The 576,716-nt window shown below is 48.7% G+C and overlaps 1 protein-coding gene across 1 annotated transcript; it reads right to left on the bottom strand.

Annotated features, from left to right (window-relative positions):
- Positions 1–117,278: 117,278 nt before the first annotated feature.
- LOC147122656 (cystine/glutamate transporter-like) lies at positions 117,279–412,194 on the bottom strand. The gene is made up of 12 exons (XM_086008514.1): positions 411,562–412,194; positions 328,137–328,263; positions 296,407–296,522; positions 250,053–250,178; positions 248,122–248,221; positions 244,676–244,720; positions 165,850–165,973; positions 159,340–159,443; positions 155,505–155,601; positions 147,538–147,687; positions 140,388–140,565; positions 117,279–120,210 (listed from the first exon to the last, which is right to left on the bottom strand). The coding sequence occupies exons 1-12, from the start codon at positions 411,842–411,844 to the stop codon at positions 120,146–120,148; spliced, it is 1,515 nt and encodes a 504-aa protein (XP_085864640.1). The 5' UTR covers positions 411,845–412,194; the 3' UTR covers positions 117,279–120,145.
- Between the last annotated feature and the right edge of the window lie 164,522 nt (positions 412,195–576,716).

Below are 576,716 nucleotides of genomic sequence, written 5' to 3'. Positions count from 1 at the left end.
TCAGCACTCGAGACCATGGCGGGCGCGATGCTGCTGTAATGACCTGGATCAGAGCCCATGGATTTTCGGCCCCAATATAAGTATGTTGTATATTAGCCCCAAAATGGCAATGAAAGCTTGTTTGATGGGAGTGCAGACCAAAGAATCGGGTGCAGCGATTAGCGTTGTTAAATTAGTCCAGTTTCTAATCCATAAATGTGCTCTTGATTTTCAGCTTATATACTTGGCAATTTCACATTATGTTGCAATTGTGGGGTTAACGAATCTGTCATTATCCCCAGATCCTGCAGTATTGTTTCAACAAACTCCTTGCCGATCTAATGCTTTTTCAACACAATAGCAAAATACTGCAGATGCTGGAAATCTGAAATAACAACAGAAAAGGCTGGAAACACTCAGCAGGCCAGGCAACATCTGTGGAGAGAGAAACAGAGTTAACATTTCAGGTCTGGGACCCTTCGGGATGAAGGGTCCCAGACCTGAAACGTTAACTCTGTTTCTCTCTCCACGGATGCTGCCTGGCCTGCTGAATGTTTCCAGTGTTTTCTGTTGTTATTAATGCTTTTTCAATGTTTTTCTTCTTCTGACCAGTTACTGTACTGCCTATTGCTATAACGACACAGCACCTTTATATATGACCACACCAGTTAATTCACATTAATCTTTATTGTTTGCCGTTGTGCTCATCTTGGAGCACTGGATCATATAATGATCAGGGTCAATGGCCCTGATTGTAACCAGCCCACCCAATGGGAATGGGCCTACTTCAGGCCCCACAAGGAAACCTTGGGCCTCCCTGCCCTGGGCTTCCCTCCCTCTCCCATGACTGTGTGGCCTCTGGATTCACCCCATACCACTTACCTTCGTTCTAAGGACTGGTCTCTCCGGTCCCTGGTGGAGGTCTCCTGTCATGTAATATACCACCCACACCTGCCGGTCATTCCCACCGGGTTCGGGCGGGAGTCCATGCTGGAGGGTGGGAATGTGGCCTAGGAGTTAAAATGGCTCAGTTCTCACGTCAGTGTTGTCATGGTTGCCTCCCGCTCACCGCAGATGCTACACTCACGCGTCAAGTTAAAATCAGGGATTTTAAATCTATCACTGCAGCACAACTGAATTTGAAGCCTGTCCTTATAGAGACTGTGCACAACAAGATCCCACAAACAGCAATGAGATTAATAATCAGACATTACTGGGTTTGCGGATTGGCTGGCCAATTTTTATTTCCATTGAAATCAAATCAGTTTCAGGTGGTTTCTTTAACAGGCAGCAGATCTACAATTCCAACTTTAAGCAAGTTGAAAATGTGCCCCAGTCTATTTTAGCAATGTTGGTCAGGCTACTGGAGCAACTCCCTGTTCTTCTTCAAATAGTGCCATGGGATCTTTGTAATCCACCTGAGACAGCAGACTGGACCTTGGTTTAACATCTGAAAGTTGCCGCCTCTGACAGTACTGTACTGAAGTGTCAGCATAGATTATGTACTCGAGTCTCTGGAGTGGAGTTTTGACCCACAACCTTCTGACTCAGAGGTGAGAGTGCTATCACTGAGGCACGGCTGAAATCTTTGGTATCTTCCCTGCTCCATCACACACAAGTGTCCTTAATGCATAATAAAATTACCACAAAATGCATGTTTTATATGCTTGTTCACTCACTGTCAAGCATTGGCAGCATTTTTGAAAACAAATTTTGATTGGCTCATTCATGCATTATAATAAACTCCACCTCACAAAAATTCACTGTGCTGAAAATCACATTTTCTTGAAGTGCATTTAAAAATCAGCACAAAGCAATTTGCACTCAATACAATTTTGCTGTCAAAAGAGAAACCTTGAATCTCTTATCATTGCTGCCACTCGGACTATTCTCCTTGGCCCTCTCCCTAATTATAGAATCATAGAACGATACAGCACAGAAGGAGGCCATTCGGCATCGTGCCTGTGCCAGCTCTTTGAAAGAGCTATCCAATTAATTCCACTCCCCTGCTCTTTCTTTTTTGCTCTTTCCTCTCGCCCTGTATTTTTCTCCCTTCAAGTATTTATCCAATTATCGTTTGAATGTTACTATTGAATCTGCTTCCACCGCCCTTTCAGGAAGTGCATTCCAGATCACACCAACTCGCTGTGTTAAAAAAAAAAAAAAAAATTTCCTCATGTCATCTCTGGTTATTTTGTCAGTCACCTTAAATCCGTGTCCTCTGGTTACTGACCCTTCTGCCACTGGAAACAGTTTCTCCTTATTTACTCTATCAGAACCATTCATGATTTTGAACACCGCTATCAAATCTCCTCTTAACCTTCTCTGTTCAAAGGAGAACAATCCCAGCTTCTCCTGTCTCTCCACATAACTGAAGTCGCTCATCCCTGGTGTCATTCTAGTAAATCTCTTCTGCACCCTCTACAAGGCCTTGACATCCTTCCTAAAGTGTGGTGTCCAGAAATGAACACAATACTCCAGCTGAGGTCTAACCAGTGTTTTATAAAAATTTAGCATAATTCGTTGCTTTTGTACTGCATTCCTCTATTAATAAAGCCAAGGATCCATTTTAACAGCTTTTTAACAGCGGATGGGGTGCCAATCAAGCGGGCTGCTTTGTCCTGAATGGTGTCGAGCTTCTTGAGTGTTGTTGGAGCTGCACTCATCCAGACAAGTGGAGAGTATTCCATCACACTGCTGACATGTGCCTTGTAGATGGTGGAAAGGCTTTGGTGAGTCAGGATGTGAGGCACTTGCCACAGAATACCCAGCCTCTGACCTGCTCTTGTAGCCACAGTATTTATGTGGCTGGTCCCGTTAAGTTTCTGGTCAATGGTGACCCCCAGGATGTTAATGGTGGGGGAATTCGAGGATAGTAATGCTATTGAATGTCAAGGGGAGGTGGTTAGACTCTCTCTTGTTGGAAATGGTCATTGCCTGGCACTTGTGTGATGCAAATGTTACTTGCCACTTATCAGCCCAAGCCTGAATGTTGTTCAGGTCTTGCTGCCTGCGGCACGGACTGCTTCATTATCTGAGGAGTAGCAAATGGAGCTGAACACGGTGCAGTCATCAGCGAACATCCCCACTCTGACCTTATGATGGAGGGAAGGTCATTGATAAAGCAGCTGAAGGTGATTGGACCTAGGATGCTGCCCAGAGGAACTCCCACAGCGATGTCCTGGGGCTAAGATGATTGGCCTCCAACAACCACAACCATCTTCCTTTGTGCTCGGTATGACTCTAACCAGTGGAGAGTTTTCCCCCTGATTCCCATTGACTCAAATTTTACTAGGGCTCCTTGATGCCACACTCGGTCAAATGGTGCCTTGAGGGTGTGTCAAAAGGGCAGTCAAAAGGGCAGTCACTCTCACCTAACCTCTAGAATTCAGCTCTTTTGTCCACGTTTGGACCAAGGCTGTGTTGCAGCCTGGAGCTGAGTGGTCCTGGCAGAACCCAAACTGAGCATCGGTGAGCAGGTTATTGGTGAGTAAGTGCCGCTTGATAGCACTGTCGATGACACCTTTCATCACTTTGCTGCTGATGAGGTGGTAATTGGCCAGATTGGATTTATCCTGATTTTTTTGTGGACAGGACATACCTGGACAATTTTCCACTTTGTCGGATAGATGCCAGTGTTGTTGCTGTATGGGAACAGCTTTGCTGGAGGCGCAGCTAGTTCTAGAGCACCAGTCTTTAGCACTATAGCCGGGATGTTGTCGGGGGCCATTGCCTTTGCTGTATTCAGTGCGCTCAGCTGTTTTTTGATATCACATGGAGTGAATTGAATTGGCTGTAGACTGGCTTCTGTGATGGTGGAGACCTCAGGAGGAGGCCAAGATGAATCATCCACTTGGAACTTCTGGCTGAAGATGGTTGCAAACGCTTCAGTATTGTCTTTTGCACTCACGTGCTGGGCTCCGCCGTCATTGAGGATGGGGATGTTCATGGAGCCTCCTCTTCCCGTTAATTGTCCACCACCATTCATGATTGGATGTGGCAGAGCTTTGATCTGACCAATTGGTTGTGGGGTCGCTTAGCTCTGTCTTATAGCATGCTGCTTCTGCTGTTTAGCATTCATGTAGTTCTGTGTTGTAGCTTCCCCAGGTTGGCACCTCATTTTTAGGTGCACTCCTCATTGAACCAGGGTTGGCCACCTGGCTTGATGGCAATGGTAGAGTAAGGGATATGCCAGATCATGAGGTTACAAATTGTGGTTCTGCTGATGGCCCACAGCGCCTCATGGATGCCCAGTTTTGAGCTGCTAGATCTGTTCTGAATCTATCCCATTTAGCACAGTGGTAGTGCCACACAACACGATGGAGGTGTCCTCAATGTGAAGATGGGACTTGGTCTCCACAAGGACTGTGCGGTGGTCACTGCTACCAATACTGTCATGGACAGATGCATCTGCAACAGGTAGATTGGTGAGGACGAGTTCAAGTAGGGCTTTCCCTCGCGTTGGTTCTCTCACCACCTGTCGCAGGCCCAGACTGGCAGCTATGTCCTTCAGGACTCGGCCAGCTCGGTCAGTAGTGGTGCTACCGAGCCACTCTTGGTGATGGACATTGAAGTCCCCACCCAGAGTACAGTCTGTGCCCTTGCTACTCTCAGTGCTTCTTCCAAGTGGTGTTCAGCCTGGAGGAGGAGTATCAGTTCATCAGCTGAGGGAGGGCGGTAGGTGGTAATCAGCAGAAAGTTTCCTTGCCCATGTTTGACCTGATGCCACGAGACTTCATGGGGTCCGGAGTCAATGTTGAGACCTCTCAGGGCCTCTCCTTCCTGACTGTATACCACTGTGCCGCCACCTCTGGTGGGTCTGTCCTGCTGGTGGGACAGGACATACCCAGGATTGGTGATGGACGAGTCTGGGATGTTGGCTGAACGGTATGATTCTGTGAGTATGACTATGTCAGGCTGTTGCTTGACTAGTCTGTGGGACAGTTCTCCTAATTTTGGCACAAGTCCCCAGATGATAGTGAGGAGCACTGGGCTGGGTGTGCCTTTATCGTATCCAAATCCGGTGCCTAGGTCGATGCCAGGTTATGCCTCCGATTCTATTCTTATTATTGTTTTTCGTAGTTGTATAGTACAACTGAGTGCCTTGCTAGGCTATTCCAGAGGGTTAAGAGCCAACCACATTGCTGTGGGTCTGGGGTCACATATAGGTTAGACCGGGTAAGGACAGCAGATTTCCTTCGCTAAAGGACATTAGTGAGCCAGATGAATTTTTACGACAATCCGGTAGTTTCATGGTCACCATTACTGATACCAGCTTTTTATTCAAGATTTCTTTAATTAGCTGAAATTAAATTTCCCAGCTGCTGTGGTGCAATTGGAACTCATGTCTCCGGGTCATTAGTCCAGGCCTCTGGATTACCAGTCCAGTAACATAACCACTATACAACCATACCCTCGGATTGTGGCCAGAGACTTTGCATTTCCACCCTTACGTCCCTCAGTAATGCATCCCCTCGGGTCTTGGTGACTTTTCTACTTTGAGGACTGCCAATTTTTTAAGCACATTTTCTTTATCTGTTTTTATCACTACTGCCTCCTCCTTTACTGCTACATCGGCAGCATCCTCTTCTCTAGTGAAGACAGATGTAAGTTACTCATTTAGTACCTCAGCTATACCCTCTGCCTCCACAAGAAGATCTCCTTTTTGGTCCCTAATCGGCCTCACCCTTCTTTTGACTACTCTTTGACTATTTATGTGTTTATAAAAGACTTTTGGGTTCCCTTTTATGTTAGCCGCTAATCTATTTTTATACGCTCTCTTTGCCCCTCTTATTTCCTTTGTTAGGTCTCCTCTGTACTTTCCATATTCGGCTTGGTTCTTTACTGTATTATGAACCTTACAATGGTTGTAAGCCTCCTTTTTCTGTCTCATTTTAATCTATTATGGGCTAGAAATTCACCCCCTTTGCGCTTCCGGTTAGTGCCTCCAGGGGGTGATAACGGGGCACTACCAGCTTTGCGACTGGGCGCGGCGATAGTACCAACGCCTGTGAAATTGACGTGGAGGTTTGCAGCAGCGGTATCCACTCGTACCATGATTTCCTGCACCCGAAGATCGTGACATCATCCGGCTGTGCAGCGCCCCGGTAGTGCCTCGGATCTGAACTTCGGTTCCGCCCCCTGCAGCATCGCTGGGAGATGACACCGACAGCTGCAGGAGGTGTTGTTAGGGTGGCCGGCCACTTGGGGAGCGGTATTTAAAGGTAAGCACTGTTCGAATGCTTGGGGCTGATTGTCGCGGATCGCGGCTGCCATCGGCGACGAGGGGCATCGTTTCAATGCAGAACCTGCAGCGATGGCCCTTCCCTTTAAGGGAGGGAAGGAGCCTCCGTTCCCGGCAGCGCTGCCCTCGACATTGGGCAGCGCTGCACCGCTACCGCCCCTCTTGCTGAACCTTAGCGCTCCAAGGGAAGTTACCTTTTTGTTACCGCTAAAGGTATCGCCTCAATTTCTCCCCCTATATCTTTAGTTATCCAGGGAGCTCTAGATTTGGATGCACTTCCTTTCCCCCACATAGGAATATGTCTACTCTGTACCCAAACCATTTCCTTTTTGAAGGCCTCCCATTGTTCAATGACTGTTTTGCCTACCAATTTTTGATTCCAATCCACCTGAGCCAGATCCCTTTTCAATTCACTGAAGTTAGCCCTCCTACAGTTAAGTCTTTTTACGCTTGATTGTACCTTGTCCTTTTTTATAACTATTCTAAACCTGATGATATTATGATATCCTATGTAGAAAAGCTTCACACACACAGGCCTAGAAATTCAGTTGGGCGCGCCAGCCGTTAGCGCCTTCGGAGGAGTAGATCTCGAGCGCTAGGCGCTTAGCGCCCGGGCGCAGCGCGATCTGCGCCTCGCCCCAACTTCAGTAGACATTTAGCGCCGGCGCAAAGTCTTAGCGCGCGCCCTGCTGCGCGCGCAGATCATGACGTCATTTCGTCGTGCAACGCCCTTTGTGCGCCCGGAACCAGAACTTCACTCGCGCCGCCCCATTGTGCGCCGGGCGGCCCTAACGACTGTGAAGTGGAACGGTACACAGCCGAGGCGGGCCGCGGGGAGCGCAAATTAAAGGGCACTTACCCTGCACTATAAAGGCCAGCCATTTTGCAGCATTCACTCTTGTGCAACGGTTTTTTGGAGAGAGACCAAGGAGGAGAGCTTACTGCTTTGGCCCAACACTAGGACAGGTATTTTTGGGTCAGGCCAGAGCTTAGCAATTATCTTTGCCTTCATTGAGATCTCAGTGTTTGCCAGCATATAATGGGGGCTGCATTGGGTGCCAACGCTGAGTTTCAGCCTTATGCCGGAAGGGCTTACAGACGCCGTGAGAGAGTGGCAGCCCTGGCTAGATGCAGAGGGGGCAACAGGCGTCGCCAAGTGAGGCCTTACCCACCCAGGGTATACCGGCAGCAGTCCTCCTATCTGACCATGTCTGCCGCGCAGTGTGTTAGGAGGCTGCGATTCAGAAGGGAGGTGGCTGCAGACATCTGCCAGCTGCTGCACAGAGATCTGCGTCCACAGCTGATGCGCAGGACGTCTCTGTCGGTGGCAGTGAAGGTGACGGTGGCTCTCAACTTCTATGCCACCGGCTCCTTCCAATCCGCTGCTGGGGACATCGCTAACATCTCCCAGTTCGCCGTGCATTGCTGCATCCGCCAGGTGACCAATGCCCTTTTCAGAAGGAGACGTCAATTCATCTCCTTCCCCATGACCCTGGACAAGCAGCAGCAGCGTGCAGTGGGATTTGCAAGAATAGCGGGCTTCCCCATGGTGCAGGGCGCCATTGACTGCACGCATGTGGCTTTGCGGGCACCTCTGGAGCATGCCGAGGATTACTGCAACCGGAAGGGCTACCATTCCCTCAACGTACAGCTGGTGTGTGACCACAGGCAGCGCATCCTAGCTGTCAATGCCCGCTTTCCAGGCAGCAGCCACGATGCCTTTATCCTGCGACAGACAACTGTGGCTGACATGTTCCAGGCACAGCCTCACCCAAGAGGATGGCTTATCGGGGACAAAGTCTATCCTTTGTGTACCTGGCTCATGACCCCGCTCCGCGCGCCCACGACCCCTGCTGAAGAGGCATACAACGAGAGCCATCAAGCGACTAGGAACATCATAGAACAAACAATCGGCGTCCTCAAGCAACGGTTCCGTTGTCTGGATCGCTCCGGGGGAGCCCTCCAGTATTCGCAGGAGCGAGTCTCCCAATTCGTCGTCGTTTGCTGCATGCTGCACAACCTGGCTATCCGCAGGACTCGGGCACTGCCACCTCACGTTGGACCACCACCTCAGGAGGAGGAGCAGGAGGAGCATGAGGAGGAGGAGGACGAGGAGTACCAGCCCAGGAGGGAGGCAGAAGGTCCAAGGGCCGCCCGTCGGCGGCTTATTGACCGTCACTTCCAGGCCCCCTGTCAGGGAATGGCTTGTGCCAATGAAAGAACATGATTGCAGCCGCTCCGCAAGCAGTCAGCCAGTTAAGGCAACAAACACTTCAAAGATCAAACATGGACAATGTGAATAAATAAAATGCTTTATTGTACAAACTCAGGGCTCTTCCCACATGAAAACCAAAATCAGACGAAACCCCCAAAAAACACTCACACACATGACTCACTCCCACAACCTGGGGAGCATTAACAAAAGATGTAAACAAAAATGGCCTTCATCCTCGGCCTTCACAAAACACACATTCCAGAAAACACAACATTTGGACACACCCTCTACTTAGTGGCCCGCGAGGGCGATGCCTTCTGCCAACTTTGGCGGCCCCTGCACGCCCTGCTGCTCCTCCTCAAAGTGAGGCCATTGGCTGCTGCAAGGCTGGGGGAAGGCTCCTGAGGGGCACATGTTGTGACGGCAGATGCCCTTGGGGGTCGGCCTAGACAAGGTCTGGCCGTCGAGGGGCCAGCTGGTGAATGCTGCAGCTGTGGCTGGCCAGCATCAGTCGCTGCAGCCGCTCCTGGCAGCTCCACTGGGGGAGTGGCAGTGGCGGCTGGAGGAATGGGGGCAAGCTGGCGGATGGCAGGCGCTCGCTGGTCGCCCGAGACACTGGCACTCGGCCGGGCCAGCACTGCAGCATGCGCACCAATCTGCCGAGGGACAGACCGCTGTGCTGCTGCAGCGCGCCGGGTGCCCTGGCGATGCCTGGCTGACACAGCGAGTGTGGCAGCAGTGAGTGCCCGTGTTGACCTGTTCAGTGACCGCATCAGAGCACCCAGTGACTGCACGGCACCACTGATCACCTGGCCACTCGCTGCCTGAGCTGCCCCGAATTCCGCCCGACTGGTGGCCTGTGAGGCCCCGAACTCGGTCACACTTCGAGACAGGGACTCGATGGCCTCAGGCAACCGTGCCACTACCCCCATGAGCTCCGTGTGCCGGCGCTCCGAGTCCGCGGACAAGTCCTCGAGGCGGCGCATCTCCTTGGCGTTGGCCGTCTCCGGACTGGAGGCCGGACTCTCCCTCTGGGGAGAAGGCCGCCGAGCTGGCCGACCCTTCCTGCATTGCTGGACGCCACCGGGCCCAGCAATTGGACTCCCCTCCGACCCTTCCCCCCTCTGGGGAGAAGGCCGCTGAGCTTCCACCCCCCTCCCGCGTTTCTGCAGGCCGCTGGTCCCAGGAGCTACCCTCCCCTCCGACACTTCCCCCATGCTCCCCTCCAGGGAAGACGTGTCCCCTACATTGGCATGGGTTGCCGCGGCTGAGGGTTCCCCTGATGGGCCGCCTTCCTCTTGCTCCTCCTCCTCCTCCTCTTCTGAGGGGCTGTCACTGGCAACTTCAGGGACCTCCTCCTCACCATCTGAAAGCAGGAAGGCACAAGAGTAGCTTTAGAGTGAGGAGAGGGCGTCAGCGAGGGATGCATGAGTGGTGGCATTCAGCGCATTGGTCGGACAGTGGCAAAGGATGTAGATCTGATGCGCAAGTGGGACGAGAGAGGTCCAAAAGGTGATGTCCTTACCATTGGTGCCCAGAACAGGGTCGGCATCTCCAGATGCAACGGGGCCAATCACCCGGGCACCCATGATGCACTCCACACAATGTTGCAGCTCGGTGAGCGGCTGGATCTGGGGTCCGCCTCCCCCGGTCGCATTCCGGCTCCTCTTATTATTGGCCAGCTTGGCCTGCAAGAGAAAGGACGGCCTCTAAGTACAGTGTGTAGCCCTGATCTTGTGTGCACTGCCTCCCATGGTCGAATAGCCTGGCCAGTGTGTTAAGTGCACAATGTGCAATTGATGTTCATGAGTGTCCCATAGCTGCTGCATGAGGGCTGGCCATTAGGGCTTTCAGGTCCCTTTGCCCATAATGTGAGGTGCACATGCAAGGATGAGGAGGACACTGGAAAGGGTACTCACCCTGACAATCCTGGCGAGGTCATTCAGCTTTTTGCGGCATTGGACACCGCTCCTGGGGACCTCGCTGTTGGATGACACCTTGGTGGCGACATGCCTCCAGGCTCTCCGGTAGACACGGGCCGGCGGCTTCCTGCCATTGTCCGGAAACAAAATATGGCGTCTCTTCTCCACAGCACCAACCAGCACCCTCAGATCAAGCTCTGAGAAGCGCTACGCTCGTTCACGGGCCTTCTCCATGGTTTCAGGCGCTATTTGGGTCCAGCAGCAGTGTTCAGGCCTAGCTGCAGGGCTCCACTATCCAGGGCGTGGCAGCAGACCAAGTCGACCCTTCCCCCTTAAGAGCTGGCCGGCGCCAGGGTGTCTGCTGTCAATCAAGAAATGGCCGCACCTGCGGGGCGCCGAGGCCGGGCGCCCTCGCTCAGCACCTCCGGCTTAGCGCCGAGGCCGGGCGCCCTCGCTCAGCACCTCCGGCTTAGCGCCTAAAGAGAGGCGTGCATCGCCAGTTTTAGCGCTCGAGCAAACTCTTAGGGCGAAGCTAATGAATATCGGAGAAGTGGCCTCGAATTTGCGCCGGGTGCAAACTTTAGCGGCCGCCCGACTTTACCACCCCAAAAGTGGCTATAATGAATTTCTAGGCCACACAGTTTTATCATTTGTTTTTACTATTCTCTAAAAGACAAGCGAAGGAACTTTCAATTTCGGTGGGGTGGGGTGGGGGGGCGGTGGAGTGGGGTGGGGTGGCAGTGGGGTTGGGGTGGTCGGTAGGGTGGGGGGTGGTGGGGTGGCGGTGGGGTGGGGGAGTTGGTAGGGTGGGGTGGGGGGCGGTGGGGTGGGGGGGTCGGTAGGGTGGGGTGGGGGGCGGTGTGGTGGGGTGGGGGGGGCGGTGGAGTGGAGTGGGGTGGGGTGGGGGGGCAGTGGGGTGTGTGGGGGGGAGGCGGGGTGGGGTGGGGTAGGGTGGGGGGGCGGTGGGGTGGGATGGGGTGGGAGGGGCGGTGGGGCGGTGCAGTGGGGTGGGGTGGGGGCTGCAGGCGTTGTGGTGGGGTGGGGATGCGGTGGGGTGGGGTGGGGTGGGGGGGCAGTGGGGTGCGGTGGCGGTGGGGTGGGGGGGGCGGTGTGGTGGGGGGAGGCGGAGTGGGGTGGGGGGGAGGCGGGGTGGGGGGGTGGTGGGGTAGGGTGGGGGGCGGTGGGGTGGGGTGGGGGGCGGGTGGTAAAATGGGTAAAACCGGATTGGCCATCCATTATACGTCCTGCCCGATTTTCCCTCCCGTTGAAGTCAATGTAAAACGGGCGGCCGATCTGATACCACTTGTTTTACACCCCATCAAAGTTGAAAGTTCCGCCCCAGATTTTTATTTCTTTTTTCGCCTCCTCTCCTTAAGACACTGATTTAAGATGAGGGAATGCTTCTGCGGGCACTGGCTTCCCACTGCTATCTGGAGCATGCTGCTATTCTTCATGTGCAATTCCAAACAGTGCATATTTTCAGGCTATTCTACTTAGGGGGGTAGGGACATCACAGAGATGCTGAGGCCGTTTGTGGTGCTGCATCACAGCCTCAGCTGCGATCAAATAAGTCAACAGGGACCAGGGATTGAACCTGGAACCTCCCTTGTCTGTGGGCTCAGTTCCACGCCGTGGGTCATTGGGCACAGCAACAGAAACATGTTCAGCAATTTACTTACCATTTGCGCAGAATTTCCAGCTACTGCTGCTTTGAGTTTTTGTTGTGACCTGGTGTCTGAATTTGCACCCCATCCCGTATGGAAAACAGCTGGCCTCCACTCTGCACCATTCACCCTCCCCTCAACTGCCTGGCAGAGACAGAGGGACTTGTCATGCAAGGATTCGTGGACACAAACGCACATCCTATCATTCAGTGGCACAGAGCGTTGGAGCATGCCCTGCTGTTTTGCTATCAGGCTCAAACAGTTCAAAAGACAATTACAAGCACAGTACTGAAGGAAAACCGAAAATTAGAAACAGAACACGAAGATTTTTTTCAAAGTTTGCTTAGATTGATGATAATAATAGTGATAATAACATCATTTTGTTTGGACATTATGGCCATTACTGGCCCTCAGGCAGTTATTAAGTCTGGTAATGACCATAATGTCCTTCAAAATAATGTTATTATTATATTAGCAGTTGACTGTTGAACCATTTCTCCTGCCCCTTCAGCTTCATGGAGCTCTGGACTTTCAATCTGCACGCTCCATAGAGTTACAACTTCCAGGCAGCACTCTCCGGAGAGCACATTTCCAATGTGGAGGTTTACGATCAGCTGGTCCAACTCTGGTTGCAGTACTCAGATCTCAGCACCCATTACAAGTTCAGCGCTCGGAACAGGCAGTCCCTTGGTTCTGCAAGTGATGTGCTGTTTCCTTCCCTCTGCAGGCTGAATTCTTCAACTTGAGCTCTGAGAATACAGCGCAATATTTGTACCGTTGTGAGAAATGAAGAATAAGACAAAACTAGAAGGTCAGAACTGAATAAATACTCCCTCCCTAAAGCCAATCAATAGGGTCAAAAAAAAAATGAAGCTCATTTTAGGAGCTTATTTTCAGAATATTGGAAAAACTAACTGTAGCGAGAACATAGCAAGATTTTATTTCTCTTTGTAATAAAACAAGTCAGGTTTCATGTTCCCCTCTTGTTATATATGATCTGTCATGGCTTCTTGCATGCCCTTGAAATAACTGCTTTCCCACCCTTGAGGTAGCTTCTGGCGAGCATAGAAGTGCATAACACTGAAAAATGCATGCATGCACATTAAGGCAAGAGATGAGAGTCCAGGGCAATGGAACAGTTTCAATGATGGTATCGTGCGCTCCCTGACGAGGCTTGACAGAGATGAGAATTCAAGGCACAGCTCCCCTTACCTTGGCTGACAGCACCACCTCAACTCTAACCTCTGAATCGCATCCTCTATTACCACACTTTGACATTTTGTTTCCCACTCTCTGTTCTTGTGGCTTCTCTGAGTAAGAATGCAGAACCTATAAATTAGTGCTACATCAAAGGCAATTTTATACTCTAGGCACATACCCATTGGAAAGTGTACACATCCCATCGACCAAAGCTTTAATATAATAGACAAGAATAGAATTACAAGGCTATAACTTAGAAATTGGCATTGGCCATATTAGCAAATGTTTAATGCATTTGTATAACAGTACTCTGTTCACTATTTGAGCAGGAATGATAACCCATTTAAAATAAATAGGTTAACACTCCTCCATTAAAATAGCAGACAAAGTAATGTCATCTGAATGTGTTAAGCATTCATCCACTAATATCACCACCAATTTCTAGCCTTCTAATAATACAATAAGAGTTCAGATGGTTTGTTAGCTACAGGATTGGATTAAAGTCACCTACCTCATCCCTCTATTACTCTAATTTATGAGCTAGGTTTAGCCTTACAAATCAATGGGCTAAAAATTTGATAGCCCCCAAAAACGAGCATGGGGATCGCAATGCACGATCACCCCGCGCCCGTTCAAAGTAAAGCAGGGAGCATGCAAACTTTGTGCTGCTTGCTAATTATAATGATAGTGGCACGCAGCCCAGCACTAAACACGCTGCTAAGTGGTTGCACGCCTCAGCAGAGGGCCCAAGTTCGTGTGAGGCTAGCACCACCTAAAGGCAGTCTACACCTCTTAAAGGGGAGGTGCAGTTTGACGAGAGCAGATGCTGTAAGTCGTGTGGGAGGCGGACAGGAGGAGAGGTGTCCTCTATCCACAGGGGGCCAGGAAGTCCTGCAAACAGACACTGAGAAGAGAATGGGAGCAGATAGCCATCGCTGTCAATGGAAGCAGTGTAGCCCCGAGGACCTGGATGCAGTGCAGGAAGATATTAATTGAGTGGTCAAGGTCAGTGAATTCATTTTCAAATGCCATATCCCACAAACTGCACCACTAGCCTCTCTCACTGCTCAGTGCACCACATCCCCATCACTCACCTACCAACAATCTCTACCAATCACAACTCATGCCTTACATTCATGTGCTCCATCGCACCCTCACACACTCACTACTGCTGCAAGCCTCACACCCACATCTCACAGCTTGCACACACTGCCAGCTATTCAACCACAACAGCCACATCAGCTAAACACATTGGACCACACTCACTGACACACTTCCCTCTCTCTTGTAGGCTAAGGTGGCACACAATCGTAGGCAGCAGCAGCAAACCCGAGGGGGACAGGCGCACCTCTGCATCCTGACCCCGCTGGAGGAGACGGTGCTCGGCATAATTGGACTGGCTGTGACTGAGACTGTGGGCAGTGGCGGCGCTCAAACCATTGAAGATGACGATGCCTAATTCTCCTTCTCACATCCCACTTCCCCCTCATCCCACAATCTCTTCTGACTTACAAGCTGCAGATGGTATAATTTGCACCTTTTGCTTTCAGTGCCCCCCCTCCCCCTCACCACAACCTACACTTTGCCATTCTCTTGGAAATGAAAAAGGCACGAGGTGACGTCAAATCAGCATTACATGCTGATTGACGTCACGATCTGCGTCCTCGGCATACCTACGGCGCACGCTCCCAGCACCGATGCTAACACCCTCACCAAAATGGCATCCGGCTCAGCCCACACCAGAAGAGTGCGCGCGCTGCTCGGACGGCATTTTTGAGCCAAATCGGCACCCGTAGTGCCCAAACAACGGGTGCTACGCAACCGAATTTATTGTTTCATCACTGTTACACATTGGGAATGCTCCAACAGGGCCCAACTACTTTTTTTTACAGCCTTTAAAATTCTTAATCAACTTTTTTCAAAAATAAGTTGTGGTTTGTACACTGTTTTGTTTCGTTGTTTTATTTTGTGAGTTTTCATCTTCAAATTCATGGTCCTGAAATTTCCTGGTGTTCTCCCATCGTAACTCCAGCTAAAGACCAGTGGGCACCTACCCAAAATCAATGTGCTTGTGGCAGTAAATGAGCAGGAACCTGCTGGACAGAAGCCCAACTTGCATCCTTCTTCCGCTGCAGAGCCTTGGGATTCAGAGCTCATAGGGTCTGCATTTAAAAGGACTATATCTGATTTCCAATATGTCATGCAATCATTTGAGAATGTGAAAAATACCATGCAAGGTTTGACAGTGCTTGTACAGGAGTCCAGCATCTGTACCTATGCAGTTAAGCATGATCTCCTTTTTGAATTGGTGTCTACTACAAAGAACGTGGCAACTCCAGGGGCATCTTCAACAGATCCCTTAGTGACAGAGGTCCTTTTGATGAATGATGGTGTGCTGCACTGTCGGAGATGCCATCTTTTGGATTAGATGTTAAGCCAGTTCCCATCTACCCTTTCAGGTGGACGTAAAAAATCTCACAGTACTATTCATAGAACAGCAGGGCAGTTCTCCTGTTGTTCTGGCCAAGACTTATCTCTCAACCAACACCTAAAACAAATGATCTGGTTGTTAATCTCATTGCTGTTTGTGGGACCCTGCTATGTGCAAATTGAATGCCACACTTCCTAACTTACAACTGTGACTATACTTTATTGGCTGTAAAGCACTTTGGGAGATCCTGAGGTTGTAAAAGGTGCTATATAAATGCAAGTTCTTTCTTTCTTAGAAATTGGGCAGGACTAGCTAGCAAACTTACATTGGGAAAACAGAGAAGGAGCACTAGGTAGGAGTTCTAGAACACAATTCTTGTGCACTGTTATAAAGGAGCACCACCGAGTTAAAATACACTAAGGACAGAGGGCTAGAAATTGAGTAGCGCCCCAAGAGGGAAGCGGGGCGCTACTAGAAGTAGTAGCCTCCTATATAACTCTTCCTGGCTGCAAAGGTGTTTCAGCAGAGGTGGGTCAGTGTCAGAATCCTCCTTTGCCTTGGCGTATAAAAGCTATGGATTGTGGTGGGGGAGCCTTCTCCTCTTCCACCTACTCTGTGGCTTAGTCTCTCTTGATAACAAAGTTGTGCAACATGCATCAGCCAACAATAATCTTGGAAGCTCTGGTGGTACTGTAATATGTTCCAAACAATCCTGGCAGTTGAAAAGTTGCTTCAAAATGCCCATAATAGATGCTCAATAATTATCCATGGGCCCCATTGTATTTTCATTGAGGTGGCAATTCTTGCTGTTGTAATGGTGCAAGGCAGAGAAGGGGTTGATTTTCCTGAGCTTTCTCTGCCTGGTGTTGGGTGGGTGGAGTGCACCCGAGGTGCCCTGCAACTGTCCAGGCAGAGCTGTGCCCAAACTTGGTGGGCCAGGCCATTAATATATCCCCAGCACAAGCTGGCCCATGACAGGGCCTTGCACAGGAAATGGGGGCAGAAAAAGAATAGTACCTGCAGGTTTGAGAGCCCTGCAGCCCCAGGCCTGGCTGCTAGCTTTGGATTATTCTGTCTCGTGTTGGAAGATGCAGTGTGCGACTGGAAAAAAAGGTTTGTTACCTACCTTCCCCTCTTCGGCTTGCTGTTGGGCACTCATAAACCCTCCTATCTGAGGAGATTCCCACCACAAAGCCCACTGCCAGCATCTGGGCGTCCCTGGGTTGCAAGCACAAGGTCAGGGATGCCCCCTTCCACCTCATTACCATTCAAATACACTGTATCTCAAGAAACATAGAAACATAGAAGATAGGAGCAGGAGTAGGCCATTCGGCCCCTCGAGCCTGCTCCGCCATTCGATGAGATCATGGCTGATCATCCAAACTCAGTACCCCGTACCTGCCTTCTCCCCATATCCCTTGATACCTTTAGCTCTAAGAAATATATCTAACTCCTTCTTGAATATATTTAAAGACTTGGCCTCAACCGCCTTCTGTGGTAGAGAATTCCACAGGTTCACCACTCTCTGGGTGAAGAAATTCTTCCTCATCTCTGTCCTAAATGGCTTACCCCTTATCCTTAGACTATGACCCCTGGTTCTGGACTCTCCGACCATCGGGAACATTCTACCTGCATCTAGTTTGCCCAGACCTGTCAGAATTTTATAAGTTTCGATGAGATCCCCTCTCATGCTTCTAAACTCCAGCGAGTATAAGCCAAATCGACCCAATCTCTCCTCATACGTCATTCCTGCCATCCCAGGGATCAGCCTTGTAAATCTTCGCTGAACTCCTTCCATGGCAAGAACATCCTTCCTCAGATAAGGTGACCAAAACTGCACACATTACTCAAGGTGTAAAACCCTGGGTAGTATTCCCCAGAGGCACCCATCAACATCATCATGTATTGCTGGTCACTGACCCCATGAACACTGATAGAATGGTTCACAAATGTCATGGCATTGTGTGGAGGTCCACATGGGTACCATTGTGGGTATCTTGGATTTAGGGGAATCCTGTGAAGCCAAACAATCGCTGCCAATTTTTGATGGGGAAAGTGAAGAAGGTGTTTGCCTTGGTGATCAGTAACTTGCTTAATGCATTGCAGTGTAGCTTGGCTGATGTTGCTGACGGCTCCTGTGGTAACTTGAAATGAGCCTGAGGTGTAAAAGCTCAAGGTGTGGTGACCCTTGCTGTCACTGGCCATTGCTGAGGTGGAAGTTGTCTGTAGGTAAGATTCCAGCAGTCAGCATAGCTCCATCACTGCCTCCCTGGTGAATGGAACCCTATGAATGTCTGTTATCAAAAGCTATGCCTTTTTAAAAAATCTGATGACATCTGCATCTACCGAATGATCAACTCCCCTTTGACCTAGTTTAGCCTGTGAGCCGATGCAATTTCATGAAATGGTGGCCACTGCCATGCACAAGCGACTACTTAGAGCCATAGGTTAGAGTTGTGTAAGCAGAGAGCACCAAAGATTGGGGACAATCTAAGGGATGCGACATGCCCCTAATCAGAGGTACTACCCTTTCTGCTTAACACTACACCCTAATAAGGTGGTAATGGCTTGCCAAAAGGCACTGCAGCTTCTAAATAAATTCCAATTAAACCCTTAGGTGCTATAAAAGTTGATATTGTGGAAGATACTTTAAGATCCCATTTTCTTTAAGGATCATCCTGTTCTGCAGACTCTTTGGGAAGCATTTCTGCACAGCCAGTTCTCCATGGTAATTGGTAGCATTGGAGAGATTGTTGCTATTGCTGCGGGGATGTTCAGCATCTCCTGGGCAGAGTGCAGGAGTGAAAATTGAGCAGAGAGGATCATTCGCCTATAATGGGGCCCACCCAGTTTTCCTTCCATTTAAATTAATTGGGTTATATACGGCTCAAGCACCACAACTCATTAGTCCACCCTCAGCCGTGTGCAACCTCAAAATGTACAAACATTGAAAGACACTATTTGCAGTGAATTCTCTCAAGTGTTCAACGGTATAGGGAAGCTGAAAGGCATTCAGGTCAAAGTTCATGTTGACAAGCCTGTTATTCCTGTTACTCAGCATCATTATAAGGTAGAAGAAATTGGAAGCAAAGCTAAGAGAATTGTAGAATTGTGATATCATTAAAGATACAGATGATCCGAGCCTCTAGTAATCATCCTTGGGTCTCACCTCTAGTAATCACCCCTCAGCCCAAGAATCCAAGCAATATCCTCCTTTGTATTGACATATGAGCAACAAATAAAGTAATTAAGCCTGAATGGCTTCACCCCAAAACCCTGGCTGAGATTATCACACGGTTGAATGGAATGTATGTTTTCTCATAGCTCGAACTGAAATCAGGTCATCACCAGGTAGATCTCAGCAAGGAGAGCTGTGAAATGACAATGTTTGGATCGCATTGGTTGGAAACGATACGAAAGATTAACTTTTGGTTCATCGTCAGCGGCAGAAGTGTTTCAATATACCATTGCAACAAGCTACCGAAGGAATACCGCTGGTGTCCTAAATATAAGCAATCATATTCGGATACATACACCAAACAAAGCAAGCCACAATATGCGCTTTCATAGTGTTATTCACAGGCCAGAAGAAAATGGCTTTAAACTCACACACAAGTGTAAATTTGATAAGAAAGACCTAAAATATTTTGGCCTAGTGTTTACAAAACATGGAACATTACCAGACCCCAGGAAGGCCAATGCAGTCCTCAATGCTGCAGCCCTGACAAACACCTCGAAAGTTTGCAGTCACCTAGGCATGGTTATTTACTGTTCCAATTTTAGTCTTAATTTGGCTGCAATTCCAGACACATTGTGAGAACTGACAATCAAGGATAGCAGATCCGAAAACCTGTGGGCTGGACATCACGTTGCAAGTACTGCAGTGCATCTGCCTGTGACGCCTGACATTAGGGTTGCCAACTCTTTTTTTGGGGGTATTCCTGGAGGGTTGATCATGTGACATCTGACCACTTGACATCGGATCATGTGACACCTGATCACATAACATCTGCAAATGTTATTGCATTTACCTTACAACGCTTGGGTCCTCTGTAGTGGAGTATCTTTGCTCGTGGTTTTGCACCAGCTCCTGTTGTGTGAGAAGTTTCGAGAACCAGGAGGCTACTCACGAACAGACAAACCGAGTGTGGGCAAGAGGGGAAGGGTGGGACTCGCAGAGAAGAAACCAGAGGTGGGAGGAACTTTGATTCCACCAGTAACTAATAGTAGCTCACTGAAAATGTACCAATAACAATTAGTAAGATTGATAACACTCAGACTCCTTTCATATGCCATCAGAAATAAAATAACTCACCGATAGTCAGTATGTAATTGGTAGTAATAGCTGTAATGCCTGATATCCTACCTGTAACTAATAGTAATCCTATAAACACTGTCAGCTGTGGCTCAGTGGGTAGCACTCTCTAGGTGGGAGGGGCTAGGAGTGAGCCAGGTGTTACTGGTTGCCTGATTGCAGCTGGGTGTTGGAGGGAGTTTTGTAAAAAGTTGGTGGTGGGTTTTGAGGTTTTGTTTTCAGGTTTTAGGGCCTTTTTGGCTGCTGAGGGGTCCGGAGAGCCGGGCCCCTTGGAGGACAGTGTTCCCGAGAGGAATTTAATTAGGGAAAAAAGAAGGCCCAAAGATTTGGGCCGGGACCCCAGGAGGTTTGGTAAAGAAAACACTGTGGTGGTGCAGTGTGACGATAAGAAGATTCGAGCCTGGGATATTATCCAGGCGGTTCATGAGGACTGTGGCGAGGGAAGCTGCTATGCCTGCCGACCAAAGCCGAATGTGGGATTTGAGGTGACGGTCAGTGGCCGTGAGGAGGTGGAAAAACTGTTACTCAGTCTGAAAGTTGGTGAGAAATTCTTGGAGGTGACTCTGCTATATTCAGAGGAGGTGGTGGTTTCATTTTTGAACTTGCCAGTTTACATTGAGGACGAAGTGCTGAGCAAAAAGTTGGAGTTGTGGGACATTAAAATCTGTTCTGAAATAAAGAGGAGGTACTATCCGGGAACATGGGTAGCAGACGGAACCTGGTATGTAAAGGTGCAGTTCCCAGAGGGGGTGAGGTCATTGCCGTACAATATGAAGTTCGAGACACTGGAAAGAGTGCAGTACTTTCGTGTGCTGCATGATAACCACGTAAAGGTGTGCTATTATTGTCTGTGACATGACCATCTCGTAAGAAACTGTCCAGATTTGTATTATTACAATTGCAGTGAGTCGGGACATATCGCTCGGAGCTGCAAGGCAGAGAGCTGTGCGGTATGTCACAAAGGCCCCACCCGCTGTGAGTGTGTGGCAGAAGGGAGCGATATGAGTGATGAGGATATGGGAGAAGGAGATGAGAGTGGAACAGCCGGAGGAGCGGTGCAGTCGGAGGACACAGCCGGTAAAATGAAGGAGAAAGGAGCACAGGAAGAAGCAGAGGATGGCGGAGCGGAGGACGGGATGGAGATGGCGGAAAACACGCAGAGTGCTGTGGAGGGGAACAAAGACGGCAGCGAGGATCGAGTGCAGACTCGACCCTAGTGCGGTTCGGCTCCCCCTGGGGAGTCTGGTGGCTGCGGGGGGAGAGGAGGTGGGAGCGGGGTGTGTGGTGGATGTGGGTGCTCCGGGGAGAGGCGGGGAGTCAGATATCTTGGTGAGCGGGAGGGGCAGGACGGGGAGAGGGAGCAAGAGGCAAGAGCCTTAAAGGGACAGCAGGATGGGATCGGCGAGATAGAGACGTCAGAAGGGAACAATTTAGGTGCGCCATTGTCCCATGGAGAGAGGGAACAGGGTGCAAGGGTCAGAGGTGGAGATGTGGTCAAAGGGAGCAGCACAGTGGGAGAAACTGCGATAGCAGGAAGACTCTCTATGGGAGATGAAGTATCTGACGGGGAGCAGGATTATGTATTGGGCGGGGAGCAGGCACAGGGGGTTGCAGAAGAGCTTGAGTGTGAGAAATTAGAGGGGGACAGAGACATGGAAGTCGGGGGTGGGGTGGCATCATGTGGAAAGGGAAAAGTTAGTGAGGGGCAGAAGGAGGGAGGAAGGGCAGCTCCTGGTCCCAAACTTAATGCAAGGAAGAGGCTGAAACAGCAGGGAAAGTTTAAACAGGAGGGGAAAAAGAGTCGGAGGCTGCAGGAAAAAGCAACAGCTGCCCGAGAAGTTGGGAAGGAGCATGTGAGGAGGGAAGGGCCAGAGATTAAATGATGGGGAGATTATCAGGCTTTGGAGCCATGATTACATTGGTCTCGATTAATGTGAACGGACTGAGGGGTGAGAAGAAATTGCAGCAGTTGTTGCAGGGTTTTAAAGGTACGGACTTGTTGTGTCTGCAAGAAACCTTTTGGGATGAGGATATCCTAGAAAGGGTTCAGAAGGTTTGGAAGGGAGAGGTGTTTGCAAGTTGTGCAAATAATAACCGTAGAGGGGTGGCTGTTTTGGTGAGTCCGTCCATAAAAGAGAACGTTGCCTTGATGGACAAGGATGCTGAGGGGAGATTTTTACGGCGAAGGGTAAAAATGGAGGGATTTAATTGCGATCTCTTTAATATTTATGCACCGAACGACCATTGCAAGCGTTGAGTTTTTTCGGGGGTTATTCACTGAAGCGGCAGAGGTGGAAAATCCTTGTATAGTGGGGGATTTTAATGTATTTTTATCTCGGATGGACATTTCAGCCCAGATGACCTTTAAGGATGATAACTCCAGAGGGATGATTGTAAAAATGATGGCAAATTTAAATTTGAGAGACTTATGGAGGGACCGGAACCCCATAAAAAGGGAATTCTCCAGATCAGGTTCGGTGGGTGATGTTTTAAAACAGAGCCGAATAGATTTTGTGTTAATGCGGGAAGGGTTAAGTTCTGAGGTGATGGAGATTTATTATAAAAAAGTATTTTTTAGTGATCACTCGGCTTTGGTTCGTAGAATTAGGAACAGCAGAGTTAAGATCGGTTCAGGGGTGTGGATTTTAAACAATCAATACCTGAAAGAAATTGCTTATAAAGAAGGGATTATATATAAATATAACAATAAAGGATGCTCAGAAGGAACCTTTGTTCTTGAAAGAAAGAAGAGTTTGGTGGGATAATTTCAAATATGAGGTAAAAGTTTTTTCGGTACGTTATGGGAAAAAGAGGGCGGCAGCTAACCAGCGTCGAGAAGAGGATATAAATAAAAGGTTTACGGATGTCTGTAAAGCAGTTGACGGAGAGGATAAGGGAGCAGAGACTAAGTTCCAGGTGCTAAAGGAAGAGTGGGAATTATTGCAAGCTGAAAAATGCAAGGGGGCCATTCTCCGTGCGAAGGCTAGAGATGCATTGGAGGGCGAAAGATGCACTAGATATTTTCTAGAGCAAGAAAAGCTGCGACAGAGATTATTGTTAATTGAAGAGTTGAAGGTTGGGGAGAAGATCATTCATGAAAGTGGGGAGATTTTAGAGGCGGCTAGCAGCTTTTATCAAGAGTTATATACTAAAGAAGACATTTCTAATTTGGCGATGGAGAAGGTTATTGCTTTTATTGAAGAGGGTTTAAAGGAGGATGAGAGAAGCATGTGTGACAAAGAAGTAGGATTAGCGGAAATAAAAGTAGCAATAAGTGGAATGAAGGGGGGGAAAAGCCCAGGGTCTGATGGGCTAAGTGCGGAAGTTTATAAAGAATTTTGCGAGATTTTAAGTCCATTGCTCTTAGAAGTTTTTAAGGAAATTAAAATTGAGGGAAGCCTGGCCCCATCTATGAGGAGAGGTATCATAAGCTTAGTTTATATATAAATAAAGGGGATAGATGGAATCTGAAGAATTGGAGGCCCATCACATTATTAAATGTGGATTATAAGATCTTGGCGAGGGTTATGGCAAATCGTTTGAAGGAGGTGTTACCACAGATAGTTTGGCCCCCTCAGTCCTATGGAGTCATAGGCCGGGACATCGCAGACTCTGTGGTCTCAATCCGAGATGCGATAGAGCTCATGGAAGAGAGTGGGAGGGAGGCTTATGTATTAAAGATAGACCAAGAGAAAGCCTTTGATAGGGTGAGTTTTTATTGAAGGTTTTGGAAGCATTTGGTTTCAAGGAAAATTTCATTCAGTGGATAAGGATTTTTTATTCAAACATATTTAGCTGTGTTAAATGTAATGGTTTTTTATCCAAGTATTTTCTGATACAGAGATCAGTGAGACAGGGTTGTCCCCTGTCCCCATTGTTGTACACATTGGTAGCAGAACCATTAGGTTACATGATGCGAACGAAACAAGGTGTAGTTGGGATTGTGGTCCCCAGTTCTGGGCTGGTGTCGGTGATACACCAATATGCAGATGACACAACCTTAACATTGAGAAATGGGGAGTCAGTGAGGAAAGCTATGGATGTAGTGGAGGAATATTGTAGAGCTTCAGGAGCCAGAATGAATTATAGTAAGTCCCAATGCCTGGTTGCAGGGAGGGGTAGGGGGGAATGGTTGGGGGAATGTCCCTTTAAGGTGGTGGAGGTTTTGGAAGTTCTGGGGGTGCATATGGGGTGCAAGAAAGACAGGGATGAAGTGGATCAATTAAATTGGGAACCGAAGGTTATGAAAATTAAAAAGATTTCGGGAAGATGGGAAAGAAGGTGGTTGAAAGTGCAAGGAAGAGCAACAGTGGTGTCTGCCCTCCTGTTATCTAAGCTATGGTACTTATTGACGGTGGAGGATATTCCTGAGTGGGCGGAAAAGTCCATCCGAGAGGCTTGTGTGAGGTTTTTATGGGAAGGGAAACCAGCCTTGGTGGCTTACAATACCATCATTGGATGGAGAAATCAGGGAGGACTCAATTTCGCAGATATTGATTTGAAGAAAAAATCCTTTAGAATCAAATGGGTGAAGAGATTTCTTCAGAAGCCAAATACAAGTTTTTGGAAGAGTTGTTTTGAGCATTTTTTTAAACGAAGTGGGATAGGAGGGCAGGGGATATTGTAGATGGAATACAATAATATGTTTTTGAAATCGATTAAACTTCTCCCTAGGTTTTAGAAGGGGGTTGTAGAGACTTGGGCCCAATTTTTAAAAAGTGTGCAGTTTATGCCCAAGGGGGCTGAGGAATTTTTAGAACAGCCCTTATTTTTGAACAGGTGAGTCAACATCGAAGGAGAGGTTTTATTTAATCAAGCTTTCATAAAAGCTGGGATTATATCTGTGAAAGATGTATTACACGAGGTGATTCCAGGTTGGTTGCCGGAAGCGATAGTGAGGGACATGGTGTGGGAGGAGGATCAGGAGGTAGAGGAAAAAGCAATAGGAATTATGTATGAGAAGATTGTGAGGGCAATGCCACAGGATTGGATGGAAGAAATAAATGCGGAAATCTCCAAAGGAAGTAAAATGCGTCCTGCTTTTCCAAGCTTTGTACTAGAGAAAGGGGGAGAGTTGGTCCAATTTGACAACTGTAATACTCGAGATTTCTATGAGGTATTTAGAGAATGGAGATTCAAGACACCTGCTGGTCAGGAGTTTTGGCAGAGTATATACCCAGAGCTGGACTTCAACAGGATTTGGAAGTGAATTTTAAATGTCCAGAGTGGATTGAACTGGATTTCAAATTGGCTCATAACCAGATTTTTACCATGACGGTCTTGTGCAAGATTGGGCGAGTGGAGGCGGCAACTTGCCCAGTGTGTGGGACACGGGATGAGACTCTGTCCCATTTACTGGTGTTATGTCCGCAGTTAAATGACTTTAAGTACTATGTTCGACAGTTGTGTGAAGCTTTTTTGCTGGGTGGGGACCGAAGAGCGAGAATGGGAATCCCGTGGGATTCAATTTTGAGATGGGGATTGCAGGAGAGTCTGCCCGAGTCTAGCAGAGCGGCAATTAATTTAATGTTCAGTTTGGCTAGATTCGTGATTGTGCAAAGAAGGAATGCTCTGTTTTTTAAGGGGAGGAGAATCAATCTAAAAGAGTATTTTAAGTATAAGCTAAAAGATCATTATAAGGCTCTGTGGATGTTTTATTCAGAAAGGAATTTAAGGATAGTATTTTACAACCAATTTTTAAAGTACAATCAATTAATATATGTTACAGGAGACAAATTAAACTTCAGGTTTTGATGTTAAAATGTGGTGGCGGAATGGCTGTGCAGAGCGGCGGAATTGATTTGTATCATACAATGAAATGATCAAGATGTTGTAAATGTTCTTAATGTTCAATAAAGTATATTTATTTAAAAAAAGTGAGTAGCACACTCCCCTCTGAGTCAGAAGGTTGTGGGTTCAAGTCCCACACCAGGGACTTGAGTACATAAATCTAGGCTTATTCTGCAGTGCAGTGTTGAGGGAGTGCTGCACTGTTGGAGATGTTGTCTTTCAAATGAGATATTAAACTGAGTCCCCGTGTGCTCTCTCAGGCGGATGTAAAAGATCCTATGGCACTATTTTGAAGAAGAGCAAGGGAGTTATCCCCGGTGTCTTGGCCAATATTTATCCCTCAAACAACATAACAAAAACAGATTATCTGGTCATTATCACATTGCTGTTTGTGGGAGCTTGCTGTGCACAAATTGGCTGCTGTGTTTCCCACATTACAGCAGTGACTACACTTCAAAAGTACTTTATTGGCTGTAAAGCACTTTGAGACATCCGGTGGTTGTGAACGGCGCTATATAAATGCAAGTCTTTCTTGTTTCTTTTCTTTAAACCACTGATAGTCACCCTGAATAGACAGCCAGAAGCCCCTTCACTTTTAACAGGCCCCATCTCTCTCGCTATATCCTTGGACTCTGGTTTGGATTCAGGTTCTGTGTGAATGTGGCAATTCTGAACTAGGAGCCCTCAGTCAGAGCTGATCTGTACTTGGACTCCATGTGCCAAAACTGGCACAGAACCATACCAAGAAATTGCACAAAGGGCAGCGGGCTCAGTGTTTGGGGCACTTCTCACATGGAACATTATCCTCAACTCACCTCAGCACCAACATTTCTAAACATATTACAGCCAGATTGTGGGTGAAGGATTGGCAAATATATGAGCTGTGTAACAATTCCACCCATACATCTATGATCAACAGTGTGTACAGATCACAGTCCTGAATTTCCTTGGGATCAGAGGTGCACTCCCAGTGTGAGTTCTCTAGAGGCTCAGCAAAGCACATGGAAATTTGGGTGGCAGCTCCCAACAGGGCCTTGTTAGAGTGGAACATCCATCCAACCCAAATATGGTATATGACATTGGAGGGGGCAGAACTCAGTGGTGGGAATTCCCAAAACAGGAATTTCCTGAGCCCCAGCCTTTGTAATGCTCAGTGATCTGGACACCAGAATGAATCCAGTATACAGGCCCTTTGAGCAGTGGAGGTGGGGCCCAGAAAAGGATCGAGACCTGGGTCCTGGCCTTGACCCACAGTAAAAATCCCAAGGACTGCTTGGGGCAGGCTTATAAAAATAGTCATGACGGATGGCACCGGTTGCAACACTTGGGGTTTGTCGGAACCGCTTTTCCAGCTCCTTCAGTTGGGCACCTAAGATACACCCACATTGGTACTGGTATTTAAATCAAGTGACCCCACTCTAGCCCCAGGTACTCTGATGGGGACCCAGGTACTCTGATGGAGTTAGGAATGGAGATCACTGGTGCCACTCCATCACGCTTTATTCCCATATTCTTCTTCTGGAATCAGCTTTGAAAGCTCATTCTTATGAAAATTGTCAGTTATCATGCTGAATATGATCCTCCTGCTGACTATATGTCACAATACCCAGATCCAGATACTGCCACAAGTCATTATTTGCAGAGAGCTATTCATTCATTTTATAGCTCAACCTTCCCTACCCCAGCCAGTCACTCTAACTGATAGACAGAAAGCTACACAGAAGAATCAAGCGCTGTTCTCCCTGTCAGGAACAGGAGACCCTCAACGTACTATGTTGTTTAAAAATTTTAATGTTATGCCTTAGAAAGTCCGGTTATTTATATATATTTTTTAAGATATGGGTCCTGAATTTCCGTGGGGGGTTGCCCTGTCCTTCTGCTGTAACGTCGACAGGAGTTTGGGAGAATCCATGGAGAAATGGACTTGCTGTCACTGTATCTTGAAGGGAGGAATAACTGGCAGTATTCTGTTGGATCAAAGACCGTGCTGGATTGTATAACTTTAAAGAACCAAAGATTGTTCCTGCAAATAAATAATCAGCATTTATAAACAAGTTGCGTAGACATCTGGAAAAGTTGGAAGCAAAATGCAAATCCTCAAGAAAACTTGGCCGTGAAATTCGGCACCTTAGCACCGGCTGATAAGGCCAGTTTCGGAGAAAAAATGGCGGCCGCCTTGCTTCTGCCCACTTACTGCGCGGAATGTGGCAGCTGCCATCTTGGGCAGGTTGGCAGTGCTGCCGTTGCCTGCGCTCCCTACAAAAATGGTAATTAGTCAGATTGTGACGTCAATCTGCATGCAACGCTGAATTGACGCACAACTTGCTATTTTGGACATCGCTGCTTCTTTCAATGCCCTCTCCAAAACACACACAGCTGAATGTGCATTCAGCTGCACAACGGACCCCCACCAGCACTTCTTAAAGGGACACACGTAACTTTGAGGTAAGTTTAGATTTTTGCTTTTGTGCTGGTTTCTTTACATTTTATTTTGAGTAGTGGCATGGTGTAAGACATTTAAAACATTGTTAAAGTGTGCAGGGAGTGCTGCTGGGCGTTTGCAAGGCTTTGGCTCTCAAAGGAAGGCCTCTGAGAACACCACTTGCTCCCAATCCTGGGGGGTCTAATGGGCTGCAGCATGACATGGAGATGGAGCAGAGGCAGCAAAGGAGACAAGCTGCTTGCAGAGAGAGGAGGAGGAGGAGGAGGAAGAGGAAGAAACAGAAGAGGAAGAAGCAGAAGAGGAGGAAGCGGAAGGAAGGGGGCAACCCAGACAGGCCCTTTCTGGCTAGGATATCCGGGATTGTGGTACCAGTGAACACAGCCCCAATTCCTCTTTCAACATTTGTCCCACACCTTAGCTTCCCTCTGTTACTAACCATCACAGCGTCCTCTTGGCCACAATGCTGAAATAAAAGCCACCAGAAAGCAAACTTTCCAATCCAACTTTATCCATATATGCATCCAATATTTCATCAAAAAATCAACTAATCACCCTTGTGCTTTCTCTTAGTAAGTGTCTTGCATGTCCCTTTGCCTAACCTAGTACTCTTACACAGTGCTACCACTGTGGCTGCAGCGTGGCTGGTGGAAGGCTGCTGACTTTCAATGGGGGAGAATGCAGATGGCCTTGCAGGATGACCTCGAGGAGCTGGTGGCAGGGAGTGTGAAATTGAGTGACAGTGTTTCTTCTTCTTCACTCTTCACTCCCTCTTCTTGTTCAAGCACTGGCTGTGCAGGCTGCATTTCTTGTGTGTCTGAAATGAGAAAGGCACAAGGGTAGGGTTGTGGTGAGGGGAGTGAGGTAAAGCAAGAGGTGCATGCTTACACCATGTGCAGTTTGTAAATCAGAAGAGATTGTGGGATGAGGGGAAAGTGGGATGTGAGAAGGAGGATAACGTATGAGGATACCAGCATCTTGCATTCTATCAGCCTCGCCACTGGCCAAGGGCTCAGCCATGCCCCTGGCAAGAATGGCCAGCACCAATTCTTCCAATAGGCTGAGGTGAAGCTAGGACTGTGAGGTGTACCTCATGTTTGGTAGAGATTGTTGGTAGGTGAGTGATTGGGGGGGTTGTACATTGAGCAGTGTGTGAGGCTCGTGGTGCAGTTAGTAAGAGACGGCTTTTGAAGATGCATTCACTGACCTTGACCATGCGGCTGAGGTCATGAAACTTCTTTGGGCACTGGAGCCAGCAGTGCCCAAAGATCTGATCCCACATCTTTCTTTCTGGAGGGCCTCCTGGCCCCCTGTGGGTAAAGGACCTCTCTTCCAGTGTTCACCCCCTGCACAAACGCCTCGAGTGCTGCGTCCGAGACCCTGGGTGCCCTTTCCCTGGCCTGTTGAACCATTTGGGTTAGTGCTGAACCACTTTTAAACATGTTTGATCACCAGCAGGCAGCTCACCTTTGAGAGGTGCAGACTGCCTTTAAGAGGTGCACACTAGCTTTAAGTAAAGCTAGCCTCGCTCGAACATCGAGAACTTCAGCCCCCCTGCTGAGCGCACAGCCTCTCAGCAGTGCGTTCAGTGCAGGTCTGTGCGCTACAATCATTTAAAGTAGCAGACAGCACGAATTTGACATGCTGCCTGAATTCCTTTCAACGGGCATGGGCAGATCGCATATCGCGGTGCCTGCGCCCGTTTTTGTGCTTTATCGAATTTCACCCCCCCCCCCTCCCCAACTATACTTGTCACTGTAAATTCAGCAGGAGGTTGGCAGAAGCTGGGAGAAACATGGTGATATGGCTGTCTATGCCATTTCTCTGGGTGTTGCTGCTGATCTGCTGAAGTTGCAGCAGGAGATCGGGAACATCCGCCCCCCACCCGCAGAAATTCCAGGCGCAGATGTTCTGCAAAGACTACATCTGTTCGTTGACTGAATGTTATAGCCCTGTTTCCGACAAACGGCAGAGAAAAGATGTCTCTCACTTCTGGAGTTTAGAATCAGTACAGTCCAGGCCTTACAGATCAGCGGACTTAATGAAAATGTGTTGTGCCTCAGAGCCTCCTCCCTACAATAGTAGAGAGCTGTAGGAGTTCCACAAGATCATGACCACAGCAGTGCCGCAAGGCTTACTAATGTTTAAGCTGTTGCAGCTGCATCTCAGCATTCTGTATCAATCCAATATGTCCTCATAGAATGCCAGCAATGCACCTTCAGAGACTGCTTCTCATGCCTGTCAAACTGTCTCAGAAAGCATTGTCACTCGGCGCTCTGTCACTTCTATGCAAAATGTTTTTTCGCCTATTTATAATTGGGCTCTTAAGAAAATATATTCATATTTTATGAAGCCATTATGCATATAGGTGTACATTCACACTTTACACTATCGGATTATGCATTACACTATGGGAAATCTGTGACTAGCCCATTGTTCTCCCTGGTGTCCTGGCCAATATTTATCCCTCAACCAAGATCACTAATATAGATTATCTGCTCATTATCATAGTGCTATTTGTGAGATCTTGCTGTGCATTCCCTAGATTATTACAGTCACTACATGTCAAAAGTATTTCATTGGCTGTAAAGTGTTTTGGGAAGGCCTGAGGTTGTGAAACTAAGTTAGTTCATTTTCTTTCTTTCTTCTTTCCTCTTTCCTTCCTTCCTTCCTTCCTTCCTTCCCCAGTACAGTCTCTCCGTGCCTATCTATTCTTCAAGCAACCACCAGAGTTAATACTCTCAGACATTTCACCTTGTTGCAATCATTGAATAAATTGAGACACCAGCCCTGCGATTACACTGTGAGGGACGAGTATATCCGAATGTTTCAGAGGTTCTTCGAAGGTTTTTCTCTGAGTTGTTTTAGTGCAGGTGTTACTCCGTTCAAAATCATTGTTAAAACAGTATTGCATGGTGCCATTTCAGGGCTACAGTAAAAATGACTTCCAAGAAAGCTCATAAAGTTAAACTCTCCCATTCTATGATTGCAAAGAATGTTAAATGATAGTCAGTCATAAACATTCTACACTATAAAATGACTGTGATCCGAAATATTAAAATGTAAAAGCACTAGGTGGCAGCATGGGCCACAAAGTCTCAGCCACTTCACTTTGTCCAGACAGCCTGCAGGAAGAATAGAGCTGAAGGGGAGGAGCCGTGAGTTAAGTGATGTTCTTGCTGAACATCACAGGGCAGTATGTAAATTGAATTTGGGCTGAATATCCATAATGTCTACTGTGGGCCCCTGTTCCTAACCTGCAACATGAAGACTTTTCTTCTGAATTCAACACATGAGACTGGAAAGACCAGAAATTCTGGAGAAAGGAAATGTTTCACTGGACTCTTCTTAGATTGTGTGGTGAGATTGTAGAGTGGGTGAGAAAGAATACCGACCAGGTTTCTGAGATTATAGTACAAATACGCTGCTGGGACAATCTGTATGTGCTTGGCGGGGGGGCAAGGTGTGCGGGGAAGTGGGGGGCTCCATTCTCCTGGTGATCAGATGGCCTTGCAGGATGCCCTCGACCAGCTCTGGGTCTAGAAGGCCCGGCTGTAGACTACACCACCTCAGCATGGGTGGCAGCAGTCTGGCTGGCTGGATGACAGGCAGCGACAAAGGCAATGGCGGAGTGGCAGTGGTGGGAGCAGGAATGCTGTCATCCTGAGAGAGGACATCAGGTTCCTGCTTCACTGACACACTGCCACTCCCCCGGGGCAGCACCTCATCATTCCTAGCAATCTGTTCCAGCACAGATTGGTGGTCTGCTGCAACACTGTGAAAGCCCCGGTCGATGGTGGTAGACCCAGCCATGATGGCAGCAGTCAAAGCTTGCGTGGCATCAAGCTGAGACTGCATGAGAGCAGTCTGAGATTGGATGCTACCAAGCATAGGCTGCATTACAGCACTAAGACATTGCATTGCTTCCACCTGTGCTGCAATGGGAGCTGCCATATCGTCCATCGCACGTGGCATCAGGTCTGGGTCGCCACAGTCTCTCTGGGAGTCTACCATCCTTTGCAGACTGGAAATGATGGGCTCCATGGTGTGCGCAGAGCTCTGTGCAACGTTGGAGGCGGACTCCCCCACGCTCCTTACCATTGCCGAGAGGCTCTTGGGCACCCTTTCCATTGCACCTATCATCTCCGTGTGCATGCACATCACCCTTCTTCTAAAGGCCCCCCCATCGAAGTCCTCATCTGAGTCCTGTGCAGCAGAACTCACACGCGAACTCGCCCTCTGGGGAGCTGGGCCCTGAGCTACCCTTTCCCCCTTGGCCTTGCTGCAGCCCACTTATCCCCGGTGCCTCACCCTGTGCAGAACCCGCTACTATACTAGCCGCTAAAGAATGCGTAGTGCCAGTATCTGAGCTGGTGCCTGCGGGTGAGACTTGAAGTGACGCAGTGTGTTCTTCCTCCTCCTCTTCTCCTGCCTCGCTCACTACGGTGTCCTCGGGGACAGGCTCCTCAGGTGCTTACTCATTATCTGAAAGCATAAGGGCCCAAGAGTCAGGTTAAGGTGAGGGGGTGGGGGGGGCTGCAGGAAGGGAGAAATGCATGCATACAGCATGATTAGCTGGAAAGTGCGAAAGGCTTGTGAGGTGAGGGGGAAGCGGGTTATGAGAAGGAGTAGGGATGAACATACCTTTGTTGTCCCCAAGGGGGTCAACATCGCCGGTGGCTATGGCACCCACCACCTGGTGCCCAATAATCTGCAGCACTCTATTCTCCAGCGCAGACAGTGGTTGGGTGTCGGCTTGTCCCCCGTCTGTGCGCTCCTGCTCCCTCCTGTTGTGAGCCACCTTGGCCTGCAAGAGAAAGGATAGTGTGTGAGTGAGTGTGGAGCAATGTGTTTGGGTGATGTGCCTGCCACAGTTGCATAGCTGTCATTGTGTGTAAGGTGTGAGATGTGAGTATGAGTGTTGGTAGGTAGAGATTGTTGGGTGAGTGCTGGGGGTGTGGTGCTTTGGGCAGTGTGTGAAGAGTGTGGTTCAGATGGTGGCATGTAGCGTTTGTTGAAGCATTGACTCACCCTGACCATCAAATGAGGTTGTTAAATTTCTTCCTGCACTGTGTGTGGGTCCTGGGGACCACAGTGCTGCCCGAGGCGTGCTGCGCTGCCTCCCTCCACATGGTGCAGAAGACTTGCGGCGAGGGCCTCTTGCCACTTGCTGGGTAGAGTACCGCCCTCCATCTCTGCACAGCGAAAACCAACACCTCCAATGCTTGACCGCAGAATCTGTGGGCTCTCTCCCTGGGGCGTGGATCGGCCATGAGTACATCTGGTTCAGTCCTCCGGCTCCTTTTCCTTGTCCTGCTTCTGCTTGCTGAGGCAGTTGCACAGCCAGAAATGCTGAGAATGAGATTCTGCAGCATCAATGAACCTCCCCTCTGAGTACTGAAAAAAGCTTGTGGCAATCATGACTTGTGATTTGACTGCACCTGTTATTGGTCCACCCTTTGAGTGTAACGCAAATCAGCTTGGGCATTAAGACTTGAATTAGGACTCTAATCATTTTTTTGAGCAGTGAGGATGAATTTTGCGTGCAGTCTAAAGCATTTGCGCCTGGCGCTAATTCTCCAAATTTTCTACTGACACTGCCCATTCCTTGGCTATAACGAATTTCTAGCCCTATATACAGTAGTTGTGGTTTTTTTTAAATACGAAAGCATCGGGTATAAGGGGTGATTGTGCCATTCGATGCTCCCTGTGGGGAGTGACGCTTGCAGGGAGCGAATCTCAGGAAATTGTGGCTGTGCCTCTGATTTCCTGACATGTCCTCTCTGTAATACAATTGCCCTGGGAGTGCCGGATAGTGCAATCACCCCTTTATTCTCCTCAGTGTGTAAAGTTCACGAAAAACTATTTTACTAAACTATCGTTCTAAACCAACAAAAGTTTATTGAAAGAATGGCCCAGAAATTTGGGTCGGGGGCTTCCCGCGGGTGTAAGCCCCCGACCTGCACTTATCTAGTGCGCCGGCTGTTGAGCTGTGGGCCCCCGTGGAATTCCGATCCGGGGCCTGCTCCAGCTACCGGTGCGCAGTGCTTGCATATCCCAGGGGCGCAGTTAGTTTGATGCGTCCCCTGGGATCACGTGGGCCATGGGGAGCCAATCGGAGCAGGGAAATGCCCATTCATAAGTTTGACAGGAAGAGCTGTCAAAACTTAGAAATACTACGGGCCCCAAAACACCACTAAAACTTCAAATAATTTTTTTTTTAAATCACATTTTTTAAATAAATTATAAATTACATGAAATAACTATTTTAAACAATAATTTAAATTTTTGAAAAAAATAATTTTATTTTCTAACGGGGCTAAAAATAAACTTACCTTGCTTTAAAGTATATAAAAATAATAAACCTGTGGAAAAAGTGTTTTAATTTTAATTAATTCACCACTTACCTTGTAAAAAGCAGGCCTTATGCCTGCTTTTTAAATGTGTAACTTCTGCAGACTTACCCTCCCGGGAAAACCTGTAAAAAAAATTTAAGTTCGATGCGCACGCGCAGCCTCTCCTGCGCACGCGTTCGAACTCTGAACCCCTTCGTTCAGGGGAACGGAAGTGCCGGTTTCCCACGCATGCGCAGTGCATGCACAAAACCAGCACTTCCATTGGGCCTACGGGTGAGTACCCCGTGCGTACTCACCCGTGGAGACCCGAATTTCTGGGCCATTTTGGCTTAGAAATTTGATCGTGCCCAAGGCCGGGTGCGCACTGCACGCATCTGTTAGTGTTGTTCCAGGCAGCACGTAATATTTGTGCTGCTTGCTAAATATCATGACTCAGGCATGCAGTCACCGCTATTCATTGTCAGCATGGCATTTTGGGGGGCTGGATATCGGGCATCTCTGATGATGCCACATAAAGGCAGACAGCACCTCTTAAAGGGGAGTGCACTCTGGCTGCAGACAACAGGGAAACATTTGGAAGGAGCGAAATGGCTGTAGCAAGCACTGAGCGGACACCAAAGTTCTCTGGCACAGCCTTGGATGTCCTAGTGCAGTCAGTGTACAGGCTGAGGGAGATCCTCTTCCTCCCAGGGGGCAGAAAACCCTCCAGTGGGAAGACGTCACTGAAGATGTCAATGCCAGGAGCTTAGCTCCAAGGACATGGATGCAATGCCGAAAGATGTTCAATTACCTCACCAGAGTTGCCAAGGTAAGAATGCAGCTCTCCAATCTCTGCTCATACCTCCACCACCTCTAGCCTCACAATGCTCACAATACTCTGCTCCCCTGCTTCACTTCAGTCTCCTACAATCACTGCCCCCCACTTCACTACACCTCCTCCTCATTCTACCCATGCTCTCACTAATATTGCAACTCACACAGTCACCGCTAGTGCAACTTTCACATCCCCACACCTTGTATCTTACATTTTGCATATAGCCATTCCATCGTGATAGGCACATTCTCTAAATGACTCATAAGACTGTCACTAACACACTCCCTTCTTTCTTGCAGGAGAAGGTCACACATAACCTGAGAAAGAAGCTGCCACCAGAAGAAGCTGAGCCCCGCCTGCACATCCTTGCTGGCCACCATGAGCAGGGGAAGAGTCACCACCGTGGTAACTGGCAATGCTGGAGGAGATGTCATGTTGGGTTTCTTCACAACCTATCCTCTTTATCCCTTATTACCTCTATCTCGCCCTACACACACTGCATGACAAACTGTAGATGCCACTTCTCTCTCTCTCTGTTCTCCCTTGACACTAAAGGCTAACCCTTGTCCGTCACTTTTATTTGAAGTGCTGAAAATGTGGACGGTCCTCTGCCAATGGAGGACGAGGAGGCCAGCCTTCCTGATGATGCAGTATCACTCAATCTCACCACCACAAGCACCAGCTCGGATACAGGCACCATGCGTACTTTAGAGGGTAGGCTAGAGGAGCAATGTTCATGTGGTGGATCACCGGCTACAAGAGTGCAGGAGGTAGGGTAAGGGGATAGGACGCCATAGGTTCCAACTCGCCAGGGGTGATCGAATACTAGCTCTGCTGCAGAGGACTCAGATACTGACTTCAGAGCCCAGGCTACTGAAGAAGGCTGATGGGCATCTACCAGGAAATGCTAGATGCATTGGGTAACCTGCCAGGCTTGGTTCCTGCTTGGTTATTCAGAAACAGCCAGTGATATAATCTGTTTAACCCTCAAAGACTGAGAGAAATGTTAGTTTTCAGAAATGGCCTTGCATTAGGTTTCATTCTGCTTGTGTGATCATGTGTTACCGCTGGTTTTAAATCAGCCTGTTCCTTTTATTTGGCCAGGAACCGCACAATTAGAATATGTGTTATGTTTCAGTTGGGTGAAGCTGAAAAATCAGCTGAAGCGATGAATAGAGTCTGGATGAAATCTCTTTTTATTGAGCTGTCAGTGTGACCACCTCATAGAGTCATAGAGTCATAGAGTAATACAGCACGGATAGAGGCCCTTCGGCCCATCGTGTCCATGCCGGCCATCAAGCCCTGTCTAATCTAATCCCATATTCCAGCATTTGGCCCGTAGCCTTGTATGCTATGGCATTTCAAATGCTCATCCAAATGCTTCTTAAATGTTGTGAGGGTTTCTGCCTCCACAACCCTTTCAGGCAGTGAGTTCCAGACTCCAACCACCCTCTGGGTGAAAAAGTTCTTTCTCAAATCCCCTCTAAACCTCCCGCCCTTTACCTTGAATCTATGCCCCCTAGTTATTGACCCCTCTACTAAGGGGAAAAGCTCCTCAGCATCCATCCTATCTATGCCCCTCACAATTTTGTACACCTCAATCATGTCCCCCCTCAGCCTCCTCTGCTCCAAGGAAAACAAACCCAATCTGCCCAGTCTCTCTTCATAGCTGAAGCGCTCCAGCCCTGGTAACATCCTGGTGAACCTCCTCTGCACCCTCTCTAACGCGATCACATCTTTCCTGTAGTGTGGCGACCAGAACTGCACACAGTATTCCAGCTGTGGCCTAACCAGTGTTTTATACAGCTCCATCATAACCTCCTTGCTCTTATATTCTATGCCTCGGCTAATGAAGGCAAGTATCCCATATGCCTTTTTTACCACCTTATCCACCTGTTCCGCCGCCTTCAGGGATCTGTGTACCTGCACACCCAGATCCCTCTGACCCTCCGTCTTGCCTAGGGTCTTTCCCTTCATTGTGTATTCCCTTGCCTTGTTAGACCCCCCAAAGTGCATCACCTCGCACTTTTCCGGGTTAAATTCCATTTGCCACTGTTCCGCCCATCTGACCAACCCATCTATATCGTTCTGCAGACTGAGGCTACCCTCCTCGCTATTTACCACCCTACCAATTTTAGTATCATCCGCGAATTTACTGATCATACCCTTTACATTCATATCCAAGTCATTAATGTAGACCACAAACAGCAAGGGACCCAGCACCGATCCCTGTGGTACCCCACTGGCCACAGGTTTCCAGTCACAAAAACAACCTTCGACCATCACCCTCTGCCTTCTGCCACTAAGCCAGTTTTGTATCCAATGTGCCAAGGCACCCTGGATTCCATGGGCTCTTACCTTCTTGACCAATCTCCTGTGCGGGACTTTATCGAAGGCCTTACTGAAATCCATGTATACCACATCCACTGCGTTACCCTCATCCACACACCTAGTCACCCCCTCAAAAAATTCAATCAAATTAGTCAGACATGATCTTCCCTTGACAAAGCCATGTTGACTATCCCTGATTAATCCTTGCCTCTCCAAGTGGAGACAAATTTTGTCCCTCAGGATTTTTTCCAGTAATTTTCCTACCACTGATGTTAGGCTCACTGGCCTGTAGTTCCCCGGTTTTTCCCTACTACCCTTCTTGAATAATGGTACTACATTAGCGGTTCTCCAGTCCTCTGGCACATCCCCTGTGGCCAGAGAGGTCCTGAATATATGTGTTAGAGCCCCCGCAATCTCCTCCTTTGCCTCACACAGCAGCCTGGGGTACATTTCATCCGGGCCTGGGGATTTATCCATTTTTAGGCCAGCTAAAACCGCCAATACCTCCTCCCTCTCGATGTTAATATGTTCGAGCATATCACAGTCCCCCCGCCCTATTTCTATGTCTACATCGTCCTTCTCCATAGTGAAAACAGATGCAAAAAATTCATTTAGAACCCCTCCTACATCTTCCGGCTCCACACACAGATTGCCACTTTTGTCCCTAATGGGCCCTATTTTTTCCCTAGTTATCCTTTTACCCTTAATATACTTATAAAACATCTTCGGATTTTCCTTTATTTTGCTCGCCAGTGTTATTTCATGGCCCCTCCTTGATCTCCTAATTTCTTTTTTAAGTATCCCCCTGCACTTTTTGTACTCCTCTAGGGCTTCCTCCGTCTTTAGCCTTTTGTATCTACCAAAAGCCCTCCTTTTTTTCCTAATCCATTCCCGTATATCCCCTGACATCCACGGTTCCCTGTGGTTTTTGGAACCACTCTTGACATTTATGGGAACATGTTGCCCTTGTATGATCTCAATCCCCCTTCTGAAAGCCTCCCATTGCTCCGATGCGGATTTTCCTACAAGTAGCTGATCCCAGTCCATTTTGGCCAGATCCTGCCTTATCCTATTAAAATCGGCCTTCCCCCAATTTAGAACCTTTATTTCCGGCCCATCCCTGTCCTTTTCCATGACCACCTTAAATCTTACCATATTATGGTCACTATCACCAAAGTGCTCACCTACTAGCACTTTTTCCACTTGGCCGGCCACATTCCCTAGAATTAGGTCCAGTACCGCCCCCTCTCTTGTAGGACTTTCTACATGCTGGCTCAAAAAGCTCTCCTGGATGCACTTTAAGAATTCTACACCCTCTGAGCCTTTCATACTTTGACTATCCCAGTTAATATTGGGGAAGTTGAAATCCCCCATTATTATTACCCTATTATTTGCACATTTCTCTGAGATTTGCCTACATATCTGTTCCTCTATTTCCCCCTGACTGTTTGGAGGCCTATAGTACACTCCCAGCAAAGTGCTTGCCCCCTTTTTGTTTTTAAGCTCCACCCATATGGCCTCATTAGAGGACCCTGCTAATATATCATCCCTCCTTACTGCAGTAATTGACTCCTTAATTAATATTGCGACACCCCCTCCTCTTATACCTCCCCCTCTGTCTCGCCTGAAGATTCTGTACCCCGGAATATTGAGCTGCCAGTCTTGCCCCTCCCTCAACCATGTCTCCGTGATAGCAACAATATCATACTCCCATGTGTTTATCAACACCTTCAGTTCATCCACCTTATTTGCAAGACTCCTTGCATTAAAATAGATGCCATCCAGCCTTGCCCTTATATATTTGCCCTGTCTACCAAGCTGACTTGTTTTTTCCTCCATAATTGGCAGCACATCCCCCCCTACCTCTGCCATGTCATTGTAAGAGACAGCTTGGCCCCCGAGGACCAATTCTAGGTGTATTTAAGAAGAGGGGGAATTTTTTACCCATACGCACGTGCACATGTACACATACACACATGCATGCGTGACGGTGCAACCTCCAAATTTAGTATTGGCACCTGTTACAGACCTCCAGGACAAATATCACTAGGTGTTGAGGAATTGTGTTCCACAAATGGCTAAAGCATCTAATCTGGGCCTAAGTTAATTGGATCAATGAGTTGTCTAAGTTTCACCCGACAGACGTCAGCACCACAAGTGCCCTTTTAAAGTACAATGAACCTGATCCTCTCTGTCAGTGTTTTAAAATTGAAAATGTGAAGGTGAACTGGAAACTCTGCCAACCTGCCACGTAACTCCTTTACTTTGCCTGTTTGGCAGTAACGCGCTACCACTGGCATTAGCAGCAAGCTGATGGTAATTCTACTTGATGGCAGATGTTATGACAGGTGAGATTTGCTTTAAAAACCGGCAGTAACCTTACTGCCTGGAGCAAAATGCAGGACTTTGTATAACACACTATTTTTGACAATTGGCATGCTGCCAAGGCAAAATGCTGAATACAACACAATGCAATGTAGAACACATGGCGCATGTCTGTTTGTCGTACCCCCTGATGAAAATGGAAAATTCCAATCTTGTATTAACCCTCAGGAGGGAGCTAATAAAATCACTTCAGACGTGAAACAGGTTTCAGAATAATTACTTCTATATGTCGCTTTAAATCCGAGCTTTTAGCTGTGCGCTAACAATCCTGTGTGCCTCCAACATGATTCTTTTTTTTATTAAAAAGAAATTCCATCCCTCCTTTAAACTTTCCACGGGCTGTTTCCTCACTTTTAATCACAGAATTCCTGGCGCAGTTTTAAGGCTGACTTGGGGGGGGGGGGCGGAAACTTCTCGTTGCGACTGTGAAAGAAAGCCTGACCTGGGTCTGCAACCAGAGGGTGTCATATTGATAAATGTAGTGGAGAAGAACATAATTCATACTAGTATCAGCTATCATAAAAATATTACAGAGTGCAGGGCTAGGGCCAAAAGACTTCTATTAGTGCAACGTGGAGTGTGATGATTTGGCTACCTTATGGGGCATCCAATGTTATATGGAATATAAATATACCGTGCTCTGTGACAAACACAAAGGGATTCCACATACTGCAATCATGCTTTGCAGTTCCCATTTTATTATGTACACTAGGGTCTGAAATTACATTTCACTTACACCAAGAGCATTCAAGAATGCCCTAATCTTTTAATTTTCAATTGGTACACACTCTTTGATATTATTAGCGTTCACCTCATACTGTGTAGCTTTTCTCTTTTAGTTGCTTTTATTTAATTTTTCCTGGTCAGTGGTTGTGATAGCAGCTTTATACCTACACAACTGCGATTAATAAAATCATCATGCAGGGGACTGGTTGATGCAGTGGGTTACTGCCCTCTCAGCCCCTGGCATCTGGTTTAGCGCCAGCCCAGTTCAATGGGAAAAAGTCTCCTCTCTCGGCTGTTTGTAAGGGTCTTGCATCCAATGGCTTTGAGCAGTCCTAATCCAATCTAGCAGCCATGGGTAAAACTGTCAAATGTTTGGTGTAAAATGGGCAATCTCATGAGGCCATAAAGAAGGCTGATCTGGAAAACATGAAAAAAAGTCACACTGCTCCAGAGCGTGTTCCTCTGAGGTTGGAACTGATCCACATTGTTGGTACCAAATAGAAGGAAGACTTACTTCGTGAAGTAACCAGGCTTCCTCAAGTTCCACGGAACCTCAAGGTCAATTTCTGTGGCAAGAGAATGGAAATTCTGAAATTAGAAAGTGGCCTACGCATTCTGGTATCCGGCACTGACGGGACCGAGCTGGTGCCATTAGATCAAAACTGCCATAGAAACCAGCGCTAATGTTAAAACATACGGAGCTCCGTGTGAAGCAACAAACCCTGTAGCAACAGCTTCAAAACAGTCGGCGCAGCTTGCAAGCGTCTAGCTGAAGCTGTTGCTTAGCTACAGAGATGCTTGCAGAGCCAGGACTGGAGAAAAGAAGCAACAAAAAGAAAAAAAACTTATCTGAACCGACTCCTGAATTTTGCCGGTAGATAGAGCTTTCCGGACATTTAACCTCCAGATAAACGAAAGTTTCCTGTATTTGGACAAAAGAGCTGAATTCCAGAGGTGAGGTGAGAGTGACTGCCCTTGACATCAAGGCAGCATTTGACCGAGTGTGGCATCAAGGAGCCCTAGTAAAACTGAAGTCAATGGGAATCGGGTTGCAAAACTCTCCACTGGCTGGAGTCATACCTTACACAAAGGAAGATGGTTGTGGTGGTTGGAGGTCAATCATCACAGCCCCAGGACTTCGCTGCAGGAGTTCCTCAGGGCAGTGTCCTAGGTCCAACCATCTTCAGCTGCTTCATCAATGACCTTCCCTCCATCATAAGGTCAGAAGTGGGGATGTTCGCTGATGACTGCACAATGTTCAGTGCCATTCACAATTCCTCAGATAATGAAGCAGTCCATGCCCGCATGCAGCAAGACACGGACGACATTCAAGCTTGGGCTGATAAGTGGCAGGTAACATTCGTGCTACACAAGTGCCAGGCCATGACTATCTCCAACAAGCGAGCGTCTAACCACCGCCCTTGACATTCAACGGCATTACCATCGCCGAATCCCACACTATCAACATCCTGGGGGTCACCATTGACCAGAAACTTAACTGGACCAACCACATAAACACTGTGACAACAAAAGCAGGTCAGAGGCTGGGTCTTCTGCAGCGAGTGTCTCAGCTCCTGACTCCGCAAAGCTTTTCCACCAACTACAAGGCACAAGTAAGGAGTGTGATGGAACACTCTCCACTTGCCTGGACGAGTGCAGCTCCAACAACACTCTAGAAGCTCAACACCATCCAAGACAAAGCAGCCCGCTTGATTGGCACCCCATCCACCACCTTAAACATTCACTCCCTCCACCACCAGCATACCGTGGCTGCAGTGTGTACCATCTATAAGATGCACTGCAGCAACTCGCCAAGGCTTCTTCAGCAGCACCTCCCAAACCCATGACCTCTACCACCTAGAAGGACAAGGGCAGCAGGTGCATGGGAACACCAACACCTCCAAGTTCCCCTCCAAGTCACACACCACCCTGACTTAGAAGTATATCGCCGTTCCTTCATTGTTGCTGGGTCAAAATCCTGGGACTCCCTCCCTAACAGCACTTTGGGAGTACCTTCACCACAGGGACTGCAGCAGTTCAAGAAGGTGGCTCACCACCACCTTCTCAAGGACAACTAGGGATGGGCAATAAATGCTGGTCTTGCCAGCGATGCCCACATCCCATGAACGAATAAAAAAAAAGTAACTTTCAAAAGAGAATTGGATTTATACCTGAAAAGGAAAAAAATACAGGTCGAAGGTGAAAGAGTAGGGGAGTGGGACTAATTGGATAGCTCTTTAAAGGAGACCGCATTGGCACGATGGGCCGAATGGCCTCCTTGCCAACTTCCAGCTCTAGTCAGATTGAGGTACTTCTCTCACAAAGCACTTCACCTTTACGAAGTGCAGACAGTCTTTCACTCTGCAGGTAACCTTTAAATAGAGAGCAGACTTCCCACGAAAGGATAGAGCACCCACAAAGGGCTGTGGATGCTGAATCGTTGAGTATATCCAATGCTGACCTAGGTAGATTTTTGGATTCTAGGGGAATCAAGGGATATGGGGATTGGTCGGGAAAGTGGCGTTGAGGTTGAAGATCAGCCATGATCTTATTAAATGGTGGAGCAGATTCGTGGGGCCATATGGCCTACTCCTGCTCCTAATTCTTATGTTCTTATGTTCCTTCTGTGCTGTATAATTCTATGATTCTTTATACACAAAAATACATATACAGCTAATGCACACAAATGTACAGTGCAGAAATATAGGCCCAGACATACAATTACATACACATGGCATTTAGATACAGGAACACAGACACACTCATATACTACCACGCATGCACATATATTGGCATCAATTGTGTTTACCATATACATTTTTCCAGGGAAGCTGAACTTGTGTTATTAAATGAGCATAGCTCATTCTAATAATAGAATCATAGTATGTTATAGCACAGCAACATCAAGTCAGAGATTTTCTCCACGAGTCATCTAATCTAATCCCACTTCTCTTGCTTGATTCCCATACTCTTTAATATTCCTTGTTTTCAACTCTCTAATTATCTTTTTAAAAAGAATTTATGGACACGGCTTCAACAATGGTTTGTGGCAGAGAATTTCATGTTCTAACTATCCTCTGAGTAAAGACATTTTTTCTAATCCTCCCCTTTAATTCTTTTTGTGATTGTTTTAAATTTGTGCCTTTTGACTACCACCTTGCCGACCAGTGGAAACAATCTATCATTATTTACCTTATCATAGCTCTTCATGACCTTGATCACCTCTATCAGGTCATCCCTTGTCCTTCTCAGCTCCAGTGAAAACAAATTCTCAACACTCTCTTCATAATGGTAACCGGTCATCTCTGGAAACATCCTAATGAAATTATGCTGTACCTTTTATATTGTTCTTCATAGATTCATAGATTCATAGAAGATAGGAGCAGGAGTAGGCCATTCAGCCCTTCGAGCTTGTTCCGCCATTCAATGAGATCATGGCTGATCATCCAAATTCAGTACCCTGTCCCTGCCTTCTCCCCATATCCCTTGATCCCTTTAGCCTCGAGAAATATATCCAACTCTTTCTTGAATATATTTAATGAACTGGCCTCCACCGCCCTCTGTGGCAGAGAGTTCCACAGGTTCACCACTCTCTGGGTGAAGAAATTCCTCCTCATTTCAGTCCTAAATGGCTTACCCCTTATCCTTAGACTATGGCCCCTGGTTCTGGACTCCCCGGCCATCAGAAACATCCTTCCTGCATCTAGTCTGTCCAGACCTGACAGAATTTTATAGGTTTCGATGAGATCCCCTCTCAATCTTCTAAACTCCAGTGAGTATAAGCCCAATCGACACAATCTCTCCTCATACGTCATTCCTGCCATCACAGGTATCAGCCTGGTGAATCTTCGCTGCACTCCCTCCATGGCAAGAACATCCTTCCTCAGGTAAGGTGACCAAAACTGCACACAATACTCAAGGTGCGGTCTCACCAAGGCCCTGTACAACTGTAGCAAGACATGCTTGTTCCTGTACTCGAACCCTCTTGCTACGAAGGCCAACATACCATTTGCCTTCTTAACCGCCTGCTGCACCTGCATGCTTACCTTCAGCGACTGGTGCACAATAACACCCAGGTCTCTTTGCACTTCCCCTTCTCTCAATCTATTGCCATTCAAATAATAATCTGCCTTCCTGTTTTTGCCACCAAAGTGGATAACCTCACATTTATCTACATTATAGTGCATTTGCCATGTTTCTGCCCAATCACCCAACCTGTCCAAATCGTACAGGAGTTTCACGACATCCTCCTCACAGCTTACCGTCCCACCCAGCTTTGTGTCGTCTGCAAATTTGGAGATATTACATCCAATTCCCTCATCGAGATCATTAATATATATTGTGAACAGCTGGGGTCCTAGGACCGATCCTTGCAGTACCCCACTAGTCACTGCCTGCCACTCGGAAAATGATCCGTTTATTCCAACTCTTTGCTTTCTGTCCGCCAACCAGTTCTCTATCCAAGTTAATACCTTGCCCCCAATCCCATGTGCCTTAATTTTGCACGCTAATCTCTTATGTGGGACCTTATCGAAAGCCTTCTGAAAGTCCAAATACACCACATCCACTGGTTCTCCCTTATCTATTTTACCAGTTACATCCTCAAAAAATTCCAGTAGATTAGTCAAGCATGATTTACCTTTAGTAAATCCATGTTGACTTTGTCCAATCCTGTCACTGCTTTCCAAGTGCTCTGCTATTACATCTTTTATAATAGACTCTAGCATTTTCCCCACTACCGATGTCAGGCTTACCGGTCTATAATTCCCCGCTTTTTCTCTACAACCTTTTTTGAATAGTTAGCTACCCTCCACTCCATGGGTACCGTTCCAGAGTCTATCGAGTTCTGGAAGATCACCAGCAATGCATCTACTATCTCTAGGGCCACTTCCTTAAGTACCCTAGGATGTAGACCATCAGGCCCTGGGGATTTATCGGCCTTCAGTCCCATCAATTTTCCGAACACCATTTCCTTACAAATACTGATTTCTTTCAGTTCCACCCTTTCATCAGACCTTATGTTCCCCGGCATCTCTGGGAGGTTATTTGTGTCCTCCTTTGTGAAGACAGAACCAAAGTATGTATTTAGTTGGTCTGCCATTTCCTTGTTTCCCATTATAAATTCCCCTGATTCTGACTGTAAGGGACCTACGCTTGACTTCACCAATCTTTTTCTCTTCACATATCTATAAAAGCTTTTACAGTCGGTTTTTATGTTCCCTGCAAGCTTACTCTCATATTCTATTTTCCCTTTCTTAATTAATCCCTTTGTCTTCCTTTGTTGACTCCTAAACTGCTCCCAATCCTCAGGATTATTGCTTTTTCTAGCCAATTTATATGTCCTCTCCTTGGATCTTATGCTATCCCTAATTTCCCTTGTTAGCCACGGTTGAGTCACCTTTTTTGTTTTATTTTTATGCCAAACTGGGATGAACAAATTCTGTAGCTCATCCATTCGGTCTTTGAATGTTTGCCATTGCCTATCCACCATCAACCCTTTGAGTGCCATTCCCCAATCAATCCTACCCAACTCGCTCCTCAGACCATCGTAGTTTCCTTTATTTAAATTGAGGACCCTTGTCTCTGAGTCAAATACTTCATTCTCCATCTTAATGAAGAATTCGATCATATTATGATTGCTCCGACCCAAGGGGCCTCGTACAACAAGATTGCTAATTAATCCTTTCTCGTTACATAATACCCAATCTAAGATGGCCTGATCTCTGGTTGGTTCCTCGACATATTGGTCCAGGAAACCATCCCGTAAGCACTCCAGGAATTCCTCCTCCACAGTATTGTTACTAATTTGGTTGGCCCAATCTATATGTACATTAAAGTCACCCATGATGACTGCTGTGCCCTTATTGCACGCTTCTTTAATTTCCCTTTTAATGCCATCCCCAACCTCCGTCTTACTGTTTGGAGGTCTATATACCACTCCCACTAATGTTTTTTTCCCCTTAGTATTTCTCAATTCTACCCATACAGATTCCACATCATCAGAGCTAATATCCTTCATTACAATTGTATTAATCCCTTCTTTAACCAGTAATGCTACCCCACCTCCCTTTCCTTTTTGCCTATCTTTCCTAAATATCGAATACCCCTGAATGTTGAGATCCCAGCCTTGGCCATCCTTGAGCCACGTTTCCGTAATCCCAACCAAATCATATTCGTTTACCTCTATTTGCGCAGCTAATTCATCCACCTTATTACAAATGCTCCTCGCATTAAGACACAAAGCCTTCAGGCTTGTTTTTTTAACGCTCTTAGACCTATTAGAATTCTTATTTACTGTGGCCACATTTGATTTAAACCCTTCATTTCTCTGACTGCCACTTTTGTTTTTCTCCTTCCTATCTTTTGCTTTTATCCCTGTTTCCCTTTTCCTCTGTCTCCCTGCTCAGGTTCCCAACCCCCTGCCATTTTAGTTTAAACCCCCCCGAACAGTGCTAACAAACCTCCCTGCAAGGATATTTGTCCCGCTCTGGTTCAGGTGAAACCCATCCGACTTGTACAAGTCCTACCTTCCCCAGAAGCAGGCCCAGTGATCCAGGAAACTAAAGCCCTCCCTCCTGCACCAACTCTTTAGCCACGCATTCATCTGCTCTATCCTCCTATTCCTATACTCACTAGCACGTGGCACCGGGAGTAATCCAGAAATTACAACCTTTGAGGTCCTATTCTTTAATCTGCTACCTAGCACCCTAAATTCTTGCTGCAGGACCTCATCCCTCTTCCTACCTATGTCGTTGGTCCCAATGTGAACCACGACCTCTGCCTGTTCACCCTCCCCCTTCAGAATGCCCTGCAGCCGTTCAGTGACCCTGGCACCAGGGAGGCAACAAACCATCCTGGAGTCACGTCTACGGCCACAGAAATGCCTATCTGTTCCCCTTACGATAGAATCCCCTACCACTATTGCTCTCCCACTCTTTTTCCTCCCTTCCTGAGCAGCAGAAGCACCCCTGGTGCCAGGAAGTTGGCTGCTGCTGCCTTCCTCTGGTAAGTCATCCCCCTCAACAGTATCCAAATTGGTATACCTGTTTGAAAGGGGGATGGCCACAGGGGTCCCCTGCACTACCTGCCTGTCTCTACTGCTCTGCCTGATGGTCACCCATTTCCCTTCTGCCTGTGCAGCCCTACCCTGCGGCGTGACCCACTCATCAAACGTGTAATCCACGATCCTCTCAGCATCGTGAATGCTCCAAAGCCCATCCATCCGCAGCTCCAGCGCCTCCATGTGGTCTGCTAGTAGCTGCAGCTGGATGCATTTCTGGCACACGTGGTCGTCAGGGACACTGGCAGCATCCCTGAATTCCCACATAGAGCAAGAGGAGCATAACACGGGGCTGGGCCCTCCTGGCATGACTTACCCTTTTAATTAATTTAAATTAATTCAATACCACCAGTTAAAGATATACTCTAGGGCGCTTGTATGGTTTACCAACAGTCCCTGCTACACCAGAAAGACCTTAGCAACTATAAACCACAGAGTTAAAGTTTAACAACAAGAGAAATACTCACCAACCAATCACTTACCTACTCCCTGGTGACGTCACACTCTGATTACTTTTTACCTCTCTCCCCGCTGCTGAGTTGGTCGCGCCTTGCTGCTGCCGCCGCTTTTTATGCTCAGCCTCGGTCGCTGTTCTCCCTCAGGTACAGGCCCAGCCGCTGTGGTCGGGCCTCGCTGCTGCCGCCGCTTTTTATGCTCAGCCTCGGTCGCTGTTCTCCCTCAGGTACAGGCCCAGCCGCTGTGGTTGGGCCTCGCTGCTGCCACCGCTTTTTATGCTCAGCCTCGGTCGCTGTTCTCCCCCAGGTCCAGGTCCAGCTGCTGTGGTCGGGCCTCGCTGCTGCCGCTGCTTTTTATGCTCAGCCTCGGTCGCTGTTCTCCCCCAGGTCCAGGTCCAGCCACTGTGGTCAGGCCTCGCTGCTGCAGCCGCTTTTTATGCTCAGCCTCGGTCGCTGTTCTCCCTCAGGTACAGGCCCAGCCGCTGTGGTCGGGCCTCGCTGCTGCCACCGCTTTTTATGCTCAGCCTCGGTCGCTGTTCTCCCCCAGGTCCAGGTCCAGCCGCTGTGGTTGGGCCTCGCTGCTGCCGCCGCTTTTTATGCTCAGCCTCGGTCGCTGTTCTCCCCCAGGTCCAGGTCCAGCTGCTGTGGTCGGGCCTCGCTGCTGCCGCTGCTTTTTATGCTCAGCCTCGGTCGCTGTTCTCCCCCAGGTCCAGGTCCAGCTGCTGTGGTCGGGCCTCGCTGCTGCCGTCGCTTTTTATGCACAGCCTCGGTCGCTGTTCTCCCCCAGGTCCAGGTCCAGCCGCTGTGGTCTTATAATGGAGTGTCCAAAACTGTACACAATACTCTAATTTCAGCCTAGGTAAAGTCTTATGTAAGTGTTTCTGTATTCAGTGCTTTCAGATACAAAACCAAGTATCTTTTGCTCTTATTTACTTGTGCTACCACCTTTATTGACCTGAATATCTGCACACCAATGTCCCTCTGTTCCTCTACTCCATTTACTATCTTACCAGTTACGGTGTACTTCCTTTCCCTATTCTTATTTCCAAAATGCATTGCTTCACATTTTTCTGTAGGCCCCTTGCGTAGGTTGGCTGAGGCACAGGGAGAGAACTGAATAGAAGGTGGGCTATGCAGTGAGTCAATGGTTATAAATGGGCTGCTGCTCGCATCTAAAGAGGAGCTGCACTCAAGACCTGCGAGCATGTTTTGGTGTCCTGGCGGAATGGAGAACAGAAGGAACAGGAGTTAGACTGCTCCATTTGAGGTGGCACCCTCAAAGCATTGCTGGAGATGCAGTAAAGGAGGATTGCCCTCTTCAGAGCAGAAAGGCATCCTGTCTGAAGCAACAGGATAGAGGTGACCAAGAAAGTTAACCCAGTCTGTCATGTCCCTAGGTGATGGGAAAAGATGAGAAATAACATTTCAGGATTCGGGAAGATTGCCAAGATTACACCCAATTTGCCCACCCTAAGGACTGGATTTTCCACCCAGAGGCAAGATGGTGGTGGGTTCGGTCTTCAGCGGGTTCCGGTCCCGCTCTCGGTTGCAGCCACCCTCCATTAAGGATTTTCCCTAGATTGGCTTCATTAAGGCTGACGTGCACGTTTGCTGGCCCAATTGGTGGGTGCGGGTCGGCTGCTCGTGCTTGATGACATGCTAGCAGCCTAGATATTTAAGGGGGCCATGTCCCCTTTGCTTTTCACTTGCTTTCTTCTTCTTCTGAATGCTGGTTGCTGCAGGAATGGCAGCACAACGGTCCGAGGCTGCTCCTCGTTTCGATGATGACTCCTTCCATGCTTTTGTGGAGGGAGTAAGAGGATGAAAGAAGGTCCTCTTCCCCTCCGATGGATGGAGGAAGCCTCCTCAGCACACAAAGGCAGCCTGACCGCAAATTGCTGAGGGGGTAAGTACACGGTCTGTGTGTACACGCACCTGGTTGCAGTGTAGAAAAAGGTTCAATGACCTGATGCGCTCAGCAAAAGTGAGTATAACATCACACTTACCTTCAGTCTGCTTCCCATCTCTTCTCATCCCCATCACTCTGCATTGGCAACCTATTCCTGCACATCCCAACTGACCCTAACATCCCTTGCACCCTCACCCACCCCTCTCTCTCTATGTACAGAATCACTTCACCATCTTATTATGCACCCCTCACACTCGCTCTCACTGTTATGCAATGACAACAACTAACAACACACAGGGGGGGACCTTGGTATTGGCACCTCACTCCATCTTTGTCTCCCTCTAAACATCTATGTTATCCATTCTTAACACTGACTCCTTCAATCTCGCTGAAACTCCACTTGTGTCCCTCATTGCAGGAAAATAGAGCCCACAATAAGAGGGAGCGAGGAAGGACAGGAGGAGGCCCACCATCCCTGGTGCTGAGGAGGCAGCTCTGGAGATCGTTGGAGGTGCAGAGGTGCTGGAAGTGGGGGATGGAGAGACAGGCGCAGTACAGCAAGCTGGTGACAGAATTGATTTGCAACCCTCTGATTTAGCTTTCATGAGTGACTGATATGGCATCTGAAGCTCATAGAAATTGATTTCTGATCATCTGCATGATGGGATGTGTCTGCTACCTAAATATCACATGTCTATCTCATGCCTTTACTCCCCCACAGAAGCATGGAGCGCCCCCATCCCCACTGTCCAGGAGGAAGAGCTGAAGGACTCCTCAGAGGAACCTGCAGCCTCTGAGGGAGCAGTGTCAGCAGAAATGAGCGCACCCAGCACCAACGCAGAGACACACACCTCGGAGGGTAGTTTGCAAGATAGAGTAGTGTTGTCACCTGGTGTATCACAGCTCACGAGTAAGCATGAGCAGATGGTGGAGACAGCGACAGCAGTGGAGAGTCCTCGTCAGAGGCCACAGGGCGCTCCTAGCTTTGCTCAGCTGCATGTAGACGTTATGCCTCTGGGGCCATCCAGAAAGAGGGCGGTGCTGGAACTTCAGGAACAAGTGCAGGAGGCTCTGACTTGGTTTGCAATCATGGTAACTGCAAGTGTGTAGAGAATGGAGAAGTCCATGTCAAATATGAACAATGCCATGGTGCATGCATTAGCGAATGTAGGTACCACCATGGAAAAGATAGCAACCTCCATGGAAGACATAAATCACCCAACTCAGGAGAACATGGTAACACTTCTAAATAGACTGTCATCTATGGACGATAGATGGACATCTATTGAGGAGTGAAACCAAAGGTTCATGGACGTCCTTGTTATGAGGAACGTCAGCACAGAAATCGGTCCTCATGTGCAGCAAAGTGCTTTCCAGCTACTCGCTAGCAGTGAAGTCCAGGTGACACATGAGAGGGATGTTGGTGGTCGACAACAAGGAAGTGAGGCTCCTCTCCAAGTGCTCACACTCCCAAAGCACTGCTGAGCCCTCGGTCAGAGCCCCAGATGCCTCACTCAACTGAGATGGCAGTCTCTGCCCCTGCACAGCCGCAGGATGAGCAGGCTGTTGCGGAGCCCTCCAAGGCTTCCAAATCCAGAGGACGCCTGCCAAAGGCATCTAAGCAGGTGCAGCAGAGAAGCGAGCAAGGTGCCTCTACATCTGCTGAAACCACAGGGGAAGCACCACGTAAAAGCACGCGTAAGAGAAAGCTAAAGCTCAAATAGTCACAAGGGTAGTCACTCGGGTGATTTCATAGTATACCAATTTACACTTGTGATGTTTATTTCTATGCGATGTGAATGATTCAATGCATTGACTTATGTGTGCTCAGAATTGGAAGTGTCACATTAAGGGTTGAGGGTGCATTTCATCTGCAGTGATGGTGGGGAGAGTGATAGGAATGCACAGTTCATTGTTCAGATGCTGTTTTGTGTGGAATGGAGGTCCTGCCAACCCTCATGTGCATGTGCTAGCCACATGTAACCCAGAGGGTTGTGGGGGTCTGGAACTCACTGCCTGAAAGGGTGGTAGAGGCAGGAACACTAACCACATTTTAAAAGTATTTGGATGTGCACTTGGGATGCTGTAACCTGCAGGGCTACGGACCAAGAACGGGGAAGTGGGATTAGGCTGGATAGCTCTTTGTTGGCCGGCGCAGACACGATGGGCCGAAATGACCTCCTTCCATGCTGTAACTTTCTATGATTCTATGATTCTATGTATGTACGTGTAAAGTTACGCAAATCTGGCATGCATTAGTCCATCCCTTGCCTGATGGCCAGCAATGAGGTCACGTGCTGTTAGCACTGGGACAGTCGCCTCCGCCAGGCAGGACCGGGACCGATTGGATCGATTAGGCTTATATTCGCTAGAGTTTAGAAGAATGAGAGGGGATCTCATTGAAACTTATAAAATTCTAACAGGACTAGACAGACTAGATGCAGGAAGGATGTTTCCGATGGCGGGGGAGTGCAGAACCGGGGTCACAGTCTAAGGATAAGGGGTAAGCCATTTAGGACTAAGATGAGGAGGAATTTCTTCACCCAGAGAGTGGTGAACCTGTAGAATTCTCTACCACAGAAGGCAGTTGAGGCCAATTCATTAAATATATTCAAGAAGGAGTTAGATATATTTCTTAAGGCTAAAGGGATCAAGGGATATGGGGAGAAAGCAGGGACAGGGTACTGAATTTGGATGATCAGCCATGATCTCATTAAATGGCGGAACAGGCTCGAGGGGCCGAATGGCCTACTCCTGCTCCTACCTTCTATGTTTCTATGTTTCTATGAATATCCGACTCAATCAGCTAGCGTGTTTCTGGAATGCTGTGGAACACGTTGAAAATGTTGCAAAATTGAAAAGCCCTCTCAAAATAAGATTGATCAGGTGTTAACTACCTTAACTGCCTCTCCCGCTGCTTGGTGTTGGGTCTTATCAGGAGTCACAAACCCGACACTTTGGAAAGTCGCGTAGAGGCGGGCTCGCGGCGGGTTTGCAACCCACCGTCAATCATCTTGGATTTAACTCCGGACCCGCCTCCAAACCTGCCCTCCGAGCACTGGCAAAATCACGGCCTAAGTGTATGGCCATATGATGAGTGGACATCTACTACCAACTAGGTGCAGCTTCACTAAGGCAGCATGCAAAGCATTCAGACAATCTTTTGACTCTTTCACACATGCTTATGCATACCCATATTGCTGCAGGGCAGACTTGCTAACATTTAAACATGCTTCTAGTGATACACATTAATCCTAACATCATCAAGCATGCTGCCAAGAGAAGCTACTTGCAGGCTGCGTGTTCATGGGCTCAAACAGGGTAAGACGGGTACTTGATTGGCACTGTCTATGTACTTTCAAATTTCATCATATATATATTTTGTATTTGGTTATAGGGAAAGGCTACGCTTAATGGATGAGAGCAAATGGTGATCCTTCTAACTTCATGAACTAACTTGGGGTCAGAGACCATAGAGAGTTGAAGGAGGGTGAATTTAAAAGCTCTGGGCCAGTACCATCCTTTGATTTTTATTCCGGCACCCCCTCATCACTCACATACTCACTCACTCATCGACAAACAGGCATGCACAGCAGTACAGCAGCATGAAGCACAGTATCTCACCATGTAAGCTCTGTTGCATGGAGTGTCTTATTCCAAACATACTTTTCTTCTGTTCCTACGGGTGTTCCTGAGGAGGAGAGAAATAAAGTCACTGTCCAACATGGCCCCAGCACCTCACATTACCCTACATCATTCACTCTTGACTGTGGCACGCACCATGCCAAGTACATCCACTCTGGAGCAGTTAAGTAGTGAGTTGCAGGAGGGAGAACTGGAGAAAGAGAATTGATAAAATCAAACCAGGCAAATGGTTTACTGTGGTGAAAGGTTCAAATACAAGTTAAAAATAGGACATACGAACATAGGGACAATGACAGACAGGTAATGACCATCTGGTCCATCGAGCCCGTCCCATACAATTGTGATACCTTGTGTAGCACAACATATACATTCCACCCCACCCAAAACCATATGATCTCCTGGGAGAGGCAAAAAAAACAGATAAAAAAACAATTTGGGATAAAAAAGGGAAATTCCTCTTCGAGGAAGGGAAATAAGATGGAATTTTTATACTCAAAGGGTAATAGAGTTGGGGAATGAGTTACTAGTCAAGGGTATTGGAGTGAACAGTTTGAATGGGTTCAACAGGCAATTAGATGTGGAGAAGGTGGTTAAATTTGGCTGATTGACAAAAAAAGGACAAAGTTGTTAGTCTTTTCCTATATTCTTTAAAAATTCTTCTGTTCTTATTTTATAAAAACTGCAAAGTTCATTGAAAATGACATGGCTCAAGATATGAGCAGTTGTAACACTGCTTTAGTACAATCTTACCACATTCTTTCAAGCTTTATATGTTTGAGCCAGGAGCAATAATGAAGAGAATCATAAATATCCACTAATTGACAACCTGGAAGCGTGATAGACTGCTATCACTGTGTTAACTGACAATGAATGTTCTGTGTTCGAAAGATTTGCAGAGAAAAACGGTGGTAGCACAGATTGCTTGTACGGTTTCAGAGCATTAATGAGAGACAAATGACATCCTCAATGCAGTTTCCACTGCTACAAAACTGAGTTAGAAGCCTACACTGATAACTCGCACCAGGCTATGCAGAGATATTTCACAACAAAGAGTGCATGATGAAAGATTAGAGGGAGAAGGTGTCCTTTGAAGGAGAAAATTCAGGTTATTCAGGGTTTTGATAACATTTCTGCTTTAACCCTCAGCTGCAATCTGGCTCGATCTAACCCTTTCAACTGCTTTCAATTTATTATGGGAAATCTGTGGACCTGACCGGAGGGCTGTACCCAGTAGGACAGCTTTTCCCAAAGGAAAGCGAGAGGAGAAGGGCAGAAAAAAACTTCTATAAATATTAGCCACATGTTTTTTTTTTGTTTCATAAAACAAAGCCTGGACTTTGTAATTGTACGTATGAAAAGGAATAATCAGAACCTATTTCCTTTTTTCTTTTAAATGTAATAAAGGTCATCATTGTTCTTCATCCAAATGTGAGAAGTTTGATTTTGCCTATGAATTACAAGCTATTAATATAATCAGGACTCCTCTTGTAGGAGTTCAATGCTATTAATGGTTTCTCACCGATGGCCACAGATGAGCAAGGACGCTGTGTTATAGAAGTCTTGACATTCTGTCGGAAATGGCAAGCTTTGCTGGCACAGCTGGTTCCCGAGATATCTGAATGACACACAGAAAGAAGCCCAATCTCGAGCCCTCTAAGGAACAGAATGACTTAGTTATATAAGAATGATAGTTTACTATCTTCTTGTTTATTTTGAATATAACCAGATAGATGTGTAGAAATTCTGCTTTCACTTCTTCCTATTTGCACCCTCACTGAGTTGAGATCAAGACTTCTCACGTCATCTGCATTGCTAACTTATTTTGTCTCAGGATGTCAAAAACTGCCAAACTCCTTTTGTCCCTCAATCCTCCATTCTTCCAATTATCTACAGGCTTTTAACACTCAAGCTTGGCAGCACCTAACCATTATTTCTTGATTTACCTCACCACCTCTCCTACGTGCTTCAATTTTGACAGTAGCCTACATTATGGGTCTTGACTCTTCGGCCGCGATTTTGCAAATGGATGTGGCTTGGGAGTGGGTCAGCTGGTTTCCAGGTTCCAGTTCCGCCCCCAACTGCATCTGGCCAACGGACATGATTTTACGTCGATTGGCCTTGTTAAGCCTGCCCTGCGGGCTTGTGGGCCAATTAAGAAGAAGTTGGCCAGATGACGTCATTTGATGATGCGTCATCTGACGGTTTTCTTAAAGGGACCATGCACAATTTTTCTTTGACAGCTCATTTCTCAGTGTTTGACAGCATTGAGGTGCTGCAAACACTGACAATGACTGTTCACAGGTGAGTTCTTGCACCCAGGCTCTCCAGTGACTCCCTCCTTAGGCTAGAACAGGTGGCAGCTGCAGGTGAGGTTACAGAAGCGATCTGTCACTGGTGAGAGAGGTTCTCCCAATGAGATGGGACTAGACAGCCAATTCAAAACTTGTTACAGTACCTGCAGAAAAGTGTAAATGCATTAAAAATGATTTTCCCAACATTTCCTTACCCCTTGCCAAAACTGAAGTCAATGGGAATCAAGGGGAAAACTCTCCATTGGTTGGAATCATACCTAGCACAAAGGAAGTTGGCTGTGGTTGTTGGAGGTCATTCGTCTCAATCACATGACATCACTGCAGGAGTTCCTCAGGGCAGTGTCCTAGGCCCAACCATCTTCAGCTGTTTCATCAATGACTTTCCCTCCATCATAAGGTCAGAAGTGGGGATGTTCGCTGATGATTGCACACTGTTCAGCACCATTCGAGACTCGTCAGATACTGACGCAGTCCGTGTCCATATGTAGCAAGACCTGGACAACATTCAGACTTGGGTTGACAAGTGGCAAGTAACATTTGCACCACACAAGTGCCAGGCAATGACCATCTCCAACAAGCGAGACTCTAACCATCTCCCCTTGACATTCAATAGCATTACCATCGCTGAATCCCCCACTATCAACATCCTGGGGGTTACCATTGATCAGAAACTGAACTGGACCAGCCATATAAATACTGTGGCTACAAGAGCAGGCCAGAGACTGGGAATTCTGCGGCCAGTGTCTCACCTCCTGATTCCCCAAAGCCTTTCCACCATCTACAAGGCACAAGTCAGGAGTGTGATGGAATACTCTCCACTTGCCTGGATGAGTGCAGCTCCAACAACACTCAAGAAGCTCGACACCATTCAGAATAAAGCAGCCCGCTTGATTGGCACTCCATCCACCACCTTCAACATTCACTCCCTCCACCACCAGTGCACTGTGGCTGCAGTGTGTACTGCAGCAACTCGCCAAAGCTCCTTCAACAGCACCTTCCAAACCCACGACCTCTACCACTTAGAAGGACAAGGGCAGCAGACGCATGGGAACATCACCACCTACAAGTTCCCCTCCAAGCCACACACCATCCTGACTTGGACCTGTATCGCCGTTCCTTCACTGTCGCTGGGCCAAAATCCTGGAACTCCCTTCCTAACAGCATTGTGGGTGTACCTACACCATATGGACTGCAGCGGTTCAAGAAGGCGGCTCACCACCATCTTCTCAAGGGCAATTAGGGATGGGCACTAAATACAGGCCTAGCCATCGACGCCCACATCCCATCAATGAATAAAAAAAAACTCACCAGTGCACCATTGGATCCTTCACACCACTTCTGCAGCTGTCATCAATGCAGAAACACTACAGCAGACTCACAACATGCCACACTTACCTGGCATGGTGTCTGGATGCCGGGGAACCCAAGGTAGAAGCGGCAAAATTGAAAAAGAGCCTGTTAACAAGTATCAAGTACCTATTAACAGCCAGGTAAGTGGTTATAATCCTCTTCCCGCCGCTAGGTGTCGGGTCCATGCACAAATCGGGGACCCGACACTTAGGAAGATTGATTGGAGGTGTGTTTCCTGCCCGCTGTCAATCTTTGCTATTTTGACAGCGGTCCCGCCTCCAACACCGCACCCTGAGGACCGGCAAAATTCCAGCCACCATCTCAATAACACTGTAACAATGAAAAAACTATCCCTTGGACATACAAAGAGAAGGATGTATGAATGCAGGAATGATTAAAGGCCATTTGGCCCATCTAGTTTGTCTAGTCATCTACAACAACAATGTACCGCACCGTTGACATAGAAAAATCTTCCAAGGCATTTCACAGAAGCATGATTAAAAAAATCTATGTTCATCCTTAAGGCTCACAGAGACCAGCATGGTATTCCTCTTGCTCTAGTGCTGAACACATACATATTTACTCCTTGTTGACTCAGGAATCTATGCACTTTTTGAACACTCTAATTGCATTGATATTCACTGTAACCTTTTCTATCAGCTAACAAGTAGTGGTGAAGTAATTACTCACAATATCGGCCCAGTAATTCCGGGCACAACGCGTGAGTAAGGACGGGGTACTCACGCATGTGCCCGGAGGAATTGCCGGTTTTCAGCATGCACAGTGCATGCGCTGAAAACTGGCATTTCCTGTCCTCTGACCCAAGGGGTTAAGAGGCTGAACACGTGCGCGGTATCGGGCAGCACGTGCGACTTGGATTTCCTCTATTTTTAGAGAGTTGCGTGTGTGTAAAGGCCTCCGGTATTTACGCATTGAAAAACCACACGTAAGTACTTAGTTTTACAGGTAAGTGGTCTATTATACAAATGAGAAATTTTTTCCCACCGGTTTGTTATTTTTAAACAATTTACAGTAAGGTAAGTTTAGTTTTAGCCCCGATTTTTTATAAAATTTTTTTTTTCAAATTTTAAAATTATTGTTTAAAATAGTTTTTCAGAGTTCTTTATGGTTTATTTAAGTAGTGCAATGTTTTTTTTAAATTTTCTTTCAGGTTTAAGTAGTGTTTTGGGGCCAGGAGTTTTCATGAGTTTGACAGCTCTTACTGTCAAACTCATGAATGAACTTTTGCAACCTCCCATTGGTTGCCCTGTGCTCACGTGATCCCAGCCGGCTCATCGCACTAAGTACGCCGCTGGGTCAAGCACGCACAGCGCGGCAGGACCTCAAGCGGGCCAGTGAGAGGAAATGCAATGCGGGCCAGAATTAAAATGTCAGCGCGCCGGGTAAGTGAACATCGGGGGCTTGCACGCGCGGCAAGCTCCCGATCCTAATTTCTGGGCCATCATGTTTAACTTGCATTTTCCTAATTTTGTAATCATATTCCCAGTTTTCTTCTCCTGATTCATGGCAAGGAGCCTCCAACTCTGTGACATCCCTTCGTAATTTTGGAAATGTAGGTTGTGTCTCTGGAATATATAGCTTTCCCACCTGCCTCATTGTAACCCACAGCTTAAACTTCTGGGGCAGAATTTCCATGGGGGTTTACCCCGTCCCCTGCTGTAACTCAAGTGAAAATCCCAGAGAAATGGCATAAATTAACAAATGATGCTGTTTCTCCTGGGCTTTCACCAATCTGCAGCTGAAGTTATCACAGGGGATCAGGAGAACACCAACCAAAATTCTGCTCATCTATGTGCAGTGCCTTTCCAATGATCATTGATAGGCACTGTTATCAGCCCTGATCCCTGCGAGACTTAGCTGAATTAGAAAAATTATCATTCCAGATTACACAAGTGAAATATTAATCATTGGGGTCGATCTTAACTTGCTGAAATTGGTGTTAATGAGGGGGGTGGTTAATGGTTTCAAAATGAAGTCGTTAGACTTACCGTCCCATTAACGCCAATGATTGGCTCACTGCCGCTTTCAGAGGGGCCTACCGCTGGGGCAGCCGAAGCATCTGCCTGTTCAGGTGGTAGGCCATTTTAATATGCAAATTGGGGTCCTCTGACCTACAATTTAAGATAGAACTGGTCGACGATAGAGCCGAAGGGGCCCTGGAGTGGTAAATTTTAAATTATTTTCCTCTGGGCCCCAAAATTATAATCTGGGCTACAGCCACCCGAAGGTAAGATACCCATCAACTAACCCTCCTGCATTAACTCTTCTCTATCATAAAAAATTCCAATGAATTCTTGTTCTTTGAAAATACTTCTTGTTTTTGTGAGTATCATTGTTGTAAGGTTATTTTAGAAAAGGTATTACACGAAAAGAAAGGCCTGTAGCCTTCAACAAGATAAAAATCGCCAAGAAACTTCATAAAGCCATTTTTTTCATGTAAGTTAAGTCTAGACATTAAAGGCCTTTGTTCATTTATTTTCTTACTCATCAATCAGAAAATCATGCCAGTAAACATGACTTCATGTAATGTATTTGCTGCTGATACAGGAGCAAGTTAAGGTTAAATTGGGAAAGCATCTAAATGCACTATTGGGAACATTTTGTCATCGAATCTGCTCAAATTTACAATTTTTGCTGCACTAAGACGCACTCAATCTGTCTTTTCCTATTTTTTCTATCGGCAGCCAGCACCATCAATACAGTAAAGCTTGGCTCTCTCTCACTCTATCCTTTAAAATAAGGAGCCCTCAGGTACTCATGAGAACTGAACCGTCGACTATATCCATTGTAGACTTTTGTGGACTTTACACAAATCTGGTTTAATGTATTTATTAAAGCTTTCTTACATAAGGCAGTGGTCTCTGGAGTATATTAATATAATAATCAAAGGAGTGGAAGTTCATATCCGGAGATCATAAAAGACTCAGCATTTCAGTCTGTGTGTGGCTGATGATGACCACATTAAAAAGCTAGCCCCTCAGTGGAGGATCTACTTCACAATTGTATTTGAACCCTTGGTAATGTTGCTTTTTCCTGATGGAATGACCCAGTGAAAGCAAGCTGTATGTATTTGTGACCCTGTCTACATTTGAACCAAATTATCTCTTCAGCAGACTACACTAGTCCAATGAAGCAGTGGATATTTTATCACCGGTGCTGTCACTTGTAGCCCTCTTGGGTGTTTAAACCTGTATGTGATGGTAACAAAAAAAAACTGAGCATTTTTGATTTACAATACGGACATAACTGATTGCAGAGAGTGTCAATCATCAGAGCTGAAGTAAGCAATGTCTTTGAATGAACTGATTAAGTGATTTGGTGTGGATGCAGCCAATGGACCTTTTCATTTATTTTCAAAAATCAATACATGCAGATTTTTATTTTAACACTCTGTCCCCGCCCTCCCCCATTTCTGACATTTTGGGGGTTACACAAATATTAGGCTTAGACTCAGTTGCAAATTCAATTTCAAATGTTTGCGTAATAATTCTTTAGCCTCGCAATTCTTATATGAAAACTGAATATTATATCTGATTTGACACTTATTTCTAGTCTAGTTTCTATGGGACACAAAAATGACAATATTATTAATGACACCAAAACATCTAGGGATTCAAATCTTATTGGGATGTCGATGAGACTGGAAATGTCAATGTGGAAAATGTTTCTCATAGCTGTATGATTTATATGGTTTCTGTATAACAAGAAGGCAATAGCAGAGGTGTATCTTTCTGTCACTGTTAATTCAGCAGCAAGCAAGTACAAATGATTTAACAAGCAAAAGTCTTGCTGAAATTCCCCTGTGTTTTCTTTATGTCGTTCTTAGCTTTAAACAATTCCTGTATCAGGGACTATATGATGTACAAGAACTACCACCTGGATAATTCTACCACCTACACTGTAAAAGATGTGAGTTATACACAATGCATGTGAAATGGAGGTAGATACGCCTACTGATTACACCATACAAGGTTTTTTATATGTTTTACAAACAAAGTTCCATAACGTAGGACACTACCAAGGTTGAAAAGAGGAGGAGAGAATGATGAGATAAAGTAAGAAGTAATGGTTACATGTTGTCAACTATGGTTTTTAAACCCTGTAGATTGTAGGATGTAAGGAGTCCTAGTAATGCAAGAGCTATGGTACAAGATCATGTTGTGATTTTAACACAGAGATGATGGAGGAAGGAGGAAAAGTGTGGAGGACAGTGCATTTGGAGTGAAGGAGTATTTGACACTTAGAAGAATCAACACAGAAGTGTTAATGTTTGTGTTTATAGAACCCTTTCTCAAAACTTAGATGAACTGGGAGATGGGGCATTAAGAGAAAAGTTAGTACAGAAGCATTTCCTTCCATATTGTCACATAGTGCATTGATACAGCAGATCAATCTGCCACAAGTGACGAAAGCTTCTTTGTAAATGTGTAATGAATTAAAATATTAATTTTGAAAAATGGAATCGTGTCCATTTTGGGACACCAAAGCTGCGCTCTACACCTTTTATTGTCCCACAGGAAGGGCAAGTACAGTTTATTTGTCTTCATCTTTAAAGCCTTACTCTGGAAATCCCACCCTCTGCACTTCCAGGGAGCCATACATAATGCACTGGCAGTGCAGCACTCATTTGCCAATGATGGAGCCATACACAATCCAGAGAGGTCCCCTCAGTGTGCCGGTGGTGCAAAGTGCCCATGCAATGTGTTTGGAGCACAATGTGAAGCCCTACTCCCAAACTAGGGAAGATTTTGTGCTGTGGGCCTATGCCTATTCGGGACTTGATTGGCTTTTCACATTTCACATAAGACCAATATGAGAACAAAAGAGAAGGCGCGACACATGTAAATGACACAGGATATATGGTTTTAAATAAGTTAATTGTAGGTTGCTCTGTGTATTCCTTTGCTATGAATTTGGTTTGGATGTGCAAAATTCATTGTGCATGTCTGCACAATGATGGCAGAGCCCAGCATGTGAGTGCAAAAGACAAGGCTGAAACATTTGCAACCATCTTCAGCCAGAAGATGATCCATCTCGGCCTCCTCCTGCAATTCCCACCATCACAGAAGCCAGCTTTCAGCCAATTCGATTCACTTCACGTGATATCAAGAAATGGCTGAGCGCACAGGATACAGCAAAGGCTATGGGCCCCGATAACATCCCGGCTGTCGTGCTGAAGACTTGTGCTCCAGAACTAACAGCGCCTTTAGCCAAGCTGTTCCAGTACAGCTACAACAGTGGCATCTACTCGACAATGTTCAAAACTTCCTAGGTATGTCCTGTCCACAAAAAGCAGGACAAGTCGAATCCAAACAATTACCACACCATCAATCTACACTCAATCATCAGCAAAGTGATGGAAGGTGTCATCGACAGTGCTTTCAAGCAGCACTTACTCACCGATAACCTGTTCACCAATGCTCAGTTTGGGTTCCGCCAGGGCCACTCAGCTCCAGGCCTCATTACAGCCTTGGTCCCAACATGGACAAAAGATCTGAATTTCAGAGGTGAGCTGCGAGTGACTGCCTTTGACATCAAAGCAGCATTTAACCGAATGTGGCATCAAGGAGCCCTAGTAAAATTGAAGTCAATTGGAATCAGGGGGAAAACTCTCCACTGGCTGGAGTCATACCTAGCACAAAGGAAGATTGTTATGGTTGTTGGAGGCCAATCATCTCAGCCCCAGGATGTACTGCAGCAACTCACCAAGGCTTCTCCGGCAGCACCTTCCAAACCTGCAACCTCCACCACCTAGAAGGACAAGGGCAGCACGTGTAAAGAAGCACCATCATCTCCAAGTTCCCCACCAAGTCACACACCAACCTAACTTAGACATATATCGCCGTCCCTTCATCATCGCTGGGTCAAAATCCTGGAACTCCCTACCTAACAGAATTGTGGGAGTACATTCCCCACATGGACTGCAGCAGCTTAAGAAGAAGGCTCACCACCATCTTTTCAAGGTCAACAAGGGGTGGGTAATAAATGCCAGTTTTGGCAGCAATGCCCACATCCTGAGAATGAATTAGAAAAAGCCCAACCATTGTTTATGAGTTGACATATTGTTTTAGTACAGCATAAACTGCAACTTACAATTATTTAATTTCTTACTGTGATGACTATATAAATATCAATGTCTTATTAGTGAGAGTGTGCTAGTTTTGTTCATTCTGGAGTATGAAAGAGCCATAACTTATGAATGGTAATAACTGCTGAAAGTCCCTCTCAAAAGTGAATATGTAATGGTAACACATGACTGTTGTGTATGTAATATGTGTGCTACTTTGAACCTATGGACAGGACTGCACTACTTGTTGGGCGTAGTGATACGCAGTACCACTCCTGGCCATAGGGGTATAAATAGTACTGTGGGTACTGATCCCCCTCAGTTCCCGCCTGTGGGCATGAAGTAAAGACCTATGTATAGTCCCTACCTCCAACCAGTAAAGACCTGTTTGAGTTATACGTTTAAGTCTTTGTGTTAATTGTTCAATACAATACACATACTTAACACTGGCGACGAGTCGGTTCGAACCCTGCGGCAGTTATTCCACAGCGGCTTCGTCCAAAGACAGGACATTGAAGAGAGGTTCCAATCCTCAACACCCCACTGAAAACTGAAGGGCAGCAGAAATCCTGACAGCTTCCAGCGACTGGAAGCGACAGGCATTAGGACCCTGAAGCCTCCATAACCTCGTGGGTAAGCCAGAGCCCAGGAGGGCGCGAGCGGGTAAGCCAGAGCCCGGGAGGGAGCGAGCAAGAGCCGCCGAGCGGGTGAGCCAGAGGCCGGGAGCCGCTTCAAGCGGGAGGCGCTTAGCGGGCCAGCGATCGCACCGGTGATAAGGGCTGAGAACCGTTTCGGGCGGGCGGCGCACCAGCGATCGCACAGGAGATAAGAGCCGCAGTCGGGCTGAAAGTCAGCGACGAGAAGCGCGGGAAAACCGCCATTGAAGTGGGCGGGGAGAGCGAGAAGCGCGGGAAAGCCGCCATTTTTCACGGGAAAACCGCTGGGGAAGAAGGCAGAAGCGGGAAAACCGCCATTTTGTGGGCGGAGGACGACGGCAAGAGCGGGAAGCCGCCATCTTGGATAACAGTAAAAAAAAAAAAATCTGAGAAATTGCAAATCTGATAAAGTACTACAATGCCTAAACACGGGAATATTAGCAACTTTGATAGTGACATCGAAGATTGGGCCATATATGTTGAACGAGTTAAAAATTATTGTAAGGCCAATAAAATTCGTGAGGCTGATAAAGCACTAACATTATTAAATTTAATGGGTGCGAAGACATACGGGCAATTGAAACACCTGTTATCACCAGATGAACCGGCGGATAAGACGTTCGATGAGATTGTTACTGTCCTGAAAGATCATCTAAACCCCACGCCGCTGATGCTAGCGGAATGATTTAAATTTTACGACAGAAGGCAGCTACAGCATGAAAGCAATGCTGATTATTTGCTGGAATTGCGTAAATTAGCGAAATATTGCCAGTTTGGAACGGGACTGACAGAGGCACTTCGAGACAAATTTGTGTGTGGTTTATTTAAACAGGATACACAAAAGCGACTGCTCGAGGAGAATGAGCTGACGCTTGAGAAGGCGGTCACTATGGCAGCAGCACACGAAGCCGCAGCGAGAGGCACGGCAGTAATGCAGCTACGGTCACCGGAGCTCAGTGCACACAAATTGGGTGTGAGTTCTGGCAAATGTTATCATTGTGGAAAGACAACGCATGATCAGAACCAGTGTTGGTTTAAAAACCAAGAATGTAGAACTTGTGGTAGGCTTGGACATATAGCTAGAGTATGCAGGTCAGGGAAGAAGACCAGCAACAAGAAGTCACCGCAAGGAAAATACGCAAAGGTACACAAGGTGACCGAACAGGAGTCCGATTCAGACGCTAGCAGTAATGAACTGGCTAGCTTAAGCTGTAATGAACTGGCTAGCTTAAGAGTACTCAACGCTGGTAAGGGTGCAGACCTCCAGACAATTTGGGTCACTCTTCAGATAGAAGGAGTCCAAGTAAAACTGGAATTGGACACTGGATCGGCATTGACGGTCATAAATAAGAAAGATTACGGAAAGTTATTCCAACATATTCCCCTACAGGATACGGGGATTATATTGAAAACATACACGGGGCAAAGAGTGTACCCCATCGGGAAAATAGAGGTTGCAGTGGTCCACAAGGGCGAAGACAGTCAAATAATGGACTTATATGTGATATCTGAAGGAGGTCCTCCACTACTAGGACGGGAGTGGATTAGGAAAATGAATATGGACTGGCATTTCCTACAAACAATAACGAGTGAGAACTCGGTGAAGATAGTCAGCCCAGACTCTGGAACGGATGATGGTAAGCCCAACTCAGGTGCAAAAGACAAAGTTTCAGCACAGAATTCCACTGAGCAACAACAACATAGTTTAACTGTGGATTCTGAGTCTGGCAAGTCTACTGATGTGCCCATTTCTGAGGGACACCGGGCTCGAACTCAACTCCATTTCAAACTACAACAGCAATTAGAACAAATGCTTCGCCGTTTTGAGCAAGAGTTGAATGCAACGAAAGAGTTCTTTGATATAGAGTTGGAGAATCTGGAAAGACAACAGAAGCAGCTGATGGAGAAAATGGAGCAGGAGCACACAAAACGTCTGATGTCAGAGGAGTTAACGGTCAGCCAACTCCTGCATATGCTGAAGGACAGGACTCTGAAATGGGAAAAACTTGAACATGAACTTCAATATTCAAACGAAAGGGGTTCGGAGCTCTCAAAGGTTATTGGAAGAGCTGAGGTGGCAACACAGACTGAGATGACTGCAACAGAGCAGCCCTTGGATGCCAAAAGTACGCTGACTCACGTCAACGTAGAACAACAGACCGCTGAAACAGCTGCTCCGGTAGAGGGATTGCATAGTCCGATCAATCAATCTCCAAAGGAAGTTGAAGTATTAAAATCACAAATGAGGTCACTAGTAAACGACTTGCTGAAAGCCCAGAAAAAGCTGGATGCAGAGGTACACATGAAGAAGTCTCTTCAGGAAAGATGTCTGGATTTGGAACAAGAGCTGGCTAACGTCCAGCTGGGTATGGAGGAAATAGACGACCCTCTCACTGGTCTAGCTCAGGACGACACCGAATATTACGATGTCCTGTCCTGCCCAGCTTGTAACTTCGACTCCCAAAGTGCAGAAATCATGGAGGAGCACCAAAAGTCTACGGAACATCGGGAGAAGCTGGCTCTACGACGGAAACAGGAGGAAGAGAAGGAGGAACTGCGCATGCAGCTGGCAGCTGTGGCAGCTGACAATGGAGCCCAGAGAGTCTCCAAGAAGCAGAAAAGGAAAAGTAAAAACAGAAGATGACCCATCTGAACCATTATCACCTCTACCAGATCACACACGTGGTCCCTCCGAACAGAGCCAATTCAGTTCGGAAGGTCAAACTGTTAAATCCATGGAAGGACTATTGAATGAGTCACTCCAGCAACGTGAACCGACTACACCACAGAGATTGAATCTGTGAACTGTTTTCCGCAGAGACTGAATCTGTGATCTGTTTTGACATGAAGTTATCTATGTATCTATGTTATTCTGTTATGTAAACCTGAAGTTATATATGTATATATGTTATTACGTTATGTTAAATGGGGAGATGACTGTAAAGCTAGGAAGGGAGGAATGTTGTGTATGTAATATGTGTGCTACTTTGAACCTATGGACAGGACTGCACTACTTGTTGGGCGTAGTGATACGCAGTACCACTCCTGGCCATAGGGGTATAAATAGTACTGTGGGTACTGATCCCCCTCAGTTCCCGCCTGTGGGCATGAAGTAAAGACCTATGTATAGTCCCTACCTCCAACCAGTAAAGACCTGTTTGAGTTATACGTTTAAGTCTTTGTGTTAATTGTTCAATACAATACACATACTTAACAATGACCACAGTGTAATATTCTCTTTATGATGAAGACTCAGATTTCAAGTTATGCAACTCAGAATATTAAGTACTGTATGATATGCCTATCAATTAGTCCAATAAAAGGCGACGAGTTAAGAACGTAACTGAAGGTTTTTATTGGCTAAATAACAGAGCCCACCCTCGTGGGTGATCCGATCCAACAGGGAGGAATACTAGCCAGTCAGCTACCTTTATACCTGGGCAGGTAATGGGCGGAGTCGGAGGTGGTCAGCCCAGGTATAACAGTGCGACAAGAGGCGACCTCGTGTAGTGATGTGACAGTGAGAACAGTGAGAACAATATACAGTGATAACTATAACAGTGGTTTACCACATTCACCCCTTGTTTAGATTAGAGTCCGGCGGGGTGAAGTGTATTACCAGCTCTGGTATGTCAGTCTGTCCGGAGGCTTCGTTAGCCTCTCCGATCGTCGCAGCGGCGGTGTTACATTATCCGGTGTTAAAGCTGGTGTCTGCGTAGTCGGCAAAGGCTCGTGGGGTTCCGGCATGCCGTCTACCTCGGCTGGACTCGGGGGGTTGGGAGGGGGGGGTGAGGGTGCGAGGTCTCGTAAGGAGACAGTGTCCTCCCGTCCGTCTGGGTAAGCCACATAGGCGTACTGGGGGTTGGCGTGCAGGAGGTTCACCTTCTCGACCAGGGGGTCCGTTTTATGGGCCCTCACGTGCTTTCGCAGCAAGACGGGTCCCGGAGAGGTCAGCCAGGTTGGTAGGGTGGTTCCCGTAGTCGACTTCCTGGGGAAGACAAACATTCGAGCATGGGGGGTGGTGTTAATGGCAGTGCAAAGAAGTGACCGGATGGAGTGCAGCGCAATCGGTAGGACCTCTTGCCAGCGGGAGGTTGGGAGGCCCTTAGACTTTAAGGCTAAGAGGGTGGCCTTCCATACCGTCGCGTTCTCTCTTTCCACCTGGCCGTTCCCTCGGGGGTTGTAGCTGGTGGTCCTGCTTGCTGCAATACCCCTCTCCAATAGGAACTGACGGAGTTCCTCGCTCATGAAGGAGGCGCCCCGGTCACTATGTATATAGTTCGGGAACCCGAACAAGGCGAAGAGTTTGTTCAGGCATTTAATGACCGTGTTACTGGTCATGTCTGGGCAGGGGAAGGCAAAGGGGAAACGGGAGTACTCATCAACGATGTTGAGGAAGTACACATTACGGTCGGATGACGGTAGGGGCCCCTTGAAGTCGATGCTCAGACGCTCGAAGGGGCGGGTGGCCTTGATCAGGCTTGCTCTGTCCGGCTTATAGAAGTGCGGTTTGCACTCAGCACAGATCTGGCAGTTCCTGGTCATGGTCCTGACCTCCTCGATGGAGTATGGCAGGTTGCGGGCCTTAATGAAATGGTAGAGTCTGGTGACTCCGGGGTGGCAGAGGTCATTGTGGAGGGTCTGAAGTCTATCACTTTGCGCGCTGGCGCATGTAATGCGTGAAAGAGCATCAGGGGGGTCGTTCAGTTTACCGGGCCGGTACAAGATCTCATAATCATAGGTGGAAAGCTCGATTCTCCACCTCAAGATTTTGTCGTTCTTGATCTTGCCCCTCAGCTTGTTATTAAACATGAAGGCAACCGAGCGTTGGTCGGTGAGGAGGGTAAATCGTTTGCCTGCCAAGTAGTGCCTCCAGCGCCGTACTGCCTCCACAATTGCCTGGGCTTCCTTCTCGACCGACGAGTGTCGGGTCTCGGGGCCCTGTAGGGTCCTTGAGAAGAAGGCTACCGGCCTACCCTCCTGGTTAAGGGTAGCGGCTAGGGCGAAGTCGGATGCATCGCTCTCCACTTGGAAGGGGATTGACTCATCCACTGCGTGCATTGTGGCCTTGGCTATGTCTCCCTTAATGAGGGAGAAGGCCGCGCACGCCTCTTCCGTGAGGGGGAAGGATGTGGTTTTCAGGAGGGGTCTGGCTTTGTCCGCATAATTGGGTACCCATTGGGCATAGTAGGCGAAAAGCCCCAGGGTTCTCCTAAGTGCTTTTGGACAGTGGGGGAGGGGTAGCTCCATGAGGGGGCGCATTCTTTCGGGGTCGGGGCCGATGACTCCGTTCTCTACTACACAGCCAAGGATGGCAAGGCGCGCTGTGTTAAACACGCATTTCTCCTTATTGTAGGTGAGGTTCAGCCGTTGGGCCGTACGGAGGAATTTCTCCAGATTCACGTCATGGTCCTGCCGGTTGCGGCCGCAGATGGTGACGTTATCGAGATAGGGGAAAGTGGCCTGTAGTCCGTTCTGGTCAACCATCCGGTCCATCTCCCGTTGGAAAACCGAGACCCCGTTGGTGACACCAAAGGGGACCCTAAGGAATTGGTAGAGGCGGCCATTCGCCTCGAAGGCGGTGTACTGGCTGTCCTCCGGGCTGATGGGGAGTTGGTGGTAGGCCGACTTGAGGTCGATGGTCGAGAATACGCGGTATTGTGCAATCTCATTGACCATGTCCGATATGCGGGGGAGGGGGTATGCGTCCAGCTGGGTGTATCTGTTTATGGTCTGGCTGTAGTCGATAACCAGGCGATTTTTGTCGCCGGTCTTGACTACCACCACCTGGGCACACCAGGGGCTGCTGCTCCCCTCAATAATGCCCTCTTTCAGGAGTCGCTGCACCTCAGAGCTAATGAAGGCTCTGTCCCCAGCGCTGTACCGCCTGCTCTTAGTAGCGACAGGTTTGCAGTCGGGGGTGAGGTTAGCGAACAGGGAAGGTGGCGGTACCTTGAGGGTGGATAGGCTGCAGGTGTTACGCGGTGGGCGGTTTAACTTTCGCTGGTTGTCGACTGTGAGTGGGGGGAGGGGTCCACCGTATGCTAGGGTTACACTTTGGAGGTGGGATTGGAAGTCCAGCCCTAGTATGACGGCAGCGCACAGCTGGGGGAGTACGAGGAGTTTAAAATTTTTATACTCTGTCCCTTTAACCGACAATGTCACGACACAGTAGCCGCTGATGTCTGTGGCGTGCGACCTCGATGCCATCGAGATGCGGCTGCGCGTTGGCAGGACGGGGAGGGAGTAGTGGCTCACTGTGTCTGGGTGGATGAAGCTCTCCGTGCTTCCGCTGTCGAACAGGCAGGTCGTGGCGTGGCCGTTGACTTTGATGTCCATCATTGAGCTGGCCAGGTGGTGCGGGCGGGCTTGATCCAGGGTCACGGAAGCTAGGGTGTAGATGAGCGCGTCGTTGTCATGACAAGATGGCGGCGAAGATGGCGGCCCCCGTAGTTCACATGAGGCTCTGTTTAAATCGTTTGCCCCGCACAAAGATGGCCGCCCCTGCTGTTCCCATGAGGCTCTGCAGGCTTCGGCTGCCCCGCACAAAGATGGCCGCCCCTGGTTTTCCCATGAGGCTCTGCAGGCTTCGGCTGCCCCGCACAAAGATGGCCGCCCCTGGTTTTCCCATGAGGCTCTGCAGGCTTCGGCTGCCCCGCACAAAGATGGCCGCCCCCAGGGTTCGCATGAGGCACTGCTGGCTTCTGAGGATTTGCTTCTGCAGGCCTTGGAGAAGTGGCCTTTCTTGAGGCAGGTTTTGCAGGTCGAGTTTTTGGCTGGGCAGCGCGACCTCGGATGCTTCTCCTGGCCGCAAAAGAAGCAGCCAGCGGCCCGATCGGGGTTGCCTGATGTCGGGGCCGGTACCGGGGCTAGCGGGCCCGGTCGGATCCGTGATGCAGACGCTGAGGTAGGTCCCGGGGGCAGCGCTGTGAAGGGTGGTGGGGTGGGGGTCGGGCCCGAGACCCAGGGTCGCGAATAGTACCTGGCAAACGCTTCCTGGTCTTGCTGGGTGGCCTCTAGGGTGAGGGCGAGGGCTTCGGCCTTGTCCAGGTCTATGTCCTTAGCTTCAAGCAGTCTTTGCCGTGTGTAGTCGGAACGTAGGCCTCTCACCAAGGCGTCGCGGACATTGTCTTCCATGTTCGCAGTAGCCGTCACCGCTTTAAAGTCACAGTTCCTGCCGAGTTGTCTCAGCGCTCGTGAAAATTCAGCTATCGATTCTCCTGGCTGTTGCTGGCGAGATCTTAAGAGATGCCTAGTGTACATGTAGTTTACCGGGCTCCGGTACTGCTGTTTCAGTAGGTTGATGGCGTCGTCGTACGTAGTCATGTCCTGGATGAGTGTATATACTCTCGGGCTCGCTTGGGCTTTCAGGACTCTTAGTTTGGATCTCTGAGGGACGACGGCTTCCTCCAGGTACGATTCGAAGCAGTCCAGCCAGTGTTTGAAGTCGTTGGCTGAGTTTGGTGCCTGTGGGTTTAGATCCAGGTATGGTGGTTTCAAGGCTTGCAGCCAAGCCGGCTGGTGTGGCCCGTTGTCTGGAGGCTGCTGTTGCTGTGCTGCTGGGTGAGCTCCTTGCTGTTGCTGTTCATTATCAGACATCTTTAAAATTTAGTCAATAAAATTGATATGCCTATCAATTAGTCCAATAAAAGGCGACGAGTTAAGAACGTAACTGAAGGTTTTTATTGGCTAAATAACAGAGCCCACCCTCGTGGGTGATCCGATCCAACAGGGAGGAATACTAGCCAGTCAGCTACCTTTATACCTGGGCAGGTAATGGGCGGAGTCGGAGGTGGTCAGCCCAGGTATAACAGTGCGACAAGAGGCGACCTCGTGTAGTGATGTGACAGTGAGAACAGTGAGAACAATATACAGTGATAACTATAACAGTGGTTTACCACACTGTATACTGCATATGTACGTTAGATAGTGACAGTAGCCTTTTCCAATATCCTTATGATGAATTGTTGTGGGTACATTGATGATGTTCCACATTTCCTCCTTTAAACAGAAAGCTTTACTCACATTCACTGAATTCTCTGGTTAATCATAAACTCTTACCTCGTAAATCTTTCATTAGGACATTCCCACACAACATCAATTACTGGACTCTCCTGAACTGAACTGATGAGATCCTTGCAGAGTGAAAGCATGAGTAAGAGGTCAAATTAAATGACTGAGAGATTGATAAACCAAACCACAGAATAGACAATGAAGTCAGAAATATGTCCGGATGCTGCATGTGCTTTATATATGTAATATATATATTATATTTCTTCTCTTCTACTCCTTTCTTCCCTTCAGCTCTGTGGTACGGACCATATTTAGTGCTATGTCAATCATTACCAGAGACATTTAAGTTTTTAAAGACTGAAAGTATTAGGTAACCCTGATCACTGGGTTTGTGAATCCAAGCAAGGTATGGAGTGAGGGAACCAGCCTCAAATTTACAGCCTGGCGCACTCTGCTCAGTATGTTGATACAGCTGTGAAAATACTAAAACCCGGCCAATTCACTGAACAGGATTGTGTTATATGTTTACTTTACAATTAGCTCACCTCAGACACACTGAAGTATGTTACATTTAAAAGCAGACATGTTTAACCAATTTACAAGGTTCACCCATATATGCAACTACAGTCCTTTCTGGTCAGATTAGAAGATATTAGTGGTATGGTAGCCATATCTGCACTCCATGTGTAAGCACAGAAACAGCAAATCAAGAGGACTTCTTGGAGTTCATGTAAAAGGAATCAATCAATGCAATTGGGCTTTTTTTTAAACCAGTCTTCAATGCACCTCAGTGTTTCAATGTTAACTGATACAGCTGGGTCCCAGAGCTCCAGTACAAGTACAAGAAACTTTTTTTTATCCGGCACCGACGGGACCAACGTGCTGCCAGTTCATCAAAAATTCCGGATCACCGAGCGCTATAGTAAAAGATACGAGAGCTGAGAGCTCCGTATAAAGCAACAACAGAACAATGGCCACAAGTTACAAGCATCTCTGTAGCTTAGCAACAGCTGCAGCCACACCCTTGCACAGCAACAGATGGAGGAAGGCAAGTAATATGAAGTATGAACCTACTCCTGAATTTTGCCGGTTAACCGAGATTTCCGGTTATTTAGGTGTCGGTAAATCAAAAGTTTCCTGTAACTATAATCAAATCCACACTTACAATGAGGAGCATTCCATTTAAGTAATGTGTGAAAGCTAGCTGTGACACCAAAGGCACAAAGCTTCTAAATGGATTTGGAGACCACAAAACCAACAGTGTACTCATGGAGCTAAATCTAATTCTTAATAATGTAAACATGAACGCAGAGTTTTATAGAATCAAAAACAACCCTGGTTGGAGAGGGCTTAAGTATGCTCTGCTTTGGCCTGTTTCAGAGGCTGTGTTTATTTTTTGTTCGTTCCTGGGTGGAGGGAGTGGATATTTAGGCTAGTGGATGAGGTGCTTATATCATGCACTGATTTGTCCTGGATGGTGTTGAGCTTCTCGAGTGTTGTTGCAGCTGCACCCATCCAGGCAAGTGGAGAGTATTGCATCACACTCCTGACTTGTGCCTTGTAGATGTTGGAGAGACTTTGGGGAGTCAGGGAGCAAGCCACTCGCTGCAGAATATCCAGCCTCTGACCTATTCCAGTAGCCACAGCATTTACGTTGTGATCAATGGTGACCCATAGGATATTGATGGTGGAGGACTCTGAGTTGGTAATGCCATTGAATGGAGAGGTGGTTGTTGGAGATAGCCATTACATGTCACTTGTATGGCACGAATCTTACTTGCCACTTATCAGTCCAAGCCTAGATGCTGTCCAAGGCTTGCTGTATGCCGGCATGGGCTGCTTCATTATTGGAGGAATTGTGATGATCGTTGGACCTTGCCCTGAAGAATGCCTGCAGTGACGTCCTGGGCTGAGATGATTAGCCTCCAACAACCACAAACATCTTCCTTTGTGCCAGCATGACTCCAGCCACTAGAGGGTATTTTCCCTGATTATCATTGATTTTTTTCATTGCTTTCAGTTTTACTAGACTAGGGCCCCTTGGTGTCACAGTCGGTCGAATTTGTTTGATAACGCTCCTGTGAAGCGCCTTGTGATGTTTTTACTATATTGAAGGCACTATAGAAATACAAGTTGTTGTTGTTGATGTCAAGGGCATTCACTTTCACCTCACCTCTGGAATTTAGGTCTTGTGCCCGTCTTTGAACCAAGGCTGAAGACTGGCATCTGTGATGGTGGGAACATCAGGAGAAAGATCATAATCTTGGGGTTAGGGTATCTTTAAACTGATTACATTCCCTATTTTTCCACTATGATAGGAAAGTCGGGTAGATAGCGGCATGCAAGGCATGGCAAACAGTGGCTGAGGCCACCAACAGCAGTAGTGTCTTGCCAAGGGCATGGAAGCAATGCTGAAAGAAGTTTAATGACCTTACCAGGAGGGGGGAAGTAAGAGTGAACCATTATACAGATTTAAAACTGTGAGCCTTGTTGCAGCTACCTATCAGTGTAATGATCTAGTTAAAATAGCATCATGTAAAGATGGTACTACCTATAACACTAGCAATGCCTTTTCCCTTTGCATTCAACAGTAGTTGCAGTTACTATGAAGTTCATGCGGGAACTCCTTGAAGATACTTGTGTGAAGTGAGTGTGACTTGTGACTAGTGAGTCAATTCTTTTTGTGTCATTAATCACAGTAACAGTGGGTAGTCATGGTCTCTTAAGCAGCTTGTCCTTCTTGAATGTGTAAGGATGCAGGCATCGTGTAAGCTGCCAGGGAACCTAGCACTCAGCTACACCGATGAACACACACTAGTTGGATAATAATAGGGTAGTGCTTGATTCATATAAGGAGCATTCCTCTTCCATAGGAGCCCTCAGGGATCCCGTCAATCAGCCTGGCACCCTTGGCAAGCCGGTAAGTCAGTAGAAGCCAAGGACACGTTTCCTGCTCCCTGACATCTATGGAGAACATAATGCATTCATTTTCCCTGCTGAACAAGACACCTGCCATCAATGCATGTATGCAAAGCTGACTGGCTTATGTAAACTGTGCTCTTGATAATTCCCAAAACCTTACACAGAGATAAAACAGGAGCACCGCGATGATCTTCACTGGCACAGACTTCATTGGACACTTGGAACCGTTGTTTCAGGATTTAAGCCCACAATACCCCACAACCATTGAGCACAATCTTGGCCCTGGAACCTTCTACCGTGAGAGGGAGAATAGCACTCCCCTCCTGACTAAAGAGCATTTTGGCTCTCAAACACATCCCCACCAAACAGGACACTGGCCTTCAACAATCCCAACTGAGCAGAAATCTGGCCCTAACCCCCTTCCCAGTGATCAGAATTTCTGGAACCCTCTATCCATTCAACAGAATTTCAGTCCGAACCTCCCCATAACAGAGCGGGATTGTGATCCTCAAATACCCTTGCCCACTGAGCAAGATTTCTTCCCTCTTCCCCCCAACCCTCCAACTGATCATGGCCCTCAACTGGCTATGTCTCCTCCTCCAATGGCTGGCTGTTACATGCCTCAATCCGCTTAACTCTGCTGATCCCATTCCTTCAGCACTCCCTCCCACTCCTGCACCCATCTCCCTTCCTCTTCTGCACCCCTCTCCCTTCCTCTCCTCATCCCTCTACCCTCTCCATCTCCTCTCCTCTCACTGTCTTCTCCTTTCCCCGCTCCCCATTGATTTTGTTCTCCTCCTTTCCCCTTCTCCTCTTCCTCTTCCACTTCCCCTCTGCTCCTGCTTCCAATGCTTTCCCTCTTTCCCTTCCTCCTCCCCCTTCCCTTCTCCCCACACTGGTTCCATTATTCCCCATCCTCTAATCCTGCTTGACCTGAGAGATTCAAATTGGTCTTGACTACCCACATACAAAAGTATTTCATGTATATTTTGAATATTTACTCTTACACCATGAGTATTGCCTCAATCAATGGATTACTTTCATCTGTGACCACATTGTCACTATTGTTCCTCTCTTTTTAAATTTCATGCAAAATGGCAAAAGACACATAATTAAACTAAAAACAATACATGATGACAGACTTAAAAAACCCATGAAAACATTATTTAGCAACCCTTAAAGATAATGTAAATGCATCAAACAAGAAAAAAATATAAAATAACAACAGAAAATGCTGGAAGCACTCAGCAGGCCAGGCAGCATCCGTGGAGCGAGAAACAGAGTTAACGTTTCAGGTCTGGGACCCTTCTTCAGAAAAAAATATACCTTGGCTAGAAATCCCTGGAGGCCCACTCCACCAGCGGAAGTGCAGCAGATCCCTGGCCACCTGTGGACCCAACCATAGACCCCACCCCAAGTTATGGGGGTGGAGTCATTAACATACTTCGGTGGACTGCCCGCCCACCCCAACACAGGTTTGAAACATTGCAGCAGCATCATCGAGCACAGAGCAGCCCAACTCTGCAGCTCCTAAAGGAGCCGTCGGGCCATTTCTGGGAGGTTATTGATCCCTTTGGGTTGGAATACCAGCTCCCCCCTACACTTTGGGGCCCTTTGAAGGCCAAAAATAGAGTCTACCGGAGATTAAGGGGTTACCTTATGAAGAAAGGTTGAGCAGGTTGGGCCTATATTCATTGGAGTTTAGAAGAATGAGAGGGGAGCTTATTGAAACATATAAGATTCTGAAGGGGCTTTACAGGGTAGATGCAGGAGAGGATGCTTCCCCTCGTGGGGGAATCTAGAACTAGGGGGCATGGTATCAGAATAAGGAGGCAACCTTTTAAATTGGAAATGAGGAGGAATTTCTTCTCTCAGAAGGCCGTGAATCTTTGGAATTCTCTTCCCCAGAGAGCTGTGGAGGCTGGGTCATTGAATATATTTAAGGTGGAGATAGACAGATTTTTGAATGAGAAGGGAGTTGAGGGTTATGGGGAGTGGACAGGGATGTGGAGTTGAGGCCACGATCTTGTTGAATGGCGGAGCAGGCTCGAGGGGCCAAACGACCTACTCCTGCTCCTACGTCTTATGTACGCTTGCTCTCGGCAGGCACAGGTCCTATTGGGCTGATCAGGAGGTGGGTAGGGCACAATTTCCCAGGGAAATCCAGGAACCTCCCCACCCACACTTCTTTGATGTGTGGGAGCGGGTGGGCAGAAAATCCACCTATTGTGCCCCTACTGGAGTTTACTCTGAATCCTACTGGAATCGATTTTTGCCCCATTTCCTGGCTGTTCCTTGTTGCTTACGCCAGTCATGCACCCCAGGCCAGGTTGGAACATTGTCATTGTGTTATGTGGCTCGATCCAGTCAGTATTTAAATGTGGGACCTGTTTAGTAGCCTATATCAAAGCAACTGATTCAATCTGACCAAAGGCATCAATTTGTAATAAAGCCCATTATATCCCTAGGACAAATGAAATTGTTTAAAACTGCACACAAAGCTCGTACACCGCTGGGTTAAGAATCAATCTGGATGCAGACTTGCCAACCAGTGGTTATAATGACCACTGCAGCATGTTTTGTGTTGGAGCAGGGGATAGAATGTTAATTGAAACATGAGGTGTAATCAGGTCCCTTAATCAGTTCTCTGTTGAAAACACGCTGGAATATTCATTGCACACAATCACAGAGAAGGCCTTAATTCATAATGTTTTGAATTACCTCTAAGGGCGATGTTTTGTTATGTTTTCAGTTTTGCTGCGTAAATGTTACTGTGCTCCATCAAAGAGCATATACATACTCAAGGGTAATAAAAAATAAAGTGAAAAAATTAGCATCTCAATGGCCTTATTTACACTTTTTTGCAATTTAAAATTAAGTTTACTTTGAATCCCAGAGTGAAACTCAACACACCTTGCTGGGGGGGGATTGTTTTTTCTGATTTCACCTGAAATCAGGCAGAGTCACAGCGGAGAATGATGAAAATTGCATGCGATAGCCGCTACGTGCTCTCCTGCTGTATAGAAGTGACAGTGGAGGGGGGAAGGGGACTCCTGGGGTCCCTCCCATCCATCCCACTTGCTTCCTCTTCCATGTGGAAGGGGATGGTAGATCCTAGGAAGCAGTGGTAAAGCACTCAAGTTTCCCCAGTGGAGGTAGGGCCCTTATAGTGGCCTCTCCTCCTACCCAGTCAAGCCCAGCACTTACCAACTGAAGGTCTCCGTCTTGGCCAAGGCCTTCAGTGGCAGCCTTGCTGCCAGCTTTAGGGCACTTCAGCCCCTTTAAGGTCCCGCATTGCCTCTTCTGATGCTGCAGTGGCAGGAATCCCACCAGGAGGCCACTATGCATAAGGAACAAACCCTGACCAGTAGAGATGGGTTGGGGTTGGGGTTGGGGTGGATCTAGAGGGGTTGACGGACACAAGCCCTGCCCTGCCAGAACTCTGCCCGAATCCGCCCCTCCCCCACCCCACCCCCCGTCCAATGTCTCCTTCCAGTAGAACATTCTCCCAGAGTGAGGCTCAACACACCACGTCTCATTGCTGTATAACACTCTGCAGGCAGTGTGATGCGCCTCAATAACTTCAAGGCTCAAAGTTAACTGGATAAAACAAGGCTTTTATTAGCAAAGAAAGATGCCTGTGTCTTCACCTAGCATTCTGCTGTTCTGCTGCAAGACAAGCCTGGGCTTGTCTTAAGTAGGGCCAGGTATGGGCGGAGCCGACACACCCAATGGGGAGAAAGGGGGCGGTGCACTATATACAATACAAGGTAAAACACAGGAGCAGGCAATACAATATATGTAGTTAAATACAGAGTCTGATGAATGACATATTTCATCACACAGTGTTACTGCCTGGAAAGCTGACCTTTGAATGTAGAAGCTAAAATGCAGAATTATACATCAATTATGGTGCAGAATCAGCTCTACTCCAGTCAGTTGGCTCCCGGTGCACTTAGTTCACCTTGTTCAGAGCACTAGGGGCAACCGAGAAACAACAGTTTCAAATCTGTAAAAGATGTAGTCGTTTCAAATCACATTTGTGCCTTTAATTTGCTGGCTACAGATTTGGCCTAAGTGTGGAAATGACATTATTGGCCTGTTTGTGCAACTGATGAAATGATGACTTGTGGCAGCTTGCCTCCAGCTTAAGAAGTAAAACCACCTTGAAAGGTGATGTTTTATGTCTCCAGAATTGTGCGCAGACTCATTTATATTATGGAAGTGCTTGTCATTGGAGGCACTACTGTAGTCATTCATAATGCCAACTCGCTCCAGTCACTTAGATGTGGCCATACTGAAAGTTGCTAAGTCTTCATCACTGCAGATAGGCAGCTGCTTCATATCCACACCAATCATCATTCTTCAATCCCTTTTTGCGAAGTTGATTGCAATTCTCACTGATTCTGCCCTTGCCTAGTTAAAGCAAAACCACTGTCTTTCTTTATTAGCTCCCATCCGGGTGACAGCGCTTCACCTGGTTGGATTTTCAGCCCGGGCAGGTGACAAGGGCTTGTGCTGCCTTAGTCTGCACTTGGTAATATAGTTGAGTGTTATACAATATTTACAAAGTTATGCCTTGCTTGAAGGTATCTGATTGTGACTAAATGACTGAAAAGAGATTGGTAGCGGTCTTGTAGTTGGAATAAGGCAGGGCCATTCTCCATGAATTGCTGGGGGTATTTGCCACTTACTTAACTGAGAGTGATGGAGTATGTGTTGGGCACAGGATTGGTATGCTTTTGTCTGATGCCAATCCAGTACAAATTCTTTCCAGTCTTTCTGTGCTTTTAACAAATACCAAATTTTCGAGACATTTGTTCCTGTTATAGTTGCCACCAGTTGTGTCTTTTTGCTTTGGTACAAAACAAACTAAATTGAAAACAAACTTTTTTTTAATAGTTATGACATTAAAGGTTTTGTTTTATATTCAAACCAGGTTTCATGGCTTGCAGTGCACCAAAGGTAAATGTAAGGAGCAAGACTACAAGAACAAACTAATACAGCAGTTACAGTTCAGAGACCTGTCAATTCAATATTCAGCATATCAATAATTCCATTAACATTTTATTTACTGCATAATTTTTTTAAATCAACGCTTATTCACAAACAGCTGCGCTACAAAATCAGGCATGCAACAAGCCGTGAAGTTGTAATTATGGTGACATGTATCATAATTATGCATTTTAAATGTGAGAAAGCACCTGGAAACGGGTCTGAAATGTGCTGTCCTTTGAAACGAGCAGGAACCCAAGGGGATGATCATGATGCTCTGACCCATTGGGCTCGATTTTCAGTGTGCCGTGGAGTCGGGATTGGAGGCATGCGGGGGGTTAAATTCTCGAATTCGGGGGTCCCGACACCATCTCGCCTCCATGTAAGTTTCAAAGGAGGCAGGTACCTGCCCCGCACTGGGACCCGCCGACCCGAGGCGGGAAGGGATTAGTGCCAATGAACTGCCTGTTAACAGGTAGTTAACAGGCAGTTTTTAGCCTAATCCCTATTTTGAAGGTTGTCCTGTGGTACTCCCGACGGCTCCAAACCACGCCAGGTTAGAGGAGTCGGGCCGTCGGGTTAAAGGACTTGGAGGGGTCGAGATGTCAGTGTTCAGGTGAGTGATGTGTGCATGAGTGCAAAGGTAAGTGTGTTTGGTGTGTCTAAAGTGTGTAAAGAAGTTTAAATTACCTGTACTTACCTTTACAGCCTTCCTTCCTCTAGGTTTCGGGAGTCCATCATTCAGCCGGCACAGAAAGCAGAATGGCTGCGATCTGTCAAAAGTGACAGCCTGCAGCTTTCAGTGCCGGTGAGATTTCTAACTGAGTCTGCGTAGAAGGACTCAGATTAGAAGTAAGACTGTCAGTGTTTGACAGCTTCAAACAGCTGTGAAACACTGATATTTCATCTGTCAACATGTCTTGCCCGCTGGGCGGGCTCAACAAGGTCAATCAAGCTAAAATCGCGTGGATTGGCCACATCTCGATGGGGTGGGACTACAACCCCGAAAGTTGTAGTCCCGCCTCGTTCCCGGCTTCTGAATGAAAATCCTGCCCATTGTCCTCGGTAGAGACAGAGCCTGTACTGACACCCTGGATTTATAACTGGGAGTGGGTTGCAGGCGGGCAGGGGAAGAGGGGATGGAAATGAGCATCAGCCTACTTAACATCATCAGCCTGAGGACCATGTTGGGTTACATTTGCATCCTGCCGGCCAGCTTCGGGCAGGTTAAAATCGCGGGGCCTGGAAGCCACCCGCTGACACGAAAGTAAGCTGTGGAGAGGATTGGAGCTGTTTGGGATCGGGGGGATGTACCCAGGGTAGAAGAGACCCAGGGGGGGCCTTCCTGCTCCTAACCCCATTAAGAAATCTTTTTGAATGATGTTAGAGGGCCTCCTCTTCTTTTGCATCAGGTTTTACTGAGCTGGGCACCCATGATGGGCATCCCACTCAGTACACTGCTAAAAAGGCATTGGGGTCCTATTGACGTCATAAGACCCCAATTTGCATGTATTAATGACACTCCCGCCAGAATCAGGCGGTTGCCTCGGCCGCCTAAATAAAATAGCTCAGTTAAGATGGCGGTGGCGGGAATTGAGCGTGAACGGAATGGTAAGTCATTGCACAGCTATTTTAATTATGCACCAGGTGGGGTGGGTTAAAATTACCCCCTGCCCTCTGACTGATTGGCAAAACCCTCCATTAAAGAACAATATTTAAGAAACTTGAAATATTAATAATAAAATTAAACTTACTTAATGCTACAAAATAATTGAGATGTACAGACAATGTGGTGAAGCAACCAGAAAAGCTAAAAGAATACGGGGATATATTGACCAGAACACTACAGTACAAATCTCCAGGATGCTAAGGTTTTACAATGCACTGGAGAACTTCATTTGATTCTGGCCCTCATGCCACATAGAGATACATGTAATAGAGAGGACTAGAACAACAGTCTTCTGTACTTAACAACAGAAAATGCTGGAAACACTCAGCAGGCCAGGCAGCATCCGTGGAGAGAGAAACAGAGTTAACGTTTCAGGTCGATGACCCTTTGTCAGAACTGGGTCACAGACCTGAAACGTTAACTTTGTTTCTCTCTCCATGGATGCTGCCAGGCCTGCTGAGTGTTTCCAGCATTTTCTGTTGTTATTTCAGATTTCCAGCATCTGCAGTATTTTGCTATTGGAAAGGACTTAGGTTGGAAAGATTAGAGAATGTCTGCAGTCTAGAAAGAAGATGTTATATAAAATATTGAATAGTATAGATGAGGTAAACTCAGAGTATTACTTTAAAGTAAATTGGAATTGTCGGATGAGAGGTTAATTATTAAAGTTAAATAGATATTAAGAAACCATTTATTTATATCTGTTGTGTTTTGAGCTTTGCTTCAATTAAGTTTGTCCCAGTTCCCGGGTGTTACCTGAAGGGGGTGCTGGGGGGCTCGGTTTTACGTTGTCTTTCACTTTCAGTTTGGGGTTCTGCCATGCAGACAATGTGCTGTAATGTCCACCCATTTACTCAGTAAATAGTAAAAGGTACATTCCATCTCCTCTATTCATTACTGTTCAGTCAAGATGCAATAATATCTATATCAATGATTTGGATGAGGGGACCAAATGTAATATATCCAAGTTTGCTGATGATACAAAGCTGGGTGGGAATGTAAGTTGTGAGGAGGATGCAAAGAGGCTTCAAGGAGATACAGACAGGCTAAGTGAGTGGGCAAGAACATGGCAAATGGAATATAATGTGGAGAAATATGAAGTTATCCACTTTGGTGGTAAAAATAGAAAAGCCGAGTATTTTTTAAATGGTGAGAGATTGGGAAATGTTGGTGTTCAGAGGGACCTGGGAATCACTGAAAGTTAACATGCAGGTACAGCAAGCAATTAGGAAAGTATATGGTATGTTGGCCTTTATTACAAGAGGATTTGGGTATAAGAGTAAAGACATATTACTGCAATTATATAGGGCCCTGGTGAGACCACACCTGGAGTATTGTGTACAGTTTTGGTCTCCTCACCTAAGGAAGGATATACTTTCCATAGAGGGAGTGCAACAAATGTTCACCAGACTGATTCCTGGGATGGGGGGATTGTCCTATGAGGAGAGATTGAGTAGACGAGGCCTATATTGTCTAAAGTTTAGAAGAATGAGAGGTGATCTCATTGAAACATACAAAATTCTTACAGGGCTTGACACGGTGGATGCAGGGAGGATGTTTCCCCTGGCTGGGGAGTCTAGAACCAGGGGTTCACTGTTTCAGAATAAGGGTTCGGCCATTTAGGACTGAGATGAGGAGAAATTTCTTCACTCAGAGGGTGGTGAATCTTTGGAATTCTCTACTCCAGAGGGCTGTGGAGGCTCAGTCGTTGAGTATATTCAAGACAGAGATCGATAGAATTTTGGATACTAAGGGAATCAAGGGATATGGGGATAGTGCAGGAAAGTGGAGTTTAGTTAGAAGATCAGCCATGATCTTATTGAATGGCGGAGCAGGCTCAAGGGGCTGAATGGCCTACTCCTGCTCCTATTTCTTATGTTCTTAAAGGGTGATAAATGTTTGGGATAATTTAGCCGGCAAGCTAGTGGAAGTAAAAATATGAAGGATGTTCAAAATGTAGTTGAATGCTATAATGGAAGAGCTAGGGTGGCTAGATGAATAGACTTTGATGAGCTATTTCTTGTTCTTGACTTTTCTTATGTTTTATGAGCTGTAAAAATATTTTCCTCTTTGTGTTTCTGAGACCTTGCTGGGTCCTAAAATTCATCAAACTATTTACCATCCGTTATTGCTACAAACTATTTTGCTCTTACTGTGACATTATATCATCCAGCCTGAAAAACTGACACTACAGTCTGTTATGGATTATTTTAAATCACCATGGCATCCTGATCAGTTTAGTATAAAGAAGTCTTAAGGAAGCAATAAATGTGGAGGTTATCGTGTTTTAAATTATATTAATAACTCTGAGTAATAACAAACATTTTTGGGTTTCAAAATGGACCTGTCTGACAAAATACATTTAATAAATAATATTTTAAGGCGACCATTAAAACATACTTGTAGAGAACTGTACAGAAACTAGACAGCATATATATCTAATGTATAAACCATGATGTCGTTGATTCATAGAATCTTACAGCACAGATGGAGGCCATTTGCCCCATCGTGCCTGTGTCAGCTGTTTGAAAGAGCTATCCAATTAGACCCACTCCCCTGCACTTACCCCTTAACCCTGCATTTTTCTTGCCTTCAAGCATTCATCCAATTCCCTTTTGAAATTACTATTATATTTGCTTTCAGCACCCTTTCAGGCAGTACGTTCCAGATCATAACTCGCAGCGTAAAAACATTTCTTGCCATCTCACCTCTGGCTCTTTTGCCAATTACCTTAAATCTGCATCCTCTGGTTACCGAACCTTCTGTCATTGGAACAAGTTTCTCATTTACTCTATCAAAACCCTTCATGATTTGGAACACCTCTATTAAATCTCACCTTAACTTTCTTTGCTCTAAAGAGAACAATCCCATCTTCTCTAATCTCTCCACATAACTGAAGTCCTTCATCCCTGGTATAATTCTAGTAAATCTCCTCTGCACCCTCTCCCAGGCCTTGACATCCTTGCTAAAATGTGATGCCCAGAACAATGGCTTTTAATTTGCGGTCAGCGGCGAAGCAAAGGCACTCGCTGCTGACCTTGAAGAAAGCTGCCCACAGAGATCTTGCGATCTCAGTGGCGAAAACTTGAGGTTTCTCATCATGTAATTGATTGTAGCACTGTGAATAGGAGATTTCTAGTGCGATAAAGCAGTGACATCATTAAGCTGTCTAAGCAGCCAATCACATTGAAGAATTCTCATAGACAGCAAACCCGGAAATAAAAAGCAGCTTTTATCCTCACTTTTAAAAAATGTTACAGAGAGTGAAATAAAGATGGGGGGGGGGGTGAAATTCAGTTATGTCGAGTTTGGGGGCAGTAACCGAATTAGTGCCAGACATTTAGTGCCCGGGGCAGGAGTACCGCCCCGGCCGCAAAATTGGGCTTACCGCCCCGGCAAGGAAGTGGAGCATTGTCTCAGGTGCTCCACTTTCTCTTGGGGTGGTGTCTGGGGCACAAAGTGTGGTAGCGCAGGAGCACTACATGGCTGCTCTGTATAGCATTGATGCATTTCAGCACCCCGCCCCTTCTATTAAAGGGGAGGACCACTGCGCACTCTGCAGGCCATTTGATGGCCTCCACTAGCCCACCAGCGCAATGGCAGCCACGGACCACGCCAAGGGGTGGCCGACCAGGAGGTCAGCCCAAAAAAAAATTGTCGTCATGGGGCGCAGTTGGACCGCAACGTTAATTAACGCACCACCAATGGTGTGCGGCACGGTTCGCGACTTGCGAGGCTGGCGCTGACATCACCCGTGGCAGCCTCGTGGGGCACAGCTGAATTTCTGCCGCGGGGTGCTAAGGGGCTGCGGCAGGGCGCTAAGGGGTCACTTCACTCGGCGATGACATCATCGCCGGTGGTGCAGCGGCCCAGAATGCTAGCCGTGGGGGTGCGGCACTATCGGCTAGCACCTGAGTAGCACCCCGCCGAATTTCTCTTGTTTTTCCAGCACCCCGCTCCCCAAGCCCTGATGCACACAGTGCTAGGCCCCTCCCCTTTAATCAGATGAGAGAGGCCAGCAATGATGCAGCGCTACGTGCTGACGCGCATGGAGCTGTTGTATGTATTGCCGCAAAATTCCCTGGTAGCACCCCCAAGAAGGAGGGGGAGTGCTTTCAGTTGTGCTTCCTGCTTCGGGAGCTACTACTGAATTTCTGGTGCTGGGACGATAATTGTTACAGGGCGCTAAAAGTAGTGCCCCGGCAAAGTTAGCGCCCCAAAGGGGGCACCACCGAATTTATCCCCCTTTGCCTTTAAAGGGTAATTGCTACTTGTTAAGTCTGTGTGTTCTAGTTGTAATTACTAACACAGACTACAAGATTAAAGTTCAACAGGTCTTTACTGGTTGGAGGTCAGGACTATACTAAAATACAATATTACTACACAGTGCTTATATACCGGTGGTCACCACCGGTATTACGTATACAGCAGCCAGAGAAAGTAGTACATCTCTTAAGGTGGAACAGGCTTAAGTTCTCTTAAGGTGGAACAGGTTACATACACCACAATCCTCCCTTTTTAGCTTAACAGTCATATCCCCATTTAACATAACATAATAACATATATAACTTCAGGTATAAACAGTTCAAAGGTTCAGTCTCTCAGGAGGCCTTCTGATTCGGTTTGGATAACGCCTTTCAGTGGTCTCTGATTCCTGTTGCTGAGGTGACTCCTCTAGTTGGTCTCCCATGCATTGGGTGTTATCATCATCAGGTACATTCCCTGCCGAGGTAGATGCTTCAGGTTCATTAACGTCTTCCACAGTTGTCTCTGTCGCAACCATGGGTTCGACCCTTGCTCTCGATTCTACCAGTTGATCCGCATGACGCCTTATCACATTGTTACCAATATCTACTGTGTACACCAGAGGTCCTTGTCTGGCCCGAATTGTTCCGGACTGCCATTTTTCGTTTCCATAGCCCCTTGCCAACACTGGTTGTCCTACGTCGAAACTTCGAGTGGTCTTTTTATTAATATGCCGGAACTGTTTGTTTTCCACTTCCCTCCGCACATTTGGTTTTAACAAGTCCAACCTGGACCGCAACCTCCTGTTATAAAACATCATGGCAGGACTTTGGTTAGTCACTGCATGAGCGGCGTTTCGATATGCCATTAGGAAATTGTCCACCTTGTGCTGTAGCGGAATCTGATCATCGTTCATGGCCTTTATTGCCTTTTTGAATGTTTGGACAAATCTCTCGGCCAACCCGTTTGTCGCCGGATGATATGGGGCAGAGGTATAATGTTTCACCCCATTCTTCTTTAAGAATTTTTGGAATTCTTCCGACACGAACTGTGGTCCGTTGTCCGAACAGATCTGTTCTGGCAATCCGTTCCTTGCGAATATTGTTCTTAACACCGCAATTGTCTTTTCTGAAGTAGTGGTATGCATCTTGATTACTTCTGGCCATTTGGAATGTGCGTCCACCGCAATTAAGAACATGGAGTCCATGAATGGACCAGCAAAGTCAATATGTACGCGTTGCCATGGGGCTGAAGGCCATTCCCATGGGTGTAGTGGTGCGATCGGAGGTGCATTTTGCACTTTTTGGCACCCAGCGCAGCTTTTCGTCAACTCCTCTATCTGTTGGTCAATACCCGGCCACCATACATAAGCCCTAGCAAGACTTTTCATCTTAACTCCCCCCAGATGACCTTCATGCAGTTCTTTTAGAACTCTTTCCCTTAACTTGGGAGGAAAAATCACTCTTGTCCCGTACATCAAAGTACCATGGCAGACGGACAGCTGGTCTCGCCTTGCCGAGAATGCCGGTAAAAGAGGATCACCACGTGTTGGCCATCCTTTCACTGTCACCTCGTAGACTCTGGACAGTGTCGGGTCGTTCCTGGTTTCTCTTTCAATACTTGCATTGGTGACTGGTAAACACTCGATGATGGTCGAATGAAATAGCTCAACAGGGTCAACTTTCGTCGTTTCTTCTGCTTCAGGTAGTGGCAGGCGTGACAGCCCATCAGCATTGCCATGCTGCTTCGTACCTTTGAATTCTATTTGATATTGATGTGCCCCTAGGAAAAGGGACCATCTCTGGAGACGCTGTGCTGTCATCACTGAAACACCCTTCTTAGGGTTAAAAATGGATACCAACGGCTGATGGTCTGTCAGAAGTGTGAATTTTTGGCCCTGCAGGTAATGATTAAACTTCTTCACTCCCCATACAAGGCTGAGAGCCTCCCTATCGATCTGCGCATAGTTGCGCTCAGCGGAGGTCAATGATCTGGATGCAAACGCGACTGGCCTTTCCGTGCCATTTGGCAACTTGTGTGAAAGTACTGCCCCAATACCATATGGAGAAGCATCACAAGCCAACCGAATAGGCAGTGTCGGGTTGAAGTGAGCCAACGCTTCCTCTGAGGTGATCAATTCTTTGCTTTTGCGAAATGCCTTCTTACAGTTTTCGCTCCATTCCCATGGTACCCCCTTCTGTAAAAGAGCGTTTAGCGGGTGCAGTACCGTGGATAGATTTGGTAGAAATTTATGGTAATAGTTAATCAATCCTAGAAACGACCTCAACTGAGAGACATTATCCGGAGCGGGAGCCTTTACAACTGCCTCTATCTTGTCAGGAGACTTATGAAGCCCCTCCCGGTCAATGACATGACCACAGTACGAGATCCGCTTCTGGAAGAACTCACATTTCTGCCGATTAACTCTAAGTCCATAGCTTTCAGTCTGTTGAGCACCAGTTCCAAGTTTGCGAGGTGTTCTTCATCACCATCACCTGTAATCAGAATATCGTCCAGGTAACATTGTGTGCCTGGAATTCCCTGTAATACCTGCTCCATGGCCCTCTGCCAAATTGCTGGAGCCGATGCCACTCCAAAAACCAGCCTATTGTACCGGTACAAACCTCGATGCGTGTTGATCGTGAGGTATTGGCGTGACTCTTCTTCAACCTTCATCTGCAAGTACGCCTGCGCCAGGTCTATCTTGGTGAAGTGTTTCCCGCCAGACAACGAAGCAAAAATATCCTCAATCCGCGGAAGCGGATACTGCACCGTGTGAAGCACCGGATTAACGGTGATTTTGAAATCTCCACAGATGCGAACCTTCCCTGGTTCTCCTGGCTTGTTGCTCGAAGGACGTTTCATAACGGGAACAATGGGCGTAGCCCACTCACTCCAATCTACCTTAGACAGTACACCTGAACGTTCTAGCGCTTCCAGTTCCGCTTCTACAGTAGGTCGTATTGCATAGGGTACCGGTCTGGCTTTAAAAAATTTTGGGTGTGCATGTTCATCAATCTTGATGTTTGCCGTAATTCCTCTCAGTGTTCCCAGTCCCTGCTGGAACACCTCTTTAGCATCATCCAATATTTTGGACAATCGTTTAGGTTTGACATCTGTTTCCCCGGAATCTACCGTTAGTGCCTTCAAGGAGTGCCAGTCCATATTCATTTTCCTAATCCACTCCCGTCCCAGTAGTGGTGGACCTCCTTCAGGTAGCACATATAAGTCCATTACTTGGCTTTCTTCGCCCTTGTGGACCACTTTTACCTCTATCTTTCCGATGGGGTACACTCTTTGCCCCGTGTATGTTTTCAATATAATCTCCATATCCCATAAGGGAATATGTTGGAATAACCTTTTGTAATCTTTCTTATTCATGACCGTCAATGCTGATCCAGTGTCCAATTCCATCTTTACTTGGACTCCTGCTATCTGAAGGGTGACCCAAATTGTCTGGAGATCTGCATCCTTACCAACGTTGTGTACTCTTAAGCTACCCAGTTCATTACTGCTAGCGTCTGAATCTGACTTCTGTTCGGTCGAACTGTTCTTTGTCACCTTGTGTACCTTTATGTATTTTCCTTGCGGTGACTTTTTGTTGCTGGTCTTCTTTCCTGACCGGCATACTTTAGCTATGTGGCCAAGCCTGCCACACGTTCTGCATTCTTGGTTTTTAAACCAACACTGGTTCTGATCATGCGTTGTCTTTCCACAGTGATAACATTTTACAGTACTCAAACCCAATTTATTTGTACTGAGTTCCGGTGACCGTAGCTGCATTACTGCCGTGCCTCTCGCTGCGGCTTCATGTGCTGCTGCCATAGTGACCGCTTTCTCAAGCGTCAGCTCATTCTCCTCGAGCAGTCGCTTTTGTGTATCTTCTTTTAATAAACCACACACAAATTTATCTCGTAGCGCCTCTGTCAGTCTCGTTCCAAACTGACAGTACTTTGCTAGCTTACGCAATTCCATTAAATATTCAGCATTGCTTTCATCCTTCAGCTGCCTTCTGCTGTAAAATTTAAATCGTTCCGCTAGCATCAGCGGCGTGGGGTTTAGATGATTTTTCAGGACAGTAACAATCTCCTCGAACGTCTTATCCGCCGGTTCATCTGGTGATAAAAGGTGTTTCAATTGCCCGTATGTCTTCGCACCCATTAAGTTTAATAATGTTAGTGCTTTCTCTTCATCTGGAATTTTATTTGCTTTACAATAATTTTGTATGCGTTCTACATACATGGCCCAATCTTCGATGTCGCTATCAAAGGTATTAATGTTCCCATGTTTAGGCATCGTTGCAATTTAATTTATTTTTATTTTTACCCAAGATGGCGGCTTCCCGCTCTTGTCTTCATCCTCCGCCTACAAAATGGCAGTTTTCCCGCGCTTGGTGGTCTTCACCCGTCCCCCAACGCTGTCTCTGCTTCACCGCGGCTCTCGCGCCTTCAGTTGCCCCAGACGCTGCGCCTTTTTAGTCCGAATGCGGCCCAGCCCTTATCACCAGCCGCGATCGATGTTCCCGCGCTGCGCCTTTCGGCCCGAATGCGGCCCGGCCCTTATCTCCGGTCGCGATCGATCTCACCGCCCTTATTCCTCCGTCTTCCCTCCCCTTCTGTACAGCCAACGCGGCCGACTTTCTGGTCGCGTCGCTGCCCGGCTTACCCACCACCGAGGAAGAAAGAAGATAGCTGACAGCCGCTGATGGAGGCTTCGAGTTCAGGATGTCTTCTGCACTCTGGTTTCTCGATGTCTGCCGCGCGCCGTGTCTTTCAGCAGGGTGATGAGGGTGGAAGCCTCTCTTCGACGTCCATTCTGTGGACGAAGCCACCGTGGATATAACCTGCCGCAGGGTAAGAATCGGACTCGTCGCCACTGTTAAGTCTGTGTGTTCTAGTTGTAATTACTAACACAGACTACAAGATTAAAGTTGAACAGGTCTTTACTGGTTGGAGGTCAGGACTATACTAAAATACAATATTACTACACAGTGCTTATATACCAGTGGTCACCACCGGTATTACGTATACAGCAGCCAGAGAAAGTAGTACATCTCTTAAGGTGGAACAGGCTTAAGTTCTCTTAAGGTGGAACAGGTTACATACACCATACTACTGGAGTGGGGAGAGACTTTCCCCAGGCAGCTAAGCATAAAAGGATGAAGTTCAAGAGAAGCAAGAAAGCTGAAAGAGTCTGGGAGTTGGAGAGTTTTTTTGGACTACTGTTTGTAGAAGAAAGGAGGTTCCAAAACAGTAGGACCATGTGGCGTCAGAAGTTGGAGCCCCAAAGAGGGCACCACCGAATTTCATCCCCAAAGTGTCTACCTCCAGTGCTGGTAACTTTCTTTTATTGCATTTTACCCAATATATTTTCAGAATAATTACCAGGACTAGGAGAATAAATAGTTACAAAATGACCCGCACCCTCTCTCTCTCTCTCTCTCTCTCACAGACCCACCTTAAAAAATGTATTTGGGAATTAATTCTTAATCTAACTTAGGAATTAGAGTTTTGATAAATTGTTGAAGCTCTGTGAAATTTCATGTAAAATAACATGGACAGGTGATACAAACATGAATACAACAGAGCCCAAACAAAAATCTGAAAAATCCGTACTTTAATTATTGGAGGTGTTTTGGATAGCTTTACAATTCATTACATCACATTCCAGAGCTAATAGAATGAGTAACTTTCTCTATCTATTCCCCTTACGTTGATGCAAACATTCCCTGGACCTGTTTGCATCAATTGTAAAATTTTCGTATGTAATTGCTGGGCAGTTGGTGGGCAATTAGCCCAACTCTGCACCAGCAAGTGGGATTTCCAAGGTGGTGTGGATCATCTGTCAAGGCGTACCTTGACAGATCGCAGTTCGGGATTTAGCACAAGCGCAAGTGTATGCGGAAATCCCGAACGTGCGGTCAATTTCAAAGGCGGTATGATGGCGTACTCTCAGACTACGCCATCATACCCACTGCAAAATCTGCCCCTTTCTTTTATTTAGTTAATAAATTGTAATTTTTATCACAATGGAGAAATTTGACAAACCAAAAATTAGTTTTTCAGGGCTAGAACGGATGTTCTATTTGCGGGGAAAAGCTCAAGATTTCATCAGTTCCACTTAAATCACAGATTATCGGCTATGGTTTAACTGCGCATGCGCTAAATCCTGAAGTTGTGGTCAGTTTCAGACCAGTAATGACGCGAATGCTGACAGTTTTCCATCATTACCCACTGCAAAATCCAGACCAATACTCCAGCTGAGGCCTAAGCAGTGATGTATAAAGGTTTAGCATAACTTTCTTGCTTTTGGACTCTTAGGGCGTGAAATTCAGTTACACCCGGCGTGGAAGAACCACCCTGGCTGCTAAATTCGGCTTACCGCCCTGCACAGGAGGTGGAGCGCAATGTCAGGTGCTCCACTTCCTGGTTGGGTGGTAACCAAGGCGATGTTGGGCCACGATCGGCAGCGCTGCACGGAGGCTCCGCAGTGCACTGCCGCGTTTCAACCCCCCTCCCCTTCCGTTAAAGGGGAGGGCCGCTGCGCACTCTGCTGGGCCTCCGATGGCCTACACTAGGCCACCAGGGCGGCGTGGTGCCGTGGCTGCAGCCTGGCATGAGACACGGTGCCAGGCTGCACGATGGCGGCTAGGACCACGCCACGGCCCACCACGGAGGGCTGACCTGGAGGTAGGTCAAAAAAATAAAATGGCGACGCGGGTCGCGGCTGCAGTTCCCTTTAAATACCACCCTGCGAGTGGAGGTCAGCCTGGTTCACGGCAAGTGATACTGGCGCTGACATCGCCGGTGGCAGCCTCGCGGGGCACAGATGAATTCCTGCTGTGGGGCGGTAAGGGGCCCAGGCAGGGCGCTAAGGGGTCGCGGTGCACGGCAATGACGTCATCGCCGGTGGCGCAGCAGCCCGGGCACTACCAGCGGGGGCGCGGCGCTATCGGGTAGCGCCACAGCATCGCCCCACCGAATTTCTCGGGAGGTACTTTTTTCGCCCCCCCTTGGGCGATAAGCCCCCCGGAGGCACTAACAGCAGGTGCAAAGGAGCCAAATTTCTAGCCCTATGCCTCTATTTATAAAGCCAATGACACGATCTTTAAAATCATTATTAGATCCTGTCCATGAGAGCAGGCATTTTAAATTAGGAAACATAGATTAGAACTCAGCTGAATAATTTATCCAGAATTTTTAACAAGGGTGTTATGTGTCCTTGTTCAGGCCTCATTCTGTGAGGACTGCAACACTGGAACCCATCAACTTGCAAAGTGTGCAATGCTTTAATATAAAATGTTACTTTTGCATTGCCTTTTTAATTTTTTCTTGTTTTTTGACACATGTCGAGGTGACGGTTGTCAAGATTGAGGATTGGAACAGTTTCCACTTCAGGTACTAGTGTGAGCGTCAAGCGTCCCTGCGTCAGATACAACATAGCTAGCTTGTACGGTAACGTTGCTTCTATTCTGCCCCAGTAATTTGCCCTAGCCAGCCTATTAGCACAAGCCAAGTCTGTATCTTCCACAACCCCGCACAGCCCACTTCTACCTCCTTCCCAAGATCCACAAACAGCACTGCCATGGTAGACCCATCATTTCAGCCTGTTCTTGCCCCACAGAACTGATTTCTTCCTATCTCAACTTTATTTTTTCTCCCCTTCTCCAGTCTCTTTCCACCTACATCCACGCCTCTTCCAACGCCCTCTACCACTTTTAACAGTTTCCATTTCCTGGCCCCAAGTGTCTCCTTTTCACTATGGATGTCCAATCCCTCTACAACTCCATCCCCCACCAGGGCGGCCTGAGGGCGCTCCACTTCTTCCTTGAACAGAGGCACAACCAGTCCCCATCCACCACCACCCTCCTCCGCCTGGCATTGAACAACTTCTCCTTTGACTCCACTCACTTCCTCCAAATTAAAGGTGTTGCTATGGGAACCCGCATGGGTCCTAGCTATGCCTGCCTTTTTGTGGGATATGTGAAACATTCTTTGTTCCACTCCTACTCAGTGCCTTCCCTCACCTCTTTTTCCGGTACATTGATGACTGTATTAGTGCCATTTTCTGCTTTCGCCCTGAACTGCAAAATTTCATTCACTTTGCTTCCAATTTCCACCCTTCCCTCACCTTCACATGGTCCATCTCTGACTCTTCCCTTCCATTCCACGATTTCTCTGTCTCCATTTCTGGGGATAGGCTTTCAGCAAAACACCCACTATAAGTTCACTGACTCCCACAGCTACCTGGACTACATTACTCCCACCCCGCTTTCTATCCGATTCTCCCAGTTTCTCTGTCTCTGTTGCATCTGTTCTGATGATGCATACCAGTGCTTCCGATATGTCTTCCTTCTTCCTCAACCGAGGATTCCCTTTTGCCATGGTTGACATGGCCCTCGACCGTGTCTGTTCCATTTCCCACACTTCTGCCCTTACCCCTTCCCCTCCCTCCCAGAACCACGATAGGGCTCCCCTTGTCCTCATTTTTCACCCCACCAGCCTCCACATTCAACGGATCATCCTCCGCCATTTCCGCCACCTCCAGCGTGATCCCACCACCACAGTCCCCTCCCCTCTCAGCATTCCGAAGGAACTGCTCCCTCCACGACACCCTGGTCCACTCCTCAATCACCCACAAAACCCCCTCCCCTTCCCACGGTACCTTCCCGTGTAAGCACAGGAGACGCAACACCTGCTCTTTTACCTCCTCCCTTCCCACTGTCCAGGGCCCCAAACATTCTTTCTAGGTGAAACAGCAATTTACTTGTACTTCTTGCAATTCAGTATACTGTATTCACTGTTCACGATGCGGTCTCCTTTAAAGTGGGGAGACCAAATGCAGATTCACCTCCATTCAGTCTGCAAGCGTGACCCCGAGCTTCCGGTCGCCTGTCACTTTAATTCTCTGCTCCACTCCCACTCTGACCTCACCGTCCTCGATCTCTTACACTGTTCCAACAAAGCTCAACGTAAGCTCGAGGAACAGCACCTCACCTTTCATTTAGGCACTTTGCAGCCTTCTGTACTCAACATCGAGTTGAACAATTTCAGACGATAAACTCTGCCCATATTTTTTCAAATGGCATCTGTTGATGATTCTGCTATTCACATTTACATCTCTTTTGTTTCTTTACTTGTTCCATTACCATCTCCTTTTGTTTTGTACAACCATACCTTTTGTCATTTAATCTCTCCTGCCTTTCATCCTATCACAGACCTTCCCTTTTGCTCTTTCCTCCCCTCCCCACTTTCCCTGCCTTTGCAGTTGCTTAAAATCTGTTATATCTCTAACTTTTTCCAGTTCTGACGAAAGGTCATCGACCTGAAACATTAAGTCTGTTTCTCTCTCCACAGATGCTGCCTGACCTGCTGAGTATTCCCAGCATTTTTCATTTTCACTGCATGTTCTACAGTTGTGGTCGGTACCCTTTGTCCCATGTGTACCATGTAAGGGCAGTTTGAAAAAAATGACTGGTTATAGTGGTGTCACATGGTTTTCCCACCCTTGAGCAATGTCAGGTTGATTTTCTAAAATTATTTAGAGGCTGGTTGTTTATTTTCAGAAGATGCCTTTTTTCATTGATTGAGTAACTGGTGTGGATTTGTGATGTGGATTATTGCTTCAATCTTGTATGTAATCAGGTCCATAACAAATAAATAATTCCCATTCAATGTTGCAATTTACTTTAAGCCATTTAGACTCAGGGGTATTGATCAGTGCACTCTGACACCACTTATTTTGAATGGACAAGTCTCAAGTTTCTCTGTATAGGACATAGAACCGTGATGCCTTATGCAAAGAGACAGCATCCGAATGGAAGCTGTCTCTCTCCATAATGCTGTGTGTCCATGTCACACAGAGATGGCATACACTTGGGACTTGTTACCACACAAAGGGATATTGTCTGTCTCTGTATACCATACTTTATCCTCTTTGCAGACACACATTATCTGTTTCAGAGGGGCAAAGTCCAAAGGAGTACTGTCTCTCAGCATTGAACAGGATGTCATGGTAGAGAGAGCGACAGTATCCATTTTGTTGCTACCGACCCAAAATGGACACGGACTATCTGTGCAGAACATTTACTGGCCTTGGGGAAGAGACATTTTCCATCTCGTGAGTTTGCCACTTTCAAAATTAAGATCTAGATATGATTCTAGTAATAAGCCAAATTTGAATTCCAATGTGAACAGTAATATGGTGCCACAAGTGTGCAGAGGGAAAATGCACAAATCTAGAATGATCCAAATCAAATGCTTTTAAATTTATCCAAGTTACCTATTCTCAATTTGCTAAGGATTTGGGGAGTGATTTGGTGCTAGTGCCGTCTAATTGACACAACATTTTATAGAGTAGTAAACTGATCAAGACAACAATAAGCAACTTGAGAGAGTGGAAAACTGTCAAAAGATTTTTTCCCCCACAGTGCTGGGCAAGAATGGCAGCCCGCAAGCAGGGATTACTGGGGTCATCCTCCCCGTTAATCAATTATTTTCACTACTGCAAAAAAATGATTTTAGAAACTATTGTTCATCAGGGACATGAGACTAATTCAGCCAGATTTTGCTGTAGAAATAGCGGAGAGTCCAACATCGCTTACCCTTATTTGTGAGGAAAGCAGACTAAACTCCCCGTGACCGCACATGCGCAGTTAAACGTGGGAATCCTGAAGTTGCTGTCCGAGATGCCCTGCTCCTCCAGAAGCTTTCCAAAAATGGCATCTCGCTGTCTGACTCACCATTCAAATATATTGAATGATGATGTGAAGTTGCTGTACGTAACTCATAGGTACAGATTAAACTCGCCAGAAAAAGTTAGGGCTTGTCCATTCCAGTGTAAATACTCTTTTAACAGAGTGATAAGTCTTAATTACTGACAAACAACCTCTCTGGTACTGAACATTAACTTTTGCAAGTGTGGCGTCTCATTCCTTCAGATTTTAATTATTGTTGGAGAATTAAAAATATTTAAAACATTTTTTTTAAACTTTTTCTTTCTGTCCCTTTTATCTCTCTCTCTTAATCCCATCTTTCTTTCCTAGTGTCAGTGGTGGCTCAGTGGGTAGCACCTTCGCCTCTGAGTCAGAAGGTTGTGGGTTCAAAGTCTCACTCCAGAGACTTGAGCACAAAAATCTAGGCTGGCACTCCAGTGCAGTACTGAGGGAGTGCTGCACTGTTGGAGGTGCTGTCTTTTGGATGAAGACATTAAACTGAGGCCCTGTCTGCTCTTTCAGGTGGATATAAAAGATCCCATGGCACTATTTTGAAGAAGAGCAGGGGAGTTATTCCCGGTGCCCTGGCCAATATTTATCCCTCAATCAACATAACAAAAACAGATTATCTGGTCATTATCACATTGCTGGTTGGGAGCTTGCTGTGCGCAAATTGGCTGCCATGTTTCCTACATTACAACAGTGACTCCACTTCAAAAGTACTCCATTGGTTGTAAAGCGCTTTGAGATGTCCAGTGGTCATGAAAGGCGCTATATAAATGCAAGTCTTTTTTTTTCTTTCTCTTTATTTCGCTTTCTGTACCTGATTTGACATTGAATTCAGTATTCCAACTTATGCTTCCTGGTTCAGACCCCCTGCCCCCCCAAAAATATAATTTAGCAGATCTAATACAGTATTACTGCCCCCAGTCTGACTGTCACTGACTGGAGCAAGTTACTCTTGAAGCTGGGTAAGAGTTGACGTGTTATGCCACCCAGTTGTAGTTAGACTTGTAGACTCCAGGATATGGGTGTTGGCCGTACATTTAGTCCTACTAAATCTTGATTGTGCAGTTCAGTTCAGAGGGAAAAGTCTCTTGTAGAACTAGTAGACTGAATTTTAATCATCTTAGTAATTATCCTCTTTTTGTCTCGTGACGTGTATTCAACTTGCATTGTGCTGCCACACACCCAATCGTAACTTGGCTGTTGTATATTTCCTGATCCATCTCACCAGGACAGCCCATTCCAAATCTCAGCAGCAATATGCCCTTCCGGACCTATGAATTTTACCACTAATCAACTTTTTTTTAAATCTGGCTCCTGCTGGAGAGTAGCAATCAGAAGGCCCAGATGCTGGCAGCTGGGAGCTTGCAGATTCAGCCCACAACGAATCCAGTGTATGACCTGGGCCAGGAAATTTTCAGCAACTTTCCTGCTAAAGGCACAGTGCACCTCGGGCACGTTGCATCTGCTGGATGCCCTATGAGGACTTCCAGAGGAAAATCAGCCCCCACATAGGGCAGCACGGTGGCATAGTGGTTAGCACTGTCGCCTCACAGCGCCAGGGACCCGGGTTCGAATCCGGCCTCGGGCGACTGTCTGTGTGGAGTTTGCACATTCTCCCTGTGTTTGCGTGGGTTTCCTCCGGGTGCTCCGGTTTCCTCCCACAGTCCAAAGATGTGCGGGTTACGTTGATTGGCTATGATAAAATTGACCCTTAGTGTTAGGGGGATTAAATACGTGGGGTTACGGGGATAGGGGTGGGATATGTGTTGATGTAGGGGTTACGGGGATCGGGTGGGATATGTGTCGGTGCAGGCTCGATGGGCCGAAATGGCCTCTATCTGCACTGTGGGGTTTCTGTGATTCTGTGATATGTGAGGAAGCAGGGAGTGGCACACTCATGTGCTGAGGTTACAGTCACACACTGGCACCAAGGGAAAGCACCAAGCTGGTAAACAGCAGTGCACAGTGACCACACTGAGGGCAATATTGGTAGCACTTTAGTTGTGTTGGAGACAATGCTCAGCCTTCCTGGTGCATTTCTGCTATAACTCTAGTGGGATAATGGCAGATGGGCCGCAAACTAAATCGGGAGCCAGATATGCTGGGTCATGACTTTATGAGGGAGTGACCTGTTGCCTTTGATGGGAGAAGAGCCTTCACTGTCCCAAGCACAGCCATTGAAGCAGAAGGCGTGGGGCTGGGGATTGGGAACTCCCCCTCCCTGACGAATCATTAGAGGAGATTTAATTGTGTCTGTGTCCAGGGGCACTGGATCACAGAGCGCAGTAAGTATTGAAACATCACGCCGGTTCCCTTACAGGCGTGCACTCCCCACCTTATTTTCCATTACTCGTTGCACCCAAGTGATCAACGGTGCCCAACCACAGACCCAGGGAAATCTGTACAATTCGGAAGATAATAGCAGGTGGGCCCAGATCTCCTATAATGCAATCTGACTTGCCATTGCTCTGGTGTTCCTCTTCCCCTTCTCTTTCCTTCAATAAGCATAACTAAAGAGGAACCATAGGAACATCCGAGGAGTAGCTTGTTAGAGAAAATAGGCACACCAAAACCCATGCTACAAACCCCTAAAAATTGAAAAACAGCCTAAAAGCAGCTTGAAAGCAAAACTAAAACTTGCATTGAAAACGTGAATTTGTTAAATCATAGAATCATACAGCACAGAAGGAGGCCATTCAGCCCATCATACCTGTGCCAGCTCTTTGAAAGAGAGATCCAATTGGTCCCACTTCCCTGCTCTTTCCCCAATTTCCTACAATTTTTTTCCGCTTTGAATATTTATCCAATTCCCTTTTGAAAGTTACTATTGAATCTGCTTCCACCACCCCTTCGGGCAGTGCATTCCAGATCATAACAACTCGCAAGGAAAAAAAATTCTCCTCATACCCCCTCTAGTTCTTTTGCCAATTACCTTAAATCTGTGTCCTCTGGTTACCGACCCTCCTGCCAGGGGAAACAGTTTCTCCTTATTTACTCTATCAAAACCTCATATAATTTGGGACACCTCTATTAAATCTCCCTTAACCTTCCCTGCTCTAAGAAGAACAATCGCATCTTCTCCTGTCTCTCCACATAACTGAGTCTTTCATCCCTGGTACCATTCTAGTAAATCTCTTCTGCACCCTCTCCAAGGCCTTGACATCCTTCCTAAAGTGTGGTGCCCAGAATTGGACACAATACTCTAGCTGAGGCCTAACCACTGATTTATAAAGATTTAGCATAACTTACTTGCTTTTGAACTCTAAGCCTCTATTTATAAAGCCAAGGATCCCGTAAGCTTTTTTAACAGCCTTATCAAGTTGTCCTGTCACCTTCAAAGATTTGTATTCGTAAACCTCCAGGTCTCTCTGTTCCTGCACCCACTTTAAAATTGTACCAATTAGCTTATATTGCATCTCCTCATACTTCCTTCCAAAATGCATCACTTCACACTCTGCATTAAATTTCATCTGCCACATGTCTGCCCATTTCACCAGTCTGTATATGTCCTCTTGAAATCTCCTACTATCCTCCTCACCGTTTACTACATTTCCGAATTTTGTGTCATCCGCAAACTTCGAAATGATGCCCTTTATACCCAAGTCCAGACCATTAACATATATTAAAAAAGCAATGGTCCTAATAATGACCCCTAAGTGACAACACTGTATACTTCCCTCGAGTCTGAAAAATAACCGTTCCCCACAACCCTCTGTTTTCTGTCCCTTAACAAATTTTGTATCCATGCTGCTACTGCCCCTTTAATCCCATCGGCTTCAATTTTGCTAACAGCTCTATTATGTGGTAATTTGTCAAATGCCTTTTGAAAGTCCATATACACAACATCAATCACACTACCCGCATCAACCCTCTCTGTTACTTCATCAAAGAGCTTAATCAAGTTTGTCAGACATAATTTGCCTATAACAAATCCATGCTAGCTATTATTTATTAACCCATGTCTTTCCAAATGACAATTAATTTTTTCTCGGATTATTGTCTCTAAAAGTTTCCCCAGCACCAATGTTAGGTTGACTGGCCTGTAGTTACTGGGTTTATTCCTCTCCCCTTTTTTGAACAGGGATGTAACATTTACAACCCTCGTTTTCTCGTTAAGCCTTTCTTAAAGGCCCATGCTAAGAAAATCACAGAGGAATGTGTGTGAATTGGTGGGGATGTGCGTACAGGAAAAAAGTTGGTCCTGAACTCGATTTTTAGAACTGATGTTATGAACAGTAAAAATAATAAGCACCATCACAATCAACTCAATTAGCTATTATGTAGGTGTGAGCTGAGACAATGCTGGCAGGCTAGTGGATCATTGGCATCATACTAAATCTTGGATGTTAATGCAGCAACAAAGTAATTTTCACTGCTCAAATGTGCGCCAGTATTCCGAACGGCATATTGAAAAATGTTGTAACAGGCTGGTTCAGTGTAAGTTGCGAGTGTATCTCCATGCTATTGTATGGTGAAACAAGCACTTGCACAACAGTGTATTTTATTACTTGTAATGTGCTTGTGTATTTACAGACTGTCTTTGTACAAGCTAGCAGTTGGTCACAGGCTGCTTGTGGTAAACCACTGTTGTTAGTATTGTTGTTCACTCTTGCATATTGTTGTACTTGTCTGTGCATGCCTCAGCTGACTCCGCCCCTGGCTCCACCCTCATGGCTGGGTATAAAGGTCGCTGCTCAGAAGCCTCCGGCCCTTTTGGATACCAGGCAACCACAAGAGGCATGCTCTGTTCTTTGGTAATAAAAGCCTGTTTATTACTTTCTCAATCTCCAGTCTTTTGTAGCAATTGATAGTGCATCAATTTTATTACCAAAGTTAAATGTTGGCTGCGGATGCTGATCAACCGATGGCGCAAAACGCTGAGCAGCAGGCGCTGCTGCGAGCCCTCAGACCAACATGCCTGGACTTAGACCCCCAAGAAGCAGGTTCGTCGACTAAATTCGCACAATGGCTGCGTTGCTTTGAGGCGTATCTGGAAGCCTCGACCGTGACTCTTGATGAAAATAAACTGAAAATCCTGGCCTCGAAGGTAAGCCACCAAGTCTATACTTTAATCCAAGATGCGACGACCTACGCGGCGGCTATCGACCTACTGAAAGGGCAGTATGCACGCCCGGTTAACACGGTCTATGCCAGGCACCTTTTAAGATCTCGCAGACAGCAGCCCGGGGAATCGGTGGAAGCCTTCCTACGGGCACTGCGGGTACTCGGACGCGGCTGCGACTGCAAGGAAGTATCGGCCGCGGCACATGCGGAGGGACTGATACGAGACGCTTTCGTTGCGGGTCTAAGGTCCGACTACTCCCGGCAGAGGCTGCTGGAGAAGGGTGAAATAGACCTGACAAAGGCAGTGTCCCTCGCGCTCTCGCTCGACGCGGCCCACAGAAATATGGACGCTTTCTCCCCTCATCGCCCCGCGCCGTGGACGCCGCAATCTTGGGCCATGGGACCGCCACCTCCGACTGCTGCAGCGATGTCCAAGGCACAAAAATGCTATTTTTGTGGCCAAGCTAAACACCCTAGAGCACGCTGCCCCGCGAAGAATGCTACCTGCTCCGGCTGCGGGAAGAAAGGTCACTACGTTAGCGCCTGCAAAGGGAAGACCGCTAACGCCAGCAGCGCTGCGTGCGAACCGTGGGCGCAGCCATCTTGTCCGCCATCTTGGGCTCCCCCAGCCGCGTGGGGATCGGGACCGTGGGCGCCGCCATTTTGTCCGCCATCTTGGACGCCTCCGACTTCAACCACGGGGGACCCGGACTCAACCACCGCCTCATCTGACGACCACATCGACTCGCTCGACCATACGCTGGCCTCCGTGACGCTGGACCAATCTCTCCCTCATCAACTGTCCAGGTCCATGATGGATATTACGGTAAACGGCCGCGCCACTACCTGCCTTTTTGACAGCGGGAGCACGGAGAGCTTTATCCACCCCGACACGGTGCGCAGTTACTCTCTCCCGGTCCTGCCGACGCGCCATCGGATCTCTTTGGCTTCCAAAGCCCAGTCAGCGGACGTCGGTGGCTACTGTGTAGTGACCCTTTCAGTAAGGGGCACAGAATACAAAAATTTTAAACTTCTGGTCCTGCCCCATCTCTGCGCTGCCGTTCTACTGGGGTTGGATTTTCAGTGCCACCTTAAGAGTGTCACATTAGCGTATGACGGACCCCTCCCCCCACTCACAGTCTGCAGCCAGCAGCTTTTAAATCGCCCGCCGTGCACCATTTGCAGCCTCTCCACCCTTAAAGTCCCCCCCCCCTCCTTGTTCGCTAACCTCACCCGCGACTGTAAGCCCATCGCTACCAAAAGCAGGCGTTACAGTGTTGGGGATAGGAGCTTCATTAAATCCGAGGTAGCGAGACTCCTGAAGGAAGGGATTATTGAAAGTAGCACCAGCCCATGGCGAGCACAAGTGGTGGTAGTGAAGACTGGCGAAAAACAGCGCCTAGTTATTGACTACAGCCAGACGATCAATCGCTACACCCAACTAGATGCATACCCACTCCCCCGCATATCTGACATGGTCAATCAGATAGCACAATACCGGGTGTTCTCGACGATTGATCTGAAGTCGGCATACCACCAGCTCCCCATCAGGGCTGAGGACCGCCAGTACACAGCTTTTGAAGCTGACGGTCGGCTCTATCACTTTCTCAGAGTTCCCTTCGGCGTCACCAACGGAGTTTCTGTCTTCCAACGGGAGATGGACCGGATGGTTGACCAGAACGCGCTCCAGGCCACTTTCCCATATCTAGACAACGTCACCATCTGCGGCCACGACCAGCAGGACCACGACGTTAATCTAGAGAAATTCCTCCGGACGGCCCAGCGGCTGAATCTCACATACAACAAAGACAAATGTATGTTTCGTACTACGCGCCTTGCTATTCTTGGCTGCGTAGTGGAGAACGGAGTCATCGGCCCAGACCCCGATAGAATGCGCCCCCTTATGGAGCTCCCCCTCCCCCACTGCCAGAAAGCACTGAAGAGATGCCTGGGGTTTTTCTCTTACTATGCTCAGTGGGTGCCCAACTATGCGGATAAAGCCCGACCCCTCATCAAGTCCGCCTCCTTCCCCCTGACAGCAGAGGCCTGTGCAGCCTTCACTCTCATAAAAGGAGACATTGCGAAGGCCACAATGCACGCTGTGGATGAGTCCCTTCCTTTTCAAGTGGAGAGCGACGCATCCGACTTTGCCCTAGCTGCAACCCTTAACCAGGCGGGGAGACCCGTGGCCTTTTTCTCAAGGACCCTCCAGGGCCCCGAGATTCGACACTCCTCTGTCGAAAAGGAGGCCCAGGCCATTGTGGAAGCCGTGCGACATTGGCGGCATTACCTGGCCGGAAAACGATTTACCCTGCTCACTGACCAGCGTTCAGTGGCTTTTATGTTTCATAATAAGCAGCGGGGCAAAATCAAGAATGACAAGATCTTAAGGTGGAGAATCGAACTCTCCACCTACAATTACGATATCTTGTACCGGCCCGGGAAACTCAATGAGCCCCCAGATGCCCTATCACGTGGTACGTGCGCCAACGCGCAGGTTGATAGGCTACAGACCCTCCACAATGACCTCTGCCACCCGGGGGTCACCAGGTTCTTCCATTTTATCAAATCCCGTAACCTGCCCTACTCCATCGAGGAGGTCAGGACCATGACCAGGAACTGCCAGATCTGTGCCGAGTGCAAGCCGCATTTTTATAGGCCAGACAGAGCGAGCCTGATCAAAGCCACGCGCCCCTTCGAGCGGCTGAGCATCGATTTTAAAGGGCCCCTCCCCTCCTCTGACCGCAATGTGTACTTCCTCAATATAATTGATGAGTACTCCCGTTTCCCGTTTGCCATCCCTTGCTCGGACATGACCAGTACCACGGTCATTAAATGTCTGAATGACCTCTTCGCCTTGTTCGGTTTCCCTAGCTATATCCATAGCGACAGGGGCTCATCTTTTATGAGCGACGAACTTCGGCAGTACCTGCTCGCGAGAGGCATTGCTACAAGCAGGACCACCAGCTACAACCCCCGGGGTAACGGCCAGGTGGAAAGGGAGAATGCGACAGTCTGGAAGGCAGTCCTTTTAAACTTAAAATCTAAGGGCCTTCCGACCTCCCGCTGGCAGGAGGTCCTCCCTGCGGCGCTCCATTCCATTCGGTCGCTGCTCTGTACACCCACCAATGCCACTCCTCACGAGAGAATGTTCTCCTTCCCCAGGAAGTCCACGTCGGGGATTTCGCTACCAACATGGCTGACTTCTCCAGGTCCCGTCCTACTGCGGAAGCACGTGAGGACCCATAAGGCGGACCCCCTGGTCGAGAGGGTGAGCCTCCTCCACGCCAACCCGCAGTATGCTTACGTGGTGTACCCGGACGGGCGGGAGGACACAGTCTCCATTCGAGACCTCGCACCTGCAGGTGCTCCTGAAACACCCTCTTCGCCACCCACCGCTACTCCTGCCTACCCCCAGGACACAGTCCCCGCACGAGACCTCGCACCTTCGGGTGCCTCTGAGAGACCACCATCGCTACCTCCCATTACCCATGCTCTGACCCCTGTAGACGGCATGCAGCAGCCCCAGGGTCCGCCACCTGCTACACCTCCTCTGAACGAGACACCGGGTTCACCGTTGGATGCTGCACCATCACCGCCGCTGCTGCGACGCTCAGGACGGCTTACAAGGCCTCCTGATAGACTTCAGTACACGAATTTTTAGTGCACTTCACCCCGCCGGACTCAATTCTAAACAAGGGGTGAATGTGGTAAACCACTGTTGTTAGTATTGTTGTTCACTCTTGCATATTGTTGTACTTGTCTGTGCATGCCTCAGCTGACTCCGCCCCTGGCTCCACCCTCATGGCTGGGTATAAAGGTCGCTGCTCAGAAGCCTCCGGCCCTTTTGGATACCAGGCAACCACAAGAGGCATGCTCTGTTCTTTGGTAATAAAAGCCTGTTTATTACTTTCTCAATCTCCAGTCTTTTGTAGCAATTGATAGTGCATCACTGCTTTACTCTGAATTAGCTATAAATTAGAAATTATTGTGCGACACACGTGTACTTGCACACTGCTTCATCATAATGTTCAATTGTAGTTACAGGTCACTGTACTGAAAAGCAACAGTGCATTTGCAGGTTCAGTACGGGATTTTAAACTAGGTAAAGGCACCGACTGACACTTTACTACAAATTAAGTATTTCTAGGTTTCTGTGCTGTCCAGTACTTGTATACTGACAGACTGATTAACTTTATAGTATTCGTGTATTTTCATGCTACATTACTCTTATGCACTGGCAGATTCACTGGTGATTTAACTGTAAGGCACCAATGTACTTACAGATTACTTACTGTAAAGTACAAATCTATTGATTTACAGTTACAGTAAAATAGCTGATAAATATGCTGTTGCGTTAGAGTAAACCCATCTGTATCTACAATTATTTTACAGTAAAGAACTCCCTGAATACTATCCCATCCTAGTTAAGTATTTTTAATATACAATTACATTTTACGTTGGTGTAGCTTGTGAAATCATTGGTATTCTATGGTATATCAGGTAATAAATACTTTACTGTTTTGCAGACAAATGCATCAATAGCTGTCATTAGCAAATAAAAGTTACGAGTGCCAGTTATGATCTCTTACAGTGAAATATTCGCAAATTTACCTAAAACATAACTTTTAAGAGAAACATATGTCATAAAAGATTCACAAAGGAAGTGCCAATCACTCCTAATGACTGAAACTTGTCAAGTTTAATGCACTGGGGCCGATTTTCACGCCTAGCCAGTCTGTCAGGTGGGTACGGAGGCTCGAACCATTTTGAGCTCAAGCCTCGTTGCAGCTCGCCGACTCTGGGCCGGCGCGGGTATTGGGTGGCTCGAATGCTGCTCGGGCCTGCAGGAAGGGGGCGGGAGGAGCTAATCATACTCCTGCTCTTCCGGGCTTCAGAAGGCCCAAGAAATTTTCTGGGTCATTTTTGGATTGCACCCTCCAGACATGTGTCCCTGGGTATTGTTATTGGGGTCCTAACTCTATCATAGTGCTCGGATTTGCACAATCAGGAGGAGTACCGCCTGAAACAGTTGTGCGCTCCAGCCATTGAAGAGAAGGCTCCTTTAAAAATGGTGACAACCGGAACTTCAGAGTTAGGCTAATGACCCCATTTTGAGCCTGTTGCTGCCCGTTAACATCAACTTGGCCTGGTGAAAATCGCCCCCCCCCCCCTGTATATATGCTTATTTCACAAGTAAAGGAAGTGATTGTGCATATCCTGAGAAATTAATGAAAGCAGGAATCAAGCTGAAAGCCTCACCAGAAAGTTAATGTTTTGTATAAAGCCATATTGAGATAGAGTGGATAGGAAGGACCTATTTCCCTTAGCAGAAGGGTCAATAACCAAGGGGCATAGATTAAAAGTAATTGGTCGGAGGTTTAGAGGGGATTTGAGCCGAAATTTTTTCACCCAGAGGGTGGTGGGGGTCTGGAGCTCACTGCCTGAAGGGTGGTCGAGGCAGAAACCCTCATCACATTTAAAAAGTACTTGGATATGCACTTAGGGTGGATAGCTCTTTGTCAGCCAGCATGGACAAGATGGGCCAAATGACCTCCTTCTGTGCTGTAAATTTCTATGATTCTATGAAGGGGCTGGATTTCCTGATCTGCTGGGAATCTCACTGAATCAGAAGGAAAGAACTCGCGTTTGTAAAGCGTCTTTTACCCTCAAGACATCTCAACGTGCTTCCCAGCCAATTACATCATTTTGAAGTGTAGTCACTGTTGTAATTTAGGGAAACATGTTAATCAATTGTGCACAGCAAGATCCCACAAACAGTAATGAGATAAAAGACCAGATAAACTGTTTTTGGTGGTGTTGGTTGAGAGATAAGCATTGATGTTGCTGCCTGTGCTCACAAGTTAATTGCTACAAAAGCTCCCTCATGCAAGCTTCCAGAATCATATCAGACGTTCAGAAGCTGTTCTCGGAGCCTAGCTGCTGACAGGACAGCAGGGACCAAACAAACTATAATCAGAAAGTACAGAAGACTTTTGAAAAAGGGTTAGACCCGAAACGTCACTCTAATTTCTCTCCACGGATGTTGCCTGGCCTGCTGAGTTTTTCCAGCATTTTCTGTTAAGTACAGAAGACTGTTGTTCTAGTCCTATCTACTTGAATGCCAAAACTGATTAGATAACATGATTGCCAGCCTAATACAAAGAAACTTCTTTGATCTTTTGTGCTGAAATCAGCATTCAGAGTCTTAGAATAATGGTTTTCCCTCTATCTTCGTTCCTTATTTGCCCGTCTGTTTCCACCCTGTGGCAGTGAGAGGGGCTCCATGGAGTCATGTACCCGTGTTAAAAGAAACTCAGTTAAAAGATTCTGGATGAAACTTATATGATTTTGTCTGCTTGATTTTTATTTCAGGGTTCTTAAGTACTTGTAAGTCAAGTTTTGTTCTGTTGGTTCCTTGCTGTACTCGTTTGCTTCTGTTTAATTATACTCTTTGCTTGCACATTTGTAGTCTGATAGCATGCTATTTACTGTCTTTGGAGTGGACATGTGAGCATGGTATACAACCCATACAATTTCCACTGCATAATACTGGGGCAAAAGGGTAATTGTTAATCCCGTCACATGTTATTCCTATTCACATTATGCGCGAGTGAGCAACTTTCGCTTCATGGAGACGTGGGTCTGCCGAAGAAAATTGCCTCTTTGCGATGGCCACCGTGTTGGGAGAGAGCCCAAATTGTAATACTGGCATTACGACCTCATAGTGTGTTTCCAAAAGCATGTGGGGCAAATAGTGCTGGCATGTTTTTTCTAGCAGTAGCAGCAGTCGTGGAGAAATTGTGCAGCACAGCAATCAACTACCCCAAACCAGAAATTCAGGTGGATTACTCTCTATCTGCTACTAGACAGATTAAATAGAGAAACTGTTCACATTGGCAGCAGGGTCAAGAACCAGAGGACACAGATTCAAGGTGATTGGCAAAAGAACCAAAGGCGACCTGAGGAAAAACTTTTTTACGCAGCGAGTGGTTAAGATCTGGAACGCACTGCCTGAAAGGGTGGTGGAGGCAGACTCAATCGTGGCTTTCAAAAGGGAATTGGAGGAGTACCTGAAGGAAAAAAAAATTGCAGGGCTACGGGGAACTGGCGGGGGAGTGGGACTAACTGAATTGCTCTTGCAGAGAGCCGGCACGGGCTCGATAGACCGAATGGCCTCCTTTTGTTTTGTAATGATTCGATGATACCGCTTAGCGGCAAACCACTGCATTCCCGCCACGTTCGCACCCGCTGCCATTTTAACTCATCAGACTGGCAGAAGCATAAATGCATACCATTAGAGACAAGCATATTTCTGGCCACGACTAGCTGAGCAGCCGAACTCTTCAGTTTTACTCCTTCTGCCCTGTACGGTACATTCCCCAGCAAAAAGGTGCCCTCCCCGGTACAGAGTTGCACGTGTACATGTCGGGGGAGAACCAGATCAGATAAGGCTGTGATGCTTGCCACAGTCGACCAGCATGTCATAATTCATTGTCAATACACGCATAATGGGCGAGGTAATGACTGCCAGCTATAAAACTGAGCCCAATAAGGAATCGACGCATTCAGTGGCGACGGGAAGCATACATCTGTTAGCATTTCACGCATTTCCCGGGTAACGTCTGTTAGACAAGAATCAGCCCAGGATTTAAACTTCGCACATTGCACATGCACGGTCGCATTCATTAGGTGGCTTCTGCACTTGTGAGCAAATATAAAGCACCCAACTTAGCAAGTAATTACAGCCACACTTAGCAGCACTAGACATGCAAAAGATTTATGGCTCTCAGTCTCTCGAGTTAGCCAGTTTGGTGTCAGGTTAATTTTTTAGCTGTCATATTAGTCATGTTGGTGAATATGCACCACTCGGGTGAGCTAACCAATGGAATTGTTAACCTTATGAACAGTTGCAGTGATGCATTGGTGTGTCAGAAATAATTTAAAGCTTATTTGTCTCATTGGGGGTAGAGCTTGACTTTGTGCGATACTGTAAAACGGGTGACAGCCAGTCGGCATTGACTTCAATGCAAGTAACAATCGGGAGAGATGAAAAACCGGGCTGGCGACTCACTATCACCCGTTTTACAGTATCGCACAAAGTCAAGATCGGCCCCATTCACCTTTGCTTGCTTACAGCTCAATACTTCAGCCTCTCATTGCATTTGATTGCTTTCCTATTTTCATTTTTAGTTCATCTGCCAAGTGCAAGAATCAAATGATAAATACAAATTTTGCAGTTAAGTTGTAACAAGCTCATGTGTCACGTACGCTCGGCATAACTGATTGTTTTCAATTGCTGTAGGCAAGGCCGTTGAAATTTGTTTTGTCATAGATCAACTTGCAAAGCGGTTTCTCCAACATCCCCGTAAAAGCCCTGGAGCTCTCTGTGCAAAAAGTAGAACTTAAAAAGTAAATCAGTGCTCCGAGTTAAAGACTTATATTCGGGGCTGCCTTTGAGATGTCGGTTGTTTTTTTGAGTGTCTTGTTTATTTGATGTTGCTCAGTTTTTGCTCGATTTCTGGGTTGGCGTGTGCGGGGACGAGAGAAAACTGGCAAGGGAAATGTGCATCAGGTGGTGTAGCAACTGGCCAGACATATAAAGGAGACGACAGCTAGAACACCAGGAGCTGCAGCTGCTGTCGCATTGTGAAGATGTCTGCAATATAAATGCAGCACTTATCGGGAAAATCTGTTGTTGATTTTGCCAGCGAAATTAGTACCATTGCGAGCCAATGCCCAGGGCAATTTGGATTGTGTTGACTTCCAAAGCTTTTGTCTTTGTTTTCACACCACCTGCTAATTAGACACAATTAGCAGTCTGTCTGGGAAAGTGAGCAGCTCGCTGCTGACCAGAGAATTAACGATGAACACGAAGACAGCCTTAATCTTTTCAAAGAGTTACTTTTTTATGATACATAATATATAGTCGAGTTCCCATGGCGTCGCACACAGGGATTCAAGAGTAAATGCAGGGGCCAAAAGTCCTTTCCGCGCAATTCTGGCGGGAGTGTGGCAGAAGGGCCAGTGAAAGGTCAAGGGACTGACACATGCCAGGTGCCCAGGAGTTGCCTGTGGCCTTGGACTGGTTGCTCTGCCCACCCCAAACAAGGCCACTGATGTGGAGGTTGTCAGGGCAGGGGGCAGGACTTTTAAAGCTTGAAGATTGTAAGCAAGAAGCAAAGACTCAGGGAGATGAGGAGTTCCCCAGTTTTGAGGTCCTGGGGAAAGAATGAGTTACGGTAGGAGACTGCTCATTGAATCTTCATTTCACAGAGTGAATCTGTAGTGAAAAGGACCAGAAGGCAGGGAGGCGTATTTGTAGTTTAGAAGAAACAGAATTCAGAGGAGCACTGACCATAGTAGCAATAATAAAATAGACAGATACCAAGAAAAGTTGCGATGGGGACGGGGTTAGAGAGAGTGAGGGAGAAGATGGAAGTGAGAGAAAATATCGCCTGTCAGACTGCAAGCTTTTCCTTGTAACATAAGAACATAAGAAATAGGAGCAGGAGTAAGCCAATCGGCCCTCGAGCCTGCTCCGCCATTCAATAAGATCATGGCTGATCTGATCCTAACCGCCAATCTACTATCACAGAACCATCTCCTGAATCTAACAGAATTAGATACACGAAATAGGAGCAGGATCAGGCTACACGGCCCCTGGGCCTGCTCCGCTACCCACAGGGCCATGTCCGATCCGAACCTAGACTCATGTCCAAATTCCTGCCCGCTCCCCGTAACCCTTAATTCCCTTTACTTCTAGGAAACTGTCTATTTCTGTTTTAAATTTATGTAATGATGTAGCTTCTACAGCTTTTTGGGGCAGCATATTCCATGGACCTACCACCCTCTGAGTGAAGTAGTTCCTCCTCATCTCAGTTTTGAAAGAGCAGCCCCTTATTCTAAGACTATGCCCCCTAGTTCTAGTTTCACCCATCACCGGGAACATCCTCCCCGCATCCACCCGATCCAACCCCTTCACAATCTTATATGTTTCAATAAGATCGCCTCTCATTCTTCTGAACTCCAATGAGTAGAGTCCCAATCTACTCAACCTCTCCTCATATGTCCATCCCCTCATCCCCGGGATTAACCGAGTGAACCTTCTTTGTACTGACTCGAGAGCAAGTATGTCTTTTCTTAAGTATGGACACCAAAACTGTATGCAGTATTCCAGGTGCGGTCTCACCAATACCTTGTACAACTGAAGCAATACCTCCCTATTTTTATATTCTATCCCCCTAGCAATGAAAGCCAACATTCCATTGGCCTTCTTAATCACTTGCTGCACCTGCATACTAACCTTTTGAGTTTCGTGCACCAGGACCCCCAGATCCCTTTGTACTTCAGTACTTTCCAGTTTCTTGCCATTAAGATAATAACTTGCTCTACGATTTTTCCTGCCAAAGTGCACAACCTCACACTTTCCAGTATTGTATTCCATCTGCCAAATCTCTGCCCACTTACTTAGCCTGTCTATGTCCCCTTGCAGGTTTTTTATGTCCTCCTCACTCACTACTTTCCCTCGCATCTTAGTATCATCTGCAAACTTTGATATGTTACACTCGGTCCCCTGCTCCAAATCGTTAATATAGATTGTAAAGAGTTGGGGACCCAGCACTGACCCCTGCGGAACACCACTAGTTACTGATTGCCAGTCTGAGAATGAACCATTTATCCCAACTCTCTGCCTTCTGTTAGATAGCCAATCCTCTATCCATGCCAGAAGATTACCCCAATCCCGTGATTTTTTATCTTAAGCAATAATCTTTTGTGTGGCACCTTGTCAAATGCCTTTTGGAAGTCTAAATACACTAATCATAATCATAATCAACTTTATTGCCATTGTTAGTGCACAAGTGCAGTACAACAAAATGTAGGCTTGTGGCTCCCGAGAGTGTACATTTAGATTAAGACATTTCAACATTCAACATTCATTTGGCTTGTAAAACATTAACATAAACATAACCATAATAAAGTGCATTGGCAGATGTGCAGGCTTTAGAGTTTATTTGTGGAGTTCAGTAGGATGACAGCCCTGGGAAAGAAGCTGTTCCTAAATCTGGTCGTTCGGGTGCGAATGCATCTGTAGCGTCTCCCAGATGGCAGGAGGGCGAACAGACTGTGGCTGGGGTGGGTAGGGTCTTTGATGATGGTCCGTGACCTCCGTAAACAGCGTTTCTGGTATATGTGCTCTATGGTCGGTAGCCGGGTCCACTGGTTCCCCTTTATCCACCCTATATGTTACTTCCTCAAAGAACTCCAGCAAATTTGTCAAACATGACTTCCCCTTCATAAAACCATGCTGACTTTGTCCTATTAAATTATGATTATCCAAATGTCCTGTTATTGTCTCCTTAATAATGGACTCCAAAATAATACCTACCACAGATGTTAGGCTAACCGGTCTATAGTTTCCAGCCTTCTGTCTACTGCCCTTTTTAAATAAAGGTGTTACATTAGCAGTTTTCCAGTCTGCCGGGACCTTTGCTGAGTCCAGGGAGTTTTGGAAAATTATTACTAATGCATCCACAATCCCTACCGCCACTTCCCTCAAGACCCTAGGATGTAAGCCATCAGGTCCAGGTGATTTATCCGCCTTGAGTCCCATTATTTTACCGAGTACCACTTCCTTAGTGATTTTGATCGTGTTTAGCTCCTCCCCCCCTATAGCCCCCTGTTTGTCCAGTGTTGGATATTCTTAGTGTCCTCTACTGTAAAGACTGATACAAAATATTCATTCAGTGTTTTTGCCATCTCCCTATTTCCCACCATTAATTTCCTGGTCTCATCCTCTACGGGACCAACATTTACTTTAGCCACCCTTTTTCTTTTTATATAACTATAAAAACTCTTACTATCTGTTTTTATATTTTTTGCTAATTTACTTTCATAATCTATCTTCCCTTTCTTAATCAATCTTTTTGTTATTTTTTGCTGTCTTTTAAAGTTTTCCCAATCCTCTATCCTCCCACTAGATTTGGCTACCTTATATGCCCTTGTTTTTAGTTGAATACTATCCTTAATTTCTTTACTTAGCCACGGATGGCTGTCTTTTCTTTTACACCCTTTTCTTCTCAGTGGAATATATATTTTTTGGAAGTTGTAAAATAACTCCTTAAATGTACACCACTGATCATGTATCGTCTTACCCTTTAATCTATTTTCCCAATCCACTCTACTCAATTCCGCTCTCATACCTTCATAGTCTCCTTTATTCAAGCTTAGCACGCTTGTTTGAGATCCAACCTTCTCACCTTCTAATTGAATATGGAATTCAACCATGTTATGGTCACTCATTCCAAGGGGATCCTTTACTAGGACATTTTTAATTAATCCTGTCTCATTACACAGGACCAGATCTAAGGTTGCTTGCCCCCTGGTCGGTTCAGTTACATACTGCTCAAGAAACCCATCCCTAATACACTCAATGAACTCATCCTCAAGGCAGCCCTGCCCAATTTGAGTTGTCCAATTAATATGATAGTTAAAATCCCCCATAATTATAGATGTTCCCTTATTACAAGCCTCAACTATTTCCTGATTGATACTCCGTCCAACAGAGTTGCAACTGTTCGGAGGTCTATAGACTACGCCCACTAGTGTTTATTTCCCCTTATTATTCCTTATCTCCACCCAAACTGTTTCATTATCCTGATCTTTTGACCCAATATCATTTCTCTGTATTACAGTGATTCCTTCCTTTATTAACATAGCCACCCCACCTCCCCTTCCTTCCTGCCTGTCCTTCCTGATCGTTAAATAACCTGGTATGTTTAATTCCCAGGCATTGTCACCTTGCAGCCATGTTTCTGTAATGCCAGAACCTGTGCAGAAAATTGAAAGAAGTTCTGTCGTGGGAGCAATATTCAAGTCTTAGACAAATTTAGACTTTATAGAGAGTTAAGGTTGGATGGTGAGGACATTGATATGAAATAAACTGTAGTTATGACTTTCTGCATTATATATCATCGGGATCTGATCTGCAAGTTTAGTTGGAGGCCTGGGCAGGGGAGCAGTGACAGTGTCAGACTAGACTTGCCCGGAGGTGGTTGATGGGCCAAAAGAAGCCAAGGCAGGTAAGTAATTAGGAATCATAGGAACAGGAGTAGGCCATTGAGCCACTCGAGCCTGTTCTGTCATTCAATTAGATCATGGCTGAACTCCATCTTAACTCCATCTACCTGCTTTGGTTCTGTAACCCTTAATACCCTTGCCATTAGAAAAACGTACCAATCTCAGTTTTGAAAATTTCAATTGATCTTCAGCCTCAACAGCTTTTAGGGGGGGAGAGTTCCAGATTTCCATTACTCTTTGTGTGAAGAAGTGCTTCCTGACATCACCCTTGAATGGCCTAGCTCTAATTTTTAAGGTTATGGCCCCTTGTTCTGGACTCCCCCACCAGAGGAAATAGTTTCTCTCTATCTACACTATCAAATCTTTTAATCATCTTAAACTTTTTAAACCCCTCAATTAGATCACCCCTCAGTCTTCTATACTCAAGGGAATACAGGCCTAGTCTGTGCAACCTGTCCGCATAATTTAACCCTTTTAGCCCCTGTATCATTCAGGTGAATCTATGGGTACGGGGGCCCAGAACTGAACACAGTACTCTAGATGGGGGTCTAACCGGAGCTTTATAAAACTGTAACATAACTTGGAAGTAGGGGAAGGCCCCTCTGTCAGAATTACTCAATGTGGCCAGAGTAGAGTGGAAAGCCGGTGGAAACGGGCTGCCCCAAATTCCTCATTCCCTATTGCACCGTCTATTCCCAAAATGTGTTGGAATTTCTAGGGAACGCACTTTTAATTTAGACAGGTTGCCAGGTATTTATTAATGGCATTACCCTAATACTCAAAGTTGGTTTTGGTGGCATTTGGCTTGCTATGTTTAATTCCCTCTGTGCAGTTCCCCTCGGCATGGAGAGATCTGTGGTATTCGCTACTGCTGCAGATTCTTCACTTTCTCACCTTTGTCTTCCACTGCGATACTTCCTGGCGAGAGGTTTTGTGATCTGGCTTGATTTGAGGTTCTCCAGTGTAAGGCTCTGTATTCAGGGATCCATCCTTGCTTGGGGCCTGAGGTTGAAAGTTGCTGCACAGCACAAGGGTGTCAAATCAATATCTAAACCACTTCACTAATGTCCAGGCCATATGACCATTTTGGGAAGTGGCACTTTGAGATAAGTTATTAGAATTAACACAGCGTTGCTTCATTAACTCCAAGTTAACGTTGGGTAAAAACTTACTCTTAGTTTGGACACGCTACAAGTTACTTATTAATGAAGTGAGGGTCCTCAGTAGAAGCCTTTATAGAATTATACAGCACAGAAGAAGGCCATTCGGCCCATTATGCCTGGTCTTTGATACAGCTATCCAATTAGTCCCACTCCCCTGTTTTTTTCACATAGCCATGCTTTTCAAGTATATATCCAATTCCCTTTTTAAAGTTACTATTGAATCTGCTTCCACCACCCTTTCAGGCAGTGCCTTCCAGATCATAACAACTCGCTGCGTAAAAAAATTCTTCTCATCTCCCCTCTGGCTCTTTTGCCAATTATCTTAAATCTGTGCCTTCTGGTTACCGCCCCTCCTGCCAGTAGAAACAGTTTCTCCCTATTTACTCTATCAAAACCCTTGGTGCATCGGTAAGCGAAATTGTGGCCCATGCCTCTATTTATAAAGGTCAGGATCCCTTATGCAATTTAACAGCCTTTGAGGATCCTTCCTGGCACCACTGGGGACTTGGGGTGGAGAAAGTTGCACAGCAAGGTGGCATGCAATAATTATTCAAGTCACTTTATCAATGTCATGGCTGTGTGTCCTTTTTGCAGCCGGGGCGAAATGATTCATCACATTTACCTACAATAAAAGAGGTTGCAGCTCGTGTTCCACTATCTGAAGGGGCGGTTCCTCAACTTTTTGGTATCATTTTCAACAACTATACTCATATATAATTGGTGCGAAGAAGTTCATGTTTAGCATAAACACCGACACGGATATGTTGGGCTGAATGGCCTGTTTCTGTGCTGTACTGTAATATCTAGCCACCTAATGAGCAAGTTGAAGGACCTCTTGGTGGGACTGTCCCTGGATTTGATTAAATCAACAACACATGAGTTCAAGATATGTAGGATCGGTGGGCAGAGTCTCTCCAAGTGCTTGTCATATTTAGAGTTCTTGTACATGCCGCAATAACCATGGAAAGTGACCAATGTGGTAACCATCAGTTCGCTAGAAATGTTCTAAGTCTGGTGGGCATGGCAAGGGCTTTATTGTTGAATTGACAGAAACACAATTGTTATTTGAAGTAATTGTTTTATTTTGTTTCACACTGTTCCCCCCCCCCCTCCTCCCTCCCACCACTTTGTGTGCTTGTAGTATTGTACAAAACAGTACTGAAGTGAGGGAACATAGATAAATGCTCATGCTACATCATTGCATCCTTTCTTTGAAACAAATAAACATTTTCACTTACTTATGACCAAATGGCTCTCTTTTAATTTTTTGATCAGTTTCTAAACTTGTACAAATAATTGGAAAATCACATTTTTTTTCTATTTCTATGATAAAGATAACATTTGGTTGGATTGCAATCCTCCCACCATGAACTGAATATAAGACAATAGGCAAGCTGGATCTCTTCCATGATATGATTCCTATGGCTTGTAATGTAATGTTTGTACCCATGTGCATAACCACACATGTATCATCCCCCCGACTGTTTTTACAATTGTCACAGTGCTCGATGATATTGTTGCAATTCTTTTTAAATCGCTCATACATACTTAGCTGAAGGTAATAATTATGTATCTTCCGATACACATATATAACCCACCTCTGACAAACAGACGTTCAATGTTGTTTATATTCCAATGGAGACCATGTGATCCAAATAGATGCTAACAAAAATGAGCCCAGTACCAGCACCAGCTTGATCACCCCACAAAAAGCTCACCTGTATGTAAACAGTAGACACTGCATTGTCTGCAGAAAACGTTCAAAGCTATGTGTTAATTTTTCCTCGTTTTGCTTCTCTTTATCAGCATTTAGATTTAGTATTTATTTTATGTATGTGTGTTATTTATCTCATATTCCAAAAGGGTGACATTCCTGTCCTCACTTATTCTAGCAAAAAAAAGACACGAGTATAAAGTGGTCAAATACATCATTTTACTCGGGTCTATTTTCTCGCTACAACTACTGAAGCAGTGATTTCACCTCCCCCCCCCCACCATTCTGTTTCTTATTCATCAGTTCTGTTCTGAGTTTAGTTTCTCTATTTTCCTACTGCCAAGCACAAAAGAAAACTGCGATATATAAACACAAAAATGGAAGAGGGCTAAGGTATAGGCCAACGTGTATTCCGCAGGAGGGATGAGAGAAGGGCAAAGAGCCCAGGACAGACCAGTGAGGAGCTTGAGAATACAACAGGAATATGGCTGGACAGTTAGGACGGTGTAAGTGAATGGGGGGGGGGGGAAGATAGAGAAAGCAATCGGGTCAGAATCCGATCTATGGCAGCATCACCCTTGTGAGCAGAACTGCCTTCATATTTGTGCATTAAAGGTCTGGAGAAGCAAATTACAAGTCACAGCCTTGAAATTATATTGAGAGATAATACCATATGAACACTTAATACATTTGTCTGAAATTTTTGAAGTCAATGGTAAAACAAAATCAGATGGTGTGTAAAACAGGCTGCCGATTTGCTATCGCACCCGTCTACTACCGTGGATGATTAATTTCACCTCCAATGACTGCTCAAACAGCAAAGAGAGGACATTCCGATGAACCTGGTAAGTGTGCGTACACTAGTATCTCAGTGCAGCTTGAAGGCCACAGTGTTCCATGGGACAATATGTGCGCTTAGCAAGGAAAGATAAAGGGGGGAAAATTCAGTTGATTTGCGGGGTGCAAAGCAACTAGCGCCCGGGCGCGACGCCGCTAACACCTCCCGCGAAATTCAGCGGGAGGTTAGCGGCGGCAATAACTGTTAGCGCCATGTGGCACTGCACCTCTGGCGATGACATCATCGCCGTGCGCAGTGGCCTGCTCGCGCCCCGGCCACGATCTTCGGTAGGACCCCTGACTTACCGCCGGACATTCTGTCCGACAGGGTCAAGGGGGCCTGCCTGCGGCCGGGGTGGCGCAAATTAAAGGGGAGGTGTCGGGCGGACATTTTTGTTGTTGGCTGCCTGCCAGCACCTGCCCCTTCCAATTTTGCCCCAAAAAGCTCTGAAATCCCATGAGGGCTCTCCTGGCGGGAGACCGGCGGAGCTCCCAGGGAAACAGCACAACGGCTGTTTTTAGCCATTCACACATTTCCGCTTGGGCTCCCATAAGTTTCCTGCCGAAATTACGGCGGAAGACTGGGAAAAGCTCTCACAGAATTTCAGGGCTACAAAGTGCAATTTCTTCTGAAGTAACCAATGTTCCCAACAGGAAGTGAATTTGTAGTTAAAATTGCCATCTGAAATATAGGAATTTTTAAAGTTTTCTGATAAAGACAATTTTTAACAAAAAAAATAGGTTCCTACAGTCACAGTAAATCTCAGCAGCTTGTGTAATAAATATGATTCAGCATCTAACTGAGACACACCCAACCATGTCTTTATAAGGCCTTTGAAGAAATACCAACAGTATGTGATAATAAAATATAATCTCCTTGTTTACAAGCAGAAAAATAAGCACGGCTATATCTCCAGCACAACTACATTACTTTATATACAAAGTAACTCTGACTTTGTGCTTCTACAAAAAAAGTGGTCGGCCTCTTCATTTGCATACAGTTGCACTTTCAGAAAAAAACGATACCACATTAATAAATTCTAGCTCATCATTAGAAAGTCTATGTACATTAATTACAGAAAAAAAGAGTAAACACACAGACCCTGAAATCCTGTGGGGGGGGGCGGGGGCTCGGGAGGGGGGGTTCTCCTGGTCTCCTGCCATAACTTTGATGGTTTGATGGAAGATCAGCAGAACTTCCCCCCTCCCTCCAACAACCTCAGAGAAATGGCAGAAACAACGCGAGAGACCAGGAGAACACCTCACCACAGGATTTCAGGGCCGCAGAATGTCCCAGTATTTCTTTTTTGAAGTGTTGGGAAGAAATTAGGATTCCAGTGGATGACTCCGTCGAAATGGCCAAGCATTTCTTTGACATTTGTAGTCTCACAGTATTCATAACGGCCAGGAGCTAGTCCCACCAATGGAGCTAATCAGTTGTTATGTTTTTCTGGTGGCACTACCTCCAGAATGATCTGGAGTGTCTTGGTCATTGAATCTGCAACAGAAAACAAAATTGTTACCAATGCCTTATCCATGGTCATTTAGTCCGAGGAGGAATAAAAAGAGAATAAAAAGCACGAGTGCTTTAATCTGAAATAAAAGCACAACATTTTGAAAATGCACAGCAGTCAGTATCTCCAAGGGAAAGATAGGTTAACATTTCAGATGCGAGCCTTCATAAGAAGGATTACACCTGAACTGTTACTATCTTTTTTTCATATGTTGGCTAAATTGCTTTACATTTCCAGTATTTTCTGTCTTATTTCCAGGAATCTATTGAATGGAGGATATTTTGACACATGTGTGGCTGACTATTAATACAGTGATGTTAAACAAAGATCAGTTGCTCCATTTTTGTTATGCGCATTGGATCTCATTAAGATGGGAATATGACCGCATCGAGGAATGCAATATTTTTCCACTTTCATCTTGAAGTGGAACTGGCTTCCAGATCAGGATCAAATATAAGATTCTTCCCTTCACACTGACCTACTGCAGTAGAATGACGCTTCCACCTCTCACACACACTTGCCATAAATGGCAAATTAATGCATGTTATCAGGGATGACCTCCCAAAGGTATAGACAATTGAAAGTAACCTGAATTGAAATGACTTTGAGTAATTTGCAAATGTCTGAATTTTAGACTAGTTCAGATGTTTACACACTTTTATTTCTGTGGGTTTCTCTTGTAATAATAATAAGAGTGCCGGGAAAGTGTTGCTTTTGTATTTTAATAGAGTCTTACTGACTGGCTCATTTTCCTGGGACATCCATCAAACCACCTAGCCACCTTGCTTCTATCAATCCATCCACTTTCTCTGCCTATGTGTTAATCTCTGTAAATTCCTTATAATTTACTGAATCCAATTTATTTTAAGTTCTCTGGGGGTTGACGGACTAAGGGGGAAGTTTTCTGTTTTCTATTTGTAGCAGAATCATAAATCCATTCAGATCCTCTTTAGTGGAAATCTTTGTCTTCAGTATTCCTAGTTTGAAAGGTACACTACCGGTTTTACCTATTCACTAATCTTGGAGGTGGGATGAAATTCTTGCAACCTTTATTTTTTTAATTTTCAGGTTGAATCTTTCAAAAACATCTCAATCGGTTCACAAGGAGATTAATATGACTTTTTTTCCCCCTCAGTCTAGCTAACACATTGGGCTGGATTTTCATTCAGGAGTCGGGTAGGAGGCGGGACTACAACTTTCGGGGTTGTAGTCCTGCCTCCATCGAGATGTGGCCAATCCACACGATTTTGACTTGATTGACCTTGTTGAGCCCGCCCAGCAGGCCAATTAAGGGCCACCCAGCAACAGGTGACATCACAGACTGAAATTTCATCTGTCAAGAGGTTTTGACAGATGAAATATCAGCATTTCACAGTTGTTTGAAGCTGTCAAACACTGACAGTCTTACTTCTAACCTGAGTCCTTCTCCACAGACTCAGTTAGAAATCTCTCCTGCACAGAAAGCTGAAGGCTGTCACTTTTGACAGTTCGCAGCCATTCTGCTTTCTGTGCTGATGAGATGAGGGACTCCCGAGACCTAAAGGATGGAAGGCTGAAAAGGTAAGAAAAGGTAATTTAAACTTCTTTAAACACTTTAGACACACCAAACACACTTACCTTTGCACTCATGCACACATCACTCACCTGAACACTGACATCTCGACCCCTCCAAGTCCTTCAACCTGACGGCCCACCTCGCAAACTTGGCGTGGTTTGGAGCCGTCGGGAATCGCACACTTCAGCATTAAAAATAAGGATTAGGCTAAAAACTGGCTGTTAACTACCTGTTAACAGGCAGTTAATTGGCACTAATCCCCTTCCCGCCTCGGGGAGGCGGGTCCCAGTGCGGGGCGGGTATCCGCCTCCTTTGAAACTGGCACGGAGGCAGGTTGGGTGCAGGATGGGGTCGGGACCCCTGATTTCGGGATTTAACCCCCCACACGCCTCCAATCCCAACTCCACGGCCCAATGAAAATCCTGCCCATTCACTTACTATTTTTTGTTGTCACTTCAATACATGGAAAGCTTGCTAATTATTTAACAATGAATCACGGAATATTGTAATGAAATAAAATAACTTTAGCAATTAGGTGACAAACGATTCAGCTTAGAATTCCTACAACTGATGTTGTGATTCATATGCAGCCCAGTAATAGTTTGGTTATACTGTAATAGTATGACTGAAGTTTCAAAATCTATGTTCCCTGACGGTGTACTGGCACCAGTGTGTTCACAATATATGGATTCCCCAGTGATCTAATGCCTGTCCTAATATATCTAGTTAGAGTTAAGAAATAAGGAGCAAACTGTTCCTATATTGGGAATGCATTTTAGACCATTGAATAGTGGAAAAGAAATTGAGGGTGAGATTTGTAGGCAATTGTAATAATGGGGTACTTTAATTAAAACTATCCTAAAATAGCCTGGAAAAGACAAATATTTATGGTAAAAATGAGGAGGGATCATTAAAATGCATCCAGAACCGTTTCCTTAAAAGTATGTTGCATGTGCAACAAGGACAGATGCAGTGCTAGCTCTAGTTCTGGGTAATGAAGTAGGACAAGTAAGCAACCTGCAAGTAGGACAGCACGTGGGAAATTAGTGACATAACCTAATTAGATTCACCTTGAAAATAAGCAAAGACAAAGTTGAGCTCAAGATAAACCTGTTGGGACTGGAAATTAGCTAATTTCAATGGTGTGGAAGGAGACCTAGCCCAGATTAATTGGTGAAAAAATGGAAGATAAAACATCGAAGAAGCAATTAGAGATATTGAAATGGGAAATGAGCAAGGTACAGGTGAAATGCATTCTGACTAAGGGGACTAAAGGGGATAGGTCAAAAGCAGGGGTTCCATGGACAAATAGAGAGGTTAGAGAAATAACGGAGGTTATTTTGACTTTGGGTGATAGTGTAAAGCTGATAATATAGGATCAGCCGCCTGTTATTCGCCTCTCCCGATTTTCATTTCTATCAATGCAGCTGATCCGATATCGCCAGTTTTACTCTATCGCCCAAAATCATAATTACCCCCAATGAGTTTGAAAAAGAAGTATGAGATTAAGAGAGGGGATACAGAAGAAAACTATGGATATTATAAAATGAAACAAAAGGAGAGAGATTAGGAAGGCTAGGAGAGAGTAAATTTAAGGCACATGGCATTAAAGAAAATCTAGCCAAATGGATAGAGGGATAGCTAGGAGACAGACAGCAAAGAAAAGGGTGTAAATGCATGTTTTTCAGATTGGTGAGATATAGTTAATGGTGTGTTCCAAGGAGCCGTGCTGGAACCTCTTTTGTTTTCCATTTAAAAAAAATGATTTGGCACAAGGAAATAATATCAAAGTTCGCTGATGATACCAAAGCAGGCAGTATGGCAGATTGTGAGGAATAATACAAAGATTGTAGAATGATATGGATAAGTTAGAGTGGTAATATTCGAGGCAGATCCAACTCAATGCAGAGAAATGTGAAGAAGTACAATTCGTGAAAAAGAACAGTGAAAGGAAGTATACCTTAAGTGGTAAGACTCTTAAAATGAAGGAATAGAGAAATATCAGAGTGATCTTTAAAGGTGCAGGCAGAAAGGCTCTAAATAGGATAAATAAATGTGTTTTATTCATTTGGCCATTCAATATAAAAGCAATGAGGTGATGTTGAATATATACAAGACATTGACTAAGTTACAACTGGAGTATTGAGTGCAGTTCTCAGCACTGCATTACAGGAAGGGAAGTAGACCCATGGAAGGGGTACAACAAAGATTCACTAGAATGGTACCAGGAATGTGAGGTTATAGTTATGAAGAAATGCTTGAAAAATTGGGTGATTTTTCACTAGAATAGAAAAGGATCAGGAGGGATCTTAATAGAGATTTCCAAAATTATAAAAAATATTCAGAGGCTAACTAGTGAAAGATAGTTTCCACTGGTTAGTAAATCAGTTACAAGAGGATAGAGACTCAGGATTGCTCCTAGAAGAACGAAGAAGGAAGTTAGAAGACATTTTTCACAAATATGGTTAGAACAACATGGAATGCTTTACTACAGGTGGCGATTGAGGTAGGGACTATAACACGAGTTAAATGAAAATTGGACAAGCATTCGAAAAGGAAGAATTTAAAAAGGATGCAGAGAAAGAGAGAATATAATTAAAGTAGACAGCTCCATTTAAGGAACTAGCACAGGTAGAGGGAAGATACACTGAATAGCTACTGCATGTGCTGTAAATGTTATGGTTCTATGGGTTCCTCAGCAGTTCAGTAGCTGTGTATTTATCTCTAATTTTGAGTCAGTGTAGTGGCTGAGTGCATGGCCTAATTTGCAGTCTAGTTGCATGATGTCTATCCCAATTCCCTAGCAATTGACTGGCTATATGCCTGTCGTAATTCCTCCACAATCCATGCTGGTTCCTTAGGAATACAATGGGATACAAAAGTTATGATTTTGTGGTGGTCTGCAGTGATGTTCAATTGTTTTTCAGGATTACTTGGCATGCTCGATTCAATTTGTTCAACAAGGAATAACTTTTCTGCAAAATAAAATCAATAAACCGCAGGACATACCTAAGTAGGATTTTGAATGGGATATGGTAACAAGATTAATCATTATGGAGTGACAGATTCTGTAACTGTAGCACACTGAGGTAAATATGACTGGTGTCATTAGTGTGGGACTCAGGCCAAAACTTCCTATTACTGCGCTCAGGCGTAAAGGATCAGATGGGTAGAGCACATAGTGTAAAATCGGGCGTGCAGATTTTACACCTGTAACAGAGTCTGCCTGATCGTCTGCCCATTTAAATAAATAGTCAGAAAATTGGACAGGCTCTGTTCTGGGATGGTTGAGGTGATAAACAGGGGCCTGTTGGTCTTCAGCTACTTACAGGTGGGGAAATTGGTCTCCCACTGGAAACCGGTGCAAAGTGGGCGGAGCGATTGGCCTGCAACGAAGATGAAGGCCTGAGACTCGCTGGAAATTTGGCCTCATCTACATAATACCGACGAGCTGCGGATGCCAATTGGGCATCCTGTTGCAGCCTTCCATCTGGGGGCCTTCTCAAAATTCGGGCAGCTTGGTGTCTGAGCCAGCCCACAGCTACGTACTGAGGGGTAAGCGGGGTAAGGTGAATGGGAGGGTGATGAACACGGCAGCAGCAAGCGGCATTGCTGTGGATCCAGGAATGGCACTCCTGCTTCTCTTGGCTCCACATGAAGAGATGAAAGCTTACCGTTCCTCAGCGGCCTCCAGCGGGCCTTTAACGGCCTGTTGGCTAGGCCGCTGTAAACCCGGATAAACTGAGAGGAACACGTGCAGCGCGTGCTCTGCCCAGTTTTTGCTGATTTTGGCATTGGGGTCCTAAAACAGGTGTTCAGCCCCTGATTAGCACACTCAAAAGGGCTACTGCCTATTATTTTCCCCAAGGACTGGCAATGGGTGTCCAGAATAACTTTTCAGTAAAATGTCGAATTATTGTAGGGCAATTTCCCCAAACTTTACCTTATATTCTTTTGATGACATAATAGTTACTGCAGCCCCAGTGTCCAATTCAAATTTACACTTAATACATTCTCTTGGATTTTTGTCTTTCCTTCTGTTGATTCCTCAAAGTGCTATGATATGACTTGGAGCTTTCTTTTCTTCTCCCTGCCTCCAACCTAGCAGCATCTACTGGCTTCTGGCAACTCTTAGCTAAATGACCAGATTCTGTGCAGTTCTGTTATATGACCTTCTTACAAAAACATCGTCTGGATGATTTCTTTCACCACACCTCCAACATGGTTGAGTGTCTGTTCACTTCGGAGCTGTTGGACCTGTGGCATGTAACTCGCTGTCATGCCTGCCAGCAGTCTCCATTCCAAGTGCTGTTACAAGACATCTATGTGAGTCTGTCTTCTACCAACAGTTTCCTCTGTATTGACTTTCCTTTCAAACCTCTGACAAAGCGGTCCCCTATTGCATTGTCAAGAAGCCCACCAAAGTCAAGTTTCGCACATTTTACTCAGTTCTGCCACAAACTGAGCAACATTTTCATCATCCCTTTGCCTCCTCTGGTTAAACAGAATTGTATTCCACCACAATCTGTAACCTCATGGCCCGGCATATCCCTCACTCTACCATTACCATCAAGCCAAGGGACCAACCCTGGTTCAATGAGGAGTGCAGAAGAGCATGCTAGGTGCAGCACCAGGTGTACCTAAAAATGAGGTGTCAATCTGGGGAACCTACAACACAGGACTACATACATGCTAAACAGCGGAAGCAGCATGCTATAGACAGAGCTAGGCGATCCCACAATCAACGGATAAGATCAAAGTTCTGCAGTCCCGCCACATCCAGTCGTGAATGGTGGTGGACCAGTACGTGAATGCGAAAGACAAAGCTGAAGCATTTGCAATTATATTCAGCCAGAAGTGACGAGTGGATGATGCCAATTCGATTTACCCCACGTGATATCAAGAAACGGCTGAGTGCATTGGATACAGCAAAGGCTATGGGCACCACAACATCCCGGCTGTCGTGCTGAAGACTTGTGCTCCAGAACTAGCCCCACCTCTAGCCAAGCTGTTCCTGTACAGCTACAACACTGGCATCTATCCGACAATGTGGAAAACTGCCCAGGCATGTCCTGTCCACAAAAAGCAGGACAAATCCAATCCGGCCAATTACTGCCCCGTCAGTCTACACTCAATCATCAGCAAAGTGATGGAAGATATCGACGACAATGCTATCAAGTGTCCCTTACTCACCAATAACCTGCTCAGCGATGCTCAGTTTGGGTTCCGCCAGGACCACTCGGCTCCAGACGTCATTACAGCCTTGGTCCAATCATGGATAAAAGAGCTGAATTCCAGAGGTGAGGTGAGAGTGACTGCCCTTGACATCAAGGCAGCATTAGACTAAGTGTGGCATCAAGGAGCCCCAGTTAAATTGAAGTCAATGGGAATCCGGGGGAAAATTCTCCACTGGCTGGAATCATACCTAGCACAAAGGAAGATGGTTGTGATTGTTGGATGTCAATCATCACAGCCCCAGGACATCACCGCAGAAGTTCCTCAGGGCAGTGTCCTAGGCCCAACCATCTTCAGCTGCTTCATCAATGACCTTTCCTCCATCATAAGGTCAGAAGTGGGGATGTTCGCTGATGATTGCACAGTGTTCAGTTCCATTCGCAACTCCTCAGATAATGAAGCAGTCCATGCCTGCATGCAGCACAACCTGGGTGACATTCAGGCTTGGGCTGATAAGTGGCAGGTAACATCCGCGCCACACAAGTGCCAGGCAGTAACTATCTCCAACAAGAGAGCGTCTAACCACCGCCCCTTTCCATTCAATGGCATTACCATCGCTGGATCCCACACCATCAACACCCTGGGGGCCACCATTGACCAGAAACTTAACTGGATCAGCCACATAAATACTGTGGCTACAAGAGCAGGTCAGAGGCTGGGTATTCTGCGGCGAGTGTCTCACCTCCTGACACCCCAAAGCCTTTCCACCATCTACAAGGCACAAGTCAGGAGTGTGATGGAATACTCTCCACTTGCCCGTATGAGTGCAGCTCCAATAACACTCAAGAAGCTCGACACCATCCAGGACAAAGCAGCCTGCTTGATTGGCACCCCATCCACCACCTTAAACATTCACTCCCTCCACCGCCGGCATACCGTGGCTGCAGTGTGTACCATCTACAAGATGCACTGCAGCAACTCGCCAAGGCTTCTTCGGCAGCACTTCCCAAACCCGTGACCTCTACCACCTAGAAGGACAAGGGCAGCAGGCGCATGGGAACACCACCACTTCCAAGTTCCCCTCCAAGTCATACACCATTTTGACTTGGAAGTAAATCGTCGTTCCTTCATCGTCGCTAGGTCAAAATCCTGGAACTCCCTCCATAACAGCACTGTGGGAGTACCTTCATCACACAGACTGCCGCAGTTCAAGAAGACGGCTCACCACCATCTTCTCAAGGGCAATTGGGGATGGGCAATAAATTGCCCGCGACGTCCACAATCCATGAACAAATAATAAAAGAAAAGAACCTTTCTGCAAGTAGATTTGGGCTCAGGTGCTTTCTGATCATTGGACTAACCCCTCATATATTTTGTTTTTAGGGCAGGAGCGAACAGATTCTTAACCAATGTAGATGTTGTAGGTCTGCAAATTATAAGCAAAATTGCTTTTTTTTGGCATCTATTCCAAGTTCATTTGCTTCAAAATAAAAATGTAGGCCGCGATATTCACCTGGTAGGCGGGTTGGAGGGGAGGCCTGTGGGTGGGGGGATGGCCTCATGGTGGTGACCGGAGGCCCCGTTGGCGGGGGGTGGTCTCCGATCACGGGGGGTGGGTATGGACGGGACCCTGGATCTGGGAGGTAGGTAGGTTTAACTGCCGGGTTTCAAGAATTGTGTGAAACTCGTCCCCAGGCAGTTAAATTTAAAATGGCGGGGAAAATAGATGCTTCCAGCCTCGTTACAATGTTTAAATTGAGGTAACGCCCGCTGGGAGAGGGTTGGTCACCCAACCTCCGTCCCGCCTCCGGGAAAACCGGAAGTGGCCGAATTGAAGGCGGGATCATGTCAGGAATCTCATTTTTAACATTTTAACTTCCCACGCTCCAAACCCACCCGTTTTTTTAGGGGAAAATTCCGGCCTAAGTCTTTCCACATACTTACTCCAGCTCAACCCCATTGATATTCTCTAATTTTTTTAACTAATGCTGACATAATTTAAAAAATGGTGACAAGGTAGACCACAACCTAAGTAACAAAGATGTCCAAAATTACATTTTTTTTAACAATGCGCCGACCTTCATCCTTTTCACAAGGGGAAGGAGTGTTTTTTTATGCAATAGTACAAACTTTAGTTACACAGCCCACTACCTCCTCTTCAGCTGTCAGTGCTGCTAAAGTACCTACTGAATGGAAAGCAGCCAATCAGCTCATTAGAAATTTCCTCAGCTATTGGATAAATGTTCCAGCAGTCAGAGAGGTAGCGTTTAGTAGAAAGGCACTGTTCCAGTATGAGTGATGCTGTGTTAACTGCATTGAACCCACACGAGAGGAACAATCGTACAGCAAAGGAACACTGCGCCTCTGAAGTGATTTGTATCAATGGATTAAATGTCAGGTTGGAAAATGTATCTTTGTAGTAACTGCAGACCAAGGGAGCACAAGCTGAATCAAAAGAATGATGTTACTTCAGCAAACATAATCAGTCATAAAATATTAGACGCTGCTGTAATGTTCCCCTTTTACTGATGTGGGCCCACTTAATGCTCCGTGAAGAAATGGGATAGGCTAAGAACCGTGGAACTTCTCAAAAAATTGGAACCAGTTTCTGGTTGTTTCAGCAAAGACCCTTCCCAAAATCTTGCTGAATGTATCATTAACAAATCTCTCTTTTTCTTCTTTCCTTTCAGGTGTGAGGTGATGGGTGATATTGCATGGTGTGCTGGGGACAGGAACTACCAACAGCTGCAATTGTAATGGGAGTGGTGGGGAATGTACCTCTGAGCGGCTCCCATCACATCACCTCCTTCAAACTATCATTCTTCTCCCGCCCACTGGCTCCCATCATATCCCCAACTCCTTCACTTTCCCAATCCTCATTCACATTCATACGACCATTTCACTTCTATCACTAACCCATTTCTTCCTCTTTTAACTACCTGCTGAATCCTTGTTTCCTCCCTTTCCCTTGCTCCACTATCACTCACTTGACTCGTAGACCTCCATCCAATCTCCCCACGCCCATTTGCTCCCCCAAAGAGGCCAGATGTCCGGTTGCCCTCAATCAGTTACCTCCTACACCTCTGTTTGCCTCAAAGAGACATGGGGCTGGATTTTAATTCAGGGGCGGGCTGGGGTTGTGTAATCCACATTTTGAGTTATCCACCCGAATCTAAATCGATGTGGGAGATTGATACGATTTTAACTTAATTGGCCAATTGAGTTCCAACGTGTGGGAACCCATGGCAAATGAGTTTTTCCAGTCTGAAAGTCGCCTCCGATGACGTCATCATTGCTGCTGCATTTAAGATCTGCAACAAGCCTTGCTTCTTCTGCAGACTGCCAACCTTTTGGCCTTTCATGCTACAGGGACCTGGAGGAAGAATGGCCAGCGAGAGAGCTAGGGCTGCTCCGAGGTTTGATGATGTTGCCTTGCAGGCTTTAGTTGAGGGAGCAAGAGCTCATAAAGAGGTGCTCTTCCCTTCTTCAGGGAGGAAGAAGCCTCCCCAGCAGACCAAGGCTGTGTTGATCCAGGTGGCAGAGGAGGTCAACTCATTATCCGTAACCCGCAGAACCTGGATTCAATGCAGGAAGAGATTTCATGACCTTCTGCGCACTGGAAAAGTGTGTATGAATTTCCCATCACCCTCAATCTGATCCCCATTGCCTTTCCTCACCAGCACTCAGCTTTAGCAATCTCTTCCTCCACATCCCACTTGACACTGACATCCATGCACCCTTACCCATTCCCTCTCTATGGTCACATTCACCTAACTATTCAACAATGCAGCCCTCACACTCCCTATCACTGTGATGCTATGAAAACAACTGATAACACACAGGGAGGGCCCTTGGTCTTGCCACCTCACTCCATCTTTGTCTCCTTCTAAGTATCTGTGCTATGGAATCTCTACACTCACTCCTTCATTCTCACTCAACCTCCACTTGTTCCCTCATTGCAGGAAAAGAGAGCTCACAATAAGCAAGAAAGAGCGAGGACAGGAGGAGGGCCACCCTCAGTAGCCCACCTCACCCCCTGGGAGGAGGCGGTCCTGGAGATCGTAGGAGTGGAGGAAGATGCGCAAGTGGGGGACGGACAGAGGGGTGCATCACAGCAAGCTGGTGACAGAATAGTTTTCCATCTCATTGACATTGCATGAGTCGCTGATAATGATTCTGAAGCTCAAACAGATGGACTAATGACCATCTGCAATATGAAATGTGCATGTAACCTTGGCATCACATCTCTGACTCTTTCCTTTACTCCCCCACAGGACCATCGCAAGCACCCGTCCCCACTAGCCAGGAGGAACAGCATGAGCCGCAAGACTCCTCAGAGGAAGCTGCAACCTCTGAGGACGCAGCGTCAGCAGAATTCAGCGCACCCAGCACCAGCGCAGACACTCACATCTCGGTGGGACCTTCGGGACATAGAGTAGTGTTGTCACCTGGTGTATCACAGTTCACAAGTGAGCATCAGCAGATTGTGGAGACAGGGACAGCAGTGGAGAGTCCTAGTCGGAGGGCGCAGGACTCTGCCAGCTCGGCTCAGCTGCATATCGACTCTCTGCCTCTGGGTCCATCCATAAGATCAGCGGTGCTGGAACTCCAGGAACAGATGCAGGAGTCTCTGGCAGGTTTTGTCTCCAGGGTCGCTGCGAGTGTGGAGCGAATGGAGGAATCCATAGCAAACATGAGAAGAGCCTTTGTGGAGTCATTGACGCATGAACGCATCACCATGGAAAGGATGGCAACCTCCATGGAGGTGATAAGTCACCAGAGTGCAGAAAGCGATGGTCATCTATTGAACAGAGAAACCAGACCTTCATGGAAGTCATTCTGAGTAGGACTGCCAGTGCAGGTACGGGTCCCCATGGCCCCCCTGATGTGCAGCAAGGTGCTCTCAAGCCACTTGCAAGCGCTGAGGGGGACCTGACCCATGAGAGGGAAGTTGATGGCAGACATCAAGGAAGTGGGGGCTCCTCTCCAAGCGTTCACACTTCCATGCCACTGCAGAACCCTTGTCAGAGCCTCACCAGAGTCCACACCCATCTGAGATCTGCGTCTCAACCCCTGCACAGCCGCAGGAGCAGCAGACTGTTGCCGAGCCCTCACAGGTTCGCAACCCCAGAGGACGCCCGCCAAAGGTGTCGAGACAGGAGCAGCAGGAAAGTGAGCAAGGGGCCTCCACATCTGCTGAAGCCACAGGGGAAACACCACGTAGGAGCACGCGTAAGAGAAAGATACTGCATAAATAGTCACAAGGGTAGTCACTTTGGTGGAATTTTATGTTTTATGTGAAAAAGCCATCAGATGAATAATGTAAATAAAAAATCTGATGGCTACTGCTGTAGTTGTGGCGTGTGTCATTTTGCAAATGGGACTTTCACGTTGAGGGCTTAGGATTACTTGCAATTCTCAGTATGGTGGTCAAATTGCTAGGAATCAGCTGGCCCTTGGCCATTGTCGATGCTCAGGTAAGAAGCTGCGAGGCAAAAGTGCTTGATTGGCTAGGTTAAGCAAATCTGGCCAAGATGAGTGCGTTCCTTGCATCCCGGGCAGCAATGTTCTCGCGTACTACTGCCGCTGGTTGATGGGCCTCTGCAAGGTGTTTGTTTTCGCTCTCCTCCTTCTCCTCCTCCTCATCTGAGGAGGATATGTGACGAGCCACTTGGTCCTCAGGAATCTGCAAGCCACGACGCTGTGCCATGTTGTGAAGTGCACAGCAAACCACGATGATTCTGGAGACCCTGGCTGCTGAGTACTGCAGGGCTCCACGGGATCTATCCAGGCATCTGAAGCGCATCTTCATCAAACCGATGGTTTGCTCGATTATGGCTCTGGTGGACATGTGGCTGGAGTTGTAGCTCTCCTCAGCTTCGTTGGATGGTCTCCTGAACGGCGTCATTAGCCCTTGTCTCCAAGTAGCAATCCGTTAAGCTGGTCTGGCGGACTGAATAGCGGAGGCACACTAGACTGGCGCAGTATGAAGGAGTCATGGCAACTGCCAGGGTACTTGGCACAAACATGCAAAATTTCATTCTTGTGGACACACACCAGCTGAACGTTAAGGGAGTGGAAGCCCTTGTGGTTGACAAAAATACCTAGATTGCGATGGGGTGCCTTAAAGGCCACGTGTGCAGTCAACGACGCCCTGCACCCTTGGAAAGGCTGCCAGATTAGCTAATCCAACCGCTCGCACTGTGACACTTGCTTGATCCTTGGTGAAATGGATGTGATTGTGCGCAGTGGCAAAGAGGGCATCGGTTACCTGCGTGATGCAAGTGTGCGCAGCCACCTGGGAGATGCCGCTGATGTCTGCTGCTGATCCCTGGACTGAGCCTGAGGCAAAAAGGTTGAGTGCGGTGGTGACTTTGACGGCCATTGGTAAGGTTTGTCCACCTGATCCTCTGGCCTGCAGGTGTTGTTGCAGCATTGCGCAGATGTCACCCACTACCTCTCGCGAAAGTCGGAGCCACCTTTGGCACTGCTGCTCAAACATGTTGAGGTAGCTGACCCTGTGTCTGTAGACCCTGTTTAGGGGGTATCTCCTGCGCCGACGGGCTTCCATGCGCTGGCCCCTTCTGGCCTGTGCAGCTTCAGGTGGGTGAGTAGCAGCTTGGCGCTCCTGTTGTTGCTGCTGCTGTTGGTGCTGCTGCTGTTGGTGCTGTTGTTCTTGGTTCTGCTGGTGCCGCAGCTGGTGTTCATCCTCATCTAATGTCCAGAAGGGAAGGAAATAAATGGCTCCCATGCTTCTGGTATATGCCTCAGTTGAGGAAGCGCTCATTGAGGGTGGCAAGAGGGGTTTCGCAGGAGGTCACACTGGAGATGGGTGTCAGGCTCCAAACTTCCACAGCTGTGGTTATGCCTTCTAAAAGTTCTCCCAGACCTGAGACTACAAAGTCCTGCCACCTGCAAATGATGGCTGATCAAATCTCTTTAATGGTTGAGCTGCAGCTGATAGTCAGCAATCCAATTATGCTCCCGCCAGGTTTCATCGTCGTGTTTCAGAACAGGCGTGTTTCACATGGGAAAAGGGTTTAAATCGCAAAGGCTTTTCAAAATGGCATTATAGAGGCTATTTAGTGCTTGTTAAGGGCCTTAATGGCCTATCCCGCCTCTTGGAGGCAGGACGGAGACGGGACCATCAGACACGAGTTAATGAAAATTGCTTGGAGGCGGGATGGAGGTGGGGTTGGGCCCGCACGCCAGTTTTTGCAATTTTAACCCCCCACACGCCTCCAATCCCGCCTCCACGGCCCAATGAAAATCCTGCCCATGGTTTTCTTTCAAAATTCAACTTTTTACAAAAAAGAAATTTAAATTAGAATGTGGAACAAAACTATGGGAGTTTATTTTTGTCTCTCTACTGTTCCATTTTTTGACGTGAACAGAGCAAGATGAAAATCACAAGAAAACATTGCCTACTTACTGCCAGAGGCTTTCCTATTTTGATTTTCAGGTAGACCTCAAATTAGGCGGACAACTCTTCCAGCAAAAACTGAAGGGAACCTAATGAATGTATTAAAATGAGGTTCCTGTGATGTTGTTAGGACTCAAATACCATTTTTATGTCAATCAGTGCTGTAGCCATTGCACCCTCAATCCGTCCACAAACCATGAGCTGGATTAGGTCAGAGGCAGCTATTTGCAGTACTACTTAAAGGGACCATGACCTGCTGTGGGGTAAAGCTGGAAGCACAGGAACATTAGGAACAGGAGTAGGCCATTCAGCCCCTCAAGCCTGCTCTGCCATTCAAGTAGATCATGGCTGATCTGCACCTCAACTCCATTTTCTTGCCTTTGCTCCATATCCTTTGATATGCTTACCTAACAAAAATCTGTATCTATCCCAATCCTGAAAGCTCCAATTGACCCAGTATCTACAGCCTTTTAGGTGAGAGAGTTCCAGATTTCTACTGCCCTGTGTGTGAAAAAGTGCTTCCTGATTTTACTCCAAAATGGCCTAGCTCTAATTTTGAGATTATTTCCCCTTATTTTTGAACCCCCCCACCAGAGGAAATAATTTCTCTGTAGCTACCCTGTCAAATACTCTTAACATTTTAAACACCTTGGCCTAGAAATTCGGTGGGCTGCGCCACCAGTTAGTGCCCAAAGAGGGCACTTAGTGGGTTTAGCGCCACTGGCCACACCTCCCGCGAAATTTAGCGGGGCGCTAATGGCGGCGTTAGCCTGTAGCGCTGCGCCACCACCAATGACGTCATTGGTGTGCGCAGCACCCCGCTACCACCCTGATCGCGATATTTTGTCGCACCCCCCGTTGTAACGCCGGTCACAATTTGCGACCGGTTCAGGGGGGCCTACCTGCGGCGGTAGTGGCGCTAATTAAAGGGGAGGTTGCGGGGTGGCCATTTTTTTTGCTGGCCGCCTGCCAGCACCTCCTTGCGCTGCCGTCCCCGGCCTCCTGAGCCCCCGCCCCCCCCCCGGGCAGTGCCGGCTGTGTCCCAAGAGCCCGGCACTTCTCCTCGGTGCCGGGCTCTTTTGCCGGCACTCGCGATCGCTGATCGCGCTGGTGCAGGCCCCTCCCCTTTAAGAAGGGGAGGAAGGCCTGCAGTACCGCAGCGCGCCGTGCCGCAGCGTGTGGCGCTGCGGCACGTTGCGCTGTGATATTCAGTTGCAGCGCCCCAAGAGGGATGCGGGGTGCCTCGAGCAGCGCCCCGCTTCCGTTTGGGGCGCTGAAACTGAATATCGGGCTGGCGCAAGCGGCTCCGTCTGGAGCGGTAATTCCGGCGCCCAGGCGAGCTTGGGGGCGCCACCGAATTTCTAGGCCCTTGATCTTCTATACTTAAGGGAATGCAAGCTGTCCTCATAATTTAACCCTTTAAGCCTCAGTGTCGTTCTGGTAAATCTGCACTGTACCCCCTCAAGGCCAATATATCCTTCCTGAGGTGCGTTGCCCAAAACTGAATACAATATTCCAGATCGGGTCTGACCAAGATGCTATACAACTGAAACATAACTTCCTGCCCTTTGTATTCCAGCACCTTTGCAATAAAGGCCAACATTCTATCAGCGAGTGTCTCACCTCCTTACTCCCCAAAGCCTTTCCACCATCTACAAGGCACAAGTCAGGAGTGTGATGGAATACTCTCCACTTGCCTGGATGAGTGCAGCTCCAACAACACTCAAGGTCAACACCATCCAGGACAAAGCAGCCTGCTTGATTGGCAATTTATCCACTCCCTCCACCACCAGTGCACCGTGGCTGCAGTGTGTACCATCTACAAGATGCACTGCAGCAACTCGCCAAGGCTTCTTTGGCAGCACCTCCCAAACCCGCGACCTCTACCACCTAGAAGGACAAGGGCAGCAGGCACATGGTAACACCACCACCTCCAAATTCCCCTCCAAGTTACACACCATCCTGACTTGGAAGTATAGCGCTGTTCCTTCATTGTCGCTGGGTCAAAATCCTGGAACTCCCTTCCTAACAGCACTGTGGGAGCACCTTCACCACACGGACTGCAGCGGTTCAAGAACGCGGCTCACCACCACCTTCTCGAGGGCAATTAGGGATGGGCAATAAATGCTGGCCTTGCCAGCGATGCCCACATCCCATGAACGAATACAAAAAAAAGCCTTTTTGATTGCATTTTGTGCCTGTCTACAGGTTGAGCGTCCCAAATCCGGAGTTCCGGGATCCGGAGTGTTCCGGAATCTGGACTCCGGGACGATTGGTGGTCGGGTTCCGGAATCCGTAAAATGTTCTGGAATCCGGACACCCTGAGGGAGGCTTACCAAAAGCGCAACCTGAGCCCAGGCATTTCCGGACTTGGCAGGTGTTTCTGATGTCCATAGTCTGGAAATACCGCAACCTGGGCTCGGGCGTTTCCGGACTTCGGACATCAGAAACACGTTCCGAAGTCCGGAAAAACCCGAAAACTGGCTCGGCCTTGGTCCCGAGATTGCCGGATTTGGGACGTTCTACCTGTACTAGCTTTTTAATGATTTGTGTATTTGGACTCCCACAGCTCTTTGCTCCTTAACAGTTCCTAATTTCTCACCATTTACACAATACTCCAATTTATCTCTCTTGGGTCCAAAATTGATGACCTCACACTTGACCACACTGAACTCCATTTACCATAATTTTGCCCACTTACCTAATCTGACTCTGTTCCTTTGCAACATCTAGCTCCCATCTTCACTACTTACTGTCCCTTCTGACTTAGTGTTATCTGCAAACTTAGATATAATAACTCTCTATTTCTTCATCCAAATCAATAATAAATATGGTGAAAAGCTGAGGCCCCAGTACAGATCCCTGAGGAACACCACTTTTCATGTCCCACCAATCAGAGTATTTTCCCTTTATCCCCACTCTCCAACTTTAGCTCATAGAGTCACAGCTCTGGGCAAAAATATCTCCAAGTTCAGGCTTTTGGGAGAGGCAGAGGCAGAGACCTATAAGTAAAAGGCATTACAAGACACAAAAGGCAATGAATACATTTAATTATGCTATTGTAAAATATGTAATTTTTGAATGCGTGATTTTGGACAGTAGAAATTTCAGTTAAAAATGGTGGCAAAATAAATTCAGAAAGCATTTCGAAGGTTTTGTTGGAACCTGGCGATCAAATTGCAGGGTGATATACTCTCACTACATCAGCTATTGTGTGTCACATGATGTGATACCTTTAACATTGAAAATACTGATTACAGCATCACTTACAGGAGTAACAGGTAAGTTTCATCGTCTGGTGATCTTATAATGAGTTTTCAATGAAACATTTAATATTTAATAGGGCTGAGCTTGGTTTTTTTCCTTCCTGTTCTCAAATAGGGACCATAAAATGTGCTTTTCCAAGAAATCCCCATGTCAATCCAGGGGTCCAATGTACGAGCTATTCTAGGTTTCTAGGCAACACAGTCACCTCCACCCATTAGGCTTCTCGAAGCATGGATGCATTCTTTCCCTAGAATGCCGGGAAATCTCTGTACCAACATACGCCAGAAAACTTCCAGAGAGTGCAGAAACAGATATATATTGGGCGCAGTTCACTGATCGACCACCAGAGAATTACTGGCAGGAGTTACTCACCTACTACCTGGCCAATAATGAAAACCTAATGGAGGTATCTAGGAGATTGTGGTGAAACCAATCATCGAACAGTGACTCTCAGTAATCGTTCAGTGATATGCAGGATCTATATGCATCTTCTAGACTGGTGAAAGATTACTCTTTATTCGGCTCCCAGTGTTGTGCTCATTTCCTCTGTTCCATTTTAATTTTGGATAAACAATTTTTTTCCCCCCAGACAAATACTCAAAATAATTTTACAAAGTTGATGAAATGTTCATGCCTGAGTGAGCTGCTCAAATCAGGTAGGTAGCAGAGGAGTAGTGACAGCTCCATGCTGCACAGGGAAAATTGTTTTTCTTTTAATACTTCTGAATTATCGATCATTGCTCCAGAGAACAGATTGAAAATGTCTTACATAACTGAAATACCTAATAACTGGAAGTGCACAGAGCAGTCAACATCTGAAAGAGAAAGACAGATTAACCAGTTCTGGCGAAGAGTCCCATCCAAAACATTAACCTGCATTTTTGGATGCTGGTGCTCCTACTGTGCACCTCCACCATTTTCAGTTTTTATTTACGATTTCCAACATGTGCAGTTTGTATCATGATGACAACAACAACAACAACTTGCATTTATATAGCGCCTTTAACGTAGTAAAACGTCCCAAGGCGCTTCACAGGTGTGTTATAAAACAAAATTTGGCAGCGAGCCACGTAAGGAGAAATTAGGGCAGATGACCAAAAGCTTGGTCAAAGAGGTAAGTTTTAAGGAGCGTCTTAAAGGAGGAAAAAAAGGTAGCGAGGCAGAGAGGTTTAGGCAGGGAATTCCAGAGCTTGGAGCCTAGACAGCTGAAGGCATGGCCACCAATGGTTGAGCGATTAAAATTAGGGATGGTCAAGAGGGCAGAATTTGAGGAGCGCAGATATCTCGGGGGGTTGTGGGGCTGAAGGAAATTACAGAGATAGAGAAGGGTGAGGCCATGGAGGGATTTGAAAACAAGGATGAGAATTTTAAAATCGAGGCATTGCTTAACTGGGAGCCAATGTAGGTCAGCGAGCACAGGGGTGATGGGTGAATGGGACTTGGTGCGAGTTAGGACACGGGCAGCCGAGCTTTGGCTGACCTCAAGTTTACGTAGGGTAGAATGTGGGAGGCCAGCCAGGAGTGTGTTGGAATAGGCAAATCTAGAGATAACAAAGGCATGGATGAGGGTTTCAGCAGCGGATGAGCTGAGGCAGGGGCAGAGACGGGCGATGTTACGGAGGTGGAACTAGGTGGTCTTAGTTATGCCATGGATATGTAGCTGGAAGCTCATTTCAAGGTCAAATATTACACCAAGGTTGCGAACAGTCTGATTCAGCCTCAGACAGATGCTAGGGTAAGGAATGGTGTCAGTGGCTACAGAATGGAATTTGTGGCTGGGACCGAAGACAATGGCTTCGGTCTTCCCAATATTTAGTTGGAGGAAATTTCGGCTCAGCCAGTACTGGATGTCGGACAAGCAGGCTGACAATTTAGAGACCGTGGAGGGGTCAAGAGAGGTGGTGGTGAGGTAGAGTTGAGTGTCGTCAGCATATATGTGGAAACTGTCGCTGTGTTTTCAGATGGTGTCACCGAGGGGCAGCATGTCCATGAGAAATAGGAGGGGGCCAAGGATAGATCCTTGGGGGACAGCAGAGGTAACAATGCGGGAGCAGGAAGAAAAGCCATTGCAGGTGATTCTCTGGCTACAATTAGATAGATAAGAATGGAACCAGGTGAGTGCAGTCCCACCCAGCTAGACGATGGTGGAAATGTGTTGGAGAAGGATGGAGTGGTCAACTGTGTCAAAGGCTGCAGACAGGTTGAGAAGGACGAGGAGGGGTAATTTATCTTTGTCACAGTCACATAGGATGTCATTTGTGACTTTGATAAGAGCCGTTTCGGTATTGTGGCAGTGGCGGAAACCTGATTGGAGGGATTCAAACATGGAGTTCCGGGAAAGATGGGCACAGATTTGGGAGGCGACAACACGTTCAAGGACTTTGGAGAGGTTTTTTGAGGAGAGGAATGATGATGGGAGATTTGAAGGAGAGGGGGACAGTGCCTGAGGAAAGAGAACCGTTAACAATATCAGCTAAGGTGGGAGCCAGAAAAGGAAGTTGGGTGGTCAGCAGTTTAGTGGGACAGGGCCGAGGGAGCAGGAAGTGCGTGTTATGGACAAGATGGTTGGGTATCATGTATGTCATTTTTGGTAGCAGCCAGGCAGAAAAAAAATCCCACACAATACAACTGTTCGACCAAAACGCAGGCTCCAAAACTCTAGGTGACAGCGCACAGTGGAGTGGGAAAAATACATGCAGAGGTTTATCTTGTGTACTGAAGTGGAGAGATACATTACTTACTCATCAGTCTTTTGAAGCACTTTGGCTTTTTGTCCCACACCACAAACAGATAGTAGGCAGGGATACCAGTCAGAGTGATGGCAAATCCAATGCCAGTGTTGATGGGATCAGAGTAGAGTGACAATGCCACTATGAAGAGACAGGTGAAGGCAAAGAAAGCTGGGATGAACAGGGGCACCTGCAACAACAAAGAGAAATGATTGAAACACAACTGGGTACATTTTCACCTTCACCACCCGGGTGGTGATCTGGAAGCAGATGGTCCACCCGTTATAGATTTCAATGGGGTAAAAATCGGGAGGATTTTTAAAAAGCGTGTTCTGCTCTGCCAGATTGCCACTCAGTCGGTGAAGGTGAATACTGACCTCTAACTCACCCAGCCTCACAGTAAGGAAGGAATCTGGTAAAATCTCAGCAGTTTTTAATTGGGCTATTCTGCTTAAGAGCTTATTTAACCAGCGCGAGCTCCAATTAAGAGTAAACTTGTTCACACAATTATAGAATGTTACAACACAGAAAAAGGCAATTTTGCCTGTCAACTCAGCCCTGGTATTTACAACGTTATTCCTCCGTATGCTTATGGAGGGAGTCACAGCACGCAGGGAGGTTCTCTTCCCTTCCAATGGGCGGAAGACAACTCCCCAGGACATCAACACAGCCTGGTTGCACATTGCACAGGAGGGCACAAGCAGGGATTTGGTAATGAGGATCTGGGTGCAGTGCTGCAAACCTTTCAATGTTCTCATTAGATCATTAAACGTTAGTACAAAGCCACACTCACCTTCATCCTGCTGTGCCTCTCATCACATCCCCATCACTCTGCCTTCCCTACCCTACTCCTGCACATCCTTACTCACACCAACTTACCATGCACCTCCACGCATCCCTCTCTATCTACCTTATCACATCCCCATCTCACTAGCCACCTCTCACACTCACCCTCATTCTAGTCCAATCATAGCAACTAACAACACACAAGGGCAGCCACTTGGGTGTTTTATCCAATGTTCATGTAAAGTTTCTGCTAATGTGCTGTTAAACATTGAAACCTTTATTTTCAACACTTTGTGTTCTTGAACAGATTTGTGTGCACCTTTGGAAGTGGCTTAGTGAAACTGCAGTGTATGGTGAGACATAACAGTACCCCTCACAATGGTGATGAGTGTGAAAGGAATGGCTTGGTTTGGTCATTGTAGGGATGCATTATGGTGCTGGTGTGGGGTGGTGCCAACCTGGCGCATCATGTGGCAGCTAGGGTGTACAGCATCAAGTGAAGTAAATCTGGCCATGGTGAAGACATTCCAGCAATTTGCTCGGGTGCTGATGCCCTGTGAAGCATCAGTTGATTGTGGAGAAGGTTGGTGGTGTTGTTGGTGCTGCTGGTGTGCCTGGTGCTGCTGGTATTGGGGCTGATCATGGTCGGATTCTGAGGACCAAGGTCGTCGTCGTACATGTCTTCACACTGTTCCCTTTGGGGAACTGTATGAAGTGGTGGAAGGATTTGTGGCCGTGGTTAACGCTCCTTCCGTGACCGTAACCATCTTCGTACCAGCCATTAGGGTGGTTAGTCCTATGGCGGGAGGGTTTTACAGGCTCCCACAACCCATATGAGGGGGGAGGGGCCACCCACACCCACGGACGCAAGTATCCCGCTGGATGTCAACCCAGAATTTAGAGCCGGAGCTCCGACTCCACTTGCCGGGACTGTCTGGAGCGGGGTTCGAAACCCTATGCCTTCTGGCCCAGTGGCGGGGATGCTACCACTACGCCAAAGGCCCACTCCAGGACCAAGGTGAGACAGTATAAAGGGCACCCATGTTGATGGAATAGATGGCAGGTGAAGCAGAGATGACAGAAGCATTCTGTCAATGGTGAGCGAGTTCTTTCAATGAGGTGATACTGGATGGAGAGTGGAAAGTGGAAAGCCTGCAGAATCTGTGCTGGAAATGGATTGAGAAAGAGCTTGTGGCTGAGGAAACTGCTGATCTGTCAGGTGGGAGCTTTTACTGTACATTTGAAGCTGTTAAGTAATCAGCTGGAGCAATGGCCACTGAACTCGCACCTCAGGTTGACAGCCATGGCTCCCATGTCCATGAAGTTAAAATGAAAAGGTAAGTTAAAAAAGCCTGTTAATCATTTGTCAACTAGATGCTAGTGAGATTAATTGGGTCGCCCGCCGCTGCCTGTCGGGTCTGCTCAGCGCTGACAGACCCGACATTGGGAAAGGCGCATGGCGGCACTTTCCCACCCGACCCACCACCGATCGTGCCCGCTGACCCCCTGGAACATTCTGCCCAGAGTGTGAGAAACCAGGAGACAGAAACAGATGTAAATGAGACAGACGGGCCCCAAAATTTCTGGGGTGGTCTTTGTGGGGGCAGATCTTGGGTAAAGGTTCTGCCTGCATACTCTAATCGCAGGGTCAGGATCATTTAAGTGTTATTTGCAGCCACCCAGCTCATTTCCAGCACAACTGGGACGTACGCCTGAACTGTTGGCGGACGGTGAAATTTTGACGCAACACCTCGACTCAGTGCTTGCAGTGCTGCAGTGTTCTGTGAGGGTGATGGCAAATGAATTGAAAAGCTTCTTCTGTTTCCTCTTGGCATTTCAATTGATTGCTCTACGCTCCATTGCATCGCTACATCCAGTCTGGCAATTTATTTAATTCAACCTTCTATGGCCTTAGCAATGCTGGGTGCCAAGGAGTCACAGACCTCAAGAGTACAACAATTTTTGATGGGGCTGAAAAGTGGTGGACTGCTGGTGTATCTGGGTTCTGCCCCAAATTCTAGCCAACCTCCACTTGCCTGGATGAGTGCAGCACCGACAACACTCAAGAAGCGTGACACCATCTAGGACAAAACAGCCCGCTTGATTGGCACCCCATCCACCACCTTAAACATTCACTCCCTCCACCACCGGCGTACCGTGGCTGCAGTATGTACCATCTATAAGATGCACTGCAGCAACTTGCCGAGGCTTCTTCAGCAGCACCTCCCAAACCCGCGACCTCTTCCACCTAGAAGGACAAGGGCAGCAGGCGCATGGGAACAGCACCACCTCCAAGTTCCCCTCCAAGTCACACACCATCCTGACTTAGAAGTATATCACCGATCCTTCATCGTCGCTGGGTCAAAATCCTGGAACTCTTTCCCTAACAGCACTGTGGGAGTACCTTCACCACACGGACTGCAGCGGTTCAAGAAGGCAGCTCACCACCACCTTCTCAAGAGCAATTAGGGATGGGCAATAAATGCTGGCCTTGCCGGTGATGCCTACATCCCATAAAAAAAACAAATAAAGAAAAAGTCTGCTTCCACACCATTCTCCTTGGCCCCAGGGATTTTGAAGCTAAGGCATATATCTGGACCCTCATGGAATGACTTGTAGATCTTGATACCCGTTTTACTTTTTCATGTGAGTCCCACCACAATTAAATGTACACTTATTGAATCAGCAGGTGATATGGGACCTGAAGGTATACTGCATAATAATGACTGGCATTGTAGTAGCACCCTCCATGCGGTGGGAATACAGGAAAATATAGCATGTAGTGTATATAAAGAGTAAAAAAAATGAGTTTAACTTAAAACAATAATAAATCTTGTGGTTCAGGCGAGACCAATAAACTACTTGAATTTTGCTCTCATGGTTTATGATGTCATCTAAACCGCTTGACATGTTCCTGCCTTGCAATATATTCCTAACTACCTGATATTCCAGATTCATAAGCAGTCTGTGGTAGCACTAGTAAATCACCTTGGACATTGATCAATTCAATGTAATATGAATGAAGCTTTTGTTAGATTTCAGCTGTGCTCACAATCACGGGGCAAAGGTCAGGCATGAAAAATGTAAAGTGAGTGACATTTGAATTTTTAAAAAAAACATAGACTATAACTGCAATCAGACAAATTGGTCCTGTGCTATTTTATAAGATCATTTGGGAGGGGGGGAAATGTGTTTTCCTAGGAACGCTGCCAGTCTTAGGTATGTGCAAAGCGTGTGGCCCAAGATGAATGCAGTTTTTGTTCAGTGGATGACTGATTAGCTCAATAATATTTTCACCAAGTCTTACTTAGGGCTGGCATGGTTCATGAACACCAGGTTAACCTCCTTCAGTGATCAGCATTTGTGTGTTTTGATAAACTTGTTCCGAATGTAGCTGTTCTCCATTTATTCCCTAGCAGCTGGCTGACCATTTTCCACAAGACTTTCACTACTTGGCCTTATAATTCCTTGTTAAAAAAAGAAAATGTATAACTAGAAATAACAGATGTTTACTTTTATTTTTAAATCTATTTTTCTGTCTATCTTTACATCCACCCAAATAAATGAAAGAAATAATCATTATTTAATTGAAGTAACTGTCCACTATCATCAGTCTCACTCCCGAAAAATCTCAATGAGTTATATTTATGGCAAGAAAAGCAATCTGTGTAATTTATTGGACTGTGAGCAACACACAAATTTGCATTTAAAATAAATCAATAAATAGAAATACATATGCAGTGCAATAGCTGGTGTTATTAATTTTAATGCCATGTAGTTTAATATAATTTTTAAGATTCTGGTGAGAGGTTGTAGCATGATAATGACAGAGACTATTGTACTTTAAGCCATGGCTACATGTTCTATTTAAAATTGCTATTGCCTGCCCTTTTAACTGTTGGTGCGATTAACCCTTCCAGCGCCCCACTGAGTTTACTTGTCCTGTTGCTGCTGGGCTCTGTTCTTCAGCATTTGACATGTAAAAACACAACAAAAAATTGATCTCTGGTGCAAACGGGTCAATTTTTACATTCTCAGCCAATGATTAGTTGAAGAAAATAGGGCCTTTCAAACTGAATCTCAGCCAGTGAAAGCTCAATAGCCAGGAAGAAGAAGAAACAAGAAAAGTGAAAGTTTTGAAATTCCTTTTTTACAATTAGAAAAGGGCTAGAAAAAAATGGTTAGATTTGGTTGAAAATAATAAAATTCAAGGATAAAGCATAATAGGACAGAGAGAGAATGGAAAAGAGAGAAGGAACGAAGGATAACAGTAAGAGGAGATTTATCAAAAGGTTTTTATTACTTATGGGGTAATATTGCAGTAGTAAAGCTACTCCTGACTGTTGAGTAATTTAGTTATTGTGATATTAGTTTCTGCTGCAGGAACAGACTGCCTGAGTTGCAGTCAGCCTGGCTCAGTTGATAGCATTCTCGCCTCTGGGTCAGAAGGTTGTGGGTTCAAGTCTCACTCCAGAGACTTGAGCACCAAAATCTAGGCTGACACCCTAGTGCAGAACTGAGGGAGTGCTGCACTGTCGGAGGTGCTGTCTTTCAGATGAGACGTTAAACTGAGGCCCTGTCTGCTCTCTCAGGTGGACGTAAAAGATCCCATGGCACTATTTCGAAGAAGAGCAGGGGAGTTATCCTTGGTGTCTTGGCCAATATTTATCCCTCAATCAACATCACTAAAACAGATTATCTGGTCATTATGACATTGCATTTTGTGGGAACTTGCTGTGTGTAAATTGGCTGCCACGTTTTCTACGTTACAACAGTGACTACACTTCAAAAAGTACTTCATTGGCTGTAAAGCACTTTGGGATGTCCAGTGGTCATGAAAGGTGCTATATAAATGCAAGTCTATCTTTCTTTCTTTAAAAATGTACGAACAGCTTGGCCCAGTGTGACAGGAATTTCTCTGCTCTATCATTAAGAAAAATGATTTGTTACTATAACTACAGTAGTAACTGCCACTCTCTGTTTTGCTACAAGTGAACAAAGGTTTAGTCATAAACAGGATTTGTTTCTTTAAACCTCCCCAGTCAGTTTTATGTAATCAGATGCAGTTTGCTAAGCTAAGAAGGGCCATAACTTATACCTGTTGCACAAGGGCAACTTTTCGGTGCACAAAATGAAACAGTATTTTATTTTTTTTAATTCGTTTTTATGGGATCAGGGCGTCGCTGGCAAGGCCAGCATTTATTGCCCATCCCTAATTGCCCTTGAGAAGGTGGTGGTGAGCTGCCTTCTTGAACCACTGCAGTCCGCGTGGTGAAGGTACTCCCACAATGCTGTTAGGTAGGGAGTTCCAGGATTTTGACCCAGCGACAGTGAAGGATCGGCGATATACTTCTAAGTCAGGATGGTGTGTGACTTGGAGGGGAACTTGGAGGTGGTGGTGTTCCTATGCGCCTGCTGCCCTTGTCCTTCTAGGTGGAAGAGGTCGTGGGTTTGGGAGGTGCTGCCGAAGAAGCCTTGGCGAGTTGCTGCACTGCATCTTGTAGATGGTACACACTGCAGCCACGGTATGCCGGTGGTGGAGGGAGTGAATGTTTAAGGTGGTGGATGGGGTGCCAATCAAGCGGGCTGCTTTGTTCTGGATGGTGTCGAGCTTCTTGGGTGTTGTTGGAGCTGCACTCATCCAGGCAAGTGGAGAGTATTCCATCACACTCCTTACTTGTGCCTTGTAGATGGAAGAGTGTACAAGTGATGGAAGTAACTGGAACACTGTGTGGTATGATATTGAATTCATAAAGTTCTTGAAAGCCCCAATGTTGATTCCTGGTTTGTGCCGAGTTACGTGACGTCATCTGGAGGCAGCAGCAAGAGTGCTCATATCTGCACACGTGGGTTTAGGGAATGGAAATATTAACTAGGTGATCATCACTATCTGGTGACTCCTGCTGGTGCGTATGTGTGGGTGTCAGGTGAGGCTTACATTGGGTTCACCCATTATATCCCTAACAACTCAATATTCTCGGACTCGCACATGTAGACGACAAGGGCTAATAGAACCATACACCAGCTTGAGGAAACACCTTCACAACAGGAAGGAAGAAGGGGGGAAAACTGGGGAAAAATAATGAAACCATGCTGATACAGGTTATAAAATTATAACCTGTGAATTGTCTTTTGATTGCAATTGATTGGAATCTTGAAAAAAATGCTGCAACAGACGAGTACACGTTCAGCTACAGTGCTGCACAACTCCACTTTTGATGTTTTAAGAGAACTAAACAGGCATGTTACCCAGTGATACACATCATTAACATTTTAAACATGCAAAGGACTAGAAAGGCACAGCATTCCAATGTTCATCTTTCCAAACTGCATTGACCACTGCCAGTCTACAGTACTGATTTACGGCGCCCATTACCTTAAATGGGCGTGGCATGTCGGGACGCTTGTACCGCAAGTAGATCAGACCAGTTACCGCCAGTCCAATGAAGAGCCATCGGGCAAAGCTCAGGAAGTTTAACAGACTGTAAATATCGCTCATAAACAGCATGAAGACAGTTAAAGGGTACTGCAAAAGATTCAAGTTTAAACAAATTAATGATTCAAATACATTCAGCAGGATTTAGGGTAAGATAAGACATAATATTGAATTAGTATATTAAGTGTAAGATATTGTTCTGGCATAGTGGTTAGCACTGTTGCCTCACAGCGCCAGGGACCCGGGTTCGAATCTGGCCTCGGGTGACTGTCTGTGTGGAGTTTGCACATTCTCCCCGTGTTTGCGTGGGTTTCCTCCGGGTACGCTGGTTTCCTCCCACAGTCCAAAGATGTGCGGGTTAGGTTGATTGGCTATGATAAATTGACCCTTAGTGTTAGGGGGATTAAATACGTGGGGTTACGGGGATAGGGTGGGACATGTGTTGATGTAGGGGTTACGGGGATTGGGTGGGATATGTGTCGGTGCTGGCTCGATGGGCCGAAATGGCCTCTATCTGCACTGTGAGGTTTCTGTGATTCTGTGATTCCCATTGTCCTCTCACATGCTCAAGAGCAATGGCCTAGAAATTGCGGTCGGAGGCTTGTTGCCCGCGTACGTCTCCGAACCGCAAGAAAAGTACGCACTTAACCTCCAGCCTCCGGAGCTTCGGACTCTTGCGGTCCTGGGCCTGCGGGTGTATGCCTGCGTAAAGGCCCACGCAGCCCAGGGGTGCAGGTGGTTCGCAAGCCTCCCTGGGATCACATGGGCCAGGTCAACCAATGACAATGGAGGATTCCTATGATGCTTATGGGGATTCCATTAACTTACGGAATCCCCATAAGCAGAATAGAAAGCACAATTACACAACACTGAAATAAAAATAAATAATTACAGGTTCAAAATTAATTAAAATACCATTTCACTAAACATTTAAAATAAAAGTTAAATTTTTTGAAACATGTATTTGAACATTTTTAACTGGGACAAAATTGACCTAAACTAATTTTAAATCATTTAAAAAAAAATTATTTTAACATTTATTTAAACCCTTCTGCTGGTAAAAGGCTTTATGCCTGCTTTTACCAGGCATAAGGGTTTGGTGTGTATTCGCTGGGCGGTAGTTGGGCAGTAGAACCCAATTCTGTGCCAGTGAAAGTCAATTTCCAGCGGATGCGTACGATCTGTCGAGGAGAAACTTGACAGATCGCAAGTTCTGGGTTTTTGCGCATGAGCATCGCATGTGGAAACCCAGACCTTGTGTGGCACTTACGACGGCGTATGCTGTGCATACACCGTCATAGGCCCCACATAATCCGGGCCAATGTACCCAATGTAAAACAGAAGATATGTGAAGCGCATTATCGGCTTGCAGAAGTTCAAGTATCAAGCTTTATTGACTAGTATACGTCACAAGTACTAAAGGGTTGAGTGAATTATTGCTTGTGTGGTGAGCTTCTTATTTTTCATATCCAACCGCTCACCCTCGACTTGTGAGCCCTGTGTTTTAAGGTTGATACTCCAACTGTTAATAAGTATCTTCTCCCCTTATCTTTCTTGAGTCTTCCTTTTCCAAAGGGCCAATTTAAGGAATGCTCGCTCCCAGGGGTGCCAGGCTACCCGCTGTGAAAGTGCATTCCTATTATGGCCTCTCAAATGCCCGCTTCAACCAAAATTTTCTGAGTACATTGGCAGCGGTAAACCTTACCTGGCTCCAGTGCATATTTGAAAACCGCAGGCACACAATTTACTGAAAGGTGCTGGCGGTGGGTGAGGTTTCCTGCCCCCACTACATACTTACAAAAATGACCCCCAGTGTGTGAAAGATCAGACTACTAATCCAGGAGTGTGGGAAGACCATGAATTAGCTGGTGTGTGTACAACATTTAAATTGTTAGCTGCGCAGTTGAGGTTTCTATGTGCTCCCCAGTGTGCTGCCCTCGTTGGCTATTCTTTTTAGATCTCACATCCTTTTTCAATGGAAGATATCCAGAGTTTGCTCAGAGTTGCTCTTACTCTCCTGCTGTAACTTTCAGCGGAAGTACGGTGGAAGCCTCGTTTGCGCACGCACTTCCAGCAAAGTTAGGGCGGCAAAGCGGGACCAGCCCTGATATATATTTAAATCACAGTTTCTCTGTAAATTATCATTGGTTTCATGTGGGGAAAGTACAGAGATTACAGGGCTACATATAGTTTCAGATGGTCAAACTACCTAGGGATTATTAGAGCTCTAGTTGAGGCCACAGCAATCCGTAGAAGTCGACTGCTCTGGCTTTCATAATATGGATTTAAATGTTAGACTGATACTACAGAACAGTTTTCCATTCCTGAAAATTTCCCAGAGGAGTGTAAATCATAAGAGCATAAGAAATAGGAGCAGGAATAGGCCATTTGGCCCCTCGAGCCTGCCCTGCCATTCAATAAGATCATGGCTGATCTTCTACCTCATTTCCACTTTCCTGCACTATCCCCATATCCCTTGATTCCTTTAATATTCAAAAATCTATCGATCACTGTCTTGAATATACTCAACAACTGAGCCTCCACAGCCCTCTAGGATAGAGAATTCCAAAGATTCACCACCCTCTGAGTGAAGAAATTTCTCCTCATCTCAGTCCCAAATGGCCGACCCCTTATTCTGAGACTGTGACCCTTGATTCTAGACACCCCAGCCAGGGGAAACATCCTCTCTGCATCTACCCTGTCAAGCCCTGTAAGAATTTTGTATGTTTCGATGAGATCACCTCTCATTCTTCTAAACTCTAGAGAATATAGGCCTAGTCCACTCAATCTACCCCCCATCCCAGGAATCAGTCTGGTGAACCTTCGTTGCACTCCCTCTATGGCAAGTGTATCCTTCCTTAGGTAAGGAGACCAAAACTGTACACAATGCTCCAGGTGTGGTCTCACCAGACCCCTATATAAATGCAGTAAGACGTCTTTACTCTTATACCCAAATCCTCTTGTAATAAAGGCCAACATACCATTTGCTTTCTTAATTGCTTGCTGTATCTGCATGTTAACTTTCAGTGATTTGTGTACAAGGACACCCAGGTCCCTCTGAACACCAACATTTCCCAGTCTCTCACCATTTAAAAAATAGTCTGCTTTTCTAATTTTCATACCAAAGTGGATAACTTCACATTTCTCCACGTTATATTCCATTTGCCATGTTCTTGCCCACTCACTTAGTCTGTCTATATCCCCTTGAAGCCTCTTTGCAGCCTCCTCACAACTTACATCCTGCCCCCAACCCGCCTCCGTGCCATCTCCCCAGGAGGTGGGTACTCGACCCACGCCGAGTCCCGTCTCCTCGAGGCAGGAAGGGGATTACAGCCACTTAACTGCCTGTTAACAGGTAGTTAAGAGGTAGTTAACAGGCAGTTAAGAGGATTATCCCCATTTTTCCAACAGAAGTGTGGGCTTCCCGATGTCGGGAAACCCCGCCAGGGTCAACGAGGCGAGCAGTGGGTCTGTGGGGGTGAGGAGGGGTCGAAAAGTGCACTGTGGAGGTGAGTGATGGGTGCAAGTGTGGAGAGGTAATTATGTGAGGTGAGTGAAAAGTGTTAGAAAAAGTTTACTTACCTTTGTTTCTGCAGGCTTCAAACGTTGGGGATCCAGAGGCTCCGGCATCTCCACGGCAGAGATGACAGATGGATGCTGCATTCTCCGATGCAACAGCCATCTGATTTCTGCTCAGAAAATAGGTTTGGTGAGTCTTGAGCACAAGAACTCACCAAACAACAAAGAATGTCAGTGTTTGACAGCTTCTCAAAGCTGTCAAACGATGACAATTCATCTGTCAAAAATTTTTGACAGATGAAACGTCATACGCTGACATTCTCTGTCAGCGGCTTTCCCTTTTGGCCTGCTAAGCTTGCTGGGCAGGCTTAACAAGGTCAATCAAGGGAAAATAGCATGGGTTGGCTGGACGTCGATGGAGGCGGGACTAAAACCCGACAAGCAGCAGTCCCGCCTCCATCATGACCCCATTGGCAAAATCACCCCCGTAGTATTTGTTTAATTTCTCTGCCATTTCCTTATTCCCCATTATAATTTCTTCTGTCTCAGCCTGTAAAGGACCCACATTTACTTTTGCTATTCTTTTCCCTTTTACATACCTATAGAAGCTTTTACAGTCTGTTTTTATGTCTATCGGTAGTTTACTCTCATATTCTATTTTCCCTTTCTTTATCAATTTCTTGGTCCTCCTTTGCTGAATTCTAAAATCCTCCCAATCCTCAGGCTTGCTACTCTTCCTGGCAACATTATAAGCCTCTTCCTTTGATCTAATACTATCTTTAACTTCTCTTGTTAGTCACGGTTGGTCCACTTTTCCTGTGATGTTTTTGTGCCTTAAAGGAATGTATATTTGTTGTAAATTATGTATTAATTCTTTAAATAGTAGCCATTGCGTGTCTACCATTATACCTTGTAATGTAGTTAACCAATCTACCTTAGTCAACTCGCTCCTCATACCTACGTAGTTTGCTTTGTTTAGATTTAAGACCCTAGTTTCGGATTTAACTAAATCACTTTCAAACTCAATATAAAATTCTATCATATTATGGTCACTCTTCCCTAAAGGCCCCTTTACTACAAGGTTATTAATTAACCCTTTTTCATTGCACAATACTAGATCTAAAATAGCCTGTTCCCTAGTTGGTTCCTCAACATACTGATCTAGAAAACTATCTTGCATACATTCCATGAATTCATCCTCCACACTATTACTGCAAATTTGTTTTGCCCAGTCTATATGTAGATTAAAGTCCCCCATGATTACTGTATTACCCTTGTTACATGCGCCTCTAATTTCATGATTTATACTCTGCCCTACATTACGACTATTATTTAGGGGCCTATAAACAACTCCCACCAATGTTTTCTGCCCCTTGCTGTTTACTAGCTCTACCCAAACTGATTCTACTTCTTGATTTTCGGAGCTAAGATCCTTTCTCTCTACTGTCTTTATCCCATCCTTTATTATCAGGGCTACCCCTCCTCCTTTTCCATTTTGCCTATCTCTTCTAAAAGTTAAGTATCCTGGAATATTTAGTTCCCAACCTTGGTCACTTTGCAACCATGTCTCTCTTAAGGCTATTAGATCAAACCTGTTAATTTCTATCTGCGCTATTTATCTATTTTGCTCCGAATGCTTCGCGCATTCAGATATAGTGCCTTTTGCTTTGACTTATTTCTATTTTTCCCTGATGTTACCTTAGTCACTGATGCCTTATTACCTTTGTTACTCTCTCTATCCCTTCCTGACCCACTCTGTTTATTTTTACGTAAAACTCTGCTCTAGAGCCTTGACATTTCTCTTGCTGCTTTTAAATTTACTCTTTCCTGAATTCTCCCGCCACTCCCCCCGCCCCCCCCCGCCCCCGCCCGAGTAGTTTAAAGACCTGTCTACTGCCCTAGTTATCCGGTTCATCAGGACACTGGTCCCAGCCTTGTTTAAGTGGAGCCCGTCCCAACGGAACAGCTCCCTCTTTCCCCAGTACTGATGCCAGTGCCCCATGAACTGAAACCCCTTCCTCCCACACCACTCTTTGAGCCACGCATTTAAACCTCTAATCTGTTTGTCCCTATGCCAATTTGCGCGTGGCTCAGGTGACAATCCAGAGATTATTACCTTTGAGGTTCTGCTTTTTAATTTGGATCCTAGCTCCTCAAACTCCCTCAGCAGAACCTCATTCCTAGTTCTGCCTATGGCGTTGGTTCCTATGTGGACCACGACAACTGGATCCTCTCCCTCCCACTCCAAGTTCTTCTCCAGCCGTGAGGAGATGTCTTTAACCCTGGCACCAGGCAGGCAACACTACCTTCGGAACTCTAGTTCGCGGCTGCAGAGAACAGTATCTATCCCCCTGACTATACTGTCCCTTATCACAACTACATTCCCTTTCACTCCCCTCACTTGAATGGCCTCCTGTCCCATGGTGCCATGGTTAGCTTGCTCATCCACCTGCAGGCTTTTCCCTCATCCACACATTTTAGAAGAGTCCATGATGGGACAATTTGGAGCATGGGCTGTTGGAACAAGCAGCCTTGAGTAACTGGATTAACTTTTCTCACACCATATTTCCTTTTAAATTTTATTGGTGGGTTTTTGCATTCATGAAGGTGAGAATTGTTACTACTGAGGGATGGAGCATTTTCCATTGCAGGTAACCAGCGCCAGTATCAAGCACTCACAGGCCAGGTACAGCATGGTTAGATGCAGAGTAAAGCTCCTTCTATTCTGCCCCAACAACATGTCTCAAGCCCCAACTCCAACTCTAGAGCACTGTCTACTGCACCATTGTGTTGCATTTTCATTTCCTATATCAACCATCCAGTGGCCTCTAGGAACATAGAAACATTAGGAACAGGTGTAGGCCATTCAGCTCCTCGAGCCTGCTCTGCCATTCAATTAGATCATAGTAACATAGTAACATAGAGATAGGAACAGGAGTAGGCCATTCGGCCCTTCGAGCCTGCTCTGCCATTCAATTAGATCATGGCTGATATGCACCTCAACTCCATATCCCTTGATACCCTTATTTAACAACAATCTATCTATCTCAATCGTGAAAGCTGCATTTGTCCTAGCATCCACAGCCTTTTGGGGAGAGAGTTCCAGATTTCTAATACACGTTGTGTGAAAAAGTGCTTCCTGATGTCACTTCTGAAATCTATCTGAGATTTTTAATTTAGTGCCAAATTAGATTTGTGCTGCGTCCATTCGGAACTAGGTTGAGGCTACCTCAATTAAATTCACACAGGACTTTAGCCAGCTGAGAGAGACCATCATACCTTCAGTCTAGGCTGGATTCAAACCTAAGCATCATCGGTGAAAGGCCAAAATCGAATCCATCCCACTACATATTTCTTTATATTCTTAGATACGTTTTATTGTTATTATCGGGCTGAAGTTTTAGTTTATTCTAGAATCAAGTGGGAGGAGTAGGCATATATATATAATTTTAATTGTACATGTTCTGATGAAAGGCCATCGACCTGAAACGTTAACTCTGTTTCTCTCTCCACAGATGCTGCCTGGCCTGCTGAGTGTTTCCAGCATTTTCTGTTTTAATTTTATGTATAATTTTAATTTTTTTCTTGTAAAAATAAAATCAGACTATGTGAAAGTAGCAATAAAATACATTCGATAAAAATGGCTTATCTTTTCACTCCTAATAGTAGCGTGTATAAATATATATAATGTAGCTTAGTATTCCCCCCAAAATCAATTTTTTTTATTAGATCACCTTGACATGCCTCCTTCTACATGAAGGAAAGAGGGCTGATTTGCTCCTTGGCCTCTGTCTGTGCTGTCACAAGGAGATCACTAATGTTCACTTTACACTACAGGCAAATAACTGGAAGGACTTAGTGTTGTCTGAGACACTGAAATCCTCCTTGAGACCGGATTTGCTGGGTTTCTCTGACCGGAAGTATTGGTGGTAACAAAGCAAAACCATTCCTGATGATGCCATTAGCCATCAGATCAGCCACTTTGGGTCTGGCTATAGATGGACTTATTCCATTCCTGATCAGATAGTTCTTCCCTCTGGTTGTTAAAGTCACAAAAGTCTGTGCCACTGTCCTGTTGTTGCTGAATCTGGTGTTCAGTATAAATGGGCCATTTCAGCCCCACTGGAAACAGACTCATTTATGGAAGGTAGACACTGGTATTTTTAAACAAGCTCTTGGTACTTATACACTTTCCACATTTTCTCTATCTCCATTTTGTCAAGTCAATTGCTAAAATATGTGCAAATTCAGTGAAAAACAATAACCCACAGTTTGAAATAGAAAGCTAATATCTGTGCATGAAAAGACTCTATATGATGTGAAATTGAAAACAAAGAGATTGGAAGTCAGATGAATACACACTTAAATGCCTTGAAATGCTTTCTTACCAACACAATAACAGCAGGAAGAGGTGTATGTTTACGAACATGGATCATGGACAGAATTTCTGGAAGGTGACCCTCTCGTGAAGCAACAAAAAACATTCTATTTGATTAAAGAGATACAACAGATTATGTCCCAGCAATGCAAGGGGTTTCTTGCATGCTCTCCATTCTAGCAAATGTCAATGTAATATCTATGAGTTCACACAGATTGTTAGAAGTTAGTGACATTATAAGCTCTCTTTTTAAAGTAATTATTTTCACCAGACTTTAACAAGTATACCTTAAATATGTCACTTGCAATCTCCTTTATCTCAGCTACCTCACTTATTTCTGGGTAATATACAACAACTAACTCAGACTGCAATAAACTCACATTTGATCATTTTTTTTCAGCTGCTCATAATATGGAGCAATTTTATTTAGTACTTCAGGAGAAATTCTAACGCGATTTGACTGTCTCCATTAGGAAGAACAATTGATTTCCCCTTAGTCCTACTGCTACTTCTATAACATCATCAGATATTGTTAAAAGAAGGGGTTTTCTCACATGGCAGCAATAGGAGATACTCAAAGGGCAAAGGATGTTCTAGCTAACTTGGTTGGTCAGATTAATATGCATGAGGAGCTGTACTGAATGTCATGAGGAAAGGGGCCTGAGAAGAGTGACAGTGAAACTTTTCAATATCTAGTTTAGAAGCTTAATAAAGTACATGGTTGCCTTTTAAAGCCTGATTTTAAAGTGGGCACTGAGGTCAATTGTATTGCCCTTTCCACTTCCCTGGCTGAGATTGGCCAACTCAGCACAGGTTGTGGACTGAAACTACAGACCTTCCTCTTTAGCCGATCTACTCACCGCATAAATGCTCTGAGCTATCAGGGCAGCATAACATACATTCTTAATTGACTGGGAAAATACCAAATACTTCATAATGAATATTTTATTCGCTTCTTTTATTAAGTGACTGTTGCTGTTTGCTATGCAGATAGATCAAGACGTATTGTCATCTAAAGACTGGTTCCTTTATTGGAATTCATTTTCCTTGTTAAGTAATGCTTCTTTATGCTAACAAATTCTGCACTATGTTCCTTCTTTTGCATGGGCCATAATAGAAAACTTGGTAAAGAGGCAACTACATTCTTTGGAAAAACTAGCTGGTGTAATTGTTATACTGTATTATGTAGACTGCTGTATTTATATACCTGTGTAGAATGTAGTGTATAACATTATACTTGCATAGCGAGGGAATATTGTATTGTATTGATGTAGGGTTTGAACTTATAGCAATAAAATACTGCACAGTAGAGTTTTGTGATTTTGGTCACGGAGCGATGTGATTGATAAAGAAACGGAAAATTATTTTTATAGATGGAACAGCAAGTTCTGGAAAAAGGTGTAATGAAGAGACACTTTCAAATGTTAATCCATTATTAAAATATTGTAAATTATACTCAGATTAATCTTAAAAGAAATTAACGTTTGCTAAACTGAACTACTGTGAAAATAGAATGACAATGGACTATTCGTCATTGAAATTTCAAATTGTTTCTCAGCAGAATGTGGAGTGTATCACTGCACCACCCTTACATTGGCTGTATATCTAACTAATTCCAATACTTTACTGTTTAATATGCATTAGATTATTGTGGAATCAGCATAAAAGCTACATTATAAAACTGCTTGAATACTCACTCAGAATCTTGATTTTACAATTACTAAAATACATTTGCATACCTCTGCATAATAATTTGGCCCAGTGCTAGTAAAACTCATGGGCATTGGAAGTTTAAACACTGTTTGAAATCTTTTAGCTATGCAGTTAGGGGCATTAGAAAGGCTTTTTTCACATTTTTATTTTAAAGCAATGATTGATATTTCCTAACAAAACAGCAAGCAAGCTATGAAATGGACTGGCAATAATAAATTTAGAAGTATGTGTTTTTCCAGACCGCTGCTTGTTTTTGAATGTGATGACAATTAGCAGTGTGATTAAAAACCATCAGGTTTATGATTGCTTAACAATGTTAAATAGATTAACATATGAAGTAAACAAAATAAGGATTTCTCAGAAGATAAACACTGATGAGAAAAGGCTCCTTAGACTCTCCAGCTAGCTTGTCATCCTTGTCCAGTTTTAAGAGCGGGAGCTTAGTTCCGTGAGTCCCCATCTCCCGAGCTCAGGCATGTGAGAACAATTTTAGGGGCTGTCACCTGGCATCAACGTTTTTAATGTTGATTTTTATTCAAAAGCGTTGAATATAAAATATGCTATCGGGGGAGGCCAGCGGCACGAATGCCTCATCACATTACGGACTGTGACCTCGGTTTGAAAAAATTAGGGAAGTGAATTGCACAAGGACGTGGAGTAATAGGGCATGTTCCTGTGGCCTGTTGTTTTCTTCTGCTTGAATTTCCTGAACTTGACAATTGCCGTCATTGGAAGGTGCCAGCTTGACAGATAATTCCGTAAGGTGGAATTGGAGCATGACTCACATTGGGCTACTTCGGTAGAACTTCCAAGCTGTCAACCAAGAGTGGTAGAATCATAGCCTGGGAGCAAGAGACCTTCCCACTCTCTTGCCTCAGAAAGGTTTCTGGCACAAGTGGTGGGACGAGGGGGGCGGCAGTGAGGGGAGAGGCTAAAGCTTCAGGCAAGGAATAGGTGACAGATGGGGGATAAAACAAAACATATTACCATGATGATAATAGTTAAATGATTTACAATTATATTTAAATACATAAGCCCAGATATTCTGCGGGACCACCCACCAGGTGTCCTGCCATTACTAGGCTGAAAAAGGCCATTTATGTTGTTTTCCTAGGGCTTCCGCTGGTCTTTTGCTGGAGTGGTAGCCCCATGGAATTCAAAGGTATAATTTTAAATACATTTTATTTTTCAAGTATATTATTGTACAATATACATTGATTCCCTGCTGCTTTAAAGTATGCACGATGTAACATTTTGTGAAGTGGCACATTTGTTCTTGTGAACGTAAAAATGTCCTCGCTCCCAATTTAGGGGGATACATTGGGTCGTATTTTGCGACCCCCACGGGTGCGCACGAGGTGTATGAAGGGGCCACGCAAGTTCCGGGTTTAGGCATGCGAAGTGCGTGCGCTGAAACCCGGCACTTGCGATCTGTCAAGAATTCTCTTGACAGATCCCCCGCATCCTCGGGAGATGGGCCTCTGCAGGTGGAGTGTTGCGCTATTTCCGCCCGCTGAATGACTCAAATTCTTACGCCTGGTAAAAACAGGCGTAAGGCCTGCTTTTACCAGCATAAGCATTTTTTTTTTAAATAGAAAAATAAAATGTTATCACTCATTTATAAATTAAAAATACTCTTCAAAAAGGTAAGTTTTATTTAGCCCCATAAAACTATTTGATTTTTTTCCCCGCAAAATTAAATTTTTGTTTAAAATATTTAATTAAATGGCATTTTAATTAATTTTAAAAATGTAATTAAAAAAAATTATTTCATGTGTTGGTATATTTTTTAAGTGATCCCCATTTATACTATGACAGTTCTGTACGTACAGAACTGTCAAAAGTATGAATGGGGATTCCCTTCTTTTATTGGTTGGGCCAGCCCACATGATCCCAGGAGCACCCATGAACCGCTTGCACCCCTGGGATACGTGGGGCTCTGCCCGCGCGGACCCGGAGAGGCCCAGGATTGCAAGCCGCCATTCCTCCCGGACCACCAGGTAATTTCCTAGACATTTTGCAGGTTGGAGGCGTCTGCCCGCAGGAAGCCTCCGATCGCAAACATTGGCCCTTTGATTCTTTCCTTCTCTTCGGACACACCTTCAAAGCCTGTAAATTGACTGAATTCTTACCTGGCAACTGCAAAGATGCCTCCATTCATGGACCCAAAGCAAGAAAGAGCTACGAAGATTGGCACTGCTATGGAGAACTTGCCCATCAGCCGCTCTGCAAAAGTCTAATCAATCAGACCGCAGTTAAAATCAATCTTACACAGTTAATTACTTAACTAATTATATTAACGATCGCATTTGGAATTTAAAATTTCCCTTTCCATGTAAACAAGAATAAGAAAAACAACAAACTTAATCAAAAAACAAAAAATCTGCAGGTTCTCCCAATCTCTCATGGCAACTCTGGCAGCAGATCAGTGGAACACTGCCCCCCGACACCATAAAATGGCCAAAACCTGAGGGATTGACTACCTCCAACAAGAGGAATCAATAAGATTTCGCTGTCACTTTTCTGTGGCCCACTTCAGGCCTGGGTGACCTCTTTCAGAACAACAGGGTGCTGCTCTGCACTTTGCCACCTCAGTGGGGCGTGCATCTCTGTTGTGCCGCTACAGGTCCGGACAGTGCCTTTGAGTATTTAAATAACCCCATCCCTGAGGTCAGAAGCAGGACAAAGCAGCAGGTGAACTCCTGCTCCTCTGCACTTCCGCCTCCTGTAAAGGGTCCACAGAAGTTTTACCCTCCTATCTGTAGAAATGAGTGAAGGCTGAGCTCTTAATAAAACTTTATAATAAACTGATATAGAGGTATATAATTAGCATGCACAGTCTCAACAAGTAATAATTAGCAGCTGTATGCTTAATAAGTATACTCTTAGCCAATGTACACTTAACAAATATAAATTAAGCCGCAATACATTTAACAAATATACCCTCAACAAATATTGTTAATAGGTACAGTCTCAACAGGGCCAGCATACGGATATACGTTTAGCATGCTTAACAGGAACACACTTAAATTAAGTTTATTGCAGAAAGGGGTTCTATAGGGGTTCTCCCGGTCTCCCATCATAGCTCCCACAGGAGACAGGTGGAAACCCAGTATATGCTGGTTAAGTGCATAGTTTTGTCTATAAAAGCAATAAACCGTGGATCAATTAACTCATCTTTACCTTTACAAATGCTAAATTGTTGCTTATCTTTTACCAATTTTCTCTCCTCCCCTCTTCTAAAAGTGCTGAATCTTGCTCGTACCACAGGACATAGTCACCCTCCAATATCTCACACAAGTGTCCTTATTCATATATGAGCTTTGACAGTAAGTGTTCACAACCTATTCAACAATGGGTGCATCATAACTAAGCACACACCTATCCTCACCTTGTGCATAAGAACATAAGACTTCGGAGCAGGAGTAGGCCATACGGCCCCTCGAGCCTGCTCCACCATTCAATAAGATCATGGCTGATTTTCAATCTCAACTCCACTTTCCCGCTTGATCCCCATATCCCTTAACTCCCCTAGAGTCCAAAAATCTATCCAGCTCAGCCTTGAATACACTCAACGAGTCAGCATCCACAGCCCTTTGAGGTAGAGAATTCCAAAGATTCACAACTCTCTAAGTGAAGAAATTCTTCCTCATCTCAGTCTTAAATGGCCTACCCCTTATCCTGAGACTATGCCTCCTAGTTTTAGGCTCTTCAGCCAGGGGAAACAACCTCCCTACATCTACCCTGTCAATGCCCCTCAGAATCTTATATGTTTCAATGAGATCACCTTTCGTTCTTCTAAACTCCGGAGAGTATAGGCCCAATCTACTCAATCTCTCCTCACAGGACAACCCTCTCATCCCAGGAATCAATCTGGTGAACCTTTGTTGCACCGCCTCTAAGGCAAGTATATCCTTCCTCAGATACGGAGACCAAAACTGTGCACGGTACTCCAGGTGTGGTCTCACAAAAGCCCTGTACAATTGTAGCAAGGCTGCATTTACCAGCAGAGATTGCTGGATAGTGATCAAGAGTGTGAATCTTGACCGAGTTCCCCCTGTGGCACTGAGGCCAATCCTTAATGCTATCGTGGCTGAGATCATCTAACTTAGCATGAACTGGGGATCAAACCTGGGACTTTCCCAGTCTGTATGGCTTAGCTACTCAATGACAAAACCGACTGAGCCATCGCAGGGATTTGTCTATTGGCTGTTTATCTAGATATTCTGGATAAACACCACATTGATGTATTTGCTAGGCCCTAGCCAAATGTCATCCTTTAAAAGATGATAATCTATCATTATAAATGTGTAAACACCATTACATATATCTAAATAAGTAGTCTGTAAGGAACTGTGTTGAATTGATTCTTTAAGGGAGGAAGGCCTGATTATCTTGTGTGATGAAGTTCCAAGTGATTTATTAAGGTGCTCCTCATGAGCGCAATAAATTCTGTATTTGGGAACTGTCCGTTGAGTATTCACTTTATGCTATTTATGTAGAATATTTCCATTACCATCCTGAAGATTCCCTCAGTGGGGACAAAGTATTAAATTCACAAGATTGCATTGTCCCAAAATAAAACATATTGGAGCACTGAATCATAAGCTGGGAAGTTTTTTTTAAAATTGGAGCATTGACAGCTGTACCACAGAATGCTTCTGTGAGCTGGGTGGCCAAATGTCCCATCACCTCTGTTAAGTCTGTGTGTTCTAGTTGTAATTACTAACACAGACTACAAGATTAAAGTTCAACAGGTCTTTACTGGTTGGAGGTCAGGACTAAAACTAAATACAATATTACTACACAGTGCTTGTATACCGGTGGTCACCACCAGTATTACGTATACAGCAGCCAGAGAAAGTAGTACATCTCTTAAGGTGGAACAGGCTTAAGTTCTCTTAAGGTGTAACAGGTTACATACACCACAATCCTCCCTTTTTAGCTTAACAGTCATATCCCCATTTAACATAACATAATAACATATATAACTTCAGGTATAAACAGTTCAAAGGTTCAGTCTCTCAGGAGGCCTTCTGATTCGGTTTGGATAACGCCTTTCAGTGGTCTCTGATTCCTGTTGCTGAGGTGACTCCTCTAGTTGGTCTCCCATGCATTGGGTGTTATCATCATCAGGTACATTCCCTGCTGAGGTAGATGCTTCAGGTTCATTAACGTCTTCCACAGTTGTCTCTGTCGCAACCATGGGTTCGACCCTTGCTCTCGATTCTACCAGTTGATCCGCATGACGCCTTATCACATTGTTACCAATATCTACTGTGTACATCAGAGGTCCTTGTCTGGCCCGAATTGTTCCGGACTGCCATTTTTCGTTTCCATAGCCCCTTGCCAACACTGGTTGTCCTACGTCGAAACTTCGAGTGGTCTTTTTATTAATATGCCGGAACTGTTTGTTTTCCACTTCCCTCCGCACATTTGGTTTTAACAAGTCCAACCTGGACCGCAACCTCCTGTTATAAAACATCATGGCAGGACTTTGGTTAGTCACTGCATGAGCGGCGTTTCGATATGCCATTAGGAAATTGTCCACCTTGTGCTGTAGCGGAATCTGATCATCGTTCATGGCCTTTATTGCCTTTTTGAATGTTTGGACAAATCTCTCAGCCAACCCGTTTGTCGCCGGATGATATGGGGCAGAGGTATAATGTTTCACCCCATTCTTCTTTAAGAATTTTTGGAATTCTTCCGACACGAACTGTGGTCCGTTGTCCGAACAGGTCTGTTCTGGCAATCCGTTCCTTGCGAATATTGTTCTTAACACCGCAATTGTCTTTTCTGAAGTAGTGGCCTATTGTACCGGTACAAACCTCGATGCGTGTTGATCGTGAGGTATTGGCGTGACTCTTCTTCAACCTCCATCTGCAAGTACGCCTGCGCCAGGTCTATCTTGGTGAAGTGTTTCCCGCCAGACAACGAAGCAAAAATATCCTCAATCCGCGGAAGCGGATACTGCACCTTGTGAAGCACCGGATTAACGGTGATTTTGAAATCGCCACAGATGCGAACCTTCCCTGGTTCTCCTGGCTTGTTGCTCGAAGAACGTTTCATAATGGGAACAATGGGCGTAGCCCACTCACTCCAATCTACCTTAGACAGTACACCTGAACGTTCTAGCGCTTCCAGTTCCGCTTCTACAGTAGGTCGTATTGCATAGGGTACCGGTCTGGCTTTAAAAAATTTTGGGTGTGCATGTTCATCAATCTTGATGTTTGCCGTAATTCCGCTCAGTGTTCCCAGTCCCTGCTGGAACACCTCTTTAGCATCATCCAATATTTTGGACAATCGTTTAGGTTTGACATCTGTTTCCCCGGAATCTACCGTTAGTGCCTTCAAGGAGTGCCAGTCCATATTCATTTTCCTAATCCACTCCCGTCCCAGTAGTGGTGGACCTCCTTCAGGTAGCACATATAAGTCCATTACTTGGCTTTCTTCGCCCTTGTGGACCACTTTTACCTCTATCTTTCCGATGGGGTACACTCTTTGCCCCGTGTATGTTTTCAATATAATCTCCGTATCCCGTAGGGGAATATGTTGGAATAACCTTTTGTAATCTTTCTTATTCATGACCGTCAATGCCGATCCAGTGTCCAATTCCATCTTTATTTGGACTCCTGCTATCTGAAGGGTGACCCAAATTGTCTGGAGATCTGTATCCTTACCAACGTTGTGTACTCTTAAGCTACCCAGTTCATTACTGCTAGTGTCTGAATCTGACTTCTGTTCGGTCGAACTGTTCTTTGTCACCTTGTGTACCTTTATGTATTTTCCTTGCGGTGACTTTTTGTTGCTGGTCTTCTTTCCTGACCGGCATACTTTAGCTATGTGGCCAAGCCTGCCACACGTTCTGCATTCTTGGTTTTTAAACCAACACTGGTTCTGATCGTGCGTTGTCTTTCCACAACGATAACATTTTACAGTACTCAAACCCAATTTATTTGTACTGAGTTCCGGTGACCGTAGCTGCATTACTGCCGTGCCTCTCGCTGTGGCTTTGTGTGCTGCTGCCATAAGGTGGAACAGGTTACATACACCACAACCTCTGGCTTCAATCCACTCCAGGAGATGAAACAAAAGTCTCTTCTCTGTACTAGTTATAAGGATGCAACATCAGGGCAGTTTCAAACTAGTCTCAAGAGGGCATGAGAGCACAGTCAAAGTTGTCCGCATTTCAGCAGCTCATAACTAGCAATCTCATTTGGAGAGGGCAGAGGGATAAGTGGTGTGAGAAATGGAAAAGGTCATGTTGATGCATTAGGTGCTTCTTCAGATTCAGTTAACTTTATACTTAGAGTAGAGTGGAGGGAGCTTTATTCTGCATCTAATGCATAATATACCTGACCTACGAGTGCTCAATGCTGACACTGGGTACAAAGGTAGGAAAAGTACTCACATCTTTCATTTTGATGAACACATCATTCACAACAAAAAATTGACTTCTTACAGAAGTAGAATACTAATAAAATGGATGAACTGCAATTTTATTTGAGAGGAGCGGAATACGTTAGATTGTACCTTCTTCCCTTCCTCTCTTTAGGTCTCCTTTTGCTGCATACTTTTTGGTCTGATGGAGTGAGCAGGGGCCCTAGTAACAGCAGGACCATTCTGTAATTAGTTGCGTGGAAAGAGCCTAGTGGTGATCCTCCTTCCAGTTTTCTTCAGCTTGGTGCTTCCCCCTAATAATGACAGAGCTGAATTTGGGAACACACTTGGGTCGACAATATACCCTGTGCCCAGCACACTGGCACTGTGCAGGTGCTGTGTGCTCCTGCGCACAAATGAATTGATCTCGTTGGATAATACATGATCAGCTCCATTGCATAATTTGTAGTGTGGGGCCGCTGGCTGCTTGTTGTGTGCTGGGAAATTTTTAGGCTTGGTGGGGGGGGAACACCAGGCATAAGGAAGAAGGGCATTCCACAAGCGTACCAGGGGTGTTGTGGGAGACTGGTAGCCAGGATTTTCTTTTTCAAACAATGTGGCCTGCCCTTCAGCATGCATCCCAAATGCCTGAGCAGTGCTCCAGTTGCATTAAAGTCATAGGCCTATTGAGCCTAGCGTCCAATTGGGAGCAGGCTATGATACCCTTTCTGCTTGCTGTCTGCAATGGGTCACACTTAGGCAAGTTACAGGCCTCAAGGATCTGCACTCATAGTACAGGGAACAGGTGCTTGTTGTGCTTCAGCTCATTGGGCACCAGCCTTAAATGTGACGTATCACTCCTTCCAGCTACGTCAACCAAACTCTATTTTTAAAACGTTTCCTTTTATGGATCACCACAATGGAGGCGGGCCATTGATCTAGTTGATCTCATCTTTCCAGAGTACCAACCCTATTGTCAGAGAACCAAAACCCCAGTAATCCCTCCCACCTTATTCACGCGGTACTTTTGGATGAACTGCAATCCCTAATACTGCAGGAAACACGGAAGATGGATCAGTAATATTTTGAATATGGCCTCATTTTACTGAGCCAGCTTCTAGCTATGTTTGAAGAGTATTTCAGATGAGCGCTGGTAATCCAATTTGTTTGCAGCCATATGTAAACTGAAGTGTGCCCTACATTTCAAAATACCATTGGGCTCTTTCATGTAAATGTCATCTGCTAAAGTTAAGATTACTTACCACAGCTACTGCTTCAGAGGCCAAAAGCTCCTCAGGACTCATTACGGCAAAATAGGCAACATTTGTTAACACATAGCCAACTGTGACAACTGCCATTGAAATGCAGATAGCAAGAGGTATATTTCTGGAACGAAAAATACAGTTGTATATTTTTTAATAACAAAATACTCAAGTCCTATTATACAAGAAACCCGCTTTCTTGAGCAAGTATTGTTGCATTGAATTATTATTTGCAGAAACTATTATATTTTAATAATGTACATAATTAAATATCCTGTATACAGCAGATGTTTGTTAGTAATCCTTGTCCATTGTATTGTATCCGTGGTTTTGTGTATTCTGCCATATTGTAATGATTGTTCAGTCGTATTATAATTAGTTTGTGTTCAATGTATTATAATTAATGTTATGTTTTCAGTTATACTGTAATTATTAAGTGTGTTCAGTTGTACTGTAATAATTTCAATAACCTTGTGTTCAGTTGTATTACAATCATTGTTATGTGTTAGGTTGCATATTATACATTAAGTGTATTCAGTAGTACTATAGACGTGTGCATTGTTCTGCAATCAGTGTATTCTGATCAGTTACAGTTGTTGCATTGCATTATAATCATTGTTACAGATGTTTATAAGCAATGATTTTATCATTTTTTTGAAGGGTTTGCTTTATTCAAATGCCTGTTTACTACAGGTAGTACTTGTATCCATTTTCTAATTTATTTCCTTCCATTGGCTTGTACTTTACTAGGAGACAATGAGTAAATTGACTTTCTTGTATAGCTAGCTCAATATTTCAGAGATGTATGTATCACTGAAGTGACCTGATTAGAGTTTTCTCAAACAGAAAATGTAACTTCATTTGTCTGTGTGTCCTAGTAGATGATGATTCTCATGCTATATCTGTCTTACACATTCCCTCATTAAATGCCGAGGTGTACTTTGACCTATTATCCTGAGTAAATGGCCATCTATCTGACTGCAAATGTCATCTTTTATTTTATACAGGACATATTCTATGACATTACTCATATTATTTTGACTGTGGACAATCAAGAATATTTGAGTGTCTGGGGAACAGAATTGGCATTCAACTCCCAAAGATCTCCAATTGTGCAGCTTGAAGCCTTACCGTAATAACAAGTGAAGTAGAGTTCTGACGTTCAAATTATTATAATCTTGCTATTCAAATAATTTTGTTCCACCTGTGAGAACCAATGGCTGAATGGGTCTCCACATAAATACAGCATGAATGCTTTATCAAATTTGGGGACATGAAACAAAACCACAAATCTCTGCACCCACCTCGGAATTATAAGGGCCAATTTTAAACCTGCCCAACTAGCAGAAACCAGGTAGGCGGGCAGTTAAGATCAGCCGAGAAACTTACCCGCCATTACCCTGCCACCCTTCCCGCAGTCTTCGATTTTAACCTGCTGTTCTGAGCAAGGACACCTGCCAGAAACCAGCAGGGCCCTTCTTTAAATATGCAGATTGGGTTCCGATGACATGATCGGGGCCAGACTGCTATTTTAACAAGTGGCCTGAGTGGGGAAGCCGTTGTGACTTTTCAGCCAGGTGAGGCCTAAAGAGGTAAGTTTTTACACTTTTTAAGATTTTCCTTGTGGGGCCAGGAGGTGTAGGGGCGCTCCTCTGCACCACACAAGAAAGTTTAGGCCTCCACTGTCCCAGGTTCTCCCCCTCACGATCTCGAGACTCTCCCGAAACCCTCTCCCTGTGGCTTACCTTCAGTCCGAGCCAGCGGCCTCCTGCCGTCTGACATTCCGCCGGTTTTAAGTGGGCAACTGACCAGCGGCATGCAGATGAGGCTCGAGATTTAAAATCACCCGGGTCTCACACTGCTGAGAGGTCGGCGGTGTTTGCCCCTAACCTAGGCCCCCACCCGCTTGAATCCCGTCCCCGAGTTAAAATCAGGCTACAGAGGTTAGATTGAACAAATCAAACCTGAGCTTTTGCTGGCTTGGTTCCGATTCAGATCGTTTCAGTAACATTGCCAAGTGCTTCACTGGGAGGATAGGCCACCGAGCTTGAATTGAGAGACGAGACGGGGAGGTGGCTGAAGGTGTGGTTGGAATGATGCGTGGAGGATTTTGAAGGCGGGGAGAGACATAAAAAGGCAGAGAGGTTCAGAAAGAACATTCCAGACTGCAGGGGCACAATGGCAGCAGGGTCTGCCACTGATGGTGAAGCAGAGAATTGCAACAATGGACAGTGCTAGCTGGAATGTAGAGACGGAGGAGGTTGTAAAAGTAGGATGGAGCAGTGCCATGCAGGGATTTGTAAACAAGCACAAGGATTTTGAAACCATGTGGTTGGGGATGAGGAGTCAGTAAAGGTATGTGAGAACAGGGATAATAGTTAACGCGGAATTAATATGGAATAGGAGTCCGATATGTGTAGGGTGCAGTTTGGGAAACCAAGAAGATTGCACGGAAATTCATGCTCAGAGTTTTACACAAGGGTTTCAGTTGTGGTAGGGGTCAAGTGAGCACAGTGGTGGGAAACATCACAGAGGTGGAAATAGGCAGTCTTAGTCATGAACTGGATGTGGGGTATGAAACTCACCTCAGAGTCAAACAGGACACTGAATATGCTCAGCGTAGAGCTCAGGCTGAGTAAATAGCGGGAAACTTTTATATGTTTAACTATATTAGTGAACTTTTAAAAATGATTGAACACCCTTGAACTTGCATGGGCTTGAACACAAGTCGTTGCACAATTGGATGACTTCTCAGGAAAATATAAAGGCCCGGGGCTTTCTGTGCTTGCCACACTGCGATTTTCTGCTCAGTCATCTTAATGGATGGAAAAGCGCAGACTGGTGAGCGCAGCATTGGAAAACCCTGGCCAATGTGCTCAGACGATGGCTAAGTTATTGTCATGCATCCAGAATCCATTCGATCAACTTCTTACATATTACCACAATTATTGCAAGTCCCTAAAGCGGAATAGGTGTTCTTACTGATGGGTTAGCATTAGGGATAGAGGTATAATGGAACATTAAAAAAAATGTTTTTGCATTCGACTGGAGTTATACCAAACCCAGTGCAAAGTGCAAACTGTGTGAAATTACCTTATATGGGCGATCTCACATTACTTGGCCTCAGTACATTTGGGAATCAGATTGAGGTCTGAGTCTGAAGTGACACTGCTACTTTCTCACCAATCAACAGCTGAAAATGTTTCATATTGGCAAGAAAGCAGTGGTATAACAACAATGAAAGAAGTTTCTAGATTTTTGATTATTGTTACTAATTCAGCCAATTTACTTATTTGTTTTTGCTATTTTAAAAAATTGTGCTGATATCAATCACAGAATGATAGATTCACCCTGCTGGTGGAAGAGTGGTGTAGCAGACCCTAAGGGCTGGATTTTGTCAATGGAGGCGACTTGGAGGCGGGATTGCTGCTTGTCGTGTCAATGTCCCGCCTCCATCCTCGCCTGACCATTCAGAGGGATCTTCCCCTGATTGAGCTTGTTAAGCCCGCCTGGCGGGCTCAGCAAGCCAGTTAGGGAAGAAGTCACTGACAGATCACGTCAACGTCAGACGTGCTGTCAAGACTTCTTGAAAGAAGAAATGACAGCATTTGACAGCTCTGTGAAGCTGTCAAACACTGACATTCTCTTGAGTTTGATTCATTTTTGTGGCGAGGACTGAAAAAATATTGTAAAAAAGTAAATTTCAGATGTCTGATGGACCGGAGTGTCCATCAGCCATTACCTGAAATTGACAAGGTGGATGTCCGCTCTCCCGATCCAGCATGGCTAAAAGCTACAGAAGTAAAAAAAGGTAAGTGAACACTTTTTTAAACTTATCACTCACCTTGCATACTTACCACTCCACACTTGCACCCATCACTCACCTCTACACCTTACTTCCAGGTGCCTCCGACCGCCGCAGACCTCCTCCACGTCTCCTCCAACCCGGCGGGGTTCTCCGAGGTCGGGAAGCCTTCACCTGTGAAGGTAAAATGGCACTAATCCCTTTTTCTGCCTGTTAACTACCTGTTAACAGGCAGCTAAAAGGATTAAAAGCCTTTCCCGCCTCCAGGAGACGGGACCCGAAGCTGCACCTCTTCCCATCTCCTGGCAAAAGGGCACAGAGGCGGGATGGGGGCGGGTTTGCCACCTGCCCCCAATTGCTCCGATTTTACGTGCTGTCCCGCCTCCATGCCCGCCTCCTCGGGGCTTGGAAAATCGAGCCCTAAGTCTATCGGAATGGAGAGGCCCAGACCTTGTCCCAAACTACAGAGATGAGGTAACTTACATATGCAGGGTGGAAGCGTCATGCCAGTAAACACACATCAGTGGCGCCCACCTTGATACACTAGCAGGATAATCAGAACAACATCATTGCACCAAAGGTAAAATAATAGAGTAGCTCTTTGGCTCCCAAATAACCTATTGGGCCATCTCTTCAGTCCGGGCAAGGTCTGGGGTCTTTGCAAAGCTCTCAGCTGGTGAGAATTCTCATTGTGGCCTTATAAGAGCGGGCAGGGCAGGATTCTGTGGTAGCCCAAGAACTCCCCCCAGACATGCCCTCTTAATGTAGGGATACCAGCTGAAGATTTACCCTCGCAGCCTTCTCTCCCCTGCCACCAGGAAATGACAATCACCATCCTATCATTAATTCCTGTATGGTCTTTAGTTCAATTACACTTCCCTCAAAATCTGACCCCACAATCAATCACATAGGTTATGACAGATTTCTGTGGTTACTTGTCTGCTGGGAAGACGGACAAAAAGAAACAGCTGTAGCTTTTCAGTCTCCCAGATCTAAAGGGCACACATAGACCTGTTGGCAAAAGATGACAAGGTGTATAATATTTCCTGTTGAGCTTTAACTAATTGACAAATAATCACATATGGTCCCAATTCAATAACTGTATTTTCCAAGTTCCAAATTCATTCTTCATTATCTAAATGTCAACAATTAACTTGCAACAAACACTCCCACTGCATGAATTATTGTGTGGCATATATAGATAATTATATTCAGGGTTGTCATGGCAGCTGGCCCTTTCAAATTTCATTGTAAATGGATCAGACATAATCATAACACGTTACAAAATCTGGTCAAAACTATAGTCTGGGCTTTTGTTACAATGTGAAAACATTCCTCCTATTTCATTAATGTTAATCAAGATGAAGGTTTTGTAATGAAATGTCTGTTGAAGTAGCAGAGGGAGTCACAGTTGTAAGCGGGTAGGGATTGAACAAGGGGGAGAAATAGAGAAAAGAGGAAATATCCCACTTGAAACTTTAACATGCTTGTTTGCTCCACAGATACTGACTAAACTGTTGAGTGTTTCCAGCATTTTTTCATTTTTGTTTTGGATTTCCAATATCTGCAGTATTTTGCCTTTCGTTCCTGGCATCTGCTGTCCGCCTAGCAAAGGTTCAACCCACACTTGTTCTCTAAGGTCAAGTCGACTCTAAGATCGGCCTTGATAATAACTGCGAGGCGGGAAGTGAGTGGGAAAGGGAGATTTAGCAGCCGGGAAACCCAGAAATACGGGTTTCCCGGAGGTCCTGTCAAATTTAACGGCAGGACTTGATTTAAATTGGTGTCAGACTCGGTAATTCGACACCTGAACCAGGCAGATGCACAATACTCCAGGGCATTGTTGATGTTGGAGCAGCCATCTCGGCTGAGTAATGGAACCTGGAGGGGTTGACCTGTTACCCGGAGCTGAGATCCTTCCTACTCACCTTTAGGTTACCCTGCAAGCCAATGCTCCAACTGGTAGGTTGATCCTGGCTAGACAAGCAGCAGGAAGGTTACAAGTGTTCTGTGCACTTAAATTCCAGCAGTACCCTGTGCACACTTGGGGCAGTCCCTAAGTCTTGCCTCTTGCCAGCCTATGCTTAAACTCACTGGATACAGTTAGGTGTGGAGAATAATGTTCAAGATAAAACTTAGCAAACATTAAAAACCATAAAACAAAATTCAGCGTGTGCTGTTTTTTCTGGCTTGTATACAGGGAGTGGGAGGGAGTTGTAAATGATGTACCATTGTGAGTGTTACTTCGTTATATTATTACATCGTTAAATGGAACTACTTGTTACATCGTTATATGGAACTACTTTGGTTAGTGTATTTATATTGCTATGTGGCACACTGTGAAAGGCAGTGCGCAGTGCAAGGTCGGACATCTTGTATCACTCCGCACCATGCGGCAGCAACATCATAAAAGCAAGAATACAACTGAGTGAAAGTCGTAAACTAAATGAGTTAAAAGTGTCTGTATTACATAGCAATAAGAACACAAGGAGACACAACATGGTGGCAGCGGTATAAGTGAGTACAACTTGTGCCATACGAACTACGAATAAGACGAAAAGTGAATATATGAGCTGATCGTGAGTGCCGGTGTCTGTGGTGATTGAGCGTGAATCGTACGGGCAACTAAGATGGTGTCTGCCGCGGCACTGACTGCGCAAGTGCAACCCCTCATGAACTGGGAAGCCGACGATATAGTAGAGGCATTCCGCAAGTTCAAACAGAAATGTGACCTTACATTCAAAAGCTTCCTGAAGGGTACTGCCAACGAAGAAAAGGTTAGTTACATTCTGTTGTGGACAGGAGAAAAAGGTCTAGATTTGTATAATAGCTGGAGTTTGACTGAAGAGGAAAAGGAAAACCCTGCGACAATCTTTGAGAAATTCAGCAACCATCTAGAGCCTAAATCCAATCACCGTATACACAGATACAAATTCCAGAGTCTAAGACAGGAACCCGGTGAAACAGCTGACAATTTCCTGACAAGGCTGAGAAATGAAGCCAGCAAGTGTGCATTTAAGGAAATGGAGGAAAGGCTTGTGGACCAGCTGATATGGGGGTCAGCGCATGCAGAGGTACAAAACGCCCTGATAGGGAACAAAATAACAGAGGCTATAGATACTGCTAGAGCTCATGAAGCCATGAAGCAGCAAATGAGAACGCTGATTTCTCAAACGGCTGACATGCGGACGGCTTCTGAGACAGACAACAGAGTGGATACAGTGAGAGAAAAGTACAACACACAAAGACATGCACATGACAACGGGAGACACATGTGCAGAAACTGTGGAAGACCGCACGATTATACAGACAGGAGGAAATGTCCAGCATATGGAACAAGCTGCAATGCATGTAGCAAACTAAACCACTGGGAAAAGAGGTGTAGAACGAAGAAAGAAAGAACGTACATCAAAAACAAAGGCGGACAGCAGAACCAGGGAAAGAAACACAATATCCATGCCATGGATGAACAAGATGATGAAGATTATGGTCATGACAATACACTAAACATCGAAACCATAAACATACAGCTTCACGAGATGTCCAGAGCGGAAAATACTCCGAAGAGAGAATTGCACACCATCATCCAAATCGAAAAGAGGGTCAAAGATCAGCCCACAACCATCAACTTAAAGTTAAAGCTGGATACAGGGGCTCAGAGCAACATTCTCCCATTGAGACTGTACCAGCAGATCTTTCCCGAAAACTTGAGAGAAGATGGCTACCCGAAAAAGGGTTGTTTAAAGGCAAGTAATGTCACGCTGACGGCATACGGGGGGAGTGAGATTAAACAACTCGGAACAACCTTTGTCAAAGGGACACATAAAAGAAAGAACATCAACTGCATGTTCTATGTCACCGATACTGAGGGGCCAGCGATCCTGGGATTAAACAGCTGTGAGAAGTTGAGATTGATCTCAGTGAATCACGAGCTGACGAAAACGTCACTGAGGATAGACAGCAACACCCCACTGGAAAATCGCCCACAAATCAAGAGTAAAAAAGACTTGATAGACATGTATCCAGAATGTTTCGATGATACAGTGGGATGTTTTGGAGATTTCCAATACCACATCACCATCGATCTAGAGGTAAAGCCCGTTATCCATGCTCCACGAAAAGTACCCATCGAGCTGAAGACAAAGCTTGAAAGAGAGCTAAAGGAGATGGAAGAAAAGGGAGTGATCGTAAAGGTCACTGAACCCACAGACTGGGTAAACTCAATTGTGGTACGAGAAAAGCTAAACGGGTGTCTCAGAATATGTTTGGACCCCACAGATCTAAACCAGGCGATAAAGAGGGACCACTATCCCACCCCAACACTAGAGGAGATTACACCATCACTGGCAGGAGCCAAGGTTTTCTCAAAACTAGATGCCAGAAATGGATATTGGAACGTGAAGTTGGATGAGGAATCAACAACACTGACAACATTCAACACACCATTTGGGTGTTACAAATTCCTGCGGCTACCATTTGGGTTAAAGGTCAGTCAAGATATCTTTCAACAGAAGGTAGACGAGACATACAGAGGCTGTGGAGGAGCTATAGGAATAGCTGATGATCTTCATATCTATGGAGCAGATGAAAGAGACCATGATATGCACCTACATGAGGCCATGGAGCGTACCAGGAAGGCTGGCATCAAGTTAAATGCTGATAAGTGCATAGTTAAAGTCAAGGAATGCCAATTCTTTGGTATGATTTACACACCAGAGGGAGTCAAGCCAAGTCCTGAGAAGATTGCGGCGATTGCTGAAATGAAACCACCCAAAGACAAGAAAGAGCTGAGGAGTTACCTCGGCTTGGTCCAATACATGAGTTCTTTCATCCCAAACATGTCGGAACATACAACAAATCTCAGAGAGCTAATGAAAGAAGACGCCGAATACCAGTGGTCTGAATCACATGAAAGGAATTTCAAACAACTTAAAGAATTGTTGTGCAAAGGAACAAGTCTGTCATATTATGACAGAAGAAAACCAGTCACTCTACAATTAGGCGCTTCTACTAGAGGACTAGGGGCAGCTCTTGTGCAGGAAGGAAAGCCAATAGCTTTCGCATCAAAGGCCTTGACGTCAGCCGAGACGAGATACTCCAACATAGAAAGAGAACTATTAGCAGTAGTGTATGGATGCGAGAAATTCCATACATACCTGTATGGAAGGCAGTTTACAATAGAGAGTGACCATCGTCCACTAGAACAGATCTACAAGAAGAATCTGTGCAAAGCACCTACAAGACTGCAAAGACTACTTCTAAGGCTCCAAAGCTACGACTTCGCGCTTAAACATAAGCCAGGAAAGGAAATGGTGCTCGCAGATGCGTTGTCTCGATTGTCCCCATATGAGAAACACGAGGTGGAGGGTCTAACAGTAAAAATCCACCACCAAGTGAGTGTTACCTCTACAAAGCTCAGTCAAATCAGAGATGAGACTCGCAAAGATGAAGAATTGCAACTACTCACACAAGTGATACAGGGGTGGCCGGAGAGAATCCAGCAGGTACAGGCGACAATTCGTCAATGCTGGACGATTAGAGACGACATCGCAATAGAAGACGGTATTCTCCTTGCTGGATCGAGGATCATCGCGCCAAAGACGATGCAGACAGAACTTCTCCACCTAATACACGAAGGCCACATGGGAATGGAGAAATGCAAGCTGAGAGCCAGATCAGCTGTATACTGGATAGGCATGTACAAAAATATTGAACAGGTGGTTTCTGCATGTGGTATATGCCAGAAATACAGAAATGCACAACAGAAAGAGGAGATGATACCTAGTGAAATACCGTCAAGACCATGGCACACTGTTGGGGCAGATCTCTTCATGTGCAATCAAGAATGGTATCTCATAGTGACAGATTACTATTCCAAGTTTCCTTTTGTGAGAAGGATGAAAGATCTGAGAGCCACAACTACCACCTGAGTTGCAAAGAGCTTGTTTGCTGAACAAGGAATCCCGGAAAAGGTAATCTGTGAAAATGGAACCCAGTTCATATCGAGTGAATTCAGAGCTCTGGCAGAAAAGTATGGGTTCAAAATAGTAACTTCATCCCCACATTTCCCAAGGGGACACGGGTTCATCGAAAGACAGATCCAGACTGTCAAGAGAACTCTCATCAAAAGCAGTGAGATGGGGGAAGACCAAGACCTTGCCCCCCTATCACTCAGATCAACACCACTGAAAGCAGACATGAAATCACCTGTGGAATTGCTGAATGGGAGGAAGTTTAAGACTACCCTACCAGCAAACATATATCCTCCCCAAGACCAGGAGGACTTCAGACAGAAGCTGGCAGAAGCACAAGTCGTAGGGAGCAAACATTACGACAAACATGCAAAGATGCTACCAGAATTGCTGAATGGGCAATCAGTGCATGTGCATGACCCGGTGTTGAAAACCTGGAATCCAGCCAAGGTCATTGGAAAAGCTGAGACTCCAAGATCCTACTTCGTAGAGGCCAAACCTGGTACCAATACAGACGGAACAGACTCCACATCAGACCTTCACCTGAACTGGTTAAGCAGCAGACAACATCAGCAACATTGACAACACCAGCTACCACAAGCAGTACAATGCCAGAAACAAGCGCCACAAATCAAACAACCACGAGCATGCACACTCCCAACTCCAAGTGCGACAGCAACAACAACAACAAGAGCGGAACACACCAAAACACCGCAGAGAGGAGTGGTCACCACCAAATCCACAAGATGGAGGGACAACATCCAACCACCTGAGCGATATCGCGAATAAGAAAAGAAAACTCACGATTCTTTGTATTTGATAATAATAGTTTAGATATAATGGCCTAGAAATTCACTATGGCCCCGCCAGCTGGCTAACGGCCAAAAGTTAGCGCTGGGCGCGGAGCCATGTGCGACCGTCAAATATTCACTTTTTGCGCCCCAAGTCGGAACCGGGCGCTATTCCAGGGTGTGCCCGCCCCGCTTGGGGCGCTGAAACTGAATTTCAGCGCTCTAAGTGCCGCTGCGCCACCCGATGCGGTGCGGCAGGCTGCGGTACTGCAGGCCTCCTCCTTCTCTTAAGGTGGAGGTGCCTGCAACGGGGAGATCGCCGCTGGATTGTGCCGGCAAATGAGCCCGGCACCACGGAGAAGTTCCAGGCTCGCGGAAAGCAGCCGGCAATGCCGCGGGGGGGGGGGGGGGGGGTTGGTGGAGGAGGCCGGGGAAGAAGGTGTGGGCAGGCGGCCGCCGAAAAAGCGGCCGGCCGCACCTCCACCTTTATGCGCCCCACTAAGGCTGCAGTAAGGCCCTGGTCTCCGGATGTTAGTAGCGGCCGCCACGGAGGAGGCGGCAGCAACTGAATATGGGCGTCGGGACGGCATCGGGGCGGAAACGGGGCACTGCGCACACTGATGACGTCATCGGTGCCGGCGCAGCGCTACCGGCTACTGCCGCCATTACCGCCGATCTCAATATCAGCGCAACCTCCTATACTGGCGCAGAAGCCCTCTTTAGGCGGTAACTGGGCGTAAAGCTTGCAGCGCCTTACTGAATTTCTAGGCCAATATTTTTTAAATTAAATTAAATTTCATGTTTTAGTTTTTTGAGAAAGAGGGATGTTACATCGTTATATTATTACATCGTTAAATGGAACTACTTGTTACATCGTTATATGGAACTACTTTGGTTAGTGTATTTATATTGCTATGTGGCACACTGTGAAAGGCAGTGCGCAGTGCAAGGTCAGACATCTTGTATCACTCCGCACCATGCGGCAGCAACATCATAAAAGCAAGAATACAACTGAGTGAAAGTCGTAAACTAAATGAGTTAAAAGTGTCTGTATTACATAGCAATAAGAACACAAGGAGACACAACAGTGAGCAATCAGTTATTGTTCGGCCATCTATCATTAAAACTCGTGTGCAGCTTTCAACATACTGCAACATATACCACCATCTTCTATAAACAGACATCATCAATGGTTCGCTTTCCTCATGCACCATTCCTTTCCCTTTCAAAATTGCTGTCACCATCCTCTCCTCAAAAAACAATCCTCAACCCATCTATCCTCTCCATCTACTGTGTCATCTTCAACTTTCCTTTCCTCTCTAAAGAAAAGAATATGTCATCACCCAGCAGCTCTGCGTCAATCTCTCCCAAAACACCTAATTCTAAGCCCTGCTTTCTGGCTTCTGTCCTTCTCACAGCACTGAAACAACCCTAGCCAAAGCTATGACCATGACCATGGTGCTTTATCGATCCTTGTTCTCCTCAACTTCTCTGCAGCATTTCATGTGGTGGGCTATGTCATCCTCTTCCAACACTTCTCCTTCCCTAATACAAAAAGAAAATACTGCAGATGCTGGAAATCTGAAATAAAAACAGAAAATGCTGGAGATACTCAGCAAGTCAGGCAGCATCTGTGAAGAGAGAAACAGAGTTAACGTTTCTGGTCGATGACCTGCTGAGTACCTCCAGCATTTTCTGTTTTTACTTCTCCTTCCCTGCCCAGCTCCACAGGACTGCCTTTGCATGGTTCCACTTCTACCTAAACAAATTCAACAAGTGTATCTCCAGTAATAGCTTCTCTTCCTACCCCCACACCATCACCTTCAGGGCCTCCAAGGAGCTGCCTGTGGCTCCATCCTCTTTTTATCTACAGGCTGTCTCTCAGTGATGACATCAGCAGGTACAAGGTCGGCTTTCACCAGTTTGCTTATCATACTCAGCTCTGCCTCTCCACCACTTCTCTTGATCCCTTGACTGTTTCTGTGCTAGCAGACTGGCTGTCTAACATTGCCTTGGATGTGGCACAATTTCCTTTATCTCAACACCAGGAAGTCGGAAGCTCCAGTCTTTGATTTGTGCCACAAACTTCGCTCTACTTGCCACCGGTTCCATCCCCATTCCTGGCCACTCTTTCAAGCTGAACCAGATCATTTATAATCATGGTGCCCTGTTTGACCCTGAACTGAGCTTTAAACTCTACCTACTATCGATTGGCAGGAGCTCCTGCAACACTGCCTGTCTCCGCCCTTACCTCGGCCCTTCCACCGCGGAGATCCAGACCAGATTACTCCATCTCTCTGGCTTCCTATCTTTCATTCTCCATAAACTGCAACTTGTCCAAAACTGCTGCAAGTATCTTGTCTTGCACTAAGTCCCGCTCCCATCACCGTCATTCTTGCCAACCTACACTGGCTCCTGGTGCTCCAATTTATCACATTTAAAATCCTCGTATCTCTCCATAGCCTTGTTCTCCCTTATTTGTGCAACGTCCTCCAGCCCTACATCCTTCCCAAATGATCTGTCCCACCTACTCCTGCCTTCTGTGCATCTCCGCTCCCTTTGCCCCATCACTGATGGCAGAGCACTAAGCTGCCTTGGTCCTGCACCTTGGAACTCGTTTAAACCTCTCTATAACCCACCTCTTTCTCTCCATCTTTAAAAACCTTCTGAAGACCCATCTCATTGACCAACCTTTCAGCCTCGCCTCCTCATCTCTGCTTTTTTGGCTCAGTGAATGTTCTCCATGTAATCTATTTTTTAAATGCCTTTGGGACATTTTCTTATATTAAAAGGCATTGCATAAATGAAATTTGTTGTTGCTGATATTTCTAATAAGGTCAGAGCAATGTTAGTTTTTGTGATTTATCTGAATCAATACCTTATTGAACTGTCATTAGTCAAGAGGTTGTTATCATGTAACCTGGATTGACTCTATTTATCGTTCAATGATTTTTTAAATATTATATAAATTAACAAAGATGATTTCCATGGTCCTTTGAACTAACTATGAGATTATGAATATTTTATTTGATTTGTTTGGATTTCAAATTGAGGTTGTAAATGTTAAGAAATTAAATGCTGATGTAGACTTTCCTGTTCCTGTTTGCGTGGGTCCAGCACATAGAGGAGAATTGGGTGGGAAGGGTCCACACCCATAGGGGAGACCACCCAATTTTTCTGTCCATTAATTTAAACTGACAGAAAACCAGGCAAGCTCCTTATAGACAAAGTGCTCCCCCTACCCTTTTTCCTATATTCGCTGTGCCCAGGTGATCCAATATGCCCCAGGCACAGGAACAAGAAAATCTGCCCCGCTACCTCTTTACAGCAATTACTTGTAATTCATTTCAAATCTTCACATTCCAATTTGTTACAAAAATTATTATTTTTAGTTGATGGGATTGAAGGCGGATAAATCCCCAGGGCCTGATAATCTACATCCTAGGGTACTTAAGGAAGTGGCCCTAGAAATAGTAGATGCATTGCTGATCATCTTCCAACATTCGATGGAATCTGGAACAGTACCCATGGATTGGAGGGTAGCTAATGTTACCCCACTATTCAAAAAAGGTGGTGGAGAGAAAACGGGGAATTACAGACCGGTAAGCCTGACATCGGTAGTGGGGAAAATGCTAGAGTCCATTATAAAAGATGTAATAGCAGAGCACTTGGAAAACAGTGACAGGATCGGACCAAGTCAACATGGATTCACAAAAGGTAAATCGTGCTTGACTAATCGACTGGAATTTTTTGAGGATGTAACTGGTAAAATAGATAAGGGAGAACCAGTGGATGTAGTGTATCTGGACTTTCAGAAGGCCTTCGATAAGGTCCTGCATAAGAGATTAGCATGTAAAGTTAAGGCACATGGGATTGGGGGCAAGGTATTGACTTGGATAGAGAACTGGTTGGCAGGCAGAAAGCAAAGAGTTGGAATAAATGGGTCTTTTTCCGAGTGGCAGGCAGTGACTAGTGGAGTACTGCAGTGATCGGTCCTTGGACCCCAGTTATTCACAATATATATTAATGATCTAGACAAGGGAACTAGATGTAATATCTCCAAATTTGCAGACGACACAAAGCTGGGTGGGCGCGTGTGTGCTGTGAGGAGGATGTCGAGAAACTCCAGGATGATTTGGACATGTTGGGTGATTGGGCAGAAACATGGCAGATGCAATATAACGTGGATAAATGTGAGGTTGTCCACTTTGGTGGCAAAAATAGGAAGGCAGATTATTATCTAAATGGCAATAGATTGGGAGAAGGGGAAGTGCAACGAGACCTGGGTGTCCTTGTGCACCAGTCACTGAAGGTAAGCATGCAGGTGCAGCAGGCAGTTAAGAAGGCAAATGGTATGTTGGCCTTCGTAGCGAGAGGGTTTGAGTACAGGAACAAGGATGTCTTGCTGCAGTTGTACAGGGCCTTGGTGAGACCACATCTTGAGTATTGTGTGCAGATTTGGTCGCCTTATCTGAGGAAGGATGTTCTTGCCATGGAAGGAGTTCAGCGAAGATTCACCAGGCTGATACCTGGGATGGCAGGAATGACGTATGAGGAGAGATTGGGTCGATTGGGCTTGTACTCGCTGGAGTTTAGAAGAATGAGAGGCGATCTCATTGAAACCTATAAAATTCTGACAGGACTGGACAGAGTAGATGCAGGAAGGATGTTCCTGATGGTCGGGGAGTCCAGAACCAGGGGACACAGTCTAAGGATAAAGGGTAGGCCATTTAGGACAGAAATGAGGAGGAATTTCTTCACCCAGAGAGTGTTGAACCTGTGGAACTCTCTACCACAGAAGGCAGTGGAGGCCAGTTCATTAAATATATTCAAGAAGGAGTTGGATATATTTCTTAAGGCTAAAGGGATCAAAGGGTATGGGGAGAAAGCAGGGACCGGATACTGAATTTGGATGATCAGCCATGATCGCATTGAATGGCGGAGCAGGCTCGAGGGGCCGAATGGCCTACTCCTGCTCCTATCTTCTATGTTTTTATATTTAACGGTGAGGGATGACTGCAGAGGAATGGATCATTTCCCAATTTAATTGTCATCAGCATGCTTTCTCTAATAGAGTTTATCAATGGTTACATGTGGTTCAGACCTCCCTCTATACTCCCTCAACAATTCCCTTAACACCTAGCTCAGAAATCTTAACTGCACCAGTGTACGATTTCCACATCTTACTCTTTGAATGAAGCTACTGTACATGGTTAATTGTAATTGTGGGTTGAGTTTGTGCTGTGGAATAAGAATTGAAAACACACATACTTGTTTCACTGGGACTCCTGTTTTGAGAATTAATGATGTGATTCTCTCCATCTTATCTGCCTTTCCTTTGTACTCTACCTTTTCACATTCGCTTTCATCTATCCTTTATACTTTTCATTTTTCTTTTTTAACTTTCTCATTTGATCTCTTCCTTTTAGAAATCAATTTTGTTTGAGTCTCTTTCGTCCAACCTCAGATCAAAGTCTATAGCAGATTTCCCTCCTCGGTGTCCTCTGCTGAGCTAGCTGCACACTGTGTGGGAGGTCACGATTACATCAGCTCATTCATTTTCTTATATTGTCATAATTTGTTTTTCCCAGTTAATTTCTCTCCTTCCACAAACTGGTCCTCCCCATACAACATGTGCCCGGGGGGTGCAGGAACAAATGCACTCAGGAAACCATCGCTGACTGAGAGGGTGGGGGAGTAACCTGAACCCAGGCCCCTGCCCGTTCTGCTAGCGGTTGTGTGAGTAGAATGGGATGATGATTCCAGTGATTTCCCTTCCTCTCTACACTCAATTCAGATATTTTATAAGAGAGCTGGGAGAAGGTGCAGGGAGGGGTGAATGCGCACCCAATTCCTGTTAGTCCGGTGAAGAGCAGGAGGTATGTGTCTAGACTTTCTTAGTCTGTAACAAAATAAATAAATAATGGCTGGATTGCATTTACACAGCCCCTTATGTCAGCTGTGGCTCTGAGTCAGAAGGTTGTGGGTTCAAGTCCCACTCCAGGGACTTGAGCACATAAATCTAGGCTGACACTCTAGTGCAGTGCTGAGGGAGTGCTGCACTGTCGGAGGTGCCGTCTTTTGGATGAGGCATTAAACCGAGGCCCCGTCTGCTCTCTCAGGTGGACGTAAAAGATCCCATGGCACTACTTCAAAGAAGAGCAGGGGAGTTATCCACGGTGTCCTGGCCAATATTTATCCCTCAATTAACATAACAAAAACAGATTATCTGGTCATTATCACATTGCTGTTTGTGGGAGCTTGCTGTGTGCAAATTGGCTGCTGCGTTTCCCACATTGCAATAGTGACTACACTCCAAAAGTATTTCATTGGCTGTAAAGTGCTTTGAGATGTCCGTTGGTCGTGAAAGGCGCTATAGAAACGCAAGTCTTTCTTTCTTATCATGTCGAAACTTCAAGTGCATCAAAATCCTCATAAGCAGATCCCTCGCTAGCCTTGCTTTTCCCTACCTTTGCAACCTCCTCCAGCCCTACAATGCTGCTTGCCTCTTCAGTCTGGTCCTCTATGCACTCTCTCCTCCCTCCGCTCTTCCATCAGTTGTACAGTCTTCAGCCATTTCAATCTGGAATTCTTCCCCTAAACCCCCGCAACCTTGCTAAATCGCAATGTAAATATAAGTTGTTGAAACTTCTGAACGTGCATCACAGAGTGAATGATTTCTTTGAAGTGCGGTGATGTTCTGACCTAGGCTGCCATTCTGTGAAAACAACATCCCTCAAGCAGCAATGAGATAAATGATGAGTTAAGCTATTATTTTGGTGGTGCTTGTTGCAGTAGAATGCTGACCAGGATACTAGAACTCTCTGTTTACCTTCAAACAGTGCTATGGGGTCCTGAACATCCATTGCTGTATTTTGTTTCACCTAATGTAGTTGTATTTAGTATTTGTTGTACTTAATTTACTACAAGAATCCACAAAACTGGTAACCCTAATGAAACAAAAAGCTTTTTAGAAACAGCTTTGAAAGAAAAACTAATTAACGATGAATTCAATTAAAGACTAACAAGGAAGAGGGATGGATTATTTAATAAATCTGAGTTGAGCTGAGTCCTGTTGTTCAACCTGTGATAATTAGAACCAAGACGTCTGCTTTAAGGAAGAACAGATCAGACTGTCTCGGCTGGCAGAACATTGTAATAAACAAATGGGATTTAAATAGAGCTAAACATCCAACTGAAAAGCAGCCAAGTTCTGGACCTTCTGAAGGAGGAAACATCCAAATATCATTGTAGTGTATGTACCTTTAAGAGAGAACTACTTTTACAGCTCCTGTATACTGTAGTACCTACAATCATGACCTACCTGAAGGGAAAGACCACTAGACAAAGAAGAAAGAAGATTTCACTTCTGATTGAACCAATACAATTGATCCCTTTTCTAAACCTTTACAGATAGCTGGATTAAAGCCATTTGGGGAGAGACTACCAGGCAAAGAAGAAAGAAGACCTCACTTGATTAAACTAGTGCTATCTTGAGATTCTCAGTTTATTAACTAGTGAAATATATGTACCTAACAAATAAATTGTAAGTGAATGAGCATTACATATATAAAGGAAAATACTCTATGTTTCTTCACTCTCTGTTCACAGGATCCCTTTTTTGAAATCTTTATGGATATCTGGTATATACAGGGTTAATATAAGTTAAGTAAAGTCCTATCATCATAACAGATTTAGATAGTATGCAACATGTGATTTGAATAATGTAAATCCAGACTTTGACTAAAGAGGGTAACATGCCCCTCCTGATTTAAAGTCTGGATCTACATTATCCAAATATTAAACTGTATTGGCTAAAAATCAGTGTTAGCCAAGAAAGTTGCTGGCGTCACCGGCAACTGGAGTTAACGGCCGCCGAAAATGGCCACCACGCTAAGCCAAGTAAATTCGCCTGGAGGGCTGGAGAATGGTGGTGCAGCGCTTATTGTGCGTGCAACGCCCTCCTGGTGGCATTAGTGGAGACCTCCGAGGCGAAGTTCCCATCCTGAAGTGCCGTTCGAGCTTCGTACAGCCTCTGGGACCAAGGCTGTGGAGCTCGTAAGGAATTGTGGGTAATTAAAAGGGCTATGAATTAAAGGGGCAATGCACTCAGAAGTAATACAACTTAAAATGCAGTTAAAAGTTGAAGTTTCCAACCCTTAAAAAATTAACAAGAAAAAGAATTCCCAAATGGGATTATTCAGCTCTTAAAGCTGAATTTCTTTCTGAACCTCAATAAATGGGAAAAGTGCTTCAGCACTAACACAAATGGCTCAGCAAGGCAGGGAAGGGGCACCTAGGGTCTCGCACACAGCACTCCAGCTTTGTGCAGGGTGTCAACACGGCAAGACTGGCCCTCTATCCACAGGGGTCAGGAGGCCCTCGGGAAAGAAGAATGTGGGACTACATCACCGAGGCCATCATTGCCAGCAGTGTCACCCCCACCACCTGGCTCCAGTGCCCAAAGAAGCTTCATGACCTCAGACCACTGGTCAAAGTCAGTGAATGCATCTTCAAAAGCCATATCCTAACAGCTGCAACACTAGCCTCACACTGCTCAATGCACAATCCCCACTCCCAATCACTCATCTACAAACAATCTGTACCAATTATGAGGCACATTTCCCATTCCTAGCTTCACCTCACCCCCTTGGAGGAGATGGTGCAGGCCATTCTTGGTAGGGGCATGGCTGAGCCCTTGGCTGAAAGGATAAAGGATGCTGGTATCCTCACACGTTGGCATAGTGGTTAGCACTGTTGCCTCACAGCGCCAGGGACCCGGGTTCGAATCCGGCCTCGGGTGACTGTCTGTGTGGAGTTTGCACATTCTCCCCGTGTTTGCGTGGGTTTCCTCCGGGTGCTCCGGTTTCCTCCCACACTCCAAAGATGTGCGGGTTAGGTTGATTGGCTATGATAAAATTGACCCTTAGTGTTAGGGGGATTAAATACGTGGGGTTACGGGGATAGGGTGGGATATGTGTTGGTGTAGGGGTTACGGGGATCGGGTGGGATATGTGTCGGTACAGGCTCGATGGGCCGAAATGGCCTCTATCTGCACTGTGGGGTTTCTGTGATTATGTGATACCCTCCTTCTAGCATGCACCTCTTGCTTTCCCGCCCTCCCCTCACCGCAACTCCACCTTTGTGCCTTCCTCATTTTACACACCAGAGAATGCAGCCCGCCCAGCCAGTGGTTGACCAAGAAAAGGGAGAGGAGAGTAGTGAAGAAGAAGAAGAAGATTGATTTGACACTCCCAGCCACCAGCTCCTCACGGTCCACCAGCAAGGCCATTTGCAGTGTCCCCCACTGAAAGTCAGCAGCCTTCCACCAGCTATGCTGCAGCCACTGGGGTAGCACTGCATGGCATCAGTAGCATAGGGAAAGGCACATCCAAGACAGTCACTAAGAGAATACACAAGGGTTATGAGTTGATTTCTTGATGTGATATTGGATGGCTAGATGTACAAAGTTGGATTGGAAAGTTTGCTTTGTGGTGGCTTTTATTTCAGCATTGTGGCCAAGAGCATGCTGTGATAGTCAGTAACAGAGGGAAGATAAGGTGTGGGACAAATTTTGAAAGGAGCATTGGGGATGTAGTCGCTGGTACCGTAGATGGATGATTTCATCCCGGATATCCTGACTACAAAGGGGCTGTCTGGGTTGCATTCTTCCTTCTACTTCCTCCTCTTCTGCTTCTTACTATTCTGTGTCTTCCTCTTCTCTCTGCGAGCAGATCCTGGAAATCCAATTGACGTCACTGCACCGCCATTTTTTCTTTCAGGGCGCTGCCAATTACCGGCAATGCAAAGAGGGACACAAATATGGCGGCCGCTGCGGGACCTGCCACCAGCTGGTGAAAGAGTGGCAGCCGCCATTTAATTGCCATTCCATGGCACTATGGAGTGGCACTTAACAGATTAATTTCTAGCCCTCTATATCCTTGAATGCTCAAGCCTATTAAGTGCTTTAATTATTTAACTCTTTTTTTTTTAGATATGTTTTCTCTCTAATTTTCTCCCATTATTTAGTTGTCTGTTGACTATCAAGGCTATCAGAGCCAAGCCTGATCCTATCCTTGACTGATATCCTCAGTAGGGAACTTCCAGCAGGATTTGCTGTATATTATTCAGGAGCAGGAGCCTTACCTGCTTTTCCTCCTCCCTAGCTCAAGGACGCTGATGCCCTATTGTTTTCCCCTTCTGCTATTTCAACCAAAGTCAACTAATTGAGTATAGACCAGGGCAGGAATCAAATGGTGAATGTTTCTGCTCTTTGTAGCTCAGTGCTAACCAAGCTGTGCTTCATTGAACCATTGAAGATGGCAATAATTGATTATTTTAACAATACTTTTAAAACGCATCTCCAGTTATTTTCTATCTTTATTCTTTTTGTTGAAAACTGAATACACAATGAGAATAAGAAGGAAAAAAGGACTTGCATTTGTACAAGGACTTTCATGATCTCAGGACATCCCAAAGTGCTGTAAAGCCAAGGAAGTACTTTTGAAGTGTAGTCACTGTTGTAATGTAGGAAATACAACAGACAATTTGCACACAGGAATGTCCTACAAACAGCAACGTGATAATGACCAGTGTGGTAAACCACTTTTATCGTTCACTATCGTTACACTATATTGTTATCACTGTTCTCACTGTTGTATCACTATACGAGGTCGCCTCTTGTCACGCTGTTATACCTGGGCTGACCACCGCTGACTCCGCCCATGGCTCCACCTACCTGCCCAGGTATAAAGGTAGTCGACTGGCTGGTATTCCTCCTTGTTGGATCCGATCACCCATGAGGGTGGGCTCTGTTATTTAGTCAATAAAAACCTATAGTTACTTTCCTAACTCGTCGCTTTTCATTGGACGAATTGATAGGTATATCAATTTTATTGACTAAATTTTAAGATGTTTGACCAGCCAGACGCCCAGCCACAACAGCCACAGCAGCCTTCAGACGCCGAGCCACAACAGTCACAGCAGCCGGCTTGGCTGCGAGCCCTCAGACCACCGTACCTGGATCTAAATCCACGGGCAGCGAACTCAGCCCTCGACTTTGATCACTGGCTGGGCTGCTTTGAAGCCTACCTGGAAGAGTCCAGCGTGCCTCAGAGATCCAAGCTAAGAGTCCTGAACGCCCAACTGAGCCCTAAAGTATTCGCGCTCATCCGGGACCTTAAAATATACGAGGACGCCATCAACCGGCTGAAAAGACAGTACCAAACCCCGGTAAACCCCATGTATACCAGGCACCTCCTAAGGCCCTGCCCGCAACTGCCAGGGGAGCCGGTGGAGGAATTTTTACGGGTGCTACAAGCACTCGGCAGAGACTGTAACTTTAAAGCAGTAACGGCGGCAGAAAATACGGAAGACAACGTCCACGATGCCTTCGTGAAAGGCCTACGGTCCGACTACTCACGGCAGCGATTACTGGAAGCAAGGGACCTCGACCTGGACAAAGCTGCAGCCCTCGCTCTCTCCCTGGAGGTGGCCCATCGGGACCAGGAGGCGTTTTCCAGGTACTGTTCGCGACCCTGGGACTCGGGCCCAACCCCTACCACAATACCCTTCACCGCGCCGCCCCCGGGACCTACCTCAGCGTCGGCGTCCCGGACCCGATCGGGACCGCCACCCCCGGTACCGGCTCCGACATCGGACCCCCGCGGCTGCTTTTTCTGCGGCCAGGAGAAACACCCGAGGCCGCGCTGCCCAGCTAGGAACTCCACCTGCTCAACCTGCAGGAAGAAAGGTCATTTTGCTAAGGCCTGCAGGAGTGGATCTTCAGAGGCCAGCAGTGCCTCATGCGAACTGTGGGGGCGGCCATCTTCCTTCAAGGCAACAGAGGCCAGCATCCCCACACGTGAGTCATGGGGGCGGCCATCTTTGATCAAGGCAACCGACACCAATAGTGCCTCATGTGAGTTATGGGGGCAGCCATTTTGTCCAACCTCGTGGGAGACGCCATTTTACCCACCACGCTCGACTGCCACTGTGCCTCCGGACCCGACGACCGCCTCACCCGCAGACGACAACGACTCGCTCAACTACACACTAGCCTCCGTCACTCTGGATCAAGCCCGCCCGCATCACCTGTCCAAGTCGATGATGGACATCAAAGTAAACGGCCACGCCACGACCTGCCTGTTCGACAGCGGAAGCACGGAGAGCTTCATCCACCCAGACACGGTGAGCCACTACTCCCTCCCTGTCCTGCCAACGCGCAACCGAATCTCGATGGCATCGAGGTCCCACGCCACGGACATCAGCGGCTACTGTGCTGTGACCCTGTCGGTTAAGGGTACGGAGTATAAAAACTTTAAATTCCTCGTCCTCCCCCAGCTCTGCGCTGCCGTCCTACTAGGGCTGGACTTCCAATCCCACCTCCAAAGTGTCACCCTAGCATACGGTGGACCCCTCCCCCCACTCACAGTCGACAACCAGCGGATGTTAAACCGCCCACCGCGTAACACCTGCAGCCTATCCACCCTCAAGGTCCCGCCACCTTCCCTGTTCGCTAACCTAACCCCCGACTGCAAACCCGTCGCTACCAAGAGCAGGCGGTACAGCGCCGGGGACAGAGCCTTCATTAGCTATGAGGTGCGGCGCCTCCTGAAAGAGGGCATTATCGAGGGGAGCAGCAGCCCCTGGCGTGCCCAGGTCGTGGTCATTAAGACCGGCGATAAAAATCGCCTGGTCATCGACTACAGCCAGACCATAAACAGGTACACCCAGCTGGACGCATACCCCCTTCCCCGCATATCTGACATGGTCAATCAGATTGCACAATACCGAGTATTCTCGACCATCGACCTTAAGTCGGCCTACCACCAACTCCCTATCCGCCCTGAGGACCGCCAGTATACAGCCTTCGAGGCGAACGGCCGCCTCTACCACTTCCTTAGGGTTCCCTTCGGCGTCACCAACGGGGTTTCGGTCTTCCAAAGGGAGATGGACCGGATGGTTGACCAGAACGGGCTGCATGCCACGTTCCCCTACCTAGATAACGTCACCATCTGCGGCCGCGACCGGCAGGACCATGACGTTAATCTGGAGAGATTCCTCCGTACGGCCCAACGGCTGAACCTCACCTACAATAAGGAGAAATGTGTGTTTAACACCTCGCGCCTTGCCATCCTCGGCTGTGTAGTAGAGAACGGAGTCATCGGCTCCGACCCCGAAAGAATGCGTCCCCTCATGGAGCTACCCCTCCCCCACTGTCCAAAGGCTCTGAAGAGAACCCTGGGGCTCTTCGCCTACTATGCCCAATGGGTGCCCAATTATGCAGACAAAGCCAGACCCCTCATGAAGTCCACATCCTTCCCCCTTACGGAGGAAGCGTGCGCAGCCTTCTCCCTCATTAAGGGAGACATCGCCAAGGCCACAATGCACGCAGTGGACGAGTCCATCCCCTTCCAAGTGGAGAGCGATGCATCCGACTTCGCCCTAGCCGCTACCCTTAACCAGGAGGGGAGACCAGTGGCCTTCTTCTCAAGGACCCTACAGGGCCCTGAGATCCGACACTCGTCGGTCGAGAAGGAGGCCCAAGCGATTGTGGAGGCGGTACGACGCTGGAGGCATTACCTGGCAGGCAAACGATTTACCCTCCTCACCGACCAGTGTTCGGTCGCTTTTATGTTTAATAACAAGCTGAGGGGCAAAATCAAGAATGACAAGATATTGAGGTGGAGAATCGAACTATCCACCTATGATTATGATATCTTGTACCGGCCAGGTAAGCTGAACGATCCCCCTGATGCTCTGTCACGAATTACATGCGCCAGCGCGCAAAGTGATAGACTTCAGACCCTCCACAACGACCTCTGCCACCCCGGGGTCACCAGACTTTACCACTTCATTAAGGCCTGCAACCTGCCATACTCCATCGAGGAGGTCAGGACCATGACCAGGAACTGCCAGACCTGTGCCGAGTGCAAACCGCACTTCTTTAGGCCGGACAGAGCAAGCCTGATCAAGGCCACCCGCCCCTTCGAGCGCCTGAGCATCGACTTTAAGGGGCCCCTCCCGTCCTCTGACCGTAATGTGTACTTCCTCAACATCGTTGATGAGTACACCCGTTTCCCCTTTGCCTTCCCCTGCCCAGACATGACCAGTACCACGGTCATCAAATGCCTGAACGACCTCTTCGCCTTGTTTGGGTTCCCAAACTATATACATAGTGACCGGGGCTCCTCCTTCATGAGCGAGGAACTCCATCAGTTCCTGCTAGCGAGAGGTATTGCTGCAAGCAGGACCACCAGCTACAACCCCCGAGGGAACGGCCAGGTGGAAAGAGAGAACGCGACGGTATGGAAGGCCGTCCTCTTAGCCCTAAAGTCTAAGGGCCTCCCAACCTCCCGCTGGCAGGAAGTCCTCCCGACAGCGCTGCATTCCATCCGGTCACTACTTTGCACTGCCATTAACGCCACCCCCCATGAACGAATGTTTGTTTTCCCCAGGCAGTCGACTACGGGAACCACTCTAGCAACCTGGCTGACCTCTCCGGGGCCCGTCTTGCTGCGAAAGCACGTGAGGGCCCATAAAACGGACCCCCTGGTAGAGAGGGTGAACCTCCTGCACGCCAACCCCCAGTACGCCTACGTGGCCTACCCAGACGGGCGGGAGGATACTGTCTCCTTACGAGACCTCGCACCCTCGGGCACTCCGGAGGCACCACCTTTACCCCCCCCCCGACCACCCCCCCAATCCCGGCCCAGGTAGACGGCATGCCAGAACCCCACGAGCCTTCGCCGGAACCCCACGAGCCTTCGCCGACCACGCAGACACCAGCATTAACACCGGATAATGCAACACCGCCGCTGCGACGATCGGAGAGGCTTACGAGGCCTCCGGACAGACTGACATACCAGAACTGGTAGTACACCTCACCCCGCCGGACTCAAATCTAAAGAAGGGGTGAATGTGGTAAACCACTTTTATCGTTCACTATCGTTACACTATATTGTTATCACTGTTCTCACTGTTGTATCACTATACGAGGTCGCCTCTTGTCACGCTGTTATACCTGGGCTGACCACCGCTGACTCCGCCCATGGCTCCACCTACCTGCCCAGGTATAAAGGTAGTCGACTGGCTGGTATTCCTCCTTGTTGGATCCGATCACCCATGAGGGTGGGCTCTGTTATTTAGTCAATAAAAACCTATAGTTACTTTCCTAACTCGTCGCTTTTCATTGGACGAATTGATAGGTATATCAACCAGATAATGCATTTTTTTATTAGTGGTGTTGGTTGAGGGATAAATATTGGCCAGGACATCAGGGAGAACTCCCCTGCTCTTCTTTTGAAATAGTGCCGTGGGATCTTTTACATCCACCTGAGAGGGCAGACAGGGCCTCGGTTTAATGTCTCATCTGATACAAAGGAATACATTGGGGTAGAATTTCAACATGCCATCTGGGCAAGTTAAAATCAATAGAAATTAAAATCGGACAGTTTCTATAATGGGCAGCCAATATGCAACGTTTTGTGCCCGGGAGTTGAAAATCTAGGCCATTGTTTATGCCCCTTGGAACATCACCATCAACTCATGACTGTTACTCAGAGTTAGAATGTCATTATCATTGGTGGGAAGCATCTTAAACCTCTATTCTTCAACTTATTGTCCATGCCACACTGGCTTCACACTTTGATACCAGCAGGTTAACCTTTGACTACAATAGGCATTGGTTTAATTGCCTTTTCTAGTTCAATATATATGATCATGTAAAATTAATGCTGCTCTGTGACTCCCAGCAATTTCTAGTCTGGTTAATAGCAGGACCATTGTGTAATCAACTGAATGTCTAATCTGCAGCCACTCTCTCACTGGTAGTAACTAACATCGCAAACATGTTGACTGAGATATTTTGAAGCCAAATTCCCAACCACATAAAAAATACCCGGTGACTTCCCCAGATAGGCAGCTTTTGTTTTAAACCAGAAAATAACAGTTTGACCAAGTTGTTTTCAATGTTAGTAAAGGGAAAGGAGCAGGTACATGCTTTCTCGATTAGTGAAGGGCCTTTGTAAAAAAAAAGGTTTGTGTGTCACAATAGTTTATCAGTTTCTGGCGTTATTTGTTTTTTGTGTATTATTCTTCATTAGATTTCCCTCACCACTTACCTGTCTGTTCAATGTCCTTGAAGATTTATTGGGCCTGAGATATCTGAGTTCCCTTAATGGTCTCGTGGGCCCAAAGCATCTAAGATCACTTCGTAGTCTGGAGAGTGCAATGTAACTACATTCCCTGCCCAACGAGAGTTGATGGTCTATAAATTGCGCCGCGCAGCGTCTGTTTGTCGAACTGCCCGCCATATTGGGGAAGACCAAGAAATTGTTGTCCAATGCTCATGCCTGAAACAGGCATTTGTCCCTTTGCATATGCAAATATGCCCCCCAAGTGCCCAGAAATGGGCCTGCCCAAATTTCTACCCCGATATGTCTTTCAAAGCATTCATCTAAGCTCCATGGTGATCAAGTGGCTCGGCCTGTCTGAATTGCATCTAGCGCTGGTCGGTCTGAAATGGTTGAGCTCCCTGGTGGTGGAGAGCCTACAAAGAAACCTAGAGTGGAGGTTGTAAGTTTCACTCAAATTCCATTAATTTCACCTGAAAACGGGGCCAGACCAATAAAATGTATCTTACTGTGTTATTCTAGCCTTAGTGCATTTGTGTGTGTTATGCTGGCCCAGACTTGTGCAGTTATTGGCAGTTGTCGGAGAGAATGCTTTCTTACATATGCATACTTATCAGCAGCTGTCAATAACTGCCCATGTGAAATCCTTTCATCTTCTCTGCATTTTAGGGCACAACCGATGGAGGGTCTCACATACTTATAACAAAGTCAATAAATTCTCTTGCTCTGGAATGGATGTGCAAGTACAAAGGTGGAACTAAATGAATGCTTTCCCCCAAGTTGTGGTGGTTCTGAGTGTCTTGTATGTGTTGAGGGCAGATGACTGTAGTGTGGATCTAAGCTGGCAAGCAAGTATTGTAGTTTAACGTGTTTTACGGCATATTATTTAATTAGTGATTCAGGATTTCCATAATTATTTTACATAAACGTAATATTTATTTTACATAAACAACTGCACATTTTCCAGGAGCTCCTGACCTAAAGACACCTCAAGATTACGATGGCCCTGAAATTCCTCAGGGATTCTGCCAGTCTTCCATCTTAACTTCCAGAAGACCTCCAGAACCTCCAGGGAAACTGGGGAGACCCGATTACATTGGGTCTGTTGCCCAATATCCCCGGCGTGGGACAGGATGTGACCAAAGTGGCGCCATTTGTTACCTGCCTCCCTCAAATGAGATGCCCTCCCACTGATCCCGCAAACTCTGGCGGGAGTTGGCATTGGAGGGTACCCGAGACCGCGATCCCAGCATAACCGCAGTGGAATTTTGAGGCCTTTATTTTAAGTGCAGATAAAGTAAAATCCTCTTTTTTGAAATTCCACACATGAGCCCGACACATCTGCCTGTTTAATTTCTCTGTAACTCGGAGTCTGATGCATCATATTTTTCCGGTGGCCCAGTGGCTAGGCATTCACTTGTAGTCTAGTGAGTTTGAATTGAGAATGATTCCTGGTGTTCTACTATGTCAGTGACAGTCATAAAACTAATTGCAGCCTGCTTCTCCTTTAGCTGTAGTGCTTCTCCATGTGCCTTCTCCTCACAGCTTGCCCGAATGTCATAACTGGAATCGAGCACCGTCCTTCTCTTCTTGCTCTCCTTTCAGATAAAGCAAGCTAATACTATAAGGTGATTGAGCAATCACAGCAAGTGATAGATCTGGAACCAGTGGCCTTGTCCCTTTTCTCCTTGCTATTGGGAAATGCCTAGGCGGTGACTTTGGCATGCACATGTTGATTGGATGGGCGGTGGGCAGAGTACGTGCGGCTGCTTCCCTGAGGAGTCAGCGCAGGATTGATTTAGCATTGGGATCAAAAAATAAACAGCACTTTGGAGCAGCAGGTAACATGTGTGCAGAACATGCAGCAGCAACTACATAACATTTCGGATGCATTAAGGTACAAAACCCATAAGTTACTGCTGGAAATATGTCTTCCTTTCATTATCACTGGAAGTGGTCACCACCCATGACTTGCAGCTCCCACAGTTGGTGGGCAGTTGCAGAAATTGGTGGCAGTCAGACAGGCAGAGGTGAAAATGGCGCCAGGGTTTTATTCGCGTCACTTGACTCTATTTGCATATACGCATGAGGCTTCTGCCTCCTTCCAACAGGAGCTCTGGCAGGTCGCCCCAAAAATCAAGACAGCTGTCAAAGCAGTGATAAGTCGGCGCGACTGCCAGCCACTTGATTTTGGTTGCACTGCTGCCCCGTTTATAAGCACAAATAGGATGCTAGCAACACGAAAATCACCCCCGCACCCACCCCCCGCTTTTGGCTATTTCCCAAGTTGGCAAATTTGGATTCAAGAACTTGTGAGAAATCAATGGTCCAGCACATTACAGGATTCCTGAAATTGTTTTTTGAACACTGTACAGTTTGGAATAAAAAGTTTTTTTTAAATTTCAAACGCTGGAAATCTAAAATAAAAACAGGAAACGCTGGAAATACAGAACATGTCCATCAGCATCTGAAGTGGGGAAAGACAGGTTAATGCCAACCTCTTTACAGATGCTGATGGATCTGCTGTATTTTTCCAGCGTTTTTCTGTATTTATACTACTTTATTTTACAAAAGTCTTCAACTTTCCAGTGTAAAAGAGGCATTTATATAACGCCTTTCATATACTTGTGATGTCCCAAAGCACTTCACAGACAGTTACTTTTTTGAAGTGTAGTCACTATTGTTATGTAGGCAGCCAATTTGCACTTAGTGTATAATATAGTTTCACATTACAACAGGAAGACACTAAGCAATTTTAAAATCCCTGGACAAATTGTAATAATCCACCTTGTCTTATGTGATATGTGTACTAATCATCACCCCAGGTTCTTACTGTATATAGCTAACCACAGGGATCACTCTGTGAAATGCTGTTGTTATCAATCCTTATCTTCTGTTTACTTTCTGTCCTGCTTCTGTGGACTGTCTTTTGCTATGTCTGTGCTGTCACTTTACCTTATCATCTTTTCGAATCCCACATCTTTTCAAATATTCGTAAGTTTTGTTTTATATTTCAAACAATCCTTTCTCGCCTTACAACATCTAATAGGAAGCTGCTTTCATTAGGATTATATGTTGGCTAGTAGAAACTCTACTGACAGTAACCTAATTTTTCTTCTTGAATTTTTCATATCTTCCTTTCTTCATAATTCCAAAGCGTACATATCTGGGAGTCTGAAATTGAGTTCTCTGTCAGGATAGGGCAAGACTCATTGTTTTGCACTGTTTTCACCATACATCGGTGATTTCTTTTTAAATTTGTAAATAATGCATTATTTTGTGCTTGACTTCTGTGAATTCTGTGCTGGAATGTTTCTACAATAAATTTAAAGGGAATATATGCCAGAATAAGGTGCTACAATAGCCTCATACAGTACTTGTCAATGTATACCACCATAGCTAGTTTTTCTGTTAACATTTTCTTTAATTTATTTATTTTTTGTTCTTAAATGTCACTTGTTCTTAGATGTTTGCTTCCTAGTTGGACCCTGCATCCCCTCAATGTTTCAGAGGTGTTGCAATGTGACATCTTGTCACTTTGCAATAGGCATCCTGCTCCCACTACACTTTCAATAAGCAATTTGGCATGGGGAAGAGGCAATGCTGAGAGCTAGGGATCAGAGCCAGAACCTCTTCTTTCAGTACCTAGTTTCAGAATCATTGAGAAGAGACACTCCCAACCCATTTCCTAATGCGTTTATTTTTTAAGTTTGCTCATGAAGACATACTTTAAAGGCATATAAATGTCTTCATATCTGAAAGAAAAGGTTTTTTTTGTTCCTTTGGGGAGGGCAAAGGGACAGAAATGAACTGTACTCTTTTCATCGTGACACCACACACAAGTGATTCAATGAGATTTCATGCACTTGATGTCACAAAGTCCTGCATTCATAGACAAACAAGAAAAGTTAATTGCCATACACTTTTTCACAAGGTTGGTATCTGCTACGTTAACAGGGGTTAGTAAAGGTGGCACTTACTGCCAAAGTCACCTCCTTAATCTTCAAGGGAATACTTGAGGATAAGGCTATCATGGTCCCTTATCCAGGTGTATTCTTTAATGAATGAAATCACTCACTTAACTATTAAATCAATCCCTGAAGATGTATGATATGCCTTCAGCACCTAATGGGTAGATCTACAACTTTCCACCTGGAGGTAAAACTGGCGTTGTGGATTGACCGCTCATTATAGAATCTGACCGATTTTCATTGCCCGTCCTCGCAAGGGAAATGAAAATCGGGCAGTTTCTATTGTGAAGGAATAAGCCATATTTCAGAAAGATACACCATAATATGAACAGAATTCTGATATTTATTAATACATGATATACTGGGTTTAAAGATCTAAAGCCTCGGAGACACAGGCTGCAAACAGAAAACAGGTTTCTGAGATAAAGATCAGTCGTTACTGTTGAGTCCGTCAGTAGTAAGACACAAGACTGCAGGAGAACGGTACAACAGGTGTTTACTCAATGTGGCTCACCTGGAACTGAACTGTACAGATTACTACTCAGTGCTATATACAGGTGTGGTCACTGCCGGTACTACAGTATACATGAGCTGTAAAAAGTAGTTCCCCCCCTTAAAGGTATATACATTACAGTTAACAAAGTTGTAAACATACAAGCTTTGAAATGAGAATTAGTTAAATATACTAAAACAATAACCCTATTGAAATGGCAGTTTGGCGATTCCAGAGGGTCTGGAGTTTGGGAAGAACACAATGAAAGACCCAAGTGAAGTGTTGGAAACCAACATGTTGAACAGAAGCACAAACATTAAAAGAGGCATGTGCCTTTGAAAAGATGACATCAAGTACAAGAAACACCTGTTGGTCAAATAGTTTTTATGTTAAACTTGGAAGACAGGAAACATAAGATTAAATATGCAACCAATTGAGATAGCTAGAAAACAAGTAAACACTCAGTCAAAGTATCTTTAATTTATATATTGTAAATATGATACCTGCAGAACACTTTGAAGATATGACTTCAATAGATGCACCAAGCAATTACATTGTTTTTGTATTGAACTTGGAACACCACAGAGTCACATCTGCTAAAAACCAGTTAAGCCAATATTAAGAATTGAATGAAAGAATTTTAAAAATGGCATCAAACAGAAACCATTGATGTCATAATGTTTTTATGATGGTTTTGAAACACCTCAAGGTAGAGACATAATTATGCATGCAATAGTTGAATTGACAGGAAGATAGAAAGCATTCAACAGAGGTATCAATAAAGACAATTAGCTTACATCAGCAGAGAACTTCAAAGAATAAATCACTGCAAAAAGGGTATAAAAGATAGACCTTTTCAAACAGAAAGTCAGAAGTCGCTGAATGGGCCAAGCGTTTCTCAACTTTACAGGCGCCATCTGTAAGTTTTTAACTTTGAGTCTCGGGGATCAAATGGTACTATAATCTGATTTTGGTGGATGTTCTGGATTTAGAGATAAGTAAGAAATGTAGAAATGTAACGAAGTAAAGATTTGAGAATAAGGATCTCTGAGAAATAAGAAATGTAAGCTATTTGTATTTTGAATTGTTAATGTTGCGACTGACTCAACAGCTGTTAAATGAATGTTGGCTCTTAAATAAAACTATATATTTTTAGAATAGTCTCAAAGAGTATATAAACTTGCGAACCCAATTTCTGTAGACTCTTTTGTAAGGAGTTGCAGAATTCTGGGGGCTATTCCAGACCCTCATAATATCCGGAAGGTTACAGTCTAGTTAAACTTATTAAAAGTGCTATCTGGGCACTGATAGCCTGAACGTTTAGACCCATTTAAGCGTCTTATAGAATTCGGCTATCTCTAACTTAAGTTGAAGGTGAACGTCTGGGGAATACGCCTGATCTGGGGTAGCCCGAAAAGGGCTAGGACTTGTAATTATCCCTTCACTATAATGTGCGGCAAATCCACAACGCCAGTTTGGTGCCTTGGCAGCAAGTTGAAAATCTCAATAACAAATTTATAGGGTGAGGGTGAAGTCAGGGTTGATTCATTTTATCCAATACATTTTTGAAATTTGCCAACTCTTCTCTGTATGTCCCCTTATTTTTTCTGTCAACTCCGACACCATAGGAACATAGGAATTACTAGACAAAGAAAGGCCAAAGTCCATCTAGTTCACCTTCTACCATCCTGGTAGTTGCGTGATACAATGATAATGGAGTTGTTGACCAATCATAGCAATCAATCTCTGTCAATTAGTCCACAACAGACCTAGAAATGACACAAGGAAAACCCCAGCGGTGGAGAGCTTTGGGAAACATAGGTTCAAAGTCACCTGTTTCTCTCGAGCAAGCTACATTACCACATGTCATGTCTCAATTTACTCATATACTGTATCCCAACATGTTATTTTCTGAGAGAAATCTATCTAATTTACATTTGAATGAATCGATTAATATTAATTGCTTCCACCATCTCCTTAGGGAGCTTGTGCCATAAATTGACCACTCACTCATTGAAATATTGTTTCAGCAGATTCGTTTAGAATGTAACCCCTCTTCAAGCAGGAAGTGTCATCTGGTTCTACTGTTCTGGACAAGGTGACATAGCCTGCCAAGCTATTGATCAATGTTTAGACACCTCCATGGAGATTTCCTATTCCTCCTGTCTTATATCTCCAGGACCTGATTTCTGCAGTATATGTTAACTTTGACCAACTGACAGAAATTAGGCTCTTTGTATTATCCTAAATTGCATTCACTGGAAGGAGACACCGCAGGACACACTCACTGGAAGGAGACACACTATAAGGAATTCGGGACCCAGGGGCGAGGTCGAGGCCCAGGGGCGAGGATGGGGCCCAGGGGCGAGGGCGGGGCCCAGGGGCGAGGACGGGGCCCAGGAGCGAGGACGGGGCCCAGGAGCAAGGACTGGATCCAGGAGCGAATTCGAGGCCCAGGAGCTAGGTCCGGACCCAGGAGCGATGACGAGGCCCGGGGGTGAGGACAAGCCCAGCAGCAAGATCGAGGCCCAGGAGTGGCACAGCGTGGACCAGTAATGGGGTCGGGAGGACCACACTGCAGCCTATGAAACCCAGGCAGCAAGGGCCTGCGGGAAGGAGGGAAGAGGACAGTAGGAGTATGTTTGTGTGTGTGTGCTAGGCTGATATAGCAGAGCCTGGTCTCCAGTCGTCTTGGATCCCCTTGCCATTGGACCAAGACCATGCTCTGTCAAGCCCATGTGGTAGCTGGTGTGCAACGGCCATCCCACGTTAAAAGAATTCACGCACAGGCATCTTCCACCTTTTAAAATGAAGTTCAGGACCCTCATGGACAACCCCAACAGTGACAGACTGGAACGGCGTACTGCTATCATTGCCTGGGAGCTCAGACGTTTCGACATAGACATCGCTGCCCTAAGTGAGACCCAGCGGGCAGGGGAAGGCCAGCTCAAGGAGCAAGGCAGTGGCTACACCTTCTCCTGGAAAGGCAAACCTGAAGAAGAACGCTGCCTCCATGGGGTAGGCTTCGCCATAAAAATGAGCTCGTTGAACGTCTCAGAGACCCTCCTAGTGGTATAAACGAGCGCCTCATGACTCTTCGGCTCACCCTAACCCAGAACCAGTGTGCTACGGTCATCAGTGCGTATGCCCCAACACTGGAAGCCACAGATGAGACCAAAGAGGAATTATACTCCAGCCTCAAACAATCCCTGTCCCGAGTCCCAACGGGCGACAAGCTGATCCTCCTTGGTGACTTCAACACCAGAGTTGGAAAGGGCACAGACCTCTGGGGAGGCGTGATTGGCAGAGAGGGGGTAGGGAAAGCCAACCCCAATGGTGCCCTACTCCTGACGAAATGCTTAGAACATGGCCCTGTCATAACCAACACCTTGTTCCATCAGAGAGACAAGTACTAGGCTTCATGACAACACCCTCGCTCCAAGCACTGGCATCTGCTGGACTACGTCATCGGTTGAGCGAGGGACCACAAGGACGTCCGCATCACCCGCGCCATGACTGGAGCTGATGACTGCTGGACAGACCACCGCCTAATCTGCTCTGTCATCTTCATCAATGTAGCCCCAAAACAGCAGTGGCAACAGAAGCAATGCCGCAGGAAAATCAACGCTGGAGCACTCAAAGACCTTGCTAAGAAAGCCCTATTCAGCCTTTGCCTCACAACCAACCTGACGAATCCCAGTGATTCAGTGTCCACAGCGCCTGGTCTGCACTCATGGCCTCCATAATCAGCACCTGTGAAGAGACGCTCGGTCACTCGACCAGGAAACACCAAGACTGGTTCAATGAGAATGACCAGGAGATCCAGGAGCTAATAAGCTGCAAGCGCAAGGCATTCCTGATCTGGAAACAGCAACAGAACCCAAGAGCAAGAAGCAGCTCTACAGATGCCTAAAGGCCGAGGTCCAACAAAAAACTCGCGACCTAAAGAACAGATGGTGGGTGGAGAAAGCGCAGGAGATCCAGCAGCTAGCCGACAACCACGACGTGCGTGGATTCTTTAGCGCAGTCAAGACCACCTACGGCCCAAGCACCCAAGGTCCTACCCCACTGTGGGCCAAGAATGGAGAGGTACTCATCAAGGACAGAGAGGCAGTCAGTGCCCGCTGGAAGGAGCACTTAGAAGATCTCCTTAACCGAGACCCTCTCTTCGATGCGAGTGTCCTCAACTCCATCCCGCAGCGTGCTACCCGCCACCATCTCAGCACAACCCCAGTCCGGCATGAGGTTGAAAAGGCCATCTGACAACTGAAGAACAACAAGGCCTCAGGAGCAGGTGGAATCCCCGCCGAGGCGCTAAAACATGGCGGAGAAGCACTATTGGCGCGAATACATGAACTAATTTCTCTTATTTGGAAGGAGGAGAGCATGCCAAGGGATCTCAGAGACGTCGTAATCGTGACCATCTTCAAGAAAAGTGACAAGTCCAATTGCGGTAATTACAGAGGAGTCTCCCTGCTGTCTGCCACAGGGAAAGTCATCGCAAGAGTCCTCCTCAATCACCTTCTCCCAGTGGCCGAAGAGCTCCTCCCAGAGTCGCAATGCGGATTCCGCCCACTAAGGGGCACAATAGACATGATCTTCACCGCGCATCAACTACAAGAGAAATGCAGGAAACAGCACCAACCGCTGTACATGGCCTTCTTTGACCTCACAAAGGCCTTCGCCACCATCAACCGTGAGGGATTATGGAGTGTCCTCCTCAAATTCGGCTGCCCTCAAAAGTTTGTCATCATCCTCCGCCTGCTTCACGATGATATGCAAGCCGTGATCCTGACCAACAGATCCACCACAGACCCAATTCATGTACGAACCGGGGTCAAGCAAGGCTGTGTCATCGCACCAACGCTCTTCTCGATCTTCCTGGCTGCAATGCCCCATCTCACCCTCAGTAAGATCCCCGCTGGAGTGGAGCTAATCTACAGCACAAACAGGAAACTGTTCAACCTCCATCGCCTCTAGTCCAGATCCAAGGTCATCCCATCCTCTGTCATTGAATTACAGTATGCAGACGATGCTAGCATCTGCGCACATGCTGAGGCTGAACTCCAAACCATCTTCAACACCTTCACCGAAGCGTACGAGAGCATGGGCCTTACACTAAACATCCGTAATACAAAGGTCCTCTACCAACCTGCCCCCGCCACACTGTACTGCCCCCCAATTATCAAAATCTACGATGAGACCTTGGACAACATGGATCACTTCCCATACTTCGGGAGCCTACTGTCAACAAGGGCAGATGTCGATGACGAAGTCCAACACCGCCTTCAGTGTGGCAGTGCAGCCTTCGGTCGCCTGAGGAAGAGAGTGTTTGAAGACAAAGACCTCAAACCCAACACCAAGCTCATGGTCTACAGAGCAGTAGTGATACCCGCCCTCCTGTATGCCTCAGAGACATGGACCATGTACAGCAGGCACCTCAAAGCACTGGAGAGGTATCACCAATGCTGCCTCCGCAAGATCCTGCAAATCCATTGGCAGGATAGGCGCACCAACGTTAGTGTTGCCGCTCAGGCCAACATCCCCAGCATCGAAGCTTTGACCACGCTCGATCAGCTCCGATGGACGGGCCACATCGTCCACATGCCTGATACGAGACTCCCAAAACAAGCTCTCTACTCGGAGCTCCAACACAGCAAGAGAGCCCCAGGTGGGCAGAGGAAACGCTTCAAGGACACCCTCAAAGCCTGCTTGAAAAAGTGCAACATCCTCACTGACACCTGGGAATCCCTGGCCCAAGACCGCACAAAGTGGAGGAGAGGCATCCGGGAAGGCACCGAACACCTCAAGTCTGTTCGCCGGGAGCAAGCGGAAGCCAAGCACAAACAGCGGAAGGAGCGCACGTCAACCCAAGCACTCCACTCACCGGCCCCTTCAACTACCGTCTGCCCCACCTGTGACAGTGACTGTAGGTCCCGCATTGGACTCATCAGTCACCTGCAAACTCATTTTTATTGTGGAAGCAAGTCATCCTCGGTTCCGAGGGACTGCCTAAGAAGAGAAGAAGAAATTGCATTGGCATTAGGCAGATATTAGAATATGTTTTCTGGTTGTTAGTTAATCTTTTTTATGAAATGGATCTAAAGGTTGCGAGTTCACTGGTGCATAAACCAACCAATGGGATAATCCTCAAACATGGTTTTTGATGGGTTGTTCAGCAGTCTGCACATTAGTGTTATTGCATAGAACGAATCCTTATCTGGGTTCCTTTATGCGAGGGATACACACCATGGCCACGATTTCGCCAACTGAGGCGGGTCCGGGGCGGCCGGGGTCGATGTCACGGTCCCAGCCCGCTGCCTACTGCAGTCCGCACTCTTCAAGCGATTTTTGCCCTGATTGGACTTGTTCAGTCCGCCCTGCGAGGTTCCCGGCCAATTAATAGGAAGCGGGTCTGATGATGTCATTTGATGACACATCATCAGCCGGTTTCCTTAAAGGGGCCATGTCCAAACTGAGGTGTTGCAAACACTGACAAGCACTGAACAAAGGTGCATGGCTGCACCCAGGCTCTCCCATAACTCCCTCCATATGCTTATGGACACATCACGCAAGGAGGTTCTCTCCCCTTCCCACAGGCGGAAGAGGCCTCCCCAGGAGACCAACGTAACCTGGTTGCACATTGCACAGGAGGGCACAAGCAGGGATGTCTTCAGGAGGACCTGGCTGCAGTGACGCAAACCTTTCAATGATCTGAGCAGATCACGAAATGTTACTGACAAGCCACTCTCAGCCTCATCCTGCTGTGCCACTCATCACATCCATATCACTCTGCCTTCCCTACCCTACTCCTGCACATCTACTCACACCAACTTACCTTGCACCTCCACCTATCCCTCTCTATCTACATTATCACTTCCCCATCTCATTAGCCATCCCTCATACTCACCCTCAACCTACTACAAGCATACGAAGTAACAACTCACACGGGTAGGCACTTGGGTGGTTTAGCCAATGTTCATGTGACATTTTTGTTAATGTGCTGTCAAACATTGAAATCTATATTTTCAACACTTTACCTTATTGGACAGATCTGTGCTCACCTTTGGAAGTGTCTTAGTGAGTTCCACTGAATGCTGAGACATAACTTCCCCCCCCACCCCACCCCACCCCCCCCCACCCAATTTGTGATGAGTGTGAAAGGAATGGCTTGGACATTGTAGGGATGCTTTATGGTGCAGGTGTGGGGTGGCGGCGACCGGGTGCATCATGTACAGCGTCAAGTGAAGTAAATCTGGCCATGGTGATGTCATTGCTGGCCTCCCGGGCAGCAATGTTGTCGGGTGCTGATGCCCTGTGTCCTGTGCAGCATCAGGTGATTGCGGAGAAGGTTGGTGTTGTTGTTGGTGATGTTGGTGTGCCTGGTGATGTTGGTGCTGGGGCTGATCGTGGAGGGGTTCAGAGAACAATGGTGAGATTTGTTCAAGGGCATCGATGTTGCTGGAATAGATGCCAGCTGAAGTTGAGATGACAGAAGCGATCTGTCAATGGTGAGAGAGCTTGCTCCCAGGAGATGACAAGTGGATCGAGAGTTTACTCCAAACACTTCCAAACAGCATAAAGCTCAAAAGTGTCTCCCAAATCCTGAAGGCTCAAGCTTCTATCATTGGAAAGTGAACAGCAGTGAAATGGTAGCTTTCATACCACTGTTGCAGCTGTCACCTATTCACAGCAATGGGGAGATATAGAGAACCCGACCTACTTACCTGACGTGATCTCCGAACGAAGTGAACCTCATAGAAAAAGTGGTAAAATAGAAATAGGCTGGCAAAATAGTAGTTAATAAGTGTTTAACAAGCATTTAACTATCTTAAATGCCTCCTCCGCTGCTTGGTGTCGGGTCTGTTCTGAAATCGCAGACCCGACACTTTGGAAACTTACATGGAGGTGGGTTCGCAGCGGGTTCCCAACCCGCTGTCAATCATTTCGATTTTGACATCGGACCGCCTCCGAACCCGCACTCTGAGCGCCAGCAAAATCGCGGCCATTATTTTAAACAGAGCCTTCTCCACTTTGCCAGATTTTTCATGCTCCTCTTCTCCATTGCTATTCAGTTGTAACCATTTACTGCCGCCTATGGACCCATCTTTTGTTTCTTTACTTGTCCCATTATCATCCCCTTTTGCCTTGCACCATCATTCCTTTTTGTCATTTAATCACTCCTGCCCTCCACCCTATCACAGACCTTCCCTTTGTTCCTTCGCCGCCCCGCCCCCCACCTCACCTTTTACCATGTCTCTGTACTAGATCAAAGCTGTTAATCTCTAACATCTTCCAGTTCTGATGAAAGGTTATCAATCTGAAACACTGGCCCCGATATATACAGGGAGGCGGGGAGGGCAAAAATGGCTGAAGAACCCAACAAGGCAGAACCTCATTAACACTCGTCTGTTCCGTCTGCTGCCCAGCAGCCGGCCAAATTGACAGCCTGGGCAGCGGCTGGGAAGGAAAACCAGCGGCAGTAGGCCGCAGCCGGGGACCCTTGGGTACGGTCCCAGGGAACCGGGGGTGGGGAGCGAGGGAAGGCTGTGATCGGCATGGCGGAGAGAGAGGCTGCGGTTAGGTGATGGGAGGACAAAGGCTTCCTTGAGGGGCCGGGGGGGGCGGTGGGGGAGGCACTTAATTTGGGGAGGCGGAAGCACCCGTCAGCCTTTCTCTGCTGGGTTTAAATCGGGCTCTCAAGTGCACAGTGGGAGCTTGATTAAAATATGTTAATGAAATGTCCCACCCCTCCACGGCAGGACACTCGGACGCCACTGTAAAAAATGCAGCGGGCATGTCCACGGCGCGTTCCTCATATTTAAGGCTTTAACTCCCCCCCAACACACCCGATTCTCTTTCGCCCATCATGAGGGGTTATATCAAGGCCATTAACTCTGTTTCTCTCTCCACAGGTGCTGCCTGATCTGCCGAATGTTTCTATCAATTTCTCTTTTTGTTTGAATCCAAGCGCTGTTTAAATCATCTGAAATTCAAGGGTGGGGATACAGTCCTGATAAGGATTCCAAAAGCATCAAATAGCAAAGATTAACATTTCCGTTGGCTTGGTCGATCTCAGCACAATCCTTCATTATTGCGGAGACACAGATACAATAAGCCTTTCTAAGGAAATAAAATAAAATGAATTGTGTCACCCAAACCTTGGGATTTCTGGCCCAGTTAACTACAGTTTCGACACCAGCTGTGTTACTCAATAGGACAATAAAAACAACTATGCTGACAACTGAGCTTCAGAGCTGCAATCTGTATTTGCCTCGTACTGATACCTCGATTGTAGTCACAGACAGGGGCTGAATGAGTCAAAAGCAGCAAATTCAGCTTCCATTGTGTTGAATATATAAACGCATCACAAATTAAATCAACTGGGTAACACACCAAGCCTGTCCTTTGGTAAAAAGTGGTGTTTTTTTTTGATACATAGGGGGGTTAAATTGGCTCGCACCCCTTTTGGGGCGATAACTTTGCCGCCCTGAAAAAGTTAGCGCCCAAAATTCAATGGTAGCGCCCCAAGCAGGAGGCGGGGTGTTACTGGAAGTGCTCCCCCTCCCTCTTGGGCCGCTCCCTTTGAATATCGCGGCGCTACATGCAGCAGCACCATGTGTGCCGACACGTAGCGCCGCGGTACTGCAGGCCTCCCTCCCCTGCTTAAAGGGGAGGGGCCTAGCGCAGCGTGCACCGGGGCCCTGCTGGACCACTGGGGAGTGGGATGCCGGCAAAAGAGCCCAGGACTCGAGGAGTGCCGGGCTGACCGATCGCGGTCGGCACCCCACAGGAGGAGGCCAGAGGGGGCAGGTGCTGGCAGGCAGCCCAAAAGTAAAATGGCCGCCCGGCACCAGCCCTTTAATTATCGCCGCCCTGGCCGCAAAAACGCCACCCTGACCCTGTCGGACATAGTGTCTGCTGGTAAGTCAGGGGGTGCGAGGCAAGTTTGTGGCCTGAGCGTTGTGCACAGCGATGACGTCATCGCTGGAGGTGCAGTGCTGCAGGGCACTACCGGCTACCGCCGCTGCTAACCTCCCGCTGAATTTCGCGGAAGATGTCGGTGGCGGCGCGCCTGGGCGCTAGTTGCTTTGCGCCCCATTAGCGCCCCTTTGGGGTGCTAACGGGAGGTTCAAAACAACCAAATTTTTCCCCCATAGAATTTAAGTTTTAGACATCAGCCAACTGCAGAGCTCCCGTGACTGCCAATGCTGATATTTGACAACAGAATTTGTAATGATTAAAAAAAAAAGGGCACCTTCATTCTGCCTTCATTCCCGTCCCCTTCTCGCAACTTTAAATCACAACTTCACCCACACCTTTCCCACAACATTAAACTTGGGTTATGGTAAATTAAATGTGCTCTCGTGCTCTACATACACGGTATGTTTTGATGCGTACACACTATGGAGCCAAAAATCCATGCCATTCTGATGCATTCCTGTTGTAACTCTGGGGGTGGTTTTGCTGGGAGAGCCACAGAAATGCCAGGTCCTGGCCTTCCCCAACACTTTCCATAGAGCCTTGTAAAGGCAAAATCTACAGCACCAACAACAACTTGCACTAACAACACCTTTAACATAGTAAAACGTCCCAAGGCGCTTCACAGGGGCGTTATCAAGACCAGTAGCATCGGAGAGGGTTTAACCGGTGACTGGGTCTCCCAGGCTGGGAGTTCCCACGTATCTGGCTGGTCATGGCGGGTTGGTATGCCAAGTGAAAACAGGCATACCAGCCTGCCAATTAGGGAAAGTGGGACCAACCTTAGGATATAGGGTTGCCAATGCTGGTTGGCGATATTCCTGGAGCTTTCTTCGCCTGAAGAACTCCTGCCTCCAAACACCTTGCCCAGTCAAATGGCCTTTTTTGCCATTTGAATATTTTTATAACTAATAAACGCAAATGTTCAAAGAAAATTAAACCAATTTTAACGGCCCTGTGATTTTTCTCCTTCAGTTGATCGCAGCAGGGTCTAGGAGATTAATCTTTAATTCCTGGAGAATGGGTGGCCTTCTCGTGCCTGATTTCAGGTAAGTTAAGATGGTGGGGGCAGGAAGGCTGCTGAAAAAAACTGGCAGCCACCAGACTGCCTGCTTTTTGGATTCCCTTAGTGCTTTTATGTTTAATTCTACTCACACTTTTCTCGTGAAAAAAAAGCAAGATTAACATTTTTAAAAGCGCAAAGGAACCAAACGTCCAGAGACCCAGCATCCCGCTGCATGTGCCAGGATGCACCTGCCTGTAACCTCTGTGTCCTGGAGAATTCCTCCATGACAATCTTGGAGGGTTGGCAATGCCTGGATCCTCGAAGATTTCTGCAAAGTGTAATTGGGCCACTAAGACGATGGCTCCGATATTTAACGAGCCGCGCGTTCGGAGCAGGAGGGAGGAGTGATGGATGGGAAACCCGGAAGAGCGGGTTTTCCCGAACGCCCTGATGTTCCCGCAGGGTGTGTCTTAATCTATTTCTCCAGGTTTCCCACCCAACAGCTAGCCCTGGTTGACAGGTTGGCTGCCTGTCAGGCAGGTAAGCCTGCAGGCAGTGGAGGATCAGATAGGTCTAGTGGTGGGGTGGGGTGGGAGGGGGCGCAGGAGAGAGATTGAGGTGGGGAGAGATCGCAGGGGTGGTGGGGGGGGGTGGTGTTGTGTCCCCTTGTGTTCTTATTACTATGTAATACAGACACTTTTAACTCATTTTAGTTTACAGCTTTTACTCAGTGCTTTCATGATGTTGCTGCCGCATGGTGCGGAGTGATACAAGATGTCCAACCTTGCACTGCCTGACACAGTGTGCCACATAGCAGTATAAATGCACTAACCAAAGTAGTTCCATATAACAATGTAACAAGTAGTTCCATTTAACGATGTGATAATATAACGATGTAACATCCCTCTTTCTCAAAACACTAAAACATGAAATTTAATTTAATTAAAAAAAATATTATATCTAAACTATTATTATCAAATACAAAGAATCGTGAGTTTTCTTTTCTTATTCGCGATATCGCTCAGGTGGTTGGATGCTGTCCCTCCATCTTGTGGATGATTTGGTGGTGACCACTCCTCTCTGCGGTGTTTTGGTGTGTTCCGCTCTTGTTGTTGTTGTTGCTGTCGCACTTGGAGTTGGAATGTGCATGGTCGTGGTTGTTTGATTTGTGGCGCTTGTTTCTGGCATTGTACTGCTTGTAGTAGCTGGTATTGTCAATGTTGCTGATGTTGTCTGCTGCCTAGCCAGTTCAGGTGAAGGTCTGATGTGGAGTCTGTTCCGTCTGTATTGGTTACCAGGTTCGGTCTCTACAAAGTAGGATCTTGGAGTATCAGCTTTTCCAATGACCTTGGCTGGATTCCAGGTTTTCAACACCGGGTCTTGCACATGCACTGATTGCCCATTCAGCAATTCTGGTAGCATCTTTGCATGTTTGTCATAATATTTGCTCCCTACGACTTGTGCTTCTGCCAGCTTCTGTCTGAAATCCTCCTGGTCCTAGGGAGGATGTATTTTTGCTGGTAGGGTAGTGTTAAACTTCCTCCCTTTCAGCAATTCCGCAGGTGATTTCATGTCTGCTTTCAGTGGTGTTGATCTGAGTGATAGGAGGGCAAGGTCTTGGTCTTCCCCCATTTCACTACTTTTGATGAGAGTTCTCTTGACAGTCTGGATCTGTCTTTCGATGAACCCGTGTCCCCTTGGGAAATGTGGGGATGAGGTTACTATTTTGAACCCATATTTTTCTGCCAGAGCTCTGAATTCACTCGATGTGAACTGGGTTCCATTGTCACAGATTACCTTTTCCGGGATTCTTTGTTCAGCAAACAAGCTCTTTGCAATTCTGGTGGTAGTTGTGGCTCTCAGATCTTTCATCCTTCTCACAAAAGGAAACTTGGAATAGTAATCTGTCACTATGAGATACCATTCTTGATTGCACATGAAGAGATCTGCCCCAACAGTGTGCCATGGTCTTGACGGTATTTCACTAGGTATCATCTCCTCTTTCTGTCGTGCATTTCTGTATTTCTGGCATATACAGGAAACTTTGTGCTATCCGGCACCGACAGGACCGAGCTGTTGCCGTTCCCTCAAAACTGCCGGACACACCAACGTTAATGTTGAAGTATACGGAGCTTTTCATCTCCATATCTGACAACAAACACTGTTGCTTAGCAACAGCTTCTAAACAGTCGGCCCGTACCTTGGAAGCGTCTCTCTGAAGCTGTTGCTAAGCTACAGAGACTTTGCAGAGCCTGACTGTTGAAAAAAAAGCCATGAGAAGAAAAAAAACCTAATAAAAGGGCTCCTGATTTTTGCTGGTGGCTCGAGCTTGCCGAACATTTAGCCTCCTGATAACACAAAATTTCCTGTACCACATGCAGAAACCATCTGTTCAATATTTTTGTACATGCCTATCCAGTATACAGCTGATCTGGCTCTCAGCTTGCATTTCTCCATTCCCATGTGGCCTTCATGTATTAGATGGAGAAGTTCTGTCTGCATCGTCTTTGGCATGATGATCCTCGATCCAGCAAGGAGAATACCGTCTTCTACTGCAATATCATCTCTAATCGTCCAGTATTGACGAATTGTCGCCTGTACCTGCTGGATTCTCCCCGGCCACCCCTGTATCACTTGTTGTGTGATTAGTTGCAATTCCTCATCTTTGCTAGTCTCATCTCTGATTTGACTGAGCTTTGTAGGGGTAACACTCACTAGGTGGTGGATTTTTACTGTTAGACCCTCCACCTCGTGTTTCTCATATGGTGACAATTGAGACAACGCATCTGCTAGCACCATTTCCTTTCCTGGCTTATATTTAAGCATGAAGTCATAGCTTTGGAGCCTTAGAAGTAGTCTTTGCAGTCTTGCAGGTGCTTTGCACAGATTCTTCTTATAGATCTGTTCTAGTGGACGATAGTCACTCTCTATTGTAAACGGCCTTCCATACAGGTATGTATGGAATTTCTCGCATCCATACACTACTGCTAATAGTTCTCTTTCTATGTTGGCGTATCTCGTCTCTGCTGACGTCAAGGCCTTTGATGCGAAAGCTATTGGCTTTCCTTCCTGCACAAGAGCTGCCCCTAGTCCTCTGGTAGAAGCATCTACTTGCAGAGTGACTGGTTTTCTTCTGTCATAATATGACAGACTTGTTTCTTTGCACAACAATCTTTAAGCTGTTTGAAATTCCTTTTGTGTGATTCAGACCACTGGTATTCAGCATCTTCTTTCATTAGCTCTCTGAGATTTGTTGTATGTTCCGACATGTTTGGGATGAAAGAACTCATGTATTGGATCAAGCCGAGGTAACTCCTCAGCTCTTTCTTATCTTTGGGTGGTTTCATTTAAGCAATCGCTGCAATCTTCTCAGGATTTGGCTTGACTCCCTCTGGGGTGTAAATCATACCAAAGAATTGGCATTCCTTGACTTTAACTATGCACTTATCGGCATTTAACTTGATGCCAGCCTTCCTGGTACGCTCCATGGCCTCATGTAGGTGCATATCATGGTCTCTTTCATCTGCTCCATAGATCTGAATATCATCAGCTATTCCTATAGCTCCTCCACAGCCTCTATATGTCTCGTCTACTTTCTGTTGGAAGATATCTTGACTGACCTTTAACCCGAATGGTAGCCGCAGGAATTTGTAACGCCCAAATGGTGTGTTGAATGTTGTCAGTGTTGTTGATTCCTCATCCAGCTTCACGTTCCAATATCCATTTCTGGCATCTAGTTTTGAGAAAACCTTGGCTCCTGCCAGTGATGGCATAATCTCCTCTAACGTTGGGGTGGGATAGTGGTCCCTCTTTATCGCCTGGTTTAGATCTTTGGGGTCCAAACATATTCTGAGACGCCCGTTTGGCTTTTCTGGTACCACAATTGAGTTTACCCAGTCTGTGGGTTCAGTGACCTTTACGATCACTCCCTTTTCTTCCATCTCCTTTAGCTCTCTTTCAAGCTTTGTCTTCAGCTCGATGGGTACTTTTCGTGGAGCATAGATAATGGGCTTTACCTCTGGATCGATGGTGATGTGGTATTGGAAATCTCCAAAACATCCCACTGTATCATCGAAACATTCCGGATACATGTCTATCAAGTCTTTTTTACTCTTGATTTGTGGGCGATTTTCCAGCGGGGTGTTGCTGTCTATCCTCAGTGACGTTTTCGTCAGCTCGTGATTCACTGAGATCAATCTCAACTTCTCGCAGCTGTTTAATCCCAGGATCGCTGGCCCCTCAGTGTCGGTGACATAGAACATGCAGTTGATGTTCTTTCTTTTATGTGTCCCTTTGACAAAGGTTGTTCGAGTTGTTTAATCTCACTCCCCCCGTATGCCATCAGCGTGACATTACTTGCCTTTAAACAACCGTTTCTCGGGTAGCCATCTTCTCTCAAGTTTTCGGGAAAGATCTGCTGGTACAGTTTCAATGGGAGAATGTTGCTCTGAGCCCCTGTGTCCAGCTTCAACTTTAAGTTGATGGTTGTGGGCTGACCTTTGATCCTCTTTTCGATTTGGATGATGGTGTGCAATTCTCTCCTCGGAGTATTTTCCGCTCTGGACATCTCATGAAGCTGTACCTTTATGGTTTCGATATTTAGTGTATTGTCATGACCACAATCATCATCATCCTGCTCATCCATGGCATTGATATTGTGTTTCTTTTTCTGGTTCTGCTGTCTGCCTTTGTTTTTGATGTATGTTCCTCCTTTCTTCGTTCTACACCTCTTTTCCCAGTGGTTTAGTTTGCTACATGCATTGCAGTTTGTTCCATATGCTGGGCATTTCCTCCTGTCTTTATAATCGTGCGGTCTTCCACAGTTTCTGCACGTTTCTCCCGTTGTCATGTGCATATCTTTGTGTGTTGTACTTTTCTCTCACTGTATCCGCTCTGTTGTCTGTCTCAGAAGCCGTCCGCATGTCAGCCGTTTGAGAAATCAGCGTTCTCATTTGCTGCTTCATGGCTTCATGAGCTCTCGCAGTATCTATAGCCTCTGTTATTTCGAGCTTTTCTTTCCCGATCAGGGCTTTTTGTACTTCTGCATGCGCTGACCCCCATATCAGCTGGTCCATAAGCCTTTCCTCCATTTCCTTAAATGCACACTCGCTGGCTTCATTTCTCAGCCTTGTTAAGAAATTGTCAACTGTTTCACCGAGTTCCTGTCTTAGACTCTGGAATTTGTATCTGTGTATATGATGATTGGATTTAGGCTCTAGATGGTTGCTGAATTTCTTAAAGATTGTCGCAGGGTTTTCCTTTTCCTCTTCAGTCAAACTGCAGCTATTATACAAATCTAGACCTTTTTCTCCTGTCCACAACAGAATGTAACTAACCTTTTCTTCGTTGGCAGTACCCTTCAGGAAGCTTTTGAATGTAAGGTCACATTTCTGTTTGAACTTGCGGAATGCCTCTACTATGTTGTTGGCTTCCCAGTTCATGAGGGGTTGCATTTGTGCCGTCAGTGCCGTGGCAGCTGCCATCTTAGTTGCCCGTACGATTCACGCTCAATCACGCAGACACCAGCACTCACGATCAGCTCATATATTCACTTTTTGTCTTATTCATAGTTCGTATGGCACAAGTTGTACTCACTTATACCGCTGCCACCATGTTGTGTCCCCTTGTGTTCTTATTACTATGTAATACAGACACTTTTAACTCATTTTAGTTTACAGCTTTTACTCAGTGCTTTCATGATGTTGCTGCCGCATGGTGCGGAGTGATACAAGATGTCCGACCTTGCACTGTGCACTGCCTGACACAGTGTGCCACATAGCAGTATAAATGCACTAACCAAAGTAGTTCCATATAACAATGTAACAAGTAGTTCCATTTAACGATGTGATAATATAACGATGTAACGGGGGGTTAGTCGGGGGGCGAGTTGGTGGTCGCAGGGGGGTGAGATCGCGGGGTGGGGGAGGTCGGAGATAGTGGAGGTGGGGGGTGAGACAGATCGCAGGGGGATCGGTGATTGAGGTGGGGGGGAGATTGGGCGGGACAGAGATTGTGGGGGTCGGACGGAATGCGGGGCGGAGGGGGGGGCGTGTTTACTGGGTAGCTTGGTGGGACTGAAGGAAACACTCCTGCTCCTCCTGGCCCACAAGCAGTGCTGTAAAGGCACTTACCTTATGGATCCTGCCCTTCTCGCCTCATTTTACCTGCAGGGTTTCCTGAAGCCAGGGAAACCTGGCCGACACGAGTTAAAAATCGAAATCCTGTTAACACGTAGACAGGCAGCCTCTTTAAAAGCTTGCAACGACTGGCCTGCCTCTTGAGAATGGGTTGGTCATCCACCCCCTGTCCCACCTCCATTAAAGCGGGAGGTGGGCGGGTTCGCGGTTGGTTATGTTCGGATATGAAATTTAAAAAATTTAACTGCCCACCCGACACAAGCCCACCCATTTTTTGGGGTTAAAATTACCCCCAATGTTTCCAGTAGGGGTGGCCCTATCACCTGCCTGAACCATACTCTGCCGCATCTTTCGACCTCCTTGGTACCTGAGATGTGCTCCTAGTGGTGCCTGCCTGCTTTGTTGAAATTAAATCACCCTGCAAACTTTGTTGGGTCAGCACAGAGGTTATGGGCAGGTGCATCCTGGCACATACAGCGGGATGCTGGGTCTCTGGACATTTGGTCCCTTTGCGCTTTTTAAAATTTTAATCCTGCTTTTTTTTCCATGAGAAAAGTGGGAGTAGAATTAAACATAAAGGGAATCCAAAAAGCAGGCAGTCTGGCAGCTGCTAGTTTTTTTCAGAGGCTTCCTACCCCCACCCCACCCCCACCATCTTAACTTACCTAAAATCAGGCAGGGGAAGGCCACCCACTCTAGAGGACCAGGATCCAATTTAAATGGTGAAGTTGTGTCCTGATGACACCATGTTAACTGCATGTCCGACTAAGGGCCACACAGTCATGGGCCTGTGAACAAAAGCTGGCGGCTGGCAGCATGCTGGCCACAGGAGGTCCTGGGAAGTGTTTTTGAACATTATTTTATGGTTCCTTGTGGGCCAGGAAGATCGGGATTGCTCCTCCTGGCACCACAAGGAATTCCTTAGGCCTCCACTGACCCAAGCTTCTTCCTCTCCCCCGATCGCAAACTTTACTGACGCCCACCCCCGCCCCCCCAGCCGCCCTCACTTACCTTGCGAGGGACCATTTCTATGAGTCTCTAGCGATGGCTTGACCCCCTGAAAATTTCCTCTCCCGCTCGCTGGAGTTGATATAATTCCTGCCAGGTTCTGGTGGGAGTCTGTGTCGGGGCATGCAAATAAGGTCTGATAGTTAAAATCTCTTAGGCCACACAAGGGGCTTTCCTGAAGGCCTTGCAATCAGTGGATGATGGGGGCATGGGGGTGGTGCCTAAGGCAGGGGAGGCCTCAACTTTCCTTGTAGGGCTCAGATGAGCACTTCTGCTACATCTGGCCCCACGAGGAAAGCCAAAGAAAAGAAAAAGATTTACCTTTTTGGGCCTCTTCTGGCCCCGCCTCCTCTACCTGCTAGGTTTAACGGCTGGCGGGAAAGCCACAATGGATTCCTCACGCAGGCTTCCGATTAAAATGGCAGTTGAGCCTGTGATGTCATCCGAGCCTAATCTGCATATTTAAGGAAGGACCCCGCCAGTGTCTGCTCCATCTTGCCTGCTCCAAAGATCAAGTTAAAATCGTAGCATGTGGGATCGGTGGGGGCTGTTTGCAGATAAATCCTATGGGGGATTTGAGCTGATTTTAACTCTAGGAGGGCAAGGTACAAATCCTTCCTTAATAAAACTTTAGTTTAATTTTACTTCATTAGCGTCTTTACCAATTATCACGGCAGAACTTTCAACTTCGGCAGGGGGCGTAAGATGGGTTGGGATGGTATTGGCCATCCATTATACACCTCCCCCTGACCCTGGAAAGTCAGGCAGGGTCAGTGGCACAGGTTCCAGGGAGACCAGGACGCTGGAGGCCCGCAGATCTTCAGCTGCGCAGCGATTTGCAAATTGCAAAAGAAATGTTCATCGCAAATCAAAACACTGAGCACTGTTACAAAAGAATTCACTGAGCACTGTTACTTGGATTAAAAATGATACAGTAATGTTTTGTTCCTGCTTGGATTGTCTGGCCTGAGTCCAGGCTGCTGGACAACTGTTTCACTAATGTGACATTCCAACTTGCAGTGACAAAGAAAAAAATCAATCAAGCTTGTTTTATTAAAAACCTAGCTGTACAAAAACATTTCAAAAAAGTCATTTTCAATTTTGTTCTTTTGTTGCAGATGAGGACTCATGTTGAGAAGATTGAATAAGTCCAGGGCCAGTTCTGTGCTGGAGTGCAATCCAAGGCGAAACTCTCTGCCAGCTTCCCTCCCTCACATCAGCATGGCATCGCATCTCAGCTCTGTGCTATTCCCAACACCCGGCCAAGTTTGACAACTTGCCACCTCGGGAGATCTGAGTACGACTGTTAGTTGAGTTTGGGATTCAAACCTGGGCCTTGCGGCATTTTGTTTCAAAGAGGTAGACGCACTAACTGCCTTAAATTGCACACACATTTTGAAATAAGAGCATAAGAACATAAGAACATAAGAAACAGGAGCAGGAGTCGGCCAATTGGCCCCTCGAGCCTGCTCCGCCATTCAATAAGATCATGGCTGATCCAATCTTGGCCTCAACACCACTTTCCCGCTCTCCCCATACCCCTCGACTCCCTTGTCGTTCAAATGTCTGTAAATCTCCGCCTTGAATATATTTAATGACTCCGCCTCCACAGCTCTCTGGGGCAGAGAATTCCAAAGATTCACAACCCTCTGGGAGAAGAAATTCCTCCTCATCTCTGTCTTAAATGGGTGACCCCTTATTCTGAAACTATGCCCCCTAGTTCTAGATACCCCCACTAGGGGAAACATCCTCTCAGCATCTACCCTGTCAATCTCCCTCAGAATCTGATATTTGTCAATAAGATCACCTCCCATTCTTCTAAACTCCAATGAGTATAGGCCCAACCTGCTCAACCTTTCGTCATACGCCAACCCTTTCATCTCAGGAATCAACCTAGTGAACCTTCTCTGCACTGCCTCCAATGCAAGTATATCCTTCCTTAAATATGGAGATCAAAACTGTACGCAGTACTCCCGGTGCGGTCTCACCAGCACCCTGTAAAGTTGCATCAAAACTTCCCTACTTTATTATTACTCCATACCCCTTGCAATGAGTAATTATGGGATAGCAGAGCAAGACGACTAGGCCAAATGTAACATGCATGGAAGCAAAAGCAATTTTGTCAACTTAAAGGGGAAAGTCATTCTTGGAAAAGCACTTTCAATATAAAATTGGAAGATTGTTGAAAAAAAGGTAACTTAAATATTTCCTTCCTGAGAAGAGATCGACATGTTGTTGAAAGCACAAAAAGCAGCACTCAAGCCCTTGTAGGTACCAATATTTTTAATTGCACTGAAGTACTTGAGATAGATGTCAATGCGCAGGAGGTTTGCTAATCTCCACTCGCCTCAGAAGCAGCTGGCTGCAAACTGACCTTTGGGTATATCATCTAAGAGGGTATTTTGCACTGAAAGCCCTCGGATAGCGTATTGGCACAAGACTGCTTTTAGACCAGAACGAATGTATATACCTCCTCGAAAGGAGGACTTTTTTTTTAGCGTTTATTGGTATCGTTTTTCTAGGGGTAGGAGAATTTTATATTGCAAGTTTTCCTCCGAAAGTAATATTTTTCCTTAATAATGAATCCAACAGATTGAGTTTGTTCTTTACCTGAAACACAACTTTTAAAATTACGTGGCTACCAAGGAATCTGGGGCAAATTAGAGTTCAGACCATTGCAGCAATCTTTCTTATGCCTATTTTTATCAATACTATGATCAGAGCGGCTCTGAACCTTCCTCTCGTGTTCCTCATAAGCCTCAAATTTGACATCCTGCATATGTTTTTCCACACTGCAATGCCACTGTATGAAATCAATCTGTATGAGATGAAACTGTTTCCTGTTCTAACCACAAACTCAAAATCTCCCTCAGTCTTTTCCTCGGACAACTTTTAGGCTTCAAAAACTCAACTTTGGTGCTACCTAATCACTATTTCTTGATTTACCCTATTTTTTTCCTCAGTTTGATTTCATACAGTGACGTTGCAGTGTGGAGAAAAATATGCAGGATGTCAAATTTGAGGCTTAGGAGGAACATGAGAGGAAGGTTCAGAGCAGCACTGATCAGAGCAGTATTGATAAAATAAGAAGGCATACGAAAGATTGCTGCTATTCATATCTCTTCAAAGCTGAACCCAAGTCGAAAATTCAAACAAATTTGAATGTTTATCCTTAAACATGATCCAAAACTATTGGGGTTAAGGGTCATTTGTGATTTGACAAAAATGGAAGTGACTGGAAAGAAAAATTGGGCGGGGTGCAAAACAGGCGGCCGATCCAATCCTGTCAGATTCCCCTCAGGCGGTTTAAGTGAAGATGAACCCCATGGTCACTGCTGAGTTTGTAACTTGCATTTTAGGAACCTCAGATATATTTTAAGATAACTTTATTCAAGGTATATTCAGAATCTTGGTGTCCAGTAGTTCAAAGAGCAAAGCATCTATCATTCCTGATCAAGGTTCACCAATATAAGATAAAGAGAGCTGGCTGGCCAGGCCAAGAACTGATATGACAAAGACCGCCTATTTCCACCTCCATAACATCGCCCGTCTCCGCCCTTGCCTCAGCTCATCCGCTGCTGAAACCCTCATCCAGGCCTTTGTTACCTCTAGACTTGACTATTCCCACGTACTCCTGGCTGGTCTCCCACATTCTACCCTACGTAAACTTGAGGTCATCCAAAACTCAGCTGCCCGTGTCCTAACTTGCACCAAGTCCCGTTCACCCATCTCCCCTGTGCTCGCTGACCTACATTGGCTCCCGGTTAAGCAGCACCTCAATTTCAAAATTCTCATCCTTGTTTTCAAATCCCTCCATTGCCTCGCCCCTCACTATCTCTGTAATCTCCTTCAGCCCCACAACCCCCCCCCCCGAGATATCTGCGCTCCTCTAATTCTGCCCTCTTGAGGATGCCTGATTTTAATCGCTCAACCATTGGTGGTCGTGCCTTCTGTTGCCTAGATCCTAAGCTCTGGAGTTCCCTGCCTAAACCTGTCCGCCTCTCTACCTCTCTTTCCTACTTTAAGATGCTCCTTAAAACCTACTTCTTTGACCAAGCATTTAGTCACCTGCCCTAATTTATCCTTATGTGGCTCGGTGTCAAATTTTCTCTCTTATAATACTCCTGTGCAACGCCTTGGGATGTTTTACTACTTTAAAGGCGCTATGTAAATACAAGTAGTTGTTGTTGTTCATGGCCTGGCCAGCAGATGGAGAGCTGATAAGAAGCAAAATGCTCTGCCCCTGGGCTAGACAATATGTGACATCTACCTCATCCTAGCCTTCCTGCTGGGTGATTGATGACTCGGGGTAGATTTTGACTTTTGGGTGGAGGATCGACGGAGGGCGCTGCTTGGCTACTGATTACCGTGGCGAAGAAGCCCCCATCATTTTGAGACTCCACAGACGAGCCGCAGGGTGCCAAACAGGTGGCACGACGTAGCTCACCATATTGATGCCAGCAAGATAAGTTGCAAGGAGCAGGGGGTCGTGATCGCAGAGGGTGGGGGTTCCGGGTCAGTTTATTGGTTATTTTTGTGGTCCCGGAGTTGTCCTCCTGCTCCTTTAGGGCCCACAAAAGTAATTTAATACTTACTTTTAGAGGGCCTTTTCTGTCCCATCATCTGTGGAACTGGTTGGAACCTGTATTGTGCAGGATCTGACCAGTTCCTACCTAAAATGGCAGTCAGGGTGCTATTTATATTTTCGGACCCTGATTTCCATATTAAAAAGGGCCTAAAACCTGAATCAGGCAGCCACTTTGGGCAGCCAGCGGTAGGCCCCTTTTAAAATGGAGCCAGCCGTGTCGTGGTGTCAATGGGCCGGTAAGGCTACCAAGCCCATTTTGAGGCCGTTACTGCCAGGCAAGGGTACTCAAAATCCACCCCAGACTGCCCAACAAATTCATCTGTAAGTCCATATGGGAAAAGAAAAGAATAGAATTAGTTCAGATTCGTTTTCATCTTTCTGTTTTTATTTCTGATGAATTTAAGTGCAAATCATGACCACTGTTCTCGCTAAGCTGCGTGGCTGTGCATAGTCATCTGCAAGGTCTCATGCAGGACGCTCACTGGTGGCGTTTCTATTGCAGGTACCGCACACGCGCAAAAATTTGAATGGGCTGCGCATTGGGGGAGACAGGCCGCGCAGGAGGCAGACCCGCTTACGGGGGAGATTGATTGTGACAGTGTTGGAAGAATGGAAAAAATTACACTCTTCATAGCAGACATCCATTGGCAAAGTATGTAATGGGTTTGTGGATTAGATGCAGAGTAAAAATTCCCTTCATACTGCCTCAACAATGACCTCTGTGACATTTCATTTTTCACACTACTTATTTGTTCTTTGTTCAGTTAGCTTGTCTTCTCAGATAAGCAATGATAGGTGTAGTGGCGTGGTAGCTACTGAAGAAAGTAGATGCGATTTTTTTTTTCCTCCTGGGGAATTTTTGTGCTCATCAAGATCATAAATGTTAGAACTAGAAAATGGAATTGTTTCTCATTCTCGGCAGCCAGTGTCATAAGAAAAAACAAACATACAAAAATGACAGACAGGAAAAGAGCCACTGGTCCACATATAGTTCTGATACCTTAGAGACACGTTTATATGAAGAATAAAGATCCCTGCACTCTGTCCCAACATTTACTTTAACTTTTGACCTCCCATCATCATCTCCAACTTCCAAACAACACTCCTACTACACCATCTTCCACTTCCCAAATCAGCTATGCTGTGAGGATTACTTTGAATGCAGAAATGCAGCAGCCAGTTTGCACAGAACCATAGGCAGCAATGAGATATATGACCAAGTTAGTGGATCCATTTTTGATGGAGGGAGGAATGACATATGTTGACCAGGACATGGGAAAACTGTTCACTGTTCTTCAAATAGTGTCTTTGGATCTTTAATACTCACCAGAAGTGGCAAGCAGGAATCAGGCTTAACATCTCGTTCAAAGGTGGCTGCTTTGACAGTGCAACACTTTCTCAGTTCAGCGCTCAAATTTAACTACAACTGCCAATCTTTTGATTCATGTCTTCGTTACCCCCATATTCTCTTGGCCGGCCTCCCACCTTCCACCCTCCATAAACTTGAACTCATCCAAAACTCTGCTGCCCGTATCCTAATTCGCACCAAGTCCCGTTCACCCATCACCCTGTACTCGCTGACCTATATTGGCTCCTGGTCTGGCAATGCTGTGATTTAATAATGTTCATCCTTGTGTTCAAATCCCTCCATGGCCTCGCCCCTCCCTATCTCTGTAACCTCCTCCAGCCCCACAACCCCGCCGAGATATCTGCGGTCCTCTAATTCTGGCCTCTTGGGCATCCCCAATATTAACTGCTCTGTAGGAACGTGGGTTCCTAACTAAAAGACTGAGTTCTACTCAGGCGATCAAACAAAATGAACTTTAATGAAACAAACAGGCTTTAACAATAAACTGCAGGATAACATCGAATGTAGGTCTGCTCTCTCTGGAGGCTCCACGAGGACGGCCCCTGCAGTCCTGTGGCTGACGTCATGACGTCATGACGTTTTCCCGCCAGTGGGAGGTCACGTGATGAACGGCGTGATGTTATCACGTTTTAACCGCGCTGTTAAAGCAACCACACTCTGTACAGTTAAACAGCATAAATAAAGGCATAGACTCAGACTGTAGCTAAAATGTTGTTAAAGGAATTATGTACAAATGATCTGAGTCCTTTGGTGGCTCCGCCACATGCGCCCCCCCAGAATTGTCTTTAACAGCAAAAGTGAGATGCCGAGGAGGCCTGACAAGTCTGTCCGAGCGACTTCGGTAACCTGGCGGAGGAAGCTGATGGACGGTGGTCGAGCTGGCGGGCGGTTGCGGTTGAGCTGGCGCGGCGAGCGTGGTCGAGTTGGCGGACGGCTGTGGTTGATCTGGCACGGCGGCTGCGGGCGGTCGGCCACGTTTCAGCGGTTGAGCAACGACGACTGGATGGTCCAGGTCCAGGTGAGCCGGCTTCAATCGGTCCACCGAAATGTGATCCGGTTTTCCTCCGATGTCGACCGAAAAGGATTTGTCTCCTGATTCGATGACGCAGAAAGGACCAGTGTAAGGGGGCTTGAGTGGATCCCGGTGAGCGTCGTGGTGGATAAATACATACTCAGCATTCTTCAGCTTCGCTGGCACGTGGGAGCTCTGCAAGCCGTGATTTGATGTAGGCACCGGAGCAAAGCATCTGGCCGCTTCCTGGTGGCTGACGAGTTGTTGGGAGGTGGACCATGGCTCTGTGGGAGAAGGGAGGAAATCCCCTGGTACTCGGAGAGGCTGGCCATAAACGAGTTCGGCTGAGGACGATTGCAGGTCTTCTTTGGGCGCTGTACGAAGACCCAAAAGGACCCATGGAAGTCTGTCCACCCATCCTGCACCTTGAAGACTGGCCCGAAGGGCGGCTTTAAGCGACCTGTGGAATCGCTCGCAAAGGCCGTTCGCCTGTGGATGATAGGCGGTGGTGCGATGAAGTTTGGTGCTGAGCCCCTGAGCTACAGCGTTCCAAAGCTCCGAGGAAAATTGCGGCCCACGGTCGGAAGAGGTGTCCGCCGGTACCCCGAAACGGGCAACCCAACAGGAGATGAAAGCTCCAGCGACTTCTGCCGAAGTGGTGGAAACCAAAGGAATTGCCTCTGGCCACCTAGTGGTGCGGTCCACCATGGTGAGGAAATGCGTATAACCATGAGAAGGCGGAAGCGGCCCCACAAGGTCCACATGCACGTGGTCGAAACGACGTTCCGGAACAGCGAACGTAGCCACTGGAGCTTTAACATGACGCTGGACCTTGGCCTTCTGGCAGACTACGCAGGTGTTGGCCCAGTCACGGACATCGAGGTGCATACCCTTCCAGACGAACTTCGCCGACATAAGCCGTTGTGAAGCCTTCATACCAGGGTTCGACAACCAGTGTATGGCATCAAACACCTTCTGGCGCCATGCGACTGGCACGATAGGTCGGGGAACGCCCATGGAGACGTCGCAAAGGAGCGTGGCGCCTGTGGCCTGGAAACTGACGTCGGTCGCTTGGAAACTAGAGGGGAGGGTTCTGTATGATTGGACCTCTGGGTCCGGGGACTGATCCGCAGCCATGAGGGCATAGTCGAGCCCCAGGTGAACCGCATGGACCATCGCATGGGAGAGGCAATCCGCCACCAGGTTGTCCTTACCAGACACATGTTGAATGTCCGTGGTAAATTCGGAAATAAACATCAGGTGACGTTGTTGACGAGCGGACCACGGTTCGGCGGTCTTGGCCATGGCGAACGTTAGAGGCTTGTGGTCGACAAAAGCCGTGAAGGAACGTCCTTCCAATAAGAACCGGAAATGGCGAATGTCTAGGAAAAGGGCCAGTAACTCCCGATCGAAGGTGCTGTATTTTTTTTCATTTTTCCGTAGTTGGCGGCTGAAAAACGCCAGCGGTTGCCACGTGCCGTTGACCCACTGCTCTTGCACTGCGCCGATGGCATAGTCTGACGCGTCTGTGGTAAGGGTGATGGTGGCACATAGAAGTGGGTGCGCTAGCATGGTTGCGTTGGCCAAAGCGCTCTTGGTGTTGACGAACGCCTGGTCCATCTCGGCCGTCCAGCTGATTGGCTCCTTACCGGACTTGCCCTTGAGGGCCCCGTACAAGGGTTACATAAGCTGAGCCGCCTTAGGGACGAATCGGTGATAGAAGTTGACCATCCCCAGGAACTCTTGCAGGGCCTTTACGGTTGGCGGGCGCGGGAAAGAGGTAACAGCTTCCACCTTCATCAGTAAGGGGACGGCGCCGTCTGATGTTATGCGGTGTCCCAAGAAATCGATCTGCTGCAGGCCGAACTGGCACTTGGCCGGGTTGATGATTAAACCGTGCTGGCTGAGGCGTGTAAAGAGGGTACGCAAATGGGAGATGTGCTCTTCCTTGCTAGCACTGGCGATGAGAATGTCGTCAAGGTAGACGAAGATGAAGCTGGGGTACCGGAGCACGGAGTCCATTAAGCGCTGGAAAGCCTGTGCCGCTTTCTTCAAGCCAAACAGCATTCACAAGAACTCAAAGAGGCCGAAAGGGGTGATGACTGCGGTTTTCGGGACATCTTGCGGGTGCACGGGAACCTGGTGATACCCCCGAACGAGGTCGACTTTAGAAAAGATAGAATTTCCCGCCAAGTGGGCCGAGAAATCCTGAATATGCGGGATCGGGTACCGATCAAGAGTAGTGGCGTCGTTCAGGCATCGGTAGTCACTGCATGGCCGCCAGCCGCCGCTCGGTTTCGGAACAATGTGGAGAGGCGAAGACCAGGGACTATTGGATCGGCGAATAATCCCAAGCCGCTCCATCGTGTCGAACTCCGCTTTCGCAGCCGCGAGCTTGCCGGGTTCGAGCCTTCTAGCCCGTGCATAAACCGGGGAGCCAGTAGTGGCGATATGATGTTCAACACCATGCTTCATGGCCGAGGAGGAGAAAGTGGGCCTTGTCAGCTCCGGAAACTCTCCGAGGAGCTGAGTGAAGTCATCCGGATAGAGCGCGCCATGGTGGTACCGTGGTAGCACAGGATCGAGTGGAAGGTGGCCGCGTTGATCAACCGGCGGTGCCAGACATTGACGAGGAGGCCGTTGGCACACAGAAAATCTGCCCCTAGGATGGCCTGCGAGACTGTGGCCGTGACAAATTCCCAACAGAAGCGCTGACCGCCGAAACAGACTTGGACCCGCCGCTTTCGGAAAGTTCGAATTGCTGCGCCATTAGCCACCATGAGGGAAAAACCGTGGTTCCCAGCTTGCATATCGAGATTCAACGCATGTAGAATGCTACACTGCGCCCTGGTGTCACAAAGGAAACGTCGACCCGATAGAGAATCGGTGATATAAAGAAGTTTCCCCGTAGATCCGACGGCCATCGCAACCGCGGAGCACCCGTTAGACCCGGTCCTCCTTCGCCAGGAACGCTGCAGGAGCTTTGTTTTTTTTTGGGCGAAAAACTGCAGGGGGAGCGGCAGCGTCGTGCTTTCACGCCAAAACGGGTGTGGTAGGAGCACCAGCCCGCTGCAGGAGGAGCTGGAGCCGCGTCTGTGGGGGATGGGCGCCTCGTGGCCACGCAGCACTGCTGCGTTACAGTGAAAATCTTATCTGCTTCGGCAGCAAGCTCGGCGCAGTCTGTAATCTCGGATCTGGCTAGGGCAGCCTGTACCTGCTCCGGCAGTTGGCAGAGGAAAAGCTCCCGGAAGAGGAAGCATTCCGGTTCGGCACCCAAGAGCGTGAGCATTTGGCTCATGAGCTCGGACGGTTTGGAGTCCCCGAGGCCAGGCATCGTGATGAGCCGGCGAGCGCGCTCTGACTTCGAGAGCCCGAGGACCTGTAGCAACCGCGCCTTTATCATATCATACTTGCTGTCAGTAGGAGGACTACCGAGGAGGCTGACGATCCGTGAGGCAGTTGCGTTATCGAGGGCGGAGACCACGTAGTAATAACGGGTCTGATCCGCGACGATGTTCCTGAACTGGGCTTCAGCCTGGATAAACCAGGCGTCTGGTTGTTGCTCCCAGAACTGTGGCAGTTTCAGAGTCACGGCGTTCGTGTCCATGCTGAAGATCTTCCGTGAAAACTGTTCACGAAAGTTAGGGTCACCAATGTAGGAACGTGGGTTCCTAACTAAAAGACTGAGTTCTACTCAGGTGATCAAACAAAATGAACTTTAATGAAACAAACAGGCTTTAACAATAAACTGCAGGATAACATCGAATGTAGGTCTGCTCTCTCTGGAGGCTCCACGAGGACTGCCCCTGCAGTCCTGTGGCTGACGTCATGACGTCATCACGTTTTCCCGCCAGTGGGGGGTCACGTGATGAACGGCGTGACGTCATCATGTTTTAACCGCGCTGTTAAAGCAACCACACTCTGTACAGTTAAACAGCATAAATAAAGGTACAGACTCAGACTGTAGCTAACATGTTGTTAAAGGAATTATGTACAAACGATCTGAGTCCTTTGGTGGCTCCGCCACAGCTCCACCATTGGCGGTCATGCCTTCAGCTGCCTGGGGCCTCAGCTCTGGAATTCGCTCCCTGATCCTCTCTGCCTTTCTAAATCTCTCTCCTCCTTGAAGTCATTCCTTAAAACCTATTGCTTTTGGTCATCTGTCCTAATTTCTCTTTATGCCAATCAGTGTCAAATTTTATCTGATAACGCTCCTGTGAAGCGCCTTGAGACGTTTTTACTACTTTAAAGGTGCTATATAAATGCAAGTTGTTGTTGTTGTTGTTGAAAGTGTTACCAACTAAGTGAACTAACCCAAGATGACGTACAGTCAGACTAAATCAGTGGTGAAGCAGTTCCTACCGTCGTACCACACACTCTTCTCTCTATTTAATTGCTGTGAATATTTCTTATTCCAGTTATTTTAGCACTTTGTGCTCACTCATTTAGTCCACTTATGTAACCTTGGAAGCTATTTTGGTATTGAATCTTGTCACGCGGTTGTAGTTTTTGTATAAAACTTGTCTCCTGTGGTACTATCCTCATTTAAGCTCAGCTTTAGTAAATACGACCCTTGATCGCGTAATTTACTCCAAATTCCCAGCATGAGAAAGTGTGTCGTGGCAATCCACCTGGGATAAATATGTGTTCACAGAATGTTTGGACCAAAAGTATTAGAAAGTTCTGAAAAACATTACGAATAATTAAATGGAGAAAATTGGCAGCAATAAAATGAAAGGAGTGACTTTACCAGTGGGATTCAGCTCCTTGTTAATATTTCGAGAGCAGAGTTTTCTTATTAAAATAAAAAATCATTCCAACTGACCATCTGTAATATCTTTAAAGTGTGGCACAGTGATCCTGTAGCATTTTCAGAGGCAAAACTGCAACACCACATGTGTAATTAGGGACGACAATGCTCACTTCTAAACAAATGATATCCTGCAGAAATCAGTCAGGTTATTACAGAACATGCCACAGTTAATTAAGAACTCTTTTTGAAACAAAGGGCAGATGACTTGTTTCAGTGTTGGCTTCTTTCTTCACCGTGAAATATGCCGCGGAGCAAAAACCTTGCCGTGGGCTGTGCTTGGCTTTAGTTGGCTCTCGTTCTTGGGGAAGCTGAAGTGTGTTATGAAGTGGGCACGTCTAACATTTTCCAGAATTTAACACATGGCCAATTAAACTGATAAGCTCACAGTTACCAGCTCACGAGCTGCGAACTGCGAGGGAGGCCTAGCTGTCAACTGGCTCAGGGAAATGGATGGGCCCCGACAGCCTTATATAAACAGAAAGACAGAAACCTCTATTTTGCTGCTGTTCTGAAGATCATCTAGAAGGAGTTCTATGAGTTGTGACCGAGTGAGGGACCCTCACCTCCAACTCCACATTCTTACATAAAAACATAAAATAGTAAGCTTGGTATGTTGCTCACTAATCATTGATTGGTCCAAAGCAGTGTTTCATTTCTTTTCAGGAGCACCTTTTGCATCAGAAAACAGGAAAAACAGTAGGGCTGATTTTAGTATCCGGTATGCCCCGTCTGCACGCTTTTTCAGGCACAGATGGGATGTAATGGACTTCAAAAGGAGATGGAAAGGGTATCCCACTGGTTTGCCTTCAAATCTTGGGCCTGCACCAATTTTCATGTGGGCCTGAGGTAGGCATTGGAAGTTCCTACCCTCAGCGGGTGGGAACTACATCAGGACATAGAAAAAAGGGGCAGGGAAGAGCGCTGCTCCATTTTGTGGGGGGCAGGTGTGTTGGACGCTCCTCGCATGGCCAGGAGCAGACCTTCAGGTGGGACGGCCTTTAGAAGGCACACAGATGTTATAGGTGAATGTTTTTTTTTCTCCTGGCACTTTCATGAGTCTTTGCACCAACTGTTGCAAATCATATTTTTCCTTCCTCACATCTCCCTTTACTGGCCAATGGTCTGAGCTGACAGCTTCAGAAGAGAAGGACCTGCAGATGGATTCTAGGCAGGTCAGCCTGCTTGAACGGCGCTCTGTGCCCACCTGGCAGAACCCACACCACCTTAACTGAATAAAGAGGTGAAATTACCTCACATTGCCAACAGACCTTCAGTGGCATCACTGTGAGATGTGAATGTCTAACTAACCATTATGCTGGAAATTTCTACAGAAACATCCGAATCACAGCATGCTGGCACAGGCTCGATGGGCCGAATGGCCTCCTTCTGTGCTGTATCATTCTATAATTCTATGTCATGCTTTGTACATAAATATTCTACATATATAACATTCCCTTCAATATAACAGTGACTACACTTGAAAAGTACTTAATTGGCTGTAAAGTGTGTTGGGGCATTCCAGAACTTCTGAAAGGTGCTATATAAATGCAAGTCTTTCTTTCTTTAACTGCATGAAAGAAGGCATTCAGATGCCACCAAACATTGTTGCAGGTCTTTCATACCTATCTTGAATGATATGGGGCCTATTTTCTTGGAGTCTAGTTCAGGAAAGATGCTGTGCCATCTAATGCAAGGATACCTGCGATGATGTTGCAATGTAGAGCTGCCACAAACAGTGAGAGTAATAGTTAGATGTGGGCTGACACATGGCTGCACCTCCTTGGAAACATGCTGCAATGCTGATCAATGGGGATGGTACCCATCCAGTGGGGAAACCCTTCTTGCAAGCACCTCATCAAGCATCGCTTTGACTTCTGCAGCCATCAAACCAGTTAGGTGCTGGGCGGCACTGCCACTTGATTGCAAACCTATGCCTGGACCTAGGGTTCCCTTTCCCTACATTTCTGCCTGCCGCCTCTTTGTCCCTGCTCCTTCAAGCTTGGCAAAGGCTGCCAATGGGTTGAGATGCCTTTTGTGGCTCTTGAAAACCTTTCAGAGATTTTGGGCTCAATTTTGCCAGTGTGGGCGGGCTGGGGCGTGTCAGGTGGGATTCGTGTCAGGACTCCGAAGTGAAGTGTTGAAAAATTGTGATTTTCCCCTAATTAGGCAATTGATTTCCAGCATGTGGGAACCCCTGGCCCAATGAGTCTTTTCATACAGAAAGTCGCCTCCGATGACATCATCAATGCTGCTGGATTTAAGGCCTGCAAGTAGCCTTGTTTCTTCTGGAGTCTGGAAATGCTTTGGAAATTGTATGAAGGACTTCATTTACCGACCATGTCCACCAGCATGCAAAATTGTGCATCTTGCTTTGATGAGCCCTCCCTCCAAGCTCTGGTGCAGGGAGCCAGGTCGAATAAGGAGGTGCTCTTCCCTTCCTCAGGGAGAAAAAAGACACCCAGCAAACTAAAGCTGTGTGGCTGCAAGTGGCCGAGGAGGTCAACTCCATATCAATGAGCTGCAGAATCTGGCTGCAATGCAGGAAGAGGTTTCATGACCTTCTCCACACAGGAAAAGTGAGTATGACTTTCCTATCACCCTCAATCTGATCCCCATCGCCTCTCCTCACTAGCACTCTGCTTTGCCAACCTCTTCCTCCACATCCCACTTGACACTTACATGCCTTCACCCTCATTCCCTCTCTCTCTATGGTCATATTCACTTAACTATTCGACCATGCGGCCCTCACACTTCCTATCACTGTGATGCAATGACAACAACTTACAACACACAGGGAGGGCCCTTTGTCTCCTTCTAAGCATCTATGCTATGGATTCTCTACACTCACTCCTTCATTCTCACTCAAATTCCACGTGTGTCCCTCACTGCAGGAAAAGAGAGCCCACAATAAGAGGGAAAGAGCCATGACAGGAGGAGGGCCACCCTCAGTAGCCCAGCTCACTGCCTGGGAGGAGGCGGCCCTGGAAATCGCCAGAATCGAGGAGGATTTCCAAGTGGGGGACGGACAGATGGGCGCATCACAGCAAGCTGGTGACAGAATAGTTTGGCATCTCTCTCATTGACATTGCATGAGTCACTGATAATGAATCTGATGCTCTAAAAGATTGACTTATGATCATCTGCACTATTCAATGTGCATGTAACCTTGACCTCACATCTCTAACTCTTTCCTTTACTCCTCCACAGGACCATCGAGAGCCCCCGTCCCCACTGTCCAGGGGGAAGAGCCTGAGCTTCCAGACTCCTCAGAGGAAGCTGCAACCTCTGAGGGGGCAGCATCAGCAGAATTCAGTGCACCCAGCACCAGCGCAGACACTCACACCTCGGTGGGACCTTTGCGAGATAGAGTAGTGTTGGCACCTGGTGTATCACAGCTCACAAGTGAGCATCAGCAGATGGTGGAGACAGGGTCACCAGTGGAGAGTCCTCGTCGGAGGGCACAGGACTCTGCCAGCTCAGCTCAGCTGCATGTTGATCCTGTGCCTCCAGGTCCATCCAGAAGGAGAGCGGTGCTGGAACTCCAGGAACAGGTGCAGGAGTCTCTGGCAGGTTTTGTTTCCAGGGTCACTGCGAGTGTGGAGCGAATGGAGGAGTCAATCGCGAATATGAACAGAGCCTTTGTGGAGGCATTGGCGCATGAACGCATCACCGCGGAAAGAATGGCAACCTCCGTGGAAAGGATGGCTAACTCCATGGTAAGGCTGGCTACCGTAGAGGAGAGGATGGCTACGGCCATGGAGGAGCTTAGTCGCCAGGGTATGGAAAACATGGTAATTGTTCAGAATAGAATGACATCTCTTGAGGAGCGATGGTCAGCTATTGAGCATACAAACCAGATCTTCATTGAAGTCCTCTGGCGTAGGACTTCCAGTGCAGAAATGGGTCCTCATGGCCCCCCTGAAGTGCAGCAAGGTGCTGTCAAGCCACTTGCTACCTCTGAAGTGGGGCTGACCCATGAGAGGGATGTTGGTGGCAGAGAAGAAGGAAGTGGGTGCTCCTCTCCAATCGCTCACACGACCATGCCACTGCAGAGCCCTCAGTCAGAGCCCCACCAGAGTCCTCACCCAACTGAAATGGGCGTCTCAGCTCCTGCACAGCTGCCGGAGCAGCAGACTGTTGGCGAGCCCGCACAGGTTCGCCACCCCAGAGGACAGTCGCCAAAGTCATCGAGACAGGAGCAGCAAGAAAGTGAGCAAGGGATCTCCACATCTGCTGAAGCCACAGGGGAAGCACCACGTAGGAGCATGCGTAAGAGGAAGGTAAAGCACAAGTAGTCACAACGGTAGTCACTTGGGTGCTGTGATGTTTTGTATTTGGACCAGCAATTATTGTTATTGTATTATAAACAGATTTGATGGCAAACTATTGAAGTTATAGCCTGTGTCATTTCGCAAATGAGAGCTTAGGGTGACTTGCAATTGTCAGTATGGTGGTCAGAGTGATAGGAATCCGTTGGTTCTTGTCCATTGTCGATGCTCTGGTAAGAAGGTGCAAGGCAAAAGTGTTTGATTGTGCAGGCTCACCAAATCTGGCTAAGGTGAGTGCGTCCCTTGCATCCCGGGCAGCAATGTTGTCACGCGCTAGTGCCTTCTGGCCTGTACAGCTTCAGGTAGGTAAGCAGCAGCCTGGTGCTCCTGTTGTTGCTCCTGTTGTTGGTGCTGCTGTTGTTCAGGGTTCTGCTGCTGCCACGGCTGGTCTTTGTCTGAATCTGATGTCCAGGAGGAAAGGAATTAAATGGTCGCCATGCTTCTGGTATATGCCTCAGTTGAGGAAGCACTCAGTCAAGGTTTGGAGAGGGGTTTCCCAGGAGGTCACACTGGAGATGGGTGTCAGGCTCCAAACTTCCATAACAATGAGTAGGCCTGCTAAAAGTTCGCCTAGACCTGAGACAACAAAGTTCTGCCACCTGCAAATGATCATCGGTGAAAACTCCTTTGTAATGGTGGCGCTGCAGCTGTTAGTCAGCAATCCAATTGTGAGGCTGCCAGGATTACCTGGCGTGTTCCAGAGGAGGCGTGTAGGATGGGGGAAATGTCTAAAATTTGGAAAGGCCTCTCAAAATGGGATAATAGAAGCAATTAAGTGGTTGTCTTTGAGGCGGGATGGAAAGGGGGTCAGAAAACATGCATGTGGGAAAATTGCTCAGAGGTGGGATGGAGGCGGGATCGGGCCCGCCCGCCGTTTTTTTGCGATTTTACCACCTCACATGCCTCCAAACCCGCCTCCTCGTGCTTGGCAAAATCGAGCCCTTTGTCTTCTCTATTGTGACACTTCCCTTTAAATGTCCCCATGCCTTTAAAGGTCACTTACACACAATGTTCCTCGCCCACCACTAATGTCTTTCCTAGGCCTGTCTGATTTTGCACCAAGAGTTGTGAATAATTATTCAAATGAGTTTAAACCAGAGAATTGAGTACTATTTGCACTTCACCTTTTGGGCAGATTTACACACGGTCTAAACCCGCAATCCAACCTATTGTCCTGTATGAGGGGGACATTGATCTTGTAGGACGAGCTCCCAGCAGGATTGTCACCACCAAAAAGGTGCCCACTGCTACTAGAGAGTGAAATCCTGGTGGGGCCCGTCAATGCAGCACCAGAAGCAGTGGCTGGGAATTTAACAGTGCAGAAGAGCTCCAAAGAGGAGGAAGGAAAATGCTTTGAGGCCTCAGCCAGAACAAAGGCCTAAGCAGGTGAGGCTGTGGAGTATTGAAATGGAAGGAGATAAATATAAGAACATCAGAACATAAGAAATAGGAGCAGGAGTACTCCCATCGAACAGCCCATCGAACCTGCTCCACCATTTAATAACAGAGAGGTGCAAGAACTGTAGAGTAGTATGGAGATGCCGGTGTTGGACTGGGGTGGACAAATGTAAGAAATCACACAACACCAGGTTATAGTCCAACAGCTTTATTTGACGACTTCACCTGACGAAGGAGCAGCGCTCCGAAAGCTTGTGATTTCAAATAAAGCTGTTGGACTATATAACCTGGTGTTGTGTGATTTCTTACATTTGTAGAGTAGTAATAATGGGGGACTTCAATTATTCTGATATAGACTGGGATAATAATATTGTAAAGGGCAGAGAGGGAGAAGAATTTCTGAAGTGTGTTCAGGCGAATTTTCTTGATCAGTATGTTTCTGGTCCAACGAGGAAGGTGGCATTGCTGGATCTGGTTCTGGGAAATGAGGTGGGTCAAGTGGAGCAAGTGTCAGTAGGTAAACATTTAGGGAACAGTGATCATAGTATCATAAGGTTTAGATTAGCTATGGAAAAGGACAGGGAGCAATCTAGAGTAAAAATACTTATTTGGAGGAAGGCCAATTTCAGTGGGTTGAGAATGGATCTGGCCCGAGCAAACTGGAATCAAAGATTGGCAGGCAAAACTGTAATCGAACAATGGGCTGCCTTTAAAGAGGAAATAGTTCGGGTACAGTCGAGATACATTCCCACTAGGGGGAAAAGTAGGGCAAAGAAAGTCAGAGCTCCCTGGAGAGTAAGATGAAGCAGAAAAAGAGCGCCTATGACAGATGTCAGGTTGAGAATACAAGTGAGATTCAGGCTGAATATAGAAAGTTCTGGAAGTGAAAAAGAAAATAAGAGGGGCAAAGAGAGAGTATGAGAATAGATTGGCAGCTAACATATAAGGGAATACAAAAGTCTTCTATAGGCATATAAATAATAAACGAGTAGTAAGAGGAGGGGTGGGGCCGATTAGGGACCAAAAAGGAGACCTGCACATGGAGGCAGAGGGCATGGCTGAGGTGCTAAATGAGTACCTTGCATATGTCTTCACCAAGGAAGAAGATGCTGCCAAAGTCATAGTGAAAGAGGAGGTAGTGGAGATACTGGATGGGATAAAAATTGCTAAAGTGGAGGTACTGGAAAGGCTGGCTGTAATTAAAGTTATTAAGTCACCAGGACCAGATGGTATGCATCCTAGGATGCTGAGGGAGGTTAAGGAGGAAATCGTGGCGGTACTGGCCATAATCTTCCAATTCTCCTTAGACACAGGGGTGGTGCCAGAGGACTGGAGAATTGCAAACGTTACACCCTTGTTCAAAAAGGGTGCAAGGATAAACCCAGCAACTACAGGCCAGTCAGTTTAACCTCGGTAGTGGGGAAGATTTTGGAAACGATAATCAGGGGTAAAGTTAACAGTCACTTGGACAAGTGCGGATTAATTAAGGAAAGCCAGCATGGATTTGTTAAAGACAATCATGTTTAACCAACTTGATCGATTTTTTTGATGAGGTAACAGAGAGGGTTGATGATGGCAATATGGTTGACGTGGTGTACATGGACTTCCAAAAGGTGTTGATAAAGTGCCACATAATAGGCTTGCCAGCAAAGTTGAAGCTCATGGAATAAAAGGGACAGTGACTGCATGGATACGGAATTGGCTAAGTGACAGGAACAGAGAGTAGTGGTGAACGGTTGTTTTTCGGACTGGAGGAAGGTATACAGTTGTGTTCCCCAGGGGTTGGTACTGGGACCACTGCTTTTCTTGATATATATTAATGACTTAGACTTGAGAACAATTTCAAAATTTGCAAATGACACAAAACTTGGAAGTATAGTGAACAGTGAGAAGGATAGTGATAGACTTCAAGAGGACATAGACAGGCTGGTGAAATAGGCGAAGACTTGGCAGATGAAATTTAAAGCAGAAAAGTGCGAAGTGATACATTTTGGTAGGAAGAACAATGAGAGGCAATATAAACTAAAGGGTACAGTTCTAACAGGGGTGCAGGAACAGAGAGACCTGGGGGCGTATATGCACAAATCATTGAAGGTGACAGGGCAGGTTGAGAAAGCGGTTAAAAAAGCATATGGGATACTGGGCATAAATAGAGGCAGAGAGTACAAAAGCAAGGAAGATATGATGAACCTTTATAAAACACTGATTCAACCTCAACTGGAGTATTGTGTCCAATTCTGGGCACCGCACTAGGAAAGATGTGAAGGCCTTAGAGAGGGTGCAGAAAATATTTACAAGCATGATTCCAGGGATGAGGGACTTCAGTTACATGGCTAGACTAGAGAGGCTGGGGTTGTTCTCCTTCGAGCAGAGAAGGTTGAGAGGAGATTTGATAGAGATATTCAAAATCATGAGGGGTCTAGACAGAGTAGATAGAGAGAAACTGTTCCCATTGGCAGAAGGGTCGAGAACCAGAGGACACAGATTTAAGGTGATTGGCAAAAGAACCAAAGGCGACATGAGGGAAAACTTTTTTACGCAGCGAGTGGTTAGGATCTGGAATGCACTGCCTGAAAGGGTGGTGGAGGTAGACTCAGTCATGGCTTTCAAAAGGGAGTTGGATAAGTACCTGAAGGAAAATAAATTGCAGGGCTACGGGGAAAGGGCGGGGGAGTGGGACTAGCTGAGGTGCTCTTGCAGAGAGCCGGCACAGGCTCGATGAGTTGAATGGCTTCCTTTTGTGCTGTAACCATTCTATGATTCTATGATAGGTCTGACATAAACCCAAAGACAAAAGTTGGCTTCAAAGTATTGCAGCTAGCCAAGAATACAAGGGGATTTTCCAGCTAATTAAATTACACTGAGGCAAATCTGTCATCTCTCACATAAATGCCGAATGTCAAGTTATTTTCCAAATTCTAAGTACATCTAAACACCCTTTTCACTGCCACCTCTCTTCTAGGAATGCCTACCTTGAAGAAGTTCTGCTCTTCTCTCTGACGGGATTTCCGTTTGTCTCTTCAACCTTGTTCATCCTTCAATTCCTTCCTCCCCTCCCACCGCCCCCCTCCCTGTCTCTGCCCCTGCTTAATATCTGTTACATCTTCAGCTTTTTCCAGTTCTGATGAAGGGTCCCAGACCTGAAACGTTAACTCTGTTTCCCTCTCCATGGATGCTGCCTGGCCTGCTGAGTGTTTCCAGCATTTTCTGTTATTATTACCCTTTTCACATTGATCCTTTAACTGTTTCGTTATATCATGGCAAAAGCCTGCTTTTAAAGAAATAGTTGATGCCATTTTTTTAGTCTCATTGTTATGCCTTTTTTAGTGATCAAGCCAACCAACAGAGAATTCTGCAACAGGATCAGAGCCTGAATAATCATTGTGAACATGTAAAGTGAATAATCAGAATGAACAAGGAATAATTGCAATAGCAAAATACTGCGGATGCTGGAAATCTGAAATAGCAACAGAAAATGCTGGAAACACTCAACAAGTCAGGCAGCATCCGTGGAGAGAGAAACAGAGTTAATGTTTCAGGTCTGTGACCCTTCATCATAATTGTGACCCATCGGAATAATTGCAACTGTCTTTCAGAATCTAGATTGACGTGTGCATTATATATCTATCTGCCTATATAATATTCTCAAACAATGATATTCTCCAATTACACAAAGTCAACTAACTTCAGATGTCACTCTTCAATTCACATGTTGCAAGATCACTTTGGTTTAAATAATGTGAGTCCATCGTGGGAACTGGTTTCCATTGCTGTCAGCCAAGGCAGCTAACCAACCCGCCCGCCCCGCACACCCCCAGCAAAACTTAAAATGGATAAACATAAGTATTGTAAGTGTCTGTATGTTTAAAAAAAAGTGTATGAGAGTATGTTCTATGGCAGTAACAAAATCTTGGGTTTGAGCTGATTAACTGCTGAAGCGTCCACTGCAGTTTGTGATGTTTGCCTTTGTACTTGCTCCAGACTGCATATTAACTTCCGTATTATAGTAATTGCACTGGTGCACTGGTGATGACTTTGTCCCTTGTTTTGGTGTGTATTTTTAAAAAAAATTAATGATTTGATAAATCTGGACATGAGTAACGGAACCCTAACGAGCAAAGTAATAGATATATGATATTAAAGATTTTTTTCTGAAATACATAAAATATGGAAAACTAATGATCGGTGATTAATATCAAAGAACAGCAACACATTTTTAGCAAATGCTATAAGGCAGCGACTGCTGCCAACGAAGTTAAGTAGTTGTGCATGCGCAGTCTAAGGGGTTTTTTGGTCGTTCGCTTCGTGACTCATGGGCTCTGGGGGGAAAAAAGCCGGGAACGGAGCGGGCCTTCGGAACTGTAGGAAACAAAGCCAGGAACGGAGTGGGCCTTCGGGACTGTAGGAAACAAAGCCGGGAACGGAGCGGGCCTTCGGGACTGTAGGAAACAAAGCCGGGAACAGAGCGGGCCTTCGGGACTGATGGGAAACAAAGCCGGGAACGGAGCGGGTCTTCGGGACTGTAGGAAACAAAGCCAGGAACGGAGTGGGCCTTCGGGACTGTAGGAAACAAAGCCGGGAACAGAGCGGGCCTTCGGGACTGTAGGAAACAAAGCCGGGAACAGAGCGGGCCTTCGGGACTGTAGGAAACAAAGCCGGGAACGGAGTGGGCCTTCGGGACTGATGGGAAAAAAAGCCGTGAATGGAGCGGGCCTTCGGGACTGATGGGAAACAAAGCCGGGAACGGAGCGGGTCTTCGGGACTGTAGGAAACAAAGCCGGGAACGGAGCGGGCCTTCGGGACTGTAGGAAACAAAGCCGGGAATGGAGCGGGCCTTCGGGACTGTAGGAAACAAAGCCGGGAACAGAGCGGGCCTTCGGGACTGTAGGAAACAAAGCCGGGAACGGAGTGGGCCTTCGGGACTGTAGGAAACAAAGCCGGGAACGGAGTGGGCCTTCGGGACTGTAGGAAACAAAGCCGGGAATGGAGCGGGCCTTCGGGACTGTAGGAAACAAAGCCGGGAATGGAGCGGGCCTTCGGGACTGTAGGAAACAAAGCCAGGAACGGAGCGGGTCTTCGGGACTGTAGGAAACAAAGCCAGGAACGGAGCGGGCCTTCGGGACTGTAGGGAAAAAAGCTGGGAACGGAGCGGGCCTGCGGGACTGTAGGAAACAAAGCCGGGAATGGAGCGGGCCTTCGGGACTGTAGGAAACAAAGCCAGGAACGGAGTGGGCCTTCGGGACTGTAGGGAAAAAAGCCAGGAACGGAGTGGGCCTGCGGGACTGTAGGAAACAAAGCCAGGAACGGAGCGGGCCTTCGGGACTGTAGGAAACAAAGCCGGGAACGGAGCGGGCCTTCGGGACTGTAGGAAACAAAGCCAGGAACGGAGCGGGCCTTCGGGACTGTAGGGAAAAAAGCCAGGAACGGAGTGGGCCTTCGGGACTGTAGGAAACAAAGCCAGGAACGGAGCGGGTCTTCGGGACTGTAGGAAACAAAGCCAGGAACGGAGTGGGCCTTCGGGACTGTAGGAAACAAAGCCAGGAACGGAGTGGGCCTTCGGGACTGTAGGAAACAAAGCCAGGAACGGAGCGGGCCTTCGGGACTGTAGGGAAAAAAGCCAGGAACGGAGTGGGCCTTCGGGACTGTAGGAAACAAAGCCAGGAACGGAGTGGGCCTTCGGGACTGTAGGGAAAAAAGCCAGGAACGGAGTGGGCCTTCGGGACTGTAGGAAACAAAGCCGGGAACGGAGTGGGCCTTCGGGACTGTAGGGAAAAAAGCTGGGAATGGAGTGGGCCTGCGGGACTGTAGGAAACAAAGCCGGGAATGGAGCGGGCCTTCGGGACTGTAGGAAACAAAGCCAGGAACGGAGTGGGCCTTCGGGACTGTAGGAAACAAAGCCAGGAACGGAGTGGGCCTTCGGGACTGTAGGGAAAAAAGCCAGGAACGGAGTGGGCCTTCGGGACTGTAGGAAACAAAGCCGGGAACGGAGTGGGCCTTCGGGACTGTAGGGAAAAAAGCTGGGAATGTAGCGGGCCTTCGGGACGTAGGAAACAAAGCCGGGAACGGAGTGGGCCTTCGGGACTGTAGGAAACAAAGCCGGGAACGGAGTGGGCCTTCGGGACTGTAGGAAACAAAGCCAGGAACGGAGTGGGCCTTTGGGACTGTAGGAAACAAAGCCGGGAACGGAGTGGGCCTTCGGGACTGTAGGAAACAAAGCCGGGAACGGAGCGGGCCTTTGGGACTGTAGGGAAAAAAGCTGGGAACGGAGCGGGCCTTCGGGACTGTAGGGAAAAAAGCCAGGAACAGAGTGGGCCTTCGGGACTGTAGGAAACAAAGCCGGGAACGGAGTGGGCCTTCGGGACTGTAGGAAACAAAGCCAGGAACGGAGTGGGCCTTCGGGACTGTAGGAAACAAAGCCGGGAACGGAGTGGGCCTTCGGGACTGTAGGAAACAAAGCCAGGAACGGAGTGGGCCTTCGGGACTGTCGGAAACAAAGCCAGGAACAGAGTGGGCCTTCGGGACTGTAGGAAACAAAGCCAGGAATGGAGCGGGCCTTCGGGACTGTCGGAAACAAAGCCAGGAACAGAGTGGGCCTTCGGGACTGTCGGAAACAAAGCCAGGAACAGAGTGGGCCTTCGGGACTGTAGGAAACAAAGCCAGGAATGGAGCGGGCCTTCGGGACTGTAGGAAACAAAGCCAGGAACAGAGTGGGCCTTCGGGACTGTAGGAAACAAAGCCGGGAACGGAGTGGGCCTTCGGGACTGTAGGAAACAAAGCCAGGAACGGAGTGGGCCTTCGGGACTGTAGGAAACAAAGCCGGGAACGGAGCGGGCCTTCGGGACTGTAGGGAAAAAAGCCAGGAACGGAGTGGGCCTTCGGGACTGTAGGAAACAAAGCCGGGAACGGAGCGGGCCTTCGGGGCTGTAGGAAACAAAGCCAGGAACGGAGCGGGCCTTCGGGACTGTAGGAAACAAAGCCGGGAACGGAGTGGGCCTGCGGGACTGTAGGAAACAAAGCCGGGAACGGAGCGGGCCTTCGGGACTGTAGGAAACAAAGCCGGGAACGGAGCGGGCCTTCGGGATTGTAGGGAAAAAAGCCGGGAACGGAGCGGGCCTTCGGGACTGATGGGAAACAAAGCCGGGAACGGAGCGGGCCTTCGGGACTGTAGGAAACAAAGCCAGGAACGGAGTGGGCCTTCGGGACTGTAGGAAACAAAGCCAGGAACGGAGTGGGCCTTCGGGACTGTAGGAAACAAAGCCAGGAACGGAGTGGGCCTTCGGGACTGTAGGAAATAACGCCGGGAATGATTCGGGCCTTCGGGACTGTAGGAAACAAAGCCGGGAACGGAGTGGGCCTTTGGGACTGTAGGAAATAAAGCCGGGAATGATTCGGGCCTTCGGGACTGTAGTAAACAAAGCCAGGAACGGAGCGGGCCTTCGGGACTGTAGGAAATAAAGCCGGGAATGATTCGGGCCTTCGGGACTGTAGGAAACAAAGCCAGGAACGGAGCGGGCCTTCGGGACTGTAGGAAACAAAGCCGGGAACGGAGTGGGCCTTCGGGACTGTAGGAAACAAAGCCGGGAACGGAGTGGGCCTTCGGGACTGATGGGAAACAAAGCCGGGAACGGAGTGGGCCTTCGGGACTGTAGGAAACAAAGCCAGGAACGGAGCGGGCCTTCGGGACTGTAGGAAACAAAGCCAGGAACGGAGTGGGCCTTCGGGACTGTAGGGAATAAAGCCGGGAATGATTCGGGCCTTCGGGACTGTAGGAAACAAAGCCGGGAACGGAGCGGGCCTTCGGGACTGATGGGAAAAAAGCCGGGAATTGAGTGGGCCTTTGGGACTGATGGGAAAAAAGCCGGGAACAGAGCGGGCCTTCGGGACTGATGGGAAAAAAGCCGGGAATGGAGTGGGCCTTCGGGACTGATGGGAAAAAATGCCGTGAACAGAGCGGACCTTCGGGACTGTAGGGAAAAAAAACGGGAACGGAGCGGGCCTTCAGGACTTTAGGGAAAAAAGCCGGGAACCGAGCGGGCCTTCGGGACTGTGGGGAAAAAAGCCGGGAAAGGAGCGGGCTCTGTGGAAAAAAGCCAGGAAGGGAGCAGGCTCTGTGGATACTTAAAAAAAAAAAAAATACTGTCAAACTACTTCAACCCTCACCAGCTTTTCTCACTCCGACTACTCCGCAATGCTTCTGCTTCTATAGTTTCTTGCCTCTAAGAGGCATGAGCCACAATATATCTCTATTTTCCAAACTGTGACTGTTATCCTTTGGGAGGGGAAAGTACTAAAAGAGATGCCAGCCTGCCTTTATTTTAAATGCTTGTTACCTGGAAGCAAATGACTATTAAAGGCAAAAATACCAGTGGTTTTAATTAGCAGGCTTTTTCCATTCCACAGGTATGTCTCCTTGACTTTATATAGGTGACATTCCACAAGGCGCCAAGATAGCTCCTAAACATGCATTTATATCATCAGGCTGAGTTGGATGGGCTGAATGGTTATTTTCTTAATCCAGTCTTCTGATGTTATGACTGGGTGACTTAATTATGCGGCTCTTTCCTTCGCACAGCGTAAACATTAAGCAGTCACAAGTGTAGGTACAGCATAAGTTAGATTCAGAGCAATGCCCTCTCGACTATGCTCCAGTAATGTATCTTAACACCAAGATTTAAAAAAAAATAATTCCCTCCTGCCAAAAAACACATTTCCTTTACTACAGCAGCCACCCTCTCTAAGTAAGATTTAGTACCTTCCATTGTTTAACTTGGGCCAATAGGAGCTAGATTTAGTCTGCTCAAGTTCATTTCAGTTAGGAGGTTGAGGGTATATTTACATGGTCAGTTTAGCATCGGAACGAGGCCCAAATTGCTTTACACGGACACTGAACTGGCAGTCTAAATCCAGAGACAGGGCTTGACATTGGCTGCGCTGTAAATCCAGTGAGTTGTCAAAGTAGGGTTGTACCTACCTAAATGATCCAGAATTTCCTGGAACAGCGCAATCTGTGACTTACGCCATAAATTACGCCGTTTCTTGCCTCCCATGTGAACTTACTTCAAAATTTCCCGGAAAAGTAATTTGAATACGGCACAGCAAGCATAATCAGGGACCTCAGAAGCAGCGCAATCAATGGCTTAAGCCCATCCACATCAGTTAAACAGATCTGAGCCACATGCAGAAAATTCTTGGAATTATGGCCACACTCAGGTGCTGTATTCAATTTTCAGGAACATTCGAAGTTACAGGATTTTTTTTTTTTGCCAATTATTTTGAAGATTATATTAGTAATTTTGGGCTACCGAAACAGCCTCCGATTAAACAAATAGGGGGTGGGATGCAACATTTGATCTTGTTTTGCCCATTTCTTGGGTGTATAACAGGGACAAAAAGGTTCAATTTTCAGGGGCTATGTCCCGCATCCCAAAGGTGCTTGAAATATGTCAGATGCCATATTGGCTTGGGCTGTATTCAGGCATCTCTGAATGCTGCTTTAAACAGGCGTTAGGCCTGTTATATATGCTAATAAGGACCTAATACCTGATTTAAAGACCCTTCACTGAAATAGGTCAGAAACTGAGCGCTGCATGCTCCGTTCAGTTTTTCCATTTCTTTCTGCAGCCTTACCAGCTGTCCTTAAAGAGACTGCTGGAGGCTGCCAACGTAAAGGTAAGTTTCTTCTTTTTAATTAACTTTATTGTGGAGCCAGGAGTTGCACTACTGTTGGCTGCTGCTGACCTGTGCTCGCCCCATTCTACCCCCCACCCCCAGTCATTTCCTTCAACTCCCAGGACCTACCTGAGGGCCGCTGCTGGCGTCACTTCCAGCCCAAATTGGTCAAGGGGAAAATGGCGCACTGCCTCAAGAGACCTGACAGGTGCCCGCAGCTCACCGGAATTACTCAGATGAGGCCCGGTTTCAAAGCAGCCTTGGGCTTTTCGTGCGTGTTGCAATTGCATCGGCCATTTTGGGCCTAAACAAAATTCTCCTTCACTCTTGGTTCAGTGCCCTACACCGTGCACTTAATAAACACTAAACCTAACACACAATGGCGAAGAAGTGTTTTGATGGGTTTTTGCAAAGAATTAAAAATATCAAGGAAGATCAGAGATTTTGTCTTACATTAAACAATTACTTTGAACTCATGAATTTAAATACATTCGCGAGCGCCATTATTTTTCAGCCTACGTGACTGCGGCCTGTAAATGGCGTAAATCAAGAAAATTTGCAATCGTCATTAGCTTAACTGGGGAGCGGAACCACGATAATAAATTTGGATGGTTGGGGCCAAGGTATTGGCAGAGCAGCACAAAAGACCCTGGAAATGATGGTGTGGCATAAATAATGGAGTAACTCACTTACGCCATAATTTCCTGGGACTTTTACCATGTAAAATGAACCCAATGGCGTACATGTGCCATACTAATGGCACAAGTCTTCAGGAAATTCTGGGACAAACTTTATTAAGAGCAGAGATTCCCTCCTCCCTGCCTTCTAAACACTCAAATTTATAACTTTTGGGAGGTAGTCCTGCCCATGAACATATCCAAGTATCTGCAGAGCTCTCTCTTAAACAGAGTGGTTAAAGTTCCAGACAAGCAGGAGCCAAGCAATGCAAACAGGGTTGTGCCTGGCTGGAGCTCAAATTCCAGCTCCTGGTCTTGGATCCTTGGAGAGACAAAGGAAACTCTCATCCCATTCATTTGAGTTGGATTTGAACCCAAGTGCCAGAAGTGAAAACACAAGGGCCAATTTTAAGTCTCCTCCGCCCGGTGTAAGCGGGGTGATAGTGGCCCAAACTGACGTAGGGACACTTCCCGCCTGCCATTTATGCTGGTGCTCTAGCCGCCGCCATCTTGTGTAGGATCATGAGATGCACGACCAATGCGCCCATGAAGTTTCAGATGGGAGGCCACTTGTAATATGCAAATTGGGGTCCTCCTATGGTATACATATTTTGAGGTGCAAAAGTCTGGAGTGCGTGTGTTGTGCACGCTCTAGACATTTGTACCAGGCAGTGAGCAGCTTAACTAGCAGTCCTTAAAAAGGCCACTACCAACGGCTCAGAAAACGGCCCACATAGAAACTCCAGCCTGCTGCTGAGGCCCTTCCCGGGACTCCCTCCCCCCGGCAATTTCCCACCCTCACACAACTGGTGAGCTGCAGCAAGGCCTATATTCCCTAGAGTTTAGAAGAATGAGAGCTGATCTAATTGAAACATACAAAATTCTTAAGGGGCTTGACAGGGTTAATGCTGGGAAAATGTTTCCCCTGGCTGGGGAATCTGGAACACGGGGTCACAGTCTCAGAATAAGGGGTTGGCCATTTAGGACTGAGATGAGGAGAAATTTCTTCACTCAAAGGGTTGTGAATCTTTGGAATTCTCTATCCCAGAGGGCTGTGGATGCTCAGTTGTTGAGTATATTCAAGACAGAGGTCGATAAATATTTGGGAACTGAGGGAATTAAGGGATATGGGGATAGTGTGGGAAGGTGGAGTTGAGGTAGAAGATCAGCCATGATCTTGTTGAATGGTGGAGCAGGCTCGAAGGGCCAAATGGCCTACTCCAGCTCCTATTTCTTATGTTCTTATGTTCTAAGGTGCCCGCTTGGCACACACACTGGTGGCATGTTCATGAGGCCCCGGTCTCAAAATAGCTCGGGCTTCACATCGCCAACAGGCGGGCAGCATCTGTACTCCGTCCGCCCGTTGTCCCCCAGAAGTTACAGTGTGCTAATCCACTGCACCATCCGATCCTTTTTATATTGAATTAATTTTTTCTCCCTCAGAGGTAAATGTAGTTTGAGAAGCTTTTTTTCTGCTGTGTTAAGCAATGTAGTTGCTTCAGTTTAGCACACCCCTAAGGGGGGAATGAAGGTATATTTTGTGTCTGGCACTCCATGATGTACCGGTTTTAGTGCATGTGTAGCAAAAATATTTTCCTGAAACATTTGAAATGCTTTTCAAATGTTTTCTCAAAGAGAATTATTTAAAACAAAATTGATTTCAAAGACTTACTTTTCAGGATTTTCTACTTCTTCTGTGACAAAGTTCAAGTAAAACCTGGATGAAATAGCAATGAATAATTAGAGGACAATCTTATAAAACACGATCATCCAACACAATTACTTAATTCATAATGGAAACATAACTGTGAGCATAACCTCAGAGGTTTACCTTTGGTGTGCTATAAAGAATATTATTTCGTCAAAATATCTTAATTTATAGTGTGATCTCCAACCCTCCCTTCACACCACCATTGGCAGTCATGCCTTCAGCTGCCTAGGCCCCACACTCAGGAATTCCCCGAGTCCCTCCACCTTGCCATCTTCCTCTCCTCAAATAAGACCCTCCTTAAAAGCCAACTCTTCAATCAAGCCCTGCCCCCATTTTTCATGCTGTATGATTTTGCCATTCCCATTTGCAACATTTTATCTTTCCTGCTTCTTACATAAGCACAATATGTTCTTTCAATACCTTCCTCCCCTCTTAAACCCGCCCCACCCCCCCACCCCACCACCGCCCCCCCCCCCCACACCACACCCCCCCCCCCGCCCCCCGTCTCTGCACCTGCTTAATATCTGTTACATCTCTAGGTTTTTCCAGTTCTGATGAAGGGTCCCAGACCTGAAACGTTAACTCTGTTTCTCTCTCCACGGATGCTGCCGGGCCTGCTGAGTGTTTCCAGCATTTTCTGTTGTTATTTCTTCAATCAAGCTGTTTGCCACCCCTGTCTAATAGCTCTTTCTTGTCCATGTATTTCTGATTGCATCTCTGTGAAGCACCTTGGGATATTTTTCTACATACAAATGCAAGATGTTGTTGTTGCAACACCTGCCAGACAGTTACAATTAATTTGTTCGTGTTTCAATGACACTAACTGTATTCACTGATTCATTTCCTCCTGTAATATACAGTAAATCTATCTGACATTTTGGAATGGCAGAAATCAATTTCTCTAAGATGTAAAATGCTTCAAGAAATATTATCCCATCAGGCGAGATAAATAGGCAGCCTTTGAAAACTATTATCCATCAAGCACCACACAGTGTTGCTTTTTATCAAACACATCCTAGTCTCGTCACCACAAGGAAGCTGGCTGAAGTGCTTTTAGTTAATGGGGCCATCAAGACATGGGGTCACCTTCTCCATTCTCCCCGACCTTGCCTGGACTCTCGGGGGAGGAGATGGAGAAGGTAGTAACTATTTCCCAATAAGAGAGGGAAATATGGAGAGGGAGACAGTTTTCTCAAGAGTGAAACTGCTGCATAACTGGGAGTAGGCTGCATTATCCAGGCAAGTGATAGTCCGATGTGGGAGAACCTAAACACTGTGATAATAGGCCATCAACTGATAGTAGACTGGTGCACATTACTTATTATGAAGCAAACATAAAATAATAAATCATTCTGATTGTGGATGGATAGCAATTTACTGATCTAGATATCATTATTTGAAGAAACACTGAAAAAAAATCAGGTTGAGCAAGAACCGAGGGTTGCCATATTGCCAATTTTGAAACCAAATAGATAGAGGGAAGAGTAAGAACTGGGATCACAGCTTGAGGTATACTTTTGATCACCTATCCTAATATCTCTTTATGTGGCTCAGTGTCAAATTTTGTCTGCTCCTGTGAAGCGTCTTGGGACATTTTACTACATTAAAGGCGCTATATAAATGCAAGTTGTTTTTGTTATTGTTGTATGCTTGTGAAATTCATTGAAACTTTAGACACACAGAAACTAATATCACAGTATCATCAATCATGGAATTAAAAAGAAGGAAGACATTTATATATATTTAAAAAGACACCAGGGCCTAGATATTTATGGGGAGGCGGGAAGGGTGTGGGGAGCCCGTTAGCGGGTGAACAGTCCGGAAAGGCTGGGGACGTGGAGACCCTGCCGACCACTCCTGCTCCTCCTGGCCCACAAGGAATGCTAAAAAGAGCTGATCTTTAGTATTTACCTTAGGCGGTTGGCACCTCCCACCTTGGATCTACTGCTGGTTATCCGACAACGTGGGCCTCCCCCTGACTTACTACTATGTTTAAATCACAGCGCCGATGATGTCATTTTGGATGTTAATTAGGCCCCCGTCTGCCTTTTGCAGGAGCCTCACCAGTGGCCTGATTTGGATTTTTTTAAGTTTAAACAGCCGGGAATGGGGTCGGGTTGCTCAATCCTGATATTTTAACCCTCACCCTGACCCTCTTCTGCCTGTCAGGGGTGGGTAGTGGGGGTGGGGCAGGGGTGGGGGTTTAAAATCAGGGCCCTGATGTCCAGCTTATATTTTAAAGTTTCCAGACAGTGCACTTGAAAGCTAGGTTGTCGAGTCAAAAACGGGATGGCTGATAACCCTATGTGTAGCTTTGAACTAATCCATAACAGGTTAAAGATGAATAAATGGGTCTGATTTGACAGGAATAGTTTTACATGCCGTAACATAAGGATCAATTCCAATATTTGGCGATCCTGGCATTGAACACAGGGAGTCCGTTGCAGGTATGCAGCCTGAGATTTTCCACCCATTTATTTTAATAGGCAGAAAGTCACAGGCTCCACTTGCCATGCGATCGTTGCAAGCACAGCTCCCTGCTGGACCACTGAACTGGCCTTATAGTATGTTGTTTTCCTCCCATCATTCACTGTGTTTTCTAAGTTCCCATTAAGAAAGGAAGTGCTGTATTTTGGCCGTGAGTTCATTCAGCACAGGGAAAGAAAAGAAACACATACATGTATTTTTCCCCGTAGAAAGGGGCCAGATTATTCAGGCAGGGTTTTATGCTTCAGTTCACTTTGAGTGCAAAAGCAAAAAAAAACCTTTGGCCTTTATCTCTTGTAGGATCTAATGATCCAACATTATCAAAATTCTTATTTTGTTCTTGCTTTTCTTTTTAAGCGGTGCTACGTAACGTTAGCAGGGCCATCTGACAACGAAAAGGCCATGATATATTTTGTTGTGCCGGTGGGCTGTGCGGTGTGTGTGATACGGCATGGGCGTGTGCTGGTGATTCCGCCCATGGTGAGTTCCTGGTCTTGACTGGCCTGTCTGGAACATACACTGAGTTGAGGACTGAATGATACTCCTATTGGCCGTTAACGCTGCAGCACTGGCAAAGCCCTGGGAAAAGGTTGGTTGCTTGCCTTGGTCGGGGAATAGAACAGGGTGGGGAAACCTGAAGAAAGGTGGCAATTTAATCATTGCTAAGGAGAGAATAAATAGCAGATGGTTTCATGTTTTGAGAAAAAATAAAATCTCACTATTTAAACTAAAATAATTCAACACACTTACTGTCATGCTTTAAATTAGTAGATTGTTGGCGATTCTATCACACACATAAATTAAGGGATACCTTTCCTTTAACAAGAGCCTCTGTAAGAACGTTTTCTGCAAAGGCAACTTTCCATCTCTACCCTATTCTTTCATGTCTTTGTCTTCTGATAGACAGTGAGAGCGCTTACCATCCTGCATAGGCATACATCCCAGAATAAAAAGCGAGGGGCATTCCCATAAGGTTAACTTCTTTTGCTCTAAATGCTTCTTTAAAGTGTTGCGTTTCTCCTGTGGTTTGTGAAAGAAAGGAAAATAAGCAGAAACATCATAATACATGATTAGAGAGGCTGATGCAAGCAAGTAATCCGATTAACCAAATACACAATCATTCATACTTATTAATAGGGTGCATACTTCAAACTGCTTTAGCAAATTAATGGGTGTGGCCCAAATTCTTAACAGATCCATGTTGTCAGTCAGAAGCTGTGGGAAGAAAGGGTTTGACGAAGGATTAAAATGAATGTTCCAATTTTTTCCTTTGTTGGAAGAAAGCTCCAAGAGTCAATTATAGATGAGGTTCTGTGTGACCCCTCTCCTCTACATTCAAACGTACCAAAACTAGGGGCCATAAATATAAGATCATCGCTAATAAATCCAGTAGGGAATTCAGGAGAAACTTTTTTACTCAGAGAGTGGTTAAAATGTGGTGGTTTAGGCAAATACCACTATCGCATTTAAGAGCAAGCTAGATAAACATATGAGGGAGAAAGGAATAGAAGGTTATGCTGCTAGGGTTAGATGAAGAGGGGTGGGAGGAGGCTCGTGTGGAGCATAAATACCAGCATGGAACAGTTGGGCCAAATGGCCTGTTTCTGTACTGTACATTCTATGCAAACGTTAAAGTACTAAGATGCACAATTATAACTGGTCAGAGAAAGACAGAAGTTGCAGCTTCAAGATCAACACTGATGTGTTGGTTAATTTATCTAGCTTCTGTAATATGTCAGAGAATCTGGAAACTGGCCCTGTAACAAAGGGCCCCAAACTGACGTAGAGGGGAAACTCTGCAGAGGGACAGCATAAAAGTGTGTCAGTCGCAGCTCAGTGGTAGCACTCTTGCCTCTGAGTCAGAAGGTTGTGGGTTCAAGTCCCACGCCAGAGTCTTGAGCATAAAATCCAGTTGCCACTTCAGTGTGATACTGAGGCAGTGCTGCACTGTCAGACGTGTTATCTTTTAGATGAGATGTTAAACCGAGGTCCTGTCTGCCCTCTCAGGTGGACATAAAAGCTCCCAAGGCACTATTTTGAAGAAGAGCATACAGTATAATTCTACCTGGTGTCCTGGCCAATATTAATCCTTCAACCAACATCGCTGAAACAGATTATCTGGTCATTATCACATTGCTGTTTGTGCAAATTGGCTGCCACATTTCCTACAATACAGCAGTGACTACACTTCAAAAGTACTTAATTGGTGGTAAAGTGCTTTGGGATGTCATGAGGTCATGAAAGGTGCTATATAAATGCAAGTCTTTCTTTTTTTTTCTTTTTATGCAAAAGGCTTCAGTTGTTTTTAACTGACGCAGTGGTGCTTCCTGATATGACACTACCATCAAGTTGTATTGTTGATAAATACCATAGGGGAGTGATGCCAATGATTTTCTCATAACAACGATGCTGCTTTAAAGTCTTCAAAAGATTGGCGTGGACTCGCACAGTCCACTGTGATGTCAGATACCACTGAGCGGTCTGTTTAAAATCAGGAATTTCTCACAATCCCTTTTAGTAACTCCAATTGAAAAAAAACTCCCTGTTAAGGCGGTGCAAGCAAATTGTGTCACTGAAAGTAAATTTGCAATGCAGAATGAGATTTTAGTTCAGCTGCCACACTAATTCTCTTTACTTAAAGTGATGGCATTTTTGACAGAGAGAATAGAAGTAAAATATGGAAAACTAATAACATTTCCCCATCACAAATGAAAAAGAAACAATAATGTTTGATACAGCACAACAATGTTAACATAACCAGCAGAGAAAGACCATTTCTGTTTTGTCATTTGGGAATATTCTGTTGTTCTGCAGCTCATTAGAAATGGAAAAGTGTTTTGTGGCTGCTTACCTTTGACTAACTGCACCATTCCAGGGATGATGATTATTAAAATGGCAGCAAGTTTGCAGAATGTCAGAAAGATCTGTAGCCGTGCAGTCCAGCTGACGCTCATGCTGTTAATGTACATTATCACAGCTGGAAAATAAAACAGAACAAAATAAACACTGTTACCTCAGGTAACAACACACTGCACAATGTCACACTCAAGGGTACCACTGACTGACAAATGGATTGAAACCAAAGCTATTGTCAAACTGTGGAACATAAAGGTAACAAAGCAACTGATACATAATAAAAGATCAAAATATTGGCAACATGAAAAAAAATCCATCTCTCGCAACATCCTTGTCTACAATTGCTCCCATTTGGCTCCCATATGGAATCGACGTGGAAAGTGCCTATTGTGCTTATGATTTCTCACACAACAGGTTCCCTAATTTCAGTAAGATATTGCTAGGCTGGGGGTAATAATAAGGCATAGGCCATGTTTTGCCTCACAGCGAGGGGGGGAGAGAGAAATCAGAGGATGAGTTATCCTGAACTGTGCTGATACGTCTCCTAGTAGTTAGTCACAGATCTGTCTTAGCACAGAAACTGGCGGTAGGTCACCTGCGGCCACTGCTATGTGAACTAAAGAAGTGGAGGAAATGGCTTCCACGAATAATGTGGGAAAGACCAATATCAGTAAAAGCAAATGGTTAATGTAGAAAGTTATTTGCTAAAGATACAAAGTTCCCTCAATTTAGAACCTCTTGAGACATGCCTCACAGCACATTTTAAGAAATACTAAGAGCTCTGAAGCAGAATTCCTGCATAAAAAGGAATCAAGCGTCTTAAACCCAAGCCCCAGTATTTTTTCTCTATAGTGTCTGGGGAATGTTTGGTTCCTAGGAATAAGGTTGGAGAAGCACAGAGATATTGGGGATCTTTGTGACGTCCCCAGATAGGCGGACCTGGGCCTGCAACTACAAAAAGGTGCAGGAATAGGGCAGCCATGGATAAGAAGCAGAAAGGGACATCCCCAGCCCTTTCAACGCTGTTCCCTCGCTCTGCAACAGAAGGGTGCCCATTTTGAGGGGTGTCCAAAGAAGCTGTTGCTAGGCCTTGCACTTAGAACACCTGAGATTGGAGGATGTGAGGTGGCCTGGCAGCAAGGCAAGGGAGGCCTGAGAATGTAAGTCTTTTGCAGCTTCCCCAATAGCAACTAGAAGGTCCTGAGGCTGGCAGTCAAGTCTACGTTTTCAGGCCTGCATCTGTGCCTCTGTTCCCACCTCTGATTCCAGATGAACAACAACAACTTGTATTTATATAGCGCCTTTAACATAGTAAAACGTCTCAAGGTGCTTCACAGGAGTGTTATGAGACAAAAAATTTGACAGTAAGCCATATAAGGAGAAATTAGGGCAGGTGACCAAAAGCTTGTTCAAAGGGCTAGGTTTTAAGGAGTGTCTAAAAGGTGGAAAGAGAGGTAGCGAGGCAGAGAAGTTTAGGCAGGGAATTCCAGAGCTTAGGGCCTAGGCAACAGAAGGCATGGCCACCAATGGTTGAGCGATTATAATCAGGGATGCTCAAGAGGGCAGAATTAGAGGAGCGCAGATATCTCGTGGGGTTGTGGGGCTGAAGGAGATTACAGAGATAGGGAGGGGCGAGGCCATGGAGGGATTTGAAAACAAGGATGAGAATTTTGAAATTGAGGCGTTGCTTAACCGGGTGCCAATGTAGGTCAGCGAGCACAGGGGTGATGGGTGAACGGGACTTGGTGCAGGTTAGGACATGGGCAGCCGAGTTTTGGATCACCTCAGGTTTACGTAGAGTAGAATGTAGGAGGCCAGCCGGGAGTGCATTGGAATAGTCAAGTCTAGAGGTAACAAAGGCATGGATGAGGATTTCAGCAGCGGATGAGCTGAGGCAAGGGCGGAGATGGGCGATGTTGCGGAGGTGGAAATAGGCGGTCTTAGTTATGCCACAGATATGTGGTCAGAAGCTCATTTCAGGGTTAAATATGACACTAAGTTTGCGAACAGTGTGGTTGAGTCTCAGACAGATGTTACGGAGAGGGATAGAGTCAGTGGCTTGGGAACGGAGTTTGTGTTGGGTACTGAAAACAATGGCTTCAGTCTTCCCAATATTTAATTGGAGAAAATTTCTGCTCATCCAGAACTGGATGTTGGACAAGAAGTCTGACAATTTAGAGACCGTGGAGGGGTCAAGAGAGGCGGTGGTGAGGTAGAGCTGGGTGTTGTCAGCGTACATGTGGAAACTGACGCTGTGTTTTCGGATGACGTTGCCAAGGGGCAGCAGGTAGATAAGAAATAGGAGGGGGGCCAAGGATAGATATTTGGGGGACACCAGAGGTAATGATGCGGGAGCAGGAAGAGAAGCCATTGCAGGTAATTCTCTGGCTGCGATTAGATAGATAGGAATGGAACCAGGTGAGTGCAGTCCCACCCAGCTGGATGACGGTGGAGTGCTCAGCTGTGTCAAAGGCTGCAGACAAGTTAACATAGAAACATAGAAGATAGGAGCAGGAGTAGGCCATTCGGCCCCTCGAGCCTGCTCCACCATTCAATGAGATCATGGCTGATCATCGAAGTTCAGTACCCAGTCCCTGCCTTCTCCCCATATCCCTTGATCCCTTTAGCCCTAAGAAATATATCCAACTCCTTCTTGAATATATTTAATGAATTGGCCTCAACTGCCTTCTGTGGTAGAGAATTCCACAGGTTCACCACTCTCTGGGTGAAGAAATTCCTCCTCATCTCAGTCCTAAATGGCCTACCCCTTATCCTTAGACTGTGACCCCTGGTTCTGGACTCCCCCGCCATCGGGAACATCCTTCCTGCATCTAGTCTGTCTAGTCCGTTAGAATTTTATAAGTTTCAATGAGATCCCCTCTCATTCTTCTAAACTCCAGCGAGTATAAGCCCAATCGACCCAATCTCTCCTCATATATAATTCCTGACATCCCAGGTATCAGTCTGGTGAATCTTCGCTGCACTCCCTCCATGGCAAGAACATCCTTCCTCAGATAAGGCGACCAAAACGGCACACAATACTCAAGATGTGGTCTCACCAAGGCCCTGTACAACTGCAGCAAGGCATCCTTGTTCCTGTACTTGAACCCTCTCGCTACAAAGGCCAACATAACAATTGCCTTTTTAACCGCCTGCTGCACCTGCATGCTTACCATCAGCGACTGGTGCACAAGGACACCCAGGTCTCGTTGCACTTCCCCTTCTCCCAATCTATTGCCGTTCAGATAATAATCTGCCTTCCTGTTTTTGCCCCAAAGTGGATAACTTCGCATTTATCCACATTATACTGCATCTGCCATGCATCTGCCCAATCACCCAACCTGTCCAAATCATACTGGACAGGTTGGGTGATTGGGCAGATGCATGGCAGATGCAGTAAAATGTGGATAAATGCGAGGTTATCCACTTTGAAGGATGAGGAAGGATAGTTTACCTTTATTACAGTCACAAAGGATGTCATTTGTGACTCTGATGAGAGCCATTTCGGTACTGTGGCAGGGTCAGAAACCTGATTGGAGGGATTCAAGCATGGAGTTATGGGAAAGATGGGCACGGATTTGGGAGGCATCAACACGTTCAAGGACTTTGGAGCGGAAAGGGAGGTTGGAGATGGGGCGGTAGTTTGCAAGGACGGAGGGGTCAAGGGTTTTTTGAGGAGAGGGGTGATGACGGGAGACTTGAGGGCGAGGGGGCTAGTACCTGAGTAGAGAGAACCATTAACAATGTCAGCTAACATGGGAGCCAGAAAAGGTATTGGGTGGTCAGTTGGTGGGAATAGGGAACAGGAAGTGAGTCTCATTGACAGGATGAGTGCAGAGAGGTCATGAGAGGAGATCGGAGAGAAACTGGAGAAAGATGTGAGTTCAGGGCTAGGGCAGGGGGGAACCTTAGAGGAAGTTCGGCCCAATGGGCTAGGGGAAGGCAGAGAAGTGGCAGAGGCAGCTGAACGGCTGGTCTCAATCTTAGAGACAAAGAAGTCCATGAGCTCCTCACACTTGTTATTGGAGGTGAGGGTGTAGGTGACAGGGGAGAGGGGTTTAAGAAGATGGTTAGCAGTGGAGAATAGAAGCCGGGATTTATCTTTGCATTCCTGAATGATTCTGGAGTAGTGAGCAATTTTGGCAGATGAGAGCAGGACCCGATAGTGCTTTATGTGGTCCAGCCAGATTTGGCGGTGAATGGCTAAACCAGTTGTCCGCCATATCCGTTCAAGCCTGCGTCCCTTGGACTTGAGGGAGCGAAGATGAGGGCTGTTCCAGGGTGAACAGCCAGGGTGAGAGAGAGTAATTGTTTTAATAGGGAGTAGGGCATCAAACATGGTGGTGAGGGTGTGGTTGAGCAGATTGGTAGCTGCAGAAATATTGTGGTGAATGGAGGGCCAAAGGCTGGACAGTTGGGATTTCATAAGTCCAGTTGTAAGAGAGTTGGGAGAGAGTTTTTTCCAGGGGTGGACACAGAAGGAAGTAGGGTTGGTGGGGACGGGTGGGGAAGGGGGATGTGGGTGGAGAGCGATACGAGGAAGTGGTCAGAGATTACCTTCTCTGCAATTGACATGATGGGACTAGTGAGACCATGAGAGATGGCAAGGTTGTTGGAGTGGCCGTGAATATGGGTTGGAGAGTTTACATGGAGGGAGAGATTAAGGGAGAATTGGAGGCTAGTGAACTTAGAGGAGAGTGAGCATGATGAATTAAAGATAAAGTGTCATCACCCCTCAACCAAGTTTCCGTCAGGGCCATGATGTCGATGCAATCATCCATGATAAGCTCATGGATGGCAAGAGCCTTGTTCACAAGTGAAGGGACATTCTGGAGGGAGATGCAGAGAGGGTCAGTGATGGCTGACCCACTGCCAGCGTCCACAGGGTCAGCGCTGGGGGGATGAGTTGGACAGGGAGGAGATTGGCAAGTTAGCCCCCAGTGGGCGTGCTGGGCGGGAAGTTCGGCGAGAGAGTAGGATGGGACAGTTGGGGTTGCTGCTCGGATGGTGGCAGCGACGAGTGCCTCGATGGGCCCTTCGTAGGATGCCAAGAGAGGTACAGAGGGAAGCTGTAGGCTTATCTAAGAGGGAGTCAAGCCTGGGACGGCAGCAGGAGAGTAGGAAGGTCGAAGAGTAATGAAGGATTGGGGTAGGGATTTGGGAGGGCAGAGTATCCAAGAGAGGAGAGATGAAAGGAGGCATGACGACAGGAGAGAGTGGTCAGAGATAGAGAGAAAAGGAAAAGGGGGAGAAAAAGTGGAAAAAGAAATGAACGGCTCGGGTCTGAAGTGGCAGGCAAAGAGCACACGCGAATGAACACAAGGAAAAGCTCAGGTTACATAGGCCTGTTTAAATGTAGTAATTAATGGAATACATATTTCCTGATAGCAGGGAATAGGTTGGAGACAATAGTAGGGAGACCAGGGTCAAAGTCAGAGGTCCCATGGAGGGACAAAACCGACGTAAGCAGGATGGTGCCGGCACAGAGCATCGACTAACTGCTGTCCAATGCAGGCGAGTGAAGTCCAGAAGCTATTTGAAGGGTAGGGAGTTCAAGGTTGGAGGTAGTTGCCATAGGAATGAAGGCCCTGTCAGGGAGTGGGACTGTGCCAGGGATGTGATCAGGCCATGCAAATAGCCCAGCACCCCAAATTACAGTGCCTAGGCAAAATGGGGAGGGGTGATATTGGGCCCACTGTGTACAAACACCACAGTACTTTAACATAGTACTGTGCACACTTTAGCTCCTGATACTAACACTGTCAACACTCCATTCCTTACTACTCTAAGATTGATAATGGACTTAAGTGCATAGGTGCCCACCCCCCCACACAATGACTAGATGTAGGAGCCTGAAATGTCCCCATGGCATCTATTGTGCTGCATTGCGGTTGGACCAGGCAAAGGGCATTGGGAGCCAGTGCACAAATTGTGCACAAGGCTCATTAAAGCCCTGAAAAAACTTTAGATTGGGTGTCTTCCCATAATGTGACTGGAGCAATGTTCCAACTCCATAGTACCTGTCTGGAATGGATGCTGAATGGGTGGTACCAATTAATAAATCTGCTGCTACCTGCCTGACAATCTTCTTTCACTATCACAGCCCTGTGCCCTGTACAGTGTCCGTTCTTCGTTCTTCCCCTCCTATGCCATAAAATCCTAGCAGTGCTCAACAGGTAGCCAGCTGCCCTTGATAGGCTGCTGGCACCTGAAATTCCAGCCCTGCCCCTTCACCCCCACCCCCCGCCACTCCCAATGCGTTGTGTGCTATGGGCTTGGAGAGTCGTCAAAATATTATAATGTTTACTGACACCTGGGAATCCCTGGCCCAAGACCGCACAAAGTGGAGGAGAAGCATCCGAGAAGGCGCCGAACACCTCGAGTCTCTGCGCCGGGAGCAAGCAGAAGCCAAGTGCAAGGAGCGCACGTCAACCCAAGCACCCCACCCACCTGCCCCTTCAACCACCGTCTGCCCAACCTGTGACAGAGACTGTAGGTCCCGCATTGGACTCATCAGTCACCTGAGAACTCATTTTGAATGTGGAAGCAAGTCATCCTCGGTTCCGAGGGACTGCCTAAGAAGAAGATAATGTGCTGATCTCGTTATTGGGTCAGCTCAGCTCAACTCATTGCTCCACCGGCACCTGAAGCACCTGAACAGTGCCAGCCCTGACAGACAAAGGACGGGATCAAAAATAAAATGCTGGACTAGGAACAATCTGGTGTATATTTTATCTTAAACAGGACACTGTTACGTTGCAAAGCGGTGATTCTCCTCAACTTGTGATGCATTACAGAAATGGCACGGTCATCCTCAGGAGGGCAGGTATAAGCTTCAGATGGAAGGACCTATAAATAGAATCCAATTGTGGATCCGGTTGATTTCTAGAGCACAGCAATACCAACTGAACCTGGAGTTTTTTTTTTCGTGTTTCAGAAATGTGTCTGGATTGAATTGTTCAATGGTTATAGGCTCAGCTCTGCTTCTCCTTGGGCCTTTCAAACATAAACACAGGTAGAAGGGCATTGACACAAGTTCTCAGTTTGTCTTATTTCGGTAGAGTCTGTTAAAGAAAAATTCTGAGGTGATCAAATGCTATCTGCGATTGTGTTTTAGTATTAACAAGTACAGGTAATGTTATGTACATCAAAAATGTTCTACAGATCAGTTGCTGGGTGTGTGGATGTGCTCGGAATCACACTGGAGAAGTTGGTGATTCTGGACAGTGATTAGAGTCCTGTGAATAGAGGGTTCATTCTGCTTCACTGGACTTAGGACTGCAGCATTGAAAATTTTGAGCGCTGTCTCTCCCTCTCTGAAGTTTGAGTCCAGCCCAGATTTCTGAGACGAAACTCCCCCTCTCTCTTGGCTGCAAGGCCCCTACATGACATGAACGAGGCCTGTTTGAACTAAATTCTCAGAAGGTAGAAATGCACAGTACAGAACCATAGTTCAGCACAAATGAGCACTAAATTAACATTCTGACTTAAAATGCCACAGGATTTTTTTAAAAGACCACACTAATGTAGGAGTATTTGTCTCAGGTTGGGGCTAAGGCAAGTTATCAGGATTCAGTAGAAATAGCTTTATCCTGCATCTAGCTGCTCTATAGCTGAGATTGTTTGACATCGACAACTGTTGCTTAAAGTAAAAAAAGCCTGTTACCCAGCACTTATCTTCCTCGCCTTGCTGAGTAGCAAATAATTCGCTGAAAAGTTGAAAAGCTGATAAAATGTAACATTAATGAAATACGTTACATCCTATCCGATGGCTATCTTGATTCAAACAATGCAGATGGCGATGGAATAAAGAGTCACAGCTGAATGCGAAATGTGGTTACTTTCACTCCTGTAAAAGGGTGCAATAATTCATTCCCTGTGAATTGTAACTCATTCAGACTTGTGAAAGAAATCCAACATGTAATGCCTGGTGTTGAGTTGTCCTCTAGACACCCCATGTAAATCAGTAAGGAAAAACATGGCACACTTTGCTTTAGGGCACAAACATAGAAACATAGAAGATAGGAGCAGGAGTAGGCCATTCGGCCCCTCGAGCCTGCTCCGCCATTCAATGCGATCATGGCTGATCATTCAAATTCAGTACCCTGTCCCTGCTTTCTCCCTTGATATCCCTTGATCCCCTTAGCCTTAAGAAATATATCTAACTCCTTCTTGAATTGATATACCTATCAATTCCTCCAATAAAAGGCGAAGAGTTACGAAGGTGACTAAAGGTTTTTATTGACTAAATAACAGAGCCCACTCTCGTGGGTGATCCGATCCAAGCAGGAGGAATACCAGCCAGTCGCTCACCTTTATACCTGGCCTGGTGGGTGGAGCCAAGGCGGAGTCGGCAGTGGTCATCCCAGGTATAGCAGTGTGGCAAGAGGCGACCTCGTACCGTGATACAATAGTGGTCAGTGATACAGTTATAACGAACAGTGGTGAACAGTGCTAACTACTAACAGTGATACGATAGTGAACATGGTTTACCACATTCACCCCTTGTTTAGAATTAAGTCCGGCGGGGTGAAGTGTACTACCAATTCTGGTAGGTCAGTCTGTCCGGAGGCTTCGTAAGCCTCTCCGATCGCCGCAGCGGTGGTGTTGCCTTATCCGGTGCTGGTGCCTTATCCGGTGTTGATGCTGGTGTTTGCGTGGTCGGCGAGGGCTCGTGGGGTTCCGGCATGCCGTCTACCTGGGCTGAGGGTGGGGGGGATGGTGGCGGTGTTTCCGGATCGGCTGAGGGTGCGAGGTCTCGTAGGGAGACAGTGTCCTCCCGCCCGTCTGGGTACGCCACGTAGGCGTATTGGGGGTTGGCGTGCAGGAGGTTCACCCTCTCGACCAGGGGGTCCGTTTTATGGGCCCTCACGTGTTTCCGCAGCCAGACCGGCCCCGGGGCGGTCAGCCAGGTTGGTAGAGTGGTTCCCGTAGTCGACTTCCTGGGGAAAACGAACATTCGTTCATGGGGGGTGGTGTTAGTGGCCGTGCAAAGTAATGACCGGATGGAGTGCAGCGCTGTCGGGAGGACTTCTTGCCAGCGGGAGGTTGGGAGGCCCTTAGACTTTAAGGCTAAGAGGACGGCCTTCCATACCGTCGCGTTCTCTCTTTCCACCTGACCGTTACCTCTGGGGTTGTAGCTGGTGGTCCTGCTTGCTGCAATACCTTTCTCTAGGAGGAATTGCCGGAGTTCCTCGCTCATGAAGGAGGAGCCCCGGTCGCTGTGTATATAGTTCGGGAACCCGAACAAGGCGAAGAGGGCATTCAGGCACTTAATGACCGTGCTACTGGTCATGTCGGGGCAGGGGAAGGCAAAGGGGAAACGGGAGTACTCATCAACGATGTTGAGGAAGTACACATTACGGTCAGAGGACGGGAGGGGCCCCTTAAAGTCGATGCTCAGGCGCTCGAAGGGGCGGGTGGCCTTGATCAGGCTTGCTCGGTCCGGCCTATAGAAGTGCGGTTTGCACTCCGCACAGGTCTGGCAGTTCCTGGTCATGGTCCTGACCTCCTCGATGGAGTAGGTCAGGTTGCGGGCCTTAATGAAATGGTAGAGTCTGGTGACTCCGGGGTGGCAGAGCTGGTCGTGGAGGGTCTGAAGCCTATCGATATGCGCGCTGGCGCATGTCATTCGTGAAAGGGCATCAGGGGATTCGTTCAGCTTGCCTGGCCGGTACAAGATCTCATAATCGTAGGTGGAGAGCTCGATTCTCCATCTCAAAATCTTGTCATTCTTGATTTTGCCCTTCAGCTTGTTATTAAACATGAAAGCCACCGAACGCTGGTCGGTGAGGAGGGTAAATCGTTTGCCTGCCAGGTAGTGCCTCCAGCGCCGTACTGCCTCCACGATCGCCTGGGCCTCTTTCTCGACCGACGAATGTCGGATCTCGGGGCCCTGTAGGGTCCTTGAGAAGAAGGCCACTGGCCTCCCCTCCTGGTTTAGGGTGGCGGCTAAGGCGAAGTCGGATGCGTCGCTCTCCACCTGAAAGGGGATGGACTCGTCCACTGCGTGCATCGTGGCCTTGGCTATGTCTCCCTTAATGAGGGAGAAGGCCGCGCACGCCTCCTCCGTGAGGGGGAAGGAAGTGGCTTTCAGGAGGGGTCTGGCTTTGTCCGCGTAATTGGGTACCCATTGGGCATAGTAGGCGAAAAGCCCCAGGGTTCTCCTAAGTGCTTTAGGGCAGTGGGGGAGGGGTAGCTCCATGAGGGGGCGCATTCTTTCTGGGTCGGGGCCGATGATTCCGTTCTCCACTACGCAGCCGAGGATGGCAAGGCACGTGGTGTTAAACACGCATTTCTCCTTATTGTAGGTGAGGTTCAGCCGTTGGGCCGTACGGAGGAATTTCTCCAGATTCGCGTCATGTTCCTGCCGGTCGCGGCCGCAGATAGTGACGTTATCTAGGTAGGGGAATGTAGCCTGCAGTTCGTTCTGGTCAACCATCTGGTCCATCTCCCTTTGGAAGACCGAGACCCCATTAGTGACACCGAAGGGGACCCTAAGGAAGTGGTATAGGCGCCCATTCGCCTCGAAGGCGGTATACTGGCGGTCCTCAGGGTGGATAGGGAGTTGGTGGTAGGCCGACTTCAGGTCGATGGTCGAGAATACTTTATACTGTGCAATCTGATTGACCATGTCAGATATGCGGGGGAGGGGGTATGCGTCCAGCTGGGTATATCTGTTTATGGTCTGGCTGTAGTCGATGACCAGGCGGTTTTTATCGCCGGTCTTTACGACTACGACCTGGGCACGCCAGGGGCTGCTGCTCCCCTCGATAATGCCCTCTTTCAGGAGGCGCCGCACCTCAGAGCTAATGAAGGCTCTGTCCCCGGCGCTATACCGCCTGCTCTTGGTAGCGACGGGTTTGCAGTCAGGGGTAAGGTTAGCAAACAGAGAGGGTGGCGGGACCTTGAGGGTGGAGAGGCTGCAGGTGTTACGCGGTGGGCGGTTTAACGTTTGCTGGTTGTTGACTGTGAGTGGGGGGAGGGGTCCACCGTATGCTAGGGTTACGCTTTGGAGGTGGGATTGGAAGTCCAGCCCTAGTAGGACGGCAGCGCAGAGATGGGGGAGGACGAGGAGTTTAAAGTTTTTATACTCCGTGCCCTTAACCGACAGGGTCACGACACAGTAGCCGCTGATGTCCGTGGCGTGGGACCTCGATGCCATCGAGATTCGGCTGCGCGTTGGTAGGACAGAGAGGGAGTAGTGGCTCACCGTGTCTGGGTGGATGAAGCTCTCCGTGCTTCCGCTGTCGAACAGGCAGGTCGTGGCGTGGCCGTTCACTTTGATGTCCATCATTGACTTGGACAGATGGTGCGGGCGGGCTTGGTCCAGGGTGACGGAAGCTAGTGTGTAGCTGAGCGAGTCGTTGTCATCTGCGGGTGAGGCGGTCGGGCGTGGTGAGTAAAATGGCGTCTCCCACGAGGTAGGGCCCCATGAGGCACTATTGGGGTCGGTTGCCTTAATCAAAGATGGCCGCCCCCATGACTCATGTGTGGGGATGCTGGCCTCAGTTGCCCTAAACAAAGATGGCCGCCCCCATGACTCATGTGTGGGGATGCTGGCCTCAGTTGCCCTAAACGAAGATGGCCGCCCCCATAGTTCGCATGCGGCACTGCTGGCCTCTGAGGATCCGCTCCTGCAGGCCTTGGAGAAGTGGCCTTTCTTCAGGCAGGTTTTACATATGGAGTTCTTGGCTGGGCAGCGCGACCTCGGGTGCTTCTCCTGGCCACAAAAAAAACAGCCGGCGGCCCGATCGCGGATGCCCGATGTCGGGGCCGGTGCCGGGGGTGGCGGGGCCGGTCGGGTCCGGGACGCCGACGCAGAGGTAGGTCCCGGGGGCGGCGCTGGGAAGGGTGCTGTGGTAGGGGTCGGGCCCGAGTCCCAGGGTCGCGAGCAGTACCTGGTGAATGTTTCCTGATCTTGGTGGGCCACTTCCAGGGAGATAGCGAGGGCTTCAGCTTTTTCCATGCTGAGGTCTTTAGCTTCCAGCAGTCTTTGCCGTGAGTACTCGGACCGTAGGCCTTTCAGGAATGCGTCGCGGATATTATCTTCAGTATTTTCGGCTGCCGACACCGATTTAAAGTCACAGTTCCTGGCGAGTGCATATAGCGCCTGTGAGAATTCGGCTACTGATTCTCCTGGCTGTTGCGGCCGTGATCTTAGGAGGTGCCTAGCGTACATGTAGTTTACCGGGGTCCGGTACTTCTGTTTCAGCAGGTTGATGGCGGTCTCGTAGGTAGTCATGTCCTCGATGAGAGTGTATACTCTCGGGCTCAGTTGTGCCTGCAGGACACTTAGTTTGGATGCCTGAGGGACGCTGGATTCTCTCAGGTATGATTCGAAGCAGACCAGCCAGTGTTTAAAGTCTGCGGCTGAGTTTGCTGCTCGTGGGTTCAGGTCCAGGTACGGCGGTCTGAGGGCTCGCAGCCAAGCTGGCTGGTGTGGCTGTGCTCCTGGGAGCTGCGCTGGTGGCTCCTCCGCCGGTTGTGACTCGTTGTCGGACATCATTAAATTTAGTCAATAAAATTGATATACCTATCAATTCCTCCAATAAAAGGCGAAGAGTTACGAAGGTGACTAAAGGTTTTTATTGACTAAATAACAGAGCCCACTCTCGTGGGTGATCCGATCCAAGCAGGAGGAATACCAGCCAGTCGCTCACCTTTATACCTGGCCTGGTGGGTGGAGCCAAGGCGGAGTCGGCAGTGGTCATCCCAGGTATAGCAGTGTGGCAAGAGGCGACCTCGTACCGTGATACAATAGTGGTCAGTGATACAGTTATAACGAACAGTGGTGAACAGTGCTAACTACTAACAGTGATACGATAGTGAACGTGGTTTACCACATGAATATATTTAATGAATTGGCCTCAACTGTCTTCTGTGGTAGAGAATTCCACAGGTTCACCACTCTCTGGGTGAAGAAATTCCTCCTCATCTCAGTCCTAAATGGCTTACCCCTTATCCTTAGACTGTGACCCCTGGTTCTGGACTCCCCGCCATCGGGAACATCCTTCCTGCATCTAGTCTGTCTAGTCCTGTTAGAATTTTATAAGTTTCAATGAGATCCCCTCTCATTCTTCTAAACTCTAGCGAATATAAGCCTAATCGACCCAATCTCTCTTCATACGTCATTCCTGCCATCCCAGGTATCAGTCTGGTGAATCTTTGCTGCACTCCCTCCATGGCAAGAACATCCTTCCTCAGGTAAGGCGACTAAAACTGCACACAATACTCAAGGTGTGGTCTCACCAAGGCCCTGTACAACTGCAGCAAGACATCCTTGCTCCTGTACTCGAATCCTCTCGCTATGAAGGCCAGCATTCCATTTGCCTTCTTAACCACCTGCCGCACCTGCATGCTTACCTTCAGCGACTGGTGCACAAGGACACCCAGGTCTCATTGCACTTACCCTTTTCCCAATCTATTGCTGTTTATATAATAATCTGCCTTCCTGTTTTTGCCACAAAAGTGGATAACCTCGCATTTATCCACATTATACTGCATCTGCCATGCATCTGCCCAATCGCCCAACCTGTTCAAATCATACTGGAGTTTCTCTGCATCCTCCTCACAGAACACATGCCCACCCAGCTTTGTGTCGTCTGCAAACTTAGAGATATTGGCCTAGAAATTCAGTCGCGTTTGCGCCCACTTATTGGCTATAAAGTGGTTTGCGCCTGAAGTTTTTTATCGCCCGAAATTCAGATGGACCCTAACATCGGCGTTAGCCGGTAGCACCGCGCCGGCACCGATGACGTCATCGGTGTGTGCAGCGCCCCGGTTGCAATGCTATTCCGGCCCGATGGCCAAATTCAGTTGCGGCCGCCTCGCCCGTGGCAGCCGCAAACAGCGTTTGTGAAACGGGGTCTTGCAGCTCCGAAAGGCTGGCGCGTAAAGGGGGAGCGGCGGCCGGCCGCTTTCCCGGCGGCCGCCTGCCCGCACCTCCCTCCCCGGACTCCTGCACCACCCCCCCGCGGCATTGATGTCTGAGTCCCGCGAGCCCGGCACTTCTCCGTGGTGCCGGGCTCATTTGCCGGGGGAATCCACCGGCGATCTGACGGCTGCAGGCAGCTCCTCCTTAAGAGAAGGAGGAGGCCTGCAGTACCCCAGCCTGCCGCACCGCATCGGGTGCCGCAGCGGGAGCTGGACGCCTGAAAGTGACATTCATCGCCCCTAGCGAGGCGGCCAAACCCTGCAATAGCGCCCGCCGCCGTCTTGGCCCGTCGCAACTGAATTTTAGGCGGGCGCTACGGGAATCCTGGCGGGCGCAAAATTTCGGCCGCAAAAGACCTGGCGGGGCCATACCAAATTTCTAGGCCATTACATCTAGTTCCCTCATCTAGATCATTAATATATATTGTGAGTAACTGGGGTCCTGGCACCGATCCCTGCGGTACCCCACTAGTCAATGCCTTCCACTCGGAAAAAGACCCGTTTATTCCAATTCTTTGCTTCCTGTCTGCCAACCAGTTTTCTATCCAAGTCAGTACCTTACCCCCAATCCCATGTGCCTTAACTTTGCACGTTAGTCTCTTATGCGGGACCTTATCGAAAGCCTTCTGAAAGTCCAAATACACCACATCCACTGGTTCTCCCTTATCTATTCTATCAGTTACATCCTGAAAAAATTCCAGTAGGTTAGTCAAGCATGATTTACCTTTTGTAAATCCATGTTGACTTGGTCCGATCCTGTCACTGTTTTCCAAGTGCTGTGCTATTACATCTTTTATAATGGACTCTAATATTTTCCCCATTACCGATGTCAGGCTTACCGGTCTATAATACCCCTTTTTTCTCTACCACATTTGTAAAATAGTGGGGTTACATTAGCTACCCTCCAATCCATGGGAACTGTTCCAGAGTCTATAGAATTTTGGAAGATGACCAGCAATGCATCGACTATTTCTAGGACCACTTCCTTAAGTACCCTAGGATGTAGATTATCAGGCTCTGGGGATTTATCGGCCTTCAATCCCGTCAATTTCCCTAACACCATTTCCCTACAAATACTGATTTCATTCAGTTCCTCCCTCTCATTAGACCCTATGTTCCCCGACATCTCTGGGAGTTTATTTGTGTCCTCCTTTGTGAAGACAGAACCAAAGTATGTATTTAATTGGTCTGCCATGTCTTTGTTCCCCATTATAAATTCCCCTGGTTCTGACTGCAAGGGACCTACGCTTAACTTTACCAATCTTTTTCTCTTCACATATCTATAGAAGCTTTTACAGTCAGTTCTTATGTTCCCTTCAAGCTTACTCTCATACTCTATTTTTCCCCTCTTAATTAATCACTTTGTCCTCCTTTGCTGAATCCTAAACTGCTCCCAATCCTCAGGTTTGCTGCTTTTTCTGGCCAATTTATATGTCCTCTCCTTGGATCTTATGCTATCCCTAATTTCCCTTGTTAGCCAATGTTGAGTCACCTTTTTTGTTTTATTTTTATGCCAAACAGGGATGAACACATTCTGCAGTTCATCCATGCGGTCTTTGAATGTTTGCCATTGCCTATTCACCGTCAACCCTTTAAGTAACATTCCGCAATGTTCATGCCAGACTCTTGCCATAATTTTGTTTCCTTGCTTGAGAAGCCATTCATCAAAATAGCTGCAAAAGCACAGACTCAATAAATTTGTCCCATGTAATTAATATCCACTTTCCTGTAACTACCTACATGCTGATAAAAAGATTTATTTTATAAACATAACCCTTAAAATTACACAGTGAGAAAACATTGTACCGACACTTAACACATTTGTCTGAAATTCCTTTTATTTACCCTGTTTAAAATAAATGGGTTAATACCTCTGCTAAAATTATAGGGAACAGGAGCTTCAGGCAAATATTTAAGCCTTTGTATGATGTCATCCTGTGGCATATTTTCAAGACTTTTACTTTTATTAATCCTAAGAACCTTTAGAAAATATGGAAAATTTAAAAACTGTTAGGTCCCGAAATTGCACAGGGTTTTTGATTAGTTTTATGTCATAACTCCGATAGGAGACTGGCGGATTCCCCAGGGAAATGGCATAAATGGCTAAAAATGGCCACTTAGACTTATTTCCGGGTGTTTCCACTGTTCTGCTGCCAGAGTTGCAGTGGGAGACTTAGAACCCCCACAGAATTTCAGGGCCTAAATAACAGCATATGGAAAATCTTGTAATGTTCCACCCCTCCTCTCCTGAGGGCACTGACTCTTACTGAAATACAGTCCCACAGGCTCCATGATGGAGCTTGGATAGTAAATATCACAAGTCAATTCACTGGCTTTCATCCTGTCCTCACCTAATATTCATACATATGCACTTTGGAAAACACTTGTTAGTGATCAAGATCAGGAACCCTGGCTGAGTTTCCCCAACCTAACTCCAAAAAAAATGAGTGGAGACCCAATGTCCATGGGAACCCCAGATCCCTGTTGTGCCAATGTTCTCCAAGAATGAGTTGCCACTGCCAGTCACTTAACGTTACCATAGACAGGACATGCGTGTTCCTACCAATCAGTAGCTATGCCACATTGTATCAGTGACTAAATGGATTTACAGGTTATTGTGGTCACAAGAGTGTCACTGACATTTGTCTTGGATTTAGTGCAGTTGCTTCAGCATCAAGTAACATTTTGAGGACAACGGTCTCCAAAATGTGTTCAAGGAGGTAGGTTTTAGGGAGGGTCTTCAAGGAGGAGAGTGAGGTAGAGTAACAGGGACATTTACAAAGGGAATTACAGAGCTTAGAGCCTAGACAGCTGAGAGCACAGCCATCAATGGTGGGGCGAAAAGAGTGTGGGATGTGTAAGAGGCCAGAGATGGCGGAACACAGTGTTCTCTAAGGGTTGTAGGGCTGCAGGTTAGTTACAGAAGTAGAGAGGGGCAAGACAATGGAGGAATTTGAACACAAGGATGAGAATTTTTAATTTGAGGCATTGGTGGACCGGAAGCCAATGTAGGCCAGCAAGCACAGAGGTGATGGGTGAACGGAACTTGGTGTGTGTTAGGATATGGCAGCAGAGGTTTGGATAAACTCAAGTTTATGGCGGGTGGAAGGTGGGAGGTAGCCAGGAGAGCATTGGAATAGTCGAGTCTGGAGGTTACAAAAGCATGAATGAGGGTTTCAGCAGCAGATGGGCTGAAGCAGGGGTGGAGACAGGTGATGTTACAGAGCTGGAAGTAGGTGATCTTTGTGATGGAGGGAATAGGGGGTCAGAAACTCAGCTTCAGTTCAAATAGAATGCCGAGGTTGCGAACAGTCTGGTTCAGCCTGAGACAGTGGCTGGGGAGGGTGATGGAATCAGTGGCGAGGGAACGGAGTTTGTGGCACTCAGTCCCACTCAGCTGGATAATGGAGTAGAGGCGTTGAAGGAATATGGCGTGGTCGACTATCTCAAAGGCTTCAGATAGGTGGAGAAGGATGAGGAGGAATAGAACACCATGGTCACAGTGACAGAGGATCTAATTTGTGACTTTGATTAGGGCCATTTCAGTGCTGTTGCAGGGTGGAAACTATAGTGTATGTACCTTTAAGAGAGAACTACTTTTACAGCTCCTGTATACTGTAGTACAGGCAGTGACCACACCTGTATATAAGCCTTGAGCATGCCTCTGTACTCCCAGTCTTGAGACTACCCTACTCCAGTAAACACCTGTTGATTGTTAAGTTACAGCATCCGTGTAGTTATTGGAAAACATCATACTCTCAGAATCACGGATCTAACAGTGGCGACGAGTGTCGATTCGAATCTACCTGCAACTCTGCATTTCCCTTCAAGGATTCGCTCCGGGAGGGCGGTGGAAGAAAGTCGAGGCCAGAAGCACGGGCATCGACCACGAGCAACCGCCCAGTCGTCCGGCAGAGAGTGAACATCGCAGGGGAGGCTGTTGAGAGCCGGGCTTGGTTCCCCAGTCACGACGATCCAGCAACAGACTGGCAACAGGTACAGCGCAGACCCTTCCCGGACAGCAGCGGCTGGAGCCGACCGACGGCAGAGAAAAAGCCCAGCAGCGTCGACGGGGTAAGAGAGAGGGTGAAGCGCACAGGGCGCAGCCGGGGGTTGAAAACCGAGCGGCGTCGAGGAAAAACAAAACAGAGAGAAGGTAAAGCAGCAGCCGGGTTCAGGACTGAGCGGCAGAAACGGGAAAGGCACACAGGAAAATGCGCAGAGCACAGCCAGGGCTCAATGGCTGAACAGTGTCCGCGGGGAGAGGAAGGGAGAGCGCGGGAGACGCCATTGAGCTGCGGAGAAGAAGGGCGAGCGCGGGGAGAAAGGAAAGCGCGGGAGACGGCATTTTGTGCCAGCGGAGAAGAAGGGGGAGCGTGGGAGATGCCATTTTTGACAGTTAAATCACACCCAGGGATGCCGAAGAGTGGCAGTGTCTCTACGTTCGACAATGAAGTCGAAGATTGGGCGACATATGTGGAACGCATTGAGGTGTCCTACAGGGCGAATGAAGTGCCAGATGCTAGGAAAGCACTGGTTTTGTTAAATTCCATGGGTGCAAAAACTTATGGCTTACTGCAAAACCTAATAACCCCAGAGAAGCCTGTGGATAAGAATTTTGAAAGCATAGTAGAAATCCTACAGGACCACTTAAACCCCACACCGCTGCTGATAGCAGAAAGATTTAAGTTCCACAAAAGGAACCAGCATAAAGACAAAAGTAATGCTGAGTACTTAACGGAACTGCGCAAGCTATCGAAAAACTGCCAGTTTGGAGTGGGACTAGCAGATACGTTAAGGGACAAGTTTGTGTGTGGGCTTCAAAGTGAAGGAACCCAGAAACGGCTTCCATCAGAAAAGGATCTTACGCTGGACAAGGCTTTCAGCTTGGCAGTATCACACGAAGCAGCCGCAAGGGGCGCTGCAGAGATACAACGGAGACTGCAAGAATATGGCACCAATGAAATGTCATATGGAACAGGGAAGTGTTATCGCTGCGGCAGAACAACACATGACCAGAAGGATTGTTGGTTCAAGGACCAAGTGTGCAGACAGTGTGGAAAAGCAGGACACATAGCAAGAGTCTGCAGGTCAGGGAAGAAAACCAACAGCAAGAAATCTCCACAGGAGAAGAACAAAAAGGTACATAAGGTGATGGACAGTAGTTCAGGCAAACAGAAAAGTGATACAGACTCCGGAAGCAAGGAGCTGGGTTGTCTGAAACTACATAAGGTAACCAAAATGGAGGATCACCAGACTATCTGGGTCACTCTCAAGATAGACGGAGTCCAAGTGAAAATGGAATTGGACACAGGATCAGCCCTAACAGTCATAAACCAGAGGGACTACAAGCGGCTATTTTCACATATACCCTTGAAAGCTACAGAGATTGCCTTGAAGACGTAAGCGGGGCAAAAAGTCTACCCCAAAGGAAAAATAAGGGTGTAAGTGATATACAAAGGCCAGGAAATACCTAAAATGGACCTATATGTATTGCCAGATGGAGGGCCACCACTACTGGGACGTGAATGGATCCGGAAGATACAATTAGATTGGCATTCCATACAGGCACTGAAGGTTGAGGCCAAAAAGGATGACGACGTCACACCTGGACGACTGTCAAAAATGCTAACTGATGCAAAAGAAATGTTCCAGGAGGGGCTCGGAACACTAAAAGGCATAACAGCAATGATTAAAATAGAGGAAAATGCAAGCCCAAAGCTTCTTAAGGCCAGACCAGTGCCTTATGCGATCCGACCAGCCGTCGAAGCAGAGCTGGAAGGGTTGGAACATTCAGGAGTACTGTCCAAAGTATACTGGAACGAGTGGGCTACACCCATCGTTCCTGTAGTGAAGTTGAGTAATACGCCTGGGGAACCAAAGAAGGTCCGCATCTGTGGGGATTTTAAGGTGACAGTGAACCCAGTCCTTCACATGGTACAATATCCGCTTCCACGAATTGAGGATATTTTCGCCTCGCTATCTGGAGGTAAATGCTTCACCAAAATTGATCTAGCCCGGGCGTACTTGCAAATGGAGGTAGAAGAAGCCTCGAAACAATACCTCATGATCAACACTCATAAAGGTCTCTACCAATACAACCGGCTGGTTGATGAAGAGGGGTTACATATGTCCCCTGAAAAGATTGAGGCAGTAGTCAAGGCTCCAGCACCGGAAAATGTGTCACAATTGAGGTCGTTCCTCGGGTTGGTGAACTACTACCATAAGTTCTTACCAAATTTGTCTACAGTATTACACCCACTGAACACCCTACTGCAAACGGGGGTACCATGGAAGTGGAATGACGAACGTAAACGAGCTTTCCAGAAGTGCAAATAATTGATCACATCAAAAGAGGTGTTGGCCCATTTCAACCCAGCACTACCAATTCATTTGGCATGTGATGCATCACCCTATGGTATTGGAGCGGTGCTGTCGCACAAATTCCCAGACGTGTTGGAGAGGCCAGTAGATTTTGCGTCTCGGTCACTAACCTCAGCCGAGCGCAACTATGCCCAGATTGACAGGGAGGCCCTCAGCCTAGTATGGGGAGTAAAAAAATTCAACCACTATCTGCATGGGCAGAAGTTCACCTTGCTGACTGACCACCAACCACTTGTCTCCATCTTTAATCCAAAGAAGGGCGTTCTGGTGATGACTGCACAACGGTTACAAAGATGGTCCCTTTTTCTAGGGGCGAACCAATATGAAATAGAATATAAAGGCACGAAACAGCATGGAAACGCTGATGGGCTATCACGCCTGCCACTGCCTACTGTGGAGGAAGCACCAGCAGTGGACCCTATCGAGATATTTTATTCATCAATAATTGAGCGATTGCCAGTAACTAACGCGGAAATAGAGAAGGAGACCCACAATGATCCGACACTGTCTCGGGTATATGATTTGACGGTGAGGGGATGGCCAACACATGGCGACTCACTGTTGCCAGCATTCTCATCCAGAAGAGAACAGCTGTCAGTATGCCAGGGGACAGTGATGTGTGGATCCCGAGTGGTGATTCCACCCAAGTTAAGGGAGAGAGTGCTAAATGAGCTTCATGAAGGTCATCTGGGAGGGGTGAAAATGAAAAGCCTTGCTAGGGCTTATGTGTGGTGGCCGGGAATCGATCAACAAATCGAGGACCTAACCAAGAGCTGCTCAGGATGCCAGAAGGTCCAAAACGCACCACCACATGTCCCTCTACACCCATGGGAGTGGCCCTCCTCTCCATGGCAACGGGTGCATATTGATTTTGCTGGTCCATTCATGGACTCAATGTTTTTAATAGCAGTGGATGTTCACTTGAAATGGCCTGAGGTGATAAAAATGTCCTCAACCACTACAGAGAAAACGATTGCAGTCCTACGGACCATATTTGCCAGGAACGGCTTGCCAGAGCAGATTTGCCCTGATAATGGACCACAGTTTGTGTCCGAAGAGTTTCGGAAATTTATGAGATTGAATGGGGTAAGGCATTACACATCCGCCCCATATCATCCAGCCACAAATGGATTGGCTGAGAGGTTCGTACAAACCTTTAAAAAGGCGATAAAGGCCATGTGCGATGATAAAATTCCACTACAGCATAAGGTGGACAATTTCCTGTTAGCCTACAGAAATGCGACACATGCAGTTACCAACCAGACCCCGGCCATGATGTTCTTTAACCAAAGGTTGAGATCTCGTCTGGATTTGCTCAGACCAAATGTGCGAAGAAATGTTGAGGATAAACAATTCCAGCACATCAATAAGAAGCCAACAAGGAGCTTCAATGTAGGACAACCAGTCTTGGCCCGTGACTACCGAACAGAGAAATAGCAACCCGGAACGATATGCACAAGGCAGGGGCCATTAATGTACACAGTGGATGTCGGGGAGAACATTGTGAGACGCCACGTCGATCAGATCTTAGCGTCACAGGAACGAGTCAACCCCATGTCGCGCGTACCTGGGGATGAACCCAACATACCGGTAGCATCTAGTTCAGAAACAGTAGCAGTGGAAACTGATGAACTAACCGACGAAAAGGGGCCAGAATCGCCTCTGCACCAAGAACAAGAACCTCAGGAAAGGCGCTATCCAGAAAGGATCAGGAAGCCGCCCCAAAGACTGAATCTATAAGTGGACTATTTCTGTTTAATGTGCATGTTAAAGTGTTAATTGTTATTTGAATATTATGGGTACTGCTAATCTTAAAGGGGAGGAATTGTAGTGTATGTACCTTTAAGAGAGAACTACTTTTACAGCTCCTGTATACTGTAGTACCGGCAGTGACCACCCCTGTATATAAGCCTTGAGCATGCCTCTGTACTCCCAGTCTTGAGACTACCCTACTCCAGTAAACACCTGTTGATTGTTAAGTTACAGCCTCCGTGTAGTTATTGGAAAACATCATACTCTCAAAATCACGGATCTAACAGAAACCTGATTGGAGAGATTCAAACATGGAGATGCGGGAAAGATGGGCATGGATTTGGGAGGCGATAACACGTTCAAGGACTTTGGAGAGGAAAGGGAACTTGGAGGTGGGTCAGTAGTTGGTAAGGACAGAGGGGTCAAGGGTGAGTTTTTTGAGGAGGGGGATGATGATGACAGTTTTGAAGGGGAAGGGAACAGTACCTGAGCAGAGGGAACCATTTTCAAAGTCAGCTCGCATGGGGGCCAGGAAGGGAAGTTGGGTGGTCAGCAGTTTAGTGGGAATAGGTTTGAGAGAGCAGGAGGTGGGTCTCAGATAAAATGAGTTCAGAGAAGGCATGAGGAGAGAAAGGAGAGAAACTAGAGAAAGGTAGGGGTTCAGGGCTTGGGCAGGGGAGAACCTTGGCAGAAGCTTGGCTTGGTGGGCAAGGGGAAGGCCCATGCTATTGCACGGCCTGTTCCAAACACAGTCGTGCACAGTCAGCTGCTACCTGAAGTTAAACATAGAATTACATAGAATTTACACCACAGAAATCTGCCAAACTCACTGAGGCTGGCAACCAGGAATGTCGCATGGAACAAAGGGTATTCCCAGGCACTGTTCTTAGTGAATTGCCTTTAACATCGCCTTTAGGTTGCAACCGGCTGTGCAGGATCAACGTGTTGGGAATTGGCAGTGCTAGCGACTTCTTCAGCAGCAACCTGCATTTTTTGCTGCATATTGGTAACCACAAAGTCATACTTGTTATTAATTTGACTATTAAAAGAAAGAAAGACTTACATTTATATAGCATCTTTCATGACCTTAGGAAGCTTAACAGCCAACATAGCACTTTTGAAGTGTAGTCACTGTTTTAATGTAGAAAACGCCACGGCCAAAATGTGCAGAGCAAGGTCCCAAAAACAGGAAAGTGATCAGGACCAGATCATCTGTTTTAGTGATGTTGGTTGAGGGATAAATATTGGCCAGGACACCAGGGAGAGCTCCCTTGCTCTTCTTCGAAACAGCACGGTCGGATCTTTTATGTCCACCTGAGTAGGTAGATGGGACCTCACTTTAAAGACGGCACTTCCAACAGCGCAGCACTCCCTCAGTACTGCACAGAAGTGTCAGACAATATTTTGTGCTCAAGTCTCTGGAGTGGGGCTGAAACCCACAACCTCTGACTGAGAAGCAAGCGTGCTACCACTGAGCCAAGCCAACACTACAGCATCCTGATCCATCTGAAATCAGAGTGAATTTCAATATATTTTTAATTTCTAATACATAGTGATGATTTAGTAATATTGGGAAGTTTCCAAATTGACTGAGATTTTACAAATTAAGAGAATTGTGCTTAATGCCAGAAGCCTGTAGAAATGGCACTCAGTCCGTTCAGTTACAGATAACACTCACTGAATACCACCTCCTACGCTTCACAAATGACTGTCGCGTTTCATACATACAACTTCTTATATGACGAGGAGAGCAAAGAAATGTCAGGCTCACCTGCGCAGTCTGGCAATGAAAGATACAATCTTGTAAAGAAATTGTTTAGTATTAATTTTGTGGGGTGGGGGAAAAGTAAACAAAACACACACACATGTTTACAATGAGTAGACTTGTGCATGATTTTATATCTATTCTGCTCATCTGGCTGAAGCATGCAAAATCAGGGATTTAATTTGAGGGGAAAGAAAACATATAGTGGGCATCATTTTCAAGCTGTAATTAAGAAACTGTTGCTCCTAAGGTTACTGTATATAGAACAATTTTTCTTATTAGGAGTATTCCAATGACTGATCTGTAATGTAATATTAACAGTGTACACCCAGCAACTAACGTGCTGTGTTATTAACTAAATGCCCCTGTGTTTGACTGACACTCTGCTCCCAGTAACTGGCATGTGCTGTATTATTGACAAAAATACCTGCTAATTGATCTGTGTGGTTTGACTGACACTTTTCCCCCAGTAACAGGAATGTATTGTGATGACCCTCATCCATGCCTTTGTTACCTCTAGACTTGACTATTCCAACACACTCCTGGCTGGCCTCCCACATTCTACCCTATGTAAACTTGAGATCATCCAAAACTCAGCTGCCCGTGTCCTAATTTGCACCAAGTCCTGTTCGCCCATCTCCCCTGTGCTCGCTGACCTACATTGGCTCCTGGTTAAGCAGCGCCTCGATTTCAAAACTCTCATCCTTGTTTTCAAATCCCTCCATGGCCTCGGCCCTCCCTATTTCTGTAATCTCCTTCAGCCACACAACCCCCCTGAGATATCTGCGCTCCTCTAATTCTGCACTCATGAGCATCCCTGATTATAATCGCTCAACCATTGGTGGCAGTGCCTTCTGTTGTCTAGGCCCTAAGCTCTGGAATTCCCTGCCTAAACCTCTCCGCCTCGCTACCTCTCTTTCCTCCTTTAAGATGCTCCTTAAAACCTCCCTCTTTGACCAAACTTTTGGTCACCTGCCCCAATTTTTCCTTATGTGGCTCGGTGTCAAATTTTTTCTCATATAATACCCCTGTGAAGCGCCTTGGGACGTTTTACTACGTTAAAGGCGCTATATAAATACAAGTTGTTGTTGTTAGCCATGTGTCTCCAGTAACAGGTACATATAATAATACGGCTGCTGGCATGGACTGTCTCTTTAATACATAGAAACATAGAAACATAGAAGATAGGAGCAGGAGTAGGCCATTCGGCCCCTCGAGCCTGCTCCGCCATTCAATGCGATCATGGCTGATCATCCAAATTCAGTACCCTGTCCCTGCTTTCTCCCCATATCCCTTGATCCCTTTAGCCTTGAGAAATATATCCAACTCCTTCTTGAATATATTTAATGAATTGGCCTCTACTGCCTTCTGTGGTAGAGAATTCCACAGGTTCACCACTCTCTGGGTGAAGAAATTCCTCCTCATTTCTGTCCTAAATGGCTTACCCCTTATCCTTAGACTGTGACCCCTGGTTCTGGACTCCCCGACCATCGGGAACATCCTTCCAGCATCTAGTCTGTCTAGTCCTGTTAGAATTTTGTAAGTTTCGATGAGATCCCCTCTCATTCTTCTAAACTCCAGTGAGTACAAGCCCAATCGATCCAATCTCTCCTCATACATCCTTCCTGCCATCCCAGGTATCAGTCTGGTGAATCTTTGCTGAACTCCTTCCATGGCAAAAACATCCTTCCTCAGATAAGGTGACCAAAACTGCACACAATACTCAAGATGTGGTCTCACCAAGGCCCTGTACAACTGCAGCAAGACATCCTTGTTCCTGTACTCAAACCCTCTCGCTACGAAGGCCAACATACCATTTGCCTTCTTAACCGCCTGCTGCACCTGCATGCTTACCTTCAGCGACTGGTGCACAAGGACACCCAGGTCTCGTTGCACTTCCCCTTCTCCCTATCTATTGCCATTCAGATAATAATCTGCCTTCCTGTTTTTGCTACCAAAGTGGATAACCTCACATTTATCCACGTTATAGTGCATCTGCCATGCTTCTGCCCAATCACCCAACCTGTCCAAATCATCCTGGAGTTTCTCGACATCCTCCTCACAGCACACATGCCCACCCAGCTTTGTGTCATCTGCAAATTTGGAGATATTACATCTAGTTCCCTTGTCTAGATCATTAATATATATTGTGAATAGCTGGGGTCCAAGGACCGATGCCTGCGGTACCCCACTAGTCACTGCCTGCCACTCGGAAAAAGACCCGTTTATTCCAACTCTTTGCTTTCTGTCTGCCAACCAGTTCTCTATCCAAGTCAATACCTTGCCCCCAATCCCATGTGCCTTAACTTTACACTCTAATCTCTTATGCGGGACCTTATCGAAAGCCTTCTGAAAGTGCAAATACACCACATCCACTGGTTCTCCCTTATCTATTTTACCAGTTACATCCTCAAAAAATTCCAGTAGATTAGTCAAGCACGATTTACCCTTTGTAAATCCATGCTGACTTTCCAAAGAATACAATTTCTGTCATCTCTGCAATCTGAGGGTCAATTGTTTACTGCCGCTGCCTTCAACTATAATATACATACAACAGACAGTATTATATTGGCTACGAGCCCAGTTGAATTGATTGAAGTTTTGGCTTGTAGATGTCATTGTGCTTCAATGTTCCTAGGTGACATCCAATGCAGTGTAATATGGGGATTCAGGTGGGTATATTGCTGTTAGTCAATCTTATCTGCACATTTTCAGTGTTACAAATCAAAAGCAAGTTAGAATAGACACTATATAGTAAATATATCCTCCTTTCCTGCTTCAAAAGAGAACTCAGTCTCACCTATTTAGTCTAACGCTTTACAGTTTTCATGGACTGTGGCAGCCCTGGTTTAGTGGAAGCACTATTACCTCTGAGCTAGATGGTTGTGGGTTCAAGCCCCACTCCAGCGGGTAACGTTAATTTTGGGTGATCGTATAAAATGGGCGATATCGATTCGGCTGCCCGTTATACATCCCTCCCGATTTTCAATTCCATTGAAAGAATAAAACACAAACAGGCACAAAGTCAAACACATGTACAGCTACAATCACAACAAAAGGGAAAGCAGTTCTTAGTCTACAAAAATTATGGCCCTTGATAAATGTATGTCGTTACACTACCAATAAAGTTTTAATGCCGCACTCCCCTTACCTTGTGACAATTTCCTTACAACAACTGCCTGCTTATTGAGGGAAGTCACATGGCATATCTCCCGTCTAAAGGGATTATCTTTCATTGAGGGGAGGGAATTATATCTTTCAGCTTCCTAATTTTGCATTGGTTTTTGCTGCATCTGGTTTTCTACCTTTATTTTTAATACCAAGAAGTTATGATCAATGGACGCCTACAACCTTTCTAACCTGGGGCCTGCGCAGCTTTTTAAAATGATGAGATTGACACGCCCTCTTACATTCATATCTTCGTCTCCCCTCAATCATCTGAAAGGTATGTGGGGCACACATGAGCCCTAACCTTGCAACAATCCAACGAGAGCTGCGTCAAAGTAGTGGTCAGTTTACTAAAACTTTAGTTGAATCTGCCCTTTAACTGCAATTAAATCTTCTTCCATAATTTTGCTAGTGGACGGTCAGCCTGGTTGGCTGTCCTCAGGCAAGTTGAATGGTTTCTTACTACGCAAATGACAGGTCAAAGACAGGGAAAATACCAGGCACTTGAAGTGTGGAAGATGAGTTGATTACCCGATGAGTTGGAAACATTTGGCTGTACTTAGCTTTATTTCTGTGAAAGTGCCAGAGAGTGAATGATGAAGCAAAGGCCAGTCTTTTACGTAATTGTCCTGGAATCATATTTTTTGATAATGATAAAGCAGGCAGGGTTATACTTTAACAGATCAATAGTCTCCGAGCATTAGGCAACCCTGTGTAAAACTAGGTGCCAAAAATGTGCAATTGGTTTAGTCAATACTAAAGTCATTACTATATACAATAAAATAGTACAGTTCATCCTGACTTGAGACAATGACTGGCAGAAAGCAGCTCAATCCACGTTTCTCACACGGCCTTCTGAAACATCACTCAGTGTAATTGCTGTCAGCTATGGAGGTCTAACTGTGTTTGGTATAAGTCCTGTCTTCAGTTTGTTAATAATAAATCTGATCTTCACTGTTAGCGGAGTACATAAAGGACAAAGAAGGATATGTAGAAAGTCTCGCCAGATCGAGAATTGTCTGGTTAACGTCATTTATAGCCTTAGGGTCATATGCACAGTTGTTGTCCAATTTGTGTTCTGATTAGGCTCTAAAGCCTAAAGATTTGAGTGCAGCACGAAAGCTTCTGGTGCCACCGTGGCCACAGGTTAACGGCCACTGAAAATGGTGGCGCTGGTAGGACTGAAAATTCACACTGGGGACTCATGGAGGGAAATATTCAGTTGCTTGCGCCTCCCGTTAGCGCCTTAAGAGGGCGCTAATGGGGCGCAAAGCAACTAGCGCCCGGGCGCGGCGATGTTTGCGCCGCTCGCGAAATTAACTAGATATTTTGCGGCGGCGCTAAACACTACCGCCACAATCTCCTGCGCCGGCAGATCGTGACGTCAGTCGAGTGCACAACGCCCCGGTAGCGCCCCGGACTGGATATTGAGTGGCGCCCACTGCCTTACCACCTGCCGCTAGCAAGGACAGGTTGAGGGGAGCGTTTTGCAGTCAGAAAGGGACTAGGGAGCGCTATTTAAAGGCGACCACTTCCTGCCTTTTTTTGTTGGTGACATTTTTGCACCACGCATTCTGAGAGTGAGAGAGAGAGAGAGAGAGAGGCTTCTGGAGAGATTCAACGCTGTGTGAAGGAGTTTTCGGTACTGAGCAGCACTTTGCAGGTTCATTTTGATTTGCCCTTCCTTGCTTTGCCAGCGCTCTGAGGTATAAGAACATAAGAACATAAGAAATAGGAGCAGGAGTAGGCCAATCGGGCCCTCGAGCCTGCTCCACCACTCAATAAGATCATGGCTGATCTGATCCTAACCTCAAATCTACTATCACTCTACATCCCTCCCAAACCCATGTAATCTCCTGGGAGAGGCGAAAAACCAGGTAAAAAACCCAATGGCCAATTTGGGAGAAAAAAATCTGGGAAATTCCTCTCCGACCCATCTAGGCGATCGAAACTCGTCCAGGAGATCACTATCCCTATATTTTCTACATTACTAACCTTCTGTAAAAGGTGATCTCCACCCCAGCCAGGAACAGGAATAGAACCATCTCCTGAAATCTAACACATAATTAGAACACAAGAAGTAGGAGCAGAACCAGGCTACACGGCTCCTGGGCCCGCTCCGTTACCCACAGGGCCATGACCATTCCGAACATAGACTCATGTCCAATTTCCTGCCCGCTCCCCGTAACCCCTAATTCCCTTTACTTCTAAGAAACTGTCTATTTCTGTTTTAAATTTATTTAATGATGTAGCTTCCACAGCTTTCTGGGGCAGCAAATTCCACAGACCTACTACCCTCTGAGTGAAGAAGTTTCTCCTCATCTCAGTTTTGAAAGAGCAGCCCCTTATTCTAAGATTATGCCCCCTAGTTCTAGTTTCACCCATCATTGGGAACATCCTCACCACATCCACCCGATCAAACCCCTTCACAATCTTATGTTTCAATAAGATCGCCTCTCATTCTTCTGAACTCCAATGAGTAGAGTCCCAATCTACTCAACCTCTCCTCCTATGTCCACCCCCTCATCCCCGGGATTAACCGAGTGAACCTTCTTTGTACTGACTCGAGAGCAAGTATGTCTTTTCTTAAGTATGGACACCAAAACTGTATGCAGTATTCCAGGTGCGGTCTCACCAATACCTTGTACAACTGCAACAATACCTCCTTGTTTTTATATTCTATCCCCCTAGCAATAAAAGCCAACATTCCATTGGCCTTCTTGATCACTTGCTGCACCTGCATACTAACTTTTTGAGTTTCGTGCACCAGGACCCCCAGATCCCTTTGTACTACAGTACTTTCCAGTTTCTTGCCATTAAGATAATAACTTGCTCTATGATTTTTCCTGCCAAAGTGCATAACCTCACACTTTCCAGTATTGTATTCCATCTGCCAAATCTCTGCCCACTTACTTAGCCTGTCTATGTCACTTTGCAGGTTTTTTATGTCCTCCTCACTCACTACTTTCCTTCCCATCTTTGTATCATCTGCAAACTTTGATATGTTACACTCGGTCCCCTCCTCCAAATCATTAATATAGATTGTAAAGAGCTGGGGACCCAGCACTGACCCCTGCGGAACACCACTAGTTACTGATTGCCAGTCTGAGAACAAACCATTTATCCCGACTCTCTGCTTTCTGTTAGATAGCCAATCCTCCACCCATGCCAGAATATTACCCCCAATCCCATGATTTTTTATCTTGAGCAATAATCTTGAGCGATAATCGCTCCTCGCCCTTTGCGCCTTAAGACAGGTGTGAAGAGCCTGATTTAGCGCTCCAATCAGCTCCAGGGGCGATAAAAGTCAAGTTTGCCGTCAGAGGCGATAATTAGCGCCAGGCACTAAACTTTACGCACGGCCGATAATGGCGCCCCAAACGGGGCGATACTGAATTTTTCCCCCATGGTTCTTAGCCCAGCGCTAAACTGACCGTGTAACGCCCTCCTGGTGGCATTCGCTCCGGCATCAGGCTCCAAAGAGGCATCCAGAAGAAGCATTGCAGCTTTGCACAGCCTCTGAAAGTGAGGCTATGATTTCGCAAAACATTGTGGGATTTTAAAAGGGCAATGAATTGTGTTCTTAAAAGGGCAATGCCTTCTGAATTGATAAAAATAAAAATGATGCAAAAATATGCAGTTTTCAGCTCTTAGAGCTCAACTGCCTTCTGAACAAAAAATTTACATTTGAAAAAAAATTCCCAAATGGGAGTCTTCAGCTCTTAAAGCTGAATTCCCTTCTGCACCTAAAATATGGGAAAGGTGCTTCAGCACCAACCCCAATGGCTCAACAAGCGAGGGAAGGGGCACCCAGGGCCTCGCATGCAGCATTCCAGCTTTGTGCAGGGGATCAACACTACAAGACAGGTCCTGTACCCACAAGGGCCAGCAGGCCCTCCAGAAAGGATGATTTGGGACCACATCACTGAGGTCGTCACTGCCAGCAGTGTCGCCCCCACCACCTGGCTCCAGTGCCCAAAGAAGCTTCATGATACTCCTCCTCCTCCTCCTCCTCCTCCTGCTGCTGCTGCTGACACTCCCAGCCACCAGCTGCTCAATGTCGACCAGCAAGGCCATTTGCATTGTCCCCCACTGAAAGTCAGCAGCCTTCCACCAGCCATGCTGCAGCCACTGGGGTAGCACTGCGTGACATCAGTGGCATAGGCAAAGGCACACACAAGACAGCCACTAAGGGAATGCATAAGGGTGATAAGTTGATTTCTTGATGTTATATTCGATGGATAGATATATAAAGTTGGATTGGAAAGTTTGCCTTATGGTGGCTTTTATTTCAGCATTGTGGCCAAGAGGACGCTGTGATTATCAGTAACATTCTAGACACCCCTGGCTGGAGGGTCTATAACGAAGGGTCATAGTCTCAGGATACGGGGTAGGACATTTAGGACTGAGACGAGGAGAAATTTCTTCACTCAGAGGGTGGTGAACCTGTGGAATTCTCTACTACAGAAGGTTGTGGAGACCAAGTCACTGAATATATTTAAGAAGGAGATAGATAGATTTCTAGACACAAAAGGGGTATGGGGAGAGAGCGGGAATATGGTATTGAGCTAGAGGATCAGCCATGATCATATTGAATGGCGGAGCAGGCTCGAAGGGCCGAATGGCCGACTCCTGCTCCTATCTTCTATGTTTCTATAAGGTGTAGGACGAATGTTGAAAGTGGTATTGGGGATGTGGTCACTGGTACCACAGGCGGATGATTTCATCCCAGATATCCTGGCCAGAAAGGGGCTGTCTGGGATGCATCCTTCCTTCTGCTTCCTCCTCTGTTTCTTCCACTTCTGCATCTTCCTCTTCTCCATCTTCCTCTTCTGCATCTTCCTCTTCTGCATCTTCTTCTTCCCTCTGCGAGCGGATGCTATAAATCAGAAAAAAAAGCAGAAAATGCTAGAAATACTCAACAGGTCAGGCAGAATCTTGACCTGAGATGTGAATTCTGTTTCTCTCTCCATGGATGTTTCCTGACCTGTTGAGTATCTGCAGCATTTTCTGTCTTCTCAGAGACTTTCCTTTACCATTCGAGGCCTTGCAAGCATCCAGCAGCAATCTCTGCACACTTAAAAATCTTTTAACATTGTACTGCAGCAAGCCACTACTTCAATAAAATTAAAAAAATTCAGTCCAAAAGCTTAAATGCAAACTTACCTGAGAGATGTGTGTGTCCCTATAAGAGGTGCTGACAGTACCTCTGTCAGTCTGCTGAATGCTAGGTCTTCATGGCGAGATTAGGACCCAGCGATGAACTCAGCGCAAAGGTCTAAGTTTGCCGAGGTGACGTTAAGTTGGCATGTGACGTCACCCTTTCCCTAATTTACATTTGCAGGGTCATCGCTTTTACTGGCAGCACTGTCAGCCTTCAGAAAATGGCGGACGCCGTGGGACACGCCACCAGCTGGCGAAAGAGCAGCAGCCGCCGTGTTTTCACAAAATTATGCCGGTAACAGGTGGTGTAAAACACCCGAATTTTTAGCCCAATGATTTTTGTTTTTTTGTGGAAATTAACTATGTATCCTAACTCGCACCAAGTCCTGTTCACCCATCACCTCTGTGCTCGCTGATCTCCATTGACCAGCAATGCCTCGAATTTAAAATTCTCATCCTTGTGTTCAAATCCCTCCCTGGCCTTGCCCTCCATATCTCTGTAACCTCCTCCAGCCCTGCAACCCTCCAAGATCGCAGCGTTCCTCCAATTCTGGCCACTTGTGCATCCCTGAGTTCTATCACCCCACCATTGGTGGCCTTGCCTTCAGCTGCCTAGGTCCTAAGCTTTGGAATTCTCTCCCTAAACCTCTCCAGCCCTCAACCTCTCTCCTTTAAGATGCTCCTTAAAACCTATTTCTTTGACCAAGCTTTTGGTCACCTGCACTAATATCTTTATTTGTGGCTCGGTGTCAAATGTAATCTGATATTTTTTTTAAATTCATTCCTGGGTTGTGGGCGCCACTGGCATTTATTGCCCATTCCTAATTGCCCTTGAGAAGTTGGTGGTGAACTGCTGCAGTCCTTGTGGTGAAGGTACTGTTAGGGAGGGAGTTCTAGGATTTTGACCCAGCGACGATGAAGGAATGGCGATATATTTCCAAGTCAGGATGGTGTGTAACTTTGATGGGGAACTTGGTGTTGGTGAGACACCTTATACAATAGAGTGTCTTGCTAGGCTATTTCAGAGGGGACTTAAGAGTCAACCACGTTGCTGTGGGTCTGGAGTCACATATAGGCCAGACCGGGTAAGGACAGCAGATTTCCTTCTCTAACATTGACATTAGTGAACCAGATGGGTTTTTACGACACTCCGGTAGTTTCATGGTTACCATTACTGAAACTAGCTTTTTATTCCAGATTTATTTAATTAACTGAATTTAAATTCCTCAGCTGCCATGACTTGCGTCTCCGGATTGTTAGTCCAGGCCTCTGGGTTACTAATCCAGTAACATTACCACTGTGCTACCGTACCCACTCGGCACTTCTGGTTGAAGATGATTGCTGCTTTGTCCTGGATGGTGTCGAGCTTCTTGAGTGTTATTGGAGCTGCACTCATACAGGCAAGTGGAGAGTATTCCATTATACTCCTTACTTGTGCCTTGTAGATGGTGGAAAGGCTTTGGGGAGTCAGAAGGTGAGACACTCGCCACAGAATACCGAGCCTCTGACTTGCTCTTGTAGCCACAGTACTTTTGTGGCTGGTCCAGTTAACTTTCTGGTCAATGGTGACCCCCAGGATGTTGATGGTGGGGAATTTGGCGATGGTAATGCCGTTGAATGTCAAGAGGCGGTGATTTGACTCTCGCTTGTTGGAGCTAGTCATTCCCTCGCACTTGTGTGGCGCGAATGTTACTTGCCACTTATCAGCCCAAGCCTGAATGTCATCCAGGTCTTGTTGCATTCGGGCATGGACTGCTTCATTATCTGAGGAGTTGCGAATGGAACTGAACACTATGTAAACATCAGCAAACATCCCCATTTCTGACCTTATGTTGGAGGGAAGGTCATTGATGAAGCAGCTGAAGATGGTTGGGCCTAGAACACTGCCCTGAGGAACTCTTGCAGCGATGTCCTGGAGTTGAGATGATTGACCTCCAACAACCACAGCCATCTTCCTTTGTGCCAGGTATGACTCCAGCCAGTGGAGAATTTTCCCCCTGATTTCCATTGACTTCAATTTTACTAGAGCTCCTTTATGCCACACTCGGTCAAATGCTGTCTTGATGTTTCCTCTGGAATTCAGCTCTTCTGCCCATGCTTGGACCAAGGCTGTAAGGAGGTCTGGAGCCAAGTGGTCCTGGCAGAACCCAAACTGAACATTGGTGAGTAGGTGTTGCTTGATAGCACCGTCGACGGCACCTTCCATCACTTTGCGAGTAGGTGGTAATTGGCTGGATTGGATTTGTCCTGCTTTTTGTGGATAGGACATACCTGGGCAATTTTCCACATTGTCGGGTAGATGCCAGTGTTGTAGCTGTACTGGAACAGCTTGGCTAGAGGCGCGGCTAGTTCTGGAGCAGAAATCTTCAGCACGACAGCCGGGATGCTGTCACGGCCCATAGCCTTTGCTGTATCCAGTGCACTCAGCTGTTTCTTGATATCACATGGAGTAAATCTAATTGGCTAAAGACTGGCTTCTGTGATGGTGGGGATCTCAGGAGGAGGCCGCTATGGATCATCCACTCGGCACTTCTGGCTGAAGATGATTGCAAATGCTTCAGCCTTGTCTTTTGCACTCACGTGCTGGGCTCCGTCATCATTGATGATGGTGATATTCCTGTTAGTTGTTTAATGGTCCACCACCATTCTCGACTGGATGTGGCAGGACTACAGAGCTTTCATCTGATCCATTGATTGTGGGATCGCTTAGCTCTTTCCATAGCATGCTGTTTCCGCTGTTTAGCATGCATGTAGTCCTGTGTTGCAGCCTCCCCAGGTCGGCACCTCATTTTTAGGTATGCCTGGTGCTGCTCCTGGCATGCTCTTTTGCACTCCTCATTGAACCAGGTCCCCTGGCTTGATGGTAATGGTAGAGTGAGGGATATGCCGGGCCATGAGTTAACAGATTGTGGTGGAATACAATTCTGCTGCTGCTGATGGCCCACAGCACCTCATGGATGCCCAGTTTTGAGCTGCTAGATCTGTTCTGAATCTATCCCATTTAGCACAGTGATAGTGCCACACAACACGATGGAGGGTGTCCTCAGTGTGAAGACAAGATTTTGTCTCCACAGGGACTGTGCGGTGGTCACTGCTACCAATACTGTCATGGACAAATGCATCTGCGACAGGTAGATTGGTGAGAACGAGGTCAAGTAGGTTTTTCCCTCGTGTTGGTTCTCTCACCACCTGTTGCAGGCCCAGACTGGCAGCTATGTCCTTCAGGACTCGGGCCAGCAGTGGTGTTACCGAGCCACTCTTGGTGATGGATTTTGAAGTCCGTCATACAAAGTACATTCTGTGCCTTGCTACCCTCAGTGCTTCTTCCAAGTGGTGTTCAACATGGCAGAGTACTGATTCATCAGCTGAGGGAGGGCGGTAGGTGGTAAGCAGCAGGAGGTTTCCTTGCCCATGCTTGACCTGAAGCCATGAGACTTCATGGGGTCCGGAGTCAATGTTGAGGACTCCCAGGGCCACTCCATCCGGACTGTATACCACTGTGCTGCCATCCCTTGTGGGTCTGTCCTGCCGGTGAGATGCCAGGGATGGTGATGGAGGAATTTGGCTGAAAGGTATAATTCTGTGAGTATGACTATGTGTTGCTTGACTAGTCTGTGGGACAGCTCTCCCAATTTTGGCACAAGTCCCCAGATGTTGGTGAGGAGGACTTTACAGGGTTAACTGGGTTGGGTGTGCTGTTGCCGTGTCCGTAGCCAGTGCTGAGGTCGATGCCGGGTGGTCTGTCCGGTTTCATTTTAATTAACAGAGTGGCTTGCTAGGCCACTTCAGAGGGCATTTTAAGAGTCAACCACATTGCTGTGGGTCTGGAGTCACATATAGGCCAGACCAGATAAGGACAGCAGATTTCCTTCCCTAAAGGGCATTAGTGAACCAGATGGGTTTTTAAGACAATCCAACAGTTTCATGGTCACCATTACTGATACTAGTTTTTTTATTCCAGATTTATTTAATTAACTGAATTTAAATTCCCCAGCTGCCATGGTGGGATTTGAACTTACATCTCTGGATCATTAGTCCAGGCCTCTGGATTACTAGCCCAGTGACATTACCACTATGCTACCGTTTCCTTGGGACATGTGATATTTGCTGCGCATCTTTTCTAGGTACCAGTGCCCACCAATGATGGTGGTTCGAGGCACGGGCCTTGGACACCTCTTATTCTGCCTTCACCAATACAGAAAGCAGCGGACGTCTAGCGTGGAATGTGTGCACGTGTCGCTTGCCATGTTGGACACTTAGGCGCCCGTTTTCGCCTGAAAAATTAGCATGACTTCAACCAATTTGTAGTTTGCAATGGTACATGTCTCTGAAACGAGGCCTTTAAATCTCTTCATTTTATTTTAATAAGACATTCAGCCTGCAGCATACATGGGAAATGTTTCCCTGAGCACATTCATCATTCAAACTGGTGGAACATTACTGAATGTTACAAGAGCAGAAGATTGATGATGTGTACCATTCAGGGAACCGCAAGTGTGTTATTTAACACTTCCCAAATATGCATAATGTAAACTGAATGGATTATTTCTTTTAATGTAAGAAAGTGCAGTAAGAATAATCTGTTCATGATTTCACAAAATTGTGGTTGTTCTAAAGAAAGATAAAGTAGAATTAGGCTGTGGGTTAAAAGGAACTTGATAGCAAGACTTGCCTTTCACGATCTCAGGATATACCAAAATGTAAGGAAGGTACTTTTGAAGTGTAGTCACTGTTGTAATGTAGGAAACACAGCAGCCAATTTGCACACAGCAAGGTCCAACAAACGGCATGTGATAATCACTGGATAATTTGTTCTTCAGGTGTTGGTTAAGTGATAAATATTGGCCAGGACACCAGGGAGAACTCCCTACTGTTCTATCAAAGTAGTGCCATTGGATCTTTTAGGTCCACCTGAGAGAGCAGACAAGGCCTTGACTTATCGACTCATCCAAAAGGCAGTGCCTCTGATAATGCAGCACTTCCTCAGCCTAGCTTTTGTGTTCAAGTCTCTGGAGTGGGACTTGAACCCATGGCCTTGTAATTCAGAGGTGTGCGTGCTACCAACTGAACCACGGCTGATGAGGGAACCTAACCGAGCTCAACTTGGCCCACTCTTCTCACTCCTCCTCCCAATGGATAACAGAGTCTCTTTGATGTAGATTGTGGTGGACTGTGACCCTGAGATGCCCCCCTTCCAGATAAAAGGAACTACATGAATCTGAGAACTAGATTTGAGGATAAGAATGGAAAAAATGAGGGAAATATAAATAAGGGGAAAAAATGCTTATGTTCCAGAAAATCCTGATGTGAACAAACTGACCATGTGGCATTTTCTAAGAAACATTAGGGGCTCGATTTCAATAGCCCTGAGGAGGCGGGTCGGCAGCAAAAATCGGAAAAAATGGCTTCAGACACCCAACCCGCCTCCATCCCGCCTCCACCCGATTTTCGTGAGTGTCTGTTCAGCCACTCCCAAACTGACCCGACTGGAACCGGTGTGACAGGTAGTTAAGGCAGTTAAGAGCCTGTTAACTGCCTTGCTAATCCTATTTTGATAGTGGTTTCCCATTTTCGTGCTTCTGGCTCCTGCTTCCCGTCTTGTCAGAAACAGGTCAGGTTCAAGGAGACGAGTTGCTGGAGGACATGATTTGGAGTCTTTGGTGCAGCACTTTAAAAGTGCTCCTGTAACATGGCTGACATTCAAATGCAACAACTTTGTTGTTAAGAGGTTTGGGATAAGATTTTGCAAATCTGCTGATCTCGAGTTCAAGCTGACAGCCATCTTATCTGTGTGGAACTGCATTTACTAATTATATGCCAATTCTACCTAGGGTTAATCAGACTGTGCTGAACTCTATTAATATTTTATGCTATTGATTTTTCTCTAATTTGTAGTAATAGCAACCTTTCGCTTTTGCCTGTTAAGTAAGGAAGTATGAATCAATTTAGAAGCAGTGACCACTGAACTGTCGAATTAAGACTGAGTTTAAAGCAATGGTTAGTTTAGTACCTAATTTCAGGCAGTGCATTCCAGATCATAACAACTCGCTGCATAAAAAAAAATCTTTCCTCGTCTCCCTCCTGGTATTTTTGCCAATTATCTTAAATCTGTGTCCTCTGGTTACCAACCCACCTGCCAGTGGAAACAGTTTCTCCCTATCTATCAAAACCCATCATAATTTTGAACACCTCTATTAAATCTTCCCTTAACCTTCCCTGCTCTAAGGGGAACAATCCCAGCTTCTTTAGTCTCTCCACATCAGTGATGTCCTCTCCCTGGACCATTCTAGTAAATCTCCTCTGCACCCTCTCCAAGGCCTTGACATCCTTCTTAAAGTGAAATGTGGTACACAAATGATAGGAAATAGACAGTTATTCTTAATGTGCATTATAAAGATTATCGATTGCCACTACGTAATAGAATGCCAATCTTGCAAAACTGGTCATTTGCAGCAACACATAGTTGCCACACCTTCAATAAACCTGCTGACTTCTTTCTTCTTTTTCTGTTTTTAACTGTAATCTCACTATGATGTGCTTAATTGTTCAGCATTAAACACAGTTTGTATCTCTGCAGCATGACAATTTATTTCTAGGTAACTTCAAGTAAACCCCTTCTCTTTTGAAATGTCATGTTCCTTTTTGCACAGAAACCCAACGGCATGAGACCAGGACAGACCAAAGTGTCACCAGACAAGTTATTTCTGAGCAAGTGTCAAAAAAACTCATGATAATTAATCGGATCAGGGCAAATGCCCCTCTGCAAATCAATGAATGAACTGCACTGTTCGCCTGTAAGTATGACATGTAAATCCTTTTAGGAAGGGGGAAATTCCACCGACCTTAGACTTACTGAGGCAGCGGAAATGTAAATGATTAAAATCAGCAGCTCAGTGGGAAAGCTGTGCAGTAAAGAGAGACAAAGGGAAAATGTAAAATATGGTTACTTCTTTGGTAATGGGTATTTTCATCACTGAATGCTTTGTGGGGTTGGGAGTGGTGCTATGAAACTCTTACTTTGGAGGAACTAATGAAAAATATTAAGATGTGTTAGTGATGCAGTGCTATGTACATCAGCTTTTACAGGCTTAGTAGAACTCTCTAAATATTTGTCATCAGTCACAGGTCCCCGCTAGTCAGTCACAGGTTCTAAAGTACGTCAGCACAATTTACACAATCTGCTGTACAGAATGCCACTAATGGAGTAAAGGGAAGAGTGCCAATAGCTGAGCAGTCCTTCGTGACACATGGGGCTGGATTTCGTCTTTACTGCCTGACCTGTGCACGGAGAGGAATATCTGGCAGGGAGGATTGCACACCCAGAATAGAACCCACCCGAGTTTCCTCCCATTTAAATGAATGGAAAGTAAATTTGTTGGGTTCTGTAACAGGCGTGCCCTACCCAATGTTCCTCGCTGTGTTCCACCCGGGTGATGCTTGACGCCAAGGCGGCAAAGGTGAAATTCTACCCCATTACATTTAGACTTTAGCAAACATGATTCAAACATCACGGCCTAGAAATTGAGTTTGCGCTGCGCCAGGGCTTTAGCGCCGGAAGTTAGCGCCGGCGCTAAGTCCCTTTGCGCGCGCCAAAAATTCAGTAGCGCCGCGCCCAAACGGCTGCCGGCGCTACTGAAGGGTTTTAGCGCCTGAAAACTGGCGCAACGCGCCGCATTGCGGTGCTATTCCGGCACTGCGGCGCCCACTGCGGTGCGGCAGGCTCGGGAAGTGCAGGCCTCCTCCTTCCGTTAAGGAGGAGCTGCCTGCACCCGGCCGCGGCCCGCGCAAATCTCTTCAAAAATGAGCCCGGCACCTCGGACAAGTGCCGGGCTTGCATCTGTTCCGGGGGGGAGGGGGGGGGAGAAGTCCGGGGAGGGAGCTGCGGGCAGGCGGCCGGCGGGAAAGCGGCCGGCCGCCGCGCCTCCTTAAAGCGCTGGCGCAGACTCCGGCAACACTCGTTTGCCGGAGTCTTAGTTGCGGCTGCCACTGGCGAGGCGGCCGCAACTGAATTTCGGCTTGGGGCCGGGTTACCACGGCAACCGGGACGCTGCGCACACCGATGACGTCATCGGTGCCGGCGCAGCGCTACCGGTCTACCGCCGCGGAAGGGCCCCAGGCAATTTAGGAACCGGCGCCAATTGCAGCGCTAGGCCCTCTAGCGCCGCAAAATCGGTGCTAAGGGCACTGAATTTCTAGGCCCACCTGTTTGCTAGTCACTCTCTTCGATCCACACCACCAACATTCCCTTAAGCATGGGTAAGCACAAACCTTTTGTACATAGCCAATGAACTGGCACAATGCATATAGACTGTTAAAATCGGTAAGGTTACTAACGCGTCAGAAAACCGACAGGAACTCACCAATCCGAATTTTACTCTGCTCTACTGAGCAGACAGCAAGGATACTCGCCCCAAAGTCGGCAGGGCCCTTCTTCGCATATGCGTGCTGGGTCCCAATGACGTCATCGGTACCTGACTGCAATATTAACTAGTAGCTTGAGAGGAGAAACTGCTGTAACTTTCCCACTAGGTGAAAAGAGTGGGGAGAGGAGATGTAGCCAGAGAAGCCCAAACAGGTAAGTTTCCTTGTGGGGCCAGGAGGAGTACAAGGTATTTTTCCAGACAAAAAGAGGGAAAATAGGAGGGCAGGTCAAGCCAGATAGTCTTCTTGCACCTTTTAGTAGCAGGCTAATGAATGGGACCAGCAATTTAATCATTTGTTCTGTTGAAAAGGGGCAATTACTTGGCTTGGAGCACCAGATAATGGAAAGAAAATATATCAAAGACAATGGCTGTAAATTTCCATGGGGATTGCCCTGGTCTCCTGCCAGAACTTCAACATGAGGTCTGCAGAACCCCAGGAGAAATGGCACAAACACTTGGAGTACTGTGAACAGTTCTGGTCTCCATATTATAAAGAGGATATAAAGGTACTGTAGAAGTTGCAAAAGGATTTACTAGAATGATACCAGAACTGAGAGGTTATACCTATCGGGAAAGATTGAACTGGTTGGGGCTCTTTTCTCAAGAAAAGCGAAGACTGAGGGGAGACCTGATAGAAGTCTTTAAGATTATGAAAGGTTTTGATATGTTAGATGTAGAGAAGATGTTTCCACTTGCAGGGGAGACCAGAACTAGGTGCCATAAATATAAGATAGCAACTAATAAATCGGTTAGGGAATTTAGGAGAAACTTCTTTACCCAGCGAGTGATTAGAATGTGGAACTCACTGCCACAAGGGGTAGTTGAGGTGACTACCATAGATGCCTTTAAGGGGAAGCTAGAGAAACACATGCGGGAGAAAGGAATAGAAGGATATGTTGATGAGGTTAAATGAAGTAGGATGGGTGGAGGCTCGTGTGGAACATAAACACCGGCATGGACCTGTTGGGCCAAATGGCCTGTTTCTGTGCTGTAAATACTATGTAATAAACAGCCATTTTCATCCGTTTACAGCATTTCTCTGGGCATTCAATCAATCTCCTAACAAAGCTACAGCAGGATATTGGGACAAAGCATGCGGAAATTATTCAGGTCTTTTTGATTTCAGGCCTAATTCATCGGCACTAAGAAACAGGGGGGGGAAATTTGATCAAAATGGTCTCATAGCAAATCGGCAGCCTGTTTTACACTGTGCCCAATTTTCTTTTCCAGCGGCTACTGGCGTAGACCAATATCACACCCAAAGTCTCAGCATCAGCAGCTCTCTGGCTCTGTAATATTTCTGAATATATTTGTTTAGACCATGAATATTGACAGCACTGGTGGGTATATTGCTTCAGATAAGTGGCTAAGCTTACGAGGGGCCTGGATTTGCAAGTACCAGTTGAATTGATGCAATTACTGAAGCATCCTGGCTGGGTTCGATGTCCGTGGATGTTTATTCTGGTCCCTGGTATCTTTTCTGAAACAATTCCCCTGGTGTCATCAATGTTTAATGTGTAGACATTAAAAAGATATTCAAAAATCAGAGAAAAAATAAGGGGGAGTAGACTGTTAAAGTTAATCATATTTCTTCGTAAATGTTTGCGTTAGATGGTGAAGAATCTCTTTAAGAAGAAGAAGAAAAAGCACACAATCAGATTAATTTCCACACCCGTCGACTATATCGCTAAGCATTTCCCAGTGCAAATAAAAAATATGATCAAAGGCTCATCAGAGTTTTAGTATGCATTCTGGGAAATCTGCCAAATTCCTCACCATGCATTAGCCTGAGCTCTCCCCCTATTACCAGGAAAGGATGAAGTATACAGAGGCAAGCCTATTAATTGTATGCCAGTAATTGAATGAGATCATAAGCAAATTAAAATAATTTGTGAATTAGTGTCACCTCATATTATACAATGTTTAAATATCGAATAAAAGATGGCTGACTGTGAATGCACATGAGGATCGGAGTAGATTTTCAGGTGGATGGCATGTGTATACACAAAGCCACATCGCCCCCTTGCCTCTAAATCAATAACAAGCACCACAGTCCACTGCGGTTCAAAACCCTGACTGTTTGGAAACTGTTCTGCAGGATCCTTTACTCCTTGTCTCCATGAAAAATGACTAGAGGGGAGGTGACTTGCTCAGGGGAGGAGGAGCCATGTCATGTAACAACAGAGGGGCAATATCACAATGAGCACCTCATGTAGGAACCCCAAAATGCCAAATTAAAATAATGCAAGACTGTATAAGCTGCAAAAATAAATTTTCAGGAGCCACTTAGCTGACAAAGACACTTAAATTGACGTTCACATTCACTAGGAAGTAACATAGGCCTAGAAATTGGATCGCACAGATGCCTATTTTCTAGGTGATAAATAGACGCTGAAAGGTCCAATATGGTGTGTGGTATGCACAGACAGTCCTCCCCGGGAGAGAGGCACATGCCAAATTGGTTAGGGCACCCTGGAGGCATTGAGGGCGCCCTTCCAAAACTACCATAAGGCCCATTACCCATGCAAATGATAGGCCTAACTCCCGTTTCAGGCCCTTTTACAAAATTGGATCATGGCTGACCGCAGCACGTGCCCTGCATGTTGTGGTCAGTATTCTTGGGCCGCTGGAGGCTGCCATCAAAAAATTAAGTAAAAAAAATATTGTTTTCCTGTAGGGTGCTCCTGGCTCTACATGTAAACTGTGTGCTGCTGCCAGCCACCACTTGCCCCTCTCCCGATCTCCTCCTCCCCCGAGGAACTTACCACAGGTTCAGTTCTGGCATCTCCGCTTTCCTCCACTTACCAACTGGCTCCCCCAGCATGTCGCTCACATCCTGTGAACCAATTTCTAGGCCTATGTCTGTTACAAGGTTACCAAATCTCTCAAGTTATATTTTACGGCATGTTATGGGATGTTTTTGCTGCAGCATGTTCATTGCCTAGCTGCAGAGAACCATGTTGACAGCATTACTTTAAGACTAAAAGATGAGTGTTAGTGTCACAAGGCTGAGGCACAATCTTTGGGTTCAGATGGCATCATAAAGCAAGACAGTGAAGATCATCTGAACCCCAACATGGGATTGTGGCCTTAAATTATTTTGCAAATACCTGCATTATAATGTACAGTACTCAGCCATGGCTCAGTGGTAGCACTATCGCCTCTGCGTCAGAAGGTTGTGGGTCCAAGCCACACTCTAGAGACTTGAGCACATAATCTAGACTGGCACTTCTATGCAGTACTGAGTGAGTGCTGCACTGTTGGTAGTGCCGTCCTTCGGATAAGACGTTCAAGTGAGCTCTTGTCTGCCTCTCAGGTGGATGTAAAGGATCCCCCTGCATTATTTGAAGACGAGCAGGGGAGATCTCCTGGTTTCCTGGCCAACATTTATCTCTCAATCAACATCTAAAATAGATGATCTGGGTCCTTTATTTCATTGCTGTTTGCTGTATACAAATTGGCTGCCGCGCTTCCTATATTACAACAGTGACTACACTTCAAAAGTACTTCATTGACAGCAAAGCACTTTGGGATGTCTTGAGACGCTATATAAATCCAAGTATTTCTTTTCTTTTTACTCTAAATTTTCTGAGCATAAGTATACTAACAGATTTTTCACTCGCAATGACTAGCGGGTAAAACCATTTTCTCACTGCTATTAATGTAGGTGATGATGGAAAACCCCACAAGGAGCAGTGAAATAGGCTGGAATTACCCACATTTTTGACTTTCTGATGAATCTGTTGGTTATTGGCAGTAGTGAAAAACACATTCATCAGTCAGATGGAGGATGTATCCCTGGTGGTAACCTATGAGCATCACCTCCGGAGAACATCATGCAGGCTTTGGTTAGATTATTAAGTTTTGTTTCAAATGTTCCTGTGTTTTTAAAACCAGTCTGTTTCCTTGACATGAAGTGCTCGGATGTGAAAGCAGTCTAATACAGAGGACACAATCTATTACCATATTATGAATTAGGAGGGCCGATCTACATCTTCAGTCAGTCCTAATGTGCTTTGCGCTGCTTTAAGACCCACCTGAATCTCAAGTGTAAATAGCACTTAATTTTCTTGCCGTAATCTCATTTGAGTAATTATGCACACATCCAGGTGCAGACTGACATGGGTCTAGGGGTGACACCACTGGTAGGAGAGGAAAATTGTGTATAAGTGAAATTTAAAGGGATGGGTTCAATTAAAGTGGCGCACCAGAAGGAGGGGGACCAAAATGTTAAAAAGCATCTGGTGAGCAATAAAAGGCATCTTAACCCTTCAGCAGTGTTTGCCAAGGCTGAAAATACAAGGAATTAAGAAGTGGCAAGCAAAGAAAAAGGGAAAGAGTGACCAATGTGCTAGCATGAGTCTGCAGGCAAGTAACAGTGTAACTCAAAATTTGGCCTACTCTATGATGGCTGCTGAAGTTGAAATGGTGTTTCCCTCTGCCCCATATCATGAGTCAGCACTACAGCATGCCTGCGAGAAGGGGCAGCCAAGTTGCAGACCACAGCTGACTGTTGCTGTCCCTGTGTGTGGCAGCCCTTTACTGCATAGTAGCCACAGCCGTCCTTGCAATAAATGGCACTGCACAGCATCTGTCCCCTTGAGATGGCGGGTTCCCACAGTCATTCCTAGGCAAGTTTGCTAGGGCCTGCAGAATGGTTGCTGGCATCTAGGTGGGTGTGGCTGTGGCTGGCTTCTGCTCACCATGATTCACATCCCATAGTAATGGTGCTAAAGGTCTACTGGTGCAGCCACTTTTGGGAAAAGGATCCTGCACCCCCCTGCACAACATCTGCCAAAGTGAGGTATGTTACCTCTGTGGCTGCAGAGGTGCGGGTGTTGGTGGGCGAGCACAGAGCACCTCTTGGGCAGCCTTAGCTGCCTGGCATCCTGATATAGCTCCTCCACTTCCTCGAAATATGATTCCTATTGACAAGCTATTGGTGTCAATAATGGGAGCCCAGGACAAAAGAACGAAATAGGACAAAAGAACAAAATAGTAATCACAAGTAGCACAAAAACTTAATGAAAGCTTACCTGACAACTGGGGAAAAAAACCAAAATAACAATAGAAGAAAGGCCTTTAAAAGGCTTGAAATACAAATCCGTAACACCTGCAGGCCTTTTAAAGGCTCTCCCACCAGCAGGTCCACCCGAGGTCTCCTTCCTGCCAGGTTACATTGGGTGTGCTAAGGACTCAGGGGTAATTTTAACCAAACCCACCTAGTGGGAACAGGGCAGGCTCGGATTGGGGGCCTGTTTTACACTCCACTCCATATTACTCTCCATTGACTTCCATCGGAAAGGGTGTAAAACGGGCAGCTGATCACAACCTGCCCTGTCTCCGTTGGGCAGGTTAGGTTAACATTACCCCTTCAGTGTTTGAAAATGACACAGCATCTTTCCCCGCTCCCTTTTACATTGGTAAATGAAGCTTCCACCTGCTTCAGCTGGGAGCTTCAGATACCCTATCCCTGGCATGACCAGAGGAGCCAGTGAGGCCCAAGATCAGCGGGAATGTGTCCGAACTGGTTTCTTCACCTCTACTGGCCTGTTAGTACCACAAATCAGGTGCTAAGGAGATTAAAATCGGTCCTTGGGCAATTTAGATTTATTGGTTCTTGAGACACCATTTTTCCTGCCATTTTTAGTCCAGAGTCGATCACAGTAAAATTCCCCATTTGGTATACATTATAATGAGGTAACTGAAGCATGGGAAAAGCTTTATGACTTCACAGAACACATTGTAAGAAAACTTACTGATTCCAATGGTGGTGACGATCTTGATGGCAATTTCTGGGATTCCACACGGCATAAATATTGGCTGCAGTACATATTGACCGAAGGCCAAGGATATCACAGCAGTGGCTGCAGGGCTGTACAGAAAGAAATGCAATGAGATTAGTCTGATGTGTCCTCAGATGATGTGTAACCATGAAAGTGCCAAAAGATCCTTTTATACCACGGCTGTTTGCTCAGAGTTACTCTGAACAGAAGGACGATTGCAAATAAAGTGCATTAGTAAATTTGAGGTAACACATAGGGTTGAAATTGTTAAATAAGAACAAAGGAAGGCATGGAAAAAGGAAAAAGCCACTTGCCCCCTGTGGCACATTCTTCCACAGATTCACACTATCGTGGAGTCTATCCAACCCATCAATTCTCCGGAAGAAATGCTCTCCAAAGTTTTTTTTCCCTATCTTCTCCCAACAAAGATAAATCAAACAATGCTTGTAATTTTCCATAAATGCTCCCAACAGGCACGATTTTCTACTGGGAGCGAGCATTTGGAAAATTGAGCTTAGAAATTCGATCACACCGTGCCTGTTTTACATGCATAAATCTGCCATCTAAAGATTTAGGCCTAGAAATTCAGTATAGCCACTTTTGGGGCGGTACAGTCGGGCGGCCGCTAAAGTTTGCGCCCGGCGCAAAGTCGCGCCCCCTTCGCCGATATTCAGTCGCATCGCCCCAAGAGGCTGCTGCTGTGCTAAAACAGGCGATGCACGACTATCTTTAGGCGCTAAGCCAGCGGTGCTGAGCGATACCCCCGAGGCCGGGCGCAGCGCAGGTGCGGCGAGTTCTTGATTGACGGCAGACACTCTGGCGCCGGTCATCTCTTAAAGGGGGAGGGTCGATTTGTTTGCCTGCCACGCCCTGCACACTGCAGCCCTCAACCTAGGCCTGACCACTTCAGCTTCACCTGTACAACGCCCAGGACTATGGAGAAGGCCAGGGAGAGAGCGCAGCGCTTCAGCGACGGAGACCTGAGGGTGCTGGTTGGCGGAGTGGAGCGCAGGCGCCATGTTTTGTTCCCAGAAGGTGGCAAGAGGCCGCTGCCCAGCGCCTACCGGAAAGCCTGGAGGGAGGTGTCCAACAGGGTGTCTTCCAACAGCGTGGTTGCCAGGACTCCTGTGCAATGCCGGAAGAAGTTCAACGACCTCACTCGGGTTGTCAGGGTGAGTACCCTTTCCAGTGTCCTCCTCATCCTTGCATGTGCACCTCACATTATGGGCAAAGGGACCTGAAAGCCCTAATGGCCAGCCCTCATCCAGCAGCTATGGGACTGGCATGAAAATCAATTGCACATTCAGCACTTTACACACTGTCCAAGCTATTCGACCATGGGAGGCATTGCAGACAAGATCAGGGCTACACACTGTCCAAGCTATTCCACCATGGGAGGCATTGCAGACAAGATCAGGGCTACACACTGTCCAAGCTATTCGACCATGGGAGGCAGTGCAGACAAGATCAGGGCTACACACTGTCCAAGCTATTCGACCATGGGAGGCAGTGCAGACAAGATCAGGGCTACACACTGTACTTAGAGGCCGTCCTTTCTCTTGCAGGCCAAGGTTGCGCACAACCGGCGCAACCGAACTGACACCGGCGGAGGCCGTCCTGACCTCAAAGAGCTCTCCGACCTCGACCAGCGTGTGGAGCGCATTATGGGAGGCCGGCTGATTGGCCCCGTCGCCAGTGGAGATGCCGACCCTGTTCTGGACACCAATGGTAAGGGCATCACCTTTTGGACCTCTCTCGTTCCACTTGTGCATCAGATCAGCATCCTTTGCCACTGTCCGACCAATGCGGTGAATGGCACCACTCATGCCTCCCTCACTGCCGCCCTGTCCTCACTCTAAAGCTACTCTTGTGCCTTCCTGCTTTCAGATGGTGAATCGCCAGGTGAGGAGGCGGGCCCTCAAGCTGCCACTGTCAGCCCTTCGGAAGACGAGGAGGAGGAAGAGGAAGCCGGCCCATCAGTGCCACCCTCAGCCGCGCCAGCCCATGGCGATGTAGGGGACACGTCTTCCCTGGAGGGGAGCCGGGGGGAAGGGTCGGAGGAGAGTGAAGCTCCGGGGCCCAGCGGCCTGCAGCAACGCGGGAGGGGTGGGGAAGCTCGGCGGACTTCTCCCCAGAGGGTGAGTGCGGCCTCCAGTCCTGCGACGGTCAGCGCAGAGGAGGTGCGCCTCCTAGAGGAAATGGCCGTCCAGGCTGAGCGCAGGCACACTGAGCTCATGGCTGCAGTGGCAAGGATGCCTGACTCCATAGAGTCACTGGCAAGCAGTGTGCAGGAATTCGGGGCAGCACAGGCCAGGAGTCTGCAACAATTCAGTGCAGCACAGGCCAGGAGTCTGGAACTATTCAGTGCAGCACAGGCCAGGAGTCTGCAGGACATCGCGGCAGCACAGGCCAGGAGTCTGCAGGACTTCGCGGCAGCACAGTCGGCTTCTAGCCAAGTGCTCAGTCGTGCCGTCCATTCACTGGCTGGTGTCATGCGGACACAGACCAGGGCCACACAGGCACTAACTGCTGCCACCCTCGCTGGATCAGCCAGGCATCGCCAGGGCACTCGCCGCGCAGCAGCAGCCCAGCAGTCTGTCCTTCAGCTGTTTGCTGCGCATGCTGCAGTGCTGGCCCGTGCGAGTGCCAATGTGTCAGGCGACCAGCGAGCACCTGCGATCTGCCAGGTTGCCACCATTCCTGCAGCCGACACTGCCACTCCGCCATTGCAGCTGCCACGAGCTGCTGGACAGACTGCTGCCGCCCAGCCAGAGTTGGAGCAGTCAGCAGCCGGCCACTCCAAGGCCAGAGCTGGTGCAGGCCGACCCCCAAGGGCATCTGCCGTCTCGCCATCTGCCCCTCAGCAGCCTTCCCCCAGCCTTGCTGCAGCCACTGGGCTCCCATTGAGGAGGAGCAGCAGGGCGGGCAGGGGCCAGGCAAGGATGCGCAAGGCATCGCCCTCGCAGGGCAAAAACTAGAGGCATGCACAAATGCCTGGTGCTTGTTGTAAGGCCGACACTGGTGCAGTTGTTTTTGTGTAAGGCCGAGACTGGTGTCTTTATTTCTTTATGTAAGGCCGAGACTGGTGTCTTTATTTCTTTTTGTAAGGCCGAGACTGGTAGTTTTGTGTTTTTGGAGGGGGCTTCTCCGCATGACCATGTAATGTGGGAAGGGCAGAGGTTTTCAATAAATTATTGTTGTTAAATTGCAGTGTGCATGGTTTTTTGGTTAAGTCCTGGTTGCCCTGCTCGGCTGAGGGCTTGTGGAGTGGCTACATTCATCTGCTGACATTGGCACAAGCCAGTCCCTGAGAGGGGGCCTAGAACCGACGTTCAATAAGCCGGCGACGGGCGGCCCTTGCACTTTGTGCCTCCCTCCTGTGCTGGTCCTCCTCCTCCTCCTCCTCCTCCTCCTCCTCCTCAGGTGGTCCTCCAATCTGTGGTGGCAGTGGCTGAGTCCTGCGGATAGCCAGGTTGTGCAGCATGCAGCAAACGACCACGAAATGGGAGACTCGCTCCGGCGAATACTGTAGGGCTCCACCGGAATGATCCAGACAGCGGAACCGTTGCTTCAGGACGCCGATTGTTTGTTCGATGATGTTCCTGGTCGCTTGATGGCTCTCGTTGTATCTCTCTTCAGCAGGGGTGCTGGGCGCACGGAGCGGGGTCATCAACCAGGTACACAAAGGATAGCCTTTGTCCCCGATAAGCCACCCGCGTGGGTGAGGCTGTGCCTGGAACATGTCTGCCACAGAAGTCTGTCGCAGGATGAAGGCATCGTGGCTGCTGCCTGGAAAGCGGGCATTGACAGCTAGGATGAGCTGCCTGTGGTCACACTCCAGCTGGACGTTCAGCGAATGGTAGCCCTTCCGGTTGCGGTAATCCTCGGCATTCTCCAGAGGTGCCCGCAAAGCCACATGCATGCAGTCAATGGCGCCCTGCACCATGGGGAAGCCCGCGAATGCTGCAAAGCCCATTGCATGCTGTTGCTGCTTGGCAAGGGCCATGGAGAAGGAGATGAACTGACGTCTCCTTTTGAAAAGGGCATTGGTGACCTGGCGGATGCAGCAATGCACAGCGAACTGGGAGATGTTGGCAATGTCCCCAGTAGTGGATTGGAAGGAGCCGGTGGCATAGAAGTTGAGAGCCACCGTCACCTTCACTGCCACCGACAGAGACGTCCTGCTCCTCAGCTGTGGCTGCAGATCACCGCCAAGCAGCTGGCAGATCTCTGTGACCACGTCCCTTCTGAATCGCAGCCTCCGAACACACTGCTCCTCAGACATGTTGAGATAGGAGAACTGCTGGCGGTATACCCTGGGTGGGTAAGGCCTCCTTTGCCGACGCCTGTTGCCCCCTCTCTGTCTAGCCAGGGCTGCCACTCTCTCACGGCGTCTGTGAGCCCTTTGGATGTAATTGAGAAAGCCTGCGTTGACACCCATTGCAGCTCCCATAATATGCTGGCAAACAATGAGATGTCAATGAAGGCAAAGACTACTGGAAATCTGTGGCCTGAAGCCAGAAGTACCTGTCCGAGTGTTGGGCCAAAGCAGAAAGCTATCTACCTTGGTCTCTCTCCAAAGATCCGTTTCGCAAGAGGGAGTGCTGTGAAATGGCAGCCTTTTATATTGCAGGAGGAGTGCCCTTTAATTTGCGCCCCCCGCGCCCCGCATCGGCTGAGCACTGTTCCACTTAACAGTCGCTAGGGCCGCCAGGCGCACAATGGGGCGTTGCCACTGAAGTTCCGGTTGGGGGCGCACAAAGGGCGTTGCACGAGGAAATGACGTCATGATCTGCGCGTGCAGCTGAGCGCGCGCAAAGACTTTGCGCCACCGCTAAATCTCTAGTGAAGTTGGGGCGAGGCGCAGTTCTCGCTGCGCCCGGGCGCTACCCGCCTAGCGCCCGACATCTACTCCTCCTAAGGCGCTAACGGCTGGCGCAACCAACTGAATTTCTAGGCCTTAATATGGCAGGCAACATGCGCGCGCTCATTCCGTGTCGGAAGTACACCGCCCACCATAGTAGGCACCGGCAGTATTAAAAAACCTCATTAAAATATTGAAATAAGGGTCCTACACTTGTAATAATGAAAGACAGGAACAAAGGTTAGCTTTTTTGTGTTGGGAGAGCAGAAAGTGAAGTGGCTGGTGAAAGCAACTGCAGTTTATCATGCAGAGTATATAGGGTGAGATAGAAGTAAGGAGGGAATAAAAAGGATAAGGTGTAAAGAAACCCTACATGGCATCCCCCCCCAGCAGTGGCACTCGCCACGGCCATGACCCTCCCGCTGCTCGTGATGTCCAGCACATTTTGTTGCACAGGGGACAGGATGTGTGGGCGGGCTCGGCCTTCATCCAGTCGCACCCAACTGTCGCAAGTTGCGTGCGACCTTCCACTACAAGAAAGAAGGGAGTGTGTTAGTGACATTATTGTGAGGTGTTTAGAGACTGCGTCTGTCATAGTCAAATAGTTTGTAAGGTGTGAGGGGTAGGGAAGTGAGGGTTGCAATAGTGATAAAAGTAGGAAGTGAGAGTAGAAGGTGGAACAGTGATAGTAGGTAAGCGGGAGAGGGAAGTATTGCGAATAGTGAGGCTGCAGGTGTCAGGAGAGAGTAAGAGAGCAATATTCTTACCTTGACAACTCTGGTAAGGTCACTGAAGTTTTTTCTACATTGCAGCCTTGTTCGGGGAGCTAAGGTCCTGAAATTAACCTTTTTTAAAAATTTGTTTATGGGATGTGGGCATTGCTGGCAAGACCAGCATTTATTGTCCATCCCTAATTGCCCTTGAGAAGGTGGTGGTGAGCAGCCTTCTTGAACTACTGCAGTCTGTGTGGTGAAGGCACTCCCACAGTGCTGTTAGGGGTAGGGAGTTCTAGGATTTTGACCCAGCGACGATGAAGGATCGGCAATATACTTCTAAGTCAGGATGGTGTGTGACTTGGGGGGGAACTTGGAGTTGGTGTTCCCATGCACCTGCTGCCCTTGTCCTTCTAGGTGGAAGAGGTCATGGGTTTGAGAGGTGCTGCTGATGAAGTAGATGGTACACACTGCAGCCACGGCACACCATTGGTGGAGGGAGTGAATGTATAAAGTGGTGGATTGGGTGCCAATCAAGTGGGCTGCTTTGTCCTGGATGGTGTCAAACTTCTTGAGTGCTGTTGGAGCTGCACTCATCCAGGCAAGTGGAGAGTATTCCATCACACTCCTTACTTGTGCCTTGTTAATCGTGGAAAGGCTTTGGGGAGTCAGGAGGTGAGACACTCACCACAGAATACTTAGCCTCTGAGCTGATCTTATTGCCACAGTATTTATATGGCTGGTCCAGTTAAATTTCTGGTCAATGGGATTCGGCGATGGTAATGCCATTGAATGTCAAGGGGAGGTGGTTAGACATCTGTCTATCATTACTGATACCAGCTTTGTATTCCAGATTTATTTAATTAACTGAATTTAAATTCCCCTGCTGCCATGGTGGGATTTAAACTCTGGATCATTAGTCCAGGCCTTCTGGATTACTAGCCCAGTGACATTACCATTATGCTACCTCCTCAGTGAACTCTTTCCACTGGCGGCGGAGGTGTCGCCTGGAGGGAATTATGCCCCCACCCCGGGAGGTCTCCCTCGTCCTGTCCACTGCCTGGACCAGGGCCTCCAATGCTGCATCAGAGAACCTGGGTGCCCTCAGTACCTCTTGCCGCCACTATTCTACTGTGAAGTTTCGCTGAAGTTTTCTTGCCATCTGTAGCCAGAGTACACCTCTCCTTCAAGAGGTGCTGGCTCCCTTTATGCAGAGTCAGTCAAGCCTGATTTTCCAACCCCCCCAACCCAACAAACAGACGGGTAGCTAATGAGTAGCGCCAGCTACGCACCTCAGTCAAGATAATGAGCTGCTTGCACCAATGTTACGTGGTCGCTTCGACTACAGGAACAGGTGCCTGCATTGTGTGCCCTTGCCCCGACGTGCATGTTTTCGGGCGCGATCGAATTTCTAAGCCTTGATCCTCATACATCTGATTAGTCACTTTAGGTTGAATGTGGTTCCAGAGGTATAAAAAAAAAGTGTGCTAGCCCATTGCTCGTCCTGGTTCCTGTAGCCATAACCTTTGATCCGTAGCTGATTTGACTGTGTAATGGTATAGTGTGATGTGGTACGAAGCGATTTCATTATCGCAAGTTTAATGAAGGTAAACCTGTTGTACAGTTGGGCTTTTAAGAGGGATGTCACTCTAAAATTAAAGCCCCCAGAAAGACCAAGAAAAGAAATAATGGAAAAATCCATCTGCTGGAGACCTGCCATTTCTGGTCTCTCTGATCAAATAAAAAACACTTGAATAATTGGTCCCGTTGCAACCAGATACCATTATAGCAAGCAGGGGTTGACATCCCTCCCAGTCCTGGGTGCCAATCTCAGTGCAACAACGTTATTGGAAAGTTGAGCACCAGCCAGCACCAGATAATGGTTTATGAACAGAGGGGTAACTTTTCAACAACTGGCAAAATGGAGTGCAACTTCTTCAATTTCCATGGGGATCCCTGGTAATCAGCCAAGAATTCTGCAGGCACGCTGCCACATGTATCACTGATGCAGTTGCAGGCTTGAACAACTACTGCACTGACGCTGGCATCCAACGAAGCGACCGTGTTCCCTAAGTGCCAGACTGACATTGAAAGTGCCTCTAAGACCCGTTAAACAAACTACTTAACTACATGGTAAGGATGCTGCTTGTCGTCAGGCAAACCTGTCAGGAAAAAGGGTGAAGCGAGAGTTCGTGGCACCAGGTTTATTCCACAGTGGCAGCCACTCCTAAGTTAATTCTGGAACCAATGTGATAAAGACCTGGGCCCTGAAATTCAAATTACACTGGTTTTGCGCTGGAGCTGCCACTTGCATCTTCTGATGACCTGGAGTGTTGACCCCATCCCCGTCAGCTCTCTTCAATATACATTGTCACATCTGTAGTGAAAATCTGCTGGGTTTGCATCAGAAGAGACTCAAAAAAGTATTCCTCATGCAATGTGAAGGGAGGTGGCAGCGACACAGAGTGCCATCTCTCTCACCCCCCAGAATGGCAAACCAATGTCGCAAGATGTTCAGTAACCTGACGAGTGTGGGCATGGTAACACAGCAGCCACTGCCTCTTTTTTACCTTGGTAAAAATGCCATTGGGATCCGACTTAAATCATAGGACCACGACAAGCATATGTTAATGTGGCTTCTGCTTGAGTCTGGTGGGCACCTCAGCTGCCAGCAAAGACAGCAAGGTTAAAACCTGCTGCCGGGCGAGAATGGAGAGGCAAATTGAGCTGTTGAATTTTAACTCCTGTTCCACCTGGTTTCCACCAGGTGAAGGGAGTTAAAATCCCCCCCTATAGACTTTAATCTATTCATAAGAATATAAGAACATATAAGAACATAAGAAATAGGAGCAGGAGTAGGCCATTTGGCCCCTCGAGCCTGCTCCGTCATTCAATAAGATCATGGCTGATCTTCTACCTCAATTCCACTTTCCTGCACTATCCCCATATCCCTTGATTCCCTTAATATTCAAAAATCTATCGATCTCTGTCTTGAATATACTCAATGACTGAGCCTCCACAGCCCTCTGGGGTAGAGAATTCCAAAGATTCACAACCCTCTGAGTGAAGGAATTTCTCCTCATCTCAGTCCTGAATGGCCAACCCTTTATTCTGAGACTGTGACCCTTGCTGCTCGGGGATCACGTCAGGTAAGCAGGTCGGGAGCTTTATGGCCATGGAATCATCTCTTTACTTGACAGCTGCAAATGTGCTATAAAAGCTCCCATCTCACATCTGTTCACTTTCCAAGCTCAGAAGCTGGTACTTACTGCATTTGGAAGACAGGTTGAGCTTTATGCAGGTTGCAAGTGTTTGGAGTAAACTCTCTATCCAGTGTCACCTCATTGGAACATTCTCTCCCACCACTGACAGATCGCTTCTGTCATCTCAAGTTCACCTGCCATCTATTACATCAGCATCAGTGCCCTTGAAACTATTTCATCTTGGTCTTCAAAATCCCACCACGATCATCCCCAACACCAGCAGCACCAGGCACACGAGCAGCACCAACAGCAACACCAACCTTCTCCGCAACCGACTGATGCTGCACAGGACAGAGGGCATCAGCACCCGAGCACATTGCTGCCCTGGACGCGAGGGATGGCCTCACCATGGCCTGATTTACTTCACATGATGCTGTACACCCTGGCTGCCACATGATGCGCCAGGTTGGCACCACCCCACACCAACACCATAAAGCATCCCGACAATGCCCGAGCCATTCCTTTCATGCTCATCACCATTGCGGGGGATACCGTTATGTCTCACCATTCACAGGATGTGATGAATGGCACAGCAGGATGAGGTTGAGTGTGGCTTTGCAGTAACATTTCATAATCTACTGAGATCATTGAAAGGTTTGCGCCACTGCAGCCTAGTCCTCCTTACGACATCCCTGCTTGTGTCCTCCTGCACAATGTGCAACCTGCTGCACTGGTCTCCTGGGGAGGTCTTTTCCGTCCATTGAGAACCTCTCTGCGTGCTGCGATTTCCCCCATAATCATATGGAGGGAGTCATGGGAGAGCCTGGGTGCAGTGCAGTGCTTGTCAGTGTTTGCAGGACCTCAATGTTGTAGAACACTGACAGCACAACTGTCAAAGTAAATTTGCACATGGTCCCTTTAAGGAAACCAACTGATGATGCATCATCAAATGACATCATTAGACCCGCTTCATTCAATTGGCAGGGGAACGCGCTGGGCGGGCTTAACAAGCCCAATCGGGGAAAATCATTTTGAACAGCGGGCTGGAGCCAGCAGTCGGTTCGGGACCCACCACCAATGTCTCCTGCCACGGACCCACCGAGGTTGGTAAAATCCAACCCTTTGTGCCTGTCTTCACGGAAGAAGGCGCATAAAAACTCCCCGGAAATAGTGGAGAACCAAAGCTCTAGCGAGAATGAGGAACTGAAAGAAATTAGTATGATACAAAGCTAGGTGGGAATGTACGTTGTGAGGAGGATGCAAAGAGGCTTCAAGAGGATATAGACAGGCTAAGTGAGTGGGCAAGAACATGGCAAATGGAATATAACGTGGAGAAATGTGAAGTATCCATTTTGGTAGGAGAAATAGAAAAGCAGAGTATTTTTTAAATGGTGAGAGATTGAGAAATGTTGGTATTCAGAGGGACCTGGGTGACCTTGTACACAAATCATTGAAAGTTAACATGCAAGTACAGATTGACTAGACTAGGCCTAAATTCTCTAGAATTTAGAAGAATGAGAGATGATCTCATTGAAACATACAAAATTCTTACAGGGCTTAACTGGGTAGATGCAGGGAGGATGTTTCCCCTGGCTGGGGAGTCTAGAACCAGGGGTCACAGTCTCAGAATAAGGGGTCGGCCATTTAGGACTGAGATGAGGAGAAATATCTTCACTCAGGATGGTGACTCTGGAATTCTCTACCCCAGAGGGTTGTGGAGGCTTAGTTGTTGAGTATATTCAAGACAGAAATCGACAGATTTTTGGATATTAAGGGAATCAAGGAATATGGGGATAGTGCAGGAAAGTGGAGCTGAGGTAGAAGATCAGCCATGATCTTATTGAAGGGCGGAGCAGGCTCGAGGGGCTGAATGGCCTACTCCTGATCTTATTTCTTAGGTTCTTATGTAGTTAATGCTGAATCACTGTGACCAAACTGAACAGCCCCTTTTCAACCTTTGTTATTTATTTCATCTATTAACTACTATCTACTAATTATTTGCAAACTCAATGCCCACGATCTTAGCTGGGAGTGTGGGGGCGGGGGTAACGGGGGTCCGATAGCGTGTGGAAAACCCGGCAGTATGTTAAGCATGTCTGTCATGGCTTTTTATGGCAGCCACCTCATTATCATTTTTCTTCCGGATTTGGCATCCAATGAGCGACAGCTAATGTGATGAGGACCCGCATGACACGATCTCAACTCCAGTATTTAAAGGCACAATGCAGAGCTACTATTTGGAGCTGTTGGAGTTCAAGAGAAGAGAGAAGGGAGTTGAGAAATGGAAGCGAGATGTGCAAAGGCTGCACCTAGTTTCAATTATACCTCTCTGGATGTGCTGCTGGGGGCTGTGAGGAGCCAGAGGGAGATACTATTCCCCAGCAATGGGAGGAAGAAACCTGCGGCAGAGACCAAGAACACATGGTTGGAGGTTGTCAAGGACATCAGCAGCAGGAGCGTAATGCCATGCTCCTGGATGCAGTGCAGGAAGCACTTTAATGACCTAACCAGGTCTAGAAAGGTGAGTACAATGGCACATTCACCTACATGCTGCTCTGCACATCGCCCCATTCCGTCACTATGACTTCTCAAGCTATTCCATCACCTAACTCCTCTTAGCCACTTACCTTGCACGAGCACCCATCCCTCTCTGTCCATGCACTTCCTCACATCCTCATCTATCCATCCACCACTGACACTCACCCTCATCCTTATGCAATGTCATGTCTCTCCCTGATACTCACCGTCACCAAATCCTCTCCATCCATTGGATGAACACATGGCATTGCACTCACTCATACGTCTGTTCTTTCCCTCCTTGTAGAAGAAGAGTGCACAGAACACCAGGGAGAGGCACAGAACCAGAAGTGACCCTCCAGTCACCTCGCAACTCACAAGTGCAGAGGAGGAGGCGCTGGAGATCAGTGGAGTCTCGGCGTGCCTGGCCATTGGCGATGCGGATAGCCACATGTCATACGGCACTCAGTCATGTTGACTTGATGTCAACAGCGAGTGAAATGCGATCGTGTTCATAATGAGAAGTTGCAATACTCTTACCTTGCCAGTACTCATTCATGTCTTTTATCTCCCACAGGGCTTTCACATATGCAGCAGGAGTTGATGGAGGTCGCAGACGACAATTCCTCAGAGGACCTCAATCGTTATGAGGGTGCACTGTCACATGACTCATGCATACCATGCACCACCTCAGATACTCACACTTCGGTGGGACCAGTACGAGAGATATTTGGGTTTTCACCTGGTGACTCACACTTCACAAGTGAGCATGAGCAGATGGTGGTGGTGAAGACAGCTGTGGAGAGTCTGCAAGCTCTGCTCAGCTGAACACAGATTCTGTATCCCTGGGGCTGGTGATGAAAGGGTGAATCATTGAGCAGCAGCAGAGACTGTGCAATGTACTGACAGGCCTTCCAAGCGCACTATCCACAATTGCAGAGAGATTGGAGGAGTCCATCTCAAGCATTAGTGGCATGATGTCGCACGGCAATGCGATGATGTCTTCTTGCATGGACAGACTGACCAACTACATGGAACATCAAACGTGGCAATCACAAGAGTCCATGCAGGCCTTGAGCAAGGGCCTGCAGACCCTGGATGCCACCTTAAATAGGATGATAGATACCCTAGCCTTGGCCTTGCAGTGCCCCACTGATCTGCAGCAAGGTGCTCTCCAGCACGGTGGTAGCAGTGAAGTGCGGCTGGGCCATGAGAGAGTGATGGTGAAAGGGGACATGGAAGTGGGGACTCCACTCAAAGTGCTTCCACTTCTCACCCATTGCCCCACTCAGTCAGTACCCAACATGCTGCCTTGTGTCCCGATGGCTGGTTCTGCCTCCGCATTGATGCAAGTGGAGCAGTCTTTGGCGGGGCCCTCACAGGCTCCAAATCCCAGAGGATGTCAGCCAAGAGCATCTCAACAGTCAGAGCGGAGATCTGAGCAGCCTGCCTCTACCTCTACTTAAGCCACAGGGGTTGCACCACGCAGGAGCGGTAGGAAAAGGAAGATTAAAGATTTGTAGTTCCATAAGTGTATGCACATGGGTGACTTAGGCCTTGTTAACTTGTTAAGTTTCTGTTCTTTACTTGAAGCACATAAATATTATTCTTTTTCACCACTTTCCCGTCTTGCCCATTCTTTGTTGCTGGCTGGCAAGAATCCTTTTAAGTTGTTTGATGATGAATGGGAAGACATTAATTGATGGCGACCAATTGGGGGATGTGAAAGTGGTGGTTGTTTGCAGGCCTGCTTTGAGTTAGTGGCATTGGATGGGGGGGAGCAGCGGAAAAGTGGCTGTTGCATGTGGTTGTGAGATGGGTGCACCGGTGGAACCTAATTGAACCTTGCAATAATCAGGGCATCCCTGGCATCCTGGGTAGCAAAGTGTGCCGCTGGTGGTGCATTGCCCTCATCATCTTCCTATTCCTCATTCTCCCCCGCCTCTTCCTCGGAATCCCCTGAAGAGGATATGCACTCTGTGCCTTGGTCCTCCTGCAGGTCCAAACCTCACTGCTGCGCAATGTTGTGCAGAGTGCAGCACACCACGACCATTCTGGAGACCCTGGCTGGTGCATACTGAAGGGCGCCTGCAGATCTGTCCAGGCACCTGAAGCGCATCTTCAGCATGTTGATGGCTTGTTTAATGACACAACTGGTGGTGACATGGCATTGATTGTAGCACTCTTGGGTATCATTCCTTGGGTTTTTGAGAGGTGTCATCAGCCACGTTTTAAGTGAGTATCCCTGGTCTTCGAGCAGCCACCCATTAACTCTGCCTCCAGGTGCGAAATCGTCAGGGAGGTTAGACTGCCGCAGGACAAAAGCATCATGGCAGCTTGCGCGCACCTGCATAAAGATCTTTTTGTGGTTGTACACCAGCTGCACATTGATGGAGTGGAAGCCTTTACGGTTGACGAATACTCCTGGTTAATCTGTGGGTGCCCTGATTCCCACATGTGTGCAGTCGATGACACCCTGCACCTGTGGGAAGCCAGCCAGAGACGCAAACCCGAGTGCTCACTCATTCTGACTGCTATCATAGCAGGCAAGGTTGACATCATTGGCGGCTCTGGCGAACCAGCTATCAGTCACCTGTCTTATGCATTTGTGGGCCGCCGACTGGGAGATCCTGCAAATGTCTCCATCAGAGCCCTGAAAGAATCCACAGGCAAAAAAAGTTGAGGGCAGTGGTGACTTTGACAGCCATTGGTAAAGCGTGGCCACCAGGTCCAGCTGGCAGCAAGTCTTCTTCCAGCAGACTGCAGATGTCTGCCACCCTCTGGCGTGAGAACCTGAGCCCCCTGAGACACTGCTGTTCCGACATGTTGAGGAAGCTGATCCCCTGCCTGCAGACCCTGTGTAGCTGGCATGGCTTCCTGCGAACTGCACCTCTCTGCTACTCCCCTCTCTGCTGCACCTCTCTCTCTTGTGCAGCTACAGGTCTGTAACCAGCAGGCTGCTGTTGCTGTTTCTGGCCACCTTGGTCCTCCTCTGAGGTCTAATCTAAGGCAGCATAAGCGGCAGCCATTTTGACCTGATAGATCAAACCTCCAAAGTGTAGAAAGTAACCTCTCAGCAAAAGCACTGTGAACACCCGTTGCCACTAGCAGGTAAGAAAGCAGCTGTGAGTACTGAACATTTATTGGCGTATTTTTCTGAGCGCCATTATTTCCATGAGGTGGATTGACCCCCTCAATTGCCGCTGTGTTCTCACCTTGCTTTCACTGGTGTATTTCAGGAAGCCTGGGAAACCCACGGATCACATGTTAAACTGAAAAATCTGTGTCAATATTGCTCTAATTGAGTGATTAGCATATACGTACGATTACATACATAGGATATACGGCAAAGAAACAGGCCATTCGACCCAACCAGTCCATGCTGGAGTTTATGTTCTACTCGAGCCTCCTCTCGTCTTTCCTCATCTAACTCTATCAGCATAACCCTCTATTCCCTTCTCCCTCATATGCTTACCTAACCTCCCCTTAAATGCATCTATACTACAGGTAGACTATCCTTTATCCGAACTTCCGAAAACCGAAAACCTCTAAAAACCGAAAGTTTTTTTGTTCAGCGTAAGTCGTGCGCACGACATGACCAGAGTGGCGCACGACTTACGCTGAGCAGGGCAGAGGGTCACAGAGTTCCCTCCTGGGTAGGAGATTGCAGGCCGAGCCGGGCAGTGTGAAGGAGGTACCGGGAGAGTGAACCCAACAATACAGCGGCCCGTCCGATAGCTGCAGCGGCCCGTCCGATATTCTTTTCTCCCCCGACCCGACCCGACCCGAACCGACCCCCGACCCGTCCGATATTCTTTTCTCCCGACCCGACCCGACCCGAACCGTGGCCCGTCCGATATTCTTTTCTCTCCCCCCACCCGACCCCCGACCTGATTTGCGGGCCAGCTTAGTAGGAGTCAGCCGATATCCGGCTTTCCTGAGAAGCAGGAAGGGGAATGAGACATGGAACAGTCGCAAGAGGTAGCCTGAACTTTTAAAATTTATATTAAATACAAATTTCCCAGTCTTATAATAATACCTTCCGAAATCCGAAAAATTCCAAAAACTGAAACTCAGCTGGTCCCAAGGCTTTCGGATAAGGGATAGTGTACCTGTATTCACTTCAACCACTCCCTGTGGTAGCGAGTTCCACATTCTCACCACTCTCTGTGTAAAGAAGTTTCTTCTGAATTCCCTATTGGATTTCTTGGTGACTATCTTATATTGATGGCCTCTAGTTATGCTCTTCCCCACAAGTGGAAACATTCTCTATCTATCGACTCTATCAAAACCTTTCATTATTTTAAAGACCCCTATTAGGTCACCCCTCAGCCTTCTCTTTTCAAGAGAAAAGAGACCCAGCCTGTTCATCCTTTCCTGATAGGTATACCCTCGCATTTCTGGTATTTTCCTTGTAAATCTTCTCTGCACCCTCTCTAGTGCCTCTAAATCCTTTTTATAATATGGCGACCACAAATGTACACAGTACTCCAAGTGTGGTCTAATCAAGGTTCGATACAGGTTTAGCATACCTTCACTACTTTTCAATTCTATCCCTCTAGAAACAAACCCTAGTGCTTGGTTTGCTTTTTTTATGGCCTTGTTAACCTGTGTCGCTACTTTTAGTGATTTGCGTATTTGTACTCCGAGATCCCTTTGCTCCTCTACCCCACCCAGACTCTCACCCTACAAGTAATAAGTGACCTCCCTATTCTTCCTATCAAAATGTAATACCTCACATTTATCTGTGTTGAAATTCATTTGCCAATTATATGCCCATTCTGCAAGTTTATTAATGTCTTCCTGTAATTTGTTGCAGTCCTCCTCAGTATTGACTATCCCCCCCAATTTGGTATCTTCCACAAATTTCTAAATTGTGTTTTTGATTCCAAAGTCTAGATCGTTAATATAAATTGTGAACAACAGTGGTCCCAGCACTGATGCCTGTGGAACACCACTGTCCACCTTCTGCCACTGTGAATAGCTACTCTTTACCCCTACTCTCTGCTTTCTGTCTTGAAGCCAACCAGCAATCCATTCTGCTACTAGTCCCCTGACTCCGCATTCTCCGACCTTATTCATTAGTTTATTATGTGGTACCTTATCGAAGGCCTTTTGAAAATCTAGATAAATTACATATATGTTAATAGACAACCCGCCTCTCCTGAGGAGGTTTCCGCGCAGGTAGCCTAGCACGTTCCTTTTAAATGCGAATGTCAGCGGGCTGGAGCTGGCTTCCCAATGCGCTGTAATTTTGGTCGGTTTTAACCCACCACCCGCACCCAAACCCACCTGCTCCTTCATGTAAAAATTTCACCCAATGTTTAAGTTCAAGACCTGCTGACTATAATTTTTGTCCGATTACTTTTCTGTGAAGCGCTTTGCAATGGTTCTCTATGTTAATGGCGCTACATAAATGCACGTTGCTTTTGTTATTTTTGTTGTTGAGGATGATGAAGATGAGGGAGAGGATGTGGAAGTCAAGCCCAGACATTAGCCATGGACCAAGACCATGCCCAAATGTTCCTCCATTATCTCAAATGTGTTTTCACTGCCACGCATACCTCAGATACTTTCAGCTGGGGGGGGGGGCACTTAGATAGTGTTGGTAAGGATGATTCACAAAGCACGAGTGCAGGAGAAGTAGGGAGTGGGTTTAAGATGTGCCACCTTCCATGGGGAGACCAAGGAAAAGATTGCTCCTGGCTTCAGCGTTGTGGGATTTAGGTCTCAAGGTTACAAGGATGTTCAAAGAACATTACACCTACGTGCAGGCTCTGAGGTCAGTCTCCAACTATGTGCAGCAACTGACAGCCGTGACTCTGGGGTCCACAGACCTTATTTGCAGCAACATCAGGGAAACTTTTACCACATTGCGGATATCAATGGAATGGGAGGCAACTTCATCGGAATCTGTAACAGACCTCCACCAAGGGAGCAGTCAGGGAGCAGTCTATTGCCTCCTCCTCAATGGAAGCACAGGATGCAGCAATGGTGACAGTAGGGGACAGATTAGACAGTTCCTTGCGTACCAGCTTCCAGACTCTGCAGGTGGGCTACTGGCTGCTGTCTCATAGTGCGTTCAGTATCTAATAGCTGCCACTGAGCATTGGGGACACATATCCAGGAATGGCAGTGTCTGGAAGCACATTTCAGACATCCAACCTTACCCCTTAGAGCACCACACCAGTGCCATGTAGAGGTAACATTAGCCTATCAAGCACAAACCCCAGAGTTTGGTAAAATCCAAGATGGCGGCGCGCACGGACGCAGCGGCTTTGTCTCTCCCGAGACTGAGCGTTTTCACCCTCCTTCTGAGTCTCTTCTGGACTCTGCTGATTCGGGAATTAAAGGCTGACCTACTGTACAGCCGGCAGACGCTCCTAGACATCGGGGCCGACTGCGTGCGGCTTACACTCGGCGACATCGATCTGCCTCCCGACATCACCCGACCCCCGGGACCAGCGTGGCGTCCTTCCCCAGCCGGAAGTCAGTGCAGACCGCGCAGAGAACGCAAGCAGAAGCGGGGTAAGAGGGCAGGTACCCAAAACAGGCTGAAGAGGGCCCCACACAAACCCTCCCTCCTAAGTATTTTCCTAGCCAACGTCAGGTCACTGGAGAACAAAATGGATGAGATCAAACTGGATCTCTCCACACAGAAAAGGACAAAGGAATGCTGCGCCATGATCTTCACAGAGACCTGGCTGAACAACGGCATCCCTGACACCACCATCCAACTAGAAGGACGCACGGTCTTCCGCGCCGACAGAACTGCAGACTCCGGTAAGAGCAAGGGAGGCGGTTTGTGCATTTACACTAACAATGCCTGGTGCACTAACACTGATATAATTGATAGATCCTGCTCGGCTGATTTGGAATTCCTCATGGTAAGATGCAGACCCTTCTACCTGCCTCGGGAATTCACGGCTGTTATCATCACTGCGGTCTACAGCCCACCACACGCTAATGCCAAACTAGCACTGAAGGACCTCTACAGGGCCATCAGCGAACAATAAACTGCGCACCCAGATGGAGCTTTTATCGTCGCGGGGGACTTCAATCACATAAACCTAAAAACTGTACTACCGAAATTCCACCAGAATGTCTCCTGCCCCACAAGAGGGGAGAACACACTGGATCAAGTCTACACGAGCATTGTAGACGCTTACAAGGCCATTCCCTGCCCCCACCTTGGGAAGTCTGACCACCTCTCCCTGTTTCTAGCCCCGGCATACAAACCGCTCATCAAAAGAGGGAGAACATCAGTGAGAGCAGTGAAAGTATGGCCAGAGGGGGCAGTATCGGAGCTTCAGGACTGCTTCGAACGCACTGATTGGGGCATGTTTGCCCATAATGACATTGAGGAATACACATCCACAGTGCTATTCTACATCAACAGCTGCGTCGAGGTCATCATGACCCATAAAAATATCAGGACATACCCCAACCAGAAACCCTGGATGAACGGAGAGGTCCGCTCACTGTTGAAAGCACGCGACGCAGCATTTAAATCTGGCGACGTGGCGGCTTACAGTGCAGCTAGGACAAACCTAAAAAAGGGTATCAGGACTGCCAAAAGGAAACAGACACTGCGGATAGAGGATCACTTCCGCAACAACTCGGACCCCCGGCGCATGTGGCAAGGCATCCAGTCCATCACTGACTACAAGGGCAAAAACACCAGTCCCCCGGTACCGATGCCTCCCTTCCGGAGGAGCTTAACAACTTCTACGCTCGCTTCAACAGGGATAACAGGGAGCCGGCTACCAAAGCCTTGCCACCCCCGGAAGACCAGGTGCTCACTCTGCCGACCTCCGACGTAAGGGGTGTTCTACGCGGAGTGAACACACGAAAGGCTGCTGGACCGGATAGCATCTCTGGACGGGTACTCAAGGAATGTGCTGATCAGCTGGCTGATGTCTTCACCGCCATCTTCAATCTGTCATTGGCCCAGGCAGTAGTCCCTACATGCTTCAAGACCGCTACCATTATTCCTGTGCCAAAACAAATGGCTGTGACGTGCCTGAACGACTATCGACCTGTCGCACTCACACCCATCATAATGAAGTGTTTCGAGAGACTGGTCTTAGCCCACATCAAAGCCAGTTTTCCTGCCTCCCTTGACAAACACCAGTTTGCCTATTGTGCAAACAGATCAACGGAGGATGCAATCGCAACTGCTCTACACTCGGCACTGAATCACCTAGATGGTAAGGAGACCTACATCAGAATGCTGTTCATAGACTACAGCTCAGCATTCAACACTATCATCCCCAACAAGCTGGCCACCAAACTCCAAACTCTTGGCCTGAACACTTCCCTCTGCAACTGGACCCTGGACTTCCTAACAAACAGACCCCAGTCTGTCAAATTAGGTAACCACACCTCCCCCCCCCCCCGACCCTGAACACGGGGGCCCCACAAGGATGTGTGCTGAGCCCCCTCCTCTACTCCCTCTTCACCCACGACTGTGTGGCTGTTAATGGTTCCAACACCATCATCAAGTTTGCGGATGACACCACGGTAGTAGGCCAGATCACCAACAACGATGAGTCAGCCTACAGGGAGGAGGTCCAGCATCTCGTGAAGTGGTGCGCCGATAACAACCTGGCCCTTAACACCAAGAAAACAAAAGAAATCATTGTGGACTTCAGGAAGTCCAAAGGCGGAAGTCACACCCCCATCCACATCAATGGGGCTGTGGTGGAAAGGGTGGACAGCTTTAAGTTCCTCAGAGTCAACATCACGGAAGACCTCTCCTGGTCCCTCAACACCTCCTCTCTGGTGAAGAAGGCCCAGCAGCGCCTATATTTCCTAAGGAGGCTGAAGGGATGTAATCTGTCACCCCTGATCCTCTCTACCTTTTACCGCTGCACTATAGAGAGCATCCTGACAAACTGTATCACAGTATGGTATGGCAGCTGTCGCTACTATGACCGGAAGGCCCTGCAGCGGGTAGTCAAAACTGCCCAACGCATTACCGGCACCCGGCTACCGACCATAGAGCACATATACCAGAAACGCTGTCTACGGAGGTCACGGTCCATCATCAAAGACCCTACCCACCCCAGCCACAGTCTGTTCGCCCTCCTGCCATCTGGGAGACGCTACAGATGCATTCGCACCCGTACGACCAGATTTAGGAACAGCTTCTTTCCCAGGGCTGTCATCCTACTGAACTCCACAAATAAACTCTAAAGCCTGCACATCTGCCAATGCACTTTATTATGGTTATATTTATGTTAATATACTACAAGCCAAATGTATGTTGAATGTTTAAATGTCTTAATCCAAATGTACACTCTCGGGAGCCGCAAGCCTACATTTCGTTGTACTGCACTTGTGCACTAACAATGACAATAAAAGTTGATTTGATTTGATTTTGATTTGATTTGAGAGGCAAACAACAGCAGCTCCCTCCCAAGAATAAGCTGCCATGAGAGGAGGAGCACCTCAGTCCCATGAACGGTTCATACCACAGGAACAGCCAATCTTATTCTGTGATACTGGCCCTTGGGTTGCATCTAGGAGAAACATTAGAATTAAAGAAAGGACATGTGTAGATCCCCAGAGGAAGCAGGGTGTAAGGAAAGAGTAGGTTGACTTCTGTTCACTTTGGAGTTTATATTATATTAAAGGACAATGTCCACACTTATGCCGTGCTTTGTTATTCATGGAGATTATTGTCACACAGGAAAGGGTGTGCTTATTTTGTATTGATTTATCAATTGGGTGATTATGATTTGCACAGTCAGGTAATGCCAGAGGTCTGATGTACTTTTTTAAAATTTGTTTATGGGAAGTGGGCGTCGCTGGCAGAGGCCAGCATTTATTGCCTGTCCCTAATTGGCCTTTCTAGGATGGGTGCAGGATTGAAAACTTGTTATTTATTTGAGTGCTATTATTTACTATTTGTAATACTTTGGATTAACACTACTATTTTGGATTAACACTACTTGCAATTGTTAACAATTTCCCTGACGAGCACCAATCCCTGCACTAAACTTGCTCTCAAGTCAGCCGATATAAATATAGTACTGGATCACATACAAATTTGAGCCAATTACCCAGATTGTGTTCAGCAGTGAACTGCTTGTTGCTTTGACAACCAACACTAAAACATGTTTGCCACATTCGCCTATTTGTTGAGCAATCAAATACATTGACTGAATAAGGGTTATTCGAATAAGGTGGGTGGAAGCAAAGGCCTTGATGGGTCAGTGTGCTAGCACAATGTGTACTAGCACATTGCTATACAGAACAATGAACCAGAGCGAGCTGGACTAGTATTTTGATGCAATACCTAAGACACTCACTTTCGACAATAAGTAGAGTATCGGATTGCCAAAGTAATTGCTCAGAATACGGCTCAAATCACTAATTATCCAACTGAAATCAGCAATACAATTGACTGAATCCCTCCTTAGAGGTATGTGAACTTTAAAATCGACCAAGGAGCTGATTGTTCTCATTTTTGAGAAGAGGTGACTTTATAAACAGAGTTTTCGCTCCAAGGTAAGAAAGGTAAGGGCTCAGATTCAGGGAAGGAGGCTCATTAATGCTGGCTAATTGACAAATGTATTTTCCTTTGAAAGGTTGCCCATGTAAAGGCTCAGTTTTAGCAATTATAGAAACATGGATCCATAGAATCTTATAGCAGAGAAGGAGGGCATTTGGCCTATCATGCCTGTTCCGGCTCTTTAAAAGAGTTGTCAAATTTTATCTCGCACCCCAGCTTTTTCCCCATAATTCTACAAATTAGTCCTCTTCAAGTATGTGTCCAATTGCCTGATTCCACCACCCTTTCAGGTGCTGCGCTCTGTGTGAAAACATTTCTCCTCATTTCCCCTCTAGTTCTTTTGCCAATTATTTTAAATCTATGACCCCTGGTTACTGACCCACGCCAGAGGAAACAGTTTCCCCCTACTTACTGAGCACTCATCATAATTTTGTATACCATACCTCTAATAGGTCTCCCCTTAACCTTCTCTGCTCTAAGGAGAACAATCCCAACTTCTCCAACCTCTCCACATAACAGAAGTCCCTCATCACTGGTAGCATCCTGGTAGACCTTCTCTGTACCCTCTCAAAGGCCATGGCATTCTTCCTAAAGTGTGGTGCCTAGAATTGTACACAATTCTCCAGCTGAGGCATTTACCAGCGATTTAGAAAAGTTTAGCATGGCTTTCTTGTTTTTGCATTCAATGCCCCTATTTACAAAGCCAAGTATTCCATACGTTTCTTAAACGCCTTATCAACTTGCCCTGCTACCCAGAGTATAAATCAACAAATAATGGAGGCCTGTAAAAAAGGTACGGTAATAATCATGGGTGATTTTAATCTCCATATTGATTGGACAAATCAAATTGGCCATGGTAGCCTGGAGGAAGAGTTCATAGAGTGCATCCGGGATGTTTTCCTAGAACAGTATGTAATGGAACCAACCAGGGAGCAGGCTATCTGGTACTATGTAATGAGACAGAATTAATAAATGATCTTATAGTAAAGGATCCTCTAAGAAAGAGTGATCATAGCATGGTTGAATTTCAAATTCAGTTGGAGGGTGAGAAAGTTGTATCCCAAACCAGTGTCCTGATCTTAAACAAAGGCAATTATAATGGCATGAGGGCAGATCTGGCTAAAGTGGACTGGAAAATAAAATAAAGGGTAAGACAGTTGAAATGCAGTGGCGGACATTTAAGGAAATATTTCATAACTCTCAACAAAAATATGTTCCAGTGAGAAAGAAAGATTTTAAGAGAAGGGAGCACCATCCATGGCTAACTAAGGAAGCAAAGGATGGTATCAAATTGAAAACGAAGGCATACAATGTTGCCAAGATTGGTGGGAGACCAGAGGATTAGGAAATTATTAAAAACCAGCAAAGGATGACTAAAAAAATAATACAGATAAGATGAATTATGAGAGTAAGCGGGCAAGAAACATTAAAACAGATAGTAAGAGCTTCTACAGGTATATAAAAAGGAAGAGGGTAGCTAAAGTAAATGTTGGTCCCTTAGAGGATGAGACTGGGGAATTAATAATGGGAAATGGGGAAATGGCAGAGACTCTGAACAAATATTTTGCATCTGTCTTCACTGTAGAAGACACTAACAATATCCCAATAATGGATAACCAAGGGGCCACAGGGAGTGGGGAACTAAAGACAATCGGTATCACTAAGGAAATAGTACTCGGTAAAATAATGGGACTAAAAGACGACAAGTCCCCTGGACCAGATGGCCTGCATCCCAGGGTCTTAAAATAAGTGGCTGCAGAGATAGTGGATACATTAGTTGCAATATACTGAAATTCCCTGGACTCTGGAGAGGTCCCAGCGGATTGGAAAACCGCTAATGTAGCACTCCTATTTAAGAAAGGAGAGAGACAGGAAGCAGGAAACTATAGACCAGTTAGCCTAACATCTGTCGTTGGGAAAATGCTGGAGTCCTTCATTAAGGAAGCAGTAGCAGGGCATTTAGAAAAACATACTGCAGTCAAACAGAGTCAGCATGGTTTTAGGAAAGAGAAATCATGTTTAACAAATTTGCTGGAGTTCTTTGAGGATGTAACAAGCAGGGTGGACAAGGGTGAGCCAGTGGGTGTGGTGTATTTGGATTTCCAGAAGGCATTCGATAAGGTGCCACATAAAAGGTTACTGCATAAGCTAAAAGCTTACGGAGTTGGGGGTAATATATTAGCACGGATAGAGAATTGGCTAACTAACAGAAAGCAGAGAGTCGGGATAAATGGGTCATTTTCTGGTTGGCAAACGGTAACTAGTGGGGTGCCACAAGGATCGGTGCTGGGGCCCCAACTATTTACAATCTACATTAATGACTTGGATGAAGGGATCGAGTGTAATGTAGCCAAGTTTGCGGATGATACAAAGATGGGTGGGAAAGCAAGTTGTGCAGAGGACTCAAAGAATCTGCAAAGGGATATAGACAGGCTAGGTGAGTGGGTAAACATTTGGCAGATGGAGTATAATGTGGGAAAGTGCAAGGTTATCCACTTCGGCAGGAAAAGTTAAAAAGCAAACTATTATTTAAATGGAGAGAGATTACAAAATGCTACAGTTCAGATGGACCTGGGGGTCCTTGTGCATGAAACACAAAATGTTAGCATGCAGGTACAGCAAGTAATCAAAAAGGCAAATGGAATGTTGGCCTTTATTTCAAGGGGGTTGGAGTATAAAAGCAGGGAAGTCCTGCTACAACTGTACAAGGTATTGGTGAGACCACACCTTGAGTACTGCGTACAGTTTTTGGTCTCCTTATTTAAGGAAGGATATACTTGCATTGGAGGCAGTTCAGAGACGATTCACACGGTTAATTCCTGAGATGAGGGGTTTGACTTATGAGGAAAGGTTGAGCAGGTTGAGCCTATACTCATTGGAATTTAGAAGAATGAGAGGTGATCTTATTGAAACATATAAGATGCTGAGGGGGCTCGACAGGATAGATGCAGAGAGGATGTTTCCCCTCGTGGGGAAATCTAGAACTCGGGGGCATAGTCTCAGAATAAAGGGTCGCCCTTTTAGAACTGAGATGAGGAGGAACTTCCCTCAGAGGGTCGTAAATCTGTGGAATTCTCTGCCTCAGAGAGCTGTGCAGGCTGGGTCATTAAATACATTTAAAGTGGAGATAGACAAATTTTTGCAAGATAAGGGAGTGAAGGGTTATGGGGAGCAGGCTGGGAAGTGGCTTTGAGCCCAAGATCAGCCATGATCTTATTGAATGGCAGAGCAGGCTCGAGGGGCCAAGTGGCCTATTCCTGCTCCTATTTCTTATGTTCTTATTGTTCTTATGTTCTTCAAAGATTTGGGAATATGCACCCCGCGGTCCCTCTGCTCTTATACCCCTCTCAAAAGAGTACCATTTAGATTATACTGCTTCTCCATGTTGTTTCTCCCAGAGTGCATCACTTCACACTTATCTGCATTAAATTGCACCTGCCATGTGTCAGCCATTTCACCAGTCTATGTCCTCCTGAATTCTGCTACCATTCTGCTCACTATTTACTACATTGCCAAGTTTTGTATCATCCGCATGCTACAAAATTGTACTCCCTATACCCAAGTCCAGGTCAGTTATATATAACAAGAAAAGCAATAACCCCATCACCGACCCCTGGGGGACCCCATTGCACACTTCTCTCCAGTCAGAAAAACATCCATTCACCACTACTTTCTGCCTTCTATCCCTTAGAGAATTACGTACCCAAGTTACCACCATTCCTTTAATAACATGTGCTTCTATTTTCCAAATAAGTCTGTTATGTGGTGCTTTAACAAATGCCTTTTGAAAGTCCATATATACATCTACTGCACTAGCTTCATCAACCCTCTCTGTTACTTCATCAGAGATCTCAATCAGGTTAGCCAGACACGATTTGCCGCCCTGGCAAACAACCCAGCTGTGACCCGTCTTCTGTATTTGTGGGCGGCCGACTGGGAAATCCTGCAAATGACTGTGGCAGAGCTCTGGAAGGATCCGGAGGCAAAAGGTTGAGGGAGATGGTGACTTTGACAGCCAACGCATGGCCACCAGGTCCAGCAGGTGACAGGTCTTCTTCTAGGAGACTGCAGATGTCTGTCACCAGCTGATGTGAAATCCTGAGCCTCCTGAGACACTGGTGTTCAGTCATGTCAAGGAAACTGAGCTTCTGCCTGTAGACCCTGTTTCGTGGGTAGTGCTTCCTACGATCTGCACCTCTCTGCTGGTCCCCTCTCTGCTGCTCTCCTCTCTGCTGCTCCCCTCGCTCCTGTGCAGCTACAGATCTGTGACCAGCAGGCTGCAGGTGCTGCTGCTGGTCATCTTGATCCTCACCTGAGGTCCAATCTAAGGCAGCTAAAGCGGCACCCATCCTGATGTGATAGAGAAAACCTCCAAAGTGTAGAAGGTAACCTCTCAGCCAAAGTACTGTGAGCAAACCCTTTCCCACTAGTAGGTAAGAAAGCAGCTGTGAGTACTGGGTATTTATTAGCATATTTCTCTGAGATTGATTCAGCCCCCTCAATTGCTGTTATGTACTCGCCTTGCTTTCACTGGCGAGTTTCAGGAAGCCCGGGAAACCCGTGGACCCGCCGTTAAAGCCAAGAGTGTGTCAATATCACTCTAATTGAGTGATTAATATATGTTAATTGGCAACCCTCCAGGTTACCACTCTTAAATATATCAAGGAATATTTTTTAATGCAAGGGGTAAAAATAAACAATTACGTTCTAAGACGCTGCCCAATTGCGCTGGTTCATGGAAGATTTTGCGTTTGTGAATATGCAAATGCATTCGAGCGGAAACTTGAACCATAACTTCACTTTGGAAATAGCGCAATTTTGAGCGCAATTCGCGACCAAAGCAGAAACTCTACCCAATGTGTTTAAGGGTTGAGTCAATTTGTTTGGGTTTGCTATAAAACCAGAAAATGCTGGGAATACACACCAGGTGAATCAGCATCTATAGAGAGAAGGCAGGTTGTGACGTTTCAGGTGTGTTTTTATTTATACCAATTGGCCTTCAGTTGAGTGGTGAATGGGACGAGAAACAAGGGGTCTCAACTACAGTTGTGAACAGTTTTGCTGTTGGGGTTGCTGCTGCTCTTACTTAACTTTAATTTTTGATTAAAATTTTTTTTTTAATTACATTGGTACAGTGCCAATGCTGTACTGTGGTGTTAGGGCCAGAATTCCTTTGCTAGCATTTGCACTCTGCCCTCATTGATTAGAGATTTGCATGTCTCCAGCCTCTACACAGTAGCATGGCATGGAAATCTGTGGCTGCCACCAATGATGGATTGCCATGCGTTGCTTCATTTTTATGTCATTGGTGTTAACTCAGTTAAACAGCAGCACACCTGTAATAATATTTCACTCTGGCCTTAATTCGAATCTTCTCAATGTGTCAGTGAGCAAATATCTGCAATATGTCACGTGAAAATACGGCAGTAGTAGGAAGCAGCTGAACAAATATTAGGGTTGCTTAATCATTAATCAGTACCTGAGAGTCTTCCAAGGCATCACAAAAAGGCATCCAGCAGCACTGCAGCAATATTGGTCTGATTGTCTAATGCACAGAACAGAGATCACTAGAGGTAACATTCAACTTTGGTGAGGGGTGTAAAACTGGCGGTAATGGATCATCCGCCCGTTATATACCCCGCCCGCTTTTCCTACCCATCAATCAGGCATCCGAGCTGATACTTCTGTCCCCATCGATTGATGGAAGTTATCCCCCAACCCCCACCACTATGATCTGCTGCCTAGATACTAAATTGATTATCAAAACACATTGCAAATGAAACCAGTTAAACCTAGCTTTGAGAGATGTAGGGAGTGATTTTTGTCTGCATTATGCCTTATATGGACTCTTTACTGGGTGCAATGGTGAGGGAAATTTGGCAGAGATCTATTCCACTGGATCTCTGTTGAGACTGCGCTGTGTGTGTGTCCCCAGTTGCAAAGAAAGCTCTTGCCTGGAAAGGGTAGGGGCTTCAGAGTAATATTATGATTAAAGGAGAGTGACATCATTTCACGCTGCACGCTTGTTGCTGACATTAGGGAGTGCTGGTCACCAAGTGCAATTTACGTCCAAGGTTGCTAGGCGATCCATGGTTGCTAGGCGATCCAACCGAAATTCATATAAAAGTCATAATAAGTAGATTCAATGAATAGATTTCAGGATATTTTGGCACCATTTTTCTTTGTTCCCCCCCCCCGACCTCACCCACCGCCCACCGCCCCCAACAGCCCCCCTCCCCCCGCTGTCAGTTATGGTTTTCAGGAGCCATTGTGGCGATGGTTCTGCTGCTTTATTTTAAACTAGCTGGAGTGCCCGGCGGTGCCGAGGGTTTTTTGAAGGCATGTTGTTGTTGGAAGAGAGAGAGAGAGAGACTGGGGGGAGAAGAGAGAGACTGGGGGGGAGAGAGCGACTGGGGGGAAGGGGGGGGAGAGAGCGACTTGGGGGGGGAGAGAGAGACTGGGGGGGAGAGAGTGACTGGGGGGAAGAGAGAGAGAGAGAGACTGGGGGGAGAGAGAGAGAGAGGGAAAGAGAGAGGGGGAGGGAGAGAGCGAGAGAGAGAGAATGGGGGGAGAAGAGAGAGATGGGGGGGAAGAGAGAGAGAGAGACTGCTGGATTTAGTTCGGGATTAGCCTGGAGAGAGAGGGGGGGAAGGAGCGCCTCAGGCCTGGCCCGATGGACCCCTGCGAAGGAAGGAAGGAAGGAAGGAAGGAAGAAGGCAAGCTCTCCCTCCCTCTCCCACCCCCTCACTCTTTCCCTCCCTCACCCTCTCTCTCTCCCTCCCCCTGTTTCTCCCTGCTTTACTCTCTCTCCCTCCCTGCCCCTCTCCTCTCCATCCCTCCCCCTCTCCTCTCCCTCCCTCCCCCTCTCCTCCCCCTCCCTCCCACTCTCCTCCCCCTCCCCTCTCCCTCCCTCCCATTCTCCTCTCCCTTCCTCCCCCTCTCCTCTCCCTCCCTCCCCCTCTCCTCTCCTCCCCCTCTCCTCTCCCTCCATCCCCCTCTCCTCTCCCTCCTCCTCTCCTCTCCCTCCCCTCTCCTCTCCCTCCCCCTCCCCCTCCCCCTCTCTTCTCCCTCCTCCCCCTTCTCCTCTCCCTCCCCTGCCCCTCTCTTCTCCCTCCTCCCCCTTCTCCTTTCCCTCCCCCCTCCTCTCCCTCCCTCCCCCCCTCCTCTCCCTCCCCCCCTCTCCTCTCCCTCCCCCTGTGTCTCCCTGATTTCCTCTCTGTCCCTCCCTCCCCCTCTCTGTCTGCCTTTCCTGAGAGCCCGGCCGCAGTGAGCCGAAGCCCCCCCGTGTGCGGATCAGCGGCTCAGGGCTAGCCGGTGCGCGGCCTAGCGCGTGAGTCCCGGCCGGACTCACCTTAGCTGAGGTCGCGCTCCGGGCCACCACCGACGCTGACGCGTGCGCTGACTCCCGCCCCGCCAGTCTTTACTAAGATGGCGGTGATGGCTATGCTCGGCTCAGTCCCTCGCCGCCAGCCTTTACCAAGATGGTGGCGATCGCGGGGCGGGCCCAGCGGGACGGGCGGTGCCTAGCTCGGGCGTGGCTGGCGAGGAGAGGCCAAGGCTTCGAGGCCTGCAGGTGGGGTAACCCTCCAAGGTTGCGGCGCCCAGCGGAGGCAGCGAGTCAAGAGGAAAAGAAAGGGTGAAAGGTAGGAAAATTAATCAGCTTAGAAAAAATATTTACAAATTAATTTACTTTTTTTAAAAACAATTTCCCCTCCACACACACAGAAAGTGGGAAAAATAAACACACAGAAAGTGGGAAAAATAAATCAATAGTTAGAAATCAAGATGGCGGCCACTCACCTCAGCTCAGAAGGATTAGGCCCGCCCACATGCACAATGAACCCCCCCCGTGATGCACCGATTGGTCAACCATCATGTTAATCCCCTGTACGATTGGTCAACCATCACGTCACTCAACGCTAATGAGTGGAATTTTGCCATTTTTTGAACCTATTTTGTGTACTGTCTGAATAATTTTTGTCTGACCAAAAAGTAAGAGGTACACACACCTCACATTGGCAGAGGACTACTTCAGGCATTGTCACCAATTCGCAAAGGAGGCCTTGACAATAAACCCAGGGGCACAACTAGTATATATGAAGGGACCGCTCCCTCCGCAACACCCTGGTCCACTCCTCAATCACCCTCAACAGCCCTGCTCCTTCACCTGGCACCTTCCCGTGCAAGCGCAGGAGATGCAACACATGCCCTTTTACCTCCTCCCTTCCCACTGTCCAGGGCCCCAAACACCCCTTCCAGGTGAAACAGCGATTTACTTGTACTTCTTGCAATTTAATATACTGTATTCACTGCTCACGATGTGGTCTCCTCTACATTGGGGAGACCAAACGCAGATTGGGCGACCGCTTTGCGGAACACCTCCGTTCAGTCCGTACGGGTGACCCTGAGCTTCCGGTCGCCTGTCACTTTAATTCACCGCTTCACTCCCACTCTGATCTCTGTCCTCGGGCTATTGCATTGTTCCAATGAAGCTCAACGTAAGCTCGAGGAACAGCACCTCATCTTTCAATTGGGCACTTTGCAGCCTGCCGGACTCAACATTGAGTTCAACAATTTCAGATAATTATCCCTGCCCCCATTTTTCATGCAGTATGATTTTTGCCATTCCCATTTGCAACATTTTATCTTTCCTGCCTCTTACAAAAGTACAGGGTGTTCTTTCTATTTCTTCCTCCCCTCCTAACCCCCCCCCACCCTGTCTCTGCACCTGCTTAATATCTGTTACATCTCCAGCTTTTTCCTGTTCTGATAAAGGGTCCCAGAACTGAAACGTTAACTCTGTTTCTCTCTCCACGGATGCTGCCTGGCCTGCTGAGTATTTCCAGCATTTTCTGTTGTTATTTTAGTATATATGAAGGCCTGACTAACCATAATGCTGATAGGTTCTTTGCAATACCTCATGACGTGCCATGCATTAAATGGTATTGCATGAGAAAAAGCACACAAGGAATATCAACAGCCATAAACTATCTCCGAAAAACACCAGTGAAGTGAACAAGACAGATTTTCCCACCGCTCCCACAACCCTGGCACTATACAGGAGAAACGCACCAGGAATGTGCTGCTTTAGTCCAACCCAGGGATTACCTGCATTTCCTGTCCCAGGGCACTTAAGTGGCCCAGGGAAAACCCGGGTGCAGGCTTAGCCCTTGCAAGGTCGAGCACCAATGGTATGGGCAGGAAAGTCAAGCTCCACTCCTCTCCCTCCCTCCAAGAAAGCCCCAGAAATCCTGGGGCAACATTAAAAAGGCGGAAGCCCAGTGATCTGGATCTGTGACCTTTATTCCTCATCTTTGCAGCTGAAGAAGTAGGCCTTCCCTGGGAGGCAGGGGGTAGGGAGCACATTATGGTCTGGAGAATCAACTGGATCATTTTGAATATGTAGCAGTTGGAATGCTGCTAAAACTGAATGAACTTTATGTTGAACAGCATTAAGAAAGTAAAGGCTCTAAAATTCCACAGTGGTTCCTCTGGCCTCTCGCCAGCAGGAGACCGGGAGAATCCCTATGGAATTTCAGGGCCAAAATATCTTTTTCATATTGTGAAAATGTACCGCGTCATTGCCTTCTGTCATAATCAGAAATGCATAATAAGCAGTTTTATACATTACTACACGTTCAAGGAATCCTGAAGAAAATGCAAAATATCCCACTCTCCATGTTGCCTTTGCCATTTTTCTTAAAGGAAAGGCGAATGATTAAAAAGATTATGAATGCTTGAAATCAGTATAATTCACATGGGTTTAGATTTCTAAACAGATGCAGATCTCTTTCATACTAAAAATGCACAAGCTGGAACAGAGCATTTTGATACAAAGATGTGGCTTCCCCTGTCTGTAAGCAGATAGGCTTTGGAAATCTACTCACCGAATGATAATCAGTTCTACCCAGACTCTAACGAAAGCTGGCAGCGGACCAAAGGCTTCCAGGATGTACGTGTAATGAGCTCCCGATTTCTTTATACTTGTCCCAAGTTCAGCATAAGAGAGCGCTCCTGACAACAAAAAGGAACAGAGGGAACAAATAAGTGACTTCTCAAAGCATCTTTCTGTACGTAACTATAAATGCATAAAGTCTCACATCCATCTCAGTTCAAGGTTTTACACTTTTTTTCAGACACAAAACAGTCTTTAAAAAAACGATTGACCCACTGGCCTTGTAAGTGGTGCGGGGTTGGAAGTGGGATGGGGTTGAAATGGGGGTGAGGGTGGGCCCATAATTTACTAGCAGCTGCCAATCTAGAGAGAAACAAGTATGCTATAATCGGCTTCAGGGTGTGCCTAGCAGAAATTAGTCTCTACTTGACCTGAGAGTGTGCCTATACACAGCAACAAAACTTATGACTTAAAGGGACAGGCCTGGTTACACACAGCTCCACGTGTTAGTAACAAAACAATACACTGTACGTTCTCTGGTAAAATGGTCCTGTCCTTATAAAGCATTGTGGTCCAGATATTTCGCTGGGGCTGTACCAGTCTCCCACTCTAACTCCAGCGGGAGACAGGTGGAACCCTCTAGGAAGCAGCGGAAAAGTCTATTTGCTGCGATTTACGCTGTTTTTATGTGGGTCTCCCATTGGAATGTCAGTGGTTGCATCTTCAGACTTACCATGAGCAATGGCATGGGACATCGGCTAGTACATATTTAAGTCACATGTTCAAATTGCAGGTTTGCACATTTTTTTTTAAAAGTATCAAAAAGAGAAAGAAAGCCCATTGGTTTCTTTTGACCTCTTATTGCCCTCTAATCGACATCAGGATTCACCTGTTTACAGCAACAAGACGTTGCAGCCTTAACGGGACATATCAGATTACAAAAAGCTGCGGCTCAGCTGCAGCATAATACATTGCGCATTGGAAAGAGAGACGTGCATTTATATAGCGCCTTTCCTATTCTCAGGATGTCCCAAAATGCTTCACCACCAATGAATTAATTTCAAAGTGTAGTCGCTGTTATTTTGTAGACAAATATGTCAACCTGTTTGTGCACAGCAGGGCCCCATGAACAGCAATGAGATGAACAAACAGTTCATCTGTTTAGGTTGAGGGATGAACGTTAGCCAAGACACTCAGAGAAGTCTGCTTTTCTTCTAAAAAGTGCCATGGGATCTATTATGTCCGCCTATACAGACTGACGGGGCCTCGATTTAATATGCCATCCAGAAAACAACATCTTTGACAATACATCATCCAGTCAATTTTGCATTGCAATGTCAGCCAAGCTTATGAGCTCAAGTTCTGGAGTGGGGCTTAAACTCGCAACCTATGGCCTCAGGAGCAAGACTGCTACCACTGAGCCAACTGACACATTATTACACAGTATAAATGCTCTGGTCCGTGTAAAACAGCTTAGCCTCCAACTTACCATGACCACTCCAAGTTACTATCCAGTGATTCTTGCTGGAAGTACATGTATGTGGACATTGGGTAAGTACAGGATTGAACTCGATTGTGATGCCCTGTAGTGAAATAGCCAACTAAAACGCATTGTTAAGTCTCATACAAGGGGAGGGAAGAACACTGGGGGAAAAATTACAGTCAAAATATTCATAATTTGGGAGACACGATCTAGTGAATAATTCTGCAATCTGAAAGAAAATGTCCTTGCAATGCCCTTTTGCCAGTCGCATGATCAACGTGCTGCCTTTGCTTCCATCACAGTGTTTGAAGCATGCACTTGCTAAAGCCATTTCTCACTTTGATACAATGGGGGTAAATTTTCAACTTTGCCACTTGGAATGAAAGTTGGGCAGGTACTACAATGGGCGGGTGATCTGCTCTGGCAGGTCACCACCCAGGTGGCAAAGTTGAAAATGACACCCAGTGTTCTGAGGCAGCTGTGAACACTGGTGCGTCACCACTAGAATCTACAAATAATTGTATGCATATATACTGCAATATAGTGGCTGGTGAATTTTGCTACATTTTATTCCTTGACTTAAAAGGGTAATATGCCACAAAATTCATGATCTGTTTGGTGCTATGTTATAAAATATGTCATGAATCTTATCATCATGAAGAAATGACTCATGAAATAACACTGGGAGGCTAGCTGGTGGTGACGTCCAAGGAGTATAAATACTCAGGCGTGGGCCCAGCTTGCCCAGGATGTTTTTGTAACCAGGAACTAGTGATGTAACTAGAATCTCATGGTTGTGAAACAGTTGATTAAAGCCTTGTTTTATACTCAACCAAGTGCTTAGTGAGTTTTCTTATGTCAAAATGCAAAATATACGGTAGTGTTTATTGGTCTATGGCAGTAATGGAAAATGGGCTCATAGTGAATCGGAAGCCCGCTTTACACTGCGCCTGAGTTTTTTTGCAATGGGAATGATTTCCAATGATTCACTGTGAGCCCATTTCACGCTACTCATAAACACCAATTGTACCCTTGTGAACTCTTATGCCATATAGAACTGCTTGTATATTCAAAGAGCCAGAAACCTGTAACATCAAATAGATCACATGGAGAAACAAAGCAATTTTATTGGAAGCCGTTTTGTCAAGAAAGTTCATTATCCACTGTGAATTACCACACAGCTTGGGGTGGTCACAAGACAATGACACATCTGGATGGTGTAAGTGGGTAAATGCACTTACTGTTGTGGCACTGAGCAAAACAGAGAGTAGGGATAAACGGATCTTTTTCAGTTTGGCAGGCTGTAACTAGTGGGGTGCTGCAAGGATCAGTGTTGGGGCCTCAGCTATTTACAATCTCTATTAATGACCTAGATGAAGGGACCGAGTGTAATGTATCCAAGTTTGCTGATGGTACAAAGCGAGGTGAGACAGTAAGCTGTGAGGAGAACACAGAGTCTGCAAAGGGATATAGATAGACTGAGTGAGTGGGCAGTAAGGTGGCAGATGGAGTATAATGTTGGGAAATGTGAGGTTATTCACTTTGGTTGGAAGAATAGAAAAACAGAATATTTTTTAAATGGTGAGAAACTTTCAAATGTTGGTGCTCAGAGAGATTTGGGTGCCCTCATGCAAGAAACACAGAAAGTTAGCATGCAGGTACAGTAAGCAATAAGGAAGGCAAATGGCATGTTGGCCTTTATTGCAAGGGGGTTGGAGTATAAGGGTAAGGAAGTCTTGCTACAATTGTACAGTGCCTTGGTGAGACCACACCTGGAGTACTGTGCACAGTTTTGGTCTTCTTATCTAAGGAAGGATAATCTCGGAGCGGCAGAGCGACTACAAAAGGCCCCAGAGGCTCAGGTAGGCCTCAGTGCGGCATCGGCAGAAGCGGGAGGAATCTCGGAGCAGCAGAGCGACTACAAAAGGCCCCAGAGGCTCAGGTAGGCCTCAGTGCGGCATCGGCAGCAGCGGGAGGAATCTCGGAGCAGCAGAGCGACTACAAAAGGCCCCAGAGGCTCAGGTAGGCCTCAGTGCAGCATCGGCAGCGGCGGGAGGAATCTCGGAGCGACAGAGCGACTACAAAAGGCCCCAGAGGCTCAGGTAGGCCTCAGTGCAGCATCGGCAGCGGCGGAAGGAATCTTGGAGCGGCAGAGTGACTACAAAAGGCCCCAGAGGCTCAGGTGGACCCCAGTGCGGCATTGGCAGTGGCGGGAGGAATCTTGGAGCGGCAGAGCGACTACAAAAGGCCCCAGAGGCTCAGGTAGGCCTCAGTGCGGCATCGGCAGTGGCGGGAGGCGGAGCAGAGCGGTAGAGAGACTACAAAAGGCCCCAGAGGCTCAGGTAGGCCTCACCAATCTCCAATCTCAGGGAAGGAGAGAGGTAAAAAGTATTCGAGGTGTGACGTCACCACAAAACAGGTAGGTGATTGGTTGGAGTATTTCTCTCTCTCTTTTAAAACTTTAAATCTGTGGTTTATAGTTTTTAGGTCTCTGTGGTGTAGCGGGGACAATTTGTAAACCAGGGCCCTTAAATATATCACAGAATCACACAAAATCACAGAAACCCCACAGTGCAGATAGAGGCCATTTCGGCCCATCGAGCCTGCACCGACACATATCCCACCCGATCCCCGTAACCCCTACACCAACACATATCCCACCCTATCCCCGTAACCCCACGTATTTAATCCCCCTAACACTAAGGGTCAATTTATCATAGCCAATCAACCTAACCCGCACATCTTTGGACTGTGGGAGGAAACCGGAGCACCCGGAGAAAACCCACGCAAACACGGGGAGAATGTGCAAACTCCACACAGACAGTCGCCCGAGGCCGGATTCGAACCCGGGCCTCTGGCGCTGTGAGGCAACAGTGCTAACCACTATGCCACCGTAACTGTAGTGAAATTGGTGGGATTCATTTAATTTTAATTAATTAGTTAAAGGGTAAGTCATGGCAGGACAGCCCAGTCCCGTAGTGTGCTCCTCCTGCTCTATGTGGGAAATCAGGGACGCTTCCTGCGTCCCTGACGACCATGTGTGCGGGAAGTGTGTCCAGCTGCAGCTACTGACAGACCGCATTGCGGCACTGGAGCTGCGGATGGATTCATTTTGGAGCATTCGCGATGCTGAGGATGTCGTAAATATCACATATAGCGAGTTGGTCACACCACAGGTAAAGGGTGTACAGGCAGGAAGGGAATGGGTGACCAGCAGGCAGAGTAAGAGGCGCAGGCAGGTAGTGCAGGTATCCCCTGCGGCCATCCCCCTCTCCAACAGATATACCACTTTAAATACTGTTGGGGGGGATGACTCATCAGGGGAAGGCAGCAGCAGCCAACTTCCTGGCACCATGGGTGGCTCTGCGGCACAGGCTGGGAGGAAAAAGAGTGGAAGAGCTATAGTGAATTGTAAGGGGAATAGATAGGCATTTTTGCGGCCGCAATCGAGACTCCAGGATGGTGTGTTACCTCCCTGGTGCAAGGGTCAAGGATGTCTCGGAGCGGCTGCAGAACATTTTGGAGGGTGAGGGCGAACAGCCAGTTGTCGTGGTGCACATAGGCACCAACGATATAGGTAAAAAACAGGATGAGGTCCTAAAAGCAGAATATAGGGAGTTAGGAGGTAAATTAAAAAATAGGACCTCAAAGGTAGTGATCTCAGGATTGCTACCAGTGCCACATGCTAGTCAGAGTAAAAATAGGAGGATATTTCAAATGAATATGTGGCTAGAGGAATCGTGCAAGGGGGAGGGATTCAAATTCCTTGGACATTGGAACCGGTTCTGGGAGAGGTGGGACCAGTACAAACGGGACGGTTTGCACCTGGGCAGGGCCGGGACCGATGTCCTAGGGGGAGTGTTTGTTAGTGCTGTTGGGGAGGGTTTCAATTAAAGTGGCAGGGGGTTGGGAACCTGAGCAGGGAGACAGAGGAAAGGGAAACAAGGAAACAAGCAAAAGATAGGAAGGAGAAAAACAAAATTAGAAGGCAAAGAACTCAACGGTTTAAATCAAACACGGTCACAGTAAATAATAATTCATGTAGGTCTGACAGTGTTAAAAAAATAAGCCTGAAGGCTTTGGCCTAGAAATTGGGTTCTGGTCTTGCCAGGGCTGTAGCGCCAGAAAGTTTGCGCCAGCGGTAATGCGGCAGCGCGCGATGAAAATTCAGGTGCGCCGGGCCCAGACGGCGGCGGGCGCTAAAACCCTCCTTTAGCGCCTCAAAACGGGCGTGAACTTGGGTTTCCCGGCGCTAATCCCCCGCTGCGGCACCCGATGCGGTGCGGCAGGCGGGGGAACTGCAGGCCTCCTCCTCCTGTTAAGGAGGAGCTGCCTGCAGCCGACAACTGTCCGGCGGAGTGACCCGACATCTGAGCCCGGCACCTCGGGGAAGTGCCGGGCTCGCATGAGACACTGATCAGGGCCGCGGGGGGGGAATGCAGGAGTCCGGGAAGGGAGGTGTGGGCAGGCGGCCGCCGGGAACGCGGCCGGCCGCCGCTCCACCTTTATGCGCCGGCGCACACTGGGGGAAGACTCTGTTGCCAGAGTCTTAGTTGCGCCTGCCACGGGCGAGGCGGGCGCAACTGAATTTCGGCCTGGGGCCGGGTTACCACGGCAACCGGGACGCTGCGCACACCGATGACGTCATCGGTGCCGGCGCAGCGCTACCGGTGCAACGCCGATTTAGGGCCCCAGGGAATTTCTCAACTGGCCATAACTCCGGCGCTAGGCCCTCTAGCGCCTCAAATGCGGCGCTAGGCCTACCGAATTTCTAGGCCTTTGTGTCTTAATGCAAGGAGCATTCGGAACAAGGTGGATGAATTAGCTGCGTAAATAGAGGTAATCAAATATGATTTGATTGGGATTACAGAAACATGGCTCCAGGATGGCCAAGGCTGGGAACTCAACATCCAGGGGTATTCAATATTTAGGAAGGATAGGCAAAAAAGGGAGGTGGGGTAGCATTGCTGGTTAAAGAGGGGATTAACACAATTGAAAGGAAGGATATTAACTCTGATGATGCGGAATCTGTATGGGTAGAACTGAGAAATATCAAGGGGCAGAAAATGTTAGTGGGAGTGGTATATAGACCTCCAAACAGTAATACGGAGGTTGGGGATGGCATTAAATGGGAAATTAGAGATGTGTGCAATAAGGGCACAGCAGTCATCATGGGTGACTTTAATTTACATATAGATTGGGCTAACCAAATTAGTAAAAATACTGTGGAGGAGGAATTCCTAAAATTTTTACGGGATGGTTTTCTGGAACAATATGTCGAGGAACCAACCAGAGATCAGGCCATCTTAGACTGGGTATTATGTAATGAGAGAGGATTAATTAGCAATCTTGTTGTACGAGGCCCCTTGGGTCAGAGCGATCATAATATGATAGAATTCTTCATTAGGATGGAGAATGAAGCAGTTGACTCGGAGACTAGGGTCCTGAATTTAAATAAAGGAAACTACGATGGTTTGAGGTGCGAATTGGGTAGGATTGATTGGGGAATGTCACTCAAAGGGTTGATGGTGGATAGGCAATGGCAAACATTCAAAGACCGCATGGATGATCTACAGAAGTTGTTCATCCCAGTTTGGGATAAGAATAAAACAAAAAGGGTGACTCAACCGTGGCTAACAAGGGAAATTAGGGATAGCATAAAATCCAAGGAGAGGGCATATAAATTGGTCAGAAAAAGCAGTAACCCTGAGGATTGGGAGCAGTTTAGGATTCAACAAAGGAGGACAAAGGGTTTAATTAAGAAGGGGAAAATAGAATATGAAAGTAAGCTTGCAGGGAACACAAAAACTGACTAAGAGTTTTTATAGATATGTGAAGAGAAAAAGATTAGTGAAATCAAGTATAGGTCCCTTGCAGTCAGAAGCAGGGGAAGTTATAATGGGGAACAAAGAAATGGCAGACCAATTAAATGCATATTTTGGTTCTGTCTTCACAAAGGAGGACACAAATAACCTCCCAGAGATGTTGGAGAGCAGAGGGTCTGATGAGAGGGAGGAACTGAAAGAAATAAGTATTTGTAGGGAAATGGTGTTGGGGAAATTGATGGGATTGAAGGCCGATAAGTCCCCAGGGCCTCATAATCTACATCCTAGGGTACTTAAGGAAGTGGCCCTAGAAATAGTAGATGCATTGCTGATCATCTTCCAAAATTTGCTGGAATCTGGAACTGTACCCATGGATTGGAGGGTAGCTAATGTTACCCCACTATTCAAAAAGGGTGGTAGAGAGAAAGCGGGGAATTACAGACCGGTAAGCCTGACATCGGTAGTGGGGAAAATACTAGAGTCCATTATAAAGGATGTAATAGCTGAGCACTTGGAAAACAGTGACAGGATCGGACAAAGTCAACATAGATTTATAAAAGGTAAATCATGCTTGACTAATCTACTGGAATTTTTTGAGGATGTAACTGGGAAAATAGATAAGGGAGAACCAGTAGATGTGCTGTATTTGGACTTTCAAAAGGCTTTCGATAAGGTCCCGCATAAGAGATTAGCGTGTAAAGTTAAGGCACATGGGATTGGGGGCAAGGTATTGACTTGGATAGAGAACTGGTTGGCGGACAGAAAGCAGAGAGTAGGAATTAACGGGTCTTTTTCCAAGTGGCAGGCAGTGACTAGTGGGGTACCGCAGGGATCGGTCCTTGGACCCCAGCTATTCACAATATACATTAATGATCTAGATAAGGGAACTAGATGTAATATCTCCAAGTTTGCAGACAACACAAAGCTGGATGGGCATGTGTGCTGCGAGGAGGATACCGAGAAACTCCAGGATGATTTGGACAGGTTGGGTGATTGGGCAGAAGCATGGCAGATGCAATATAACGTGGATAAATGCGAGGTTATCCACTTTGATGTCAAAAACAGAAAGGCAGACTATTATCTGAATGGCAATAGATTGGGAGAAGGGGAAGTGCAACGAGACCTGGGTGTCCTTGTGCACCAGTCACTGAAGGTAAGCATGCAGGTGCAGCAGGCGGTGAAGAAGGCAAATGGTATGTTGGCCTTCATAGCAAAAGGGTTTGAGTACAGGAGCAAGGATGTCCTGCTGCAGTTGTACAGGGTCTTGGTGAGACCACACCTTGAGTATTGTGTGCAGTTTTGGTCACCTTATCTGAGGAAGGATGTTCTTGCCATGGAAGGAGTTCAGCGAAGATTTACAAGGCTGATCCCTGGGATGGCAGGAATGATGTATGAGGAGAGATTGGGTCGATTGGGCTTATACTCGCTGGAGTTTAGAAGAATGAGAGGGGATCTCATCGAAACTTATAAAATTCTGACAGGTCTGGACAAACTAGATGCAGGTAGAATGTTCCCGATGGTCGGAAAGTCCAGAACCAGGGGTCATAGTCTAAGGATAAGGGGTAAGCCAGTTAGGACAGAGATGAGGAAGAATTTCTTCACCCAGAGAGTGGTGAACCTGTGGAATTCTCTACCACAGAAGGCGGTTGAGGCCAAGTCTTTAAATATATTCAAGAAGGAGTTAGATATATTTCTTCGAGCTAAAGGTATCAAGGGATATGGGGAGAAGGCAGGTACGGGGTACTGAGTTTGGATGAACAGCCATGATCTCATCAAATGGCAGAGCAGGCTCGAGGGGCCGAATGGCCTACTCCTGCTCCTATCTTCTATGTTTCTATGTTTCTATGAGGGATGAGAGGGCTGTCCTATGATGAGAGATTGTGTGGAATGGGCCTATACTCTCTGGAGTTTAGAAGAATGATAGGTGATCTCATTGAAACATACAAGATTCTGAAGGGGATTGACAGGTTAGATGCTGAGAGGTTGTTTCCCCTGGCTGGAATGTCTAGAACTAAGGGGCATAATCGCAGGATAAGGGGTAGGCCATTTAGGACCAAGATGAGGAGGAATTTCTTCACTCAGAGAGTTGTGAATCATTGTAATTCTCTGCCCCAGAGGGCTGTGAATGCTGAGTCGTTGAGTATATTCAAGGCTGAGATAGATAGATTTTTGGACTTGAGGGGAATCAAGGGATATGGAGATCGGGCGGGAAAGTTGAGTTGAGGTTGATGATAAGCCATGATCTTATTGAATGGCGGAGCAGGCTCGAGGGGCCGTATGGCTTACTCCTGCTCCTATTTCTTATGTTCTTATGTTCTTAAAACAAACTAAGAAGGTTCCAAGTTCAATGATGAATTAGCTGATTTCAGCTGGTGGTGGTAAGGAGTTGACAATTGGTCTCCATCCTGAATTAGGTAGTGGGAAAAATCAGCCAGAGTTCCAACTTTTGATTGTCACCTAGCAACTGCTCCTGGAAAAGTGTGTGCGTGCATTGTTAAGTCTGTGTGTTCCAGTTGTATTAAGATTAATTACTGACACAGACTACAAGAATAAAGTTCAACAGGTCTTTACTAGTTGGAGGTCAGGACTATACTAAATACAATGTCACTACACAGTACTTATATACCGGTGGTCACCACCGGTATTACGTATACAGCAGCCAGAGAAAGTAGTACATCTCTTAAGGTGGAACAGGCTTAAGTTCTCTTAAGGTGGAACAGGTTACATACACCACAATCCTCCCTTTTTAGCTTAACAGTCATATCCCCATTTAACATAACATAATAACATATATACATATATAACTTCAGGTATAAACAGTTCAAAGGTTCAGTCTCTCAGGAGGCCTTCTGATTCGGTTTGGATAATGCCTTTCAGTGGTCTCTGATTCTTGTTGCTGAGGTGACTCTTCTTGTTGGTTTCCTATGTATTGGACGTCATCATCAGGTACAGTCCCTGCCGAGGTAGATGCTTCAGGTTCATTAGCGTCTTCCACAGTTGTCTCTGTTGCAACCATGGGTTCGACCCTTGCTCTTGATTCTACCAGTTGATCCGCATGACGCCTTATCACATTGTTACCAATATCTACTGTGTACACCAGAGGTCCTTGTCTGGCCCGAATTGTTCCGGACTGCCATTTTTCGTTTCCATAGCCCCTTGCCAACACTGGTTGTCCTACGTCGAAACTTCGAGTGGACTTGTTATTAATATGCCGGAACTGTTTGTTTTCCACTTCCCTCCGCACATTTGGTTATAACAAGTCCAACCTGGACCGCAAACTCCTGTTATAAAACATCATGGCAGGACTTTGGTTAGTCACTGCATGAGCAGCGTTTCGATATGCCATTAGGAAATTGTCCACCTTGTGTTGTAACGGAATCTGATCATCGTTCATGGCATTTATTGCATTTTTGAATGTTTGGACAAATCTCTCGGCCAACCCGTTTGTCGCCGGATGATATGGGGCAGAGGTATAATGTTTCACCCCATTCTTCTTTAAGAATTTTTGGAATTCTTCCGACACGAACTCTGGTCCGTTCTCCGAACATATCTGTTCTGGCAATCCGTTCCTTGCTAATATTGTTCTTCACACCGCAATTGTCTTTTCTGAAGTAGTGGTATTCATCTTGATCACTTCTGGCCATTTGGAATGTGCGTCCACCGCAATTAGGAACATGGAGTCCATGAATGGACCAGCAAAGTCAATATGTATGCGTTGCCATGGGGCTGAAGGCCATTCCCATGGGTGTAGCAGTGCGATCGGAGGTGCATTTTGCACTTTTTGGCACCCAGCGCAGCTTTTTGTCAACTCCTCTATGTGTTGGTCAATGCCCGGCCACCATACATAAGCCCTAGCAAGGCTTATCATCTTAACTCCCCCCAGATGACCTTCATGCAGTTCCTTTCGAACTCTTTCCCGTAACTTGGGAGGAATAATCACTCTTGTCCCGTACATCAAAGTACCATGGCAGACGGACAGCTGGTCTCGCCTTGCCGAGAATGCCGGTAACAGAGGATCACCATGTGTTGGCCATCCTTTCACTGTCACCTCGTAAACTCGGGACAGTGTCGGGTCATTCCTGGTTTCTCTTTCAATACTTGCATTGGTGACTGGTAAACACTCGATGATGGTCGAATGAAATAACTCAACAGGGTCAACTTTCATCGTCTCTTCTGCTTCAGGTAGTGGCAGGCGCGACAGCCCATCAGCATTGCCATGCTGCTTTGTACCTTTGAATTCTATTTGATATTGATGTGCCCCTAGGAAAAGGGACCATCTCTGGAGTCGTTGTGCTGTCATCACCGAAACACCCTTCTTAGGGTTAAAAATGGATACCAACGGCTGATGGTTTGTCAGAAGTGTGAATTTTTGGCCCTGCAGGTAATGATTAAACTTCTTCACTCCCCATACAAGGCTGAGAGCCTCCCTATCGATCTGCGCATAGTTGCGCTCAGCGGAGGTCAATGATCTGGATGCAAACGCGACTGGCCTTTCCGTGCCATTTGGCAACTTGTGTGAAAGTACTGCCCCAATACCATATGGAGAAGCATCACAAGCCAACCGAATAGGCAGTGTCGGGTTGAAGTGAGCCAACACTTCCTCTGAGGTGATCAATTCTTTGCTTTTGCGAAATGCCTTCTTACAGTTTTCGCTCCATTCCCATGGTACCCCCTTCTGTAAAAGAGCGCTCAGCGGGTGCAGTACCGTGGATAGCTTCGGTAGAAACTTATGGTAATAGTTAATCAATCCCAGAAACGACCTCAACTGAGAGACATTATCCGGAGCGGGAGGCTTTACAACTGCCTCTATCTTGTCAGGAGACTTATGAAGCCCCTCCCGGTCAATGACATGACCACAGTACGAGATCCGCTTCTGAAAGAACTCACATTTCTGCCGATTAACTCTAAGTCCATACTCTTTCAGTCTGTTGAGCACCAGTTCCAAGTTTGCGAGGTGTTCTTCATCACCATCACCTGTAATCAGAATATCGTCCAGGTAACATTGTGTGCCTGGAATTCCCTGTAATACCTGCTCCATGGCCCTCTGCCAAATTGCCGGAGCCGATGCCACTCCAAAAACCAGCCTATTATACCGTTACAAACCTCTATGCGTGTTGATCGTGAGGTACTGGCGTGACTCTTCTTCAACCTCCATCTGCAAGTACGCCTGCGCCAGGTCTATCTTGGTGAAGTGTTTCCCGCCAGACAACGAAGCAAAAATATCCTCAATCCGCGGAAGCGGATACTGCACCGTGTGAAGCACCGGATTAACGGTAATCTTGAAATCTCCACAGATGCGAACCTTCCCTGGTTCTCCTGGCTTGTTGCTCGAAGGACGTTTCATAACGGGAACAATGGGCGTAGCCCACTCACTCCAATCTACCTTAGACAGTACACCTGAACGTTCTAGTGCTTCCAGTTCCGCTTCTACAGTAGGTCGTATTGCTGGCTTTGAAAAATGTTGGTTGTGCATGTTCATCAATCTTGATGTTTGCCGTAATTCCTTTCAGTGTTCCCAGTCCTTGCTGGAACACCTCTTTAGCATCATCCAATATTTTGGACAATCGTTTAGGTTTGACATCTTTTTCCCCGGAATCTACCGTTAGTGCTTTTAAGGAGTGTCAGTCCATATTCATTTTCCTAACCCACTCCCGTCCCAGTAGTGGTGGACCTCCTTCAGGTAGCACATATAAGTCCATTACTTGGCTTTCTTCGCCCTTGTGGACCACTTTTACCTCTATCTTTCCGATGGGGTACACTCTTTGCCCCGTGTACGTTTTCAATATAATCTCCATATCCCGTAGGGGAATATGTTGGAATAACCTTTTGTAATCTTTCTTATTCATGACCATCAATGCCGATCCAGTGTCCAATTCCATCTTTACTTGGACTCCTGCTATCTGAAGAGTGAGCCAAATTGTCTGGAGATCTGCATCCTTACCAACGTTGTGTACTCTTAAGCTACCCAGTTCATTACTGCTAGCGTCTGAATCTGACTTCTGTTCATTCGAACTGGTCTTTGTCACCTTGTGTACCTTTATGTATTTTCCTTGCGGTGACTTTTTGTTGCTGGTCTTCTTTCCTGACCAGCATACTTTAGCTATGTGGCCAAGCCTGCCACACGTTCTGCATTCTTGGTTTTTAAACCAACACTGGTTCTGATCGTGTGTTGTCTTTCCACAACGATAACATTTTACAGTACTCAAACCCAATTTATTTTTACTGAGTTCCGGTGACCGTAGCTGCATTACTGCTGTGCCTCTCGCTGCGGCTTCGTGTGCTGCTGCCATAGTGACCGCTTTCTCAAGCGTCAGCTCATTCTCCTCAAACAGTCGCTTTTGTGTATCTTCTTTTAATAATCCACACACAAATTTATCTCTTAGCGCTTCTGTCAGTCCCGTTCCAAACTGACAGTACTTTGCTAGCTTACGCAATTCCATTAAATATTCAGCATTGCTTTCATCCTTCAGCTGCCTTCTGCTGTAAAATTTAAATCGTTCCGCTCGCATCAGCGGCGTGGGGTTTAGATGATTTTTCAGGACAGTAACAATCTCCTCGAACGTCTTATCCGCCGGTTCATCTGGTGATAAAAGGTGTTTCAATTGCCCGTATGTCTTTGCACCCATTAAGTTCAATAAAGTTAGTGCTTTCTCTGCATCTGGGATTTTATTTGCTTTACAATAATTTTGTATGCGTTCTACACAAATGGCCCAATCCTCGATGTCGCTATCAAAGGTATCAATGTTCCCATGTTTAGGCATCGTTGCAATTTATTTTATCCCAAGATGGCGGCTTCCCGCTCTTGTCTTTGTCCTCCGCCTACAAAATGGCGGTTTTCCCGCGCTTGGCGGTCTTCACCCACTGGCTGCAATGGCGTTTGGCGTGCCGCTGCTGCTCCCCTTTCCCAGCGGTTAGTAACTCCCCCGACGCTGTCTCCGCTTCACCGCGGCTCCCTCTGGCATTCGCGCTTCCCCGATGTCGCGCCTCGCAGCCCTTCTTGCAGCCCGGTTATTAGCACCGGCTGCGTTCGCCTTCACCGCGGCTCTCGCGCCTTCAGTCACCCCAGACGCTGCGCCTTTTTGGCCCGAAAGCGGCCCGGCCCTTATCACCAGCCGCGATCGATGTCCCCGCGCTGCGCCTTTCGGCCCGAATGCGGCCCGGCCCTCATCTCCGGTCGCGATCGATCTCACCGCCCTTATTCCTATGTCTTCCTCCCCCCGTCTGTACAGCCAACGCGGCCGACTTTCTGCTCGCGTCGCTGACCGGCTTACCCACCACTGAGGTAGAAAGAAGATAGCTGACTGCCGCTGATGGAGGCTTCGAGTTCAGGATGTCTTCTGCACTCCGGGTTCTCGATGCCTGCTGCGCGACGTGTCTTCCAGCAGGGTGATGAGGGTGGATGAGAATCGGACTCGTCGCCACTGTTAAGTCTGTGTGTTCCAGTTGTATTAAGATTAATTACTGACACAGACTACAAGAATAAAGTTCAACAGGTCTTTACTAGTTGGAGGTCAGGACTATACTAAATACAATATTACTACACAGTACTTATATACCGGTGGTCACCACCGGTATTACGTATACAGCAGCCAGAGAAAGTAGTACATCTCTTAAGGTGGAACAGGCTTAAGTTCTCTTTAGGTGGAACAGGTCACATACACCACATGCGTGGACACTGGCCGAGGACAGGATTGAGCATTGTTTATATTCCCCCCTCCCCGAGCACAATCAAGTAGCCTGCTGACACCCACTCTCTTATCACACTGTACTGGTGGCCAACTGGGACGCATAGGTCTGTACTTAGCAAGAGTTAGTGCCTTCAGGAGAGGAAGGGAGAAAAGGTGAGCAAAAAGAACTTCAACAACCTCACCTGAACTCTAAGCTGTTTTACTAGCTTGAAATGTTATTCTTCAAAGTATATACAGATGTGGTTGTTTGTTCCCCTTTAAAATTAGACCTGTATCGGAGATTAAAAGGCAAGCATAAAAGAGGAAAATGGTTCGCCATGAATTTTATGACAAAACTGGAGAAGGAAATGAATGATTTGGAAAGTAATGCTTCACTTTCATGTTTCCTTTTGCCATCTGTATTTCTGGCATTCCACCCCATTAAGTTAATGAACTAGTGTCAAGTAAGGATTTGGAAGGTCAAAGTGTAGTGTTTTTTTTCCACAAGTATACCCATGAGCTGTGCTTTGGGCAACAATTCAGGTTGCATCATGGTTTATGTGAAGTTTGGAATGCAGTGCATCTTTATCCAATAAATCTATCATTGTCAGCTGAGGTCATTTTGGTTTTGTTTAGGAAGAAGGGAGAAAGTGAAGAGAAAGAAAGGGGCATAAGGAAGAATGAATGGGAAACCAGAGATGCACACCAGGGAAAGTTTTGTTTGCTCACCAGTTAGATCAACAAACAATCAATGAAAAGGCCAAAGCATAAGGATTTATAATCATTTAACCTAACAGCATTGCATGAGAAGAGGCAGAGCAGAGAATGGACTTAAGATAACCCAAGGTAACTCGCCAGCCTACTGCTCCACCTTTATTTCAGATCTTTTATAGACTCTTGGGCTTGCCTGTTTGGCTTGTCTGATGGTTTTGAAAGTTTTGTTTTCAGTGCAGTAATCCAGTGGAGAATAAATTTTCCAAACAGCCAGGTTGACAAATGTCAAACAGGGGGACCTAGTGATCTACATATATATATTTATATATATATCTTTAATATTTATATTAAAACAAAACTGCAGTAGAAACAAATTTGCTCCATTAATAATCATACAATTTTAAGAGAGTCCAATGAGATGCATGCCAGGAGATGACAAGGAAGTCATGCAGATAAGGGTTGCATTGGAACAGATTGGATGGATGAATGGTCTTTTCTTATCCCACAGTTTCTTACACTCTTATGTCCCGAATTAATTTAATCTCAGAAGTTCAACAACAGCTGTAAACTACTTTGACTTCATTCACACCTTTGAAACTCTTCTTCCATTCTCAAAATACCTCCTGCAGATGCAGCTCTGCCCTATGCATGACTTCCTTCCATGACAGAAAGCCTGAGAGAAGCCTGGGAATGAGACTCAGGCTATCCATTAAGGGAAGAGGATTGACAAGAGGTATGGAGACAGATTCTCAACACCACAACCAGCATCAAGCTTTTGGAGCTGAGAGCTAGATGTAACTCAGGATCATACATTACGCATAACTTATTCCACACACGTTCCATAGATCTCATCCCTGCACACCAGATGAGTACTTCTGGGGATGCGAACAGAAGGGCGCCCTCCTACACATATTCTGGCTATAGCTCCACATCTAGCCATTTTGGATAGCAGATTAGGACCATGACTGTTATTACAATCCTAGAAGACTCACCTCAGTGCTTGCTTGTCCCGTCCACAGGAGAGCAAGTGCCGCCACAAGCACTGCGAAGTACATACTGCTCCTCCAAGTTTTGCAGGCTCAGAGGATGGGATGAATGGGAGGAGAAAGAAGAGTGGGATTCACTTGCTTTTGTATGTGGGGGAGGTCTTGTTTTATGTGCATGGCAGTCTCACTTTTAGATGTTACTTTTTCTATGTGTGGGGCTCACTTTTTTTATATGAGTATCTCACATTTGGGGGGTCTCGCCTTTGTGTGGATGCAGGGTCTCATTCTTGTGTGTTTATGGCAGGTCACATTATTGTGTAATCATATATGGCCCATGACCCGTTTTGTCACATATATCTAGCTCTCAGCTCCAAAAGCTTGAACATCACACTCTGGTTCACTTGTAATATAAAACTCATTGCCCTAAAAGCCCATATATCCCAAAATGCGAGCACAACAATGCCAATGAGTGAGTAGATATTTGGCACTGAACCCATGGGATCAGGTAATTATAATATCATAAGGCAGGCTAGCAGTGCAACTCCAGCTGCTGACTCGGGAGTTACGCTGGGAGAGAATGGATCCTTGTTGGTGTCACAAGTGAAGGGGGAGCAGCAGATTAAAGGAACAACAAGTATGTGCTACTTCGGTCCACATGGCAACATTTAAACAGTACTTTGCTGCCACAGCAAGATGGGAAAGTACATAATGCCACAGACAAAGATTTGCTCAGCACTTTGTACCAGACAGACGGAAGATTGGCAGAGTCAGAAGTATTTGTTGTGGTTACTGAGTTGCTCCCATCTGAAATTTTCAAGGAGACAGTCCTGAAAAGCCAAAAAGAGTCCTAGGGTATAGCAAAGTACCTGGAGAAATGCCCATCCCCACCACGGGACAATCATCTGAAAGCTCAGAGTTGCCATCTCCACTTCCTCTAAACATCGCACAGCCAATTTCAGTGAGAGGGAGCTGGAGGTATTGTTGGCCCTGATAAGAAAAAGCCGGGCCTGTCTGCTGGGCCACCATAGGAAGAATCTAAGTAAAACAGTGGCTAGACCTACATGGAGCAGGTGGTCCATTGCTGTCACGTCAGCTCCTCGACACTCAAGGCTGTAGTGCAGTGCAGGAAAAAATAATTGACTTGACAAGGGCAGGTTAGACAGACTCGCACCTCACACGCATCGCACCACCCCCCCCCCCCCCCCCACACACACACACACACACACACACACACACATATACAGAGCACTGAACCCATCACTTACTAGTTTCAACGGGCAAGATTTTCATTGGGCCGTGGAGGCGGGATTGGAGGCATGTGGGGGGTTAAATCCCGAAATCGGGGGCACGAACCTGTTAAGTCTGTGTGTTCTAGTTGTAATTACTAACACAGACTACAAGATTAAAGTTCAACAGGTCTTTACTGGTTGGAGGTCAGGACTATACTAAATACAATATCACTACACAGTACTTATATACCGGTGGTCACCACCGGTATTACGTATACAGCAGCCAGAGAAAGTAGTACATCTCTTAAGGTGGAACAGGCTTAAGTTCTCTTAAGGTGGAACAGGTTACATACACCACAATCCTCCCTTTTTAGCTTAACAGTCATATCCCCATTTAACATAACATAATAACATATATAACTTCAGGTATAAACAGTTCAAAGGTTCAGTCTCTCAGGAGGCCTTCTGATTCGGTTTGGATAACGCCTTTCAGTGGTCTCTGATTCCTGTTGCTGAGGTGACTCCTCTAGTTGGTCTCCCATGCATTGGGTGTTATCATCATCAGGTACATTCCCTGCCGAGGTAGATGCTTCAGGTTCATTAACGTCTTCCACAGTTGTCTCTGTCGCAACCATGGGTTCGACCCTTGCTCTCGATTCTACCAGTTGATCCGCATGACGCCTTATCACATTGTTACCAATATCTACTGTGTACACCAGAGGTCCTTGTCTGGCCCGAATTGTTCCGGACTGCCATTTTTCGTTTCCATAGCCCCTTGCCAACACTGGTTGTCCTACGTCGAAACTTCGAGTGGTCTTGTTATTAATATGCCGGAACTGTTTGTTTTCCACTTCCCTCCGCACATTTGGTTTTAACAAGTCCAACCTGGACCGCAACCTCCTGTTATAAAACATCATGGCAGGACTTTGGTTAGTCACTGCATGAGCGGCGTTTCGATATGCCATTAGGAAATTGTTCACCTTGTGCTGTAGCGGAATCTGATCATCGTTCATGGCCTTTATTGCCTTTTTGAATGTTTGGACAAATCTCTCGGCCAACCCGTTTGTCGCCGGATGATATGGGGCAGAGGTATAATGTTTCACCCCATTCTTCTTTAAGAATTTTTGGAATTCTTCCGACACGAACTGTGGTCCGTTGTCCGAACAGATCTGTTCTGGCAATCCGTTCCTTGCGAATATTGTTCTTAACACCGCAATTGTCTTTTCTGAAGTAGTGGTATGCATCTTGATTACTTCTGGCAATTTGGAATGTGCGTCCACCGCAATTAAGAACATGGAGTCCATGAATGGACCAGCAAAGTCAATATGTACGCGTTGCCATGGGGCTGAAGGCCACTCCCATGGGTGTAGTGGTGCGATCGGAGGTGCATTTTGCACTTTTTGGCACCCAGCGCAGCTTTTTGTCAACTCCTCTATCTGTTGGTCAATACCCGGCCACCATACATAAGCCCTAGCAAGACTTTTCATCTTAACTCCCCCCAGATGACCTTCATGCAGTTCTTTTAGAACTCTTTCCCTTAACTTGGGAGGAATAATCACTCTTGTCCCGTACATCAAAGTACCATGGCAGACGGACAGCTGGTCTCGCCTTGCCGAGAATGCCGGTAACAGAGGATCACCACATGTTGGCCATCCTTTCACTGTCACCTCGTAGACTCTGGACAGTGTCGGGTCGTTCCTGGTTTCTCTTTCAATACTTGCATTGGTGACTGGTAAACACTCGATGATGGTCGAATGAAATAACTCAACAGGGTCAACTTTCGTCGTTTCTTCTGCTTCAGGTAGTGGCAGGCGCGACAGCCCATCAGCAATGCCATGCTGCTTCGTACCTTTGAATTCTATTTGATATTGATGTGCCCCTAGGAAAAGGGACCATCTCTGGAGACGCTGTGCTGTCATCACTGAAACACCCTTCTTAGGGTTAAAAATGGATACCAACGGCTGATGGTCTGTCAGAAGTGTGAATTTTTGGCCCTGCAGGTAATGATTAAACTTCTTCACTCCCCATACAAGGCTGAGAGCCTCCCTATCGATCTGCGCATAGTTGCGCTCAGCGGAGGTCAATGATCTGGATGCAAACGCGACTGGCCTTTCCGTGCCATTTGGCAACTTGTGTGAAAGTACTGCCCCAATACCATATGGAGAAGCATCACAAGCCAACCGAATAGGCAGTGTCGGGTTGAAGTGAGACAACGCTTCCTCTGAGGTGATCAATTCTTTGCTTTTGCGAAATGCCTTCTTACAGTTTTCGCTCCATTCCCATGGTACCCCCTTCTGTAAAAGAGCGTTTAGCGGGTGCAGTACCGTGGATAGATTTGGTAGAAATTTATGGTAATAGTTAATCAATCCTAGAAACGACCTCAACTGAGAGACATTATCCGGAGCGGGAGCCTTTACAACTGCCTCTATCTTGTCAGGAGACTTATGAAGCCCCTCCCGGTCAATGACATGACCACAGTACGAGATCCGCTTCTGGAAGAACTCACATTTCTGCCGATTAACTCTAAGTCCATACTCTTTCAGTCTGTTGAGCACCAGTTCCAAGTTTGCGAGGTGTTCTTCATCACCATCACCTGTAATCAGAATATCGTCCAGGTAACATTGTGTGCCTGGAATTCCCTGTAATACCTGCTCCATGGCCCTCTGCCAAATTGCTGGAGCCGATGCCACTCCAAAAACCAGCCTATTGTACCGGTACAAACCTCGATGCGTGTTGATCGTGAGGTATTGGCGTGACTCTTCTTCAACCTCCATCTGCAAGTACGCCTGCGCCAGGTCTATCTTGGTGAAGTGTTTCCCGCCAGACAACGAAGCAAAAATATCCTCAATCCGCGGAAGCGGATACTGCACCGTGTGAAGCACCGGATTAACGGTGATTTTGAAATCTCCACAGATGCGAACCTTCCCTGGTTCTCCTGGCTTGTTGCTTGAAGGACGTTTCATAACGGGAACAATGGGCGTAGCCCACTCACTCCAATCTACCTTAGACAGTACACCTGAACGTTCTAGCGCTTCCAGTTCCGCTTCTACAGTAGGTCGTATTGCATAGGGTACCGGTCTGGCTTTAAAAATTTTTGGGTGTGCATGTTCATCAATCTTGATGTTTGCCGTAATTCCTCTCAGTGTTCCCAGTCCCTGCTGGAACACCTCTTTAGCATCATCCAATATTTTGGACAATCGTTTAGGTTTGACATCTGTTTCCCCGGAATCTACCGTTAGTGCCTTCAAGGAGTGCCAGTCCATATTCATTTTCCTAATCCACTCCCGTCCCAGTAGTGGTGGACCTCCTTCAGGTAGCACATATAAGTCCATTACTTGGCTTTCTTCGCCCTTGTGGACCACTTTTACCTCTATCTTTCCGATGGGGTACACTCTTTGCCCCGTGTATGTTTTCAATATAATCTCCGTATCCCGTAGGGGAATATGTTGGAATAACCTTTTATAATCTTTCTTATTCATGACCGTCAATGCCGATCCAGTGTCCAATTCCATCTTTACTTGGACTCCTGCTATCTGAAGGGTGACCCAAATTGTCTGGAGATCTGCATCCTTACCAACGTTGTGTACTCTTAAGCTACCCAGTTCATTACTGCTAGCGTCTGAATCTGACTTCTGTTCGGTCGAACTGTTCTTTGTCACCTTGTGTACCTTTATATATTTTCCTTGCGGTGACTTTTTGTTGCTGGTCTTCTTTCCTGACCAGCATACTTTAGCTATGTGGCCAAGCCTGCCACACGTTCTGCATTCTTGGTTTTTAAACCAACACTGGTTCTGATCGTGCGTTGTCTTTCCACAACAATAACATTTTACAGTACTCAAACCCAATTTATTTGTGCTGAGTTCCGGTGACTGTAGCTGCATTACTGCCGTGCCTCTCGCTGCGGCTTCGTGTGCTGCTGCCATAGTGACCGCTTTCTCAAGCGTCAGCTCATTCTCCTCGAGCAGTCGCTTTTGTGTATCTTCTTTTAACAAACCACACACAAATTTATCTCGTAGCACCTCTGTCAGTCTCGTTCCAAACTGACAGTACTTTGCTAGCTTACGCAATTCCATTAAATATTCAGCATTGCTTTCATCCTTCAGCTGCCTTCTGCTGTAAAATTTAAATCGTTCCGCTAGCATCAGCGGCGTGGGGTTTAGATGATTTTTCAGGACAGTAAGAATCTCCTTGAACGTCTTATCCGCCGGTTAATCTGGTGATAAAAGGTGTTTCAATTGCCCGTATGTCTTCGCACCCATTAAGTTTAATAATGTTAGTGCTTTCTCTTCATCTGGGATTTTATTTGCTTTACAATAATTTTGTATGCGTTCTACATACATGGCCCAATCTTCGATGTCGCTATCAAAGGTATTAATGTTCCCATGTTTAGGCATCGTTGCAATTTAATTTATTTTAATTTTTATCCAAGATGGCGGCTTCCCGCTCTTGTCTTCGTCCTCCGCCTACAAAATGGCGGTTTTCCCGCGCTTGGCGGTCTTCACCCATCCCCCGATGCTGTCTCCGCTTCACCGCGGCTCTCGCGCCTTCAGTTGCCCCAGACGCTGCACCTTTTTAGTCCGAATGCGGCCCAGCCCTTATCACCAGCCGCGATCGATGTCCCCGCGCTGCGCCTTTCGGCCCGAATGCGGCCCGGCCCTTATCTCCGGTCGCGATCGATCTCACCGCCCTTATTCCTCCGTCTTCCCTCCCCGTCTGTACAGCCAACGCGGCCGACTTTCTGGTCGCGTCGCTGCCCAGCTTACCCACCACCGAGGTAGAAAGAAGATAGCTGACAGCCGCTGATGGAGGCTTCGAGTTCAGGATATCTTCTGCACTCTGGTTTCTCGATGTCTGCCGCGCGACGTGTCTTCCAGCAGGGTGATGAGGGTGGAAGCCTCTCTTCGACGTCCGTTCTGTGGACGAAGCCGCCGTGGATATAAACTGCCGCAGGGTAAGAATCGGACTCGTCGCCACTGTTAAGTCTGTGTGTTCTAGTTGTAATTACTAACACAGACTACAAGATTAAAGTTCAACAGGTCTTTACTGGTTGGAGGTCAGGACTATACTAAATACAATATTACTACACAGTGCTTATATACCGGTGGTCACCACCGGTATTACGTATACAGCAGCCAGAGAAAGTAGTACATCTCTTAAGGTGGAACAGGCTTAAGTTCTCTTAAGGTGGAACAGGTTACATACACCACAGAACCCATCCCGCACCCAACCTGCCTCCATGCCAGTTTCAAAGGAGGCGGGTACCCGACCCACATTGGGACCTGCCTCCCCGAGGCGGGAAGGGGATTAGTGCCAATTAACTGCCTGTTAACAGGCAGTTTTTAGCCTAATCCCTATTTTCATTGTTGAAATGTGGGATTCCCGACGGCTCCAAATCATGCCAAGTTAGCGAGGCGGGCCGTCGGATGAAGAGCTCGGAGGGGACGAGATGTCCGGTGTTCAGGTGAGTGATGGGTGCATGAGGGAAGAGGTAAGTGTGTTTGGTGTGTTTAAAGTGTTTAAAGAATTTTACTTACCTTTACAACCTTCCTTCCTTCAGGTCTCGGGAGTCCCTCATCTCACCGGCACAGAAAGCAGAATGGCCGCAATCTGTCAAAAGTTCCAGCATTCAGCTTTCTGTTCCGGGGGGATCTCTAAATCATCCTGACAGGAAGGAATTAACCTGGAGTACAGTTTGTCAGTGTTTGACAGCTTCAAACAGTTGTGAAACACTGATATTTCATCTGTCAAAAGGTCTTGACAGATGTTTAGTTTAGTTTAGTTTAAGTTTAAGTTTAGGTTAGTTTAGATTAAGTAAGGAAGGAAAAGACCGCCAAAAAGGCCACCAAAGACAAGAGCCGACAGAGAGAGAAAAAAAAACCCGAGGAAAACATCAGAAAGAAACAAAGACAAAAAGAAACAAAGCAAAGGGACAGAAGAAGGAAAGGAATAAACCCGGGGAAAAACCGGGAGAACGAGGCACCAAGGAGGAGCGGCGGCCGGGATACAGCCGGAGCGGCGGCCGAGATACAAAGCCCGAGCGACGGCCGAGATACAAAGCCCGAGCGGCGGCCGAGATACAGCCGGAGCGGCGGCCGAGATACAAAGCCCGAGCGGCGGCCGGGATACAAAGCCCGAGCGGCGGCCGAGATACAGCCGGAGCGGCGGCCGAGATACAAAGCCCGAGCGGCGGCCGGGATACAAAGCCCGAGCGGCGGCCGAGATACAGCCGGAGCGGCGGCCGAGATACAAAGCCCGAGCGGCGGCCGGGATACAGCCGGAGCGGCGACCGAGATACAAAGCCCGAACGGCGGCCGAGATACAAAGCCCGAACGGCGGCCGCAACACAGAGCCGGAGCGGCGGCCGAGATACAAAGCCAGAAGCCCGGGAAAGGCCCGAGGAGCCAGGCCGAGACAGAGGCCCAGAGACCTCTGAGGAGGAGGGGAGCAGCCCGAAGGCACCGGCTCCCAGAAGCAAACCAAGACAGTGAGTACAGGGCCCGGGGCGGGAGCCTGAAGCCAGGGAAAGGCCCGAGGAGCCAGGCCGAGACAGAGGCCCAGAGACCTCTGAGGGGGAGGGGAACAGCCTGGAGGCACCGGGAAACAGCGGCTCACAGACGCAGACCAGGACAGTGAGTACGGGGCCTGGGGAGGGTGAACCCGGGAGCCGAGGCTCAGGGACCACGGGGTCAGAGAGGGGGAGCAGTCCGGAGGCACCGCGAAACAACCTGGAGAGCGAGCGAGTCCGGGGCCTGGGAAAGTCCACGAGCCGGGAGAGGGAAACACCAAACCCGGGGCCCCAGAAAAGTTTACTCTAAGGTCAGCAATAATTTTTACTATTTCTGCTAAAAATGAGTGAGTCAGAGGAGCCGCAGCAGCTCCCGTGGTGCACTGAGAGCAACCCCTTCCAGCTTCCCCCCAACATCAAAAAAAATGGGGAAAAAACGCTCAAGCAACGGCAGCTGAGAGCGAAACCAGAAACTCTCTTTGCTGACTGGTACACCAGTGGGAACATGAGTAATCTCATTTTTTACTCAGAGCAGCCAGCGGCTTGGATCAAAGCAATAAACATACACTACAATTCAAATCGCTTTATTGGCATGATAAGTTACATCTTATGTTGCCAAAGCATCAAAATACATTTATGGTTGAGCACATAAACGCAGTTCCATTCATACAGTGTATAAACAGGCATATCCCTGAGTGTACAAACATACATTCGCACTGTTTATATATATTCATTTCTTAGTTTACTGGTTGTCCCTCTGTTCATGGCAAGCTGCAACATAGTGTGCCGCCAGTGTTACACAGCTTCTCTCTTCTCCCAGTAGGAATGGGAGTTTTTGGTTGTCATTCAGATTTCTGAATTCAGGGCATATTTGTGAGAATTTTTGGTAGAAATTCTCCCTGATGTCCTGATATTTTCCACAGGCTGTGAGGAAGTGCATCTCTGTCTCCACTACTCCCTGACTGCAGTGAGAGCATATCCTGTCTTCTCTTGGCAACCTGGTCTGCCTGTGTCTGCCTTTTTCGATCGCTAGGCTATGTTCGCTAAGTCTGTACCTTGTCAAGGTTCTTCTCCGTTTGTTATCCTTTACCATGGTCAGGTAATCAGCTATGTTGTATTGTCTGTTTAGGGCCAAGTAGCAATTGAGTTTGCTTTGGGTTTTTGTTGTTTCTGCCCAATATGTCAGATATTTTTCCTTTTGCTTAGCGACGATTGTGTTGGGTCGAATTCTTTGTGTTACCCTGTCACTGTCCTGGGGCTGGTTATTGTTAGTATTGTTAGTAGTTACTTCACTGAGTCCCAGGACTAGTTGACTGAGGGTATTCTTCTTTATGGTCAGCTCTTGGCATTTCAGGGCGTCGTAGTGATAGCATTGGGGGTTGCTCATTTGTAGGTGATTCCAAAATTTGGTGGCTCTTTTTTGGATAGTGATTATTAATGGATATTGGCCTAGTTCCGCCCTGCATGCATTGTTTACTGTTTTCCTTTGAGTCCGGAGGATACTTTTACAGAATTCTGCATGTAGGATCTCAATTGGGTGTTTGTCCCAGGGTTAAGCAGGAAAAAACCGCGAATGGGTCCAAACTGAAAATAAAGAAATCAGGGGACCCTGGTAGCGAAACCATGACGGTCAACATGTACAGAAACGGTACAATAATGGTGCAAGGCAACCTCAAAGACTTTGAAACGGCCTTCCAGAAACTGAGAGAAATAATTGAGAAAGGAAAGACCAGCCCCAGGGTAACTACCAGGGAAAAAGCCACACACACTCCCCCCACCACTTACAGCTCACCTGGAGTAATTCAACCTGGCCAGGAAGTGAGTGAGCCCTCCAGCTCCGACCAAACACACACCCTGGGGCCCCACAACCCCATGGTACATTTGACCAGCCCCAGCGGAAATATCAGAGAGAAAGCCACACACTCTCCCCCTACCACCTCCAGCTCACCAAGAGAAAAGCAGCCTAGCCAGGAAGTGAGTGAGCCCTCCAGCTCCGACCAGACACACACCCTGAGACCTCACAGCCCGGTACAACTAAAGGAGAAATTTAACCAGCTGGAGACATAGCTGGTTAAACTTACAGAGGAGGTCCTTAAAATGAAAACCGACCAAGAAAACATCATTTCAGCAATAAAACAGGAACAAAAACAAGAGAGGGAGAGACACAGGAGGGATCTGAACTTACTTGAGAAGCAGGTGAAAGAGCTGCAGAAAGACAAAGAGAGACACAGGGAAGAGAGAGCGGCATTAGCCCAGCAGCCAGAGGCTAGAGATAAGACAGTACAGAGCCCGACTGGGCAGCTGCACTCTCACACTGAACAACAGCAGCACACCCACAATACAGGGGGAGCCACACAGACCGACCAGCACACTGAAACCCAGTCTGCCCCCACCACTTTGGAACCACAACCGAGCCGCTCACAAGAGGAATGCACACACCAGACACGACCACCCCAGTCCAACACACAACCTGTGAGTCCAGATGAAAGCCACAAACCAGTAAACACCAACAAGGCTGACATCGTAATACTCATAGACTCAAATGGGAAATACCTATGGGAGAAAAGGCTCTTCCCTAGATGTAAAGTAGAAAAGCTCTGGTGCCCAACAACAGACAGAGCCCTAGAATGGCTGACCAAAACCCAATTAGGCTCCCCCCAACACATAATAATACACACCGGCACAAATGACCTAAGGGCCCAGCAGAAAAGGATAGCAACATCGCTCGGATCAGTGATTGAGAAGGCAAGCGACACCTTCCCAAACACTAGAATCACTGTTTCCACACTATTGCCGAGAAGAGACTTCAACAACAAAATAATCCACGAGATAAATGCAAGCATAGCAAGAGACTGTGAATTAAAACATAACGTGCACCTGGCCCAACACCCCACCCTCGATGTGGAATGTCTTTATGACCAAGTCCATATCCACAGGAATCGAATGTCGGTCTTTGCGAAGGACCTGAAGGACGTCGCTTTTAACCGGGTCCACACCCAGATCCCAAAAGGACCCCCCCCCCCGATCACCAAAGACCAACAGGATACAGACCAGGACTACTACAGAGACCACCACCACACCAACCGGGACCAGAGAGGATCCCCACGCACAACAACAATGTCGGACCTGCACCACTCCTGTCCTACAGGGGAACAGGACCACCCCCAGCCAGGCAGAGGGAGAGGTGCTCAGGGTGTACGCAATACCACAGGCAGAGACAATCCATTAAGAGACATAATGCAGGCGATCAGCAGCATCCACTCCCGCCTTATGGATCAGAAAAAATAAGGACTAGTTGTTATAAAAAGTTGTAACCAATTATCCTCAGCATTTATAGACAATTGAAATGTTCTTTATTCCCCATTTAGACACGACAAACACATATCACTATTTATCATATTTTAACCCATCACAGTAAAAGATCAATTTTAGCATGAAATCCTTATATATCTCAACCTGGAATATCCAAGGTCTACGCTCTTCTGTGCTTGGCATGAAGAGTGGGACCCCAGAGTTCCTAGATGAGATTAAAGATCTAGATATTATCTTTTTACAGGAAACCTGGTGTAGAGGAGAAGGGCACACTGGCTGTCCCATTGGGTACACAGAGCTGGTGGTCCCCTCCAATAAATTGCCAGGAGTAACCCAGGGCAGAGAATCTGGAGGCATACTGATTTGGATTAAAGCAGAGCTTAGGAATTACATTAAATTTATAAAAAAGGGCGAAAACCACTTATGGCTCAAAATTAAGAGGGGCATCATCTCTAGCATGAAAGATGTTTTCATTTGCACACTCTATATCCCCCCGACAGAATCCCCGTACTTCAAAGAGGACACCTTCTCCAACATAGAGAGGGAGATTATCCAATTCCAGGCCCAGGGAAATGTATTGATCTGTGGGGACCTCAACTCAAGAACTGGCGAAGAACCAGACTTCACCAATAATCATGGGAATAATTACATATTTGGGAATAACCACTTTGATCTCCCTTCCCATCCACACAGGCATAACTGCGACAAACAGACAAATGCTAACGGAAAACAGCTCCTGCAGCTCTGTCGAAGCCTGGGTCTGTACATTGTCAATGGTAGGTTATTGGGAGACTTCCGAGGAAGATCCACCTATTGCTCACCTCTTGACTTCAGCACCGTAGACTATATGATTACGGATCTGGACCCATCCTCTTTCAGAACATTCACAGTCAAACCACAAACAACACTGTCAGATCACAGTCAAATTACTGCATATCTTGAAAGGACAGAAACAACCAACACAGAAACACAACCCAGTAAGCTGTACAACATTAAAAAATCTTACAGATGGGCCAAAAACAGCACGGAAAAATACCAGAAAGCAATTAGCAATCAAACAACTCAAGCTCTCTTGGACACCTTTCTGGAAAATACATACACACACAATAAAGAAGGCGTAAACCGGGCAGTGAATAACCTAAATAATATTTTTGATAATTTGGCATCAATGTCAAACTTGAAAGTTCGCAAGAACAAACCCAAAACAAAAAACTACGAAAAATGGTTTGACTCCGATTGCCAGAACATGAGGAAAAAACTCAGAAAAATATCAAACCAAAAACACAGACAACCAGAAAACGAGGAATTACGCCTTACTTATTGTCAGGCACTAACACAATACAAAAACACACTCAGAACCAAGAAAGAGCAGTATATTAAGAATACACTCATCTCCATTGAGGAATCCATTGATTCCAATTGTTTCTGGGACAACTGGAATACATTACACAAAAAACAACACGACGAATTGGCCATTCAAAACGGAGACACATGGGAAAACCATTTTGAAAAATTATACCAGAAAAACACACTAAGCCCAGAGCAATACCAAATATGCAAAAAACTGGCAAAGCTAGAATTTGCCATAAAAGATAACCAAAACCCGATAGACCCCATAATATCTGAAAAAGAGCTAATTGAAAAACTCAAGGACCTGCGACCAGGAAAAGCTTGCGGTGCAGATGGCATCCTAAGCGAGATGATTAAACACACGGACGATAAAATGAAATTGGCTATACTGAAACTCTTCAACTTGGTTCTGAGTGTCGGTTACTTCCCTGATATCTGGAACAAAGGACTCATAACGCCCATATACAAAAGTGGGGACAAAGTTGACCCAAATAACTATCGAGGCATCTGTGTAAATAGTAACCTGGGGAAGGTTTTCTGTAGTATCATAAACAAAAGACTTATAAACTTCCTTGAGGAGCACAATGTCTTGAGTAAAAGCCAAATTGGATTCCTACCAAACTATAGAACATCAGATCATATCTTCACCCTACAGACCCTAATTGACAAACATGTTCATCAAAACAAAAGCAAAATTTTTGCCTGCTTTATAGATTTCCAGAAGGCTTTCGATTCCATCTGGCACGACGGTCTATTCTTGAAACATATTGAAAGTGGTGTAGGGGGAAAAACATATGATGTAATTAAATCAATGTATAAAAACAATAAATGTGCAGTTAAAATTGGAGACAAACAAAATACTTCCCACAGGGGCGTGGTGTGACGCAGGGCTCGCCCATCTCACCGACACTCTTTAATATTTACATAAATGAATTGGCAAAACTACTTGAACAATCTACAGCACCCGGCCTCACCCTATATGAATCCAAGGTTAAATTCCTCCTCTATGCAGATGACTTGGTTCTGCTGTCACCAACTAAGGAGGGTCTACAGCAGAACCTGGATCTGCTGGAGTCATTCTGTCAGACCTGGGCCCTGACAATAAATCCCCAAAAAACCAAAGTCCTTGTGTTCCAGCAAAGATCCAGACATCAGGGACCCAGAATAAATTTCACACTGGGAACAACTAAAATTGAACAAACCACTAACTACACATACTTGGGCTTAAAAATCAGCTCTATGGGAAAGTTTCATCTGGCTGTGAATGAACTGAAAGAGAAAGATAGAAGGGCTTTCTATGCCATTAAAAGATCAATCCAAATAGAAATCCCAATTAGCATTTGGCTCAAAATTTTTAAATCAGTAATTGAACCAATTGCACTCTATGGCAGTGAGGTGTAGGGACCGCTAACACAACAAGAATTTGCAAAATGGGACAAACACCCAATTGAGATCCTACATGCAGAATTCTGTAAAAGTATCCTCCGGACTCAAAGGAAAACCGTAAACAATGCATGCAGGGCAGAACTAGGCCAATATCCATTAATAATTACTATCCAAAAAAGAGCCACCAAATTTTGGAAACACCTAAAAATGAGCAACCCCCACTGCTATCATTACGAAGCCCTGAAATGCCAAGAGAGGACCATAAAGAAGAATACCCTCAGTCAACTAGTCCTGGGACTCAGTGAAGCAACCACTAACACTACTAACAATAACCAGCCCCAGGACAGTGACATCGTAGCACAGAGAATTCGACCCAACACAATTGTCACTAAGCAAAAGGAAAAATACCTGTCATATTGGGCAGAAACAACAAAAACCCAAAACAAACTCAATTGCTACTTGGCCCTAAACAGACAATACAACATGGCTGAAATAAAGAGTAGATTGCCTTTCAAAAGCTAGGCTTTATTAACCTTAAAAAACCAGCAGTACATGTTGAGCACCCAGTCTCAACCAAACTGTAGAAAACTGAATTTAAGATGGCCACCACAGGTCACATGGAATCAACTAACCAATAAGTTTACAGCATACATCTCAAGGCAGGAAAACAGGCAACCAATTACAATGCTTCTTATAAAACAAGAATAATCACCACATTCACCCCTCCTTTTAAAATATACTTCAACCTAGGTAGCCTTTACAGTTTACAATTAGTTATTTATGACTAGAGCAATACATGTATAATGCCTTCAACAATTTTAAAATTTTACAATTAAATTATTAATTATTTTAAAAGTCCATTTTTAATCGGTCGACCGGATATCTTGTTCATGTCGACCTTCTTAGCCTTGGTGGAGTTCCTTGCCCTCCCACACCAGGAGACACAGAAATATCTTCTGCAGGGAGGCTATCAATATCCCGATTATCAACGGTTTCCAGATTGGAAGTCCCATTAGAAGGTAGACTGGGAGGGTCATGAACATCCATCGGGGGCAGACTAAGAGAATTGTAAGTGTCTGCAATAGGATTGGAAATGTTCATAGTATCTGTGACGACATCAACATTATCTGAATTATGGCTATTGTTAATGTCCTCAGGAGAGGGCTGGCCACCACAAGGAGCTAAGTCTTTAACTGAAACCGTACTTTCTTTCCCATTTTGGAATCGAATGTGAGCATATTGGGAATTTGCCTCCAATAGCTCCACCTCCTCCACTAAAGGATCATACTTTGACAGTCTAACATGGCGTCGGAGCAGCACAGGTCCCTGCATAGTAAGCCATGAAGGTACCGAATATCCCGTAGTGGATCTCCGCGGATAGTTGAAGAGCCTTTCATGGGGGGTCACATTAGTAGCCGTTGAAAGCAATGATCTAATGGAATGCAGGGCATCAGGCAGTACCATTTCCCACTGTGTATTCTTAAGGTTCCGGGATGTCAAAGCCAACATAACTGCCTTCCAGATCACCCCATTGTATCGTTCGCACTGTCCATTACCCTGGGGATTATATGGGGTAGTTCTGCTAGTAGAAATTCCCCGACTCTGGAGGTATTCCTTCAACTGGGAAGACATAAAAGAACTTCCCTGATCCGAATGGATATACGCAGGCATCCCAAAGATGACAAAAAGTTGAGTCAGACATTTAATAACTGTAGCAGCTGATACATCTGCACAAGGAAAAGCAAAAGGGAACCTTGAAAACTCATCCACAACAGTAAATATATATCGATTCTGAGTCGTTGAAGGAAGAGGCCCCTTAAAATCAACGCTCAGGCGTTCAAAGGGAGAAGTAGCCTTTATAAGATGAGCTCGTTGAGGCTTAAAGAAATTCGGTTTACACCGGGCGCAGACAGAGCATGAAGAAGTCATCCGCTTGACGTCTTCAACTGAAAAGGGCAAATTCTTACTGCGTACGAAGTGTATCATCCTCGTAACACCAGGATGGCACACAGCATTATGAAGATTAATAAGCGTATCTCCGTGAAGCACAGAACAATAAGCCCTCAACAGCGCATCAGCTGCAACATTATCCTTCCCCGGACGATAGACTATATCGAAATGGTAGCATGCCAACTCGATCCTCCACCTCATTATTTTATCATTCTTAATCTTTCCGAAATGTTTGACATCAAACATGAAGGACACAGATTTTTGGTCAGTTACTAACGTAAAATGTCGCCCAGATAAATAATGTCTCCATTTATGCAGTGCTTCTACTATTGCGTACGCCTCTTTCTCTATTGATGAATGTCTCTGCTCACTATTGCTCAGAGTACGTGAGAAAAAGGCCACAGGCCTTCCATTTTGGTTCAGGGTAGCCCCAATTGCAAAATCGGAAGCGTCCGTCTCAATCACAAAGGGAACCTGCTCATCAATAGAATGCACAACTGCTCCAAGGATATCCTTTTTAAGATTATCAAAACACATCCTGGCCTCCCATGATAGAGGATATGTCATAACCCGAATAAGGGGCCGGATCTTCTGCGAGAAGTTTGCAATCCAATTAGAATAATAAGAAAACAGTCCAACAACTCGTTGCAAGGCCTTAGAATTAGTAGGGCAAGGTAAATCAATCAGTGGTCGCAGCCGTTCTGGATCTGGTTTAATCTTGTTTCCCGAGATAATATACCCCAGTAAATTTACCTCGGTGGTCGAAAAGATACACTTCTCTTTATTGAAAGTTAAGCCAACTTTTTCCGCAACTTGAAGGAATCTTTCTAGATTAAAATCGTGCTCCACCCTTGATTTGCCACACACCGTGATGTCATCTAAATATGAGAAGGTGTCAGAGAGAGAATTATCACTTATAAAAGCATCCATTGCCCGTTGAAAACAGGCGACACCGTTAGTAACACCGAATGGTACTCGGCAAAACTGGTACAGCTTTCCGCCAGCTTCAAAGGCCGTATATGGTTTGTCCCTCTTAGCAATAGGAATCTGATGATAAGCACTCTTTAGATCAATAGTGCTAAAAACCTTATATTGAGATACTTTATTGATGAGCTCATCAATCTTAGGCAGGGGGTACGCATCTAATTGAGTATACCTATTAATAGTTTGAGAGTAGTCTATCACCATTCGCTTCTTATGTCTCTCATTAGTGGTGACAACTACCTGTGCCCGCCAGGGCGAAAAACTAGGTTCAATGATTCCTTCTGATAAAAGACGTTGAACTTCAGAATTAATAAATTCTTTATCCTGACTGCTATACCTTCTTGACTTGGTAGCAATTGGCTTACAATCCAGCATCAAATTGGAAAAAAGTGATAATGGAGAAATGAATAAAGAAGTTAATCCACAAATAGACAAAGGTGGCTTGGTTCCTCCGAAAGAAAGACTGAGGGGCTCATGTAATTGAAGCACATTATGACCAATCAAAATGTCCGCACAGAGATTAGGCAGAACGGATAGGCGTATATCAGTATACGTATTACCTAGGAGAATTAATTTCACAAGGCAACAACCAGCTACTTGTGAGGTGAGAGTCGTCTGAGCCATACACACCTGATAGGAAACAGGCGAAATTTTCAAACGCTTCTCCCTCACAAACTGAAGACTTATAAAGCTCTCAGTACTGCCCGTATCTATAAGGGCCTTCACTTCTAAGCCATTAACTTGGGCCATAACTATAGCTTTGTTTAGGCCATGGGAAAAGGCGGCAGAAACTGATGCAATAAACGCCCTATCTAAAGGCTGAATGGTCGCAGAGGAGGCAACCGATTTGCAAACACGTGCGTAATGACCTCCCTTGCCGCATTTACTACACACAGCCTCCCGGGCAGAGCACTTCAGACGGGGGTGCCGGGAGTTCCCGCAAAAATAACACTTCTGAATCCTAGAGGCAACAGCTGCCGAAGCAGAAACTGTTTCGGAATCTGTCAAACCACTCCTATTAAATCCACGTAACTCCCTTTCATCCGGAACTGCCGAAACCACGGTCACAGGCCGATCAAAAAGAGCATAAGAATCCGAACTTCTCTGAGCCAAATCCAATGTAGAGGCTTGCTCAAAAGCACGCTTAAGATCCAAGATCTTATTTTCTAATAGCCGCTGACGAATTGATCTAGACAGTAATCCATTAATAAATGCATCCCGTACCGACTCTTCCCTATGTTCTTCTGCAGACACGGCCTTATAATTACAGTTAGCACCAAGGCGCCGGAGTGCTTGTAAATAAGCATCCAAGGATTCTCCCGCCTGCTGCCTACGGGCAGATAAAAGGTGACGTGCAAATACCTCATTTTTGGGTTTAACAAAAATTTTTTCCAACATAGCAATAGCCAATTCGTAAGTTTCACAGTCCAAAATATACTTATATACACATCCGGAGCAATGTAGCTGATTAGTATATCCAACTTATTTAGAGATTGCTGATCCAACACACCCAAAAAGTTTTTAAATGTACGATACCAATGTTTCCATTGATCATCCACTCCTGCAGAATTAGGGTCAGCATTAAATCGTTCCGGTCGAAGATATCGTTCCATTATAGCAAAAGGTTAATAAATTGAAATAAAGAGTAGATTGCCTTTCAAAAGCTAGGCTTTATTAACCTTAAAAAACCAGCAGTACATGTTGAGCACCCAGTCTCAACCAAACTGTAGAAAGCTGAATTTAAGATGGCCACCACAGGTCACATGGAATCAACTAACCAATAAGTTTACAGCATATATCTCAAGGCAGGAAAACAGGCAACCAATTACAATGCTTCTTATAAAACAAGAATAATCACCACAATGGCTGAATACCTGACCATGGTAAAGGATAGCAAACTGAGAAAAACCTTGACAAGGTACAGACTTAGTGAACATAGCCTGGCCATCGAAAAAGGCAGACACAGACAGACCTGGCTGCCAAGAGAGGACAGGATATGCTCTCACTGCAGTCAGGGAGTGGTGGAGACAGAGATGCACTTCCTCACAGCTTGTGGAAAATATCAGGGCATCAGGGAGAATTTCTACCAAAAATTCACACAAATATGCACTGAATTCAGAAATTTGAATGACGACCAAAAACTCCCATACCTACTAGGGGAACAGAGAAACTGTGTAACCTTAGCGGCACACTATGTTACAGCTTGCCATAAACAGAGGGACAACCAGTAAACCTAAGAAAAGAGTATATACAAATTATGCGAATGTATATTTATACACTCAGGGATATATCTGTTTATACACTGTATGAATAGATCTGCGTTTATGTGTTCAACCATAAATGTTTTTCGATGCTTTGGCAACATAAGATGTACCTTATCATGCCAATAAAGCGATTTGAATTGAATTGAATTGAATTGAACTGAATTGAAATATCAATCTGTGACGTCACCTGTTGCAGGGTGGCCATTAATTGGCCTGCTGAGCCCGCTGGCTGGGCTCAACAAGGTCAATCAAGTCAGAATTGCATGGGTTGGCTAGAACTCGATGGAGGCGGGACTACAACCCCGAAAGTTGTAGTCCCGCCTTCTACCCAACTCCTCAATGAAAATCCAGCCCAATGTCTTCATGCTGTCCAACGCATGATACCTTCACACTCTCACTTTTACAGGTGAAACTTGTTAATAGAGTCTTGCCACCTTAGCTTTCAGGTAGCAGCTAGAAAAAGCACCAGACTAGGCACCAGAGATGCACTTAAGAGCACACAGGGGAATTATGGGGTGAGAAAATGTTTGAAGCAGGCAAATGCAGTTTTGGAATACTCCAAGTGTAATTTGAGATTAAATTATGCAGCCCAGGAGCTGAAATCGCACCGGGCCTCAGCATGAAAATTTGTCACTCACCCCAGCCACTCCCCCATCCCCCACACACTGATCCCGCCCCGGATTAAAATCAATGCCCGGAAGTCAGTGAAGCAGCAGACAGGCCGCAAAAGAGAAATAATGGGAAGAACTTTAACTTGCTGACGTGCTGGGAGCGGGGTGGGGTGGGGGGTGGGGGTCCAGTAGCATGCAGGAAACCCGGAAGTAAGTGCAGTGTGCCTTTCAGTGGCTTTTTAACCCAGCCACTGCATTAGCATATGAATTCTGGGTTTCCCGACCAGTTAGATTGAGTGGGTGTGATGATGACCCGCATGAATCGATTTCAACGCCAGTATTTAAAGGGATACGGCAAAGATGACAGCTGATGGATTCTGGAGTTGGGAGTACATTCCACCCTACGTAAACTTGAGGTCATCCAAAACTCGGCTGCCCGTGTCCTAACTCGCACCAAGTCCCATTTGCCCATCACCCCTGTGCTCGCTGACCTACATTGGCTCCCGGTTAAGCAGCGCCTCGATTTCAAAATTCTCATCCTTGTTTTCAAATCTCTCCATGGCCTCGCCCCTCCCATCTCTGTAATCTCCTTCAGCCCCACAACCTCCCCCCCCCGAGATATCTACGCTCCTCTAATTCTGCCTTCTTGAGCATCCCTGATTATAATTGCTCAACCTTTGGTGGCCGCGCCTTCTGTTGCCTAGGCCCTAAACTCTGGAATTCCCTCCCTAAACCTCTCCGCCTCTCTACCTCTCTTTCCTCCTTTAAGATGCTCCTTAAAACCTACCTCTTTGACCATGCTTTTGGTCACCTGCCCTAATTTATCCTTATGTGGCTCAGTGTCAAATTTGTTGTCTTAAAATGCTCCTGTGAAGCGCCTTGGGACGTTTTACTACGTTCAAGGTGCTATATAAATACAAGTTGTTGTTGTTGTTGTTGAGTACAACACAAGGAATTGACAGAATGGAGAGAACATGTTCAAAGGTTGTGTCTCGTGATAGTGATGCCTGGATGTGCTGTAAGGGCCCGCAGGGAGATACTGTTTCCTACTGACGGAAGGAAGAAGCTTACAGGTGAAACAAAGAAGGTGTGGCTGGAGGTTGCCCATGAGGCCAGCAGCAGGAGTTTGGTGCCACGCTCCTGGATTCAATGCCGAAACCAATTTAATGACCTAAGCAGGGCAGGAAAGCTGAGTACAGTTGCACATTCAACTACATCCTGATGCAACGCTCCCTCTAAGCTGCGCGCATGCCCTGACGCACAGCAATCGGGAAGGTACTGCACAGGCCGCTCTCAAGCTGTTTGCATTTAAGATACCGTGCATGCATAGCAGCCGCGCAGCAAACTTATAGGTACCGCACACAAAAGCAAAATTAGAGGGAACATCGTCCTTATGTGTGTATTACACCAACCCCCTCACTCTGCCTTCTCAAGCCTATTCCAGCACATCACTCCTCACACCAACTTACTTTGCAGGTGCACCCAGCCCTCTCTATGCACTTCCTCACATCCCCATCTGACCATCCACCACTGATACTCACCCTAACATTTATGCAATGTCATGCCTCTCCCTCATGGTCACCCTCAACAAATGCTCTCCATCCATGCGTTCAACTCTTGCCATTACTCTCACTCATAGGTCTCTTCTTTCTCTCCTTGCAGGAGAAGAGAGCACAGAACATGAGGGAGAGGCAGAGAATCTGAGGTGGCCCTCCAGCCATCTCACAACTGACAGCTGCAGAGGAGGAGGTGCTGGACGTCAGTGGAGTCTCGGCGTGCTTGGCTATCAGAGATGGGGAGATGGGGGCCTCCCAGCTACCTGGTGACAGAATTAAACGTCACTTAGCCACATGGCATGCAACACTGACTTGATGTCAGAAGCGAGTGCAATATGATCATGTGCATAATGATCACTTAAAACATTCTTACCTCGACAGTTCTAATTCATGTCTTTAATCTCCCACAGGGCCTTCAAACATCCCGCAGGAGATGGCGCAGGAGGACGAGGACGATTCCTCAGAGGAGGTCACTCACTCTGAGGGTGCACCATCACAGGACTCATGCAGATCATGCACTAGCTCAGATACTCACACTTCGGTGGGACTGGTAAAGAAGGTAGTTGGGTTTTCATGTGGTGTCTCACACATCACAAGTGAGCAAGAGCAGATGGTGGAGACAGGGACAGCAGTGGAGAGTCCGCGTCGGAGGTCGCAGGATGCTCCAAGCTCTGCTCAGCTGGATGCAGAAGCTGAAACTCGGGAGCCGTCAACGAAGAGGATACTTCTGGAGTAGCAGCAAAGAATGTGCTTTGCTGCCGCACGTGCACGCTTGCAGAGAGATTGGAAGAGTGCGTCTCAAGAATAAGTGGCATGATGTCGCAAGCCTTTGCGATGATGTCTTCATCCCCGGAAAAGTGTTCCTACATGGAGCTTCAAATGCAGCCATCAAATGAGTGCACACTATGAATGCCACCTTAAATAGGATTGCTGAGACTCTAGCCTTTCATCTGTTCATCACCCCACAGATCTGCTGCATAGTGCTCTCCAGCTCATTGCTAGCAGGGAAGGGAGGGCCGTGAGAGGGATGATGGTGAAAGGGGACATGGAAGTGGAGACTCGGCTCAAAGCGCTTCTACTTCTCACCCGTTGCCTCCCACCACCCCCCCGCCCCCATCCCCCCACCCCCCCTGTAGTGTATGTACCTTTAAGAGAGAACTACTTTTACAGCTCCTGTATACTGTAGTACCGGCAGCGACCACACCTGTATATAAGCCTTCAGCATGCCTCTGTACCCCCAGTCTTGAGACTACCCTACTCAGTAAACACCTGTTGATTGTTAAGTTACAGCATCCGTGTAGTTATTTGAAAACATCATACTCTCAGAATCACGGATCTAACAGTGGCGACGAGTGTTGATTCGAATCTACCTGCAACTCTGCATTTCCTTTCAACGATTCGCTCCGGGAGGGCGGTGGAAGAAAGTCGAGGCCAGAAGCACGGGCGTCGACCATGAGCAACCGCCCAGTCGTCCGGCAGAGAGTGAACGTCGCAGGGGAGGCTGTTGAGAGCCGGGCTTGGTTCCCCAGCCACGACGATCCAGCAACAGACTGACAACAGGTACAGCGCAGATCCTTCCCGGACAGTGGTGGCTGGAGCCGACCGACGGCAGAGAAAAAGCCAAGCAGCGTCGACGGGGTAAGAGAGAGGGTGAAGCGCACAGGGCGCAGCCGGGGGTTGAAAACCGAGCGGTGTCGAGGAAAAACAAAACGGAGATAAAGAGAGTAAAGCAGCAGCCGGGTTCAGGACCGAGCGGCGGAAACGGGGAAGGCGCACAAATAAAACCCCAAAAAAAAACCCGCAGAGCACAGCCAGGGCTCAAGGGCTGAACAGTGTCCGCGGGGAGAAGAAGGGAGAGCGCGGGAGATGCCATTGAGCCGTGGAGAAGAAGGGAAGTGTGGGAGATGCCATTTTGTGCCAGCAGAGAAGAAGGGAGAGCGCGGGAGATGCCATCGTTGACAGTTAAATCACACCAGGGATGCCGAAGAGTGGCAGTATCTCTACATTCGACAATGAAGTCGAAGATTGGGTGACATATGTGGAACGTATTGAGGTGTACTGCAGGGCGAATGAAGTGCCAGATGCTAAGAAAGCACTGGTTTTGTTAAATTCCATGGGTGCAAAAACTTATGGCTTACTGCGAAACCTAATAACCCCAGAGAAGCCCGTGAATAAGAATTTCAAAAGCATAGTAGAAATCCTACAGGACCACTTAAACTACACACCGCTGCTGATAGCAGAAAGATTTAAGTTCCACAAAAGGAACCAGCATAAAGATGAAAGTAATGCTGAGTACTTAACGGAACTGCACAAGCTATCGAAACACTGCCAGTTTGGAGTGGGACTAGCAGATACGCTAAGGGACAAGTTTGTCTGTGGGCTTCAAAGTGAAGGAACCCAGAAACGGCTTCTATCAGAAAAGGATCTTACGCTGGACAAGGCTTTCAGCATGGCAGTATCACACGAAGCAGCCGCAAGGGGCGCTGCAGAGATACAACGGAGACCACAAGAATATGGCACCAATGAAATGTCATATGGAACAGGGAAGTGTTATCGCTGCGGCAGAACAACACACGACCAGAAGGATTGTTGGTTCAAGGACCAAGTGTGCAGACAGTGTGGAAAAGCAGGACACATAGCAAGAGTCTGCAGGTCAGGGAAGAAAACCAACAGCAAGAAATCTCCACAGGAGAAGAACAAAAAGGTACATAAGGTGATGGACAGTAGTTCAGACGAGCAGAAAAGTGATACAGACTCTGGAAGCAAGGAGCTGGGTTGTCTGAAACTACATAAGGTAACCAAAATGGAGGATCACCAGACTATCTGGGTCACACTCAAGATAGACGGAGTCCAAGTGAAAATGGAATTGGACACAGGATCAGCCCTAACAGTCATAAAGCAAAGGGACTCCAAGCGGCTATTTTCACACATACCCTTGAAAGCTACAGAGATTGTCTTGAAGACGTACACGGGGCAAAAAGTCTACCCCAAAGGAAAAATAAGGGTGAAAGTGATATACAAAGGCCAGGAAATACCTAAAATGGACCTATATGTATTGCCAGAAGGAGGACCACCACTACTAGGACGTGAATGGATCCGGAAGATACAATTAGATTGGCATTCCATACAGGCACTGAAGGTTGAGGCCAAAAAGGATGACGACGCCACACCTGGACGACTGTCAAAAATGCTAACTGACGCAAAAGAAGTGTTCCAGGAGGGACTCGGAACGCTAAAAGGCATAACAGCAACGATTAAAATAGAGGAAAATGCAAGCCCAAAGTTTCTTAAGGCCAGACCAGTGCCTTATGCGATCAGACCAGCCGTCGAAGCAGAGCTGGAAGGGTTGGAACATTCAGGAGTACTGTCCAAAGTAGACTGGAGTGAGTGGGCTACACCCATCATTCCTGTAATGAAGAGGTCGTTGAGTAATACGCCTGGGGAACCAAAGAAGGTCCGCATCTGTGGGGATTTTAAGGTGACAGTGAACCCAGTCCTTCACACGGTACAATATCCGCTTCCACGAATTGAGGATATTTTCGCCTCGCTATCTGGAGATAAACGCTTCACCAAAATTGATCTAGCCCAGGCGTACTTGCAAATGGAGGTAGAAGAAGCCTCGAAACAATACCTCACGATCAACACTCATAAAGGTCTCTACCAATACAACCGGCTGGTGCTCGGGGTAGCATCGGCTCCGGCTATCTGGCAAAGGGCGATGGATCAAGTCCTGCAAGGGGTTCCAGGGACCCAGTGTTATTTGGACGACATCCTGGTCACGGGCGAAAATGGCAGTGATCACCTCGCCAACCTGGAGAAGGTGCTCACTAGATTAAAGGAATATGGGCTACGAGCTAATCGCCACAAGTACGAGTTTTTCCAGAAGCAGATCTCGTATTGTGGCCACGTTATCGATGAAGAGGGCTTACATAAGTCCCCTGAAAAGATTGAGGCAGTAGTCAAGACTCCAGCACCGAAAAATGTGTCACAATTGAGGTCGTTCCTCGGGCTGGTAAACTACTACCATAAGTTCTTGCCAAATTTGTCTATGGTATTACACCCACTGAACACCCTACTGCAAACAGGAGTACCATGGAAGTGGAATGACGAACGTAAACGAGCTTTCCAGAAGTGCAAAGAATTGATCACATCAAAAGAGGTGTTGGCCCATTTCAACCCAGCACTACCAATTCGTTTGGCATGTGATGCATCACCCTACGGTATTGGAGCGGTGCTGTCGCACAAATTCCCAGACGTGTTGGAGAGGCCAGTAGCCTTTGCGTCTCGGTCACTAACCTCAGCCGAGCGCAACTACGCCCAGATTGACAGGGAGGCCCTCAGCCTAGTATGGGGAGTAAAAAAATTCAACCACTATCTGCATGGGCAGAAGTTCACCTTGCTGACTGACCACCAACCACTTGTCTCCATCTTTAATTCAAAGAAGGGCGTTCCGGTGATGACTGCACAACGGTTACAAAGATGGTCCTTTTTCTAGGGGCAAACCAATATGAAATAGAATATAAAGGCACGAAACAGCATGGAAACGCTGATGGGCTATCACGCTTGCCACTGCCTACTGTGGAGGAAGCACCAGCAGTGGACCCTATCGAGATATTTTATTCGTCAATAATTGAACGATTGCCAGTAACTAACACGGATATAGAGAAGGAGACCCGCAATGATCCGACACTGTCTCGGGTATATGATTTGACGGTGAGGGGATGGCCAACACATGGCGACTCACTCTTGCCAGCATTCTCATCCAGAAGAGAACAGCTGTCAGTATGCCAGGGGACAGTGATGTGTGGATCCAGAGTGGTGATTCCACCCAAGTTAAGGGAGAGAGTGCTAAATGAGCTTCATGAAGGTCATCTGGGAGGGGTGAAAATGAAAAGCCTTGCTAGGGCTTATGTGTGGTGGCCGGGGATCGATCAACAAATCGAGGACCTAACCAAGAGCTGCTCAGGATGCCAGAAGGTCCAAAATGCACCACCACATGCCCCTCTACACCCATGGGAGTGGCCCTCCTCTCCATGGCAATGGGTGCATATTGATTTTGCTGTTCCATTCATGGACTCAATGTTCTTAATAGCAGTGGATGCTCACTCGAAATGGCCTGAGGTGATCAAAATGTCCTCAACCACTACAGAGAAAACGATTGCAGTCCTACAGACCATATTTGCCAGGAACGGCTTGCCGGAGCAGATTTGTGTCCGAAGAGTTTCGGAAATTTATGAGAAAGAATGGGGTAAGGCATTACACATCCGCCCCGTATCATCCAGCCACAAATGGATTGGCTGAGAGGTTCGTACAAACCTTTAAAAAGGCGATAAAGGCCATGTGCGACGATGAAATTCTACTACAGCATAAGGTGGACAATTTCCTGTTAGCCTACAGAAATGCGACACATGCAGTTACCAACCAGACCCCGGCCATGATGTTCTTTAACCGAAGGTTGAGATCTCGTCTGGATTTGCTCAGACCAAATGTGTGAAGAAATGTTGAGGATAAACAATTCCAGCACATCAATGAGAAGCCGACAAGGAGCTTCAATGTAGGACAACCAGTCTTGGCCCGTGACTACCAAACAGAGAAATGGCAACCCGGAACGATATGCACAAGGCAGGGGCCATTAATGTACACCGTGGATGTCGGGGAGAACATTGTGAGATGCCACGTCGATCAGATCTTAGCGTAACAGGAACGAGTCAACCCCATGTCTCGAGTACCTGGGGATGAACCCGACATACCGGTAGCATCTACCTCAGAACCAGTAGCAGTGGAAACTGATGAACTAACCGACGAAAAGGGGCCAGAATCGCCTCCGCACCAAGAACAAGATCCTCAGGAAAGGCGCTATCCAGAAAGGATCAGGAAGCCGCCCCAAAGACTGAATCTATAAATGGACTATTTTTGTTTAATGTGCATGTTAAAGTGTTAATTGTTATTTGAATATTATGGGTATTGCTAATCTAAAAGGGGAGGAATTGTAGTGTATGTACCTTTAAGAGAGAACTACTTTTACAGCTCCTGTATACTGTAGTACCGGCAGTGACCACACCTGTATATAAGCCTTGAGCATGCCTCTGTACCCCCAGTCTTGAGACTACCCTACTCCAGTAAACACCTGTTGATTGTTAAGTTACAGCATCCGTGTAGTTATTTGAAAACATCGTACTCTCAGAATCACGGGTCTAACACCCCCCCCCAGTCAGTACCCCACATGCTGCCTCATGTCCCGATGGCCGAGTCTACCCTTGCACCGATGCAGGTGGAGCAGTCTTTGCCGGGGCCCTCACAGGCTCCAAAACCCAGAGGACATCGGCCAATAGTATCTCACCAGTCAGAGCAGGGATCTGATTTGCTTGCCTCTGCCTCTGCTGAAGCCACAGGGGTTGCACCACATAGAAGTGCTAAGAAGAGGATGAGCAAAGATTTGTAGTTGCACAAGAGTACGCACATGGTTGTGTTACACAACGTTATATTGTTAAGTTCCTGTTTTATTGTTGAGCCAAATAAATATTATTTGTATCCACCACCTTCCCTTATTGCCCATTTTTGGCTGCTGCCTGGCAAGTGGCCTTTTCATTTGTGATGAATGGAAAGACAAGAATTAACGCCGAGTAATGGGGAACTGTGAAAGGGATGCTTGGTTGTTTGCATGACTGCTTTGTGTTGGGGGAAGAGGGGAGGGGAGAAGTGGATTTTGCATGTGGCTGCCAGATGGGTGGACTGGTGGAACCTAACTGAACCTTGCAAAAATGAGGGCATCCCGGTTAGCCATGTGCACGCTGCTGGTGCATTGGCCGCATCACTTTCCTCCTCCTCCTTGAAATCATCTGAAGAGGCTCCGTGCTCAGCGGCTTGTCCATCCTGAACGTCCAAACTTCGCTGCTGTGCAATGTTGTGCAGAGCGTAGCACACCACAACCATTCTGGAGCGCCTGGCTGGTGCGTATTGAAGAGCGCCTCCAGATCTGTCGAGGCACCTGAAGCACATCTTCAGCATGCTGATTGCTTGCTCAATGACACATCTAGTTGTCATATGGCTTTCATTGTATTGCTCCTGGGCCTCATTGGTTAGATTCCTCGTGGGTGTCATCAGCCACGTTTTAAGTGGGTATCCCTTGTCTCTGTGCAGCTAGCTGGTAAGCTGCTTTGAGGTGCAAAGAGATCAGGGAGGGTGGACTGGCGCAGAACGAAAGCATCATGGCAGCTGCCTGAGAATCTTGTGCACACCTGCATAAACAGCTTTCTGTGGTTGCATACCTGCTGCATATTGATGCAGTGAAAGCCCTTGCAGTTGATAAATACTCCTGGGTGATCTGGGGTGCCTTAATTGCCACATACATGCAGTCAATGACACCCTGTACTGGTAGGAAGCCAGCCAGAGCAGCAAACCCAAGCACCCGTTCATTTTGACTGACATCATCGGTGGCAAAGCTGACATAATTGCCTGCCCTGCCAAACATGTCATCGGTCACCTGTCTTATGCATTTGTAGACCACCGACTGCGAGGTCCTGCAAATATCTCCAGCAGAGCCCTGAAAGGAGCCAGAGGCAAAGAGCTGAGGGCGGCAGTGACTTTGATAGCCACTGGTAAAGCCACCAGGTCCACATGGCAGCAGCTCTTCTTCCAGCAGGCTGCAAATGTCTGCCACCACCTGACACGAGACCCTGAGCCTCCTGAGACACTGGTGTTCCGACAAGTCCAGGAAGCTCATCCTCTGCCTGTAGACCCTGTGCTGCGGGTATGGCTTCCTTCAAGCGGCACCTCTCTGCTCATCCCACTGAAGCAGTCAAAGAATGAATTCCGCTCACCAGACAGGTAGGCAAAGGTACCAATTAGCAACAAGCAAGCTCGCCTGCCAACTAAGCATGCAACCAATTCACTGAAATAAAACTGCAAATGCTGGAAATATGAAACAAAAGCAGAGCATTTCTGTCTGCATCTGAAAAGAGACAGGACAGGTTTGTGTTTCGGGTGCATGCCCTTCTTCAGAAGAGACATCAAATCACTCATTCTTTTTCAAATCTAGCACTCTGGAAACAGCAACCGCCACAAAACGAACCAATCAAGTTACTCATACAATGGGATAGATCTTGACTTGATGTGAGAGCATAAAATGGGTGATAAAGAATCGGCAGCCCATTTTACATCTCTCTCGATTTTTATTTCCATTGGAAGTCAACCCTTTATTCTGGTTTTCTTCTACACGTTAAGCTATTAAATAAAAATTCTGAGCTAATGGTGTTATTGGGGGTGATGTTTTTATTTTGTGTATGTAACTGATGTTTTCCCTGGGGCCAGAGTAGGGTGTTTCTGAGGGGAATTGATGCTGTGCTTGGATATTGGAACTAGGGTTTTCCAGCCAAACCTAAACAGCTTTCCGAGGTGCTAATCATTATAGATTCAGCAATGGGAAAAAAACCTTTGTGGTGCAGCACTGGCCAATGATACAATAGCAAAATACTGCGGATGCTGGAATCTGAAATAAAAACAGATAATGCTGGAAACACTCAGCAGGCCAGGCAGCTCCACTCCACTCCACTCCAACTCTGACCTCACTGTCCTTGGCCTCTTACACTGTTCCAATGAAGCTCAGCGTAAACTCGAGAAACAGCACCTCATCTTTCGATTAGGCACATTTCAGGCTTCCAAACTCAACATTGAGTTCAACAATTTCAGATCATAACCTCTGCCCCTACTTTTTCAGACGGTAGCTGTTGATGATGCTGCCATCCCTATTTGAAGCATTTAAACACTCCTGCCATCCATCTTATCACAGACTGTCCCTTTTGTACTTTTAACACCAACAACTTGTATTTATATAGCGCATTTAATGTAGTAAAACGTCTCAAGGCGCTTCACAGGAGTATTAAAAGACAAAAAATTTGACATAAGAATATAAGAAATAGGAGTAGGAGTAGGCTATTTGGCCCGTCGAACCTGCTCCGCCATTCAATAAGATCATGGCTGATCTTATACCTCAACTCCACTTTCCTGCACTATCCCCATATCCCTTGATTCTCTTAATATCCAAAAATCTATCGATCTCGGTCTTGAATATACTCAACGACTGAGCCTCCACAGCCCTCTGGGGTAGAGAATTCCAAAGATTCACCACCCTCTGAGTGAAGAAATTTCTCCTCATCTCAGCCCTAAATGGCCGACCCCTTATTCTGAGACTGTGACCCCTGGTTCTAGACTCCCCAGCCAGGGGAAACATCCTCCCTGCATCTACCCAGTCAAGCCGTGTAAGAATTTTGTATGTTTCAATGAGATCACTGTGATGAAATATGTCATTCATCAGACTCTGTATTTAACTACATATATTGTATTGCCTGCTCCTGTGTTTGTATTGCCTGCTCCTGTGTTTTTACCTTGTATTGTATATAGTGCACCGCCCCCTTTCTCCCCATTGGGTGTGTCGGCTCCGCCCATACCTGGCCCTACTTAAGACAAGCCCAGGCTTGTCTCGCAGCAGAACAGCAGAATGCTAGGTGAAGACACAGGCATCTTTCTTTGCTAATAAAAGCCTGGTTTTATCCAGTTAACTTTGAGCTTTGAAGTTATTGAGGCGCATCAATCACCTCCCATTCTTCTAAACTCTAGAGAATATAGGCTTAGTCTACTCAATCTCCTCATAGGACAATCCCCCATCCCAGGAATCAGTCTGGTGAACATTCGTTGCACTCGCTGTATGCCAAGTATATCCTTCCTTGGGTAAGGAGACCAAAGCCGAGCCACATAAGGAGAAATTAGGGCCGGTGACCATAAGCTTGGTCAAAGAGGTAGGTTTTCAGGAGCGTCTTAAAGGAGGAAAGAGAAGTAGCAAGGTGTAAAGGTTTAGACAGGGAATTCCAGAGCTTAGAGCCTAAGTAACAGAAGGCACGGCCACCAATGGTTGAGCGATTATAATCAGGGATGCTCAAGAGGGCAGAATTAGAGGAGCGCTGATATCTTGGGGGGGTTGTGGGGCTGAAGGAGATTACAGAGATAGGGAGGGGCAAGGCCAGGGAGGGGTTGAAAACAAGGATGAGAATTTTGAAATCGAGGCATTGCTTAACCAGGAGCCAATGTAGGTCAGCGAGCACGGGGTGATTCATGAATGGGACTTGGTGCGAGTTAAGACATGAGCAGCTGAGTTTTGGATGACCTCACGTTTATGTAGGGTAGAATGTGGGAGGCCAGCCAGAAGTACATTGGAATAGTCAAGTCTAGAGGTAACAAAGTAGAGTCTAGAGTATAAATCAACAAATAATGGAGGCCTGTAAAAAAGGTACGGTAATAATCATGGGTGATTTTAATCTCCATATTGATTGGACAAATCAAATTGGCCATGGTAACCTTGAGAAGGAGTTCATAGAGTGTATCCGGGATGGATTCCTAGAACAGTATGTAATGGAACCAACCAGGGAGCAGGCTATCTTGGATCTGGTACTATGTAGTGAGACAGAATTAATAAATGATATCACAGTAAAGGATCCTCTAGGAAAGAGTGATCATAACATGGTTGAATTTCAAATTCAGTTGGAGGATGAGAAAGTTGTATCTCAAACCAGTGTCCTGATCTTAAACAAAGGCAATTACAATGGCATGAGGGCAGAACTGGCTAAAGTGGACTGGAAAAATAAATTAAAAGATAAGACAGTTGAAATGCAGTGGCGGACATTTAAGGAGATAATTCATAACTCTCAATAAAAATATATTCCAGTGAGAAAGAAAGATTTTATGAGAAGGGAGCACTATCCATGGCTAACTAAGGAAGTAAAGGATGGTATCAAATTGAAAACGAATGCATTCAATGTTGCCAAGATTGGTGGGAGGCCAGAGGATTGGGAAATTTTTAAAAACCAGCAAAGGATGACTAAAAAAATAATAAAGAGAGAGATGAATTATGAGAGTAAACTGGCAAGAAATATTAAAACAGAAACTAAGAGCTTCTACAGGTACATAAAAAGGACGAGAGTAGCTAAAGTAAACGTTGGTCCCTTAGAGGATGAGAATGGGGAATTAATAATGGGGAACGGGGAAATGGCAGAGACTCTGAACAAATATTTTGTATCTGTCTTCACGGTAGAAGACACTAACAACATCCCAATAATGGATAATCAAGGGGCCACCGGGAGGGTGGAACTAAAGACAATCACTATCACTAAGGAAAAAGTACTTGGTAAAATAATGGGACTAAAAGACGACAAGTCCCCTGGATCAGATGGCCTGCATCCCAGGGTTTTAAAAGAAGTGGCTGCAGAGATAGTGGATGCATTGGTTGCAATATACCAAAATTCCCCGGACTCTGGAGAGGTCCCAGCGGATTGGAAAACTGCAAATGTAACACTCCTATTTAAGAAAGGAGTGAGACAGAAAGCAGGAAACTATAGACCAGTTAGCCTAACATCTGTTGTTGGGAAAATGTGGTGTCCTTCATTAAGAAAGCAACAGCAGTGCATTTGGAAAATCATAATGCAGTCAAGCAGAGTCAGCATGGTTTTATGAAAGGGAAATCATTTTTAACAAACTTGCTGGAGTTCTTTGAAGATGTAACGAGGATAAGGGTGAGCCAGTGGATGTGGTGTATTTGGATTTCCAGCAGGCATTCAATAAGGTGCCACATAAAAGGTTACTGCATAAGATAAGAGCTCACGGAGTTGGGGGTAATATATTAGCATGGATAGAGAATTGGCTAACTAACAGAAAGCAAAGAGTTGGGATAAATGGGTCATTTTCCGGTTGGCAAATGGTAACTAGTGGGGTGCCACAGGGATTGGTGCTGGGGCCTCAGCTATTTACAATCTACATTAATGACTTGGATGAAGGGACCAAGTGTAATGTAGCTAAGTTGGCAGAAGATACAAAGATGGGTGGGAAAGCAAGCTGTGCAGAGGACTCAAAGAATCTACAGAACGATACAGATAGGCTAAGTGAGTGGGAAAACATTTGGCAGATATAGTATAATGTGGGAAAGTGCGAGATTATCCAATTTGGCAGGAAAATTAAAAAAGCAAATTATTATTTAAATTGAGAGAGATTACAAAATGCTACAGTTCAGAGGGACCTGGGGGTCCTTTTGCACGAAACACAAAAAGTTAACATGCAGGTACAGCAAGTAATCAAAAAGACAAATGGAATGTTGGCCTTTATTGCAAGGGGGTTGGAGTATAAAAGCAGGGAAGTCATGCTACAACTGTACTGGGTTTTGGTGAGACCACACCTTGAGTACTGCGTACAGTTTTGGTCTCCTTATTTAAGGAAGGATATACTTGCATTGGAGGCACTTCAGAGATGATTCACACGCTTGATTCCTGAGATGAGTGGGTTGACTTATGAAGAAAGGTTGAGCCGGTTGGGCCTAATCTCTTTGGAATTTAGAAGAATGAGAGGTGATCTTATTGAAACATATAAGATACTGAGGGGGCTCGACAAGGTAGATGCAGAGAGGATGGTTCCCTTTGTGGGGAAATCTAGAACTCGGGGGCATAGTTTCAGAATAAAGAGTTGACCTTTTAGAACTGAGATGAGGAGGAATTTCTTCTCTCGGAGGGTCATAAATCTGTGGAATTCTCTGCCCCAGAGAGCCGTGGAGGCTGGGTCATTAAATACATTTAAGGTGGAGATAGACAAATTTTTGCAAGATAAGAGAGTGAAGGGTTATGGGGAGCAGGCAGGGAAGTGGCTTTGAACCCCAGATCAGCCATGATCTTATTGAATGGCGGAGCCAAGTGGCCTATTCCTGCTCCTATTTCTTATGTTCTTATGTACTTAAAGGCATGGATGAGGGTTTCAGCAGCGGATGAGCTGAGGCAAGGGCGGAGATGGGCAATGTTACGGAGGTGGAAATAGGCGGTCTTAGTTATGCTGCGGATATATGGTCGGAAGCTCATTTCAGGGTCAAATATGATACCAAGGTTGCGAACAGTGTGGTTCAGCCTCAAACAGATGTTAGGGAGAGGGATGGCATTAGTGGCTAGGGAACGGAGTTTGTGATGGGGACGGAAAACAATGGCTTCGGTCTTCCCAATATTTAATTGGAGAAAATTTCTGCTCGCCCAGAACTGGATGTCGGATAAGCAGTCTGACAATTTAGAGACCGTGGAGGGGTTGAGAGAAGTGGTAGTGAGGTAGAGCTGGGTGTCATCAGCGTACATGTGGAAACTGACATTGTGTTTTCGGATGATGTCGCCAAGGGGAAACATGTAAATAAGAAATAGGAGGGAGCCAAGGAATGATCCTTGGGGGACACCGGAGGTAATGATGTAGGAGCGGGAAGAAAAGCCATTGCAGGTGATTCTTTGGCTATGATTAGATAGATAAGAATGGAACCAGGTGAGTGTAGTCCCACCCAGCTGGATGACGGTGGAGAGGCGTTGGAGAAGGATGGAGTGGTCAACCGTGTCAAAGGATACAGGCAAGTCAAGAAGGACAACTCTCCCCCCTTTACCTGCTTCTGCACCTGGTTAAAATCTGTTACATCTCTAACTTTTTCCAGTTCTGGCCAATGATAGTATCAGCAAGAACTACAATTCCACTGTGGGAAGCTGTGGGATACAAATAACTGAGAAAGAGGAGGAAGGTTTTGGAGAGGGAGACTGGAAGGATAAGCAAATAAATAAAGTCATTAAATTAACCTTTAGATTCTAGGGACCCTGAAGAGGGAGAGCTGTTGTCACCTCGTTGTATGGGGTGGAATTTGGGGTGGTACCTCATTAATTAATTTGAGTCCCCTCCATTTTTTCTGCCCATCAGAATTTCTGCCTGATCTGGGGGCAAGAGTATAAAATGCTCACCAACAAATGAGTGGGCACATTTTGGTGTCATGCTTACACCCTAGCAATGCTGGCTGCAAGGGACATCTCTGCATCCCTGATGTCCAGGGTTGTCTGGGACATTCATAGTTTAAAAGGTCACTTTCGCGGCCGTTGAAAAATCGCCTCCCCCACCTGGGGTGGGTGCCTCAGTTGTGCTGTAAAAGGTGTGGGTACCTATCAAATGCAAATGCCTCTGACTCACGGATTTGGAGCAGGGTTAAGGTCACATCTTGCACAAAAGGCTTCCGCCAGAATATCGGCCCCTTTGTATCTTAAGCAAAGACTGAAAAACCATTGTGCGAGGTAGCACAAAAAAATCTATGCTGTAATGCAAATAGACAGGAACAATAGTTTTTGGGAGGGCACGACAGGAGTTATTTCTCCAGGAGCCCTCCCTGGGAGCACTGGAAATACAGAATCACCCCTACCTAACAGACTTCAGCTTAAGCAAATATTTTTGAAGTGCTAACTTAGGTTGGGAAATTCCTCGGAGCTGCTCCTGCTCCACCAGCCTTATTTCGTCAGAAGTGCGGCACAATCCCCGCTGACACGCGTAATTGTGTATGTGTAAATGGGGTTTCCGCCACTCTTCTGGCGAAGCAATGGCGAGGCCGCAGGAGCAACTCCAAGGAACGTTCTGGCCTTAGTATTCAAGGGTCTGGAGTTTCCTCTGCATTTGTGCCCAGAGACTTGTGTAATCTGGGCACCCACCAATTAGGCAGCGTGAGTTATGTGCGTAACTACAATAGAAAAAAAGAAAGACTTGCATTTGTATGGCACCTTTCATGACCACCGGACGTCTCAAAGCGCTTTACAGCCAATGAAGTACTTTTTTGAAGCGGAGTCACTGTTGTAATGTGGGAAACGTGGCAGCCAATTTGCACACAGCATGCTCCCACAAACAGCAATGTGATAATGACCAGATAATCTGTTTTTGTTATGTTGATTGAGGGATAAATATTTGCCAGGACACCAAGGATAACTCCGCTGCTCTTCATCAAAATAGTGCCATGGGATCTTTTATGTCCATCTGAGAGAGCAGTTTAACGTCTCATCCGAAAGACGGCACCTTCGACAGTGCAGCACTCCCTCAGCACTGCACTGGAGTGTCAGCCTAGCTTTATGTGCTCAAGTCCCTGGAGTGGGACTTGAACCCATCAACCTTCTGACTCAGAGGTGAGTGTGCTACCCACTGAGCCACAGCTGACACAATACGCCCAAGTCTCCGTCAAACATTTCATCCGAACAAATCTCCCCCCTGGAAACTTGCCACGTCCCCCACTCTCAAACACCAGAATCCTCCAATTGTGCTTGTTCGAGTTGGGAAGGGCTGGTCTCTTCACATTAAGACCAGATTTTCAGGCGCAGCAGGAAAGAAACTGATTTTTCTGTTGTTGTATTACAATATTTTGAGCATTTTTTTCTTATTTATCCTCACAGAGACCTGCTCTGTATTTTCTGTTTCTTTTAATGCATTTTTATGGCATAAGTATAAGTCACATTAAAAATTGAAACGTTTCCCCGATTGCAGTTCTTAAACATGCTGTGCCTAATGTGCATGAATGATGGTTAAATGAGTTAAAACTTACATTTTCATACTTAAAGAATAAATATATGGTGTGGGTTTTTGCTATGTTTGCTATGTTTTTGCTATATTGTTTATGTTGATTTAAGCCCATTTTAAGTTCAACCTACGCAAATGATACTCGGGCATAACTTGACATTGTCAAACTAGGCGTGACATTGGGCGCAGGGAGTGCTGCACTGTCAGAGGTTTTTTTTAATTTGTTTATGGGATGTGGGCGTCGCTGGCAAAGTCAACATTTATTGCCCATCCCTAATTGCGCTTGAGAAGGTGGTGGTGAGCCACCTTTTTGAACTGCAGCAGTCCGTGTGGTGAAGGTACTCCCACAGTGCTGTTAGGGAGAGAGTTCCAGGATTTCGACCCAGCGACGATGAAGAAATGGCGATATACTTCTAAGTCAGGATGGTGTGTGACTTGGAGGGGAACTTGAAGGTGATAGTGTTCCCATGTGCCTGCTGCCCCTGACCTTCTAGCTGGAAGAGGTCGCGGGTTTGGGAGGTGTTGCCGAAGAAGCCTTGGCGAGTTGCTGCAGTGCATCTTGTAGATGGTACACACTGCAGCCACGGTACACAGGTGGTGGAGGGAGTGAATGTTTAAGGTGATGGATGGGGTGCCAATCAAGCGGGCTGCTTTATCCTGGATGGTGTCGAGCTTCTTGAGTGTTATTGGAGCTGCACTCATCCAGGTAAGTGGAAAGTATTCCATCACACTCCTGACTTGTGCCTTGTAGATAGTGGAAAGGCTTTGGGGAGTCAGGAGGTGAGACACTCGCCGCAGAATACCTAGCCTCTGACCTGCTCTTGTTGCCATAATATTTATGTCGCTGGTCCAGTTAAGTTTCTGGTAAATGGTGACCCCCAGGATGTTGATGGCGGGGGATTCGGTGATGTTAATGCCATTGAATGTCAAGGGGAATTGGTTAGACTCTTGCTTGTTGGAGATAGTCATTGCCTGGCACTTCTGTGGCGCGAATGTTACCTGCCACTTATCAGCCCAAGTCTGAACGTTGTCCAGATCTTGTTGCATGCGGGCATGGACTGCTTCATTATCTGAGGCGTTGTGAATGGCGCTGAACACTGTGCAGTTATCAGCGAACATCCCCATTTCTGACCTTATGTTGGAGGAAAGGTCATTGATGAAGCAGCTGAAGATGGTTGGGCCTAGGACACTGCCCTGGGGAACTCCTGCAGCGATGTCCTGGGGCTGTGATGGTTGACATAGAAACATAGAAACATAGAAACTAGGAGCAGGAGTAGGCCATTCGGCCCTTCGAGCCTGCTCCGCCATTCAACGAGATCATGGCTGATCATCCAAACCCTAGCACCCGGTCCCTACACCGACAGCCATCCCACCCAAGCCCTATCCCCGTAACTCCACGTATTTAATCCCCCCCTAACACTAAGGGCCAATTTTTTTATCATGGCCAATCAACCTAACCCGCACATCTTTGGACTGTGGGAGGAAACCGGAGCACCCGGAGGAAACCCACGCAAACACGGGGAGAATGTGCAAACTCCACACAGACAGTCATCCGAGGCCAGATTTGAACCCGTGTCCCTGGCGCTGTGAGGCAACAGTGCTAACCACTATGCCACCGTGCTCCCCGTGACCTTCAACCACCACAACCATCTTCCTTTGTGCTAGGTATGACTCCAGCCAGCGGAGCGTTTTCCCCCCGATTCCCATTGACTTCAGTTTTACTAGGGCTCCTTGATGCCAGACTCGGTCAAATGCTGCCTTGATGTCAAGGGCAGTCAGTTTCACCTCCCCTCTGGAATTCAGCTCCTTTGTCCATGGTTGGACCAAGGCTGTAATGAGGTAGGGAGCCGAGTAGTCTTGGCGGAACCCAAACTGGGCATCAGTGAGCAGGTTTTTGATGAGGAAGTGCCACTTGATAGCACTGTCAATGACACCTTCCATCACTTTGCTGATAATTGAGCGGTAATTGGCCGGGTTGGATTTGTCCTGTGTTTTGTGGACAGGACATACCTGGGCAGTTTTCCACATTGTTGGATCGATGCCAGTGTTGTAGCTGTACTGGAACATCTTTGCTAGAGGCGTGGCTAGTTCTGCAGCACAAGTCTTCAGCACGATAGCCGGGATGTTATTTGGGCCCATAACCTTTGCTGTATCCAGTGCGCTTAGCCGTTTCTTGATATCACGTGGAGTGAATCAAATTGGCTGAAGACTAGCTTCTGTGATGGTGGGGACATCAGGAGTAGGCCAATATGGATCATCCACTCGGCACTTCTGGCTGAAGATGGTTACAAACGCTTCAGCCTTGTCTTTTGCACTTACGTGCTGGGCTCCACCATCATTGAGGATAGGAATATTCATGGAGCCTCCTCCTCCCCTTAGTTGTTTAATGGTTCACCACCATTCTCGACTGGATGTGGCAGGATTGCAGAGCTTTGATCTGATCCGTTGATTGTAGGGTTGCTTAGCCCTGTCTATAGCATGCTGCTTCTGCTTTTTAGCATTCATGTAGTCCTATTCCAGCTTCCCCCCTCATTTTTTGGTATGCTCCTTGCATGCTTTTCTACACTCCTTATTGAACCAGAGTTGGTCCCCTGGCTTGATGGTAATGGTAGAGTGAGGGATATGCCAGGCCATGAGTTTACAGATTGTGGTAAGATTCAATTCTGCTGCTGCTGATGGCCCACAGTGCCTCATGGATGCCCAGTTTTGAGCTGCTAGACCTGTACTGAATCTATCCCATTTAGCACGGTGGTAGTGCCACACAACATGATGGAGGGTGTCCTCAGTGTGAAAACGGGACTTCATCTCCACAATGACTGTGCGGTGGTCACTGCTACCAATACTGGCATGGACAGATGCATCTGCGACACGTATATTGGTGAGGACAAGGTCAAGTTGGTTTTTCCCTTGTGTTGGTTCTCTCACAGGCCCAGACTGGCAGTTATGTCCTTCTGGACTCGGTCAGTGGTGGTGCTACCAAACCACTCTTGGTGACGGACATTGAAGTCCCCCACTCAGAGTACATTCAGTGCCCTTGCAACTCTCAGTGTTTCTTCCAAGTGGTGTTCAACATGGAGGAGTACTCATTCATCAGCTGAGCGAGGGCAGTAGGTGGTTATCAGCAGGAGGTTTCCTTGTCCTGAAGCCATGAGACTTCATTGGGTCTGGAGTCAATGTTGAGGACTCCCAGGGCCACTCCTTCCCAACTGTATACCACTGTGGCGCCACCCCTGGTGGGTCTGTCCTGCCAATGGGACAGGACATACCCAGGGATGGTGATGGAGGAGTTTGGGACATTGGCTGAAAGATATGGTTCTGTGAATATGACTATGTCAGGCTGTTGCTTGACTAGTCTGTGGGACAGCTCTCCCAATTTCAGCACAAGTCCCCAGCTGTTGGTGAGGAGGACTTTGCACGGTCAACTGGGCTGGGTGTGCCGTTGCCAGTGCCGAGTGGTCCGGCCGGTTTTATTCTTATTATGTTTCGTAGCGGTTAGTTACAACTGAGTGATTTGTTGGGCTATTTCAGAGGGCAGTTAAGAGTCAACCACATTGCTGTGGGTCTGGAGTCACATATAAGCCAGACCAGGTAAGGACGGCAGATTTCCTTCCCTAAAGGGCATCAGTGAACCAGATGGGTTTATAATCTGATAGTGTCATAGTTACCATTGCTGATACTAGTTTTTTTATTCCAGATTTATTTAATTAACTGAATTTAAATTCTCCAGCTGCCGTGGTGGGATTTGAACTCATGTCTTTGGATCTCGGGACCATTAGTCCAGGCCTTTGGATTACTGGCCCAGTGACATTACCACTACGCTACCGTTCCCCTAAGGGGTGTCGTCTTTCAGATGAGATGTTGTACCAAAGCCGCATTTCCGCTCTCAGGTGAATGTAAAAGATCCCACTGCACTATTCGAAGAAGAACAGGGGAATTCTCCTGATGTCCTGGCTAATATTTATCCTTCAACCAATATCACTAAAAAGGGACATTATCTCATTGCTGTTTGTGGGATCTTGCTGTGCACTCATTGGTTGAAGCGTCTCTCTACATTACAACGGTGACTGCAATTAAAATGTAATTCATTGGCTGCGAAGCACTTTGGGTCATGAAAATCGCTATATAACTGCAAGTTCTTTCCTTTTCAGCATTTTCTGCTTACATTTAAAAATAGCTCTTGATTTGCTCTGTGGTTTATGACATAATCAGAATTGTTCCATTTAATTGCTACTTTGTAACATCTATTGTGATATATGCAAAGACAGCAACTACGAGAATCAACTTGGGTTTGATTTTACTTCTTGAGGGCTGAGTTTGAACATGTCTTTGACCTCTTAACCATGCATTTTTTCCTTCCTAGTTATGAGCAATCCATCCCTTTGCTACAACATGTTACCATCTGATGTCCCCTTGCTTCACATAGAGGCCAGTCTCAGGTGAGGAAAAGATTGACCCAATAGAAATGCTCTGACGCACTTCAACACAATTAAGGATAACTTGAAGTTATAATGGTAGCACATTAAAGAGATTGTCTTGTCTTGTAAATGGAGCCTTGCAGTCCTGAAGTTACACAGAGCCAAATCCATGATGTTACTTGTTGAGCCTGTGTTTTCAAATGTAGTTATGCTGAATAACAGGACACAGACTACAGAAATAATTAAACAGGTCTTTAGTGATTGAGGGTCAGGGCTGAACTGGGATACACTTTGCTCCGCAGGGTTTATATACCGGTGTGGTCACCACCGGTACCACAATGTACAGGAGCCATCAAAAAGTAGTCCATCACCTTAAGGTATCCTCTTAAGGTGGTACAGGTTACATACACTACAATTCCTCCCCTTTTAGCTTAACAGTGTACACCCCAATTTAAACATTACATGGATAACATATATACAATTTTCACACAAAACTGTTCAAAGATTCAGTCTCTGAGTAGGCCTCCTGATCCAGCCCGGATAACGCCTTTCAGGGGTCTCTGGTTCTCATTGCTGGGGTGACTCATCCATTTGATCTCCTATGGATTGAACATCATCATGTACGTTCGAGTCTGAGGTAGATGCTACAGGCTCAATAACTTCTTCAACTGGTGTCTCTGCCGTAGACATGGGGTCTGTAAAGTCTGTGGGTTGTGCAGTTAATAAATACACAGATTTCAGAAGTAACAAACAAACAGGTCTTTACTATTCGAAGGTCCGGGCGAATCTGCCCCAGCAATCATGCCACAACACTTATATACTGGTGTGGTCACTATCGGTATTACAGTATACAGAAGCCAAACAAATAGTGCCACACCTAAAGTAGTTCCCTTAAAGGTGAACAGTTACATTCAATAGTTCCCTTAAAGATAGACGGGTACATACACTACAATCCTCCCTTTTTAGCTTATTACTTACAGAGTCCCCGTTAAACATACATATCTTCAAATTCCTATAAAACAAATTACAGATATAATCTCGGTGGAGTCAATGTCATATAAAACAATTTACAAATATACTCTCGGTGGAAACAGTTCACAGGTTCAGTCTCTGCGGAAACAGTTCATAGATTCAGTCTCTGATCTTGACTCGTTCCGAACAACATTTCTTTGGTGTAGCCAGTTCACCTGGCTAGCGTGACTCCTCCATAGCCTTTTTCTTGACGTAACAGCTTGAACTTTCGTCCTGTTGAACCAGCAGTGCGGACTTTTACAACCAACTGGCTGTCTTGACATTTTCCAGTTTTTCAACTAATTTAGCTCCTTTCGTAATGTCCCGCCTGGAATGGTAGAAGTGCTAATATTTTAGACAGTTATTATCTTCTGCTTCTTCTTTTCCTTTTCTGCCTTTTTGAAACTCTCGGAGCTCCTTTCTCGGCTGCCAGCTGTAGCGCCACCAACTCTCTATGTTCCTTAGACCTTAAGTGCTTCATCCGGATTTCAGCACTTTGAGAGTTTTCATCACAAGCTGGGCAGACCACATCCTCGTAATATTCAGTGTCACTCAACAGGTCATGGTAATATTCAGGTTCGTCCTGAGTTAGGCCAGCGAGAGAGACTTCTTCTTCCTCCTCACCCGTCTGGACGTTAGCTGACTGTGGTTGCTTCCCTAAACATCTTTCTTGAAAAGCCTTCTTCATGCATTCATATTCATCCCGCTCTTCCTGGGATATCTGCCATTCCTTCACGACGGACCTCATTTGTGAGTTCAATACCTTCCTTTCCATCGGTAATTGCGTTATCAGGCTATTTAACCCTTCTACTGAAATAACGGTTTCCACATTCTTCTGTTCACCTTGACGTGATTCAATGTACTTTTGGCATCCTTGTAAAATTTGTGTTGCCACCTCAGCTATCTCCGTGACTTTTGAGAGCTCCGAACTCGTTCCCCCTGAAGATTGAAGCTCGTGTTCAGATTGTTCCCCTTGCCGAGTCTTGTCCTTCAGCATATGAAGGAGTTGGCCGACCGTTAACTCTTCCCTGGGAACACGGTGGATCAGAGTCTTCTCCATTTCATCCACCTCTTTTTCCAATACTTCCACCTTACGTTCCTCTTGAACTTTGGCTTCCAGCGCTCGGCAAAGTTGCGCCCTGATGCTCTCTAGTTCATGTTCAGGGACCATTCTTACAGTGTCCTGTTCTTCCACTGAAAGGATTCCCAGTTGAATCTGTTCTTCAAGTTGTTGAACCTCGGTCATTGCCGCCTCATACTTGTCTTGGGTGTCCTTCAATGTTTTTATAAGTTCTTGGACATCCTGTCTTTCATGCTCTGCCATGATTTTCACCTCTAATTGCTCATCTATGGATGGAGCTTCTATCGATGAGTCTGTCTTGGCCTTGAGTTCATCAAGAATTTCCTGCAGCCTTTGGACTTCTTGCTCATGTTCAACCTTTAGTTGTTCATATGCTTCTACTGAAACTAGCTTTTCGGAGGCTGCCGAGTTAACCCCCTCCAGAATTGTAGCCTGGGCCTGTTCATACTGTTCTTTCAACTTCTCACACTCTGCTTGTAAGGAGTCGTAGAGAAGAACTGGAATAAAATCCTGGCTCCCTGAAGATTCCTCTTCCTTTGGTTCATTCTGTAAATATTCTAGTTCCTGAACAGCATCAGGGGAATGTGATTGGTATTTGACCATGATGGCTCGATGGTCGCTCTCTGCTTGAGCTAGCTGTCTCTGTAGTCTTTCCAGGTTCCCCCATTCGGTGTCCCAGAACTTTTCCATATTTTTCATCTCCTGTACGAGACGGTCACTCAACTGTTCTAATTGTTGTCGTACTTTGACATAAGTTTGCGTCCGAGCTCGGTGTTCTTCCGTCATGGATGAATCCTTTGCTTGAACAGGCTCAGAATTCTCTGTCAACCTGGAGTTCTGCTCTGCAGCTTTATTCTTCTTGGTACCATAAGTCCTTCTGCATGTCTTCGTTTTCTTTCCCATCGTCGGCAAGTCCCTTTTAGCCTTGTCTTCCATTTCCGACTTGGTCTTATCATCATCCATTTCAGAATCTGAGCTAATAGCTTGCACCGAGTCCTCCCTCATTATGGCTTTTAGGTAATGCCATTCCATGTCTATTTTCTTAATCCACTCCCGTCCTAGAAGTGGTGGTCCTCCCTCAGATAATACGTACAAGTTCATTCTTGGGTGTTCTTTACCCCTATCTCTCACCTTGACTCTTATTTTCCCCACGGGGTATACGTTATGCCCCGTGTATGTCTGTAATACGAACTTGGTATTTCTTAAAGGTATGTGAGAGAATAGCCGGTGGTAGTCCCTTCAGTTGATGACTGATAGAGCTGATCCAGTGTCCAGCTCCATTCTTACTTGGACTCCAGCTATTTTTAGTATGACCCAGATGGCCTGTAGATCCGTTTCTTTACCCACATTGTGGATTCTCAGACTACCCAGCTCCTGGTTGTTTGGGTCTGAGTCTGAATTCTGTTCGTCTGAACTCTTCTCAGCCACCTTGTGTACCTTGTTGCACTTTTCTGGTGGTGGCTTCCTTTGATTATTGGTCTTTTTCCCGGACCGGCATACCTTCGCGATGTGACCCAGTTTGCCACACTTCCTACACTCTTGGTTCTTAAACCAGCATTGATTCTGGTCATGCGTTGTCTTCCCACAACGGTAGCATTTTGTTGTGCTAGAAGTAATTTGGTCCACCCCGAGTGCCGCCGCCTTTAGTTGCATTTCCGCCGTTCCTTTCGCTGCGGCTTCGTGCGATGCAGCTATAAGGACAGCCCTGTCCAGTGTGAGGTCGTTCTCTTCCAGTAGTCGCTTCTGCGTCCCTTCTTTGGACAATCCGCATACAAACTTGTCCCGCAGCGCTTCTGTCAGATTCCCTCCGAACTGGCAGTATTTCGCTAGCCTACGCAGTTCGACCAGGTATTCCGCATTGCTTTCGTCTTTCTTCTGCGTTCTTGCGTAGAATTTGAATCGTTCAGCCAGCATCAGCGGTGTGGGGTTCAAGTGGTCCTTCAGCACAGCCACAATCTCTTCGAAGGTCTGATCCGCTGGTTTATTTGGTGCTATTAGATGCTTCAAGAGCCCGTATGTTTTTGCCCCCATCGAGTTTAGCAATGTTATCGCCTTGTCGTCTTCCTCTATTTTGTTGGCTTCGCAATAGATCTCTATGCGTTCCACGTACGTGGCCCAGTCTTCTATTTCAGAATTAAAGTCGTTAATAATCCCTCGCTTAGGCATTTTTCTTCCCTTGGGAGCAGCACCAGTATTTCTTTAAGTATTCTTATTTATTTGTTTGTTTCTAAGATGGCGGTTTTCCCGCGAAATCGGCGGTTTCCCGCTCTTTCCTTCTCTCCCCGCCCACTTCAATGGCGGTATGTCAGTCAAGATGGCAGTTTTCCCGCGAAGATGGCGGTTTCCCGCTCTTCCTTTCTCGCCCCGCCCACTTCAATGGCGGTTTCCCGCTTCTGGCGTCTTCTCCGCCTAATGGCGGCTTCCCGCGTTTCTTCCCGGTGGAAGGGGTACGCTTCCCCCACAGCGGACAGGTTCAGCCGCTGGCTGGCTTCCGCACAGCTCCCCTTACTCGGCTATGTCTTTTCCTCCCGCCCGCACGGCTCTACCGGCGCTGGGTACACCCCATTAACGGAGGACAGTTCAGCCGCTGGACTGGCTCTCACGCAGTCTCTCTCTCCGTACCCGGCTCTGTCGCTCTCTCACCCGCACGTTCGGTGCTACCGGCCCTGGGTACCCCGTTGGTGGAGAACAGTTCAGCCGCTGGACTGGCTCTCGCGCAGTCTCTCACCCCGTTTTCGGCTGTGTCTCTCACCCACTCCCGCACGTTCGGTTTTGCCGGCTCTGAGTACCCCATTGGTGGAGAACAGCTCAGCCGCTGGACTGGCTCCTCGCAGTCTCTCTCTCCACACCCGGCTCTCACCCGCACGGTTCCCGTTCGCCTCCCCAGCCCTCTCGCAGACCGGTGTTTCCCTCCCCGGCTGCGGCTGGGTTTCTCTTCCCGCGCCTACTCGCAGGCTCAGCGCTTCGTGGCTGCGGTCGCTGCCCTGATTTTTCCCGCCGATCGCGGTCCGGCTGTCACCCGACGCCGTTGGACCCGACATTTGGCCGGCACAGCTCCCCCTCGACCGAGGTCGAGTGCTCTGCCCTTATCCTCCGGATACTTCTATACCTTCCCCTACTCACAGTCTCTTCGGCCGCCTTGTTCCCTGCTGATCGGCTCACTCCGCACCGTGGTAGAAGGGTAGTCAGTGCTTGTTGCTAATGGAAGCTTTTGTTGCTAAAGTCTTCCACCTTTCTCCTGCTGCAGCCTCGTGTTTTCTTCCAGCAGCACGACGAGGGCGGTTGCCTCTCTTCGACGCTCTTCTTGCTTTGGTAATCTTGCCGCAGGGTACGATCGGACTCGTCGCCACTGTAAAGTCTGTGGGTTGTGCAGTTAATAAATACACAGACTTCAGAAGTAACAAACAAACAGGTCTTTACTATTCGAAGGTCCGGGCGAATGTGCCCCAGCAATCATGCCACAACACTTATATACTGGTGTGGTCACTATCGGTATTACAGTATACAGAAGCCAAACAAATAGTGCCACACCTAAAGTAGTTCCCTTAAAGGTGAACGGTTACATTCAATAGTTTCCTTAAAGATAGACGGGTACATACACTACAGGGTCGACCCTTGTTCTCGATTCCACAAGTTGGTCAGCATGACGTTGTATTACGTTCTCTCCAACGTCTACCGTGTACATCAAGGGTCCTTGTCGGGCACGAATTGTTCCGGATTGCCATTTATCATCCCTATAGTCCCTGGCCAACACTGGTTGTCCTATTTCGAAACTCCGAGTGGCCTTGTTATTTACGTGCTGGAATTGCTTGTTTTCGACTTCCCTTCGCACATTGGGTTTTAACAAATCCAACCGGGACCGCAACCTCCTGTTATAGAACATTATGGCAGGGCTTTGATTTGTCACTGCATGCGTGGCGTTTCGATATGCCATCAGGAAATTGTCCACCTTGTGTTGTAGTGGAATATGGTCTTCACTCATGGCCTTTATCGCCTTTTTGAACGTTTGTACAAATCTCTCGGCCAACCCATTTGTAGCCGGATGATATGGGGCAGATGTATAGTGTTTCACCCCATTCTTTTTCATGAATTTCTGGAATTCTTCTGACACGAACTGTGGTCCGTTGTCTGAACATAATTGTTCGGCAACCCATTCCTTGCAAATATGGTTCTTAGAACTGCGATCGTCTTCTCAGAGGTAGTGGTCGACATCTTAATCACTTCTGGCCATTTAGAATGTGCGTCTACTGCTATCAAAAACATGGAATCCATGAATGGACCTGCAAAGTCGATATGCACACGTTGCCATGGGGTTGAAGGCCATTCCCACGGATGCAGCGGTGCAATTGGAGGTGCATTTTGAACTTTTTGGCACCCTGAGCAGCTTTTAGTCAGATCCTCTATTTGTTTGTCGATACCTGGCCACCACACATAAGCCCGAGCAAGCCTTTTCATCTTGACTCCCCCCAGATGACCTTCATGCAATTCCTTCAGAACTCTCTCCTTTAATTTAGGAGGAATAATCACCCTTGTTCCATACATCAATGTTCCTTGACATACGGACAGCTGTTCTCGTCTGGCTGAGAATGCTGGTGACGGTGGGTCGCCATGTGCTGGCCATCCCTTCACTGTCAAGTCGTAGACCCGAGACAGTGTCGGGTCATTTCAGGTCTCTCTCTCAATACCCGCATTGGTGACTGGTAAGCATTCGATGATGGTCGAGTGAAATATCTCGACAGGGTCAACTGCCGGTGCCTCTTCCGCTGTAGGTAGTGGCAGGCGCGACAGCCCATCAGCATTACCATGTTGCTTTGTACCTTTGAATTCGATATCATATTGATGTGCCCCTAGGAAAAGGGACCTTCTCTGAAGCCTCTGCGCCGTCATTACTGGAACACCCTTCTTAGGGTTGAAAATGGAAACTGTAGTGTATGTACCCGTCTATCTTTAAGAGAACTATTGTATGTAACCGTTCACCTTTAAGAGAACTATTTTAGGTGTGGCACTACTTTGTTTGGCTTCTGTATACGGTAATACTGATGGTGACCACACCAGTATATAAGTGTTGTGCCAGGAGTTATTGGGCAGATTTGCCCTGACCTTCGAATAGTAAAGTCCTGTTTTAAGTTACTCTTGGAGTCTGTGTATTAATTAACTAAACAACCCACAGACTTTACAGTGGCGACGAGTCCGATCGTACCCTGCGGCAACAATAATTCCGAAGCAGTTAACGAGCGTCGAGAAGAGGCAGAGCTGGGAAAGGAGGAAGAATTCAGAGACAAAGACTTCCATCAGCAACAGGCACTGACTGTCCCTTCTGCCACGGTGAGGAGTGAGCCGATCAGCACGAGAAGCAAGGTGGCCACGGTGACTGTGAGTAAGGGAAAAGTAAAAAGAATAACCGGAGGATAAGGGCGGTGCACTCGACCACGGTCGAGGGGGAAAGGAGCCGGACAGAAGTCGGGCCCAGAGGCGCTGAGACTGGGGCAGCGTGGAGCAAGGAAGCCGCGGTACAGACAGGCTGGGGACGCAACGGCGTCGTGAGACAGCTAGACCGCGACCGGCGAAAAAGGCCGGGCAGCGACCGAAGCCACGAAGCGCTGCAACCGGGAGCGTAGGCGCGGGAAGATATAAAAATTCAGCCGCAGCCGGGGAGGGAAGCACCGGACTGCGAGACGGCTGGGAGAGGCGTTTGGGAGCCGAGCGAGCGGGAGAGGCAGAGCCGACCAAGGGAGACTGCGCGAGAGCCAGTCCAGCGGCTGAAACTGTTCTCCGTCAACGGGGTGTACCCAGCGCCGGTAGAGCCGAGCGAGCGGGAGAGAGACCGAGCCCGAGCAAGGGGAACTGAGCGAGAGCCAGCCCAGCGGCTGAACCTGTTCGCCGTCAACGGGGTGTACCCAGCGCCGGTTGCCTTGCCGAGAAAAGGGAAAGCACTGAAGCCGACGCGCAGGCTGTGAATCTGAAAGCCAGCGGCCGTCGCCTGTGGGGGAAAGTGTACCCCTCCAGCTAGGGAAGAAGCGCGGGAAACCGCCATTTTTGCGGGAAAACCGCCATCTTAGATAAAAAAAAAAATAAGTTAAAGAAATAATTCGGGGTGTTATCAGAAAGAGAGGAAGATGCCTAAGCATGGTAACATCAACGATTTTAATGCCGAGGTAGAAGACTGAGCCACGTACGTGGAATGCATCGAGATCTATTGTGAGGCCAATAAAATAAAAGAAGATGACAAAGCTATAACCTTGCTAAACTCGATGGGCGCGAAGACATACGGGCTCTTGAAGCATCTACTATCACCAGCTAAACCGGCGGATCAGACTTTCGATGATATTGTGGCTGTTCTGAAGGATCACTTGAACCCCACACCGTTGATGTTGGCGGAACGATTCAAATTCTATGCGAGAACGCAACGGAAAGACGAAAGCAACGCAGAATACTTGGTCGAACTGCGTAGACTAGCGAAATACTGCCAGTTTGGAGGGAATCTGGCAGAGGCATTGCGAGACAAGTTCGTGTGCGGGTTGGCAAAGGAAGGAACGCAAAAGCGACTACTCGAAGAGAACGACCTTACACTTGACAGGGCTGTCCTTATTGCAGCATCGCACGAAGCCACAGCGAAGGGAACTGCGGAAATGCAGCTAAAGACAGCAGCACTAAGTGTGGATCAAATTACCTCAACAACAAAAAAATGCTATCGTTGTGGGAAGACAACACACGACCAGAACCAATGCTGGTTTAAGAACCAGGAATGTAGGAAATGTGGCAAACTGGGTCACATAGCTAAGGTATGCCGGTCAGGGAAGAAGACCAACAACCAAAGGACCAACAACCAAAGGAAGCCATCACAGGAAAAGTACAACAAGGTACACAAGGTGGCTGAGAAGAGTTCAGACGAACAGAATTCAGACTCAGACCCAAACGGCCAGGAGCTGAGTAGTCTGAGAATTCACAATGTGAGTAAGGAAGCTGACCTACAAACTATCTGGGTCATGCTAAAAATAGCTGAAATCCAAGTGAAAATGGAGTTGGACACTGGATCAGCTCTATCGGTCATAAATCGAAGGGATTACCACCGGCTATTCTCACATATACCCTTAAGAGATACCAAGTTCGTATTGCAGACATACACGGGGCATAAAGTATACCCCATGGGAAAGATAAGAGTCAAAGTGAGAGATAGGGGTAAAGAACACCCAAGAATGAACTTATACGTACTACATGAGGGAGGACCACCACTTCTAGGACGGGAGTGGATCAAGAAAATAGACATGGAATGGCACTATCTAAAAGCCATAACGAGTGAGGACTCGGTGCAGACAATCAGCTCAGATTCTGAAACGGATGACGATAAGACCAACCCAAATATGAAAGACAAGGCTGAAATGGACTTGCCGACAAAGGTTGGAAAAACGAAGGCATGCATAAAGGCTTATGCTCCAGAGAAGAACAAAGTTTCAGAACAGAACTCCACCGAACAACGACAACCTAGTTTGACAGAAAATTCTGAGCCTGTTCAAGTTACGGACATATCCATGACGGAAGAACACCAAGCTCGGACTCAAACTTATTTCAAATTACGACAACAATTAGAACAATTGAGTTACCGTCTCGTACAAGAGATGAAAACAATGAAAAAGTTCTATGACACCGAATGGGAGAATCTGGAAAGACAACAGAAGCAGCTAGCTCAAGCAGAGAGCGACCATAGAGCCATCGTGACGAATTACCGATCACATCTCCCTTATGCTGTTCAGGAGTTAGAATATTTGCAGGAAGAAGCAAATGAAGAGGAATCTTCAGGAAGCCAGGATTTTATTCCAGTTCTTCTCTACGACTCCTTACAAGCAGAGTGTGAGAAGTTGAAAGAACAGTATGAACAGGCCCAGGCTACAATTCTGGAAGGGGTTAACTCGGCAACCTCCGAAAAGCTAGTTTCAGTGGAAGCATATGAGCAACTGAAGGTTGAACATGAGCAAGAAGTCCAAAGGCTGCAGGAAATTCTTGATGAGCTCAAGGCCAAGACAGACTCATCGGTAGAAGTTCCATCCATAGATGAGAAATTAGAGGTGAAAGACATGGCAGAACATGAAAGACAAGATGTACAAGAACTCATAAAAATATTAAAGGAAACCCAAGACAAATATGGGGCGGCAATGACCGAGATTCAACAACTTGAAGAACAGATTCAACTGGGAATCCGTTCAGCGGAAGAAAAGGGAACTGTAAGAAACACAGAGACTGTAAGAATGGCCTCTGAACATGAGCTAGAGAGCATCAAGGCGCAACTTCTCCGAGCACTGGAAGCCAAAGTACAAGAGGAAAAGAAGGTGAAAGCATTGGAGAAAAAGGTGGATGAAATGGAGAAGACTCTGACCCACAGTGTTCCCGTGGAAGAGTTAACGGTCAGCCAACTCCTTCATATGCTGAAGGACAAGACTCTACAATGGGAACAATCTGAACACGAGCTTCAATCTGCAAAGGGAAGGAGTTCGGAGCTCTCAAAAGTTATGGAAATAGCTGAGGTTGCAACACAGATTTTACAGGGATGCCAAAAGTACGCTGAATCACGTCAATGTGAACAGCAGAATGTTGAAACAGCTGCTCCAGTAGAAGGATTGAATAGCCTGATCAATCAATCCCCGAGGGAAGGGGAAGTATTGAAATCACAAACGAGGTCATTAGTGAAGGATTTGCAGGAAACCCAGGAAGAGCGGGATGAATATGAACGCATGAAGAAGTCTCTTCAGGAAAGATGTCTAGGGAGGGAACAACAGTCGGCTAACGTCCAGTTGGGTACGGAAGAAGTAGCAGGCCCTCTCGCTAGACTAGCTCAGGACGACACCGAATATTACCATGACCTGTTGAGTGACACGGAATATTACGATGACTTGGTCTGCCCAGCTTGTGATGAAAACTCCCAAAGTGCAGAAATCAGGATGAAGCACTTAAAGTCTAAGGAACATAGGGAGATGGTGGCGCTACAGCTGGCAGCGGATAAGGGAGCCCCGAGAGTCTCCAAGAAGCAGAAAAGAAAAAGATGAAGCAGAAGACGATAACCATCTAAATCATTATCACTTCTATCAGATCATGCACGTGGGCCCACGAAGGGGGCCAAATCAGTTGGAAAGTAGGAAAAATTACCAAGGCAGTCCAACTGTTTGTAAAATTCAGCACTGCTGGTTCAGCAGGACGGAAGTTCAAGCTGTTAAGCCAAGGGAAAGACTATTGGATGAGTCGCGCTAGAAATGTGAACCGGCTACACCACAGAGATGTTGTTCGGACCGAGTCAAGACCAGAGACTGAATCTGTGAACTGTTCCCGCAGAGACTGAATCTGTGAACTGTTTCCCGCAGAGACTATGGCCTAGAAATTGAGTAGCCTTAGCGCCGCATTTGAGGCGCTAGAGGGCCTAGCGCCGGAGTTATGGCCAGTTGGGAAATTGAGTGGGGCCCTTCCGTCGGCGTTAAGCCGGTAGTGCTGCGCCGGCACCGATGACGTCATCGGTGTGCGCAGCGTTCCGGTTGCCATGCCGACGGGCCCCAGCGCCGAAATTCAGTTGCGGCCGCCTCGCCCGTGGCAGCCGCAACTAAGACTCTGGCAACTGAGTCTTCCCCGAGTTAGCGCCGGCGCATTAAGGTCGCGCGGCGGCCGGCCGCTTTCCCGTCGGCTGCCTGCCCGCACCTCCCTCCCCGGACTCCTCCACCCCCCCCCCGCGGAACAGATGCGTCTGGCCTGCAAGCCCGGCACTTGTCCGAGGTGCCGGGCTCATTTTTTCAATATTTGAACGGACAGCGGGCGGGTGCAGGCAGCTCCTCCTTAACTGAAGGAGGAGGCCTGCACTTCCCCAGCCTGCCGCACCGCATCGGGTGCCGCAGCGCCGGATTAGCGCCGCAATTCGGCACTCAGCGCCCATTGGGAGGCGCTCACGCCCGCCAGTAGCGCCGGCAGCCGTCTGGGCGCGGCGCTACTGAATTTTTGGCGCGCGCAAGGGAATTAGCGCCGGCGCTAAATTTCCGGCGCTAAAGCCCTGGCGCGGCGTCAACTCAATTTCTAGGCCTATATCTGTGAATTGTTTTACATGAAGTTGATTATATGTTATGTTTAATGGGGAATAAGTATGTTGTAAGCTAAAAAGGGAGGATTGTAGTGTATGTACCCGTCCACCTTTAAGAGAACTATTGTATGTAACTGTTCACCTTTAAGAGAACTATTTTAGGTGTGGCACTACTTTGTTTGGCTTCTGTATACGGTAATACCGACAGTGACCACACCAGTATATAAGTGTTGTGCCAGGAGTTATTGGGCAGATTCGCCCTGACCTTCGAATAGTAAAGTCCTGTTTTAAGTTACTCTTGGAGTCTGTGTATTAATTAACTAAACAACCCACAGACTTTACAGAAACCAACGGCTGGTGATCTGTCAGCAGCGTAAACTTTTGGCCTTGCAGGTAATGGTTAAATTTCTTAACTCCCCACACGAGGCTGAGAGCCTCCCTATCTATCTGAGCATAGTTGCGCTCTGCGGATGTCAATGATCTGGATGCGAACGCGACTGGCCTTTCCGAGCCATTTGGAAACTTTTGTGAGAGCACTGCCCCGATACCATATGGAGAAGCATCACAAGCTAAGCGAATATGCAGCGTTGGGTTAAAGTGAGCCAACAGTTCCTTAGAGGTGATCAGTGCCTTGCTCTTTTGAAAAGCCCGCTTACAATCATCGCTCCACTTCCATGGTATTCCCATTTGCAAAAGAGTGTTCAGCGGGTGTAACACCGTGGTTAAATTTGGAAGAAACTTGTGGTAATAGTTAACCAACCCAAGGAACGACCTCAACTGGGATACATTTTCCAGAGCAGGAGCTTTCACAACAGCTTCGATCTTGTCAGGTGACTTATGGAGCCCCTCCTGGTCAATGACGTGGCCGCAGTACGAGATTCACTTTTGAAAGAACTCACATTTCTGGCGATTAACTCTGAGCCCATATTCTTTCAATCTGGTGAGCACCTGCTCCAAATTCGCGAGGTGATCCTTATCATCATCTCCTGTAATCAGGATGTCGTCCAGGTAGCATTGTGTGCCTGGAATTCCCTGCAATACCTGCTCCATGGCCCTTTGCCAAATCGCTGGAGCCGATGCCACTCCGAAAACCAGTCTATAATACCGATATAAGCCCTTATGTGTGTTGATCGTGAGATACTGGCGTGACGCTTCATCAACTTCCATCTGTAGGTACGCCTGCACCAGGTCTATCTTGGTGAAGTGTTTCCCGCCAGACAGCGAAGCGAAGATATCTTCAATCCGCGGAAGCGGATATTGCACCGTGTGAAGAACCGGATTAACAGTGATCTTGAAATCGCCACAGATGCGAACCTTCCCAGGTTCCCCCGGCTTGTTGCCCAACGAACGCTTCATGACAGGAACAATGGGTGTGGCTCATTCGTTCCAGTCCACCTTGGACAGTACTCCTGAACGTTCTAGCCCTTCCAGCTCTGCTTCCACAGCAGGTCGTATCGCATAAGGTACTGGTCTGGCTTTGAAAAATTTTGGGTTTGCATGTTCTTCAACCTTGATGTTTGCCGTAATTCCTTTCAGTGTTCCCAATCCCTGTTGGAACACCTCCTTAGCATCGTCCAATATTTTGGACAGTCGTTTAGGTTTGACGTCGTCCTCTTTACAGGCATCTACAGTCAGTGCTTGTATGGAATGCCAGTCCACATTTATTCTCCGGATCCATTCCCGTCCCAGTAGTGGCGGACCTCCATCAGGTAACACATACAAGTCCATTTTCTGACTTATTTACCATTGTAGACCACATTTACTTTTATCTTTCCTTTGGGGTGTACTATTTGCCCCGTGTATGTTTTCAATACAATCTCCGTATCCCTCAGGGGAATGTGCGAGAATAACCTTTTGTAATCTTGCTTATTCATGACCGTTAATGCCGATCCAGTGTCCAATTCCATCTTCACTTGGACTCCTGCTATCCGAAGCATGACCCAGATAGTTTGGTGGTCTGCTGTGTTACCCACATTTTGTGTTTTTAGACAACCCAGTTCCTTACTGCTGGAGTCTGAATCCATCTTCTGTTCATCCGAACTGTTCTCTGTCACCTTGTGTACTTTTTTGTACTTCTCCTGCGGCGACTTTTTGCTGCTGGTCTTCTTTCCTGACCGGCATACTCTCGCTATGTGACCAAGTTTGCCACATTGCCTGCATTCTTTATCTTTGAACCAGCACTGGTTCTGGTCATGCGTTGTCCTTCCGCAACGATCGCACTTTACTGCGCCCAATGCCATTTCATTGGTGCTGAATTCCAATGGCCTTTGCTGTATCTCTGCAGCGCCTCGTGCTGCTGCCTCGTGCGATGCTGCAATGCTGAAAGCTTTGTCCAGCGTAAGATCCTTTTCCTCTAGCAGTCGCTTCTGGGTTCCTTCCCTTAGGAGCCCACACACAAACTTATCTCTCAGTGCGTCTGCTAGTCCTGTACCGAACTGACAGTACTTTGATAACTTGCGCAGTTCGGTTAAGAATTCAGCGTTGCTTTCTTCTTTAAGTTGAATTCTTTTGTAGAATTTAAATCGTTCCGCTATCAGCAGCGGCGTGGGGTTTAAATGCTCTTGCAGGATAGTAACAATATCCGCGAAACTCTTTCCTACCAGTTTATCTGGTGTTACAAGGTTCCTTAGTAACCCGTACGTCTTTGCACCCATCGAGTTTAATAGGGTTAGTGCTTTCTTATCCTCCGGTACCTCATTCGTTGTACAGTAAACTTCGATGCGTTCCACATAAGTGGCCCAATCTTCCACATCGCTATCAAAAGCAGTGATGTTACCCGTTTTTGGCATCCTTGTTGAGTTTCCTTTCCTTCGGATATGATTATTATTATTTTTTTTCTTTTCAAAATGGCGGCTTCCCGCGCTTGGCGGCTTTTCCCGCGCTTGGCGGCTTTTCCCGCGCTTGTCTTCTTCCCCCGCCGACTCAAAATGGCGATTACCGCGCTGTTGCCATTCTCGCCTCCCAGCGGTCCTTTATTTTCCCCTACGCTGCTGCTCTTGTTCCCCGCCGCTCCCACGGTCCTTGTGGTCATAAACGCTTTTCTGGCTGCTGCGCATCTCTGCCCCGATTGCAGTCCTGCCCCTGACACCGGCTGCGGTCGTGTTCTCCGCCCTTTTCATCGTTTCCCTCCCCTTCTCTTACTGACAACTCGGCCGACTTCCACCCCGTGCCGCTCGATCGGGCTTACCCGCTGCTGTCGTCGAAGGGATGTTCACTGATGTTTGACTTCGTGGCCAGAAACCAACCCGGGTTCCCAATGGCTTCCCGTGCTATGCAGTGCCCAGCAGGATGTTGAGGGTGGATGTCCTTGTTCGACGCCCGTTTCAGAGGCGAAGCTTCCTTTGATGCAACTGCCGCTAGGTAAGATCAGACTCGTCGCCACTGTTGAGTCTGTGTTTTCAAATGTAGTTATGCTGAATAACAGGACACAGACTACAGAAATAATTAAACAGGTCTTTAGTGATTGAGGGTCAGGGCTGAACTGGGATACACTTTGCTCTGCAGGGTTTATATACCGGTGTGGTCACCACCGGTACTACAATGTACAGGAGCCATCAAAAAGTAGTCCATCACCTTAAGGTATCCTCTTAAGGTGGTACAGGTTACATACACTACATTACTCATGGAATCAGCTACAGTTTTTCATAATAACTGTTTAACATAGTTTCAAAGCTGCGATCACAAGAGCGCACTATCCAAATTGTTCAAAAGCGTAATAATTATTAGGAAAATTACAGCAATTCCCCGTGTCACAATGGCCACGCAATAGAACTTGCACCTTGCCGGACACATGATACAGCCCCTGGTGTTGCTCAGACTGACCGACTAAAAATAAAACAAAATCTAAAGCGTTAAATCCGTTCATTTCTTTCATGCACCACACAAAAGTGATCGCTGTGAGTATGTGAGTGTGCATTCAAGCTATTTGCAGAATCTTTGCCTGTGCTTTTCCGTAAGCTGAGTATGAGGGCAAAGTTGCAAAGTCGGACACATTCAGGCCATTTGAACCTGCTAGTATGCCTGAAACTACAGCTTAATGAAATATGGTAGCGTTATGGGACAGAAGATGGAGAATTCCACTCTAATTCAGCATCCATAATATTACGTTAATCAGCAAGGTACTATGTCAAAGGTTAATATTGGGCTAGAAATTCGGCTCCATATAGCGCCTGGTTTTTCGGCATCACGGGTGCCGTTTTGCGTCCAAAATAGCATCCGTGCCGTGCGCACACAATTCTGGTGTGGGGCACGCCAAACGCCATCTCGGTAAAGGCCAAACAAGCGGCGTCCTTTACCCACATCTGAAGCAGGCGCTAGGCCATTAACATATGCAAATAAGGGGTCTAATGCCTACTTCTGCTCCCTCGTGCAACTTTGGTTTGCACCTGAGGCAGCCAGCACCTGTGCTGATTGCCTGTGGGAAAACTAACACTAAACAACATGGAATTAAAAAAAGGTAAGTTCTTACCATAATCATCGCCACTCCCAGTCCCGAGATCTCCGACCTCACTGCCAACTCCAACCTCTAGGCTCTCCCAATCTCCCCCCCAGCCCCGGCTTCGACCTCCTAGCTCCCGCCACCCCCACCGCGACAACACTCCCGAACCTCCATCAATATTCCAGACAGCCACAATCTTCCCTGACCCCCGACAGCCCTCCGATCGCACAACGAGGCCCAGCCCTTCCTCCTCCAGACCCCTGCAATTTTACCCAATCACTTACCTGAAAATTGCCACATAACTCCCATTCAGAGAACATACTCCCATACTCCTACTGCTACATGATAATGAGGTCCGAGGCCCAAAATCCCGAGCTCCTCAGATCTCCCCATTTGCGTGCGGGCTGTTAGCACTCTGCAGGTAACGTGCCCAAAAATGGACGCTACCGAATTTCTAGGCCAATAACTTTGAGGTTTCACATCATCACCCAATATTTCAAGTACTTTCAACGCTCAACACTACATTATAAGCAAAAAGGCAGCCACCATATACACATCAATAGAGTTCACCACACCTGCAAAATATTGTCAAAAGACTACGCCCAAAGCTGCCTTATAAAATAAAAAAATAAAATACATATATCTGTATTATATTAAAACTCTTAAATATAGCGAACAATTCCAGTACTTCCTTTGAACACTTACTCTGTCACACTTCATTGATAGCATTCTAACCGATATAAAACTGCTGACTCACCATGAGCAACACCATGACTAATCTGCTATTTGCGGTAAAATAAACTGCTGGACGACAGGCAGTGGTTCAAATCTGGGATTTAGAGACCAACAAACTGCTTGAGCTTTACTTTTCTAATTTATGAGTGCAGCTAAGCCCCTTAGTTGGATAACTGCCTTGTAATCCACTCCCATTCAGAGAACATATATGTTAATGAAACACATTAAATGGCCTAGAAATTGAGGTCGGAGGTTTGCTGCCTGCGTACGCCTCTGAACCGAAAGAAAACTACGAACTTACCTTGGGGGCTAAATTCGGTTGATTTGCACAAATCAACTAGCGCCTGGGTGCGGTGCCGCTAACGCCGCCTGCAAAATTCAGCAGGAGGTTAGCCGCGGCGCTGGCGACGATGACGTCATTGCCGTGCGCAGCGCCCCACTCGCACCCCGGCTGTAATATTGGGTGGCGCCCCCCGATTTACCGCTGGACGCTATATCCGCCGGGGTTAGGGGGGGCCTACCTGAGGCCGGGGCCGCGCTAGTTAAAGGGGAGGTGGCGGGCGGCCATTTTTGTTGCTGGCTGCCTGCCAGCACCTGCCCCCATTGCCGTCCCCGGCCCCCGTGAAGCCCCCATGCGGGGTGCAGGCTGCTGTCCGTGAGCCTGGCACTCCTCTTGAGTGCCGGGCTCGTTTAGCATCACTCCCGATCCCTGGTGGTCCAGCTGGGTGCCAGGATGTGCTGCGCCAGGCCCCTCCCCTTTAGTAAGGGGAGGAAGGCCTGCAGTACCGTGGCGTGACATGCCGCAGCACCTGGCACGTAGTGCCGCGATATTGGCTCGCAGCCCCCCAAGAGGGACGCGGGGCGCTTCCAGCAGCGCCCCTCCTCCCTCTCGGGGTGCTACCTGGGAAAATTGGCTGCGGGGGCACTACCCAATTTTTATCCCCTTGTGTCTCCGAAGCTTCAGACCATTCTGGTCCTGGGCCTGCAGGTGTAAGCCTGCGTAAACCTCACTGATCCCAGGGGCGCAGGCGGTTCGCAAGCGTCCCTGGGATAACGTGGGCCCGGCCAACCAATGACAAAGGGGGATTCCTATGATGCTTATGGGGATTCCATTTATGGAATTCCCATAAGTATAACAGAAATCACCTAAAAAAATAACATTTCACATGACTTAAATGAAAATAAATGAAGGCCTTACGCCTGCTTTTACCAGGCGTAAGGGTTTGGTGGGTATTTGCTGGGCAGTAGTTGGGCAAATAGCCCAACTCCGCATGTTTTCCCACATGTGGAAAACTGGAACTTGCGGGTCCATTCTGAAGGCTTCTGACAGCGTACGCAGTGAGCAAAACACCAGCCATCTTGCAAACAAGAGGAGGAAGCTGCGGCAAGTATGTTTAGCGGGTAAAACATAATTTAGTCAGATCTGAATGGCGGTCGCTATTAATAGAAAGGGTTAATCATAGTCATACCTCCAAAGAAATGACATGTTCCTTTCTTCACTCTCCCCCACCATACAAATGTAACACTATTTCAGCCACTGTCCCACAGGACTGCTGATTATGCTTAGTAGTAAATTAATAATTTACTGTTTTAACAGGAACTGTCACTGATACTGTACATTTAGACAGCCTTCCTACCGAGTTAGACGTGTTTGCAATGTCCCAGATAAGCCAGTTGGCCCCCTCTGTAAGCTCAGAAACATAGAATCATAGAGCACAGAAGTAGTCCAGTCGGCCCATTGTGCTATCCAATTAGTCCTACTCCCCTGCTTTTTCCCCATAGCCCTGCAATAAGTTTGTAATCAGTATGAACAAATTGTACATACAGACTGTAACTATGAAAGTTCTAATGGGTCATCTGCATTGCGTATCCCAAGGAATTGAACTTGGAGAGCACAAGAGGGGAACAGGGTGGTCCAGAGAATGACTTTCGGACATGGCTTCGGATCGACTGGTGTCACTATTAAAGACAGTGACAGTGCAGAGTGGGCTGGCTGTGTTGATAATTTTGGTGGTACAGAGTGTCCTGGTGTCTTATCCCTGACTAGTAGCAGGTCCACAAGTTATCACTGTGGCCTCATCTCCATATTTGGTTACCTACAGCCCCAGCAAAACACTCATGGTAAGAAGGAAATTCGTTTAGTGTTAAAGTTCCCTGCAAGTTGGGACACATTCTGTCACAAACAAAAATATATTTTGAATTGAGAGTTCATTTATTGGGGCATGCAACTTTCTCAGTAGTTGAAACTGGTGGTTCTAAACTGAGGTAAAATGTTTTGAAACTGCTACGACTTCTTGGTTTATATTAGCTGCATGTACACAACACTGAAAAAAGCCAAACTTAATGCGCTGTGTAAAAGAAATGTGCAGTGCAGTTTGACAGATTCCACACCATTGGGTTGAAATTGCATAGTATGATATTAATAGCAAATACATTAAAGTATTCATATGAAATTTGAAGACGTTAAATTATTTATTTAAATGGATTAAAAAGTCTGTTATTACTATCGTACAATGCAATTTTAATCCCCATGTTTTACGGCAGACACATCCACTCCATTAACTTCAGTCAATTCCATTTCCCGCTTTGTGATAAATGTGGTCAGCTAACTGATTGAGATGAATGACAAAAAAGACTTGCATACATATGACCTCAGGACACCCCAAAGCACTTTATAGCAAATTAAGTACTTTTGAAGTGTAGTTACTGTTGTAATGTAGGAAACGCGGCAGCCAATTTGCGCACAGCAAGCTCCCACAAACAGCAATGAAATAATGACCAGTATTTCTATTTTTATTATTTTTGGTTGAGGGATAATTATTGGTCAGGACACTGGGGAGAACTCCCCTTCTCTTCATCGAAATACTGTAGTGCTATGGGATCCATTACGTCTCACCTGAAAGATGACACCTCTGACAGTGCAACACTCCCTCAGTACTGCACTGCAGTGTCAGTCTAGATTTTGTGCTCAAGTCTCTGGAGTGGGTTCTGAACCCACAGCCTTTGGATTCAGAGGAGAAAGTGCAACCACTGAGCGACGATTGACACATAAGCTGATGGTTGACAAGCATGATATATTTGAGTTTTTTGAATTATGTTCAATGAGAGTGATACATTTCATCCCTGCACCTCTGGGATAGGGGTAAAGAAAATCAGCTAGTGTTCCTGCTCCTGATTATTATCTGGCGAAAGTCTACTTGTACCTATCTCAGCTGTGATGCCCCCATAGTTAATGACTTTGCACCTTACCTGCCAGGAACACATATCTGAAATTTGGCACGCACTGGGTGGAATACAACATGCAGCCAAATTTCCAATACCTGCTCCACACTGAGAGCACAAGTTTGGAAAATTATTCCTTCATTGTTTAAGCTCTAACATAAAGAATGACAACTTGCTCAAGGTATCAAATGGCTACTAACACCTAAAAAAAAATGATCTGGTCATTACCACATTGCTGTTTGTGGGATCTTGCTGTGCACAAATTGGCTGCTGCACTGCCTATGTTACAACAGTAATTACACTTAATTGGCTGTAAAATGATTAAGCGGTATAAATGGTGTGCACAACATCTTTCCAGGGTTTCCTTAGCTCTTCCTCCAAAGTTACAGTGGACAAGCAGTAGAACTCCCACAGAAATTTACACCCCCCCTTTCTCCTCCCCAAGATACCAGTACAGTGAACATGCTCCTGCTGGATCAACACCTTCATTGGAGCAATTGGGAAGACTCAATTTAAAAAATGGTCATCCTGGTGACCGATCTTACAAAACCCAGTCGATTTATCTTGATCTTGCCGCCGTCTGTATGAGAACCAAACGCTGGGGTCGGTGACATAATGGCCCCAATTTTCCCTGAGCCGTTGGGCGGGGTTTCAGGTGTGTGGGGGGGGAAAATCCCGAATTTGGGGGTCCCGACACCATCCCGCCCAAAACCCCACCCCACGCAACTTTCAGGGGCGGCGGGTACCTGCCCCGCACTGGGACCCGCCGAAACCAGGCGGGAAGGGATTAGTGCCAATTAACTGCCTGTTAACAGGTAGTTAACAGGCAGTTTTTAGCCTAATCCCTATTTTGAGGGGTTTTGTGTGGGATTCCCGACGGCTCCAAACCACGCCAGGTTGAGCAGGCAGGCCGTCAGGTTGAAGGAGTTGGAGGGGTCGCGATGTCGGTGCTCAGGTGAGTGATGGGTGCATGAGTGCAAAGGTAAGTGTGTTTGGTGTGTCCAAAGTGTGTAAAGAACTTTTACTTACCTGTACTTACCTGTACTTACCTTAACAGCCTTTCTTCCTGTAGCCGTCGGGAGCCCATCACTCAGCCGGAACTTAAAGCTGAACGGCTGCGATCTGTGAAAAGTGATAGCCTTCAGCTTTGAGTGCCGGTGACAGTTCTAACTGAGTTTGTGCAGAATGACTCATGTTAGAACTCAGACTGTCAGGGTTTCACAGCTTCAAACAGCTGTGAAGCACTGATATTTCATCTGTCAAGAAATCTTGACAGATGAAATTGCAGTCTGTGACGTCACCTGTTGCTGGGTGGCCCTTAATTGGCCTGCTGAGCCCGCTGGGCGGGCTCAACAAGGTCAATCAAGGGAAAATTGCGCGGATTGGCCAGACGTCGATGTAGGCGGATCAAAAACCCGAAAGTTGAAGTCCCGCCTTCTTCCCGGCAGGTTCGGGAAAATCTACCCCAATATAACAGCTTAGCTACTCAATAGCAAAATAGTGTGGATGCTGGAAATCTGAAATAACAACAGAAAATGCTGGAAACACTCAGCAGGCCAGGCAGCATCTCTGTTAACTCTGTTTCTCTCTCCACGGATGCTGCCTGGCCTGCTGAGTGTTTCCAGCATTTTCTGTTGTTATTTCAGCTTAACTACTCATTTGCATTGAACACTATACTCAGGTAAAATGTTCGTGATGAGCGTTGTACAGACCTGTGTCATTGTCTGGAAAATGTTTGGTAATCACTGTTATACATTGTAGCCCATTATTACTTTTACAAAAAACTTGCAATAACAGTCAGACAAGTTTATCTGCCACTGTAATTAGGATAATATTAGACAGCTTGCAGTGAGACAAGGCAGGAATTGAATGAAGAGGTTATGATTGCATCCAATCGCAAAAGTGATTCTCAACACCACAAATTTCAATTGCATACTTGTATCTCTGCCAGAGCTTCACAAAAAATAGAGCCTGAAATTTCCCAGTGGTTCCGCCAAGGGGAGAGCAGCAGTGCCTCCAGGAAAATGGCAGAGTCCTGCTGGTACCAGGTGGAATTTCCGTTCACCTCTTACAAGGCAAATTATGGGTAGGCGTTCCTGCTCCTGTGCCTCAGCTGATACCTGGCATTGTAATATCGATTAAAATGCCAAGTAAGTGGAGCCATACCAGCCTCCACAAGGCACATGTAGACCCCACCAGTGGGGTACAAAGCCTAGAAATAAGGCCATAGCTGCAGCTGGTAGTGGGGTATGGGGAGGGGGGCAGTTTGTCGGGGGCAGGGGTGGAACTGGGACTTTGAAACTCAATGCAAATTGACAGGACAGAGGCTGGGTACTCTGCAATAAGTTGCTCACCTCTTGGCCCCTCAAAGCCTCTCCACCATCTAGAGGCCTCAGGTGAGGAGTGGGATGGAATTACTCATCACTCGCCTGAATGGGTACAGTGCAAAAACACTCAAGAAGCTCGCCACCATTCAAGACAATACATTTCACTTGATTGGCACCCTTGCCACTGGAATCAATACCCAACCCTTTCATCATCAGTGCACTGTGGCTACAGAACATACAGGATGCAGTATAGCAACTTGCCAAGGTTACTTTGAAAGCATCTCCCAGACCCGTGACCTCTGAGTAGGACAAGAGCAGCAAATATTGGGGGAACACTATCACCTACAAGTTCTGCTCCACCTCTCACACCATCCTGACTTGGACATATATCGCTGTTTCTTCATCGTCACTGGGCCAATATCCTGGAATTTCCTACCTAACACCATTGTGGGAGGGCCATCACCACAATCACTGCAGCAGTTCAAGGTGAAGACCCCCCAGCCACCTTCTCAGGGCACCCAGGGATAGGCAACACATGCAACTTAGCCAGCACCGCCCACATCACAAGAACAAATTTTGAAAAATGTAACATTTGACTTCAGAGTCATTCACAACATTCCAGCAAACCTGTCAAAATAAGTCACATGTACCTATTCTATACTTTTGACATTGACATAAGGCACTGCAAAAATGTAAAATGTGTACTGTAATTGAAGTTTATGTGAAATCACTTCACCCGCAGGTCATTTAACAGAAGCAGTGTAAGACCACTTGCTTTGACCCTATACAGGTAGCACTATTCCTACCATCTCCATGGAGCCAAGTATTTTTTAGCTTTAATTTTAAAGTTAAGAATGTCCCATGAAGATTCACAGCCCTTAAGTTTCTAGTATTAGAACAGAGGCAACTGTCCCATCAGTTCTTTACCAATAATAAAAATATCATCATGAGACACCAGTGAGCAGAGGTCAATGCAAACCTGCTTCCAAAAATCTCTGCTTCCTCTTTCATGCCAAACACTTATTTTCCCCTCAACATCTCTTAATTTTCATTTTGTCCAAGGCTGCTCCCGTGAGGGCTGTTCTAACATGTCTGTTACAGTAATGGACAGGAGTCAAGAACAAAATTGTTTGATTGTCGATCCCTCTTTTACCTGCAGCCTCCAGCCACTTTCATTCTTATGTTTCTTGATTTTAACAATACTACTACTCTGTCCTAGCAGCTCATTGGGAGTCATTTTAACCTAACTCGCTAGGCGGGAAACTGACGGGATCATGTGGACGCCAACTTATTTGACCTCAATGCCGAGTAAAATCGAACGATGTGTAAAACCAGTGTTGCACCCGATCCCGTCAGTCTCCCGATGGGCTGATCAGGTTAAAATTGCCCCGATTATGTTAGAATCAATAATCATTGCACAGTCTTCAACTTTAACTCATTCTTTCCCCAGGACTAGAGAGTGGGTACAATTGGGACAGAGTAACTCAGCGCTGTCAACTACCACCTTTCTCCAGGCAGGTAATCATATAAAAATGGTAGCTGCAGTATAATTACAGAGAGGGGCTCATTTAAAGCCCTGTCTGTATGTATGTGTACATGTGTGGGGGTATGTTTTAAATACTTCAAAAGCTTGTCAGTTACAAAGTCCAGAAGAGAATATGGCTTCGTTTTAAATCATGTAATTCCAAATATATAAAGTGAATTCTTCTTTATTTTCCAGAGTAAATGCAACAATATTAAGGCTGGAGTTATATCACACTGGCTGTAAACTCGAATTCTAGAGACAACTTCCTGGAAGGCGGGGGGGGGGGGGGGGCTGCGGAGGAGGGGGGCGTGCGGCTACTCACGCCAAGTAGCTTTGGTGCATTTAACATACAAAAATGATGGGCAAGAAAAGACCAGCTAGTCCATCAAGCCTTCCCAACACTCATGATACTTGGAGCATCATGGCTAGACACTTCCTACCAGCCCCGCCTCCCCCACCCCGCAGCCATGTAATCTCCAGAAAAAAAGGGGTAATTAAAAAACCCTTGTAAAATTGCTCTGCGACCCCCTCAGGCTATAGAAACCAGTCCAGGAGATCACACTGACCATGCGTATGTTAACTGTTAGTCCATTTCCCTTCTATATGATGCAATCTCTGCCCCAGCCAAGAACCGGTCCAGTTCCCTCTTGAAGGTGGCCAGAGAATCAACACCCACCGCACAAGCCGGCAATGCATTCCAAAGGCCCACTGCCCTCTAAGAAAAGAAGAACCACCTAATATCGAGCCTATTCCAAACTTTTGCGTAGTCTCCTGGATTATACTGCCACTTTTTCATTGAAGCACGTGCAAAACTGCACCACATTGATGTGAAAGTGCCAGTACAACAGTGCCCTAAACAAAATACAACACAACTTGCATTTATATAGCGCCTTTAATGTCGTAAAACATCCCAAGGGCTTCACAGGAGCATTTTCAAACAACATTTGACACTGAGCCGCATAAGGAGATATTAGGACAGGTGACGAAAAGGAGCGTCTTAAAGGAGAATTGATGAGAAATACTTGTATAGATATGCTCCCTATGTTAGTATGATTTAATATATATATCATATATATATTTAATAATAGCTATATATGCACATATAGTTATTAATAAAAAACAAAGTATCACCATACGTATTCAACTTCATCCTAGTTTGATAATGTACAGAAGTTTCAGAACCACACGTTTTAACAAAGGGAAGCTTCTCGCCTGCGGCTGTGCAGTTTGTATTATCGCTATTTAATTTTGTTTGTTTGTCCAAGAATGAGGTCCAAACACTGACACTTCTGGGGGCACCGGTGACCAGAGTCTTCCCATCGCTTCTCAGCATCACGCTGCTTCTGATCCTTTCTATCGTTTCCCAGTTTCGAGTAAACTTTTTTGTAAACTCTCAAAAGTGGAGCACAACTCACCGAACAGCGACAAGACACCGCACGCAGCCCACATAACCAGGGCCATCCCTACGGTCCCGGTGTGTTTCAGGATCCCCTTGGGAGAGATGAAGATACCGGCGCCGATGATCGTCCCGATTATAATCGATATGCCTCTCAGCAGAGTCACTTTCTTCTTTAAAACCACCTTGTTTTCGGAGCTTTTACTTTGTTGCCGGCAGTCCGCATCAGGTGGCACGAACCCATTGAAGCCGGCGTTGCTGTGGTCTCCGCTTGAGATGTTAGATATTGGGCTGGTGGACATGGTGCTTAGAGTCAGTGAGGAGTCAGTGGATTGCACCCGCCAACTGTCTTTCGGCGGCCCTGATTCAGCTTCCCTTTGATCTCTCCTCTGGCGCTGATCCCAGTGCCACGGGTCTCTCTTGTGCTGGATGCTGTGCCCAGAGTAAAGGCAGGTATGTGTGTGGTTTAACTTGGGTTCTTGCTAATAATGCTCGCTTTACTATTAATCACCTGTGCATCCGTGTGTGTGTGTGTGTGTGTCTCGTATATCTGTCTCAGTCGGTCTGTGCATCTGTTTCTGTGTGTGTCTATTTGTTTCTGTCTGTGTGTACATCTATCTGGGTATAATCTGTCTCTGTGCTGCTGCACAACCCCCCCGCCCCCCCTCCCCGAAAGTAGCAACTCGGCTTCCGCCTGCTCATTATTCAGCCTCAGGCAAACACACACTTGGTTGATGTCACTACTCAGGATGTGTTGCATCAGCCAGAAACTAATGACTGACAATTACTCAGCACTTTACCGTGCTTGGGCAACCTGGGATCCCTTCAAATACTTCCTCTCACTTTGTTTCCCTCTTCCCACTCGTGCATCTCTCTTTTTCTTTCTCAATCTCTATCCCTCACACATACACACACACACACAGGTGCTCTGTCTCACACAAACTCCCACAAGTATCTCTAAAGAGAAAATACAAATAGCATTTCACATCCTTCATCAGCACCCACCCGAAACCTATCTTGTTTCTTTACAGATGCTGACTCATCTGCTCTGTATTTTCAGCATTCCTCTTTTTATTATTGTTTCAGGTGTCCAGCTTTTGCAATTTTTCCTTTTTATTTTTTGTATACAAGTACACTATCACACTCAGGTTTACTGTCACACACAGGTGTACTGTCTGAAATACACATACACATACATACACAAACAAAAACAAACAGGTGTAGCCCAATTGCTGATGAAACACTGGAGACCTTTTTCACCTCCAGGCGTGACTATCTAGTTCAAAAAGAAAATACTGCAGATGCTGGAAATCTGAAATAAAAACAGAAAATGCTGGAGATACTCAGCAGGTCAGGCAGCATCGACGAAGGGTCATCGACCTGAAACGTTAACTCTGTTTCTCTCTTCACAGATGCTGCCTGACCTGCTGAGTGTCTCCAGCATTTTCTGTGACTATCAAGTTGCTTTCCTGGCTGGCCTCCCGTCTCCACCTTATGTAAACTCCAGCTCAGTCAAAATTCTGCTGCCCATAAGCTATCCCACAGCAAAGCTTGCTCACCCATCACTCCAGTCCTCGCTGACCTACATTGGCTCTCAGTCCCCTGACGCTGCCAATTTAAAATCCTCATCCTCATGTTTAAATCTGATGTCCCTCCCTATCGCTGTAACTTTCTCCAACCCCGCAACCCCCTCCCCAAACTCTCTGTTCCTCTGATTCTGGCCATTTATGCATCCTTCCCCTTTACCCCACCATTAGCGGCCATGCCTTTCAGCCGTCTCGGCCCCATTCTCTGGAATTCCCTCCCTAAACCTCTCTGCCTCTTCATCGCCCACTTCTCCTTTAAGGCCCTCCTTAAAGACCACCTCCTTGTCCAAGCTTTTGGGTCATTTCGCCTAATATCTCCTTCTTTGGCTCAGCATCCATTCATGTCTGATTACACCTCTGTGGCATTTTCCTATGTTATAGGTGCTATATAACTGCAAGTTGTTGTTGTATACTATCTATGGGTGCTGATGAAAGATTTGATATTCTATTTGTATCGTGACCCCACTGCTGGCTCCATCCCGCTGCTGAAAACAAACTTACATTAATAGGGCCTATTAAGCCCGACCAGCGCGTTACCCGGCCCAACTAAATGGAGCGGGTCTGGTGACATCATTCATGACGTGTTTGCAGCCAGGATCTTTAAAGGGACCATGGCTACGCTAGATTTGACGTTTAATCTAACATAGTGCTGTCAGTGCACTACAGCATTGGAGTGCTGCAAACACTGACAATGACTGCACAGAGGCAGAGGGCTGCACCCAGGTTCTCTGATGACTCCCTCCATATGCTTAGGGAGGGAGTCAGAGCACACAGGGAGGTCCTCTTCCCTTCCGATGGACAGAAGAGACCTCCCCAGGAGACCAAAACAGCTTGGTTGTAGAGTATAAAGGAGGTTATAAGTAGGTATGTGTTCAAGAGGACCTGGGCACAGTGCCGTAAATGTTTCAATCTTCTCAGTAGCCATACTCAACTTCATCCTACTGTGCCTCTCATCACATCCCCATCACTCTGCCTCCCCTACCCCTGCACATCCTTACTCACACCAACTTACCTTGCACTTCCACCCATCCCACTCTATCTACATTATCACTTCCCCATCTCACTAGCCACCCCTCACACTCACCCTCATCCTAGTCCAATCATACCAACTAACAACACACAAGGGTAGCCACTTGGGTGTTTTATCCAATGTTCATGTGAAGTTTCTGTTAATGTGCTGTCAAACATTGAAATCTTTATTGTCAACACTTGTGTTTTTGGACAGCTTTGTGTGCACCTTTGGAAGTGGGTTAGTGAGTTGCAGTGAATGGTGAGACATAACGGTACCCCCCGCAATGGTGATGGGTATGAAAGGAATGGCTTGGTCATTGTCGGGATGCTTTATGGTGTTGGTGTGGGGTGGTGCCAACCTGGCGCATCATGTGGCAGTCAGGGTGTACAGCGTCAAGAGAAGTAAATCTGGCCATGGTGAGGCCAGCTGTGGCCTCCCGGGCAGCAATGTGTTCAGGTGCTGATGCCCTCTGTCCTGTGCAGCATCAGGTGATTGCGGAGAAGGTTGGTATTGTTGTTGGTGCTGCTGGTGTTGGGGCTGATCGTGGTCTGATTCTGAGGACCAAGGTGAGACAGTATAAACAGCACCCATGTTGGTGGAATAGATGGCAGGTGAAGTGCAGATGACAGAAGCATTCTGTCAATGGTGAGAGAGTTCTTCCAATGAGTTGAGACTGGATGAAGACTTCACTGGAAAGACATGCAGCCTGCAGAATCTGTGCTGGAAATGGACTGAGCAACAGCTTCTTTCTGAGGAAAGTGATCATCTGTCAGGTGGGAGCTTTCACTGTACATTTGATGCTGTCAAGTAATCAGCTGGAGCAATGGCCACAGAACTCCTGCCTCAGGTTGACAGACGTGGTCCCCGAACAGTGTGGTTCCCGTGGCTATGCAGTTAAATTTAAAAAGTAAGTTAAAAAAGCCTGTTAAGGGTCTGACAACTAGCTGTTAATCATCTCATTGGCTCGCTCGCTGCTACTGGGTCGGCTCCATGATGATAGACCCACCCGGGGGAGAGGCGCATGGGAGCGGGATGACAGTGAGTTCCCGACCCGCTGTCAAAAAAACAGTCCCACCTGACCCACCACCGATCGCTCCCACTACCACCCTAGAAAATTCCGGCCATACTGTCTCACACAGAGAAGTACTCTGTCTCATAAATATAGTGTCACACACACAAATGTACAGTCTCACACAGAGCACTGTATCACACATAGATATACTGGGCGTGATTTTCAACTAGCGTCCAAAATGAGCACAATGTCAGTGGAATGGCCGTTCTGCTCACCCATTGGTGCCAGCGTGCAGTCTGATCCATTTTGAGGCTGCGGGTGCCAAGTGGGTGGCTCGCTGCAGCTATCTGGTTCTGGGAAGGTGGGAAACTAGCCGCTTTCCATGCTCAACCAGCCAACAGGTCAGGCCTGGGAGGGAGGGAGATGGTACTGGAGGCAGTGTGGGGGGAGCGGGATGGGGGTGGGGGTGGCAGGGGCGGAAGTGAGGTGGGGGCCTCAATGGGAAAGCTTCCTGGGCAGTTTTTGAAGGGCTTCCAGTGGTCCCTTTAAAGTTAGGCCGCTCAAGTTTTTTACTTTTCTTTGAAGGCCCAAAAGGAGCACGAGTGCTCCTCTGGGCCCCGCAATGAACGTATAGCCCTCCCCTGTCCTGGACTTCCATCTACTTCCCTCCCGTGAGACCCTTCCGGAGGCCCCTTCCCAACACCTAACTTCCTAACAGTGGATAGCTATGGCCTGCCCGATTTTTCGGAGGTCAGCAGCCGCTTCCCATTCATCTTCCACCCGGAACAGGCGAGAAATGGGCCTATGGCATGTTAACGTTGGCCCAGCAGTTAAAATAGCCTGGGCTGATTTCTGTGGTAGTGAGTGAATTTCCAACTCACTACACCATCCACCCGCCCAGAGTTAAAATCAGGGCCTTCATCTTCAGTATTAGAACGCCATTCTCGGGGCAGGCTGGAACTGGAAATTAAAGCAGGCCCCAGTTATGTCGCACCATTGTCCCTTCTTCTGCCCATTATAAATTTACAGACCATTTGGGGACCAGTACATGGCACAGACAACTTTCCTGAGATGGGAGCCCTAGTTGCACTGCTAAATAGCATTCAAATGCCCTTGATCCAGTGACTTTGGATGGGATAAACGGTGACTCCAAGGGGTGAGCCCCTAAAAGACCTCCCGATGAAATTCAAACCCACTGTCTCACAAGCATTTAGATATACTGGAGTTATTTTCAACTTCGCTGTCAAGGCAGTAACCTGGCGGAGTGAATTGCTCGTTCACTGCAGAACCTGCCCGATAATTGCTGCTACTGCTAAATAATCCAAATTATGGCTCTTTACCTAACATAGAACGGATCAAATTTGTTTCCTAAATTGCTGCATTACAATGGTGACTGCACTTCAAAGTACCTCGTAAAGCGCTTTAGGATGTCCTGAGGTAATTCTTTTTAAAGTACTAATTATGCACTTTATTATTGTTGGAGGGGATATTGTCTTCATGAAAATGTTTTCAGCAAACTTTTTTTTTGTTTGGTGTAGGGAGAAGAACATGTCATTTGCATCATAATACAGTCACCTGCAATAAGGCACTGATATATACTAACATTTATTATATCTTTGTGGCGTGACTTGTTACTAAAAAAGTTTAGTAAATATCATGAGATAGTGTCCCTTTAAAATGCTGTCAGAGGATAGATATATGTGTGGGATGAGATTGTATGTAAGTAATTTCATCCATTTTCAGTCTTCTTTTCTCTTCCTCAACTGTAAAGAAGTGAAGGTTGTAATATATGTGGGTAGAACAAATGAAGAACAGAGAGTTGATGGGCCGTATATTCCGATGCCTACAGGTGTGTACGAGCTGTGTACACACCCGTAGGGACAGCGGAAATGCCGGTTTCAGGCATGCGAAGCGCATGCGCTGAAAACTGGCATTTCCGACCTGTCAAGAATCCTCTTGATAGATCGGATGCCTGCCCTGGAGAAGGGCCTCTGCGAGCGGATAGTTCCGCTTTCTGGAGAACCTCCGTCCGCAGAAAACACTTAGAAATCTTACGCCTGGTAAAAGGTGTAAAGCCTGCTTTTACCATCATAAGAGTTGAAAAAAGTAAAAATAATTTTTTTTTCACTCATTTATCATTTAAAAATACTTTTAAAAAAGGTACGTTTATTTTTAGCCCCGTAAAAAACTTTAATACTTTTCTTCAAAAAATTTTTTTTTTAAATATTTAATTTATTGTAATTTGAACTCATTTTTAAAAAGTGATGTTTTTATTAATTTATTTAATGTTTCACAGTGTTTTTGGGGTGATCTCCATTCATATATTTGACAGGTCTATCTGTCAAGTGTATGAAGGGAGATTCCCTTCTCCTATTGGCTCCCTATGGCCCACGTGATCCCAGGTACGCTTGCGAACCGCATGCACCTCTTGGATACGTGGGCCCTGCGCATTTCGAGTTTGGAGAGGCCCAGGAATGGAAGTGTCCGGACCTCGGGAGCCCTCAGGTAAGTTCGTAGATTTTTCCAGATCGGAGGCCTCCGCACACAGGAAGCCTCCGATCGGAAAATACGGCCCAATGAGTTGCTAGTCCATGTGCTTGCTTTATTAGACCAGAGCGGACTGAGCATGCTTATTCTAAGCCATGTATCAAACCATGTGACAAACCATGTGATAATACATTTCCCCCTTAAAATAAAATATATGTACTTCCCTCTCAAACACAACAAAGCTATGGTTCCCCCTTTTCCAGCATTACATGTACCACATAACAAAAACCCCTGGCTTTTTTTTCTTTTAAATGAACTACAAATCCTACAAATGAACTATAAATCCAGTTTAATAACAGGTTTACGGAGCCTTCCTGATTTCCTTACAGAAGGTTTTGGTGTTGAACCAATTTTCGGGCTGTTTTGTTTTGGTTCCAAACTCAAAGATGATCCTGTTTCTATCTCAGACTTGTTTGAACCTGGTACTCCAGTTACTAAAGTCGGAACAGAGTCAAACTCATGTATGTGTTCATGATCAAGTGGTTCATGATCGTGTCTTGGTTCATCTCTAGCAGAGATCATTTGATCTACATGAACACTTCGGATTTTGTCACCAATTTCAACCAAATATCGCTTGGCTCCACCAACCTCTACTATGGTTCCTATATCCTACTTGTGTGAACTCGACTTGCCAGGGGGACTGAGAACATAAACACACTCGTTTTGTTTGAAACTCTGTTCTATCTGATTGGTGTCATAATAATGTTTCTGTCTCAATTGTTTCTGTTCAACTCTTGAGGCCAAATTTGGTTGAACAAGACTCAATTGTGTTCTCAATCTCCTCTTCATCAATAGCTCTGCTGGGGTATGTCCAGTTGTAGTGCGCAGAGTAGTGCTGTACTTCAGCAAGAAAATTGCCAAATGTTGCTTCATGTTGAGTCCCGAACAACCCTGCAACACTTGCTTTTTGAGAGCTTCTTTCACTAGTCTGACTGACCTTTTAACTGCTCCGTTTGAAGCTGGATGATGTGGTGGAACGACAGTGTGTTTGATACCGTTCCATTTCATAAAGTCTTGGAATAGAGCAGAACGGAACTGAAGGCCATTGTCAGAAACAAGCTCTTCAGGTAAGCCATGACATGCAAAGATAGACCACAACTCATCTATGGTACGTTTAGTTGTAATATTTGAACCAATGGGCTGGATTTTGATACTGGAGGCATGTAGGAGGTGGGACTACAACTTTTGGGGTTGTAGTCCCGCCTCCATCGAGTTGTGGCCAACCCACTCGATTTTCACTTGATTGACACAGCGGGCTCAGCAGGCCAATTAAGGGTCACCCGACAACAGGTGATGTCACAGATTGACATTTCATCTGTCAAGAGCTTTTGACAGATGAAATATCAGCGTTTGACAGCTCTTTGAAGCTGTCAAACACTGACAATCTGTACTCTAAGTTAATTCCTTCCTCTCAGGCTGATTTAGAGATCTCTCCAGAACAGAAAGCAGAATGCTGCAGATTTTGCTCGCGGCCATTCTGCTTTCTGTGCCGGTGGGCTGAGGGACTCCCGAGACCTGAAGGAAGGAAGGCTGTAAAGGTAAGTAAAGGTAAGTAAAACTTATTTAAACACTTTACACACACCAAACACACTTACCTCTGCACTCATGCACCCATCACTCACCTGAACACTGGATATCTCGAACCCTCCAAGCCCTTCAGCCTGACGGTCTGCCTCGCTAACTTGGCATGGTTTGGAGCCATCGGAAATCCCACACTTCAGGGATAAAAATAGTGATTAGGCTAAAAACTGCCTATTAACTACCTGTTAACAGGCAGTTAATTGGCACTAATCCCTTTCCGCCTCGGGGAGGCGGCTCCCAGCACAATTCAGGTAAAATCCGCCTCCTTTGAAACTGGCATGGGGGCGGGATGGATTTTTTGCCCCCCCGATTTTGGGATTTTAACCCCCCACACGCCTCCAATCCCACCTCCACAGCCCAATGAAAATCCTGCCCAATGTGTTTCACTTCAATCCACTTTGAGTGACTATCTACAAGTGCCAGGAAATAATAATTTGCTTTGTCATGGAAGTCTACGTACTCTCGGAAAAGGTCTACTTGGCTATGACCAGAGTTGTAGTGGAGTTTTGGGTGGTTTGTTTCTGCAATTTTGGCAAACACTGCATTTGCTGACAAGTGATTCAAGATCACTGTCTAATCCAGACCAATAAACAAAGCTTCTTGCAATTGATTTCATACTGACGATCCCTGGATGTTCAGTATGAAGTTTGGCCAGAATTCTTTCTCTCAAAGAAGTAGGTACCACCACTCTGTTTCCCCACTTGATACAACCTTGCTCACAACACAATTCAGTATTACGGTTATGGAATGGTTTCAACTCTGTGTCCAGACACTGATCAGTCCATCCATTCAAGGTGTTTTCATACACTCTTTTCAGTACTGAGTCCTTTTGAGTCTCATCTGCAATTTCAGTTGCATTCATGGGAAAGTCTTTGTCAACTGCACCTAGCGTGAAAATCGCACCTTCACTCCCAACACACGAGTCCTCATGTGGCAAACTGGACAAGGCATCTGCGATTGCGTTCTGCTTTGAAGTGCAATATTCAATCGTGTAGTGACAACAACACTGCTCAATATTGCATTCTTGATGCGGCCATTGCGGGGATGGCAGATTTGGGCCCCAATATTGCTAGGAGTGGTTTGTGATCAGTTATCAGGGTAAACTTTCTGCTGATCAGGAACTGTTGGAATTTATTGATTCCAAACACAATGGTGAGTGCTACCTTTTCAATTTGCACGTAGTTTCTTTTGCTCTTTGTGAGGGTTAACGATGCGAACACGATTGGTTTCTCTTGGCCGTCATCCATTACGTGGCTTATGACAGCTCCCACACCATAGCTGGAAGCATCACACGCTAACTTAAGCTCACGCTCTGTGTCGTAGTGCACAAGTAGAGCATCGCTAGAGAGACTTTCACAGGTCATAAGCTTCCTGTTGCACTTTCGTCCACTTCCACTGGATATCCTTCTTGAGGAGCTCGCGCAATGGAGCTAACATGGTCGCTAACTCAGGTAAAAAACGTGCATAGTACTGGACCATTCCAAGGAAAGATCTTAACTCAGACACGTTCTGTGGCTTTGGAGCATTGATGACAGCATCAACCTTTTCCCTCACTGGTTGCAAGTAATTTGCATCAACTTTCAGACCAAGGTACAGAACCTCGGGCTGCACAAAAGCACATTTGCTCCTTTTCATTTTGACATTGTGGGCATTCAACCTCTGAAGCACTATATCTAACACTTCTAGATTTTCTTCCTCACTGCTTCTTGCGATCAGCACATCATCTTGATTGCATAAGCAATTTGGAACTCCTTGCAAAATCTTATCCATCGTAGCCTTGAAGATTTTGGGGGAGGACTTTACACCATACAGCAGCTTGGTGTGTGAGTACAGTGTGTGTTGATGGTGAGATACTGTTGACTCTCTTTGTTAACATTCAGCTGAGCGTAAGTGTGCGACAGGTCAAACTTGGAGAAAACCTTTGACCCAGAGAGTGCCGCTTACAAATCTTGCGATGTAGGTAATGGGTACTGCTCATCGTCAACTGCTTGGTTGATTAGAAAGCAATTTTTCTATCAGCGATCAGGCCAGATGTCTACGGAACATTGACAAACCATGTGATAATACATTACAAAGGTCTAGTTTGAATTATTCGGGCTATCTGTCAAGAATGGTATGTAACATCTTAAGTATAGCAAGTTGCAGCTTCCTTCTGATTTTCTTTCCAGCCTCAACAGCCTACTCAAGATGATGCAATCTGTAACAGTCATAAACAGATGAAACTTGCTCATAGAGGGTAGTTGAGTTGGAATGTCTGTTTCAGCTGAGGTTCAAACCCAGATTCCCTTAGTGGAAAAGGAACTCAAACACATCCTCTGTCATTAGACAACTTGCAACCACAGGCTGATAACAACAGAGAAGGGAAAAAAAGCAACTTAGTAATAGGATCATAGGAATAGGCATAGGCCATTCAGCCCCTGGAGCCTGTTCCGCTATTCACTTAGATCATGGCTGATCTGCATCTTAACTCCATCTACCCGCCCTGGTTCCATAACCCTTAATATCATTGCCTAACAAAAATCTAGCAATCACAGTTTTGAAATTGTACATGTCATTTTACATGATATTGTACATGTCGAGGAGACAAAAAACAATCACACTGATTTTCCCTGTGCACGTTCTTTTAAAAATAATGTCTCTTTCCAAGTCAAAATTGCGCCAATAGAATGTTTATGAATTGCTGAGTTTGGCTCCATTTAAATTCATTTTGCTACAGAATTTGACATTAGTGCTCATCCTTAAAATATTCATATGCTAACATGTGCAAGAAAGTTGTGCCTGGCATAGAAATGGGTGCTGTATTCTGTAGGTGATGTGTAGGTCATATACAAATGTGCTGTGTCTGATATTTATGTGCATGCTATGTTTGACAGATGAACACATGCTGTTTGAGATATGCAAATGTGCTGTGCTTCCCCTTCCCAAATGTGTTATATTCATCAGGTACCTGTGCTGTATATGACATATATGCACGTACATTGTCTGACATAAACATTGTTGCTGTAGTATTTGTTATACACATACATGCTGGCCCTGAATTTACATGGAGGTTCTCCTGATCTTCAGCAAGAGATCAGTGGAACCCCATGAAAAATGGTGTAAATAGCCATTTACTCTGCTTATCCAGGGGTTTGGATGAGACGTCTTTTGGATGAGATGTTAAACCGAGGCCCGACCTGCTCTCTCAGGTGGACGTAAAAGATCCCATGGCACTATTTCAAAGAAGAGCAGGGGCGTTATCCCTGGTGTCCTGGCCAATATTTATCCCTCAATCAACATAAGAAAACAGATTATCTGGTCATTATCACATTGCTGTTTGTGGGAGCTTGCTGTGCACAAATTGGCTGCCACGTTTCCTACATTACAACAGTGACTACACTTCAAAAAGTACTCAATTGGCTGTAAAGCACTTTGGGATGTCCGGTGGTCATAAAAGGTGCTATATAAATGCAAGCCTTTCTTTCTTTCTGCTGATCTCCCATTGACTCTGATGTCCATACATGTGCCAATTTGATGTGCACATGCCCATGTGACTGCTGTACATGACGTGACTGACGAATGCACTGTCTCTGCTATCTGACAGATGCACTGCCGCTGTTTCTAAGTTGTGCACCTATGCAGTGTCTGATATTCATATGCATGTTGTACTTGACATATGCACTGTGCTGGTTTAATGTACCTGTGTGCAATTAACTGTGTACAGTTCTGGTCGCCATATTATAAAAAGGACATAGAGGCACTGGAGAGGCTGCGTCTATTTAAATATTATAATGAGGCTTGAAGCCTCTTTAACCTCCATTTTGTATTTAACTTTAGCTGGTCAGGTTTGCACGCCTCTTGAAACTGCCAGCTAAAGCAAGGCGAGGAGTGCTGCATCCAAGAGGTAAGAGCCTTTACACTAAGCTCCTGGATCCAGGGTCCTACCAAACCCACCCTACGTGATCGGAGACCCACCCCTACGAGGCTTACGATCCCCCACCTTCCCAGGCCTCTTATTCCCCCGCAAGCCTCCGACCACCCACCCAATCCTACGATAGTCCCACTAGGCCTCCACCCCAGGCCTCCAATCCTCCCATGGGACCTATCCCTCCATCCCCCCATGCTCCTCCAGGCCCCGTTCCTCGGGATCCCCCCACCCCTCGCTGCCATGGCTGCTCCCCAGCCCCCAATCGATCTTCAGATCCACCCTCCCCCCGCTCCTCCATGCCACTGATTGATCTTCAGACTCCCCGCAATTCTCCACGCTGCCAATCGATCTTCAGACCACCCCGCCCGCTTCGCCAACCCACTGATTTTCATAACCCCCCCACCCGCCCCCTGGTCCTCCAGGCCGACCCCAGTCCCCATGCTATCCCTCCCTCCCTCCTTTCTGTGGCCTAGTGATGCAGGCCTACCCGCCCGGAGCCAGCCAGACTCTCAATCTGGCTGGCTGCGGGTGGGAAACAGGCTTCCCATACAAATCAGGCCCTGCCGTTAAATTCGGCAGGGCCTGCGGGAAACCCGTTCACCCAGGTTTCCCGACCGCCCCGGAGACCCCCCGCCCCCAACCCACCTTCCCCATTAAAATTCAGCCCTAAGAGTGGAATGAAGTGTCTTGCCAACTTAGCAGATAAAGGCCCTTTATTGTCAGGAATGTCTTACTTATAATGTGGCTTGTCTTGTGTTTCCCCTGGCTGGAGTGTCTAGAACTAGGGGGCATAGTCTCAGGATAAGGGGTAGGCCATTTAAGACTGAGATGAGGAGGAATTTCTTCACTCAGAGGGTTGTGAATCTTTGGAATTCTCTGCCCCAGAGGGCTGTGGATGCTGTGTCTTTGAGTATATTCAAGGATGAGATAGATAGATTTTTGGACTCTAGGGTTATCAAGGGACATGGAGATCGGGTGGGAAAGTAGAGTTGAGGTCAATGATCAGCCGTGATCTTATTGAATGGCGGAACAGGCTCGAGGGACCGTATGGCCTACTCCTGCTCCTATTTCTTATGTTCTTATGTTATTATGTCCTGCAGTACAAGTGCCTCCTTCAGCTGCTGTTGGTAACTGGTTAAGATTGTGCTTAGGCATGAACCCCTGAGGTAGGTAACTTTGAAACCACAAAGAGGAATTAAAAAATAAACAAAACTATTCTTCTGGATTTGCAGCATTTTCATGTCAAATATGATCAGCGTAACCAGGCCAGTCTGAGATAATGCCCTATAGGCAGCCATAATTGGACATGGCTCAGAACATCACCACTGATTTAAAATACAATATTAACTATTAATTGATTTTTTATTTTTTAAATTATTTTTGTGCTAAACAAGGTGAGAGATGTTAATATTGGGGAATGGAAAACTTCCCATTTCAGGTACCCAGTCTCAATATCAAGGACTCCCAGGTCAGGTTAGAAGTAGGGTAATGCCCATTTACTTGACAGGATTGTAAGAGCAACTTTGGAGGTAACCCTATAAAGAAAACAATGCCATTGGCATTAATGGCACTGCAGCCCACTTTATGAGGGGCTTTCCCGGAGTCCTTCTGACTGCTCGATGCCACCAGCATCAGTATAAATAACCGCCCAATGGCCGTACTTAGGTTGGATTCACCACCATGGGTCTGCCTATGGATGGGCTGACATCTCAGCCCAACGTTCCAAGCCAGCAATATACTTTGCAGATGTCCCCTAACATCAGAGAAAATAACATCCCAGAATGGCAAAACTCACAAATCAGCATAAACAAGAGAGTTCATAACTTTGGAGTAATTCCACATGCCTCACTCTCACATGCACAGTTATCTAGAGTTTCTGGATCATAGTAAGATTATGCAGTAATTTGCAACCCCCACGGGTGCGTACGAGGTGTGTATGCGCCCGTAGGGGTCGCGCAAGTTCTGGGTTTAGGCATGCGAAGCGCATGCACGAAAACCTGCAACTTGCGATCTGTCGAGAATTTTCTTGACAGATGATCCGCATCCCTGGGAAAGGGGCCTCCGTGGGTGGAGAGTTGCGCTATTTGCCCAACTTCCGCCCGCTGAATGCCCGTGAAATTCTTATGCCTGGTAAAAGTGTAAATATTTAATTAAATGGCATTTTAATTAATTTTTAATATGTAATTTAAAAAAAAGTTATTTCATGTGTTTGTGAATTTTTTAAGTGTTCCCCATTCATGCTTATGGGGATTCTATTTGTACGGAATCAATAAGTATGAATGGGGATCCCCTTTTATTGGTTGGGCCGGCCCACGTAATCCCAGGGGTGCTTGCAAACCGTGTGTGCCCCTGAGATACGTGGGCCTCTTCCCGCGCGTTCCCAGAGAGGCCCAGGAGTGTGAGTCTCCATACCTCCTGGGCCACCAGGTAAATTTGCAGATTTTTTACAGGTTGGAGGCATCCACCTGCGGAAAGCCTCCAACCGCAAATTTTGAGTGTTTCTATAATAAAAATGGAATCTAAAGCTTCCTCTTTCTGGCCCAACAATGTGTCTTAACAGGACCCTCTGAACAACATCCCCAATTGCATCAGGTAACATTTTCCATTTCCTACACCAGCTGTACTCTTGTCTTTCTTAGTGAGATTGCCAATTTAATCCCCTTTTAATGTTGAATTTGTTGCAGCTTTGTTCTCTAGTCCCAGCTTTGCTCAGTGGTAGTTCTCCCATCTCCTGAGTCAGAAAATAGTGAGTTTAAACCCCACTCCAAGGACTGGAGCATATATTCTTGGCTGATACTTCAGTGTTGTACTGAGGGAGTGCTGCATTTCCAGAGGTGCTGCCTTTTGGCTGAGATATTAAACCAAAGCCTTATCCGCCTGTTCAGGTGGATATAAAGGATTGCATGGTACAGTATTATTCAAAGATGAGTGGAGGAGTTCCCCTGTATCCTCGCCAAACTTATCCCTCACCCAACAACATCATGAAAAAAAAATTAACTAGTCATTAATCTCATTGCTGTTTGTGGGGTCTTGCTGTGTGCAAATTGGCTGTTGCATTTGCACAGAAAACAACAGTGGACTGTACTTCAAAATAATTCATAGACTGCAAAGTACTTTGGGATGTCCTGAGTATGCAAAAGGCACTATATAAATGCACGTTTCTTTCTTTCTGTCTTGTTTTCTTTTCTCTGGATGACCATGCCCACTTGGAACTAGATTATGATTACCCAAACTTGTATAATGTGAGACGTTGATAGATGAGGCTTTCATCCAACCAGTCTGTCTGGATTTGAACTCAGGAACCAAAGTATCAAATGCACAGAGTCTTGCCCACCAGGAGCACATATTGGGAAATCACAAACACACACCCCATGATTTTCCATCCATAATGAAGGCCCCAGGTGTGTGTGCATTTGTAAAAATTACCCTTCATTTTCTTTTTGATATTGTAAATGGTTCCCTCTCCTCAGGTACTGTCCCGCTGCATTTCAAATTTGCCATCATTTCCCCACCCCGGTTTGTACCTCTCCAATCTGGTTTCCATCCCTGCCATAGAACTGAAACGGCCCTAATCAAAGTCGTAAATGACATTCTCTGTAACTGTGGCCATGCTGCACTATCCCTTCTTCTCCGCCTCGACCCAACTGCAGCTTTTGACACGGTTGACCACACCATCCACCTCCAATTCCTCTTCTCCGTTGTCTAGCTGAGTGGAACTGCCCTTGCTTGGTTCCACTTTTACCTATCCAGTATCCAGAGAATCTCCTGCAATGGCTTCTCTTCTCACCCCTCACCATTACCTCTGGAGTCCTCCAAGGATCTATCCTTGGCTCTCTCCTACTTCTCATATACATGCTGTCTCAGTGTCATCATTCGAAGACACAATGTCAAGTTCCACATGCACGCTGATGCTATCCAGTTGTACCTCACCACCACCTCTCTCAACCCCTCCACTGGCTCTCAGACTGCTTGGCCGACATCCAGTCCTGGATGAGCTGAAATTTCCTATACTTGAACATTGGGAAGACCGAAGCCATTATCTTTGTCCCCTGCCAAAAAATCCGTTCCTATCCATCGATCCAACGCACTCCCTGGCCACTGTCTCAGTCTGAACCAGACTGTTTGCAACCTCGGTGTCCTATTTGACTCTGAGCTGAGCTCCATCCCCATATCCTCTCCATCACCAGGGCCGCCTACTTCCACCTCCGTAATATCGCCCGTCTCCTCCCCGCCTCAGACAATCTGCTGCTGATACTCTCATCCATGCTTTTGGTACCTCCAGACTCAACTATTCCAATGTTCTCCTGGCCGGCCTCCCATCTTCCACTCTCCAGAAACTTGAGCTCAAACAATGCTCATATCCTAACCTGCATCAATTCTCAGGATACTGTAACTCTCGGTATACTCTATTTGCTGCTCATGAAGCGGTCTCCTCTACATTGGGGAGACTAAATGCAGATTGGGTGACCGCTTTGTGGAACACCTCCTTTCAGTGCACAAGCATGACCCTGAGCTTCCAGTCGCTTGTCATTTTAATTCTCCGTCCCAATCCCACTCTGATCTCTCTGTCTTCGGCCTCCTCCACTGTTCCAATGAAGCTCAACGGAAGTTCGAGGAACAGCAACTCATCTTTCAATTAGGCACTTTACAACCTTCCAGACTCAATGTCGAGTTCAACAATTTCAGATCGTAACCACTGCTCTCGTTTTTTTCGGACAGCAGATGCTGGTAATGATTCTGCTGTTGCCATTTAGAGCTCCTCTAGGCCCATCTTTTGTTTCTTTACTTGTCCCATTACCACCCCATTTTGCCTTGCACCATCATCCCTTTGTCATTTAAATCACTTCCACCTGCCACCCTATCACAGACCTTCCCTTTTGTTCTTTCCTCACCCCCCACCTTTCCTTGCCTCTGTACTTGCTTAAAGCCTGTTGCATGTGCAACATTTTCCAGTTCTGACAAAGGGTCACAGACCTGAAATGTTAGTCCAGTTTCTTTCTCCACAGATGCTGCCTGACCTGCTGAGTATTTCCAGCATTTTCTGTTTATATTTCAGATTACCAGCATCTGCAGTACTTTGCCTTTGGCATCAATTCTCGTTCACCCAAGATGCCTGCGGTCATTGACCTACATTGACTCTTGGTCCACCAGCATTTCGATTTTAAAATTCTCATCCACGTGTTTAATATCTCCATAGCCTCGCCCCTCCCTATCTCTGTAACCTCCTCCAGCCCTACAAATAGAAACATAGGGGTCGATTTTCGTGGAGCCGTCAGGCGGGGTTTCAGGCGTGTGGAGGGGGAGGGGGAAATTTCGAATTTGGGGGTCCCGACACCATCCCGCCCAAAACCCCGCTCCACGCAACTTTCAGGGGCGGCAGGTACCCGCCCCGCACTGGGGCCCGCCGAAACCAGGCAGGAAGGGATTAGTGCCAATTAACTGCCTGTTAACAGGTAGTTCACAGGCAGTTTTTAGCCTAATCCCTATTTTGAGGGGTGTCGTGTGGGATTCCCGACGGCTCCAAACCACGCCAGGTTAGAGCAGGCGGGCCGTCGGGTTGAAGGAGTTGGAGGGGCCGCGATGTCAGTGTTCAGGTGAGTGATGGGTGCATGAGTGCAAAGGTAAGTGTGTTTGGTGTGTTTAAAGTGTTTAAAGAACTTTTACGTACCTGTACTTACCTTAACAGCCTTTCTTCCTGTAGCCGTCGGGAGCTCATCACTCAACCGGAACTTAAAGCTGAACGGCTGCGATCTGTGAAAAGTGACAGCCTTCAGCTTTGAGTGCTGCTGAGAGTTCTAACTGAGTCTATGCAGAAGGACTCATGTCAGAACTCAGACTGTCAGGGTTTCACAGCTTCAAACAGCTGTGAAACACTGATATTTCATCTGTCAAGAACTCTTGACAGATGAAATTTCAGTCTGTGACGTCACCTGTTGCCAGGTGGCCCTTAATTGGTCTGCTGAGCCCGCTGGGCGGGCTCAACAAGGTCAATCAAGGGAAAATTGCGCGGATTGGCCGGACGTCGAAGTAGGCGGGTCTAAAACCCAAAAGTTGTAGTCCCGCCTTCTTCCCGACAGCTTCGGGAAAATTGACCCCATAGAAACATAGAAGATAGGAGCAGGAGTAGGCCATTCGGCCCCTTGAGCCTGTTCCACCATTTAATGAGATCATGGCTGATCATCCAAATTCAGTACCCTGTCCCTGCTTTCTCCAAGAATGCTATGTTTCTCCAACACTGGCCTCTTGTGAAACCCCCATTTCTTTCGTCCCACCATTGGCAGCCGTGTCTCAGCCCTAAGCTCTGGAAATCCCATCCCAAACCTCAATTTTTGTTTGATTACGCTCCAGTGAAGCACCTTGGGATAGCTTACTATGTTTAAGGCACAGTGTAAATGCGAGTTGTTGTTGTAAGGTTTCTATTTGCTTTTTAAAATTAGACAGAATAGAACCAATCCCCTGACCTGCAATAGTTCAAGATCAAATCCCTCAGGCCAGCAGAATGAGCATGATAAAGTCTGAACAGTTGAGACCAAAGTTAGCTGTAGTATTTCATACAATATGAACTTTGATTTAAAAGTACTTCATAGATCAGAAGAAGAGACTGCTGTGCTGTTCTTATTGTGGAATGTTTGTAACAGAAACTTTTGTTATACAAGTAGTGATGGATAAACTAAAGGCAGTCTGAGCCTGACCCTTCTTCATCTGCTCTGTTTTCCCAGGATTTCTATTTACTTTTTTGTTGTCCAGCTGCCACTCATTCTTTTCCTCCTGGGAGGAAACAGCATTTTTGGTTGCAGACTCCCACACAATGCCAGTCAGAGATCAATTGACAGGAAGCAGGGTGAGGTAACTAACGGCAATTTTTGCCTCAACCCACTCGCAGCAACACATTCAATTTTCCAACCCAGCTGCAACTGAATTCACCCCCAAACAGAACAACCAAACTTGAATAACAGTAGCACACTACAACATTAAGTGAGTGAAAAACATTTAATTTAAGTGTTCAAACTTAGAACTTTCTGGAACAGGCTTCCAGTGTCGAAATTCATGCCATGTTTAGTTGCACCCTAGTCAATCGACGCAACATTTTATAATTATCATTGCAATTGGCCAAAAATTGATGGGGATGATCATATGTTTCTACAAGAGGTGATAAAGAGGATGTTTATCCTCATGGGGAAATCTAGAACTCGGGGGCATAGTTTCAGAATAAAGGGTCGCCCTTTTAGAACTGAGATGAGGAGGAATTTCTTCTCTCAGAGGATCATAAATCTGTGGAATTCTCTGCCCTAGAGAGCTGTGGAGGCTGGGTCATTAAATATATTTAAGGTGGAGATAGACAAATTTTTGCAAGATAAGGGAGTGAAGGGTTATGGGGAGCGGGCGGGGAAGTGACTTTGAGCCCAAGATCAGCCATGATCTTATTGAATGGCGGAGCAGGCTCGAGGGGCCAAGTGGCCTATGCCTGCTCCTATTTCTTATGTTCTTAAAGTAATATGAAACCTGCCTGAAGCAATACAATATAAATATCATGAACTACAGGAAACTTTCAATTTACCGGCACCTAAATAACTGGAAATCTCGGTTAACCGGCAAAATTCAGGAGTAGGTTCAGGTAAGTTTTATTACTTGCCTTCCTCGATCTGTTGCTGTGCAAGGGTGTGGCTGCAGCTGTTGCTAAGCTACAGCGACACTTGGAACTTGTGGCCATTGTTCTGAACCTGTTGCTAAGCAACAGGGTTTGTTGCTTTATACGGAGCTCTCAGCTCCGTATCTTTTACTATAGCTTTCGGTTATCCGGAATTTTTGATGAACCGGCACCACATCAGTCCCGTTGGTGCTGGATAAAAAAAAGTTTCCTGTACATATTTAAAAAGCTCACCAATAACTTGGAGCAAAGAAAACCAGAAAGGCACTTAGATTTGTTATTGTGACACAAGAGGGTAGATTTCAATGGAACTGAAAATGGTGCGGTTTCTATAATGATCCAAATAAAATTAATGGATGGAAAATGGTGGAATCAGCCCTTTGGTTTCTGTTAATGTTAGGGTAAATTCAGCAATCGCACACTCACATTATTAAGTCACATTCAAAGAACGTGCGGATTGGAAAACTATAGCTGGAGTTCCGCTGGAATTCTCCTGATTGGAGTATCTGCTAAAGCTACGGCAGACAGAGAAATGATGTAAACAGTCGTTTATGGCCTTTCCCCAAGATTTCCACAAATCTTCTACCTCCTAGTATTTTAGTCCCATTTCTGATCTGCATCCCTTCAAGCATGGCACTGAATTTACTCAATTAAGATACTGAGGATATGATAACAGAAATAAATTGAGACTTAAAATATGAAGGATATCATCGAGGAATTTTCTTTTGGCAGGGGAATCATTCCTTAAAGGGCTGTACCAATACTGCAATGAATTCAGCGTGGCTCAAAAGAATGGTGGGGATGTTTATTGAAGAGGTCAGGGCCAGGAAGGAGGTCCTGCTTCCCTCAGACAGTAGACAGATGCCAGGAAAAATAAGTCAGCAAGCATGGAGAGAGATGGCTGAGCAGGTGAGTGCCAGCAGCATCACTCCTAGGGCCTGACTGCAGTGTCGGAAAAGATTTAATGACCTTACCAAAACTGCCAAGGCCAGAATCCTCTTCATATTTATTTTACTCTTAATATAGCCCTGCAACATCACATTCTTACATCAGCACTAACAATCCTTCCCTTTTCCACTGTATAATCCTCACCTCCAATTACAACAGTGTACAACAGGATACTTTAGTAAACCTCCTTCTGCTTACACTCACACACGCAACATCTACTACAGGTAGACTACCCTTTATTCGAACTTCCGAAAACCGAAACCCTCTAAAAACCGAAGGTTTTTTCGTTCAGCGTAAGTCGTGCGCACGACATGACCAGAGTGGCGCACGACTTACGCTGAGCAGGGCAGAGGGTCACTGAGTTACCTCCTGGGTAGGAGATTGCAGGCCGAACCGGGCAGTGTGAAGGAGGTATACCGGGAGAGTGAACCCAACAATACAGCGGCCCGTCCGATAGCTGCAGCGGCCTGTCTGATATTCTTTTCTCCCCCCCGCCGACCCCCACCCTTTCGGATAAGGGATAGTGTATCCTTTATCCGCACTTCCGAAAACCGAAATCCTCTGAGAACTGAAAGTGTTTTCGTTCAGCGTAAGTCGTGCGCACCCCGCCGACCCCCACCCCGACCCCCCGCTGACCCCCCGCCGACCCTGACCCCCGCCGACCCCCACCCCCGACCCCCCGCCGACCCCCTCGCCGACCCCGACCCCCGCCGACCCCCCGCCGACCCCCCCGCCGACCCCGACCCCCCGCCGACCCCCACCCCCGACAAATTTCCCAGTCTTATAAAATACCTTCCGAAATCCGAAATTTTCCGAAAACCGAAACACGGCTGGTCCCGAGGTTTTCGGATAAAGGATAGTCTACCTGTACCCTCAAAACTAATACAAACAATGTTCTGCTTTTGTTTGTGTTTGGCTCGGATTAATTTTCAACATTTCTGTTAAGTTCTTTGATACTTCACACTCTGTGCACTTTCTTTCATCCAACAGTATCCCCTTCTTGCACAATCTTGAGGCTTCTTCCTCTCAGCAAGCACATTGTGCTAAACCACCTCACATATCTTTACATGCCACACACTAACCCACACCCACTCTTATTGCAGGACAAGCTAGCACACTACAGAAGAGAATCTGAAAGAACCAGGGAAGGTAAACTAAAAGAGAGACTGTTCAAAGTGAACTAGTCACTTCAGCAGTGAACGGCAATAAAAAGAAAACACCCAAAGCAAATATTTTGCCACTGGCACAGATCACTGAAATTAAACGACGCAAATGAACCCTTTTGAGTAGTGAACGTCTTTGGAACTTGCACATTTTGTTAACTGCCAAAAATTATTTTTCCTTTGTTACAAACTCTCACTCCAATGGAGGTCACCACCATCAACATTATTGATAGAGAGAGGACAAGCAGTGTTGGAGATGGCAAAGCTGAAGGCCACACGCAGCAAGGTGTTTGATCATTTTCCCTTCCTTTACTCTCTCCACTTAACTTGAAGAGATATTTACTAGTCCTAGCCCCTTTAGGGCTACCCTGGATCAGGCGTTTTTCTCAGACGTTCACTTTCAACTACAGTTTGAGGTAGCTGAATCCTAAAGACTCTTTGTGGTGTATGTAACCGTTCCACCTTTAAGAGAACTATTTTAAGAGTTGCACTACTTTATCTTGGCTGCTGTATACTGTAATACCGGTGGTGACCACACCGGTATATAAGTGCTGTGTAATGATTTATTGGGCAGTTCCGCCCTGACCTTCAACTAGTAAAGACCTGTTAAAGTTTACTCTTGTGGTCTGTGTAGTAATTCTCAATATAACACACAGACGTAACAGTGGCGACGAGTACGATCTTACCCTGCGGCAGAGATACATCCAAGGCAGTTTAACGGGCATTGAGAGGAGGCATCCGCCCTCATCATACTGCTGAGAGAAGACTCGGGTCTGCAGAGCAAAGGAAGAATTCTGACACGAAGCCTTCCATCAGCAACAGGCAGTGATCATCCCTTCTATCACGGTGGTGGGTAAGCCGATCAGCGACGAGCAGCCAGTCGGCAACGTTGACTGTGAAGTAGGGGAGGGAAAAACGGAGAATTTAAGGGCGGAGAACTCGACCACGGCTGGGGAAAAGAGCCGGACAGAAGTCGGGGCCAGAGGCGCTGAGACTGGGGCAGCGTAAGGCACGGGAGCCGCGGTGAATGTAAACGCAGCCGGTGCAAAAGACCGGGCTGCAAGCGGGCTGGGAGACGCAACAGCGTCGAGAGAGAGCTCGACCGCGACCGGTGAAAAAGGCCGGGCAGCTACCGAGGCCGCGAGGCACAGCGACCAGGTCAGCGTAAGGCGCGGGAGAAAATAAAAAAACCGCGGAGAACTCAGCCGCAGCCGGGGGAAAGGACCGGACTGCAAGAGGGGCTGGGAGGCACGATTCGAAAACCGCTGGGGAGGGTGAACGCAGCAATACGGCAATCGCCATTACAGCCAGCGGGGGAGAAAGGCAAATGCGGGAAGCCGCCATTTTCGTGGTCGGGGGAAGAAGACAAGCGCGGGAAACCGCCATTTTGAAAATAAATAAATAAATAAAAGAAAAATTTCTTTTTGTTCTCAAGAAGACTGCGAGGATGCCTAAGCATGGTAACATCAACGATTTTGATCCCAATGTTGAAGATTGGGCCACGTATGTAGAACGCATAGAGATATATTGTAAGGCAAATAAAATATCGGATGAAGATAAAGCACTAACCTTACTAAACTCAATGGGTGCAAAGACATACGGGCTACTGAAGCATCTTCTATCACCAGCTAAACCGGCGGATCAGACTTTCGCTAAAATTGTTGCTGTTCTAAAAAATCATTTGAACCCCACACCGCTGATGTTAGCGGAACGATTTAAATTTTATGCGAGAACGCAACTGAAAGAGGAAAGCAACGCGGAGTATTTGATTGAACGGCGTAAGCTAGCGAAATACTGTCAGTCTGGGGAAAGTCTGACAGAGGCACTGAGAGACAAATTCGTGTGTGGATTGTCGAAAGAAGGAACACAAAAGCGGCTGCTTGAAGAGAATGATCTTACACTTGATAAGGCTGTTACTATTGCAGCATCGCACGAAGCCGCAGCGAGAAGCACTGCAGAAATGCAGCTGAAGGCAGCGGTACTCAGAGTAGATCAAATGGCTTTGGGTACAACGAAATGTTATCATTGTGGGATGACAACACACGATCAGAACCAATGCTGGTTTAAAAACCAGGAATGTAGAAAATGTGGCAAGCTTGGTCACATAGCTAAAGTATGCCGGTCAGGAAAGAAGAACAGCAACAAAAAGTCACCGCAGGAAAAGTGCAGAAAGGTACATAAGGTGGCTGAGAAGAGTTCAGATGAACAGAATTCGGATTCAGACTCCAACAGCAAGGAACTGGGTAGTCTGAGAATTCACAATGTGAGTAAGGAAGCTGACCGACAAACTATCTGGGTCACACTTCAGATAGCAAGAGTCCAGGTGAAAATGGAATTGGACACCGGATCGGCGTTGACGGTCATGAATAAGCAAGATTACAAAAAGTTATTCACACATATTCCCCTACGGGAGACGGAGATAGTATTGCAGATAGTATAGGAGCTCGGGAGAAAACCCGGCGACCAGCGAGGCCCGAGACCAGTCGGGAGCAGTGTGGTGAGACCGGTATAAAAACCGGAGAGCAGCGAGGCCCGAGACCAGTCGGGACCAGCGGGAGCAGCGAGGAGGAGCTCGGGAGAAAACCCGGCGACCAGCGAGGCCCGAGACCAGTCGGGAGCAGTGTGGTGAGACCGGTATAAAAACCGGAGAGCAGCGAGGCCCGAGACCAGTCGGGACCAGCGGGAGCAGCGAGGAGGAGCTCGGGAGGAAACCCGGCGACCAGCGAGGCCCGAGACCAGTCGGGAGCAGTGTGGTGAGACCGGTATAAAAACCGGAGAGCAGCGAGGCCCGAGACCAGTCGGGACCAGCGGGAGCAGCGAGGAGGAGCTCGGGAGAAAACCCGGCGACCAGCGAGGCCCGAGACCAGTCGGGAGCAGTGTGGTGAGACCGGTATAAAAACCGGAGAGCAGCGAGGCCCGAGACCAGTCGGGACCAGCGGGAGCAGCGAGGAGGAGCTCGGGAGAAACCCCGGCGACCAGCGAGGCCCGAGACCAGTCGGGAGCAGTGTGGTGAGACCGGTATAAAAACCGGAGAGCAGCGAGGCATACCAACTCAGCAGCGGGGAGAGAGGTAAAAAGTAATCAGTGTGTGACGTCACCAGGGAGCAGGTAGGTGATTGGTTGGTGAGTATTTCTCTTTTTTCAATACAAGCTTGAATTCTGTGGTGTTAAATTTCTGTGGTGTAGTGGGGATAGTTGGTAAATAAAGCGCCCTAGAGCATACCTGTAACTGGGGTATTGAATAAATTTTTAAAGAAATTAAAGGGGTAAGTCATGGCAGGAGAGTTCAGACCCGTGCTCTGCTCCTCCTGCTCTATGTGGGAAGTCAGGGATGCTGCCAGTGTCCCTGATGACCATGTGTGCAGGAAATGCATCCAGCTGCAGCTACTTGTAGACCGCATTGCGGCGCTCGAGCTGCGGGTGGATGAATTTTGGAGCATGCGCGATGCTGAAAGGCTCGTGGATAACACGTTTAGCGAGTTGTGCACGCCTCAGGGTAGGGCAGCACAGGGGGTGACCATCAGGCGGAACAACAAAGGCAGGCAGGTAGTGCAGGGAACCCCTGTGGACATCCCCCTTTCAAACAAGTATACCGCTTTGGATACTGTTGAGGGGGATGACTCACCAGGGGAAGGCAGCAGCGGCCAACTTCCTGGCACTGGGGGTGCTCCTGCTGCCCAGGAAGGGGGGAAAAAGAGTGGGAGAGCAATAGTGGTAGGGGATTCTATAGTAAGGGGAACAGATAGGCGTTTCTGTGGCCGTAGACGTGAATCCAGGATGGTTTGTTGCCTCCCTGGTGCCAGGGTCAAGGATGTCACTGAGCGGCTGCAGGGCATTCTGGAGGGGGAGGGAGAACAGCCAGTGGTCGTGGTCCACATTGGTACCAACGACATAGGTAAAAAGAGGGATGAGGTCCTGCAGCAAGAATTTAGGGAGCTAGGTGAAGGATTAAGGAGCAGGACCTCAAAGGTTGTAATCTCTGGATTACTCCCGGTGCCACGTGCTAGTAAGTATAGGAATAGGAAGATAGAACAGATGAATGCGTGGCTAAAGGGATGGTGCAGGGGGGAGGGCTTTAGTTTCCTGGATCACTGGGTCTGCTTCTGGGAAAGGTGGGACTTGTACAAGTCGGACGGTTTACACCTGAACCAGGGGGGAACCAATATCCTTGCGGGGAGGTTTGCTAGCACTGCTGGGGAGGGTTTAAACTAACTTGGCAGGGGGTTGGGGTACAGAGTGGAGCTATAGTAGGGGGTGATTTACGGCCAAATACAGAGGGAAAAACAAGTCAGCTGGGAAGGCAGAGCAAATATGTGAAGGCAAAAGAGAATATGGCAGGGCTGGAAGGCATTTATTTTAATGCAAGGAGTCTTGCAAATAAGGTGGATGAACTGAAGTTGTTGTTGAACACATGGGAGTACGATATTGTTGCTATCACGGAGACATGGTTGAGGGAGGGTCAGGACTGGCAGCTCAATATTCCGGGGTATAGAATCTTCAGGCGAGACAGAGGGGGGTGTAAAAGGGGAGGGGGTGTTGCAATATTAATTAAGGAGTCAATTACTGCTGTAAGGAGGGATGATATATTAGCGGGTTCCTCTAATGAGGCCATATGGGTAGAACTTAAAAACAAAAAGGGGGCAAGCACTTTGCTGGGAGTGTACTATAGGCCCCCAAACAGTCAGGGGGAGATAGAGGAACAGATATGTAGGCAAATCTCAGAGAAGTGCGAAAATAATAGGGTAATAATAGTGGGGGATTTCAACTTCCCCAATATAAATTGGGACAGTCAGAGTGTGAAAGGCTTAGAGGGTGCAGAATTCTTAAAGTGCATCCAGGAGAGCTTTTTGAGCCAACATGTAGAAAGTCCTACAAGAGAGGGGGCGGTACTGGACCTAATTCTGGGGAATGTAGCCGGGCAAGTGGTGGAAGTGTCAGTAGGAGAGCATTTTGGCGACAGTGACCATAATTCGGTGAGATTTAAGGTGGTCATGGAAAAAGACAAAGACGGCCCGGAAATAAGGGTTCTAAATTGGGGGAAGGCCGATTTTAATATGATAAGGCAGGATCTGGCCAAAGTGGACTGGGAGCAGCTGCTTATAGGAAAATCCACATCAAAACAGTGGGAGACTTTCAGAAGGGAAATTGAGAGAGTACAACGCCAACATGTTCCTGTAAAGGTCAAGGGTGGGACCAACAAGCAAAGGGAACCTTGGATGACAAGGGATATACAAAAATGCATTAGAAATAAGAGGGGGGCTTTTGGCAGTTACAAAAGACTAAAGACAGAAGAAGCCCTAGAGGAGTATAAAAAGTGCAGGGGCATACTTAAAAAAGAAATTAGGAGGGCGAGGAGGGGCCATGAAATAACACTGGCGAGCAAAATAAAGGAAAATCCTAAGATGTTTTATAAGTATATTAAGGGCAAGAGGATAACCAGGGAAAGGGTAGGGCCCATTAGGGACCAAAGTGGCAATCTGTGTGTAGAGCCAGAGGATGTAGGCGGGGTTTTAAATGAATTTTTTGCATCTGTGTTCACTATGGAGAAAGACGATGCAGACATAGAAATCGGGCAAGGGGACTGTGACATACTTGAACATATTAGCATCGAGAGGGAGGAGGTGCTAGCGGTTTTAGCGGGCCAAAAAGTGGATAAATCCCCAGGCCCGGACGAGATGTATCCCAGGCTGCTGTGGGAGGCAAGGGAGGAGATTGCAGGGGCTCTGACACTAATTTTCAGAACCTCTCTGGCCACAGGGGATGTACCAGAGGACTGGAGAACAGCTAACGTAGTACCATTATTCAAGAAGGGTAGCAGGGATAAACCAGGGAATTACAGGCCAGTGAGTCTAACATCTGTGGTGGGGAAATTATTGGAAAAAATTCTGAGGGACAAAATTAATCTCCACTTGGAGAGGCAAGGATTAATCGGGGATAGTCAGCATGGCTTTGTTAAGGGTAAATCATGTCTAACAAATCTGATCGAATTTTTCGAGGGGGTGACTAGTGGGGTGGATGAGGGAAATGCTGTGGATGTGGTGTACATGGACTTCAGTAAAGCTTTTGACAAAGTCCCGCATAGGAGACTGGTCAAGAAGGTAAGAGCCCATGGGATCCAGGGTGCCTTGGCGCGTTGGATCCTAAACTGGCTGAGTGGCAGGAGGCAGAGGGTGATGGTCGAAGGTTGCTTTTGTGACTGGAAGCCTGTGTCCAGTGGGGTACCTCAGGGATCGGTGCTGGGTCCCTTATTGTTTGTGATCTACATAAATGATTTGGATGAAAATGTAAAAGGTATGATCAGTAAGTTCGCAGATGACACGAAAATTGGTGGGGTGGTAAATTGCGAGGAGGAAAGCCTTCGGCTACAGGACGATATAAACGGGTTGGTCAGATGGGCGGAAAAGTGGCAAATGGAATTTAACCCTGAAAAGTGCGAGGTGATGCATTTTGGACGGACAAATAAGGCAAGGGAATACACAATGAGTGGTAGGACCCTAGGAAGTACAGAGGGTCAGAGGGACCTTGGTGTACATGTACATAGATCCCTGAAGGCAGCGGAGCAGGTAGATAAGGTGGTTAAAAAGGCATATGGGATACTTGCCTTCATTAGCCGAGGCATAGAATATAAGAGCAGGGAGGTTATGATGGAGCTGTACAAAACGCTGGTGAGGCCACAGCTGGAGTACTGTGTGCAGTTCTGGTCGCCTCACTATAGGAAGGATGTGATTGCTTTGGAGAGGGTGCAGAGAAGATTCACCAGGATGTTACCTGGGATGGAGCGCCTCAGCTATGAAGAGAGGCTGGACAGGCTGGAGTTGTTTTCCTTGGAGCAGAGAAGGCTGAGGGGGGACCTGATTGAGGTGTACAAAATAATGAGGGGCATAGATAGGGTAGATAAAGAGGAACTTTTCCCCTTAGTGGGGGGGTCAATAACAAGGGGGCATAGATTCAGGGTAAGGGGCAGGAGATTTAGAGGGGATTTGAGGAGGAACTTTTTCACCCAGAGGGTGGTTGGAATGTGGAACTCAATGCCTGAAAGGGTGGTGGAGGCAGGAACCCTCACAACATTCAAGAAGCATTTGGATGAGCACTTGAAATGCCATTGCATACAAGGCTATGGACCAAATGCTGGAAAATGGGATTAGACTGGACAGGGATGGATGGGCGGCGCAGACACGATGGGCCGAAGGGCCTCTTTCTGTGCTGTAAAACTCTATGACTCTATGACATACACGGGGCAAAAAATATACCCCATCGGAAAGATAAAAGTCAAGGTGGTACACAAGGGCAAAGAACACCAAGGAATGGACATATATGTACTACCTGAGGGAGGTCCACCACTTCTGGGACGGGAGTGGATCAGGAAAATAAATATGGACTGGCACTCCCTAAATGCAATAACGGTAGATTCCGGAAAGAAAAAAAATGTCAAACCTGAACGATTGTCCAGAATATTGGATGAAGCTAAAGAGGTGTTCCAACAGGGACTGGGAACACTGAGAGGAATTAAGGCAAAAATCCAGATTGCAGAACATGCAAACCCAAAATTTTTCAAAGCCAGACCGGTACCTTATGCGATACGACCTGCTGTGGAAGCTGAGCTGGAAGGGCTTGAACGTTCAGGAGTGCTGTCTAAGGTGGACTGGAGTGAGTGGGCCACGCCCATTGTTCCCGTCATGAAGCGTTCATCGAGTAACAAGCCAGGGGAACCGGGGAAGGTCCGCATCTGTGGAGACTTCAAGATCACAGTTAATCCGGTGCTTCACACGGTGCAATATCCGCTTCCGCGGATTGAGGATATTTTTGCTTCATTGTCTGGCGGGAAACACTTCACCAAGATAGACCTGGCGCAAGTTTACTTACAGATGGAAGTTGAGGAAGAGTCGCGCCAGTATCTCACAATCAACACGCACAGAGGCTTGTATCGATATAATAGACTGGTTTTTGGAGTGGCTTCGGCTCCAGCAATTTGGCAGAGGGCCATGGAGCAGGTATTACAGGGAATTCCAAGCACTCAATGTTACTTGGATGATATCCTGATTACAGGAGATGACGATGAGGAACACCTTGCAAATTTGAAACTGGTGCTCACCAGGTTGAAGGAATATGGCCTTCGAGTTAATCGCCAGAAATGTGAGTTCTTTCAGAAACGGATCTCGTACTGTGGTCATGTCATTGACCAGGAGGGGCTGCACAAGTCACCTGACAAGATCAAAGCTGTTGTGAAGGCTCCCGCTCCGGAAAATGTATCCCAGTTGAGGTCGTTCCTAGGGTTGATTAACTATTACCATAAGTTTCTGCCAAATCTATCCACGGTGCTGCACCCGCTGAACGCTCTTTTGCAGAAAGAAGTACCATGGAAGTGGAGCGAGGACTGTAAGAAGGCCTTTCGCAAAAGCAAGGCATTGATCACCTCAGAGGAAGTGTTGGCTCACTTCAACCCAACGCTACCTATTCGTTTAGCTTGTGATGCTTCTCCTTATGGTATTGGAGCAGTACTCTCACACAAGTTGCCAAATGGCTCGGAAAGGCCAGTCGCATTTGCATCCAGATCATTGACCTCCGCTGAGCGCAACTATGCTCAGATAGAGAGGGAGGCTCTCAGCCTGGTGTGGGGAGTAAAGAAGTTTCATCATTACCTGCAGGGCCAGAAGTTTACACTGCTGACAGACCACCAGCCGTTGGTATCCATATTCAACCCTAAAAAGGGCGTTTCCATTATGACAGCGCAAAGGCTACAGAGGTGGTCCCTTTTCCTAGGGGCCCACCAATATGACATAGAATACAAAGGGTCAAAACAGCATGGGAATGCTGACGGTTTATCGCGCCTACCGTTGCCAACGGTAGAAGAGGCGCCTACAGTGGACCCAGTGGAGATGTTCCACTCAACCATAGTGGAATGTCTACCAGTAACAAATTCTACGATCGAAAAGAAAACAAGAAATGACCCGACTCTCTCACGAGTCTACGATTTAACGGTGAAGGGATGGCCAGCACATGGCGAACCACTGTTGCCAGCATTTTCGCAAAGAAGAGAACAGCTGTCAGTGTGCCGAGGAACTTTGATGTGTGGATCCAGAGTGGTGATTCCACCCAAACTCCAGCATAAAGTGCTAAAGGAGCTTCACGAGGGGCATCTGGGTGGAGTGAAAATGAAGAACCTAGCCAGAGCGTTTGTGTGGTGGCCAGGTATCGATGGAGACATCGAAGAAATGACCAAAAGCTGTCCAGGATGCCAGTAGGTCCAAAACGCCCCACCACAAGCTCCTCTACATCCATGGGAGTGGCCCTCATCTCCATGGCAAAGGGTACATATCGACTTTGCTGGTCCATTTATGGACTCAATGTTCTTAATCGCGGTGGATGCACACGCCAAGTGGCCGGAGGTAATAAAGATGTCCTCCACCGCCACGGAAAAAACCATCACAGTATTAAGGACCATATTTGCCAGGAATGGGCTGCCGGAACAGATCTGTTCTGATAATGGACCGCAATTTGTGTCCGAAGAATTCAGGAAGTTCTTGAAAAACAATGGGGTTAAGCACTACACGTCCGCCCCATACCATCCCGCCACCAATGGATTAGCTGAAAGGTTTGTCCAGACCTTCAAGAAGGCCATAAAGGCCATGGGTAAGGAAGACATAAATCTACAACATAAGGTAGATAACTTCTTGTTGGCGTACAGGAATGCAACACAAGCGGTTACAAACCAAACTCCCGCCATGATGTTTTTCAATAGAAGACTAAGATGCCGGCTGGATTTGATCAAGCCAAACATCAGAAGGGACGTAGAGAACCGGCAATTTCAAGGCATGAATGAAAGGCCAACTAGAACCTTCCAGATAGGTCAACAAGTTTTGGCCCGGGACTACCGTACCGAGAAATGGCAGCCTGGAACTATTTGCACACGACTAGGACCGCTGATGTATACCGTGGACATCGGTGAAAGCATAATAAAGCGCCATGTTGACCAGATCATAGAGTCATCCGAAAAGGGACAACCTACTCCACAACTCTATACGCCTAATGATGAAGCAGAGATACCCATAGGAGCTACCTCCGATCCGGTGATACTGGAATCAGATGAACACGACACTGGCATTCAAGCCGAATCGACCTTGCCAAAAGAACCTACTACACCACCGAAAACTACTACACCACCGAGGCATTATCCGGACCGAGTCAGGAAGCCTCCAGAGAGACTGAATCTGTGAACTGTTTTTACATGAAGTTGTGTATATATGTTATTATGTTATGTTAATGGGGAATATATACTGTTAAGCTAAAAAGGGAGGATTGTGGTGTATGTAACCGTTCCACCTTTAAGAGAACTATTTTAAGAGTTGCACTACTTTATCTTGGCTGCTGTATACTGTAATACCGGTGGTGACCACACCGGTATATAAGTGCTGTGTAATGATTTATTGGGCAGTTCCGCCCTGACCTTCAACTAGTAAAGACCTGTTAAAGTTTACTCTTGTGGTCTGTGTAGTAATTCTCAATATAACACACAGACTTAACACTCTTAATTGGGGCTATTGCTCCCTAAAGGAAAGGAACAACCTGCGAATGTTACTGTCCCCCAGATAGCACTTTTAATAAGTTTAGCTAGTCTGTAACGTCCCGGATATTATGAGGGTCTGGAGATCTCCCGCAGAATTCTGTAACTCTTTACAAAAGAGTGTACAGAAATTGAGTTCATGAGTTTTTGATACAGAATACTTATGTGAGACAATTCTAAAAATATATAGAGATTTATTAAAAGAACCAACATGCAATTTACAGTTGGTGAATCAGTCAATCGCAACATTAACAGTTCTAAAAAGAGAAAAATACTATCTTATTATTAACAGAGAATCTTAGTTTTAAATCTTAACTTCGCTACAGTATTACAGTTCTTAAAGTTTTCTATACAGGATATCCATCAATACCAAATACCTTTGATCACCGAGGTACAAAGAGTGGTAGACTACAGAGCCGCCTCTATAGCCGAGTATCGCTTTGCCTGATTAAAGCGAGTCTGATATCCCATTTGAGACTTCAATATTTATACCCTTTTTCAGTAGTATTTCCTTTAAAGTTTCTGCTGATGCAAGTCAATTATCCCTATTCATCTTTCTGCCGACCTCTGCAATTCTTAGTGCTACATCAGCTTGTAGCATTACAGAATTTGTCTCATCTTCCAGGTGTTCTGAGTTCACCATATAGATCGGTGTGAAAGGCAGGTGTTCCTTATTTTATGTGCCATCTTTATGAAGTTTAAATTAGAACACCTTATCCAGGGCGAACCATTGCTTTTGTTCCCAAAGGTCAGCCTGTCAGAGCCATGCACCTTCTGTTTCAATAAGGTTATTTATTCAGGGTCAACAACTATCTTATCTCAATAGCCAGAATTCTTTCACAGCTATTTCATAGTTAGGTTTCTAAATTTCCAAACCCAGTTTGTCATGTTTTAATAAGGCCAGAATTCTTTCATAAGATGGTGGCCTAGAAATTCCCCTGGGTTTGCGCCCATTTAGGGGCGCAAGAGTGGGTTGCGCCGGAAGTTGCGTCGCCGCTGAAATTAGGTGGGCCTTTAAATCGGCGTAAGCCGGTAGCGCTGCGCCGGCACCGATGACGTCATCGGTGTGCGCAGCGCCCCAGTACCGCCCGAAACCACGCCGATCCCCATCTTCAGTAGCGGCCGCCTCTTCCCTGGCGGCCGCTAACAACGTTTTGAAAACCTGGCCGTGCTGCAGCCTTAGAGGCGCTATTTAAAGCGGAGGTGCGGCCGGTCGCTTTTTCGGCGGCCGCCTGCCCGCACTTCCTTCCCCGGCCTCCTCCACCCCCCCCCCCCCGCGGCATTGCCGGCTGGTTTCCGTGGAGCCCGGCACTTCGCCGTTGTGCCGGGCTCTTTTGCCGGCACTTGCAACGGGGCTCCGGCCGTTGCAGGCACCTCCCCCTTAAGAGAAGGGGGAGGCCTGCAGTACTGCAGCCTGCCGCACCGCATCGGGTGGCGCAGCGGGACCGGCAGCGCTGAAATTCACTTTCAGCGCCCCAAGCGGGGCGGGCACACCCTGTACCAGCGCCCGCTTCCGCTTTGGGGCGCTGAAAGTGAATTTGGGGCGGGCACAACTGGCTCGGCGGCAGGCGCTAAATTTCCGGCGCAAACGTGCTGGCGGGGCGTCACCGAATTTATAGGCCAGTATATTTTTCTGAATAGGTTATATGGCTTATTCCTTCACAAACTCTCTTGCTCACACAAACACACAAAGAATGGCACACTGAGGCTGCATTGCAATGTGACCTTCTGCTACTATTTGCTCATGCTATTACCTAATGGTGTCAGCCGTGGCTCAATTGACTCTCGCATCTGAATCAAAAGGTTGTGAGTTCAAGTCCCACTTCAGAGACTTGGGCACAAATTCCAGGCTGCCATTCAATGCGGTACTGAGGGAGTACTGCATTGTCAGAGGTGCCGTCTTTCGGATGAGACATTAAACCTGCCTTCTCAGGTGGATGCAAAAGATCCCACGGCACTATTTGAAGAAGAGCAGGGAAGTTGTCCCCAGTGCCTTGGCCAATATTTATCCCTCAACCAACACCTAAAACAGATTATCTGGTCATTATCACATTGCTGTTTGTGGGGCCTTGCAAATTGCTGTGTGCAAATTGGCTGCTGCGTTTCCTACATTACAACATTGATTACACTTCAAAAAGTATTTAATTGGTTTTAAAAGTGATTTGAGATGTCCTAAGGTTGTGAAAGGGGCTATATAAATACAAGTCTCTTTTTCCCCTCTTAACCCTTGTCACTTGGCCCTTTTTCTAGGTCCTTCCAGTGACTTGACCCCTGAAGAGGGGGGGAACTATCCTCCCGAAGATGCAATGTCACTCGCTCATAGCTTCCCAAGCACTAGCACAGTGATCATTAGCTGTTACAGAGAGTTAGAGGGGTCTGCACAGGATGATTCACTCAGCAGAAGCGAGCAGGAGCAACTGTGAAGGACAGGATAGGAAATGGCTCGCTGAAGGGCCAGCTCAGTTCCTAGCTCTGCTGAAGAGGACAGAAAGGCAGAATTTAATGGCCTAGCCTTCAAAGTGAAAAATATTTTCTGCACAGCAGAAATTGCTCAATTGAACAGCTTGCCAGGCAACTATCGCCACATGTTGGGATTCTGACTCATGGCAACGACATACAGTCAACCATGGAGTGTGGACTCTCCTTCCAGGTGTGTGTGGCACCAGTAGTAGCATCTCTCATGGATGCTCGTACTGGCACCATGCAGGCTCAGGGCTCATCCACTTTGGACAGACTGGGAAACTGAATGCTTAGAGTTTCAGTCACATCACAGATCTCCCACAGTTTTCTCTCCCACAGTGAAAGTGGAAGCATTGAGTTCATAGCAGTCATCCAATCGGAGTAGAACACGTTGACCTCTCTCAGGGTGACGGCATGTCCTCACCCTTGCCACCCCTCAACCAATGCCCGACCTGGTGCCAGAAAGCCAGATGGCTCAGACTGCCCTTTCAGCCACTGAGATGGTGCAGTCTGCAGCCTCTCAGGCTCGAGTTCTTAGAAGTGACCGACCAAAGTATCATAAGATCCCTCATCTAAACAACAGAAACCGCCCACCTCCCATTCTGAAGCCACACAACAATCACCTTGTCGGTGTAATAGAATAGGTAAGAGATCACTTAAGCAAAGCACTATGGGCACACACCTGGATGATATTTAGTTTTGTAGGCATTTGTGTACATGAGTAAAATTAGAAAGTATTTTGAAATCTCTGTCTGCAGAGTGTTCCTGCAGTAACTGATGAGCTTGCAATGTCGGATGACATATATCAATGCTGGATTTTGGGCAGAAGTAGTTTATTGGAAGCAGGAAGGACTGGGACAGATTTTCAACTGTTAATGCAAGGGAGGGTGGGTGGGGGTGGTAGGGGGGCGGGTGGTGGGGTGGAGCTGTGCAGGTATGCCTTGGACTTGGGAGAAGCCTGTAATCTGTGCAAACTCCAGAGCTCTATCCTGCTGTTGCTGGTTGTTCATGGGGGAATGTGATGAAAGTCTTTGCTTTAGCAAACATGGTGTGAAAACAAGCATGAACTGCAAACTGACTGATGTTGCTGATATCCCCAATGCTGCCTGGAGGGAGTCAGTGGCCAGCAGGTTGAGGACCACAGTAACTTTGACTGCAATAGCCAGCAGGTTGCAGGAATTGGTGCAGGAATCAACACAGGTCTGGAGAAGTGCAGTCTCTTTATGCATTGCTCCTTTGAGAAGTGCCAATGTGTATTTCTGTGCCTATACACCCTTATTGGGCGGCTAAGGATGTCTGCGAGCTCTCCTCCTTTATGGTCTCCTTGCCGCTGCAGCTCCAGCTACAAGCTGCCCTTCGACCTCTAGCCAGAATGGAATGGCAAAAATGATTGCCATTTTCAGAAAACAAGCATTGCCAGTATCACCTTGAACTTCCTGAAGGTTGTCCAGCCACTACAAGTAAAAACAAAACAGCGATTCTGCATCCAAAAATGGCTAAGAAATACAACCAAGATGTCTGCCAAGCATTTACAGCAATTTAAATTATAGCAGGTGAGTGCCCCTTTAAATACCGTTAGAACTGGTCATTTTCTGCCCTGTCCTGCTCATGATTATTTTGCGGGGGGACTAGGAAGCAGTGGTGGCTACGTTGACTTACATGAAAATGTCTTCCAGGTCCTAACCATTTTGTACAATCTTTACTTAATAGATTTATTAGGCTCCCATCTGTTTTGAGTGAAATCACTGGCTGCCTATATTAAGGCCCACTTGAAAATCACATCAGGTGGGCCTCCGGCAGCAACTCAGCGATTTTTGTTTCCTGCGATTTTTGTCCTGCTACTTCCCCATTCATGCTGAAAAATGGACAGGTAGGGAGACAAAAATTGCCCCCTAATGTCTTAATTATATTTTTCAGTCTTTCCGAAGGTTGGGTGGGAGAAAAGATGTGGCTGGCAAAAACCAAGAGAAAGCAAAACAAATGTGAAGGCAGGAAGGAAGTCTGTTCTAAAAGTTATAAAACAGTGCGGCACCCGAACCCCCAGTTTGATGTCTGGTAAAGTGGACTTGCTGCTGCATAAGGTGGGTATAAGAGTTGTTATCATGTTTGGCACTTAAAAACACCCTCTCTAGAGGACATGGCCTCATCCCGCCCTATCTCTGTAACCTGCTCCAGCTCTACACCCCTCCGAGATGTCTGCGCTCCTCCAATTCTGGCCCTGTGGGCATCCCAGATTTCCATCTCCCCACCATTGGCGACCAAGCTTCAGCCAAGCCCCTAAGCTCTGAAATTCCCTCCCTAAACCTCTCTGCATCTCTATCTTTTGTCTTCCTTTATGACGCTCCTTAAAACTTACCTCTTTCTGTACTAAAATCTTCTTATGGGGCTCGGTGTCAAATTTTGTCTGATAACGCTCCTATGAAGCACCTTGGTACGTTATACGTTAAAGGCGCTATATCAATGCAAGTTGTTGTTGGAAGCGTGCCATGCTCAAAACTGTGCACACTGCCACATGACTTGGGAACAGACATGGAAGATGGCCCCCCTTACGGAAGCTGCCAAGGTTAACCTATCCACAGGAGCATTTACTAGCCAGATGCCTTAGTATTCATGTCACAAAGTGTTGCCTATCAACCTATTCCACATTTATAGTTGATCCAATACCAAATCTTAATACAGACTTGCAGCTCTTTCATTGCTGATTGTGCATACTCCTATTCCAGCAGAGTGCGTATTCAAGCTGCAATTTACAATTGAAAGCCTTGTCACACTCACGTCTTCATAGCTGTTTACATATAAAATAACTGTAACCCGACCCAGCTGCATAATGAGTGGTCACTTACTGTCACAAGAAAGGCTGCCAGTTGGGCACATGTCTGTCCCTGTGTTTGTGCCCTTTCAACTTACAACATTTGAAGACCACTTGTTTCCCTGCATGACAGGTTGGCACATATTTTGAGGCTCCACTGCTAGTCTGGAGCCTTGCATCAAACAGACAGACATATGCCTAATTTCTGAACCCGCAACATCAACAGTTAGAATGGAGCCATGCTGCAGTATGCACGGTAATATTTTAAATGGCACATTTATATAACTGCAAGCGAAGGATTACCCACAACAAGCTGCACGTCCAAGCAAGCCTCTTAATGGTAAGAAAACTGTGTTTGTTTGTGTGTGTTTCTGGGACAATTTTACTACATTTTGTTTTGCTGAGAACTCTACAACTTTTACATTTAGAATTATAGGCCTAGAAATTCAGTTGGTAGCGCCAGCCGCTGGCGCCTTAAGAGGGCGATAAGTGGGGCGCGAAGCGGCTAGCGCCCGGGTGCGGCGCGATCTGTGCCTCGCGTGAACTTGAGTGAAGATTTAGCGGCGGCGCAAAACCGCAACGCCCGCTCAGCTGTGCGCGCAGATCCTGATGTCATTTCATGGTGCAATGCCCTTGGTGCGCCCCGAACCGGAACTTCAGTGGCGCCCCCCTTCTTTCTGCCTGGTGCTCGCAGCGACTGGTTGAGTGGAACGGTTCCCAGTCGCTGTGGGGCTGGGGGGTCGCTATTTAAAGGGGACTCTTCCTGCATTCTTTGTGGTAGCCATTTTGGACCACTCCTGTGTGAGAGAGAGAGAGATTTGCAGAGAGACAAAGGGAGAGAGCTTTCTGCTTTGACTCAGCGCTCGCATAGGTACTTCTGGCTTCAGCCCAGAGCTTTGCAGTTGGATTGATTTCTCAGTGCCATAGCCTTGAGTGGCCACATATAATGGGGTCTGCAATGGGTGGAAACATTGGGGGTTTCTCCATTGCATTGAGAGGGCTCAGAGACGCCGAGAGAGAGTGCCAATCATGGCCAGACGGAGGAGGGCCAACAGACGTCAGCACAGGAGGCCTTACCCTCCCAGGGTATACTGCCAGCACTTCTCCTACCTCAACATGTCTGAGGAGCAGTGCATTCGGAGGCTTCGATTCAGAAGGGAGGTGGTGACTGAGATCTGCCACCTGCTTCAGAGAGATCTGCAGCCTCAGCTGAGGAGCAGGATGTCTCTGTCGGTGGCAGTGAAGGTGACAGTGGCTCTCAACTTCTATGCCACCGGCTCCTTCCAATCCGCTACTGGGGACATTGCCAATGTCTCCCAGTTCGCGGTGCATTGCTGCATCCGCCAGGTCATGAATGCCCTCTTCAAAAGGAGACGTCAGTACATTTCCTTCCCCATGACCCTGGACAAGCAGCAAGAGCGTGCAATGGGATTTGCAAGAATAGCGGGCTTCCCCATGGTCCAGGGCGCCATTGACTGCACGCATGTGGCTTTGCGGGCACCTCTAGAGAATGCCGAGGATTACCGCAACCGGAAGGGGTTGCATTCATTGAACATGCAGTTGGTGTGTGACTACAGGCAGCTCATACTAGCTGTCAATGCCCGCTTTCCAGGCAGCAGCCACGATGCCTTCATCCTGCGCCAGACTTCTGTGGCAGACATTTTCGAAGCCCCGGCTCACCCAGGAGGCTGGCTTCTCGGGGACAAGGGCTATCCTTTGTGCACCTGGCTGATGACCCTGCTCCGTGCGCCCACCACCCCTGCTGAAGAGCAATACAATGACAGCCATCAAGCGACCAGGAACATCATTGAGCACACAATCGGCGTGCTAAAGCAACGGTTCCGCTGCCTGGACCATTCCGGGGGAGCCCTACAGTACTCGCCTGAGCGAGTCTCCCATTTCGTTGTAGTGTGCTGCATGCTGCACAACCTGGCTATCCTCAGGACTCAGCCACTGCCAGCAGACATTGGAGGACCACCAGAGGAGGAGGAGGAGGAGGAGGAGGAGGAGGAGGAGGAGGAAGAGCACCAAGACGGGAGGGAGGCACAAAGTGCAAGGGCCATCCGTCAGCGGCTTATTGCAAGTCGGTTCTAGGCCCCCTCTCAGGGAATGGCTTGTGCCATTGAAAGAACATGAATGGACCCGCTCCGCAAACCCTGAGCCGGTCAAGGCAACAAATAGTTCAAAGTGCAAACATGCACAATCTGAATAAAGACAATTATTTATTTAACAAACTCTGTGCCCTTCCCACATGACAAACAAATACAGAGAAACCCCCCAAAAAACAGTCAGACACATAACTGGCTCTCACAACCTGGAGACAATGAACAAAAGAGTTAAACAAAAATGACCATGATCCTCAGCCTTCACAAAAAGAAACACAACATTTTGTCACACCTCCTACTTTTTGGCCTGCGAGTGTGATCTGCCTCGCTTGCGAGATTGGCCCCTTCCCGCCCTGCAGCTCCTCCGCAATGGGACCCCAGTGGCTGCAGCAAGGCTGGGGGAAGGCTGCTGAGGGTCAGATAGTGAGTCGGCAGATGCCCTTGGGGGACGGCCTGCACCAGTTCTGGGCCTGGAGGGCCCGGCTGCTGACTGCTCCAACTCTGCTTGGGCGGCAGCAGTCTGTCCTACGGGTGGTGGCAGCTGCAGTGGAGGAGTGACAGTGTTGGCAGCAGGAATGCTGCCAACCTGACAGAGCACAGGCACTCCCTGGTCGGACGAGACACTGGCACTCGCACGGGGCAGCACTGAAGCATGCGCAGCAATCTCCTGAAACACAGACTGCTGGCCTGCTGCGGCGCGGCGAGGGCGCCGGCGAATCCTGGCCGATCCAGTGAGGGTGGCAGCAGTTAGTGCTCGCGTGGCCCTGATCTGTGTCTGCATCAGACCAGCCAGTGACTTCATGGCACGACTAAGCACTTGGCTGGAAGCTGCGTGTGCTTCACCGAAGTCCTGTAGACTCCTTGCCTGTGCTGCCCCGAATTCCTGTACACTCCTTGCCAGTGACTCTATGGAGTCAGGCATCCTTGCCACTGCAGCCATGAGCTCAGTGTGCCTGCGCTCCGCCTGGGCGCCCATTTCACCAAGGAGCCGCACCTCCGCTGCGCTCACTGTAGCAGGACTGGAGGCCACACTCACCCTCCGGGGAGAAGGCCGCCGAGCTTCCCTACCACCCCCCCACGTTGCTACAGCCCGCTGGGCCCCGGAGCTTCACCCTCCTCAGACCCTTCCCCCCTGCTCCCCTCCAGGGAAGACATGTCCCCATCATGGCCATGGGCTGCCTCGGCTGAGCGTGGCACTGATGTTCCGGCTTCCTCTTCCTCCTCCTCGCCTTCCGATTCACTCACAGTGCCAGCTTGAGGGCCCGCCTCCTCACCTGGCGAATCAGCATCTGAAAGCAGGGAGGTACAAGAGTTGCTTTAGTGTGAGGACAGGGCGGCAGCGAGGGAGGCATGAGTGCTGCAATGCACTGTATTGGTTCGATAGTGGCAAAGGATGTTGGTGTGAGGCACAAGTGGAAAGAGAGAGGTCAAAAAGGTGATGACCTTACCATTGCTGTCCAGAACGGGGTCGGCATCTCCAGTGGCAACGGGGCCAATCAGCCGGCCTGCCATAATCCGTTCCACTCGCTGCTCCAGATCGCTGAGGTCTTTAAGTTCAGGACGGCCTCCCCCGGTCCATTGCTGCTGCCTCCTATTGTGGGCCAGCTTGCCCTGCAAGGGAAAGGATGGGCTCTGAGTACAGTGTGAATCCCTGATCTTGCCTGCACTGCCTCCCATGGTGGAATAACCCAGACAGTGTGAAGCCCTGATCTTGCCTGTACTGCCTCCCATGGTGGAATAGCCCTGACAGTGTGTGCCCTGATCTTGCCTGCACTGCCTCCCATGGTGGAATAGCCCTGACAGTGTGAAGCCCTGATCTTGCCTGCACTGCCTCCCATGGTCAAATAGCCCTGACAGTGTGAAGCCCTGATCTTGCCTGCACTGCCTCCCATGGTGGAATAGCCCTGACAGTGTGAAGCCCTGATCTTGCCTGCACCGCCTCCCATGGTGGAATAGCCCTGACAGTGTAAAGCCCTGATCTTGCCTGCGCTGCCTCCCATGGTGGAATAGCCCTGACAGTGTGAAGCCCTGATCTTGCCTGCACTGCCTCCCATGGTCGAATAACCCTGACAGTGTGAAGCCCTGATCTTGCCTGCACTGCCTCCCATGGTAGAATAGCCCTGACAGTGTGAAGCCCTGATCTTGCCTGCACTACCTCCCATGGTGGAATAGCCCTGACAGTGTGTAGCCCTGATCTTGTCTGCACTGCCTCCCATGGTCGAATAGCCCTGACTGTGTGTAAAGTGGTGAATGTGCATGTGATTTTCATGAGTGTTGGATGAGGGCTGGGCATAGGTGTTGGATGAGGGCTGGGCATTGGGGCTTTCAGGACCCTTTGGCCATAAAGTGAGGTGCACATGCAGGGATGAAGAGGATACTGGAAAGGGTACTCACCCTGACAACCCGAGTGAGGTCGTTGAACTTCTTCCTGCATTGCGTTGGGGTCCTAGGGACCATGCTGCTGGAGGTCACTCTGTGTGCCACCTCCCTCCAAGCTTTTCTATATTTGCTGGGCAGCGGCCTCCTGCCACTGTCAGGAACGAGGATAGGTCGCCTGCGCTCCACTGCGCCAACCAGAACCTTCAGGGCCCCCTCACTGAAGCGCTGCGCTCGCTCCCTGGCCTTCTCCATGGTCGTAGGTGTAACGATGTCGCAGCAGGTCTGTCCAGGCCTAGAATCAGGGCTCCAATGTGGAGGGCGTGGCTGCAAGCCAAATCGACCCTCCCCCTTTAAGAGGTGACCGGCGCCAGCGTGTCTGCCTGCAATCGCTAACTCGCCGCACCTGCGCTGTGCCCGCCCTCGGTGGCAGCACCTCAGCTCGCCGGCTTAGCACCTTAGGATGGTCGTGCACCGCCTGCTTTAGCGCAGCAGCAACCTCTTCGGGCGATGCAACTCAATTTCGGTGAAGGTGGCGCTAAGTTGCGCCGGGCGCTAAATTTAGTGCACGCTCGACTGTAGCGCCCCAAATGTGGCGATACTGAATTTCTAGGCCATAGAATCATACAGCAGAGAAGAAAGGTATTCAGCCCATCGTACCTGTGCCGGCTCTTTGAAAGTGCTATCTAATTAGTTCCACTCCCCTGATCTTTCCCCATAAACATGCACATTTTTCCTTTTGAAATATTTATCCAATTGCTTTTGAAAGTTACTATTGAATCTGCTTCCACCACCCTTTCAGGCAATGCATTCCAGATCATAACAACTCGCTGCGTAAAAGAAATTCTCCTCATCTCCCCTCAGGTTCTTTTACCAATTACCTTAAAGCTGTGTCCTCTGGTTACCAAAAAATGTGTTTTTTTTATGGTACCAGCCATTTCCTTCTGTATTCTTGGTTGCTCCTGGAATTTAAATGGTGCTGCACAAAATGCTAAGCATGGGTGTTCCTTGCCAGGTTCCAAACACAGTGGATGCTTCAGATGAGGAAGAGGAGTTCAAGAAGGGTCACCGAGTGCAGGAGTAACAGCACCCGAGGAATCCTGTCTGCACCGCCAGTTCCCCAGGAACCCACGTTTACACACCCCTTAAAATATACCTGGTCATGTCAGAGTAGACCAGTCTTTCTTGCCCGCACACCTGAAGGCAGGCTGTCATGGAGCTGTACCATGTGATGCACAGTGACCTGCTCATCATATCTGGAATGAAGAAAGTTGTCACTGTAGAAATTAATTTTTTATTCATTTATGGGATGTGGGTGTTGCTGGCAAGGCCAGCACTTATTGCCCATCCCTAATTGCCCTTGAGAAGGTAGTGGTGAGCTGCCTTCTTGAACCGCTGCAGTCTGTGTGGTGAAGGTACTCCCACAGTGCTGTTAGGTAGGGAGTTCCAGGATTTTGACCCAGCGACGATGAAGGAACGGCGATGTATTTCCAAGTCAGGATGGTGTGTGACTTGGAGGGGAACTTGCAGGTGGTGGTGTTCCCAGGTGTCTGCTGCCCTTGTCTTTCTAGGTGGTAGAGGTGCTGTCGAAGAAGCCTTGGTGAGTTGCTGCAGTGCATCTTCTAGATGGTACACACTGCAGCCATGGTGCACCAGTGGTGGAGGGAGTGAATGTTTAAGGTGGTGGATGGGGTGCCAATCAAGTGGGCTGCTTTGTCCTGGATGGTGTTGAGCTTCTTGAGGGTTGTTTGAGCTACACTCATCCAGGCAAGTGGAGGTTACCACAGCGGGGGGTAATTTAATGATGTGTTTGTAGTATTATTGTTACCCAAAATAATTCATTGTATACACCAGTAGATAAAGGGAAACCTATAACTGGTAAGGCCTCTGTAGGATAAGGTATCTGGCTAATGTTTTTCGTGCCTATTGCTGCTAGGTTTTTCTTTGCCCAAAAACTAAGGTCATGTTCATGATTACTTAAAGTTCTCAAATAATCCTGCTATTAAATCTTTTAACCATAATTCAATTACAGGGCCTACTATTTGGCTGTGCCGCTTCTAATTTGCAAGTATGCTCACTGCGCCATATATTAATCCGTTCACCAGCAAATCTTGGCGTAAATTCACCACTGGAGGATCAGGAAACACAACAGTCTAATTACTGGCGCTTGTTGCCCATATCACTGCTGCAGCGAATTCCAGGCCAGTGTTTTTGATTTCACTGCACATGTATCTAGAATTTACTGTTGCAATATTAGCAACCAAACGTATAAAGTGTATTTAACATTCTTCTGCTGTTTTAAAGCAGGCATTAACTTATTTATTTAACTGTAATTTCTTGACTTTAGTGACCAGAGCTTCTCTCACAGGTAACATTTGTTGTCAATTTTTTCAGAAACTAACGTAGTCAATAAACCAGCCAATATATGCAAAGAGACCAGACAAGCATACACTGCACTTTTGTCATTTGGAACATTACAGTCAACAAATTAGGTATCTTTAAATTCTTCACGTGTATAATTAGGCAGTGATATAACGTTTTGGGGGTGATTTTCATTCAGAAGTCGGGAAGGAGGCGGGACTACAACTTTCGGGGTTGTAGTCCCGCCTCCATCGAGATGCAGCCAATCCACGCAATTTTAACTTGATTGACCTTGTTGAGCCCGCCCAGCGGGCTCAGCAGGCCAATTAAGGGCCACCCGGCAACAGGTGATGTCACAGACTGAAATTTCATCTGTCAAACGTTTTGACAGATGAAATATCAGTGTTTCACAGCTGTTTGAAGCTGTCAAACACTGACAGTCTTACTTCTAACCTGAGTCCTTCTACACAGACTCAGTTAGAAATCTCACTGGCACAGGAAGCTGCAGGCTGTCACTTTTGACAGTTTGCAGCCATTCTGCTTTCTGTGCCGGTTAGATGATGGACTCCCGAAACCTAGAGGAAGGAAGGCTGAAAAGGTAAGTGCAGGTAATTTAAACTTCTTTACACACTTTAGACACACCAAACACACTTATCTTTGCACTCATGCACCCATCACTCACCTGAACATCGACATCTCGACCCCTCCAAGTCCTTCAACCCGACGGCCCGACTCCTCTAACTTGGCGTGGTTTGGAGCCGTCGGGAATCCCACACTTCAAGATTTAAAATAGGGATTAGGCTAAAAACTGCCTGTTAACGACCTGTTAACAGGCAGTTAATTGGCACTAATCCCTTCCCGCCTAGGGTAGGCGGGTCCCAGTGCGGGGCGGGTACCCGCCTCCTTTGAAACTTACATGGAGGCGGGTTGGGGGGCGGGATAGTGTCGGGACCCCCAAATTCGGGACTTTAATCCCCCGCACGCCTCCAATCCCGACTCCACAGGTCAATGAAAATCGACCTCTAAGTCTCAATGATGGCCAGGGAGGTGAAAAATCAATCAGGCTTACTGCTACTGATCAACGTCCAGTTACCATTGATGGATCGGGCTCAACTATGTGTGATGTCCACCTCTTCCTCCATCCTCCCCATGGTTGTGGATACTTAAAGGTAAACCTTTTGGACAAGGCATAGACCAGGACAGAGTCACTGCAATGGGCTGCATAACTGCTGATTTGATTGGAAGCAGGCCACAATCTGACTTTCATTAACACTGGGCTGGAACATGCCTGGTTGGTTAGCCTTTTCCCTGCACCCTTCAGCTGAAACATGTTTTGCCCTGTAAGTTGCTGGAAGTGTGAGCTGATAATGGCGTGGCAAGGGCAACAGGGCATCTGGGCCCTCAGTGAATGGTGGGGCCAACTGTGTATCCCCTTAACCAATGAGATTTAAGGATTGGGATAGAAACAGAGGAAGGACTGAGAAGGATGGTGAATTAGAGTGGGTGAATTAGAATCAAATCAGGTACAGAAAGAGAAATAAAGAGAGGGAAAGAAAGTTTGGATTAAAAGAGAGAGAAAAAAGAGACAGAAAGAAAAAGTAAGAAAAAAATGTAAATATTTAAAATCTCACATTTAAAAAATCTCCAACAACAATTCATTACCTAAAGGAATGAAAATCCACAGTTTACATCAGCCAGAGAGGTTGATTGGCAGTCATTAAGAATTATTATTTTGTTAAAAGGGTACTTACGCTATTAATTACTAGACTTAACTTTTTAAGAACATTAGAACATAAGAAATAGGAGCAGGAGTAAACCATTCGGCCCATCAAGCCTGCTCCGCCATTCAATAAGATCATGGCTGATCTTCTACCTCAACTCCACTTTCCTGCACTATCCCCATATCCCTTGATTCCCTTAATATCCAAAAATCTAGCGATCTCTGTCTTGAATATACTCAATGACTGAGCCTCCACAGCCCCCTGGTGTAGAGAATTCCAAAGATTCACCACCCTCTGAGTGAAGAAATTTCTCCTCATCTCAGTCCTAAATTGCCGACCCCTTATTCTGAGACTGTGACCCCTGGTTCTAGACTCCCCAACCAGGGGAAACATCCTCCCTGCATCTACCTTGTCAAGCCCTGTAAGAATTTTGTATGTTTCAATGAGATCACCTCTCATTCTTCTCAACGCGAGAGAATATAGGCCTCGTCTACTCAATGTCTCCTCATAGGACAATCCCTCCTTCCTAGAAATCAGTCTGGTGAACCTTTGTTGCAGTCTGTCTGTGGCAAGTATATCCTTCCTTAGATAAGGAGACCAAAACTGTACAGAATATTCCAGGTGTGGTCTCACCAGGGCCCTATATAATTGCAGTAAGACGTCTTTACTCTTATACTCAAATCCTCTTGTAATAAAGGCCAGCATACCATTTGCTTTCCTAATTGCTTGCTGCACCTGCATGTTAACTTTCAGTGATTTTTGTACAAGGACACCCAGGTCCCGCTGAACACCAACATTTCCCAATCTCTCACCATTTAAAAAATACTCTGCTTTTCTATTTTTCCAACCTTCACATTTCTCCACATTATATTCTATTTGCCATGTTCTTGCCCACTCACTTAGCCTGTCTACATCCCTTGACGCCTCTTTGCAACCTCCTCACAACTTACATTCCCACCCAGCTTTGTATCATCAGCAAACTTGGATATATTACATTTGGTCCCCTCATCCAAATCATTGATATAGATTGTGAATAGCTGAGGCCCAAGCACTGATCCTTGCGGTACCCCACTAGTTACAGCCTGCCAACCCGAAAATGACCCGTTTATTCCTACTCTCTGTTTTCTGTCCGTTAACCAATCCTCAATCCATGCTGGTATATTACTCCCAATTCCATGAGCCCTAATTTTGTTTAATAACCTCTTGTGTGGCACTTTATCAAATGTCTTCTGAAAATCCAAATACACCACATCCATTGGTTTCCCCTTATTTATTCTGCTAGTTACAACCTCAAAAAACTCTAACAGATTTGTCAAACATGATTTCCCTTTCATAAACCCATGTTGACTCTGCCCAATCCTATTATTATTTTCTAAGTGCTCTGTTACCACATCCTTAATAATAGATTCTAACAATTTCCCTACGACTGATGTTAGGCTAACTGGTCTGTAGTTCCCCGTTTTCTCTCTTCCTCCTTTCTTAAATAGTGGGGTTACATTTGCTACCTTCCAATCCACAGGAACCATTCTAGAATCTATGGAATTTTGAAAGGATACAACCAGTGCATCCACTATGTCTATAGCCAGCTCTTTCAAAACCCTAGGATGTAGGCCATCAGGTCCACGGGATTTATCGGCTTTCATTCTCATTAATTTCTCCAGTACTATTTTTTTACTATGTTCCGAAGGTCCCACCGAGGAGAGTATATACAAATTATATGAATGTATATTTATACACTCAGGGATATATCTGTTTATACACTGTATGGATAGACCTGTGTTTATGTGTTCAACCATAAATGTTTTTCGATGCTTTGGCAACATAAGATGTACCTTGTCATCATGCCAATAAAGCGATTTGAATTGAATTGAATTGAATTGAATTGAGTGTCTGCGCTGGTGATGTGTGCGCTTAATTCTGCTGACGCAACGCCCTCAGAGGTTGCAGCTTCCTCTGAGGAGTCTGGAAGCTCAGGCTCTTCCTCCTGGACAGTGGGGACGCGGGCTCTCGATGGTCCTGTGGGAGAGTAAAGGAAAGAGTTAGAGATGTGAAGTCAGGGTTACATGCACATTGAATAGTGCAGATGGTCATAAGTCAATCAGATTCATTATCAGTGATTCATGCAATGTCAATGAGAGAGATGCCAAACTATTCTGTCACCAGCTTGTTGTGATGCGTCCACCTGTCCGTCCCCCACTTGGGAATCCTCCTCGATCCCGGCAATTTCCAGGGACGCCTCCTCCGAGGTGGTGAGCTAGGCTACTGAGGGTAGCCCTCCTCCTGTCCTCGCTCTTTCCCTCTTATTGTGGGCTCTCTTTTCCTGCAATGAGGGACAAAGGGTGGAGTTTGAGTGAGAATGAAGGAGTGAGTGTAGAGAATGCATAGCGTAGATGCGTAGAAGGAGACAAAGGGCCCTCCCTGTGTGTTGTAAGTTGTTGTTGTTGCATCACAGTGATAGGGAGTGTGAGGGCTACATGGTAGAATCGTTAAGTGAATGTGACCATAGAGAGTGAGGCAATAGGTAAGGGTGCAGGGATGTAAGTGTCAAGTGGAGGAAGAGGTTGGCAAAGCAGAGTGCTGGTGAGGAGAGGCGATGGGGATCAGATTGAGGGTGATGGGAAAGTCATACTCACTTTTCCTGTGTGAAGAGGATCATGAAACCTCTTCCTGCAATGCAGCCAGGTTCTGTAGCTCATTGATATGGAGTTGACCTCCTTGGCCACTTACAGCCACACAGCTTTAGTCTGCTGGGGTGGCTTGTTACTCCCTGAGAAAGGGAAGAACACCTCCTTATTAGATCTTGCTCCCTGCACCAGTGCTTGGAGGGAGGGATCATCAAAGCGAGGCACACAGTTTTGCTTGCTGGTGGACATGGTCAGTAAATGAAGTCCTTCATACAATTTACAAAGCGTTTCCAGTCTTCAGAAGAAGCAAGGCTGCTTGCAGCCTTAAATTCAGCAGCATTGATGACATTATCGGAGGCGACTGTCTGCATGAAAAGACTAATTGGGCCAGGGGTTCCCACACACTGGAAATCAATTGCCTAATTAGGGGGAAATCGCAATTTTGCAATGTTTCACTTCGGAGTCGGGGTTTTGACACGAATCCCACCTGACACGCCCCAGTCCGCCCACGCTGGCAAAATCGAGCCCTAAGGCTGCGATTTTGCCGGCGCTCAGAGGGCGGGTTTGGAGGTGGGTCAGAGGTTAAAGTCATTTTGATTGACGGCGGGTTCTGAACCCGCTGTCATCCCACCTCCACACAACTTTGCAAAGTGTCAGGCCTGGGAGTCTCGATCAGACCTGCCACCAAGCGGCAGGAGAGGCACTTAAGGCAGGTAACCAGCTACATCATCCCATTTTACCAGGCTCTTCCCATTTTATGACATTTTCAGCGTGTTCCACGTCGTGCGCCAAACACGCCAGCTGATTGTGCCGGGTTGAGCAAGTACCTGAATTCTTGACAGCTGCACCTGCAGCATAAAAGCGGATCTGTAACATGGCTGACTTTCAGATTGCAGAACTTCGTGTTTTGAGGTGTTGGAACACATTTTGCAGGTCTTTTGAGCTTGTAAGTGTTTAAGCCGAGATCCATATGCACTGTGACCTCATTGGAAAACCCTCTCCCCACATTGACTGAGTGCTTATAATATCTATTTCTCAACTGAGATATATACCAGCAGAATGGGAACCATTTATACCCTCTCACCCCGGTCCTCAGAATCGGAGGAAGAGCAGCCGCGGAAGCAGCAGAACCAGGCACAACAGCAGCACCAACAACAGGAGCACCAACCTTCTCCTCAGCCACCTGATGCTGCACAGGGCAGAGGGTGTCAGCGCAGGGCTGCACCTCGCCGCAGGAGATACCCCCAACATAGGGTTTACAGGCAGAGGATGAGCTTCCTCAACATGAGTATGCAGCAGTGTCAAAGGAGGCTGAGACTTTCGCGAGAGGTAGTCGCTGACATCTGCACAATGCTGCACCAATACCTGGAGCCCAGGGGAGCGGGTGGACACTCCTTACCAGTGACTGTCAAAGTCACCACCGCCCTCAATTTTTTGCTTCAGGGTCCTTCCAGGGATCATCAGCAGACATCAGCGGCATCTCCCAGTCGGCCGCATATACTTGCATCACGCAGGTTACCGATGCCCTCTTTACCAAGTCGCACAATTACATCCACTTCTCCACGGATGAAGCAGGTGTAACCGCATGTGCGGTTGGCTTTGCAAATATGGCAGGCTTGCCACGGGTGCAGGGCGTCGTAGACTGCACACATGTGGTTATTAGGGCACCCCATCACAACCCAGCTGTATTTGTCAACCGCAAGGGCTTCTACTCCCTTAACGTCCAGCTGGTGTGTAACCACAGGAAGATCATTATGCATGTTTGCTGCAAGTACCCCGGCAGTTGCCATGACTCGTTCATCCTGCAGCAGTCCACTGTGCCTCAGCTCTTCAATCCGCCAACCCAACTTTCTGGATGGCTACTTGGAGACAGGGGCTATCCGCTGAAGACGTGTCTATGAGGAGGCCATCAAACGAAGCTGAGGAGCGTTACAATACAAGCCACATTTCCACCAGAGGCATCATCGAGCAAACCATCGGCTTGCTCAAAATGCGATTCAGATGCCTTGACAGATCAGGTGGAGCTCTACAGTACACACCAACCAGGGTCTCCAGAATCATCGTGGTCGCTATGCACTGCATAATATTGCACTGCAGCGTGGCTTACTGCTACCTGAAGAACATGTGGCTCAGCGCACAGCCTCCTCGGAAGAGGAGGAGGAGGAGGCGGCAGACGAGGGGCACCTTGCGGAGGCAGATATGCCAGTTCCACCAGCGCATGAGCACATTGCTGGCCATGAGGCAAGGGATGCACTAATCCATGCCAGATTCGCTTAAGTTTACGAAGCAAACACCTGTGGCTGCCACATGGAAATGAATGTCTGGCCGACCTTCTTAACACACCATACACCCTCTGTACAATAAACTGTGGGTTCCTATCACTCTCACCACCATCATTACAGATGAAAGGCACCCTGACACCTCACTGTGACACTTCCATTTCTGGGCACACATAGGCCAACTCTTTGAATCTTTGTCATCGCATTTTTAAATTAAAATTCAAATAACGATGATAATCTTCACTTTGTATTACATCAAAACACCCTTGTGACTACCCTTGTGACTATTTGTGTGTTAACATTCTCTTACACGTGCTTCTACGTGGTGCTTCCCCTGTGGCTTCAGCAGATGTTGAGGCACCTTGCTCACTTCTATGCTGCTCCTGCTTCGACACCTTTGGCGGGCGTCCTCTGGGTTTTGGAGGGCTCAGCAACAGTCTTCTCCTCCTGCAGCTGTGCAGGAGCTGAGACGGCCATCTCAGTTGGGTGAGGAATCTGGGGCTCAACCGGGGGCTCCACAGTGGCATGAGAGTGTGAGCACTTGGAGAGGAGCCCACACTTCCTTGTTGTCGACCACCAATATCCCTCTCATGGGTCACCCGCACTTCACTGCTAGCAAGCAGCTGGAGAGCACCTTGCTGCAGATCAACGGGGATGTCCATGTACCTCTGGTGTCTCTTCTCAATAGATGTACATCTATCCTCCATAGCAGACCATCTATTTAGAAGAGTCACCATGCTCTGTTGAGTCTGGTTTATTATGTCCTCCAAGGAGATTGCCACTCTCTCCATGGCAGAACGTTCATGCGCCATTACCTCCAGCACGGCAATGCTCATGTTTGAGATTGACTCCTCCATTCTTTGCACACTCGTAGTTACCGTGGATGCAAAACCTGTCAGAGACTCCTGCACTTGTTGCTGAAGTTCCAACACCGCTCTCTTTCTGGATGGCCCCAGAGGCACAGGGTCCACATGCAGCTGAGCCGAGCTGGGAGAGTCCTGCGCCCTCCGATGAGTACTTTCCACTGCTGTCCCTGTCTCCACCATCTGCTGATGCTCACTTGTGAGCTGTGATACACCAGCTGACAACACTAATCTACCTCACGAATGACCCACCGAAGTGCACATCTTTGCGCCGGTGCTGGGTGCGCTCAATTCTGCTGAAACTGCTCCCTCAGAGGTTGCAGTTTCCTCTGAGGAGTCTTCCGGCTCTTCCTCCTGGACAGTGGGGAGGGGGGCTCTGGATGGTCCTGTGGGGGGGGTAAAGGCATGAGTTAGACATGTGATATTAACAAAGCAGGCACATCGAATTTTGCAGATGATCAGAACTCAATCTGTATGAACATCAGATGCCATATCAGTCACACATGCAATCTAAATGAGAGGGTTGCAAATCTATTCCGGAACCAGCTTGCTCTACTGCGCCCGTCTCTCCGTCCCCCACTTCCAGCTCCTCAGGACCTCCGACGATGTCGAGAGCAGCCTCCTCAGCGGTGGTCAAGTGGGCAATCGAAGGTGGCTCTCCTCCTGTCCTGCCCCTCTCCCTCTTATTGTGGGCTCTCTTTTCTAGCAAGGAGGGACACAAGTGGAGTTTGAGTGAGAATGTTGGAGTGAGTGTAGAGAATCCATAGCATAGATGCTTAGAGGGAGACAAAGATGGAGTGAGGTGCCAATACCAAGGGCCCTCCCTGTGCATTGTTAGTTGTTGTCATTGCATAACAGTGATAGCGAGTGTGAGAGGTGCATAGTAGAATAGTGAAGTGATTCTATATATTGAGAGAGAGGGATAGTTAACAGCGCAAGGGCTGTAAGGGCAAAGTGGGATGTGCAGGAGTAGGTTGACAATGCAGAGTGCTGGTGATGAGAGGAGATGGGGTGCAGATTGAGGCCAAGTGTGATGTTAGACTCATTTTTGTTGTGCATAGCAGGTCCTTTCCCTTCACTGAACCCAGGTGCGTGCACACAAAGACCTGGAGCTCACCTCCTCAGCAATTTGCAGCCAGGCTGCCTTGGTTTGCTGAGGAGGCTTCCTCCGCCCATTTGAGGGGAACAGAACCTCTTGGCGCTCTCTCACTCCCTCCACAAGAGCATGGAGGGAGTCATTATCGAATCTTAGCGAGGGCTTTGGTCTTGAAGCAGTCATTCCGCGATGTGCCACATTGAGAAGCATCAGAATAGGAATGAAAAACAACAAGGCTGCAAGGACCCCTTAAATGCAGCTGGATGGAAGATGTCAGCAGAGGCGAGCAGCAGACCCGAACCCACTGATTGGGCCGGGTAGCGCGCACAACGAGGGTAAAATCGCGGCCAAAGTATTTGCTTAATTTCTCTGCCCTTTCCTTATTCCCCATTATAATTTTTCCTTTCTCAGCCTGTAAGGGACCAACATTTACTTTCGCTAATATTTTCCTTTTTACATACCTATAGAAGCTTTTACTGTCTGTTTTTATGTCTCTCGCTAGTTTACTCTCATATTCTATTTTCCTTTTCTTTATCAATTTATTGGTCCTCCTTTGCTGAATTCTAAAATCCTCCCAATCCTCAGTCTTACTATTCTTTTTGGCAACATTATAAGCCTCTTCCTTTGATCTAATACTATCTTTAACTTCTCTTGTTAATCACGGTTGGACCACTTTTCCTATGGGGTTTTTGTGCCTTAAAAGAATGTATATTTGTTGTAAATTATGTATTAATTCTTTAAATGCTAGCCATTGCTTGTCTACTGTCATACCTTTTAATGTAGTTTCCCAATCTATCTTAGCCAACTTGGCCCTCATACCTACATAGTTTGCTTTGTTTAGATTGAAGACCCAAGTTTTGGATTTAACGAAATCACTTTCAAACTCAATATAAAATTCTATCATATTATGGTCACTCTTCCCTAAAGGCCCCTTTACTACAAGGTTATTAATTAACCCTTTCTCATTGCACAATACTAGATCTAAAATAGCCTGTTCCCTAGTTGGTTCCTTAACATACTGATCTAGAAAACTATCTTACATGCATTCCATGAATACGTCCTCCACACTATTACTGCAAATTTGGTTTGACAAGTCTATATGTAGATTAAAGTCCCCCATGATTACTGTATTACCCTTGTTACATGCATCTCTAATTTCCTCATTTATACTCTGCCCTACATTACAACTAATCTTTGGTGGCCTATAAACAACTCCCACCAATGTTTTCTGCCCCTTGCTGTTTCTTAGCCCCACCCAAACTGATTCTACTTCTTGATTTTCGGAGCTAAGATCCTTTCTCTCTACTGTCTTTATCCCATCCTTTATTATCAGGGCTACTCCTCCTCCTTTTCCATTTTGCCTATCCCTGCTAAAAGTCAAGTAGCCTGGAATATTTAGTTCCCAACCTTGGCCACTTTGCAACCACATCTCCATAATGACTATTAGATCACACCTATTAAATTCTGTCTGCGCTATTAATTCATTAATTTTGTTGCGAATGCTACGCGCATTCAGATATAGTGTCTTTATCTTTGTCTTATTTCTATTTTTCCCTGATGTCACCTCAGTCACTGATGCCTTATTACCTTTGTTACTCTCTGTCCCTTCCTGACCCACTCTGCTTATTTTTACCAAAATCTCTATTCTGCTCTAGACATTTCTCTTACTGCTTTTAAATGTACTCTTTCCTGAATCCTTCCACCCCCCCACTTCATTAGTTTAAAGCCCTGTCTACTGCCCTAATTATTTGGTTCACCGGGACACTGGTGCCTGCCTGGTTTAAGTGGAGTCCGTCCCAACAGAACAGCTCCCTCTTTCCCCAGTACCGGTGCCAGTGCCCCATGAACTGAAACCGCTTCCTCCACACCACTCTTTGAGCCACGCTTTGAAACCTCTAATCTGTTTTTTTCCAATGTCAATTTGCACGCAGCTCAGGTATCAATCCAGAGATTATTACCTTTAAGGTTCTGCTTTTTAATTTGGATCCTAGCTCAGCTCCCACAGCAGAGCCTCATTCCTAGTTCTACCTATGTCGTTGGTTCCTACGTGGACCACGACAACTGGATCCTCCCCCTCCCATTCCAAGTTCTTCTCCAGCCGCAAAGAGATATACTTAACCCTGGCACTGGGCAGTCAACACATCCTTTGAAACTCCCAGTCACGGTTGCAGAGAACAGTATCCCACTGATTATACTGTCGCCTACCGCTACCACATTCCTTTTTACTCCCCCCACTTGAATGGCCTCCTGTACCACGGTGCCGTGGTCAGTTTGCCCATCCTCGCTGCAGTCCTTGTTCTCATCCATACAGGCAGTAAGTACTTTGTACCTGTTGGACAAAGTCAAGGGCTGAGGCTCCTCCATCACTACATCCCGGGTCCCCATACCTTCCTGACTCGCAGTCACACCCTCCTGTCCCTGACCATTGACTAATTCTAAAGTACTGCTTAACCTAAGGGGTGCGACTGCCTCCTAGAACAAAGTGTCCAGGCAACTCTCCCCTCTCCTGATGCATCGCACTGTCTGCAGCTTGGACTCCAGCTCAGCAATTCTGAGCTAAAGTTCCTTGAGCTGCAGGCACTTACTGCAGATGTGGTTGCTCGGGTCTGCACCAACTCCCACATGCTGCATTTATGACACACCACCTGCACTGCCATCTCTATCTACCCTTATTTTATTTATCTAATTAGTTACAGTATTTATTCAAATGCTAATTTTTACTGTTAATTTTTGTGGCAGGTTTAATGGGCAATTAATGTGCAAATGCAGCAACTTCATGAAACTCACGGGAAGGTTAAGAGTGAGAGGCCATTTTTGTGAAGCTAATAGCGGAGCAATGCAAATTATCCAGCAACTTGTGGCGATTCACAATTCATGGCGCATCTCTACCTCACCACAGGTTGCTGGCCAATTTGCGCATTAATAATGGCGCGAGTCGTTCACATGCCATTATTTTTCAATCAGTTCTGGACCATGATATTCAAATGAGCTGCCGGTGTAGGTAACACTTGCACTGGGAGCTCGTGATTTTGCGGGGGGGGGTGGGGGAGGTGAGAACCAGTGCGTTTAGAGGCTTTAAAAATACGTTAAAGGCCTGAAGCTGGGACTTAAAGGAAGAAGGGTTTGTGAAGGAGTTGAAATAATATCAAAGATGGAACAGACTGAAATAGCAGTACCGTCAGCACTAGGGTTCCGCAACTGTTACTTCCAATGCTCTCTTCATTAAAATCTTTCCTATGAAGCTCGCTCCCCTTTCATTACCAATGCATGTTGTATGTTCAAGTAATCACATCTACTGCCATCCACACATTTGCCCTTATTATTGTATATCCTCCTAAAATGTGAACTTCTTATCCCTGTTTCTCTCCTTGAAGGATAAGATTGCCCATACCTTTGGAGAATGCATAGATATGGGAGGAGGGCTGCACAACTACTAACCCCCCAGTTCCTTTTGAAGAGATGGCACTCGAGCAACTTTGCACAGAGGCTGTAGAGGCACTGAGGGATGAATGAGTTGGAGCCCCTCGCAAGTTGAGACCTAGGCCGTGATTTTCTTCCTGGAGACGGGTTTGTGTTGGGAACGGTAGCCGGTGGGTTCCCATCCCACTGCTGGCTTCTGCCGACCTGCTGATGCAATTTTTCGTTAATTGGGCTAGTTAAGCCCGCCGTGTGTGCTACCCACCCTGATCACAAGGTGCGGGTCTGTTCAGCTGATATGCTGACACGTTTGCAGCCGATGCATTTAAGGAGGCCATTTCCCCATTAGATCTCAGGTCATTTCTGGTGCTTCTGACTGCTGCTTCTCACCATGATATCTGCAGAGAAACAGAAGGCAGCACCCCACTTCAACAAGGCTGTAGACATGTAAACGCTGAGCCTCGGGGGCCATCCAGAAAGAGAGCGGTGCTGGAGTTTCAGGACCAAGTGCAGGAGGCTCTGACTGGGTTTGCAATCACGGTGACTGTGAGTGTGCAGAGAATGGAGGAGTCCATCTCAAACATGAGCAATGCCGTGGTGCATGCAACAGTGAATGTAGGTCCCACCATGGAAAGGATGGCAACCTCCATGGAGGACATAAATCGCCAGACTCAAATGAGCATGGTGACTCTTCTAAATATATGGTCAGCTATGGAGGATAGATGGACATCTATCATTGAGAGGAACCAGAGGTACATGGACATCCCTGTTATGAGGACTGTCATTACAGAGATGGGTCCTCATGGCCCCACTGATGCGCAGCAAGGTGCTCTCCAGCTTCTTGCTAGCAGAGAAGTGCGGGTAGCCCATGATAGGGATGATGGCAGGAGGCAACATGCAAGTGGGGGCTCCTCGCCAAGTGCTCTAACTTCCATCCCCTTGCCAACTCCTCGTTCAGAGCCCCAGATGACTGACGGAGCAGTGATGGCCGAGTCTGCCCCGTGCCGTCGCAGGAGGAGCAGCCTTTGGCGGGGCCATCAAAGGCTCCAAAACCCAGAGGACGACCACCAAAGATGTCTAAGCAGGTGCAGCAAGGTAGTGAGCAGGCTGTCTTTACACCTGCTGAAGCCACAGGGGTAGCACAACGTAGAAGCACGCGTAAGAGAAAGATAACACATAAATGTTCACAAGGGTACTCACTTGGATATTCTAATAGAATTCAATGTTAAGTTTCTGTTCTTTTATTATGTTGGAACAAATTAATCTTGTATGAACATTTGACATCGTTGCCATTTGTCTGCTCACAATTTGAGGTGGCACAGTGAAGGGTGAGGGCGCCTTTTATGTCCAGCAATGCAGGTGACAGTGGATATAGAGTTAACAACGGACACTTACAGCCTCAAGACAGTCTCCCAAATCGTGAAATCAGCAACCTCTGACAGCTGAAATTGAGAGTGCAGCTTTTAGACTGCAGCTGCAGCTGTGAAGTTTCCAGCTCGTTGGTCTTCACGACACACCTGGACATCGTGAAACCTGAGTCAAATAATGGAAAATTACAAAAGGCTCTCAAAATTGCAGTTAACAAGCACTTAACAAGGAGTTAATTGCCTTAAATCCCTTACCCGCCACTTGGTGTCGAGTCTGTTGTGAATTCACAGACCCGACACTCTTGAAACTCACATGGAGGCGGGTTCGCGGCGGGTTTCCGACCCACCGTCAATCATTGCGAGTTTAACACCTGACCCACCTCCGAACCCGCCCCCTGAGCATTGGCAAAATTGTGGCCCTAGTACTTTTATCATGCTTTTCATTCTCAGTTTAATCGGGGTACTTTCAGTATTTCAGCAAGGATGCTGTGTTCAAAGGGAGCAAACATCAGATTATTCAACCGATGCTCCCTTTGCATGCAGTTCCCTGCTAGGATCTCAGGATCACTGAATTACTTTTTATGTACTCAATTCATCCACTCACTGACATCAATACATGCGCTCAAACATAAGAATATGTGGCAGATTTCCATGGAACCCATTTTTGCATGTGATTCAGCCATTGTAATATATCTTCTTTCTTTTCTCCATGAGCTCCTGCACAAGCCAATGTCCTGGGCCCTCCAAAACCTTCATGGCACCCAAGGTCACTGATTTCTACCCACCTAAGTGCCAACTCCGATACACCCACCCTGGGGATTCCTTTAGTGGCAGTGATGGGAGTGGCTCCCAAAGCACTGGTGAATATGAAGGGGTAGTGCCTGAAACAAAGGAGGAACATGAACCTGCTGTCTGAAGGGCCAACTCACCTCCTCCCTTTGCTAAGCAGCCACAGGATGCAGAACTCACATGATCTCCTTTTAAAAGACGGATGTTTCCTGAGCAATAAGCATGAGATAATCAAACTGGAACAGCTGAAGGTCTCAATGAGGGAAACAACAGGTCACATCCATCCAGGGATGAAGCATGTATTCAGTGCACTTGCAATCCACTGTGCAGCATCTGGGGACATCTGCAACTGAACCCAGAGGTAGTGGCTTCATGCTACACTCTAAAATGTGTTTACTCCTCTGGTTCAAGATGTTTACTAATCAGATGAAGCAAAGCCTCATCAAGAGCTTCAGACATCTCATTGGTGCCATTCGACCTGCTGTCATGTAGGCATCAGTGGGCATGGTGAGCCAAGGCCCAGCAGCAGAAGCATGGATGGAATGGGGATGGATGAGGTTAATAGAACCTCACGCTGTGCCTCTTCATTGGTTCCATACAGACAATCCCTGCAGACATGGTGGCGCCACAAGCTGGCACAACACCACCACCTTCTCAAGTGCAATTTGGCTAGGCAATAAATTCGAGTCTTGCCAGCGACGCCCACATCCCATGTCTGAATTTTAAAAATCTCAAGATTCGGTTTATGGCCAGCTCAGTTTCCTAGCATGCAGGCACTTCACTGACTTCAGGCACTGGAGGAGCATGTAGAAAGAGTAGTAGATAAGATTTAATAACACATAAATCATATGGTTTCAGAAAAGGGAAGCACAGTGATGTACAATAGTGGAGCCACAAGCTCAAAACATTTAGAGGGAATGAACATTTGGTAGCACTTAGGGAGTCATGTGTCCTGAAGACATTCTTGATATTGTTTTTGGTAATGATTCATCAGAGGGAAGGAAGGGAGATAAGTAGGTTTGAGGTGCAGTATTGGCCAACATTGGGTCCAGCCTTGTTGACCATTTTATGGGGAAAATTACAGTTTATGCATTGGGAGTCATGGGGGACTTAATTGAAGCTTTGATCTGTATGCATAGATTCTTCTACAGCCATTTCTCCTGGCTCCTCCTGACCTTGGGGTCTTCTACTCTTTGTGGAAAGTTTGGCTTCACGTGGAGGCCTCTCTACATACTTTGATGATGTGAGAGACTTTCGCAGGACTCTGTTTCAGCGTATCCCCGGAGTGGTCAAGCCATGTGAAGCATTGCTTTAGGACTCCTGTATTAAGCCTGAGTATGATCCTGGTGGCTTCATAGAAACATAGAAGATAGGAGCAGGAGTAGGCCATTCGGCCCCTCAAGCCTGCTCCGCCATTCAATGAGATCATGGCTGATCATCCAAACTCAGTACCCTGTTCCTGCCTTCTCCCCATATCCCTTGATCCCTTTAGCCTTAAAAAATATATCTAACTCCTTCTTGAATATATTTAATGAATTGGCCTCAACTGCCTTCTGTGGTAGAGAATTCCACAGGCTCACCACTCTCTGGGTGAAGAAATTCCTCCTCATCTCTGTCCTAAATGGCTTACCTCCTATCCTTAGACTGTGACCCCTGGTTCTGGACTCCCCACCATCAGGAACATCCTTCCTGCATCTAGTCTGTCTAGTCCTGTTAGAATTTTATAAGTTTCAATGAGATCCCCTCTCATTCTTCTAAACTCCAGCGAGTATAAGCCCAATCGACCCAATCTCTCCTCATATGTCATTCCTGCCATCCCAGGTATCAGTCTGGTGAATCTTTGCTGCACTCCCTCCATGGCAAGAACATCCTTCCTCAGATAAGGCAACCAAAACTGCACACAATACTCAAGGTGTGGTCTCACTAAGGCCCTGTACAACTGCAGCAAGACATCCTTGTTCCTGTACTCGAACCCTCTCGCTACGAAGGCCGACATACCATTTGCCTTAGCCGCCTGCTACACCTGCATACTTACCTTCAGCGACTGGTGCACAAGGACACCAGGTCTCGTTGCACTTCCCCTTCTCCCAATCTATTAAGGTTCAGATAATAATCTGCCTTCCTGTTTTTGCCACCAAAGTGGATAACCTCGCATTTATCCACATTATACTGACATCTGCCATGCATCTGCCCAATCACCCAACCTGTCCAAATCATACTGGAGTTTCTCAGCATCCTCCTCACAGCACACACGCCCACCCAGCTTTGTGTCATCTGCAAACTTGGAGATATTACATCTAGTTCCCTCATCTAGATCATTTATATATATTGGCCCAGTAATTTGGGTCCCAGTGCGTGAGTAAGCACCGTGTACTCACGCGTGGGCCCGATGGAAGTGCCGGTTTTCAACATGCACAGCGCATGCGCGGAAAACCGGCATTTCCTTTCCTCTGAACCAAGGGGTTCAGAGGTAGAACGTGTGCGCGCAGGAGTCTGCGCATGTGCGCTGAAATTCCTTTTTTTAACAGGGTTGCCCGTGCGATAAGGCCTCCAGTTTTTACGCGAGAAAAAAGCAGACGTAAGTACTTCGTTTTAAAAGGTAAGTGGTCTATTAATTAAAGTTAGAATTTTTTTTCCACAGGTTTATTATTTTTAAAGACTTTACAGTAAGGTAAGTGTATTTTTAGACCCGATTTAAAAAAAAATTATTTTTTTCAAAAATTTGATTAATTGTTTAAATTAGTTTTTTTACAGTTATTAATAGTTCATTTAATTAGTGGGATTTTTAAAAACTTTTATTTGAAGTTTAAGTACTGTTTTGGGTGCCCGGAGTTTTCATGAGTTTGACAGTTCTTACTATCAAACTCATGAATGAACTTTTGCAACCTCCGATTGGTTGCCCAGTGCTCACGTGATCCCAGCCGGCTCATCGAACTAACTACGCCGCTGGATCACGCAAGCACAGCGCGCCGGGAGCTGACCCGGGCCACTGACAGGAAATCCACGCAGGGCCAGGCTTGAACTGTCGGCGCGCTATGTAAGTGTAGGTTGGGGGCTTGCACCCGCGGGAAGCCCCCGACACCAATTTCTGGGCCATTGTGAATAGCTGGGGTCCAAGCACCGATCCCTGCGGTACCCCACTAGTCACTGCCTGCCACTTGGAAAAAGACCCGTTTTTTCCAACTCTTTGCTTCCTGTCTGCCAACCAGTTCTCTATCCAAGTCAGTACCTTGCCCCCAATCCCATGTGCCTTAACTTTACACGCTAATCTCTTATGCGGGACCTTATCGAAAGCCTTCTGAAAGTCCAAATGCACCACATCCACTGGTTCTCCCTTATCTATTCTACCAGTTACATCCTTAAAAAATTCCAGTAGATTAGTCAAGCACGATTTACCTTTTGTAAATCCATGTTGACTTTGTCCGATCCTGTCACTGTTTTCAAAGTGCTCTGCTATTACATCTTTTTTAATGGACTCTAGCATTTTCCCCGCTACCGATGTCAGGCTTACTGGTCTATAATTCCCCGTTTTCTCTCTACCACCTTTTTTAAATAGTGGGGTAACATTAGCTATTCTCCAATCCATGGGAACTGTTCCAGAATCTATATCTAGGTTCATGTGCTTGGTTGAACTGATGCTCCACAGGCGTCCAGGGTGTCATTATCCATGACATCAAAGCATATCCTTGTAAGCACACTTGACGGATTGGGGGGGTGGTGGGTGGGGTGGTTTAAAATGTGAATTCTGTGAAACCCAACCCCAACATGTCGTGTACGCGCCCACTGCCCATTCACGGCGGCGGATATCAGGGCATTTCAGTGTCCCAGGTGGAGAGGTGGAATGCTTATTAACATATTTAAATTGGGCTCCTACAGTGCAATTGATTTGAAATGTACTGGTGTTGCACGGGTTTCCCGGGAGTCAAGAAATTCAGGAGTGAAACTGAGGCTGGAGCTGGTGGTTCTTTTCGCACTCCTTGTGGGCCAGGACGAGCGAGAGTGCTCCACCCAGGCCTGTCAAGGAAGCCTTCAGCCTCCCCCAGCCCTGATCTCTCCCTACCCCCACCCCCCACCCTGCACCGTCCCGATTTTGGATAGCCACACACACCCCATCCGCACCAATCCTTCCGCCTGCCGGCTGCTAGGCTGTCCTTTTGGCTGACTGCTGAGCGGGACACAGACCTACAAGATGCAAGTGAGGCCCTGCCATTAAGATTGGAAGGGCCTCCACGTGCCCGGCCTTGCTGGGTTGTTCGGCTGATTTCAGCCTCACCTGCACTTTCTCTGCCTCCTGTAAATATCGGGGCCATTGTGACTGCAATTATGATAGTCAGCATTGACATGCATGATGCCGTGTTCAAGATCACACAAAGTAACACCTTAAGACCGGCGCAGACACGATGGGCCAAATGGCCTCCTTCAGTGCCATAAATATCTATTATTCTATGATTCTATGATTCTAAGATCTGTTACAGTCCATAAAAACACAGGAGTTGTGGATAGGCACTCATAGGGCCATATATGACCCCCAGGGCTTGAAGGAATCCTGCCATGTGATAGAACTTCACAGCCTGGTTATGTTTATGTTGATCGTCCATGGGGGAAGAGGTCACTTGACTTGACTGTATCTAACAGTGTATCTGGTGTATGCACCTGTGAACAGCAGATTGGCTGATAGACACAGTTGTTTGCATTAAAGGAGGGGGGCTAGACTTTCTACCCTGCTACTTACTGCCCGAAGGATGGAAGATGGAGCAGGAAGCTATTCCAGTGATTCCCTGGTGTACGCTGGCATATCTGGGATTTCCCACTGGAATTGATGGCAGTCGTTAAACATATCCATTATATTTGGGTAAACACATTCAAATGAGAGGTTAATAACAGGAAAACAGCATCTGATGGATTTCCTGCCATTCACACCTTAGCAATCCTAGGCATCAGAAATGTGTTGCAGCAGGTGGGGAGTCAAATTTGAACAGCTTCCTTGCTTAGTGCAATCGATCACAGAGATAAGGTGGGAAGTTTAAGTGTTGTATTATTTTTCCAGGTCCCAGAGGAGCAGGAGTGGAATTCCGGGGCCCACAAAAATAATCTGGGCCGCGGCCACCCGTGACCCCATCCTCCGGGATCATGACAGCCCCACTCCCCCACAACTTATCTTGCTGGCGGCAACTCCTGTCCGATTTTCAGGCTTCAAGGTGGTGAGCGGCATCAGGACGCCTGTTTGGCACCCTGCAGCTCACATGCTGAACATAAATGAGGCCAGAGACTCATAGGGGTAGATTTTCCCGAACCTGTCGTGAAGAAGGCAGGACTTCCCCTTTCGGGTTTTTGACCCTCCTACTTCGACGTCCGGCCAATCCGCGTGATTTTCTCTTGATTGACCTTGTTGAGCCCGCCCAGCGGGCTCAGCAGGCCAATTAAGGGCCACCCGGCAACAGGTGACATCACAGACTGCAATTTCATCTGTCAAGAGTTCCACAGCTGTTTGAAGCTGGCAAACACTGACAGTCTGAGTTCTAACATGAGTCATTCTGCACAGACTCAGTTAGAACTCTCACCGGCACTCAAAGCTGAAGGCTATCACTTTTGACAGATCGCAGCCGTTCAGCTTTCAGTTCTGGCTGAGTGATGCGCTCCCGACGGCTACAGGAAGAAAGGCTGTTAAGGTAAGTACAGGTAAGTAAAAATTCTTTACACACTTTAGACACACCAAACACACTTACCTTTACACTCATGCACCCATCACTCACCTGAGCACCGACATCGCGACCCCTCCAACTCCTTCAACCCGACGGCCCACCTGCTCTAACCTGGTGTGGTTTGGAGCCGTCGGGAAACCCACACGAAACCCCTCAAAATACGGATTAGGTTAAAAACTGCCTGTTAACCACCTGTTAACGGGCATTTAATTGGCACTAATCCCTTCCCGCCTGGTTTCGGCGGGTCCCAGTGCGGGGTAGGTACCCGCCGCCCCTGAAACTTACGTGGGGTGGGGTTTTGGGCAGGATGGTGTCGGGACCCCCAAATTCGGGATTTCCCCCCCCTCCACATGCCTGAAACCCAGCCTGACGGCTCCACAAAAATCTAGCCCATAATGTCGGGAGCCTCATCGCCGTTGGAACGAGCAGCCAGTCAGCACGCTCTGCCAGTCGGCCACCCAAAAGTCAACATCTACCCCGTTGAGCATTTATGTCCACTAAGACTCCAAGGTCTCCTTCAACTTCAACTTTATTGCGACACCATTCATGAAGAATGCATCTTGCCCATTTTTCCTTCCCACATGCAATACTTTACACTTGTCTGAATTAAATTTCATCTGCCATTGTTTGGCCCACTCACATAGTTTGTTTAGCTTATTCTGTAGTTTCTGGTCTACCTCCTCTGATTCCAGTCCAGATTAGTTTGAATAGAACAACATAAAGATTTACTTGTGCAACAAGTTTTCTGTGTCAGCTGCTTAACACCCACCAATAATGTATTTTTCCCTTCACTAGCTTTCTGGATCATGAAATATGCTAACTCTTTCTAGCTGATTGTTCAAGATGCTGGAGGGTGCTGTCTGGTTTCAATAAAAGATGATCAAGTCTCCCGATCATTCTAATAGTGCCCTGATGCTGACTCTTTCCCTAACATATCCTTTAAGACCTTCTTGAGTCCCTGCCCGCGTCTCGAATCTGCTGTCTCTAATTAGTCTGTTTGCCTTGTGTCCTGACACTGCTGTCTCTCACTGATCACAATTGCAGAGCCAAATAGAGAGAGAGAGGTTAAAATAGAAGAGCAATAAAGGAAGGTGAGAAGAGGTAAAAAGACATGATGGAAAGAAGACAGAAACGAGAGAGGAGATAGAAAGAGAGTGAACTGAAGGAGTAGTGAGAGAGAGGTGAAGGAGGAGAGAGTGATTGAAGTGAAAAAGAGAGACAGAAATAGGAGAGGGACAGACAGCCAGATGTAGAGGGAACCATAGACAGGCAAACAGAAGTGAAGGATATGAGAGAATAAAAGAGAGGGAGGGACAGAAGTGAAAGAAGTATGGATTGCAAGTAAAGCAAAATAGCGTGGGATTTAGATGTAGCATTTAATTATAGTCCTCCAGCTTTACAACCCTCTGAGAACTGTGTTCTTCCAATTCCGGCCTTTTGTGCATCCCCGATTTCATTTGGCCCACCATTGGTAGTCATGCCTTCAGCTGACTAGACCGTAAACTCTGTAATTCCCTCCCCAAATTTCTCCACCTCTCTACCTCTCTCGCTTTCTTTAAGATGCTCCTTAAAACCTACCTCTTTGACCAAGCTTTGGATCACCTGTCCGAATATCTCCTTATGTGGCTCGCTTTCAAATTTTGCTTGATAATTGCTTCTGTGAAGCAACGTGGGATGTTTTACTACATTAAAGGTGCTATATAAATTCAAGTTATGTTTGTTGTTGTCCCCTGTTGCAGCCACAGCTGGTGAGCATCTGTTCATGGCTGCCAGTGATCAGTCTTCATATATAGAATCAAAGGTATTGCCGCAGAGCTGACTACATTGTATTCTCAAGTCTGTCCTGCCCTGAATAATTTGTTACTTGGATCAGAGTAATCTGGGCTAATCCCTCATGTTACTTGGATCTTGGGTCACAAGATTTCCATTGCAGATGTCATGTGATTCCATTCCCTCTCTGGTGAACAAGGTTGGTCCAGCACATCAGCCATGCCAGAGATGGAGTTACTCATCTGAATTGGAAGTATTTATCCAAGAGATGATCTCTCCAATCTTGCCCAGCCATTCATCCAGCATGGTGTGTGACATGAATCAGTCATTCATGAAAGAAAGACTTATGAAATAATACTGAGCCGCTAGCGGGTGGCGCTGTCCAGGGCGAGTATAAATACTCGGGCACGGGCCCAGCTTGCGCTGGGCATTCTTAACAGGAACTAGTGAAGGACACAACTAGACCTCCATGTTGTAAAACAGTAGATTAAAGCTTTGTTTAACGTTTAGTTTTCTTACGTCAGTGTGTCTGGTGGCCAGGACATTGTGCATATTGTTTTGGTTTTGAACTTCCTCACGTAGTAGGTGGAGCCACTGAACTCTTCCGACTTTTTAGGAAGAAGTCATTAAATTCCAGAACAACGCAATACTGATTACAAAGTCACAGCCCGCAATGCGATGAAAGACCACTGTTGCAGATATAATCTCGTCATGGCCCCTTTGCACCTAGCACACTGAACAAGGCCGATCCAGTCCCGAAAGGTTTCTTCAAGTGATGTTCACGACCTCTGTGTTTCCTAATCTAAACCAGTTAAAATAACATTGGGGTTCTAATTGCATCATCGAACCCCAATTTACATTGCCTCTGCCTCTCCATCGTCGGCCCCAATAAGCGCCGCCGTTAATATTGCGGTGGCCGCGAACGCGGAGGGTTGGGGGTGGGAGCATCATTTCTGCCATTTTGTCACCTATGGCTCATTGGTAGCATTCCTGCCTCTAAGTCAGAAGGTTGTGGGTTCAAGTCCCACTCCAGAGACAGGAGCACAAAATCTAGGCTGACACTCCAGTGCAGTGCTGAGGGAGTGCTGCACTGTCAGAGGTGTCAGCTTTCAGATGAGACATTAGACCTGGCCAATATTTATCCCTCAATCAAATTCACTGATAAAGATTATCTGGTCATTATCTCATTGCTGTTCGTGGGACCTAGCTGTGTGCAAATTGACTGCCTGTCTCCTAGTCACACTTCAAAAGTACTTCATTGGCTGTAAAGCACTTTGGGATGTCCTGAGGTTGTGAAAGGTGCTATATAAATGCTAGTTTTTTTTCTGTTATTTTATCACTAAAATCGAGGCCAGAGTTTTCAGAGCAGTTAATTCTGGAGGAGATTTCAGAGTCTGAACATATCAAAAGCCACAATGATGCAACTTTAAGATTTGGATTCATCGCATACCAAAAAAAAGTGGTACGGTAACCTTCAAAAGATGCACGCCTTCTTGCCCTTCATGGCCTTACTTGGTTGTGTCAGTATTCAGTACACTTGTCACAATTACATAGGTGGAAAATGCGGCATTAAAGTCCAGTGCTTCCAGGTATATCAATCCCTGACTACTGCTCTGGCCATAATTCAAATAGGCTTGTGCCATGTTTCATATCTCTGCCCTCCCATTTATTCTGCAAACTCTGGCAGAATCAGCGCTGAGAAACAGCAACAAGCGCAATCCTTGTGCTATTGTCGAAATCAGTCCTGCAGGTATTTTGACTGAAAGATTTTTAATACATTGATCCAGAATTTTCTGGCAAAATAATGGTGAGGCTAAAGGCACTCGCCACTACTTATGTACAAATGGTGCAGCAACTAAAGGTGAGTGGCAAATGCGTGGTTAAAAGCAAATATTCAAAAGTTGTTAGCTTCATGAAAACAGCATCTCACTATCTGCCTCACACTGAAATGTATTGAATGGTGTGAAGTTCCTGTATTTGCGCGATCGATATGAGAAAGTTAAGTCTTATAGTTTCAAGTCTAAGTACCCTTTTAATGATGTGATAAGTGTTAATTACTGCAAATCAACCTCGGTGGCACTGAAAATTAATTAATAGAAGTGTGGAGTCTCATTCCTTCAGATTTTAATTGTTGTTGGAGATATTTAAAAAATTTAATTTTTAATTTTTTTAAACTTTTCCTTTCTGTCTCTTTTTTTCTCTTGCTCCTTTTATCCCATCTTTCTTTTTCTCTCTTTATTTCTATTTTTGAACCTAATTTAGCAATGAATTCACCTGCTCTAATTGACACTTCCTTCTCAGTCCTTGCACTGTTAATTTCAAAATCCTTCAAACTGATCAGTTGCTTGCCCTGTGCATTCAGGTCCCAGATGCTCGGTTTCCCCCCACTGCGACATTATCAGCTTGCACTTTCACCAACTTGCCATGCAAAACATTTAAAAGCATGCAATAGCATGTCTAACTAATGGCAGATGCCATTAGATGCCCTGCTACAGCAAAATATGGCCCACTGTAGATATTATTTTATTTAAGTATTTAATCTACCATAAGCGTAGGCATGCTATTCATGTGCGGTGCGAATATGGACAGGTTGTGGTTCAGAGGAGACTTGATCTGTTTATTGAGTCTGCTGCCTAGAAGTGAACACCCAGATGCACTCAGGGTACTAACAGAAGCAGAGCTTATCATTTTACTCAATAGTTACAATGGAATAATATTATTTCAGAATAATCAGCATTCAGTTGAATTCTTGAAATGTTGCAGAGATTCCATTATAAATGTCCCCTTTTCAGTGAAGGTGTGATCATCCATTAGTTAATTGGAGAGGCCTGGACGTCAATGATAGCAATGGCTCTCGCCACAAGGAAAAATGTTTTTCACAAACGTAAGCCCGTGGCAACTGCAGGTCAGATTTAGGCTGAAATTCTCAGCGACTCTGTGCCACTTCATACGCAGCAGAAAGCTTCTCAGAAAACTGCAATGCTTTTCCCTCTCCGATTGTCTTCCTTTTCCTCCTGCGGGCAGTGACTCATGCTGAGGAACAGGAACTAATTGTCCTCCAAAACATTGACTAATCTTCATGTGTTAGTATAGCGTGTCAAATAAGCTATTCAACTCTGAGGTGCATCACTGCACAGCCCAAACTTGCCCTCACACATGTGCACTTTCCAAAAGGACTTGCTAGACAGCATGAGCAGGAATGCTGGCTGAAATTTTCCCCCTCCTGTACTTGGGGCACTCTAACTAATTGCAGTGCCCTTACTCTTTCACATTTTAATTAAGTAAACTTTTTAGCAACAAGCTTTTAATTAAAAAAATGACCTGCAGAGACAATTGGTAGCACAATAACTGGGCTGGAAACAGAGTAATTTGTCTTAATTTTAGATGGTCAGAATAAAGTTGAATTAAAAAAAAATATTGCTTGGACATTGTGTGAGCAATGCCTTTTATTCTGTAGCTATATTGGCAATTAACTATCACCTGACTCACAGCCGGAGAATTTCTTTCGTTCCAATTGGAGCAGTTACTTAGATGCCTTCTGGGGCAATGGAATAGACACAGGATATAGACTAATCATTTATACCATGTCGAAGGGCATTATACTGAGAGAATATGAGCATGACTGTGATATTTGTTTCCTTGATTATTAATTCATGATTTACTATGATGTGGGTTTTTTATTTTCTTCAAGGAGAGTTTTGAAATGATCTGCTGTTCCATCAATGGAAAGAAAAGCCCACGGGACCCCTTGGCAGTTTTTCATTTCCTGCTTTGAACTGTCTCCACATGTGAGTGGCAAGCAAGGGCTCCATGAGGAAGCGACTTCCACCAGAGCCTGTCACTCAGATATTTGCTGCTGCTTTAGGGATTGAATTCTACAACTCTGTCCAATTATTCTGTGAAAGAGTAAATGAGTAGCATTTATATTATTATATATATTAGTCACTCTCCTCTGGTATGGGGCACAAGGAGAATAATTTTGACTTTGGGTGATGGTGTAAAATAGTCGATATTGATTCAGCCACTGTTATACATGTCTTCTGATTTTCATTTATGGAGTCAAGACCAAGTGCAGCCCTCAGTGAAGCAGGGGTTAACTGTAGCAGAGCACGAAGATATAATTTAGCCATACATTCTGTCCTTATTTTTATAATATCATTACATATTCTTAGTCCCGTGATCTGATCACCCCCGTGATCTGACCCCCCCACCCACGTGATCTGATCACCCCCGCGACCTGACCCCTCCACCCCCGTGATCTGATCACCCCTGCGACCTGACCACCCCCCACCCACGTGATCTGATCACCACCGCGACCTGACCCCCCCACCCACGTGACCTGATCACCCCCGCGACCTGACCCCTCCACCCCCGTGATCTGATCACCCCCGCGACCTGACCCCCCCACCCCTGTGATCTGATCACCCCGCGACCTGACCCCTCCACCCCCGTGATCTGATCACCCCTGTGACCTGACCACCCCCCACCCACGTGATCTGATCACCACCGCGACCTGACCCCCCCACCCACGTGATCTGATCACCCCCGCGACCTGACCCCTCCACCCCAGTGATCTGATCACCCCCGTGACCTGACCCCCCCACCCCTGTGATCTGATCACCCCGCGACCTGACCCCTCCACCCCCCGTGATATGATCACCCCCCGATCTGACAACTTCCTCGTGATCTGATCCTCCCTTGTTGTGATCTGACCCTTCCCTGCAGACCAACCCCCTCTCGATCATGAACCCCCTTGCCGATGCTAGATCCCTGGTTGCGGCCTGGAACTGCAGTCCCACCTGCCCAACAGACAGACAGCCTTCAATCTGGCTGTTTGCGGCCCGGAAACAGAATTTTTTTTAACATCAGACCTTGCCGTTAAATTCTGCAGGAGCTCTGGGAAATCCATACTTCTGGGTTTCCCAGCTGTTAAACCTCACCCCTGTCCCCCGCCCCTCCGCCCCCCAACTCCCTTCCCGGCGACTTGTTATTAGCGGGGCCAACGTCTCAGGTCGATGACCTTTCATCAGAACTGACAAAAGGTCACCGACCTGAAACGTTAACTCTGTTTCTCTCTCCGCAGATGCTGCCTGGCCTGCTGAGTATTTCCAGCATTTTTTTGTTTTTATTTCCGATTTCTAGCAACCGCAGTATTTTGCTTTTTGTTGAGCTTACCCAAACTCTTTCAACATGTTCCTGAGCTATTTCAACACCATTTCTGGAGCCTGTGTTTTGCGAATTTTTTTCCGTCCTATGTGCAATACTTTACAGTCGTATTACATGGCACCTGATATCATTCTGCTCACTTTCATATTTTTTGCTACTCACTCTGTAATTTTGGAGCTGCCTCCTTCAATTCCTCTGCCCTTGTCTGCTATTATCTGCAAATTTGATTAATATGCTTCGGGTTTCTGAATCTAAGTTATAAATTAAAACCAGTGGTGTGCAGCAATTAGCTCTGTGCAGTCATATGGACAACATAGCCTAACCCATTTCTCTCCCCATCTGACTTCTTAACACATGCATTTTCCAGGGTTCACTGGGTGGAGATCAGGAATGGGAACTCTGGTTGATTTCTCCCCTTTTCATGTGCCAGAGGAGCTGAAGACCCTTACCACTGAGATCAGCTAACTCAGCACCATCCAAGGAATGAACCTTGTTGGTCTCTTTAAAATGTTTTCCCACTATGCAGGTGGTGATGGGGCCATTATAAAAATGAGAAGGCAGCCTGGTAACACAGTTTGTTAGGTCATTGGCGTGCTGCCCCATAGAGCACCAAAATGAATGTTCTCCCTTGGCATTTGCCGCAAGGTTCATTGCTGATCTCAGCTGGGCCGTTTACAATAGCCCTGAATTCTGTGGGGGTTGTCTCGATCTCCTGCTGTAACTTTGGTTAAGGTCGGTGGACCCCCTGGAAAAACAGTGCAAGTGGCTGAAAATGGCCCTGCGCCGTTCCTCTGGTGGTTCCACTCATCTCACACTGAGGTTACAGCAGGCGTTCAGGACTACCCCTGCTGAAGCTCGGAGCCTATATCACTAGATTTTAAGAATTTACACTCCTAGCCCCCGAGCTTCATGTGCCAGTCCCAGGATGTAGCGGAAACCCATCTTTTGTTTGTTTGGGTTTGCTATGATTGAAAGCCATGCAAACCAATGGGAGATTGGTGAGCTGTGGCCAGTCTTGTCAGTTCTCTTCAAGGTAAGTTAGCTAGGCTACACACCTGGTGTCAAGTCTCTCTCAATGGGAATATGCCATACATTTTGCTGGAAGGCACATGGGAGCATTGCAGATTTACTCACTCTCATTTTTTTCCTCTTTCAGTGCCATTTCAAACAGCCCCCTCTTGATTTTCCATTAATTAAAATCTATCAGTGGATAATTTGAACTGCAGCGAGTCGGGCGCACTGGCCTAAGCTGATCTCTGATCCACATCCGGCTGAGCGAGGCTTTGTGCTGGGCTGGCAGCCTCACTGGATTTAACTTTGCAAGATTATTACTGGAGCCGCACCAAAAGAGTTGCTAGCACTTAAGCCACATCTCCATAGTTACACCCCAAGTACAAGAGATGCTGCAGCTGTGTCTTAACAATCTGGATCTGTTTAAAGGGTTCATTTTATGGTGTCATGCTCCCAGCAAGGAATCTTGCATTCTGGGAGCACATACCAGAAATTCAGACACGTGCTGTACACATTTTTTAGACAACCTATTTGTCATGTGAAGTTCGTGTCCAAATTCACTTCTGAAAGGTTCCTCATCAGGAGCCAAAGTCAGAAAATTACCCCTCAAAAGGCCGCACAGAATGTCAAATGGTGGAGCTTCATGAACCATCGGGGCCATGTTTTTCCTCCAAGCACTCAACAAGCAGAGTGTACCGTCCTGGGTCTTTATCATGGCCAGGACACTCTCCCAGTGCATGTCTCCCTCCTGGGGAAGGAGGGGAGAGAAAGGGGTGACAATGGAAGCTAAGATGTGTAATGATATCAGCAAATAGTGATGTTATTTGCCTGTTTGATTATGATGCCTTACCAGCATGTTTGCATGTATTGATTACTTATGCCCGACCAGCAGAGGTCATGTGACAGAGACAAGCAGTTTCATTCTAGATGGATCACTAGCATGGTGTCTCCTGAAATGCTGTATAAAGAGTTGAACAGACTTTAGATTAAAAGACATTGGGCTAGATTTTCAGTATAGGCAGTTTTGGGGCGCTAGCTTTAGCGCCCGCCCGAAGTTAGCGCCCGCCCCAAAGTAGCGCCCCGTTGCCGGGAATTCAGTGGCTTCGCCCTAAGAGGTTGGTGGAGCGCTAAAAGAGGCGTTCCACTACTCTCTTTAGGCGCTAAGCCGGCGGTCCAGAGGGATAGCGCCCAGGCGGGGCGCAGCACGGGTGCGGTCATTTTTGCACTGACAGCAGACCCCGTGGTGCCGACCAGCTCTTAAAGGGGGAAGGGACGAATTGGTCTGCTGCCACGCCCTGCACACTGCAGCCTTGCAAAGAGGCCTCAACACTACTGCTCAGCCCCAGGGAGTCATGGCAACGCCAGAGAAGGCCCGTCAGCGTGCCCTGCGCTTCTCAGAGGGTGATCTGGACATAATGGTCACAGCTCTGGAGGTGAGGCGCAAGATCTTGTTTCCAGAGAGTGGGAGGAATCCAACCCACCACGACTACACCAAAGCCTGGAAGCAGATCGCCCAGAGGGTGACGTTCACCGGCGAGGCCCCCAGGACCCACAAACAATGCCGTAAGAAATACAACGATCTGACCAGGATTGTGAGGGTGAGTAGCCTTTCCAGTCTCCTCCTCATTCTTGCATGTACACCTGACATGATGGGCAAAGGGACCTGAAAGTCCTTTTGGCCAGCCCTCAGCCAGCAGCATTGGGACAGTCATGAGCATCAAATGGCCATTCGGCACTCTACACTTTGGCCAAGCTATTCCACCATGGGAGGCAGTGGACAGTACATCAGGGCTTCACTCTGTCCAAGCTATTCCACCATGGGAGGCAGTGCACACTACATCAGGGCTTCACTCTGTCCAAGCTATTCCACCATGGGAGGCAGTGCACACTACATCAGGGCTTCACTCTGTCCAAGCTATTCCACCATGGGAGGCAGTGCAGACTACATCAGGGCTTCACTCTGTCCAAGCTATTCCACCATGGGAGGCAGTGCACACTACATCAGGGCTTCACTGCGCACTTACAGCCCGTCCTTTCTCTTGCAGGCTAAAGTAGCGTTTAATCGCCAGGCCCGTGCCAGGGGTGGCCGCGCCAAGCTGCAGAAGCTCACTTGGCTGGAGGAGCGCGTGTGTGTGCTCATGGGAGCCCGTGTGATTGTCCCCACAGCGTGCGGTGTATCCGACCCTCCACTGCCCGGCAATGGTAAGGACCTCGCCTTTTGGCCCTCTCGCGTCGCACTGGCCCATCCGAGCTACCTCCTTTGCCACTGTCCCACCAATGCGCTGAATCCCACCAGTCCTAACTCCCTCGCTGACGTCGTCTCCTCACTCTGAAGCTACTCTTGTGCATTCCTGCTTTCAGCTGGTGACGACCAGGACCCTGAGGCTGCCAGTGACAGCACCTCCAACCAGGAGGAGGAGGAGGAGCAAGCCGGACCTTCGGGGGAACAGTCACGTCCCGCAGGAGAGGAGGAAATGCTTGACACCTCCTCACTGGACGAGTGCCTGGAGGAACTGTCGCAGGGCAATGCAGCTTCTGGGACCAGTGGCGTCCAGCCACCCAGCAGCCGTGCGCGTGGCCCGCGGCCTTCCCCCCAAAGGGGGGAAGGATCAGAGGGGAGTGCTGCTGCTCGGCACACTCGCCGTCACCAACGCGGCAAGGGTCCCCTAGTTCGGCCCCCTCCTCCCCAGCGGGAGAGTCGCGACTCCAGTCCGGACACCTTCACTTCGGAGGAGGTGCGGAAGCTCGATCAGATGGCCGACGACTCGGACCGGCGCCACACGGAGCTCATGAGCGTGGTGGGGCGCATGCCTGAGGCCATCGAGTCGCTGGCGACCAGTGTGCGCGAGTTCGGGGCAGCAACTGCCGCGACTGGCCGCATGCTAACTGATGCCGTCAAGACCCTGGCGGATGTGATGCGCGCGCACACCAGGACCACAGGGCCACTCACTGCTGCCACACGCGCTGTCTCAGGCAGGCATCGCCAGGGCAGGCGCCGCGCTGGACCATCCCAGCAAGCCGGCCGTCGGCTGATTGCTGCGGATCCTGCAGTGCGGGCCCGGCCGAGTGCCACCGCGCCACAGCACCAGCCAGCGCATCCCAGACGCCAGCTGGCCCACATTGCGCCATCCGTCGCCGCCATTCCCCCTCTGGGGCGTCAAGGGCAAGCGGCTGCAGCTGATGGTGGCCAGGCTCAGGTGCGCCACTCAGGAGACGGCCCCTCGAGGCCCAAACGCCGTGTAGGCCGCCCCCCAGCGGCATCTGGCGGAAGGGCATCTGAGCCTCAGGCGCCTTCCCCCAGCCTCGCAGCAGCCACTGGGCAGAGCTTGCGAAGGAGCAGCAGGCAGGGCAGGGGAGGCAAAATGCTGGCCAAGGTCTCGCCCTCGCGGGCCACTCAGTAGAGGGTGTGGCCAGCTTTCCTTTAATATGGCGGTGGCCATCTTTATTTTGCCCATGGTTGTGCTTTTGGAGGGCTTTTTTTTTGCGTTAGGCCGACGTTGAGGCCCGGTTTCAATAAAGGTGGAGTGGCTCCTCCCCAGTTTGTGGGAGTGAGTCGTTTGTTGGGCTTTTTGTGGGGCCCGTTTATTGTTTTTGGGGATTCATGTGGGAAGGGCTTTTCATTTTTGTGTAATAAATAATTATCTTTATTCATGCAGTCTCCATGGTTGTTCTTCTTAGTGTTTGTTGGCTTCGCCGGCTGAGGGCTTGCGGAGCGGCTGCATTCATCTTCCCTCATGGCCCCTGGCCATTCCCTGACAGGGGGCTTAGAAGTACCGTGTAATAAGGTGGCGTCGTGCGGCCCTTGGCCCTGGTCGCTCCCTCCTGGGAACGTACTCCTGCTCCTCCTCCTCCTCCTCCTCCTCCTCCTCATGCTCCTCCTGCTCCTCCTCCTGAGGTGCTGGTCCAACGTCAGGTGGCAGTGCCTGAGTCCTGCGGATAGCCAGGTTGTGTAGCATGCAGCAAACCACCACAAATTGGGAGACCCGGTCCGGCGAATACTGGAGAGCTCCTCCGGAGCGATCAAGGCAGCGGAACCGCTGCTTGAGGACCCCAATAGTTAGCTCGATGATGTTGCGGGTGGTTTGATGGCTCTCGTTGTAGGCCTCTTCAGCAGCGGTCCTGGGCGCGCGGAGCGGGGTCATGAGCCAGGTGCACAAAGGATAGCCTTTGTCCCCGAGTAGCCATCCTCTTGGGGGAGGCTGTGCCTGGAACATGTCATGCACAGTACTCTGCCGCAGGATAAAGGCATCGTGGCTGCTGCCTGGGAAGCTGGCATTGACTGCCATGATGCGCTGCTTGTGGTCACAGACCAGCTGCACATTCAGAGAATGGTAGCCCTTCCTGTTGCGATACTGCTCGCCATGCTCCAGAGGGGCCCGCAAAGCCACATGCGTACAGTCAATGGCGCCCTGCACCAAGGGGAATTCCCCGAGTCTGGAAAATCCCAATGCGTGCTGATGCTGGCTCTCCAGGGCCATGGGGAAGGAGATGAATTGGCTTCTCCTTCTGAACAGTGCTTCGGTCACCTGGCGGATGCAGCGATGCGCGCCGTACTGGGAGATGTTTGCTATGTCCCCAGCAGCGTATTGGAAGGAGCCGGTGGCATAGAAGTTCAATGCCACTGTCACCTTCACTTCCACCGACAGAGACGTCCTGCACCTGAGCTTTGGCCGCAGATCTCGGCGAAGCAGGTGGCAGATCTCTGCAATCACCTCCTTTCGGAATCGGAGCCTTTTAACACATCGCGCGGCACTCATGTTTAGGTAGGAGCGCTGCTGGCGGTATAGCCTGACTGGGTAAGGCCTACGTGGCCGACGCCTGTAGCCCCCTCTGCCTCTAGCCAGGGCTGCCCCTCTCACAATGCGTCTGCGAGCCCTACGGACATGGAGCTGCAGCTCCGCGTTGGCACCCCATGCAACCCCCATCAAATCCTGGCAAACACTCTAATTTCCAAATGGCCACTTGCAGCGCTGTTGCCTGAGTCCAAAAATACCTGGCTCTTGCTGCTTGAAACCAGTTAGCTATCCTCCTTGTTGTGTCTCCAGAAATGCGTTGCACAAGACTGTTTTCTGAAAAAAGGATGGCCTTTATACTGGAGAGGACGTTCCCTTTAATTAGCGCCCCCCGGGGCCCGCGCTGGTTGTGTTGCGTTCCTTTTTCCAAACGCTCCGGCCGCCCGCCGCACAATGGGGCGGTCCGACTGAAGTTTGCAATCGGGGCGGCCAAAGGGCGTTGCACGAGGATGTGACGTCATTTTCTGCGCGCGCATCCGGGCGGGCGCTAAACTTTGCGCCGGCGCTAACGGGCAACTTAATTTGGGGCGGGGCGCAAACTGCGCTGCGCCCGGGCGCTACACGCATAGCGCCCGGAAATCACTTCTCTTAAGGCGCTAACTGCTGGCGCAAGCAACTGAAAATCTAGCCCATTCTCTTTCATAAATGTCTCGTCATTGAACCCACAAAGAAATCAATACATGGTGTCAGAAGTGATTGAAAGAGATGAAGAGGAAAAATCTGAAGTTAAATCAGCTCTCCACAGATTAGCAAGCCAAAAGAGAACATCGTTACCATTAAAGAATAGCTAACGAAGTGAAAAATGGAAGGTTTACTCCCACCGGCGAAGCTTCAGTTGATAGGTAATGTGGCTGAAAATTGGAGGAGATTCAAACAATGTGTGGGGTTGTATTTAGTGGCAATCGGAGCTGACGAGAAAAGTAATAAAAAGAAATCGTCACTGTTCTTACATGTCGTGGGTGATGAAGCGCTGGAGGTGTATAATAACTTCACATTCGCTGCTGATGGAGACAAAATGAAACTAGATAAAATAATGGAACGGTTTGAGGCCTACTGCATACCTAAATGTAACGTGACATTTGAGAGGCACAGATTTTTCACATGTGTACAGAAAACGGGTGAGACTATTGATCAGTATGTGACTGAACTGAGAAACAGAAGCAAATCGTGTGAATTTGGGGGACTGACAGACTCGCTGATAAAAGACAGACTGGTGTGTGGTATTCCAGATAATGGTCTAAGGGAAAGACTGCTAAGAGAGCAAGATCTAGACCTGGGAAAAGCCATAGCACTGTGTAGGGCTACAGAGACTGTGAAGTTGCAGGCAAAGGAGCTGTTCAGTGACAATAGCTGCAACGTGGATGCAGTGAGAAAGAACGGATACAAACCGTTAACAAAATGAGCGCCAATGTGAAAAAAGAGGCGTGGCCAGCGAACAAAAATGAAAGGGACAATCGAAAGTCATGTAGTCGATGCGGTTCACAGTATCCACCAAGAAAGTGTCCAGCATATGATAAAACATGCAATAGTTGCAACAAGAACAACCATTATGCCCGTTGCTGTAAGAACCAAGCGCAACAAAGCAAGGTCCATACAGTAGATGAAAGCGAGATAGAGGAGTTCTATGTAGATGTTGTGTCTGAAAACAAAAAAGAAGAGACTGGATGTTGACACTAAAAGTGAATGACATACACATTCCATTTAAATTGGATACTGGAGCACAAGTTAATGTGATATCAGAGACTGATTTTAAGAAAATTAGACCCAGACCAAAGACACATGGAATAAAAGTGAAAGTGACAGGATACTCAGGTACTGATGTACCAGTGAAAGGAAGATGCATTGTCAAAGTAACACACAGGGACAGAGAGTACACGCTAGCATTAATCGTGGTGCCAAAGGATGTGCAAGCCATACTAGGTTTAAAAGCCTGTGAGAGACTGAACCTGGTAAAGAGAGTCCTCGTTGTGGAAAGCGAAGGAGAGACAGTCTATGATGAACTCATGAAAGAGTACAAAGACCTATTTAAGGGTCTCGGCTGCATTCCAGGAGAACACATGATCAGAGTAGATAAAAGTATGACACCGGTCATACATCCATGCAGAAAAGTTCCGTTTGCTCTTCAAAAGCAACTGAAGGCAGAGTTGGACAGGATGGAAAGCCTGAACGTGATTCAGAAGATAGATGAGCCAACTGAGTGGGTGAGTTCCCTCGTTGTAGTGGACAAAAAGAATGGAAAGCTCAGAATTTGCCTGGATCCAAGAGATCTAAACAGAGCAATAAAGAGAGAGCACTTCAAGCTTCCTACACGTGAGGAAATCATGTCACAGTTTGCAAATGCAAAGTATTTCAGCAAGTTAGATGCATCATCAGGATTTTGGCAGATGAAGCTGGACGAGGCAAGTTCAAGACTGTGCACGTTCAACAGTCCATTTGGCAGATACAGATTCCTAAGGTTACCATTTGGCATTGCCTCAGCTCCTGAAGTGTATCACAAAACTATCCATATGATCTATGAGCACCTGGAGGGAGTTGATACATCAATGGATGACATCATAGTATGGGGAACCACGAGAACTGAGCATGACGAGAGACTGAAAAAAGTGCTGGAAGCTACAAGGAAAACAAACCTGAAGCTGAATAGAGAGAAATGCCAGCTCGGGGTGACAGAACTGACATTCGTGGGAGATATCCTTAGCAGTGAGGGCATCAGACCAGATCCCAGAAAGGTGTCCGCCATTGAGAATATGCCAAAGCCACAATGCAAAAAGGACGTGCTGAGGTTTAATGGAATGATCAACTACATGGGGAAATTCATATCCAACCTCTCAGAAAAGATGGCGCCACTGAGAAGACTAACTGAAAAGAACATAGAATGGGAATGGAATCATGAGCATGAGAAGTCATGGAGCGATCTAAAGAAACTGCTCACAGAGGAACCAGTTCTGAAGTTTTATGACCCAGCGAGACCCATCAAGATATCATCAGATGCATCACAGAGTGGGCTCGGTGCCGTTCTTCTGCAACAATATGACTACTGGCAACCTATTGCATATGCATCACGCTCAATGACAGACGCGGAGACGTGATATGCTCAAATAGAAAAGGAGCTGCTCAGCATCACATACGCCTGTGAAAGATTTCACCAGTTTGTGGCAGGACAAGCAATCAGTGTAGAGACTGACCATAAGCCCTTGATTGCATTGTTCCAAAAGCCACTAAATAGCTGTCCGCTTAGAATACAAAGAATGATGATCAGGCTGCAACGCTATACACTGAATGTTGCGTACACACCAGGTAAACTGATGTATACAGCAGACACGTTGTCCAGAGCTGTTGACCCAAGTGAGCCCGCAAACACCATAATGGATGAAAAAGTGAACGCCTACGTGGACATGATCACAAGTGCACTGCCCATAGCAGATGCAAAAATGGAGCTCATAAAGACTGAGACAAACAAAGATGAAACAATGAGATGACTGAGAAAAAGCATCTTGGATGGATGGCCCAACATGAAGCAAGACTGCTCACCTGACATGGCAGAGTACTGGAACTGCAGGGCGGAACTATCAGTGGTCGAAGACATCATCGACAAAGGAAGTAAAATAGTTATCCCAAAGAGTCTGAGAAAAGAGATGCTAAAAAGGATCCATGGAGGACATCTGGGAATCGAAAAGTGTAAGAAAAGAGCACGCGAGGTGATGTACTGGCCACGAATCAAGCAAGATGTGACAAATGAGGTGTCAAACTGCACAATATGCCTGAAATATCGAGCAAGCAATCCGGTAGAACCACTAAAGCCACACCCAGCACCAGACAGACCTTACCAGAAGGTAGGCGCTGACCTATTCGTATGTCAAGGGAAGGACTATCTTGTAGTCACAGACTATTACTCCCTGTATCCAGAGGTTTGTAGACTGTACACCACCACTGCAGATGCTGTGATAAGATGTATGAAAGCCATATTCTCCAGACATGGCGTGGCAAGCGAGGTCTTCACAGACAACGGACCCCAGTTTTACAATGCAAGTTTCTGACACTTTGCCAAAGAGTGGGACTTTGTCCACACAACGTCAAGTCCTCACTATCCACAGTCCAATGGACTAGTGGAAAAATCGGTCCAGACAGTGAAAAGACTGATGTACAAGGCAAAAGACAGTGGAACTGACTTCTACCAGAGCATGCTTGTATACCGCACAACGCCGCTCGAGTGTGGTAAGTCACCAGCCCAACTCCTTATGGGACGTCGGCTAAGGTCAAACCTACCCATCCCGGAGAACCTCCTGAAAACAAAAGAGGGGGAGAAAGTGAGGAAGTTCAAAGAGCAACAGAAAGAAAAGCAAAAGTACTACTATGACAGAGGAACACAAAACCTACCTGAACTCCACACTGGTGACCAAGTAAGGTTCAAAGACAAAACAAACATATGGACTCAGAAGGGAACTGTCCTGAGTGAAGTTCAACCAAGATCATACACCATTCAGACAGATGAGGGTGCTGTTCTGAAAAGAAATCATCGAGATCTTCTCATGGGACCAGCCACAGCAAGTCAGAAGACTGATACTGTTGAACAACCTGATCACACAGCTGAGAAACCATCATCTGAGGCAACAACTCAGATTCAAGGACAATCAATCAGAAAATCCTCAAGACACGTGAAGCCTCCTGAGAGACTCATTGATCAAATTTAAGGACTATTGTTATAGAAGGAAGTAATGTTATCTTATTCTTTCTTCAAGTTCTAGTGTAGTTAAATATTTCATGTGAACACACAAAGCAAGGTTAAAAAACCTTGATCATGATAATGATAATGTAAGTTCATTAAGTGTTACCGTTAAAATGCAGATTAATACAAAGAAAACATGTTGTTAGTTAAAAGTAAAATACTTTTGTTTTAAGAAAGGGAGATGTAATGATATCAGCAAATAGTGATGTTATTTGCCTGTTTGATTATGATGCCTTACCAGCATGTTTGCATGTATTGATCACTTATGCCTGACCAGCAGAGGTCATGTGACAGAGACAAGCAGTTTCATTCTAGATGGATCACTAGCATGGTGTCTCCTGAAATGCTGTATAAAGAGTTGAACAGACTTTAGATTAAAAGACATTCTCTTTCATAAATGTCTCATCATTGAACCCACAAAGAAATCAATGCAAGCTGCAGATCTGAGAGTGAACACACTTCAAAAATAATTAATTGATTATGAAGCACTTTGGAACATCCCAAGGACACTAAAGGCCTTTTCAGATACCTTGTTAGCTTCTGTGTTGTCAAGATGTCTCGAAGCATACTGGGATGGAAACTCTCACTTGAGATAGAGCTACCATTTATAGCACTAGGGCATCTTTTGAATCTTATTGGCACATGCTTCACCAATACTTAGACAGTTTGGTACTGTGTACATTAAGATTATCAGGCTGGAATTTGCTGGCCCAAGGCATCTGGGACCTTGCTGTGTTCTTTTAGACTTTTCCTGCTCCCTTGAGCTCAATTTTCTTTGCCCTGTAAGTTGCTGGAAGCTGATAACTGAACAACAGGGAATTTGGGACCTTGGTGAACAATGGGACCAACAGTGTATCTCCTTAACCAATGAGATTTAAGAATTGAGAAATACACAGAGGAAGCACTGAGAAGGATGGTGAATTAGTGAGGGTGAATTCAATGTCAAATCAGGTACAAAAAGAGAAATAAAGAGAGGGGAAAAAAGGTTGGATTAGGACAGAGAGAAAAAAATATAGGAAGGAAATTTAAAAAAAACATTAAAAAATTAAAATTTGACATTTTTAAAAATCTCCAACAACAATTCACTACCTGAAAGAATGAGACTCCATACTTTTAATTGTTTACTTTCAGGAACAGAAAGGTTGATTGGCAGTCATTAACAATGATCACTATTAATTACTAGACTTAACTTTCTGTGGCGAGTTTAATGGGCAGTTAATGGGCAAATGCAGCAACTTTATGAAACTCATGGAGAGGTTAAGGGCAAGATGTCATTTTTGCAGATAATGACAGTGCGGCGCAAATCATCCAGCAACTTACAGTGATTTGCAATTCACTGAGTATCTCTTCCTCGCCACAATTTGCTGGCCAATTTGCTTATTAATAATGGCGTGCGTCGTTCACACATCATTGTTTTTTCAGTAAATTCTGGTCCATCATCGCGTATTGGATTGATGCCTACATAAAACTAATTGTAGTAACAAGGCTTTAGAGCATTTAGTTGGATATGTTTAAAGTTACATCTTCAAGTGGTAGTTTGATGTTCTGACAAGTCCCAAACAAAGTGAGTGAATATTGATTCCAGAGTCAACCTCGACCACTCTCATAACACCAGCCAGTTGTCTGTTATAGAAAAGGATTAGCAAAATCTGGGACTCATTGGATGGCCATTGTCTGTAGACCAGGAAGGAGAAGAAATGATCAAGTTTTAAAACTGCCAGAAAGTAACCTTCTAGTGAAAATTGTGGTTAACACACAAGGGGGGCTAAATTGGGCTGTTTGGCCCATTTTTTAGGTGCTGCACGGCCACCTAATACTCGAAAATGAGGTCCGAGATGCACACACACATTTCCAACGGGAAGTGCACAGGATGCCATCTTGGTAAAGGGTTTGCGCATGCTCACCCAACGACCTCCAGCAGCATACAGAGCAGACTGGTCATGATGCGAATTAGTGTAAAATGCTGATTTGACTACAGCACTGCTATTTTCCAACTGCACATTCCAGCCTCAATCCGACAACAACAAAATAAAAGCCACCAAAAAATACACATTCCAAACCAATTTTATAAACTCAATCATTACATAATGCATACAAAAATAAACAAATCACCCTTGTACAGTCCCTTAGTGCCTGTCTTCCGTGTACCTTTGCCTATCCGCGTGCTCCTACGAGGTGCTTCCCCAATGGCTGCAGCATGGGTGGTGGAAGGCTGCTGACCTTCAATTGAGATGGCCTTGGAGGACGAGCTTGAGCAGCTCTGGGTCCGGCTTCAGACTGCACCATCTTGGCCTGGGCTGAAGGTGTCTGGGCTGGCTGGCTGACAGGCAACAGCAAGGGCACTGGCGAAATGGCAGGGGTGGGAGTAGGTATGCTGTCATCCTGAGAGAGGACAGCAGGTTCGTGTATCATGGAGCCACTGCCACTCCCCCAGGGAGACGCCTCAGCAATCCTACTGATCTGCTGGAGAACAGATTGATGGACTGCTGTGATGCCCTGGATGTCCCTTTGAACAGTGATATCCAGAGCCACAGTGGCAACAGTCTGAGCTTGCAAAGCAGCAATCTAAGCTTCCACTGCAGCACTCAGACCTATGATGGAAGCTGTGTGTGCTGCAATGCAAGCTGTAGCATCAGTCGCTGCATCATGGTGGGTTTCACAGATGTGCTGATGGAGGTGACCAACTGTTCCATGTTGGAAAGGATGGGCTCCAAGCTCTACGCAAAGCCCTATGCCAAGTTGTTCCTCCATGCTTCTTGACATTGTGCGCAGGCTTTCTGACAGGCTTCCAGTGCACCAAGCATTTTGTTATATACACCCATCAGCCTTCTTCTATAGCCTGGCCCATCAAAGTCCTCATCTGACTCCTCTGTAGCAGAACTAGTGTGTGACTTCACCCTCCACCGAGCTGGCCCCTGCGCTATCTTTTCCCATAACCCTGGCTCCAGCACACTTGTGCCCGGTGTTGCACGAGGTGCAGATCCCTCCACTATCCTAGCCTCTAAAATATGCACTGTGTCAGTCTCTGAGCTGGTAGCCACGAGTATAAGATCGAGTGACGGTGTCTCTTCATCTTCACTGTCATCTTCCTCTTCCTCTTTTGACTGGGAAAGTTCCAGTTCTTGGATATTGTAAATGAAAAAGGGTCACGGGTTGAATTGTGGTGAGGGGAAAGGAGAAAATAAGAAGTGCATGCTTACACCATCTGCAGCTAATGAGTCAGAAGAGACTGTGGGATGAGGGAGAAGTGGGAAGAGAGGAGGAGGGTGAAGTATGCAGATACCCTCATCATTGATTCCCCTAGTCCTGACAGCAGCCACGGCCTCAATGATGTCCCCATGATGGCCAGCACTGTCTCCTCCATGGGGGTTAAAACATGCAGGTGTGCTTGTCCTCCTCTAGTTCTTTCCTGCTGCCACCTTCTCCTGCAAGAAAGAGGGAAGTGTATCAGTGAGTGTCCTGCAGTATGTTTGGGTGAATGAACAGCTGCCAGTGTGTGCGAGCTGTGAGTTGTGGGTGCGAGGTTTGCAACAGTGCTAAGTGTGTGAGGGTGAGGTAAATCATATGAATTGAAGGTTTGAGTATTGATTGATAGAGATTGTTTGTAGGTGGGTGATGGGGTTGTAAGGAATTGAAAAGTGGACAAGGCTAGTGGTGCAGTTGGTAGGATATGACATTTGAAGTTGAACTCACTCACCTTGACAACTCGTGACGGATCATTAAACTTCTTCCTGCACTGCATTCATGTTCTTGGAGCAACACTCCAGACATTGAGCTCTGCCAGTACTTCTTCCCTATGTCTTGAGGGCCTCCTGCCACCCCCCCTCCCCCCCCCCGGACCAGCCCCGGCCCCGGCTGTGGATAAAGGATGTCTTTCCTTCTCTCTACGTCTTGCACCAAGACCTCCAGCGCATTGTCAGAAAATCTTGGTGCTCGCGCTCTCACATGTTTTGCCATTCCTCAAAGTATCAAGCCCAGATTCACTTTTCAAAAAACTTCCACCCTTTCTTGCAGCCACAATGCACCTTCACTTTAAGAGGTGCAGGCTACCTTTAAGTAGCATTAGCCACTCACGATATTGGGCCCCCTGCTGATGTGTGCAGCCAATGAACAGTGTGGGTTGCGCTGGCTGCATGCAGCAATCATTTAGAAGAGTAAGCAGCACCAATTTAATGTGATGCCTACATTGCAATGAACGGGCACAGGTTAATTGCGTACCCTGATCCCCATGCCCATTTTCGGGGGTTATCCAATTCAACCTAGAAATTATGATGAACCTGTATAAAACACTGGTTCGGCCTCAACTGGAGTATTGTGTCCAATTCTGGGCACCGCACTTTAGGAAGGTTGTGAAGGCCTTAGAGAGGGTGCAGAAAAGATTTACGAGAATGATTCCAGTGATGAGGGACTTCAGTTACATGACTAGACTGGAGAAGCAGGGGTTGTTCTCCTTAGAGCAGAGAAGGTTGAGAGGAGATTTGATAGAGGTGTTCAAAATCATGAGGGGTCTGGACAGAGTAAATAAAGAGAAACTGTTCCCATTGGTGGAAGGGTCGAGAAACAGAGGACACAGATTTAAGGTGATTGGCAAAAGAACCAAAGGCGCCATGAGGAAAAACATTTTTACTCAGCGAGTGGTTAGGATCTGGAATGCACTGCCTGAAAGGGTGGTGGAAGCAGACTCACTGACAGCTTTCAAAAGGGAGTTGGACAAGTTCCCAAAGGAAAAAAAATTGCAGGGCTACGGGGAAAGGGCAGGGGAGTGGGACTAGCTGAAGTGCTCTTGCAGAGAGCTGGCACGGGCTCGACAGGCCGAATGGCCTTCTTCTGTGCTGTAACCATTCTATGATTCTATGATTCTATTCTATAACCCCTACACAGTTTCCACAACTCATCATTCCCTTACACACACACATACCCACAAACAAGCTCTGTGTATGTGTAGGAATCTTTGGCTTGAAAATTAGAAATCTGACAATAATAACTCTTTGTGGTGGTCATGTGAATTCAACAAGATAATCCCATTTTCACGACTTTTAAGCACCATAGCTGGAAGCCTTACTTTTGGACAGAGATTCTTACTTACAGTAACACTGAAGTTGCAGTGCCCAAATCATCAATCAATTTGTTTCACTTATTCTTTCATTTCCCAAACATCCTGACTTTTCTTGATCTTAGTTTTTAACTTAATTTCTTTGACATGGACCATAAAAATACATGTAGAATCATCAGTCACGGGAGGATCTGGTAGCATTTGACTGTGATGCATTTAGCTATAAGAACGAATGAACAACGCACTTACATTTATACAGCGTCTTTTACAACCTCAGGATTTCCCAAAGCGCTTAAGTACTTTTGAAGTGTAGTCACTGTTAGGAAATGCTACGGCCAATTGGTGCACAGCAAGGTCCTACAAACAGCAATGAGATTATCTGTTTTAGTGATGTTGCTTATGGGACAAATATTGGCCAGGACACCGGAAGAACTCCCCTGCTCTTTTTTGAATGGTGCTGTGGGATCTTTTATGTCCACCTGAGAGGTTTAACGTCTCATCTGAAGGACGGCCCCTCCGACAGTGCAGGACTCCTTCAGTACTGTACTGGAGTGTCAGCCTTGCTGACGTACTCAAGTCTCTGGAGTCTCAGTCAACCAGTCCCATGGCATCATTCTTCAGACAAAAGGTTAGGGGTTATATTGTGTCTCTGAAAAGAATGGGTCTGGGGGATCCTTGTTTTGGTTTAGGAATGAAAGAACCAGGAAAATTCTTACAGTGCTACTAAATGCTCGTGATGAGATAGCGGACCGGAATTCACCGCAATGGCAATATTGGTGATGAATGCCATAATTTAGACCGCCTGGCCCCCAGACCCTCTAGTGGCGAATTTACGCCAAAGTTTGCTGGAGAACTGATTGGGATATGCTGCGGCAAATCAGAAGCGGCACCAATGTATATCTCTGCAGCAACGGGAAGGGGCAACGAAAGAAATTTCTCCCAAAACAGTCCAACTCGAAAAAGTACTGCAGTAAACGGAAACACTTGTAACAGTTGAACTAACACTTTCTGTATTGACTGTATTCTACTTAGGATTTAATAAAACAATAAATTACCCGATAAAATATGCATTGCGTTACTATTTAAATTCATTGTAATGAATTTTGCATTGTATAGACATTTCATCGGTGTATACAGCTCTCTGTTGTTTCATTTAAAACAAGTGAAATGGAGCAACTGACAACTGCATACTGTCTAAAGAGTAAGGGTGAAAAACTGAGTCGCGCCCTCTTTGGGGTGTTAACTTTGCCGGGCGCTACTGTTTGCGCCCTGAAAAAATTAGCGCCCCCACAACAGAAATTGAGTGGTAGTGCCAGGAAGCGGGCGCTACTGGAAGCACCCTGCCTCCCTCTTGGGGCGCTGGAAGGGAATATTGCGGCACTGCAGCACGTTGCGCCGTGGTATTGCAGGCCTTCCTCCCCTTCTTAAAGGGGAGGGGCCTTGCGCAGCACGACCCAAGGCCCAGCTGGGCCACTGGGGATCGGAGTGCCGGCAAAAGTGCCCGGCACTCAAGAGAAGTGACTGCATGGAGTGCAGCCAGCACTTTGAGGGGGGTGGGTAAGGAGGCCAGGGACGGTAGCGGAGGCAGGTGCTGGCAGGCGGCCAGCAACAAAAATGGCCGCCTGGCACCTTGCCTTTAAATAGCGCCGCCCCGGCCGCAGGTAAGCCCCACTGACCCCGTCGGACATAGCATCCGGCGGTAAGCCAGGGGGCACTACCGAAGATCACGGCTGGGGCGCGAGCGGGGCGCTACGCACGGCGATGACGTGATCGCCGGCGACGCAGTGCTACGGGGTGCTAACGGATAGCGCTCCTCCTGGGAGGCGTTGGCAGCACCGCGCCCCGTTAGTGCCCTCTTAGGGTGCTAATGGGAGGCGCAATGCAACTGAATTTTACCCCCTAAATACGTCAGTAATGGCAAACTTCCATGGTGGCGGGATGCATCTGTGCGCACATGATTGACAATCAAACTGGCCAATGAAAATATGCCCGTAGTCTCTGTAGTGTATGTATCCGTCTACCTTTAAGAAAACCATTGTATGTAACCGTTCACCTTTAAGAGAACTATTTTAGGTGTGGCACTACTTTGTTGGCTTCTGTGTACTGTAATACCGACGGTGACCACACCGGTATATAAGTGCTGTGTCAGGATTTATTTGGCAGATTCGCCCTGACCTTCGAATAGTAAAGTCCTGTTTTAAGTTACTCTGGTAGTCTGTGTATTAATTAACTAAACAACCCACAGACTTTACAGTCTCTGGCAACATTGCAATGGAACGTACATTAAATATTTTGCCCTTTCAAGTACTGTGCGGGTGGGATTTCAGCTAGCGCTTGACCCAGGCCACGCATTGCATTGATCAGTGGCAGTAACTAAACGGAACTGAGCTGCTGCAGTCACACCCGGCTAGTACAGGCTCATTGCTCTTTACCATCGGTTTAATCAGACTTAGTTAATCAGCCACTTCTGTACCGCCATAGATAGGTTTCCGAAGTGAAATGTGTTCTTAAGTACGATGGCTTACAAATTCATTGGCGCATAAGCGTTCGATATGGTAGGCAGCGTGTGTCCGCACATACCGTGCCTGATGTGCGCCTCCCACTATTTTGCTAAAGGCTCCAGCATAGGCGTCCAGGGCCCACGCCTGAAAATGGCATTAGGTCCTTTGCATATGCACATAGGTGCCTAATGCTTGTTTGAGGCCCCATTTCTAAGATTTGTTAGTGACTGACCGCAGCATGTGCCGTGCATTCTGCAGTCAGTATTCTCAGGCGCTTGACAGCCAAACTAGCGGTCCTTAAAGGCTGCTGTGTTCCGAAAGTTAATTAAAAAATGTTTTACTTACCTTATTGTGGAGCCAAAGGAGCAGGATTGCTTCCACTGACTACGTAAAACTCACGGGCCGCTGCCAGACACCACTCACCACCACCTACCGAATGTGGGTGAGCCTGGTAGCAGACGAAGAACATGACAAGGCCGAGGACATGGAGGCCTTGATGGCAGGGCCTCATTTCAATAAAAGTATGTAGAGTCCCGCCTGACACCCGGCGAGATTAATTACCTGGCCAGCGGACGGAAGCAGGAATTTGTGGCAGGAGGCTGCAGCCAGGGGCCCATGGGAACGGTTGGCGGCAGTTATTGGGGGGTATGGCTGCGATCACAGGAGGGTGGAGGCGGGTGTCTGGCTGTGATCGGGGGTGGGGGAGTGGGGAGAGAGGTGGTCTGGCCGTGATTGGTGTGGTGGAAAGGGGGTCAGGCCATGATGGAGGTAGAGGGGTTCGGGCTGTGATCGGGGAGTGAGGGGGTCTGGCTGCGATCGAGGGGAGAGGTGGTCTGGCTGCAATCGAGGGGAGAGGGGGTCTGGAAGTCATCGGGGGGAGAAGGGGTCTGGCTGCAATCGGGGAGGAGGGGGTCGGGCAGTGATCGGGGGGAGAGGGGGTCTGGCAGTGATCGGGGGAGAGAGGGGGTCTGAAAGTGATCGGGGGGGAGAGGGGGTCTGGAAGTGATCGGGGGGAGAGGGGGTCTGGAAGTGATCGGGGGGAGAGGAGCTCTGGCTGCGATCGGGGGGAGAGGGGGTCTGGAAGTGATCGGGGGGAAAGGAGGTCTGGCTGCGATCGGGGGAAGAGGGGGTCTGAGAGTGATCGGGGGGGAGAGGGGGTCTGGCAGTGATGGGAGGGAGAGGGGGTCTGGCAGTGATCAGGGGGAGAGGGAGTCTGGCAGTGATCAAGGGGTGAGAGGGGTTCTGGCAGTAATCGGGGGAGAGGGGGTCTGGCCATGATCGGGGGGAGAGGGGGTCTGGCAGTGATAGGGGGAGGGCGTCTCGCAGTGATCGGGGGAGAGGGGGTCTGGCAGTGATCGGGGGGAGAGGGGGTCTGGCAGTGATCAGGGGGAGAGGGGGTCTGGCAGTGATCGGGGGGAAGGGAGTCTGGAAGTGATCGGGGGGGAGAGGGGTCTGGCAGTGATCGGGGGGAGAGGGGGTCTGGCAGTGATCAGGGGGAGAGGGGGTCTGGCAGTGATCGGGGGAGAAGGGGTCTGGCAGTGATCGGGGGGAGAGGGGGTCTGGCAGTGATCGGGGGGAGAGGGGGTCTGGCAGTGATCGGGGGGAAGGGAGTCTGGAAGTGATCGGGGGGGGGAGAGGGGGTCTGGCAGTGATCGGGGGGAGAGGTGGTCTGGCAGTGATCGGGGGGGGAGGTGGTCTGGCTGCGATCGGGGGGAGAGGGGGTCTGGCAGCGATCGGGGGGAGAGGGGGTCTGGAAGTGATCGGGGGAGAGGGGGTCTGGCAGTGATCAGGGGGAGAGGGGGCCTGGCAGTGATCGGGGGAAGAGGGAGCCTGGCAGTGATCGGGGGGAGAGGGGGTCTGGCAGTGATCGGGGGGAGAGGGGGTCTGGCAGTGATCGGGGGAGAGGGAGCCTGGCAGTGATCGGGGGGAGAGGGGGTCTGGCAGTGATCGGGGGGAGGGGGGTCTGGCAGTGATCGGGGAGAGAGGGGGTCTGGCAGTGATCGGGGGAGAGGGGGTCGGGCAGTGATCGGGGGAGGGGGTCTGTTAGTGATCGGGGGGAGAGGGGGTCTGGCAGTGATCGGGGGAGAGGGGGTCTGGCTGTGATCTGGGTGGGGAGGGAGGCTGGAAGTGATCCGGGGGAGAGGGGGTCTGGCAGTGAATCGGGGGGAGAGCGGGTCTGGCAGTGATCGGGGAGAGAGGTGGTCTGGCAATGATCGGGGGGGGGGAGGGGGCCTGGCAGTGATTGGAGGGGCGGGGGTCTGGCAGTGATCGGGGGATGGGGGTCTGGCAGTGATCGGGGGGAGAGGGGGACTGGCAGTGATCAGGGGGAGAGGGGTTCTGGCAGTGATCGGGGGGGAGAGGGGGTCTGGCAGTGATCGGGGGGAGAGGGGGCCTGGCAGTGATCAGGGGGAGAGCGGGTCTGGCAGTGATCGGGGGGAGAGGGGGTCTGGCAGTGATCGGTTGGAGAGGGGGCCTGGCAGTGATTGGGGGGAGGGGGTCTTGCAGTGATCGGGGGCAGAGGGGGTCTGACAGTGATCGGGGGAGGGGGTCTGGCAGTGATCCGAGGGGCGGGGGTCTGGCAGTGATCGGGCGGAGAGGGGGTCTGGCAGTGATCGGGGGGAGAGGGGGTCTGGCAGTGATCGGGGGGAGCGGGGGTCTGTCAGTGATCGGGGGGAGAGGGGGTCTGGCAGTGATCGGGGGGCGAGGGAGTCTGCCAGTGATCGGGGGGAGAGGGGGTCTGGCAGTGATCGGTGGAGGGGGTCTGGCAGTGATCGGGAGGAGAGGGGGTCTGGCAGTGATCAGGGGTAGAGGGGGCCTGGCAGTGAATCGGAGTGAGAGCGGGTCTGGCAGTGATCGGGGGGAGAGGGGTTCTGGCAGTGATTGGGGTGAAAGGGGGTCTGGCAGTGATCGGGGGGAGAGGGGGCCTGGCAGTCATCGGGGGGAGAGGGGGTCTGGCAGTGATCGGGGGGAGAGGGGGTCTGGCAGTGATCGAGTGGAAAGGGGGTCTGGCAGTGATCGGGGGGAGAGGGGGCCTGGCAGTGATCGGGGGGAGAGGGGGCCTGGCAGTGATCGGGGTGAAAGGGGATCTGGCAGTGATCGGGGGGAGAGGGGGCCTGGCAGTGATCGGCTTATTCTAAGATCAACAATACTTTACCAAAAATGAGCGAATCAGAAGACCCACAACAGCCCCGCTTCCAGATTCCCCCCAACACCGCAAAAAAAGCTATAAAAGCGATCAAGCATGATCAGATGAGAGAAAAACCAGAAACTCTTTTTGCTGACTGTTACAACAATGGGACAAAAAGTAACCTCATTTTCTACTCACATCAGCCAGCGGCTTGGATCACAGCAATAAAATCACACTATACCAATGTTAAACTAGAAAATACCGCAAATGGGTCCATAATGAAAATTAACACACCAGGAGACAGTTCAACCACGACGGTCAACGCGTACAATACCGGAACAATATTAGTGCAAGGCAACCTCGACAGATTTGCAACGACCTTCAGGACACTGAAAAGATTAACTAAGGGGGGAAGGAACAGCCCCAGAGTGGCCCGCACTCCCCCCAACATTGACAACTTACCAGGAGAAAATCTGCCTGGTCAGGAGGTGAACGAGCCACACCGTTCAAACCAGACACTAACCCCGGGGAACCACAGCCACACGATACAACTGACAAACCCCAGCATAACTACCAGGGAGGAAGCCACACATAGTCCCCCTACCATTCCCAGCTCACCAAGAGAAGAGCAGCATAGCCAGGAAGTGAGTGAGCCTTCCAGGGCCGACTAGCCTAGCCAGGAAGTGAGTGAGCCTTCCAGGGCCGACCAGACACATACCCCGGGATCACACAGACAGATACAACCAAAAGATAAATTTAATCAATTAGAGATAGAGATGGTTAAACTTAAAGAGGAGTTCCTCAAAATGAACGACGAACAAAAGCAGGAGAGGGAGAGACACAAGAGAGAGCTGAATCTACTTGAGAACCAGGCGAATCTACTTAGGAATCAGGTGAAAGCTGCAGGAAAAAGAAGAGAGCCATAGAGGAGAGATAACACCATTAGACCAGCAACCAGAGGCTAGAGATAAGACAAGACAGAGCCGGACGGAACGGCTGCACTCCCACACGGAACAAAAGCAACAGACACACAATACAAGGGGTGCCACACAGACCGACCAGCATACTGATTCGCAATCTTCCCCCACCACCGTGGAACCACAAGCGAGCCGCTCACAAGAGATACGCACACACCAGACACCCCAGCCCAGCACACACACTATGAGTCCAAGCGAAAGCCACCAGACAGTAAACACAAACAAGGCTGACGTCGTAATACTCATAGACTCAAATGGGAAATTTCTATGGGAGAAAAAGCTTTTCCCTAGAAGTAAAGTAGAAAAGATTTGGTGCCCAACAACAAACAGAGCCATGGGATGGCTGACCAAAGCCAGATTAGGCTCCCCCCAACACATAATAATACACACGGGCACAAATGACCTAAAGGCCCAACAGAAAGAGGTAGCAACATCGCTCAGAGCAATGATTAGGAAGGCAAGCAGTACATTTCCAAACACTAGAATCACTGTTTCCACAATATTGCCGAGAACAGACTTCAACAACAAAACAATTCATGAGATAAATGCCAGCATGGCAAGAGACTGCGAATCAAACCACAACGTACACCTGGCCCAACACCCCACCCTCGATGAGGAATGTCTTTACGACCACGTCCACATCCAAAGGCAAAGAATATCGATCTTTGCTAAAGCCCTGAAGGACGTCGCTTTTAACCGGGTCCATACCCAGACTCCAAGAGGACCCCCCCCCCGACCACCAGAGATCAGCGGGGTACATATCAGGAACACTACAAAGACCACCAACACACCAACCGAGACCAGAGAGGATCCCCATGCAAAACAACAATATCAGACCTGCACCACTCCTGTCCCACAGGGGAATAGGACCGCTCCCAGCCAGACAGAGGGAGAGATGCACAGGACGTACGCAATACCTCAGACAGAAACAATCCATTAAGAGACAATAAGCAGATGTGCAGCAGCATCTACTTCCGCCTTATGGATCAAGGACTAATTAATAGAAAGAACTGTAACCAAATTGTATTAACTTTTATAGACAACTGAAGTGATCTTTTTTTTCCCCACACTTAGACACGACAAACACGTACCACTCTTTAACCTATCATAGTAAAAGATCAAACTTAACATGAAATCCTTATATATTTCGACCTGGAATATCCAAGGTCTACGCTCTTCAGTGCGAGAAGTGAAGAGTAGGACCCCAGAGTTCATAGATGAAACTAAAGACCTAGATATTATCATTTTACAGGAAACTTGGTATCAAGGAAAAGGACACACTGGCTGTCCCCAAGGGTACACTGAGCTGGTGGTCCCCTCCAATAAATTACCAAGTGTAACCCAAGGCAGAGACTCCGGAGGCATACTGATCTGGTTTAAAACAGAACTTAAGAATTACATCAAATTTATAAAAAAGGGCGAAAACCATATGTGGCTCAAACTTGAGAGGGAGATTATCTCAAACACCCAAGATGTTTACATTTGCGCACTTTATATCCCCTCCAATCGATTCCCCGTACTTTAAAGAGGACACCTTCTCCAACATGGAGGGGGAAATTATCCAATACCAGGCCCAGGGGAACGTGTTGATCTGTGGGGACCTCAATTCAAGAACGGGCGAAGAACCAGACTTCACCAATAATCAGGGAAACAATTACGTTTTCGGGAATAACCACTTTGACATCCCTTCCCTTCCATACAGGCATAACTGCGACAAGCAGTCAAATACCAACGGAAAACAGCTACTACAGTTCTGTCGAAACCTGGGTCTGTACATTGTCAATGGTAGGTTCATAGGAGACCTCCTAGGAAGATCGACCTATTGCTCACCTCTTGGCTGCAGCACAGTAGACTATATGATTACAGACTTAGACCCATCCTCTTTCAGAGCATTCACAGTCAAACCACAAACAACACTGTCAGATCACAGTCAAATTACTATGTTCCTCAAAAAGACAGAAACAAACAACATAGAAACACAACCCAGTAAACTGTACAACACCAAAAAATCGTACAGATGGGCCAAAAACGACACGGAAAAATACCAGAAAACAATTAGCAATGCATCAACTCAAGCTCTCTTAGACACCTTTCTGGATAACATATACACTCACAATAAAGAAGGCGTAAACCGGGCAGTTATTAAACTAAACAATATTTTTGATAATTTGGCAACAAATGCAAACTTGAAAGCTCGCAAGAACAAACCCAAAACAAAAAACTATGAAAAATGGTTTGACCGAGATTGCCATAACATGAGGAAAAAACTTAGAAAAATATCAAACCAAAAACACAGACATCCAGAAAACGAGGAATTACGCCTTACTTATTGTCAGACACTAACACAATACAGAAACACACTCAGAACCAAAAAAGAGCAATATATTAAGAATACACTCAGCTCCATGGAGGAATCCATTGATTCCAATTGTTTCTGGGAAAACTTGAAAACACTACACAAAAAACAACACGACGATTTGGCCATTCAAAATGGGGACACATGGGTAAACCACTTTGAAAAATTATACCAGAAAAACACACTAAGACCAGAGCAACACCAAATATGCAAAAAACTGGAAAAGCTAGAAATGGCCATAAAAGATAACCAAAACCCGCTAGACGCCATAATAACAGAAAAAGAACTTCTTGAAAAACTCAAGGACCTGCGACCAGGAAAAGCCTGCGGGACAGACGGCATACTAAACGAGATGATTAAACACACACACAACAAAATGAAACTGGCTATCCTAAAACTCTTCAACTTGGTTCTGAGTGTCGGTTATTTCCCTGATATCTGGAACAAAGGACTCATAACGCCCATATACAAAAGTGGGGACAAAATCGACCCAAACAACTATCGAGGCATCTGTGTAAACAGTAACCTGGGGAAGGTATTCTGTAGCATCATAAACAAAAGACTTATAAACTTCCTTGAGGAGCACAATGTCTTGAGTAAAAGCCAAATTGGATTCCTGCCAAACTATAGAACATCCGATCATATCTTCACCCTACAGACCCTAATTGACAAACACGTTCACCATAACAAAAGCAAAATCTACGCATGCTTTGTAGATTTCCAGAAGGCTTTCGACTCCATCTGGCATAACGGTTTATTCCTGAAACTTATCGAAAGCGGGGTAGGAGGGAAAACATATGATGTAATTAAATCAATGTATACAAACAACAAATGTGCTGTTAAAATTGGAGACAAACAAACAAAATACTTCCCACAGGGGCGGGGGGTGACGCAGGGCTCGCCAATCTCACTGACACTCTTTAATATTTACATAAATGGATTGGCAAAACTACTTGAACAATCTACAGCACCCGGCCTCACCCTATATGAATCCAAGGTTAAATTCCTCCTCCATGCAGACGACCTGGTTCTGCTGTCACCAACTAAAGAGGGTCTACAGCAGAACCTGGACCTGCTGGAGTCGTACTGCCAGACTTGGTCCCTGACAATAAATCCCCAAAAATCCAAAGTCCTTGTGTTCCAGCAAAGATCCAAACATCAGGGACCCAAAATAAATTTCACAGTAGGAACAACCAAAATTGAACAAACCACTAACTACACATACTTGGGCTTAAAAATCAGTTCTACGGGAAACTTCAAACTGGCTGTGAATGAACTGAAAGAGAAAGCAAGAAGGGCTTTCTATGCCATCAAAAAATCAATCCAAATAGAAATCCCAATTAGCATTTGGCTCAAAATTTTCAAATCAGTAATTGAACCAATTGCACTCTATGGCAGTGAGGTATGGGGACCGCTAACTCAACAAGAATTCGCAAAATGGGACAAACACCCAATTGAGATCGTACATGCAGAATTCTGTAAAAGGATCCTCCGGACTCAAAGGAAAACAGTAAACTATGCATGCAGGGCGGAACTAGGCCAATATCCATTAATAATCACTATCCAAAAAAGAGCCACCAAATTTTGGAATCACCTACAAATGAGCAACCCCCAATGCTATCACTACGACGCCCTGAAATGCCAAGAGCTGACCATAAAGAAGAATACCCTCAGTCAACTAGTCCTGGGACTCAGTGAAGTAACTACTAACAATACTAACAATAACCAGCCCCAGGACAGTGGCAGGGTAACACAAAGAATTCGACCCAACACAATCGTCGCTAAGCAAAAGGAAAAATATCTGACATATTGGGCAGAAACAACAAAAACCCAAAGCAAACTCAATTGCTACTTGGCCCTAAACAGACAATACAACATGGCTGATTACCTGACCATGGTAAAGGATAACAAACTGAGAAGAACCTTGACAAGGTACAGACTTAGCGAACATAGCCTAGCGATCGAAAAAGGCAGACACAGGCAGACCAGGCTGCCAAGAGAAGACAGGATATGCTCTCACTGCAGTCAGGGAGTAGTGGAGACAGAGATGCACTTCCTCACAGCCTGTGGAAAATATCAGGACATCAGGGAGAATTTCTACCAAAATTTCTCACAAATATGCCCTGAATTCAGAAATCTGAATGACAACCAAAAACTCCCATTCCTACTGGGAGAGGAGAGAAGCTGTGTAACACTGGCGGCACACTATGTTACAGCTTGCCATGAACAGAGGGACAACCAGTAAACTAAGAAAAGAGTATATATAAACAATGCGAATGTATATTTATACACTCAGGGATATACCTGTTTATACACTGTATGAATAGAACTGCGTTTATGTGGTAAACCATAAATGTATTTTGATGCTTTGGCAACATAAGATGTAACTTATCATGCCAATAAAGCGATTTGAATTGTGAATTGTGAATTGTGACTGGGGAATGGGTGTCGTGGGGAGGGAGAGACTGGGGAATGGGTGTCGTGGGAAGGCAGGGCAGGGCAGGGCAGGGCAGAACTAGGCCAATATCCATTAATAATCACTATCCAAAAAAGAGCCACCAAATTTTGGAAACACCTAGAAATGAGCAACCCCCAATGCTATCATTACGAAGCCCTGAAATGCCAAGAGAGGACCATAAAGAAGAGTACCCTCAGTCAACTAGTCCTGGGACTCAGTGAAGTAACTACTAACACTACTAACAATAACCAGCCCCAGGACAGTGACAGCGTAACACAAAGAATTCGACCCAACACAATCGTCACTAAGCAAAAGGAAAAATATCTGTCATATTGGGCAGAAACAACAAAAACCCAAAACAAACTCAATTGCTACTTGGCCCTAAACAGACAATACAACATGGCTGAGTACCTGACCATGGGAAAGGATAGCAAACTGAGAAAAACTTTGACAATGTACAGACTTAGTGAACATAACCTGGCGATCGAAAAAGGTAGACACAGACAGACCCGGCTACCAAGAGAGGACAGGATATGCTCTCACTGCAGTCAGGGAGTGGTGGAGACAGAGATGCACTTCCTCACAGCTTGTAGAAAATATCAGGGCATAAGGGAGAATTTCTACCCAAAATTCACAAAAATATGCCCGGAATTCAGGAATTTGAATGACGACCAAAAACTCCCATACCTACTAGGGGAAGAGAGAAATTGCATAACACTAGTGGCACACTATGTTACAGCTTGCCATGAACAGAGGGACAACCAGTAAATATAAGAAAAGAGTATATACAAATTATATGAAAGTATATATTTATACACTCAGGGATATATCTGTTTATACACTGTATGGATAGATCTGTATTTTTGTGAACAAACATGAATGTTTTCCGATGCTTTGGCAACATAAGATGTAACTTGTCATGCCAATAAAGCGATTTGAATTGAATTGACTGGGGAATGGGTGTCATGGGGAGGGAGAGACTGGGGAATGGGTGTCGTGGGAAGGGAGAGACTGGGGAATGGGTGTCGTGGGGAGGGAGGGACTGGGGAATGGGTGACGTGGGAAGGGAGAGACTGGGGAATGGGTGTCGTGGGGAGGGAGAGACTGGGGAATGGGTATCATGGGGAGGGAGAGACTGGGGAATGGGTGTCGTGGGAAGGGAGAGATTGGGGAATGGGTGTCGTGGGGAGGGAGGGACTGGGGAATGGGTGTCGAGGGGAGGGAGAGACTGGGGAATGGGTGTCGTGGGAAGGGAGAGACTGGGGAATGGGTGTCGTGGGAAGGGAGAGACTGGGGAATGGGTGTCCTGGGGAGGGAGAGATTGGGGAATGGGTGTCGTGGGAAGGGAGAGACTGGGGAATGGGTGTCCTGGGGAGGGAGAGACTGGGGAATGGGTGTCGTGGGAAGGGAGAGACTGGGGAATGGGTGTCCTGGGAAGGGAGAGACTGGGGAATGGGTGTCCTGGGAAGGGAGAGATTGGGGAATGGGTGTCGTGGGGAGGCAGAGACTGGGGAATGGTTGTCGTGGGAAGGGAGAGACTGGGGAATGGGTGTCGTGGGGAGTGTGAGACTGGGGAATGGGTGTCCTGGAGAGGGAGAGACTGGGGAATGGGTGTCCTGGGGTAGGGAGAGACTGGGGAATGGGTGTCGTGGGGAGGGAGAGACTGGGGAATGGGTGTCGTGGGGAGGGAGAGACTGGGGAGTGGGAAAACAAACTGAGAAGAACCTTGACAAGGTACAGACTTAGCGAACATAGCCTAGCGATCGAAAAAGGCAGACACAGGCAGACCAGGCTACCAAGAGAAGACAGGATATGCTCTCACTGCAGTCAGGGAGTAGTGGAGACAGAGATGCACTTCCTCACAGCCTGCGGAAAATATCAGGGCATCAGGGAGAATTTCTACCAAAAATTCTCACAAATATGCCCTGATTTCAGAAATCTGAATGACAACCAAAAACTTCCATTCCTACTGGGAGAGGAGAGAAGCTGTGTAACACTGGCGGCACACTATGTTACAGCTTGCCATGAACAGAGGGACAACCAGTAAACTAAGAAAAGAATTTATATATACAATGCGAAGGTATATTTATACACTCAGGGATATACCTGTTTATACACTGTATGAATAGAACTGCGTTTATGTGCTAAACCATAAATGTATTTGATGCTTTGGCAACATAAGATGTAACTTATCATGCCAATAAAGCGATTTGAATTGGGTGTCATGGGGAAGGTGGGAGTGGGGAATGGGTGTCCTGGGGAGGCAGAGACTGGGGAATGGATGTCGTGGGAAGGGAGAGACTGGGGAATGGGTGTCGTGGGAAGGGAGAGACAGGGGTATGGGTGTCGTGGGAAGGGAGAGACTGGGGAATGGGTGTCATGGGAAGGGAGAGACTGGGGAATGGGTGTCGTGGGGAGGGAGAGGCTGGGGAATATGTGTCGTGGGAAGGGAGAGACTGGGGAATGGGTGTCCTGGGGAGGGAGAGACTGGGGGATAGGTGTCGTGGGGAGGGAGAGACTGGGGAATGGGTGTCGTGGGAAGGGAGAGACTGGGGAATGGGTGTCATGGGAAGGGAGAGACTGGGGAATGGGTGTCGTGGGAAGGGAGAGACTGGGGAATGGGTGTCGTGGGAAGGGGCAGACTGGGGAATGGGTGTCGTGGGAAGGGAGAGACTGGGGAATGGGTGTCGTTGGAAGGGAGAGACTGGGGAATGGGTGTCCTGGGGAGGGAGAGACTGGGGAATGGGTGTCGTGGGGAGGGAGAGGCTGGGGAATGGGTGTCCTGGGGAGGGAGAGACTGGGGAATGGGTGTCGTGGGAAGGGAGGGACTGGGGAATGTGTGTCCTGGGGCGGGAGAGACTGGGGAATGGGTGTCGTGGGAAGGGAGAGACTGGGGAATGGGTGTGGTGGGAAGGGAGAGACTGGGGAATGGGTGTCCTGGGGAGGGAGAGACTGGGGAATGGGTGTCATGGGGAGGGAGAGACTGCGGAATGGGTGTCGTGGGGAGGGAGAGACTGGGGAATGGGTGTCGTGGGAAGGGAGAGACTGGGGAATGGGTGTCGTGGGAAGGGAGAGACTGGGGAATGGGTGTCGTGGGGAGGGAGGGACTGGGGAATGGGTGTCGTGGGAAGGGAGAGACTGGGGAATGGGTGTCGTGGGAAGGGAGAGACTGGGGAATGGGTGTCCTGGGAAGGGAGAGACTGGGGAATGGGTGTCGTGGGAAGGGAGAGACTGGGGAATGGGTGTCCTGGGAAGGGAGAGACTGGGGAATGGGTGTCGTGGCAAGGGAGAGACTGGGGAATGGGTGTCGTGGGGAGGGAGAGACTGGGGAATGGGTGTCGTGGGAAGTGTAAGACTGGGGAATGGGTGTCGTGGGAAGGGAGAGACTGGGGAATGGGTGCCCTGGGGAGGGAGAGACTGGGGAATGGGTGTCGTGGGGAGGGAGAGACTGGGGAATGGGTGTCGTGGGGAGGGAGAGACTGGGGAATGGGTGTCGTGGGAAGGGAGAGACTGGGGAATGGGTGTCCTGGGGAGGGAGAGACTGGGGAATGGGTGTCGTGGGAAGGGAGAGACTGGGGAATGGGTGGCCTGGGGAGGGAGAGACTGGGGAATGGGTGTCGTGGGAAGGGAGACACTGGGGAATGGGTGTCCTGGGGAGGGAGAGACTGGGGAATGGGTGTCTTGGGGAGGGAGAGACTGGGGAATGGGTGTCGTGGGGAGGGAGAGACTGGGGAATGGGTTTCGTGGGAAGGGAGAGACTGGGGAATGGGTGTCGTGGGGAGAGAGAGACTGGGGAATGGGTGTCGTGGGAAGGGAGAGACTGGGGAATAGGTGTCCTGGGGAAGGGACAGACTGGGGAATGGGTGTCGTGGTGAGGGAGAGACTGGGGAATGGGTGTCGTGGGGAGGGAGAGTCTGGGGAATGGGTGTCCTGGGGAGGGAGAGACTGGGGAATGGGTGTCGTGGGGAGGGAGAGTCTGGGGAATGGGTGTCCTGGGGAGGGAGAGACTGGGGAATGTGTGTCCTGGGGAGGGAGAGACTGGGGAATGGGTGTCGTGGGAAGGGAGAGACTGGGGAATGGGTGTCGTGGGGAGGGAGAGACTGGGGAATGGGAGTCCTGGGGAGGGAGAGACTGGGGAATGGGTGTCCTGGGGAGGGAGAGACTGGGGAATGGGTGTCGTGGGACAGGAGAGACTGGGGAATGGGTGTCGTGGGAAGGGAGAGACTGGGGAATGGGTGTCGTGGGAAGGGAGAGACTGGGGAATGGGTGTCGTGGGGAGGGAGAGACTGGGGAATGGGGGTCGTGGAAAGGGAGAGACTGGTGAATGGGTGCCCTGGGGAGGGAGAGACTGGGGAATGGGTGTCGTGGAAAGGGAGAGACTGGGGAATGGGTGTCCTGGGGAGGGAGAGACTGGGGAATGGGAGTCGTGGGAAGGGAGAGACTGGGGAATGGGTGTCCTGGGGAGGGAGAGACTGGGGAATGGGTGTCGTGGGGAGGGAGAGACTGGGGAATAGGTGTCCTAGGGAGGGAGAGACTGGGGAATGTGTGTCGTGGGGAGGGAGAGACTGGGGAATGGGTGTCGTGGGAAGGGAGAGACTGGGGAATGGGTGTCGTGGGAAGGGAGAGACTGGGGAATGGGTGTCGTGGGGAGGGAGACTGGGGAATGGGTGTCGTGGGAAGGGAGAGACTGGGGAATGGCTGTCCTGGGGAGGGAGAGACTGGGGAATGGGTGTCCTGGGGAGGGAGGGACTGGGGAATGGGTGTCGTGGGAAGGGAGAAACTGGGGAATGGGTGTCGTGGGAAGGGAGAGACTGGGGAATGGGTGTCCTGGGAAGGGGGAGACAGGGGAATGGGTGTAGTGGGAAGGGAGAGACTGGGGAATGGGTGTCCTGGGAAGGGAGAGACTGGGGAATGGGTGTCGTGGGAAGGGAGAGACTGGGGAATGGGTGTCGTGGGGCGGGAGAGACTGGGGAATGGGTGTCGTGGGAAGGGAGAGACTGGGGAATGGGTGTTGTGGGGAGGGAGAGACTGGGGAATGGGTGTCGTGGGAAGGGAGAGACTGGGGAATGGGTGTCGTGGGAAGGGAGAGACTGGGGAATGGGTGCCCTGGGGAGGGAGAGACTGGGGAATGGGTGTCGTGGGGAGGGAGAGACTGGGGAATAGGTGTCCTGGGGAGGGAGAGACTGGGGAATGCGTGTCGTGGGGAGGGAGAGACTGGGGAATGGGTGTCGTGGGAAGGGAGAGACTGGGGAATGGGTGTCGTGGGAAGGGAGAGACTGGGGAATGGGAGTCGTGGGGAGGGAGACTGGGGAATGGGTGTCGTGGGAAGGGAGAGACTGGGGAATGGCTGTCCTGGGGAGGGAGAGACTGGGGAATGGGTGTCCTGGGGAGGGAGGGACTGGGGAATGGGTGTCGTGGGAAGGGAGAAACTGGGGAATGGGTGTCGTGGGAAGGGAGAGACTGGGGAATGGGTGTCCTGGGAAGGGGGAGACAGGGGAATGGGTGTAGTGGGAAGGGAGAGACTGGGGAATGGGTGTCCTGGGAAGGGAGAGACTGGGGAATGGGTGTCGTGGGAAGGGAGAGACTGGGGAATGGGTGTCGTGGGGCGGGAGAGACTGGGGAATGGGTGTCGTGGGAAGGGAGAGACTGGGGAATGGGTGTTGTGGGGAGAGAGAGACTGGGGAATGGGTGTCGTGGGAATGGAGAGACTGGGGAATGGGTGTCGTGGGAAGGGAGAGACTGGGGAATGGGTGTCCTGGGGAGGGAGAGACTGGGGAATGGGGGTCGTGGAAAGGGAGAGACTGGTGAATGGGTGCCCTGGGGAGGGAGAGACTGGGGAATGGGTGTCGTGGAAAGGGAGAGACTGGGGAATGGGTGTCCTGGGGAGGGAGAGACTGGGGAATGGGAGTTGTGGGAAGGGAGAGACTGGGGAATGGGTGTCCTGGGGAGGGAGAGACTGGGGAATGGGTGTCGTGGGGAGGGAGAGACTGGGGAATGGGTGTCGTGGGGAGGGAGAGAATGGGGAATGGGTGTCCTGGGGAGGGAGAGACTGGGGAATGGGTGTCGTGGGGAGGGAGAGACTGGGGAATAGGTGTCCTAGGGAGGGAGAGACTGGGGAATGTGTGTCGTGGGGAGGGAGAGACTGGGGAATGGGTGTCGTGGGAAGGGAGAGACTGGGGAATGGGTGTCGTGGGAAGGGAGAGACTGGGGAATGGGTGTCGTGGGGAGGGAGACTGGGGAATGGGTGTCGTGGGAAGGGAGAGACTGGGGAATGGCTGTCCTGGGGAGGGAGAGACTGGGGAATGGGTGTCCTGGGGAGGGAGGGACTGGGGAATGGGTGTCGTGGGAAGGGAGAAACTGGGGAATGGGTGTCGTGGGAAGGGAGAGACTGGGGAATGGGTGTCCTGGGAAGGGGGAGACAGGGGAATGGGTGTAGTGGGAAGGGAGAGACTGGGGAATGGGTGTCCTGGGAAGGGAGAGACTGGGGAATGGGTGTCGTGGGAAGGGAGAGACTGGGGAATGGGTGTCGTGGGGCGGGAGAGACTGGGGAATGGGTGTCGTGGGAAGGGAGAGACTGGGGAATGGGTGTTGTGGGGAGGGAGAGACTGGGGAATGGGTGTCGTGGGAATGGAGAGACTGGGGAATGGGTGTCGTGGGAAGGGAGAGACTGGGGAATGGGTGTCCTGGGAAGGGAGAGACTGGGGAATGGGTGTCGTGGGGAGGGAGAGACTGGGGAATGGGTGTCGTGGGGAGGGAGAGACTGGGGAATGGGTGTCGTGGGAAGGGAGAGACTGGGGAATGGGTGTCGTGGGGAGGGAGAGACTGGGGAATGGGTGTCGTGGGAAGGGAGAGACTGGGAATGGGTGTCGTGGGAAGGGAGAGACTGGGGAATGGGTGCCCTGGGGAGGGAGAGACTGGGGAATGGGTGTCGTGGGGAGGGAGTGACTGGGGAATAGGTGTCCTGGGGAGGGAGAGACTGGGGAATGCGTGTCGTGGGGAGGGAGAGACTGGGGAATGGGTGTCGTGGGAAGGGAGAGACTGGGGAATGGGTGTCGTGGGAAGGGAGAGACTGGGGAATGGGTGTCGTGGGGAGGGAGACTGGGGAATGGGTGTCGTGGGAAGGGAGAGACTGGGGAATGGCTGTCCTGGGGAGGGAGAGACTGGGGAATGGGTGTCCTGGGGAGGGAGGGACTGGGGAATGGGTGTCGTGGGAAGGGAGAAACTGGGGAATGGGTGTCGTGGGAAGGGAGAGACTGGGGAATGGGTGTCCTGGGAAGGGGGAGACAGGGGAATGGGTGTAGTGGGAAGGGAGAGACTGGGGAATGGGTGTCCTGGGAAGGGAGAGACTGGGGAATGGGTGTCGTGGGAAGGGAGAGACTGGGGAATGGGTGTCGTGGGGCGGGAGAGACTGGGGAATGGGTGTCGTGGGAAGGGAGAGACTGGGGAATGGGTGTTGTGGGGAGGGAGAGACTGGGGAATGGGTGTCGTGGGAATGGAGAGACTGGGGAATGGGTGTCGTGGGAAGGGAGAGACCGGGGAATGGGTGTCCTGGGAAGGGAGAGACTGGGGAATGGGTGTCGTGGGAAGGGAGAGACTGGGGAATGGGTGTCCTGGGAAGGGAGAGACTGGGGAATGGGTGTCGTGGCAAGGGAGAGACTGGGGAATGGGTGTCGTGGGGAGGGAGAGACTGGGGAATGGGTGTCGTGGGAAGGGAGAGACTGGGGAATGGGTGTCGTGGGAAGGGAGAGACTGGGGAATGGGTGCCCTGGGGAGGGAGAGACTGGGGAATGGGTGTCGTGGGAAGGGAGAGACTGGGGAATGGGTGTCGTGGGAAGGGAGAGACTGGGGAATGGGTGCCCTGGGGAGGGAGAGACTGGGGAATGGGTGTCGTGGGGAGGGAGAGACTGGGGAATAGGTGTCCTGGGGAGGGAGAGACTGGGGAATGCGTGTCGTGGGGAGGGAGAGACTGGGGAATGGGTGTCGTGGGAAGGGAGAGACTGGGGAATGGGTGTCGTGGGAAGGGAGAGACTGGGGAATGGGAGTCGTGGGGAGGGAGACTGGGGAATGGGTGTCGTGGGAAGGGAGAGACTGGGGAATGGCTGTCCTGGGGAGGGAGAGACTGGGGAATGGGTGTCCTGGGGAGGGAGGGACTGGGGAATGGGTGTCGTGGGAAGGGAGAAACTGGGGAATGGGTGTCGTGGGAAGGGAGAGACTGGGGAATGGGTGTCCTGGGAAGGGGGAGACAGGGGAATGGGTGTAGTGGGAAGGGAGAGACTGGGGAATGGGTGTCCTGGGAAGGGAGAGACTGGGGAATGGGTGTCGTGGGAAGGGAGAGACTGGGGAATGGGTGTCGTGGGGCGGGAGAGACTGGGGAATGGGTGTCGTGGGAAGGGAGAGACTGGGGAATGGGTGTTGTGGGGAGAGAGAGACTGGGGAATGGGTGTCGTGGGAATGGAGAGACTGGGGAATGGGTGTCGTGGGAAGGGAGAGACTGGGGAATGGGTGTCCTGGGGAGGGAGAGTCTGGGGAATGGGGGTCGTGGAAAGGGAGAGACTGGTGAATGGGTGCCCTGGGGAGGGAGAGACTGGGGAATGGGTGTCGTGGAAAGGGAGAGACTGGGGAATGGGTGTCCTGGGGAGGGAGAGACTGGGGAATGGGAGTCGTGGGAAGGGAGAGACTGGGGAATGGGTGTCCTGGGGAGGGAGAGACTGGGGAATGGGTGTCGTGGGGAGGGAGAGACTGGGGAATAGGTGTCCTAGGGAGGGAGAGACTGGGGAATGTGTGTCGTGGGGAGGGAGAGACTGGGGAATGGGTGTCGTGGGAAGGGAGAGACTGGGGAATGGGTGTCGTGGGAAGGGAGAGACTGGGGAATGGGTGTCGTGGGGAGGGAGACTGGGGAATGGGTGTCGTGGGAAGGGAGAGACTGGGGAATGGCTGTCCTGGGGAGGGAGAGACTGGGGAATGGGTGTCCTGGGGAGGGAGGGACTGGGGAATGGGTGTCATGGGAAGGGAGAAACTGGGGAATGGGTGTCGTGGGAAGGGAGAGACTGGGGAATGGGTGTCCTGGGAAGGGGGAGACAGGGGAATGGGTGTAGTGGGAAGGGAGAGACTGGGGAATGGGTGTCCTGGGAAGGGAGAAACTGGGGAATGGGTGTCGTGGGAAGGGAGAGACTGGGGAATGGGTGTCCTGGGAAGGGGGAGACAGGGGAATGGGTGTAGTGGGAAGGGAGAGACTGGGGAATGGGTGTCCTGGGAAGGGAGAGACTGGGGAATGGGTGTCGTGGGAAGGGAGAGACTGGGGAATGGGTGTCGTGGGGCGGGAGAGACTGGGGAATGGGTGTCGTGGGAAGGGAGAGACTGGGGAATGGGTGTTGTGGGGAGGGAGAGACTGGGGAATGGGTGTCGTGGGAATGGAGAGACTGGGGAATGGGTGTCGTGGGAAGGGAGAGACTGGGGAATGGGTGTCCTGGGAAGGGAGAGACTGGGGAATGGGTGTCGTGGGGAGGGAGAGACTGGGGAATGGGTGTCGTGGGGAGGGAGAGACTGGGGAATGGGTGTCGTGGGAAGGGAGAGACTGGGGAATGGGTGTCGTGGGGAGGGAGAGACTGGGGAATGGGTGTCGTGGGAAGGGAGAGACTGGGGAATGGGTGTCGTGGGAAGGGAGAGACTGGGGAATGGGTGCCCTGGGGAGGGAGAGACTGGGGAATGGGTGTCGTGGGGAGGGAGTGACTGGGGAATAGGTGTCCTGGGGAGGGAGAGACTGGGGAATGCGTGTCGTGGGGAGGGAGAGACTGGGGAATGGGTGTCGTGGGAAGGGAGAGACTGGGGAATGGGTGTCGTGGGAAGGGAGAGACTGGGGAATGGGTGTCGTGGGGAGGGAGACTGGGGAATGGGTGTCGTGGGAAGGGAGAGACTGGGGAATGGCTGTCCTGGGGAGGGAGAGACTGGGGAATGGGTGTCCTGGGGAGGGAGGGACTGGGGAATGGGTGTCGTGGGAAGGGAGAAACTGGGGAATGGGTGTCGTGGGAAGGGAGAGACTGGGGAATGGGTGTCCTGGGAAGGGGGAGACAGGGGAATGGGTGTAGTGGGAAGGGAGAGACTGGGGAATGGGTGTCCTGGGAAGGGAGAGACTGGGGAATGGGTGTCGTGGGAAGGGAGAGACTGGGGAATGGGTGTCGTGGGGCGGGAGAGACTGGGGAATGGGTGTCGTGGGAAGGGAGAGACTGGGGAATGGGTGTTGTGGGGAGGGAGAGACTGGGGAATGGGTGTCGTGGGAATGGAGAGACTGGGGAATGGGTGTCGTGGGAAGGGAGAGACCGGGGAATGGGTGTCCTGGGAAGGGAGAGACTGGGGAATGGGTGTCGTGGGAAGGGAGAGACTGGGGAATGGGTGTCCTGGGAAGGGAGAGACTGGGGAATGGGTGTCGTGGCAAGGGAGAGACTGGGGAATGGGTGTCGTGGGGAGGGAGAGACTGGGGAATGGGTGTCGTGGGAAGGGAGAGACTGGGGAATGGGTGTCGTGGGAAGGGAGAGACTGGGGAATGGGTGCCCTGGGGAGGGAGAGACTGGGGAATGGGTGTCGTGGGAAGGGAGAGACTGGGGAATGGGTGTCGTGGGAAGGGAGAGACTGGGGAATGGGTGCCCTGGGGAGGGAGAGACTGGGGAATGGGTGTCGTGGGGAGGGAGAGACTGGGGAATAGGTGTCCTGGGGAGGGAGAGACTGGGGAATGCGTGTCGTGGGGAGGGAGAGACTGGGGAATGGGTGTCGTGGGAAGGGAGAGACTGGGGAATGGGTGTCGTGGGAAGGGAGAGACTGGGGAATGGGAGTCGTGGGGAGGGAGACTGGGGAATGGGTGTCGTGGGAAGGGAGAGACTGGGGAATGGCTGTCCTGGGGAGGGAGAGACTGGGGAATGGGTGTCCTGGGGAGGGAGGGACTGGGGAATGGGTGTCGTGGGAAGGGAGAAACTGGGGAATGGGTGTCGTGGGAAGGGAGAGACTGGGGAATGGGTGTCCTGGGAAGGGGGAGACAGGGGAATGGGTGTAGTGGGAAGGGAGAGACTGGGGAATGGGTGTCCTGGGAAGGGAGAGACTGGGGAATGGGTGTCGTGGGAAGGGAGAGACTGGGGAATGGGTGTCGTGGGGCGGGAGAGACTGGGGAATGGGTGTCGTGGGAAGGGAGAGACTGGGGAATGGGTGTTGTGGGGAGAGAGAGACTGGGGAATGGGTGTCGTGGGAATGGAGAGACTGGGGAATGGGTGTCGTGGGAAGGGAGAGACTGGGGAATGGGTGTCCTGGGGAGGGAGAGTCTGGGGAATGGGGGTCGTGGAAAGGGAGAGACTGGTGAATGGGTGCCCTGGGGAGGGAGAGACTGGGGAATGGGTGTCGTGGAAAGGGAGAGACTGGGGAATGGGTGTCGTGGGAAGGGAGAGACTGGGGAATGGGTGTCCTGGGGAGGGAGAGACTGGGGAATGGGAGTCGTGGGAAGGGAGAGACTGGGGAATGGGTGTCGTGGGGAGGGAGAGACTGGGGAATAGGTGTCCTAGGGAGGGAGAGACTGGGGAATGTGTGTCGTGGGGAGGGAGAGACTGGGGAATGGGTGTCGTGGGAAGGGAGAGACTGGGGAATGGGTGTCGTGGGAAGGGGAGAGACTGGGGAATGGCTGTCGTGGGAAGGGAGAGACTGGGGAATGGCTGTCCTGGGGAGGGAGAGACTGGGGAATGGGTGTCCTGGGGAGGGAGGGACTGGGGAATGGGTGTCATGGGAAGGGAGAAACTGGGGAATGGGTGTCGTGGGAAGGGAGAGACTGGGGAATGGGTGTCCTGGGAAGGGGGAGACAGGGGAATGGGTGTAGTGGGAAGGGAGAGACTGGGGAATGGGTGTCCTGGGAAGGGAGAGACTGGGGAATGGGTGTCGTGGGAAGGGAGAGACTGGGGAATGGGTGTCGTGGGGCGGGAGAGACTGGGGAATGGGTGTCGTGGGAAGGGAGAGACTGGGGAATGGGTGTTGTGGGGAGGGAGAGACTGGGGAATGGGTGTCGTGGGAATGGAGAGACTGGGGAATGGGTGTCGTGGGAAGGGAGAGACTGGGGAATGGGTGTCCTGGGAAGGGAGAGACTGGGGAATGGGTGTCGTGGGGAGGGAGAGACTGGGGAATGGGTGTCGTGGGGAGGGAGAGACTGGGGAATGGGTGTCGTGGGAAGGGAGAGACTGGGGAATGGGTGTCGTGGGGAGGGAGAGACTGGGGAATGGGTGTCGTGGGAAGGGAGAGACTGGGGAATGGGTGTCGTGGGAAGGGAGAGACTGGGGAATGGGTGCCCTGGGGAGGGAGAGACTGGGGAATGGGTGTCGTGGGGAGGGAGTGACTGGGGAATAGGTGTCCTGGGGAGGGAGAGACTGGGGAATGCGTGTCGTGGGGAGGGAGAGACTGGGGAATGGGTGTCGTGGGAAGGGAGAGACTGGGGAATGGGTGTCGTGGGAAGGGAGAGACTGGGGAATGGGTGTCGTGGGGAGGGAGACTGGGGAATGGGTGTCGTGGGAAGGGAGAGACTGGGGAATGGCTGTCCTGGGGAGGGAGAGACTGGGGAATGGGTGTCCTGGGGAGGGAGGGACTGGGGAATGGGTGTCGTGGGAAGGGAGAAACTGGGGAATGGGTGTCGTGGGAAGGGAGAGACTGGGGAATGGGTGTCCTGGGAAGGGGGAGACAGGGGAATGGGTGTAGTGGGAAGGGAGAGACTGGGGAATGGGTGTCCTGGGAAGGGAGAGACTGGGGAATGGGTGTCGTGGGAAGGGAGAGACTGGGGAATGGGTGTCGTGGGGCGGGAGAGACTGGGGAATGGGTGTCGTGGGAAGGGAGAGACTGGGGAATGGGTGTTGTGGGGAGGGAGAGACTGGGGAATGGGTGTCGTGGGAATGGAGAGACTGGGGAATGGGTGTCGTGGGAAGGGAGAGACTGGGGAATGGGTGTCCTGGGAAGGGAGAGACTGGGGAATGGGTGTCGTGGGAAGGGTGAGACTGGGGAATGGGTGTCCTGGGAAGGGAGAGACTGGGGAATGGGTGTCGTGGCAAGGGAGAGACTGGGGAATGGGTGTCGTGGGGAGGGAGAGACTGGGGAATGGGTGTCGTGGGAAGGGAGAGACTGGGGAATGGGTGTCGTGGGAAGGGAGAGACTGGGGAATGGGTGCCCTGGGGAGGGAGAGACTGGGGAATGGGTGTCGTGGGGAGGGAGAGACTGGGGAGTGGGTGTCGTGGGGAGGGAGAGACTGGGGAATGGGTGTCGTGGGAAGGGAGAGACTGGGGAATGGGTGTCCTGGGGAGGGAGAGACTGGGGAATGGGTGTCGTGGGAAGGGAGAGACTGGGGAATGGGTGGCCTGGGGAGGGAGAGACTGTGGAATGGGTGTCGTGGGAAGGGAGAGACTGGGGAATGGGTGTCCTGGGGAGGGAGAGACTGGGGAATGGGTGTCGTGGGGAGGGAGAGACTGGGGAATGGTTGTCCTGGGAAAGGAGAGACTGGGGAATGGGTGTCGTGGGAAGGGAGAGACTGGGGAATGGGTGTCCTGGGGAGGGAGAGACTGGGGCATGGGTGTCCTGGGGAGGGAGAGACCGGGGAATGGGTGTCGTGGGGCGGGAGAGACTGGGAAATGGGTGTCGTGGGGAGGGAGAGACTGGGGAATGGGTGTCGTGGGACGGGAGAGACTGGGGAATGGGTGTCGTGGGGAGGGAGAGACTGGGGAATGGGTGTCCTGGGGAGGGAGAGACTGGGGAATGGGTGTCCTGGGGAGGGAGAGACTGGGGAATGGGTGTCCTGGGGAGGGAGAGACTGGGGAATGGGTGTCGTGGGAAGGGAGAGACTGGGGAATGGGTGTCGTGGGAAGGGAGAGACTGGGGAATGGGTGTCGTGGGGAGGGAGAGACTGGGGAATGGGTGTCCTGGGGAGGGAGAGACTGGGGAATGGGTGTCGTGGGAAGGGAGAGACTGGGGAATGGGTGTCGTGGGAAGGGAGACACTGGGGAATGGGTGTCTTGGGGAGGGAGAGACTGGGGAATGGGTGTCGTCGGAAGGGAGAGACTGGGGAATGGGTGTCCTCTGGAGGGAGAGACTGGGGAATGGGTGTCGTGGGAAGGGAGAGACTGGGGAATGGGTGTCGTGGGGAGGTAGAGACTGGGGAATGAGTGTCATGGGGAGGGAGAGACTGGGGAATGGGTGTCATGGGGACGGAGAGACTGGGGAATGGGTGTCCTGGGGAGGGAGAGACTGGGTAATGGGTGTCGTGGGAAGGGAGAGACTGGGGAATGGGTGTCGTGGGAAGGGAGAGACTGGGGAATGGGTGTCGTGGGGAGGGAGAGACTGGGGAATGGGTGTCGTGGCGAGGGAGAGACTGTGGAATGGGTGTCGTGGGAAGGGAGAGACTGGGGAATGGGTTTCGTGGGAAGGGAGAGACTGGGGAATGGGTGTCGTGGGAAGGGAGAGACTGGGGAATAGGTGTCCTGGGGAAGGGAGAGACTGGGGAATGGGTGTCGTGGTGAGGGAGAGACTGGGGAATGGGTGTCGTGGGGAGGGAGAGTCTGGGGAATGGGTGTCCTGGGGAGGGAGAGACTGGGGAATGGGTGTCGTGGGGAGGGAGAGTCTGGGGAATGGGTGTCCTGGGGAGGGAGAGACTGGGGAATGTGTGTCCTGGGGTGGGAGAGACTGGGGAATGGGTGTCGTGGGAAGGGAGAGACTGGGGAATGGGTGTCGTGGCGAGGGAGAGACTGTGGAATGGGTGTCGTGGGAAGGGAGAGACTGGGGATTGGGTGTCGTGGGGAGGGAGAGACTGGGGAATGGGTGTCGTGGGAAGGGAGAGACTGGGGAATAGGTGTCCTGGGGAAGGGAGAGACTGGGGAATGGGTGTCGTGGTGAGGGAGAGACTGGGGAATGGGTGTCGTGGGGAGGGAGAGTCTGGGGAATGGGTGTCCTGGGGAGGGAGAGACTGGGGAATGGGTGTCGTGGGGAGGGAGAGTCTGGGGAATGGGTGTCCTGGGGAGGGAGAGACTGGGGAATGTGTGTCCTGGGGTGGGAGAGACTGGGGAATGGGTGTCGTGGGAAGGGAGAGACTGGGGAATGGGTGTCGTGGGGAGGGAGAGACTGGGGAATGGGTGTCCTGGGGAGGGAGACACTGGGGAATGGGTGTCGTGGGACAGGAGAGACTGGGGAATGGGTGTCGTGGGAAGGGAGAGACTGGGGAATGGGTGTCGTGGGAAGGGAGAGACTGGGGAATGGGTGTCGTGGGGAGGGAGAGACTGGGGAATGGGGGTTGTGGAAAGGGAGAGACTGGTGAATGGGTGCCCTGGGGAGGGAGAGACTGGGGAATGGGTGTCGTGGAAAGGGAGAGACTGGGGAATGGGTGTCCTGGGGAGGGAGTGACTGCGGAATGGGTGTCGTGGGAAGGGAGAGACTGGGGAATGGGTGTCCTGGGGAGGGAGAGACTGGGGAATGGGTGTCGTGGGGAGGGCGAGACTGGGGAATGGGTGTCCTGGGAAGGGAGAGACTGGGGAATGCGTGTCGTGGGGAGGGAGAGACTGGGGAATGGGTGTCCTGGGGAGGGAGGGACTGGGGAATGGGTGTCGTGGGAAGGGAGAGACTGGGGAATGGGTGTCGTGGGAAGGGAGAGACTGGGGAATGGGTGTCCTGGGAAGGGAGAGACTGGGGAATGGGTGTCGTGGAAAGGGAGAGACTGGGGAATGGGTGTCCTGGGGAGGGAGTGACTGCGGAATGGGTGTCGTGGGAAGGGAGAGACTGGGGAATGGGTGTCCTGGGGAGGGAGAGACTGGGGAATGGGTGTCGTGGGGAGGGCGAGACTGGGGAATGGGTGTCCTGGGGAGGGAGAGACTGGGGAATGGGTGTCGTGGGGAGGGAGAGACTGGGGAATGGGTGTCCTGGGGAGGGAGGGACTGGGGAATGGGTGTCGTGGGAAGGGAGAGACTGGGGAATGGGTGTCGTGGGGAGGGAGAGACTGGGGAATGGGTGTCGTGGGAAGGGAGAGACTGGGGAATGGGTGTCGTGGGGAGGGAGAGACTGGGGAATGGGTGTCGTGGGAAGGGAGAGACTGGGGAATGGGTGTTGTGGGGAGGGAGAGACTGGGGAATGGTTGTCGTGGGAATGGAGAGACTGGGGAATGGGTGTCGTGGGAAGGGAGAGACTGGGGAATGGGTGTCCTGGGGAGGGAGAGACTGGGGAATGGGTGTCGTGGGGAGGGAGAGACTGGGGAATGGGTGTCGTGGGGAGGGAGAGACTGGGGAATGGGTGTCGTGGGGAGGGAGAGACTGGGGAATGGGTGTCATGGGGAGGGAGAGACTGGGGAATGGGTGTCGTGGGAAGGGAGAGAGTGGGGAATGGGTGTCGTGGGACGGGAGAGACTGGGGAATGGGTGTCGTGGGGAGGGAGAGACTGGGGAATGGGTGTCCTGGGTCGGGAGAGACTAGGGAATGGGTGTCCTGGGGAGGGAGAGACTGGGGAATGGGTGTCGTGGGATGGGAGAGACTGGGGAATGGGTGTCGTGGGGAGGGAGAGACTGGGGAATGGGTGTCGTGGGACGGGAAAGACTGGGGAATGGGTGTCATGGGGAGGGAGAGACTGGGGAATGGGTGTCCTGGGGAGGGAGAGACTGGGGAATGGGTGTCCTGGGGAGGGAGAGACTGGGGAATGGGTGTCGTGGGAAGGGAGAGACTGGGGAATGTGTGTCCTGGGGAGGGAGAGACTGGGGAATGGGTGTCCTGGGGAGGGAGAGACTGGGGAATGGCTGTCTTGGGAAGGGAGAGACTGGGGATTGGGTGTCGTGGGGAGGGTGAGACTGGGGAATGGGTGTCCTGGGGAGGGAGAGACGGGGAATGGGTGTCGTGGGAAGGGAGAGACGGGGGAATGTGTGTCGTGGGAAGGGAGACACTGGGGAATTGGTGTCCTGGGGAGGGAGAGACTGGGGAATGGGTGTCGTGGGGAGGGAGAGACTTGGGAATGGGTGTCCTGGGGAGGGAGAGACTGGGGAACGGGTGTCGTGGGAAGGGAGAGACTGGGGAATGGGTGTCGTGGGGAGGTAGAGACTGGGGAATGGGTGTCCTGGGGAGGGAGAGACTGGGGAATGGGTGTCATGGGGACGGAGAGACTGGGGAATGGGTGTCCTGGGGCGGGAGAGACTGGGTAATGGGTGTCGTGGGAAGGGAGAGACTGGGGAATGGGTGTCATGGGAAGGGAGAGACTGGGGAATGGGTGTCGTGGGGAGGGAGAGACTGGGGAATGGGTGTCGTGGGGAGGGAGAGACTGTGGAATGGATGTCGTGGGAAGGGAGAGACTGTGGAATGGGTGTCGTGGGAAGGGAGAGACTGGGGAATGGGTGTCGTGGGGAGAGAGAGACTGGGGAATGGGTGTCGTGGGAAGGGAGAGACTGGGGAATGGGTGTCCTGGGGAAGGGAGAGACTGGGGAATGGGTGTCGTGGTGAGGGAGAGACTGGGGAATGGGTGTCGTGGGGAGGGAGAGTCTGGGGAATGGGTGTCCTGGGGAGGGAGAGACTGGGGAATGGGTGTCCTGGGGAGGGAGAGTCTGGGGAATGGGTGTCCTGGGGAGGGAGAGACTGGGGAATGTGTGTCCTGGGGAGGGAGAGACTGGGGAATGGGTGTCATGGGAAGGGAGAGACTGGGGAATGGGTGTCGTGGGGAGGGAGGGACTGGGGAATGGGTGTCCTGGGGAGGGAGAGACTGGGGAATGGGTGTCGTGGGACGGGAGAGACTGGGGAATGGGTGTCGTGGGAAGGGAGAGACTGGGGAATGGGTGTCGTGGGAAGGGAGAGAGTGGGGAATGGGTGTCGTGGGACGGGAGAGACTGGGGAATGGGTGTCGTGGGAAGGGAGAGACTGGGGAATGGGTGTCGTGGGAAGGGAGAGACTGGGGAATGGGTGTCGTGGGAAGGGAGAGACTGGGGAATGGGTGTCGTGGGGAGGGAGACTGGGGAATGGGTGTCGTGGGAAGGGAGAGACTGGGGAATGGCTGTCCTGGGGAGGGAGAGACTGGGGAAAGGGTGTCCTGGGGAGGGAGGGACTGGGGAATGGGTGTCGTGGGAAGGGAGAAGCTGGGGAATGGGTGTCGTGGGAAGGGAGAGACTGGGGAATGGGTGTCCTGGGAAGGGGGAGACAGGGGAATGGGTGTAGTGGGAAGGGAGAGACTGGGGAATGGGTGTCGTGGGAAGGGAGAGACTGGGGAAAGGGTGTCGTGGGGCGGGAGAGACTGGGGAATGGGTGTCGTGGGAAGGGAGAGACTGGGGAATGGGTGTCGTGGGGAGGGAGAGACTGGGGAATGGGTGTCGTGGGAATGGAGAGACTGGGGAATCGGTGTCGTGGGAAGGGAGAGACTGGGGAATGGGTGTCCTGGGAAGGGAGAAACTGGGGAATGGGTGTCGTGGGAAGGGAGAGACTGGGGAATGGGTGTCGTGGGGAGGGAGAGACTGGGGAGTGGGTGTCGTGGGGAGGGAGACTGGGGAATGGGTGTCGTGGGAAGGGAGAGACTGGGGAATGGGTGTCCTGGGGAGGGAGAGACTGGGGAATGGGTGGCGTGGGGAGGGAGAGACTGGGGAATGGGTGTCGTGGGAAGGGAGAGACTGGGGAATGGGTGTCCTGGGGAGGGAGAGACTGGGGAATGGGTGTCGTGGGAAGGGAGAGACTGGGGAATGGGTGTCGTGGGACAGGAGAGACTGGGGAATGGGTGTCGTGGGAAGGGAGAGACTGGGGAATGGGTGTCCTGGGGAGGGAGAGACTGGGGAATGGGTGTCGTGGGGAGGGAGAGACTGGGGAATGGGGGTCGTGGAAAGGGAGAGACTGGTGAATGGGAGCCCTGGGGAGGGAGAGACTGGGGAATGGGTGTCCTGGGGAGGGAGAGACTGGGGCATGGGTGTCCTGGGGAGGGAGAGACTGGGGAATGGGTGTCGTGGGGCGGGAGCGACTGGGAAATGGGTGTCGTGGGGAGGGAGAGACTGGGGAATAGGTGTCGTGGTGAGGGAGAGACTGGGGAATGGGTGTCGTGGGAAGGGAGAGACTGGGGAATGGGTGTCCTGGGGAGGGAGAGACTGGGAAATGGGTGTCCTGGGGAGGGAGAGACTGGGGAATGGGTGTCCTGGGGAGGGAGAGACTGGGGAATGGGTGTCGTGGGAAGGGAGAGACTGGGGAATGGGTGTTGTGGGAAGGGAGAGACTGGGGAATGGGTGTCGTGGGGAGGGAGAGACTGGGGAATGGGTGTCCTGGGGAGGGAGAGACTGGGGAATGGGTGTCGTGGGAAGGGAGAGACTGGGGAATGGGTGTCGTGGGAAGGGAGACACTGGGGAATGGGTGTCTTGGGGAGGGAGAGACTGGGGAATGGGTGTCGTCGGGAGGGAGAGACTGGGGAATGGGTGTCCTCGGGAGGGAGAGACTGGGGAATGGGTGTCGTGGGAAGGGAGAGACTGGGGAATGGGTGTCGTGGGGAGGTAGAGACTGGGGAATGGGTGTCATGGGGAGGGAGAGACTGGGGAATGGGTGTCATGGGACGGAGAGACTGGGGAATGGGTGTCCTGGGGAGGGAGAGACTGGGTAATGGGTGTCGTTGGAAGGGAGAGACTGGGGAATGGGTGTCGTGGGAAGGGAGAGACTGGGGAATGGGTGTCGTGGGGAGGGAGAGACTGGGGAATGGGTTTCGTGGGAAGGGAGAGACTGGGGAATGGGTGTCGTGGGGAGAGAGAGACTGGGGAATGGGTGTCGTGGGAAGGGAGACACTGGGGAATGGGTGTCGTGGGGAGAGAGAGACTGGGGAATGGGTGTCGTGGGAAGGGAGAGACTGGGGAATAGGTGTCCTGGGGAAGGGAGAGACTGGGGAATGGGTGTCGTGGGGAGGGAGAGTCTGGGGAATGGGTGTCCTGGGGAGGGAGAGACTGGGGAATGGGTGTCGTGGGGAGGGAGAGTCTGGGGAATGGGTGTCCTGGGGAGGGAGAGACTGGGGAATGTGTGTCCTGGGGAGGGAGAGACAGGGGAATGGGTGTCGTGGGAAGGGAGAGACTGGGGAATGGGTGTCGTGGGGAGGGAGAGACTGGGGAATGGGTGTCCTGGGGAGGGAGACACTGGGGAATGGGTGTCCTGGGGAGGGAGAGACTGGGGAATGGGTGTCGTGGGGAGGGCGAGACTGGGGAATGGGTGTCCTGGGGAGGGAGAGACTGGGGAATGCGTGTCGTGGGGAGGGAGAGACTGGGGAATGGGTGTCCTGGGGAGGGAGGGACTGGGGAATGGGTGTCGTGGGAAGGGAGAGACTGGGGAATGGGTGTCGTGGGAAGGGAGAGACTGGGGAATGGGTGTCCTGGGGAGGGAGGGACTGGGGAATGGGTGTCGTGGGAAGGGAGAGACTGGGGAATGGGTGTCGTGGGAAGGGAGAGACTGGGGAATGGGTGTCGTGGGAAGGGAGAGACTGGGGAATGGGTGTCGTGGGGAGGGAGACTGTGGAATGGGTGTCGTGGGAAGGGAGAGACTGGGGAATGGGTGTCCTGGGGAGGGAGAGACTGGGGAATGGGTGTCCTGGGGAGGGAGGGACTGGGGAATGGGTGTCGTGGGAAGGGAGAGACTGGGGAATGGGTGTCGTGGGAAGGGAGAGACTGGGGAATGGGTGTCCTGGGAAGGGAGAGACTGGGGAATGGGTGTCATGGGGAGGGAGAGACTGGGGAATGGGTGTCATGGGGATGGAGAGACTGGGGAATGGGTGTCCTGGGGTGGGAGAGACTGGGTAATGGGTGTCGTGGGAAGGGAGAGACTGGGGAATGGGTGTCGTGGGAAGGGAGATACTGGGGAATGGGTGTCATGGGGAGGGAGAGACTGGGGAATGGGTGTAGTGGGAAGGGAGAGACTGGGGAATGGGTGTCGTGGGGAGGGAGGGACTGGGGAATGGGTGTCGTGGGGAGGGAGGGACTGGGGAATGGGTGTCGTGGGAAGGGAGAGACTGGGGAATGGGTGTCGTGGGGAGGGAGAGACTGGGGAATGGGTGTCGTGGGAAGGGAGAGACTGGGGAATGGGTGTTGTGGGGAGGGAGAGACTGGGGAATGGGTGTCGTGGGAATGGAGAGACTGGGGAATGGGTGTCGTGGGAAGGGAGAGACTGGGGAATGGGTGTCCTGGGGAGGGAGAGACTGGGGAATGGGTGTCGTGGGGAGGGAGAGACTGGGGAATGGGTGTAGTGGGGAGGGAGAGACTGAGGAATGGGTGTCGAGGGAAGGGAGAGACTGGGGAATGGGTGTCCTGGGGAGGGAGAGGCTGGGGAATGGGTGTCGTGGGGAGGGGGAGACTGGGGAATGGGTGTCGTGGGAAGGGAGAGACTGGGGAATGGGTGTCCTGGGGAGGGAGAGACTGGGGAATGGGTGTCCTGGGGAGGGAGAGACTGGGGAATGGGTGTCATGGGGAGGGAGAGACTGGGGAATGGGTGTCATGGGGATGGAGAGACTGGGGAATGGGTGTCCTGGGGAGGGAGAGACTGGGTAATGGGTGTCGTGGGAAGGGAGAGACTGGGGAATGGGTGTCGTGGGAAGGGAGATACTGGGGAATGGGTGTCATGGGGAGGGAGAGACTGGGGAATGGGTGTCGTGGGGAGGGAGAGACTGGGGAATGGGTGTCGTGGGAAGGGGGAGAGTGGGGAATGGGTGTCGTGGGAAGGAAGAGCCAGGGGAATGGGTGTCGTGGGGAGGGAGAGACTGGGGAATCGGTGTCGTGGGAAGGGAGAGACTGGGGAATGGGTGTCCTGGGGAGGGAGAGACTGGGGAATGGGTGTCGTGGGGAGGGAGAGACTGGGGAATGGGTGTCGTGGGAAGGGAGAGGCTGGGGAATGGGTGTCCTGTTGAGGGAGAGACTGGGGAATGGGTGTCGTGGGAAGGGAGAGACTGGGGAATGGGTGTCCTGGGGAGGGGGAGACTGGGGAATGGGTGTCGTGGGAAGGGAGAGACTGGGGAATGGGTGTCGTGGGGAGGGAGAGACTGGGGAATGGGTGTCGTGGGGAGGGAGAGACTGGGGAATCGGTGTCCTGGCAAGGGAGAGACTGGGGAATGGGTGTCGTGGGAAGGGAGCGACTGGGGAATGGGTGTCGTGGGAAGGGAGAGACTGGGGAATGGGTGTCCTGGGGAGGGATAGACTGGGGAATGGGTGTCGTGGGGAGGGAGAGACTGGGGAATGGGTGTCGTGGGGAGGGAGAGACTGGGGAATGGGTGTCGTGGGGAGGGAGAGACTGGGGAATGGGTGTCGTGGGGAGGGAGAGACTGGGGAATGGGTGTCGTGGGAAGGGAGAGAGTGGGGAATGGGTGTCGTGGGACGGGAGAGACTGGGGAATGGGTGTCGTGGGGAGGGAGAGACTGGGGAATGGGTGTCCTGGGTCGGGAGAGACTAGGGAATGGGTGTCCTGGGGAGGGAGAGACTGGGGAATGTGTGTCGTGGGATAGGAGAGACTGGGGAATGGGTGTCGTGGGGAGGGAGAGACTGGGGAATGGGTGTCGTGGGACGGGAAAGACTGGGGAATGGGTGTCATGGGGAGGGAGAGACTGGGGAATGGGTGTCCTGGGGAGGGAGAGACTGGGGAATGGGTGTCCTGGGGAGGGAGAGACTGGGGAATGGGTGTCGTGGGAAGGGAGAGACTGGGGAATGTGTGTCCTGGGGAGGGAGAGACTGGGGAATGGGTGTCCTGGGGAGGGAGAGACTGGAGAATGGGTCTCGTGGGAAGGGAGAGACTGGGGAATGGGTGTCCTGGGGAGGGAGAGACGGGGAATGGGTGTCGTGGGAAGGGAGAGACGGGGGAATGTGTGTCGTGGGAAGGGAGACACTGGGGAATTGGTGTCCTGGGGAGGGAGAGACTGGGGAATGGGTGTCGTGGGGAGGGAGAGACTTGGGAATGGGTGTCCTGGGGAGGGAGAGACTGGGGAATGGGTGTCGTGGGAAGGGAGAGACTGGGGAATGGGTGTCGTGGGGAGGTAGAGACTGGGGAATGGGTGTCCTGGGGAGGGAGAGACTGGGGAATGGGTGTCATGGGGACGGAGAGACAGGGGAATGGGTGTCCTGGGGCGGGAGAGACTGGGTAATGGGTGTCGTGGGAAGGGAGAGACTGGGGAATGGGTGTCGTGGGAAGGGAGAGACTGGGGAATGGGTGTCGTGGGGAGGGAGAGACTGGGGAATGGGTGTCATGGGGAGGGAGAGACTGTGGAATGGATGTTGTGGGAAGGGAGAGACTGGGGAATGGGTGTCGTGGGAAGGGAGAGACTGGGGAATGGGTGTCGTGGGGAGAGAGAGACTGGGGAATGGGTGTCGTGGGAAGGGAGAGACTGGGGAATGGGTGTCCTGGGGAAGGGAGAGACTGGGGAATGGGTGTCGTGGTGAGGGAGAGACTGGGTAATGGGTGTCGTGGGGAGGGAGAGTCTGGGGAATGGGTGTCCTGGGGAGGGAGAGACTGGGGAATGGGTGTCATGGGGAGGGAGAGTCTGGGGAATGGGTGTCCTGGGGAGGGAGAGACTGGGGAATGTGTGTCCTGGGGAGGGAGAGACTGGGGAATGGGTGTCATGGGAAGGGAGAGACTGGGGAATGGGTGTCGTGGGGAGGGAGAGACTGGGGAATGGGTGTCCTGGGGAGGGAGAGACTGGGGAATGGGTGTCGTGGGACGGGAGAGACTGGGGAATGCGTGTCGTGGGAAGGGAGAGACTGGGGAATGGGTGTCGTGGGAAGGGAGAGACTGTGGAATGGGTGTCGCAGGGAGGGAGAGACTGGGGAATGGGTGTCGTGGGAAGGGAGAGACTGGGGAATGGGTGTCCTGGGGAGGGAGAGACTGGGGAATGGGTGTCGTGGAAAGGGAGAGACTGGGGAATGGGTGTCCTGGGGAGGGAGAGACTGGGGAATGGGTGTCATGGGAAGGGAGAGACTGGGGAATGGGTGTCGTGGGGAGGGACAGACTGGGGAATGGGTGTCGTGGGGAGGGAGAAACTGGGGAATGGGTGTCCTGCGGAGGCAGAGACTGGGGAATGGGTGTCGTGGGGAGGGAGAGACTGGGGAATGGGTGTAGTGGGAAGGGAGAGACTGGGGAATGGGTGTCGTGGGAAGGGAGAGACTGGGGAATGGGTGTGTGGGGAGGGAGAGACTGGGGAATGGGTGTCGTGGGAAGGGAGAGACTGGGGAATGGGTGTCCTGGGGAGGGAGAGACTTGGGAATGGGTGTCGTGGGAAGGGAGAGACTGGGGAATGGGTGTCGTGGGAAGGGAGAGACTACGGAATGGGTGTCGTGGGAAGGGAGAGACTTGGGAATGGGTGTCGTGGGGAGGGAGAGACTGGGGAATGGGTGTCCTGGGGAGGGAGAGACTGGGGAATGGGTGTCGTGGGAAGGGAGAGACTTGGGAATGGGTGTCGTGGGAAGGGAGAGACTGGGGAATGGGTGTTCTGGGGAGGGAGAGACTGGGGAATGGGTGTCGTGGGGAGGGAGAGACTGGGGAATGGGTGTCGTGGGGAGGGAGAGACTGGGGAATGGGTGTCGTGGGAAGGGAGAGACTGGGGAATGGGTGTCGTGGGGAGGGAGAGACTGGGGAATGGGTGTCGTGGGAAGGGAGAGGCTGGGGAATGGGTGTCGTGGGGAGGGAGAGACTGGGGAATGGGTGTCGTGGGAAGGGAGAGACTGGGGAATGGGTGTCGTGGGAAGGGAGAGACTGGGGAATGGGTGTCGTTGGAAGGGAGAGACTGGGGAATGGGTGTCGTGGGAAGGGAGAGACTGGGGAATGGGTGTCCTGGGGAGGGAGAGACTGGGGAATGGGTGTCGTGGGGAGGTAGAGACTGGGGAATGGGTGTCGTGGGGAGGGAGAGACTGAGGAATGGGTGTCCTGGGGAGGGAGAGACTGGGGAATGGGTGTCGTTGGGAGGGAGAGACTGGGGAATGGGTGTCCTGGGGAGGGAGAGACTGGGGAATGGGTGTCGTGGGGAGGGAGAGACTGAGGAATGGGTGTCCTGTGGAGGGAGAGACTGGGGAATGGGTGTCGTGGGGAGGGAGAGACTGAGGAATGGGTGTCCTGGGGAGGGAGAGACTGGGGAATGGGTGTCGTTGGGAGGGAGAGACTGGGGAATGGGTGTCCTTGGAAGGGAGAGACTGGGGAATGGGTGTCGTGGGAACGGAGAGACTGGGGAATGGGTGTCCTGGGGAGGGAGAGACTGGGGAATGGGTGTCATGGGGAGGGAGAGACTGCGGAATGGGTGTCGTGGGGAGGGAGAGACTGGGGAATGGGTGTCATGGGAAGGGAGAGACTGGGGAATGGGTGTCGTGGGAAGGGATAGACTGGGGAATGGGTGTCGTGGGGAGGGAGAGACTGGGGAATGGGTGTCGTGGGGAGGGAGAGACTGGGGAATGGGTGTCCTGGGGAGGGAGAAACTGGGGAATGGGTGTCGTGGGAAGGGAGAGACTGGGGAATGGGTGTCCTGGGGAGGGAGAGACTGGGGAATGGGTGTCGTGGGGAGGGAGAGACTGGGGAATGGGTGTCGTGGGAAGGGAGAGACTGGGGAATGGTGTCCTGGGGAGGGAGAGACTGGGGAATGGGAGTCGTGGGAAGGGAGAGACTGGGGAATGGGTGTCCTGGGGAGGGAGAGACTGGGGAATGGGTGTCGTGGGGAGGGAGAGACTGGGGAATAGGTGTCCTGGGGAGGGAGAGACTGGGGAATGTGTGTCGTGGGGAGGGAGAGACTGGGGAATGGGTGTCGTGGGAAGGGAGAGACTGGGGAATGGGTGTCATGGGAAGGGAGAGACTGGGGAATGGGTGTCGTGGGGAGGGAGACTGGGGAATGGGTGTCGTGGGAAGGGAGAGACTGGGGAATGGCTGTCCTGGGGAGGGAGAGACTGGGGAATGGGTGTCCTGGGGAGGGAGGGACTGGGGAATGGGTGTCGTGGGAAGGGAGAAACTGGGGAATGGGTGTCGTGGGAAGGGAGAGACTGGGGAATGGGTGTCCTGGGAAGGGGGAGACAGGGGAATGGGTGTAGTGGGAAGGGAGAGACTGGGGAATGGGTGTCCTGGGAAGGGAGAGACTGGGGAATGGGTGTCGTGGGAAGGGAGAGACTGGGGAATGGGTGTCGTGGGGCGGGAGAGACTGGGGAATGGGTGTCGTGGGAAGGGAGAGACTGGGGAATGGGTGTTGTGGGGAGGGAGAGACTGGGGAATGGGTGTCGTGGGAATGGAGAGACTGGGGAATGGGTGTCGTGGGAAGGGAGAGACTGGGGAATGGGTGTCCTGGGAAGGGAGAGACTGGGGAATGGGTGTCGTGGGAAGGGAGAGACTGGGGAATGGGTGTCCTGGGAAGGGAGAGACTGGGGAATGGGTGTCGTGGCAAGGGAGAGACTGGGGAATGGGTGTCGTGGGAAGGGAGAGACTGGGGAATGGGTGCCCTGGGGAGGGAGAGACTGGGGAATGGGTGTCGTGGGGAGGGAGAGACTGGGGAATAGGTGTCCTGGGGAGGGAGAGACTGCGGAATGCGTGTCGTGGGGAGGGAGAGACTGGGGAATGGGTGTCGTGGGAAGGGAGAGACTGGGGAATGGGTGTCGTGGGAAGGGTGAGACTGGGGAATGGGTGTCGTGGGGAGGGAGACTGGGGAATGGGTGTCGTGGGAAGGGAGAGACTGGGGAATGGCTGTCCTGGGGAGGGAGGGACTGGGGAATGGGTGTCGTGGGAAGGGAGAAACTGGGGAATGGGTGTCGTGGGAAGGGAGAGACTGGGGAATGGGTGTCGTGGGGAGGGAGAGACTGGGGAATGGGTGTCCTGGGGAGGGAGAGACTGGGGAATGGGTGTCGTGGGAAGGGAGAGACTGGGGAATGGGTGTCGTGGGAAGGGAGACACTGGGGAATGGGTGTCTTGGGGAGGGAGAGACTGGGGAATGGGTGTCGTCGGGAGGGAGGGACTGGGGAATGTGTCTCCTGGGGAGGGAGAGACTGGGGAATGGGTGTCGTGGGGAGGGAGAGACTGGGGAATAGGTGTCCTGGGGAGGGAGAGACTGCGGAATGCGTGTCGTGGGGAGGGAGAGACTGGGGAATGGGTGTCGTGGGAAGGGAGAGACTGGGGAATGGGTGTCGTGGGAAGGGTGAGACTGGGGAATGGGTGTCGTGGGGAGGGAGACTGGGGAATGGGTGTCGTGGGAAGGGAGAGACTGGGGAATGGCTGTCCTGGGGAGGGAGGGACTGGGGAATGGGTGTCGTGGGAAGGGAGAAACTGGGGAATGGGTGTCGTGGGAAGGGAGAGACTGGGGAATGGGTGTCGTGGGGAGGGAGAGACTGGGGAATGGGTGTCCTGGGGAGGGAGAGACTGGGGAATGGGTGTCGTGGGAAGGGAGAGACTGGGGAATGGGTGTCGTGGGAAGGGAGACACTGGGGAATGGGTGTCTTGGGGAGGGAGAGACTGGGGAATGGGTGTCGTCGGGAGGGAGGGACTGGGGAATGTGTCTCCTGGGGAGGGAGAGACTGGGGAATGGGTGTCCTTGGAAGGGAGAGACTGGGGAATGGGTGTCCTGGGGAGGGAGAGACTGGGGAATGGGTGTCATGGGGAGGGAGAGACTGCGGAATGGGTGTCGTGGGAACGGAGAGACTGGGGAATGGGTGTCCTGGGGAGGGAGAGACTGGGGAATGGGTGTCATGGGGAGGGAGAGACTGCGGAATGGGTGTCGTGGGGAGGGAGAGACTGGGGAATGGGTGTCATGGGAAGGGAGAGACTGGGGAATGGGTGTCGTGGGAAGGGAGAGACTGGGGAATGGGTGTCGTTGGAAGGGAGAGACTGGGGAATGGGTGTCCTGGGGAGGGAGAGACTGGGGAATGGGTGTCGTGGGGAGGGAGAGACTGAGGAATGGGTGTCCTGGGGAGGGAGAGACTGGGGAATGGGTGTCGTGGGAAGGGAGGGACTGGGGAATGTGTCTCCTGGGGAGGGAGAGACTGGGGAATGGGTGTCCTTGGAAGGGAGAGACTGGGGAATGGGTGTCGTGGGAACGGAGAGACTGGGGAATGGGTGTCCTGGGGAGGGAGAGACTGGGGAATGGGTGTCATGGGGAGGGAGAGACTGCGGAATGGGTGTCGTGGGGAGGGAGAGACTGGGGAATGGGTGTCATGGGAAGGGAGAGACTGGGGAATGGGTGTCGTGGGAAGGGATAGACTGGGGAATGGGTGTCCTGGGGAGGGAGAGACTGGGGAATGGGTGTCGTGGGGAGGGAGAGACTGGGGAATGGGTGTCCTGGGGAGGGAGAGACTGGGGAATGGGTGTCGTGGGAAGGGAGAGACTGGGGAATGGGTGTCCTGGGGAGGGAGAGACTGGGGAATGGGTGTCGTGGGGAGGGAGAGACTGGGGAATGGGTGTCGTGGGAAGGGAGAGACTGGGGAATGGGTGTCCTGGGGAGGGAGAGACTGGGGAATGGGAGTCGTGGGAAGGGAGAGACTGGGGAATGGGTGTCCTGGGGAGGGAGAGACTGGGGAATGGGTGTCGTGGTGAGGGAGAGACTGGGGAATAGGTGTCCTGGGGAGGGAGAGACTGGGGAATGTGTGTCGTGGGGTGGGAGAGACTGGGGAATGGGTGTCGTGGGAAGGGAGAGACTGGGGAATGGGTGTCGTGGGAAGGGAGAGACTGGGGAATGGGTGTCGTGGGGAGGGAGACTGGGGAATGGGTGTCGTGGGAAGGGAGAGACTGGGGAATGGCTGTCCTGGGGAGGGAGAGACTGGGGAATGGGGGTCCTGGGGAGGGAGGGACTGGGGAATGGGTGTCGTGGGAAGGGAGAAACTGGGGAATGGGTGTCGTGGGAAGGGAGAGACTGGGGAATGGGTGTCCTGGGAAGGGGGAGACAGGGAAATGGGGTGTAGTGGGAAGGAGAGACTGGGGAATGGGTGTCCTGGGAAGGGAGAGACTGGGGAATGGGTGTCGTGGGAAGGGAGAGACTGGGGAATGGGTGTCGTGGGGCGGGAGAGACTGGGGAATGGGTGTCGTGGGAAGGGAGAGACTGGGGAATGGGTGTTGTGGGGAGGGAGAGACTGGGGAATGGGTGTCGTGGGAATGGAGAGACTGGGGAATGTGTGCCCTGGGGAGGGAGAGACTGGGGAATGGGTGTCGTGGGGAGGGAGAGACTGGGGAATAGGTGTCCTGGGGAGGGAGAGACTGCGGAATGCGTGTCGTGGGGAGGGAGAGACTGGGGAATGGGTGTCGTGGGGAGGGAGAGACTGGGGAATGGGTGTCGTGGGAAGGGAGAGACTGGGGAATGGGTGTCGTGGGAAGGGAGAGACTGGGGAATGGGTGCCCTGGGGAGGGAGAGACTGGGGAATGGGTGTCGTGGGGAGGGAGAGACTGGGGAGTGGGTGTCGTGGGGAGGGAGAGACTGGGGAATGGGTGTCGTGGGAAGGGAGAGACTGGGGAATGGGTGTGCTGGGGAGGGAGAGACTGGGGAATGGGTGGCGTGGGGAGGGAGAGACTGGGGAATGGGTGTCGTGGGAAGGGAGAGACTGGGGAATGGGTGTCCTGGGGAGGGAGAGACTGGGGAATGGGTGTCGTGGGAAGGGAGAGACTGGGGAATGGGTGGCCTGGGGAGGGAGAGACTGTGGAATGGGTGTCGTGGGAAGGGAGAGACTGGGGAATGGGTGTCCTGGGGAGGGAGAGACTGGGGAATGGGTGTCGTGGGGAGGGAGAGACTGGGGAATGGTTGTCCTGGGAAAGGAGAGACTGGGGCATGGGTGTCCTGGGGAGGGAGAGACTGGGGAATGGGTGTCGTGGGGCGGGAGAGACTGGGAAATGGGTGTCGTGGGGAGGGAGAGACTGGGGAATGGGTGTCGTGGGACGGGAGAGACTGGGGAATGGGTGTCGTGGGGAGGGAGAGACTGGGGAATGGGTGTCCTGGGGAGGGAGAGACTGGGGAATGGGTGTCCTGGGGAGGGAGAGACTGGGGAATGGGTGTCCTGGGGAGGGAGAGACTGGGGAATGGGTGTCGTGGGAAGGGATAGACTGGGGAATGGTTGTCCTGGGGAGGGAGAGACTGGGGAATGGGTGTCGTGGGAAGGGAGAGACTGGGGAATGGGTGTCGTTGGAAGGGAGAGACTGGGGAATGGGTGTCCTGGGGAGGGAGAGACTGGGGAATGGGTGTCGTGGGGAGGGAGAGACTGAGGAATGGGTGTCCTGGGGAGGGAGAGACTGGGGAATGGGTGTCGTGGGAAGGGAGGGACTGGGGAATGTGTCTCCTGGGGAGGGAGAGACTGGGGAATGGGTGTCCTTGGAAGGGAGAGACTGGGGAATGGGTGTCGTGGGAACGGAGAGACTGGGGAATGGGTGTCCTGGGGAGGGAGAGACTGGGGAATGGGTGTCATGGGGAGGGAGAGACTGCGGAATGGGTGTCGTGGGGAGGGAGAGACTGGGGAATGGGTGTCATGGGAAGGGAGAGACTGGGGAATGGGTGTCGTGGGAAGGGATAGACTGGGGAATGGGTGTCCTGGGGAGGGAGAGACTGGGGAATGGGTGTCGTGGGGAGGGAGAGACTGGGGAATGGGTGTCCTGGGGAGGGAGAGACTGGGGAATGGGTGTCGTGGGAAGGGAGAGACTGGGGAATGGGTGTCCTGGGGAGGGAGAGACTGGGGAATGGGTGTCGTGGGAAGGGAGAGACTGGGGAATGGGTGTCCTGGGGAGGGAGAGACTGGGGAATGGGTGTCGTGGGAAGGGAGAGACTGGGGAATGGGTGTCCTGGGGAGGGAGAGACTGGGGAATGGGTGTCGTGGGGAGGGAGAGACTGGGGAATAGGTGTCCTGGGGAGGGAGAGACTGGGGAATGTGTGTCGTGGGGAGGGAGAGACGGGGGAATGGGTGTCGTGGGAAGGGAGAGACTGGGGAATGGGTGTCGTGGGAAGGGAGAGACTGGGGAATGGGTGTCGTGGGGAGGGAGAGACTGGGGAATGGGTGTCGTGGGGAGGGAGACTGGGGAATGGGTGTCGTGGGAAGGGAGAGACTGGGGAATGGCTGTCCTGGGGAGGGAGAGACTGGGGAATGGGTGTCCTGGGGAGGGAGGGACTGGGGAATGGGTGTCGTGGGAAGGGAGAGACTGGGGAATGGGTGTCCTGGGAAGGGGGAGACAGGGGAATGGGTGTAGTGGGAAGGGAGAGACTGGGGAATGGGTGTCCTGGGAAGGGAGAGACTGGGGAATGGGTGTCGTGGGAAGGGAGAGACTGGGGAATGGTTGTCGTGGGGCGGGAGAGACTGGGGAATGGGTGTCGTGGGAAGGGGGAGACTGGGGAATGGGTGTTCTGGGGAGGGAGAGACTGGGGAATGGGTGTCGTGGGAAGGGAGAGACTGGGGAATGGGTGTCCTGGGAAGGGAGAGACTGGGGAATGGGTGTCGTGGGAAGGGAGAGACTGGGGAATGGGTGTCCTGGGAAGGGAGAGACTGGGGAATGGGTGTCGTGGCAAGGGAGAGACTGGGGAAAGGGTGTCGTGGGGAGGGAGAGACTGGGGAATGGGTGTCGTGGGAAGGGAGAGACTGGGGAATGGGTGTCGTGGGAAGGGAGAGACTGGGGAATGGGTGCCCTGGGGAGGGAGAGACTGGGGAATGGGTGTCGTGGGGAGGGAGAGACTGGGGAATAGGTGTCCTGGGGAGGGAGAGACTGGGGAATGCGTGTCGTGGGGAGGGAGAGACTGGGGAATGGGTGTCGTGGGAAGGGAGAGACTGGGGAATGGGTGTCGTGGGAAGGGAGAGACTGGGGAATGGGTGTCCTGGGGAGGGAGTGACTGGGGAATGGGTGTCGTGGGAAGGGAGAAACTGGGGAATGGGTGTCGTGGGAAGGGAGAGACTGGGGAATGGGTGTCCTGGGAAGGGGGAGACAGGGGAATGGGTGTAGTGGGAAGGGAGAGACTGGGGAATGGGTGTCCTGGGAAGGGAGAGACTGGGGAATGGGTGTCGTGGGAAGGGAGAGACTGGGGAATGGGTGTCGTGGGGCGGGAGAGACTGGGGAATGGGTGTCGTGGGAAGGGAGAGACTGGGGAATGGGTGTTGTGGGAAGGGAGAGACTGGGGAATGGGTGTCCTGGGAAGGGAGAGACTGGGGAATGGGTGTCGTGGGAAAGGAGAGACTGGGGAATGGGTGTCGTGGGAATGGAGAGACTGGGGAATGGGTGTCGTGGGAAGGGAGAGACTGGGGAATGGGTGTCCTGGGAAGGGAGAGACTGGGGAATGGGTGTCGTGGGAAAGGAGAGACTGGGGAATGCGTGTCCTGGGAAGGGAGAGACTGGGGAATGGGTGTCGTGGCAAGGGAGAGACTGGGGAATGGGTGTCGTGGGGAGGGAGAGACTGGGGAATGGGTGTCGTGGGAAGGGAGAGACTGGGGAATGGGTGTCGTGGGAAGGGAGAGACTGGGGAATGGGTGCCTTGGGGAGGGAGAGACTGGGGAATGGGTGTCGTGGGGAGGGAGAGACTGGGGAGTGGGTGTCGTGGGGAGGGAGAGACTGGGGAATGGGTGTCGTGGGAAGGGAGAGACTGGGGAATGGGTGTCCTGGGGAGGGAGAGACTGGGGAATGGGTGGCGTGGGGAGGCAGAGACTGGGGAATGGGTGTCCTGGGGAGGGAGAGACTGGGGAATGGGTGTCGTGGGAAGGGAGAGACTGGGGAATGCGTGTCGTGGGGAGGGAGAGACTGGGGAATGGGTGTCGTGGGAAGGGAGAGACTGGGGAATGGCTGTCCTGGGGAGGGAGAGACTGGGGAATGGGTGTCCTGGGGAGGGAGGGACTGGGGAATGGGTGTCGTGGGAAGGGGGAGACAGGGGAATGGGTGTCGTGGGAAGGGAGAGACTGGGGAATGGGTGTCCTGGGAAGGGAGAGACTGGGGAATGGGTGTCGTGGGAAGGGAGAGACTGGGGAATGGGTGTCGTGGGGCGGGAGAGACTGGGGAATGGGTGTCGTGGGGAGGGAGAGACTGCGGAATGGGTGTCCTGGGGAGGGAGAGACTGGGGAATGGGTGTCGTGGGAATGGAGAGACTGGGGAATGGGTGTCGTGGGAAGGGAGAGACTGGGGAATGGGTGTCCTGGGAAGGGAGAGACTGGGGAATGGGTGTCGTGGGAAGGGAGAGACTGGGGAATGGGTGTCCTGAGAAGGGAGAGACTGGGGAATGGGTGTCGTGGCAAGGGAGAGACTGGGGAATGGGTGTCGTGGGGAGGGAGAGACTGGGGAATGGGTGTCGTGGGAAGGGAGAGACTGGGGAATGGGTGCCTTGGGGAGGGAGAGACTGGGGAATGGGTGTCGTGGGGAGGGAGAGACTGGGGAGTGGGTGTCGTGGGGAGGGAGAGACTGGGGAATGGGTGTCGTGGGAAGGGAGAGACTGGGGAATGGGTGTCCTGGGGAGGGAGAGACTGGGGAATGGGTGTCGTGGGAAGGGAGAGACTGGGGAATGCGTGTCGTGGGGAGGGAGAGACTGGGGAATGGGTGTCGTGGGAAGGGAGAGACTGGGGAATGGCTGTCCTGGGGAGGGAGAGACTGGGGAATGGGTGTCCTGGGGAGGGAGGGACTGGGGAATGGGTGTCGTGGGAAGGGGGAGACAGGGGAATGGGTGTCGTGGGAAGGGAGAGACTGGGGAATGGGTGTCCTGGGAAGGGAGAGACCGGGGAATGGGTGTCGTGGGAAGGGAGAGACTGGGGAATGGGTGTCGTGGGGCGGGAGAGACTGGGGAATGGGTGTCGTGGGAAGGGAGAGACTGGGGAATGGGTGTTGTGGGGAGGGAGAGACTGGGGAATGGGTGTCGTGGGAATGGAGAGACTGGGGAATGGGTGTCGTGGGAAGGGAGAGACTGGGGAATGGGTGTCCTGGGAAGGGAGAGACTGGGGAATGGGAATCGTGGGAAGGGAGAGACTGGGGAATGGGTGTCCTGGGAAGGGAGAGGACTGGGGAATGGGTGTCGTGGCAAGGGAGAGACTGGGGAATGGGTGTCGTGGGGAGGGAGAGACTGGGGAATGGGTGTCGTGGGAAGGGAGAGACTGGGGAATGGGTGTCCTGGGGAGGGAGAGACTGGGGAATGGGTGTCGTGGGGAGGGAGAGACTGGGGAATGGGTGTCGTGGGAAGGGAGAGACTGGGGAATGGGTGTCCTGGGGAGGGAGAGACTGGGGAATGGGAGTCGTGGGAAGGGAGAGACTGGGGAATGGGTGTCCTGGGGAGGGAGAGACTGGGGAATGGGTGTCGTGGTGAGGGAGAGACTGGGGAATAGGTGTCCTGGGGAGGGAGAGACTGGGGAATGTGTGTCGTGGGGTGGGAGAGACTGGGGAATGGGTGTCGTGGGAAGGGAGAGACTGGGGAATGGGTGTCGTGGGAAGGGAGAGACTGGGGAATGGGTGTCGTGGGGAGGGAGACTGGGGAATGGGTGTCGTGGGAAGGGAGAGACTGGGGAATGGCTGTCCTGGGGAGGGAGAGACTGGGGAATGGGGGTCCTGGGGAGGGAGGGACTGGGGAATGGGTGTCGTGGGAAGGGAGAAACTGGGGAATGGGTGTCGTGGGAAGGGAGAGACTGGGGAATGGGTGTCCTGGGAAGGGGGAGACAGGGAAATGGGTGTAGTGGGAAGGGAGAGACTGGGGAATGGGTGTCCTGGGAAGGGAGAGACTGGGGAATGGGTGTCGTGGGAAGGGAGAGACTGGGGAATGGGTGTCGTGGGGCGGGAGAGACTGGGGAATGGGTGTCGTGGGAAGGGAGAGACTGGGGAATGGGTGTTGTGGGGAGGGAGAGACTGGGGAATGGGTGTCGTGGGAATGGAGAGACTGGGGAATGTGTGCCCTGGGGAGGGAGAGACTGGGGAATGGGTGTCGTGGGGAGGGAGAGACTGGGGAATAGGTGTCCTGGGGAGGGAGAGACTGCGGAATGCGTGTCGTGGGGAGGGAGAGACTGGGGAATGGGTGTCGTGGGAAGGGAGAGACTGGGGAATGGGTGTCGTGGGAAGGGAGAGACTGGGGAATGGGTGTCGTGGGGAGGGAGACTGGGGAATGGGTGTCGTGGGAAGGGAGAGACTGGGGAATGGCTGTCCTGGGGAGGTAGAGACTGGGGAATGGGTGTCCTGGGGAGGGAGGGACTGGGGAATGGGTGTCGTGGGAAGGGGGAGACAGGGGAATGGGTGTCGTGGGAAGGGAGAGACTGGGGAATGGGTGTCCTGGGAAGGGAGAGACTGGGGAATGGGTGTCGTGGGAAGGGAGAGACTGGGGAATGGGTGTCGTGGGGCGGGAGAGACTGGGGAATGGGTGTCGTGGGAAGGGAGAGACTGGGGAATGGGTGTTGTGGGGAGGGAGAGACTGGGGAATGGGTGTCGTGGGAATGGAGAGACTGGGGAATGGGTGTCGTGGGAAGGGAGAGACTGGGGAATGGGTGTCCTGGGAAGGGAGAGACTGGGGAATGGGTGTCGTGGGAAGGGAGAGACTGGGGAATGGGTGTCCTGGGAAGGGAGAGACTGGGGAATGGGTGTCGTGGCAAGGGAGAGACTGGGGAATGGGTGTCGTGGGGAGGGAGAGACTGGGGAATGGGTGTCGTGGGAAGGGAGAGACTGGGGAATGGGTGTCGTGGGAAGGGAGAAACTGGGGAATGGGTGCCCTGGGGAGGGAGAGACTGGGGAATGGGTGTCGTGGGGAGGGAGAGACTGGGGAGTGGGTGTCGTGGGGAGGGAGAGACTGGGGAATGGGTGTCGTGGGAAGGGAGAGACTGGGGAATGGGTGTGCTGGGGAGGGAGAGACTGGGGAATGGGTGGCGTGGGGAGGGAGAGACTGGGGAATGGGTGTCGTGGGAAGGGAGAGACTGGGGAATGGGTGTCCTGGGGAGGGAGAGACTGGGGAATGGGTGTCGTGGGAAGGGAGAGACTGGGGAATGGGTGGCCTGGGGAGGGAGAGACTGTGGAATGGGTGTCGTGGGAAGGGAGAGACTGGGGAATGGGTGTCCTGGGGAGGGAGAGACTGGGGAATGGGTGTCGTGGGGAGGGAGAGACTGGGGAATGGTTGTCCTGGGAAAGGAGAGACTGGGGCATGGGTGTCCTGGGGAGGGAGAGACTGGGGAATGGGTGTCGTGGGGCGGGAGAGACTGGGAAATGGGTGTCGTGGGGAGGGAGAGACTGGGGAATGGGTGTCGTGGGACGGGAGAGACTGGGGAATGGGTGTCGTGGGGAGGGAGAGACTGGGGAATGGGTGTCCTGGGGAGGGAGAGACTGGGGAATGGGTGTCCTGGGGAGGGAGAGACTGGGGAATGGGTGTCCTGGGGAGGGAGAGACTGGGGAATGGGTGTCGTGGGAAGGGATAGACTGGGGAATGGTTGTCCTGGGGAGGGAGAGACTGGGGAATGGGTGTCGTGGGAAGGGAGAGACTGGGGAATGGGTGTCGTTGGAAGGGAGAGACTGGGGAATGGGTGTCCTGGGGAGGGAGAGACTGGGGAATGGGTGTCGTGGGAGGGAGAGACTGAGGAATGGGTGTCCTGGGGAGGGAGAGACTGGGGAATGGGTGTCGTGGGAAGGGAGGGACTGGGGAATGTGTGTCCTGGGGAGGGAGAGACTGGGAATGGGTGTCCTTGGAAGGGAGAGACTGGGGAATGGGTGTCGTGGGAACGGAGAGACTGGGGAATGGGTGTCCTGGGGAGGGAGAGACTGGGGAATGGGTGTCATGGGAGGGAGAGACTGCGGAATGGGTGTCGTGGGGAGGGAGAGACTGGGGAATGGGTGTCATGGGAAGGGAGAGACTGGGAATGGGTGTCGTGGGAAGGGATAGACTGGGGAATGGGTGTCCTGGGGAGGGAGAGACTGGGGAATGGGTGTCGTGGGGAGGGAGAGACTGGGGAATGGGTGTCCTGGGAGGGAGAGACTGGGGAATGGGTGTCGTGGGAAGGGAGAGACTGGGGAATGGGTGTCCTGGGAGGGAGAGACTGGGGAATGGTGTCGTGGGGAGGGAGAGACTGGGGAATGGGTGTCCTGGGGAGGGAGAGACTGGGGAATGGGAGTCGTGGAAGGGAGAGACTGGGGAATGGGTGTCCTGGGGAGGGAGAGACTGGGAATGGGTGTCGTGGGGAGGGAGAGACTGGGGAATGGGTGTCGTGGGAAGGGAGAGACTGGGGAATGGGTGTCGTGGGAAGGGAGAGACTGGGGAATGGGTGTCGTGGGAAGGGAGGGACTGGGGAATGGGTGTCATGGGGAGGGAGAGACTGGGAATGGGTGTCGTGGGAAGGGAGAGACTGGGGAATGGGTGTCCTGGGGAGGGAGAGACTGGGGAATGGGTGTCGTGGGGAGGGAGAGACTGGGGAATAGGTGTCGTGGGAAGGGAGAGACTGGGGAATGGGTGTCGTGGGAAGGGAGAGACTGGGGAATGGGTGTCGTGGGAAGGGAGAGACTGGGGAATGGGTGTCGTGGGGAGGGAGACTGGGGAATGGGTGTCGTGGGAAGGGAGAGACTGGGAATGGCTGTCCTGGGGAGGGAGAGACTGGGGAATGGGTGTCCTGGGGAGGGAGAGATTGGGAATGGGTGTCGTGGGAAGGGAGAAACTGGGGAATGGGTGTCGTGGGAAGGGAGAGACTGGGGAATGGGTGTCCTGGGAAGGGGGAGACAGGGGAATGGGTGTAGTGGAAGGGAGACACTGGGGAATGGGTGTCCTGGGAAGGGAGAGACTGGGGAATGGGTGTCGTGGAAGGGAGAGACTGGGGAATGGGTGTCGTGGGGCGGGGGAGACTGGGGAATGGGTGTCGTGGGGAGGGAGAGACTGGGGAATGGGTGTCGTGGGAAGGGAGAGACTGGGGAATGGGTGTCGTGGGGAGGGAGAGACTGGGGAATGGTTGTCGTGGGGCGGGAGAGACTGGGGAATGGGTGTCGTGGGAATGGAGAGACTGGGGAATGGGTGTCGTGGGAAGGGAGAGACTGGGGAATGGGTGTCCTGGGAAGGGAGAGACTGGGGAATGGGTGTCGTGGGAAGGGAGAGACTGGGGAATGGGTGTCCTGGGAAGGGAGAGACTGGGGAATGGGTGTCCTGGGAAGGGAGAGACTGGGGAATGGGTGTCGTGGCAAGGGAGAGACTGGGGAAAGGGTGTCGTGGGGAGGGAGAGACTGGGGAATGGGTGTCGTGGGAAGGGAGAGACTGGGGAATGGGTGTCGTGGGAAGGGAGAGACTGGGGAATGGGTGTCGTGGGGAGGGAGAGACTGGGGAATAGGTGTCCTGGGGAGGGAGAGACTGGGGAATGCGTGTCGTGGGGAGGGAGAGACTGGGGAATGGGTGTCGTGGGAAGGGAGAGACTGGGGAATGGGTGTCGTGGGAAGGGAGAGACTGGGGAATGGGTGTCCTGGGGAGGGAGTGACTGGGGAATGGGTGTCGTGGGAAGGGAGAAACTGGGGAATGGGTGTCGTGGGAAGGGAGAGACTGGGGAATGGGTGTCCTGGGAAGGGGGAGACAGGGGAATGGGTGTAGTGGGAAGGGAGAGACTGGGGAATGGGTGTCCTGGGAAGGGAGAGACTGGGGAATGGGTGTCGTGGGAAGGGAGAGATTGGGGAATGGGTGTCGTGGGGCGGGAGAGACTGGGGAATGGGTGTCGTGGGAAGGGAGAGACTGGGGAATGGGTGTTGTGGGAAGGGAGAGACTGGGGAATGGGTGTCCTGGGAAGGGAGAGACTGGGGAATGGGTGTCGTGGGAAAGGAGAGACTGGGGAATGGGTGTCGTGGGAATGGAGAGACTGGGGAATGGGTGTCGTGGGAAGGGAGAGACTGGGGAATGGGTGTCCTGGGAAGGGAGAGACTGGGGAATGGGTGTCGTGGGAAAGGAGAGACTGGGGAATGGGTGTCCTGGGAAGGGAGAGACTGGGGAATGGGTGTCGTGGCAAGGGAGAGACTGGGGAATGGGTGTCGTGGGGAGGGAGAGACTGGGGAATGGGTGTCGTGGGAAGGGAGAGACTGGGGAATGGGTGTCGTGGGAAGGGAGAGACTGGGGAATGGGTGCCTTGGGGAGGGAGAGACTGGGGAATGGGTGTCGTGGGGAGGGAGAGACTGGGGAGTGGGTGTCGTGGGGAGGGAGAGACTGGGGAATGGGTGTCGTGGGAAGGGAGAGACTGGGGAATGGGTGTCCTGGGGAGGGAGAGACTGGGGAATGGGTGGCGTGGGGAGGCAGAGACTGGGGAATGGGTGTCCTGGGGAGGGAGAGACTGGGGAATGGGTGTCGTGGGAAGGGAGAGACTGGGGAATGCGTGTCGTGGGGAGGGAGAGACTGGGGAATGGGTGTCGTGGGAAGGGAGAGACTGGGGAATGGCTGTCCTGGGGAGGGAGAGACTGGGGAGGGAGACAGGGGAATGGGTGTCGTGGGAAGGGAGAGACTGGGGAATGGGTGTCCTGGGAAGGGAGAGACTGGGGAATGGGTGTCGTGGGAAGGGAGAGACTGGGGAATGGGTGTCGTGGGGCGGGAGAGACTGGGGAATGGGTGTCGTGGGAAGGGAGAGACTGGGGAATGGGTGTTGTGGGGAGGGAGAGACTGGGGAATGGGTGTCGTGGGAATGGAGAGACTGGGGAATGGGTGTCGTGGGAAGGGAGAGACTGGGGAATGGGTGTCCTGGGAAGGGAGAGACTGGGGAATGGGTGTCGTGGGAAGGGAGAGACTGGGGAATGGGTGTCCTGGGAAGGGAGAGACTGGGGAATGGGTGTCGTGGCAAGGGAGAGACTGGGGAATGGGTGTCGTGGGGAGGGAGAGACTGGGGAATGGGTGTCGTGGGAAGGGAGAGACTGGGGAATGGGTGTCGTGGGAAGGGAGAGACTGGGGAATGGGTGCCCTGGGGAGGGAGAGACTGGGGAATGTGTGTCGTGGGGAGGGAGAGACTGGGGAGTGGGTGTCGTGGGGAGGGAGAGACTGGGGAATGGGTGTCGTGGGAAGGGAGAGACTGGGGAATGGGTGTGCTGGGGAGGGAGAGACTGGGGAATGGGTGGCGTGGGGAGGGAGAGACTGGGGAATGGGTGTCGTGGGAAGGGAGAGACTGGGGAATGGGTGTCCTGGGGAGGGAGAGACTGGGGAATGGGTGTCGTGGGAAGGGAGAGACTGGGGAATGGGTGGCCTGGGGAGGGAGAGACTGTGGAATGGGTGTCGTGGGAAGGGAGAGACTGGGGAATGGGTGTCCTGGGGAGGGAGAGACTGGGGAATGGGTGTCGTGGGGAGGGAGAGACTGGGGAATGGTTGTCCTGGGAAAGGAGAGACTGGGGAATGGGTGTCGTGGGAAGGGAGAGACTGGGGAATGGGTGTCCTGGGGAGGGAGAGACTGGGGCATGGGTGTCCTGGGGAGGGAGAGACTGGGGAATGGGTGTCGTGGGGCGGGAGAGACTGGGAAATGGGTGTCGTGGGGAGGGAGAGACTGGGGAATGGGTGTCGTGGGACGGGAGAGACTGGGGAATGGGTGTCGTGGGGAGGGAGAGACTGGGGAATGGGTGTCCTGGGGAGGGAGAGACTGGGGAATGGGTGTCCTGGGGAGGGAGAGACTGGGGAATGGGTGTCCTGGGGAGGGAGAGACTGGGGAATGGGTGTCGTGGGAAGGGATAGACTGGGGAATGGTTGTCCTGGGGAGGGAGAGACTGGGGAATGGGTGTCGTGGGAAGGGAGAGACTGGGGAATGGGTGTCGTTGGAAGGGAGAGACTGGGAATGGGTGTCCTGGGGGGGAGAGACTGGGGAATGGGTGTCGTGGGGAGGGAGAGACTGAGGAATGGGTGTCCTGGGGAGGGAGAGACTGGGGAATGGGTGTCGTGGGAAGGGAGGGACTGGGAATGTGTCTCCTGGGGAGGGAGAGACTGGGGAATGGGTGTCCTTGGAAGGGAGAGACTGGGGAATGGGTGTCGTGGGAACGGAGAGACTGGGGAATGGGTGTCCTGGGGAGGGAGAGACTGGGGAATGGGTGTCATGGGGAGGGAGAGACTGCGGAATGGGTGTCGTGGGGAGGGAGAGACTGGGGAATGGGTGTCATGGGAAGGGAGAGACTGGGGAATGGGTGTCGTGGGAAGGGATAGACTGGGGAATGGGTGTCCTGGGGAGGGAGAGACTGGGGAATGGGTGTCGTGGGGAGGGAGAGACTGGGGAATGGGTGTCCTGGGGAGGGAGAGACTGGGGAATGGGTGTCGTGGGAAGGGAGAGACTGGGGAATGGGTGTCCTGGGGAGGGAGAGACTGGGGAATGGGTGTCGTGGGGAGGGAGAGACTGGGGAATGGGTGTCGTGGGAAGGGAGAGACTGGGGAATGGGTGTCCTGGGGAGGGAGAGACTGGGGAATGGGAGTCGTGGGAAGGGAGAGACTGGGGAATGGGTGTCCTGGGGAGGGAGAGACTGGGGAATGGGTGTCGTGGGGAGGGAGAGACTGGGGAATAGGTGTCCTGGGGAGGGAGAGACTGGGGAATGTGTGTCGTGGGGAGGGAGAGACTGGGGAATGGGTGTCGTGGGAAGGGAGAGACTGGGGAATGGGTGTCGTGGGAAGGGAGAGACTGGGGAATGGGTGTCCTGGGAAGGGGGAGACAGGGGAATGGGTGTAGTGGGAAGGGAGAGACTGGGGAATGGGTGTCCTGGGAAGGGAGAGACTGGGGAATGGGTGTCGTGGAAGGGAGAGACTGGGGAATGGGTGTCGTGGGGCGGGAGAGACTGGGGAATGGGTGTCGTGGGAAGGGAGAGACTGGGGAATGGGTGTTGTGGGGAGGGAGAGACTGGGGAATGGGTGTCGTGGGAATGGAGAGACTGGGGAATGGGTGTCGTGGGAAGGGAGAGACTGGGGAATGGGTGTCCTGGGAAGGGAACGACTGGGGAATGGGTGTCGTGGGAAGGGAGAGACTGGGGAATGGGTGTCCTGGGAAGGGAGAGACTGGGGAATGGGTGTCGTGGCAAGGGAGAGACTGGGGAAAGGGTGTCGTGGGGAGGGAGAGACTGGGGAATGGGTGTCGTGGGAAGGGAGAGACTGGGGAATGGGTGTCGTGGGAAGGGAGAGACTGGGGAATGGGTGCCCTGGGGAGGGAGAGACTGGGGATTGGGTGTCGTGGGGAGGGAGAGACTGGGGAATAGGTGTCCTGGGGAGGGAGAGACTGGGGAATGCGTGTCGTGGGGAGGGAGAGACTGGGGAATGGGTGTCGTGGGAAGGGAGAGGCTGGGGAATGGGTGTCGTGGGAAGGGAGAGACTGGGGAATGGGTGTCCTGGGGAGGGAGTGACTGGGGAATGGGTGTCGTGGGAAGGGAGAGACTGGGGAATGGGTGTCGTGGGGCGGGAGAGACTGGGGAATGGGTGTCGTGGGAAGGGAGAGACTGGGGAATGGGTGTTGTGGGGAGGGAGAGACTGGGGAATGGGTGTCGTGGGAATGGAGAGACTGGGGAATGGGTGTCGTGGGAAGGGAGAGACTGGGGCATGGGTGACCTGGGGAGGGAGAGACTGGGGAATGGGTGTCGTGGGGCGGGAGAGACTGGGAAATGGGTGTCGTGGGGAGGGAGAGACTGGGGAATGGGTGTCGTGGGACGGGAGTGACTGGGGAATGGGTGTCGTGGGGAGGGAGAGACTGGGGAATGGGTGTCCTGGGGAGGGAGAGACTGGGGAATGGGTGTTGTGGGGAGGGAGAGACTGGGGAATGGGTGTCGTGGGAATGGAGAGACTGGGGAATGGGTGTCGTGGGAAGGGAGAGACTGGGGAATGGGTGTCCTGGGAAGGGAGAGACTGGGGAATGGGTGTCGTGGGAAAGGAGAGACTGGGGAATGGGTGTCCTGGGAAGGGAGAGACTGGGGAATGGGTGTCGTGGCAAGGGAGAGACTGGGGAATGGGTGTCGTGGGGAGGGAGAGACTGGGGAATGGGTGTCGTGGGAAGGGAGAGACTGGGGAATGGGTGTCGTGGGAAGGGAGAGACTGGGGAATGGGTGCCCTGGGGAGGGAGAGACTGGGGAATGGGTGTCGTGGGGAGGGAGAGACTGGGGAGTGGGTGTCGTGGGGAGGGAGAGACTGGGGAATGGGTGTCGTGGGAAGGGAGAGACTGGGGAATGGGTGTCCTGGGGAGGGAGAGACTGGGGAATGGGTGGCGTGGGGAGGCAGAGACTGGGGAATGGGTGTCCTGGGGAGGGAGAGACTGGGGAATGGGTGTCGTGGGAAGGGAGAGACTGGGGAATGGGTGGCCTGGGGAGGGAGAGACTGTGGAATGGGTGTCGTGGGAAGGGAGAGACTGGGGAATGGGTGTCCTGGGGAGGGAGAGACTGGGGAATGGGTGTCGTGGGGAGGGAGAGACTGGGGAATGGTTGTCCTGGGAAAGGAGAGACTGGGGAATGGGTGTCGTGGGAAGGGAGAGACTGGGGAATGGGTGTCCTGGGGAGGGAGAGACTGGGGCATGGGTGACCTGGGGAGGGAGAGACTGGGGAATGGGTGTCGTGGGGCGGGAGAGACTGGGAAATGGGTGTCGTGGGGAGGGAGAGACTGGGGAATGGGTGTCGTGGGACGGGAGTGACTGGGGAATGGGTGTCGTGGGGAGGGAGAGACTGGGGAATGGGTGTCCTGGGGAGGGAGAGACTGGGGAATGGGTGTCCTGGGGAGGGAGAGACTGGGGAATGGGTGTCCTGGGGAGGGAGAGACTGGGGAATGGGTGTCGTGGGAAGGGAGAGACGGGGAATGGGTGTCGTGGGAAGGGAGAGACTGGGGAATGGGTGTCGTGGGGAGGGAGAGACTGGGGAATGGGTGTCCTGGGGAGGGAGAGACTGGGGAATGGGTGTCGTGGGAGGGAGAGACTGGGGAATGGGTGTCGTGGGAAGGGAGACACTGGGGAATGGGTGTCTTGGGGAGGGAGAGACTGGGGAATGGGTGTCGTCGGGAGGGAGAGACTGGGGAATGGGTGTCCTCGGGAGGGAGAGACTGGGGAATGGGTGTCGTGGGAAGGGAGAGACTGGGGAATGGGTGTCGTGGGGAGGTAGAGACTGGGGAATGGGTGTCATGGGGAGGGAGAGACTGGGGAATGGGTGTCATGGGGACGGAGAGACTGGGGAATGGGTGTCCTGGGGAGGGAGAGACTGGGTAATGGGTGTCGTGGGAAGGGAGAGACTGGGGAATGGGTGTCGTGGGAAGGGAGAGACTGGGGAATGGGTGTCGTGGGGAGGGAGAGACTGGGGAATGGGTGTCGTGGCGAGGGAGAGACTGTGGAATGGGTGTCGTGGGAAGGGAGAGACTGGGGAATGGGTTTCGTGGGAAGGGAGAGACTGGGGAATGGGTGTCGTGGGGAGAGAGAGACTGGGGAATGGGTGTCGTGGGAAGGGAGAGACTGGGGAATAGGTGTCCTGGGGAAGGGAGAGACTGGGGAATGGGTGTCGTGGTGAGGGAGAGACTGGGGAATGGGTGTCGTGGGGAGGGAGAGTCTGGGGAATGGGTGTCCTGGGGAGGGAGAGACTGGGGAATGGGTGTCGTGGGGAGGGAGAGTCTGGGGAATGGGTGTCCTGGGGAGGGAGAGACTGGGGAATGTGTGTCCTGGGGAGGGAGAGACTGGGGAATGGGTGTCGTGGGAAGGGAGAGACTGGGGAATGGGTGTCGTGGGGAGGGAGAGACTGGGGAATGGGTGTCCTGGGGAGGGAGACACTGGGGAATGGGTGTCATGGGACAGGAGAGACTGGGGAATGGGTGTCGTGGGATGGGAGAGACTGGGGAATGGGTGTCGTGGGAAGGGAGAGACTGGGGAATGGGTGTCGTGGGGAGGGAGAGACTGGGGAATGGGGGTCGTGGAAAGGGAGAGACTGGTGAATGGGTGCCCTGGGGAGGGAGAGACTGGGGAATGGGTGTCGTGGAAAGGGAGAGACTGGGGAATGGGTGTCCTGGGGAGGGAGAGACTGCGGAACGGGTGTCGTGGGAAGGGAGAGACTGGGGAATGGGTGTCCTGGGGAGGGAGAGACTGGGGAATGGGTGTTGTGGGGAGGACGAGACTGGGGAATGGGTGTCCTGGGGAGGGAGAGACTGGGGAATGCGTGTCGTGGGGAGGGAGAGACTGGGGAATGGGTGTCGTGGGAAGGGAGAGACTGGGGAATGGGTGTCGTGGGAAGGGAGAGACTGGGGAATGGGTGTCGTGGGAAGGGAGAGACTGGGGAATGGGTGTCCTGGGAAGGGAGAGACTGGGGAATGGGTGTCGTGGGAAGGGAGAGACTGGGGAATGGGTGTCCTGGGAAGGGAGAGACTGGGGAATGGGTGTCGTGGGAAGGGAGAGACTGGGGAATGGGTGTCGTGGGGAGGGAGACTGGGGAATGGGTGTAGTGGGAAGGGAGAGACTGGGGAATGGGTGTCCTGGGGAGGGAGAGACTGGGGAATGGGTGTCCTGGGGAGGGAGGGACTGGGGAATGGGTGTCGTGGGAAGGGAGAGACTGGGGAATGGGTGTCGTGGGAAGGGAGAGACTGGGGAATGGGTGTCCTGGGAAGGGAGAGACTGGGGAATGGGTGTCGTGGGAAGGGAGAGACTGGGGAATGGGTGTCCTGGGAAGGGAGAGACTGGGGAATGGGTGTCGTGGGAAGGGAGAGACTGGGGAATGGGTGTCGTGGGGAGGGAGAGACTGGGGAATGGGTGTCGTGGGAATGGAGAGACTGGGGAATGGGTGTCGTGGGAAGGGAGAGACTGGGGAATGGGTGTCCTGGGGAGGGAGAGACTGGGGAATGGGTGTCGTGGGGAGGGAGAGACTGGGGAATGGGTGTAGTGGGGAGGGAGAGACTGAGGAATGGGTGTCGTGGGAAGGGAGAGACTGGGGAATGGGTGTCCTGGGGAGGGAGAGACTGGGGAATGGGTGTCGTGGGGAGGGGGAGACTGGGGAATGGGTGTCATGGGGAGGGAGAGACTGGGGAATGGGTGTCGTGGGGAGGGGGAGACTGGGGAATGGGTGTCGTGGGAAGGGAGAGACTGGGGAATGGGTGTCCTGGGGAGGGAGAGACTGGGGAATGGGTGTCCTGGGGAGGGAGAGACTGGGGAATGGGTGTCATGGGGAGGGAGAGACTGGGGAATGGGTGTCATGGGGATGGAGAGACTGGGGAATGGGTGTCCTGGGGAGGGAGAGACTGGGTAATGGGTGTCGTGGGAAGGGAGAGACTGGGGAATGGGTGTCGTGGGAAGGGAGATACTGGGGAATGGGTGTCATGGGGAGGGAGAGACTGGGGAATGGGTGTCGTGGGGAGGGAGAGACTGGGGAATGGGTGTCGTGGGAAGGGGGAGAGTGGGGAATGGGTGTCGTGGGAAGGGAGAGACAGGGGAATGGGTGTCGTGGGGAGGGAGAGACTGGGGAATCGGTGTCGTGGGAAGGGAGAGACTGGGGAATGGGTGTCCTGGGGAGGGAGAGACTGGGGAATGGGTGTCGTGGGGAGGGAGAGACTGGGGAATGGGTGTCGTGGGAAGGGAGAGGCTGGGGAATGGGTGTCCTGTTGAGGGAGAGACTGGGGAATGGGTGTCGTGGGAAGGGAGAGACTGGGGAATGGGTGTCATGGGGAGGGGGAGACTGGGGAATGGGTGTCGTGGGAAGGGAGAGACTGGGGAATGGGTGTCGTGGGGAGGGAGAGACTGGGGAATGGGTGTCGTGGGGAGGGAGAGACTGGGGAATCGGTGTCCTGGGAAGGGAGAGACTGGGGAATGGGTGTCGTGGGAAGGGAGCGACTGGGGAATGGGTGTCGTGGGAAGGGAGAGACTGGGGAATGGGTGTCCTGGGGAGGGATACACTGGGGAATGGGTGTCGTGGGGAGGGAGAGACTGGGGAATGGGTGTCGTGGGGAGGGAGAGACTGGGGAATGGGTGTCGTGGGGAGGGAGAGACTGGGGAATGGGTGTCATGGGGAGGGAGAGACTGGGGAATGGGTGTCGTGGGAAGGGAGAGAGTGGGGAATGGGTGTCGTGGGACGGGAGAGACTGGGGAATGGGTGTCGTGGGGAGGGAGAGACAGGGGAATGGGTGTCCTGGGTCGGGAGAGACTAGGGAATGGGTGTCCTGGGGAGGGAGAGACTGGGGAATGGGTGTCGTGGGATGGGAGAGACTGGGGAATGGGTGTCGTGGGGAGGGAGAGACTGGGGAATGGGTGTCGTGGGACGGGAAAGACTGGGGAATGGGTGTCATGGGGAGGGAGAGACTGGGGAATGGGTGTCCTGGGGAGGGAGAGACTGGGGAATGGGTGTCCTGGGGAGGGAGAGACTGGGGAATGGGTGTCGTGGGAAGGGAGAGACTGGGGAATGTGTGTCCTGGGGAGGGAGAGACTGGGGAATGGGTGTCCTGGGGAGGGAGAGACTGGGGAATGGGTGTCGTGGGAAGGGAGAGACTGGGGATTGGGTGTCGTGGGGAGGGTGAGACTGGGGAATGTGTGTCCTGGGGAGGGAGAGACGGGGAATGGCTGTCGTGGGAAGGGAGAGATGGGGGAATGTGTGTCGTGGGAAGGGAGACACTGGGGAATTGGTGTCCTGGGGAGGGAGAGACTGGGGAATGGGTGTCGTGGGGAAGGAGAGACTTGGGAATGGGTGTCCTGGGGAGGGAGAGACTGGGGAATGGGTGTCGTGGGAAGGGAGAGACTGGGGAATGGGTGTCGTGGGGAGGTAGAGACTGGGGAATGGGTGTCCTGGGGAGGGAGAGACTGGGGAATGGGTGTCATGGGGAGGGAGAGTCTGGGGAATGGGTGTCCTGGGGAGGGAGAGACTGGGGAATGTGTGTCCTGGGGAGGGAGAGACTGGGGAATGGGTGTCATGGGAAGGGAGAGACTGGGGAATGGGTGTCGTGGGGAGGGAGAGACTGGGGAATGGGTGTCCTGGGGAAGGAGAGACTGGGGAATGGGTGTCGTGGGACGGGAGAGACTGGGGAATGGGTGTCGTGGGAAGGGAGAGACTGGGGAATGGGTGTCCTGGGGAGGGAGAGACTGGGGAATGGGTGTCGTGGAAAGGGAGAGACTGGGGAATGGGTGTCCTGGGGAGGGAGAGACTGGGGAATGGGTGTCATGGGAAGGGAGAGACTGGGGAATGGGTGTCCTGGGGAGGGACAGACTGGGGAATGGGTGTCGTGGGGAGGGAGAAACTGGGGAATGGGTGTCCTGGGGAGGGAGAGACTGGGGAATGGGTGTCGTGGGGAGGGAGAGACTGGGGAATGGGTGTAGTGGGAAGGGAGAGACTGGGGAATGGGTGTAGTGGGAAGGGAGAGACTGGGGAATGGGTGTCGTGGGAAGGGAGAGACTGGGGAAGGGGTGTCCTGGGGAGGGAGAGACTGGGGAATGGGTGTCCTGGGGAGGGAGAGACTGGGGAATGGGTGTCGTGGGAAGGGAGAGACTGGGGAATGGGTGTCGTGGGAAGGGGGAGACTGGGGAATGGGTGTCGTGGGAAGGGAGAGACTGGGGAATGGGTGTCGTTGGAAGGGAGAGACTGGGGAATGGGTGTCCTGGGGAGGGAGAGACTGGGGAATGGGTGTCGTGGGGAGGGAGAGACTGGGGAATGGGTGTCCTGGGGAGGGAGAGACTGGGGAATGGGTGTCGTGGGAAGGGAGGGGCTGGGGAATGTGTCTCCTGGGGAGGGAGAGACTGCGGAATGGGTGTCCTTGGAAGGGAGAGACTGGGGAATGGGTGTCGTGGGAACGGAGAGGCTGGGGAATGGGTGTCCTGGGGAGGGAGAGACTGGGGAATGGGTGTCATGGGGATGGAGAGACTGCGGAATGGGTGTCGTGGGGAGGGAGAGACTGGGGAATGGGTGTCGTGGGAAGGGAGAGACTGGGGAATGGGTGTCGTGGGAAGGGATAGACTGGGGAATGGGTGTCCTGGGGAGGGAGAGACTGGGGAATGGGTGTCGTGGGGAGGGAGAGACTGGGGAATGGGTGTCGTGGGGAGGGAGAGACTGGGGAATGGGTGTCGTGGGAAGGGAGAGACTGGGGAATGGGTGTCCTGGGGAGGGAGAGACTGGGGAATGGGTGTCGTGGGGAGGGAGAGACTGGGGAATGGGTGTCGTGGGAAGGGCGAGACTGGGGAATGGGTGTCCTGGGGAGGGAGAGACTGGGGAATGGGTGTCGTGGGAAGGGAGAGACTGGGGAATGGGTGTCCTGGGGAGGGAGAGACTGGGGAATGGGTGTCGTGGGAAGGGAGAGACTGGGGAGTGGGTGTCGTGGGAGGGAGAGACTGCGGAATGGGTGTCGTGGGGAGGGAGAGACTGGGGAATGGGTGTCGTGGGGAGGGAGAGACTGGGGTAAGGGTGTCCTGGGGAGGGAGAGACTGGGGAATGGGTGTCGTGGGGAGGGAGAGACTGGGGAATGGGTGTCGTGGGAAGGGAGGGACTGGGGAATGTGTCTCCTGGGGAGGGAGAGACTGGGGAATGGGTGTCGTGGGAAGGGAGAGACTGGGGAATGGGTGTCGTGGGAAGGGAGAGACTGGGGAATGGGTGTCCTGGGGAGGGAGAGACTGGGGAATGGGTGTCATGGGGAGGGAGAGACTGGGGAATGGGTGTCCTGGGGAGGGAGAGACTGGGGAATGGGTGTCGTGGGAAGGGAGAGACTGGGGAATGGGTGTCCTGGGGAGGGAGAGACTGGGGCATGGGTGTCATGGGGAGGGAGAGACTGCGGAATGGGTGTCGTGGGGAGGGAGAGACTGGGGAATGGGTGTCGTGGGAAGGGAGAGACTGGGGAATTGGTGTCGTGGGAAGGGAGAGACTTGGGAATGGGTGTCGTGGGAAAGGAGAGACTGGGGAATGGGTGTCCTGGGAAGGGAGAGACTGGGGAATGGGTGTCGTGGGAAGGGAGAGACTGGGGAATGGGTGTCATGGGGAGGGAGAGACTGGGGAATTCGTGTCGTGGGAAGGGAGAGACTGGGGAATGGGTGTCGTGGGGAGGGAGAGACTGGGGAATGGGTGTCGTGGGAAGGGAGAGACTGGGGAATGGGTGTCGTGGGAAGGGATAGACTGGGGAATGGTTGTCCTGGGGAGGGAGAGACTGGGGAATGGGTGTCGTGGGAAGGGAGAGACTGGGGAATGGGTGTCGTTGGAAGGGAGAGACTGGGGAATGGGTGTCGTGGGGAGGGAGAGACTGGGGAATGGGTGTCCTGGGGAGGGAGAGACTGGGGAATGGGTGTCGTGGGGAGGGAGAGACTGAGGAATGGGTGTCCTGGGGAGGGAGAGACTGGGGAATGGGTGTCGTGGGAAGGGAGGGACTGGGGAATGTGTCTCCTGGGGAGGGAGAGACTGGGGAATGGGTGTCCTTGGAAGGGAGAGACTGGGGAATGGGTGTCGTGGGAACGGAGAGACTGGGGAATGGGTGTCCTGGGGAGGGAGAGACTGGGGAATGGGTGTCATGGGGAGGGAGAGACTGCGGAATGGGTGTCGTGGGGAGGGAGAGACTGGGGAATGGGTGTCCTTGGAAGGGAGAGACTGGGGAATGGGTGTCGTGGGAACGGAGAGACTGGGGAATGGGTGTCCTGGGGAGGGAGAGACTGGGGAATGGGTGTCATGGGGAGGGAGAGACTGCGGAATGGGTGTCGTGGGGAGGGAGAGACTGGGGAATGGGTGTCATGGGAAGGGAGAGACTGGGGAATGGGTGTCGTGGGAAGGGATAGACTGGGGAATGGGTGTCCTGGGGAGGGAGAGACTGGGGAATGGGTGTCGTGGGGAGGGAGATACTGGGGAATGGGTGTCCTGGGGAGGGAGAGACTGGGGAATGGGTGTCGTGGGAAGGGAGAGACTGGGGAATGGGTGTCCTGGGGAGGGAGAGACTGGGGAATGGGTGTCGTGGGGAGGGAGAGACTGGGGAATGGGTGTGGTGGGAAGGGAGAGACTGGGGAATGGGTGTCCTGGGGAGGGAGAGACTGGGGAATGGGTGTCGTGGGGAGCGAGAGACTGGGGAATGGGTGTCCTGGGGAGGGAGAGACTGGGGAATGGGTGTCGTGGGAAGGGAGAGACTGGGGAATGGGTGTCCTGGGGAGGGAGAGACTGGGGAATGGGTGTCGTGGGGAGGGAGAGACTGGGGAATGGGTGTCGTGGGGAGGGAGAGACTGGGGAATGGGTGTCGTGGGAAGGGAGGGACTGGGGAATGGGTGTCCTGGGGAGGGAGAGACTGGGGAATGGGTGTCGTGGGAAGGGAGGGACTGGGGAATGTGTCTCCTGGGGAGGGAGAGACTGGGGAATGGGTGTCCTGGGGAGGGAGAGACTGGGGAATGGGTGTCGTGGGAAGGGTGAGACTGGGGAATGGGTGTCGTGGGAAGGGAGAGACTGGGGAATGGGTGTCCTGGGGAGGGAGAGACTGGGGAATGGGTGACATGGGGAGGGAGAGACTGCGGAATGGGTGTCGTGGGGAGGGAGAGACTGGGGAATGGGTGTCGTGGGAAGGGAGAGACTGGGGAATGGGTGTAGTGGGAAGGGAGAGACTGGGGAATGGGTGTCGTGGGAAGGGAGAGACTGGGGAATGGGTGTCGTGGGGAGGGAGAGACTGGGGAATGGGTGTCGTGGGAAGGGAGAGACTGGGGAATGGGTGTCCTGGGGAGGGAGAGACTGGGGAATGGGTGTCCTGGGGAGGGAGAGACTGGGGAATGGGTGTCGTGGGAAGGGAGAGACTGGGGAATGGGTGTCGTGGGAAGGGAGAGACTGGGGAATGGGTGTCGTGGGAAGGGAGAGATTGGGGAATGGGTGTCGTTGGAAGGGAGAGACTGGGGAATGGGTGTCCTGGGGAGGGAGAGACTGGGGAATGGGTGTCCTGGGGAGGGAGAGACTGGGGAATGGGTGTCATGGGAAGGGAGGGACTGGGGAATGTGTGTCGTGGGAAGGGAGGGACTGGGGAATGGGAGTCCTGGGGAGGGAGAGACTGGGGAATGGGTGTCGTGGGAAGGGAGAGACTGGGGAATGTGTCTCCTGGGGAGGGAGAGACTGGGGAATGAGTGTCCTTGGAAGGGAGAGACTGGGGAATGGGTGTCGTGGGAACGGAGAGGCTGGGGAATGGGTGTCCTGGGGAGGGAGAGACTGGGGAATGGGTGTCATGGGGATGGAGAGACTGCGGAATGGGTGTCATGGGGAGGGAGAGACTGGGGAATGGGTGTCGTGGGAAGGGAGAGACTGGGGAATGGGTGTCGTGGGAAGGGATAGACTGGGGAATGGGTGTCCTGGGGAGGGAGAGACTGGGGAATGGGTGTCGTGGGGAGGGAGAGACTGGGGAATGGGTGTCGTGGGGAGGGAGAGACTGGGGAATGGGTGTCGTGGGAAGGGAGAGACAGGGGAATGGGTGTCCTGGGGAGGGAGAGACTGGGGAATGGGTGTCGTGGGGTGGGAGAGACTGGGGAATGGGTGTCGTGGGAAGGGAGAGACTGGGGAATGGGTGTCCTGGGGAGGGAGTGACTGGGGAATGGGTGTCGTGGGAAGGGAGAGACTGGGGAATGGGTGTCCTGGGGAGGGAGAGACTGGGGAATGGGTGTCGTGGGAAGGGAGAGACTGGGGAGTGGGTGTCGTGGGAGGGAGAGACTGGGGAATGGGTGTCGTGGGGAGGGAGAGACTGGGGAATGGGTGTCATGGGAAGGGAGAGACTGGGGTATGGGTGTCCTGGGGAGGGAGAGACTGGGGAATGGGTGTCGTGGGAAGGGAGGGACTGGGGAATGGGTGTCGTGGGAAGGGAGAGACTGGGGAATGGGTGTCGTGGGAACGGACAGGCTGGGGAATGGGTGTCCTGGGGAGGGAGAGTCTGGGGAATGGGTGTCATGGGGAGGGAGAGACTGCGGAATGGGTGTCGTGGGGAGGGAGAGACTGGGGAATGGGTGTCGTGGGAAGGGAGAGACTGGGGAATGGGTGTCGTGGGAAAGGAGAGACTGGGGAATGGGTGTCCTGGGAAGGGAGAGACTGGGGAATGGGTGTCGTGGGAAGGGAGAGACTGGGGAATGGGTGTCATGGGGAGGGAGAGACTGGGGAATTCGTGTCGTGGGAAGGGAGAGACTGGGGAATGGGTGTCGTGGGGAGGGAGAGACTGGGGAATGGGTGTCGTGGGAAGGGAGAGACTGGGGAATGGGTGTCGTGGGAAGGGATAGACTGGGGAATGGTTGTCCTGGGGAGGGAGAGACTGGGGAATGGGTGTCGTGGGAAGGGAGAGACTGGGGAATGGGTGTCGTTGGAAGGGAGAGACTGGGGAATGGGTGTCCTGGGGAGGGAGAGACTGGGGAATGGGTGTCGTGGGGAGGGAGAGACTGAGGAATGGGTGTCCTGGGGAGGGAGAGACTGGGGAATGGGTGTCGTGGGAAGGGAGGGACTGGGGAATGTGTCTCCTGGGGAGGGAGAGACTGGGGAATGGGTGTCCTTGGAAGGGAGAGACTGGGGAATGGGTGTCGTGGGAACGGAGAGACTGGGGAATGGGTGTCCTGGGGAGGGAGAGACTGGGGAATGGGTGTCATGGGGAGGGAGAGACTGCGGAATGGGTGTCGTGGGGAGGGAGAGACTGGGGAATGGGTGTCATGGGAAGGGAGAGACTGGGGAATGGGTGTCGTGGGAAGGGATAGACTGGGGAATGGGTGTCCTGGGGAGGGAGAGACTGGGGAATGGGTGTCGTGGGGAGGGAGAGACTGGGGAATGGGTGTCCTGGGGAGGGAGAGACTGGGGAATGGGTGTCATGGGGAGGGAGAGACTGCGGAATGGGTGTCGTGGGGAGGGAGAGACTGGGGAATGGGTGTCGTGGGAAGGGAGAGACTGGGGAATGGGTGTTGTGGGAAGGGATAGACTGGGGAATGGGTGTCCTGGGGAGGGAGAGACTGGGGAATGGGTGTCGTGGGGAGGGAGAGACTGGGGAATGGGTGTCCTGGGGAGGGAGAGACTGGGGAATGGGTGTCGTGGGAAGGGAGAGACTGGGGAATGGGTGTCCTGGGGAGGGAGAGACTGGGGAATGGGTGTCGTGGGACGGGAGAGACGGGGGAATGGGTGTCGTGGGAAGGGAGAGACTGGGGAATGGGTGTCATGGGGATGGAGAGACTGCGGAATGGGTGTCGTGGGGAGGGAGAGACTGGGGAATGGGTGTCGTGGGAAGGGATAGACTGGGGAATGGGTGTCCTGGGGAGGGAGAGACTGGGGAATGGGTGTCGTGGGGAGGGAGAGACTGGGGAATGGGTGTCGTGGGAAGGGAGAGACTGGGGAATGGGTGTCCTGGGGAGGGAGAGACTGGGGAATGGGTGTCGTGGGAAGGGAGAGACTGGGGAATGGGTGTCGTGGGGAGGGAGAGACTGGGGAATGGGTGTCGTGGGGAGGGAGAGACTGGGGAATGGGTGTCGTGGGAAGGGAGAGACTGGGGAATGGGTGTCCTGGGGAGGGAGAGACTGGGGAATGGGTGTCGTGGGAAGGGAGAGACTGGGGAATGGGTGTCCTGGGGAGGGAGAGACTGGGGAATGGGTGTCGTGGGAAGGGAGAGACTGGGGAATGGGTGTCCTGGGGAGGGAGAGACTGGGGAATGGGTGTCGTGGGGAGGGAGAGACTGGGGAATGGGTGTCGTGGGGTGGGAGAGACTGGGGAATGGGTGTCCTGGGGAGGGAGAGACTGGGGAATGGGTGTCGTGGGAAGGGAGGGACTGGGGAATGTGTCTCCTGGGGAGGGAGAGACTGGGGAATGGGTGTCGTGGGAAGGGAGAGACTGGGGAATGGGTGTCGTGGGAAGGGAGAGACTGGGGAATGGGTGTCCTGGGGAGGGAGAGACTGGGGAATGGGTGTCATGGGGAGGGAGAGACTGCGGAATGGGTGTCGTGGGGAGGGAGAGACTGGGGAATGGGTGTCGTGGGAAGGGAGAGACTGGGGAATGGGTGTCGTGGGAAGGGAGAGACTTGGGAATGGGTGTCGTGGGAAAGGAGAGACTGGGGAATGGGTGTCCTGGGAAGGGAGAGACTGGGGAATGGGTGTCGTGGGAAGGGAGAGACTGGGGAATGGGTGTCATGGGGAGGGAGAGACTGGGGAATGGGTGTCGTGGGAAGGGAGAGACTGGGGAATGGGTGTCGTGGGGAGGGATAGACTGGGGAATGGGTGTCGTGGGGAGGGAGAGACTGGGGAATGGTTGTCCTGGGGAGGGAGAGACTGGGGAATGGGTGTCGTGGGGAGGGAGAGACTGGGGAATGGGTGTTGTGGGAAGGGAGAGACTGGGGAATGGGTGTCGTGGGAAGGGATAGACTGGGGAATGGTTGTCCTGGGGAGGGAGAGACTGGGGAATGGGTGTCGTGGGGAGGGAGAGACTGGGGAATGGGTGTCGTGGGGAGGGAGAGACTGGGGAATGGGTGTCCTTGGGAGGGAGAGACTGTGGAATGGGTGTCATGGGAAGGGAGAAACTGGGGAATGGGTGTCCTGGGGAGGGAGAGACTGGGGAATGGGTGTCATGGGGAGGGAGAGACTGGGGAATGGGTGTCGTGGGGAGGGAGAGACTGGGGAATGGGTGTCGTGGAAAGGTAGAGACTGGGGAATGGGTGTCCTTGGGTGGGAGAGACTGGGGAATGGGTGTCATGGGAAGGGAGAAACTGGGGAATGGGTGTCGTGGGAACGGAGAGACTGGGGAATGGGTGTCCTGGGGAGGGAGAGACTGGGGAATGGGTGTCATGGGGAGGGAGAGACTGCGGAATGGGTGTTGTGGGGAGGGAGAGACTGGGGAATGGGTGTCATGGGAAGGGAGAGACTGGGGAATGGGTGTCGTGGGAAGGGATAGACTGGGGAATGGGTGTCCTGGGGAGGGAGAGACTGGGGAATGGGTGTCGTGGGGAGGGAGAGACTGGGGAATGGGTGTCCTGGGGAGGGAGAGACTGGGGAATGGGTGTCCTGGGGAGGGAGAGACTGGGGAATGGTTGTCGTGGTAAGGGAGAGACTGGGGAATGGGTGTCCTGGGGAGGGAGAGACTGGGGAATGGGTGTCATGGGGAGGGAGAGACTGCGGAATGGGTGTCGTGCGGAGGGAGAGACTGGGGAATGGGTGTCGTGGGGAGGTAGAGACTGGGGATTGGGTGTCGTGGGAAGGGAGAGACTGGGGAATGGGTGTCCTGGGGAGGGAGAGACTGGGGAATGGGTGTCGTGGGGAGGGAGAGACTGGGGAATGGGTGTCGTGGGAAGGGAGAGACTGGGGAATGGGTGTCCTGGGGAGTGAGAGACTGGGGAATGGGTGTCGTGGGAAGGGAGAGACTGGGGAATGGGTGTCCTGGGGAGGCAGAGACTGGGGAATGGGTGTCGTGGGAAGGGAGAGACTGGGGAATGGGTGTTGTGGGGATGGAGAGACTGGGGAATGGGTGTCCTGGGGAGGGAGAGACTGGGGAATGGGTGTCGTGGGACGGTAGAGACTGGGGAATGGGTGTCGTGGGAAGGGAGAGACTGGGGAATGGGTGTCGTGGGAAGGGAGAGACTGGGGAATGGGAGTCCTGGGGAGGGAGAGACTGGGGAATGGGTGTCGTGGAAAGGTAGAGACTGGGGAATGGGTGTCCTTGGGAGGGAGAGACTGGGGAATGGGTGTCATGGGAAGGGAGAGACTGGGGAATGGGTGTCGTGGGAAGGGAGAGACTGGGGAATGGGTGTCCTGGGGAGGGAGAGACTGGGGAATGGGTGTCATGGGGATGGAGAGACGGCAGAATGGGTGTCGTGGGGAGGGAGAGACTGGGGAATGGGTGTCGTGGGAAGGGAGAGACTGGGGAATGGGTGTCGTGGGAAGGGATAGACTGGGAATGGGTGTCCTGGGGAGGGAGAGACTGGGGAATGGGTGTCGTGGGGAGGAAGAGACTGGGGAATGGGTGTCGTGGGGAGGGAGAGACTGGGGAATGGGTGTCATGGGAAGGAAGAGACTGGGGATGGGTGTCCTGGGGAGGGAGAGACTGGGGAATGGGTGTCGTGGGAAGGGAGAGACTGGGGAATGGGTGTCCTGGGGAGGGAGAGACTGGGGAATGGGTGTCGTGGGAAGGGAGAGACTGGGGAGTGGGTGTCGTGGGAGGGAGAGACTGGGGAATGGGTGTCGTGGGGAGGGAGAGACTGGGGAATGGGTGTCGTGGGGAGGGAGAGACTGGGGTATGGGTGTCCTGGGGAGGGAGAGACTGGGGAATGGGTGTCGTGGGAAGGGAGGGACTGGGGAATGTGTCTCCTGGGGAGGGAGAGACTGGGGAATGGGTGTCGTGGGAAGGGAGAGACTGGGGAATGGGTGTCATGGGAAGGGAGAGACTGGGGAATGGGTGTCCTGGGGAGGGAGAGACTGGGGAATGGGTGTCGTGGGGAGGGAGAGACTGGGGAATGGGTGTCATGGGGAGGGAGAGACTGCGGAATGGGTGTCGTGGGGAGGGAGAGACTGGGGAATGGGTGTCCTTGGAAGGGAGAGACTGGGGAATGGGTGTCATGGGAAGGGAGAGACTGGGGAATGGGTGTCGTGGGGAGGGAGAGACTGGGGAATGGGTGTCCTGGGGAGGGAGAGACTGGGGAATGGGTGTCATGGGGAGGGAGAGACTGCGGAATGGGTGTCGTGGGGAGGGAGAGACTGGGGAATGGGTGTCGTGGGAAGGGAGAGACTGGGGAATGGGTGTCGTGGGAAGGGAGAGACTGGGGAATGGGTGTCGTGGGAAGGGAGAGACTGGGGAATGGGTGTTGTGGGGAGGGAGAGACTGGGGAATGGGTGTCGTGGGAAGGGATAGACTGGGGAATGTTTGTCCTGGGGAGGGAGAGACTGGGGAATGGGTGTCGTGGGGAGGGAGAGACTGGGGAATGGGTGTCGTGGGGAGGGAGAGACTGGGGAATGGGTGTCCTTGGGAGGGAGAGACTGGGGAATGGGTGTCATGGGGAGGGAGAGACTGCGGAATGGGTGTCGTGGGGAGGGAGAGACTGGGGAATGGGTGTCGTGGGAAGGGAGAGACTGGGGAATGGGTGTCGTGGGAAGGGAGAGACTTGGGAATGGGTGTCGTGGGAAAGGAGAGACTGGGGAATGGGTGTCCTGGGGAGGGAAAGACTGGGGAATGGGTGTCCTGGGGAGGGAGAGACTGGGGAATGGGTGTCATGGGGAGGGAGAGACTGCGGAATGGGTGTCGTGGGGAGGGAGAGACTGGGGAATGGGTGTCATGGGCAGGGAGAGACTGGGGAATGGGTGTCGTGGGAAGGGATAGACTGGGGAATGGGTGTCCTGGGGAGGGAGAGACTGGGGAATGGGTGTCGTGGGGAGGGAGAGACTGGGGAATGGGTGTCCTGGGGAGGGAGAGACTGGGGAATGGGTGTCGTGGGAAGGGAGAGACTGGGGAATGGGTGTCCTGGGGAGGGAGAGACTGGGGAAAGGGTGTCGTGGGGAGGGAGAGACTGGGGAATGGGTGTCGTGGGAAGGGAGAGACTGGGGAATGGGTGTCCTGGGGAGGGAGAGACTGGGGAATGGGTGTCGTGGGAAGGGAGAGACTGGGGAATGGGTGTCCTGGGGAGGGAGAGACTGGGGAATGGGTGTCGTGGGAAGGGAGAGACTGGGGAATGGGTGTCCTGGGGAGGGAGAGACTGGGGAATGGGTGTCGTGGGGAGGGAGAGACTGGGGAATGGGTGTCGTGGGGAGGGAGAGACTGGGGAATGGGTGTCCTGGGGAGGGAGAGACTGGGGAATGGGTGTCGTGGGAAGGGAGAGACTGGGGAATGGGTGTCATGGGGAGGGAGAGACTGGGGAATGGGTGTCGTGGGGAGGGAGAGACTGGGGAATGGGTGTCCTGGGGAGGGAGAGACTGGGGAATGGGTGTCGTGGGAAGGGAGAGACTGGGGAATGGGTGTCGTGGGGAGGGAGAGACTGGGGAATGGGTGTCGTGGGAAGGGAGAGACTGGGGAATGGGTGTCCTGGGGAGGGAGAGACTGGGGAATGGGTGTCCTGGGGAGGGAGAGACTGGGGAATGGTTGTCGTGGTAAGGGAGAGACTGGGGAATGGGTGTCCTGGGGAGGGAGAGACTGGGGAATGGGTGTCATGGGGAGGGAGAGACTGCGGAATGGGTGTCGTGCGGAGGGAGAGACTGGGGAATGGGTGTCGTGGGGAGGTAGAGACTGGGGATTGGGTGTCGTGGGAAGGGAGAGACTGGGGAATGGGTGTCCTGGGGAGGGAGAGACTGGGGAATGGGTGTCGTGGGGAGGGAGAGACTGGGGAATGGGTGTCGTGGGAAGGGAGAGACTGGGGAATGGGTGTCCTGGGGAGTGAGAGACTGGGGAATGGGTGTCGTGGGAAGGGAGAGACTGGGGAATGGGTGTCCTGGGGAGGCAGAGACTGGGGAATGGGTGTCGTGGGAAGGGAGAGACTGGGGAATGGGTGTTGTGGGGAGGGAGAGACTGGGGAATGGGTGTCGTGGGGATGGAGAGACTGGGGAATGGGTGTCCTGGGGAGGGAGAGACTGGGGAATGGGTGTCGTGGGACGGTAGAGACTGGGGAATGGGTGTCGTGGGAAGGGAGAGACTGGGGAATGGGTGTCGTGGGAAGGGAGAGACTGGGGAATGGGAGTCCTGGGGAGGGAGAGACTGGGGAATGGGTGTCGTGGAAAGGGAGAGACTGGGGAATGGGTGTCCTTGGGAGGGAGAGACTGGGGAATGGGTGTCATGGGAAGGGAGAGACTGGGGAATGGGTGTCGTGGAAAGGTAGAGACTGGGGAATGGGTGTCCTTGGGAGGGAGAGACTGGGGAATGGGTGTCCTGGGAAGGAGAGACTGGGGAATGGGTGTCGTGGGAAGGGAGAGACTGGGGAATGGGTGTCCTGGGGAGGGAGAGACTGGGGAATGGGTGTCATGGGGATGGAGAGACGGCAGAATGGGTGTCGTGGGGAGGGAGAGACTGGGGAATGGGTGTCGTGGGAAGGGATAGACTGGGGAATGGGTGTCCTGGGGAGGGAGAGACTGGGGAATGGGTGTCGTGGGGAGGGAGAGACTGGGGAATGGGTGTCGTGGGGAGGGAGAGACTGGGGAATGGGTGTCATGGGAAGGGAGAGACTGGGGATGGGTGTCCTGGGGAGGGAGAGACTGGGGAATGGGTGTCGTGGGAAGGGAGAGACTGGGGAATGGGTGTCGTGGGGAGGGAGAGACTGGGGAATGGGTGTCGTGGGAAGGGAGAGACTGGGGAATGGGTGTCCTGGGGAGGGAGAGACTGGGGAATGGGTGTCGTGGGAAGGGAGAGACTGGGGAATGGGTGTCGTGGGAAGGGAGAGACTGGGGAGTGGGTGTCGTGGGAGGGAGAGACTGGGGAATGGGTGTCGTGGGGAGGGAGAGACTGGGGAATGGGTGTCGTGGGGAGGGAGAGACTGGGGAATGGGTGTCGTGGGAAGGGAGGGACTGGGGAATGTGTCTCCTGGGGAGGGAGAGACTGGGGAATGGGTGTCGTGGGAAGGGAGAGACTGGGGAATGGGTGTCGTGGGAAGGGAGAGACTGGGGAATGGGTGTCCTGGGGAGGGAGAGACTGGGGAATGGGTGTCGTGGGGAGGGAGAGACTGGGGAATGGGTGTCATGGGGAGGGAGAGACTGCGGAATGGGTGTCGTGGGGAGGGAGAGACTGGGGAATGGGTGTCCTTGGAAGGGAGAGACTGGGGAATGGGTGTCGTGGGGAGGGAGAGACTGGGGAATGGGTGTCGTGGGGAGGGAGAGACTGGGGAATGGGTGTCCTGGGGAGGGAGAGACTGGGAAATGGGTGTCATGGGGAGGGAGAGACTGCGGAATGGGTGTCGTGGGGAGGGAGAGACTGGGGAATGGGTGTCCTTGGAAGGGAGAGACTGGGGAATGGGTGTCGTGGGAAGGGAGAGACTGGGGAATGGGTGTTGTGGGGAGGGAGAGACTGGGGAATGGGTGTCGTGGGAAGGGATAGACTGGGGAATGTTTGTCCTGGGGAGGGAGAGACTGGGGAATGGGTGTCGTGGGGAGGGAGAGACTGGGGAATGGGTGTCGTGGGGAGGGAGAGACTGGGGAATGGGTGTCGTGGGGAGGGAGAGACTGGGGAATGGGTGTCGTGGGGAGGGAGAGACTGGGGAATGGGTGTCCTTGGGAGGGAGAGACTGGGGAATGGGTGTCATGGGGAGGGAGAGACTGGGGAATGGGTGTCGTGGGAAGGGAGAGACTGGGGAATGGGTGTCGTGGGAAGGGAGAGACTTGGGAATGGGTGTCGTGGGAAAGGAGAGACTGGGGAATGGGTGTCCTGGGGAGGGAAAGACTGGGGAATGGGTGTCCTGGGGAGGGAGAGACTGGGGAATGGGTGTCATGGGGAGGGAGAGACTGCGGAATGGGTGTCGTGGGGAGGGAGAGACTGGGGAATGGGTGTCATGGGCAGGGAGAGACTGGGGAATGGGTGTCGTGGGAAGGGATAGACTGGGGAATGGGTGTCCTGGGGAGGGAGAGACTGGGGAATGGGTGTCGTGGGGAGGGAGAGACTGGGGAATGGGTGTCCTGGGGAGGGAGAGACTGGGGAATGGGTGTCGTGGGAAGGGAGAGACTGGGGAATGGGTGTCCTGGGGAGGGAGAGACTGGGGAATGGGTGTCGTGGGGAGGGAGAGACTGGGGAACGGGTGTCGTGGGAAGGGAGAGACTGGGGAATGGGTGTCCTGGGGAGGGAGAGACTGGGGAATGGGTGTCGTGGGAAGGGAGAGACTGGGGAATGGGTGTCCTGGGGAGGGAGAGACTGGGGAATGGGTGTCGTGGGAAGGGAGAGACTGGGGAATGGGTGTCCTGGGGAGGGAGAGACTGGGGAATGGGTGTCGTGGGGAGGGAGAGACTGGGGAATGGGTGTCGTGGGGAGGGAGAGACTGGGGAATGGGTGTCCTGGGGAGGGAGAGACTGGGGAATGGGTGTCGTGGGAAGGGAGAGACTGGGGAATGGGTGTCATGGGGAGGGAGAGACTGGGGAATGGGTGTCGTGGGAAGGGAGAGACTGGGGAATGGGTGTCGTGGGGAGGGAGAGACTGGGGAATGGGTGTCGTGGGAAGGGAGAGACTGGGGAATGGGTGTCGTGGGAAGGGATAGACTGGGGAATGGTTGTCCTGGGGAGGGAGAGACTGGGGAATGGGTGTCGTGGGGAGGGAGAGACTGGGGAATGGGTGTCATGGGGAGGGAGAGACTGCGGAATGGGTGTCGTGGGAAGGGATAGACTGGGGAATGGTTGTCCTGGGGAGGGAGAGACTGGGGAATGGGTGTCCTGGGGAGGGAGAGACTGGGGAATGGGTGTCATGGGGAGGGAGAGACTGCGGAATGGGTGTCGTGGGGAGGGAGAGACTGGGGAATGGGTGTCGTGGGAAGGGAGAGACTGGGGAATGGGTGTCGTGGGAAGGGATAGACTGGGGAATGGGTGTCCTGGGGAGGGAGAGACTGGGGAATGGGTGTCGTGGGGAGGGAGAGACTGGGGAATGGGTTTCCTGGGGAGGGAGAGACTGGGGAATGGGTGTCGTGGGAAGGGAGAGACTGGGGAATGGGTGTCCTGGGGAGGGAGAGACTGGGGAATGGGTGTCGTGGGGAGGGTGAGACTGGGGAATGGGTGTCGTGGGAAGGGAGAGACTGGGGAATGGGTGTCCTGGGGAGGGAGAGACTGGGGAATGGGTGTCGTGGGAAGGGAGAGACTGGGGAATGGGTGTCCTGTGGAGGGAGAGACTGGGGAATGGGTGTCGTGGGGAGGGAGAGACTGGGGAATGGGTGTCGTGGGGAGGGAGAGACTGGGGAATGGGTGTCCTGGGGAGGGAGAGACTGGGGAATGGGTGTCGTGGGAAGGGAGGGACTGGGGAATGTGTCTCCTGGGGAGGGAGAGACTGGGGAATGGGTGTCGTGGGAAGGGAGAGACTGGGGAATGGGTGTCGTGGGAAGGGAGAGACTGGGGAATGGGTGTCCTGGGGAGGGAGAGACTGGGGAATGGGTGTCATGGGGAGGGAGAGACTGCGGAATGGGTGTCGTGGGGAGGGAGAGACTGGGGAATGGGTGTCGTGGGAAGGGAGAGACTGGGGAATGGGTGTCGTGGGAAGGGAGAGACTTGGGAATGGGTGTCGTGGGAAAGGAGAGACTGGGGAATGGGTGTCCTGGGAAGGGAGAGACTGGGGAATGGGTGTCGTGGGAAGGGATAGACTGGGGAATGGTTGTCCTGGGGAGGGAGAGACTGGGGAATGGGTGTCGTGGGGAGGGAGAGACTGGGGAATGGGTGTCGTGGGGAGGGAGAGACTGGGGAATGGGTGTCCTGGGGAGGGAGAGACTGGGGAATGGGTGTCGTGGGAAGGGAGAGACTGGGGAATGGGTGTCATGGGGAGGGAGAGACTGGGGAATGGGTGTCGTGGGAAGGGAGAGACTGGGGAATGGGTGTCGTGGGGAGGGAGAGACTGGGGAATGGGTGTCGTGGGAAGGGAGAGACTGGGGAATGGGTGTCCTGGGGAGGGAGAGACTGGGGAATGGGTGTCCTGGGGAGGGAGAGACTGGGGAATGGTTGTCGTGGTAAGGGAGAGACTGGGGAATGGGTGTCCTGGGGAGGGAGAGACTGGGGAATGGGTGTCATGGGGAGGGAGAGACTGCGGAATGGGTGTCGTGCGGAGGGAGAGACTGGGGAATGGGTGTCGTGGGGAGGTAGAGACTGGGGATTGGGTGTCGTGGGAAGGGAGAGACTGGGGAATGGGTGTCCTGGGGAGGGAGAGACTGGGGAATGGGTGTCGTGGGGAGGGAGAGACTGGGGAATGGGTGTCGTGGGAAGGGAGAGACTGGGGAATGGGTGTCCTGGGGAGTGAGAGACTGGGGAATGGGTGTCGTGGGAAGGGAGAGACTGGGGAATGGGTGTCCTGGGGAGGCAGAGACTGGGGAATGGGTGTCGTGGGAAGGGAGAGACTGGGGAATGGGTGTTGTGGGGAGGGAGAGACTGGGGAATGGGTGTCGTGGGGATGGAGAGACTGGGGAATGGGTGTCCTGGGGAGGGAGAGACTGGGGAATGGGTGTCGTGGGACGGTAGAGACTGGGGAATGGGTGTCGTGGGAAGGGAGAGACTGGGGAATGGGTGTCGTGGGAAGGGAGAGACTGGGGAATGGGAGTCCTGGGGAGGGAGAGACTGGGGAATGGGTGTCGTGGAAAGGGAGAGACTGGGGAATGGGTGTCCTTGGGAGGGAGAGACTGGGGAATGGGTGTCATGGGAAGGGAGAGACTCGGGAATGGGTGTCGTGGAAAGGTAGAGACTGGGGAATGGGTGTCCTTGGGAGGGAGAGACTGGGGAATGGGTGTCCTGGGAAGGAGAGACTGGGGAATGGGTGTCGTGGGAAGGGAGAGACTGGGGAATGGGTGTCCTGGGGAGGGAGAGACTGGGGAATGGGTGTCATGGGGATGGAGAGACGGCAGAATGGGTGTCGTGGGGAGGGAGAGACTGGGGAATGGGTGTCGTGGGAAGGGATAGACTGGGGAATGGGTGTCCTGGGGAGGGAGAGACTGGGGAATGGGTGTCGTGGGGAGGGAGAGACTGGGGAATGGGTGTCGTGGGGAGGGAGAGACTGGGGAATGGGTGTCATGGGAAGGGAGAGACTGGGGATGGGTGTCCTGGGGAGGGAGAGACTGGGGAATGGGTGTCGTGGGAAGGGAGAGACTGGGGAATGGGTGTCGTGGGGAGGGAGAGACTGGGGAATGGGTGTCGTGGGAAGGGAGAGACTGGGGAATGGGTGTCCTGGGGAGGGAGAGACTGGGGAATGGGTGTCGTGGGAAGGGAGAGACTGGGGAATGGGTGTCGTGGGAAGGGAGAGACTGGGGAGTGGGTGTCGTGGGAGGGAGAGACTGGGGAATGGGTGTCGTGGGGAGGGAGAGACTGGGGAATGGGTGTCGTGGGAGGGAGAGACTGGGGAATGGGTGTCGTGGGAAGGGAGGGACTGGGGAATGGGTGTCGTGGGGAGGGAGAGACTGGGGAATGGGTGTCGTGGGAAGGGAGAGACTGGGGAATGGGTGTCGTGGGAAGGGAGAGACTGGGGAATGGGTGTCCTGGGGAGGGAGAGACTGGGGAATGGGTGTCGTGGGGAGGGAGAGACTGGGGAATGGGTGTCATGGGGAGGGAGAGACTGCGGAATGGGTGTCGTGGGGAGGGAGAGACTGGGGAATGGGTGTCCTTGGAAGGGAGAGACTGGGGAATGGGTGTCGTGGGGAGGGAGAGACTGGGGAATGGGTGTCGTGGGGAGGGAGAGACTGCGGAATGGGTGTCGTGGGGAGGGAGAGACTGGGGAATGGGTGTCCTTGGAAGGGAGAGACTGGGGAATGGGTGTCGTGGGGAGGGAGAGACTGGGGAATGGGTGTCGTGGGAAGGGAGAGATTATCTCAAACACCCAAGATGTTTACATTTGCGCACTTTATATCCCTCCAATCGATTCCCCGTACTTTAAAGAGGACACCTTCTCCAACATGGAGGGGGAAATTATCCAATACCAGGCCCAGGGGAACGTGTTGATCTGTGGGGACCTCAATTCAAGAACGGGCGAAGAACCAGACTTCACCAATAATCAGGGAAACAATTATGTTTTCGGGAATAACCACTTTGACATCCCTTCCCTTCCATACAGGCATAACTGCGACAAGCAGTCAAATACCAACGGAAAACAGCTACTACAGCTCTGTCGAAACCTGGGTCTGTACATTGTCAATGGTAGGTTCATAGGAGACCTCCTAGGAAGATCGACCTATTGCTCACCTCTTGGCTGCAGCACAGTAGACTATATGATTACAGACTTAGACCCATCCTCTTTCAGAGCATTCACAGTCAAACCACAAACAACACTGTCAGATCACAGTCAAATTACTATGTTCCTCAAAAAGACAGAAACAAACAACATAGAAACACAACCCAGTAAACTGTACAACACCAAAAAATCGTACAGATGGGCCAAAAACGACACGGAAAAATACCAGAAAACAATTAGCAATGCATCAACTCAAGCTCTCTTAGACACCTTTCTGGATAACATATACACTCACAATAAAGAAGGCGTAAACCGGGCAGTTAGTAAACTAAACAATATTTTTGATAATTTGGCAACAAATGCAAACTTGAAAGCTCGCAAGAACAAACCCAAAACAAAAAACTATGAAAAATGGTTTGACCGAGATTGCCATAACATGAGGAAAAAACTTAGAAAAATATCAAACCAAAAACACAGACATCCAGAAAACGAGGAACTACGCCTTACTTATTGTCAGACACTAACACAATACAGAAACACACTCAGAACCAAAAAAGAGCAATATATTAAGAATACACTCAGCTCCATGGAGGAATCCATTGATTCCAATTGTTTCTGGGAAAACTTGAAAACACTACACAAAAAACAACACGACGATTTGGCCATTCAAAATGGGGACACATGGGTAAACCACTTTGAAAAATTATACCAGAAAAAAACACTAAGACCAGAGCAACACCAAATATGCAAAAAACTGGAAAAGCTAGAAATGGCCATAAAAGATAACCAAAACCCGCTGGACGCCATAATAACAGAAAAAGAACTTCTTGAAAAACTCAAGGACCTGCGACCAGGAAAAGCCTGCGGGACAGACGGCATACTAAACGAGATGATTAAACACACAGACAACAAAATGAAACTGGCTATCCTAAAACTCTTCAACTTGGTTCTGAGTGTCGGTTATTTCCCTGATATCTGGAACAAAGGACTCATAACGCCCATATACAAAAGTGGGGACAAAATCGACCCAAACAACTATCGAGGCATCTGTGTAAACAGTAACCTGGGGAAGGTATTCTGTAGCATCATAAACAAAAGACTTATAAACTTCCTTGAGGAGCACAATGTCTTGAGTAAAAGCCAAATTGGATTCCTGCCAAACTATAGAACATCCGATCATATCTTCACCCTACAGACCCTAATTGACAAACACGTTCACAATAACAAAAGCAAAATCTACGCATGCTTTGTAGATTTCCAGAAGGCTTTCGACTCCATCTGGCATGACGGTTTATTCCTGAAACTTATCGAAAGTGGGGTAGGAGGGAAAACATATGATGTAATTAAATCAATGTATACAAACAACAAATGTGCAGTTAAAATTGGAGACAAACAAACAAAATACTTCCCACAGGGGCGGGGGGTGACGCAGGGCTCGCCAATCTCACCGACACTCTTTAATATTTACATAAATGGATTGGCAAAACTACTTGAACAATCTACAGCACCCGGCCTCACCCTATATGAATCCAAGGTTAAATTCCTCCTCTATGCAGACGACCTGGTTCTGCTGTCACCTACTAAAGAGGGGCTACAGCAAAACCTGGACCTGCTGGAGTCGTACTGCCAGACTTGGGCCCTGACAATAAATCCCCAAAAAACCAAAGTCCTTGTGTTCCAGCAAAGATCCAAACATCAGGGACCCAAAATAAATTTCACAGTAGGAACAACCAAAATTGAACAAACCACTAACTACACATACTTGGGCTTAAAAATCAGTTCTACGGGAAACTTCAAACTGGCTGTGAATGAACTGAAAGAGAAAGCA

This window comes from Somniosus microcephalus, chromosome 2 (assembly GCF_052327205.1).
Source record: "Somniosus microcephalus isolate GS21.2 chromosome 2, FLI_Smic_1.0, whole genome shotgun sequence".
Lineage (NCBI taxonomy): Eukaryota > Metazoa > Chordata > Chondrichthyes > Squaliformes > Somniosidae > Somniosus > Somniosus microcephalus.
This window is presented reverse-complemented; position numbering and strand designations above follow the sequence as displayed.

Coding starts and splice junctions, on each gene's coding strand:
- LOC147122656 (XM_086008514.1), bottom strand. CDS start 411,844: ATGTCCACCAGCCCAATATCTAACATCTCAAGCGGAGACCACAGCAAC. Junction 248,222..250,052: donor AATGGTGCAGTTAGTCAAAG/GTAAGCAGCCAC, acceptor CACAAACCACAG/GAGAAACGCAACACTTTAAA. Junction 120,211..140,387: donor GTGCTTCAAAAGACTGATGA/GTAAGTAATGTA, acceptor TTTCTGTTGCAG/ATTCAATGACCAAGACACTC.